The following is a 576,716-nucleotide window of genomic DNA, read 5'->3' on the forward strand; positions in this document are numbered from 1 at the left end:
TTCCCTGTACTCGCCTTTCCTCCACAGAGTCAGCAGTGCAAGGCAAATGAACAGGTTCTCCATTAAGGGCAGCTCAGTAACGCAGCGGTAGAGTTGCCACCTTACAGCAATTGCAGTATCGGAGATCCCTGGTTTGATCCCGACTATGGGTGCTGTCTGTACGGAGTTTGTACGTTCTCCACATTCACCTATGTAGGCCTTATCCGAGATCTTTGGTTTCCTCCCACGCTCCAAAGACGTACATGTTTGTTGGTCAATTGGCTTGGCATAAGTGTAAATTGTCTCCAGTGTGTGTAGGATAGTGTTAGTGTGCGGGGGGTCGCTGGTCAGTGCAGACTCGGTGGGCAGAAGGGCCTGTTTCCACGCTGTATTTCTAAACTAAACTAAACTAATGTGCCAGCCCTCCTTGCTATAACACTTGAGAGACTGCACCCAAATTTCTTCTCCAGCGCATGATGTGTTTAGCGACAGGTCAGATGGCAAAAGAATAGGAAGAATAGAATAGAAAGAAGATATTATTATTGAAGACGACCTATTCATTACGATGCAAATATATGGAAGAATTTAGAGCTCTATAGCATTTGCAGAAACATTCATAGTTGATACAATAAACCCTTGTTTTTACGGATCCATGTCTAATGGATTTTGGTTATGGTAGACGGACCTATCGAACTTCACCATCAAGATTCCAGCATGCAAATCAGCCCAGAGTAGGGGAATTAAAGACCAGAGGACAAAGGTGCATGGTGAAGGGGAAAAGATTTAATGGGAATCTGACGGGTAACTTTTTCACACAAAGAGTGGTGGGTTTATGGAACAAGCTGCCAGAGGAGGTAGTTGAGGCTGGGACTATCCCAATGTTTAAGAAACAGTTAGACAGGTACATGGATAGGACACATTTGGAGGGATATGGACCAAGCACAGGCAGGTGGGATTAGTGTAGCTGGGACATGTTGGCGGAGAAGGCAGGAGAATGGGTTGAGAGGGAAAGATAGATCAGCCATGATTGAATGGCGGAGTAGACTTGATGGGCCAATTGGCCTAATCCTGCACATAACACTTATGAACTCATGAACATTTAACACAAAATGCTGGAATAACTCAGCGGGTCAGGCAGCATCTCCTGAGAACATGGATAGGTGAAGGTTCAGGTCCCAAGCTAAAACCTCATCTATCTATGTCCTCCAGAGATGCTGCTTGACTTATTGAGTTTCTCCAGCACTTGGTGTCCTTCCCCTCTCATGGGATATGCACCGGATTCCTTGCAGGACTTAAAGAGTTGGGTGGGTTGTTTTCCCAGGCTTAGGTCCTTATCCAACTGATGCACCTCATATATCAATCAATCAATCAATCAATCAACCTTTATTGTCATCTTGCAAGCAACAGTTGTACAGTGCAAAATGAAAAGACGTTTCCCAGGGAATAGCGGAGCATCGCACATGAAATTTAAAACGTTTTACACATAATAACACTAAAAAAAAACAATCCAGTCCCTGATGGAACAGTATAAATAAATAGTTAAAAGCAGGTAAAACACAACGTTAAAATACAATAAACCAATCATAAAAATGTCTGGGGCAGCTGATTTGAGTGGCCAGTGCCAGTTATTAAAGTGTCCGTGCCAGCCGCAGAATCAAGTGACTGAGTACAGAGTGACTGTTTAGCAGCCTCACAGCCTGTGGTAGGAAGCTGTTTAGCAGTCTTGTAGTCCGGGCTTTGATGCTTCGATATCTCTTGCCTGATGGCAGGAGATCCAGGTGTATGTGGAGGGGGTGCAGTTTGTCCTTAGCAATTCTCTGAGCTTTTTTCAGACAGCGGCTCTGGAACAGTTCTTGTACCGAGGGTAGGGAGACGCCAATGATCCTCTCTGCTCCCCTCACTACCCTCTGCAGAGCCTTCCTGTCCGAGCAGTTGCAGGTGGAGTACCACGTATTTATGCAGTACGTGAGTACAGACTCCACCGTACCCCTGTAGAAAGTCCTGAGGCTGTTGTTGGGGAGTGAGGCCTGTTTTAGTTTCCTCAGATTGCATTCCACTTTTCTATAGATGTTCAGCATCTAATATGGTAACAGATAAAAAAATAAACCATTGGGTAAAGGTAAAAAATGTAGATGCTTGTCAATTAATAATTATTAGAATTGTAAAGTTAGATTCACTAAACATCCATAGAGCTTCCAAATGTTGCGCAAGTGAAATGATATTTGATAAATTAGTAAATTTGATAAATTTGTAGTAAATTAGTAGCCCTAGTATAAGTACTCTTCAAGTTATTAAGAGTTTCTTTAAACTCTATAAGCAATACCTTGGGGAAAATGATAGCTTAGTCATAGTCATACAAAGGTTCAAATGTTCAAAGATAAATATGCCAATTAAGGTACAGTGAAACTCAAATTACCATACAGCCATACTAAAAAAAAGCAACAAGACACACAAGTACATAAAAGTTAATATAAACATCCACCACAGCAGATTCCCCACATTCCTCACTGTAACGGAAGCCAATAAAGTCCAATCTTCTTCCTCCTTATTCTCACACGGTCGAGGCAGTCGAACCATCCGCAGTCAGGGTGATCGAAGCTCCCGCAGCCGGCGGTTGAAGCTCCCATGTCGGGGCTATCGAAGACTCTCGCGTCAGGCGGTCGAAGCTCCTGTGGCTTAGAGCTCCCGAAGTCGGCCTCTAACCAGGGGCCGCGGGCTCCACGATGTTAAAATCCGCAGGCTCCCGGGATTGGAGCTCCAGGTCGATTCTCGACAGGGATCGCGGGCTTCACGATGTTAATTCTGCAGGCTTCCGTGGTTGGAGTTCCTGAAGTCGGTCTCCAGCAGAGGCCGCCAGCTCCTCGATGTTAGGCTGCGGTGCGGACGGAGATACGACATGGAAAAAAATCCCATCTCCGTCAAGGTAAGAGATTTAAAAAAGTTTCCCTCAACCTCACCCCACCACATAAAACAAACTAAAGAACATTAAAACATACATTTAACACATACTAAAACAAAACAAAGAAGGAAGGGACAGACAGACTGTTGGCGAGGCAGCCATTGCTGGCGCCAGCACAGAGATACAGCGTGGAAACAGCCCTTCAGCCCACCTTGTCCTCACCAGCCAACATGTCCCAGCTACACTAGTCCCACCTGCCCACGTTTGGCCCATATCTCTCCAAACCTGTCCTATCCACGTATCTGTCTAGTTGGGACCAGTTGGGCTAGTGCCTGCCTCATTTACCTCCTCTGGCATCTCCTTCCATGCACCCACCACTCTTTGTGTGAAAAAAAAAATCCTCAGATTCCTATTAAATCTTTTCCCCTTCACCTTAAACCTATGCCCTCTTGTCCCCGATTCACCTACTCTGGACAAGAGACTCTACCCGATCTATTCCACTCATGGTTTTATATGCTTTTATAGTGTACTATTTACAGTTCAGAGTGTATTGAGATTTTTCTAATTACATGTTTATAAAACTGCACGACAAATTGTTCACTGGATGTCAGATCAAAGGTATCTACCAGCATTCAAGGCAGGATTTTCGCCTCTGGGGATGATTCCCAGGCATCATGGAAAATTGTTCACTTCTCGTCTCCTTTTAAGTCATTCACCGATGGTCAGATCATCGTCGTTGCTCTGGAAACGATCTGATACATTTCCCAATGTTGCAAGGGATGCATGTACAAGCAGAAGGCAATCTATCTGAGCGCTGGCAGAACATAAATGTGTCCCAGGCAAGGACATGATAAACATGAAGTGTTTAGGAGACGTAATTCTTTACTGCTCATTTTACTGTCTGCATCTGCATTCGTTTAGGCGTTTCTTCTAACACTTGCACGTCAGGTACCATAAACATGATTAAGAAGTGATGTGTATTTGAGAAGTATTAGGGTGGCACGGTGGCGCAGAGTGGTAGAGTTGCTGCCTTCTCGATCTCGACTACGGGTGCTGTCTGTGCGGAGTTTGTACGTTCTCCCCGTGACCGAATGGGCTTTCTCAGAGATCTTCGGTTTCTTCCCACACTCCAAAGAGTTGCATGTTTGTAGGTTAATTGGCATGATATAAATGAGAAATTGTCCCTAGTGTGTGTAGGATAGTGTTAATGACTGGGAATCGCTGGTCAGTGTGGACTCTTCACCCCTTCACCACGGACCCATGTCCTCTGGTCCTCAATTCCCCAACTCTGGGCAAGAGATTCCGTACATCTACCCGATCTATTCCTCTCATTGTCAATGGTAATTATTGTGCCACCGCATTTTGTTATCTGATGGTAAACAAAAAAGCTGGAGAAAGTCAGCAGGTGCAGCTGGAGCGACGGAAATAGGCAACGTTTCAGGCCGAAACCCTTCTTCAGATTGATGGGGGGCGGGGGGGAAGAAAGGAAAAAGGAGGAGGAGCCCGAAGGCTGGGGGATGGGAGGAGACAGCAGGAGGGCTGAGGAAGGGGGGGAGACAGCAAGGACTAACAAAATTGGGAGAATTCAATGTTCATGCCCCCAGGATGCAGACTCCCCAAGCGTTGATGTTCATTCCGACGTTAGTCACTGTCATCCAGGACTCCTGAGACCATTGAATGCAAGTGGGCATGTGGATGATTTCAAAAGAATCTGTAGCAAGTGGCAGAATGATTTCTAGACATGAAAACTATCGTATCACTTCTCGCCGATGTCCATTTCTCAGTTGTATTACCCGCTTGCCACCGCACGTATTTAATCAAGGAACGGGCAGTTTCCATCATTTCAGTCTCATTAAATGATCGAGGGTATTTGCCACAAAACTAATGGGCTTGTCGTCAAGCAGCAGATCAACGTTCAACTAATAAAAAAAAGGCTGTTTACGATGCGGCCCGAGCCACAATATTTATTTGCAAGGTGTCGGAAATGTAATTTAACCTTCTGCTTGGGGGGTGGAGTGGGAGAATCAATCTTCGCGACAAGCGCCGTTCACTCACGCTGACCCCTCGAAGGAAGATCAGCGCGGCCAGAATGAGCACAGCTATGCATGGGAGGACATCGTGCGGGGGAAGGAGGGGAACTTTTCGGTTTGGCTGCTCCCTGCACGGTATGAGGAGCTGCCTCCTTAAAATGATGAAGGGGGAGCTTGAGAGAAGTGCAAGCAACCAGCAGGCTATTGTTGGAGGTCCTAATGATGACGAATGGCTCGCACTGGTCGGTGAACCACCCCTTGTCGTTTTCACCGAGTATTTGAACACAGCAGCAGATTTGCTTGCAACTAAGCAAAAAAAAAAACAAATGAACCACAAAAATCATTGATGCTTCTATTTTTTGGGATGCTTCCAAGATCGGAATGGAAATAAAAAGATTTATGCTGAAGTAAGATATAAAAAGCCTATTCCATATTTTTTTTTTAAATCGCCTCTGAGTGCGTTTATGCTGCTCTCCTGCTAATTCTCCATCATTTTCACAGTGGAAAAGTTGAACTTCATCAAACAATCACGCCCCCAGCTGTTAACAGCGTTTAAAAATCTGGAACAGAGACGCAAGCGTTATCCTATAAGTGTCACAGCCACTGTGGCAAATCCACTGTTTACAGTAAAATGCAAGGAAAAATCACCGGGATTCTCCCCTTACGGTGACAGTTAGGGCAGCCACGGTGGCGCGGCGGTAGAGTTGCTGCCTTACAGCACTTGCAGCGCCAGAGACCCGAGATCGACCCTGACTACGGGTGCTGTCTGTGCGGAGTTTGTACGTTCTCCCCGTGACCGCGTGGGTTTTCTCCGAGATCTTCGGTTTCCTCCCACACCCCCAAAGACGTACAGGTTTGTAGGTTGATTGGCTTGGTATAAGTGTCAATTCCCCCTAGTGTGTGTGGGATAGTGTTAATAGAGTCATATATTAATACAGTGTGGAAACGCTGCCCACACCAGCCAACAATGTCTCAGCTACACTAGTCAAAATTGCCTGCGCTTGGCCCATAACCCTCCAGACCTATCCTGTCCATATACCTGTCCAATTGCTTCTTAAACGATGGGATAGTCCCAGCCTCAACTAACTACCTCCTCTGGAAGCTTGTTCCATACACCCACCACCCTCTGTGAAAAAGTTTCCCATCTTTTCCCCTTCACCTTGAACTTATGTCCTCTGGTCCTCAATTCCCCTACTCTGGGTAAAATACTCTGTGCAGCTACCCGCTCTATTCCTCTCATGATTTTGTGTAGCTCTAATGTGCGGGGATCGCTGGTCGGTGCATACTCGGTGGACCGTAGGGCCTGTTTCCGTGCTGTATCTCTAAACTAAACTAAAGTTGGTTGTTGATTTGCACTACAGCATTGTATTAGAAGGAGCCGCTGTTGACTTGCTATGAATTTGTATTGAGATTGATGCTAAATAAAGATGGCACATGGCAGTCCATAGACTTTCCTTTCTTTCACATCCCCCTCATTCCTATACACCACCTGGACTCACATACTTTCCTACCCCCCCCCCCCCCCACTTCCCATTGATCTACATTCCTCCTCTAGCTTCACAATTTCACAATTCGCAACTCTTCAATCCTTTTGTCTCACACCTTCTGTCTTTTCATCTTTGACTTTTGTCCAGCCATCCGCTAATCAAATAACCTTCCTCGCCTGTAGCAACCTGTCACCTGCCAGGCTTTGTCCTGCCCTTCCTCTCTTCCACCTTTCTTGCCCCTCCCTACAGTCAGTCTGAAGGCCCCAACCCGAAACGTCATTTTCCCCAGAGATGCTGCTTGGCCCCATTGAGTTACTCCAGCACTTTGTGTCTTTTTTTTAAAGCAGCACCTGCAGTTCATTTTCTCACATTGCAGGCCACCTCTTACATTTCTCCAATTCTGTTTTTGTAACGCCTTGGTATTTTGCAGTCTTCATTCTTTTGGAAATGTTATGGGTCATTTAAGCATAATTTATTAATAATTGTTTTTGTGCATTTGTCTGAGTATGGGCCTGTGATTTGCATTGTATCTGCGCAAATAACAATAAACCTGTTAAACACCAAGTTCCGGTGGGAGTCCATCTGTCATTTTGTTATTTTTTGTCCTGTTTTAATGTAGTTTTTATTTTTTTGATGGGGTATGTGTGTGTGTGTGTGTGTGTGTGGCGGGGGGTGGGGGGGTGGGGGGGGGGAAACTTTTAAAATCTTTCCCCTGCACAGAGAACCCGACCTTTCCCTGTCGGGTCTCCATTGTCGTTGGGGCTGCAACGTGGAGCCGCCTCCAGCAGTAACGTCCTGGGGCTCCAGTCACGGAGCTGCGGACCTACTCACCATCCTGGAGCTGGCCGAGTCCGGAGCGGGAGGAGCGGTGGTGGCGCGCTGCTGCGAGACCCGACCCGACCCTCGGAGATTCGGAGGCTCCAACCGCAGGTCTGGTGGACAGTGACACCGGGAGCCCGCGGGTCCCTGCTGGGTGACCACTTTTCGGGGCTTCCGCAACGGCGACTTCTCCCGCCCGAGTAGCGGGGTCGAGGATGACCTGGAGCGGGGCCTAACATCATCGCCCGGCGTGGCTTCAACGGCTGCGGGACTTTGCCAGCGCCCGCCCAGGGCTCCAACAACAAGACCCGGAGCACGGCCTTGCATCACCCGGCGCGGCGTTAATGGCCGCGGGACAATTGTTATCGCCTGCCGGGGGCTCTGACTTTGACTCTGACATCGGGGGGAGAGGGAAGTGCAGGGGAGAGATACATTTTTTTTCGCCTTCCAGCACAGTGAGGTGGAGATGCGCTGTGATGGATGTCTGTGTAAATTGTGTTGTGTCTTGGGTCTTTTTTTTCTTGTGTGTATGACTGCAGAAACAACATTTCACTTGAGCCTCTATGAGGTTCAAGTGACAAATAAATTGTATTGTATTGTATGGTATTGTTGGAGTAACTTAACGGGTCGGGCAGCATCTCTGGAGGAAAAGGATAGATGACGTTTGGGTTGGGAGTCTTCTTCAGCCTGAAGAAGGGTCCCAACATTTTTCTCCTGAAATGTTGTCTAACCCGCTGAGTTACTCCAGCACTTTGCATGTATCTTTGGTGTAAGCCAGCACCTGCATTTATTGGCTTCGAACTATAAACCTGCTACGACTTGGAATGTTTGGATTCAGTGCAATGAAACTACACAGAGGCACAGAATCTGTTGTTAAATAAGATAACTTGATTACGTTTCATGTGGCAACACGTCACCCATTTCTTCTCTCCAGAGATGCTGCCTGTCCCGCTGAGTTACTCCAGCATTTGTGTCTATCTTTGCGTCTGCTGCTCCTTTCTACATGTACCTTCTCCAGTCTCTCCTCGTAACTGAACTGCTGTGGATGCTGACAATTCCCAGCATACTGAGCGACCTCCCCCCATCAATCAATGAAATTAATGGAAAATAAAGTATGGATCTGCTGATGTAAATATTTATTTTCCCGAACCTGCCCAATGTCCACTAAAGGGGTAGCACAGGGTCATAAGGTCATAAGGTCATGTGATAGGAGCAGAATCAGGCCATTCGGCCCATCAAGTCTACTCCACCATTCAATCATGGCTGATCTATCTCTCCCTCCTAATCCCACTCCCCTGCCTTTTCCCCACAACCCCTGACACCCGTACCAATCAAGAATCTATCTATCTATGATTTTAAAATATCCATTGACTTGGCCTCCACAGCCTTCTGTGGCCACGAATCCCACAGATTCACCACCCGAATGCTCTCCTTCTGTGCTGCTCCTATGAGACCATGGTTTGCTCAACAATATTATCTAAGCTGTATAATAAGAGTGTAGAAGAGTATAATACACACCTCTGATCAGACGTGTGAAACCTACCATGAGAACAGTGAAGGTCTGGCCTGAGGGGGCTGTCTCTGACTTACAGGAGCAGTTTCAGCAGACAGACTGGAGTCTCTTTGCTACTCAGTCCACCTCCAATTCACAAGTGGACATCAACTCGTACACCTCAACAGTTCTGGACTATATAAAATTCTGTACCGATAATGTCACTACCCACAAGGAGATAAAGACCTTCCCTAACCAGAAGCCGTGGATGAGCAGGGAGGTCAGACTCCTACTGAAGGCTCGCGATGCTGCTTTCAGATCTGGCGACGCTGAGGGATACAGCTCATCCAGGGCCAATCTGAAAATGGGAATTAGGACTGCTAAACTCAATCACAAACGGCGGATTGAGGAGCATTTCCAAAACAACTCTGACCCCAGGCGCATGTGGCAAGGAATCAAATCCCTTGCCGATTATCAGAAAGTTAACACCCCTCCCCCAGACAACGCCACCCTGCCTGATGAGCTAAACCACTTCTATGCTCGCTTTGACCGGGACAACAAAACCCCAGCCATTAAAGTTGCTCCACCCCCGAATGAACAACCTCTCAGCCTCTCCACCTCTGCTGTACAAGATGCACTGAGCAAGGTGAATGACCGCAAAGCTGCCAGCCCCGATGGCATCCCTGGCCGGATGCTTAGGGCATGTGCTGGACAACTATCCCCAGTCCTCGCCGACATTTTCAATCTCTCACTGGCCCAGGGTGTTGTCCCCACTTGCCTCAAGACATCAACCATCGTTCCAGTGCCCAAACAGTCAGCTACAGGGAGTCTCAACGATTTCCGCCCAGTGGCACTCACCCCTGTCATTGCAAAGTGCTTTGAGCGGCTGATCTTGGCTCACCTCAAAGCCTGCCTCCCCCCCACACTGGACCCCCATCAGTTTGCCTACCGGACCAACAGGTCTACAGAGGACGCCATATCGGCGACCCTACACTCTGCCCTGACCCACCTGGACTACAACAACTCCTACATCAGGCTGCTGTTCATTGATTTCAGCTCTGCCTTCAACACCGTCATCCCCGCCAGCTTGATCACCAAACTCAGTGGACTTGGCATCTCCACCTCCCTCTGCAACTGGACACTGGACTTCCTCACTAACAGACCACAGTCTGTTAGGGTCAATAACCTCACCTCCTCCACTATAACACTGAACACCGGAGTGCCACAGGGCTGTGTGCTCAGCCCCCTCCTCTACTCCCTCTTCACCCACGACTGCATCCCAAAGTACGGATCCAACGCCATTATTTAGTTTGCTGACTATACCACGGTAGTAGGACTGATCAGCGACAACGATGAGTCAGCCTACAGGGATGAGATCCAGCACCTGACAGCCTGGTGTGCCAACAATAACCTCATCCTCAACTCCAAAAAGACGAAGGAGATTATTGTTGACTTCAGGCAGACCAGAGGAGGCAGTCATACCCCCATCCATATAAACGGGACTGAGGTGGAGCGCGTCTCCAGCTATAAATTCCTCGGAGTACATATCTCGGAGGACTTGTCCTGGTCCCTCAACACCTCCAAGCTGATCAAAAAGGCACAGCAGTGCCTTTACTTCCTTAGGAGGCTCAAGAAAGCCCACCTGTCCCCCCAGATCCTGACCAACTTTTACCGCTGTACCATAGAGAGTATCCTGACCACCTGCTTCACGGTATGGTACAGCAGCTGCACCGTAGCGGACAGGAAAGCACTACAACGGGTGGTGTAAACTGCGCAGCACATCATCGGTGCCCCGCTCCCTGCCATGGATGCCCTCCACCGCAAACGGTGTCTGAGACGGGCTGGGAAGATCATCAAAGACCCCTCACACCCCAACCATGGACTGTTTGCCCTCCTCCCATCAGGGAGGCGTTACAGGAGCCTCAGGTCACGTACCAGCAGGATGAGGAAAAGCTTCTATAACAACACAATCACACTGCTGAACTCGGAGTCCCGACGATAGATTTCTCTGGTCCCTCCGTCCCCATTGTTTAATTATTCTGTATTTCCTGATTATTCTGTATCTTCCCTCTTTCTATTTTTTTTTTAATGTTTTTTTTGTTTTTCTTTATGTACAACTACTACGGACTGATGCAAAACTGCATTTCGTTGTACTCATACTTGTATTTGTGCGATGACATTAAAGTTGAATTGAATTGAATTGAAAAGAGTGTAGAAATTCCAAGCGTCCTGCTGAAGTTAACTATTTCTCGGAGGTGATAAAATATTCCCAGCCAAGGCTAGGTTGTCTGAGCAAGGTCAGTGGGTCAGTCGAGGACAGTTTGTACAAGTGGGAGGCAGGGTTTAATTCAGTCTTAGTATCTTACCCGTGATCAGCACATCAATGGTGCAGAGGTTGCTGTTAACAACTCTTCCCTAATTTGACATGTGCCGTTTTAATCGGTCAGATCTGTGGCTTCCCTCCTTGGCAGCCATTTATTCCCTCGTCCTTTTACTTCCCGATGTTACGGAAGTCCAGAACAAGGGGGTCACAGTTTAAGGATAAGGGAAAAGAAAAACATTTTTCACACAGAGAGTGGTGAATCTGTGGAATTCTCTGCCACAGAAGGTAGTTGAGGCCAGTTCATTGGCTATATTTAAGAGGGAGTTAAATGTGGCCCTTACAGCCCAAGACCATTAACCACAGGGTGGTGCCCATAATGGCCGCCTCGCCAACAGTCCCTTCTATGTTTCAATGTTTCTTGGTTAGTTTATGTGAGGGGTTGGGTTTGGGGGGGGGGGAGGGCGAATAGGGAATTTCTCAGTCAATTACCTCAACAGAGATGCGATTTTCTCCGTTTCGCATCTCCACCCCTCCCCCCTTTGCGGCCTAACAACTTGGATTGGTGCGGCCTTTCCTGGAGACCGGCCTGGAGCTTCAAGCCACGGGCGCGGCGCAGACTTACCATTGCGGAGCCGGGAATCCTTTGCCGAGGATCGCCAGAAGAAGAGCTCCGACCACAGGGCCTGTGGACTTTAACACCTTGAAACCCGCGGTCTCCAGTAAGTGGTGGCCGACTCGGGAGCTCCATGCCGCAGAGTGTTCCAATACATCCCGAGTTTCGAGTATCCCGATGAGAGGGCCTGGACATCGGACCGTCGGCAATGGCAAGTGCGGAAGGTTCAAGGCCCCGACCACAGATGAACTAAGAGGAAGATGCCTGAACTTTATTGACTTCCATCACAGTGAGGAATGTTTGATTCCACTGTGGCGGATGTTTATGTTAAATTTAATTTTATGTGTGTATGGTGTTCTTTTCAATTAGTATGGCTGTTTGGTAACTCAAATATCACTGTACCCTAGTTGGTGCATGTGGCAATAAATGTGAACTTGAACTTGAACTTATCTTCCGACAGCAAGGTGCACAAGCTGTTAATTTTGGTTTAGTTTAGCTTATTATTGTCGTGTGTACCGAAGCTCACTGAAAAGGGTTTGTTTGCATAGTATCCAGTCGAAGAAACGACGGGTTCGATCCTGACCCCTGAGGTAAGGAGTTTCTACATTCTCCCACATTCCAAAGACGTCCAGGTTTGCAGGTTGATTAGCTTCGGTAGAAATTGTCCCTAGTGTGTAGGATGGTGCTCGTGTGTGAGGATTGCTGCTCCACGTGGACTCGGTGGGCCTGGTTACACACCCTATCACTGTAGTCCAAATCTGTAATATCTAACCTTAAAATGATATCATCCCGATAGCTCACCTGATTTCCTTCCTACCAGCTTGCTTGCTCATTTTTTGAAATATTACACAAGATTAGGGTGGCAAGGTGACGCAGCGGTAGATTTGCTGCCTTAAGGGCCTGTCCCACGAGCATGCGACTGCATGCAGCAAGCGTAACTGAACCGGAAGCAGAGGTCGTGCGGAGGTCGAGTGATCCCCGTACACGGCCGGTCTCACCAGCATGCGCCTGCATGCGGCGAGCGCGACCAAACCGGAAGCGGGGGGACGCGCGGAGGTCGAGTGAGTGACGTGAAGTTCGAGCGAAGTCCGCGGGAAGTTCGAGCGTGACGTGCGGCGTCAAGACGCTGCGCACGCCCGTCGAGGCAGTGCGTACGGCGTCGAGGCGGCTGCGGGCCGGCAGGCCGCGCGATGTCGGGACCAGCTCCACACATCTCCATACGGCTCCGGCGATCGAAGTGGGACCGGCCCCGGGAGGCCATACGGCTCAAGCGACCACGTTAGGCCGTGCTTGCCGCATGGAGTCGCATGCTCGTGGGACAGGCCCTTTACGGAGCTTGCAGCACCAGAGAAACGGGTTCGATCCTGACAGCGGATGCTGTCTGTACGGAGTTTGTACGTTCTCCCCGAAGGCGAGAGTCGTCTAGACTCTAGAATGTAGGAAAACGTGCTTACTGTTGTCCTGACAACAGTTTCATTGGTGATGGCCAGACCTGGTGACAGGGTTTAGATGGGTGGACTGCTTTATTTTCTTAACAGGATGCAACTTAAGCACGGACACCTATAATCAATCACACCCCACAGAACAAAGCACAGCATTTATCTGATTAATTCAAAGCTGTCTTTCCCTGAAGTCGTGATTAACTGATAAAAGCTGTAGAGATGCACTGTCTGCACAATTTACTGGCCTGTAACCGGTTCTATTTTTAAACCCACCAGTGGAAGATAATTACTGACTTGGGCTGAAGGTTAGGTTTTGATAAGAAGAGTTAATGAACTGTCGAACCCAATGAATGGGAACAATTTCCCTCCTGATTGTGCATGTGTTGTTGTGCTGTCGTGTTAACGGGGCTGCAGTAAGAACACCCTCATTAAGAGTCTGGTTTAGTTTAGTTTAGAGATACAGCACGGAAACAGATCCTTTGGCCCACCGAGCCCGCACCGACCAGCGATCCCCGCACATTAACACCATCCTACACACACTATGGACAATTTACATTTATACCAAGCCAATTGTGCCAGAGCTACTACACTCCAAGCTCTCCGAGTTGACTGTGACTGAACCCCTCTGTCAGTGGATCACCAACTTCCTGACAGACAAGAAGCAGCATGTGAGGCTGGGAAAGCACATCTCAAACCCGCAGCATAGGAGCACCGCAAGGCTGCATACTCTCCCCCCTCCTTTACTCTCTCTACGCCAACGACTGCACCTCCACAGACTCCTTTGTCAAGTTTCTCAAGTTTGCGGACGACACCCATTCCTTCTCACCAGAGATGCTGCCTGTCCCGCTGAGTTACTCCAGCATTTTGTCTCTCTTAGGCAAAGTTTCCATTCATTTTGAGAGGAACAGCATATAAAAGGAGGGATGTAATGCTTTATATGGCACTAGTCATACTGCATTTGGAATATTGTGAGCAGTTTTAGGCCCCATATCTGTAAGAATGCGCTGGCATTGGAAATGGACCAGACAATGTTTATGAGAATGATGCTGCTGCGATTGAGGCTTCTTCGACGTACTTCTCTAAAGAAAGCATGATCATTGTTTGTTTGAAACGTGGATGATCCCAGGAATTAGCCGGTTAATATATGATGAGGGTTTGACAGCACTGGGCCCATACTCGGTTGAGTTTAGAAGGATGAGACGGGACCTCATTGAGACTTACTGAATAGTGAAATGCCTCGATACAATGGATGCGGAGAGGATGTTTCCACTAGTGGGAGAGTCAAGGACCAGAGGTCATAGCCTCAGAATAAAAGGATGTACAGTAGACAAGAATGCTGGAGAAACTCAGCGGGTGCGGCAGCATCTATGGAGCGAAGGAAATAGGCAACGTTTCGGGCTGAAACCCTTCTTCAGACCTGAAACGTTGCCTATTTCCTTCGCTCCATAGATGCTGCCACACCCGCTGAGTTTCTCCTGCATTTTTGTCTACCTTCGATTTACCAGCATCTGCAGTTCCTTCTTGAACATAAAAGGATGTACCTTTAGAAAGAAGATGAGGAGGAATTTATTTAGTGAATCTGAGGAAGTAATTATCACAGACGGTTGTGTGCGCCGAGTTATTGGATATTTCTAAGGCGGAGATTGACAGATTCTTGATTAGTATGGGTGTCAGGGTTTATGGGGAGAAGGTAGGAGAATGGGGTTGAGAGTGAAAGGGAGATCAGCCATGATTGAATGGTGGAGTAGGATCAATGGGCCAAATGGCCTAATTCTGCTCCTACTGCGTATGAACTCATGAACCAGTCAAGACATGACTTGAAGGTACACAAGGTACTGAAGAAGGGTTTCGGCCCGAAACGTTGCCTATTTCCTTCGCTCCATAGATGCTGCTGCACCCGCTGAGTTTCTCCAGCATTTTTGTGTACCTTCGATTTTCCAGCATCTGCAGTTCCTTCTTAAAAGACGTGACTTGACTTTACTTTCAATCTCCAATCAAGCTATATGAACACATGACACACCTCATCTGGCAACTGGTTTGCGCCTAACATTTTAACCAGGGTTATATATTTTAGTTAGCATCGTTATATTAAATTTCCAGCAGGTTACTCAACTTTTTTTAAATTTTCAATAAGCCTGTAATTGTGTGATTCCCAATGGTCGACCTAATGTGCATTTAAGAGATCATTTAATTGACGAGTTAAAAATCAATCCAACGTCAAATAATTTATAGAACTTGCTTTAATATCTCATGGACAGGATCATTTATACTTCTACTGATGCCTTCTATTCATGTTCTAAATATAAACCGCTAAACTGGTGCTTTACAGAAAATCCAAGGTTATTTTCAATGAGAAATCCATCTTTTTCTTGCGTATGGCATGCACAGCCTAAAGTTGTAGGTCAACTTGTTCCATTTGATCGAATTGTACATGTCGGGTTGATTGCATTAGTCGAAACAGGGTAGACCACGCGAAGGTTGCAATTTCCCGCCCCATGAGAAATCTATAAAGAATGGAGAATGGACTCATATCTCCCAAAATCTTTATCTCAGCACTGTTTAATTTAGTTTAGTTTCGGGATACAACTTGGAGATAACTAATGTTGGGTCTGAAGAAGGGTCCCGACCTGAAACGTCACCTATTCCTTTTCTCAAGAGATGCTGCCTGACCTACTGAGTTACTCCAGTAGTTTATGTATATCTCTAATGTTGTCAAATGTTTATTCTGCATAAATATTAATCCAAATATTGTACGGCAAAAACAGACATTGTTGACTTTATTTTACTTTAGACTTTAGAGCGATACGGTATGGAAAAAGGCCGTGTGTGGAAACTACCCTGCACGCCAGGGACGGTTTGCAATTTACGGAACACCATTGGCCTACAAACCCGCACGTCTCTGGAGTGCGGGAGGAAACTGGAGCACCCAGAGAAAACCCACGTGGTCACAGTGAAAATGTACAAACTCTGTGCAGGCAGCACCCATAGTCAGGATCGAACCCGCGTGCCTGGCACTGTAAGGCAGCAACTCTAGTGCTGATGATGTTTTCCATGCAGTTCAATGGATCTGAGGGCATCCCATTCTGACCTCCCCTTACCGGGCTGATTCTGACCCCATACATCTGTGCATCATTGCTCTCTTTACTGCATCTCTCTCTTTACTGCACCTCAGCGTGTCCCATCTTTCACGACAATCAGCGAAAGTCAGAAAAGGCTGACGTGCCTGATTATAAAGGTCTGACAAAGCGTTTGGCGGTCCGAGAAACACATTGAGTTGGACTTTTCCCTGAAGCATCAGCTTCAATTACTTTGGCGATGTGTTTTGCTGCAATGGTACGTTAATAATGAGGTCAATAGGGCACCTGGGACCTAGATGATTGATGGAGCCAGCAAACTCCTTGACCGATGAGCTTTAGCGGATAGGTTGAAATAAAGTCAAATAGGTCAAAGATTGTGAAATAAAGTATTGGAATAAAAGGGAGAAATAAACAGTAAGGAAAACGCAAATCAAACTAAAATCACTCAATAATCATTTTATTATGCAGCGCGGAAACAGGCCCTTCGGCCCACCAAGTTCGTGCCGACCAGCAATCCCCTCACATTATCACTATCCTACGCATACTAAGGACAATTTACACATGCACCAAGCCAATTAACCTGCAAACCTGTACGTCTTTGGAGTGTGGGAGGAAACCGAAGATCTCGGAGAAACCAACGTGGTCACAGGGAGAACGTACAAACTCCGCACAGAGAGCACCCATAGTCAGGATCGAACCCAGGTCTCTGGCATTGCAAGCGCTGTAAGGCAGCAACTCTACCGCTGCGCCAACGCGCCACTGTGCCTGCCGAGTCTTAGCTCGCAGAACGAAACCCCATTTAGATCTATATGATGAACTTGAGTTTCAAACATTTCAGCATTAAAAAAATAATCCTCATACATCGTGAAATGCCACCCTGGCTCTCGGCTCTGGATTTCGTAGGGATTTGTGGCACAATCATTGCACTCTAACAAAGGTGTGTACGCTAAACAACATTATTTTGCCACTAGTTTAATTTAATTTAGTTTAGAGAAACAGGGTAGAAGCAGGCCCTTTGGCCCGCTTGTATACTAATACTATCCCACACATATTAAGGACAATTTACAACTTTACCAAGTCAATTAACGTACAAACTTATACGTCTTTGGAGTGTGGGAGGAATCGGGCGCTCCCGGAGAAAATCCACGCAGGTCATGGGGAGAACGTACAAACTCCATACAGACAGCACCTATAGTCAGGATCTAACTTGGATCTCTGGCGTTGTAAGCCAGCGACTCTACCGCTGCCCCACCATTGGTTCAGGCATATCTCAGGTTGGCTATGGTTTTCAAATAGAACATAGAGCATTGAATAACACAGCACAAGAACGGACTCTTTGGCCCACAATGTCTGTGCCAAACCTGATGCCATGACCAATTCTTATCTTCTGTGCCTGCACTTAATCGAATTCCCTCCATTCCCTGCATATCTATATGTCTATTCAAAAGTCTATTAAATGCCACTATCATATCTGCCTCATCCATCACCAAAGGCACTCACCACCCTCCGTATAAAATAAATTGCCTCACATATCTCCATTAAACTTTGCCCCCTTCACCTTAAAGCTTTGGCCTCTAGTATTTGATTTTTCCTTCAGGGGAAACATATTCCGACTGTCTATCTTACCTATGCCTTTCATAATTTTATATACTCCTATCAGGTTTCCCCTCAATCTTTGGCATTCCAGCGAAAACTAATCCCAGCCTGCTCAACGTTTCCTGTAGCTAATCCCCACTATTCCATGCATCATTCTGATGAATCTAATCTGCACCCTTTCTGAAACCTTTACATCACTTCTGTAATGGGGGGGTGACCAGAAATGCACACAATACTCAAAATGCAACCTAATCAAAGTCCTATGAAGCTGCATCACGATTTCCTGACTCTGATGTATTCAAGGAGGAGTTAGATATAGCTCTTAGGGCTAACGGAATCAACGGAGTATATAACGGAATCAAGGGATATGGGGAAAAAGCAGGAACGAGGTACTGATTTTGGATGATCAGCTGTGATCATATTGAATGGCAGTGCTGGCTTGAAGGGCTGAATGGCCTACTCTTGCACCTCTTGCACCTCTTTTCTATGTTTCTATGTTTCTTATACTCAATGCCCCAATTATACTGTATTATTCTTTATTACTCTATCTACTTGTGTTGCCACTTTCAGGAAGTTATGGACTTGGACCCCAAAATCCCTCTGTACATCAATACTGTTGAGGGTTATGTCATTAATTGTATGTTTTCCCCTTCCATTTGACCTCCAAAAGTCCAATAACTTCAAAAGCTCAGAATATGGGCGTCTGCCATTTTTTCACCCGTTTTCTGTAGCTGATCTATATCGCACTGCATTCTTTGGTAGCCTTCCTCCCTGCCCGCAACCTCAGTAATTTTGGTGTCATCTGCAAACCTACTAACCAACCCATCTACGTTTACTTCCAAGGTAGACAAAAATGCTGGAGGAACTCAGCGAGTGAGGCAGCATCTATGGAGAGAAGGAATAGGCGACGTTTCGGGTCTAGACCCTTCGAAGGGTCTCGACCCTAAACGTCGACCTACGATTTTTCCAGCATCTGCAGTTCTTTCCTAAACATTACATATACATCCAGTCATTTTTATATATCACAAAAAGCTGGGTTGCCAGCACAGATCCATCTGGAACCACAGATCTTTGTGGAATAATGAAATAAATATTTTATCAGATAACGGAGCGGTTTCCAGAAATGTTGCCTTGATTCTTTATGCATGCAATCGTGAAGCATCCTACCAACAACAAGCAAGCAGTCCTGACCTACTATCTACCTCATTGGAGACCCTCAGACTATCTATAATCTTTCTTTATTGGACTTTATCATTTACTAAATGTAATTCACGTTATTCCTTTTGTCCCGCATCTGTCTACTGTAGATGGGTCGATTGTAATCATGTATTGGCTTTCTGCGTTTTTTTTTACAAAATTCAATTTAATCAATTATTGCAAAAATAATATATACAATAAAAAATAATAGCGAACAAACCCGCCAGCATAATACAAAAATCACCCAGTTATCTAAACAAATATTCTTAAATGTCAAATACACTCTTAAACAACTCTGTCACTCGTCCTTATTTAGGATGTATTCCACACCGCGCAGTGCCCTGCAGTCCTGGAAAACTTGCAGGGTGCCCATGGACATCGCGTAGTCCCTCTCTAGTACCAACCGGGCGTGGACGTAAAGGGCCTGTCCCATGAGCATGCGACTGCATGCGGCAAGCGCGACCTAACGTGGTCGCTTGAGCCGTACGGCCTCGTGGGGCCGGTCCCACTTCGATCGCCGAAAAATTAACACTGTTCAAAAATTCAGTGCGGCAACAACCTGCGGGCCCGCAGCATTGAGGCCGTACGCACCGTCTCGACGCTGTACGCAGCGTCTTGATGGTGTACGCTTAGCGCAAACTTCCCGCGGACTTCGCTTGAACTTCACGTCAACTCGTACGGGATCACTCGACCGCCGCGCGGCCCCCGCTTCCGGTTTGGTCGCGCTCACTGCATGCAGTCGCATGCTGGTGGGACAGGCCCCTGTACAGGGATCACTCGACCTCCGTGCACCACCCGCTTCCGGTTTGGTCGCGCTTGCCGCATGCAGTCGCATGCTCGTGGGACAGGCCCTTAACCCTGGAAAAGGGGCAGGCAGCCGGCTCGGGCACGTCTTTCCGCTTACTGGTTAGTACGCAACAAAAGCTTTTCACTGTACCTTGGACTAAACTAAACTAAACTAAACAAACTAGTGGTTGCTCGTTACATTCTGCTTTCAAACCTTTCGTTCCATTAAAGTTCCTGAAATTGATGTGAGGGTGGGGAGGACAGTTACCAAACATAATTAATGCACAACACAGAGTGCAGGAAGAACTCAGTGGGTCAGGCAACATCTGTGCAGTGAATGAGCATGGCAACTTTAAGGGTCAAAACCCTTCCTCAACATCAGAAACATCAGCTGTCCATTCCATCCGCAGACGCTGCTGACTTTGGTGCCTTCCCACACAGTGGGGAACTTTGATTCTGCTGTGTGCGGATGTTTTATGTCAAACTCTATAGTGTGTTGTGTCCTGTTGATTTTTATTGTATGGCTGTATGGAAATTCATTTCACTGTGCCATCAGGCACACGTGACAATTAAATCTATCTTGAATCTTGAATCTTGCTTGGCCCATTGAGTCCCACCAGCACCGTGTGTCTGCTCAAGATTCCAGCATCTGCAGTCTGTAATATCTCCATCATTAAGGCACATTAGCAACAATATCCAAGAAGCATGTTTCTGAAAGGGAAGGAGGTCGCAACCTTTCAGCTGATTTGGCAGGACCTTAAGAAAGAAACAGTCGACTTTTATTGTGAATGACGTGAATTTTCTGAGACAAAAAATGCTTTGATTAAGTCAGCAGGTCTGGCAGCATCTCTGGAGAACATAGATAGGTGACGTTTCAGGTCGAGATTCTTCTTCAGGCTTGAAACGTCACCTTTCTATGTTCTCCAGGGATGCTGCCTGACCCGCTGAGTTACTCCAGCACTTTGTGTATTGACCAGCATCTGCAGTTCCTCGTTTCTACATGAATTTTCTGCTTGATCCATTTTTAAATTGGAGGAAAGAGAAACTGTCCTTATTTCCAAGAGTGGTTCTCCAGCCATGCTGATTTGGAATTTACTAATCTGGTGAAAGCCGTATGTTGATGGCTTCTCTGCAGAGAAGTGAAATCTGACAGTGAAGCACTGCAGGAGATTTACACGCACTTTTCTTGTTTAACTACTTATTAATATACAAATCCAATTAGATGTGCTTTACTGTTCTCTTTAAGAGCAAGCAACACTAATACCTCTTTTCATATTAATGTGACAAATGGGTCATTTCAATGGCTTTGATTCGTTTTTTTTGTAAGTACAACTCTTCAAACGGGGCTTTCAGCATTAACATTTGGCAACGTATAATTTGGCTAATCTGCTAAATGTTCGAAAAAATCTCCTCCATTTCCTCTCTTTTGAGACATGCGATGTCCTTGTTTAAAGCGTTCATGTTAGAGACGTCAGTGCAGCAAACATGGAGCACACAGAGCAAGGCGATCTCGACTGCCACAACACGGCCTTACAGCGCCAGGGACCCAGGTTCGATCCTGCCTCTGGGTGCTGTCTGTATGGAGTTTGCACGTTCTCCCCGTGACCTGAGTGGGTTTTCTCTGGGTGTTCTGGTTTCCTCCAACACTCCAAAGACAGGTGCAGGTTTGTAGGTCTATTTGCTTCCGTTAAAAAAAAAAGAATTGTTCCTAATATGTGTATAGGTAAATGCGAGGGGTGATCACTGATTGGCGTGGACTCGGTAGGCCGAATGGCCTCATTCCGCACTGTACCTCTAAACTAAACTAAACAGTTTTGTAGGAAGGGACAGCAGGTGCTGCTTTACACCGAAGTTAGATACAAAATGCTGGAATAACTCAGCGGGACAGGCAGCAACTCTGGAGAGAGACCCTTCTTCAGACTGAGAGTCAGGGGAGAGGTAGTCCAGAGATATGGGTAAGGTGTGAAAATGACATATCAAAACAGATGGTGATAAGGAAATGTAGAATGGTTCATTGTTAGCGGAGGGGAAGGTGACAAGGAGGAATACAGTCAGTAAAATTGGTCAGAAGGACAGTGAAACTAGTCGGTGAAGTAAGGTGGGGAAGGGACAGAGAAAGAGGGGGAACGCAAGGTTTGCTTGAAGTTAGAGAAATCAATATACATACTGATGGTTTGTAAGCTGCCCAAGCAAAAATATTTCTGTTAATCCTTTCAAAGGAGGAGTGAAGAACAGGGTGAATGTTTTTGATCAGGAAGATTCCATCTGATGCAAAGTTTGATGAAAGTTCATCAATTTGTAATCTTAACTCTGTTTCTCTCTCTGCAGATGCTGCCTAGCCTTCTGGGTGTCTTCAGTATTTCATGATTCATTGACATTATATCGATCTATCATTGGCAGCATTTTGTTTGTGGTCATTTCATGTCACCCCTTCAGTGACTGGACATGATCTTGCTTTGTGCATTGAATTTCTTCCATTTCACTCAAAGTTTCCTGGCGCGGTGACTGCATAAAGCACCCAGAAGACTGGGCAGCACGGTGGCACGGTAGTACAGTTGCTGCCTTGCAGCACCACGGATTCCGGTTCGATCCTCACCACGGGGGCTGTCAGGCTTGTGTAAACTGTCCCGAGTGTGTTGGATAGAACTAGTGTACAGGGATTGCTGGCCGGTGTGGACTCGCTGTATCTCTAAAGTAAATGTTTGAACTTGCGAAGGCCGATATATTAATACAGGTCTTTCTTGCGAATAGAACATGGAACATAGAATGTGGAACTGTACAGCACAGGAACATGCCCTTTGTTGCACAGTGCAGATAATAATAATAATAATAACTTTATTTATAAAGCGCTTTTAGACAACATCAGTTACCACAAAGTGCTGTACATGGGAAGTCAACAAAAAGTTATTACAAACTACTAAAACCATTAAGACGACAGGACTATAAAAACAGTAAAAATTAAAAGACATTAAAAGCACTAAAACAGGAACAATGTCTCAGCCAGTGTCGAAAGCCAGTGAATAAAAGTGACTTTATTCACAGATGGGCACAGGGACATGCAGAGAATAGAGGAATATGAATCATACACGGGCAGATTAAATTAGCTTAACTTGGCATCTAGTTGGGTACAAACATTGTGGGCCGAGCCAATTAACCTACAAACCTGTACACCTTTGGAGTGTGGGAGGAAACCAAAGATCTCGGAGAAAACCCACACAGGTCACGGGGAGGACGTACAAACTCCGTGCAGACAGCACCCATTGTTGGGATCGTACCCGTGTCTCCGGCACTAAGTACTGTAAGGCAGCAACTCTACCGCTGTGCCACCATGCCTGCCCATGGTTATCCCATGGAAAAGGAAAGACACAAAATGTGGAGTAACTCAACGGGTCAGTCAGCATCTCTGGTGAACTTAGATAGGGGGCATTTCAGGAACTCCCCCATCCGAAGCCCTCCTTTATCCCGCTGATGTACCTCACCTGAGCCTCCCTCCACCCCTCTGCCCCCCAAACCCCTACACCATTCGTGCTTTCACCAACTCTCTGAACTCCCTCTTTCCAATGCAGAACAATCAGAGGGCTTATCTCTGTACCCATACGACCATACCTCAACGAATGCCAGGCCCGCCACGATGTAGAGCTCTTCACCAGTCAGTGAGCCTGCCATGGAAAAGTGGCAGCATGGAAGGAAATAAACCTGTACTGTATAATCCTTAGGGAACAAGGCACAATCGCACTTACCTTGATTTAGTTCAAGTTCGGCTTGTACTCGCTAGAATTTAGACGATTGAGGGGGGAACTTACAAAATTCTTAAGGGGTTGGAAAGGCTAGATGCAGGGAGATTGTTCCCGATGTTGGGGAAGTCCAGAACAAGGGGTCGCAGTTTAAGGATAAGGGGGAAATCTTTAAGGACCAAGATGAGAAAAACATTTTTCACACAAAGAGTGGTGAATCTCTGGAATTCTCTGCCACAGAAGGTAGTTGAGGCCAGTTCATTGGCTATATTTAAGAGGGAGTTGAATGTGGCCCTTGTGGCTAAAGGTATCAGGGGGTATGGAGAGAAGGCAGGTACAGGATACTGAGTTGGATGATCAGCCATGATCATATTGAATGGCGGTGCAGTCTCGAAGGGCCGAATGGCCTACTCCTGCAGCTATATTCTATGTTTCTATGTTTCTATGTATAGTCATGCTAGGTGGGTAGCACCCCTGCTTACAATATAGAAAAAAGGCTTGGTAACTCCAGATCAAGTTCAAGTTCAAGTTCACACGTATTGTCACTTAGCCAATTAAGGTACAGTGAAATTTAAGTTTCCATACAGTCATACTAAGTGAAAAGAACATCTGGTGCATTCAGTAATAATGATCCCAGAATGTATAAAGGGATGTAGGACGTATACAGGGAATATAGAAGGAATTTTTCCCTTCCATCAGTCCAAATACCAACATGGTTCAAACATTTGTATTTATTTAAATCAACTCTAAATTTCCCCACGTATCCGCCTAATTTTGCTGTTTGCTTGTCAAATAGATTAAATTGCTTGTTGCTGCAAAAAATTTAAATGCAGTAGACTCCCCAGTCATTTGGTTCACAATTAAGTCATACTGATTTTTCCACCTGTCACTGAAAACTAACATGCAAGTTCAGCAAGAAATTGAGAAGGCAAATAGTATCGTTGCCTTTATTATGAGAGGATTTGGAAACAAATGTCACCATGCAATTATATAGGGTCTTGGTGAGACTGCACCAAGGGTATTGTGTATTGTTCCATCTCCTTATCAGAAAAAAAGATACACTTTCCACAGCCGGAATGCAACAATGATTAATTCGCTAGAATTTAGAAGATTGAGGGGGGATCTTATAGAAACTTACAAAATTCTTAAGGGGTTGGACAGGCTAGATGCAGGAAGATTGTTCCCGATGTTGGGGAAGTCCAGGACAATGGGTCACAGTTTAAGGATAAAGGGAAAATCCTTTAGGACCGAGATAAGAAAAACATTTTTCACACAGAGAGTGGTGAATCTCTGGAACTCTCTGCCACAGAAGGTAGTTGAGGCCAGTTCATTGGCTATATTTAAGAGGGAGTTAGACGTGGCCCTTGTGGCTAAAGGGATCAGGGGGTATGGAGAGAAGGCAGGTACGGGATACTGAGTTGGATGATCAGCCATGATCATATTGAATGGCGGTGCAGGCTCGAAGGGCCGAATGGCCTACTCCTGCACCTATTTTCTATGTTTCTAATCGACAGAAATGGTGTGTTTTTTGATAAAGGGATAGATTGGTTGTGGAACAGTGGGAGCCACTTGTGGAAGGTCCGAGGCGTGTCTTCCGCTGGTCCCCGAAGAGGGAGGGGGTCAGCAAAACTGGCAGATTTTGGTTAATGGACCCGGAAGCGAAACCGGGGTGGTCTAACTTTCCACAGCTGTAAGGTTAGCTGAGGGAGGTGCCTCCGAAGCACAAATTCTGAAGGCACAGAGAGGAGGGATAAACAGCTACCTGGTGACCCAAATGAGGTGTTGGCTGCAATGGACCTTTATGTTACTGCTTCAGCTTAGACTATGTAAAATGGTGACAAACTCTGGTGACTATTGCCCATGGTCTCAGTGGGCTGTTTCTATACATGGGGTACTTAATTGGGGATAGACACAAAATCTCTGGAGAGAAGGAAGCCTGGTGAAGGGTCTCGAGCTGAAACATCACCCCATTCCTTCGCTCCAGAGATGCTGCCTGTCCCGCTGAGTTGCTCCAACATTTTGTGTCTATCCAGGTTTGTAGGTCAATTGGCTTGGGTTTGTATACAACTTGTGGTATAAGTGTACATTGTCCCTAGTGTGTGTAGGCTTGTGTTAATGTGCGGGGATCGATGGTCGGTGCAGACTCGGTGGAATGAAGGGCCTATTTCCACGCTGTATCTCTAAAATAAATTAAGCTAAACTCCCAGTGGTTTTAAATGATGAGGAATCTTACCTTCTTCTTCCTCTTGTCCGGCCATCCTCTATAGCACGTCTTTCGGGTCGTTCAGTGACAGTTGACGGTCAGCGGTTGCAGAATTGGCTACTTCAGTCAGTCACTGTGGTACAGTTTCTGTCATCAGCATTGCCCGTGATGTGTCACGTGGAGACTTCTGCTTGCGTCCCGGAATCTTACCAATCAGCCGATGTATGTGCGCGGTGGGCCCTGGCTCCCGGAGGGGAGATGGAGGCGAGGGTGGTCAGAGAGTTGTAACAATGCCCAGCAAACTTATAATAACTGACTGTTTAGAGCAAATCTGAAAGGCCTTCGTCACGGAATATGCGACATGGCTTAGGATGAGTGATGGCCCAAGACCATATCCCTGGTGGACCCGTAGATCCCGAACAACACCTCTTGATTGAGTCATCTTCCAGAACTCTCCAATCTTGATAACTATTTACCAAGCCCTGAAGCAGGTTCAGAAGTAATGTCTTTCACAGTTGAACACCCACAGAAAATCAGCACCAAGACTCCCAGTTAAACAGTGGCCATCAGTGGGAGTTGTGTGCAGCTTTTTCTGCAATAAATCATACCTTTGGGGGGGAAAAGAGGGACCGATCACTTTTAAAAGACGGATCTATTCATCCCAACATGTTTTAACCTCAACCTGGATTTCTCTTGGAAGTAGTTTAGTTTAGAGATCTGAGATTGCAACGGACTGGAAGAAGTTTAGAGATACAGTGTGGAAACAGGCCCTTCGGCTCAACGGGTCAACGCCAACCAGCGATCACCTGTACACTAGTTCCATCCTATACACAAGGGACAGTTTTTTTTTTACTGAAGCCAATTAACCTACAAACCTGCAGGCCTTTGGAAGGAAACCGGAGCGCCCGGAGAAAACCCACACGGTCACAGGGAGAACGTGCAAACTCCGTACAGACAGCACCCGTAGTCAGGATCGAGCCCCAGTCTATGGCACTGTAAGGCAGCAACTCTACCGCTGCACCAGTGTGCCGCTCTTATTTTGAAAAGTATTTTAAAAGTAAAAGGAAGAATCAAAATTGAGCATAGCACCTATGTATAAGCACAAATTTAATAAATAGTGTGATTCATTACGTTCAAAATTTAAATGTGATATCAATATTGCCAAATCACTCTGAAGCTTTTGGAGTCAACAAATTTAGCGATTCCAACATTACAGAATAAATCCCTATGAATAATAAATGTTTGAAATCACTTTGTAGACATCTTTATTACAAATTCATTTAAAATTATCCAGAATGTGCAAAAATAAAAATTGAACGTGGCTTAATTTCATGTTAAAAAAACATGCAGTAGGTTTAAATTATTGGCCTTTTTATTTCCTTCACAGTGGTACCAATATTATTATTATTATTTTATTTTGAATTTAAATATTATCCTCTCAGCAATTCACTTGATGAACAGCTAGAATTCTGATGATATTGCCAAGGGGGACTTTGTCAGGAAGGCAGAACTACGAGCAAAGCCAGTGTATGTGGGGCTCTTGACATCAGCACATTAATGCACTTCATTGCATTCAACTCAAAGGTGCCCGGCTACATCTCTGACATTCCGACAGTAATCAGTGCTTACATTATTCCCACGGAGGATGGTGAACCCCTGGAATTCTCTGCCCCCAGGGAGGCTCGCTCGTTCAAAGTTTTTATAGTGGAGGTAGATACATTTTCGAAAGGTCATGTGGAATTGAGCGCTTTTCGAACTGACAGGGAAACAGAGTTGAGGCAGGAAGTTGGATCATTAAAGGGTGGCACAGCAGCGCAGTGCTAGAGCTGCTGCCTAATGCCCCTGTCCCACTTAGGAACTCTGAACGGAAAACTCTGGAGACTTTGTGCCCCACCTAAGGTTTCCGTGCGGTTCCCGGAGTTTTTTGTCAGTCTCCCTACCTGCTTCCACTACCTGCAACCTCCGGCAACCACCTGCAACCTCCGGGAACCGCACGGAAACCTTGGGTGGGGCGCAAAGTCTCCAGAGGTTTCCGTTCAAGTTTACTAAGTGGGACAGGGGCTTTACAGCGCCAGGGACCCAGGTTCGATCCTGACTGCGGGTGCTGTCTGCACGGAGTTTGCACATTCTCCCTATGACGGCGTAGATTTCCCCGGGTGCTCAGGTTTACCCCCGCATTCCAAAGATGTCCAGATTTGTAGGGCTAATTCTATAAATTGTCCCCAGTGTGTAGGATAGAACTGGTGTGAATGGGTGATCAAAGGTCGGCATGGAGTCGGTGGGCTGAAGGGCCTGTTTCCATGCTGCATCTCTAAGCTAAACTAAACTCAACTATCCACCATCATGTTCAATGGCAGGACAGGCTTGAGAGACCAGGGGCTTGCTCCTGATCCTATTTTCGCATGTTCTTGTATTGGAAAGGCAGGAATAGTTCACAAGGAACGCCTCCTTCATTGGTTTCACAGAAATACCTCATAGCACTATGTGTCATAGAGTCATAGTCATAGTCAATGTTAAACAGCGTGGAAACAGGCCCTTCACCCAACTTGCCCACACCTGCCAACATGTCCCATCTACACTAGCCCCACCTGCCCGTGTTTGGTCCATATCCCTCCAAACCTGTCAAATTCATGTCAGTCTAAAGAAGGGTTTCGGCCCGAAACGTCGCCTATTTCCTTCGCTCCATAGATGCTGCTGCACCCGCTGAGTTTCTCCAGCAATTTTGTGTAAATTCATGTACCTGTCAGTTTCTTAAATGTTGGGATATTTCCAGCCTCAACTACCTCCTCTGGCAACTAATTCCATTCACCCACCACCCTTTGTGTGGAAAAGTTACCCCTCTGATTCCTATTAAATCGTTTCCCCTTCACCTTAAGCCTTTGTCCTCTGGTCCTTGATTCACCGACTCTGGGCAAGAGGCTCTGTGTATGTACATGATCTTTTCCTCTCATGATTTTATACACCTCCATCAGATCATTCTCCTGTGCTCATTCTTTTTTAGCTCAGACCCTCTTACTTCACAACATCTTTCCAATAATTTGGTGCCCAAAACTGAACACAATACTCTAAGTGCAACCTCACCAACTAATGTGCTTCTGCTGGATGTGACACCATCCAGTCGGCCTCTGCCTTACATTCAGATTTCATGGACAGATATTTTTACTAGTTCTGTCGTTTTTTGTTGTTGTTTTTTTTTGGTTTTTTTAGTTTAATTTAGTTTAGTTTATTGTCATGTGTACCGAGGTATAATGAAAAGCTTTTGTTGCATGCTAACCAGTCAATGGAAAGACTATACATGATTACAATTGAGCCAACCACAGGTTACAGATACATGATACAAGGAAACATACATGATACATGATACAGATACAAGGGAATTTGCCAGCACTCCAATTCTCCAGAGATTACTCCAATACTCCAGTGAATACTTCAGCACTAAAGGGTTACTCCAGCACTTTGGGTCTTTTTGTTGTTACCCTGTTGTTGTTCTGTCGTTTTATTAACATGTATCGGAAGGAACTGCAGATGGTGGTTTAAACCAAAGATAGAAGCTAAATGCTGGAGTAACTCTACGGGACAGGCAGCATCTCTGGAGTGAAGGAATGGATGATGTTTTGGGTCGAGACCAGACTGATGTCAGGGGAGATGGAAATACATGGATAAGGAAGTGTAAGGTGTGAAACCAGGACAAAGAGGATGGAGGTCAGGAAAATGTAGAATAGATCATTGTTAGCTGGGAGAAGCAAGGTAAAAGGTAGTCGGAAACAGTAAGACTTGTCGGTGAACTGGGAAGGGGGAGGGATGGAGAGAGAGGGAAAACAAGGTTTACTTGAAGTTAGAGAAGTTAATGTTCAGGTGTAAGCTGCCCATGCAAAATATAAGACGCTGTTCCTCCAATTTGCGCTGCGCCTCACTCTGACAATAGAGGCGGCCCAGGCCAGAAAGGTCAGTGTGGGAATGGGAGGGGGAGTTAAAGTCATTAACACAGCTGGTTTCACTCACGGGCATGGATGACTCCAGCCACCTTCTTCACTGTGAACACCTTCGCCGGTGCTTGCATTGTCAGAGCCACGCAGCAAAGAAACTGCAGACCTTCAGTATGTACCCTCAGTCCTTTGTCCATGGAGGGCGAGTCCCTGGTACAATCCGGGTAAACTGGGCCTGCCTATGGGCCTACCCGCGGCATTCCAGGATACTGCCCAATTGTCTGCAATTTACCCCCCACTCTCTACTCTGTTGCACTGAATGGATTGTGTATGCTTCGTTTTGTTTTATAGTTTAATTTAGAGATAGAGTGCGGAAACAGGCCCTTCGGCCCACTGAGTCCGCGCCAACCAGCGATCCCCGCACACTAATACTATCCTACATTCAATAGGGACAATTTTCATTTATACCTAGCCAATTAACAAACAAATCTGTACGTCATTGGAGTATGGAGGTAAATATAAATAGAGAGGTAAAAAAAAGAGGTAAAACTCATCAATTCTTATGTGCTTTATTGATGCTTTCAAAGCCTTTGATTGTGTTAATGATAGAAAGTTGTTTATTAAATTGAGTCAAAGGTGCCTAAATTCATTGTGAGAATTCTGGCTTACTGGTATGCCCACCAGACTATGCAAGTTAAATGGAGCAATAGGGTCTCAGCCCAATTTGGGGTTAGCAATAGTGTTAGACAAGGGGGAATTTTGTCCCCTGTCCTTTTTATCTTTATATTGAGGATCTGTCCATGCAATTGAAAGCCTGTAATACTGGGTGCGTGATTGGTAATACTTTAGTGAACAATTTTATGTGTGCAGATGATCTTGTCCAAGACGCTGGTCTCCAGCAGCTCCTTACTATATGTTCTGTGTATGGTGTGGAACATGATATTAAATATAATGCTGGTAAGAGTGCTGTTATGATCTGTAGAACCAAAGAGGATGAATGCCTAAAATGTCCTGATTTTAAACTGTATGACAATAATCTTAGTGTCTGTAATAAGGTAAAATATCTTGGACATTTTATTACAGAACAAATGGCAGTCGATGAGGATATTTATAGGCAACGCCATATGCTGTATGTACAAGCAAATATTCTCTTACGCAAGTTTGGTGCATGTCTAGATGTAGTGAAGATGTCTCTGTTCAGAGCATATTGTACACCACTCTATACTGCACAGCTGTGGTCAAACTACAGAAAAACAAGTTGACAGAGACTTCAAGTAGCGTCTAATAATGCCATGAGAATGCTACTAAAGAAACCTAGATGGTGTAATGCAAGTGAAATGTTTGTGGCTGCAGGAGTCAGTACCTTACAAGCTATCCTAAGAAATTTTATGTAATTTGTAATTTGGATTACCTGAGAGAGGCAATAATAGATTTGAATTGAATAGAATGAGGCAGCATAGAAACAAGCCCTGTAGCCCACCGAATCCACGCTGGCCATGGATCACCCGTTCACGCTAGTTCTGTGTTATCCCATTTTCTTATCCACTCACCACACACCAGAGGTCATTTACAGAGACCACTAAATATACATAAAATCACCTACCTTTGGGAAGTGGGAGGAAACCGGAGCACCCGGAGTGAGAACGGTCCCAGGGAGAACGTGCGGACTGCGCTCAGACAGTACCTGAGGTCAGGATCGAACCCTGGTCTTTGGTGTTGGGAGACAGCAGCTGGTCCACTTGCTCCACTGTTCCGCCCTGTGAGATCTGCCACCCTCATCCATCGCTTCATCCATGTGAACCTCCACCTGAGTTTTTTTTCTCCTCCCCAAAGGCATGGATTACTGCCGACAAAAGTCCGAACTTTGGGGGGACAGTTCTTTGCTCAATTTGTCCTCTTTGTGATCATCCTACCCAGCTATTAAATATTGAGAAACTAGACATCCAAGGAAGCCACAGACCCCAAATCCTATGATTTCTTATCTGTAGACTTCTCCAGCAGGGGGCATTGGATGATAACCAGGTACAAAAACCATATATGGTAACACTTGCTTTCCTTCTTTCTCCGTCCTTCCTCGAGACCCGGGTTCGATCCTGACAACGGGTGCTGCCTGTACAGAGTTTGTATCTTCTCCCCATGACCTGCGTAGGTTTTATCCGAGATCTTTGTTTCCTCCCACAGTTCTCCGACTAGTTTCTCTGTCCAACTGATTAATATTACAGAATGTATGCCTCCTTGTCACCTTCCTCTCAGCTAACACATTGGTGATCATTTTCCAATGTTCTATAGATTCTGGATCAGATCCTGTGGATTACAGGGCAGCTAATGCTATCCCACTTTTCAAGAAAGGAGGGAGAGAGAAACCAGGGAATTATAGACTTTCTGCATTGTATCAGATTCAGATTCAGATTCAATTTTAATTGTCATTGTCAGTGTACAGTACAGAGACAACGAAATGCATTTGCCTAACAAAATGTATCTGCCTAAAAACAAAAAAAACAACCTGAGTTGTGGTTCATCTCCAGACGTTTGTGCTCCAAGCAGTTCTAGATTGTCTATGGTGTAGTCCTAGCAGAAGACAAAGACTCCTGTTCAGTTAAGAGGTGTGGGCTCGTCTTTGTGAAAAAAAACATCTAAAAAATCTCATAGTAACAAAATCTCTCCCCACTTTTTATTTATTTGTTTCACTTTTTTTTGCAGCGTAGAGCTTAATTCCCCTCAGCTTCCTGAGGCTTTTGGCGTCTCTCTGCCTCATATTGCACAACTGAGCCTTGCTGCTTTTTTAATCACTCCTGCCTGATCTCAAAATTTGGTGTCAATGTGCAGCAAAGGTCGGCAGAACCTTCAAAAGGCGCATCCTTCTCTTTTCCCTGACTATACAGTTTCAGGCCCTCATTACTTTTCGGTGTCACAAATTCATGGCAGCTTTTTTTTCCGATCACTGATTCTTCAAAGCACATATTTCTTTCTCTCTGACCCCGATGCATGACATGGTTTTTCAAAACTATTTGCTTCACCGGTTTTAGTTTCAGTATAATTTAGTTTAGTTTAGAGATGCAGCGCGGAAACAGGCCCTTCGGTCCACCGTGTCCGCGCCGACAAGTGATCCCCGCACACTAACGCTAAAACCAATTAACCTACAAACCTGCTTAAGAAGGAACTGCAGATGCTGGAAAATCGAAGGTACACAAACAAAAGCTGGAGAAACTCAACGGGTGCAGCAGCATCTATGGAGCGAAGGAAATAGGCAACGTTTCGGGCCGAAACCCTTCTTCAACCTACAAACCTGTACGTTTTTGGGAGGATTCCGGAGATTCCGGAGTAAATCCATGCAGAAAAAACTCCATCCAGACAAGCACCCATTTCAGGATCAAGCCACGGTCTCTGGTGCAATATATGGCAGCAACTCCACTGCTGAGCCATCTTGTCGCCCAGTTCTGAAATAGTGGGACAGAAACAGAAATTCCGGAAGAACTCAGCCAGTCAAGCAACATCCCTGGAAAGAGAAACTAGTTAACATTTCATGTCAAAACCCTTCATCAGAATGGGATAGTGAGATGCGGTCTGTCGATGCCACTATTGCAGTGCGAGAGACCATTTGGGTGGCACAGTGGAGCAGTGGTAGAGTTGCTACCTTACTGCACTGGAGACCCAGGTTCGATCCTGGCTTCAGAGCCCTATTTGTAGTTTGTATTACAATTTGGTTTGGGAACTGCGCTGCCCAGGACAAGAAGGCTCTGCAGAGAGTAGTGCGTTCGACCGAACACACTATGGGAACTTCACTCCCCCCCCCCCCTGCAGGAACTATACATCAGGATATGCAACTCCAGAGTCAATAAGATCATGAGAGACCCCTTCCACCCCTGCAACGGACTGTTCCAGCTGCTACGGTCAGGCAAACGCCTTCGTTGCCATGCTGTGAGAATGGAGAGGTTGAGAAGGAGTTTCTTCCCTGAGGCCATTAGGACTGTAAACTCCTATCTCACCAGGGACTAACTTTTACTGAACCACTCTACTGCTTTCTTGTTAATTGCTGTTTTTCTTCCCTTTTTCCTTCCGTCCACAATATTAAATATGTAAAAGAATATGTGATTCTGTTCCATTCTGTTTGTAGTTTGTTTGTTTGTTTGTTTGTTTGTCTTTTTGCACAAAGTCCGCGAGCATTGTTTTCATTTCACTGCACATCTCGCTATGTCATGGACAAAAACTTGCCTTCATTCTGCGACCATGCTCCGTGAAAGACCTGCAGGTTTGTAGAGGCTTCTGAAATTGAAGAGTTCCTAGTGCGTAGGATGGTGCTAGTGTACAGCAGTATCGCTGGTTGGTGTGGATTCAGTGGGCCGAAGGACCTGTTTACTTCCACGCTGTATATCTAAAGTCTAAAGTCTAACATAATTCATCGTGTGCACAAACCGCCGTGACCACAGAGTGACTCACCCCGGTGGATGGTGATACCAGGAGCGCGCGGGTCCCCAGAGGGAGACTGCTTTGCGGGGCACCGGCAACGGCGACTTTTCCCACCCGAATTGCGGGGTTGAAAGTGACCTGGAGCGGGGCCTCACATGTTGAACAGCCGTTTGCAAATTTGACTTTGACATATAAGAATGGTATTTGCCTTCCATCACATATAGAGTCTAGCTTGCATGTTGTACTTCACTGGGCCTCATGTGAGGTTCAAATGACAAATATATGGTATTGCATATAGAGTCTAGCTTGCATGTTGTACTTCACTGGGCCATTGAGGTTAATTCATTGCAGTGAGGACTTGGCTTTTCAACAACTGTTCCATTTCATCCAAATATTTTCCAAGTGACAGCTCAGCTTGACATACACGGGAGATTTTCAAAACCATTCAGATGCTGGAAGCACAAAATAAAAACTGGAAATGCTGGAACCATTCAACTTTCTGTGGAGAGAGGAGGACAGTCAACGCTTCAAGTTGAAGACCTTGCATTGGAACATAGATCGGGTGGAAATCAACCATCTTTTAAGTTGAAGGCAGAAGGAGTGATGAGAACATGCCTGAGATGGCATGGATAACATTTCCTGCTCTTATTTTACATAGAATTAAAAGACGTTATTTGAGGAGGAATTTCTTTAGTCAGTGGGTGGTGAATCTGTGGAATTCTTTGCCACAGAAGTCTGTAGAGGCCATCAATGAATATTTTTATGGCAGTGACCGATGGATTCTTGATTAGTACAGGTGTCAGAAGTTTCAGGGAGAAGGCAGGAGAATGAGGTTAGGATGGAGGGATAGATCAGCCATGATTAATGGCGGGGTAGACTTGATGGGCCAAATGGCCTAATTCTACTATCATTTATGACCTTAGAAACTTAAACATAGAAACATAGAGAATAGGTGCAGGAGGAGGCCATTCAGCCCTTCGAGCCAGCACCGCCATTCATTGTGATCATGGCTGATCGTCCCCAATCAATAACCTGTGCCTGCCTTCTCCCCATATCCCTTGATTCCACTAGCCCCTAGAGCTCTATCTAACTCTCTATTAAATCCATCCAGTGATTTGGCCTCCACTGCCCTCTGTGACCTTATGACCTAATATACTGCTATGCTCCATCTGAATATTCTGCATGCCTTCATCTCAATTTACAAGTATATTGTTTTTTTCAACTTGAACCTACAAGCAAAAATGAAAAATGTTCTGAACCAGATTTGCTCTGCTGTTTTTGTCCTGATACTTGTCAAGGAAAATGAAACATTTCCCTTTATCTACGTATTTTCTCATTATTTAGTATTTTGGAATCAATGAAGTAATTTGCACGAAAACTTATTCCCCTATCGTGTATCTGTACACTGCGAATGGCTCCATTGTAACCATGTATTGTCTTTCCACTGGTTGGTTAGCACGCAACAAAAGCTATTCACCGTACACATGACAATAAACTTAACTGCTGAAACTTTGTAGTGCTTTCTTATAAGTGACTTGTGTTCCAAGTGCTCGCGTAAAATGTCCTGCAACTGCATCGTTTTTGTCGTCTTACGGGATTCAATCGCCCAAGAATATCGTGGCCAAATAAAAATGTGGTGGAACTAGTTTCCCCAGTATTAAAGAAGTTCCTTCCTGTTTCACACCGCATAAAAGCTTTGTGCTTCTGAAATTGTTGTTCACTTCAGGCTGATTTTGCAACAGAACCTGCAGTTTCAATACAACCTGAGTGTGGGTTTCCATGGATCTAAAGGAAGCAAGAAAAGCACAGCCCAGGTGTTTCTAAAGGTGAATACCAAGTAGGACTACATTTTATATCGTTTTGTTAAAAACGGCACTGCAGATGCTGGAAAATCGAAGGTACACAAAAATGCTGGAGAAACTCAGCGGGTGCAGCAGCATCTATGGAGCGAAGGAGATAGGCAATGTTTCGGCCCGAAACGTTGCCTATCTCCTTCGCTCCATAGATGCTGCTGCACCTGCTGAGTTTCTCCAGCATTTTTGTGTACCTACATTTTATATCTATGCTTTACTGTGCTGCTTACGTCTAATGATTTTTTCCCCTCCTGTGCAAAAATCACGTGCATAAAGTTATACTTGGTGGCTAATTTCAGATGATTTGGGATATGTTGATGAGTGAAGGAGGTAGGAAACTTTAAACATAGACACAAAGTGCTTGAGTAACTCAGCGGGTCAGGCAGCATCACTGGAGAAAAGGAACAGGTGACATTTCGGGTGGAGACCCTTCTTCAGAATGAGAGAAATGGGAAAGGTTTGGAGGAATATGGTCCAAATGGTTGGTTTGGGCATGTTGGGCCGAGGACCTGTTTCCGTACTGTATGACTCCATGGTTCTGTAAACAATGAAATTCGTGACCTCACTAAAAATGATAGAGATAAGAGGAGTGTTTAAGAAGGAACTGCAGATGCTGGAAAATCGAAGGTAGACTAAAAATGCTGGAAAAACTCAGCAGGTGAGGCAGCATCTATGGAGCGAAGGAAATAGGCAATGTTTCGGGCCGAAGCCCTTCTTCAGATAAGATGAGCCTTTGTTACTGATACAGGTCCACCACTGATTTTCTGGCTAATCCTTTAAACTGAACAAAATTCTGAGAGCTCAATGATCAAATGAATGGCGGTGCTGGTTCGAAGGGTCAAATGGTCTCCTCCTGCACTTATTTTCTAAATTGTCTAAACACTCACAATTCATTTGCTTTGCATTAACAGTGAGTCCAATGCATGTTGCCTTGTACTAGTGAAGCTGTCTTGCCCTTGAGTTCAAAACCTGCAAGTTCTTCTTCTTCTTCTTTGGAGTTTTACGGCAGCCGGCATCCGCAATATTGCATTGCTGCCACCTTCTGGCTTCATTCCACAGTACTCATGTCTTTACATTAGATCCTTTTTTGAAGCCCAAAGGCCCTCAAGAAATCAAACAACAACTTTATTCCTTTTCCTTTCCCTCCACACTCTACAATGTTCTTCACTGATATTTCTGTCAATCCAATTTTCCTCATTTCAATGATCATCAGTCCTCTTTCTGTCTCATATCTCCTACATGCAACTAGGGCATGCTGAACTGTTTCTGGTTGATGGCATTCCTCACACAGCCCAGTAGGGTGTTTTCCCAATATTTTTAATGTGAGTGTGTCCTATCCTCAATCTTGTTAATACTACCTGTGCTCTCCTGTTCCCCACTCTTCTTGCTGTAATGCCCACTCTGTTTTGTAGCGAATAGAGGTGTCTCCCCTTTGTCTCCTGTTCCCAGTATTGTTGCCATTCCTGATTTATTTTCTTCCACACAATGTGTTTTCCTTCAGATTGGGATAGTTGTAAGTTTACCTCTATGTTTCTTTTTTTTACAGCCTCCTTTGCCAATTTATCCACCTTTGCATTCCCTAGAACACCAATGTGTGCTGGGACCCACAACAAAGTCACGTCACTGCCCCTCCTTGTCACCTGGCTTAATAGTAGCAGGATTTCATACACTAAGTCAGGCCACCTATGGGATGCACCAGACCCAATACTCTGGATTGCAGATAATGAGTCGCTACATATTAATACTTTACATGGTTGCATCTGTTCCATCCACCGAACTGCCATCAAAATAGCGTACAGTTCCACTGTATATACTGTCAAATAGTTATTTGTTCTCTTGTAAAGCTCAACATTCATCCCCTGGACTACCACAGCCGCCCCTGTTGTTTCAGCTAATGGATCCTTTGATCCATCTGTGAAAATTAAGAGGTGTTCCCTGTATCTATTATCTATATGGTTATGATATTCTGTCTTTAGGTCTGAATTTTTGTTCCTCCTGTTTGCCTCCCATATCTCCAGATCAACTTTTGGGATGTTCAGTAACCATATTGGCACAGATGGCCACAATACTGCAGGGCAGAACTCTTTGTCCTCTACTCCCATGTCGCTTGCCACGACTCCTCCAATCCAGCCGAAGCTTCCAGACTGAGCCACCCCTCTCTCCCAGCATTCCTGTACTACCTGTTTTGTTGGGTGGTTCTCTCCAAGACCCTTAATGCTTAGCCAGTCATTAGCCATTAGTTGTCTGCGGCGCAGTCTCAACGGCATCTCCCCAGTTTCCACCTGTAGTGCACATACAGGTGACGTCCGCACACCTCCCATACAGACTCTTAGAGCTTCCGCTTGGACTTTGTCCAACTCGGACAACACTGACTTAGATGCTGACCCATAAGCTATACTGCCATACTCTAGTCTGGATCTGACCAGTGATACATAAATACGTTTAAGAGATAATACATCTGCTCCCCACTCTAAACCTGCCAAGCATAACCTGCAAGTTCAGATCCTACCACAAGATTTAAGCATACAATGCAACCAACAAATTGCCAGCAGTCCATTCTTGATCCAAGCAGAATCCACCAATAACCTGCTCACTGATGCTCGGTTTGGATTGGATTTTAAATAGACAATTAAACAATTGGAGTGAGGAGTGGGTGATGGGGGGAACTTATTGAAACTTTCCGAAAAGTGAAAGGCCTGGATTGAGTGAATGTGGAGAGAAGTGTTTAAGAAGGAACTGCAGATGCTGGAAAATGGAAGGTACACAAAAATGCTGGAGAAACTCAGCGGGTGCAGCAGCATCTATGGGGTGAAGGAAATAGGCAACGTTTCGGGCCGAAACCTTTCTTCAGACTTGGAGAGGATGTGGGAGAGTCTAGGACCGCAGGCCATAGTCTCAGATTAAAAGGATGTACCTTTAGAAAGGAGATGATAAGGGATTTCTTCAGTCAAAGGCTGGTGAATCTGTGGAAATCATTGCCACGGATGGCTGTGGAGGCCAAGTCAGTGGATATTTTTAAGGCAGAGGTTGACAGATGTTTATTAGTATATGAATTTAATATCTACTACCTGGCACTTTATCATCTGAAAATTCTTGCCCAGCATCATATGTTGGCTGTTCCTTCATCTATTCTGTGATATACTTTCAAAAACGGCATGGATTTATGATAGCCCTTTCATTAAAATGCATGTAATAATTGTACTGTGTCATTACCATGTCCTACAAAACAGATTCAAGTACATCCCCTTTGACTGTGTCTCGGTTTTTAGACCTATTGCACTACTTTTTTGTAAGGACACTGGATTGCAGGAATAATCAGAAACCTGATTTTATAGTTCAGCGGTAGAGTTTCTTCCTAAGGGGCCCGTCCCACTTATGCGATGTTTTGGGCGACTACAGGCAACTGCCGCAAAATTTTCAACATGTTTTTTTTCCGGCAACAATGGCGACAATTTTTGCTGATGTAGGTTGTCATAGGTGCTGTTGTGGGTTGTCGCCAGGTGTCATAGGTGAATTCCACTCAAAACTAGTCCCTGGCCGTCATCTAAAGAGTCGCGTAAGTGGGACAGGCCCATTACAGTGCCGGAGACCCGGGTTCAATCCTGACTCTGGGTGCTGGCTATATGGAGTTTGTACGTTCTCCCCATGACTGCATGGATTTTCTCCGGGTGCTCTAGTTTCCTTCCACATTACAAAGTCTTACAGATTACTAGATGAATTGGCTTCTGTAAATTGTCCCTAGTGTGTGTAGGATAGAACTGGTGTACGGGTGATTGCTGGTCCACACAGACACGGTGGGCCGAAGGACCTGTTTCCGCATTGTATCTCTAATCTAAACTAAAAGTACCAGTTGTTATCAAGTCAAGTCAAGTCAAGTTTATTTGTCACATACACATACGAGATGTGCAGTGAAATGAAAGTGGCAATGCTCGCGGACTTTTGTGCAAAAGACAAACAACAAAACAACCAAACAAATTATAAACACAATCATAACACACATATTCTTTTACATAATAAATAATGGAAGGAAAAACGTTCAGTAGAGTTAGTCCCTGCTGAGATAGGCGTTTACAGTCCGAATTGCCTCTGGGAAGAAACTCCTTCTCAACCTCTCCGTTCTCACCGCATGGCAACGGAGGCGTTTGGTCAAGACCAAAGTCCACAGAATAAGCAGGGATAGAGTGTGTAGAAAGGAACTGCAGATGCTGGATTATACCGAAGATAGACCCAAAATGCTGGAGTAACTCAATGGATCAGGCAGTATCTCAGGAGAAAAGGAATAGGTGACTTTATGGGTCGAGACCCTTCTTCAGACTGAGAGTCAGGGGAAAGGTAGAGATAGAGAATTGATTAAGTAACATGAAGCATTTAGTTGTCTCTGTACTGTACACTGACAATGACAATTAAAATTGAATCTGAATCTGAATCTGAAGCAAAGAGTGGTGCTGAAGGTAGACACAAAATGCTAGAGTAACTCAGCGGGACAGGCAGCATCTCTGGAGAGAAGGAATGGGTGACGTTTCGGGTGGAGACCCTTCTTCAGACTGATGCAGAGTGGTGCTGAAGAATGATTTTGCAGATTGGAAGGAAATGCAGAATGGAATGCCTCAGCAGTTGGTTGAAGATTCACTGCTGCTCTTAATATATATTAATGATTTGGACTTGGCTGAAGAGAACGCAATTTCCAAATTCACCTTTGCCACAGAGCTTTAATGAACTGTGAGGAGGATGGCAATAGGTTTCAAAAAAGACATAGATGGGCTGGTGGGAGGGGCAGAGAGGTGTCAAATGACATTTAATGCCAAGAATTGCCAAGCATGGAATGAAAAAAGGCAATACGAACAAGGGAACACAATTCTAAAAGACTTTCAATGCCAGAGACACCTGGAATATATGTCTGCAGATTTTCATAAATGGCAGTGGCATTTGGGGAAGTGGTTAGAAATCATTTGGATTCTGAGCTTTGTAAATAGTAGTGCAGAGTGCAAAAGTAAAGGGACCATGATGAATCTTTAATATCTGATAGAGTCGTCGAGTAAACAGTATAGAAAGATGCTGTTAGGCCCACCCTCCTCCATGCCTGCCAAGATGGCCATCGTTGCTGGGCCCATTGGCACACATACGGATCTCTGCACCTTTGCTCAACTTTGCCAACTCTTGGAAAGAAATGATGATGGTCCATAGATTACTATTGGAAAATTGGTCATAAAAAAAGCTAACTGGGCAGTTTGCCAGTTACACCTTTGTCCAAGGTGTCAAGATGAAATGAAACATCTAGGGGTGCTGCATGATGGCTGCCTCTGCCCACAGTCTGTGTGTTTTTCTGTCTTTTGTTATTATTGGTTTATTTGGGGTATGTTTCGGAGGATTGTTTTCGGTATTTTGTGTGGGGGAGGGGGGTTGGGTAAGGGGAAAAACGTTTTTCAGTCATTTCCTGGCGAGGATGCGACTATTCTCTGAGTCGCGCCCTCGCCCCCCGAATCGTGGCCTACCAACTGGATTGGCGCGGCCTTTCCTGCTGGGGACTGGACCAGAACTTCAACAGCGGCGGCGCAGCGCTGGATACATCGCGGAGTGGGCGATGCCTCACCTGGGATCGCCGTTTGAAGCTCCGGAGTGTTGGGCCTACTGCTTCAACATCGCAAAGCTGTGGTTTGTAGAGCTCCCAGCGCAGGCGGCGCTGACAAACATCGCAGAGTCCTGGGACCCTTTGCCGAGAGCCGCCAGCGTTGAATCTCCACCCAGCTCGGCCTGTGGACTTCGGGAGCCGCGGACTCCGGTAGGAAGTGGCCGATTCGGAGGTCCAAGCCACTGAGGATGTTCTTCCGTTCCGACGTCGGAATTCCATTGCCACGGCGAGAAAGCCTGAACATCGGGCCGCCTGTAACGGCGACTGCCGGAGGCTCTGGAGGCCCTGATCATGGGTGAACATCGGGGAACATCAACGAGGAGGTTGACTGAACTTTGGTGCCTTCCCTCACAGAGGGAAACTTCAGTACCCCTGTGGGGATGTTTGTGTTATAGACTATCGTGTTCTGTGCTTTTATTTTGTTTTTATTCGTATGGGTGTATGGGGGAAAAGCATTTTGTTGTCTCAGTACTTGTACTATGGACAATGACAATAACGTTGAATCAAATCAAATCAATCAAGATCTTGTGGTGGTGGTGGTGGGGGGGGGTGGAGTCTCCATGAGCCAAAAGCCCAACTGTGCTAGCTTCAGACATACAGGACCCATACACCAATTCCATTTGACACACACTAGGGACAATTTACAGAGCTGAGTGAATACATGGTTAAGAAAGAACTGCAGATGTTGGTAAAATTGAAGGTAGACACAAAATGCTGGAGTAACTCAGCGGGTGAGGCAGCATCTGTGGAGAGAAGGAATTGGCGAAGTTTCGGGTCGAGACCCTTCTTCAATCTCGACCCTAAACGTCGCCAATTCCTTCTCTCCATAGATGCTGCCTCAATCGCCGAGTTACTCCAGCATTTTCTGTCAACCTGAGTGAGTACAATTGCTGAGTACTGAACGATCTTTTAACTATGCAATGAAAGAAAGATTTATCATGAATTTATACACTGTAAGTGGCTCGAATAACCATATAACCATATAACAATTACAGCACGGAAACAGGCCATCTCGGCCTTACAAGTCCATGCCGAACAAATTTTTTCCCCTTAGTCCCACCTGCCTGCACTCGTACCATAACCCTCCATTCCCTTCTCATCCATATGCCTATCCAATTTATTTTTAAATGATACCAATGAACCTGCCTCCACCACTTCCACTGGGAGCTCATTCCACACCGCCAACACTCTCTGCGTAAAGAAGTTCCCCCTCATATTACCCCTAAACTTCTGTCCCTTAATTCTGAAGTCATGTCCTCTTGTTTGAATCTTCCCTATTCTCAAAGGGAAAAGCTTGTCCACATCAACTCTGTCTATCCCTCTCATCATTTTAAAGACCTCTATCAGGTCCCCCCTTAACCTTCTGCGCTCTAAAGAATAAAGCCCTAACTTGTTCAACCTATCTCTGTAACTTAGTTGTTGAAACCCAGGCAACATTCTAGTAAATCTCCTCTGTACTCTCTCTATTTTGTTGACATCCTTCCTATAATTTGGCGACCAAAATTGTACACCATAGTCCAGATTTGGTCTCCCAATGCCTTGTACAATTTTAACATTACATCCCAGCTTCTATACTCAATGCTCTGATTTATAAAGGCTAGCATACCAAAAGCTTTCTTTACCACCCTATCTATATGAGATTCCACCTTCAAGGAACTATGCACGGTTATACCCAGATCCCTCTGTTCAACTGTATTCTTCAATTCCCTACCATTTACCATGTACGTCCTATTTTGATTTGTCATGCCAAGGTGTAGCACCTCATTTATCAGCATTAAACTCCATCTGCCATCTTTCAGCCCATTTTTCCAAATGGCCTAAATCACTCTGTAGACTTTGGAAATCCTCTTCATTATCCACAACACCCCCTATCTTGGATCATCTGCATACTTACTAATCCAATTTACCACACCTTCATCCAGATCATTGATGTACATGACAAACAACAAAGGACCCAACATCGATCCCTGAGCACGCACCTGCCTAACGGATAAACTGCCATCCAGGCCCTCTGGCTTCTCCCATTCAGCCACTGTTGAATCATCTTGCTATTCCTACATTTATACGGGTTGAACCTTCTTAACCAACCTTCCATGAGGAACCTTGTCAAAGGCCTTACTAAAGTCCATATAGACAACATCCACTGCTTTACCCTCGTCAATTTCCCTAGTAACCTCTTCAAAAAATTCGAAGATTAATCAAACATGACCTTCCAGGCACAAATCCATGTTGACTGTTCCTAATCAGACCCTGTTTATCTAGATGCTTATATATATTGTCTCTAAGTATCTTTTCCATTAATTTGCCCACCACTGAAGTCAAACTAACAGGTCTATAATTGCTAGGTTTACTCTTAGAACCCTTTTTAAACAATGGAACAACATGCGCAGTACGCCAATCGGGGACTATTCCCGTTTGCATTTGAAATATTTCTGTCATAGCCCCGGCTATTTCTACACTAACTTCCCTCAATGTCCTAGGGAATATCCTGTCAGGAAACTTATCCACTTTTATATTTTCAAAAGTGTCAGTACTTCTTTTACTTTGAACCTCATAGTACCATGCTACTCTACTAGTTTCCCTTACCTCACATAATTCAATATCCTTCTCCTTGGTGAATACCGAAGAAAAAAAATCAATATCTCCCCCATCTCTTTTGGCTCTGCAGATAGCTGTCCACTCTGTCTCTCCAATGGACCAATTTTATCCCTCCTTAACCTTTTGCTATTAATATAGCTGTAGAAACCCTTTGGATTGACTTTCAACTTACTTGCCAAAGTAACCTCATATCTTCTTTTAGCTTTTCTAATTTCTTTCTTAAGATTCTTTTTACATTCCTTATACTCCTCAAGCACCTCATTTACTTCATGCTGCCTATAATTATTGTAGATCTCCCTCTTTTTCCAAACAAGATGTCCAATTTCCCTTGAAAACCAGGGCTCTTTCCAATTTTTACTGTTTCCTTTCAACCGAACAGGAACATAAAGATTCTGTACTCTTAAAATTTCCCCTTTAAATGTCCTCCATTTCTCTTCTACATCTTTCCCATAAAACAAAATGTCCCAGTTCACTCCTTTTAAATCATCTCGCATCGCATCAAAGTTAGCCTTTCTCCAATCAAAAATCTCAACCCTAGGTCCAGTTCTGACCCTCTCCATAGTTATATTGAAACTAATGGTATTGTGATCACTGGACCCGAAGTGCTCCCCAACGCATACCTCCGCCACCTGTCCAGTCTCATTTCCTAACAGGAGGTCCAGCACTGCCCCTCCTCTAGTAGGTACCTCTATGTATTGCTGCAAAAAAACTATCCTGCACACATTTTACAAACTCCAACCCATCCAGCCCATTTACAGAATGTGTTTCCCCAGTCTATGTGTGGAAAGTTGAAATCTCCCACAATCACTACCTTGTGCTTACTACTAATCTCTGCTATCTCCTTACATATTTGCTCTTCCAGTTCTCGTTCCCCGTTTGGCGGTCTATAATACACCCCTATAAGTGTTGCTACACCTTTCCCACTTCTCAATTCCACCCAAATAGCCTCCCTAGATGAGCCCTCCAATCTATCCTGCCAAAGCACTGCTGTAATATCTTCCCTGACTAGCAATGCAACACCTCCACCTCTTGCCCCTCCAATTCTATCACACCTGAAGCAACAAAATCCTGGAATATTTAGTTTCCAATCACAGCCCTCCTGCAACCACGTTTCACTGATCGCCACAACATCATACTTCCAGGTGTCTATCCAGACTCTAAGCTCATCCACCTTTCTTACAATGCTCCTAGCATTAAAATATGCACATTTAAGAAAACCCCCGTCCCTTATTCTCTGTTTATTTCCTTTTGTAATCTTGTATTGACTTTCCGCTGACTGGTTGGTTTTTCACTGTACCTCGGTACAGGTGACAATAAACTAAACTGAACTGAAACTGTCTTTCACAGCCATCTCTGGAATGCCTCAAAGCAAAGCAGCCTTGCTGTGAAATGCAGGCCCTGTTATAGTACGGGAAATACAACAGCCAAGATAGACACAAATTGCTGGAGTAACTCAGCGGGTCAGGCAGCATCCCTGGTGAAAAGAAATAGGTGACATTTTTTCAGAGATGCTTCCTGACCCGCTGAGTTACTCCAGAATTTTGTGTCTATCTTTGGTGTAAACCATCATCTGCAGTTCCTTCCTATGCAAACAAAACAGTTTGTGCAGAACCAGCCCTCTCAAACAGTGAATGTATAGTCTATTGTATGAATACTAGTTGAGAGTTACATATTTGCTCAGTCACCTGTAACTCGCCTGATCTCTATCAAGACACCACAACTGGATTATTTTTCATGTAACTGGGAATAAACAACACTTCACCTTAAGAAAGACTCAAAAAGCTGGAGTGACTCAGCGGGTCAGGCAACATCTCTGGAGAAAAGGTGTTGTTAGGTGACGTTTTGGGTGGAGACCATTATTCAGACTGAGAGTCAGGGGAAAGGGAAACGCGAGATATAGATGGTGATATAGAGAGATATAGAACAAATGCATGAAAGGTATGCAAAAAAGGAACAATAATAAAGGGAACAGGCCATTTTTAGCTGAGTGCTAGGTGAAAACGAGCTGCAGATAATGAGACTCAGGTCTGAAGAAATGTCACCCATTCCTTCTCTCCAGATATGCTGCTTGTCCCGCTGAGGTATTCCAGCTTTTTGTGTCTATGAGGCTCAACAAGATGCCTTTGAAACTAGAAGAACCTGTTCGCGGAGAATTCTAACAATGCTGCAGCAGCACTGGCGGCTCGACCTAGATTTTTGTGTTAAAGTCCGGGATGGGAATTACTCAACATACTCAGTAAACATGCTCAGTACTAAACATAAAGAATGGGAATTGAACGCAAAACCTTCTCACCTCCTGAGCGGGAGTAGTATTCACTGAACCACAGCTGAAGTCTCTCTGAAGCCCAGGCCACCATTCACAAGCCACTCGTCAGGAGACTGATGGAATCACTCCCTGGAGAAGTGTGACTAATAGCCAGAGCCAGGATGTTTAGGCATTAAAAAATGTTGAAATGGGCAGGGAAAAAGGCAAAAAAAAAAAGACAAAAAAAAGGAAACACAAAACAGGCATTTATTCACAAAAAAGGCATAAAAAGGCATTTATTTCTACCACCAAAATATGGTTAAAAATAATTATATAAAGGGCTCGTCCCACTAATGCAACTTTTTCGGCAGCATCAGCACCTGAAATAGGTCGCTGCAGGTCGCCAAAAAGTTTCAACATGTTGAAAATCCAGTGTCGACCAGAACAAGGTACGACTCTTTGGGCGATTACTCACGACCGTACAGGCTTCATCCCGCGACATGTCGCCAGGATGTCGCCCGTATGGTCGTGAGTCGTCACCTCAGTCAACCAAAGAGTCGTAGCGTCTTTCTGGTCACCGCTGAATTTTCAACACGTTGAAAATTTTCGCTGACCTGCAACAACCTATGATGGGTGCCGGTAGTCGCCGAAAAAGTTGCGTAAGTGGGACAGGCCCTTAAAGGTATACTACATAAAATGACCAAAGTTGCCTGGTTGCACATAATTACTAGCATTTTTTTCCAAATTATCTGGTGGTAAATTATACCATCTGTCAGACAGAATATGTTTCACTTGTGAAAAACTTCTTTCTACCCCAGCTGAAGTCACTGGTGCATACCCGAAACAAGCTACAGACTCTATATTCATGTTGATATCTTGTACATTACAATTACCGTTGCGAACTTTGGCTTTGTTTTCTATTTCTTTAAGATCTTTGTTCGCTAAAATCACTCTCTCACATTTTCCTTAGATGTCTTAACCTACATCGCCATGAACTTTACGAATATCGTCAGTTACTTTGTTGAAAACCTGCAAGTTATTCATTAATGTTTCGCCACGTTTCTCAAGGGAAGTGATAGCTTGTGGGAAGTTTGCAAAATTGGAAGCAATAAACACAAGATCACGGTGGAGGGACTTGTTCTGCATGATCCTGATTGCAGCAGATTCTTCTTCTTCAAAACAGTTGCCGATTTACTTTTATTTTTTCAAAATTTACGGCATAATAGAGTACAGCAGAGAGCCATGTACCCCACCTAGTCAAAACGGGCTGAGGAGGTAGTGGAATCTCGGGTGCCATTTCCTTGAACAACTGCACACGTGAAGGTACTTTGAGGAAGATTTTCTTGACATTGCCTTTGCGATCGACATTTGGAAACAAGCTGCGTCTGTGCTTGGCAATTTCATGAAGTCCTTGAGCTAAGCATGCCAGATGCAACATTTTGGGAATAAAACTTTGTCACAAACAGAAGAACATTCTCGTGTTTTATACCTTCTGTTCAAAGTACAGCAAGTGAAGATGTAAACAACTGAGCAATAGTTGAGCTGTTTGACTTCTCCAATACTTCCGATGTCAACAAATACTCCTTTGATGATTGACCTGCCTCCAGTGTACAGATGACCACATTGGCAACATATCTCCCCACAGAATTGGTTGTCTTGCCTATTGGGATCCATATTTTGTTGCATGCAACTTCATCTCTAATTTTCTGCACAACAATGTTGAAGTTGCTGTCAACATAATTTTTCCATAATGACTCGCTTGGTATATGTTCCTCTGTGTATTTCTCTAAAAAACCTTGGAGAGATTTGTTTTCCAATTTGCACAGTGGAATTCCAGCATCAATGAATGCCTTCCACAAATCACTCAAACTCAGGTTTACAAATGGAGCCAGCAGTAAATGTAGTGAGGAGCCAAGCTTGGGTATTTTGCTTTGGTAGTCTGCCAAGTCAAACAAATCACTCTTTATTACGGTACCGGGAGCAGGGGAGATACAGTCAGTATGGTTACATACTGCTTATCGCTCTCAGACCCACTCGATTATGGAGGGGGTGAGGTGTATTTTTATGCATACAAAAACGAGAAATACTTAAGGGTGATGATGAGTTTGATTACATAAGCAAGCGGTCAAGAGTTAGACTAATCTCTTCACCGCTGCCTATCCTTAGCCCCACATCCCCCTCCCTTTTCATCTGTGCATTAATTGCCTCATATTGTGTTTTGAATTGAATTCTGTCTTTACTTTCTGTACTAGTCATGCCTCTACTATTTATTTCATTCCCCTTACATGTTTTTCCTCTACCTGCTAAATTTTTGTAAGGTGTCCTTGAGACTCTTGAAAGGCGCCCATAAATAAAATTTATATTATTATTATTATTATTAATCGTATCTCACAATAAACAATGCACAAATGGACATTAGGTCAGTTACTGGTTTAACCACAACTTTCCACAAACTCAGCACTGACAACCCCAATTTTTAGACATGTTGCACTAACGACCCGATTTCTAGACACGTTCACCTTCTGCACTTCCCCATTCTTCAGTTATTTCCCATATTAACGGTGTAACTATACAGATATTTCCTCCCATAGCCTAACGGTACCACTGAGTTGATCAGAATTTAGCAGTTTGCTTGCAGCAAGCATTATGAAGGAATCTAAGTAAGCTTTGCCAGACTCAACTAGTTCCTGAATTTTAATTGTATAATGTCTCTATGCTCAACTCATGATCTAGAGCATAGGTCAAGCAGTAATATTTCCATGTTAAGCCATGTCGAGCTTTTAATCAAGCCTATAGGTAAAGCATATTAAATGTATCCTTCACAGCCTCACCCGCTATTTCTCCAGCATTTTTAGTTTACCTTCGACTTTTCCAGCATCTGCAGTTCTTTCTTAAATAGATCTTGGAGAAGACTGAACCAGCGGTTTTGCCCCGGTGGTGGAAGTTTTCTTGTATACTATGTTAACACGTTAATAATAACATTAAATTTTAATGTGTTAACATAGAAAACGTCATTGTAATCACAGTACAACTAGAAAAAATAGCACGATCTTTTAGCAAAACGGCAAAAAAAAGGCTGATATAGGCACTCGATCATGAAAAAGGCTTTATCCTGGTGAAATCATCAAAAAAAGACATAAAAAGGCACATGGCATTTATGGCAAAATCCTGGCTCTACTAATCACACACTTGAACTCTGAATAACACGAATAGACGATATTTTGGGTCGGGATGAAACAACACCAATACTCAGAATTAGTTTGATGAAGAGTCTCAACCCGAAACATTGCCTAATTTTTTCCTCCAGAGATGCTGCCTGACCCCATTGAGTTACTCCAGCATTGTGTGTCTATCTTCAGTGTAAACCGGCATCTGTAGTTATTTCCTACACATGGAAATAAAATATTTGATTTTCATGCATCCAGGTTGCTGCTTTTTTTTCATGTGGCATAAATCCAAAGAAGCAATGGAAATTAGATCCACTGGATAAAAGAGGAATGCATGTATTTGCGAATGCATAGGTTCATAAGTGATAGGAGCAGAATTAGGCCATTCGGCCCATTAAGTCTACTGCGCTATTTATGGCTGATCTATCCATCCCTCCCAACTGCCTTCTCCCATATCCTCTAACAATGCATTAACAAGTAACAAAATTCTTCCTCGATATAAATGCTGTATGTTTTTCAGAGTTCTCTTTCTCTTCTTCTGTTTAATTTGCGGTCACATATATTTTTAATTTTAATCACATAGTTAAAGGTATAGACATCAAGCACTTGTCTATAAGTGTTCTGCAGTTCCGCATGTTGTATCTGGAATAATCACTCCTCCTGCCTGTCCTATATTCGAGATTGTAATGTTAAAATTGTACAAGGCATTGGTGAGACCAAATCTGGAGTATGGGGTACAATTTTGGTCGCCCAATTATAGGAAGGATGTCAACAAAATAGAGAGAGTACAGAGGAGATTTACTAGAATGTTTCCTGGGTTTCAACAACTAAGTTACAGAGATAGGTTGAATAAGTTAGGTCTTTATACTCTGGAGCGCCGAAGGTTAAGGGGGGACTTGATAGAGGTCTTTAAAATGATGAGAGGGATAGACAGAGTGGATGTGGACAAGCTTTTCCCTTTGAGAATAGGGAAGATTCAAACAAGAGGACATGACTTCAGAATTAAGGGACAGAAGTTTAGGGGTAATATGAGGGGGAACTTCTTTACTCAGAGAGTGGTAGTGGTGTGGAATGAGCTTCCAGTGGAAGTGGTGGAGGCAGGTTCGTTGGTATCATTTAAAAATAAATTGGATAGGTATATGGATGAGAAGGGAATGGAGGGTTATGGTCTGAGTGCAGGCAGGTGGGACTAAGGGAAAAAAAGTTGTGTCGGCACGGACTTGTAGGGCCGAGATGGCCTGTTTCCGTGCTGTAATTGTTATATGGTTGTTATATGGTTAACTATGGACAGCTGAGTCGCCAAAAAACACTACTCTCAGCAGTTTCGATTGTGGGTCCTTTACCTGACATGTTCCCCTTCCTAAACTGCTGTGTGTTCCCAAGACACTGTACAGTTTTTGTTTCATATTTCCATCATGCACTTTTTAGGAAGAAAATTATACCTCCTCTCTGGAATCACGCCAATGTCTCATTACAGATTGGCAAAAGTTGCCAGAGTAAGTTACGAGCGATCCAAATTATTTCAAGGGGTTAATTGTTTAGAAAGTCATGCTGCTGAAAAAAGTTGTTCGGCACGGACTTGTAGGGCCGATATGGCCTGTTTCCATGCTGTTATTGTTATATGGTTATATGGTTTATATGCTCCACCAATCATTTTAATCACTCCCAGTCAAATTGAATGGCAGACCAAACTGGAAGGGCTGAATGGTTTACTAATGTTCCTGCAATCCTGTTAATATAGATAAATGTGAGGTTATCCGCTTTGGTGGCAAAAACAAGCGGGCAGATTATTATCTCAATGGGGTTAGGTTCGATAAGGGGGAGGTACAGCGAGACCAGGGTGTCCTTGTACACCGGTCACTGAATGTTGGCGTGCAGGTACAGCAGGCAGTGAAGAAAGCTAATGGAATGTTGGCCTTCATCACAAGAGGATTTCAGTATATGAATAGAGAGGTTCTTCTGCAGTTGTATAGGGCTCTGGTAAGACCACATCTGGAGTATTGTGTACAGTTTTGGTCTCCTAATTTGAGGAAGGACATCCTTGTGATTGAGGGAGCCCAGCGTAGGTTCACCAGATTGATCCCTGGGATGGCGAGACTGTCATATGAGGAAAGATTGAAAAGACTAGGCTTGTATTCACTGGAGTTTAGAAAGATGAGGGGGATCTTATAGAAACATATACAATTATAAAAGGACTGGACAAGCTAGATGCAGGAAAAATGTTCCAAATGTTAGGCGAGTCCAGAACCAGGGACCACAGTCTTAGAATAAAGTGGAGGTCATTTAAGACTGAGGTGAGAAAACACTGTTTCACCCAGAGAGTTGTGTGAATTTGTGGAATTCCCTGCCACAGAGGGCAGTGGAGGACAAATCAATGGATGGATTTAAGAGAGAGTTAGATAGAGCTCTAGGGGCTAGTGGAGTCAAGGGATATGGGGAGAATGCAGGCACGGGTAATTGATTGGAGACGATCAGCCAATATCACAATGAATGGCGGTGCTGGCTTGAAGGGCCAAATGGCCTCCTCCTGCACCTATTTTATATGTTTCTATGCAATCGCTTCAGGTGTTTGCCCAACAGAGTTTAGTTTAGTTTAATGATACAGTGTGGAAACAGGCCCTTCAGCCCACCGAGTCCATGCTGACCATTGATCACGCACTTTCCCATCCTACACTCTAGGGGCGCTATATAGAAGCCAATTAACCTACAAACTTACATGTCTTTGGAACGCACGTAAGTTGCAGGAAAGGATAGCTCCACGGGAAGAAAGGAGAGCAATAGTTTAGTTTAGTTTATTATTGTCAGGTGTACCGATGTACAGTGAGAAGCTATTTTTGTCGCTTGCTATCCAGTCAGCAGAAGACTATACTTGATTACAGTCAAGCCATGAACAGTGTACAGATACAGGATGAAGGAAATTACATTTATTGTAAGATAAAGTCCAGTGGTGTCCAATTAAAGATAGTCTGAGTGTCCCCAATGAAGTACTGTAGATGGTAGGAAGGAACTGCAGATGCTGGTTTAAACCGAAGATAGACTCAAAATGCTGGAGTAACTCAGCGGGCCAGGTATCATCTCTGGAGAGAAGGAATGGGTGCAGTTTTGGGGCGAGACCCTTCATGGTAGGTCAGGACCGCTCCAGAGGACCATTGACAACGCCCAGAGGATTGTCGGTTGCCCTCTCCTTACCTTGGAGGACTTACACAGTTCCCGCTGCATCAAAAATTCCCAGAGTATTATAAAGGACATTTCCCACCCCGGACACTCCCTGTTTGAACTGTTGCCGTCTGGCAGACGGTACAGATCTACAAGGACAAGGACGAACAGACTTAAAAACAGTTTTTACCCCACTGCTATAAAAGCACTAAATGTAGCCGCCAAGGAACGCAGGGGCGAGACATACTAAGGGACTGTGGTACACTGTGAAACCGACAGAAGGATGGAGGGTTGGGTGTTTATGCGTGCTATTTTCACGATATTTATTTTAGTTGTTTATCTTTTAATATTTTATCTTGTATGTATCGTTAGCTTTTAGAAATGTTTGAATGGTGCACTGACTGGCTGACATTTTTAAATTTTGTTGTACATGGTTCATGTTACAATGACAAGAAACTATTCTATTCTAGTTGGTGATAAGATGGTTCAGTTGCCTGAGAGTAGCTGGCAGAAAACCGTCCTGTTTCCGTACTGTTTAAGCCTGAGGAATCTGGCTCCACTGGGGAATGTTCTGACTTTATCAGAAGGGCATCTTCTGCCGTTTGACCATTCTCGCTGACAGGAACATACCGGCCCTGGGACACGAATAAGACGATAGTATGATTGTAATTCGTGTAGATTCAGTAGAAAAATCCCGGTTGCGTTGTCAGGTTATGATCTGAGTTGGTAATTGCTTGCTTCACCATTTCCTCCTGCTAAATTGGGATAAAAATCACTCTGCTGAGTGCTAAAAGTTCCACGGTCGCTGTTTCGGCAAACCTGCAGAGTGAGGTAACCCAGACTTGTCAAAAGCAAGGAAATATTACAAGTGAGATCTATAATTAGGAAGAGTGGGACAAAATGTGAATGTTATTTCAGCCTGATGAGATGAAGATAAGTTGAAAGACACGTTAAAAATAGATTAACACACTTTTAAATCATATTAAGTATGCATATTTCAAATCTGTGGAAGGAGAAATGACAAGAAGTTCCTTTTTATAAATTTACTTTTGTGACCTTAGTACAACCCAAAATGTGTTAGCATTGAATGACTATTAATGTAAGAGAAGCAGCAGCCAATGTGTGCATTAAAGACCCCACAACTCTCAACTCTCAAGTAAATTAAATAATTGCAATAAATCCTTTTCTCCTCTAATCCAGTGTTCAATGACTTACATTGAGCCCCAGTCAACCACTCATAGTCATAAAGTGATACAGCGTGGAAACAGGCCCTTTCGGCCCAACATGTCCCAGCCACACTAGTTCCTACCTCCCTGTGTTTGGCCCTTATCCCTCCAAACCTGTCCTATCCATGTACTTTTAGAAACATAGAAACATAGAAATTAGGTGCAGGAGTAGGCCATTTGGCCCTTCGAGCCTGCACCGCCATTCAATATGATCATGGCTGATCATCCAACTCAGTATCCCGTACCTGCCTTCTCTCCATACCCTCCGATCCCCTTAGCCACAACGGCCACATCTAACTCCCTCTTAAATATAGCCAATGAACTGGCCTCGACTACCCTCTGTGGCAGAGAGTTCCAGAGATTCACCACTCTCTGTGTGAAAAAAGTTCTTCTCATCTCAGTTTTAAAGGATTTCCCCCTTATCTTTAAGCTGTGACCCCTTGTCCTGGACTTCCCCAACATCGGGAGCAATCTTCCTGCATCTAGCCTGTCCAACCCCTTAAGAATTTTGTACGTTTCTATAAGATCCCCTCTCAGTCTCCTAAATTCTAGAGAGTATAAACCAAGTCTATCCAGTCTTTCTTCATAAGACAGTCCTGACATCCAAGGAATCAGTCTGGTGAACCTTCTCTGCACTCCCTCTATGGCAAGAATGTCCTTCCTCAGATTTGGAGACCAAAACTGTACGCAATACTCCAGGTGTGGTCTCACCAAGACCCTGTACAACTGCAGTAGGACCTCCCTGCTCCTATACTCAAATCCTTTTGCTATGAAAGCTAACATACCATTCGCTTTCTTCACTGCCTGCTGCACCTGCATGCCTACTTTCAATGACTGGTGTACCATGACACCCAGGCCTCGCTGCATCTCCCCTTTTCCTAGTCGGCCACCATTTAGATAATAGTCTGCTTTCCTATTTTTCTAACCGTTTCTTAAATTTTGGGATAGTCCCAGCTTCAATTACCTCCTCTGGCAGCTCGTTCCATACACCCACCACCCTTTGTGTGAAAAAGGTACCCCTCAGATTCCGATTAAATCATTTCCCCTTCACCATAAACCTATGTCCTCTGGTCCTTGATTCACCTACTCAGGGCAAGAGACTGCTTCTACCCTATCAATTCTTCTCATAATTTTATACACTTCTATAAGATCACCCCTCATCCTCCTGTGCACCAGGGAATAGTCCCAGCCTGCTCAACCTCTCCCGATAGCTCAGACCCTCTAGTCCTGGCAACACCCTTGTAAATCTTCTCTGCTAGAGGCAGGAAACATGTTCCTGATGCTGGGGGAGTCCAGAACCAGGGGCCACAGTTTAAGAATAAGGGGCAAGCCATATTAGGGAATACTTTTTCTCACAGAGAGTTGTGGGTCTGTGGAATTCTCTGCCTCAGAGGGCAGTGGAGGCCGATTCCCTGGATACTTTCAAGAGAGAGCTGGATAGGGCTCTTAAAGATAGCGGAGTCAGGGGATATGGGGAGAAGGCAGGAATGGGGTACTGATTGGGGATGATCAGCCATGATCACATTGAATGGCAGTGCTGGCTCGAAGGGCCAAATGGCCTACTCCTGCACCTATTGTCTATTGTCTATGTCTCCCAAAAGAGCTGACATTTTGTGTAAGTGTTAGATCATCCATCTTTATGTGGCTCACTGTTGTCAACAATAAATTGCAATGCTTCAGGAAGACAGCAAGGGATAGGGGCAGGGAGAGTGTTATAATAATTCTGTGCTTTAAAGAAGGTTGAAACTGAGCTTGTGTAACCCGGCACTGCAGTCTACTTCAGCCGGATTCAGTTCTCTGTTGTCAAAGGGCAAATGACAGTCGTAAGGGTAACAGGACACTTGCTTACCTGTAGTGGGGTGGAATTGGGCTGTGTTTACTAATTTGTGTCTTTGGGAGGTGCATGATTTAGAATTCGTGTAAGAAGGAAAAATGCTTGTGCCTGCTACAATAAACATCAAGGGAAAATCCTGTTTATAAGGAGCAGATGAATCTCTGTGATTGTTCCTAGTAGTCACTGTTTTTGACGCTCTTAATAAAGTCTTGATTGCCTTGCCTGATCTTTGTGGTGTGTTTTAAAGTTGTCTTCTACAGTGCCAAATGTTGCTTGACAACATTCCTTGTTAAGAAGGTCGGCACAAAATGCTGGAGTAACTCAGCGGGACAGGCAGCATCTCGGGAGAGAAGGAACGGGTGACGTTTCGGGTCGACACCCCTTCCTTCAGACTCACCCGACACGTCAACCATTCCTTCTCTCCAGAGATGCTGCCTGTCCCGCTGAGTCACAAGATATATTGTGTGTCCCTTTGATTTAAACCAGCATCTGCAGTTCTTTAGTTCAAGTTCAAGTTCAAGTTAGTTTATTGTCATGTGTCCCTGATAGGACAATGAAATTCTTGCTTTGCTTCAGCACACAGAACATAGTAGGCAATGACTACAAAACAGATCAGTGTGTCCATATACCATTATATATACACACATGGATAAATAAACTGATAACTGATAAAAACAACAGATAATGGGCTATTAATGTTCAGAGTTTTGTCCGAGCCAAGTTTAATAGCCTGATGTCTGTGGGGAAGTAGCTATTCCTGAACCTGGACGGTGCAGTCTTCAGGCTCCTGTACCTTCTACCTGAAGTGGGGAGATGAGTGTGTGGCCAGGATGGTGTGGGTCCTTGATGATATTGCCAGCCTTTTCGAGGCAGCGACTGCGATAGGTCCCCTCGATGGGGATTAGTGTAGGATTAGTGTAGGAAGGGAGGTCAGAGCCGATGATGGACTGTGCAGTGTTTACTACTTTTTGTAGTCTCTGTAAAGGATCCCAAAGTCTTTTTACATGTTCTTCTTAAGTGATATTGGTTGAGAAACAACAGGGAGAGATATTTCCTGCCCTTTAAAGGAGCAACCAACAGACCTTTGAACACTGCACAAAACCAACCACAATCTTACCTTAGCAACTATGATCTACAGTGGACGTTGTTTTGGTTGCACTATGTACTTTGATTTTACACTGTTATGCTGACCTAGCATTAATGATTAACTTCTTATGTTAGTGACTATCATATATTTATTTGTGTACTATTGTGTCACTAAAGGGGCTATAAAGCTGCAGCAAGTAAACATTTAATTGTTCCATTGCAGATGCATGTGACGTTTAAACACTCGTGTCTCGAGACCACATAATATTTTATATTCAATTGACAGTGAGACATAGAAACATAGAAAATAGGTGCAGGAGTTGGCCATTCGGCCCTTCGAGCCTGCACCACCATTCAATATGATCATGGTTGATCATCCAACTCAGTATCCTGTACCTGCCTTCTCTCCATACCCCCTGATCCCTTTAGCCACAAGGGCCACATCTAACTCCCTCTTAAATATAGCCAATGAACTGGCCTCAACTACCCTCTGAGACAGAGAGTTCCAGAGATTCACCACTGAAAGGCCTGGATAGAGTGAACTAATAATGTAAGGCCTGATCAGGTGGATGTGGAGAGGATGTTTCCACTAGTGGGAGAGTCCAGGCCCAGAGGTCATAGCCTCAGAATAAAAGGAGATACCTTTGGAAAGGAGGTGAGTGGGAATTTCTTTAGTCAGAGGGTGGTGAATCTGTGGAATTCATCACCACAGACAGCTGTGAAAGCCACATCGACGTGGAGAAGGCAGATGAATGGGGTTGCGAGGGAAAGATAGATCGGCCATGATTGAATGTCGGAGTTGACTTGATGGGCCGAATGGCCCAATTCTGCTCTGAGAACTTGCGGACATGATCTTTTATCTGTAAAGTAACATCTCTGGCAGTGCATCGGTCCCTCCCTGCTCCACCAAAGTATCATAACATATATGGGACAGCTTGTTCTTTGCTGCATGAGGTTCTTACAGAATGCTGACGGACCTATCCTTCAACATTCCTTGCCTCAGGCAAATTCTCCGTTTGTTTGAAAATTATTGCCAAATAGTAGTTGAAAAGAACGTGAACTTGAATAGAATTGTAAATCAATATGATTTAAATTGCAAAAATGACAAGGTGCTATATATATATATATATATATATATATATATATATATATATATATATATATATAATAAAGAACTGGCAAAGACAATAAAGGAAAAGGTGCTTTTAATCATTTCTAACAAGGATTGATCTGACTCCACTTCCTGAACAGTGAAAGGATATTTAACGTTTCGGGTCGAGACCCTTCTTTAGACTCTGAATCTGAATCCGAAGAAGGGTCTCGACCTGAAACGTCACCCATTCCTTCTCTCCAGAGATGCTGCCTGTCCCGCTGAGTTACTCCAGCATTTTGTGTCTGCCTTCGATTTAAACCAGCACCTGCAGTTCTTTCCTACACAAAGGATATTTAACTGTACCTTTCAAATGAGTAACTTGATAAATCTTTTGGGGAGAGTATCAGGGTCTGGGAAAGAGTGCAGGGGTGGAACTAATCAGGCAGTTCTTTAAGATCCGATTTAGCCACATTGAAATGTCCATCCACCATCCTTACAAAAGTGGACAGAGCAGTTGCCTTCCCATCTGTATGAATTGCAGTTTAGTTTATAGTCACGTGTGCCGAGGTACAGCAAAAAGATTTTGTTGTGTGCTAACCGGCCAGCAGAAAGACAAGACTTGATTACCATCTATCCATTTACAGTGTGTGGATTTATGATACGGGAAAAAGCTTTAGTGCAAGGCAAAGCCAGCAAAGTCCGATCAAGGATAGTCCGAGGGTCATCAAGAGTCAAGTCAAACGTGTTTTATTGTGATATGTCCCGGATAGAACAATTACATTCTTACTTGCTACAGCACAATAAACATATTACACTGTAAATGTAAATGAGAGAAAAATGATAAGTTTCATGTGTGCATACATACACATACTCACAAATACACATATGGATAGATCATATATATATATATATATATATACATACACACACACGCGCACACATATGTAAAAATACAAACAATAATAGCGCAATAATAACAATGATTTTTCTTTGTGTTTTTTTTACTTGTATTTTAATGTTGCTTTTTTACCTGCACTTCTTTTAAACTATTCGCACTGTTTTTATCAGGAACTGGATTGTTTTTATTCATGCATGAAATGTTTACGTTTTTATGTGCGATGCTCCGGTATTCCCTGAGAAACGTCTTCTCATTTTGCATTGTACAATTGGTGCCTTGCATGATGACAATAAAAGGATGATAATGGATATGTCATTCAGAGCTTATTTGAGGTTGTAGTGTTTAATAGCCGAATGACTGTAGGGAAGAAGCTGTTCCTGAACCTGGATGTTATAGTTCTCAGGCTCCTGTACCTTCTTCCCAATGACAGGGGAAAAATGAGTATGTGGCCAGGGTGGTGTGGGTCTCTGATGATGCTGGCTGCCTTTTTGAGGCAGCGACTCATGTAAATCCCTTCGATGGTGGGTAGGTCAGAGCCGGTGATGGACCAGGCAGTGTTCACAATTATTTGCAGTCTCCCGTGCATTTAAGTTGCTGAACCGGGTTGTGATGCAACCAGTCAACATGCTCTCTGCTGCACAAAGAGGTAGACAGTAGGTCAACACTGCTCTCTGGTTGTGGCAGGGTGATTCAGTCATCCTGAATCTGATTTTACTACTGTAACTTTAGTTTCTCTTAGTAGTTGGTTTCCCCTTATCCCCGTTTGATTTGTGTGGTGGATCAAGTTATTTGCAGATCCCAACACAAACCAAGCCGTTGCATTGAACAAACTTTCTGGTTAGTTTTACCATCATGGATAATAATAGCATCGCTCCAACCTAATCGCCACCATAGTCAACACCCAGACATCCACCTATACATCGGTGGGCGGCGCGACTCTCGTCAGCAGCGGCCTCTGCAGTCCGTCTGTTTTTTTAATTATTTTCTGTTTCGTTTAAATGTAGTTTTTAATTATTTTGTTGTCGGGGTGTGTGTGTGGGGGGTGGGGGGGTGGAGGAAACTCTAAATTCTTTCCCCTGCACGGGAGACCCGACCTTTTCTTTGTCGGGTCTCCGTTGCCGTTGGGGCTGCTACGTGGAGCGGCCTCCAGCAGGAACGACCTGGGGCTCCAGTCGCGGAGCTGCGGACGACTCACCTTCACGGAGCTGGCCAAGTCCGGAGCGGGTGGAGCGCTGCTGTGACCCGACACCCGGAGATTTGGAAGCTCCTATCGCAGGTCTGTGGACAGAAATACCGGGAGCCCGCGGGTCTCTGGTTGGAGAACGCTTTTCGGGGCTTCCGCAACGGCGACTCCTCCCGCCAGAGTTGCGGGGTTGAAGGTTACCTGGAGCGGGGCCTTACATCCCTGCCCCGCGCGGCTTGGAATTGCCGCGGGACTTTGTGAGCGCCCGCCGGGGCTCCAACACCAAGACCCGGTGCTTGGCCTTGCATCACCCGGCGTGGCTTTAATGGCTGCGGGACATTTAACATCGCCCGCTGGGGGCTTTGACTCTGTCTTTGACTCTGACATGGGGGGGAGAGGGGAGTGCAGGGGAGAGATATGTTTTTTTTTGCCTTCCTTCACAGCGAGGAGAAGATGCGCTGTGAGGGATGTTTGTGTAAATTGTGTTGGGTCTTGGGTCTTTTTCGTTTTGTATGTATGACTGCAGAAACGACATTTCGTTTGGACCTCAACGGGATCCAAACGACAAATAAATTGTATTGTATTGTATTGTATTGTATTGTACATTCATTAGCTCAAACCTGACATTTTTAATGGTATCATGGTTCTTCCCAGTTGCATGGTAACAAGCTCTCCTTCAATGATAATGTTTCCTGAACACACTTCCACTCTGTGCCACACTCACCCTTTCACCCCTTAATCTGGTATATATGAGAGTGGGCCAAGCAAAGAGGCTTCATTATTTGAGGTGTGGTGAATCATTGTGGATATTCATCTGAGAAGATCTTGCCAATCAGTTTGAACAGCTCACCACGATCTAGAAAATAAAAAAAATAGGTGCAGGAGGAGGCCATTCGGCCCTTCGAGCCAGCACTGAACCCATTTCTACCAAACTCCAGAAGATGGACACAAAAAGCAGGAGTAACTCAGCGGGACAGGCAGCATTTCTAAATCAGGAATGGGTGACATTTCGGGTTATGAACCTTCTTCAGACCAACTCCACCTCTTTCTCATGTAAGAAAGAACTGCAGTTGCTGGTTTAAATTGAAGGTAGACACAAAATGCTGGAGTAACTCAGCGGGTCAGGCAGCATCTCTGGAGAGGAGGAATGGGTGATGTTTCGGGTCGAAACCCTTACTCCAGCATTTTGTGTCTTCTCTCTCTCTCTCTCTCTCCCCCCCCCTCCCTCTCCCCTCTCTCTCCCTCTCCCTCCCCCCCCCTCCCTCTCTCTCCCTCTCCCTCTCCCCCCCTCTCCCTCTCTCTCTCCCCCTCCCCCTCCCTCTCTCTCCCTCCTCTCTCTCTCCCCCTCTCTCTCACACTCTCTCTACCTCTATATCTCCCTCTCTCTCTCTCCCTCTCCCCCCCCCTCCCTCTCTCTCCCATCTCCCCCTCTGTCTCTCTACCCTTTCCCTCTATCTCTCTCTTTCTCTCCCCTCCCTCTACCCTCCCTTATCTCTCTCTATCCCCCCACCCTCGCTCCCCCCTCTCGCTCTATATATATAATGCATCTATATATATAATATGTGTGTAATTGCAGTATACACATATATATATATATTGCAAAGTGACTGCAATAAGAATTATGTGTGTGTGTGTGTGTGTGTGTGTGTGTGTGTGTGTGTGTGTGTGTGTTGTGTGTGTGTGTGTGTGTGTGTGTGTGTGTGTGTGTGTGTGTGTGTGTGTGTGTGTGTGTGTGTGTGTGTGTGTGTGTGTGTGTGTGTGTGTGTGTGTGTGTGTGTGTGTGTGTGTGTGTGTGTGTGTGTGTGTGTGTGTGTGTGTGTGTGTGTGTGTGTGTGTGTGTGTGATGTGTGTGCAAGTGAGCATTTTTCATTAATACTTTATGCCTTAGGCCTGGATTTCCCAGAATGTTATCGGGTCAAACGTTTTTTAATTGTGAGGACAGGCTACGTGTGTTTCTTCTAATACAGAAGATTAAGAGAAAATCTAATCCAATGCTTTAGATAATTAAAGGGCAGCTCAGTGGCACAGTGAGTGGAGCTGTGGCCCACGGCTCCAGCAGTCTAGGTTTAAATCTGACATTCATGGCAGTCCATGTAGAGTTTGCACGTTCCCTCTGGGACTGCTTGGGATTCTCCCGGAGGCTCCAGTTTCTCCCCATGTCCCAAAGATGTACGGGTTGGCAGATTAATTAACCATCATAAATTATGCCTGGAGTAGGGGAATAGTAGGATCTCGGATGGAAGGGGAGAGCACATGGGAGTGTGGGGAGAATATGTATCAGGGAAAATTGGTAGGGGATTTGAATTGGTCTGTGGAGATAGCATAGACTTGATGGGCCAAATAGTCTCCTTAGACCATGGAACTTAGAACAGTACAGCACAGGAACAGGCCCTTCAGCCCACATTGTCCATGCCTAACATGATGCCAAATTAAATTGATTTCCTCTGCCTGCTCATGACCCAAATCCTTCCTTTCCCTGCATATCCACGTGCCTATCCAAAAGCATCTTAAATGCCACTATCGTATCCTATGTCATATAAGAATGTGGAGTGTAGTAGTTGGAGCAAAGCCCTTTGCTCAAGTGAGTAACTAAAATATATGGAACAAAGATAAATGGAAACTCCTTCTGCAGTTCAAGAAGGAACTGCAGATGCTGGAAAATGGAAGATACACAAAAAAGCTGGAGAAACTCAGCGGGTGCAGCAGCATCTATGGAGCAAAGGAGATAGGCAACGTTTCGGGCCGAAACCCTTCTTCAGGCTGAAGACAGAGCAGTTGTAATCTGTTTGAATGGTGAATTGTCTGTTCCTGCCCTAATTGTTCATCAGTAAGACTGTCAGAACTGATTTTAAAAAAATCCAAATAACAAATTGTTTGAAAATGTTTTCCTAAGTGTTCGTGAGTTTTACATTTGTCAAGCCATATTAATGTCTGACAGACATAAACAATCAATATAAATGTTCAACTTTGGCAGCTGAGATGCTCCTTACCCGATCATTGGCAATACTGCAGGACAGGTTGCAACCACAGCAATAATTAGAATTAGATCAGCACCCAACAGCAACAGTATAGTGGCTATTAAATACTACTGGAGACAGTAGGGTCTGTTCATTTTACCACTTGGCCGTATTTGAGATAAACTGATATTTATTTAATCCTATATGATCAACAACAAGGTTATGACCCAAAATGTCGCCCAACCATGTCCTCCAGCGATGCTGCCTGATCCAATACAATACAATACAATACAGTTTTATTCGTCACATTGCACGTAGAGTGCAAGGGAAATGAATTTATCAGCAGCGGTACAATGATAAAGAACACACAAAAACACACGAAACATTTAACACAAACATCCACCACAGCATTCATCCCTGTCATGGAAGGCACAAAATCTGGCCAGTCCTCCTCCATTTGGCCAGTCCTCCTCCATTTGACCAGTCCTCCTCCATTTGGCCAGTCCTCCTCCATTTTCCCCCGTGGTCGGGACCTCAACCCTCCGCAGCCATCGCTGCGGGCATCCAGATGTGCAGACAAGGTAAAAGTCACGGTAAGCCCAGAGTCGGCTCTTCCCCACCGGAGACGGCGGCTTTAGGTTGGTGTAGGCCGCAGGCCGGCTGTCCACTGAGTTACTCCAGCATTTTGTGTCTTCTCTTTTGCATCTGCAGTTCCTCGTTTCTACCCACTATTACCTTTACAATGTTCAAGCTGCTGTGTACTTGAGACCTATTTATAGTTGAGGAGAAGTGGTAGTTTGGCAATCCTGCAAATTGTATTTTTGGACAAAGACGTGCAGGACTCTGGTCAAGGGATGGTGGAAGACATTGAGCGGAAACAGGCTAAATAGAGTGAGTTAAGAGAGGACCTTGCTACAGAGATGGAATAATGAGCATCCGATACAGGTCTGGCTGTAGATTTTGAGACATTATGAATAATAAGGACTTTGCCTCATATTGTGTGATTACTTTACCAGATACATTGAGATACATCAAGAGGTGTTGGTTTATTTTCACACACATTTACATCTTGTGACCTTTGTCTGGCAGACAGATTGGATTCTCCGTGACATTGATTTATTGCTGAGAAGAAGACACATTACATGACTCTCTTGCCCAAACAGGCCAACAACACAAACTGTTGTGTCGGAAGGAACTGCAGATGCTGGTTTACTCCGAAGATAGACACAAAAATTGGAGTAACTCAGCAGGTCAGACGAGCGTCTCTGGAGAAAAGGAATAGGTGACGGTTTGGGTCGAGACCCTTCTTCAGAGGAAAGCGTTGATTCTCAGTCTGAAGAAGGTTCTCAACCCTAAACATCATCTGTTCCTTTTCTCCAGGGATGCTGCCTGTCCTGCTGAGTTAAAGACTATATTAATCAGTAAAGAATTTCCACATTGATTTACCAAGTGTTTGAAATTTCTTCTCAGTTCATCGTGCTGTTGTCATCTTGATGTTTGAACAAATTAGTTGCCAAACTTAATTTAGTTTAGTTTAGAGATACAGCGTGGAAACAGGCCATTCGGCCCATCGTGTCTGTACCGACCAGCAATCGCCGCGCATTAAAGGGACTGACCCACAAATGCCCCTGTCCCACTTAGGAAACCTGAACAGAAACCTCTGGAGACTTTGTGTCCCACCCAAGGTTTCCGTGCGGTTCCCGGAGGTTGCAGGTGGTTGCCGGAGGTTGCAGGTAGTGGAAGCAGGTAGGGAGACTGACAAAACCTCCGGGAACCTCCGGGAACCGGACGGAAACCTTGGGTGGGGTGCAAAGTCTCCAGAGGTTTCCGTTCAGTTTTCCTAAGTGGACAGGGACATTAGGCTATTATTTAGGCGACTACAGATGACTAGGCTGTTGCCACATGGTCGCTGGGATGTCGCCTGTATGATTGTGAGTCGTCTCCTCAGTCGCCCAAAGAGTGGTAGCATCTTTCTGGTCACTGCTGGATTTTCAACATGCTGAAAAATTTTCGGAGACAGTTGGCGAGAGTGAATTTGACGCCAATGAGTTTTGCTTGAGTTCTACTGATGCAGGTGCTGTTGTAGTTGTCGCCGGGTTAAACTAGGTTGTTATCGAGTGATGTAGGTTGTTGCCAGTGCTGACTTTGTTTATTATTTGTTGTTAAAGTAATGATTCTATATCAAATTTTATGTCGAAGGGGGGTCCAGTCACCGGTTTTTCGGCAACCTGCTGCGACTATGACAGTCGCCGGCAGTAGCCTAAAAATAGCCTGAAGGGCCTGTCCCACTGACGTGACTTTTACAGGCGACTGCCGGCACCCGTCATAGCTCGCCAAAATTTTCAACATGGTGAAAATTCAGCGGCGACCAGAGAGATGCTGTAGATCGGGTCGCGTTTCTGGTCGAGCTCGTACATTGTTACAGCCGATGGCGGCACCTACCGACAAAATAGACAACATCTTCTGCCTGTGAAGGAGCCAATCCCTCCTCCTTATTATCCGGATCGTACAAGTTCATTTCAATCTGCATCTGGTGACCCCCAGCGCAACAATCCATGCCCGTGACAGTTCCTCTGCGTGTCCCATCTTCGCCTGTGCCACAGTCTCCTGCTTCGACCCCGGAGGCGTTGGTCCACTCCCCCACGCTGGTGAAATCACCAACTCTGTCGCCAGCGAAGAGGAATGGAGATGGCCTCTATCATACACATGGTCGTGTTAGCAGGCCGCTCGTGAAGTCTCCAGACTATGTTTGACTTTACATACGTTTGTCATCGGGTGTGATTTTTGCTCCGCTTAGTTATGGGTATACAGTGTTATTGATTCTTTAAGAGGGGGGATGTAGATTAGTGGCTCTTGTTATGAGTCATGCTTTTGTAGTTACACCCACTAGCTTATTAGCGTCTCGATTTACTGCACTCTTCAGTATGAAGTTAACTCTCAAGTAAGAGCTTGTAGTTATTTATTCTAAATAGACAGTGTATAACCTGCCAAGGTATGAGGTCTTTAATATTACAAGGACTCCAAACCAACAGACACGATGGCTCTTTGGGGACCTCTCAAGACCAGAGGAGCCCTCTCACAACCATACAGGCGACCCCTGGCGACATGTGGTGGGTGACCTCTCATGACCACAGCATACCTCTCACCATGGTTGTGTGAGGTCTCCAAAGAGTCATCGCGTCTTTCTGGTCGCCGCTGAATTTTCAACATGTTGAAAATTTCGGCAACCTATCACGGGTGCCGGCAGTCGCCTGTAAAGGTCGTGTAAGTGGGACAGGCCGTTAATGGGACAGGCCCTTTAGTGGGACAGGCCCTTAAAACTACCCTGCACACACAAGGGACAGTTTTGCATTTATACCAAGCCGATTAACATACAAACCTGTACACCTTTGGACTGCGGGAGCAACTGTAGATGCTGATTTAAACCGAAGATAGACACATAAAGCTGGAGTAACTCAACAGGTCGGGCTGCATCTCAGGAGAAAAGGAATAGGTGATGATTTGTGTCAAGACCCTTCTTCAGACTGAGAGTCAACCCTTTCCTCTGAAGGGTCTCGACCCAAACCGTCAGGGGGAAAAGGAAACAAGAGATATAGACGGTGATGTAGAGGATATACCTGTAGAACAAATGAATAAAGGATATGAAAAAAGTAATTATGATCAAGGAAAGGTGGAGCCCACAATGGTCCATTGTTAGCTGAGGGCTCGGTGATAACGAGATATACAGATAGTGAAACTCAACAGGACAACAGTGAAACTTAACAGGATGACAGTGAAATGAGTACGATAAATAGGGTGGGAGAGGGACGGAGAGGGGAGGACAGAATGGTCAGTATGGAAATGGGAGGGGGAGTTAAAGTAATCAAAATATGAGGTGTTGTTCCTCCAATTTGCATGTGACCTGACTGACAGTGGAGGAGGCCAGGACAGAAAGATAATGGATGCAGAGAAAACAGCATGCTGGTGCTTAAAGAGGTCATTTGACCTGATCCATAGTAGTAATAGACACAAAATGCGAGTAACTCAGCGGAACAGGCAGAATCTCTGGATAGAAGGAATGGGTGACGTTTCAGGTCGAGACAATAGACAATAGACAATAGACAATAGACAATAGATAATAGGTGCAGGAGTAGGCCATTTTCCTTTGAGCCATCATTGCCATTCAATGTGATCAATGGTTGATCATCCCCAATCAGTCCCCTCCCTGAATACCCCAGGAATGATAATCTCCAAACTCTTTTTTCAGGACTTAAGTCGAAGCTCTCTTGAAAGCATTATAGAACTGCCTGAGTTTCAATACTGATTTTTCAGAGAAATCCAAATTGCAACGAGTGTTGAAAAAGTGTTTCCTCATCAACGTTCTACACCTAGCTTAGAAACTTGGACCCTGTCACCATAATGAGCAATACGCATCTTTCTGCCTTTAGGTGTCCAAACCATCATTGCTTCAGTTTCAATTTTCACCCTCTCATCCTTTTAAACCCCAGCTTAAAGTAGCTGCTCCATTCTCTCAGCATATGACAGTCCCGCCATCCCGGGAATTAACCTTGTAGACCTTTCTTCAGACTGAGTCAGGGGAGAGGAAAACAAGAGATATTGAAGGATGAGGTGTGGAACTGAGAGATGTCAAGGAAAATGTAGAATAGATCATTGTTAGCTCGGGGAAGATTTTCATATGAGAGGAAGAGAACTGGCAGATGGTGGGATCCAGAGAGAATAGAAGCACAAACTTGAATAGCGAAGTCAATATCAGCAGGTTGATTGCAGCATCCCTGGAGAAAAGAGGTGCCGCGACGTTTCGGGTCAAGATTCTTCTTCAGGCAATTTGCCTACAAACCTGTACGTCTTTGGAATGTGGGAGCGAAACCGGAGCACCCAAGGAAAACCCATGCAGGTCACGGGGAGAATGTATAATCTCCGTACAGAGAGCGCCCGTAGCCAGGATCGAACCCGGATCTCTGGGGCTGTACAGGAATAGCGGTGAAATTGGACCAAGTGCAAAGATCTTCTGATAGGGAACTAAATATAATGGTTCTGACCTTTTGGATGCCCATCTTTTGGAACTTCTGGTATATTAAAACAGAGGATACAAAGTTTACTTTCCCAAGTACCACTTTCTTGATAATCATAGAAATTGATCCAATTGTTAATGTACTTCAAACCACCCCTATGAATACAATTATGGGAACTCCTGCTCCCTCTTCAAGCAGTACAGTAAGAAGAAACAGTCTGACCCGAAAGGTGAAAGGCTTGGATAGAGTGGATGTGGAGAGGAAATGTTTTCACTACGAGGTTGAAGAGTCTACGCATCAACGCTACACCTTCAGTGCTTAAAGGACGTCACTTGAGGAAGGAGATGAGATTCAGCATCTTCTGACAGGTACCTCCATCATTGCTTCAGTCAATTTTCATCCGAAGAAACCCCAGCTTAAGTATTTGGGGTTTACAGAGAGAAATGGTGGTGGGGGTGGGAGGTGAACTTGCAAAATGTGGTGGTTGAGAACATGCAGGAATTCAGAATGAAAGCCATGTCGTCCAGATACTCAAGTGAAGGAAGGAACTGCAGATGCTGGTTTCCACCGTGACAGAGACACAAAATACTGGATTAACTCAGCAAGGTCAGGCAAATAGTCTCTGGAGAAAAGGAATAGGCAATGTTTCAAAGGTCCCCGATTCTTCTTCAGGCCCCTTTGCCTACAAACCTGTCCGCTCTTTGGAATGTTCCCCCATGCGGGTCCCCTTTGTTCCTTACCCATGCAGGTCACGGGGAGAATATATAATCTCCGTACAGAGAGCGCCCGTAGTCAGGATCGAACCCGGATCTCTGGGGCTGTAAGGCAGCAACTCTACCGCTGTGCCTCCCATGTCTACCAATGGCGGAAAACCTTACGTGAAGTAAGAGGCCATTTAAACTCTTCATTCCAAGTTACTGGCGATCATCTTTCAAACTTATAAAAAGTACCAAGGGACACAAAGTACCCCATCCCTAACATACAACCTAACATAGAAACGGATCCAGTTGTGATGTAACTTCAAACCACCTCATCCATGCAATTAATGGGAACTCCTGCTCCCATCTCAAGCAGTACAGTCTGAAGAAACAGTCTGACCCGAAAGGTGAAAGGCTTGGATAGAGTGGATGTGGAGAGGATGTTTTCACTAGTGGGAGAGTCTACGACCAGAGGCCATAGCCTCAGATTTAAAGGACGTTCCTTGAGGAAGGAGATGAGCAGGAATTGAGCAGGAATTTCTTTAGTCAGAGGGTGATGAATCTGTGGAATTCATTGCCGCATAATGCTGTGGAGGTCAAGGCAGAAATAGATTTTGCCAATGTTTGCAATTTCAAGGGAGCATTTATTGGGAAAGGAATTAATTATAGGCGTGAGAGAAACATGTGTGGTATAATTTGAGACTTATTGAATTGAATACTTTATTGTCACATGTGACAAGACGCAGTGAGATTCTTCGCAAGGTATGCAAATAGTCGCTCATAAAGGGCACTTACAACGTTACAAAGTACCCCCGCGCCAGCTCCCCCTTTGTTCTCCCCCTGTCCATCTCCTCACAGCTGTTCCCCCATGCGGGGTCCTCCTTTGTTCCTTCCCCCGACAGCGGCGTCCTCACTCCCACGTGTTCCGTCCTCGTCCGGCGGTCGGTGCCCTCAACGACCACTCCACTATCGCCATGGGGTCCCCTCCAGACAACTCCATGGCCTCGACCCAGGCCGCAGCCGCAGACCCAGGGGCCATTGGCCTCGGGCCCCGTCAGCCCGCGAGGCTCCACCTCCAACCCACATGGCACAGATCCACTAGGGTCCGACCATAATTATACAAGCCCTTATGTGTCCACTCCTTATGTAGGGAATAATATCTCTGATCTTGAGGAAACCTAGCCTCTACATTGCCACCTGACCTTTTACCATGAAGCAACTGATGTTTAATTGCCATTATTATGTCATTTGTACAAATCTGAAGGTTGAGAATTCACTCTCATTTGGAAGACATCAATGGGAAAAGGTACATATAATAACAGATTAAATGACATGGATTGGAGCTGATGGGGTAACTCCCCTATCATTCAAGCAATTGAGATTTATTGTATGCATTTCTTTTAGTTTTTAGTTTTTGTTTTAGTGATACATTGTCGAAACAGGCCCTTCGGCCCACCGAGTTCGCACCGACCAGCGATCCCCACACACCAATGCTATCCGACACACACTAGGGACAATTTACAATTTTTCTAAACCCAATTAACCTGCAAACCCGCATCTTTGTGGTGTGAGTGGAATATGGAGCACCCGGTCAGGATCAAAGCCGGGTCTCTGGCGCTGTAAGGCAGCAACTCTACCACTGCGCCACCGTGCCGCCCTTTATGTGTAACTTTCTTCAACAAACAGCAATCTTCTGAAGTAATCATTCTGCTTTCACTGAGAGAAGTTGCTGTAGTTTCTGTTTCCTCTGTTCTTTGATCAGGCTATTTACTGAGTAAAAATTCTTAAGGGGATGCACAGGCAGCTCCTATGATTCACTTGGCCTGGTCCACCTCCACCTTATTGATGAATTGCTGTCAATAGACACACTGAAAATGTTTCTACTGTGCACTATTGCGTGGGGGCACGTCAGTTGTGGCCATCGTATTTTGCATGAGGCCAGTTTGTTTGGCTATTTTTTGAAAAGTATTTGTTATTGTGGATAAGGTACATAGGGTATTACATCATTACTGTCTACGGGATTTTGAAATTGATAATATTGTCATCATATTACATGGTCTCCAATACTTTTTGGGCCGAATTTTCCTTCATTTTTTAAAAACTATGTTTCTAAAGAGATAGTGGAAAGTAAAGGAAGCAAAGAATGGTCAAAGAAAAAAAAAACAAAAAAAAAAAAAACAAAAAAGGCAACAAAAAAAAAAAACCAAAAAAGCGGAAAAAGATAGTTAAAGAAGATGGAAAAATGTATTCAAATAAAAAGCAATCGTTCGAGTATCATTCTGCTTTTCAGAGTATAGCATTTCATCCAATCTTTAGCCCGAGTGCTAGTCAGGTTCCTGTGCTGAACTATTCTGACCCTTTAGGTAATCAATAAAAGGAGACCATGTTCCAACGAATAATTCCTGTTTGTCCAACAGGGAAAATCTGATTCTTTCCACGTTTAAGGTCTCCGTCATTTCTATAATCCACATTTTGATTGTGGGGGCCGTAGGGCCTTTCCAAAATTGCATGAGACACATTTTGTGATCATCGTTTGCACGAGTCATCAATTTGAGGCCCACTCTTCCCCGTGTTTTCCCAGCACGATACTGAGGGACAGAATTTATTCCCATTTGGAAAAGCATGGATTGATTTATCAGGGATGGAGAAACAAGGGACTGCGGATGCTGGAATCCTGCGCAAAACAAAGTGTTGGAAAAATCCTTCAGGCCAGGCAGCGACTGTGGAGAGAAAGGACAGGTGACATTTTGGGTCATATACCTTCTTCAGACTGATGGAATGGAGAGGAAAAGGCTGGGTAAAGAAAGGTGAGGGGGGTTAACGATGGGACAAGAATTGGCAATTGATAGGTGGATTCATGTGAAGAGGAGACACTAACAAGAGCTGTTGGTGAAGTGGAGACAACAGGGTGTAGATGTTGAATCTGATACTGAAATCCAGGTTAGTCGGGAAGTGGTGTTAGGTAAATTGAATGGATTAAAGGCCGATAAGTCCCCAGGGCCAGATAAGTTGCATCCCACAGTACTTAAGGAAGTAGCCGCAGAAATAGTGGATGCATTAGTGATAATTTTTCAAAACTCTTTAGATTCTGGAATAGTTCCTGAGGACTGGAGGGTAGCTAATGTAACCCCGCTTTTTAAAAAGGGAAGGAGAGAGAAAATGGGGAATTACAGACCAGTTAGTCTAACATCGGTATTGGGGAAACTGCTAGAGTCAGTTATTAAAGATGGGATAGCAGCACATTTGGAAAGTGGTGAATTCATTGGACAAAGTCAGCATGGATTTACGAAAGGTAAATCATGTCTGACGAATCTTATAGAATTTTTCGAGGATGTAACTAGTAGAGTGGATAAGGGAGTACCAGTGGATGTGGTGTATCTGGACTTTCAGAAGGCTTTCGACAAGGTCCCACATAAGAGATTAGTATACAAACTTAAAGCACACGGTATTGGGGGTTCAGTATTGATGTGGATAGAGAACTGACTGGCAGACAGGAAGCAAAGAGTAGGAGTAAACGGGTCCTTTTCAGAATGGCAGGCAGTGACTAGTGGGGTACCGCAAGGCTCAGTGCTGGGACCCCAGCTATTTACAATATATATTAATGATCTGGAAGAGGGAATTGAATGCAACGTCTCCAAGTTTGCGGATGACACTAAGCTGGGGGGCAGTGTTAGCTGTGAGGAGGATGCTATGAGGCTGCAAGGTGACTTGGATAGGTTGGGTGAGTGGGCAAATGCATGGCAGATGCAGTATAATGTGGATAAATGTGAGGTTATCCACTTTGGTGGCAAAAACAGGAAAGTAGACTAATATCTGAATGGTGGCCGATAGGAAAAGGGGAGATGCAACGAGACCTGGGTGTCATGGTACACCAGTCATTGAAAGTAGGAATGCAGGTGAAACAGGCAGTGAAGAAAGCAAATGGCATGTTAGCATTCATAGCAAAAGGATTTGGGTATAGGAGCAGGGAGGTTCAACTGCAGTTCTACAGGGTCTTGGTGAGACCACACCTGGAGTATTGCGTACAGTTTTGGTCGCCTAATCAGAGGAAAGACATTCTTGCCATAGAGGGAGTACAGAGAAGGTTCACCAAACTGATTCCTGGGACAGCAGGACTTTCATATGAAGAAAGACTGGATAGGCTCGGCTTGTACACGCTAGAATTTAGAAGATTGAGGGGGGATCTAATAGAAACTTACAAAATTCTTAAGGGGTTGGAAAGGCTAGATGCAGGAAGATTGTTCCCGATGTTGGGGAAGTCCAGGACAAGGGGGCACAGCTTAAGGATAGAGGGGAAATCCTTTAGGACCGAAATGAGAAAAAATATTTTTCACACAGAGAGTGGTGAATCTCTGGAACTCTCTGCCACAGGAGGTAGTTGAGGCCAGTTCATTGGCTATATTTAAGAGGGAGTTAGATGTGGCCCTTGTGGCTAAAGGGATCAGGGGGTATGGAGAGAAGGCAGGTACGGGATACTGAGTTGGATGATCAGCCATGATCATATTGAATGGCGGTGGAGGCTCGAAGGGCCGAATGGCCTACTCCTGCACCTATTTTCTATGTTTCTATGTTTCTATCCTTTAATTCTGAGGCTCTGGCCTCTGTTCCCAGACTCTCCCACGAGTGGAAACATCCTTTCCACAAGTTCTCGAACTGATTTGCAATCCACAATGGAGACCAGGAAAGAACTGGTATTTGATCTGTTTTCAAATTAAAGCATCTTTGAAGGTTAATTGGCTTGGCAAAATTGTAAATTGTCCCTAGTGTGTGTGGGATGACATTAGTGTGTATGCATCATTTGTCAGCCTGGACTCAGTGGGCCAAAGGGCCTGTTTCCTAGCTGTACATCCAAACTAAAACTAAACTCAACTAAACTAAACTAATCGGTTTACACAGAGTTTACAGCTGGCAATAGAACTCCAGCTCAGATGATCTTTACTGGTATTAGATTTCCCATGAAGTTCCTCCCATGCTAATTCATCCTACTCTCTCTCATCGTTCCTTGCGTCACTTCATTTTTAAGTAAAACACAAAAGGTTTGGAGGAATTCAGCGGGCCAGGCAGCATCAACTGAGGGAGTGGATAGGTCACTGTGGTGCAGCAGCAGAGTTGCTGCCTTGCAGCAAATCGCAGCGCCCGAGTCACGGGTTCGATCCCGACGTACGCTCTCCCCGTGATCTGCGTGGATTTTCTCCGAGATCTTCGGTTTCCTCCCACACTCCGAAGACGTACAGGTTTGTAAGTTAATTGGCTTGGTTGATTGGGTTGTAAAAATGTTAAAAACTGGCCAGTATGAAATTGTCCAGTGCTGAGTGATGCTCTAGCTCGAGCTTTTCAGCGTGCTACATCCACATCCAGAACCAGGTAATGTTTTGAACCGGGACCCTTTCACAGACTCATCTACACTTCTTGCTGCTTCAGTAAAGCAGCCAACATAATCAAAGACCTTTCCCACCCTGGTCATTCCTTCTTACTTTAAGCCAAGCCTAAATAGAACAGGAAGGAAAAGGGAGAAGCCCTTTGGCTCCCAACCACCACGCCGAACATGAAGCCAACTTTCTAGAGTAATATCCTCTGCCTGTACAAGATCCATATCTCCATATCCACATCCCCTGCACTGATCACAATACCACCAATATTTGATCATTCTTTGCTACAGACGGCTGGGGAGGCCGCCAATTATAATTTTTAAGGCAGAAATAGATAGATTCTTGATTGGTACAGATGTCAGGGGTTAAAGGGAGGTAGGGGAATGGGGTTAGGAGGTATAGGTCCGCCATGATTCAAGTTCAAGTTCAAGTGAGTTTATTGTCATGTGTCCCTGTATGGGACAATGAAATTCTTGCTTTGCTTCAGCACACAGAACATAGTAGGCATTTACTACAAAACAGATCAGTGTGTCCATATACCGTAATATAAATATATACACACATGAATAAATAAAATGATATAAGTGCAAATAACAGATAATTGGTTATTAATAATCAAAGTTTTGTCCGAGCCAGGTTTAATGGCCTGATGGCTGTGGGGAAGTGGCTATTCCTGAACCTGGTTGTTGTAGTCTTCAGGCTCCTGTACCTTCTACCTGAAGGTAGCAGGGAGATGAGTGTGTGGCCAGGATGGTGTGGGTCTTTGATGATACTGCCAGCCTTTTTGAGGCAGCGACTGCGATTGAATGGCGTTAATGGGCTGAATGGCCTAATTCTGCTCCTATCAGTTGTCAACTTTGGACCTATGAGTTTTTAGGCCCCTTTCTGAAATGTGGTTGTGCCATTGATCGTAAAGTTTATTTTGTTTAGAGATACAGTGTGGAAACAGGCCCTTGGGCCCACCCAGTCCAACGTGGATTCATTGATCACACATACGTTAGTTCTATGTCCTCCCACTGACACATCCTATACACCAGGGGCAATTTGCAGAAGCCTACCCACTCCACGCCTTTGGAACGTGGGAGGAAACCGGAGCAAGCCGGAGATTACACACGCAGTCACAGGGAGACAGTACAAACTTCACCCGGACAGCACCTATAGTCAGGAATGAGCCTGAGTCCCTGGCGCTGTGAGGCAGCAACTCTACTGCTGCACCATTGTGCTGCCCTCATAAATAGAGACCATGCTGTTATTGACAAGCCCATCCACGTTATGAAACATGCAAGGATCAGCAAACATTTAGATCTTTTTAATTATCATTGTGGGACATTCATCGTCCACATTGAATGCGAGGGCTGTCGGCTTTTGTCAGCTGATTGATCTTTGCACGTTCTCAAACAGCCCCGGTCACAACTGCTTGGTCTCGACTCCCCGACTGTAACGGGCAACTTGGCTTTGACGGAGTCGAGGCTGCAAACTCACGGGGCTAAAACTGAATTTATTAACAGTCATTAATATGCAAAGAATCTCATTAACTTTCCCCCGCGGCTCCATGCCAGATACATGGCTGGATATCAAAGTCTTGTCAGATCTCCCACACTCCACTGAACCCCTCTCGACCTTACTTGCAAATAATGACCCCCCCCCTCCCCCCTTCACCGAACTGCGCTACCTCTCTCAGCATTTATGTTTCAGCACTCGGAGGGCACTTCATTGGATTCTTGGCACGAGGTGAGTTTGGCTTTGCATCACTCAGCATGCCTGCTTTGAATTGATTTGCAAAATTGTGTCACACCGCACTAGAAGCATTGTACTCAGCACTAATAATAATCGCCAGCTGCTCCTATCAGCGAAACAGAATACATCGACCGCTCTGACTATTGCCTTCTTCTGTGGCTTCAGGTGCTTCCCTTCAAACAGATGTTGCCGTTGAACACTGCAGCCTGCAATCCACGCCAAAATTGCATTTTTGTAAATTAAATTGTTTCCCCCCAATGCTTCTCTTGCAGGGGAGAATACTAGGCGTTGACATGGTGGTGCAGCAGTAGAGTTGCTGCCTTACAGCCCCGGAGACCCGGGTTCGATCCTGACTGCGGGTGCTGCCTATATGGACTTTATATGGAGTTTATATGGAGTATAGACTCGGCTTGTACTCGCTAGAATTTAGGAGATTGAGGGGGGAATCTTATAGAAACTTACAAAATTCTTAAGGGGTTGGACAGGCTAGATGCAGGAAGATTGTTCCCGATGTTGAGGAAGTCTAGGACAAGGGGTCACAGCTTAAGGATAGAGGGGAAATCCTTTAGGACAGAGATGAGAAAAACGTTTTTCACACAGAGAGTGGTGAATCTGTGGAACTCTCTGCCACAGAAGGTAGTTGAGGCCAGTTCATTGGCTATATTTAAGAGGGAGTTAGATGTGGCCCTTGCAGCTAAAGGGATCAGGGGGTATGGAGAGAAGGCAGGTACGGGATACTGAGGTGGATGATCAGCCATGATCATAATGAATGGCGGTGCAGGCTCGAAGGGCCGAATGGCCTACTCCTGCACATATTTTCTATGTTTCTATGTTTCTACTGTCTCCCTTTGACCGCGTGGGTTTTGTCCTGGTGCTCTGGTTTCATTCCACACTCCAAAGACGTACTAGGCTAATTGGCTTTTTAAAATTGTAAATTGTCCCCCAGTGTGTGTAAGATACTGTTCGTGTGCGGACATTGCTGGTCGGCGCGGACTCGGTGGGCAACAGGGCCTGTTCCCGCACTATATCTCTAAATTAAATTACAAGGAAAGAGTGGGAGAGAAACACCGGTTGGGTTGTTCCATGAGGAGATGGGATGGATTAGAAACATAGAAATATAGAAACAGAAAATAGGTGCAGGAGTAGGCCATTTGGCCCTTCGAACCACCACCGCCATTCAAATATGATTATGTCTGATCATCCAAAATCAGTATCTCTTTCCTGCTTTTTCCCCACATCCTTTGATTCCTAAGAGCTAAATCTAAATCTCTATTGAAAACATCCAGTGAATTGGCCTCCACTGCCTTCTGTGGCAGAGAATTCCACAGACTCACAACTCTCTGGCTGATTTTTTTTTCCTCATCTCAGTCCTCATTCTTAAACTGTGACCCTTGGTTTGGGACTCTCCCAACATGGGGAACTTTTTGTCCTGCATCTAGCCTGTCCATATCTTAAGAATGTTATATGTTTCTATAAGGTCTCCTCTCATCCTTCTAGATTCCAGAGAATACAAGTCCAGTCGAACCATTCTTTCCTCATATGTCAGTCCCGGGAAGTAACTTGGTGAACCTACGTTGCACTCCCACAATAGCAAGAATGTTCTTCCTCAAATTAGGAGACCAAAAATGCACACAATACTCCAGGTGTGGTCCCACCAGGGCTCTGTACAACTGCAGTAGGACCACCTTGCTCCTAAACGCAAATCCACTCGCAATGAAGGCCAACATGCCATTAGCTTTCTTCACTGCCTGCTGTACCTGCATGCTTACTTTCAGAGACTGATGTACAAGCACACCCAGGTCTCGTTGAACCACACCTTTTCCTAATCTGACACCATTCAGATAATAATCTACCTTCCTGTTCTTGCCACCAAAGTGGATAACTTCACATTTATCCACATTATACTGCATTTGCCATGCATCCGCTGACTCACCCAACCTATTCAAGTCACCAGTGTTTAAGAAGGAACTGCAGATGCTGGAAAGTCGAAGGTAGACAAAAGTGTTGGAGAAACTCAGCGGGTGCGGCAGCATCTATGGAGCAAAGGAAATAGGCAACGATTCGGGCCAAAACCCTTCTTCAGAATGATTTAGGGGGGAGGGGGGGGGGGGAATAGGGAGAAGAAAGGAAAAAAAAAGATGAGGAGCCCGAGGGTTTAGTGAGAGCTACGAAGCAGAGGAGACAGCAAAGTCAACCGGAAATTCATGAATTCAATGTTTATGCCACTAGGGTGCAGACTGCCCAAGCGGAATATGAGGTGTTGCTCCTCCAATTTCCGGTGGTCCTCACTCTGGCCATGGAGAATGCCCAGGACCGAAAGGTCGGATTCGGAATGGGAGGGGGAGTTAAAGTGCTGAGCTACTACGAAGTCAGGTTGATTATTGCGGACTGAGCGGAGGTGTTCGGCGAAATGATCGGCAAGCCTGCGCTTGGTCTCACCGATGTAGATCAGCTGACATCTAGAGCGGCGGATGCAATAGATGAGGTTGGAGGAGATGCAGGTGAACCTCTGTCGCACTCTATTCAAGTCACCCTGCAGCCTCATAGCATCCTCCTCTCAGCTCATTCTCAGCTCAGCTTTGCGTCAGCCGCAAATTTGATGATGTTACATTTAAATCCCTCGTCTAAATCAATATATATTGTAAATAACTGGGGTCCCAGCACTGAGCCTTGCGGCTGCCCACTAGTCACTGCCTGCCATTCCGAAAAGGACCCAATAATTCCTACTCTCTGCTTCCTGTCTGCCAACCAGTTCTCTATCCATGTCAATACCCTACCTCCAATACCATGTGCTCTAATCTCTTGTGTGGGACCTTGTCAAAGGTTTTTTGAAAGCAGATACACCACATCCACTGACTCTCCCTTATCCATTCTACTTGGTACATCCTCAAAAAGTTCCAGATTAGTCAAGCACGATTTCTCCATCATAAATCCATGCTGACTTTGACCGATCCTGTCACTGCTTTCCAAATGTGCTGCTATTACATCTTTTATAATCAACTCATGCATCCTTCCCATTACCAATGTAAGGCTAACTGGTCTATAATTTCCCGTTTTCTCTCTCCCTCCTTTCTTAAAAAGTGGGGTTACAATGGCCACCCTCCAGTCCCCAGGAACTGATCCAGAGTCGAGAGAACATTGGAAAATGATCACCCACAATTAGACAGGTACATGGACAGGACAGGTTTGGAGGATATGGGCCAAACGCGGGCAGGTGGGACTAGTGTAGATGGGACATGTTGGGCGATGTGGGCAAGTTAGGCCGAAGGGCCTGTTTCCACACTGTATCACTCTATGACTCTATGACTGCTGGACGTCCATGTTCTTGTTTTGCGTGCATTCCTGCTAGACCTCATTACTGAAGGATTTATACACAGATGGTTAGAGGTTCAGCTGTTTGCAGGCAACCTGAATTTAATGCATATCATATCAATAAACATGTAAATTAGTTCTCATGACTGTACTAACATTGGGCTAAACCAAGCAACAGTGCTGATCCTCTGGGACCTCAGCGCCAGCATGAAACACAAGAACATCTCTCTCAACTTCCTCTAATTCTGTTTGATGCTGTTCATTAAAAACAGGAAATCACAGTATAATTGGAAATGTGGAGTTTGACAGCTGGAACAATGCTTCAAGCACGCAGCTCTTTCAATTGTCAGTCCTTACATAACTACTTTCTGCAACCGTAACCAATTTATGAATATTTCACAATGATTTCCCTCCTTAATCTAATCCACTTCATTTTGGAAAGCGTGCCTTTTAAGAGGGTAGCAAATCTATGGTTATGTAATTCAAGGGTTGATATAATCGGAGCGCCCTTCGGAGAGTTTCTATGAGAGTTTTTGCTCCAACACATGTACACATGGAGTACATACTGAGCGTTACTGTCAAGAGTATTGAGTAGGAAGAAAGGTCAGAACCGCGAAACCTCACACATTCCTTCTATCCAGAGATGAGGCCTGTCTCGTTGAGTTACTCCAACATTTTGTGTCTATCTATTGAGTATACCAGTTGGGAGGTCATGTTGCACTTATGTAAGATGTTGGTGAGGCCACATTTAGAGTATTGAGTTCAGTTCGGGGGACCATGCTGATGGTGTCAAGCCGGAAAGGGTACAGAAGATTTATGAGGCTGTTGCCAGGACTAGAGGGTGTGAGCTATAGGGAGAGGTTGAGTACGCTGGGACTCTATTCCTTGGAGCACAGGAGGATGCGGGGTGATCTTATAGTAGGGTATAAAATCCTGAAAGGAATATATCAGGTGGACACAGAGTCTCTTGCCTAGAATAGAGGAGTCGAGGACCATATGACATAGGTTTAAGTTGAGGGGAAAAAGATTTGACAGGAATCTGAATGGTAACTTTTTCACACAAGGAGTGGTGGGTGTATGGAATGACAGGTAGTTGAGGCATTTAAAAAAACAATTTGATAGGTACATGAATTGGACAGGTTTAGAGGGATATGGGTCAATATGGGCAGGTAGGTATAGCTGGGACATGTTGGTTAATGTTGGCAAGTTGGGCCAACGGGCCTGTTTCCACACTGTATGACTCTATAACTCTTTGACTGTGGAGTTCAGGGAATGGCATTAAATGGTTAATCTCCAAAAAACATTAACCCTTTTCCTGCTGGTCTTGATGGAGATGATCAAAGCTTGAAGAAGGGGCATTGGATTCAGATATCAACTTCCACAACCCCAGAAGATCCCAACATGGCATAATAATGCTTTATTTGTCACATGTGCAACAGCACAGTGAAATTGATTTTCCATATTTACACATGCAGGCTCCATTTCCAAGCTAACTAAATCCCTTCGAAAAGTAGACACAGTTAGAATTTGAAGTAGTGGCAGCTAATACAGAGACTGTAGTTATTATTGGAAAACAACAGGGTGGCACAGTTGTGCCGCAGTAGAGTTGCTGCCTTACAGCACCCAAGGACCCTGGATCGATCCTGACCACGGGTACTGTCCGTACGGAGTTTGCACGTTCTCCCCCGTTACCGCATGGGTTTCCTCCAGGGGTTCCGATTTCCTCCCACGTTCCAAAGGCGGGCGGGTTTGTAGGTCAATTAGGCTCAGGATAGAACTAGTGCATGGGTGACCATTGGTCAGCGTGGACTCAGTGGGGAAAACATCGGCCTGTATCTCGAAACCCCTTAAACTTTGAGAATTCCTTTATGTAAAACATGTCTATCCAGTCTTCTGCATACAGTCCTGACATCCCAAAATCATCTCTGTTACAATAATGTCCTTCCTCAGATTTGGAGACCAAAAACTGTACGCAATACTCCAGGTGTGGTCACCAAGACCCTGTTACCGCATGGGTTTCCTCCAGGGGTTCCGATTTCCTCCCACGTTCCTAAGGCGGGCGGGTTTGTAGGTCAATTAGGCTCAGGATAGAACTAGTGCATGGGTGACCATTGGTCAGCGTGGACTCAGTGGGTCAAAGGGCCTGTATCTCGAAAACTAAAACTTTGAGAATTCCTTTATGTAAACATGCATATTCTGCATACAGGAGACACAAAGTCATGTTACAAATTCATAGGACTTTGGTTAGACCGCATTTGGCGTATTGTGTGCATTCCTCGTTGCTCCAATGCACAAAGGTTGTGGAGGAGGAGGTTTATTTGGATGCTGCCTGGGTTCAAGAGCATTCACTACAAGGAGAGGTTGGACTAACTTGGATTACTGCAGCTTTGAAGGTTGAAGGGAGACCTACATAAAATGAGGAGAGGCATAGATAAGGTAGACAGTCAGACCCTTTTATCCAGAGTGGAAATGACAAAGCCTAGACTTTAAGATGAGAGTGGAAAAGTTTAAAGGAAATGGGCAGGATATTTTTTTTGTACACAGAGAATGGGTGGGCGGGCACCTGGAACGAGCTGTCAGGGTTGGTGTGAAGAAAGATATGATAGGGGCATTAAGGATACTTTTAGCGAGGCATATGGATGTGCTGGGAATAGAGGGATATGGATCACGTGTAGCCTGAGGATATGAGTTTAATGTGTAGGAAGGGGACTGCAAGTGCTGGCTTACACCGAAGATAGACACATAATCCTGGAGTAACTCAGTGGGACAGGCAGCATCTCTGGAGAGAAGGAATGGGCGATGTTTCGTATTCGAACCCTTCTGCAGACCCGAAACATTGCCCATCCCCCTTCGCCCGAGATGCTGCCTGTCCCGCTGAGTCAGTCCAGCATTTTGTGTCTATCTTCGGAGATTAGTTGAACTTGGCATGATGTGCGACGTGGACATTGTGGGCTGAAGGGCCATCCCCTGTATTGCTCTATGATCTATAAAGGCAAAAGGGTCAATCTAAGGAATGATCCCAGTCTGGTTAAAATTGACGTTAGTTTTCCAGCACTAAACTTGTTTGTCATCTGCGTTCTCTATTCATCCCCTGCACATTTGTTTCCATTGGCTTTGATGGAACTAAATGTTGGGAAGTGAGCCCAACCAGAGGCCAATATTCAATCACCTGTATAGTGCAAATAATCAATGTCACATTTCTGCCCCGCTGTGACCATTTATTTTACAACCCGACAGATGATACCACTATTCCCTTAAAGGTACTTCCACATTAGGATGCATTCCACAATGCTGAATAGCCTCAGAACATATAGAGACACACAAGAGATTGCAGATGCTGGGATCTCATGTCTGGCACCATTTTGTCTCCATTTCACCTCTATCCTTTGTTACTAACTCCATCCATCTGCCTTCATCCTTCTTCACCTGCATCCACACATCATTTGCCAGTTTTTGCCCCACCCCTCCCACTCTATCTTCTTTGTCCCCACTACCCCATCAGTCTGAAGAAAGTCCTGACCCGAAACATCGTTTGTCCGTTTCCCTCCACCAAACTCAAGTTCAAGTGAGTTTAGTTCAAGTGAGATTATTGTCATGTGTCCCTGATAGGACAATGAAATTCTTGCTTTGCTTCTGCACAACAGAACATAGTAGGCATTTGCTACAAAACAGATCAGCGTGTCCATATACTGTAATATAAATATATACACACATGAATAAATAAAATGATAAAGTGAAAATAACAGATATTTGATTATTAATAAGTTTTGTCCGAGCCAGGTTTAATAGTCTGATGGCTGTGGGGAAGTAGATATTCCTGAACCTGGTTGTTGCAGTCTTCAGGTTCCTGTACCTTCTACCTGAAAGTAGCAGGGAGATGAGTGTGTGGCCAGGATGGTGTGGGTCTTTGATGATACTGCCAGCCTTTTTGAGGCAGCGACTGCGATAAATCCCCTCGATGGGGATTAGTGTAGGATTAGTTTAACTCACTGAGTTCTCAGAACATTGTATTTTACACAGGATTACAGCATAGGAGTCTCTTGCAACTCCATCCCTGATAAATCCATGCTTTTCCAAATGAGAATAAATCCTTTCCCTAAGATTCTTCTCCAATAATTTCCCTAATGGTTTGTTTCTCACTGCAAGATATTGTACTTTAATTCACCATAGAGAGTCACAGTGCTGCACGAATATAGATGCTTTAGTTCACTAAGTCCACCTTGGTCATTAGGGCGGCACAATGGCATGCCGGTAGATTTGCTGCTTTACAGAGCTCACTCTGCCAGAGACTCGGGTTCGATCCTGACTCCGGGTGCCTGTCTCTATGGAGTTTGCACATTCTCCCCGTGACCGGCGTGGGTTTTCTCCAGGTGCTCCAGGTTTCCTCCCGCACTCCAAAGACGTACCGGTTTGCAGGCTAATTGGCTTGCTGAAACTGTAAATTGTACCTCGTGTGTGTAAGATAATGTTAGTGCATGAGGATCTCTAGTTAGCGCGGACTCGCTGGGCCAAAGGACTTGTTTCCGCGCTGTATCCCTAAATTAAACTAAACTAAACTAAACTAAACTAAACGTAGAGGGTCATGGAGCCATGTAGCAACAGATCCTTCACCCCACCGTGATCATCGAGACACCAGCTACATTAATCCTACACTAATCTCATTCTATTCTCTCCACATTCCTCTCCCCAGATGCCATCACTCGTCTAAACATGAAACGCAAGTTACAGTGGCAAAGTAACCAGGCAGCCTCCACATGTTTGAGATATTGGTGTGGCATTGAAACACCTGTTGTCACAGGGAGAAGTTCTTAAGTTCATAAGTGATAGGAGTAGAATTAGGCCATTCCGCCCATCAAGTCTACTCCGCCATTCAATCATGGCTGATCTATCTTTCCCACTTAACCCCATTCTCCTGCCTTCTCCCCATAACCCGTACTAATCAAGAATCTATCAATCTCCATTTAAAAAACATCCATTGAATTGGACTCCACTGCCATCTGTGGTAATGAATTCCCCAGATTCACCACTCTCTTTATCTCATTTCTAAAGTTAGATCTAAAGGTAGATTGTAAAGGTCCTTTAGAAATGCAGCCTCCCATTTCTGCCAACCAGACACCTGCCAATAGTTCTGATACAAATGACCGAGTTACTGGTGATTGGGATGTTGCCCAGTTCATACATGTTAGCTCAGACACTTTCCATTTGCTTCATGTGGAATCAGAGAATCCTTTAGGTCCAGCTGAGAAGAAGGACAATGGCATGGGTTAACGTTTCAACACAGCACTCCCTCAAGGCCATCTTAATTAGCATTTTAGATTATCAGCAGCAGAACTTGAGCCCAATTTTGACTCAGCATGTTCCCACTTCAACTAGTGCTATTTATATAATAGACAATAGATAATAGCAGGAGTAGGCCATTCGGCCCTTCGAGCCAGCACCGCCATTCAATGTGATCATGGCTGATCGTCCCCAATCAGTACCCCGTTCCTGCCTCTGCTATTTTTAAGAGCCCTATCTAGCTCTCTCTTGAAAGCATCCAGAGAACCTGCCTCCACTGCCCTCTGAGGCAGAGAATTAAAAAATATATATACTTTGCCATGGGGATCATACAGCATGGAAACAGGCCCTCCGGCCCGACTCGCCCATGCCGACCAAGGTGCCCCATCTACACTAGTCCCACCTGCCTGTGTTTGAGTCATATCCCTCTAAACCTTTTCTATCCATGTACCTTTCCAAATGTCCTTTAAATATTGTTCATAAGGTCATGTCATAACGAATAAGAATAGAATTAGGCCATTTGGCCCATCAATTCTACTCTGCCATGGCTGATCTATCTTTCCCTCTATTCTCCTGCCTTCTCCCCATAACCTCTGGCAGCCGTACTAATCAAGTACCTATCTATCTCTGCCTTAAAAAGGCCTCCACAGCCTTCTGTGTCAAAGAATTCCACACATTCACCACCTTCTGACAAAATAAATTTCTCCTCATCTCCTTCCTAAAAGAACGTCCTTTAATTCTACGGTTATGACCTCGACTCTCCCACAAGTGGAAACATCCTCTCCACATCCACTCTATCCAAGCCTTATACTATTCTTTATGTTTCAAAGAAGTCCCCCCTCATTCTTCTAAACTCCAGCGAGTACAGGCCCAGTGCCGACAAATGCTCATCAGAGGTTAACCTACTCATTCCTGGGATCATTCTTGTAAAACCTCCTCTGGACCCTCTCCAGAGCCAGCACACCCTTCCTCAGATTTGGTATACTACCCGCCTCAACGACCCACTCGTTTCATATACCCACCACCATTCTTCTCCAAGAACTTATGACCATGCATTCTCTTATTTTGGAACAGTAATTCATCCTCAAAACCAGATTCCACTGTAGCTCTCCATCAACTATCCATGTGCCTTTCCAAATGTCAAGAATACAGTTGAACAGAGGGATCTGGGTATAACCGTGCATAGTTCCTTGAAGGTGGAATCTCATATAGATAGGGTGGTAAAGAAAGCTTTTGGTATGCTAGCCTTTATAAATCAGAGCATTGAGTATAGAAGCTGGGATGTAATGTTAAAATTGTACAAGGCATTGGTGACACCAAATCTGGAGTATGGTGTACAATTTTGGTCGCCCAATTATAGGAAGGATGTCAACAAAATAGAGAGAGTACAGAGGAGATTTACTAGAATGTTGCCTGGGTTTCAACAACTAAGTTACAGAGAAAGGTTGAATAAGTTAGGTCTTTATTCTCTGGAGCGCAGAAGGTTAAGGGGGGACTTGATAGAGGTCTTTAAAATGATGAGAGGGATAGACAGAGTTGATGTGGACAAGCTTTTCCCTTTGAGAATAGGGAAGATTCAAACAAGAGGACATGACTTCAGAATTAAGGGACAGAAGTTTAGGGGTAATATGAGGGGGAACTTCTTTACTCAGAGAGTGGTAGCGGTGTGGAATGAGCTTCCAGTGGAAGTGGTGGAGGCAGGTTCGTTGGTATCATTTAAAAATAAATTGGATAGGCATATGGATGAGAAGGGAATGGAGGGTTATGGTATGAGTGCAGGCAGGTGGGGCTAAGGGAAAAAAAGTTGTGTCGGCACGGACTTGTAGGTCCGAGATGGCCTGTTTCCGTGCTGTAATTGTTATATGGTTGTTATATGGTTAACTATGGACAGCTGAGTCGCCAAAAAACACTACTCTCAGCAGTTTCGATTGTGGGTCTTTTACCTGACATGTTCCCCTTCCTAAACTGCTGTGTGTTCCCAAGATACTGTACAGTTTTTGTTTCATATGTCCATCATGCACTTTTTAGGAAGGAAATTATACTTCCTCCCTGGAACCACACCAATGTCTCATCACAGATTGGCAAAAGTTGCCAGAGTAAGTTACGAGCGATCCAAATTATTTCAAGGGGTTAATTGTTTAGAAAGTCATGCTGCTGAAATCTTCCAGATTAATTTAACAAGACTCAGGCAGCATGACAGTCCTGCCATGTAACTCATCACAGCCCCAAATTATTCATCATCATTGATTCCGATTCAGATTCAGATTCAGACTGAAGTTTTATTGTCATTGTGCAGTGTACAGTACAGAGTCAATGAAATGCAGTTAGCATCTCCCTAGAAGACCGATATAGAATATGAGCAATAAATAAATATATTTACGTGCATACAGTCATAGGTATTTTTCCCATTTAACCTTTGTAATTTTTATCATTAATTCCCGTTCCCACTCTTCTCTAAGTAGCGCAAGGTCTATATTATTTTTCCTGGTGGAAGCTTCAATATTCATTGCTTCTTCCAATAAGTCAGGAGTTACTTTTGTCCGGTCGAGTGGGTAGGGGAATGACTGGTTTCAATCACTGAGGTACAGCGCCCATTGAGTATCAATGAAACAGCTGCAGGGATGATATTTTAAATGCAAATTTTGTACCATATATAATTGGGTCTCTGTACTGTGTTATTCACTGACAAGAGGACAATTAAAATTGAATCCATGAATCTGAAGAAGCTGTTTACATGGACCTGACTGGTTTACGGCAACGGAGAGAGTCCTGTAGCGCCTCCCGGATGGTAGGAGGGGTAAACAGTCTGTGGTTTTTCCAAAATTTAATCTGTGGGTATGAGATTAGCAGTCCTTGACAAATGCTGAGCGCCCTTCGCAGGTATCACTTGCTTTGGACAGACTCAATGGAGGGGAGTGTTTCCTGTGTTAATGTCTTTTTGCCAGCATTCCAATAGGCTTTAAACAGTTTGGTTTCAGTTCAGTTTAGTTTATTATCACATGTACCGAGGTACTGAAAAGGGGTTCCCACCCTTCTATCCAGAGATGCTGCCTGTCCCGCTGAGTTACTCCAGCATTTTGTGTCTATCATAGATGTAAACCAGCACCTGCAGTTCCACCCTTCACAGTGAATAGCTTATTTTGCATGCAAGCCAGTCAGCGGAAAGACAATACATGATTTCAATCGAGTCAGTTTCTGCAGTGTATAGCTCTGTAGAGCCCGGATCTTCTAAATCATGATAAGGGAATAATTCTGTTAGTGGTGCTTAGTTTGTTTTCTTTAAAAGCATGGGAGTAAAATTAAATAAATAAGGGGCCGTTTCCTGAAATTTTTTATAAATTTTAGTTTTACCATTTTTCAGCGATTTTATTGTTTCAGCTTTGATTGTAATTTGAGCTCGGAAACCAGGACAGTTATCTTGTTTTTATTTTACGATGTATATAAGTTTTGGTAAAATTGGGCCCAGGTAATATTAGAGTTTCCATTTATTTTGCCCTTTCTTGTTTTTTCACCGAGCGATCCCACCAAACACTGTTTTGTAATTTGGAATAGTCTATACTCCCGATACGATTACACTAGGTTTATCTGTCAATTTACACTTACACCAACAGCCCACCTGCCTACAAAAAGAAGGCTGTACGTCTTTGGAGTGTGGAAACCGAAGATCTCGGAGAAAACCTGCGCCACCCTGCCGCCAAATTCCGACCAAAGATAGTCCGCGGGTCACCAGTGAGGTAGATAGTAGTTCAGGACTGCTCTCTAGTTGTGGTAGAATGATTTAGTTGCCTGATAACAGCCGGGAAGAAACTGTCCCTGAATATTTGTTGAGAAGAATTTGTAGACAAAAAACAAAACTCAGCCAACTGGCAGACAGGTACGTTGCATTTACTCCAAAAAATGGCATTTTTAAAGTGACAGAAGAAACTGCAGCAACTTTCTCAATTAAGCAGGATAATTGTGCCAGAAAATTGCAGCAAAAGAAGGAAGATTACTTGTAAATTACATGCTACATAGTCATAGAGTCATATAGCATGGTAACAGGCCTTTCAGCTCAACTTGCCCATTCCGACCATCTACACTAGTCCCACCTGCCTGCATTTAGTCTCATATTCCTCGAAACATTTCCTATCCATGTACCTGTCCAAATATCATAGTTATAGAGTGTGGAAACAGGCCCTTCAGCCCAAGTTGCCCACACCGGCCAACATGTCCCAGCTACACTAGTCCCCCACCTACCTGTGTTTGACCCATATCCCTCTAAACCTGTCCTATCCATGTACCTGTTTAATTGTTTCTTAAATGTTGCAATAGTCCCTGCCTCAACTACCTCCTGTGGCGGCTTGATCGATACATTCACCACGCTATGTATAAAAATTTACCTCTCAGATTCCAATTAAATCTTTTTCCCCTTCATATTAAACCTACCGTATGTCCTCTGGTCTCAATTCCCCTCCTCTGAGCAAGAGACTGTGTGTCTACCCAATCTATTCCTATCATGATTTAATACACTAATAATAATAATAATAATAATAATAATAATAATAATAATAATAATAACAACAACAGTAATAATAATAATAATAATAATAATAATAATAATAATAATAATAATAATAATAATAAATTAATAAATGTCTAAAATATTATTAGAGTACCTGCCTGAACTGGCTCCTCTGGAAGCTTGTTCCATATACCCACCCTCTGTGTGATCAACTTAATCTCAGTAACTTTCAGCAATCCACATACAAGGTTAGATTGATGTATTTAAGAAGGAACCGCAGATGCTGGAAAATCGAAGGTAGACAAAAATGCTGGAGAAACTCAGCGGGTGCAGCAGCATCTATGGAGCGAAGGAAATAGGCAACGTTTCGGGCCGAAACCCTTCTTCAGACTGATGGGGGTGGAGGGGGAGAAGAAAGAAAAGAGCTTTTTTTTCCCGAACCCCCCCGAAACGTTGCCTATTTCCTTCGCTCCATAGATGCTGCTGCAACCGCTGAGTTTCCCCAGCATTTTTGTGTAAGTTAGATTGATCAGAATCAGAATCAGAATGCTTTATTGTCATTGCATGTGTCACATACAACGAGATTACTGTGTCTCCCCATTTCAAAGAATTTCATAGAAACATAGAAATTAGGCGCAGGAGTAGGCCATTCGGCCCTTCGAGCCTGCACCGCCATTCAATATGATCATGGCTGATCATCCAACTCAGTATCCCGTACCTGCCTTCTCTCCATACCCTCTGATCCCCTTGGCCACAAGGGCCACATCCAACTCCCTCTTAAATATACCCAATGAATTGGCCTCAACTACCCTCTGTGGCAGAGAGTTCCAGAGATTCACCACTCTCTGTGTGAAAAAAGTTCTCCTCATCTCGGTTTTAAATGATTTCCCCCTTATCCTTAAGCTGTGACCCCTTGTCCTGGACTTCCCCAACATCGGGAACAATCTTCCTGCATCTAGCCTGTCCAACCCCTTAAGAATTTTGTAAGTTTCTATACATTCAAACATTCACATACTCATACTTTTTACACTCCCTCCCTCCCCAAACCTACCCCTTGAATTCACATTTACATAAATTAACACTCTCTCCCACCCCCCCTCCTTCCCCATAACCCGCTCCCGAGACAGAGATCAGTTCCAAGATTGCTGATGGGTAAAAGCTGTTCTTGAGTCTGGCAGTGCGTGACTTTAGCGACCTGTACCTTTTTCCTGAGGGCAGCAGTGTGAAAAGGTGGTGACAAGGATGTGTAATGTCTTTCACGATATTACAGGTCCTGCTGCAGCATCTGGAGTGGTAAATGTCCTCCAGAGGGGGCAGGGGGAGTCCAATGATACCCTGGGCAGTTTTTATCACCCTCTGGAGAGCTGCTCTGTCAGCTGCTGAACAGTTCCCAAACCAGGCAGTTATGCAGTAAGTCAGTATGCTTTCTACCGAACAGCGGTAGAAAGACTCCAGCAGTTTAGCAGACAGATGGGCCTTCCTCAGTGTTCTGAGGAAGTAAAGTCTCTGTTGCACCTTTTTTACAACTACAGCAGAGTTCACCGACCATTTAAGATCCTCACTGATGTTGATCCCCAGAAATTTAAAACTAGGCACCCTCTCCACCTCCTCGCCCCCTATCTCCAGTGGCCTGAGCTCCGCTCTATGTCGCCTGAAATCAGTGATGATCTCCTTTGTCTTTTTAGTGTTCAGAGAGAGATTGTTGTGAGCACACCACTCAGAAAGTCTGTGCACCTCCTCTCTATAGGCGACCTCGTTCCCATTTGAGATGAGCCCCACCACGGTTGTATCGTCCGCAAATTTTATGATCCTATTTGCGGGGTGATGGGGCAAGCAGTCATGTGTGTATAGGGCGTAGAGGAGCGGACTGAGCACACAGCCCTGCGGTGCTCCTGTGCTGAGGGTCAGGGATGTCGAGGTGTAGGGTCCAAGTCTCACCGTCTGTGGGCGTTCACTGAGAAAGTCCAATATCCACCGACACAGTTGACTGCTGAGGCCAAGGTCTAGCATTTTTGTGATCAGCTTGCTGGGTATGATTGTATTAAAAGCTGAGCTGTAATCAACAAAAAGCATCCTGACATATGACCCCTTCTCCTCTAGGTGTTGTAGTGCAGCATGGAGGACAGTGTTTATGGCATCCGCTGTAGATCTATTAGCCCTATATGCATACTGGTGTGGGTCGAGTGAGGGGGGGAGAGATAATTTATTTGATGTTGGATTTAATCAATTAGCCCTATTACATCTGAATCTTCTGTTGTTACTATCAACAGCCCTGCTTTAATGCACTATGCCAAATCTCACTGCACCTGTACCGTATGACATTTAAAGTTATTCACAGTTATTCAAAGCCAACACAGTGGTATAAATGTGCAGGATGGAACTGCAGATGCTGGTTTACCCCAAAGATAGACACAAAATAGTGGGGTAACTCAGCGGGACAGGCAGCATCCCTGGAGAGAAGGAATGGGTGATGTTTCGGGCCAAGACCCTTCTTCAGACTGAGAGTCCGAGGAAAGGGAAACGAGAGATATCGACAGCGATATAGAGAGATAGAGAACAAAGAATTGAAAGATATCAAAAAGTAATAATGATCAGGAAAATGGTCCATTGTTAGCTGTGAGCTAGGGGAAAATGAGTTACAGACTATGAAACTCACCAGGATAACTGTGAAACTAGTACAATGGCTAGGGTGGAAGAGGAAAGGAGAGAGATGGGTGAAAGGGTAACAAAGTTAGAGAAATCAATATTCATACCGCTGGGTAGTACGCTGTCTATATTATATACAGACAATAGGCAATAGACAATGGGTGCAGGAGCCGGCAGCACCTTCGAGCCAGCACCGCCATTCAATGTGATCATGGCTGATCTTCCCCAATCAGTACCCCGTTCCTGCCTTCTCCTCATATCCCCTGACTCCGCTATCTTTAAGAGCGCTATCTAGCTCTCTCTTGAAAGTATCCAAAGAACCGGCCTCCCCCGCCCTTTGAGACAGAAGATTCCACAGACTCACAACTCTCTGTGCAAAAAAAGTGTTTTCTCATCTTAAATAACAAGGTTAGGTGCTCATCTATGTTCTAAATGGCTTACCCCTTATTCTTAAACTGTGGCCCCTGGTTCTGGACTCACCCTACATCGGGAACATGTTTCATGCCTCTAGCCTGTCCAAACACTTAATAATCTTACATGTTTCAATAAGATATCCTCTCATCCTTCCAAATTCCAGAGTGTACAAGCCCAACCGCTCCATTCTCTCAGCATATGACAGTCCCGCCATCCTGGGAATAGACATATCTGGAGTGGTATTAATTCTTAATTGCAAAATCAGGTGTTATTGCAACTGCACCAAAACAGCATTCACATATGCATCGAGAAAAGATTTTTGAAACAAACTTTTATTTTTACAAAAAGTACCCATTCCAAATGATACATGGTAGTGCTGATTCATGCAAGAATGTTTGTGCAAGGCAATAAATAAATGTGATTACATTCATGATAAGAAAATTGATTCTGCACAAAACTATGGGTAGCCTTCACGTGGAGTGTTGTATTCAACCGATCACCACATTTTAGGAAGGATGCAAAGATTAAAGATTGCAGAGAGAATTTACGAGACTGACACAAAGCCGAATGAATTCAACTACAAGGTTAGATAACAAGGTTCGGTAGCGAAGAGATTTGACCGAGATGTAAAAGACCACACACAGGTAGACACAAAATGCTGGAGTAACTCAGCGGGTGAGGCAGCACCTCTGGAGAGAAGGAATGGGCGACGTTTCGGGTCGACACCCTTCTTCAGTCTGATGACCATGACTAAAAGACCACGACTGGTTTTGGAAGGGTAAATAGAGGCTCTGTAAAGACACGAACATATATTGGTTATAAAATGGCATAAACACAATCACACAGAATAGAATATAATACGTACATTGTCATTGCACAACACTGTGCGACAAAATTCCATTGCATCTCCTTCGTTTAAAAAGAACAAAACACAACAGCCATTGACTCGCATATACACAAAATCCACATAACATATACACATAATAAATAGGTATTAAAAATATGTTAAAAGAGTATTGAGCGTTATCTTGCACCCCAAATTATATTGTGCTTCCCCAGTGTTCTCTGTTAGAATTAAGTTATTTTATCGCATGTGGGTAGAAACTATTTTTTAGTCTACTGGTGCGAGCCTTCAGAGACCTGAATCGCCTCCCAGAGGGTAGCAGAGTGAAAAGGTGGTTGGCAGGGTGGGATGTGTCCTGCTTGATGTGTGTGGACCGGCGCAAGCATCGGGCCCTGTATATGTCATCCAGGGAGGGCAGTAGTTAACTAAAACAGAAAATGCAAGTCTGCAGCCAGTCAAGCAGCATCACTGGAAAGAGAAACTAATTCTGAGTCAGGCACTTTCCCTCAGTATAACTTAGTGGTTAAAATGACTCACCTAATCCAGAGATCAGAACTGATGGTCACGTGATGGATCACAGTGGCCGGCATGGTAGCTCAATGGTAGAGTTGCTACTTTATAGCGCCAGAGAGCCAAGTTCGACCCTGCCTACAGGTTCTGTCTGGACTTTCTCCCTATAACTGCATGTGTGTTCTCCGGGTGCTCTGGTTTCCTCCCACACTCCAATGACAGGCATTTGGAAAGTTGTAAAATTGTCCGTACTGTAAGTAGGTTAATGCACAGGGTGATCGCTGGTCGGCACGGACTCGGTGGGCCGAAGGGCCTGTTTCCGTGCTGCATCTCAAAAGACTAAAGTTCCTATTGCAGTTGTACAGGGCCCTGGTGAGACTGCACCTGGAGTATTGTGTGCAATTTTGGTCTCCTAATTTGAGGAAGGCCATTATTGCTATTGAGGTAGTGCAGCGTAGGTTCACCAGGTTAATTCCCAGGATGGCGGGACTGACGTATAATAATAATAATAATAATAATAATGTTTATTTATATAGCACTTTTCAACAAAATCAATTTGAACCAAAGTGCTTTACAGAGATTGATTAAACTAATTGAACAGATGAAATGTCAATAAATGAAAGAATAGGTCGACTGGGCTTGAATTCACTAGAATTTCAGATGAGAGGGAATCTTATAGAAACATATACCATTCTTAAAGGATTGGACAGGGTAGATGCAGGAAAAATGTTCCCGATGTTGGGGGAGTCCAGAACCAGGGTAACAGTTTATGAATAAGGGGTAGGCAATTTAGGACTGAGATGAGGAAAATCTTTTTCACCCAGATTGTGTATCGGTGGAATTCTCTGCCCCAGAGGCCAATTCACTGGATGTTTTCAAGAGAGACTTAGATTTAGCTCTTAGGGCTAAGGGAATCAAGGGATATGGGGAAAAAGCCAGAACGGGGTACTGATTTTAGATGATCAGCCATGATCATATTGAATGGCAGTGCTGGCTTGAATTGCCGAATGGCCTTCTCCTGCACCTATATCCTATGTTTCTATGTTTCTACTTTAAAGTATCTGGGAAACAGAATCATACCGCACAGGAGGTATTCAGACTATTACAACAATCCTGGCCAAAAATACTGCTACTCAGGCTAATCCCACTTCCCAGTTCATGATCTATCGGTCTGTAGACATTTAAATATACTTAGCTAAATTACCTTTGAAATCTGAAAACTAATGTCACTAAAGGAACTGCCAGATTGTTGCCAAATTCCAACGTCATTTCGGGAAGGAAGTATGTTGTCTTCACCTCCTGATTGCCACATAAGGCTGTGGAGGCCAAGGCAGTGTATTTTTAAGGCACAGATAGATTGATTCTTGATTAGTACAGGTGTCAGGGGTTATGAGGAAAAGGCAGGAGAATGGGATCAGGAGGGAGAGATAGATCAGCCATGATTGAATGGCGGAGTAAACTTGATGGGCTGAATGGCCTAATTCTGCTCCTATTCTTATGACCTTATGATTAATGCACGAAAGTTATGAGTTCACTTAAAAAGCAACTTGGTTCCACAATCAACATGGTGTGCCATATTAACGACGATATTTGTGCCTTTATTCACTGTCTTCTTCATTCAAACATATCATGATGTTATGATGAGCATAGAAGTTGGGAGGTCATGTTGCAGTTGTATAAGACGTTCGTGAGGCTGCATGAGTATCTTGTTTTGTTCTGGGCATCGTTTTATAGGAAAGATGTTGTCAAGCTTGAAAGGGTGTAGAGAAAATTTATGAGGATGTTGCCAGGACTAGAGGGTCTCAGCTATAAGGCGTAGGCTATAAGGAGGGTCTCTATTCCTTGGAGCGCAGGAGGATGAGGGGTGATCTTATAGAAGTGTATAAATCATAAGGGGAATAGATTTGGTAGATGCACAGAGTCTCAGTATTGGTGAATCAAGGACCAGAGGACATTGGTTTAAGGTGAAGGGGAAAAGTTGTAATGGAATGTGAACTTTTTCACACAAAAGTTGGTGGATGTATGGAACAAGCTGCCAAAGGAGGTTGTTGAGGCAGGGACTATCCCAACATTTAAGAAACAAGTAGACAGGTACATACACAGGACAGGTCTGGAGGGATATGTGCCAAACACGACCAGGTGGGACTAGAGTAACTGGGACATGTCGGCAAGTGTGGGCAAGTTGGGTGAAGGGCCTGTTTCCACACTGTATCACTCTACGCTCTATGACTATAGGTTTCAAGGGAGCAGTCAATTATGACAATACCATTTGGCATGTTACACCTAATATTAATACCCAATTTAAGGGCGGCACGGTGGCACAGCGATAGAGTTGCTGCCTTACAGCGTTTGCAGCGCCGGTGACCTGGGTTCGATCCCGACTACGGGTGCTGTATGTGCGCAGTTTGTACATTCTCACCGTGCTGCGTGAGTTTTCTCCGAGATCTTCGGAGTTTCCTCCTACACTCCAAAGACGTACACGTATGTAGGTAAATTGGCTTGATGTAAGTGTAAATCGTCCCTAGTGTGTGTAGAATAGTGTTAGTGTGCGGGGATCGCTGGTCGGTGCGGACTCTGTGGTATCTCTAAACTAAACTGAACTAAATTCAAATATGAAGTGACATTGTTTGATTTCAAATTAGCTTAATCAATCCCTCATCAAATGAACTATCTTGACCACAAGTCTGCAGAAGGGAACTTTAGACCATTCCTTCTATCCAGAGATGCTGCCTGTCCCGCTGAGTTACTTGTGTCTATCTTCAGTGTAAACTAGTATCTGCAGTTCCTTCCTGCACAAGTGTAAAGGAAAGCATGACTTCAAGCATTTCAGCCATGCAATAATTGTACGTAGGTGATTGAAATGCCTTCACTTCTCCTTCCAATAACCTCACATTTTCCCATCATACGATTACATTCCAGTGATTGTCAAGAAAAATAATCGGTGATTGGATTTGCTTCAGAAATTCTGAAGGAGTAGATCCACTCCATACCCTGAAGAATTTAAGCAATTATTGTTTGATGAAAAAAAATACAGAGTTAAAAACAAAGTGCCTTTTATACGGAGTGCGGGAATCAAGAACAAGAGGACATAGGTTTATGGTGAGAGGGGGAAGATTTATTAGGGACTTAGGAGCATTTGCTCCACACAGAGGCTGGTGGGTTAGTGGAATAAGCTGCCAGAGGAGGTAGCTGAGGCAGGTACTATAACAATATTTAAAATACATTTGGACAGGTACATGGATAGGATAGATTTAGATGGCCCAAAAGTGGGCAGGTGGGACAAGCGTAGATGGGGCACCTTGGTCGGCATGGGCAAGTTGGGCCGAAGGGCCTATTTCTGTGCTGTATGACTCTATGAATCATTAAAAAATGTACAACACAGAAGTTAGACATTCAGCCCATTATATCCATGTCAGCCAATATAAGTTCATGTTCGGCCCATCAAGTCTACTCCGCCATTCAATTATGGCTGATCTATCTCTCCCTCCTAACTCCATTCTCCTGCCTTCTCCCCATAACCCCTGTCGCCCGTACTAATCAAGAATCTATCTATGTGCCTTAAAAATATCCACTGGCTTGGCCTCCACAGCCATCTGTGGCGATGAATTCCACAGATTCACCGCCTTCGACTTCCCAGTTTGCTGTCCATTGCTCTGTAGGTCAAGGGGCATCAAGTGCACAGCCAATGTTTTTTAAAGACTGCTAAGGTTTCAACCTGCAACACCCTTCCATGCAGCGGCTCTTGGGCTTCCCTACCCTATGAACGGAGAAGCCTCTCTTCATTTCACCCGCACCACTGACCTTAAATTTATGGCCCTCGTTTACTGGCCTTACTTTTTTTTTTTTTTTTTTTTTTAATACATTTTTATTGGAGGCATCTGCATATCATAATCCAAACCAGTACAGACTTTGTTCAACAATTACATATTAAGTACCCAGGTTTCCAGGGACCTAGTTACCAAAGTAGCTGGGGTCCTCCTTTATCGGTTATCTATTAACATTGCCTCTAATTATTTATTTATATTTTATAGATAGAAAAAAAAGAAAGAAAGAAAGAAATTAGAAAAATAGGATAAACTTATCAATAATACAACTTTGGAGATAGGTCCGTAGGTCAGAGAACATAACTATTCATCTAGTCCTGGGTTCAGGCTTCAGTCCGGCCTCCGTGCCGGTCCAATCTACCCCTTCAAGTAATCTATAAATGGAGACCATATTCTAATTAATAATTCTGGTTTGTCATTTAAGACATATCTATTTTTTTCCAAATGGTCTCCAACATCTCCATAATCCACATACTGGCCTTACTTTTGACAGTATCTGATCTGTTATATCCTGATTGTAGAGATCCAAAAGCAGCAAGTTTAATGATCAGCTATCCTGCTTGCTGCCGTTATAAAGAAAAAACCCCAATTAAAACAATTTATACAATAGAGTAATTTTAAAGTGGATTGATTGACCAGTTACTGATCAATGAAAGAATTTAAAAGAATGCGAAGGATTTCCTAGAAACAGTCATTTGTATGCTGGCTCTCGTTCATTGTTCTCTTCCCAAAATAGCTTTTTTAAAACCAGACCTTGCTGAGCAGATATATAGCAAATTAGAGTTAGAGGTTTTATGACTATGTGACCACAGGATTAACATAAACATCCATCTAGTTCACTGATAGTGTTTGGACATGGGTGGCACAGTGGCTCAGCAGTAGAGTTACTGCCTTACAGCGCCAGAGACGCAGGTTTGATCGTGACCATGGGTGCTGTCTGTACGGAGTTTGTACGTTCTCCCCGTGACCTGCGTGGGTTTTCTCCGAGATCTTTGGTTTCCTCCCACACTCCAAAGACGTACCGGTTTGCAGGTGGATTGACTTGTTATAACAAAAATGCTTTAAAAAATATTATCCCTAATGTGTGTAGGTGAGCATGTGGGGATCGCTGGTCGGCACCGGCTCGGTGGGCTGAAGGGTCTGTTTCCGCGCTGCATCCCTAAACTAAACTAAACCTGGTATCTTTATCTTGCCTGTCCTATAAGTAACTTGTGGCTTATCACTGTGCTTGACTTTATACTGCAAACCCATTCATTAAATTCAAGGCATTCAAGGCAAAATTCCTCTAATAGACACAAAAAGCTGGTGTAACTCAGCAGGTCAGGCAGCATCTCTGGAGAAAAGGAACAGGTGACGTTTCAGGTCAAGACCCTTCCACATCCTCTCCCACTGCACCCTCTCAATGATTCCTCTAATGGGTTCTGGTCATGTATAAGCCAGACCATATAAAGATGGCAGATTTCAGCAACTAAAAGGCATTAGCTGCTCAAATGGAGGGTTATGATTCAAGGCTGAGGCATTTCAGCTACAAGGTTAGGCAAAGAAGCAAGAGAAGAGACTTGACCAAAGTGTACAGGACCATGACTGGTTTGAAACATTGAAACATAGAAACATAGAAAATAGGCGCAGGAGTAGACCATTCGGCCCTTTGTGCCAGCAACGCCATTCAATATGATCATGGCTGATCATCCAAAATCAGTACACCGTTCCTGCTTTCTCCCCATATCCCTTGATTCCATTGGTCCTAAGAGCCATATCTAATAGCCCTGTCCCACAGTACAAGTTAATTCCAAGAGCTCTCCCAATTTTGCCCTGATTTGAACTTGGAGATTTATGGTAATGGCCGCTTGTCGGTACTCGGGGCTCCCGTGGACATTTTTCAACGAGTCTTCCCGTGCTTACCTGCCATTAGCAAGTCTTTCCGAGTACCTGCCGTTAGCGTTACGAGCCGCTAAGAGACGTCCCCGAGCTCCGACGTACCCGCTACGTACATTCTCCGTGCTTACCACTAGTTTGATTTTTTTTAAACTCAGGAGAGCTCTTGGAATGAACTCGTACCGTGGGACAGGGCTTTTACTCTCTCTTGTGAATTGGCCTCCACTGCCTTCTGTGCAGAGTATTCCACAGATCCACAACTCTCTGGGTGAAAAAGTTTTTCCTCATCTCAGCCCTTATTCTTAAGCTGTGACGGGTAAACTGGGAAGGGTAAACAGACCTGGCCTACCACATAACAAGACTGTGATTCATCGTGAAGCCTAGAGATTACTTGTTAGTCTTGCTTGCAGTCCACTGACAAGAGGTCCAATTAAGATTAATGCTAGAAGCAAGACATTAAAAACTGCTGAGCTCTATATGTCTGCACCCTACCAATAATGGTCAAAACACAACTTCCACTGTTCACTATTTTATTGAAAGAACAACACAGTCATAGTCTCGGGATTAATTAAAAATCACAATACATATAATGATTATTGCACTTTAAACATAATTTATTGTGTCCTGAATAATCAAATTCTGATGTTACATAAATTATCATAAATTAGCATTTTCAGAATCAATTTATAAACATTACTATTTGTCCAACTGGAAAGGAGATCCTTAAGGGCTTTTGCCACCAGCATGCGACTGCATGCGGCGAGCGCGACCAAACCAGAAGCGGGGGCCGTGCGGAGGTCGAGTGATCCCGTACGTGTTGACGTGAAGTTCGAGCGAAGGCGTACGCCATCAAGACGCTGCGTACGGCGTCAAGACGCTGCGCACGCCCGTCGAGGCGAGTGCGTACGGCCTCAATGTGGCTGCGGGCCGGCAGGCCGTTGCTGCACGAAATTTTTGGACAGTGTCAGTTTTTCGGAACCCCGCGCGATGTCGGGACCAGCTCCGCACAACTCCATACGGCTCCGGCGATCAAAGTGGGACCGGCCCCGCGAGGCCGTACGGCTCAAGCGACACGTTAGGTCGCGCTCGCCGCATGCAGTCGCATGCTCGTGGGACCGGCCCTTTCCTCATAGTCTATATACAATCATAACATTGTATCCAGTAGAGATATAGAAACACAGAAACAACTTTGTAAGCTTCCCTTTATGGGGGACAATTTGCACATCTTAGGTATGCAAACAAAGAATTTCACTGCGACTTGTCGCAAGTGCCAATAAAGTATTCAATTCAATTCAATTGAATCAGACAGAGAACAGATTTGCCACCATTGACTCCATCTGCACTCTACCCTGGCCATTACATGTCCTCGCTCCCATCGGGCAGAAGGCACAGTAGCTTGATCATGCGCACCACCAGACTCTGGAACTCCTTCTTCCCCGCTGCTATTAATCTTTGGACGGGTGTCTCCTTTGGCGGCAGAGGCCGCTGGCACAGCGGTAGAGTTGCAGCCTTACAGCGCTTGCAGCGCCGGAGACCCAGGTTCGATCCCGACTGCGGGTGCTGTCTGTATGGAGTTTGTACGTTCTCCCCGTGACCTGCGTGGGTTTTCTCCAAGATCTTCGTTTTTTCTCCCCCACTCCAAAGATGTACAGGTTTGTAGGTAAATTGGTTTGGTATAAATGTAAATTGTTCCGACTGTGTGTAGGATAGTGTTAATGTACGCGAATCGCTGGTCGGCGTGGACCCGGTGGGCCGAAGGGCCTGTTTCCGCGCTGTGTATCTCTAAACTAAATTAAACTAAACTAAACTAGGGGACAGTCCGATTCACTTTTACCCCGTTGCAGACTGTATCTGGAACTGTTGCGTTTCTTCTTCTTTTCGTTTCCATCTTGTTACAAATGTTGGCCTCGCTGTCATCGTCAGTTCTGAAAAGGGCGCAAGCTTCCGGCGACAATCAGTGGAAGCCATCACTTGTCGCAATAGATGATAGTGGTAGCAGAATTAGCTCAGGATACTTATGCCCCTGTCCCACTTAGGAAACCCGAACGGAAACCTCTGGAGACTTTGCGCCCCACCCAAGCTTTCCGTGCGGTTCCCGGAGGTTTTTGCCAGTCTCCCTACCTGCTTCCACTACCTGCAACTCCGGCAACCACCTGCAACCTCCGGGAACCGCACGACTACCTTGGGCGGGGCGCAAAGTCTTCAGAGGTTTCCGTTCAGGTTTCCTAAGTGGGACAGGGGCATTACAGTTTCCAGCCCCACGATATGTACACTTCTGTTATAGGGCCGCTGTTGCACTAAAACGCTAAGAACTATGTTCTGCAATCTGTATCTTTGCCTGCACTCTACCCACTGTACGTGGGCTGGGCTTGATTGTATTTATGTGTAATATTATCTGGTTTGATTGGGTAGCTTGCAAAACATTCATTGTACCTCGGTACATGAGACAATAGTAAACCTCACACCTAAACCTGAACCTAACAAACGCTCTCCTTGTTTCTACTGATCAATTAGTGTCACATTACTGCCATGGCCATTTATATACAACAGGACTGTGTTTAGTAGCCACATTCTCTCTCATTATTATTTCTGCCTCCAAGTCTGTCACACCTCCCTACATTTGCATTAGGGTGACAAAATGCTGGAGTACCCCAGCAGGTCAGGCACTGTCTCTGGAGAATATGGATAGGTGACGTTTCAGGTCGAGACCCTTCTTCAGATTGAAGCATCACCTATCCATGTTCTCCAGAGATACTATCAGACCCGCTGAGTTACTCCAGGACGTTGTCTCCTTTTGTATAAACCAGCATCTGCAGTTCCCTGTTTTTAATTTGCTTCTGAGGGTATTGCTTTTGAAATAAGACTGTGGCTCCACTATATCTTTATTCTCTGCACCGATCTCATAGCCTACAAATTTGGAGTCAACAGATCAATCAAGTCTTTCTTCTAGGTCTCCATCTGTTTAATCTTCTTTGTATTGCCAAGCTTGCTAACTCAATTACAGAAACTAGGTCTGACCTGTTTAAGTGGACAGGGACATTTGTTCTGTCACAAACATGTTTTACCAGCTGTGTCAATGTCCCAAGTGTGATCATAAATAAACAGCGACAGGAACCAACTCACCTTCCCCAATGAGTGACTTGAGAGTCTGCGTGAAACTGGGGATGCAATGTGCAGGAAGGAACTGCAGATGCTAGTTTACTAGCCGAAGATACGCACGAAAAGCTGGAGTAACTCAGCGGGACAGTCAGCATCTCTGGATAGAATGGGTGAGGTTTCATGTTGAGACCCTTCTTCAGACTGAGAGTCAGGTGAGAGGGAGACAGAGAGATAAGGAAGTGTAAGGTTTGAAAACGAGACAACAAAGGGGATGAAATTCAAGGAAAGTGCAGAATAGATCATCACTAGCTAGGAGAAGGTGTCAACGAAGTATACAGAGATAAAATGTAATCAGGAGGACAACCAGTCTGGTCGGAGAACTAGGAAGGGGAAGGGGTGGAGAAAGAGGGGAAGCAAGGGTTACTTGAAGTTAGAAAAGTCAATATTCATACCGCTCGGGTGTAAGCTGCCCAAGCGAAATATGAGGTGCTCATATATGAGGTGAGTGACTCCAGCATTTTGTGTCTAACTTGGGATAGAATGTTCCCTTGGAAACAAATATTTATCCTTATTGAGTGTAACATATCTGGTTTGTCCACTCATCCATTTTCTTTACAATACAATACCATACAATAATACTTAATTAGCCAAGTATGTGGGGCGGAAGATTGCACCCTTAACGTGGTCCGCCCTGTTTCGACTAATGCACGTGCACAAATGGAAGATCAAATAGAACAAGTTGTCCAACAACTTTAGGCTGAGCACGCCACACGAAAGAAGAAGAGGCCAAGTATGTTTTGCAACGTAGGAATTGCATTGTTGAATTTCATTTTCCAAGCCAGTCATACAAATAAAAACAACGGAACACACAAAATATATTTTAACATAAACATCCACCGCAGTGACCCTCCACATTCCTCACTGTGATGGAAGGTGAAAAAAAAGTTCAATCTGTTGCCTTCTTTGTTCTCCCGTGGTTGTGGGGCCTCGAACCTTCCGTGACGGGACGAGGTTGACTCCCGTAGCCAGCGGTCGAGCCCTCCGCATCGGGGTGATCAGTTCCTGTATGGGGGAGGGGGGGGGAATTTCAGCTCCCCCACCGGCGATCGGACCCCGGGTCGAAGCTTCCCGACTCGGTCTTTGGAGCTTCCCGACTCGGTCTCTCCCGAGGCCTCGAGCCCTTGATGGGAAAATCCGCAGGCCGCAGTTGGAGCGATCCCAGGCAAGGGATCAACCCCGATGGTAAGTCCAAGCCCCGCGGTGGGGCTCAAAGTCAGTCCCGAGGAGTCCTACAGCTCCATGATGTTAGGCCACAGAGCGACCGGACATATACGTCCCGAAAACCAATTGCATCTCCGGCAGGGTAAGAGATTGAAAAAAAAAGTTACTCCCGACACCCCCCCTCCCCCTCCCCCTCCCCCGACATAAAACAAACCAGTGGACATTTACACAAACTTTTAAAACACACTAAAAGTAACAAACAAAAGACGAAAATACAGACAGACTGTTGGCGAGGCTGCCAATCTTACAGTGCTCCTGCTGGTTTGACCATCCTTTTATAAATTAGCCACCACCATCAAGAGTTCTCCCTGGTTAATAACACCTGTAAAATTTGGTCATTACCATTGTAACTCCAATACTATTTAAGCAGGGGTTGAGAGCATAAATCATTTAACAAGTAGCCTGTTTCTTCGTTTTCATCAGACTAGCTGAAGAAGGGTCTCGACCCTTGAGCATAGAAGCTGGGATGTAATGTTAAAATTGTACAAGGCATTGGTGAGACCAAATCTGGAGTATGGTGTACAATTTTGGTCGCCCAATTATAGGAAGGATGTCAACAAAATAGAGAGAGTACAGAGGAGATTTACTAGAATGTTGCCTGGGTTTCAACAACTAAGTTACAGAGATAGGTTGAATAAGTTAGGTCTTTATTCTCTGGAGCGCAGAAGGTTAAGGGGGGACCTGATAGAGGTCTTTAAAATGATGAGAGGGATAGACAAAGTTGATGTGGACAAGCTTTTCCCTTTGAGAATAGGGAAGATTCAAACAAGAGGACATGACTTCAGAATTAAGGGACAGAAGTTTAGGGGTAATATGAAGGGGAACTTCTTTACTCAGAGAGTGGTAGCTGTGTGGAATGAGCTCCCAGTGGACGTGGTGGAGGCAGGTTCATTGGTATCATTTAAAAATAAATTGGATAGGCATATGGATGAGAAGGGAATGGAGGGTTATGGTATGAGTGCAGGCAGGTGGGACTAAGGGGAAAAAAATTTGTTCGGCACGGACTTGTAGGGCCGAGATGGCCTGTTTCCGTGCTGTAATTGTTATATGGTTATATGGTTATATGGACCCGTAACATCACCCGTTTCCTCTCTCCAGAGGTGCTGCCTGTCCCGCCGAGTTACTCCATCATTTTGTGTCTATCTTCGGTGTGAACCAGCATCTGCGGTTCTGTCCTATACATTCTACCTAAAGATGATATTGTTGTGTCTGTGACAATATTCAAAATCCCTTTGCGGTTGTAATAGGAAAGCATTCTCACACAGGCAGGAGCGAGGCGGGAGATGATGTTGGGAAGCATGGTTTTAATTAGTACTAATTTAGCAACCTTGTGTTTTCTGTCAATCACACTGCAGAAGGTCAAGAGACTTTTGATAAAAATCCATAATTGACCATAGGCTCCAGAGCTGCTGAGTAGTTATTTGGCGCTATTGGATTCTACTTCCCCGGGCTACTGTAATGCATTCTGACCAGTTCGAGTTTCTCTTCACTGGACAAGGGCTGTCAGAGGAAAGTGGTAATGAGTGTGCCTTCACTTGAACAAACCTTCCTTCAAGTCGAGGATGTGATTTTTCTGCTTCCAAACCTATTATCACATGTGTCATGTCATATTTCCGATGGAGTGTTCAGTTGGGAGGAAGGATAGAGTTACTCCGACTGTCCACTCTGTGACAATTTGTGATGGGGCACAATTAGAGACCCGGTTCGAATGCATTAAATAAAACTCCAGACTGAGAGGGAGAGCACAATCCACCAGGATGGAACGAGTCGACAGCTCTGGAAGACATTTTGATTTTCATCAAAATCCTCTTGACTTGCTGTAACATGATTGACAGAAATCACAAGACTGTTAAATTCATAATGTAAAGTCTTGTGTCATGTCATCTTTTGCTGCTACTAGAAACATAGAAACATAAAAAATACATGCAGGAATAGGCCATTCGTCACTTCGAGCCAGCACTGCCTACCACTTATTCTTAAACTGAGACGCATGGTTCTGGACTCCCCCAACATCAGAAACATTTTTCCTGCATCTAGCCTGTCATAGAAACATAGAAACATAGAAAATAGGTGCAGGAGTAGGCCATTCGGCCCTTCGAGTCTGCACCGCCATTCAATATGATCATGGCTGATCATTCAAATCAATATCCCATACCTGCCTTCTCTCCATACCCCCTGATCCCTTTAGCCACAAGGGCCACATCTAACTCCCTCTTAAATCTAGCCAATGAACTGGCTTCAACTACCTTCTGTGGCAGAGAATTCCACAGATTCACCACTCTCTGTGTAAAAAATAATTTTCTCATCTTGTTCCTAAAAGACTTCCTTCTTATCCTTAAACTGTGTCCCCTTGTTCTGGACTTCCCCAACATCGGGAATAATCTTCCTGCATTTAGGCTGTCCAATCGCTTACGAATTTTATATGTTTCTATAAGATCACCTCTCATCCTTCTAAATTCCAGTGAATATAAGCCCAGCCGGTCCATTCTTTCATCACATGTTAGTCTCGCCATCCCGGAAATTAACTTGGTGAACCTACGCTACATTCCCTCAATAGCAAGAATGTCCGTCCTCAAATTAGGAGACCAGAACTGCGCACAATAATCCAAGCGTGGTCTCACCAGGGCCCTGTACAACTACAGTAGGACCTCCTTGCTCCTATACGCAAATCCTCTCATTATGAAGAGGATGTTTTGCACAACTGTAACCTGACCTCCAACTTCTATACTTCATTGCTAAAATGTATGCATCTCCGTGACTTATGGATTAGCTATGACGAGATAGATAGTGCTCTTGCTTTCAGGTAATGGAAGTAGTGCTCGGGAAATCTGAGGTTTGATGTTCCAATGAGATGGTGAGGGAATTCAGTCATTATGAATATATTTGTATTCATATTCATTTTCAAAATCTGGACCTCACTGTAGGACCAGTATATCATGTCCATGAGACTGTGATGGCGAGCTGCCTCCTTTAATCTTCTGGTGAAGGTACTCCCACTGTAGTAAGTCCCAGGATTTAGACCTGCAGACAAAAGGGAATTGGGAAAATATTTCCAAATCAGGAAGATGTGCAGCATAGAACCTGTAGCTGGTGATGTTCCTATGTGCCTCCCACCCTTGTTTTCCTTGGTGGCAGAAGTTGTGGGCTTGAGACGAGCTGAGTAAACGTTTAGTAGATGTTACAGACCACTGCTGATGGAGAAATACATGTTTAAGGTGGGGAATGGGGTGTTGATCAAGTGTTTTGCTTTGACTTGGTGCTGAACCTCTTGAAAATTGTTGGTTGTGCATTCATCCACTCAATGGAAGGGCGTCCCAATATGCTCCTGATTTGTGGCTCGATAAGGTTTAGCAGAGTTTGGTTTAGAGATACAACCTGGAAACACGGCCCTTTGGCCCAACGAGTCCGCGCCGACCAGTCGCCAAACGTGCACTAGTTCTGTCCGACACACTAGAGACAATTTACAGAAGCCAATTAACCTTCAAATACAAACCCGCGCGTCCTTGGCATGTGGGAGGAAACCGGAGCACCCGGAGAAAGCCCACGTGGTCACAGAGAGAACGTGCAAACTCCACACAGACAGCACCCGTAGTCAGGATCAAACAGGGGATCTCTGGCACGGGGAGGCGGCAACTCTACCGCTGTGCTTCTGTGCAGCACGGTGGGTGTGAGGTCCTGGCAAAAATCAAATTGCTCATATGTGACAGGTTTACTGATGAGCACCTGTGAGCACAGTCGATGATGGCTTCTATCAATTTGGTGGGTTAATTAAACCCCAGTGGAATTGTGCTGCTTTGAGTGAACAGGGCATACCTGGTCATCTTGCCACATTGTCAGTGCTGTAACTCTGCTAAAACAGATTGGCCAGAGGCATAGAATAAGAGCAGCTTGCTGCATACAAAATGGCTGCCACGCTCTCTATGTTGCCACGACTACACTTCAAGTCTTCTGTCAGCTGCCAAACTGCGGGAGGAGCTGAGGCAGTGACACGATAAGAAAGTTGTTACACAAACAGAAAATCTCAACATGTTATGCAGCACCTGTGGAAAGAGGGACAGTCAATGATTCAGGTCGGTGACACTTCGTCAGAGGTCAGTTTTCCAGTATCTGCAGCTTTCAGGAATTTTAGCTCCATTAGCAAAATTATTCTGTGTAGGACAAAACTGCAGATGCAGGTTCAAACTGAAGATAGACACAAAATGCTGGAGTAACTCAGCGGGTCAGGCAGCATCGCTGGAGAGAAGGAATGGGTGACGTTTCAGGCTGAGGCCCTTCTTCAGGCCCCTCGTGATCAAGAAATTGATACATGCGTGGTCATCAATGTTATGGATTTTCATGATGGAGTCCCTATCCTTGAACTTGTCCGACTCCCTATCCTCTGGCCATGCCCACCAGCCAGCCATTATCATCTGGTCCAAAGATCTCCAAAGTGGCTAAATAACTAAAGTGTCCCCTGCTCGATACTTGGGCTAACAGCTTCCTCATTTGGCCAATTCGTCCATAGCTCATTCAAAATAGAAACCAGTCCCATTGATTTAAATGTTCACATACTCCAGTGTCGTTACAGACATTAACCTGGTAGACATTCTAACCCATTCTTTGCTCTGGGCTCAAATGTAGAATGAGTACACTTTCCATTACAGATGATGAGGGACCACGTATTATTATCTTCCCAGTTTTTATTTCACCATTCCAGTTTTTTCCATTCTCTCCCACTATCATTCTTCAGTTTAGTTAGGAGATACATCGTGGAAACAGGCCCTTCGGCCCACCAAGTCCGCGTCAACCAGCGTTCACATGTACACGAGGGACAATTTACAGAACCCAATTAACCTACAAAACCGCACGTCTTTGGAAAGTGGGAGGTAACCGGAGTACCCGGAGAAAATCCACGAGGTCACGGGGAGAACGTACAAACTCCATACAGACAGCACCTGTAGTCAGTATCGAACCCTGGTCTCTGGCGCTGTAAGGCAGCAACTCTACCACTGTTTGACACGTAAAGATGGAGTAACTCAGCGGGACAGGCAGCATCTCTGGAGAGAAGATATGGGTGACGTTTCGGGTCGAGACACTTCTTCATACTCTACCGCTGTGTGCCCAATCTGTTTGTCTCTCTCTCCCCCTCCCCCTCCCTCTCTCTCACTCCCTCTCTCTATGTTTCTAACACACACACACACACACACACACACACACACACACACACACACACACACACACACACACAAACAAACACACAACACACACACACACACACACACACACACAAACTTACTCTGAAAGCGTTATATTCCCTCCACTGACTGTGTAGGTTAAACTAATTGTCTGGAGAGGTTGTTTATGGGGTGTTTGAATTTGCTCCAGATATGTGGCTGAGGGCAACCTAAAGAGGCGTTTGATAGATTAGGAGAGAAAATATTCTCACTGCAGGGAGTCCAGAACTCATGCACATCGAAGAGTCACTAATAAATACAGGAGGGAATTCTGAAGAATGACATCCAGAGAATAATGGTGAGAAAGTGGGACTTGCTGCCGCCGGGTAAAGCAGATGAGGTGCTTTTTTGTTTATTCTTTTACAAGTTTGGGCTATTTCTGGTAATTCTGGCATTGGTTGTCCTTTCTTAATTGCCCCAGAAGTGAAGAGGGCTATTAAGTGTCTGCTACATTACCTATGCGTTTGGAGTCATGTTTATGCCAGACAAGATAAGGATGGCAGATTTATGTCCCTGAAGAACAACAGTGAATTAGACGGGGTTTTTATACAGCAGACCAATAACTTCCCGGTTACTGTTTCTAGCTTTTGTGTTAAATTGTGTATGCATTTCAATGTAAACTCTCCTGGTTCAGTGGAAGGTTTCAGACCTGGTGTCCCTCGATCAATAGCCAGGAACTCAATGCACTATCCTAATAGAGTCCGAGTCACAAGCATGGAAACAGAATATGTGATTCTGTTCCATTCTGTTTGTAGTTTGTTTGGTTGTTTGTTTGTTTGTCTTTTTGCACAAAGTCCGCGAGCATTGCCACTTTTCATTTCACTGCACATCTCGTATGTGTATGTGACGAATAAACTTGACTTGACTTGACTTCAGCCCAACTTGGTCATTCTGACCAAGGTGCCTCATGTAAGCTAGTCCCATGTCCCTTTCAGCCTTTCAAATCCATATCGTAGTCTGAAGAAGGGTCTCGATCTGAAACGGCACCCATTCCTTCTCTCCTGAGATGCTGTCTGTCCCACTGCGTTACTCCAGCATTTTGTGTCTATCTTTGGTTTAAACCAGCATCTGCGGTTCCTTCCCACACATACTACCTGTATTCCAAATGTCTTTTAAATGTTGTTATTATAGCTGCTTGAAATACTTCTTCTGACAGCTTGTCCATACAACCCACCACCCTCTGCATGAAAAAATGCCCCTAAGACTCCTGTTTCCCCCTGATCTTAAAACCATGCCGTTTAGTTCTCGTTCCCTATTCTGTTAAAAAGACTATCCATTCTCCCTATCTAATGCCATCGTCATTATATACTCCTCAATCCAAACAGCTCTCAGCTTCCTGAGCTCCAGAGAATTAAGGTCCTAGCCTGCCCAACCTCACCTAGCACCTTAAATCCTGGGAACATCCTTGTGAATCTTCTTCTTCTGCGGTATGTCTTTTAGACCCGCTGCTCCGTTGAGGCGAGCCAGGCCAACGTGTCATCGTCCAGGTCAATCAGACCTCGTTCACCATTCGGTGGCCGGTGTTTAGGGCAACATGTGCTCCACTGTCTGTGTTGGGTCCCCACACTGTCCACGAGGCCCCACCTCTTCATCACTGCTCCATGGCGTCCGATGCCTCTCCTCAAGCGGTTGAGGGTTGTCCACTGTTTTCGGGGCAGGCCCTGGCCAGGGACGTCCATGGGGTCATTGATGTAATGGTGTAGCCTAGATGGTTCCGCTAACTTCCACTGGTCTCTCCACCCTTCTATGTGAATCTTCTATGTACCCTCTCCAACTTATTGGCATCTCTCCGTATGGCAGGGTGACCAAAACTGAACACAATATTCTAAACGCAGCACCACCAATGTGTTGTACAACTGTAGCATAATAAAATTACCATATCATATGATTGTTATAGATACATTGGTTAGTGATTAGTTATTGTCAAGTGTACTGATATACTATGAAAAACATTGTTTGTGTGCTATCCGGACAAATCATAACATGCATGAGTACATTATGGTACCAGAGAAAGAAAAATAAACCGAATGCAGGATATGGTGTTACAGCTGCAGAGAAAGTGCAGATTTAAAAAAGCGCAAGGCGGATTGGAAGATCAGGACTACATCCTTAGCATTCAAGAGGCATATTCACGAGTTTGGAAGCAGATATTTAAGGGACACCCAGGAGAAATGCTGAGGTGAAGTCAAGAGTGTTCGATTGTTGGACCAAAATGTGTGGGGAAGAACTGCAGATGCTGGTTTAAACCGAAGACAGACACAAAATGCCGGAATAACTCAGCGGGTCAGGGAGCGTCTCTGGAGAAAAGAAATAGGTGACATTTCGGTTCATGACACTTCTTCCATCTGAAATGTCTCAATCTGAAATGTCACCCATTCCTTCTCTCCAGAGATGCTGCCTGACCCGCTGCGTTACTCCAGCTTTCTGTGACTGTCTTCTAGTGTTTTGTTATCATGTGTCCCGAAACAGAACAATCAAATTCCTACTTGCAGCAGAGAGACAGGTACGAAAACATAGTACTCTGTAAAACCAATAATAAACAACAAAAAAGTTCAGTATACATATTGTCCTACGGGACTGTGGAGTGGCCGGCTGCGGACTTTTCATCGGGAGCCTGGGATCTCTTACCGAGATCGTCAGTTGTGGAGCTCCATCCAGCGCGGCCTTGTTGGCTTCGGAAGCCGCGGCCTCCAGTTCCAGGTTTCCCAAGCCGCTGAGAGGATTCTCCCGACGCCGGAGCACCATCACCCGGCGAGAACGGCCTGGAACATCAGGCCTCCGTAGAGGTGACTGCGGAGGCCTCAATAGGCCCGACTATGGGTGAACTGGGGATGGGACTGGACATTGTGCCTTCCCCCACAGTGGGAACCATTGTGGGGGGATGTTTTTATGTTTATTGTTACATCTCTTTAATGTTACGTCTAATCTTTATCTGTGTGCTGCATGGCAAGGCAAATTTCACTACACCATTTGGTGTACGTGACAATAAATGTCCTTTGTCCTTTGTCCTTTTATTATATTATGGTGTTGAATATAAAATAATATCATAGAACAATTGAGCCACATAATGTGAAATGGCTAAGCTCTGTGCCACTTCTTAGTAAAAACAGTGCAACACAGTGTAGTCTGAAGAAGGGTCTCGACCCAAAATGTCACCCATTCCTTCTTTCCAAATATGCTGCCTGACCCGCTGAGTTACTCCAGCAATTTGTGTCTATCTTCAGTGGATTTCTCTTCCACAGAAGGCAGTGGAGGCCAATTCACTGGATATTTTCAAGAGAGAGTTAGATTTAGCTCTTAGGGTTAACGGAATCATGGGATTTGGGGAAAAAGCCGGAACGGGGTACTGATTTTAGATGATCAACCATGACTGGTTCACCAGACTGATTCCTGGGATGTCAGGACTTTCATATGAAGAAAGACTGGATCGACTCGGCTTGTACTCGCTAGAGTTTAGAAGATTGAGGGGGGATCTTATAGAAACTTACAAAATTCTTAAGGGGTTGGACAGGCTAGATGCAGGAAGATTGTTCCCGATGTTGGGGAAGTCCAGAACAAGGGGTCACAGTTTAAGGATAAGGGGGAAATCTTTTAGGACTGAGATGAGGAAAACATTTTTCACACAGAGAGTGGTGAATCTCTCGAATTTTCTGCCACAGAAAGTAGTTGAGGCCAATTCATTGGCTATATTTAAGAGGGAGTTAGATGTGGCCCTTGTGGCTAAAGGGATCAGGGGGTATGGAGAGATGGCAGGTACAGGATACTGAGTTGGATGATGAGCCATGATCATATTGAATGGCAGTGCAGGCTCAAAGGGAAGAATGGAATACTCCTGCACCTATTTTCTATGTTTCTATGATCATATTGAATGGCGGTGCTGGCTCGAAGGGCCGAATGCATCTCGTTTCTACGTTTCTATCTTCTTCTTCTTGCGTGTGGTGTGCACAGGCTAAAGTTGTAAGTCAACTTGTTCTATTTGATCCATTTGTTTGTGCACGTCGGGTTGATTGCATTAGTCAAAACAGGGTGGACCAGGTGAAGGTTGTAATCACCCGCCCCTATGTTTCTATGTATAACCAGCATTTGTAGTTCCTTCCTGCACAGTGCAATATTTTGCTGCACTCTGCACTTGCTAACAAAGGCATTGCCAAAGTGCAGGCTTATTAATAAATCAACGGGGAGGGGCATGTGCTCTACCAGCCTGACTCCAGGGCGAATGCTGCCTTCGATATTATTAAGCTGGCAGACTTGTTACACCTTCCCACTTCCTTTCCAAGTAAAGTCAATGTTACATCAGCAGTAAATATCTCAGGGCCCTTGCACAAGGCCAGACTAGACCCGAGCGTTAGACTTGAGGTTGAGTGCAGTCGGGTTGTGAAGGAATTAAAGCAGGTCTGAACATAGCTTGCTAAGGTAAGGCAAAGGTTTAAGTATACGCTGCTATCGGTAAGATTTCCCATATCTAAAGTGGGTAAATATTAAACCATTGTTCTATGCGGTTGGAAGCCGGCTCACAGATTAACCCTAAAGGCTTTCACCCTACAAACAGCTAACAATGGCCTTTTACTTTATCATTGTTACCTTTTTGCATATCGTTCACTCATTGTGCTTTATCTCTCCAAATCACTGTCTGTATCTCTCGTTTCCCTTATCCCTAACTAATCTGAAGCAGGGTCTCGACCCGAAACGTCACCCATTCCTTCTCTCCAGAGATGCTGCCTGTCCCGCTTAGTTACTCCAGTTTTTTGTTTCTGTCTCAGATCAGTCTTCACCTCCGGCCACTGCATTGTTTTGAATAGTTTGTAGTTTCAATCTTATGCCTTTAGGCAAGCCAAAGCGATGTTACTTCCCCATCCAAAAAAAATATTCTACTTGCATATCAGGAACATTTGGCAGTGGTTTCCTCTTTATAAACTCATGTGAGTCAAACTAAATTAGGGAGGAACTAAGATTCAGGAGTGTAATACTGGGGGGGGGGGGGGGGGGGGGGGGGGGGGGGGGGGGGGGGGGGGGGGGGGGGGGGGGGGGGGGGGGGGGGGGGGGGCTTAGGGGGGGGAGGGGGGGGGGGGGGGGGGGGGGGGGGGGGAGGGGAGCAAAACAAACGGAGCTGATCTAAAACATGCAGGGAGAATTAGCACAGGATTATTGAGGTAGAAATGAAGGGAAAGCTTGCCAGCTCAGAGGAACAGGTTGGTGGGAGAGCACTTGTTGTCAAGCATGTGGTTCATAAAACATATAAAAGGTTCCACCCTGCCTAGCAACAGTTACAATAACATGGTATTGAAACTAGGGTTGAAACTATAACACACCAAAGTTCCTTATTCTGTGGGTTCACAAATTACAGTAACCTTTCTCTTTCCCCACATGTTAAGAGTTGTACCAACGGACTGATAACCTTCTCGATGGTCAACCTGCCGATGACCCATTGACACACAACAATTTTGACTGACCAGGGCACCCTTCTTGACTGCAGGACCTGCCTGGCCAAAAAGACTTACTCTTAAGGTAAAAGCATGCTTGCAATTATTATTATTATTATGAGGCGTGAATGATGAGGATGGGGACAGTAGTGGGAGAGTCTAGGACCAGAGGGCACGGCCTCAAAATAAAAGGATGTATGTACCTTTCGAATGGGGACGGGGAGGAATTTCCTTAGTCAGAGGGTGATGAATGTGTGAAATTTATTGCCACAGATGGCAGTGGAGGCCAAGTCATTGGGTATTTTTAAAATGGAAATTGATGGGTTCTTTATTAGTAATGATATCAAAGGTTACAATGAGAAGGCAGTTAATTGAGTTTGGTTTAGTTTAGTTTATTGTCACGTGCACCGAGACACAGTGAAAAGTTTTTTTTGTTTAGTTTAAAGATACAGAGCGGCCCCCGCTTCTGGTTTGGTCGCGCTTGCCGCATGCAGGCGCATGCTGGCGGGACAGGCCCTTTAGGTCGCGCTTGCCGCATGGAGTCACATGCTCGTGGGACAGGCCCTTAAAACTGCAGATAAACTGCATCTTTTATTAAAAAATACCCTGCATGTACCCCACCTACAAATTAAATAAACCGACTGTATATATATTCCAAAGATAGACACAAAATGCTGGAGTAACTCAGCGGGGAAAGGCAGCATCTCTGGACAAGAGGAATGGATGACGTTTCGGGTCGAGATCTTTCTTCACCTATATTTCACCTCCATAAATGCAGGAATAGGCTTTACTAGAATCAATTTGCTGCCTTTTGGTGAAATCTTTGGGGAAATATAATACTCCATCCATACCATCTAAGCCTTGGGTTTTTCTCTAAAACTTTTCGCATAATGTTTCTCTTTCAATTCATCATTGAAGTCTACATATTGAACCTTCAACTTGCTTTGAGAACTTTTAATACATTGCATACTTTTAATACATTGGTGGTTTACGAGCGAAAATCATTATCTTGTTACATTGTTTATGCTGTCCAATAGCGTAATTCACATGTTTCTTATAAAATCGTTTTTGACTGACCAAGTGGTTTTGCCAGGCGGTATTTCCTTTGCTCCATTGTTGCTGCCTCATCTGTTGAGTTTCTCCAGCATTTTTGTCTACCTTTGATTTTCCAGCATCTGCAGATCCTTTTTAAACGTGGTTTTGTCAGTATTTTTGATAGTTACAGGCAAGGGGTGGTGATTGAAAACTGAGGTGTGTAGTAACTGCTTTCTTTCCCCAAGGTAGATGAGACTAAAACTAAGATAAGATGGAATAATTTGAAAAGGACCCGAGGGACAACATTTTCACACAGAGGGTGTTGAGTGTGTGGAATGAGCCAACAGAAGAAGATGTGGGCCGAGTACATAGAAACATAGAAAATAGGTGCAGGAGTAGGCCATTCGGCCCTTCGAGCCTGCACCGCCATTCAATATGATCATGGCTGATCATCCAACTCAGTATCCTGTACCTGCCTTCTCTCCATACCCCCTGATCCCTTTAGCCATAAGGGCCACATCTAACTCCCTCTTAAATATAGCCAATGAACTGGCCTCGACTACCCTCTGCGGCAGAGAGTTCCAGAGATTCACCACTCTCTGTGTGAAAAAGGTTCTTCTCATCTCGGTCCTAAAAGATTTCCCCCTTATCCTTAAACTGTGACCACTTGTTCTGGACTTCCCCAACATCGGGAACAATCTTCCTGCATCTAGCCTGTCCAATCCCTTAAGAATTTTGTAAGTTTCTATAAGATCCCCCCTCAATCTTCTAAATTCTAGCGAGTACAAGCCGAGTCTATCCAGTCTTCATATGAAACATAGACATAGAAACATAGAAAATAGTTGCAGGAGTAGGCCATTCGGCCCTTCGAGCCTGCACCGCCATTCAATATGATCATAGTTGATCATCCAACTCAGTATCATGTACCTGCCTTCTCTCCATACCCCCTGATCCCTTTAGCCACAAGGGCCACATCTAACTCCCTCTTAAATATAGTCAATGAACTGGCGTCAACTACATTCTGCGGGAGAGAATTCCAGAGATTCACCACTCTCTGTGTGAAAAATGTTTTCCTCCTCTCGGTCCTAAAAGATTTCCCCCTTATCCTTAAACTGTGACCCCTTGTTCTGGAAGTCCTGACATCCCAGGAATCAGTCTGGTGAACCTTCTCTGTACTCCCTCTATGGCAAGAATGTCTTTCCTCAGATTAGGAGACCAAAACTGTACGCAATACTCCAGGTGTGGTCTCACCAAGACCCTGTACAACTGCAGTAGAACCTCCCTGCTCCTATAGTCAAATCCTTTTGCTATGAATGCTAACATACCATTTGCGTATAATTACAATGTTTAAAATATAGTTAGACAGGTACATGGATTGATAAAGTATAGAGGGATATGGGCTAAATGCCAATAACACGGGTACACATTTTACTCAGCATGGACATGATTTCTGTTTATTATTGTTTAGTTTAGTTTATAGATATAGTGTGGAAACAGGCCCTTCGACCCACCAGTGATCACCTGTTGAGTATAGGAGCAGAGAGGTCCTTCTGCAGTTGTACAGGGCCCTGGTGAGACCACACCTGGAGTATTGTGTGCAGTTTTGGTCTCCAAATTTGAGGAAGGACATTCTTGCTATTGAGGGAGCGCAGCGTAGGTTCACGAGGTTAATTCCCGGGATGGCGGGCCTGTCATATGTTGAAAGAATGGAGCAACTATGCTTGTATACACTGGAATTTAGGATGAGAGGATATCTTATTGAAACATATAGGATTAATATGTGATTGGACACGCTAGAGGCAGAAAACATGTTCCTGATGTTGAGGGAGTCCAGAACCAGGGACCACTGTTTAAGAATAAGGGGTAGGTCATTTAAAATGGAGATGAGGAACAAATTTTTCACCCAGAGAGTTGTGAATCTGTGGAATTCTCTGCCTCAGAAGGCAGTGGAGGCTGATTCTCTGGATGCTTTCAAGAGAGAGTTAGATAGAGCTCTTAAAGATAGCGAAGTTAAGGGATATGGAGAGAAGGCCGGAACGGGGTACTGATTGTGGATGGTCAGCCATGATCACAGTGAATGGTGATACTGGCTCAAAGGGTCGCATGGCCTACTCCTGCACCTGTTGTCTAATGTCGATCTTACACTCTAGGGGCAATTTACAGAATCCAATTAACCTACAAACCTGCACGTCTTTGGAATGTGGGAGGAAACTGGAGCATCCGGTGAAAATCCACTTGGTCATAGCGAGATCATACAAACTCTATACAGATTGTACCTGTAGTCAGGATGGAAGGCATGTCTCTGGTGTTGCCAGGCAGCAACTCTACCATAGCGCCACTGTGCCACATTGTGCTGTATAATTCTATGATTCTATGACAACGTTGCTCCTCACATTCAACTAACGTCCTGATGAAGTGGAGCTAATCTTCAGAACGATATGAAACTAACCTTCAGTGAGTCTACTTAAAAAGTGGTGGCAGTTCACTACTAGTGAGAACAAAGTATCAACAAAATTTGAAGGCTCCTGGATCTAACATCATGCAAAAAATGATTCAGATACAGCTCCCTTGTTCAGGTGCAAACTGTTCACTCATTACTGCTATAGAGAATACATTCCTCATGAATAGAATTTATTGTTTAATTTGCCTTTGAAATATCTGATTAGAGTAAAATATTTAGCACATCATACCTGTCCTTCTGTTCTATATATATGGCTCATCTGTGGCCACCTGTTCCACAAATATCCCAACACCGTGACATTTAAGTTGAAGGTGAGAGGAAAAGGATATTATAGGAGGTACACAAAATCGCTGGAGAAACTCAGCGGGTGCAGCAGCATCTATGGAGCGAAGGAAATAGGCGATGTTTCGGCCCGAAACGCTGCCTATTTCCTTCACTCCATAGATGCTGCTGCACCCGCTGAGTTTCTCCAGCGATTTTGTGTACTTTCGATCTTCCAGCATCTGCAGTTCCTTCTTGAACAAGATCTTATAGGAACCTGAGAGGCAATATTTTGCCCACAGAGGGTGGTGGGTATATGGAATGATCTGCCAGAATAGGTAGTTGAGGCCAGTACTATAACAACATTTAGTTTAGTTTAGAGATACAGAGCGGAAACTGGCCTGTCAGCCCACCAAGTCTACGCCGACCAGCAATCCCCGCATGCTAACACTATCCTACACACACTACGTGGCAAAGTTACAACATTTTGAGATTTTAAAAATCAAGTCTGCAATTTATCCCATCAGATAAAGCATAAAATGAAGTTTATTTTGACACCTAATTCACTTTCATATCTTCAGTATTAAAAAGGTTATGGCCATTTTCATACTCTGAAATTAGCATCTTGCTTTTCCATTGACTTAACACAAAAGCTGTGATCGAGGACAGTCAAAAGCCCATAACTTTCTTAAAAATTAAGAGAACTGAAAGACATTTTCAGTTATTATGGATTGAATCATTCTGAAACAAATATGAATCAATCTTACTTGGATGACCTGAAATTAAAGCATATAATTAGTTAGTTACCTAATTGTAGTTTATTACATAATTCAATTACTAGATCTAAACATCTGTCCATTTCTTAAGAAAAGATCAACATTTTTAAATAGCCTAAGTGTCCAAATAACATACACCCAAGAATTCACAATATAACATGATTTTTAAATCTTATTGTCATGGATTTATAGGCCAAATGGAAGGAATTTAGTGTTTAATACCTGCAAATGAATGGCCATTTAAATCATCTTGCGAGTGGGTTTTTCTGCAACGCGATCATTTGAAACGTTGCGGTTGCAGTGAATTTGAACCCCATGTCGGCAGGAAAAATACTGCCGGTTCGGATGGGCTCCAAGTCACCTTCTCGCAACTTAAAATTTTGATTAAAGGGATCTTAAGAAGCACTTTTTAATGTAAAAATAAACAGTCTACCTTGCCTTGTCCCCTACGTGAGATCCGTCCCGTTGTCGGCGTTCGCGGCTTTAGAAGATGATTTTTAATTTACTATAGCAATTAAATGATCCAACTTAGTTTAAAAATAACTGCAGAGAACAAATGTCGCAGCGATTTTTCGTCAGCAACTAAACAGGCTGAACAACATCGATTTCAACAGCCTGAAACGGTGTTTTAAACCCGCCCCCCTCTCAAAGGCACCAAAGTTGCGCACACGGGCAGTGACAGAACTGCAGCGCTGCTGAAGATAGGTTTTGCAACATTCCTACACTAGGGACAATTATACATTCATACCAAACCAATTAACCTACAAAAATGTACGTCTTTGGTGCGTGGGAGAAAACCGAAGATCTCGGAGAAAACCTACGCAGGTCACGGGGAGAACGTCTTTAAAAGATATTTGGACGGGAACACGGATGTGAAAGGTTTGGAGGGATGGGGACAAACGTGGGCAGATGGGATTAGATGGGGAATCATTGTCGTCATGGGCAAATTGGACGGAAGGGCCTAGGTCCATTGGATTGGACAGAAGGGCCTAGATTCGATAGCTCTGGCTCCATGACCTTTGGTTACCAAACGTTGATCAATCTCAGATTATATCTGCCTATTTATCTTCAGCATCAATTGTCATTTTCAATCAGATTCCCAAATGTTTATCATCCACTATGTATAGAAAATTCTTTAGAATGATCCCCTTGGTCTCATACACCTCAACCAATGGAGATACTTTCTCTCTAACTGTCCGTTAAATATCTTTCTAAAAAAATCACTCCCTTGCTCATTTAAACCATTCTAAATATCCCATCTGCTTTCAGCCTGAAATCAATTGCGTGTCTATTGTAGAAAGTAATGGTCAACTTTTACCCTTTTCTTGCAGTTAATTGGGTGGAATGTAGGCGCGGTGGCGCAGTGGTAGGTTTGCTGCTTCACAGCGCTAACAACGCCAGAGACCTGGGTTCGATCCCGACTACGGGCGCTGTCTATGTGGAATCTGTACTTTCTCCCCGTGACCTGCATGGGTTTTCTCCGAGTTCTGCGGTTTTCTCCCACACCCCCAAAGACGTGCGGGTTTGCAGGTGTAATTGACTTGGTACAAGTGTAAATTGTCACTCGTGCGTGTGGGATAGTATTAATGCGCGGAGTTCGCTGGTCGGTGCGGTCTCGGTGGGCCGAAGGGCCTGTTTCCCCGCTGTGTCTCTAAACTAAACTAAAAACTAAACATGTAAATCAAGCAAAATCTCTCTGTTATTGAATTGCTGCTCAGCTTCATTTGGGACAGCTTTCAGAGAGACTTCATGGACAGTGAAATATATAAAATACACGTTTTGATGTAGCTTCATCATCTTCATCACCAGACCTTTTGACATAGCGATAATGGGTTTATATAGTTTCCCTGCTGCCAAATCTTCCATCTAAAATGATCAAATGAAACCTGATTTTACAGGTCAGTAAGGACGTGCCAAACCACATTTAAGTGCCTCTGTGACCTGAATTGAAGTTTTTTTTTTAATGTGTGAATACCTGAACTTTCATCCAGAGACCTGCTACCTACCACAAATAATCTACTGATGTGCCTGTGAGACCAAATGCCAAAGCACGTTAAGTGTCGCTGTGACCCAAGTTAAAGGTTGGTTTATAATGTGGGAATGCCCGAACTCTCACCCACGGACCTTCCAACCACAGTTAATCTGCTGATGCTTGTGCTGAGACTGAATAAACTGGAATCATTATCTCCGCACGTAGACTTAGTGGAGCGACGGGTTCTGTGGTGGAATTGATCTTTACGTGCAACAATAGGAAATATGGTGAGGAAGGGTCCCGACCCAAAACATTGTCTACTCGTGTTCTCCAAAGATGCTGCCTGAGCCACTGAGTTACTCCAGCACTTTAGTTTAGTTTAGTTTAGTTTAGCGATACAGAGCGGAACCTGGTCTTTGGGCCAACGTGTCCACGCCGACCAGTGTTCCGCGCGCTATCCCACACTAGGAATCATTTTTACATTACAAATCAATTAACCTACAAAACCTGTACGTCTTTGATGTGTGGGAGGAACCAAAGTTCTCAGAGAAAATCCACTCTGGACAGACAGCACCCGCAGTCAGAAAGGTTATTTTAGAGTTAGACTAGACTTAGTGGGACCCGTTTGGTCCCAGCATCACACGGGAGGGCTGGTCCCCCAACGCAATATTCCACCTCTCCACCAATTCCAATGTTGGTGGCCAGTGGGGGGGGGCTTTCTGGAGCGCTAGTATGGGTGTTGTGGGCTGAAGGGACTGGTTTTCAGAGGGCTAGTATGGACATTGTGGGCCGAATAAATTATTGGGCTGGCAGCTCAGTCACTCAAGCCTGTTGTGCTGGCCGGTCACTCATTCACGGCTGGCGGGCTGGCAGTTGACTCACAGCTATTCCTTGAAATTCCATTTCAAGCAGGGTGCAAGGCCACCAAATTCTAGTGCAGTTTTTTTACCATTCAAGCAGGGTGCAAGGCCACCAAATTCAAGTGCAATTTCATACCATTTCAGGCAGGGTGCAAGGCCACCAAATTCAAATGCAGTTTCATACCATTTCAAGCAGGGTGCAAGGCCACTAAAGACAGCGAGTCGTGACCTCTCCCTCCTCCATCTTGCAGAGAAGAGCCACGCCCACACTTCTGGGTTTTATAGTCCCTCCCCCTTTCCCACCAGAAGGGGCGTGGCCTTCATGGCGTGATTGACAGGAGAGAGAATCTCAACATTTTTTAGACACTATTAACTCTTCTATTTTCCATCGATGGGAAAAATCCTCTTGTCCTGCGCAGCGGAGGGGGACCGAGTAAGATGGCCAAAAATCACAGCCATAAGTGGCAGCTTTTTTACTGAAATCAATATACAGAACAAAAGGAAGTGGTCAAGATCAGACTTTTAGTTATATAGATTTTGCTCTTAGGGCTAAAGGAATCAAGGGATATGGTGTAAAAGCAGGAACGGGGTACTGATTTTAGATGATCAGCCATGATCATATTGAATGTTGGTGCTGGCTCGAAGGGCCAAATGGCCTCCTCCTGCACCTATTTTTTTATGTTTCTATGTCTCGCAATTATTACTATGCTGCTAAAAATTCACTTCCATTTGATTAGGTCTTAATCTTTCATGTATCATTTTGTGGATAACTGCAGGTTTATGCTGTTCAATGTATTTCAATGCCAAGTTTCCAGCTGAGGATTTGTTTTGGTGAATCGAATGCCGTATCGAAGCTACTCCTGAATTTTTCCATTTAACTGAGCGTGCCAGGTCACCTGAAGTGGCGTCCGTTTCCTTTTCAGTAATAGTCTCGTCATTATTTCTACCCATCCGCAAAGTGCTTGTGATTAGACAGCCAAAACTGGATTTGAAAGCAGCACTAAACTCGTAATTAGCCACTTGAACACACGCCAGCTATCTTAAAAGTCTCAGTTGGCTTGCGAATAATGAAACTTTTTTTTTTGTAATAATTCCAGCGTTAGATGATGAGTCATGGGGCTACCAAGAGCTTAGGTCCCGATCAGGTTTGTAACCGAGTCAAATGCTTTTGTATTCATGTTATCTGGCCTCAGTAAATGAGTTGGTTAATCCGTCGAATACTTGCTGCCGAATGCTTTGCGTTCTGGTTGGTAAGCAACACTTCCCTGAGCCTTGCTGTTGATGCCAGCCAGTCAGTCGCATCCTTGGCAATCAGCTTGCTTAGTCCTCCTGAACACTGTATTTTTAATTTAGACTAATCTCAACTGTTGCCAATAAACAATTTCATATCTGCTGAAACCCCCACTTACCACCTCTTCTCCGAAACAAATAAACATAAAGGGGGAAGATGCATCTGAATGTTCATAGAAATATTTAGTTTGGTTTAGTTTAATTTAGAGATAAAGTGTGGAAACAGGCCCTTCGGCCCACTGAGTCCGCATTGGCCAATGATCCCCACACACAAATATTATCTGGCAACTGAATCATCCTACCACAACTAGAGAGAGGTGCTGAACTACTATCTACCTCTTTGGTGACCCTCAGACTATCCTTGATCAGACATTGCTGGCTTTACCTTACACTGAATGTTATTCCCTTATCACGTATCTATACGATACTAGACTAAGTGGGACCCGTTGGGTCCCAGCATCACACGGGAGGGCTGGTCCCCCAGCGCAATATTCCACATCTCCACCAATTCGAAAATGTTGGTGGCCAGTGGGGGTGGGGGGGTTTTCTGGAGCACTAGTATGGATGTTGTGGGCTGAAGGGACTGGTTTCCAGAGGGCTAGTATGGACATTGTGGGCCAAATGGATTATTGGGCTGTCGGCTCAATCACTCAAGCCTGTTGTGCTGGCAGCTCACTCACGGCTGGTGGGCTGGTAGTTGACTCACGGCAATTCCTTGAAATTCCATTTCATGCAGGGTGCAAGGCCACTAAAGACAGATTGTAGTGACCTCAATCTTGCAGAGACTGAGCCACGCCCACACTTCTTGGTTTTATAGTCCCTCCCCCCTCCCACCAGAAGGGGCATGACCTTCATGGCGTGATTGACAGGAGAGAGAATCTCAACATTTTTAAAACACTAATAATTCTTTTATTTTTCATCGATGGAATAAATCCTCGGCACCTGATGAGCGGAGGAGGACTCTGAGTAAGATGGCCAAAAATCACAGCCGTAAATGGTAGCATTTTTTCTAAAATCAATATAAAGCGCAAACAGGAAGTGGTCAAGATTAGATTTTTAATTATATAGAAGGCAACTTTAATTAGGCAAGGCAACTTTAATTAGGCAAGGCAACTTTAATTAGGCAAGGCAACTTTAATTAGGCATTAGCACAGCTTTAGTATTTCCAAACCAAAGGCAACACAGCTTTAGCATTTCCAAGCCAAAGGTACAGCTTTAGCATTTCCAAATCAAAGGCAACACAGCTTTAGCATTTCCAAACTATATTTTCAAAGCACATTAAGGGCACTGGCAGGTCAGTAAAACCACTCACAGTTTAGTAGGCATGTATTCAGTGTTATTCACAGCTCAGACTGAGGGACGTGACCCTCTCCCTCACCCATCTTGCAGCGACTGACTGAGGCAATCAACACTTCCGGGTTTTATAGTCCCTCCGGAGGGGCGTGGCCTTCAGGAGAGAGAATTTCAACATTTTTTAAACACAAATAACTTTTAGTTTTCATTGATGGGAAAAATCCTCTTGACCTGCGGGGGGGGGGGAACTGTGAGGAAGATGGCCAAAAATCACAGCCGTAAGTGGCAGCGCTTTTTCTAAATTCAACATACATAACAACTAGTAGGGATCAAGATCAGACTTTTAGTAATATCGATTTTGCTCTAACCATGTATTGTCTTTCTGCTGACTGCATAGCACCCAACAAATGCTTTACACTGTACCTTGGTACACGTGACCATATAACCATATAACCATATAACAATTACAGCACGGAAAACAGGCCATCTCGACCCTTCTAGTCCGTGCCGAACACATAATCTCCCCTAGTCCCATATACCTGCGCTCAGACCATAACCCTCCATTCCCTTCCCATCCATATAACTATCCAATTTATTTTTAAATGATAAAAAACGAACCTGCCTCCACCACCTTCACTGGAAGCTCATTCCACACAGCTACCACTCTCTGAGTAAAGAAGTTCCCCCTCATGTTACCCCTAAGCTTCAGTCCCTTAATTCTCATGTCATGTCCCCTTGTTTGAATATTCCCTACTCTCAGTGGGAAAAGCTTTTCTACTAACTAACTAATAAACGAGACTAACTACACTCAAGGGATAATTTACAATTTTACGAAGCCAAGTAACACGCAAGTCTATACAGTATGTCTTTGGAGTGTGTGAGAATTCTTGATTAGTACAGTCAAGTCAAGTTTATTCGTCACATACACATACGAGATGTGCAGTGAAATGAAAAGTGGCAATGCTCGCGGACTTTGTGCAAAAAGACAAACAAACAAACAACCAAACAAACTACAAACAGAATGGAACAGAATCACATATCCTTTTACATATTAAATATTGTGGGCGGAAGGAAAAAGGTTCAGTGGAGTTAGTCCTTGGTGAGATAGGAGTTTACACTCCGAATGGCCTCTGGGAAGAAACTCCTTCTCAACCTCTCCGTTCTCACAGCATGGCAACGGAAGCGTTTGCCTGACCATAGCAGCTGGAACAGTCCGTTGCAGGGGTGGAAGGGGTCTCCCATGATTTTAGTAGCTCTGGAGTTGCACCTCCTGATATATAGTTCCTGCAGGGGGGCGAGTGAAGTTCCCATAGTGCATTCGGCCGAACGCACTACTCTCTGCAGAGCCTTCTTGTCCTGGGCAGAGCAATTCCCAAACCAGATGGTAATATTTCCGGACAAGATGCTTTCCACAGCCGCTGAGTAGAAGCACTGGAGGATCCTCGGAGACACTCTGAATTTCCTCAATTGCCTGAGGTGGTAAAGGCGCTGCTTTGCCTTACTCACGAGTGCTGCGGCGTGTGATGCCCATGTCATATCCTCAGAGATGTGGACTCCCAGATATTTAAAACCGCTCTCCCTATCTACAGTATCCCCATTTATCCTCAAAGGTGTGTACGTCCTCGGATGATGTGCTCTCCTAAAGTCCACGATCAGCTCCTTAGTTTTTTTGATGTTCAAGAGGAGGCTGTTATCCTGGCACCAGAGTGCTAGACCAGCCACCTCTTCCCGGTAGGCCCTCTCATCATTGTCTGAGATCAGGCCCATCACCACAATGTCATCAGCAAACTTGATTATTGAGTTGGAGCTGAACCTAGCCACACAGTCATGTGTGTACAGGGAGTAAAATAGGGGGCTGAGGACGCAACCCTGGGGCGATCCTTTGCTCAGGGTGAGGGACTTCGATGTATTCCCTCCCATCTTGACTACCTGGGGCCTGGCGGTGAGAAAGTCCAGGGCCCAGGCACACAGTTGAGCCCTAATTCCAGTAACTTTTCGGCCAGTCTGGTGGGGACTATCGTGTTGAAGGCTGAACTGTAGTCTATGAACAGCATCCTCACGTAGCCCCCCTTCTGGCTGTCAAGATGAGAGAGAGCGGTGTGCAAAACCTGGGAGACCGCATCGTCCGTGGATCTGTTCGGACGGTAGCAAATTGTAACGGGTGTCTGAGGTTACGGGGAGAAGGCAGGAGAATGGGGTTAGGAGGGAGGGATAGATCAGCCATGATTGAATGGCGGAGTTGACTTGATGGGCCGAATGGCCTAATTCTGCTCCTATACTTATTGATCTTATGGAGTAACTCAGAGGGTCAGGCAGCACCTGCGAAGGGAGTGGGCCGACAACATTTTGTATCAGGACCCTTCTTTAGACGTACGTCCCTTGTGTTGGGTGTATGAGGTGCTTGGTGCTGTGAAGGCATCAGCTCTACCCGCTGCACCGCAGCGCCGCCCCTTCTGATCACGCTAAACTTCATGCAGATCTTCCCTCTCACTGAACTCATCTGCATGAGGTAATCAGTCGATTTTCTGTGTCGTTCCACTTCCCTTCCTAAAACATGGAAATTGCTGCCTCCTCAGCAGTTTGCGACATTTGTGGAAAGTGTTCGTTGTGAAATGAATGCCCTGTACATTTAATTACTGCTATTCAGCTGAGTTTAATAAATGTTGGGCAATTCAGAACAAATTGCTTGTTCTGAACAGCAGTACCTCTGCATATGCACAGCGTGAAATAATTGCTTCATCCCAGATACAGTGAGACAAACCGTTGTTAACAGAATACTTGAAATATATATGAAATATTAATTTGAACATTGTCATTTAAGCATGACTTCACCTTTACAGGGGGTTTTTATCACTCGTATTCAGGTTCTTTTTTGCAAATTAAACTTATTTCATAAAATATCAGGATGAAGTATCTTGCAGCGTTGTATATCCACATAGCTTCATTCATGCATGTCTGATTTTGAATACAGCTGGGTTCAAACTGCAGAGTGAGCAAGGAAGCTCTTTCTCTCCTCTGCTTCTGAATGTTATAGGTTCAAGTCTCACATTAGAAACGTCTGCAAAAGCCAAGGCTAATTCTCCAGGTTAGCACCGAGGGAGTGCAGCTCTGTCAGAGGTGCTTTAAGAGATTCATTAATGGCGGCTCAGTGGCGCAGGTGGAGTTGCTGCCTTGCAGCGCTTTCAGCGCCAGAGACACGGGTTAGATGCCGACCGCGTGTGTTGTCTGTACAGAGTTTGTACGTTCTCCCCGTGACCTACGTGGGTTTTCCCCAGAAGCCCCTGTTTCCTCCCACGCTCCAAAGATGTACAGGTTTGAAGGAAAATTACTTGGTATAAATGTAAATTGACCCTAGTGTGTGTAGGATAGTGTTAATGTGCAGGAATCACTGGTCAGTGTGGACTCGGTGGGCCAGAGGGCCTGTTTCCAAAGAAAAAAATTACAAAGTGCTTTTGCAAGATGCTATTCAAATCCAAGTCATTTATTTATATTGCCCAAGATTTATTGATGTATGATTTCACTTGGGTATTTGCTCTTTCTGCTTTATGGGGCATCCCGCCCAGTTGTTGCTAACGTTTATATATAAAAATGTTTTTAACTAAATCTATCTTATTAGGTGTTAGAAAACTTTCCATATCATAAAGGGTGACATGGTGGCACAACTGTAGAGTTGCTGCCTTACAGCGGCCAGAGGCCCGGGTTTGATCAAGTTCAAGTTCAAGTTTATTGTCATGTGTCCCTAATAGGACAATGAAATTCTTGCTTTGCTTCAGCACACAGAACATAATAGGCATTTACTACAAAACACATGAATAAATAAAACTGATAAAGTGCAAAATGACAGATAATGGGTTATTAATGTTCAGAGTTTTGTCCGAGCCAGGTTTAATAGCCTGATGGCTGTGGGGAAGTAGCTATTCCTGAACCTGGTTGTTGCAGTCTTCAGGCTCCTGTACCTTCTACCTGAAGGAAGCAGGGAGATGAGTGTGTGGCCAGGATGGTGTGGGTATTTGATGATACTGCCAGCCTTTTTGAGGCAGCGACTTTGATAAATCCCCTCGATGGAAGGAAGGTCAGAGCCGATGATGGACTGGGCAGGGTTTACTACTTTTGTAGTTTTTTCCTCTCCTGGGCACTCAAATTGCCGAACCAAGCCACGATGCAACCGGTCAGCATGCTCTCTACTGTGCACCTGTAGAAGTTAGAGAGAGTCCTCCTTGACAAACCGACTCTCCGTAATCTTCTCAGGAAGTAAAGGCGCTGATGTGCTTTCTTGATAATTGCATTAGTTTTCTCGGACCAGGAAAGATCTTCAGAGATGTGGACGCCCAGGAATTTGAAGCTCTTGACCCATTCAACCATTGACCCGTTGATATAAATGGGGCTGTGGGTCCCCCTCCTGCTCCTTCCAAAGTCCACAATCAGTTCCTTGGTTTTGCTGGTGTTGAGGGCCAGGTTATTGCGCTGGCACCATATGGACAGTTGCTCGATCTCTCTTCTGTACTCTGACTCATCCCCATCAGTGATACATCCCACAACAGTGGTGTCGTCAGCGAACTTGATGATGGTGTTCGCACTATGACCGGCTACGCAGTCATGGGTATAGAGGGAGTACAGCAGGGGGCTGAACACGCAGCCTTGAGGTGCTCCCGTGCTGATTGTTATCGAGTCTGACACATTTCTACCAATACGAACAGACTGTGGTCTGTGGATGAGGAAGTCGAGGATCCAATTGCAGAGGGATGCGCAGAGACCCAGTTCTGCGAGTTTGGTAACTAGCTTGGAGGGGATGATAGTATTAAATGCCGAGCTGTAATCGATGAATAACAGCCTGACATATGAGTTTTTGTTGTCCAAGTGGTCCAGAGTGGAGTGGAGAGCCAGCGAGATCGCATCCACCGTTGATCTGTTGTGGCGGTAAGCAAACTGCAGTGGGTCCAGGTTTTTGTCGAGGTAGGAGTTGATTTTCGCCATGACAATGACAATTAAATTGAATCTGAATCTGAATCTGAATCAACCTCTCAAAGCACTTCATCACCACAGGCGTTAGTGCCACACGTCGGTAGTCATTGAGGCACGTCACCTTACTCTTCTTGGGCACTGGAATAATTGATGCCCTTTTGAAGCAGGTGGGAACCTCAGACCTCAGTAGTGACAGGTTGAAAATGTCCGTAAAAACTCTAGCCAGTTGGTCCGCACAGGTTTTTAGAACACGACCGGGTATACCATCAGGTCCAGGTGCTTTTCAGGGGTTCACCCCTCTGAAGGATTTCCTGACGTCGGCCTCTGTGACTGAGACTGAGATACCATCACAGCGAATGGGGGCTCGGGAAGGCACATCAGTATTCTCCCTATCAAAGCGTGCGTAAAACGCATTGAGCTCGTCAGGGAGTGATGTTTCGCCGACATTCGAGCTGCCTCCTGGTTTCGCCTTGTAGGAGGTGATTGCATTCAGGCCCCGCCACAGCTGCCGAACATCTGTCTCATCCTCCAGCTTGGAGCAGAAGTCCCTTTTAACCTTTTTGATGGACTTACCAAGGTCGTATCTGGACTTCTTGTAGACCACTGTATCATCTGACATGAATGCCCGGTGTCTGGTCTTCAGAAGAGTGCGGATCTCAAAGTTCATCCAAGGTTTCTGATTGGGAAACACTCGGAAGGTTTTTGTAGGGATGCAGTCCTCCACACATTTCTTAATGAAGTCTGTAACGACTGTGGTGTATTCGTTCAAGCCTGTTGCCGAGTCCTTGAACATTTCCCAGTCTACAGACTCCAAACAGTCCTGGAGTTGTTCCTGGAGAATTAGCCTAGGCTTTTGCAGACGTTTATAATGTGAGACTTGAATCTATAACATTCAGAAGCAGAGGAGAGAAAGAGCTTCCATGCTCACTCTGCAGTTTGTACCCAGCTGTATTCAAAATCATACACGCATGAATGAAGCTTTGTGGATATACAACGCTGCAAAATACTTCAGATTGGTATCTCGGGATTAGAGATTACTATACAAACATAAAGCACATGGTATTGGGGATTCAGTATTGATGTGGATAGAGAACTGGCTGGCAGACAGGAAGCAAAAAGTGGGAGTAAACGGGTCCTTTTCAGAATGGCAGACAGTGACTAGTGGGGTACCGCAAGGCTCAGTGCTGGGACCCCAGCTATTTACAATATATATTAATGATCTGGATGAGGGAATTGAATACAACATATCCAAGTTTGCAGATGACACAAAGCTGGGGGGCAGTGTTAGCTGTGAGGAGGATGCTAGGAGGCTGCAAGGTGACTTGGATAGGTTGGGTGAGTGGGCAAATGCATGGCAGATGCAGTATAATGTGAATAAATGTGAGGTTATCCACTTTGGTGGCAAAAACAGAAAAGTAGACAATTATCTGAATGGTGGCCGATTAGGAAAAGGGGAGATGCAATGAGTGGGTGTCATGGTACACCAGTCATTGAAAGTAGGAATGCAGGTGCAGCAGGCAGTGAAGAAAGCAAATGGTATGTTAGCATTCATAGCAAAAGGATTTGAGTATAAGAGCAGGGAGGTTCTACTGCAGTTGTACAGGGTCTTGGTGAGACCACACCTGGAGTATTGCGTACAGTTTTGGTCTCCTAATCTGAGGAAAGACATTCTTGCCATAGAGGGAGTACAGAGAAGGTTAACCAGACTGATTCCTGGGATGGCATGACTTTCATATGAAGAAAGACTGGATAGACTCGGCTTGCACTCGCTAGAATTTAGAAGATTGAGGGGGCATCTTATAGAAACTTCTTAAGGGGTTAGACAGGCTAGATGCAGGAAGATTATTCCCGATGTTGGGGAAGTCCAGAACAAGGGGTCACAGTTTAAGGATAAGAGGGAAGTATTTTAGGACCGAGATGAGAAAATCATTTTTTACACAGAGAGTGGTGAATCTGTGGAATTCTCTGCCACAGAAGGTAGTTGAGGCCAGTTCATTGGCTATATTTAAGAGGGAGTTAGATGTGGCCCTTGTGGCTAAAGGGATCAGGGGGTATGGAGAGAAGACAGGGATGGGATACTGAGTTGGATGATCAGCCATGATCATATCGAATGGCGGTGCAGGCTCGAAGGGCCGAATGGCTTACTCCTGCACCTATTTTCTATGTTTCTATGTTTCATCCTGATATTTTATGAAATAAGTTTAATTTGCAAAAAAGAACCTGATCATGGTACATTCTCCCTGTGACAGCGTTGGATTTCTTCGAGTGCTCCGGTTTCCTCCCACACTTCAAAGACGTGCAGGTTTGTAGGTTAATTGGCTTCGGTAAAATTGTAAATTGTCCCTACCGTGTAGGATAGTGTTAATGTGTGGGAATCGCTGGTTGGCGCTGACTCAGTGGGCCAAAGGGCCTGTTTCCACGTAGTATCTTTAAACTAAACTCTAAGCAAAATAAAAAGATGATTTTCTATAATGTGAAATCCTATTTCTCATTGAATCCCATGTTGTAAATGCAAATGGGATGCATTCCAAGGAAATATTCTTCTCCCAACAGTAATTAAAGTATCATGGCTTCTGGTTCACAGTGGCGGGACACTTCAGATTGCCTTGTCAGTTTCCAAAGCAAATCCTTTAAATGGTCAGCAGTTGCATTTGGAGACACGGGGGATGGCAGATGCTGTAATCTGGAGCAAAAAAACAAACTGAAGGTTGGAATGTGTTAAGTAGAAGCAAATAAAGAGATGGGAAATGAATGGGAGATGAAGCCAGGAGGGGGGAGCATAGTGCAACCTCTTCTTTAGTTTAGTTGAGAGATACAGCGTGGAATCAGGCCCTTCGGCCCACCAAGTTTGTGCCAACCAGCGATCCCTGCTCATTAACACACCATCCTACACTAGGGACAATTTATACATGCATACATGTTAATTCTGGTCAAATTGGAGATGCCAGGACACTTAAATTGAGTAAATGCTTCTCTGCTTCGAGGCCATTTAAATGTGCCTTCTGCAGAAATGGGACAAGCTTGTCTACAGCCCAGATAAGAGTTGCAGGGATAGAATGGGACATCTGCAGATTCTAAACAATTAGGTGTAAGTTGCATGAAGGATTGGGTGAATGCAAACCAGACATACACATTGTAAATATTGTTGCAAAGCTTTACTTTGCTAGATGTTGATTGGGTGAAGTGTTGAGACTTGTCTGGGTTTCTTGAATATCTGGGTAAATGTTGTTACGTTTGCTTCCTTCCAGAAGCTCAGTTTGAATACAATGTATTGGTTACTGTATTATTGGGTTAGGGAAATGTCTATCATGTACTGTGTTAATTGATATCTGTTATTGGACTGTAAAGAGACCACCTCCATCTGGTTCGGCCCCTCAAGGTTCGGGGACCTATAAAAGGTAGCTCCCATGAGGTCCTGTGTCAATCTTCTGGAAGAACGCTTGGGACTTTGTGACCTTTTGGAGTGTCTCTGCTTGCACGAGGCGAGAAGGGCTTGCTCAAGCAGATACAAGGATCGAACTCACGGTGGCTAGGTATTAGTAGTGGGAAACTATTATTGTGTTTTTCCAAAATAAAGTTTTGATGCGCAAGTGTCTTATTGACACTCAGTATCTTATTGACGGAAACTAGACTGGGGAAGCTTAGAATGAGGTATTAACATACCAAGCCAGTTAATCTACAAACCTGAACATCTTTGGAGTGTAGGAGGTAAACTGAAGTTCTCGGAGAAAGCCCACGCAGGTCATGGGGAGAACGTACAAACTCCATACAGACAAGCACCCATCATAACCAGGATCGAACCAGGTTCTCTTGCACTGTAAACCAAAGATACTAGAGGAGCTCCTCTAGTATCTTTGCTGTAAACGCTGTAAGGCAGCAACTCTACCACTGCGTCACCGTGCCGCACTGTCTCCACTCATCACTCTCCAGCCTTCAGTTTGAGTGGAGACACATATTCTTTTCAATGGGTATGAAATATCAGTAAGATAGTTTAATGATATAAAATTCAAGAATAACAGCAGTTGCTCAGGTTTACAACTTACACTTAAACTTACTAGCTCTGTTTCAGACATTTTGAGCGTAAGTATTACGGAAAACACTCGAAAAAAATACTGCTCGACAACTAAACAAATGTACAGTGCTAAAAGAAGCCACATTATCTCCTCAAGAAATGCACGTTCAAGCATATACAATAGACTCCATTTATTGTGTAGGAAAGTACTGCAGATGCTGCTTTAAATCGAAGATAGACACAAAATGCTGAAGTAACTCAACGGGACAGGCAGGATCACTGGAGAGAAGGAATGGGTGACGTTTTCGGTCGAGACCCTCCTCCAGCCAACATTTATTGATTATTTCCTGTTCTCTGTTTGTTTAATTATTTATTTTATCCCCACATAAATTCCGTAAGTGCAAATTTTATTTTGTATCTCTGATTTTTTGAGTAGTGAATTCCATAGGGGCATATTTCCCGAATATGACGCAGGTCATTAATCCTAAATTTAAATAAAGATTTCCCCACCCACAGATTCTATCACTCGCTTACACACCACGGCAACTTACAGTAGCCAATTTCATTTGAACCACAGTCTGAGGGAGATCATGCAAACTCCCCACAGACAACAGTAGACGTCCTCTATATTGAACCCGTCAATGGAGCTGTGAGCAAGCAGTTCTACCAAATGAGAAACAAGGAACTGTAGATGCTGGTTTAAAACAAAAAAAAAGCACAATGTGCTGGAGTAACTCAGCCTGTCAGGCAGCATCTCTGGAGAACATGGATAGGTGGCGGAACCTTGGGTCGGGACCTTTTATTTAGTCTGAAGAAGGGTCCCAACCGAAAACGTCACCTATCGATATTCTGCAGAGATGCTGCCTGACCTGCTGAGTCACTCCAACACTGTTTAATTTTATCTCTACCAATTGGGCACCACAATGGCACAACAGTCGAGTTGTTGCCTTACAGCATCAGAGACACGGGTTCAATCCTGACTACGGGTGCTGGGGGTACGAATTTTTTACGTTCTCCCTGTGACCATGTAGGGTTTTCCCTGAGTGCTTTGGTTTCCTCCCACATTCCAAAGACGTGCAGGTTTGTAAGTGAAATGGTTTCAATAAATTGTCCCTAGTGCCTGTGATAGAATGTGGTCGTGGTCGGTGTGGACTCGATGGGCTGAATGGCCTGTTTCCACGCTGTATCTATAAATTAAACCGCACAGATTCCATTAAGGCCAAGTTGTCAACTCAAATAGTAAAAATGAAAATTACTTCACAGAGTCCTTTGTGTGGTTCCAGTAGAACAATTGACATTCTGTACACTGAGCTGTGTTCAGAGTTAATTGCATTAAAACAGTCTTCCTATTGACTGAGAGGTGAGCAATTGGAAGACAACACACCAAAGCCTCCGCATCCTAAGATGAGCCCGCCAACACCTCTACTTCCTTAGAAGGCTAAAAGCACTGTCCCACGGAACAAGTTCATTCCAAGAGCTATCCCGTGTTTAAAAAAAATCAAACGCGTGGTAAGCACGGAGAATGAACGTAGCGGGTACGTCGGAGCTCGGGGACGTCGCTTAGCGCAAACGGCAGCTACTTGGGAAGACTCGCTAACAGCAGGTAAGCACGGGAAGACTCGTGAAGATTTTTCAACATGATGAAAAATGTCCACGAGAGCCCCGAGTACCGACGAGCGGCCATTACCGTAAATCTCCGAGTTCGAATCAGGGCAAACTCTGGAGAACTCTTGGAATGAACTCGCACCGTGGGACAGGGCTTTAAGGAAGTTTGGCATGTCCTCAAAAAAAACTCACCAACTTCTACAGATGCGCCGTAGAAAGCATTTAAAGTACAAAGCTGGAACTGTGAGAGTCTTAATAATGCTGTTGCTCTAAATAACAGAAATGGTAAAAAACAAAACAAATACCCAGCGGGTGAGGCGGTTTTGGTGAAGAAAGAACATTTGAGAGTGTCATGGGTTGATAATCTTTTAAACATAATTGGTCAGCTATGATACAAACTGGAAAGGCTGGATATCTAATATTGTTGAATTCATTGTTGAACCCCAAGGGCTGTAACACGCCTAAACAGAAGATGAAGTCATATTTCTCAAGTTTATATTGGATTTTAAGCTTGAGAAATGGCATCTCATGTTCTGAATAAACACTTTTCTGGTAGACAATTTATATAGTTCAGTGTGAAATTTAGTTTGATAATATCTCTGCCAAGTGCCTTGGCATGTTTTGTTATATTAAAGGGAGTACGTAGATGCAAGCTATTGTTATTAAGATGCATGCAACTAACAACAATATTTACTATTAATATTATCAATCCGACTTTGCTGTAGCGCTCTGCTTGAAGTACTGATAGACAGAACATCATCTAGTGCAGTTAAATCTTTACAGACGAGGCTATTAAATGATCCTTTCAGCAAAAGATCTACTTGTGGACTGAATTGCAGTTAATGTTTAAAGAGCATGGTTGGTGGAAAATGCACTTAAAATCCATCTGCAGGAATTAATACAGCGCAGCTGACGAAAGAATCAGCCTACAATAATTAAGAAATAAATATCTAGGACAGGCATTACCAGCATATAATTTACCATTTCTTTAGTTGGTATATAAATAGCATCAACTAAATGATAAAGTCTATGTACGTTGAGAATCTGACTTTTATTGAGATTGCTACATTTTAGTGAGATTGCTACATCGCTAGTTGTCTGCCTACCCAAACCGATGTCCAATATCTTGGGATTAAATGTCAATTACAGCATGATACAAATTGACTAAAGGACCTGTCCCACTTACACAACTTAATTCAAAAACTCTGCCGAGTGTAAAGGACCTAAAAAAAAATCGAGATTGTGGTAATTTACGAACTCCTATGACCTTCCACGACTAAGTTCTCAAACTTCTACGAACTCCTACGAGTATCTCTACGAATTCCCACGACTATTTCGATGCCCTCCTTACGAGTAAAAAGTTGCAATTTCTTTCATCCCGGGCATTTCTTTACTCGAGGACATTTTTTAACGGGCTGGAAAATATGTGCCAACTTACCTGCTGCCCCGAGTTCCTACGGCTGTCATAACGAGCCGCTACGATATATCTACGGACTCCTACGACCTCCTACGGACTCGTTACGAACATTCTGCGAGTTTGAATCAAGGGGAAGACTTGGAAGAATTTGTGAATCACCTCGTGAAAGTGGGACAGGCCCTTTAGAGACTGAGAAGCAGAACTTAGTGGTGTGCATTGAATTGAAAGATACAACACAGTCCCAGACCCTTCGTCCCACCGTGTTCACCCCGACCATCGATTACCCATTTTCACTGCTTCCAAGTTATCCCACTTTCACATTCACTCCCTACACACAATTTACAGAGTCTGATAAACTTACAAACCCACATGCCTTTGGGATGTGAGAGGAAACCAGATCAGCCAGAGGAAACCTACGCAGTCACAGGAAGATCATGCAAACTCCGCACAGATAATACTGGAGGGCAGGATTGAACCGGCGTCTCTGGCGCTGTAGACAAAGCAGCTCTACCGGCTGAGCCACAGTACCGCCCCTTAATGATGTCCTGAGGTCATAAGCTCTTGTTTAAATTCCCCCTCTCTCTGTCGGTAAAGTGCATATACAGTTTCACCAGGAAAAAGGAGGAGGAGCCCGAAGGCTGGGGGATGGGAGGAGACAGCAGGAGGGCTGAGGAAGGGGAGGAGACAGCAAGGACTAACAAAATTGGGAGAATTCGATGTTCATGCCCCCAGGATGCAGACTCCCCAAGCGGAATATGAGGTGCTGTTCCTCCAATTTCCAGTGTTGCTCGCTCTGGCCATGGAGGGCAATGTAATTTTATTACATTGTTCGAGTACTATTACACTGTGAGGCGAAGCCGGAGCACTCAAAGGAAATATACGCATTCACAGTGAGAATGTGCAAACTCCACACAGACAGCACCTGAAGTCAGCATTGAACCGGTCTCGGGCGATGTGCTACCAGCTGCCACTGTGCTGCCCTTGTGTTTGGAGGACAGACACCCAATCAGTCACTATTTGTGATTAGTGCAGATTTAGTTTAGTTTAGACATACAGCGCAGAAACAGGCCTTCGGCCCACCGAGTCCACGCCGACCAGTGAACACTAATACTATCCTATAAACACGAGGGACAATTTACACTTATACCAAGCCAATTAACATACAAACCCCCACGTCTTTGGAGTGCTCAAGTTCAAGTTCAAGTTCAAGTTCAAGTGAGTTTATTGTCATGTGTCCCTGTATAGGACAATGAAATTCTTGCTTTGCTTCAGCACACAGAACATAGTAGGCATTTACTACAAAACAGATCAGTGTGTCCATATACCATAATATAAATATATACACACGTGGATAAATAAACTGATAAAGTGTAAATAACAGATAATGGGTTATTAATAACCAGAGTTTTGTCCAAGCCAGGTTTAATAGCTTGATGGCTGTGGGGAAGTAGCTATTCCTGAACCTGGTTGTTGCAATCTTCAGGCTCCTGTACCTTCTACCTGAAGGTAGCGGGGAGATGAGTGTGTGGCCAGGATGATGTGGGTCTTTGATGATACTGCCAGCCTTTTTGAGGCAGCGACTGCGATAAATCCCCTCGATGGAAGGAAGGTCAGAGCCGATGATGGACTGGACAGTGTTTACTACTTTTTGTAGTCTTTTCCTTTCCAGAGCGCTCAAATTGCCGAACCAAGCCACGATGCAACCGGTCAGCATGCTCTCTACTGTGCACCTGTAGTGTGGGAGGAAACAGAATATGTTGGAGAAAACACACGCGGTCTTGGGGAGAATGTACAAACTCCGTTCAGACAGCACCTGTAGTCAGGATCGAACCCGGGTCTCTGGCACTGCAAGGCAGCGACTCTACCGCTGCGCCACCATGCCGCCCTATATTGTCCACTATATTTATTTTTGATAGGTATCAATGTTCTGGACTAGGACACAAGTGGCAGAAGTTCAAACGTTGCCTGAAAAGTAACAAACAATGATGATGGTAGTGATATATACCTGAAGGCCAAAGACAAACTGGTGAATTGGACAGGCGAAAGGGAGATTATGATTAATGCAGATAGATAAGCAGAAAACTTATTTTGGAAAGGAGAATGAGGAAAGAGAGTGTAAAATCTTAAGTACAATTTTATAAATGATGCAATTGACAGACGTTGGGGAATAGCACAAACAACAAGATTTAAAAGATCCTTGGGATTTATAAATAGCCCAATAAAATAACGTAGTAAAGATATTATGTGAAGCATTCATTAACCACTGACCAGACTTCAGATGGAGAATTGTGTCTAGTATTTGGACCACACAATAAAGGAGGAAGGTATTGGGGAGATTTATTAAATTAAAGTAACAAAAATGAAAAGCTTCCTCTTGGACAGCTGTAGAGAGGAACATTTCGCCATCTTTAACAGTACCCACCATGCTGGCATTTGATGCCACTGTTGCATTATTGTTGGGTCATCCCAGATGGAGGTATCTTCTTACCTCCTTCTATATTGGTCTAGAGTATTCTAGTCGCAGTATGAAGTGCATTGGATGATGCATGTTTTTTTTTTACTTACCTTAAACTGTAGAAAGCCTAAATGCTATACTATCAGCAACACTGGTGTCAGTTAACATAAGAATGAATGATTGAATCATTTTATTGGCCAAGTATTCACATACAAGGAATTTGCCTTGGTGCTCCGACCGCAAGTGACAACGACATACAGTGACAGTTAGGAATGACTCATAAAACATTAAACATTAATAATAAAACATTATTGATTAAGCATGTGAATTAAGTAAAATACCAGAGTAAAAGGAGGCTACAGATTTTCGGTTATTGAGTAGAGCTACTACTCGTGGATAAAAACTGTTTTTATGTCTGGCTGTGGCAGCTTTGACAGTCCGGAGTCGCCCTCCAGAGGGCAGTGATACAAAGAGTTTGTGGCCAGGGTGAGAGGGGTCAGAGATGATCTTACCCACTCGCTTCCTAGCCCTTGCAGTGTACAGTTCATCAATGGAGGGAAGTTTGCAGCCAATAACCTTCTCAGCTGATCGGACGATTCGCTGCAGCCTCCGGATGTTGTGCTTGGTGGCTGAGCCAAACCAGACCATGATGGAGAAGGTGAGAACAGACTCTACGATGGCCGTATAGAATTGGATCATCCTTGCCTGTGGCAGATTGTGCTTCCTCAGCTGCCGCAGGAAGTACATCCTCTGTAGAGAGCATGCTGACCGGTTGCATTGTGGCTTGGTTCAACAACTTGAGTGCCCAGGAGCGTAAAAGACCACAACAAGTTGTAAACACCGCCCAGTCCATCATCGGCTCTGACCTCCCCACCATCGAGGGGATTTATCACAGTCGTTGCCTCAAAAAGGCTGCCAACATCATCAAAGACCCATACGATCCTGACCACACATTCATCTCCCCGCTGCCTTCAGGTAGAAGGTACAGGAGCCTGAAATCTGCAACATCCAGGTTCTGGAACAGCTACTTCCCCACAGCCATCAGGCTATTAAACTCAATTCAAACAAAACTCTGATCATTAAATAACACATTGCACTTTATTCAATTCAATTCAACTTTAATGTCATCGCACAAATACAAGTATGAGTACAACGGAATGCAGTTTTGCGTCAGTCCGTAGTAGTTGTGCATAAAGAAATAAAAAAAAGAGAGAAGATACAGAATAATCAAAAAATACAGAATAATTAAACAATGGAGACGGAGGGACCAGAGAAATCTATCGGCGGGTCTCCGAGTTCAGCAATGTGATTGTATTGTTGTAGAAGCTGTTCCTCATCCTATCTGTTCATTTATGTGTGTGTATATATATATATAAATTGGTATATGGTCACACTGATCTGTTCGGTTCTGTATTTATTTATGTCTACTATATTCTGTTGTGCTGGAAAAAAGGGATAATTTCATTGTCCTATCTGGGACACATGACAATAAACTGTCTTGAATCTTGAATCTCAGTTGTTCCTTTTTGACTGTGGAGTCGATGGTAGCCCCCCATTTAAGGTCCTTGGAGATGATGCTGCTGTGCTTTTATATTAAATACAAATCAATACAAGGGGCGGCACGGTGGCGCACCGGTAGAGTTGCTGCCTTACAGTGCTGACAGCGACAGAGGCTCATGTTCGATCCCGACTACAGGTGCTGTCTGTACAGGGTTTGTACATTCTCCCTGTGACCACATGGGTTTTCTCTTCTGTTCCCTCCCACACTGCAAAGACGTTCAGGTTTGTAGGTTAATTGGCTCGGTACAAATGTAAAAAATGTTCCTAGTGTGTGTAAGACACTGTGAATGTGCGAGGATCATTGGCCGGTGCAGACTCAGTGGGCTGAAGGGCCTGTTTCTGCGCTGTATCTGTAAACTAAACTGAACTAAACAAGTTGCCAAACGTGCAAACAATTCTCCCGTAATATTATCACGGGCCGCAGTTAATTAGGGGCATCCTTCAATATAAGATGGTTACACAAAAAAGCTGGAGAAACTCAGCGGGTGCAGCAGCATCTATGGAGCGAAGGAAATAGGCAACGTTTCGGGCCGAAACGTTGCCTATTTCCTTCGCTCCATAGATGCTGCTGCACCCGCTGAGTTTCTCCAGCTTTTTTGTGTAACCTTCGATTCTCCAGCATCTGCAGTTCCTTCTTAAACACTTCAATATAAGATGTCGTCCAGTACATCCTTCATTAGTTGTCATTTGCTTCAGTCTTCTGAACCCCCTTCAACAGTCTTCCTTCCATAATACCTGCTTCCGTGGAATGTAAAGCCTTCCTTAATGAGGAATAAAAGTAGGCCATTCAGCCCATTATGCCCGCTCTCCGTTCAATTACAGAATTTAGACAATAGACAATAGGTTCAGGAGTAGGCCACTCGGCCCCACGAGCAAGAATTATAGGACTTTGGTTTGGCCACACTGGGAGAATTGCATGCAGTTCGTGTCGCCCCATTACAGGAAGGATGTGGAGGCTTTCGAGTGGGTACAGAAGAGGTTTACCACAATGTTGCCAGGATTCATTGGCATTAGTTACAGAAAGGTCCGACCAGCTTGCATTATTTAGTGGAGAACACTGAGGGTTGATGGGAAACCTGAAACAAGTATTATACAATTATAGAAAATAGGTGCAGGAGGAGGCCATTCACAAAGTCACAACTCTCTGGGTGAAAACGTTTTTTTCTCATCTCAGTTTAAAATGGCCTCCCCTATTCTTAGACTGTGGCCCCTGGTTCTAGACTTCCCCAACATCGAGAACATTTTTCCTGCATCTCCTCTAATCAGACCATCAGGCCCTGGGGATTTATCAGCCTTCAGTCCCATCAGCCAACTCAATACTATATCTAGTCTAATTATAGGAGGTGTTGATAGGGTAGACAGTCAGAACCTTTATCCCAGGATTGAAATATTGAATATTTGAGGGCATAGATTCAAGGTGAGATGGGGCAATCTCAAGCAGATGTGCAGAGCAAGTTTTGTACACAGAGGGTGATGAATGCCTGGAACGCACAGCCATGTGTTGGTGCCGGAGTCAGATACGATAGTGGCATTTAAGAGATTTTTGGATAAGCATTAGGATTGGGAATGGAGGGATAAGGATCATGTGCAGACAGAGGAGAGTTGGTCATGGCATGTTGTTCTGCATGACATTGTGGGCCAAAGGGCCTGTTCCTGTGCTGTGCTGTATGTTCTATGAAGGATTGATCTTGTACCTTTCACCATTTCATGGAACTAACCCCATAATACCTTCATTCCACTAATTCCCAAAATCCCATTGTCTTGTAGCCAAGCCTGCTCAACCTCACAGGTAGTGAATTCCATGAATTCACACTATCCTCTCGGTGATGACTTGCTTTCTATTCTCTCCTGAATGGCAGAATTCTTATGTTGAGACTAACACCTTGCTCGAGATAGCCCAACAGAGGAAACATTAAGTCTCCATCTACCTCTCATTCCTCTCAACTCAAGGGTGTACAGGCATAGTCTACTTCATCAAGAGAGTCAAGGGTGTTTAATTTCTTGATGGACCTCAATGGAACAATAAAATCCTCATTGCCGCAACTTTACAGGCCCATCAATGCAATAACACACTAATAAGTATACAATAATCAATGATACAATACATTAATAATCAGTAATATTAATAACCGCACTGTGAATCACAGCATGGTGAATCTGTAGAATTATTTGCCGCAGAAGGCTGTGGAGGCCAAGTCGGTGGATATATTTAAGGCAGAGATAGATAGATTCTTGGTACACAAAAAAGCTGGAGAAACTCAGATGCTGCTGCACCCGCTGAGTTTCTCCAGCTTTTTTGTGTACCTTCAATTTTCCAGCATCTGCAGTTCCTTCTTAAATAGATAGATTCTTGATTTGTACGGGTCTCAGAGGTGATGGGGAGAAGGCAGGGGAATGTGGCTAGGAGGGAGAGATAGATCAGCCATGGTGCAATGGCGGAGTAGACTTGATGGGCCAAATGGCCCAATTCTACTCCTATCACTTGTGATAATCTTATGAACCAGACCATAATAGTGCAAAATTGAAGTCTGTAGTGCAGCGCAGATCTTCAGACATGTGCATGCACGCGATTTTGAAATTGTTAACTATCTCTACCGCCATCCATATGTGTGGGATATTTGCCCGTCAGATTTTTAAATATTTCTCCTTTCACTTGAAACCTACGTCCTCTAGTTTTAGACTCCTCTATCCTTGGAAAAAATAAAACTACAGCTATATACCTTCATAATTTTATAAACCTCAGTAAGGTCTCCTGAGCTTCAGTGACAAGATATCAAAGCCTATCTAATCTTTAGAAAAATATAGAACACAAATTGCTGGAGTAACTCAGTGGACCGGGCAACATCTCTGCAGAACATGGATACTGTAGGTAACGTTTTGGGTTGGGACTCTTCTTCAGACTGATGTACGGGGAGGGGGAAGAAAGTGGAAGTGACGAGGGGCAGGACAAAGCCTGGCAGGTAATATGTGAAATGTGTAGGAAGAAAACTGCACCAGGATGGAAAGGAAAGAGAAAACAGGGAACTACGAACCGGATTGCCATGAGTTGTAGGGAAACATGGGAACCAATTAGTAAGGAAATTGTAACAATATGCTTTAGTTTAGTTTAGTTTAGTTTAGAGATACAGCGCGGAAACAGGCCCTTCGGCCCACCGAGTCCGCGCCGACCAGCAATCCCCGCACATTAACGTTACCCTACACACACCAGGGACAATATACACATTCACCAAGCCAATTAACCTACATATCTGTACGTCTTTGAAGTGTGAGAGGAAACCGAAAATCTTGGAGAAAGCCCACACGGTCACGGGGAGAACGTATAAACCCCATGCCGACAGCACCCATAGTTGGGATTGAACCCGGGTCTCCAGCGCTGCAAGCGCTGTAAGGCAGCGACTCTACCGCTGTACCACCCTGGCCACCCACTTGGAAAATAATTTAAGAGGATTTGACAACAGTTATGTATCCATGCATCGTCAAAATGGAGATCATGTTTATTCAATCTGCCAGAGCTAATTGAGGTTATATCTATAGAATAGATAAAGTGAACTCATTTAATTAAATAACAATTTGCGAAAGGCATTAAGGAAAAATGTTGCCTCTGACATCTAGCAAGAATATTTAGTTTGGTTTAGTTAAATTTAGTTTAGTGATACAGTGCAGAAACTGGCCATCCAGCCCACCAAGTCCGCACCAACCAGCGATCCCTACACACTAAGGCCCCTGTCCCACTTAGGAAACCTGAACGGAAACCTCTGAAGACTTTGCACCCCACCCAAGGTTTCCGTGCGGTTCCCGGAGGTTTTTGTCAGTCTCCCTACCTGCTTCCACTACCTGCAACCTCCGGGAACCACCTACAACCTCCGGGAACCGCACGGAAACCTTGGGTGGGGCTCAAAGTCTCCAGAGGGCTCTGTTCAGGTTTCCTAAGTGGGACAGGGGCATAACACTATCCTACATACATTAGGCACAATTTTCATTGTCTCTGTACTGTACACTGCACAATGACAATAAAGTTTGAATCTGAGTTTTTTGAATCTGAATATATTTATACCAAGCTAATTAATCTACAAATCTGCGCGTCTTTGGAGCGTGGGAAGAAAACGAAGTTCTCGGAGAAAACCCACGCAAGTCACGGGGAGAACGTACAAACTCCGTACAGACGCCCACCCATGGTTAGGATCGAACATGGATCTCTGGTGCTCTACGGCAGTAGCTCTAGATGAGAAGGAATTTCTTTAGTCAGAGGGTGGTGAACCTGTGCAGTTATCCAGGATCATCAACTCCCCCCTCCCCTCAATCCATTCCATTTATCTCCAACATACCTCAAAACGGGCAAAAAATATCATTTCGGACCACTCCCATTCAGCAAATCACCTTTTTCAGTCTCTCCCTTCAGGGAGGCGCCTCAGGTCACTTGCTACTAAAACCACCCGCTTTAAAAACAGTTTCTTCCCCTCAGCAATAAGAACTCTCAATTCCGTCCAATAATCAGACAATAATATGACTTTTGATGTATACAGTGTCTTGTCTATGGTCTTTGTTTGTTCTTTTGCACTATGTATTGTTGGTGAGATTTGTGATTTGTGATGTGGTATTGATGCACTTTATTACGGTGATCTGTGTTATTAGTGGTATGTAACTAAAGCAGTGTACCATCATGTACCGAACCCAAATACCACCAACCCTGGTTGCGTGGCAAATAAAGATTCTATTCTATTCTATTCTATTCTATTCTATTCTATTCTATTCGCCACGAAGTCTATGGAGGCCAAGTAAATGGATATTATTAAGGCAGAGATGGATAGATTCTTGATTAGTACGGGTGTCGGGGGTTATGGGGAGAAGGCAGGAGCCATGATTGAATGGCGGAGTAGACCTAATGGGCTGAATGGCCTAATTCTGCCCCTATCACTTATGACCTTATCACACGCAACGCCACCATGCCACCCATATTGTTGACTAATTGTAGTCATCTCCATTGGCACATTGACTTTGATGCCTCCTCAATGTTTGCCCTGACTAGCCTTAATTATAAAATCATGGAACGCCCTGCGGGAATTGTTGAAATGTACCCTAGCTTGTTTGTCCTGATTGCCTCTACCGATGCTGCTTGATCTGACGAGTTTCTTCAGCAGCTTGTTCTTTGCTCCAGATTCCAGCATCTGCAGTCTCTTTTGTGTCTCCTCCGGCTTGTTTAGCATTTTATTTTCCTTGTCAGCTAATGACCAGAAACGAGTGCATTGCTGGTGGACATGTTATTAGTCGTTTGCGTAAGGCTTACAGTGTTCGAGAGATTAATCTGGTATTTGTGCTTCGAGTTAATTATTTTACTGCGAAATTGTAATTTTGGCTTTGAGTCACCTTTACATAAAAATTGCCCGAATAAGTTGACTGCCACTGGTTATTGAATTTACACTGCAGCATACTTGTTACTTTGCTCCAGATTCCAGCATCTGCTGAGTACTTTGTCTTGTAGAAATGTGTCTCCTCCGGCTTGTTTAGCATTTTATTTTCCTTGTCAGCTAATGACCAGAAACGAGTGCATTGCTGGTGGACATGTTATTAGTCGTTTGCGTAAGGCTTACAGTGTTCGAGAGATTAATCTGGTATTTGTGCTTCGAGTTAATTATTTTACTGTGAAATTGTAATTTTGGCTTTGAGTCACCTTTACATAAAAATTGCCCGAATAAGTTGACTGCCACTCTTGACCTGAAACGCCACCCATTCCTTTTCTCCACAGATGCTGCCTGCCCCATTGAGTTTACACTGCAGCATACTTGGAAATTACCAATTAACCTTCGTCTCACTGTGTATACTTAGGAAGCACATGACATGACACACTAAATACTCCAGCATCTATGAGGAAAAAACAACGTACTTTTCAGTCTACACATGTAGAAAGCAGGGGGACTGAGGAAGGGGAGGAGACAGCAGGACTAACAAATTGTTGTGTTCATTGACAAACAGAATATGAGGTGCTGTTCCTCCAATTTCCGGTATGTGGCCATGGAGGAGACCCAGGACAGAGAGGTCGGAGACGGATTTAAGCCACATATAAAGAGCATTGCAATACACATGTTTAATAATTGCTTGCAGAAACAGCAATATGAGCAAAATTGGCCATTAAAAAAATGAACTGGTGTCATCACAAAAGTTACCAGACTCACCAGTAATCTGAAGGCAGACTCATGCATGTGTAGAAATGACTCAGATATAGTTTAGTTTAGTTTAGAGAATCAGCGCAGAAACAGGCCCTGCGGCCCACCGAGTCCGCGCCGACCAGCGATCCCCGCACATTTACACAATCCTACACACACTAGGGACAATGTTTTACCACATACACCAAGCTACATTAGAACGAAAATTCCTAGATACAGTTTGACACCATGGAATACAACAGTTCATCAAAGCCACAATGAACAGCAACCAGTGACAACCAGATTGAGGAGTATCTTAGTTTAATTTTGCACATTAACCTACATACCTGTACACACCAGTCAATTTGGAGTTTTTTGCTTTTGACTCCAATCCACTATTGGAGGGAACCATCAAATCGAACAAATTTCACGGGTACAGCAGCATCTATGGCTCTGAAGAAGGGTTTCGGCCCGAAACATTCCTTCGCTCCATTAGAGTTTCTGGTCTCCATAAACCTTTATTCTTTGAATCTAGACATCTACAATCTGAAGAAGGGTCAGGATCGAACACGGGTCCCTGGCGCTGTAAGGCAGTAGCTCTACCACTGCACCACCGTGCTGCTCATTAAATAGAAATATTTCACAGCTGCATGCTGAAGATGGTATAGAGATAAGTTCTTTAACTGGAAATATATTAATACTTTCAACTGATGTTAAGTTGTTCAAATGACATAGACACCAATCTATATTAGCCTGGACACTCCATTATACTGTACATTGAAATCAGAACACCTTCAAATAAATATAATGGAAGAATCTCATGTTGATTGATGTAGGAAATTCTGAAAATTGAAAGAAGTTTTGTAATATATTTAAAGTAACCCAAGATCCTTCATACAGGGAAAACATGATTTCGGGTTGGGACCTTTCTACAAACTGAAAGTCGGGGAGATGGGGGGAGCAAGAGGATTATGAGATGGAGGCAAGAAAAGACCCAGACCAATGATGGCCGGCAACAGATGACCTCAGGCAGAGTTAATTGGCGTCAGTAAAAATTGTAAATTATCCCTAGTGTGTAGGATAGTGCTAGCGTACATGGTGCTCGCTGGTTGGAGCGGACTGGATGGGCTGAAGGGCCTGTATCGGCAGCTGTACCTCTGAAGTCTAAAGTCTATATTGAATCCCTAGGCAACCACTGAATTTCTGCCAGTGCTGCATGCATTCGCGTTTCTCAGCCAACAGTTCATTCATGACCAGTGTCGCAATGATTATCTAAAAAAATACCTGATTGCGGGAAGAATGAATGCATTACATAGTGGATTTAAGGCAAAGCTGTGCTTTATCCATAGATGTTGACCAGGAGTAAGTAACTTAAACAGAGTTATTAGTCAAGGAAGATTATTAATACTTGGCTCATAATATTGAAGACAGCAATTATTCTGGCAGAACATCCACAGTGGCGTCATTTTTAATCAGCATTGCAGTGTAAAGCTAAATTGGACATTTGAGGAATGTCTCAGGCCTGTTCCCTGGTGTAAGGGTTCTGACCTCACCACCATCGACGGGATTTAAAAGAGATAGACAAAACAAAATACTGGAATAACTCAGCAGGTCAGGCAACATCTCTGGTAAAAGAATAGGTGATGTTTTGGGTTGGAGCCTTGCTTCAGTCTGAAAGTAGAGGTGGGGGGGGGGGGGGGGGGGGGCTTGGGGGGGGCTGAGGGCTTGGGGGGGGGTGGGGAGGGGAGGGGGGGGGGGGAAATCAGGGGGGGATGACCTCAGGTAGGGGGAGAGGGTTGGGGAAATAAAATGTAGGTAAGGAGCAAAGGCCAGAAGAAATCAGGGCCGGCAACAGATGACCTCAGGTAGGGTGGAGCCCATAATGGCCCTGATTTGTTGCACCCCTCCCCTCACGTCTACTTTCCCTGAAGGAGGGTTCGGCCCAAAACGTCACCCTATTATTTCTCTCCAGAGATGCTGCCTGACCCGCTGAGTTGCTCCAGTATTTTGTTTCTATCTTCGGTGTAAACCAGCATCTATGATAATATCACAAAGCCCCCCCTGTGCATGTACTGTATACTGTATGTTGTCTGTGTTTCATGTTATGTTATGTTCTGCTTACTGTCTTCTTCTGTACCATAAACTGTATGTCTGCATAACTGGAATCAGCTTATTGTGTAAAATCCTGTACTGAACATGAATTCCACCAGCTTGACTGTGTGGTCATTAAATGAATCTTGAATCTTGAATCTTCAGTTCCTTTCTATGGATCCATCTGAGACACTGTCTCAAAAAGGCAGCCGGCATCAATCAAGGACATAGCAAAAGGATTTGAGTATAGGAGCAGGGAGGTTCTACTGCAGTTGTACAGGGTCTTGGTGAGACCACACCTGGAGTATTGCGTACAGTTTTGGTCTCCAAATCTGAGGAAGGACATTATTGCCATAGAGGGAGTGCAGAGAAGGTTCACCAGACTGATTCCTGGGATGTCAGGACTTTCATATGAAGAAAGACTGGATAGACTCGGCTTGTACTCGCTAGAATTTAGGAGATTGAGGGGAGGATCTTATAGAAACTTACAAAATTCTTAAGGGGTTGGACAGGCTAGATGCAGGAAAATTGTTCCCGATGTTGGGGAAGTCCAAGACAAGGGGTCACAGCTTAAGGATAAGGGGGAAATCCTTTAGGACCGAGATGAGAAAAACATTTTTCACACAGAGAGTGGTGAATCTCTGGAATTCTCTGCCACAGAAGGTAGTTGAGGCCAATTCATTGGCTATATTTAAGAGGGAGTTAGATGTGGCCATTGTGGATAAAGGGATCAGGGGGTATGGAGAGAAGGCAGGTACAGGATACTGAGTTGGATAATCAGCCATGATCATATTGAATGGTGGTGCAGGCTCAAAGGGCCGAATGGCCTACTCCTGCACCTATTTTCTATGTCTATGTTTCTATGACCCCCTCCACCCTGGCCATGCTCTTATTTCACTCCTTCCAACGGGACGAAATTGTACGAATCTGAATCCGTTCTTGATTAAAATGGGTATTACGGGGAGAAGGCAGGAAAATGGGATTAGGAGGCAGAGAACAGCCATGATTAAATGAATGAATGAATAAGTTTATCGGTCAAGTATGTTCACATACAAGGAATTTGTCTTGGTGCTCCGCTCGCAAGTAACAACACAACATACAGTGACTATTAAGAATGACATAAAATATTAAATATTAATAATAAAACATTATCGATTAAACATGTGAAATAAATAAAATACAGGGCAACAGGAGGCTACAGATTTTTAGTTATTGAGTCGAGCTACTACTCGTGGGAAAAAAAGCTGTTTTTATGTCTGGCTATGGCACCTTTGAATGGCGCAGTAGACTCAATGGGCCGAATGGCCTAATTCTCCTCTTATGAACTTGTGAAAACTGCTTGGACTTGGGCTAAGGGCTTGGGGTAAGGGCTTGGACACACTAGAGGCAGGAAACATGTTCCCGATGTTGGGGGAGTCCAGAACCAGGGTCCATAGTTTAAGAATAAGGAGTAAGCCACTTAGAACGGAGAAGAGGAAACATTTTTTCTCACAGAAAGTGGTGAGTCTGTAGAATTCTCTGCCTCAGAGGGCGGTGGAGGCCGGTTCACTGGATAGTTTCAAGAGAGAGCTCTTAAAGATAGCGGAGTCAGGGGATACGGGGAGAAGGCAGGATCAGCCATGATCACATTATGGCGGTGTTGGCTCGAAAACTCCTGCACCTATTGTCAGGAGATTTTACCTGCCTCTCCTTTTACTTCTGGCAATTTGATCCATGCACCCACCACCGTTGTGTGAAACATAGAAACATAGAAAAATAGGTGCAAGAGTAGGCCATTCAGCCCTTCGAGCCAGCACCACCATTCAATGTGATCAATGTGAGAAGGCAGGAATGGGGTACTGATTGGGGATGATCAGCCGTGATCACATTGAATGGCGGTGCTGGCTCGAAGTACCAAATGGCCTACTCCTGCACCTATTGCCTATTGTCTATTGTCTATTGCAGCAGCCAGGTTCAGGAACAGCTTCTTCCCAACAACCATCAGGCCATTGAACACGACAAACTCTGACTAAACTCCAAACTACCAACTGCCTTGGTTACACTGGGGACTTTATGCTTTGTTTTGTCATTTGCACTTTACTGTAATATTATTTATTGAACTTCTGTTTTTTCATGTTTATTTATTATATTATCCATTGAGAAGTGTGCTCACAAACCTGTCGTGCCACTGCTGCAAGTAAGAAATGATTTGTTCTGTTGCAGCACATATGACAATGAAACACTCTTGACTCTTAACATGAGTCAGACATAGTACCTGACAGTCTAGGCTGCACCTGTATATGCAGTCACCCTGGTAGATATCAGATCAGCCTTCCTGAACTTGCTGTCCTGAGAAATGCTTGACAGAGTGTCTGAAGGGTTGGCAGAGACAAAAAGAAGAGAACATTTTTTTTCTTCCTTTGCTCCATTGATGCTGCCTCACCCGCTGAATTTCTCCAGTATTTTTGTCTACCTTCGATTTTTCCATCATATGCAGTTCATTCCGCTCGTGACGAGAAATGGTGGCACGGATGTATGTGAGATAATCGGAAAGTCACTGGTCTGGAGTATTACTGTTTGACTCATCATTTATGGTGAGAAGGAATGGGTGATGTTTCGGGTCGAGACCCTTCTTCAGACTTGAACCTCATGGACTTGGTGGCCTGAAAGGTTTAGTTTTTTTATTTTTAGTTTAGAGATACAGCGTGGAAACGGGCCCTTCGGCCCACCGGGTCCGCGCCGACCAGCGCTCCCCGCGCATTAACTCTATCCTGCACCCACTAGGGCCAATTTTATTTTAACATTTTACCAAGCCAATTAATCTACAAACCTGTACGTCTTTGGAATGTGGGAGGAAACCGAAGATCTCGGAGAAAACTCACGCAGGTCACGGGGAAAACGTACAAACTCCGTACAGCAGCACCCGTAATCGGGATCGAACCTGGGTCTCCGGCGCTGCATTCGCTGTAAGGCAGCAACTCTACCGCTGGACCTCCGTGGCTGCCCTGGTCTGTACCTGTAATCTAATTCAATATAAACAGTGTGCTGAATGTAACACAAAACAGAGCCATTTGTACCATGGCTAACGTATGCAAATGTAATTGGCCTTTTTCACTTCCTTCCCTGTTTTGACAGTAAGTTTGTGTGGGAGAGAGAAGCATTTGTGTTATGCATTCTATCCCGCCTTGCAATATCTTCACTCTGATTTCAATCCCAGTTAAGGTAATAACTGTGATATGTTGCTTCAAACTTGCATTAAACTTAACTATATTATCTTAAGAATGCTTCTCTTTCTCATTAAACTTGCTTTGCTGAATTGTGCAGGCACATTTTTCAGTATCTTTCACCGGTAATTCCAATAATATCGGGTGAATACATCTTATATATTTAGATAAGGCAAAAGCAGATTTTTTGACATGATGGATAACTAATTATTCATATTTCTGAAATAATCCATGAAATGCAGGAGTTGGAAATGTTAAAAATAAGGTAAATCTATTTTGAGAAAAGCTCAGAACACGACTGAAATATCACCAAAAAATTTGACAGTCCTTACAGAATTGATGAATCCCAATTATTGCGTAGCTTTCCCAAAACACCTGGATTTGTGGATATTAATAGCTGGGTTGCCTTTCAGAGCTGTAGGAAGTTCAGTGAATTCAGTATATGTCTCGATGGAGTTCATTTGAGTGGTGTTTTGCAGTAGAATATTCAGGAAATGTGCTTAAGTAATTGTAGGAAAGAAATCATGGTCTGTTTTTATATCCCTCTCGAGTGTCTCCAGATGAGTCATCGGAGACGAAGAAACTGACCTCAAAGCACACGAGAGAGTAATATTGGGATCTTAACATTATACATTACAGCAGGACTCCAGTTTATTATCTGTGTTACAGAATTGGTTCAAGGTTGTTTGACAACATCATTTAGTTTAGTTTAGCTTACTTTATTATTGTTACATCTACCGAGCTATTTGTCGTAGGAAGGGAAATGCTGATGCCGGTTTAAACCGAAGATAGACAAAATGTTGGAGTAACTCAACGGGACAGGCGGCATCTCTTGATAGAAGGAATGGGTGACGTTTCGGGTCGGGACCCTTCTTCAGACTGAATCAGGGGAGAGGGAGGTACAGAGATAAGGAAATGTAAGGTGTGAAAATGAGACAAAGGGGATGAAGGTCTATAGGTCATTGTTAGCCAGGAGAGGGTAACGACAATGCAAACTGCAAAAAATGTAAACGAGGACAGTCAGACTAGTTGGAGAACTGTGTTGCGTGCTATCCAGTCAGCGAAAAGACTATACACAATTACAATCAAGCCGCCACAGTGTACAGATACAAGATAAAGGGTATAACATTTAGTGCAAGATAAAGTCTGATTTAAGATCGTTGAAAGGTCTACAATGTGCTAGATGGGAGGTCAGGACTGCTCTCTAGTTGGAGAGAGGATGGTTCAGTTGCCTGATAACAACTGGGAAGAAACTGTTCCTGAATCCGGAGGTGTGTTTTTGCAAATATCTCTACCACTTGGCTGAAGGGTGAAGAAAATGTCTGTTTATTTTGGAGTGAAACATATTGGCAACAATATTACAGGCAAACAGGGTGTATATTTTTTAAGTGAGAAAGATACAAGATTCAAGAGAGTTTATTGTCATGTGTCCCTGATAGGACAATGAAATTCTTGCTTTGCTTCAGAACAACAGAACATATTAGGCATTGACTACAGAACAGATCAGTGTGTCCATATACCATTGTATAAATATATACACACATGAATAAATAAACTGATAAAGTGCAAATAACAGATAATGGGTTATTAATGTTCAGAGTTTTGTCCGAGCCAAGATTAATAACCTGATGGCTGTGGGGAAGTAGCTATTCCTGAACCTGGTCATTGCAGTCTTCAGGCTCCTGTAATTTCTACCTGAAGGTAGCAGGGAGATGAGTGTGTGGCCAGGATGGTGTGGGTCATTGATGATGCTGCCAGCCTTTTTGAGGCAGCGACTGCGATAAATCTCCTCGATGATGATGGACTGGGCAGTGTTTACTACTTTTTGTAGTCTTTTCCTCTCCAGAGCGCTCAAGTTGCCGAACCAAGCCACGATGCAACCGGTCAGCATGCTCTCTACTGTGCACCTGTAGAAGTTAGAGAGAGTCCTCCTTGACAAACCAACTCCAATTACGATCTTCTCAGGAAGTAGAGGCGCTGATGTGCTTTCTTAATAATAGCTTCAGTGTTGTCGGACCAGGAAAGATGTTCAGAGATGTGCACACCCAGGAATTTGAAGCTCTTGACCCTTTCAACCATCGACCCGTTGATATAAACAGGACTGTGGGTCCCCATCCTACTCATTCCAAAGTCCACAATCAATTCCTTGTGTTTAAGAAGGAACTGCAGATGCTGGAGAATCGAAGGTTACACAAAAAAGCTGGAGAAACTCAGCGGGTGCAGCAGCATCTATGGAGCGAAGGAAATAGGCAACGTTTCGGGCCGAAACCCGAAACGTTGCCTATTTCCTTCGCTCCATAGATGCTGCTGTACCCGCTGAGTTTCTCCAGCTTTTTTGTGTAACCATCAATTCCTTGGTTTTGCTGGTGTTGAGAAATGTAATGTCCACAGTACTTTTCTTTATTTCATTCTTCAGAATGTGAAAATGACTGGCAAAGCCAGCAGGATCCCGATTTGTCCTTAGGCAAAATTAGGTGGTTCGGCAAAATTTATACCAGGCAGGTAAAGAAAGGTAGAATGTAGAAACAAGGAACTGCAGATGTTGGTTTTCACAAAAGGACACAAAGTGTTCGAGTAACTCAGCAGGTCAGGCAGCATCTTTGGAGAAAATGAATAGCTGACGCTTTGGGTCAAAACCCTTCTTCAGACTCTTCGATGAAGGAGTGATGATATATTTCTAAGTGTAGTTCACTTTAGAGATACAACATGGAAACAGGCCCTTCGGTCCATCGAATCCATGCCAGCTATTGGTCAACCATGCAGACTAGTTCTATGTTATCCCACTTTCTCATCCACTCCATACATTTTTAGCAGTAATTTTACAGAGGGCAATTAACCTACAAAACACATATGTCTTTGGGGTGTGGGTGAAAACCGGAACAACCAAAGGAAACCCATGTGGTCACAGGGAAAAGGTGCAAACTCCACAGAGTCAGCACCTGAGGTCAGGATTGAACACGGGTCCCTAGCTCTGTGAGGCAACAGCATTACAACGTGCACCACTTTCTTCACCTTAGAAGAGAAACAACATACAATATGCATTTCCCCTCAATGCCTATTATCCTTATTCCTATTAAACCTGTTACGGAGGTCACAGGTTTGGGAGATGCTATTAGAGTAGCTTAAGCAAGATATTGCTTAATTCCAGAACCAGGGGGCACTGTTTAAGAATAATGGGTAAGCCATTTAGAACATAGATGAGGAAACACTTTTTCACACAGAGAGTTGTGAGTCTGTGGAATTCTCTGTCTCAGAGGGCGGTGGAGGCCAGTTCTCTGGATACTTTCAAGAGAAAGATAGATAGGGCTCTTGAAAATAGCGGTGTCAGGGGAAATGGGGAGAATGCAGGAACGGCGTACTGACTGGGGATGATCAGCCATGATCACATTGAATGGCGGTGCTGGCTCGAAGGGCCGAATGGCCTATTCCTGTACCTATTGTCTATTGTCTATTATCAATGCATTTTTTCTCTGATTAAATGAAAAGTATTGAGGCAGGCACTATCACACATTTGGACATGTAAATGGGTAGGACTGGTTTAGATGGATATGGGCAAAAGCAGGTAGGTGGGACTAGTGTAGATGGGACTTGTTGGCTGACTAGGGCCAGTTGGGTCGAAGGGCCTGTTTTATCTTCTATAACTTTTTATCTTGCTGAAAGAATTTGCAGTAAGTCTGAGGACTGAGACAGGATTATGAATTCAGCAAAGGACCGAAACCTTGGTATGGAAGGGTGAAGACCAACTTAAGAATGATCTCATAAGTTCATCAGGTCATAAGGAATAGGAGTAGAGTTTGGCCATTCGGTCCATCAAGTCTACTCCACCATTCAATCATGGCTGATCTATCTCTCCTTCCTAACCCCATTCTCCTGTCTTGTCCCCATAATCTCTGACACCTGTACTAATCAAAAATCTAGCTATCTCTGCCTTAACAATATCCACTGACATGGCCTCAACAGCCTTCTCTGGCAAAGAATTCCACAGATTTGCCACCCTCTTCTCCTCATTTCCCCTCATCTCCTTTAAAAAAAATCCTTTTATTCTGAGGCTATGACCTCTAGTCCTAGACTCTCCCACGTGGAAACAAGTTCTCCTCTATCCAAGCCTTTCACTATTCTGTACGTTTCAATGAGGTACCCCCTCATTCCTCTAAACTCCAGCGAGTATATGCCCAGTACCGACAAACGCTCATCAGAGGTTAACCTAATAATTCCCGGGGTCATTCTTGTCAACCTCCTCTGGACCCTCTCCAGAGTGGGCACATCCTTCTTCACGTATGGTGCCCAAATTGCTTACAATCTAGTGGGAAACATAAGGGATAAATTGTTTTCTAGGCTGGTAAAGAAGAACAGGTTAGCTGAAGCTTTTGTAGATCCTTTACAGATTATGACAAGGGCCATTATATTAGAGATATATATATATGAAAATGGCAGTGAAATTAAACAAATGTAAATCCCCGGGACCTGATGATTTGAATGCTGGAGTTTTGGAGGAGATGTGTCGGAAGGCTGGTTTAAACCGAAGATAGACACAAAGTGCTGGAGTAACTCAGCGGGTCCAGCAGCATCTCTGGAGAGAAGGAACAGGTAATGTTTCGAGACAGTCTGAAGAAGGGTCTCGATCCGAAACGTCACCTGTTCCTTTTCTCCAGAGATGCTGTCTGACCCGTTGAGTTACTCCAGCTTTTTGTGTCTAGAGAGTTTTGGAGGAGTTCGCTACAAAATAGCGGATGCACTTTTTGTAATTCACTAAAAACGCTTCAGATTCTGGAACTGTTCTCAAAGGTTGGAAGATTAATATTTAATATTTTAGGTGTCACTCCTAACTGTCACTGTATGTCATGTTGTCACTTGCGGGCAGAGCACCAAGGCAAATTCCTTGTATGTGAATACTTGGCCAATAAACTTATTCATTCATTCAAGATAGAAAATGTGACCTTCCTATTATTTAAGAAAGGGAGGAGAGAGAAAACAGAATGCTATTTATTCCATTGAGTCTGACATAAGTGAATAGCAAATTGCTAGTATCTATTATTAAGGAGATTTAATAGGTACTTAGAAAATAATAATAGGACTAGGCCGAATTAATATGGATTATTGAGAGAGACATAATGGTTGAGAAATCTGCCAGGTTTTGAGGGTGTAATTAGTCAAATAAATAAAGGTGGTCGGTTGATGATTGGATTTTCAGAAGGCCTTTGATGAGGTGCCACACAAGAAGTAATTGAACAAAATTGGAGTGCTGGGAATTGCTCTGCCAAGGACAAGAAGGCTCTGCAGAGAGTAGTGCGTTCGGCCGAACGCACTATGGGAACTTCACTCACCCCCCTGTAGGAACTATACAACAGGAGGTGCAGCTCCAGAGCAAATAAAATCATGGGAGACCCCTTCCACCCCTGCAACGGACTGTTCCAGCTGCTACGGTCAGGCAAACGCCTCCGTTGCCATGCTGTGAGAACGGAGAGGTTGAGAAGGAGTTTCTTCCCAGAGGCAATTCGGACTGTAAACGCCTATCTCACCAGGGACTAACTCTACAGAACGTTTTTCCTTCCATTATTTATTATGTAAAAGAATATGTGTGTTATGATTGTGTTTATAGTTTGTTTGGTTGTTTTGTTGTTTGTCTTTTGCACAAAAGTCCGCGAGCATTGCCACTTTCATTTCACTGCACATCTCGTATGTGTATGTGACAAATAAACTTGACTGGACTTGACTTGACTTGACTATTATAGGTCATGCACTGATGTTGATTGAGAGACGATTAATGGAGAGGAAGCAGAAGATTGAAAAGAATAGTTTGGGAGGCAGGAGCAGTGATCAGTGTGTGGACCAGTGCGATTGAGTTGAAAGAGAGGATGAAGTGTAATGTATACAGGTTTGCAGATGACAATAAATGAGTAACAGTGTGGGCTGAGAGGAGGCTGTGCAGAAGCTTCAAAGGATTATCAGCAAGTCAAGTGAACAGGGAAATACATGCAGATGAAATATTCTGCGGAAAAACGTAGTCATCCACATCGGTACAAATCGACAGACAAGTGGATTTTTTCTTAATTGGACAAGATTGAAATACATTGATACATAGATAGATAGAAGATAGGTGCAGGAGTAGGCCATTCGGCCCTTCGAGCCCGCACCGCCATTCAATATGATCATGGCTGATCATCCAACTCAGTATCCTGTACCTGCCTTCTCTCCATACCATATAATATAACCATATAACTATTACAGCACGGAAACAGGCCATCTCGACCCTTCTAGTCCGTGCCGAACACATAATCTCCCCTAGTCCCATATACCAGCGCTCAGACCATAACCTTCCCGTCCATATAACTATCCAATTTATTTTTAAATGATAAAAAACTAACCTGCCTCCACCACCGAACCTACCCCCTGATCCCTTTAGCCACAAGGGCCACATCTAACTCCCTCGTAAATATAGCCAATGAACTGGCCTCAACTACCCTCTGTGGCAGAGAGTTCCAGAGATTCACCACTCTCTGTTTGAAAAATGTTTTTCTCATCTCGGTCTTAAAGGATTTCCCCCTTATCCTTAAGCTGTGACCCCTGATGTTGAGAGACCTGGGTGTTCTTTCAAACAAAAAACACGTAGTCATAGAGTCATACAGTGTGGAAACAGGCCCTTCGGCCCAACTCGCCCATACCGGCCAACAATGTCCCAGCTACACAAGTCCCACTTGCCTGCGCTTGGTCCATATCCCTCCAAACCTGTCTCTCCTGAAGCTCCTGTACATCTTTTCACTGTATCTCGTTACACACGATGATAATAATAAGCCAATATCAAATCTCATAAAGTTAACATACAGATATTCTGTTCCCTATCCGGAGTATATAGAAACGATTGTCGCAGTCTGACAATGCTTGCAAGAAGGGGCAATACTTCCAAGATGGCGCCCAACCCAGGCACCTATTTGCCTGCTAGCCACAGAAGCAGATCTACAAACTGATATTACAATTGCGCCACACTCTCAGTAGACAATAGACAATAGGTGCGGGAGTAGGCCATTCGGCCCTTCGAGCCAGCACCGACATTCAATGTGATCACGGCTGATCATCCCCAATCAGTACCCTGTTCCTGCCTTCTCCCCATATTCCCTGACTCTGCTATTTTTAAGAGCCCTATCTAGCTCTCTCTTGAAAGTATCCAGAGAAGCTGCCTCCACCACCCTCTGAGGCAGAGAATTCCACAGACTCACAACTCTCTGTGAAAAAGTGTTTCCTCATCTCCGTTCTAAATGGCTTACTCCTTATTCTTAAACTGTGGCCCTTGGTTCTGGACTTCCCCAACATCGGGAACATGTTTCCTGCCTCCAGCATGTCTAAACCCTTAATAATCTTATATATTTCAATAAGATTTCCTCTCATCCTTCTAAATTCCAGAGTATACAAGCCCAGCCACTCCATTATCTCAGCATATGACAGTCCCGCCATCCCGGGAATTAACCTTGTAAACCTATGCTGCACTCCCTCAATAGCAAGAACATCCTTCCTCAAATTAGGGGACCAAAACTGCACACAATACTCCAGGTTTGGTCTCACTAGGGCGCTGTACAACTGCAGAAGGGCCTCTTTGCTCCTATACTCAACTCCTTTTGTATGAAGGCCAACATGCCATTTGCTTTCTTCACTGCCTGCTGTACCTGCATGCTTATTTTCATTGACTGATGAACAAGAACCCCCAGATCCCATTGTACTTCCCCTTTTCCCAATTTCACACCATTTAGATAATAATCTGCCTTCCTATTTTTGTTACCAAAGTGGATAACCTCACATTTATCCACATTAAACTGCATCTACCCATGCATCTGCCCACTCACCCAACCTGTCCAAGTCACCCTGCATTCTCATTGCATCCTCCTCACAGTTCACACTGCCACCCAGCTTTGTGTCATCTGCAAATTTGCTAATGTTACTTTGAATCTCTTCATCTGAATCATTAATATACAATGTATATTGTAAATAGCTACAGTCCCTGCACCGAGCCTTGCGGTACCCCACTACTCACTGCCTGCAATTCTGAAAGGCACCCATTAATCCCTACTCTTTGTTCCCCTTTCTGCCAACCAATTTTCTATCCATGTCAGCACTCTACCCCCTATACCATGTGCCCCAATTTTGCCCACTAATCTCCTATGTGGGACCTTATCAAATGCTTGCTGAAAGTCCAAATACACTACATCCACTGGCTCTCCCCTGTCCATTTTCCTAGTTACATCCTCAAAAAATTCCAGAACATTAGTCAAGAATGATTTCTCCTTCGTAAATCCTTGCTGACTCGGACCGATACTGCTACTGCTATCCAAATGTGCCGCTATTTCATCTTTCAAGATTAACTCCAGCATCTTCCCCACCAGCGATGTCAGGCTAACTGGTCTATAATTCCGTTTTCTCTCTCCCGCCTTTCTTGAAAAGTGGGATAACATTAGCTACCGTCCAATCCACAGGAACTGATCCTGAATCTATAGAATATTGGAAAATGATCACCAATGCATCCACGATTTCTAGAACCACTTCCTTAAGTATCCTGGGATGCAGACCAACAGGCCCTGGGGATTTATCAGCCTTCAGTCCCATCAGTCTACCCTTACAACATTTCCTGCCTAATGTGGATTTCCTTCAGTTCCTCTGTCACCCCAAATCCTCCAGCCACTAGTACATCTGGAAGATTGTTTGTGTCCTCCTCAGTGAAGATGGATCCAAAGTACCTGTTTAACTCATCTGCCACTTCCTTGTTCCCCATAATAATAGAATAGAATAGAATGCTATTTATTGTCATTCAAACCTAGGTTTGAACGAAATATAATTTCTACAGTTTTTAACATTACAAAACAATCCAAGACCCACCCTTGACACAGTTTACATAAACATCCATCACAGTGAGTCTCCAACATCTCCTCACTGTGATGGAAGGCAAAGTCTTTATCTCTTCCCTTTGTTCCTTCTCCCGTGGTCCAGCAGTCCAACTGCAGTGTCGAGGCGAACTGGGGCTCCGATGTTAAAGCCCCCGGCGGGCGATGGTAAGTCCTGAGGCCATTTAAGCCACGCCGGGCGATGTTAGACCCCGGCTCCAAGTCCTTTAAACCCGCGGTTCCAGCGGGAGAAGTCGCTGTTGCGGAGCTCGGAAAAGTGGTCTCCCACCAGGGACTTGCGAGCTCCCGATGTTCCCATCCACCAGGTCTGCGGCCGGTGCCTCCGATCTCCAAAGTCGGGTCACAGCCGCACGCCACCACAGCTCTTCCAATTCACCTTTTTCACCTTTTTCAGGCTTTAAGGGTCTAACTTTAGTCTTAACTAATTTGTTCCTCATCACGTTCCTAAAGAAGCTTTTTCTATCCTCCTTTATATTTTTGGTTAGCTTACCTTCGTACCTCATCTTTTCACCCGTATTGCCTTTTTAGTTATCTTCTGCAGCAACTCTACCGCTGCACCACTGTGCCACCATAATAACAAGAGAGAATTTTACCTGAACTTTACCTGAAGCAGACCTATTGGTGATTTGTCTTTGCAAAGAAAGGATTTAAATAAGGTCGAAGGTACACAAAATTGCTGGAGAAACTCAGCGGGTGCAGCAGCATCTATGGAGCGAAGGAAATAGGCGACGTTTCGGGCCGAAACCCTTCTTCAGACTGATGGGGGGTGGGGGGGGGGGAGAAGGAAGGAAAAGGGGAGGAGGAGGAGCCCGAGGGCGGGCAGATAGGAGGGTGGGAGGAGACAGCTAGAGGGTTAAGGAAGGGGAGGAGACAGCAAGGACTAGCAAAATTGGGAGAATTCAATGTTAATGCCATCCGGACGCAAGGTCCCCAGGCGGAATACGAGGTGCTGTTCCTCCAATTTCCGCTGTTGCTCACTCTGGCAATGGAGGAGACGCAGGACAGAGAGGTCGGATTGGGAATGGGAGGGGGAGTTGAAGTGCTGAGCCACCGGGAGGTCAGGTTGGTTATTGCGGACTGAGCGGAGGGTCATAAGGTTCTAAGTGATAGTAGGATTTGGCTGATTGGCCCATCAAGTCTATTCTGTCATTAAATCATGGCTGATCTATCTCTCCCTCCTAACCCCATCTCCTGCCTTCTCCCCATAACCTCTGCATAGAGCTTGTGGTTTCCCTCTTGAGGATCATTTGCCCTGAAGCAGCTAATGCAGGGAAACACACATAGACTCTAGCTCAAAGGAACACCTCCAGCATGGATGTGGCCAGGAAGTTTCCACTAGAGGGAGAGTCTAAAAGTAGTGTTCATAGCCTCAGAATTAAAGGATATACTGGACTCGCTGGATGTCCCTATCCAGCTATCTAGCAAGTTAAACAATTAATCCAATAAAGACCCGTAGACATGAGATGTTGTTGATTCTTTACTGTTTTCAACTGTAAAACTGTAACATACAAGCAGAAAGAGAAACCGCATATTTAGTAACGTTATACACTTGGTATAGAAACATAAACTATGATGCCACCACTAAATACAATGCTGTTATGTAAGAAACCAGCCAGGGCACATGAAACATTCTTAACTGTTAATAATAGCAATGCTGCACAATAACGTATAAAGCTGCTGTTACACAAACATGATTACTCACAGACAATGCGTCTACTGAAAGCAGGTGCTGGTGGAAACTGGCAGAAAGCTACCTCTAGAATTACAGTCTGCACCATTGCCAGCGCTGTCCCTGAGCTGGGCTTATGGCTTATGACCACTTCCTATGCAACAGGAAAGGTAACCCAAGCTGTAGGAACTGAACATCCAGCAGGTGGCATTAATATCTGCAAACAGAAAGTGGTCCAGCACAAAGGACGTTCTTTTAGGAAGGAGATGAGGAGACATTTCTTTAGTGAGAGGGTGGTGAATCTGTGGAATTGTTTGCCACTGAAGGCTGTGGAGGCCAAGTCAGTGGATATTTTTCAGGCAGAAATAGATAGATTCTTGATTAGAGTCAATGGTTATGGGGAGAAGGCAGGAGAATGGGGTTAGCAGGGAGAGATAGTTTAGCCATGATTGAACGGCGGAGTAGACTTGATGGGCCGAATGGCCTAATTCGGCTCATATCACATGATCTTATGATCTTAAGATAAGAGGGCAGCTTGATTCACTGAAAGCAGTTCTGCCAAACTCACACGAAAGCTCCTCTCGATCACCACCATTGCCAGCCGCTAATCTCCCTCGAGAAAAGTATGAAATGATCTTCATCAGGTATGCAATGCTGCGCTTGGAGACCAAGAGATAACTGAGGTAATGAAACATTGGCACTGCCTCGGAAAACCCCAGTGAGTTTAAACAAGCACTTGTTTTATACGAAGAGCCTGGGAATTAAAATGTGCCTTTGAGTAAGTAAAACAATAAGCAATCTAATAGTACAGTTAAATTACTCCTAAATTATGATGTTAATTGAATGAAGTCAGGCAGTTGAATCATCCTACCACAACTAGAGAGCCATCCTGGTCTGCTGACTACCTCATTGGTGACCCTCGCCCTATCCTTGATCAGACCTTACAGGCTTTACCTTACACTAAACGTTATTCCCTTATTATGTATCTGTACATGGTGGATGGTTTAGTTTAGTTTAGTTGAGTTTAGAGATACAGTGCAAGAACAGCGTCGAGTCCGTGCCGACCAGCGATCCCCGTCCATTAACACTATGCTACACGATAGGGACAATTTACAATTTTACTGAAGCCAATTAACCTACAAACCTATAGGTCTTTGGGATGTGGGAGAAAACCGGAGCACCCGGAGCAATCACGTGGAGAATGTACAAACTCCGTACAGACCACACCCGTAGTCAGGATCGAACCTGGGTGTCTGGCGTTGTAAGGCAGCAACTCTACCGTTCAACCACCGCACAATGGCTTGTACTGTCTTTCCGCTGGCCGGTTAGCACGCAACAAAGGCCTCGGCACACATGACAATAAACTAAACTGAACTGAACTGAAGTAAAAAAAAAAAAAATAGGCATGGCAAGGTACCACAGATCTCTGAAGAGTACATTCTGTCCCAGGTGGATATTCTAGGACACTGCCTATACTCTGGACAACAAGCACGAGAAGTGTTGTCGACTGGTGGGGCTTAAGAGCTATGTTTTGGAGTTGCTGGAGTAGGCCATTTGGCCCTTTGAGCCAGCACCGCCATTCAATATGATCATGGCTGATCATCCAAAATCAGTGCCCCGTTTTCGCCATATCTCTTATTTCCGTTAGCCCTAAGAGCTAAATCTAACACTCTCTTGAAAGCATCCAGTGAATTGGCCTCCAATGCCTTCTGTGGCAGAGAATTCCACAGATTCACAACTCTCTGGGTGAAAACGTTTCTCGTCGTCTCAGTCCTAAATGACTCATCCCTTATTCTTAAACTGTGTCCCCTGGTTCTGGACTCCCCCAACATTCCCTCAATAGCAATACAAACGCTAACGTCACTACTGTTTAAGGTGAGACGGGCAAAGATAAAGGAAGATGGGCAGGGCAAATATTTGGACAGAAGATGTAGAATGCCTGAAATGCATGGAGAAAAGGAAAAGGTGCCGTTTCGGGTCAAGATCCTTCTTCAGACTGAGAGTCAGGGGAAAGGGAAACGATGAGGAGGAGAGAGGAGGAGAACTTCAAAGTAGTCAGACTTTGATGAGATTTCGTAGTTGAGCAGAAGAGATGTATAGGAATGAACTGTAGATGATGTTTTAAACCGATCTGACCCGTTAAGTTACTCCAGCTTTTTTGTGTCTATCTTTAGTGAAAATGAAAACATGTCCAAGGAATTTCTGCAGAACTCTTATCTGCATGCTATTAATCCATATGCCTGTTCAAAAGTCTTTTAAATGCCACCATTACACCAGTGGATGGCTTGGTGGTGCAGCAGTAGAGGTACTGCCATACAGCACCATAGTCCCGGGTTCAATCCTGATTGGCGTCAGCAAAGGCTGCCTCGCCAACAGTCTGTCTGTCCTTTCCTTCATTGTGTTTTAATTGTATGTGTTCAATGTATGTTTTTAGTGTTCCGTAGCTTGTTTTATGTGGGGGGTGCGATGGGGAGGGGAGGGGAGGATTGGGGGAAATGTTTTCTAATCTCTTATCTCGACGGAGATGCGATTTTTTTCCGTATTGTATCTCCGTCTGCACTGCGGCCTAACATCGAGGAGTTGGAGGCCTTTGCTGGAGACCGATTTTGAGAGCTCCATCGGGGGGAGCCTATGGGACTTTATGCGATCCCTTTGCCAGGAGTCGACCTCGGAGCTCCAGCCGTGGGTACTTGCGGGCTTTAACCGACTTTGGGAACTCCAAGCCGCAGGGGTTCTGATCCAAGTGCTCCAGGGGGCGGTCAAAACTTTCCCCGTGTGCTCCAGTTTCTTCCCTTACTCTAGAGACGTACAGGTTTGTAGGTTAATGGCTTCGATAAAGGCTAGAAATTGTCACTGGTGTGTGGGATAGTGCGGGGATCGCTGGGCGGCACAGACTCGGCGGGCCGAAGGGCCTGTTCCCAGGTTGTATCAATACACTAAACTAAAGCAAACTAAAAGTGAAGCCTTCAGATTCCCGGAGGACTTGGATCCCTTACAGTTCGGATGGATTGCACGTCAACAGAGTTAGACCAATATACTTGAAGGAAGGTGCACTTCTCCTGTTGGGTTGCTCTTTAAATAATTTGGCAGGAGATGTGGCACAGGCAGATATCATTAAAACAGGTTTAAGCAATGCAAAAAAAGATTGGGAGGGACAAATGTCACCAAAACAAGAAATGAAAAGTTTTTAGATAGTTTTTAGGAAGTTTTTTAGACACAGTGATGCAGCTATTAGAGCCGCTAGCTCAACGTACCAGAGAGCCAGGTTCAATCCAGTTCTTGTGTGCTCTCAGTGGAGAATTTTGTATGTTCCCCTCCCTGTAATTGGGTAGGTTTCCTCCATGTCCTCTGATGCCCTCTGCTGCAAAGACATGCAAGTTTGTAGGCAACTGTAAAATTGTCCCTAGTGTGTGAGTGAGTAAGGGAAGTTATAGGGAGAAGGGTCAGCAGTCAGAACAAAATCATAGGGCCCTAGGGATTGTTTCGGCACTGTAAGGGGAAATCAGGGGTACAATGTAAGATGCATGAAGAATTTAATTATCCTTCTGGTTCCTGCATGTGTCTTATGAACAGAGGAGGCCTAACATCACTGCCCCGCGCGGCTTGGAATGGCCGCGGGACTCTGCGAGCGCACGCCGGGGGCTTTAACACCAAGACCCGGTGTGCGATCTCGCACCACCCGGCGTGACTTTAATGTATCCAGCCATTGCCAGCGGGGGCTTTGACTTTGACTCTGACCGGGGGGGGGGGGGGGAGAGTGCAGTGGAGATATTTTTTTTGGCCTTTCACAGCTATGTGATGGATGTTTATGTTGTAAATTATGTTTGTGTCTGGGGTCTATTTGGAATGTATGGCTGCAGAAACGGCATTTTGTTTCCTCCAGCGTGACAGATATTGAGTATTGACTATTGTTAATTAGTTCAGTGGTATCCAGTTTAGTCCAATGTTGGAATATTCCCTTTGTGAATTTTGTGTTTGTGGACAGTGAACCACTTACTCAGGTGCAGATTTAGTTCAGTTTAGTTCAGTTTAGTTTAGTTTGTTTAGTTTAGTTTAGAGATACAGCGCGGAAATAGGCTCTTTGGCCCACTGAGTCCACACCGACCAGTGATCCCCGCACACTAACACTATCCTAAACACACTAGGGACAATTAACATTTATGCAATGATACGGTCCCGCACGGGAGACTGGTGACTAAAATTAGAACACATGGTATTGGGGGGGGTAGGGTGTTGACATGGATGGAAAATTGGTTAGCAGATGGGAAGCAAAGAGTAGGAGTGAACGGGTCCTTTTCAGAATGGCAGGCAGTGGCGAGTGGAGTGCCGCAAGGCTCGGTGTTGGGGCCGCAACTGTTTTCCATATATATTAATGATTTGGAAGAGGGAATTATAAGCAACACCAGCAGGTTTGCGGATCACACAAAGCTGGGTGGCAGTGTGAACTGTGAAGAGAATGTTTGGAGGTTGCAGGGTGACCTGGACAGGTTGAGTGAATGGGCAGATACGTGGCAGTTGCAGTATAATATAGATAAATGTATAGGTTATCCACTTTGGTGGCAAAAACACGTGGGCATATTATTATCTCAAAGGGGTTAGGTTAGGTAGGTAAGGGGGGAGGTACAGTGAGACCTGGGTGGCCTTGTACATGGGTCACTGAAAGTTGGCGTGCAGGTACAGCAGGCAATGAAGAAACTAACGGAATGTTGGCCTTCATAACAAGAGGATTTCAGTATAGGAGTAAAGAGGTTCTTCTGTATTTGTATAGGGCTCTGGGGAGACCACATCTGGAGTATTGTGTACAGTTTTGGTCTCCTAATTTGAGGAAGGACATCCTTGTGATTGAGGCAGTGCAGCGTAGGTTCACGAGATTGATCCCCGGGATGGCGGGACTGTCATATAAGGAAAGATTGAAAAGACTAGGCTTGTATTTACTGGAGTTTAGATGGATGAGGGGGATCTTGTAGAAACATATAAAATTATAAAAGGACTAGACTAGTTAGATGCAGGAAAAATGTTCCCGATGTTGGACGAGTCCAGAACCAGGGGCCACAGTCTTAGAATAAAGGGGAAGTCATTTAAGACTGAGGTGAGAAAAAACTTTTTCACCCAGAGTGTTGTGAATTTGTGGAATTCCCTGCCGCAGAGGGCAGTGGAGGCCAAATCACTGGATGGATTTAAGAGAGAATTAGATAGAGCTCTAGGGGGCTAGTGGAATCTAGGGATATGGGGACAAGGCAGGCACGGGTTATTGATTGGGGACGATCAGCCACAATCACAATGAATGGTGGTGCTGGCTCGAAGGGCCGAATAGCCTCCTCCTGCACCTATTTTCTATGTTTCTATACCAAGCCAATTAACCTACAAACCTGTCGGACTTTGGAGTGTGGGAGGAAATCGGAGCTCCTGGAGAAAACCCACGCAGGTCGCAGGGAAAATGTACAAACTCCGTACAGACAAAAAACCGCAGTCAGGATCGAACCTGTGTCCCTGGTGCTGTAAGGTAGCAACTCTACTGCTGCATCATCAAGCCGCCCCAGTACTAGATCTTTGGCTGCTTTATCTATACCTCATGGGAATATGGCTGAGCAGCCATAGAGTCTGGCACTGGGTCACTCCAGAGGTGTATACGATCATAAGAGGAATAGATCGAGTAGATGCACTGAGTCTCTTGCCCAGAGTAGGTGAATCGAGGACCAGATGACATAGGTTTAAGGTAAAGGGCAAAAAAAGGGAATCTGAGGGGTAACTTTTTCACACAAAGTGTGGTGGATGTATGGAACAAGCTGCCAGAGGAGGTAGTTGAGGTGTTTAGGAAACAGTTAGACAGGTACATGGATAGGACAGGTTTGGAGGGATATGGACCAAATGCGGGCAGGTGGGAATATTGTAGCTGGGACATGTTGGCCAGTGTTGGCAAGTTGCCACGCTGTATCACTCTCGACCTGAAACGTCACCAACTCCTTTTCTCCAGAGATGCTGTCTGGCCCACTGAGTTACTCCAGCATTTTGTGTCTATCGTCATTGTAAACTGGCATCTGCAGTTCCTTCCTATGCTCTGTTATGTAGCTCATGTTGTTCACTTACAATGGTAGACTGCGCAGTAGAAAGGCCTTTAAATAGACAACATCTGATGGTTTGGAGAACTCGCCATCAGTTTCTTGTCCAGAAAATACTCAATGGACTGCCGCATTCAGAAGGTTAATTTGGAGACCCATCGGTCACCCGTACACTAGTTCTATCTTATCCCACTTTCACACCCTGCACTCAATTAACCTACAAACCTGCACATCTTTGGGAGGGGGGAGCAGACTGAAAGGACGAGGGGGAAACCCACATGATCGCAAGGGAGAACGTGCAAACTCCACAAGGGCAACGCCTGTAGTCAGGATCGAACCCGGGTCTCTGGCGCTGTGAGGCAGCAACTCTACCGCTGCACCACCATGCCTTCGAGCCTGCACCGTCATTCAATATAATCAAGGCTGATCATCCAACTCAGTATCCTGTACCTGCCTTCTCTCCATACCCCCTGATCCCTTTAGCCACAAGGGCCACATCTAACTCCCTCTTAAATATAGCCAATGAACTGGCCTCAACTACCTTCTGTGGCAGAGAATTCCAGAGATTCACCACTCTCTGTGTGAAAAATGTTTTTCTCATCTCGGTCCTAAAAGATTCCCCCCTTATCCTTAAACTGTGACCCCTTGTTCTGGATGTTGCCTGTCCTGCATTTGTGAGTATGTGTATATATACACACACGGCACTTTTTTTAAATCTCGTTTATTACATTGTTTACAGTATACTATGTTTACATACTGTGTTGTGCTGCTGCAAGTAGGAATTTCATTGTTCTATCTGGGACATATGACAATAAAACACTCTTGACACTTGACTCGTGAAGTTCCCACAGGTACAGTGGCTTGCAAAAGTTTTCATACCCCTTGAACTTTTCCACGTTTTGTCACGTTACAACCACAAACGTAAATGTATTTTATTGGGATTTTATGTGATAGACCAACACAAAGTGGAAGAATTTCTAACGCCCGCATTAAAGGATACAGGGAGAAAAATGACCCATCTAATTATACCTGTAATCATCACAAGCTGGCATATTTCAAAACGACACCGTTTAATTTGACCCAAGGTAGTTTACACTCCTCGTTCTATTAGGCCCTGGGGAACGGATGCGCAATAACATAAATACATTTTAATACGGTTCTCCCTAGTCAATTTTGCATCCTGTGGTCTCGGACAGAACCCCCCTGGATATCATGGACTCATGGATGAATGCCTGCAGAAAAAAGGCGTGAGGAGGCACCAAATCAAAACACAGTTGAAATGAATTAACTTTAGTAAAGGATAGTTGCTAAAGGAAATGTGATCTGCTGGGGAAAGAGGAAAAAATGTAAAAGGGATTCTTACACCTCACTGATAAAGGCGTGAGTTGGCTACGTGAACAGAAGGTGAATTATGAAAGGCATGTAATCATCAGCAAGAAATGTCCCTGCAGTGAAGAGAGAAATGACCAGAGCAAAATTGGTACATAAACCAATTGGAAATAAAACATTTGTACAAATGGGCAGTTTGCAAACCAACAGAGGCTGTCTGGTTTCATTTGTTTAACAGATTGTTCTATGGATGTGGAGCTATTTTCAGAAGGTCGTTGAGGGGGGGGGGGGAACGCATTCAAAAAATCATCCAAAACCGTGTTGTCTTTGTCCTGACTCACACCAAGTGCCGTCTCCCCTGCATAGCCATGTTCACCGCCAATGCGCCAAGCAGACTAGCACCAGATCCCACCGCCACTCCATGCCTGTGCTCATTAGGATTCAGATTCAGATTCAGATTCAGATTCAATTTAATTGTCATTGTCAGTGTACAGTACAGAGGCAACGAAATGCATTCAATGGCGGGTACAACCGCAGCTGAATTTTACGATTCTCGCCTTTGATTTCTCATCCTTCTTTGGGCTTGTCCTTCCCTGTGTCTGATGCCCCCTCCCGCCCCCACCACCACATTCCCCCCTCTTGCCTACCTCCTCCCTCAGCCTCATACAATTCAGTACTGTTCCAATTTCACCAGACTGATTCCTGGGATGTCAGGACTTTCATATGAAGAAAGACTGGATAGCCACGGCTTGTACTCACTAGAATTTAGAAGATTGAGGGAGGATCTTATAGAAACTTACAAAATTCTTAGGGGGTTGGACAGGCTAGATGCAGGAAGATTGTTCCCGATGTTGGGGAAGTCCAGAACATGGGGTCACAGTTTAAGGATAAGGGGGAAGTCTTTTAGGACCGAGATGAGTAAAAAACAATTTTCACACAGAGAGTGTTGAATCTCTGGAATTCTCTGCCACAGAAGGTAGTTGAGGCCAGTTCCTTGGCTATATTTAAGAGGGAGTTAGATGTGGCCCTTGTGGCTAAGGGGATCAGGGGGTATGGAGAGAAGGCAGGTACAGGATACTGAGGTGGATGATCAGCCATGATCATATAGAATGACGGTGCAGGCTCGAAGGGCCGAATGGCCTACTCCTGCACCTATTGTCTATGTCTCTAGGTTTCTACGTCCCTGTACATCTCCAAATTTTGTTATACTCTGGAACTCTCACCCTAAACCATTTATTTTTTCCACCGCTCTCTTCCTTTAAGACTTTCCTCCAACCCTGCCTCTTTGAGCAAGCATTTGGTCATCTTCCCTAATAACCCACTTTACGACTCAGTGTTAAATAATGTACCTTTATTGCGCTTTGGGGAATTTGACTTTATTAAAGGCACGGCGCAAAAGTGGCTGGAACCATCAGAGGCAATTTACCAAACTAATTTGAGTTCATTCCCAATTGTCGGATGTGATACTATCAAGGATTGGGGTTGCAGGGATTAATAGTCAAGGGTCAAGGGTCAAGAGTTTTTCATTCTCATATGTCCCAGATCGAGCAATGAAATTCTTACTTGCAGCAGCATAACAGAATATGTAAACAAATGTATAAACAATAGAGAAGAAAAAAGTTCAGTGTGTATATATACACATACTCACAAATACACATATATATATAGATACAGTGTGTATATATACACACACACACACACTCATATGTACACACAAGAAACTAGGTGCTAGCATGGATAAAATGGGCCGAATGTCCTCTTCTCTGCCATTTCTATTCTATGATTCCATAGTTATGGGAGCAGGTCCAACTTGTGTCTGTTTAATTGCCTGGGAGGGCTTGTCTGCATGCCTGTCCAGTCCAGACAGAGTCTAATTTTGCTGGCCGCTTTCACAACCCATTCAAAGATAGTCTGATGTCAGATATCGGGGAAAGATAAACCAGTTATTTTTCTTGAAGGACGTGAATGAACTGGCTGGAATTCTACCATATTCCAACTGCTTCATGGGTGCTCTTACTGTGACAAACATTTTTGTGAATGAGATCAATAGACGATAGACAATAGACCATAGGTGCAGGAGTAGGCCATCCGGCTCTTCGAACTAGCACCGCCATTCACTGTGATCATGGCTGTTCATCCACAATCACTACCCCGTTCCTGCCTTCTCTCCATATCAAGTTCTGCCCTGGTGTGATTTGAATTAACATTTTTTTGGAATGCAAACCCATAACTTAAACACCGCACTGAGGGCGGCACAGTGGCGCAGTGGTAGCGTGGCTGCCTTATAGCGCCAGAGACACGGGTTTGATCCTGACTACTGGTGCTTGTCTGTTCCGGAGTTTGTATGTTCTCCCCGTGACCTGCGTGGGTTTCCTTTGGGAGCTCCAGTTTCCTACCACACACCAAAGACATCCTCCAAGTGTGTGCAGGAAAGTGTTAGTGCTCAAGGATTGGTGGTCGGCACGAACTCAGTGGGACAATAGGCCTGTTTCTGCGCTGTGTCTCTAAACTAAACTAAACTAAACTAACTAAACTAAATTACAGAATCTCTTAACCAAGTTAGACAACTAACACTGTATCACTTGAATAAGACTGGGTATAGCAATGCATTAATTGATGTCCTTTCCTGTGATATGGAAACAGCAACCTTTTTGGGACAATTGAGTAAAGAGTATCGGGAGACATGGTAGCGCAGCGTTAGAGTCGCTGCCTTCCAGCTCCAGAGACCTGGGTTCGATCCCGACTACGATCCCGCTGTCTGTACGGAGTTTGTACGTTCTCCCCGTGACTTGCATGGGTTTTCTCCGAGATCAAGTTCGTTCAAGTTCAAGTGAGTTTATTGTCATGTGTCCCTGATAGGACAATTAAATTCTTGCTTTGGTTCAGCACACAGAACATAGTAGGCATTTACTACAAAACAGATCAGTGTGTCCATATACTATAATATAAATATATACACACATGAATAAATAAAATGATAAAGTGCAAATAACAGATAATTGGTTATTAATAATCAGAGTTTTGTCCGAGCCAGGTTTAATAGCCTGATGGCTGTGGGGAAGTAGCTATTCCTGAACCTGGTTGTTGCAGTCTTCAGGCTCCTGTACCTTCTACCTGAAGGCAGCAGGGAGATGAGTGTGTGGCCAGGATGGTGTGGGTCTTTGATGATACCGTTTCCTCCCACATTCCAAAGATGTACAGGTTTGTCGTTAATTGGCTTGGTATAAGTGTAAATTATCCCTTGTGTGTATAATGTATGGGGATCGCTGGTCGGTGCGGGCTCGGTGGGCCGAAGAGACTGTTTCCGCACTGTCTCTAAAAAAACTGGATGAAATGGATGTGTTGAGAAGGCATGAGCAGTGGAAAAGTGCACCACCTGCTGGAAGAGAGAAAGAGTGGAATATTTTAAAGTATTTTTGCTGAAGGGCACATTTTTTTTTAATGTAATTTATTTCCAGGCAACTTTTTGCAGATTTGAACAATGTCCGCTGAAGTGAAATATTTGCCTTCATCTGTGAATCCTGCGAGGCTTCCTTTCATGACGGTAGCAAACAAATATTCTTCTCCAGGAGCTGTGACTGTTGCATTACCTTGAAATTCAGAATTATGCAGTAAAACAACGCAAAACCGGGAATATCCAATTATAGACAATAGACAATAGACAATAGGTGCAGGAGTAGGCCATTCGGCCCTTCGAACAATTGATGTGTTAACCAGTGAATATTATGTGTACAGTTTTGTGTACAGCGAAATTGTGTACAGTTTTGGTCTCCTAATTTGAGGAAGGACATCCTTGTGATTGAGGCAGTGCAGCATAGGTTCACGAGATTGATCCCCGGGATGGCGGGACTGCCATATGAGGAAAGATTGAAAAGACTAGGCTTGTATTCACTGGAGTTTAGAAGGATGAGGAGATATCTTATAGAAACATATAAAATTATAAAAGGACTGGACAAGCTAGATGCAGGAAAAATGTTCCTAATGCTGGGCGAGTCCAGAACCAGGGGCCACAGTCTAAGAATAAAGGGGAGGTCATTTAGGAATGAGGTGAGAAAAAACGTTTTCACCCAGAGAGTTGTGAATTTGTGGAATTCCCTGCCACAGAGGGCAGTGGAGGCCTAATCACTGGATGAATTTAAGAGAGAGTTAGATAGAGCTCTAGGGGCTAGTGGATTCAAGGGATATGGGGAGAAGGCAGGCACGGGTTATTGATGGGGGACGATCAGCCATGATCACAATGAATGGCGGTGCTGGCTCGAAGGGCCGAATGGCCTCCTTCTGCACTTATTTTCTATGTTTCTATGTTTCTACTAACCTTCACAAACACAGCTTGGCTGTAGGACTTGACTCGATGTTGGGCAACATAGCATGGAACTTGAATGCATTTCATTGTCTCTGTACTGTACACTGATAATGACAATTAAAATTGAATCTGAATCTGAATCTGAATCTGAATAAGGAATCAGAGTTTGAGGCCTTTGGTATCAGTTAGCGTCCAGTTGATGGAGAATCTAGGTTTAAAGAATTAAATAAAAGGTAAAGAGAGCCTCAATGTTATTAACTTTGGAGCTACTGGGTTGTTGTTAATGAGTGTCCTATATAACCTATATAATGTCCTTTAGGGATAGAAGGCTTTGGGCTCATGCAGGTAAACAGGATTAGTGTAGATGGGTAGAACATTTGGCATGGTCACAGTGGGATGAAGGACCTGCCTCTATGCTGTATAACTGTCTAATTTTTTTTTCTCGTTAAATCTATATGGAACTATACAGCTATTTATGTGGTTGACTTAACACATTTTTCACCCTGTGCCTTCTTAACACATACATTTCATCCAGTTTTTCAATTAGCTATAGACAATGTGTGTAGGAAACATGGAAACATAGCAAAATAGGTGCAGAAAAATAGGCCATTCGGTCCATTAAGTCAGCACCATCATCCAATATGATCATGGCTGATCATCTAAAGTCAGTACCCTGTTCCTGCTTTTTCCCCATATCCCTTGATTCCTTTAGCCCTCAGAGCTAAATCTAACTCTCTCTTGAAAACATCCAGTGAATTGGCCTCCACTGCCTTCTGTGGCAGAGAATTCCACAGATTCACAACTCTCTTGGTGAAGATGTTTTTCCTCATCTCGGTTATAAATAGCTTCCCCCTTATTCTTAATCGCTGATGCTGGTTTACACCAAAGATAGACACGAAATGCTGGAGTAACTCAGCAGGACATGCATCATCTCTGGAGAGAAGGAATCAGTCTGAAGAAGGCTCTCGACCCGAAACATCACCCATTCATTCTGGACTGCTGTAAGAAACTGCTCTTCATGGGTGACGTTTTGGGTCGAGACCCTTCTTCAGTCTAAAGAAGGGTCTCGACCCAAAACATCAACCATTCGTTCTCTCCAGAGATGCTGCATGTCCTGCTGAGTTGCTCCAGCATTTTGTGCCTATCTTAGCTACAGACAATAAATGCTGGGAATACCAGTAATATCCTTATTTCTATGAGTTAATAAATAAGGAATGAAAATGAATGAAACAGAAAATCTCCAATATTAGTCTGTTTCCATTGAAACAAATGATCCTTTTAAACGTATTTATTTTTAAGAGACTTCACCATTTCACCAAGTTCTCTGAATTGATGGAAATCTACAAGATTATATGGATCATGAATAGAGTGAATAGTAGGATATTTTTCTCACAGCAGAGGTATCTAACATGAGGGAAGAGATTTCAGTAAAGTGGTAGAAAGTTTAAAGGGGATCTGATGAGGACTTAGACAATAAATAGACAATAGGTGCAGGAGGAGGCCATTCGGCCCTTCGAGCCAGCACCACCATTCACTGTGATCATGGCTGATCAACCACAATCCTGTTCCTTTCTTCTCCCCATATCCCCTAACTCTGCTATCTTTAAGAGCTCTATCTAATGCTCTCCTCTTGAAAGCATCCAGAGAATTGGTCTCTACTGCCAATTCCACATATTCACAACCCTCTGTGTGAAAAAAATCTTTTCCTCATCTCCGTTCTAAATGGCTAACCCCTTATTCTTAAATTGTGTCCCCTGGTTCTGGACTCCCCCAGCACCGGGAACATGTTTCCTGCCTCTAGCGTGTCCAAACCCTTAATAATCTTACATGTTTCAATAAGAACCCTCTCATCCTTCTAAATTCCAGACTATACAAGCCCAGCCGTTCCATTCTATCAACATATGACAGTCCCGCCATCCCGGGAATTAACCTCATGAACCTACGCTGCACTCCCTCAATAGCATTGTTTTAATTCGGAGAATAGTTGGACCTTGGGAAGCCTAAATGGGTAGTAGAGGAAGGTAGTCTCACGGCATTTCAAGTTCAAGTCAAGTTCAAGTTCAAGTCAAGTTCAAGTTCAAGTGAGTTTATTGTCATGTGTCACTGTATAGGACAATGAAATTCTTGCTTTGCTTAAGCACACAGAACATAGCAGGCATTTACTACAAAATAGATCAGTGTGTCCATATACCATGATATAAATATATACACACATGAATAAATAGAATGATAAAGTGCAAATAACAGATAATTGGTTATTAATGTTCAGAGTTTTGTCCGAGCCATAGCCTGATGGCTGTGGGGAAGTAGCTATTCCTGAACCTGGTTGTTGCAGTCTTCAGGCTCCTGTACCTTCTACCTGAAGGTAGCAGGGAGATGAGTGTGTGGCCAGGATGGTGTGGGTCTTTGATGATACTGCCAGCCTTTTTGAGGCAGCGACTGTGATAAATCCTCTCGATGGAAGGAAGGTCAGAGCCGATGATGGACTAGGCAGTGTTTACTACTTTTTGTAGACTTTTCCTCTCCAGGGCACTCAAATTGCCGAACCAAGCCACGATGCAACCGGTCAGCATGCTCTCTACTGTGCACCTGTAGAAGTTAGAGAGAGTCTTCCTTGACAAACCGACTCTCCGTAATCTTCTCAGGAAGTAGAGGCGCTGATGAGCTTTCTTGATAATTGCGTTAGTGTTCCCGGACCAGGAAAGATCTTCAGAGATGTCACGCCCAGGAATTTGAAGCTCTTGACCCTTTCAACCATCGACCCATTGATATAAATGGGGCTGTGGGTCCCCCTCCTACTCCTTCCAAAGTCCACAATCAGTTCCTTGGTTTTGCTGGTGTTGAGGGCCAGGTTATTGCGCTGGCACCATATGGACAGTTGCTCGATCTCTCTTCTATACTCTGACTCATCCCCATCAGTGATACGTCCCACAACAGCGGTGTCGTCAGCGAACTTGATGATGGAGTTCACACTGTGACTGGCTACGCAGTCATGAGGATAGAGTGAGTGCAGCAGGGGGCTGAGCACGCAGCCTTGAGGTGCTCCCGTGCTGATTGTTATCGAGGCTGACACATTTCCACCAATACGAACAGACTGTGGTCTGTGAGTGAGGAAGTCGAGGATCCAATTGCAGAGTGATGCGCAGAGACCCAGTTCTGCGAGTTTGGTAACCAGCTTGGAGGGGATGATTGTGTTAAATGCCGAGCTGTAATCGATGAATAACAGCCTGACATATGAGTTTTTGTTGTCCAAGTGGTCCAGAGCGTAGTGGAGGGCCAGCGAGATCCCATCCACCGTTGATCTGTTGTGGCGGTAAGCAAACTGCAATGGGTCCAGGTTTTTGTCGAGCTAGGAGTTGATTTGCTCCATGATCAGCCTCTCGAAGCACTTCATCACCACCGGCGTTAGTGCCACTGGTCGATAGTCATTGAGGCATTTAAGAAGCATGTAAACAAAAATGTGAATCACCAATAGAAAGAGATAGGACTAAGCGTTGGTAAATGAGAAGGTGCATTTGATGCTCGGCATGGATACGGTGGGTCGAAAGGCCTATTTCTCCGCTGAATGTCTGCATTGAGTAGGTACATTACATTCAGCTGAGGCGCATGGTTTCATACACGCAACAGTGTTTCCTTCTAGCTTGGAGGGCAATGACGGTTCGCTGCAGTTCACATGCCTGTGTGCAGAGTTTGAGTATCATCACGTGTACCGAGGCACGGTGAAAAGCTTTTGTTGCGAGCTAACCAGTCAGGGGAAAGACAATACATGATTTACAATCGGGCCGTCCACAATGTACAGTAAAGAAACGTTGCTGTCGGCGTAGAGATTTAAAACAGTGGAGCGATTGTAATGCGTGATGGCGGATCCACTTCTGTGACCAGCACGCTAAGAATCGCCTGGGTTGGACTCCATCTTGGACCTTAATGTATCTAATGCAGTTATAAAATTCCTGTGGTTACAAATCAAATCATAGTGGATGCGGGAATTTGGGTGATTTAACACTTCTTCTTCTTGCTTATGGCGTGCACAGCCTAAAGTTGTCGGACAACTTGTTCTATTTGATCTCATTTGATTGTACACGTCGGGTTGATTGCATTAGTCGACACAGGGCGCGGTACCAGATCGGAAGGAGTGTTGTTATGTATAATGGAGAGCAGTTTCTTACCGCAGGCCAGAATACCCTGGCCTGCTGCATCACCAATTGCAAAAACCTTGCCTCGTACCTTCAGTGTATTATTTTTTTAAGAGGCCTGCAGCTAAATGTGTCAAAACCCACCCATGTTCTATCACTCAAAAAAAAAAATTTGGAGCTGATTTGTAAAAGGTTCAGGGTTTCGAGCTTTGAAAATCCCGACTGTCACGATGATGAGGACAATACTTGTGTGAGAGGAAAGTAAAAGAAGGGATTATCGGCATGCTCTGCTTTCATGAAGTATGGTCAAACATCAATTGACTTACTGACAACAACTTGCATTGGCTGCAAATTTAACGTGCTGCAAATGTCCCAAGGTGCTTGCATCTAAGATAGCGAAGGTCAAATTCCTGGAAACATTTACGAAAAGACAGCACATAATAATTGGCATGAGTGTGTGTGTGTGTGTGTGTGTGTGTGTGTGTGTGTGTGTGTGTGTGTGTGTGTGTGTGTGTGTGTGTGTGTGTGTGTGTGTGTGTGTGTGTGTGCGTGCGTGTGTGTGTGTGTGTGTGCGTGTGTGTGTGTGTGTGTGTGTGTGTGTGTGTGCAGAATGGCTAAGGTAACACGCGACCCTTCCATTTTTATCTTGAGAGAGGTTTGGGTTTTTTTTCATATTTGAAGCACGCTGCGATAAAGGCAGCTATTTTTAGACGAGAAAATTAAATGCCATCTTTATTATGCTGTCTTTTCTTCCCCTCTAGTGCTGCTTTTTCGGGCCACTGAGAGCCGATGATTATTGCTACATGAAACCGTCGCCATGGCAACCAGACATGAAAGACCCAGATGCTCCAGAATTTCTGCTGTGAGAAATCTCTATTACCGTGTCTGGAGAAACCCCTTCAGCATGCAAGGCTACACAAGGCTCGAGAACGAAACGCCTGAGCGCAGAATCGTGATGCCGAACTATGGTTCCATCAAGGGCGGCCATTTTCGATCTCAACGGCCTTATCCTGGGAACGAAATCCGTACCACGAAATACACACTACTGACCTTCATTCCACGGAACCTGTATGAGCAGTTTCACAGGTGTGTGTGTGTGTGTGTTTCTCTCACTCATGGGTCTCCGAATGATCTGGTCTCCCACGTTATATCATCTTTTATTGACCTACTTCTGTTGACTTGCCTCGAAGCACAGCACGTCAAGTGCAACTTAATTTAACATGGTTGTTGATAAACCGAGAATCCAGATTTTTACATTCAACCTACAAACCTGCACATCTTTGGAGCGTAGGGGGAAACCGGAGCACCCGGAGAAAACCCACGGGGTCACAGGGAGAACGTACAAACTCTACACAGACAGCGCCCCTGGTCAGGATTGAACTCGGGTCTCTAGCACTGTACGGCAGCAACTCTTGCGCTGGGCCACCGTGCCACCCGGAACGTCACCTATCCATTCCCTCCTCAGATGCTGCTTGATCCACTGAGTTCATCCATCATTTAGTGTTTTGCTCAAGATTCCAGCATTTGTGTCTCCACTTCTCATTTTTTTGTTCCATTTTAGTCACACACGCTGAATAAAATGTGCAAGCATCATATCTCAGCTTGCCAACATGACCATTCAGCCCACCAAGTCTGTGCTAGCTCACAGAACAATTCCATTCCTTCGCTAGTTTTGTTCAGTGACCCATTACCCACACATTCCCCTATTTCTTCCCCTCCATCCCCAGACTCTACCACTCCTGTACACATTATGGGCAATTTAGAATGGAAAAACTAACCATTGGTAGCAACCGATAATGTTTTGGGGATGTGGAATAGAAACATAGAAACATAGAAAATAGGTGCAGGAGTAGGCCATTTGACCCTTCGAGCCAGCACTGCCATTCAATATGATCATGGCTGATCATCCAAAATCAGTATCCTGCACCTGCCTTCTCCCCATATCCCTTGATTCCGTTAGGCCTAAGAGCCATATATCTAACTCTCTCTTGAAAACATCCAGTGAATTGGCCTCCACTGTCTTCTGTGGCAGAAAATTCCATCGATTCACAACTCTCTGGGTGAAAACGGTTTTCCTCATCCTGCCGAATCCCATGCGATCGCAGAGAGAAGGTGATGTCAGACAGTGTTAGCGGTCAGGAATGAGCTCAGGTCCCTGGCGTTGTGAGGTAGCATTTCTGCCAGCTGCACCACTCTTCTGCCCCAATCACATTGTTAGGCCCGAAATGCAAATTGGTTTAATCAGAGAATAACATTTCCAAAAGCTTGATGAAACCTTTCAGTGATACGACCACTTACGATGCTGTGAGATTTGTATCCAGACCGTTGGGAGACTGTCTGCATTGGCCGCAGCCAGCGGGGCAGCACGGTGACGCAGCGATAGAGTTGCTGCCTCATTGCACCAGAGACCCAGGTTCGATCCTGACTACAGGTGGTATCTTCTGTATGGAGTTTGTACGTTCTCCCCATGACCTGTGTAGGTTTTCACCGGGTGCTCCAGTTTCCTCCCACACTCCAAAGACGTACAGGTTGGTCGGCTAATTGCCCTGGTATCATTGTTAATTGTCCCTAGTGTATGTAGGGTAGTGTTAGTGTATAGGGATCGCTGGTCGGTGTGGATTTGGTAGGCAGAAGGGCCTGCTTCACGCGCGGTATCTCTAAACTAAACTAAACTAATCCCGCACTGATTGCCTGGTCTGCTAGTATTCTGGCTACTTGATGGCACATTAGCACTGCTGTGGATCAAAGGATCATGAAACATGATAGCATTACTTGAAAGATCGAGGCAGTGTCTGCCGTGTGCTTGGGAATACTGAGATGAATGCAAAGCTTGGACCACGTGAAGTCAGTTAAGATGAAAGGTGGTACATGAGAGAATTTGGCCTGCTGTATGAATAGGGAAAATTACATGAATTAGAACTTGCCTTTTATGTATCCAATTTGTCTCCAATTTCACCAGAGAGACCTGTCCCATGAACAGGCTAGGCAGATCCTATATTTCCTCACCCCTCTCCAAGATTAAACAACGTCACCCCCTCCAGTTTTTAGTCACTCACTCATGTTAATCCCTCCTATCCCATCTCACACATTTGATTGCTTCCAGCCCCTTAATGGGCAGTTCTTCTTCCTCTAATCCTTCCTCACTTCCTTAAGGGCCTGTCCCACTTGCATGCGATGGTATGCGTCTGGCGCGACCAAACTTGGTCGCTTGAGGCATACGGGCCGCGCGGGGCTGGTCCCACTTCAAAGTGCGGGGCTCCGAAAATCTCGCACTGTCCAAAACTTCGCTCGCACTTCATTTCACTCACTCGACCTCCGCGCGGCTCCTGCTTCTGGTTTGGTCGCGTTTGCCGCATGCAGGCGCATGCTGGTGGGACCGGCCCTTTAGATCGCGTTTGCTGCATGCAGGTCGCATGCTCGTGGGACAGGCCCTTCAGGCTCCCAGTCCAAGGTTATTGTCAGAATCCCTTCACTAGAAGGGCTGCAAAGATCTTCTCAAGGACAATTAACTATGGGCAATAAATGGTGGCCTTGTCAGTTTCCCCTTATACCACGGTGGTGCAGCGGTAGAGTTGCTGCGTTACAGCGCCAGGGACCCAGGTTCGATCCTAACTACGGGTGCTTGTCTGTTGGGAGTTTGTACGTTCCCCACGTGACCTGCGTGGGTTTCCTCCGAGATCCTCGGTTTCCTCCCACATCCTAAAGACGTACAGGTTTGTAAGTTAATTGGCTTGGTATAATTGTAAATTGTCCACTCGTGTGTGTAGGATAGTATAAGTGTGCGGGGCTCGCTGGACGGCACGGACTTGGCCGCTCCTGGTTCCGCACTGTATCTCTAAACTAACACTAAACTAAACTAAGCTAAATCTCAACAAATAATAGAAATATTAAAAATGTTTACGAAGGAACTGCTGATGCTGGAAAAATCAAAGGTAGATAAAAATGCAGGAGAAACTCAGCAGGTGAGGCAGCATCTCTGGAGAGAAGGAATGGGTGACGTTTCGGGGTCGAGACCCTTCTTCAGACTCTTCTACTATCTAAACTGATTGTGGCCCATTCTTTGGAAAGTGAACCAACATGTCACACACGTGACCAGTCGTGTTTGACCTCTTGCCCTGAACATTGTCAGCATAACATATAAATATTTCACTTGATAAACCAAAAAAAAATTACAAATGCAGTGCATAACATTATACCGATAATGCTTTCAGAATTAGAAGAGATATGTTCCGCAATTTTTCATCATTTTTGGTCACACACGTGACTAAGAATGGGCCTTAGACAAACTTATGCTAAGGTCAATAACTAACTCCATGTGGAATAATAAGCTACCTACATGTTAAAAAGCACATAGAAAGTGATCGTGTGGATGCCAGTATATTATTGGGGTTATCAAGTGGGTACTTCCCTTCACTGGTCTTTCAATGTTAGGCCCACAACACCTCAGGAAGTGGAGGCCATCGATCACGGGGCAATCAAAATCTGAGACGAGGAAGAGACTAAATCTAGACAAACTGATCAGAGAATTCTCAGAGGCTTCTAGAACCAGAGAAGATTGCAGAGGCTGGGAAAAGTAGGTTTGTGATGGGGGGTTATGGAAAGAACAAAGACAGTCTTAAAATTGAGCTATTTCCTAACCAGTAACCAGCAGTCAGCCACCATAATCAAAAGGGCTTCCGTTTCTCTGATGAAAGATTGTGGAAAGCTGTTTCTCTAGGAGCAACAAAGCCAATTGGATTCAACTTAAGAAGCTGCAGAGTTAGCCTGAATCCAAAAAGCCACTGCTAAGTGAATTTTCAATTGGTTTCACTGGAGTATTTTTTAACCCTTAATCCCTCTCAAACTTCAATGGAAAGTGACACAGAATGGAAAAGAAACCAGCTGAAATTGCCCCCAAAGAGTCTGTTGTGTACATATCAATTGATGACCAGACTGATCAAACATCTCGCTGATCGCTCTGCTAGAGACAGAGAATCCCCTGCAGTGAAACGAATGTTTGATGTACTATGAATCTCCTTTACGTCATTTTATAGCATACCGCACTGTAGGAATTCCAAGTACTTGCAGGTGATCTCAAAGCATACTTGATGTACATTTGGCTGGGCTGGTATTGATTTGTCTCTCTGTTAATCATCTCGTCCTATTTTCAATCCATCATTGGGAGAGATGGTTAACAGGGAACTAAAGCATTTATGCCTTTTTAATGTCAGACGAGTTCATCGCAACATCATTGACTTCCCGACAGAGTAGAGAAACGGAATTCATCGCACAAGTGGAAGAAGAGTATTTGGGGCTGCACGGTGGCGCAGCAGTAGAGTTGCTGCCTTAATAGCCCTGTCCCATGGTACGGGTTCATTCCAAGAGCTCTCCTGAGTTAAAAGAAAAATCAAACTCATGGTAATCGCGGAGAATGAACGTAGCGGGTATGTCGGAGCTCGGGGACGTCTCTTAGCGCTAACGGCAGGTACTCGGGAAGACTCGCTAATGGCAGGTAAGCACGGGAAGACTCGTGAAGATTTTTCAACATGTTGAAAAATGTCCAGGAGAGCCCCGAGTACCGACGAGTGGCCATTACCGTAAATCTCAGAGTTCAAATCAGGGCAAACTCGGGAGAACTCTTGGAATGAACTTGTACCGTGGGACAGGGGTTTTACAGCCCCAGAGAACCAGGGTTTGATCCTGACCAAGGGGGCTGTCTGTACAGAATTTGTACGTTCTCCGTGTGACCTGTGTGGGTTTTCCCCAGGTGCCTTGGTTTCCACCCACACTCCAAAGACGTGCACATTTGTAAATTAATTGGCTTCGGTAAAATTGTAAACTGTCCCTAGTGTACAGGAGAGTGCTAGTGTACGGGGTGATCGCTGGTCGGCACGGACTTGGTGGGCCGAAGGCCCTGCTTCTGTGCCATGTCTCTGAAAGTCTAAAAATTAAAGGAAAGGATATCAAAATGCGAGCTCATAAGATAATGCCCCAATCTGAACACTGCACCTTGAGAAAAGACAAGAAGCATAGAAACTTGGAAACATAGATTCAGATTCAGATTCAGATTCAACTTTAATTGTCATTGTCAGTGTACAGTACAGAGACAACGAAATGCATTTTGAAATGCATATGAAAATAGTTGCAGGAGTAGGCCATTCGGCCCTTGAAGCCAGCACTGCTGATTTCTTCCCATAGTCAAAAAGAAATGACAACAACAAGCGGGAACACCATCGGGTGAAATTCATCCTGTTAACAAACTAAAAATCTAATATGATAAAACATTCACATTGAACTTCACCTCCAGCACTTGGTTCCATTGTAGACACACAGATCAGACAGGGAATTGGCTGTAATACATAATCAGCCAAGAACACAACAAATGGCAGCATGAGATTGTGGGACTATGACATACTCCTGTATTTATTTCTTATACTCGTCTTATTGCAACACAGGTTCAACACATACAACAGAAGACACATTTCTATCCCCGTGAATCTTACAGCAGAGAAAGAGGCCATTCAGTCCCTCTTGTCCAGGTCAACTTAATCAAGGAGCTAATCCCAGTAGAGCCCCACTCCTGGTTAGAAACATAGAAACATAGAAAATAGGTGCAGGAGTAGGCCATTCGGCCCTTCGAGCCTGCACTGCCATTCAATATGATCAAGGCTGATCATCCAACTCAGTATCCTGTACCTGCCTTCTCTCCATACCCCCGATCCCTTTAGCCACAATGGCCACATCTAACTCCCTCTTAAATATAGCCAATGAACTGGCCTCATGTATTTGGTTGTACAGGTTTCATCTTGCACGGATTTGCTTCCACAACTCTGTCAGTCCATACAAGTCAGAAATTAACAACTTTCCGCAAAGAAAACAGCGTCGCATGTAGGAAGGAACTGCAGATGCTGGTTTATACCGAGGACAGACACAAAGTGCTGGAGTAATTCAGGCAACATCTCTGGAGAAAAAGGATGGGTGACATTTTGGGTCGGAACCCTTCTTCAGACTTCTGTAGTTTCCTCATCTCTTTGCTCGATGTCCCATCACCTGTATCTACTAGTCATCTGCCCTTCTGATAATAGTAGTGGAAGATGAGTATTTGGAGTTGGACATCAAAATGAGAGTTCAAAAGAAAATGTCCCAATCTGAAGTCTGGGCATTTGAGAGGACAGGTAACATTACCAATGTCTTACCATAGTCACAATGAGGCAACACTCTTCAAAAATGGCAACTCTCTAAACACCGTTAACTCCAAGGGGCATCTTGAACTCACATTAAAACTTTGTGCACAGTGAAAAGTTAATGCAAGTAAACCGGACTTTCTGTAGATAGACACAAAAAGCTGGAGTAACTCAGCGGGACAGGCAGCATCTCTGGAGGGAAAGGAATGGGTGACGTTTCAGGGTCGGGACCCTTTCTTCAGTCTGAAGAAGGGTCTCAACCTGAAACGTCACTCATTCCTTCTCTCCAGAGATGCTGCCTGTCCCGCTGAGTTACTCCAGCTTTTTGCGTCTACCTTCAGTTTAAACCAGCATCCGAGGTTCTTTCCTACAGACTTCCTGTAGGATTGAAATATTATACAACGACAGCAAAGGTGACCGGCTCTGTGTTCCTGCCGTTTTGCTTGTTACTGTATAACGTTGCCAAAAGTGTGATATGCTACACATTCTTACCACGATAAATAACGTTGCAGAATTGCCTTTAATCATTAGCCTAACAATGCAAGGTTATTCATTCTGACAGACGTTTCTTGTAAATCGCATTTAATGCAAATCCTCTTCCATTTGCTAACATTGGTAGACGGATTAAGTAGGAAAATCCTTCTTGTATATTCTTCCAATTATTATGGCCCATTATAATACCCCATTGTTGACAACCAAAGGGTGTTCAATTGGTGAAACTTCTTCCACGGCCACTAGAGGTCTCTAAATTCTTGTTCTAATAATCCCCAATAAGGCTCCAAGCCTTGTATCATCAGCAAGCTGCACGTATCTAATTTTATCAATTGTTCTAGCAGTGATACTTTTAAGGCTAATTGGGTGTCAATAAAAAATTTGAATGCTCTATCGTGTGATCAATGAACCAGGGGACGATCCATTTCACTTGTCGTTAACATTCAGTTAAATCTTTCGATGCTTGAAATTGTGTCGTGTGATCATAAACACTTAGGGCATTTGTCTGAAATCACTCCCTCCATTGCACGAGGCCCGTTAACTTGCCCAAAACCAATGAGCTAGGACTTTCACTGAAATACAGAAGAATTTCTGATTGCCAGTGAGCTTTCCATGATCTCTACCACCTTTGTGCTTTGTGTACAACCAGAAAAAATATATAGAAATAATATTGTCCAAAGAAGGACTCCGACCCGAAACATCACCTATTCCTTTTCTCTATCTTTGGTGTAAACCAGCATCTACAGTGGTATGGTCGCCTAATTATAGTGCCAGAGACCTGCGTTAGATCCTGACTACGGGGACTTGTCTGTATGGAGTTTGTATTGTGTAGGAAGGAACTGCAGATGCTGGTTTAAACTGAAGATAGACACAAAATGCTGGAGTAACTCAGCAGGACCGGCAGCATCTCTGGATGGAAGGAATTATGCAGAGATGCTGCCTGTCCCGCTGAGTTACTCCAGCACTTTGTGTCTATCTGGAGATGGTATTGTTTTTTTCATGCTTTCACACGCTCCAACTGCACTCTTGATGGCATGAGGTCATAAGGTCATAAGCTTATAGGGTCATAAGTGGTTGGAGTAGAATTAGGCCATCCAGCCAATCAAGTCTACTCCGCCATTCAATCATGGCTGATCTATCTCTCCCTCCTGACCCCATTCTCATGCCTTCTCCCCATAACCTCTGACACCTGCACTAGTCAAGTATCTATCTGCCTCGGCCTTAGAAATATCCTCTGACTTGGCCTCCACAGCCTTCTGTGGCAAAGAGTTCCACAGATTCACCACCCTCTGACTAAAGATATTTCGCCTCATCTCCTTCCTAAAAGAACGTCCTTTTATACTGAGCTATGACCAGTGGCGGACTGGCCAGGGTGTCAGCTTGCCCGATGGCAAGTGGGTCCCTGATGAAGTGGGCCCCCTTTGTCTCCTGGCAACCAATATTTTTAGACCCAGTCCGCCACTGGCTATGACCTCTAATCCTAGAATCTCCCACTAGTGGAAACATCCCCTCCACATCCACGCTATCCAAGCCTTTCACTATTCCTGGGATCATGCTTGTAAACCTCCTCTGGACCATCTCCTGAACAGGCACATCCTTCCTCAGATATGGTGCCCATAGGGGCATCATGGGGTCCAATGATGGAGAGTGAATTTTCTCAGTTCTCCAGTGGTTACACAGCAGAATTCGGATATTAAACCTGCACTAAGTTGACCTAGCATTGGATCAGCAACTCAATTCATTCAGTGGATAGGATCAAGAGGGTGGCACAGTGGTGCATATGTTGGCATTGCTGCACAGTGGCATAGTCTATAGAGCTGCTGCCTCACATCAGATGTGGCACAAGTAGATTTCATAGTTTTTTCTTTAGTTTAGTTTGGTTTAGAGTTACAGCGTTGGAACAGGCCCTTCAGCCCACCGAGTCCGTACTGACCAGTGGATCCCGCACTAGGGACTATTTAATATTTGCACCAAGCCAATTAACCTACAAACCTGGACGTCCTTGGAGTGTGAGAGGAAACTGAAGATCTCGGCGGTAACCCATTCAGGTCACGGGGAGAACGTACAAACTCCGTACAGGCAAGCACCCGTAGTCATGATCAAACCCTGGTCTGTGGCGCTGTAAGGCAGTAGCTCTCCCCCCGCACCACCTTTTTGCCCACCTATGCCACCGTGTCGCCCACATGTGATATTTATAAACCTAAACCTACCTACACCAAAATCATTCATTTCTTCCTTTATTCTTATGTTCACAGGTGTGCCAATATCTACTTCTTGTTTTTGGCTCTGCTGAATTGGATCCCCGTTGTGGAAGCCTTCAGGAAAGATATCACCATGATCCCATTGGTCTTAGTGCTGGGTTTGGTTGCAATCAAAGATGCCGTCGAGGACTTCCGAAGATATAGATTTGACCGAGTACACAACCATCTAGCAACAGAGGCATGGGACAGGTATTTAAGCATGATAATTGCAGACAGCTTGGGTGCATAATGCCCCCGTCCCACTTAGGAAACCTGAACTGAAACCTCTGGAGACTTTGCGCCCCACCCAAGGTTTCCGTGCGGTTAGAATACCCAGATGTTCGGCAACATGCACGAAAAACGCTTACCCCTTATTGCTGTGAATCTACATTCTCCTACCTAACCCAAATCAAGACGCCCTTATGCCCCTGACCCACTTAGGAAACCTGAAGGTTGCAGGTGGTTGCTGGAGGTTGCAGGTAGTGGAAGCAGGTAGGGAGACTGACAAAAACCTCCGGGAACCGCGCGGAAACCTTGGGTGGGGCGCAAAGTCTCCAGAGGTTTCCGTTCAGGTTTCCTAAGTGGGACAGGGGCATTACACTATTAAGGTACTAAGAAAATTTTCAGGAACGTATCCATAGTTGAGGAGCACATCTTCTCAGTGCCAATACTTTTCATCAGACGTTTGTATCTAATTACCTGCCAACATGAGTAGCCCATCCCATTGCAGTGAGCCCTTCAAAGGGGAAGGATGACAGAGTCTCCAAATTAGTTGGCTTCTGTACGATGAATTTCTGGAAATTTAATTCTCGCTTGAAGCCTCTTTTAAATTATCCTTTCTCTTCTGCAACTTCTTTCAGAGTTAGCTTCAGAAAATTAGCAGGGAAGAAAAATCCATTGATCTCACGCCTTTAAAGGACATTGTAAATTCCTTTTGAAGTTTCATTACTTTTGGCACATAGAGCATTTGGTAAATGACTGATAACATGTTTTAGTCCATGGTCTGGTGATGAGTTGTTATCACGCAACCGAGTCTTCCTATCTCACAACTGAAGATCAGTCCTAAATTGTTATCTACCTCATTGGTAACCCTCGGACTATTGGGATGTCAGGACTTTCATATGAAGAACGACTGGATAGACTCGGCTTGTACTCGCTCGAATTTAGAAGATTGAGGGGGGATCTTATAGAAACTTACTAAATTCTTAAGGGGTTGGACAGGCTAGATGCAGGAAGATTGTTCTGATGTTGGGGAAGTCCAGAACAAGGGGTCACAGTTTAAGGATAAGAGGGAAATCTTTTAGGACCGAGAGGAGAAAAAAAATTTTCACACAGAGAGTGGTGAATCTCTGGAATTTCCTGCCACAGAAGGTAGTTGAGGCCAGTTCATTGGCTATATTTAAGAGGGAGTTAGATGTGGCCCTTGTGGATAAAGGGATCAGGGGGTATGGAGAGAAGGCAGGTATGGGATACTGAGTTGGATGATCAGCCATGATCATATTGAATGGCGGTGCAGGCTCGAAGGGCCGAATGGCCTACTCCTGCACCTATTTTCTAGGTTTCTATGTTTCTATTCTTGTTCGGACTTTGCTAGCTTTACCTTGCACTAAACGCTATTCCCTTATCATGTATCTACACACTGTAAATGGCTCGATTGTAATCATGTATTGTCCTTTGCTGACTGGATAGCACGCAACAAAAGGTTTTCACTGTTTTCACTTGAAAACAAAAGGTTTTCACCTCGGTAAATGTAACAATAAAGTAAATTGAGCTGGACTGAACTGAAGTGGGACAGGGAGAGGCCAAGACATCTGGCGATCTCTCTTTGACAAATAGCACAATTTGTCATCATGCCACTTGGGCAGTAGAAGGGATTCATGAGGATCAAGCATTGTCAAGGATGTTCAGATTAATAATGAATCCGAATCTCCTTCCTATTTATGATGAAAGAATGGATCAACCAGGCTTATATTCACTGGAATTTAGAAGGATGAGAGGGTATCATAGAAACTTTTAATATTCTTAAGGGATTGTACAGGCTAGATGTAGGAAAAAAAATTCCCGATGTTGGGGGAGTCCAGAACCAGATGTCACAGTTTAAGAATAAGGGGTAGGCCATTTAGGACAGCGATGAGAACAAACTTTTTCAACCAGAGAATTGTGAATCTGTGGAATTCTCTGCCACAGAAGGCAGTGGAGGCCAATTCACTGGACGTTTTCAAAAGACAGAGTTAGATTTAGCTCTTAGGGTTAATGGAATTAAGGGATATGGGGAAAAAGCAGGAATGGGGTACTGATTTTAGATGATCAGCCATGATCATGTTGAATGGCGGTGCTGGCTCGAAGGGCCGAATGGTATAAAACTGCACCTATTTTCATGTTTCAGATCTATTTTTCTATGTTTCAAGTATCATATGCACCAGGATTGGAACAATAACATATTTTACTTCAGCGTTACAGGCATGTAACAATAAGGTATCAATTATACTCAGTTACCAGACCAAGTCGAATACATAGTGCAACATAAAAAAGTTCGTAGTAGTCCATTTCTGAGGTAGGTTTGTAGTTAGGGTTGTGTAATGTGGTTCAAAAGCCTAACGGTTGATAGGAAGAAGTTGTTCTTGAACCGGGAGGTCATGTTGTTAGGGTCTTGTACGTTCTTCCCAAGCTAGTAGCATGGTGAGCACATGGGTAAGGTGGTGTGTGTCTTTCATGATGTCAGCTGCTTTCTTGAGACAACTCATCAAATATACTACACCTCCCAAACTTCAGAGACTTAAATGCAAAATTACTAGGGTGATTCCCTGGTGCATCTTATTGTCAGAGGTGCTATCTTTCAGACAGGACCTTGTGAATCTGAGCCCCCTGTCATCTCCCCCTTGGTGAACCTTTGATTAGAATGGGTGTCAGGGGTGATGGGGAGAAGGCAGGAGAATGGGGTTCTTCTTCTTGCGTATGGCGTGCACAGCCTAAAGATGTAGGACAACTTGTTCTATTTGATCTTACTTGATTGTGCACGCCAGGTTGATTGCATTCGTCGAAACAGGGCGGACCACGTGAAGGTTGCAATCTCCCACCCCGAGAATGGGGTTAAGAGGGAAAGATAGATCAGCCATGATTGAATGGCAGAGTAGACTTGATGGGCTGAATGGCTTAATTCTGCTCCCATCACATGACTTTATGATCTTATACTGAGGGCTTATAAACGTAAGGGATCTCATTAGAACAGAAGAAACAACAGCAGGAGCAGGCATCATGGCCTCTCTGCCATTCATCAAGAGCATGGCTGATCAGATCTTGGCCTTAATCTGAATCATCCCGGGTGTCTTGACTAATATTTATCTTTTAATCAACTTACAGTATCTAAATTAGATTTTCCACCCATTTCAAAGAAGATCAGAGGAGTTAATCACGGTGACCTTGTCATATTTGCTTCTCAGTCGCAGTAACTAAAACATAAAGTGTTTAAGAAGGAACTGCAGATGCATTGGGCGATCGTTTCGCCGAACACCTCCGTTCGGTCCGCAATAACCAAGCTGACCTCCCGGTGGCTCAGCACTTCAACTCCCCCTCCCACTCCGTCTCCGACCTCTCTGTCCTGGGTCTCCTCCATGGCCAGAGCGAGCAGCACCATAAAATTGGAGGAACAGCACCTCATATTCCGCTTGGGGAGCCTGCATTCTGGAGACATGAACATCAAATTCTCCCAATTTTGTTAGTCCTTGTTATCTCCTCCCCTTCCTCAGTCCCCCTGCTGTCTCCTCCCACCCCCCAGCCTTCGGGCTCCTCCTCCTTTTTCCTTTCTTGTCCCAGCCCCCCCCCCCACCCCCGATCAGTCTGAAGAAGGGTTTCGGCCCAAAACGTTGCCTATTTCCTTCGCTCCATAGATGCTGCTGCATCCACTGAGTTTCTCCAGCTTTTTGTGTAACTAAAACATATAGTCTGGTTGTTATTCAAGGTAGTTTGTGGAAATTTGCCAGCCATTAACATAGAAACATAGAAACATAGAAAATAGGTGCAGTAGGCCATTTGGCTCTTTGAGCCTGCACCGCCATTCAATATGATCATGGCTGATCATCCAACTCAGTATCCTGTACCTGCCTTCTCTCCATACCCCCTGATCCCTTTAGCCACAAGGGCCACATCTAACTCCCTCTTAAATATAGCCAATGAACTGGCCTCAACTACCTTCTGTGGCAGAGAATTCCAGAGATTCACCACTCTCTGTGTGAAAAATGTTTTTCTCATCTCGGTCCTAAAAGATTTTCCTCTTATCCTTAAACTGTGACCCCTTGTTCTGGACTTCCCCAACATCGGGAACAATCTTCCTGCATCTAGCCTGTCCAACCCTTTCAGAACTTTGTAAGTTTCTATAAGATCCCCCCTCAATCTTCTAAATTCTAGCGGGTACAAGCCGAGTCTATCCAGTCTTTCTTCATATGAAAGTCCTGCCATCCCAGGAATCAGTCTGGTGAACCTTCTCTGTACTCCTTCTAAGGCAAAAATGTCTTTCCGCAGATTAGGAGACCAAACCTGTGCACAATACTCCAGGTTTGGTCTCACCAAGACCCTGTACAACTGCATTAGAACCTCCCTGCTCCTATACTCAAATCCTTTTGCTATGAATGCTAACACACCATTGGCTTTCTTCACTGCCTTGAGTGGTACCTTGGGTGGTCTGCCTTGGGTGGTACCACAACATCATAAGATCATAAGATTATGATCATAAGTGATAGGAGTAGAATTTGGCCATTCAGTCCATTCAAGTAGTGCAGTGTTAGAGTTGCTGCCTTACAGCGCCAGAGACCTGGTTCAGTCCTGACTGCCAGTGCTGTTTGTGTGGAGTTTGTATGTTCTCCCTGTGACCCTGTGAAGCAGAGGGTGATGCTGGAAGGTTGCTTCACGGACTAGGGGGCCTGTGACTAGTTCAGTGTTGGGCCCGTTACTGTTTGCCATCTACATCAATGATTTGGATGAGAACATACAGGGCCAGATTTGCACGTTTGCTGATGATACAAAAGCCAATGGTTTTGCAGGTTGTGAAAGATTGGCCAGGTGGTCGGAGGAATGGTTGATGGAATTTAATACAGAAAAGTGTGAGGAGTTGCATTTTTGGACGTCAAACATGGGCAGGACCTACACAGTAATTGGTAAGCCTCTGGGTAGTGTTGTAGAGCAGAGGGATCTAGGAGTACAGGTGCATATTTCCTTGAAGGTCAAGTTGCAGGTAGATAAGGTGGTCAAAAAGGCTTTTGGCATTTTGGCCATCATCAGTTAGAGTACTGAGTTTAGAAGTTGGGAGGTCATGTTGCAGTTGTATGAAATGTTGGTGAGACCACATTTAGAATATTGTGTTCAATTCTGGGCACAATGTTATAGGAAAATTATTTACAAGGATGTTGCCAACAGTTTTACAAGGATGTTGCCACTTTTTAAAAAGGGATGGAGAGAGAAAATGGGGAATTACAGACCAGTTGGTCTAACATCGGTAGTGGGGAAACTGCTAGAGTCAGTTATTAAAGATGGGATAGCAGCACATTTGGAAAGTGGTGAAATCATTGGGCAAAGTCAGCATGGATTTACGAAAGGTAAATCATGTCTGACGAATCTTATAGAATTTTTCGAGGATGTAACTAGTAGCTTGGATAGGGGAGAACCAGTGGATGTGGTGTATCTGAACTTCCAGAAGGCTTTCGACAAGGTCCCACATAAGAGATTAGTATACAAACTTAAAGCACATGGTATTGGGGGTTCAGTATTGATGTGGATAGAGAACTGGCTGGCAGACAGGAAGCAAAGAGTAGGAGTAAACGGGTCCTTTTCACAATGGCAGGCAGTGACTAGTGGGGTACCGCAAGGCTCAGTGCTGGGACCCCAGCTATTTACAATATATATTAATGATTTGTACGAGGGAATTGAATGCAACATCTCCAAGTTTGCGGATGACACAAAGCTGGGGGGCAGCGTTAGCTGTGAGGAGGATGCTAGGAGGCTGCAAGGTGACTTGGATAGGCTGGGTGAGTGGGCAAATGCATGGCAGATGCAGTATAATGTGGATAAATGTGAGGTTATCCACTTTGCTGGCAAAAACAGGAAAGTAGACTATTATCTGAATGGTGGCCGATTAGGAAAAGGGGAGATGCAATGAGACCTGGGTGTCATGGTACACCAGTCATTGAAAGTAGGCATGCAAGTGCAGCAGGCAGTGAAGAAAGGGAATGGTATGTTATCATTCATAGCAAAAGGATTTGAGTATAGGAGCAGGGAGGTTCTACTGCAGTTGTACAGGGTCTTGGTGAGACCACACCTGGAGTATTGCATACAGTTTTGGTCTCCTAATCTGAGAAAAGACATTCTTGCCATAGAGGGAGTACAGAGAAGGTTCACCAGACTGATTCCTGGGATGGCAGGACTTTCATATGAAGAAGGACTGGATGGACTCGGCTTGTACTCCTATTTAGAAGATTGAGGGGGATCTTATAGAAACGTACAAAATTCTAAAGGGGTTGGACAGGCTAGATGCAGGAAGATTGTTCTCGCGTTGCCCAGGCCTATCAGACCCTGTTGCAGTATCAACTCAAAGTTTTGAATGAATATTTTTACATTCATTTTTAGATATGGATGTCAATGACATTTATTAATGCATCTCCAATTAATCCTGAGTTTTTTTAACCCATATAACCATATAACCATATAACAATTACAGCACGGAAACAGGCCATCTCGGCCCTACAAGTCCATGCCGAACAAATTTTTTTTTTCCCCTTAGTCCCACCTGCCTGCACTCATACCATAACCCTCCTCATCCATATGCCTATCCAATTTATTTTTAAATGATACCAATGAACCTGCCTCCACCACTTCCACTGGGGAGCTCATTCCACACCGCCACCACTCTCTGCGTAAAGAAGTTCCCCCTCATATTACCCCTAAACTTCTGTCCCTTAATTCTGAAGTCATGTCCTCTTGTTTGAATCTTCCCTATTCTCAAAGGGAAAAGCTTGTCCACATCATCACGTCTATCCCTCTCATAATTTTAAAGACCTCTATCAGGTCCCCCCTTAACCTTCTGCGCTCCAGAGAATAAAGACCTAACTTATTCAACCTATCTCTGTAACTTAGTTGTTGAAACCCAGGCAACATTCTAGTAAATCTCCTCTGTACTCTCTCTATTTTGTTGAAATCCTTCCTATAATTGGGCGACCAAAATTGTACACCATACTCCAGATTTGGTCTCACCAATGTCTTGTACAATTTTAACATTACATCCCAGCTTCTATACTCAATGCTCTGATTTATAAAGGCTAGCATACCAAAAGCTTTCTTTACCACCCTATCTATATGGGATTCCACCTTCAAGGAACTATGCACGGTTATACCCAGATCCCTCTGTTCAACTGTATTCTTCAATTCCCTACTATTTACCATGTACGTCCTATTTTGATTTGTCCTGCCAAGGTGTAGCACCTCACATTTATCAGCATTAAACTCCATCTGCCATCTTTCAGCCCATTTTTCCAAATGGCCTAAATCCCCTTAGTGGCCTAAATGGCCTAAATTTTTGACGAAGATGTTGTCATATTCCTGTTGGGGATGAGGTTCCAGGATTTAGACCCATTGTCCAGGAATGAGTTACTTCATCATTTTGTCGCCTCTATTACTATCTATGTGGGGTTTGCATGTTTCTCCCTGTAACTGCCTGGGTTTCCTCTGGGTTCTCTGGTTTCCCCTCACATCCCACACATGGGCTGATTGGGAGGATTATTGACCATTGTAACTTGTGTGGGTGAGTGGTCGGTTCTGGTAGAGAAGAGGAATTGATATGAATGCTGGGAAAATAAAACCAATGGGAATAGTGTAGCATTGGTGTAAATTGTTGGTTGATGGTTGCCACGGACTTGGTGGGCCGAAGGGCCTTATTCCATTCTTTCTCTCTGACTGATGGTTTCAGTAGCGGAAAATATCTTTGGGTGCTGCTGTAATGATGAGCGTTTGACGGCACTGGGCCTGTACTCGCTAGTGTTTAGAATGATGAGGGGGTCCACATTGAATAGTGAAAGGCTTGGATAGAGTGGAAGTAGAGAGGATATTTCCACTAGTGGGAGAGTCTAGAACTGGAGGTCATTGTCTCAGAATTAAAGGACGTTCCTTTAGGAAGAAGATGAGGAGGAATTTATTTATTCTGGTAATCTGTGGAATTCTTAAATCTTCGACCGCCGGCCTGCGGCCTACACCAACTTTTGAAGCCGCGGGCTCCGGTGTGGAAGAGCCGATTCTGGACTTACCTGGACTTTTTTACCCTGTCTGCACATCTGGACGCCCGCAGCGGCAACTGCGGAGGGTGGTGGTCCCGACCTTGGGGGAAAATGGAGGAGGACTGGCCAAATTTTGTTCCTTCCACCACAGAGATGAATGCTGTGGAGGATGTTTGTGTTTAAATTTTTTGTGTTTTTGTGCGTTCTTTACCATTGTACCGCTGCTAGCGAATTCATTTCACTTGTACTTTGTGTGCAATGTGACAAATAAAACTGATCTATTGGTGGATTGATTGATTGAATTCTTTGCCACAGAAGGCTGTGGAGTCCAAGCCAATAGATAAATTCTTAATTTGTACGGGTGTCAGTGGTTAATGGGGAGAAGGCAGTAGAATGCAATTAGGAGGAAGAGATAGATCAGCCATGATTGAATGGTGGAGTAGATTTGATGGGCCGAATGGCCTAATTCTATTATCACTTGATCTTATGACCCTTATGAAGGACCTGCAATATATTTCTGCTTGGGAATGCTGTGGAATTAGGAGAGGAACATGTGGTGATCCCGAGCACCTGCTGCCCTTGTCCATGGGGATAGAAGTTGAACTTTTAGGCTTGAGTGTGCAGCTGTAGAGAATCTGTATGGAATATTTAAGGTAATATCTTTATTTAAAAAAAAATATTCAGTTCCAGGAAACTTTCACATATTTTACCTGCGATCTGCAAGATAGTGCATTTTCAGTGATTAAAAAAATTACTCAACTTTCAGTTTCTCAACATTCATATCTATCCCAGCATTTGTAGCAATTAGCAACCAGTTCTGCCTTTGCCTTTGCTATTTGACAGGCAAAATCTTCAACATTTTTCACAGTTTCTTTCATGCAACCATGAACACCATTTGCTTCTCATCCCAATTCTGCTTTTCCCGCCCATGGACCATAGGGGCCGGGGGGGGGGGGGGGGAGAGACATTGGGAGAGAGAGGAGAGAGGGGGAGGGAGAGAAGAGAGAGCCTTCCATGGGGAGAGGGGGGATTCACTGAGGGGGGGGTAGAGGAGAGGGAGTCTTGGTCGGGTTGTAGGAGGTAGAAAGGGTTTGGGGGGGGAGGTTCAAATGAGAATAGGGGGGAGGAGGAGGGGGGAGATAGGGGGGGGAGGGGGGAGAGAGGGGGGGGAGGGAGAATTTAGAGGGGGGGGGAGATAGAGGGGAGAGGGGGGGGGAGGGGGGGGGGGAGGGGGGAGATGGGGGGGGAAGGAGGGGGGGGGAGAGGGGGGGGGGGGGGGGAAGAGAGAGGGGGAGAGGGAGATTTGTGTGTGAGCGCTGAGTTTCGCGAAGGTTTTCGGGTGGGAGAGGGAGAGAGAGAGGCGGAGAGAGAGAGAGAGAGTGAAGAGAGAGGAAGAGAGTGAGAGAGTGAAGAGAGAGAGAGAGTGAGGGAGAGAGAGAGAGGGAGAGAGAGAGAGCAAAATACAATGACAGGTAGATGTAGAGACACACAGATCCCAACAGATCCCACAGCCAAACGGTTCTGTCACATGAAAGGTACAAAATGAATGCTAATGTAAATATTTACACTTTTGATATTTATTGCTTGCACTGAATTTTAAAGGCATGTTAGAAATATACCTTTCCCAGAAAGGGCATGGTGTATATTTCTTTGGTTAAAAATGAAAAATCCACGCCCTAAAATCCACACTGTTGGCAAAGTTCCACAGACATTTTATTTCTCTCCCTCACCTAGTGTGCCCTCTATTTACCAGTGTTCTTGCTGGGACTCTGTTCATTCACAGACTCTATAATTAAACAAGGGTACCAGGGATGTTGGTTCAGGCAATTGGTGCAGTTTCTCTGACCTTCAGCATTCCCCGCAATCCTCAAATCCAAGCTCATGCACCAATTGTTTTACCACAGAACCCCTTCCATGCCTCTGTCGTGTTTATATGTATATGTATGTTTGTATATGTATATGTGTACGTGGTCGTGTATGGATTATATATATGTATATAAATATACGCCCACACACACACATATGTGTGTGTAATAATAAATAAATATATACGCACTTATTTATATATTTTCGGAGCTCCCGCAATGGCAAATTCTCTCGCTCGAGTTGCGGGGTTGAAGGCAACCCGGAGCAGGGCCTTACGTCGCCTGGCGCGGCCTTAATGGCCGCGGGACTTGCCATCGCTCGCCGGGGGCTTTGACATTGGGAGAAGAATGGAGAGCAGGGGAGGGAGACAAGACTTTGCCTTCCATCACAGTGAGGAGGAGATTCACTGTCATGGATGTTTGTGTAAATTGTGTTAATTGTGGGAATTGGTTCTTTTCTTGTTGTATGAATGTAGAAACCAAATTTTGTTAGGACTTCATTTGAGGTTCAAATGACAATAAACGGGATTGTATTGTATCTACAGCTATATACCTGTGAACACAAGCGGGAACTCGAGCGGGAGAAGTTGCCTCTTTTCCTCTACCTGTAAAATTTTTGTAAGGTGTCCTGAGACTCTTGAAAGGCGCCCATAAATAAAATGTATTATTATTATTATTATTAACAGTATGTATACATGTGGATATACAGTATATAGATATATACTGTATATATGTGTGTGTGTGTACATATATATATATATATCAGTTGGCAAGTCTGAAGTGTGACAATTTAACGATATACACAAAATCAGAGGGCAACCAAGGGCAACATGGATTTCAAGTTTATCAAGAACCAAGTTCTCACATGACAGAGGATGTCTGCAGCTCCATGCCAATCGGAATATCCATCCCGTCGGTCACCCAAATGCTCATTCGACTGTTTCGACTGTTCACAAGTCAGCCATTCGTGAACTGGGGAGGACCCGTAAGCAGCTAACAATGGCCTGTTTCCTTTATCATCGTTACTTTTTGTGCATTATCTTTCATTAATTTGTTCTATAACACCGTCTATAACTCTCTTGTTACCTTTTCCCCTGACTCTCAGTCTAAAGAAGGGTCTCGACCCAAAACGTCACCTATTCCTTTTCTCCAGAGTTGCTGTCTGACCCGTTGAGTTACTCCAACTTTTTATGTCCATCCTGTAAGTAACCGTTGTTTCGATGGCAAATAAGTTATCTGATAACTGTACAGTCCTCCAGAGTGTGGTCCTGACCTCCCATGAGCCTTATGATAGACCTCTGAACCATCTTTGCACTAAATATTGTTGCCTTTTGCCTTTTTCTGTACGCTGTGGATGGCTTGATTGTATTTAAGTGTAGTCTTTTCTTTGACTGGATAGCACAGCAGCAAAAGCTTTTCACTGTACCTCGATATACACAACAATAATGAATGAAAGTAAATTAAACTAATCCCAGGTAATCCCATGGTAAATGGTAGGGAATTGAAGAATGTAGGTGAACAGAGGGATCTGGGAATAACTGTGCAAAGTTCCCTGAAAGTGGAATCTCATGTAGATAGGGTGGTAAAGAAAGCTTTTGGTATGCTGGCCTTTATAAATCAGAGCATTGAGTATAGAAGTTGGGATGTAATGTTAAAATTGTACAAGGCATTGGTGAGGCCAATTCTGGAGTATGGTGTACAATTTTGGTCGCCTAATTATAGGAAGGATGTCAACAAAATAGAGAGAGTACAGAGGAGATTTACTAGAATGTTGCCTGGGTTTCAGCAACTAAGTTACAGAGAAAGGTTGAACAAGTTAGGGCTTTATTCTTTGGAGCGCAGAAGGTTAAGGGGGACTTGATAGAGGTTTTTAAAAATGATGAGAGGGATAGACAGAGTTGACATGGAAAAGCTTTTCCCACTGAGAGTAGGGAAGATTCAAACTAGGGGACATGACTTGAGAATTAAGGGACTGAAGTTTAGGGGTAACATGAGAGGGGAACTTCTTTACTCAGAGAGTGGTAGCTGTGTGGAATGAGCTTCCAGTGAAGGTGGTGGAGGCAGGTTCGTTTTTATCATTTAAAAATAAATTGGATAGTTATATGGATGGGAAGGGAATGGAGGGTTATGGTCTGAACGCAGGTATATGGGACTAGGGGAGAATACGTGTTCGGCACGGACTAGAAGGGTCGAGATGGCCTGTTTCCGTGCTGTAATTGTTATATGGTTATATGGTTAAATAAAAATTGATTTTGTGATTCCAATGAATCACGCTTCCATTTGCAAATGAGATAAATAATTCATTACCATTTAGATAGCATTAGTTCATATGACCAGCTGATTCCATATGGGTTCCCTTGAATCGGCTTTAAGGGGGAGATGGCATTTTGTGCACCGACTTTAAGTAAAGGGCGAGAGAGTTTGGGGATTATCATGTGCTCCATGAATGCATGAAGCCATTATTTCTGGTGCTCATTATTAACGGAGCAATCTGCAGCAAGCAGTGTACCTCTTTCTGCTGATGCCGCTGTACATTCAATCTGCTTGACAGGACTAATTGCTTGAAAATAATAGCTGCCGTCTCCATGATGGCTCAGCAACTTCGCTGAGTGAGTCTCGCAAAAATAAAGTGGAAAATGTCATCTGCGGCCCCACAATGTGTGCGTTCCCTTAAATAGATTTGGTCAAGATAGATCTGTGGCTTGCCCCTTCTGATCTTATTCCCCAGTGGCTATCTTCACTCTATTCCCAATTGACACAGGAGTGGGCAGCTTCACATATGATGAGTGTTTGACAGCATGTACTTGCTGGAGTTTAGAAGAATGAGGGGGGTGGGGACCTCATTGAAACGTACAGAATAGTGAAAGGCTTGGATGGAGTGGATGAGGAGAGAGATTGTTTCTACCAGTGGGAGAGTCTAGGATGAGAGGTCATAGCCTTAAAATTAAAGGACGTTCTTTTAGGAAGGAGATGAGGAAAACCGTCTTTAGTCAGAGGGTGGTGAATCCGTGGAATTCTTTGCCACAGAAGGCTGTGGACGCAAAGTCAGTGTATATCTTTAAGGCAGAGATAGATAGATTGTTGATTAGTGCAGGTGTCATAGGTCATGGGAAGGCAGGAGAATGGGGTTAGGAGGGAGAGATAGATCAGCCATGATTGAATGGGGTAGACTTGATGGGCCGAATTTCTTAATTCTGCTCCTATCACTTATGATCTTATGACATCCTTCATTGACACACGTTTGCTATTCGCTGTCCTGCGTGGGTTTTCTCTGAGATCTTCGGTTTCCTCCCACACTCCAAAGACGTGCAGGTTTGTAGGTTAATTGGCTTGGTGTGAATGTAAACAGTCGCTAGTGCATGTAGGATTAGTGGGCGGGGATCTCCGGTATGCGCGGGCTCGGTAGGGCCGAACGGCCAGTTTCCGTGCCATTTCTCAAAACTAAACTAAACTAAGTGGGCACGAACGTGGGCCATTACCATTCTTCCAAAGCACTGCAGTGTGGTCAATGTTAGAGCTAATCGGCAACAGCTGGTGGGGCGTATGACTTTAATTTTCTTGGGGACTGGAATGATGGAGGTGTCCTTGAAGCAGACGGGGGCAGAAATTGTTGAAGTGAGATGCTGAGGATGCTGGCAGGTGATTGATGCAAGGTGTCAGGGACATCATCGAGGCTGTCTTTGTTCTGAGAGTTTTAAACCTCATCAACTAAGAGCTGCTCGCTTGATTGATACACCACCATTCAGCCCCAATCCACCATTAGGCCGCAGGAGATGCGGTATTTCTCCTTTCCAACATACACAGCAGTTACCTCCCCAACAGTCTCGACCCATGGGAAAGTCTACAAATTCCACATCGGGCTCTCGGGTCACTGTTGCAATGATCAAGAAAGCACATCAGTTTCTTTACTTTCTTATGCCCCTGTCCCACTTAGGAAACTTGAACGGAAACCTCTGGAGACTTTGCGCCCCACCCAAGGTTTCCGTGCGGTTCCCGGAGGTTTCTGTCAGTCTCCCTGCCTGCTTCCACTACCTGCAACCTCCAGCAACCACCTGCAACCGCATGGAACCGCATGGAAACCTTGGGTGGGGCGCAAAGTCTCCAGAGGTTTCCATTCAGGTTTCCTAAGTGGGACAGGGGCATTAGGCATCTTAGGAGATTCTGCATGTACACAAGGATCCTCTCTAGGACCCATTCCTTTTCTCCAGCGAATGCTGCCTGTTCCGCTGAGCTACTCCAGTGTTTTGCGTCTATCTTTGGTATAAATCAGCATCTGCAGTTCCTTCCTGCACATTTCGTCCTGCCTAACTGCACCAGATGCACTGCGGAAAGTATTCTGACAGGATGCATCTCAGCCTGATGTGTCAACTGCTCTACCCTTGACCACCTGAGCTTTCAGAGAGAGGTGAAAACCATCCAGTTTGTTATGGGCTCATCACTTTCTTCCATCCGTAGAACATAGAACAGTACAGCACAGGAATGCGCAATCTGGCCCATAATATTTGTGCCGAACATGATGTCCAGTTACATTGATCTCATCTGCCTGCACATGATCCATATCCCTGCACTGTTTATCTAAAAGCCTCTTAAACACCACTTTGGAATCTGCCTCCACCGCCACTCTTGGCAATGTGTTTCAGGCCACCACCCTCTGTGTAAAAAAACCTGCCCCGCACATCTCCATTAAACTTTCCCCATCTCACGTTATAGCTGTGCCCTCTAGTGTTGGACATTTCCACCCAGGAAAAAATGTTCCGAATGTCTAGCCTGCCGATCCTTCTCATAATTTTATATACTTCCATCAAGTGTGGTGTGTTAGAGGTATATGTGTGATGGTGTGGTGTGATTGCCCCGTGGTGTAACTGCGCCTAACGGCAGCGGCTCGACTACAGTCCGCCTGTCTTTTTTAAATTTTGTCTCGTTAAATATATGTCTTGACTCTAGTTTTTATAATTTTTCTTTAGCTGTGTATATAATAAATAATAATAATAAACTTTACTACGGACTCGAGGTCCAGACAAGGGGCAACGTTACATTAAAAAAATGCATTGCATATTAAATATCATAAAGTACATTTAAAATCTTAGTATATCACTTATAAAAGCATCAAAAATTATATATATTTTAAAACACAATACATAAGTTAAAAATCCAGATTAAAAGAATGATCAATGTCCTACAACGAGACAACGATACCAGTGTCTCCACAGCTGGGATTCGTAGCGTGTAGTGCTAACCCTTATGTTTGACAAGGCCACAATAATTACATTTTTAGAGTCATTTGTGGGGGGTGAGGGTGGGGAAAACCGTTAGTCTCTTCCCTGTACGGGGACCCTTTTTTTTCCCCTGTCGGTTCTCCGGTGTCGTTTAGGCCTAACATCATGAAGCCGGCGACGACCCCCAGCCCGCACCGGCCAGCGATCCCCGCACAATTAACACAACCCTACACACACTAGGGACAATTTACATTCATACCAAGCCAATTTTGGAGTGTGGGAGGAAACCAAAGTACAAACTACGTACAGACAGCATCCGTAGTCGGGATTGAACCGGGATCTCTTCTGCTGTAAGGCAGCAACTCTACCGCTGCGCCACTGTGCCATCCAAAGTCTTCTAGACTTAAGTATGGCCGCTTCCCCAAAGCTATCCAATTACTGAACCAATCAACATTTTCACACCCCCTTCCTGAAGATGCTGCCATATATCCTTACGCTTAACTTTACCTCATTCAGGTCTTCTGTTATTGTACTTTAATATTCTTTTGCACAGCTTGGATTTTGCATGACAATCTTGCACCATTCTGCTGCTTTGAACTCGTCATTTACAGTAATCGTTGCTGTATTTATCCAGCCAGCTAAAAATATGCCTTACATTCCTGACCTTTACCCTGGAGATGGTGGAAAGTTCATGGGAAGCTACGAGGTGAGTCATCCCTTTTGAACTCACTGACAGGATGTGAATAATGTTGGGAATATTGGTATTTCTCATCCATTGCGGCTGAGCTGAGGAGGCAGTTTTGCGCCACATTGTTGGGTCTAGTCATATTTTTTAAGGATGACTGATTTCCTTCCTTGAACGATATCAGTGAACCACATGGTGTTTTTCATAACTATCCAGTAATTTTACAGTTACCGTTTCCTTGACTAGCCTTTGAACTAGATTTATTTCATTCCATAAAATTTAAACTTGCAACTATCTTAGTGGGATTTGAACACACCTCTCAAGAAAAACCTCTGGGTTTATGTGGTTGATCCAATTAACTTTCTGGTCAACAGTGAATTCCCGCACCACCACTCATCCATTGCTCAAGTTAATTTGACATTTCTACTCATGCCTCTCTGGATGCTGGCCTCCTGCTAACACTTTCACTGACAGCCAGTCTTCTGCTTACTATTTTCCTTTACTTTATTGCTTCTCAAAATCTATTGGAATGCAATCATCCCCGGCAAGATTCAACGTTCCCGGCCTTTGTTGTGACTTCATCTAGGGTGGCACGTGGTTGTCGGAGGTTGCAGGTGGTTGCCAGAGGTTGCAGGTAGTGGAAGGTAAGACCTTCCACCACCTGCAACCTCCGGCAACCACCTTCAACTAGCATCGCAACCGGCTTCAACTAAAAAATTACCGATTTTTAAAACGGCAACCTATTTTTAGCCGCGGCCGGTTTTGAATTTTTTGAAATAATCGCCGGAACATAGAAGAAGCGGAAACCACTTTCGACCATTAGGGAGACTGACAAAAACCTCCGGGAACCGCACGGAAACCTTGGGTGGGGCGCAAATTCTCCAGAGGTTTCCGTTCAGGTTTCCTAAGTGGGACAGGGGCATTACAGCGCCAGAGACCTGGGTTCGATCCTGACTACGGGTGCTGTCTGTACGGAGTTTGTATGTTTCCCCTGTGACCTGCGTGGGTTTTCTCTGGGTGCTCCGGTTTCCCTCCCACTTTCCAAAGACCTGTCTGTTTGTAGGTTATTTGGCTTCAGTAAAAATTATAAATTGCCTGTGTGTGTGTGTGTGTGTGTGTGTGTGTGTGTGTGTGTGTGTGTGTGTGTGTGTGTGTGTGTGTGTGTGTGTGTGTGTGTGTGTGTGTGTGTGTGTGTGTGTGTGTGTGTGTGTGTGTGTGTGCGTGCGTGTGTGCGTGTGTGTGTGTGTGTGTGTGTGGTGTGTGTGTGTGTGTGTGTGTGTGTGTGTGTGTGTGTGTGTGTGTGTGTGTAGGATAGTGCTAGTGTACAGTGATCGCTGGTCGTCGCGGACTTAGTGGGCCGGCAGGGTTTACAGATTAATTGGTTTTGGTAAATTGTCCCTAGTGTGTAGGATAGAACCAATGTACGGGTGATGCCAGTCAGTGTGGACTTGGTGGGTCGAAGGACCTGTTTGCACATTATATCTCTAAACTAAACTAAACTATACAAAGTGATTCTGCAACAGCAGAAGGATCAGGAATCAAGGGATGGGGAGAGGGAGAGACTCAAATATTTTCTTGACAGGCCCAGTGTGGAACTGGATTCCGCTGCACCCATTGGACCCACTGGAACAAGAACTCACCCTTCTGGGCCTCTTCAATGAGTTTAGTTTAGTTTAGTTTGAGTTTAGTTTAGTTTAGTTTAGTTTAGTGTAGTTTAGTTTAGTTTAGCTTAAAGATGCAGGGTAGAAACAGGCCCTTCGGCCCACTGAGTCCACACCGACAAGCAATCCTCGTTCACGAACACTATCCGACGCAACAGGGATAATTCACAATCTTTACCAAAGCCAATTAACCGACAAAACTAGGTCTTTGGATTGCGGGAAGACAATGAAGCACTCAGGGAAAATCCACACGGTGAGAACGTAAAAATTCAATGCAGACAGCACCCGTAGTCGGGATCGAACCCGGGTCTCTGGTGTTGTAAGGCAGCAACTCTACCGCTCCACCTCTGTACCGCCTCTCCTGGATTTACATTAACTGTTGCCAGGCAGGGAAGCAATGGGATTAACTGTGAGTTTGAATAAGAATATAACTCACACCCTGATGGTTCAGCCAAATACGAGTTCCATGCGTGTTCCATGCTTTAAACATGACAATTTTGAAGGAACAGTGATACATCTCCAAGTCATGATTTTAGTTTTAGATTTAGATTCAACTTTATTGTCATTGCACAAATACGTACAGGCACAACGAAATGCAGTTTAGCATCTAATCAGAGTGCAAAGTAGTAAAATGCTGATTAAAACAATATATACAAATGAGGATATATTGATCTATGTACATAGGCAAATAAATATATACAGATAAAAGATTGACGTGCTATATTCTGGTGAATAGAACTTAACAGTAAATTGTATAAACTATAAATACTACTGATGAGAAGTGGGGGGGGGGCTAGCGCCGGGCCTGTGAGTTGTGTAGCTTGAGGGGAAACCTACTGGCAATAGTGTTTCCATGCAGACTGTGTTTCGTGGTGGTGGGGAACATGGGTTTTGGGGTGGAGGTGGTGTCAGGCCAACCTGGTGTGTGTGTGTGTGTGTGTGTGTGTGGTGTGTGTGCACGTGCGTGCGTGTTGTGCGTGCGTGCGTGTGCACGCAACCAGTGTGTGTGTGTGTGTATGTGTGTGGTGTGTGTGTGTGTGTGTGTTGTGTGTGTGTGTGTGTGTGTGTGCACTGTTGTGTGTGTGTGTGTGTGTGTGTGTGTCTGCCTGTGTGTGTGTGTGTGTGTGTGTGCGTGCGTGTGTGTGTGTGTGTGTGTGTGTGTGTGTGTGTGTGTGTGTGTGTGTGTGTGTGTGTGTGTGTGTGTGTGTGTGTGTGTGTGTGTGTGTGTGTGTGTGTGTGTGTGTGTGTGTGTGTGTGTGTGTGTGTGTGTGTGTGTGTGTGTGTGTGTGTGTGTGTGTGTGTGTGTGTGTGTGTGTGTGTGTGTGTGTGTGTGTGTGTGTGTGTGTGTGTGTGTGTGTGTGTGTGTGTGTGTGTGTGTGTGTGTGTGTGTGTGTGTGTGTGTGTGTGTGTGTGTGTGTGTGTGTGTGTGTGTGTGTGTGTGTGTGTGTGTGTGTGTGTGTGTGTGTGTGTGTGTGTGTGTGTGCGCATGTGTGTGTGTGTGTGTGATAGTGCTAATGTGCGGAGATCACTAGTCGGCGTGGACTCGGTGGGCCAAAGAGCCTGTTTTCACGCAGGTTTACAGAGTAATTGGTTTCCATCACACTCTGAGTGTATCTCTGTCCTCCTCCAATACCACAGTGTTTAAGTGGCCGGATCATTTGAGTTGGTGGTCAGGAGTGACCACATGATATTGCTGGTGAAGGGCCCAGTAATGGTCATTCTATTGAACATACGGGATAAATGATGAGCTTCTCCTTTGCTGGTGATGATCACTTTGCATAAACTGCTTGCTCCTTATCGTGTACCAGTTTGTTGGTCGGTGTGGGCAAGTTGGGCCGAAGGGCCTGTTTCCATGCCTCCATCACTCTATGACTGGAATCCAAATTTCCCCCCCAAAAAAAAAGAGCGTTAATGAAAGGAAAGGTGAAACAGAGCGAATTCATTCTGAAGTCAAGAGCAGGCAATTTTAGCTTAGTTTAGATCAGTTTATAGATTCCATGCAGAAGCAGGTTCTTCAGCCCACCGAGTCTGCACCGACCAGCGATCTCTGTATATTAACACTATCCTACGCCAGGGACAATCTTTACATATATACCAAGCCTGTACGTCTTTGGAGTGTGGGAGGAAACGGAAGTTCTCTGGAGAAAGCCCATTCGGTCACGGGAAGAAGGTACAAACAAGCACCTGTAGTCAGGATCAAACCCGGGTCCCTGGTGCTGTAAGCACTGTAAGCCAGCAACCCTACTGCTGTCCAACTGTGCCACCCCCAATTTTAATGCATAACATTAAGAATGGGTCTCGGAATGCAGCAAGAACAGCTGTTCAGGAATTGCAAGTATCTGAGGATCCATGTTCATGACAGTGTCGAAAAGCAAAGGATGGAATTTCCATTGAATCCATTGAAGTGATGCATCTCGGAAGGACAGGTGGCTGTGGAAGTGAGTTACCTGAACAAACACTGGGGAAACGGGAGCCACTGAATGGAGAGCATTAAACTAATTACTGGAGGAACTCAGTGAGTTGAGCTGTCGAGTTTCATCAGCAATTTGGGTTTTTTTTTGCTCCAGATCTCAACATCTGCCAACTCTGGTGCCGCTGAATGTAAACAAGGTTAAGGAGAGAAGAGGAGATATCTTCAGGGGTACGAGGGCAATCCTGGAGGAGGTGCGACAGTGAATTGACAAACAACATACAGCAAAACACAGAAGGCTGTGGAGTCAATGGATATTTTTAAGGCAGAGATGGATTCTTGATTAGTATCGGTGTCAGGGGTTATGGGGAGAAGGCAGAAGAATGGGGTTAAGAGGAAAAGATAGATCAGCCACAATTGAATAATGGTGGAGTAGAATTGATGGGCCAAATGGCCTAATTTTACTCCTATCACTTATGAACTTGCAAGGAATCTGAAATAAAAGTGGTGGAAAAACCCAACAGGTCAGACAGCACCTGTGACGAGACAAGTATAGTTAACTTTAAGGACAATGACTTGTCAACAATTTCAACAATTTTCTCTTTTGTTTCAGATTCCCAGCAGCAACATAATCTTGTTTTAGTTACAGGAGCTGCTTTCCCAACAGCAGTAGTTAGTGCAGTGTTGATTAACTCATTTTAAAAGTGCTTGAGTAAGTGAAGGACTCAGAATTTAATTGAAGGTTTTGTGTTTAAGTTTGTGCATTGAGGATTAATTTTCTTCACAACACTGCATTCTGTTGTGACAAGACTATGGAAATGACTTCTGTGGAATGATTTGGATTTGACTGTTACTTGCCAGACTGACAGAGGTCTGAGTTCAAGTGGGACTTTGTAAAAAGTTGGCGTTTTCAGCCAAGCAGGAACATTCTGTTCTGTGTTGCAGCCTAGGCTGGCATTGATCTTGCAGTTTGAGGCACCTTCTGACATAAAGGGAGGCTATTCAGATCTTAGCGTGTTTGCGATCTTACAAAATGGCACAGTCAAGGGGCAGCACATTGGCACAGCTGGTAGAGCTGCTACCTCATAGTGCCAGAGACCTGATCTCTGATCAATCCTGATCTCAGGTACTGACTGTGAGGAGTTTGCACGTTCTCCTTGTGACCTCACAGGTTTCCTCCCATGTCGGTTCTATTGCATCTATCGGGACTATCGCAATGTTTGAGAAAAACATAGAAACATAGAAATTAGGTGCAGGAGTAGGCCATTCGGCCCTTCGAGCCTGCACCACCATTCAATATGATCATGGCTGATCATCCAACTCAGTATCCCGTACCTGCCTTCTCTCCATACCCCCTAATCCCCTTAGCCACAAGGGCAACATCTAACTCCCTCTTAAATATAGCCAATGAACTGGCCTCAACTACCCTCTGTGGCAGAGAGTTCCAGAGATTCACCACTCTCTGTGTGAAAAGCAATCAGACAGGTACATGGATAGGACAGGTTTAGAGGGATCAGGACCAAATGCAGGCAAATGGGACCACTGTAGATGGGACATGTTGGGCAGTATGCGCAAGTTGGGCCAAAGGGCCTATTTCCACACTGTACGACTGTATGATATTACATAGAAACATAAAAACATAGAAAATAGGTGCAGGAGGAGGCCTTTAGGCCCTTCGAGCCAGCTCCGCCATTCATTGTGAACATGGCTGATCGTCCCCTATCAATAACCCGTGCCTGCCTTCTCCCCATATCCCTTGACTCCACTAGCCCCTAGAGCTCTATCTAACTCTCTCTTAAATCCATCCAGTGACTCGGCCTCCACTGCCCTCTGTGACAGGGAATTTGATAAATTCGCATCTCTCTGGATAAAAACGTTTTTTTCTCACCTCAGTCTTAAATGACCTCCCCTTTATTCTAAAACTGTGGCCCCTGGTTCTAGACTTGCCCGACAATGGGAACATTTTTCCTGCATCTAGTTTGTTCAGTCCTTTTATAATTTTATATGTTTCTATAAGATATCCCCTCATCCTTCTACACTCCAGTGAATACAAGCCTAGTCTTTTCAATCTTTCCACATACGACAGTCCTGCCATCCCAGGGATCAATCTCGTGAACCTACGCTGCACTGCCTCAATCACTAGGCTGTCCTTCCTCAAATTAGGAGACCAAAACTGTACACAATACTCTAGATGTGGTCTCACCAGAGCCCTATACAACTGCAGAAGAACCTCTTTACTCCTATACTGAAATCCTCTTGTTATGAAGACCAACATTCCATTAGCCTTTATAACATGAGGATTTCAGTATAGGAGTGAAGAGGTTCTTCTGCATATTTGGGCAGGTACATGGATAGGAGACTAAATATAATATAGTCTCTATGACTCTATCTCAAAGATGAGCAGAGTTGGAGGGTAATTGCCATGTACATTGCCCCTACTGTGTAGGGAATGAAGGTGAAACTGGAATAACATAGAACTACTGTGAACAGGCGATCGATGATTGGTATGGACTCTATGTGCTGGAGGGCTTGTTTCCATGCTGTATCTTTTAATCGATCATTGCAATCAACAGAGCACTTCCCAATGTACTTCCCATTACCCACCCTCTCTCAAAAGCCTCTCGCAATTTGCCAGATTCTCCTGCTATTCGTTTGCACCTGGGGAAGTGTTGAAAAGCCAATTAACCTAGCAGCCAGCGTCATAGATAGATATAGATATGCCATTTATTGTCACTATACATGTACAGTGAAATTGAAAGCTGCTCGTACTCAGTGCATACATATAATTTAGTACAAAAAACAAGAAACAGAAAAACAAAATACAGAAAAACAGAAGGGAGAAGGGGGGGGGGGGGGGGGGGGGGGGGGGTGCACAATTCTGCGGCGCTATATACATATATACAGATGGAAGTCCGGGTGTTGAGCTTATGAACTTGCAAGGAATCTGAAATAAAAGTGGTGGAAAGACTCAACAGCTCATCTTTTTAGATTTGAGCGCAAACACGAGCACCTGGGGAAAATACAAAACGAGAACATGCGAACTCCACACAGACATACAGTAAGGACGACGAATTGAACCCGGCCTCCACGCTGCCTCCACCTCTCAATCTGCCAGTGAGTTTCACCCCTACACTATCCTCAGGTTGAGAAGATCTTCAACTCTTCTCTAATCCAACTATCAAATTAAATCCATGATCCACTCAGTTATTGAATTTCTCTGGCCAAGTACATAGACCTTTTGTGTTCATCTTGTCCAGGCCCCCCAGAATTTATGCAGTTCAATTAACCCTCCACTCAGTCTCTCATGTGGCCAAACAAAAAAAACAGTTTAATTATTCCCTCCTCATAATTCTCCAGCTCTGGAGCATCCTCCTAAATCTCCTCAACACCTTTGAGTCTTACAGTGTCATACGGCAAAGAAACTAACTCTTCAGTGCACCAAGCCAGTCGTTAAGTAGCAATCCTGATCACCAGTGCTGCCTGTGTGGAGTTTGCATCCTTTCTATATTATTTTTTTAGATTATTTTTAGATTAGATTAGAGAGACAGCATGGAAACACTGAGTCCTCGCTGCCTAACAGTCACCCTTACATTAGTTCTATCCTACACACTAGGGTCAAGTTACAGAAGCTAATTAACCTACAAACCTGCACATCTTTCAAATGTGGGAGGAAACAAGAACACCCGGAAAAAAATGAGACCACACCTGGAGTATTGCGTACAGTTTTGGTCTCCTAATCAGAGGAAGGAGATTCTTGCCACAGAGGGAGTACAGAGAAGGTTCACCAGACTGATTCCTGGAATGTCAGGACTTTCATTTGAAGAAAGACTGGATAGACTCGGCTTGTACTCGCTAGAATTTAGAAGATTGAGGGGGAGTCTTATAGAAACTTACAAAATTCTTAAGGGGTTGGACAGGCTAGATGCAGGAAGATTGTTCCCGATGTTGGGGAAGTCCAGAACAACAGAACAAGGGATCACAGTTTAAGGATAAAGGGGAAGTCTTTAAGGACCGAGATGAGAAAAAAAGAATTTACACAGAGAGTGGTGAATCTCTGGAATTCTCTGCCACAGAATGTAGTTGAGGCCAGTTCATTGGCTATATTTAAGAGGGAGTTAGATGTGGAGTTAGAATTACAAAATTCTTAAGGGGTTGGACAGGCTAGATGCAGGAAGATTGTTCCCGATGTTAGGGAAGTCCAGGACAAGGGGTCACAGCTTAAGGATAAGGGGGAAATCCTTTAAAACCGAGATGAGAAGAACTTTTTTCACACAGAGAGTGGTGAATCTCTGGAACTCTCTGCCACAGAGGGTAGTTGAGGCCAGTTCATTGGCTATATTTAAGAGGGAGTTAGATGTGGCCCTTGCGGCTAAGGGAATCAGGGGGTATGGAGAGAAGGCAGGTACAGGATACTGAGTTGGATGATCAGCCATGATCATATTGAATGGCGGTGCAGGCTCGAACGGCCGAATGGCCTACTCCTGCACCTAATTTCTATGTTTCTATGTTTCTATGAGAAGAACTTTTTTCACACAGAGAGTGGTGAATCTCTGGAACTCTCTGCCACAGAGGGTAGTTGAGGCCAGTTCATTGGCTATATTTAAGAGGGAGTTAGATGTGGCCCTTGTGGCTAAGGGGATCAGGGGGTATGGAGAGAAGGCAGGTACGGGATACTGAGTTGGATGATCAGCCATGATCATATTGAATGGCGGTGCAGGCTCGAAGGGCCGAATGGCCTACCCCTGCACCTAATTTCTATGTTTCTATGTTTCTATGTGGCCCTTGTGGCTAAAGGGATCAGGGGGCATGGAGAGAAGGCAGGTACAGGATACTGAGTTGGATGATCAGCCATGATCATATTGAATGGCGGTGCAGGCACCTATTTTCTATGTTTCTATGTTTCTATAATCAGTCTGAAGATGTATCCTGTGCCGAAACATCACCAAGCCATGTCTGACCTGTTGAGTTACTCCAGCACTTTTGTCCTTTTCTCCAGATTCCAGCTTCAGCGGTTCCAATTTCTCAAGGGTTTTCTTTTGTGGTGATGACATTTGCGGACAGACAGCCTTGCTGGCTCTCTTCAGCAAACAAAGTTTGTGACGTCTTTTTGATATCTGACTCTCTTAGAATTCACACGATATGCAGCAATTTTAATTACATAGATGGATTTTAACAGCCTTGAGGAAATAAATCATGTAACAAATAACCATGGCAGTGTTTATGCATCATACAAGCTTCAATTATGTACTACTTGAGCAGTAAAAATAAGGACTGTTTTTCCAGACAAATAAAAGACAATAATTCCTTAAATTACACTAAAATTTGAATCACATTTTCACTACCATGACACCAGTGCATGCATTGCTTCCCCTGAAACTGTTGCCATGACTGTTATTTATCATTTAAAAACCATTCTCTAGATGGGAGCCATTCACTAATTATTTTTTTCAGGAATCACAACCACACTGGCTTGAGTACGATTGTATGGAATGATGCAATTTGCTCAGCGTAGCACAGGGGGATACACACTGAGCCTTCGCTGGCAGTGACCTCCAGTGCAGAATGTTGAGAAGTGGCTTTGTAAATACAGGAAATGGAAAATAAAACATTATAAAAAAATAATTAAATAAATAGTCCTCCCCTTTGTCTTTTGGCTACAAATGTAAGTATGCATTATCTTTTGTGGAAATAAAGAAAGTGAAGGGTGAAGGAAGTACGAGACCCTCTTAGTTTAGAGATTTGGCGTGGAAACATAGAAACATAGAAAATAGGTGCATAGAAAATTTGGCCCTTCGAGCCTGCACCGCCATTCAATATGATCATGGCTGATCATTCAACTCAGTATCCCATCCCTGCCTTCTCTACATACCCCCTGACCCCAAAAGCCACAAGGGCCACATCTAACTCCCTCTTAAATATAGCCAATGAACTGACCTCAACTGCCCTCTGTGGCAGAGAATTCCAGAGATTCACCACTCTCTGTGTGAAAAATGTTTTTCTCATCCCGGTCCTAAAATATTTCCCCCTTATCCTTAAACTGTGACCCCTTGTTCTGGACTTCCCCAACATCTGGAACAATCTTCCTGCATCTAGCCTGTCCAACCCCTTAAGAGATTTGTACGTTTCTATAAGAGCCCCCCTCAATCTTCTAAATTCTAGCGAGTACAAGCCGAGTCTATCCAGTCTTTCTTCAAATGAAAGTCCAGACATCCCAGGAAACAGGCCCTTCGGCCCACCTTGTCAGCACCAACCAGTGATCCCTGCACGCTAACGCTATCCTGGACACACTGGGGACAATTTACAATTTTACCGAGCCAATTAACCTACAAACCTGTATGTCTCTGGAGTGTGGGAGCAAATTGGAGATCTTGGGGAATACCCACGCAGGTCACGGGGAGAACGCACAAACTCCGTCCAGACAGCGCCTGTAGTCAGGATCGAACCCGGGTCTCTGGCGTGTGAGGCAGCACCTCTACCGCTGTGCCACCGTGCCACCCATCTTCTCCAGCAGTGTTCTCCAACTAGCTCAGCTCCACAATGTAGAACATAGAACACAGAACAGTACAGCACAAGAACAAGTAAGTGTTCGGCACGGACTAGAATGGCTGAGATGGCCTGTTTCTGTGCTGTAATTGTTATATGATTATAAGCCCTTCGGCCCTCAATATCTGGTCTGTCTTGTCATCACTTGTCAAGGCATCACTTATCACTTATCTATCTGCACATAGCCAATATCCCTCCATTCTCAGCATTATTCATCACAATCACAATCACAATAATACTTTATAAGCCGTTTTGTCGGATATTTTACAACATACGACGAATTTCATTTGCCAATTCATTCATACAAATAAAAAGCCACGGAACACACAACCTACATTTTGACATAAACATCCACCACAGTGACTCCTCCACATTCCTCACTGTGATGGAAGCCGAAAAAAAGTTCAAATCCCTTCCCTTCTTCGCTTTCTCGCAGTTGGGGGCCTCGAGCCCTCCGTCGACGGGACGATCTTGACTCCCGTAGCAGGGGCGTTCAGGCCCTCCGCATCGCGGCGACCAGCTCCTGCGTTGGGGGAATATCAGCTCCCCTGTGCCATCAATCGGACCCCGTGTCAGGGCTGGTCGAACCTCTGCATCATTGGAGCTTCCCGACTCGGTCTCTCCTGAGATTGCGAGCTCGTGATATGCCTAACCAAAAGTTTTTTAAATGCCACTAATGTACCTACACAACACACATATAGCCAAAAACGTATGGTGGTGAATTCATTGTCACAGAATGCTGTGGAGGCCAGGTCAATGGATATTTTTAAGACTGAGATTGACAGGTTCTTGATTAGTATGGGTGCCAGGGGTTATGAGGAGAATGGGGTTGAGAGGAAAAGATAGATCAGCCATGATTGAATGGCGGAGTAGACTTGACGGGTTGAATGGCTTAATTCAGTTCCTTTAACTTATGAACTTATGCTTGCCTCATCCCACATTTTCGCTCCTTGGCTGCTGGGTCAACATTTTTAATAACTTCCATATTTTTGACATATTCCAGGACAAGGGGTCACAGCTTAAGGATAAAGGGGAAATCCTTTAAAACCGAGATGAGAAGAACTTTTTCACGCAGAGAGTGGTGAATCTCTGGAACTCTCTGCCACAGAGGGTAGTTGAGGCCAGTTCATTGGCTATATTTAAGAGGGAGTTAGATGTGGCCCTTGTGGCTAAGGGGATCAGGGGGCATGGAGAGAAGGCAGGTACGGGATACTGAGTTGGATGATCAGCCATGACCATATTGAATGGCGGTGCAGGCGGCAGCTCGAAGGGCCGAATGGCCTACTCCTGCACCTAATTTCTATGTTTCTATGTTTCTATGTTTCTATTTGATTCTTCTGGCGATTTTCTTTACTGGTTTTTATTCAACTGTTCATCAGGCATGGCTCAGTTAGGTGTCATATACCTCAGGGTTCAGGCTCGAGTTCTTTTCTAGAGAAGGTAGTCACAAAATGCTGGGGTAGCTCAGCGGGACAAGTAGCATCTCTGGAGAGAAGGAATGGGTGACGTTTCAGGTCGAGACCCTTCTTCAGACCCGAAACGTCACCCATTCCTTCTCTCCAGAGATGCTACTTGTCCCGCTGAGTTACTCCAGCATTTTGTGTCCACCTTCAATTTAAACCAGCATCTGCAGTTCTTTCCTACCACACACTTCTTTTCGAGAGACTTGGGAGCAAGAAATTTAGGCTGAAGCTGTACGTTGTACTTTGGATATCTGTTCAATCAGTCTGCTCTTTCAAATGGATCATTAGAAAAAAAAATATAGTGTTATGTAGACTTAGAAACTGCAGATGCTGGAATCTTGAGCTAAACACACAGTGCTGGAGGAACTCAGCAGGTCAGACAGCATCCTTGGAGGGAACAGGGATTTGATGATTTGGGTCGGGCCCTTCTCCAGACTGGTCATATGATGTTATGTTGCAGCAGTGTAGTCGGTTCTGGCAATGTTTATTCTATAACTTAGGTATGGCACGGTGGGGCAGCAGTGGAGTTGCTACCTTACAGCGCCAGAGACCCGGGTTCGATCCTGACAGGTGCTATCTGTGCAGAGTTTGTACATTCTCCCTGTGACCTGCATGAATTATCCCTGAGATCCCATGAGTAGTTGCTCTACTCAACAGCCAAAAATATGTAGCCTCCCTTTGATCTGGTATTTTGTTGATTCACATGCTTGATCAATGGTGTTTTATCAATAATGTTTCATTATTATTACTGTTTAGTGTTTTCTGAGTCATCCGTAACTGTCACTGTATGTCATGTTGTTACTTGTGGGCGGAGCACCAAGGCAAATTCCTTGTATGTGAATAATTGGCCAATAAACTTACTTATTGGCCAAGGAAGAAGGGTTTCGGCCCGAAACGTTGCCTACTTCCTTCGCTCCATAGATGCTGCTGCACCCGCTGAGTTTCTCCAGCATTTTTGTGTACCTTCGATTTTCCAGCATCTGCAGTTCCTTCCTAAACAAACTTACTTACTTACTTACATTCCACATTTTGGTCTCCAAATCTGAGGAAGGACATTATTGCCATAGAGGGAGTGCAAAGTCGGTTCACCAGACTGATTCCTGGGATGTCAGGACTGTCTTATGAAGAATAGACTTGGTTCGACTTGGTTTATACTCTGTAAAATTTAGGAGATTGAGAGGGGCATCTTATAGAAAAAAATAATACAAAAATTCTTAAAAAATAAAATTGGTTGGACAGCACAAACACAAAAAGTCTAGATGGCAGGAGGACGGCACCATAGATCCGTGTTCCCGATAGTTTAGGGAAGTCCAGGAAGATTGTTCCATGTTAGGGGGACAAGGGGTCACAGCTTAAGGATAAGGGGGAAATCCTTTAAAGCCGAGATGAGAAGAACTTGTTTCACACAGAGAGTGGTGAATCTTTGGAACTCTCTGCCACAGAGGGTAGTTGAGGCCAGTTCATTGGCTATATTTAAGAGGGAGTTAGATGTGGCCCTTGTGGATAAGGGGATCAGGGGGTATGGAGAGAAGGCAGGTACGGGATACTGAGTTGGATGATCAGCCATGATCATATTGAATGGCGGTGCAGGCTCGAAGGGCCGAATGGCCTACTCCTGCACCTAATTTCTATGTTTCTATGTTTCTATACAGGTTTGTAGGTGAATTTAGTTTTTTTAGTTTTACATGTAAATTGTCTCTAGTGTGTGTAGGATAGTGTTAACGTGCAGGGATTGCTGGAGCGTGCAGACTCAGTGGGCTTGTTTCCACGCTGTATCTCTAAACTAAACTAACAACACTGAAGCTGATTATCTGGTCATTATTATGCTGCTGTTTGTGGAATCTTGCCATGCGCAAAATGGCTGCCACGTATCCTAAAATAGTAACTGATCTTCTAAAGGTAGGTTGTTAATTCATTGGAACGTGCTGTTGGATGTCCTTAGATTGTGAAGATTGTCGGTAATAACATTGGTAATAACCTACATTTAATGAACCTCAACGTGCAAATGGCAGCCCTGAGGTGCACAACTTTCACCTCAACGTCCGTTCTATTTATAAGTCATCGTTGGGTTCTGATTTGCATCATTCACGGATGTAAGAATGGGTAACATAAATGTGACAAATATAATTAAAACAAGGTGAGCTGTGTGACTATTGCATCCATAACACACCCATGCTCAAGCACAGACTTCAGACTTTAGAGATACAGTGCGGAAACAGGCCCTTCGGCCCACCGAGGCTGTGCCGACCAGCGATCATCCCATACATTAACACTATCCTACACACAAGGGACACATTACAATTTTACCAAAGCCAATTAACCTACAACCCTTTGTGTAGGTCTTTGGAGTGTGGGAGGAAACCAGTCGCAGGGAGAACATACAAACTCCACACCGACGGCATCTGTAGTCAGGATTGAACCCATGTGTCTGGCGCTGTAAGGAAGAAACGCTACACTGCGCCACTGTGCGGCCCGTAAACAGCTTTATATTTAATAATGTACAGTGGGATCCCCACATTCTTCACTTTCCCAGTTATTAATGTTCACAGGCTAACAAGCAACATTATTTTATTCTACAGCCACCTGCAAGGATCTGATCTGAGGCCGTTCTCTTCTCTCTGTAGGAGCCATTTATTCTCCATCTTTATACTTGGTGTGTAGCAGTGCATGGATAGGTGACGTGTCAGGTTGAGACCCATCTTGAAACTGATTGTAGTAGAAATGGAGAAAGCTGGGAAATAAGTTGGCCACAGTTAGGATGATAGTGGAGAGCTCTCTTGGTAGAGACACAGTGGCACAGTGGCACTCTCTAGGGTGGCAAATTGGTTGAGTTGCTGCCACACAGCATCAGAGACCCAGATTCGATCATGACTACAGGTGCTGTCTGGATGGAGTTTGCACGTTCTCCCTGTGACCACGTGGGTTTTCTCCAGGTACTCCAGTTCCCTCCCACATTCCAAAGACGTGCAGGTTTGTAGTTTCATTGGCTTCTGTAAATTGACAGCAGGTGAGGCAGCATCTCTGGAGAGAAGGAATGGGCGACGTTTCGGGTCGAGACGCTTCTTCAGACTGATAGAAACATAGAAACATAGAAAATAGGTGCAGGAGTAGGCCATTCGGCCCTTCGAGCCTGCACCGTCATTCACTATGATCATGGCTGATCATCCAACTCAGTATCCTGTACCTGCCTTTTCTCCATACCCCCTGATCCCTTTAGCCACAAGGGCCGCATCTAACTCCCTCTTAAATATAGCCAATGAACTGGCCTCAACTACCTTCTGTGGCAGAGAATTCCACAGATTCACCACTCTCTGTGTAAAAAATGATTTTCTCATCTCGATCCTAAAAGACTTCCCCCTTATCCTTAAACTGTGACCCCTTGTTCTGGACTTCCCCAACATCGGGAATAATCTTCCTGCATCTAGCCTGTCCAACCCCTTAAGAATTTTGTAAGTTTCTATAAGATCCCCCCTCAATCTTCGAAATTCTAGTGAGTACAAGCCGAGTCTATCCAGTCTTTCTTCATCCCAGGAAACAGTCTTGTGAACCTTCTCTGTACTCCCTCTATGGCAAGAATGTCTTTCCTCAGATTAGGAGACCAAAACTGTACGCAATACTCCAGTACATTCACTAAAGAACAAGGTGCAAAGATTTCTGTCTGAGAGGAATATGAGGGACTGCTCAGAATTCTGTTTCACCAAGATTAGCCCCTGACTCTTCGGACATGCCACTCGAGGCCAAAGGTTTTTCCATCCATTTATTGACTGGACGGTGGCATCGGGAATGGGAAGAGGCGTCACCATACACTCGACTTGGGAATCGGACTTGGCAGTCCTGTCCCATTCCAGCACCCCACACCTGGAACATCAGGCAGTTAAGTGACCGTTCTATGATAGTTTAGTTTAGTTTAGTTTAGTTTAGTTTAGTTTAGAGATACAGGAAAACAGGCCCTTCGGCCCACTGAGTCCACACTGACTAACAAAGACAATGAAAATTGACTTCTCTAATTTCAGATAGCCCTTGCTTTCTCTCTCCATCCCCTCCCCCTTCCCAGTTCTCCCACTAGTCTTACTCTCTCTGACTACATTCTATCTTTGTCCCACCCGCTCCCCTGACAATTAAATTGCAGAGAGTTGTAGACGCAGCCCAGACGATTACACAAATCAACCTCCTTTCCCTTGAATCCATTTACAAGGCCAGCAGCATAATCAAGGACAAGTCTCACCCTGGCCACTCCCTCTTCCCCCCTCTCCCATCGGGCAAAATGTATGGAAGTGTGAAAACGCACACCTTCAGATTCAGGGACAGTTTCTTCACAGCTGTTATCAGGCAACTGAACCAACCTCCCAACAACTAGAGAGTAGTCCATATAACCATATAACCATATAACAATTACAGCACGGAAACAGGCCATCTCGGCCCTACAAGTCCATGCCGAACAAATTTTTTTCCCCTTAGTCCCACCTGCCTGCACTCATACCATAACCCTCCATTCCCTTCTCATCCATATGCCTATCCAATTTATTTTTAAATGATACCAATGAACCTGCCTCCACCACTTCCACTGGGAGCTCATTCCACACCGCTACCACTCTCTGCGTAAAGAAGTTCCCCCTCATATTACCCCTAAACCTCTGTCCCTTAATTCTGAAGTCATGTCCTCTTGTTTGAATCTTCCCTATTCTCAAAGGGAAAAGCTTGTCCACATCAACTCTGTCTATCCCTCTCATCATTTTAAAGACCTCTAGCAGGTCCCCCCTTAACCTTCTGCGCTCCAGAGAATAAAGACCTAACTTATTCAACCTATCTCTGTAACTTAGTTTTTGAAACCCAGGCAACATTCTAGTAAATCTCCTCTGTACTCTCTCTATTTTGTTGACATCCTTCCTATAATTGGGCGACCAAAATTGTACACCATACTCCAGATTTGGTCTCACCATGCCTTGTACAATTTTAACATTACATCCCAGCTTCTATACTCAATGCTCTGATTTATAAAGGCTAGCATACCAAAAGCTTTCTTTACCACCCTATCTATATGAGATTCCACCTTCAAGGAACTATGCACGGTTATACCCAGATCCCTCTGTTCTTCAATTCCCTACCATTTACCATGTCCTGAGCTACTGTCTACCTCATTGGAGACCCTTGGACTATCTTTGTTCAGACGTCTCAACCCGAAACGTCACCTATTCCTTCGCTTCATAGATGCTGCCTCCCCCGCTGAGTTTCTCCAACATTTTGTCTACCTTCAATTTTTCTCGCATCTGCAGTTCTTTCGAAAGCAATTTGTCTTTCCACTGACTGGTTAGCACGGAATGAAAGCTTTTCACTATACCTCGCAATAAACCAATCTAAGCTAAATGTTCAACTGTGCATTGGAGTTAATATACCTTTCACACCTAACAGTGCTTTTACACTTATATACGCCACAAAATGCTGGCATTTTGGCACTCCAGCTGACCACTTTCAAAGAAAAGTTAGAACGGCTTAAATCAGCTGGAGTTTTAGAGTATCTGCAATGAAGGAGAAAGACCATGTGCCAGAGTAAGAAAATCTCTGAAGAACTGAATGTAGTCAGAAAACAAAACGGAAATTATTGATCTAAGATAGTTTATTGTCAAACGTGGTATGTGTGCCTTTACTTGTACCTTGCTGCCATGGCGACCCAAACACGGCTGCAAATGACAGGGAACCACCCGCTTTGTGGGTTTAAAAAAATATTAAATCCAATCTCTATTTATTTTGTTTGTGCACGTTAAAAGGGAGCACAGAAGTTTGCCTCCGTGCTGTTCAAGTTTAAAGGAGCAGATGTGATATTGAAGCAAAGAGGAAAGATTGGAGCGGCTTGGTTTGGAGAGAGAGGTGTTAGAGCGGCGCTGTAATTACAGGGTGTGTTGACAGCGTAGCGGTGTCGTTGCGGGAAGAACTTTCATCCTGTGGGTCTACCGCAGTTACAACCCCGACGGGAGGGTGGCCAAGACGGTGGGACGTGTTCTTCAAAACTTTTTTTAAAGACCGGAAACGTCGAGTTTATCGTCAGGAGCAACGCCTCCAAACTAGTAAAGTGGGGGGTTTTGTTGTTTTTTTGAGTAATGCTCAGCGTGGTGTGCGAATTTGCTGCTCTCACTCCACGCTTCAATCACACAATCCGAATGGAACGGCAGCAAGATGAAAGTTTCAGGGTGGCAGGGGAAAGAGGAACAACTACCAAGAAGTCCACAACAAGAAAATAATTGAATTTTAAAAGCAAAGGTTGAGAGAAGATGCACTTGATGCCCTTGGAGACGCGATGTGTTGGCTATCGTCTCGAACAGTGGCAGCAGCTTCACATAAACCTGGACACATGCACTATTGGTGATATTTCCAGTCCAGCTGATATGCTGTAACGTGGCAGAATGGGTGATATTCGCATTCGGATACCAGGCTGATAGATTGGATCTTGCATTTTTGGAAACAAGAGCCATTTCTGATATTGTTGACACGTTTTACAGCCAACAACATTTTTTTTGTGCAATTTGATGCTATTTTCACGCTTAAGGACATTTGAATGGTTGGCAGTAGTGAAGATTAATTGTTTGATCTTATTTCGGTGACTTTTTTTCCCCATGCGTCGCTGTCTGGGTGGAGTTTTTTTTCTTTTTGGCTAGTAATTTCAAGACCTGCAGTTGAAGTTGCATGAGTTTATTTGTGGTTCTGTTGGTGGTCAATGTGGAGGGAGGGTGGTGTGGCGGTGCGGTGCACGGCATGGCTCAAGGTAGTCGGTGGAGGGCGAGTTGCAAGCTGACTGGCAAGAGCAAGATGTCGAAGAGAGAGACCAGGAGCGTCCGCTCCAACCTGTTGCAAGACAAGCCGTCGCGGCCGCACGCCAGCAACCGGCTCAAGACCACCAAGTACTCGGTCATCTCATTCCTCCCCAAGAACCTCTTCGAGCAGTTCCACCGCTTCGCCAACGTCTATTTCGTCTTCATCGCCCTGCTGAACTTTGTGCCCGTCGTTGGAGCCTTCCAGCCCGAGTTAGCCCTGGCCCCCGTGGTCTTTATCCTTGCAGTGACCGCCTTCAAAGACCTTTGGGAGGACTACAGGAGGTACAGGTCCGACCAGGAGATCAACCACATGGACTGTCTCATCTACTGCAGGTAACTAACAGCCTCTCAGCATTTTTTTTTTCTTTAATCAAAAAATGTATTCAATTATTAAAAAATAATATTACACTACAATAAAACAAGCCAGAACCCACCACCATAAATACAATACAAACATATATCCATAATAAACTATTATACAATTATGATGCAATCCTTATTGAGGATACATTCAACACCCTGCGGAGCCCAGCGGTCCCGAAACTCCCTCAGGGTGCCCACAGACAGGGCGTATTCCCTTTCTAATCCCACCCGGGCACGGACGTAACCCCGGAAAAGGGGCAGGCAGCTGGCTCGGGTAGAGCCCTCCGCCGCCTGGCGCCGTGACTCGCGGATGGCCAGCTTGGCCAGGCCCAGGAGCAACCCAACCAGGACATCTTCAGCCCCACCCTCTCCCCTACGCACAGGGTGTCCAAAGATGAGGATGGTGGGTGAAAAATGCAGCCAGAAGGCAAGGAGCAGCCAACAGCCTCTCAGCATCAGGATGCTGGCGTCCAAATCAGCACTACAAAGTTAAGAGTACCGTCATTAATTAGAATTAATACTACTTTAGAAGTATCCCAAAGCATCATTGGTTTAGAATTGAATGCATTCCAGAATTACATCAACGTTAAAAATATTGATATTTTAAAAAAAAGTAATAATGGTGCATCTGCGTTAGAATACAGTTTCTCAAAAAATACTGTTGAGATTGATTTTACTGAAAAATAATATTGCTTTAAAAATACCTGAAAAATACAGACTTTGGAACAATGTATTTATTTTAGAATCACTTTCAAATGTCCTTAGTTGTAAAGCAAGTGTAAAAATAGAAAATCTGCATTTCTAAAACTATTACCCTGTATTCCTAACTGAATGTTACTTTGAAGTACCTTGCATTTCCAAAGCAGGTATGACCTGCATTGCCAAATGCATTTTATTTTGGAATGTTGCAAATTCCTAAATCAAGGGAATTTTGCAAAATAATATTGAGTTGACAGTACCGATATTCTGTAATTAAACTAATTTTGGAATAAAATACTCCAAAAGACTGCTTTAAAATTACACGTGTGTTATAAATTACACGCATTTTGAAAGAATCGATTTTCCAAATTAATACTACTTTAGAAAATCAGACTAATACAGAAAATCAGATGATCCATAATTAAACCTACCCCAGCAATTCAGATATCTGTAAATAGTACTGCTTTAAAGATGCATGTGCTTTAAAATGACACCTGCTTTAGGGAAACAGATAGTTCAAAATAGTACAAAGTTAGAATGCCATTCAAAATGACACGAGCTAAGAAATTCTCTTGTCCTGTTTTATATTAAAAAAAACATCTGTTCTAAAATAATACTATTTTAAACTTGCAAGTATTGTGCAATTAAACCGATCGTAGTAATATTGGTATTACAAAATGATGAAGATTGTGAATAGTATTTATTCATCGGTATTACTTTGGAACATTTCCTTTTCTGAAGTACGACTGAATTTGGAATGCAGCATTACTAAGGTATTCAGAACACCTGTGGCTCCAATATAATACCACTTGAGAATTACTGATATCCTAAAGCAACACTGCTTTAAAATTACAGGAATTCCAAGATTGTACCTGTGTTAAAAATGCAAGACTTCTGAAATAGCACTGTGTTAGATTTACAGAATTTCCAAAGTTTTTAAATTAGCAGCATTGCAAAGTTAAGGGCCTGTCCCACTTGGCTGTATTTCGCGCGCCATTTACGCGACCTGCTAGCGTGTGGGTAGCGTATGGGTAGTGCGTGGGTAGCATGTGGGTAGTGCGGTACGGGCACATGGAGTGGCGTGGAGGAGTGTGGACTTCGTCCTGCATAAAATCTTCGCTCGCCACCGGCCTGTAACGTAACTGACGGCCAAAGCGGGAGAGGCCCAAGACCCTGGCGTGACGCAACGTCTCACCTCCAACAGCAGCAGAAGCAGGCAAATGATTGTTGAACTCAGCCTGGGGCTCACGGCCATTGCAGATCCGGTTTCACCCCAAGATGATTGGAGTTAGACACAAAATGCTGGAGTAACTCAATAGGACCGGCAGCATCTCTGGAGAGAAGGAATGGGTGACGTTTCGGGTCAAGACCCTTCTTTCAGACTGATTCTTTCCAAGGCGACCTTTTTTTGCTCGCGGCCATTTTTCAACATGTTGAAAAACACGCCGCAACCTAGCTGAGGCCTCGAGTACACGGGGACTACTCTCGAGCATGAAGGAGAGATACAAAGACCTCCTAGGACTTTGTGTCGACCATGCTGCGAGTATGAGTCGAGGACAAACTCGCCAGAACTTGCGGATTAGGTCGCCCAAGTGGGACAGCCCCTTTAGGATGCCTCCAACCAGATACATTACTATAGTTAATTGATTTTCATTAATGCTTTCAAACTGAGTTCAAGTATTAGAAACAAGGAATTGCAAATGGACACAAAATACTGTAATAACAGTGGGTCAGGCAGCATCTCCAGAGAAAAAGAATAGGTAACGTTTCGGGCGGACTTGATACTTCACCTATTCCTTTTCTCCAGAGATACTGCCTGACCCACTGAGTTACTCCAGTGTTTTGTATCTATCTTCGGAACTAACCAGCATCGGCAGTTCCGTCCTACACAAAGAACTACAGATGCTCTTTATAACACAGAAGGATGCAATGTGCTGGAGTAGCTCAGCAGGTCAGGCAGCATCTCTGGAGAACATGGAGGGGTGACATTTCGGGGCGGGACCTTTCCTCAGACTGACCTGCTGAGTTACTCCAGCACTTTGTGTCCTTTTGAGTTCAAGCTCTGCATGTCACAGATGAATTTGCTACTAAACTATTTCAGTGCATTTACAATATTTTCTAATTGCCAGTGCTGGAGGGTAGAATTTGTCGTAGTGCTGTTTGAAATAACCGCTCATTAAATGCTGGAACTGAATTTGCAGTGCAGTTAAAAATCAGTCTGGGTATAAATGATACTTGATCCCATACTCCCCACTTTGTATCTCTGCGGTGAGAAAATTCTTATGTAGGAAGGAACTGCAGATGCTGGTTTATGCTGAAGATGGACACAAAGTGCTGGAGTAACTCAGCGGATCAGATTGCGTCTCTTTAGAAAAAGGATGGGTGACGTTTTGTGTCGGAACCCTTCTTTAGACAAAATTATATCCCCTTTAAGTTTGATCAGTCTGAAGAAGGGTTTCGGCCCGAAACGTTGCCTATTTCCTTTGCTCTATAGATGCTGCCGACCCGCTGAGTTTCACCAGCACTTTTGTCTACCTCCCCTTTAAGTTTGTTGTTCTACTTTTGTTCTATGTTTCTACTTTACAATGGATCTCTGTATACCTGAGTCATTCTTAACAGACTGATCTGTGTCAGTGTATATTAGACAGAGCCTTTTTGCAGTTTGCATCACTTGTTATCAACTTCTCCACTGCCAACAATTGACCATTGTGGGCTCCACATTTCCTTGATCACCATTGCGTGCATTGATTTCTCCTTTTGCATACCTTCCATTCCTTTGTTCTTTGTAGCTTCTCATATCTCTCGTTTCCCTCTTCCCTGACTCTCAGACTGAAGAAGGGTCTCGTCCCAAAACATTACTTATACCTTTTCTCCAGAGATGTTGCCTGACCTGCATGAGTTTCTCCAGGTTTTTGTGTCTATCTTCAGTGAAAACCAGCATCTGCAGTTCCTTCCTAGGCATCCTTGATACTTCCAGCTGTCCTGTTGCAGTTTAGAGTGAAGATGAACTGGATGGAATGAAGTGGTGATCAAATGATGGACTGGGCTTGTGTTCACCGCTCTCTGCACCACTCTCAGTCACGAGCAGAGCAGTTTGCCATCCCAGGCTGACTGTCAGAATACTTTAGCGCATCTGTAGAAATTTGAGACAATCCTTGTGAACATGCCAAATCTTCTCAGATGCTTAAGAAAACAAATACACGGATGTGCTTTCTTGATCAGTGCACCAGTGTTAAGAGACCAAGTCAGGTTGCTGGTGATATGGATGTCTAGGGCCTTGAATAAGGTCATAAGTTGCAGGAGCTCAATTAGGCTATTTGGCCCATCATGTCTACTCCACCATTCAATCATAGCTGATCTTTCTCTCCCTCCCAGCCCCATTCTCCTGCCTTCTTCCCAAAACATCTGACACCCGTAGTAATCAAAAATCCATCTCTCTCTGCCTTAAAAATATCCATTGACTTGGCCTCCACATGCTCCACTGATGAGGACAGGGTTGGATTCACCCCTTGACCTCCTTAGATCAACAACCAACTCTTTTGTCTAATTGACATTCAGGACTAGATTATTGTCCTGACACTATAACACTAGGTTCTCGACCTCTTATGTGCACTTTGTCTCATCGTTGTTGTGGATCCAGCTGATAACTATCAGCAAACTTAAAAATTGCGTTGGTCGTGGTTGTGATGTTACACAAAGCACTGACGTAAATTCAAGGATCGTCTTGTCCTCTGATGACTAGATAAAAATAAATTACAGATTTTATGTGGAGAGATAGCTAGATATATGTCTGTGTCATTTTTTTTCTCGATGCCAATTTTTCATAGCTTCAAGTGAAATAGCAAGGCAACAGGTCTTTCAACTCGCCTTTCGACAAAGAGTAGGGATTAACAGGTCCCTTTCAGAATGGCAGGCAGTGACTAGCGGGGTACCGCAAGGCTCAGTGCCGGGACCGCAGCTATTTACAATATAAATCAATGATTTGGATGAAGGGATTCAAAGTAACATTAGCAAATTTGCAGATGACACAAAGCTGAGTGGCAGTGTGAACTGTGAGGAGGATGCTATGAGAATGCAGGGTGACTTGGACAGGTTGGGGGAGTGGGCAGATGCATGGCAGACGAAGTTTAATGCGGATAAATGTGAGGTTATCCACTTTGGTAGCAAAAACAGGAAGGCAGATTACTATCTAAATGGCGTCAAGTTGGGAAAAATGGGGGAAGTACAATGGGATCTGGGGGTCCTTGTTCATCAGTCTTTGAAAGTAAGCATGCAGGTACAGCAGGCAGTGAAGAAAGCGAATGGAATGTTGGCCTTTATAACAAGAGGAATTGACTATAGGAGCAAAGAGGTCCTTCTGCAGTTGTACAGAGCCCTAGTGAGACCACACCTGGAGTATTGTGTGTAGTTTTGGTCCCCTAATTTGAGGAAGGACATTGCTAGGGAGTGCAGCGTAGGTTTACAATGTCAATTCCCGGGATGGCGGGACTGTCATATGCTGAGAGAATGGAGCAGCTGGGCTTGTACACTCTGGAGTAGAAGGATGAGAGGTAATCTCATTGAAACATATAAGATTGCTATGGGTTTTGACATGCTAGAGGCAGGAAACATGTTCTCGATGTTGGGGGAGTCCAGAACCAGGGGTCACAGTTTAAGAATAAGGAGTAAGCCATTTAGAACAGACGAGAAAACACTTTTTCTCACAGAGATTGTTGAGTCTGTGGAATTCTCTGCCTCAGAGGGTGGTGGAGGCCGGTTCTCTGGATGCTTTCAAGAGAGAGCTAGATAGGGCTCTTAAAAATAGCAGAGTCAGGGGATAGGGGGAGAATGCAGGAACGGGGTACTGATTGAGGATGATCAGCCATGATCACATTGAATGGCGGTGTTGGCTCGAAGGGCCGAATGGCCTACTCCTGCACCTATTGTCTATTGTCAAATTTTACCTGCCTCTCCTTTTACTTCTGGCAATTTGATCCATGCACCCACCACCGTTGTGTGAAACATAGAAACATAGAAAAATAGGTGCAGGAGTAGTAGGCCATTCAGCCCTTCGAGCCAGCACCACCATTCCACACTCCAAGGTCTAACAGTAGAGCAACTCCCCAGATCCTGCCATTCACTGTGTTTGTTTTTGCCTGCTTTAAGTTGGCAAAATGCTTCATTTCACACTTGTCAGCTATTCCCTTCTCCACTTTCCCTGAAGATCTAGATTCTGTGGTAACAATGGACAACCTTCTCCAACTTCCAAGAGAACGTCAAGTGTGGAGTCGTACAGCATGAAACGGACCCTTCGGCCCAACTCATCCATGCTGACCAAGAAGACCCAACTAAGCTGGTCCCAATTGGCCCATATCCCTCTAAACCTTTCCTGTCCAAGTGTATTTTAAATGCTGTCTTAGTCCCTTCCTCAACTACCTCCTCTGACAGCTCATTCCATATACTCACCACAATACAAAGCGAATGAGCAAAAAGGTTGCCCATTCGCTTTGTATTAAATCTTGCCCCTCTCACCATAAATATATGTCCTCTTGTTTTCGAATCCCTGACCCTGTGCTTAACACTAAAAGATTATGTAGCACCTTCGCGAATGGGACCAAACACAAATGGCTTCGGAAAACATTCCTGGTCACATTTATCGAATTCTGCTCAATCTAATCTGTTAGCACAAAGGCAGTTCCAGTTTAAAATCACCTGTTACATCCCTATTATTCCTGCACCCATCTACAATGTCTCTACATATTTACTCATCTAGTTACAACACACTATTGAGAGGTCTACAGTATTCAATTCAATTCAATTCAATTCAACTTTAATGTCATCGCACAAATACAAGTATCAGTACAACGAAATGCAGTTTTGCGTCAGTCCGTAGTAGTTGTACATAAAGAAAACAAAAAAAATAGAAAGAGGGAAGATACAGAATAATCAGGAAATACAGAATGATTAAACAATGGGGACGGAGGGACCGGAGAAATCTATCGGCGGGACTCCGAGTTCAGCAGTGTGATTGTGTTATTGTAGAAGCTGTTCCTCATCCTACTAGTACGTGACCTGAGGCTCCTGTACCGCCTCCCTGATGGGAGGAGGGCAAACAGTCCATGGTTGGGGTGTGAGGGGTCTTTGATGATCTTCCCAGCCCGTCTCAGACACCGTTTTCGGTGGAGGGCATCCATGGCAGGGAGCGGGGCACCGATGATGTGCTGCGCGGTTTTCACCACCCGTTGTAGTGCCTTCCTGTCCGCAGCAGTGCAGCTGCTGTACCATACCGTGAAGCAGGTGGTCAGGATACTCTCTATGGTACAGCGGTAAAAGTTGGTCAGGATCCGGGGGGACAGGTGGGCTTTCTTGAGCCTCCTCAGGAAGTAAAGGCGCTGCTGTGCCTTTTTGATCAGCTTGGAGGTGTTGAGGGACCAGGACAAATCCTCCGAGATATGTACTCCGAGGAATTTATAGCTGGAGATATAATCCCATCAAAGTGTTTACCCCTTTCTTATGGCTGAATTCCACCCATAGGGCCCAACTGGGACCCCCCCCCCCCCCTCCTCCAGGAATATCCTCTGTAAATAGTGCTGTCATGGTGTCCCCAATCAACATTGAAATTCCCCTTTCCCCTTAAACCTCACTTTAGACTTTCAACTTTAGGCACACAGCATGGAAATGGGCACTTGCGCCCACTAATTCTCACTAACATCAAAACAGCAGCACTCACCTGCTACAGCCCTGTTTCCACCCTCACCTAGCTCCTGTACTACTCCACTCACTGTCAAGGAACACGATGTCAGACGGGTGCTCCTGGCAGTGAACCCCAAGAAGGCTACCGGCCCAGATGGAGTCCCTGGTAAGGTGCTCAAAGCGTGCGCCCACCAGCTCACTGCCATCTTCACCAGAATTTTCAACCTCTCCCTGGCCCAGGCAGTTATTCCGTCCTGCCTAAAATCAGCCACAATCGTCCCTGTGCCGAAGAAGTCTCCCATCACCAGCCTTAATGACTACCGTCCTGTGGCCCTCACTCCGGTAATCACGAAGTGCTTCGAGAGGTTGGTCCTCCAGCACATCAAGGACTATCTACCACCAGACCTCGACCCCCACCAATTCGCCTATCGCCAAAACAGATCCACAGAAGACGCCATCACCGTAGCTCTCCATTCTGTGCTGAGCCATCTGGAGCAGGGGCAGAGCTACGTCCGGATGCTCTTTGTGGATTTTAGTTCAGCCTTTAATACAATCATTCCGGACATTCTCATTGGTAAACTGGTCACTCTCGGCCTCCCCACTGTCACATGTGCCTGGATAAAGGATTTCCTCACCAACCGGCCCCAGACTGTGAGACTCGGCCCCCACCTCTCCTCCACTCGCAGGTTGAGTACCGGTTCCCCACAGGGCTGTGTGCTAAGCCCCCTCTTATACTGTCTCTACACCTACGACTGTAGTCCGGCCCACAACAACAACCGCATCGTCAAATTTGCTGACGACACTACTGTGGTCGGACTTATTTCGAAGGGAGACGAGGCAGCCTACAGAGAGGAAGTCCTGAAGTTGACAACCTGGTGCTCAGAAAACAATCTGGCTCTGAACACCAGGAAAACAAAAGAGCTCATTGTCGACTTCAGGAGGCACAGCACCGACTTAGCCCCCCTACACATCAACGGCGAGTGTGTGGAGAGGGTCAACACCTTCCGGTTTCTCGGCGTCCATATCGCTGCTGACATCTCCTGGACGGACAACACGACAGCGGTCATCAAGAAGGCTCAGCAGCGGCTGCACTTCCTGAGGGTCCTCAGGAAGCACAACCTGGACTCTAACCTGCTGCTGACCTTCTACCGCTCGTCCATCGAGAGCCTGCTGACATACTGCATTACAGCATGGTATGGCAGCTGCACCATGGCAGACAGGGAGAGGCTTCAGAGGGTAACCAGGACAGCGCAGAGGATCATTGGCTGCCCTCTCCCCTCCCTGATGGACATCTACACCTCCCGCTGCCTTAGCAGGGCAAAGAAGATAATCCAAGACAGCTCCCATCCTGCGTTTGGACTGTTCGACCTGTTGCCCTCTGGAAGGCGCTATAGGTGCATCAAATCCAGGACAAACAGACTCAGGAATAGTTGCTTTCCAAGAATTATATCTACCATAAATTCAAATTCACACATGCACTGACTACACCGCCCAACACGGACTTCCATCTGTATATATGTATATATGTATGTAGCGCCGCAGAATTTGTGCACCTATTCCCCCCCCCCATCTCCCTTCTGTTTTTTGTTTTTTCTGTTTCTTGTTTTTTGTGCTAAATTGTATGTATGCACTGAGTACGAGCAGCTTTCAGTTTCACTGTACATGTATAGTGACAATAAATGGCATATCTATATCTAATTCCGTGCTGACCGACCAACACCCCTTGCACTATCCTACACACTAGGGACAATTTACAATCTTAACAAAGCCAATTAACCTACAAACTGGCAGGTCTTTGGAGTGTGGGTGGAAACTGGAGCAAACGGAGAAAACCCACGCGGTCACATGGAGAATGTGCAAACTCCGTAAAAAGCACCCGTAGTCAGGATCGAACCCGGGACCCTGGCGCTGTAGAGCAGCAACTCTACCGCCGAGCCACTGTAGCTACTGTTTATCACTCCGTAGTACAGACTCAGAGATAGTCTCATCCCTGTCAGATTTCCTTGGGAAAGAGGGACCTGAGGTCATAGTTGCTCTCTGGAAACACCGATGATTCCATTTGACTTTCGTCAAAAGTTTAATAAAACAAATTATTAAAAAGCACACACACAGGATAAGAAAAACGATGGATTTATAAGTTAACAGGGTGGATCTTCTGCTGGTTCTGGGTTGCTGATCATTTGTGTCCTACATGATGATACAATTACTAACAGTGTGGTCCAGGGCGTTGCCTTCCACTGGGAGTTCCTCCCACTGTTCATCCCACAGCTCATCAAAGAGGCTCGACTGACCCTCCCAGTGTTACTTGCCAACTGGACTGATGTAGTGGCTTAAACAGGCAGTGCGGTCCCTCCAGGGTCAAAAGCTGACAAAATTGTTGCAATAATTGTATGTCAAGCTTCCAGATATTCACCACTACTCAAGTGCACTTGACAAGAATATGACAATGCTATTGAAATTATTAGACAAGCTTTAAAACAAAAACATGTAATAAGGCAGCAAGGTGGCACAGTGGTGTGTATCTTAACGTTAATATTTTAGATATTCAGTGCGGATATAACAGGCCCTTCGGCCCACCGTGTCCGCCACGACCAGCGATCCCCACACATTAATACTACACGACATACGCGAGGGACAATCTATATTTATACCAAGCCAATTAACCTACAAACCTCTACGCCTTTGGAGCGTGTGAGCAAACCGAAGATCTTGGAGAAAACCCACGCAGGTCACGCAGAGGAAAACGTACAAACTCCGTACAGACAGCACCCGCAGTCAGGGTCGAACCTGGGTTGTTCAATTAGATAAACTGTAATGCAGAAACAAGGAACAGTAGATAGTTCATAAGTTCATAAATCATAAGAGCAGAATTAGGCCATTCAGCCCATTGAGCCAACTCCGCCATTCACTATATCAATTAAAACTTTTATGTTTTAACAATTATGGCTGACCTATCTTTTCCTCTCATTCACATTCTGCTGCCTTCTTTGATAATCTTTGACACCCTTACTCATCCAGATTCAGGGACAGTTTCATCCCAGCTGTTATCGGGAAACAGAATCATCCTACCACAACCAGAGAGCAATCCTGGACTAATGTCTACCTCATTGGTGACCATCGGACTATCTTTGATTGGACTTTACTGGCTTTATCTTGCACTAAATATCATTCCCTTATCATGTATCTGTGCACTGCGAATGGCATAATCATGTATTGTCTTTCTGCTGACTGGTTAGCACGCAACAAAAGCTTTTCACTGTACCTCAGTACACACGACAATAAACTAAACTAAACTCTGTCAATCTCCACTTTAAAAAATACCCAATGATTTGACCTCCACAGCTGTCTGTGACAATGAATTCCACAGATTCACCACACTCTGGCTAAAGACATTCTTTCTCATCTCCTTTCTGAAGGTACATGCTTTGGTTCTGAGGCTGTGCCCTCTCTCCCTAGAGTCTGGCCTAAACTTTAATATTGGGCCAGAAGAACTGTTGATTTCTCTGAATCATTCAATTCAAATTCATAATTTCTGTGGAGGAAAACCATAATTGTTATATGGTTATATGGTTGTTATATGGTATAAAACTGTTTAGATTGGTGAATGTTGGACCAGTCAGAATAGGTGGGCTGAAGGGTCTGTTTTTATGCTGTATTTCTCTATAAGTAAGACTGCTCCACTGCACGCTGCCTTTGAGCACATTGTACCTTTATGCAACTACACCTCTGAGGATTTTGCATTTTGTGTTCAGTTGGGCTGTAATATTTACTATGGATGGTTCAAAGGCTCATAAGTGATAAGAGCAGAATTAGGCCAGTCGGCCCATCAAGTCTACCCCGCCATTTAATCATGGCTGATCTATCTCTCCCTCCTAACCCCATTCTCATGCCTTCTCCCCATAACCTCTGCCACCTGCACTAGTCAAGTATCTATCTGCCTCGGCCTTAGAAATATCCTCTGACTTGGCCTCCACAGCCTTCTGTCTCCCTCCTAACCCCATTCTCCTGCTTCTCCCCATAACCTCGGATAGCGCCACATGTTAATGGAGGTGGTGCATGTATCCTTTCATTGTCTCGTCTTCCATTGAATCCAATGTAGATCGGCTGCCCACTGTCCAAATGTTGTTCAGATGTTGTTGTTGTGCCAGTCTCAACCACTTCCTCTAGTGGCTCATTCCATATACTTCCACTATGGAAGAAGTTGACCTTAGGATTCATATTAAATCTTTCCTCTCTCTCTTTAAACCTTTGCCTTCTAGTTCTTGATTCCTCAACACTAGGATATAGACTGTGTGCATATACCCGTTTTTAAGAAGGAACTGCAGATGCTGGAAAATCGAAGGTAGACAAAAGCGCTGGAGAAACTCAGCGGACGCAGCAGCATCTATGAAGCGAAGGAAATAGGCAACGATTCGGGCCGAAACCCTTCGTCAGTCTGATGGAGGGTGGGGGCGGTGAGAAGAAAGGAAAAAGGAAAAGGTGTAACCCGAGGGCTGAGGGAGAGCTAAGAAGGGAAAGAGAGAGCAAGAGCTACCGGAAATGGGAGAATTCAATGTTTATGCCGCTAGGGTGCAGACTGCCCAAGCGGAATATGAGGTGCTGCTCCTCCAATTTCCGGTGGTGCTCACTCTGGCCATGGAGGAGGCCCAGGACAGAGAGGTCGGATTTGGAATGGGAAGGGGAGTTAAGTGCTGAGCCACCGGGAGGTCAGGTTGGTTAATGCGGACCGAGCGGTGCGCGTATACCCTATCTCAGCCCTTCATGATTGTTTACACCTCTATAAAATCACCCCTCAATCTCCTACACTTTGTTTAGTTTGGTTTAGTTCAGAGATACAGCGCAGAAACAGGCCCTTCAGCCCACCGAGTCACCCCGCCCAACCAGCGATCTTCGCACATTAACACTATCCTACTCACACTAGGGACAATGTTATACATACACCAAGCCAATTAACCTACATATCTGTATGTCTTTGGCGTGTGGGAGGAAACCGAAGATCTCAGAGAAAACCCATGTGGTCAGAGGGAGAACATGCAAACTCCGTACGGGCAGCACCCGTAGTCGGGATCGAACCCGGGTCTCCGGCGCTGCAAGCGTTGAAAGGCAGCAACTCTAGCGCTGCTCCACCGTGCTGCAATAAGGCATAAGCTCGTGGCCTGCTCAACCTCTCCCGATAGCTCAGTCCCTCAAATCCTGGCAACATGTTCAAATGTTTCAAATTTTTTTATTTTTTGTAATGTGCATATGCTTTTGTTTAGTATTTTGACTTTAAATGTGCTTGAATTATGTTTATGTTTATGAAGCCAACGTCTCTGGAATGGAGATGTGAGGAACTGCAGTTGCTGGAATCTTGACCATCTGTGGAGGGAATTGAAAATAGTATGGATCAGTACAGTCCAGGAATGAGCCCTTCGGCCCACTTTGTTTGTGCCGAACATGATGCCAAGTTAAACTGATCTCAATCTGCTTGTACATGATCTATATTCCTTTATTCCCTGCACTCCTATGTGCCTATCCAAAAGCCTTTTAAACAGTACGATCGTATCTGCCTCCACCACCTCCTCTGGCAGTAAGTTCCAGGTCTCCATCACTGGGGGGGAATGTTGCCCCACGCATGCATTTACTTTAAACTTTGCCCCTCTCACCTGTCCCACTTAGGAAACCTGAATGGAAACCTCTGGAGACTTTGTGCCCCACCCAAGGTTTCCGTGCGGTTCCCGGAGGTTTTTGTCAGTCTCACTACCTGCTTCCACTACCTGCAACCTCCGGCAACCAGCTGTAACCTCCGGGAACCGCACAGAAACCTTGGGTGGGGCGCAAAGTCTCCAGAGGGCTCCGTTCAGGTTTCCTAAGTGGGACAGGGGTAAATTAAAGCTATACTGTCTAGTCTTTCATAGGTATCTCCACCCTGGTAATTATTCCAGCATGTGGCCTCTAATGGTTGGTGGAGTTCAGGGAGGTGATGGACTATACCAGGGGTGGGGAACCTCTTCATGTTGGAAGTCTGCATTAAGTTAGCTGTAATCTAATAAAGCCGCATGCAAGATACTTCAATTAGATATACTTCAAAATGGACATTATTTGGTAAAAATCTAACTACTATGTACTAACTACAAAAAAATGAAAACATGTTGTTAATTCTAAAATTAACAAACCTTTTAATGACTTTGTTGTGACTGCTTTTTGTGGGAAAGCATTTGAATATTTGGTTGCAACACGCAGTTTCAGCTGATCTTCTAGATGGGTATCCGTCATTTGTGATCTTAAGGGGGTCTTGATTTGGGTTAGGTAGGAGAATGTAGATTGGCAGCAACAAGTGGTTGAAAAGCAAGTAAGCATTTGTGCACGTTGCCGAAGACGTGGGAATTCTATTGCATTTTTCCATATTTCAATCGGATCTTTCTAAGCATCAAATAGGGACTTAAAAATGTCATCTTCTGAGATCTCAATCAAGTCCATCTGTAGTTCTTTAGGAGCCTTGGAGACTTCAACTAGGTGAGGTTGAAATGCTAATTTGAGTTTGATTATTTAGTTGAATCTTCTTTTACTCTTTGGTGTTTTAAATACGTTCATTTTAAGATTTAAAATAAAAATAATAAAAGACAAACAAAAACATATCAATAAAAATAAAAGGATTTGTTCTACAAAATTTAGATTCATTCAAAAGGCCGAATTTAATGGCCTAGAAGGCCGTATGTGGCCTTAAGGCTGCAGGTTCCTCACCCCTGGATTATACTGACAATCACAGCTAACCTGTCAGCACCTGAGGAACTTTGGCTAGCAGATTCCTGGTGGCGTTGGCTAGTAGAATCCTGGTGATCTTTCCAGTAGATGATGAGACCCAAGGTCATGCAGGAAATTAGACCATTTCCCAGTGGCTGTGGTCTCAGGGTAATGCAAGATTTTCCATAGTGTCATAGAGTCGTACAGCGTGGAAACAAGCCCTTCGGCCCAACTTTCCCACACCGACCAACATGTCCCATCCACACTACTCCCACCTGCCTGCATTTTGTTCCATATCCCTCCAAACCAGTCCCATCCACGTAACTGTCCAAATGCTAGTTAAACCTTGCAATGGTCCCTGCCTCAAGTACCTCCTCTGACAGCTCGTCCCACACACCCACCACCCTTTGTGTGAAAAAGTTACCCCTCGGGTTCCTATTAAACCGTTCCCCTCTTCACCTTAAATCTACGTCCTCTGGAGTCCAGTACTCGGCTCAATAGTAGTGGGGCTGCTGAGAGAAGAAAGAGGACCTGTCGTGGGGGGGGCACCATGAACAAAGAGGACCCAGCATGGGGGGGGTCACTTAGAACAAGGAGGATCCAGTGTGTGTGTGTGGGGGGGGGTCCACTTAGAACAAGGAGGATCCAGTGTGTGGGGGGGGGGGGGGGTCGCTTAGAACAAGGAGGATCCAGTGTGTGTGTGGGGGGGGGGGGGGGGGGGGTCCACTTAGAACAAGGAGGATCCAGTGTGTGTGTGGGGGGGTCGCTTAGAACAAGGAGGATCCAGTGTGTGTGTTGGGGGGTCCACTTAGAACAAGGAGGATCCAGTGTGTGGGGGGGGGGGGGGGGGGGGAACAAGGAGGATCCAGTGTGTGGGGGGGGGTCCACTTAGAACAAGGAGGATCCAGTGTGTGTGGTGTGTGTGGGGGGGGTCCACTTAGAACAAGGAGGATCCAGTGTGTGTGTGTGTGTGGGGGGGGGGGTCCACTTAGAACAAGGAGGATCCAGTGTGGGGGGGGGGGGGGGGGTCCACTTAGAACAAGGAGGATCCAGTGTGTGTGTGTGTGTGGGGGGGGGTCCACTTAGAACAAGGAGGATCCAGTGTGTGGGGGGGGGGGGGGGTCCACGTAGAACAAGGAGGATCCAGTGTGTGTGGGGGGGGGTCCCACTTAGAACAAGGAGGATCCAGTGTGTGGGGGGGGGGGGGGTCCACTTAGAACAAGGAGGATCCAGTGTGTGGGGGGGGGGTCCCACTTAGAACAAGGAGGATCCAGTGTGTGGGGGGGGGGGGGGTCCACTTAGAACAAGGAGGATCCAGTGTGGGGGGGGGGGGGGGGGTCCACTTAGAACAAGGAGGATCCAGTGTGTGGGGGGGGGGGGGGGGGGGGGGGGGGGGTCCACTTAGAACAAGGAGGATCCAGTGTGTGTGTGTGGGGGGGGTCACTTAGAACAAGGAGGATCCAGTGTGTGTGTGTGGGGGGGGTCACTTAGAACAAGGAGGATCCAGTGTGTGTGTGGGGGGGTCCACTTAGAACAAGGAGGATCCAGTGTGTGTGTGTGGGGGGGTCCACTTAGAACAATGAGGATCCAGTGTGTGTGTGGGGGGGGTCCACTTAGAACAAGGAGGATCCAGTGTGTGGGGGGGAGGGTCCACTTAGAACAAGGAGTGGGCACCATCCAGTGTGGGAGGGGGGGGGCACCATGAACAAAGTTGACCTGGGGGGGAGGGGGGGGAACTGAGAAAAAAGAGGACCTGGTGTGGGGTGGGGGGGGGGGGGGGGGGGGGGGGGGGGGGGGGGGGGGGGGGGGGGGGGGGGGGGCATGAACAGAGATGGACTGGGGAAGGTGGAGAAGGATGAGGGATTATATTGAATACTTTTGTAACCTATTTGGCGACATTTACATTGCTACTCTTGCATCCTTGTCCTGTACACAAATAAAGAATCGCTCTACACACATGACAATTGTGTCATAATGTCATGTCATAAGGAATCGTAGTAGAATTAGGCCATTCGGCCCATTAAGTCTACTCCGCCATTCAATCGTGGCTGATCTATCTCTCCCTCCTAACCCCATTCTCCTGCCTTCTCCCCATAGCCTCTGACACCTGTACTAATCAAGAATATATCTATCTCTGCCTTAAAATATCCACTGACTTGGGCTCTACAGCCTTCTGTGACAAAGAATTCCACAGATGCACAACCCTCTGACTGAAGAAATTTCCCTTCCTAAAAGAACGTCCTTTAATTCTGAGGTTATGACCTCTAGTCCTAGACTCTCCCACCAGTGGAAACATCCTCTCCACATCCACTCCATCCAAGACTTTCACTATTCTGTATGTTTCAATGACTCTCTGTTCCATCTGAATTTCTATTCCCGTGCATGCCGGCCACACTGTGAATGAAATAAAGAGACTAATCAGCAGCATAGTGGCACGTGTGTGACAGGGACTGCTCCAGGGTTCAGATTCTAATCTGCTTCTGCTTGGCAAGGACCATCCAATCATTTACATAGCTGTTCGACTCCGTTAACATGGTCGTTGAAGGGAGAGATGAGTTGGCGGGCTTGTTCCTGTGGTGGGCGACACTTTTGCTTTCAGTTCTTCCTTCTGCAGGTGACACACTTGCCCCAAAACCCACTCGTGTCTAAGTCACCATTAAACCCACAAATAAAACGATACCCATGCCCTGGCAAGGCTCCAAACTGCAACTGCCAGCTGACTTATTTCTGTTTTTGAAAGGAATTTTTCACACAGAGTGGTGAATCTCTGGAATTCTCTGCCACAGATGGTAGTTGAGGCCAGTTCATTGGTTATACTTAAGAGGGAGTTAGATGTGGCCCTTGTGGCTAAAGGGATCAGGGGGTATGGAGAGAAGGCAGGGTCAGGATACTGAGTTGGATGATCAGCCATGATCATATTGAATGGTGGTGTAGGCTCGAAGGGCCGAATGGCCTACTCCTGCACCTATTTTCCATTTCTCTATGTTTCTATGAATATTACAAAGTGTTTTTAAGCACCCTTTAAGGCAAATAAGAACACCTGCAGGTTTAGGGCAGCACAGTGGAAGAACTGCTGCCTCGCATCACCAGAGATTCAGGTTTGATCCTGACCATGTGTGCTGTCTGTGTGGAGTTTGCATGTTCTCTCTGTGACTGTGTCAGTTTCCTCTGGGTGCTCCGGTTTACCCACACATCACAAAGACCCGTTTCTCAGGTTAATGGGCCCCTGGCAAATTGCCCCTTAGTGTGTAAGGGGTGGATGAGAAAGTGGGATGAGGGGTGGGGGCGACTTCATTGGAACTTACAAAATAGTGAAATGCCTGGATAGAGTGAATGTGGGTCTTATAGAAACTTACAAAATTCTTAAGGGGTTGGACAGGCTAGATGCAGGAAGATTGTTCCCGATGTTGGGGAAGTTCAGAACAAGGGGTCACAGCTTAAGGATAAGGGGGAAATCTTTTAGGACCGAAATGAGAAAAACATTTTTCACACAGAGAGTGGTGAATCTGTGGAATTCTCTGCCACAGAAGGTAGTTGAGGCCAGTTCATTGGCTATATTTAAGAGGGAGTTAGATGTGGCCCTTGTGACTAAAGGGATCAGGGGGGATGGAGAGAAGGCAGGTACAGGATACCGAGTTGGATGATCAGCCATGATCACATTGAATGGCGGTGCAGGCTCGAAGGGCCGAATGACCTACTCCTGCACCTATTTTCTATGTTTCTATGGAGAAGATGTTTCCACTAGTGGGAGAGTCTAGGACAAGAGGGCATGGCCTCATAATAAAAGGACCTACCTTCTGAACGGAGATGAGGAGGTCCATTGTGAGAGAGTGGTGAATCTGTGGAATTTATTGCCACAGACAGCTTTGGAGACCTAGCCATTGGGTAGTTTTAAGGCAGACATTGACAGATTCTTGATTAGTAAAAGTGTCAGGGGTTATGAGTTCTTCTTCTTGCGAATGAAACATAAACCAAAGGAATAGTTAGATCTCAAGCCGTGTGTTGAGCAGCCGGGTTGTTGTCGCTGCGCCAATGTCTGCCAGGCCCTGAGCTCCATGGGGAGAAGGCAGGAGAATGTGGTTGAGAGGGAAAGATAGACGAGTCATAATTAAACGGCAGAGTAGACTTGATGGGCCAAATGGCCTAATGCCCCTGTCCCACTTAGGAAACCTGAACGGAAACCTCTGGAGACTTTGCGCCCCACCCAAGGTTTCCGTGCGGTTCCCGGAGGTTGCAGGTAGTGGAAGCAGGTAGGGAGACTGACAAAAACCTCCGGGAACCGCACGGAAACATTGGGTGGGGTGCAAAGTCTCCAGAGGTTTCCGTTCAGGTTTCCTAAGTGGGACAGGGGCATAATTCTTCTCCTGGAACTTATGAACTTGTGTAACTGTGTTGGCCTTGAATGCGTATGAAGGAACTGCAGTTGCTGGTTTAAACCAAAGATAGTCACAAAATCCTGGAGTAACTCAGCGGAACAGGCAGCATCTCTGGAGAGAAGGAATGGGTGGCGTATCGGATTGAGGCCCTTCTTCAGTCTGTGTCTATATTCGGCCTTGAGAGCATTCTGATTGAGCCCACACACCTATGTGGCATCGCAAATTTCAGAGTAATGACCCTCTGAGAGAACAAATCCAAATGGGCAATCCCTGATTTTAGAAACACAGCTCCAATTGTACATCTCGACATGTGGTGAAACACTCTGTCAGCGTCTCTTTCACAATGAAAAGTATGAAATAGCTTATGGCTTAAAAATAGGAAATTAAGTGACTGTTATCTTTGGTTTGGAGTCTTGAATGTATGCATTTCCCAGAAATGTGTGACTCATTATAGTATGAAAGTGGGCCAGTTTGCACTATGAAAGCAAGCAGACAACTGGTGTAGAGATGATTATATGAATCAAAATACTTAAATACAATTGAGATTTGTGCAGTGTAAAGATACAATGGGGAAAAATGCTCTTCAGCCCACCAAATCCACGCTAACCTGCGATCCCAGCTGGCAGTGAAGAAAGCGAATGGCATGTTGGCCTTTATAACAAGAGGAGTCGAGTATAGGAGCAAAGAGGTCCTTCTGTAGTTGTACAGGGCCCTAGTGAGACCACACCTGGAGTATTGTGTGCCGTTTTGGTCCCCTAATTTGAGTAAGGACATTCTTGCTATTGAGGGAGTGCAGCGTAGGTTTTCAAGGTTAATTCCCGGGATGGTGGGACTGTCATATGCTGAGAGAATGGAGCACCTGGGCTTGTACACTCTGGAGTTTAGAAGGATGAGAGGGTATCTCATTGAAACATATAAGATTATTAAGGGTTTGGACACGCTGGAGGCAGGAAACATGTTCCCGATGTTGGGGGAGTCCAGAACCAGGGGCCACAGTTTAAGAATAAGGGGTAAACCATTTAGAACGGAGACGAGGAAACACTTTTTCTCACAGAGAGCTGTGTGTCTGTGGAATTCTCTGCCTCAGATGGCGGTGGAGGCCGGTTCTCTGGATACTTTCAAGAGAGAGCTAGATAGGGCCCTTATAGATAGCGGAGTCAGGGGATATGGGGAGAAGGCAGGAACTGGTTGGGGATACCATGAGTCTATTATGAAACTATCAGTCGGAAGAAGGGTTTCGGCCCGAAACGTTGCCTATTTCCTTCGCTCCATAGATGCTGCTGCACCTGCTGAGTTTCTCCAGCTTTTTTGTGTACCTTCGATTCTCCAGCATCTGCAGTTCCTTCTTAAACAACTGGTTGGGGATGATCAGTGATGGTCACATTGAATGGCGGTGCTGACTCGAAGGGTCGAATGGCCTACTCCTACACCTATTGTCTATTGTCTATTGTTAATCCCAGCAGATTTACACTATCCCACACACAATAGGGCCAATTTACAATTATAACAAGCCTTTTAACCGACAAACTTGTACGTTTAGTTTAGAAATACAACACGGAAACAGGCCCTTCGGCCCACCACACCTAATGCATTCTAAGAGTATCATAGGGACAATTTGTGTCGGTAGGCGGCGCGACTCTGGTCAGCAGCAGCCTCTGCAGTCTGTCCGCGTTTTATTATTTTCTGTCTATGTTTTTATGTAGTTTTTGTTATTTTTTGTTGGGGTGTGTGTGTGGGGGGGGTGGGAAACTTTTTAAATCTCTCCCTGCACGGGAGACCCGACCTTTTCTCGTTGGGTTTCCGTTATCGTTGGGGCTGCAACGAGGAGCGGCCTCCAACAGGAAGAGACCGGGGACTCTGGTGCCAACGACTCACCGTCGCCGTCGCGGGGCTGGCCGAGTCCGGAGCGGGTGGAGCGGTGGAGGAGCGCTGCTGCTGCTGCGGCCGGACCGGAGAGTCAGAGGCTTCAACGGCAGGTCTGTGGACGGCGGCACCGGGAGCCCGCGGATCCCTGGAGGGAGACCGCTTTTCAGGGCTCTCGCAACGGCGACTTCCCCCGCCCGATTTGCGGGGTTGAAGAGCTCCTGGAGCGGGGCCTACATCACCGCCCCGCGCGGCTTGGAATGGCCGCGGGACTCTGCGAGCGCACGCCGGGGGCTCTAACACCAAGACCCGGTGTGCAACCTCGCACCACCCGTGCGTGGCTTTAATGGCCGCGGGACAAATCGCCATCGCCAGCCGGGGGCTTTGCCTTTGAGTCTGACATCGGGGGGGGGGGGGGGGAGGGTGCATAGGGGGGAAAAGTTTTTTTGGCCTTCCACCAAAGGGGGGTGATGGATGTTTATGTAAATTATGTTGTGTCTTGGGATATGTGTCTGTAATGTATGGCTGCAGAAACGGCATTTCGTTTGGACCTCAAGGGGTCCAAATGACAATTAAATGTATCTTGTATCTTGTATCTTGTATTTACATTTATACCAAGCCAATCACCATACAAACCTGTACATCTTTGGAGTGTGGGAGGAAACCAGAAATCTCGGAGAAAACCAACGCATGTCATGGGGAGAACATACAAACTCCGTACAGACAGCACCCATAGTCAGGATCGAACCCGGGTCTCTGGAGTTGTCGAGCAGCAATTCTACCTGCTGCGTCACCTGTGCCTCAAAATTCAGAATTTGTATTTCTTAAGAACAAAGTTCAACACCTTTTTGGGGGTAAAAGACGTGGCTTGCTGCTCAGAGACATAATACCATTTCAAATGCAATTTTGGGACCACTTTATTGGGAAGGTAGCATCAAATTAAGCCTCAGCATTGCACTTGAAAAATAAAGTCCAGATCGCCATGCACTGGTGATGACACAAAGGCTAATCATCAGTTTCAAACTTTAGGATAGAGGACACAGGGACAATTAAATTCAGTCAAGCCATTAGGGTGGTGGAGTTTCAAATGAGAGGATCGTTACAGATGAGGGGCATTTATGGTCATAAGTCAGAGGCCGTACAGCCCATCAAGTCTACGCCATTCAATCATGGCTGATCTATCTTCTCTTCTCAACCCCATTCTCCTGCCTTCTCCCGATAACCCCTGATGTCGCCACATGCTAATGGGGGTGATGCATGTATCCTTTCATCGCATCAAGCCTGGTCTTCCATTGAATCCAATGTAGATCTGCTGCCCATCGTCCAAATGTTGTTCAGATGTTGTTGTTGTTGTGCCAGTCTCAACCGCTACCTTTAGTGACTCGTTCCACATATCTCTCCCCTCGATATGGAAGAAGAATGGAGGTGCACAGAAAGGTTTTGCAGATGATATTGAATCCCTGGGATTCTCTACCGCAGAGCATTGTGGAGGCAAGATCATTCGAAACATTTAAGATGGAGGTAGATAACTTATTGAAAGAAGAGGGAATTGATGGTTGATGAAGACCTGGCACACAGGAGGTGTTGAGGCCAGCGTAGATAAGGCAGGGACATATGAGATGGTTGGGCGTGCTCACGGGGACCAGTCCCTTGATCTTGCCACTATCTTCTTGAGGGAGTGCATTCACTGTAACACTCTGCCTTTGAGAAGTTAAGCCCCTGTCCCACTTGCGTGTCCTTGGCACGCTAATTACGCGACCTCGTTGTCGTGTTGAGGGGCGACGGTCCCGCGAAGTTCGCGCGCGTCATCATGCGCCCGCACAGCCGTCCGGAGCGTGTGACGTCATTTGGACACAAAATGCAGGAGTAACTCAGCGGGGCCGGCAACATCTCTGGAGAGAAGCAATGGGTGATGTTTCGGGTCAAGACCCTTCTTCAGTCTGAAAGAAGGGTCTTGACCCGAAATGTCATCCATTCCTTCTCTCCATAGATGCTGCCGGTCCCGCTGAGTTACTCCTGCATTTTGTGTCTATCTCCAATTGTCTTGGCCCCGCTCTGGGAGTAGGAGTGGGGGCGGATCCGGATCACAACGGCCGTGAGCCCCAGGCCGAGTTTGACGATCGTTTACCTGTTTCTGCTGCTGTTGGAGGTGAGACGTTGCGTCACGCCAGGGTCTTAGGCCTGTCCCACTTTGGCCATCAGTTACGTGACAGGCCGATGGCGCGCGAAGATTTCGTGCAGGACAAAGTCTATCTGCTCCACGCCACTCCATGCGCCCGTCCCCGCGCTACCCACACGCTACCCATGCGCTTCCACACGTTAGCAGGACGCGTAAATGGCGCGCGAAAGACAGCCAAGTGGGACGGGCCCTTTACCCCTTTACGGAACTGCTGGAAGTGGCACTTCCTACTTTGTTTATCACGATACACTGTCCCTTGCAAGGTATTGGCTTAACCACCTGTTTTATCCAACCATGAAGCAGAAACGTTGTGCCCCTGTGTGGCAGCTCATTCTATTAAGCACACTCAAGGTTTGTCACAGCCCTGCTCTGTTTAATTAACTGAACGTAAGATTTCCTCATGCTGTGATAGGATTTGACTATGGTGGCGCGGCACCCGAGCTACATCCTCACAGAGCCAGATACCCAGCTTCGATCCTGACTACGGCTGCTGTCTGTGTGGGATTAGTACGTTCTCCCCATGACCTGCGTGGATTTTCTCCAGGTGCTCCGGTTTCCTCCTATCCCAAACACGTGCGGGTTTGTAGGTTCACCGGCCTCTGTAAAACGCCCTGAGTGCGTGGGATAGAACTAGTGTGTAGGTGATCACCGTGGGCCGAAATGCCGGTTTCCACGCTGTATCTTTCAACCAAAAATAATTAGACTAAATTAATTTATGTGTGTTTCTGCATTAGTGGCCTGGCATCATTGTGCTTCCAACCCCATTGAATGGAGCTAAGAAAAAGCGAGGAGTATTATCTTGAATATTCACGGGGAGGGGGGGACAACGAAGCTGTGTTTGTTGCAATTACTATGTCTAGGAAAAATGTTCCCGATGTTGGGGGAGTCCGGAACCAGAGGTCACCATTGAAGAATAAGGGGTAGACCATTTCGGACTGTAAGGAGGAACAACGTTTTCAACCAGTTGTGAATCTGTGGAATTTTCTGCCACAGAAGGCAGTGGAGCCTAATGCACTGGATATATTCAAGAGAGAGTTAGACATGGCTCTTAGAGCTAATGGAGTCAAGGGATATGGGGAGAAAGCAGGAACGGGGCACTGATTTTGGATGATCAGCCATGATCATATTGAATGGCGGTGCTGGCGTGAAGGGCTGAATGGTCTCCTCCTGCACCCATTTTCTATGCTATGATTTTCTGCTGGTTGATATATTTCAAGCTGTCGCCTACCAGAAGGCAAGTGTGAACAGCCAGATTGAAGAATAGTTAATGAGATGTTAAGGCACTGGAACAGGTGCACTAGATGCATAAAAGATACCATGAATGGGGGAAGGATTTCCATGCAGGGAACGGAGATTTCAAGCGTGGGTTGTTCTCCATAGAACAACAGAACTATGAGGAGGATAGACAAAATATGCTGGAGTAACTCAGCGCACGGGACAGGCAGCATCTCTGGAGAGAAGGAATGGGTGACATTTCGAGTCGAGACCCTTCTTGAGACTGGTTCGGGATAAAGGAAACAAGAGATATAGACAATGATGTGGAGAGATAAAGAACAATGAATGAAAGATATGCAAAAAAGTAACGATGATAAAGGAAACAAGCCATTGTTAGCTATTTGTAGGGTGAAAATGAGAAGCTGGTGCTAATTGGGTGGGGGAGGGATAGAGAGAGAGGGAATGCCGGGGCTACCTGAAGTGAGAGTAATCAACATTCGTACCACTGGGTTGTAAGATGCCCAAGCGAAATATGAGATGCTGTTCCTCCAGTTGACGTTTACCCTCACTCTGACAATGGACTGTTTAGGAATGGGAAGGAGAATTAAAGTGTCCAGCAACCGGGAGATCAGGTAGGTTCAGTTTTAAACCAGCATCAGTAGCTCATTCTTAAACATATTTTGTCTCTATCTTCAGCTGTAAACCAGCATCTGCAGTTCCTTCCTGCACAGAACTATGAGGAAATTTGTTAGAGCGCTCAGGGACAAGCTGTGTCCACTGCAAGGAGGGCTCTGCATTTTAAATAGTTGGCAAAAGCCCAAGGGAGAAAATGAAGAGAAGTGTCTCACTTTGTGGAGTTAGGATTGGAAACACACTACCTGTGAAACATATTTAATTAGATTGTATAGTAATTTTTTCAGACATATGAGGCCTAATTTGCAGGGTCACGTGCAACTCCTCCAACCTCATCTTCCATATCCATTGTTCAAGATGTGGACTCTTATACCTCGGCGAGACCAAACGTAGGCTGGGCGATCCTTTTGGTGAACGCCTTCGCTCAGTCCGCCTGGACCTACCTGATCTCCCGGTTGCTAAACACTGTAATTCCCCTTCCCATTCTCACACTGACCTTTCTGTCCTTCGCCTCTTCCATTGTCAGAGTGAGGCTAAACACAAATTGGAGGAACAGCATCTCATATTTCACTTGGGTAGCTTACGACCCATGGGTATGAATATTGATTTCTCGAACTTCAAGTAACCACTGCATTCCCTCTCTCTCTCCATTACTCCCCTACCCAAGTCTTTCATTCTCACCTGGTAACTGCTAACAATGACCCGTTTCCTTTATCATTGTTACTTTTTTACATTTGTTCTATATCTATCTACATCATCGTCTATATCTCTCGTTCCCCTCTCCCGTAACTTCCAGCCTAAAGAAGGGTGTCAACCCCAAACGTCAACCATTCCTTCTCTCCAGAGATGCTGCCTGTCCCGCTGAGTTATTACTAACTCAGGTTATTTGAAACAGGTTGGATCCTAAGGGGGAACGATAGGGAAGATGTGGACCAGTGGAAGCGTCTCAAACGCGAGGACTAGGTTCAAGATAGAGGCTCATAGAGGCTGAGGGGATAGATATGAAAAATTAGGTATAAATAAATTTCTTCTTGCAGAGGGTATTCACTGCTTCAGGGTTTTTAATTTTTGTCATTTAGTTTAGTAATACCCACCGAGTCCGCACCCGACCAGTGGTCCCTGCACATTAACGCAAGCCTAGGGACAATTTACACTTATACCAAGTATACAAATCCCAAGCCAATTAGCCTACAAACCTGTACGTCTTTGGAGTGTGGGAGGAAACAGGAGATCTCGGAGAAATCCCACGCAAGACACGGGGAGAACATACAAACTCCGTACAGTCGGCACCTGTAGTCGGGATCGAACCCGGGTCTCTGGCGCTGCAAGCACTATAAGGCAGCAACTCTACTGCTGCGCCACCGTGTGCTGCCTGCGGCTGTGGAGGCCAGTTCATTGGGAGTATTAAAATGGAGGTAGATCATTCTTTTGAACATTTGAGAGCTATGGGGATCTGGCACAGAGGAGGAGTTGAAGACTGGGGAGATTGTCCATCATCACTTATGATGAGTTATGCCTGAGCCTGTTTTCTTGAGTTCTGTAGGTAGGCAAGTGCTGCAGGAGCCCAAATAATAGATAATAAACGATAGACAATAGGTGCAGGAGAAGGCCATTCATTCGGCCCTTCGAGAAAGCACCGCCATTCAATGTGATCATGGCTGATATGATATGATTAGGGCACTGAAATGTAGGACTTGGAGGCCAGCTGGTTGACCCGAATTCGGCTTATTCATCCCATCGAGTCAACTCCGCCAATAAATCTTTATTTTTCCCTCTCAACCCCATTCTCCTTCATACTCCCCATAACCTATGACCCCTTTCTAATCCAGAACCTATTAGTCTCCAATGACTTGATCGCCACAGCTATCTGTGGCAATGAACTCCACAGATTCGCCATCCTCTAAATTCCTCCTCAACTCCATTACTCTAATACTCTAAGAGTAAATACTCTAATCTCCTAATACTCTAATTAATACTGATTAATACTCTAATCTCCATTCTGGTTGGCGGGCAGAATGAGGGATGTGGGCAGTGCAGCAGGATTTCAGAGACGCGATGAGACTCCCGAGTGGGAATGAAATCCCCAGAATCCCTACCTTTCCCTTTCCCGACAGTGGACCGCAGAGAAGAGTGGTTTCCAGCGTGAGATTTGGGCTTTACTTTAGAATTTCGAGATTCAGGGCGGAAACAGGCCCTTCAGCCCACTGAGTCCGCGCCAGCAATGATCACCCCGCACACTTGCACTATCCTACACAGTAGGGACAATTTACAATTTTACCGGATCCAATTGGCCTACAAACCTATGCGTCTTTGGAGTGCGAGAGCACCTGGAAAAACCCACGCAGTCACAGGGAGAAGGTACAAACTCCGTACAGACAGCACCCACAGCCAGGATCGAACGGAGTCTCTGCTGCTGTAGGCAGCAAGTCTAACGCTGTCCCACAGTGCCGCCCATATGGTACATTGATGGAACACATTGCCTCATTTCAATGGGTTTTCCCCTATGCTTACCCATCCCCACCCCATCCCGGGCTCCCTTCCTCCCTGGCATGCTGATTAAAAGCAGCCAATGTAAGTTAATGAGTAAGAATAAGCAGGACAAGTTGTTCTTTTCCCCCTCTCCATTGGCATCTGGCATTGGCAAAAGTGAGTCAGCGATGCCCCGCAGCAGAGACATCTTCGGTCTGGGCCTGATTCCACTTATTTCATGAGCATGATGGATTTTGCAATCCACGCTATGAGAGGCTGCAGTGTTTCTTACCCAAGCAGAGTCAGATTCCTGCCTCCCCTGCTTTCCCTGCTCACGGTTTACTATAAGGTTTTAATGAAGGGCAGTTCTTCCCGCTGCTAAGATTCTGTTTGCAGGATCGGAGCGAGCGAAAAGGCTGTGTTTATTTTTCTTTTCCCGTGTCTGGGATTGGGAAGCCAGCTGTTGGTTTATCTCACTCTTGGCATCTTGCCATTGCTGCAGGTTAGGTTTGCATTAGCAAGTTGCTTTTCAGTCTGTATGGCCTTGACTGGATGCGGGCGATAGCTCCAAACAGCACCTCTGTCTTCTCTTTGGTGGGGAGCAGTGATTTCCAAAGAAGGGTTCCGACCCGAAACGTCACCCATCCTTTTTCTGCACTGAGATACTCAAACACTTTGTGTCTATCTCTGGTATAAACCAGCATCTGCAGTTCCTTCCTACAGATTTCTAAATTGGTATTTGCTTCATTTGGTCACGTGTACCGAATACAGCGGAAAAAAAATGTTGTTTTTGCATGTTATTGAGGCAAATGATACCATATATGGAGACACAAGGAACTGCAGACGCCTGTTTACAATACACATACATTAGGTACTGCAAAAGAGAAAATTAAACAGAGTGCAGATTTATGTGTTCCCACTACAGATAACATGCGGATTTTTAAAAAAAGTGCAAGGGTCACAGCGAAGTAGGTTGGAAGATCGGGAATTCATCCATACTGTTTGAGAGGTCCAATCCAAAGACAGATAACAGTGGGGAAGATGTGTAGGACAAGAAGAAGGGTCTCGACCCGAAACGTCACCCATTCCTTCTCTCCAGAGATGCTGCCTGTGCCGCTGAGTTACTCCAGCATTTTGTGACTAATTATGCCCCTGCCCCACTTAGGAAACCTGAACGTAAACCTCTGGAGACTTTGCGCTCCACCCAAGGTTTCCATGCAGTTCCCGGAGGTTGCAGGTGGTTCCCGGAGGTGGCGGGTGGCCGGAGTTTGCGGAAGCAGGTAGGGAGACTGACAAAAAACCTCCGGGAACCGCACGGAAACCTTGGGTGGGGCGCAAAGTCTCCAGAGGTTTCCGTTCAGGCTTCCTAAGTGGGACTGGGGCATTACAGTGCCAGAGACCCGGGTTCGATCCTGACCACGAGTGCTTGTCTTGATGGAGTTTGTACGTTCTCCCCGTGACCTGCGTGGGTTTTTTTCCGGGTGCTCCGGTTTCCTCCCACATCCAAAGACGTACAGGGTTTGTAGGTTAGTTGGCTATGGTACAATTGTAAATTGTTCCTCATGTTGAGGATAGTGTTTGTGTGTTGGGATCACTGGTCAGCGAGGGCCTGTTTACTCACTGTATCTTTAAACTAAACTAAACTAATCCTAAAGTTCCTGATCATCTCCACTTCGACACCATTAATACATAAATAAATAAATCATCACAAAGCCTGCTGTAATGTGGACTACTTTGACAAATGCACCAGCCTGCTCTATGGGTGAATGGACTACACAGGGTGTTTCATTCGGAAGGTGGTTAGCATATTTACTTGCTGTTGCCTTGAACTTTGGTTATTCTTTAATCAACCTAAAGTATACAGTGAATTTTTGGAAGATTTTTGTAAATTGCTTGGAGAAAGACAAGGTCTGTATGTTTAAGTAGATGAAATTGCCTTCCTTATCCATTGCTAGTGGGGGAGTGGGGAGGGGGGGGATAAAAAGGTCTGGCATTTATATAGCACCATTCACATCCCTAAAGGGGCTTAATGTGTAGGAAGGAACTGTAAATGATATAACCATATAACCATATAACAATTACAGCACGGAAACAGGCCATCTCGACGCTTCTAGTCCGTGCCGAACACGTATTTTCCCCTAGTCCCATCTACCTGCACTCAGACCATAACCCTCCATTGCTTTCCCGTCCATATACCTATTCAATTTATATTTAAATGATAAAATCGAACCTGCCTCCACCACTTCCACTGGAAGCTCATTCCACACAGCCACCACTCTCTGAGTAAAGAAGTTCCCCCTCATGTTACCCCTAAACCTCTGTCCCTTAATTCTCAAGTCGTGTCCTCTTGTTTGAATCTTCCCTACTGATGGTTTCAACTGAAGATAGACACAAAAAGCTGGAGTAACAGCGAGTCAGACAGCATCTCAGGAGAAAAGGAATCAGTGACATTTTGGGTTGAGACCTTTTTCAGTCTGAATCAAGTCACCTATTCCTTTTCTCCAGAGATGCTGTCTGATCCGTTGAGTTACTGCAGCTTTTTGTGCTTACCTAAAGGGGATTAATATCCAGTGCAATGCCTATTGAAATTTAGCTTTTAGTTTTAAAGATACAGCGTGGAAACAAGTCCTTCAGCCCTCCGAGTTCACACCGACCAGCGATCCCCACACATTGACACTATCGTACACACATAGGGACACATTTACTTTTCTACCAAGCCAATCAACCTACAAATCTGTACATCTTTGGAATGTGGGAGGAAACCGAAAACCCACGCGGTCACGGGGAAACATAGAAATTAGGTGCAGGCGTAGGCCATTCGGCCCTTCGAGCCAGCACCGCCATTCAATATGATCATGGCTGATCATCCAAAATCAGTACCCCTTCCTGCTTTCTCCCCATATCCCTTGTTTCCATTAGCTCCAAGAGCTAAATCTAATGTGGCTGTCCCACTGTACGAGCTAATTCAAGAGTTCTCCCGGGTTTTCCCTGATTCGAACTCGGAGAACTACGGTAATGGCCGCTCGTAGGTCATCGGGGCTCTCGTGGACATTTTTCAACATGTTGAAAAATCTTCACGTGTCTTCCCGAGCTTACCGCGTTCCCAGAGCACCTGCCGTTACCGTTACGAGCCGCTAAGAGACGTCCCGAGCTCCGACGTACCCGCTACTTACATTCTACGTGCTTACCACGAGTTTGATTTTTTTTTTAACTCGGGAGAACTCTTGAATCCATTTCACACATGGATTTCACACAGAGAGTGGTGAATCTCCGGAATTCTCTGCCACAGAAGGTAGTTGAGGCCAGTTCATTGGCTATATTTAAGAGGGAGTTAGATGTGGCCCTTGTGGCTAAAGGTATCAGGGGGTACGGAGAGAAGGCAGGTACAGGATACTGTTGGATGATCAGCCATGATCATATTGAATGGCAGTGCAGGCTCGAAGGGCCAAATGGCCTATTCCTGCACCTATTTTCTATAATTCCATATTTCTATGAATTAGCTTGTACAGTGGGACAGCCCTATAACTCTCTTTTGAAAGTTGGGGAGAAAGTGAAAACTCCGTACAGACAGCACCTGTAGTCTTGATCGTATCAGGGTCTCTGGCACTGTAAGCGCTGTAAGGCAGCAACTCTACCGCTGCGCCACCACGCCAGTGAAATTGATTCACTGCTGTAATGTAGGAAGCTCAGCAGACTATTCATACCAAACAAACAGTAAAGTGAAAATGACTCAGACGAACTCTGTTGATTCTGGGATAAATATTGTGGGGGTCAACAGGAAAATTCCCCTGCACTCCTTCACATCGGTGCTTTTTTGTGTCTACATGTGAAAACAAAAAGGTTTGCCGTTTAAGCCGGAGTCACAAGGAACTGCAGATGCTGGAATCTTGAGCAAAGCACTAGGTGTTGAAGTATCTCAACGGGTCGGGCAGCATCTGTGGAGGGAATGGATAGGTGACGATTTGGTTCCTGAACGGTCTTCAGATCTATTGCAGTAGGGAGGAAAACGCTGGAAAAATGGCAGGGAGGGGCAGGACAAAGATAGGTGGATACAGGTGAGTGGGGTTTGATTGGCAGGTGGGTGTCGTATAAGTTCATAAGTTATAGGAGTAGAATTAGGCCATTCGGCCCCATCATGTCTATGACATTCAATCATGGCTGATCTACCTCCCCGCCTCAACCCCATTCTCTTGCCTTTTCCCGGTAAGTTCTGACGCCCCTACTAATCAACAATCTGCAGGTGACAATGCTAGAGATGAAGAGGAGGCAAAAGGGAGTTGGGAAAGAAGACAAGAGAAGTGAAATGTAAAGCCAGGGGGAGGGTGTAGATCTGCTCCACCTAATACTATCACACATTTGTTACACACCACTGGGATCTAGTATCCAGTCTGGGTTTTACCACGCAGTCACCATTTATTACTAACACTTCCAGACACTAGCGGTTAGTCGTGATGTAGTCACAGTGGTGTCAACATGCAGAGTAACTTTATTTAATGCTAATAAACTTGTTGGGTGGTTACTTGGAGTATTTGTTAATAGCTCTACAGAGGGTATGTAGGTGGAAGGGATCGGGGGAGGGTGTGGAAGAGGAGCAGGATAGTGGGGTAAATGGATGCGCTCTAGGATGGGACACGGGAACGAGGGAAGAGGTGAAAGGAAGGGGGGGGGGGGGGGTTCTTACTTAAAATTGGAGAACTCAATGTTTATTGGATTGGAAACTACCCAAGAACAACATGAGGTGCCATTCCCCCAATTTGCCTGTGACCTGTCTTAGGCAACAGAGGAAGCCCAGGACAGAAAGGGTGGTATGGGAATGGTAGTTACAATGGTTGCCAAGTGGAAGGTCCAGCAGGCCTTGGTGGAGCTGTTTGGTGGAACAGTCACGCAGTCTACGCATGTCGCCCAAGAGACTTTCCACAGCGTGGAAGAATTTTATCCTAGACATTTGTACTCGAGGCTCTGAAGTGGAACCCGATCCTTCTGACTAGACTGTTCTTCTTCTCCTTCTTCTCCTTGCGTATGGCGTGCACAGCCTAAAGTTGTAGGACAACTTATTCTATTTGATCTTATTTGATTGTGCATGCCGGGTTGATTGCATTCGTCGAAACAGGGAGGACAACGTGAAGGTTGCAATCTCCCACCCCACTGGACTGTTGACTTAAAAGGACTGAGTGGCGTTATCTTGACTCTTTAGACAGGCACAAATTGTTGGAGCAACTCAGCAGGTCAGGGAGCATCTCTGGAGAAAATGGATAGGTGACGTTCCGGGTCAGGACCCGTCTGAAGAAAAGTCACGACCTGAAGATTGAGGGGGGATCTTATAGAAACTTACAAAATTCTTAAGGGGTTGGACAGGTTAGATGCAGGAAGATGTTGGGGAAGTCCAGAACAAGGGGTCACAGTTTAAGGATAAGGGGGAAATCTTTTAGGACCGAGATGAGAAAAACATTTTTCACACAGAGAATGGTGAATCTCTGGAATTCTCTGCCATAGAAGGTAGTTGAGGCCAGTTCATTGGCTATATTTAAGAGGGAGTTAGATGTGGCCCTTGTGGCTAAAGGGATCAGGGGGTATGGAGAGAAGGCAGGTACAGGATACTGAGTTGGTTGATCTGCCATGATCATATTGAATGGCGGTGCAGACTCGAAGGGCGAATGCACCTACTCCTGCTCCTATTTTCTATGTTTCTATGAAACATCACCTAACCATTGTCTCCAGAGATGCTGCCTGACCGGATAAGTTACTGCTGCATTTCGTGTCTATCTTTGGTACAAACCAACATCTGCAATTCATTTTTATTACAACTAATCTGTTAAATTGTTTTTTGTATTTGATTGCCTGCAGCCTTTCTGAATTTCCAAAGTTATTTGTTCAGCCTCGATTGTATTTTTAAATTGATTTTCTGTTCATGGTGCAAGCTCTGGTGAAAGCTGGCCTTGAGCAAAGTTTATCTCTAGTCCCGCTGAACTCCTGTTGAGTTTCTTAAAAGGAAATACTTGTTGTGGAAACGTACCTTTGGCAAGAGAGGGTCACCGTCTGAGAGAGATTACTCCGGTACAAGCAGATTGTGATGTGTTGCTGTTTGCGTGCTCATTTTCAGGATATGGGTGCAGCTTGTTTGTTTGTTACCCACTCTTAGATGTCCGTGGGCAGATGATGGGGTGGTCTTCAAGGACTGGCACTGCGGGCACAGTGCCAGATGCCCGGGTTCGATCCTACACCACGGCTGCTGTCTGTACGGAGTTTGCACGTTCTCACTACAACTGCATGGACTTTCTCCGGGTGCTCCGGTTTCCTCCCACATTCCAAAGACGTACAAGTTTGTAGGATAATTAATTAGCTTTGGGAAGTTGTAAAATTGCCCCTGGTGTGTAGGATAGTGTTAGTGTACGAGGTGATCGCTGGTCGGGGCGGACTCAGTGGGCCGAATGGCCTGTTTACAAGCTGTATCTCTAATATCTGCTGGTCAAGGTGGTTGTCCCAAGTTTCACAGTGAGCTTGAAGGAATATTTGCCCAGACCAGACGGTTAATGAATTGCAGGAGTACATAAGGGGTAGAATTAGGCCATTCGGCCCATCAAGCCTACTCCGCCATTCAATTGTGGCTGATCTATCTCTCCCTCCTAATCCCATTCTCCTGCCTTCTCCCCATAACCTCTGACACCTGTACCAAAAATCTATCTTTCTGTGCCTTAAAATATATCCACTGACAGTCTCTGCAGCCTTCTGTGGCAAAGAATTCCACAGATGCATCACCTTCTGATGAAATAAATTCCTACTCATTTCCTTCCTAAAAGAACGCCCTTTAATTCTAAGGCTATGACCTCTAGTCCTAGACTCTCCCACTATTGGGAAACACCCTCTCCACATCCATTCTATCCAAGCCTTTCACTATTCTGTGTGTTTGAATGAGGTCTCCCCCCCTCATTCTTCTGAGTTCCAGCGAATGCCATCCAATGCTCATTATATGTTAACCTACTCATTCCTGGGATCATTCTTGTCAACCTCCTCTGGACCCTCTCCAGAGCCAGCACATCCTTCCTCAGATATGGTGCCCAAAATTGCTCACAATATTCCAAATCCGCCCTTAGCAGCGCCTCAGCATTGATTTTTCCCAAGAGTTGACAAGTTTCACGGGTACCTGCCGTTAGTGCCACGAGTCTCTAAGTTGCGTCCACGAGTTTCGACGTTACAGCTACGTTAATCATACACCTCTTGTGTCAACTCGCAACGTGAGACAGGGGTTTAACATCCCTGTTTTGTGTATAACCCCTCTTGAAATAAATGCTAGTGAACTTGGTAGTGATGAGGTTCCCATGCAGCTGCTGCCCTTGTTCTTCTGGGTGTTGGCGACCATTGGCGCAGTCATAAGTCCAGAAGCTCCAGGAGCCGGATTAAGCCATTCGGCCCATCAAGTCTCCTCCTGCCAGAGGAGCGTAGATGAGTGTAGAATATTTACCCAGCACCAGTACACTGTTGCTTGGCTGTGCATCACATGCATTAGTTGTCAATTTCCATATATCCATTGCCAGTTCTTGTAGATTGGAGGGTGGGAAATACAACAAATCTCTCCTTCTGCTCCCCGATTACAAATAGACAGGAATGGACCATGCATGGCCAAGGATCCGTATAGATCAAAGGGAAATTGTGTTTGGCAACCCTGCAAGGGTTTTCTTTTGAGGATATAACTGCTGAAATAGATAAGGGAGAACTCGTGGTTATGATTTATTTCGATTTGCAGTGGACCTTGAGTAAAGTCCCACAAGAGTGTTACGTGTAGAGTTAAGACGTGTAAAAGGACAACATATACGAGCATGATTGGAAAATTAGTTGGGAATTGGAGTAGGACCGATTGGGCTTTTTCATCAGAGTGACATACCATAACTTGTGGAGTATATATACAGTTATTTGATTGAGGAAAATAAACGCTTTATTTCTAAGTGTACTATGCTTATGTATTCTGGTGTGCTGCTGCAAGTAGGCATTTCATTGTTCGATCTGGAACATATGACACTAAAACACTCTTGACTGGAATCAAAATGTGTCAATGACTCAAATCTGGTGGGGTTAGACAATAGACAATAGGTGCAGCAGGAGTAGGCCATCGGCCTTTCGAGCCAGCACCGCCATTCAATGTGATCATGGCTGATCATCCCCAATCAGTCCCCCGTTCCTGCCTTCTCCCCATATCCCGTGACTTCACTATCTTTAAGAGCCCTATCTAATGCCCCGCTTAGGAAACCTGAACGGAAACCTCTGGAGACTTTGCGCCCCACCCAAGGTTTCTGTGCGGTTCCCGGAGGTTGCAAGTGGTTGCCGGAGGTTGCAGATAGTGGAAGCAGGTAGGGAGACTGACGAAAACCTCCGGGAACCGCACGGAAACCTTGGGTGGGGCGCAAAGTCTCCAGAGGTTTCCGTTCAGGTTTCCTAAGTGGGACAGGGGCATAACTCTCTCTTGAAAGCATTCCAGAGAATTGGCCTCCACCGTCTTCTGAGGCAGAGAATTCCACAGATTCACAACTCTCAGAGGGCAGTGGAGGCAGGTTCTCTTGATGCTTTCAAGAGAGAGCTGGATAGGGCTCTTAAAGATAGCGGAGTCAGGGGATATGGGGAAAAGGCAGGAATGGGGTACTGATTGGGGATGATCACATTGATCACATTGAATGAATAGAGAAATCAATATTCATACCACTGGGTTGTAGACTGCCCAAGCCAATATCCTTCTGTACATCAATGCTGTTAAAGGTTGTGTTATTAACTGCATTCTTTCCGCTTGCGATTGACCTCCCAAAGTGCAACACCTCGCACTTGCTCAGATTAAACTCCATGGTATATTTCTCTGCTGATATCTGTCGCTGATCTTTATCCCACTGTGTGCTTTGACACCCCTCCACGCTGTCTACAACTCCACCAATTTTGATGATCTCTGCAATTTTGATGATCTCTGCAAACATACTAATTTATGAATAGCAGATTTGTAGTTTATTTTCAATTCCCGAGACTGTCATTTAATTTGTTGGTGCTTTGAAAAAAAGTCCCTGATTGAAGTGAATTATTGCAGACTGGCCTTTAGTTTGGCTGGGCTGGATTGTTTATAAGGCCATAATTTGTATCTATTTTAAATAAAGCTGCCAACAGGCCATGATTCCAATAGTGTAATATGTTTCATGATCCATTTCATGTAAATTACAATGGTTGTGTATTAAGTTTTCTCATTGAGGGCAAAGTTTTGTACAACTTTGACAGATGCGCTGCCTCACAGCGCTAGAGACCCGGTTTCGATCATGACCGACCGCATCCATGTTTTGCTGTATATTCCATGATCTGCAGTTTCTTGTGTCTCTAAGTTCTCCAATCTTTTAAAAAACACTTGCTCTTTCTCAGGGGCGACACGTCGGGGTGGGAGATTGCAATCTTCCCTGTTTCGACAAATGCAATCAACCTGGTGTGCACAATCAAATAAGATCAAACAGAACAAGTTGTCCTAGAACTTTAGGCTGTGCACGCCATACGCAAGAAGAAGAATGGGCGACACGGTGGCGCAGCAGTAGAGTTCCTGCCTTACAGCGCCAGACAACCGTGTTCGATCCTGACTACTGGTGCTGTCGGTACAGACTTTCCACGTTCTCCCTGTAGGTTTCCTTCGGGTACTCCGGTTTCCTCCAAAGCCATCCCACTGTGTACTTTGTAAGTTGATTAGTTTCGGTAAAATTGGTTAAAAAAATGTAAACAGTCCCTGCTGTGTCGGATAGTGCTAATTTATTAGTGAGCGCTGGCCAACTTGGACTCGTCGGGCCAAAGGACCTGTTTCCGCGCTGTATCTCTAAAGTCTAAAGTCAATAATCTCCGAGGGTTATATTTAGAATGCTCCAAACATTTTTAAAGAATGGTGGAAACGGAATCTCAAAATATTTTTACAACAAAAGAGTCTAATGTTTTGGGGATATGTGGGAATTCCGAATCAAGGCTGCAGCCTCATTAGCCACGATCTTATTAAATGGTTGAATAGGCGATGGGCTGGCATGCAGGCATACAATTGTGGACGGCATCCATCCATGTCCTCCAGAGATGCTGCCTGACCCATTGAGCTACTCCAGCATTTTGTTTTTTATTTTTAATTCATGTGTATATTGTCTTGTCTCGTGGTCTGTGGGTGTAGCTGGCAAGGCCACCATGTAACACTCATCCGCTGATGATCCTTTAGTGGGTTGTGGTGAGCTTTTTGCTTTAGTTTAGAGATACAGCGCGGAAACAGGCCCTTCAGCCCACCGGGTCTGCACCGACCAGCGATCCCCGCATATTAACACTATCCTACACACACTAGGGACAATTTTTACATTTAGCAAGCCAATTAACCTACAAACATGTATGTCTTTGGAGTGTGGGAGGAAACCGAAGATCTTGGAGAAAACCCACGCAGGTCATGTGGAGAAGGTGCAAACTCCGTACAGACAGCACCCGTAGTTGGGATCGAACCAGGCAGCAACTCTACCACTGTGCCACCGTGACTGCCCTGCTGCCTTAAACCTCCAAAGACTGTTAGTGATTTATTTTTATCAAGTGGACTCGAGTCAAATGTGACTCTATCTGTCGAGCAGAGTGGCAGAGCATCTTATGTAGAATACCAAGGTAGGATGTAGACACAAAATGCAGGAGTAACTCAGCGGGACAGGCAGCATCTCTGGAGAGAAGGAATGGGCGACTTTTCGGGTCGAGACCCTTCTTCAGACTAATCAGGGGAAAGGGAATCGAGAGATATGCACAGTGATGTAGAGAAATATGGTACAAATGAATGAATGGTATGCAGAAAAAGTAACAATGATAAAGGGAACAGGCCATTGTTAGCTGTTTGCTAGATGAGAATGGGAACCTGGTGTGACTTGGGTGGGGAGGGAAGGAGAAAGATGGAGTACAGGGGTTACTTGAAATTAGAGAAATCAGTATTCATAATACTGGATTGTAAGCTGCACAAGCCAAGATCCTTCTGTACATCAATGCTGTTAAAGGTTGTGCCATTAACTGCATTCTTCCCTCTTGCGTTTGACCTCCCAAAGTGCAACATCTTGCGCTTGCTCAGATTTAAACTCCACCTGGCATTTCTCTGCTGATTTCTGTAGCTGATCTATATCCCACTGTGTGCTTTGACACCCGCCCACACTGTCTACAACTCCACCAATTTTAATGATCTCTGCAAGATAGGATGTTCTCCAGTCAGTGGTAAACCAAACCAAGGAGAAGTGAGTACACATTATCTTGAACTGATTAACTTGGGTATATGGAACAAATGATTTTTTTTAAACTTGAGGGGAATATTCTTCCCCTCAATCCTTTATTCTTTGGAGCGCAGAAGGTTAAGGGGGGACTTGATAGCGGTCTTTAAAATGATGAGAGGGATAAACAGAGTTGACGTGGATAAGCTTTTCCCACTGAGAGTAGGGAAGATTCAAACAAGGGGACATGATTTGAGAATTAAGGGACAAAGGTTTAGGGGCAACATGAGGGGGAACTTCTTTACTCAGAGAGTGGTAGCTGTGTGGAATGAGCTTCCAGTGGAGGTGGTGGAGGCAGGTTCGTTTTTATCATTTAAAAACAAATTGAATAGGTATATGGACGGGAAAGGAATGGGGGGTTATGGTCTGAGTGCAGGTAGATGGGACTAGGGGAGAATAATTGTTCGGCACGGACTAGAAGGGCCGAGATGGCCTGTTTCCATGCGGTAATTGTTATATGGTCATATGGGAATAAACTATTCAAAGTTGATAATTCAGTCTTTTATTATGTAATGTGTAGCAATAATCAATATTCAGCATTCAAAGTCTTCGTTCTTGTTACTTTTCTTCAGACCCGACCTGAAATGGTCGACTGAAAGGCCTGGATAGAGTGAATGCGTAGACAATGTTTCCACTTGTGGGAGAGTCTAGGACCAGAGGGCACAGCCTCAGAATACAAGGACGTACCTTTAGAAAGGAGATGAGGATGAATTTATTTAGTCAGAAGGTGGTGAATCTGTGGAATTCATTGCCACAGACAGCTGTGGAGGCCAAGTCAATGGATATTTTTAAGGCGGAGATTGACAGATTCTGGATTAGTACGGGGTGTCACGGGGAGAAGGCAGGAGGTGGAGTTGAGAGGGGAAGATAGAACAGCCATGATTGAATGGCGGAGTAGACTTGATGATCTGAATGGCCTCATTCTGCTCCTATCACTTACAGTGGCTTGCAAAAGTTTTCGTACCCCCTGAACTTTTCCACATTTTGTCACGTTACAACCACAAACGTAAATGTATTTTATTGGGATTTTATGTGATAGACCAACACAAAGTGGTGCATCATTGTGAAGTGGAAGGAAAATGATACATGGTTTTCACATATTTATACTGAGATTAGATTACACACAAGTGGACTCTATTTACTAATTAGGTGGCTTCTGAAGGCAATTGGTTGCACTGGATTTTATTTAGGGGTATCAGAGTAAAGGGGGCTGAATACTTTTGCACAGCACACTTTTCAGTTTTTTTATTTGTAAAAAAATTTGAAAACCACTTTTCCTTCCACTTCACAATTATGCACCACTTTGTGTTGGTCTATCACATAAAATCCCAATAAAATACATTAACGCTTGTGGTTGTAACGTGACAAAACGTGGAAAAGTTCAAGGGGTACGAATACTTTTGCAAGCCACTGTATGAACCTCTGAACATGTATTCAGTTAACTGACACTGAACTCGAGTGCTTATGAATTTCCCAGCGTGGGTTTCTTTCAGACTACAATTTATGAAATGATTCTCGTGTCAGAGACACTTCTGCAGTTTGGGATCCTGTGGCCACTTCTGCACGGAAAAACGTGGATGCATTTAAATGAGCCATTTGCTGCAGGCAGTAGTTCCGACAGGGCTTAGTTCACACGGGTATCACACATTGGTTATCTGCGCGTATTGGATGACAAACTGTTTTAGTGCATTCTTTACAGATCCCATGGAATGACTCCGATGGGCCTAACGGTCTAATTCTTTTCCTCTCACTTATGAACATGAACTTGTGAAAAGTAGCAAGAATGAGTGTGGTGCCAGTTGAATGAGAGTAAGCTGGTCTCTGTTTTGCACAAGGCGCACCTATATTTCCTGTTCCAAGCGGAAAGAGCGACAGGCTGGAAATCCCTTTTGGTATTACAGTGCAATACTGCACAATACATGAACTCCCACCTTGCCCAAAGCCCTGCTTTTTTTCCTGAGAGGAGAGGCGAGAAATTAGATTAACATCCCAACCAAACTAGTGGGGAAAATGTGGGAAATTACCCCCTCTGACTTAATTACCTCATGGAGTGAAATTGATGAATTCCCTTCCATGGGCTTTTTGCAGAGGCAATTGCCACCTTACTGTAATCCCTGCTAAAAGCACATCCCCGGATCGTACATCAATGGACTACACAGGGCTGAGGTCTGGTACAACAGCACAAGGGAGGATTCAGATATTTTTTATTTTTGCTTTCACACAGAGGGTTACTTGTAACGAACAGCACAAGGAACAGGGGTTTCTTTCCGAACCTTTGGCGGGAATGAAACGCAAACATGGTAGAGTGAAGTGACGAGCTCATGAGAAAACGCCAGCCAGTGAGAGAGGCTGTTCACATCCCTTGCCAAAGTACACAGGTTGGCAGGTGAGAGTGTAAGTTGGTTCTTTGTTAGAGACTGCAGACTGAGGCTGTGGATCGGGCCACATCTCAATGACTGGTTGCTTTCCAAAAATTAAAAGAAAGAGTGTTTTTAAGAAGAATTTTTGCTTGATGGAGCTTAAAGTTCAGAAATGAAAAATGGTTCTTAAATAAGTATCGCATTTTCCTGGAGAGCTTTGAGGTTATTTATCCAAGTAGCTTTTTTTGTGCTAAACTCGGTGGGAGGGGGAGGTTGGGGGGGGGGGCGGGGGGGGGGGGGGGGGGGGGGGGGGGGGGGGGGGGGGGGGGGGGGGGGGGGGGGGGGGGGGGGGGGGGGGGGCGGTTTTGGAGGGGGGTGGAAGGAGTAATAGGCCTTTCTCACGGGGCGACTTGACGCAAGATGTAGCCAGAGTGAAGTGGTCGTGGTCTATCACACGATATAACGGGGGTGTAGACAAAGAGTTCTCACGGTACTCGGCATTTCTGTTATTTGTGCGAGTGACTTGTCCGTCTCCCGAGCTTTCCCGTTAAATCTTGAATGAACATTGTGAACTGTCAAGTGTAATTAAATCATCACGTGGCACAAATGATGTCACTTTTTTTTTCACACACTATAAATATCCTCCCTTGGTTGAATTGGCTCATTTGGAGACATGCCTGTACTAATGCCGTGACTTTACTGCAGGAAGATGCCACATTACTTAGGAGAGAGAGGGGAGAGAGAGACAGAGAGAGAGGCACAGAGGCAGTGTGATGTACTTCGGGGTGACTGGTGGAAGAACGCACATGACCTTGGTCTATCTGTGTGTGGGAGCGAAGAGAGACTAAACAGAATACATCGGTCTTATTGTGTGTGGGGGGAGAAAGAGAGAGGTGGGGGAGGGGGAGAAAGAGAGAGGTGGGGGAGGGGGAGAAAGAGAGAAGTGGGGGAGGGGGAGAAAGAGAGAAGTGGGGGAGGGGGGAGAAAGAGAGAGGTGGGGGGGGGGAAAGAAAGAGAGGGGTGGGGGAGAGAGAGAAAATGAGGGAAGACGTATATACACACACAAAGCAGAGTTTTACTGTGTATGTGGGAGACACAGATGGGCTGAGCACAGTACCTCGGTCTTACTGTATGTGGGAGAGGGGGAGAAAGAGATGTACACTCACAAAGACAGAGTCTCTCAGCCTGTGTGAGAGGGAGGGAGGGAGAGAGAGAGAGAGAGGCACACAAAAGGTGGATGTGAAATCTCACCTGCCTGTTTCAGTGACAGACACCCGCCGCCAGTAAATGAAGACACCCCCATCTGTCTCCCCCTCCTCTCCCTCGACTCCCCCACCTTTCCCTCCCAACTCCAGTGCCGTCCCGACCCCCTGGGAAACTGAAGGGAGCAACAATTAACTGCTGCCTGCCCGCTGAGTTAAAGAGTTCCCACGGTAGTAAGACGATGTTAGTTGCGCCCAAGTTTAAATTTCCAACGTGTGTTTCAGAGTAAAGAGTCAGCGCAGAATCCTTGATAATCAAAAACTGTCTGAATCAACAAGTTAGACACAAAATGCTGGAGTAACTCAGCGGGCCAAGCAGCATCTCTGGAGAAAAGGAATAGGTGGCGATTCGAATCGGAACCCTTCTTCAGACATCCTAATCGGAATTGAGTCTGAAGATGTGTCTCGTCCCGAAACATCACCTATTTTTCTCCAGAGATGCTGCTTGACCCGCTGAGTAACTCCAGCTTTTTGTGTCTGTCTTCGTTTTAAACCAGCATGTGCAGTTCACTCCTTTACACGGGTCTCTGGCGAACATTGATTGGTAGCGTTCCGGACCCTGCTTCGGAAAGGCATCAATCGCTGGTCGGCGAGGACTCCGAGCTGTATCTCTCAAAGAAGTACATGTGAAAAATTTCTCACGGACCATAAAAATGCGGGACCTTTCAGTAAAGTCCCTTTTAAAGATTATAGTTATTTTCTTGAATCCCATTAACATAACTCATGAATAAGTTGATGTCCATATGCGGATGCAAATCTTTATTTTTTAAATTTAATCCCACAGAAGACAATTTTTACTCACCTTCTGTCCCCTCTGTCCAGCTTCCGGGTTCACCGTTCGCAGGAGTTCCCACGGTACACGCAAGAGTCAGTACGGATATCGCACTGGCCACTACGTGCATATAATGTTTCAATGTTCAACCACAAGTGTACAAGTCACTCTTGGAGAAATTCAAGCTTGTTTGAATTTTCTCCCGAGTCACCAAGTTACACGAGTACCTGCCGTTAGCGCCACGGTGGTCCACGAATGCCGTACGGTTATCGCAAGAGGTTCCCACGATGTTCAACTCTGGTTAACTCTTGCATCAAGTCGCCCCGTGAGAAAGGGGTTTAAGTCTTTGGAATATTGTGAAATGGCTACATGCTTAAAATAGATGGAACAGGGTGTGAATTTGCTTCAGGAATTTCTGGAGGTTCAGATTTACTTCGAAGTTCTCTTTCACTTCCGCCCTCTCCCCTGACTCAGTCTGATGAAGGGCCTCGACCCGAAGTTGACACTCGTTCCTTCTCTCCAGAGGTCCTGCCTGTCCCGCTGAGTTACTCCAGAGTTGTGTGTCTATCTTTGGTGTCAACCAGCATCTGCAGTTCCTTCCTCCACTAACCATGTTTCTCAGATTTGAATATGTGCACCATTTATTTCCTCCTAGAAATCACAATTGACCATATTAGGAAAGCATTGGAAGACGTGCTCTTGTGCATGTATTGTCATTCGGCAAGATCCCACAGTTATTGTGGTGGTGACCAGATGACCTGGTGACCTTGACTGAGGACTAAATATTAGCCAGGACGATCAGAATATGAGTTTTATTCAAATTCTGATATTTGTAATAATTTTTTCCATTCGATTTTCTATGACTGCTAAGGAAAGCAGTTTAATACCCCATTTGTATGATGACACCTCTGACCTTGTGGCACTTCCTCTGAATTAGACAAGAATAGATTTTCTCCTCAAATCTTTGAAGTATGGTCTTTCACTACAAGGATGTTACCAGGGCTTGAGGGTTTGAGCTACAGGCAGAGGTTGAGTAGACTGGGACTCTATTCCTTGGAACGCATGAGGATGAGGGGTGATCTTATCAAGGTGTATAAAATCATGAGAGGAATAGTCTCTTGCCCAGAGTAGGTGAATCGAGGACCAGAGGACATAGGTTTAAGGTGAAGAGGAAAAGATTTCATAGGAATCTGAGGGGTAACTTTTTCACACCAAGGGTGGTGGGTGTATGGGACAAGCTGCCAGAGGAGGTAGAAGAGGCTGGGACTATCCCAACAATTAAGAAACAGTTAGACAGGTACATGGATACGACAGGTTTTGAGGGATATGGACCAAGTGCGGGTAGGTGGGACTAGTGTAGCTGGGACATGTTGGCTGGTTTGGGCAAGTTGGGCTTGTTTTCACACTCTATGACTCTATCTAAAATGCTAACATTTATTTGCAAGTATTTTTTTCCATCATGCATGGGATGTGTATGTTCATATGATCAGTAGTTAATTCCCCATATGTTACTGTTCTTGGGAAAGTGAAGATGAGTGGCTTGATTAAATGTCTACTAACGTGTATACTAACAGCATCACAGCGTAGCACAAACCTCCCGCATTTTAATCTGGTGAAGGGGCAGTGTTACATTTTCGGATTCAGGTGTTGGGTGCCTGGGAGGGAACATGTGAGTAGTGGTAAGGTAGACAAAAATGCTGGAGAAACTCAGCGGGTGCAGCAGCATCTATGGAGCGAAGGAAATAGGTGAAGTTTCGGGCCGAAACCCTTCTTCAGACTGTCTCTCTCTCTCTCTCTCTCTCTCTCTCTCTGTCTCTCTCTCTCTGTCTCTCTCTCTCTCTTTGTCTCTCTCTCTCTCTCTCTCTCTCTGTCTCTCTCTCTCTCTCTCTCTCTCTCTCTCTCTCTCTCTCTCTCTCTCTCTCTCTCTCTCTCTCTCTCTCTCTCTCTCTCTCTCTCTGTCTCTCTCTCTGTCTGTCTCTCTCTCCCTGTCTCTCTCTCTCTCTCTGTCTCTCTCTGTGTGTCTCTCTCTCTCTGTCTCTCAATTCAATTTCAATTTTCAATTAAAAAACTTTATTGGCATGATAAAAAAACATTGTTATATTGCCAAAGTATAAAACATGACATACATATTTGAAATGCATGTATAAATACAAGTATACAGTGTATGGATAGGTATGTCCCTGTACATAAACTTGCAATAGGCCTATAGCCCTTTATTGATTGCTGCACGTTCTTGCAGCTGTAAGCAGTACAACACAATAGCAAGTTTAGCAATTCAATATTAATTTCTTAGTGTTAGTTAATGTCGATTAGTGTGTGCATATACATGTGCATGTTGGTCCTTCACCGTCTCTCAGGCTATGGCATGCTGTTACGTATTGTGCACCAAGATGTGCCGTATTTCCTTCGCCACGGATTATTCGTAGTTTTGATGTATCTCTCTTTCTATCTCTCCCCCCCTCTCTTTCTCCCTATCCGTCTCTCCCCCTCTTTTTCCCTATCCACTTCTCTGCCTGTCTCTCTCTCCCTGTCTGTCTCTCTCTTTCTCTCTGTCTTTCTCTCTCTCTCTTTCTGTCTCTCTGTCTCTCTGTCTGTCTCTCTCTCTCTGTCTTGCAGAGTTTATGTCCATTTAATGTATGTTGTTTTTGAGATTGAGTCGATGTGCCCACGATGCTGCTGCAAGCAGGATTTTCATTGTACCTAAACCTCAGTGTACTTGTGCATGTAATAATGAATTTGAGTTGACTTGACAGGGACTGTCCTGTGTTTTAAACGACAAAGTGTTGCTCTCCTTGGCCTTAATCAAACTCGGCTGGTCCCACTGTCCTGCACAGTGTGGATTCGCCGAACAAAGAGTAGCAGCACATTGGTAAAGCTGCTGCCTCGCATCACCAGTAGCCCAGGTCCAGTCCTCACCTCATGTACTCTCCAGTGTGGAGTTTGTACATCTCCCCACGACCATGTGGGTTAATGCATCGTCTGGTGCAGTACCTGCCCTAGGGGTGGCACGGTGGTGCAGCGGTAGAGTTGCTGCCTCAGTCACAGCGCCAGAGAACTCTTGAATTACCTTGTTCAGTGGGACAGGACCTTTAGATTTGGAATGAGACCTCTGATGGGGTAACAAATCTGTATGACCCCAAGGTTTAAAGACTGCTTTAGAGTGACACAGTGGTGCAGCTTGTAGAGTTGCTAACCTCACCGCATCAGTGAGCCAGGTTCGATTGTGATCTTGGGTGATGTCTTTGTGGAGTTTGCACCTTCCCCCTGTGGCCTAATGGCTTTCCCCCAGTTTCCTCCCCCATCTCAACGACTGCTTTGGGGCCACCTCCTGCACCCGCACACAACTGACTGACTTCATCCACTTCACCACCAACTTCCATCCGGCACTCCAATACACCTGGACCATTTCCGACACTTCCCTACCATTCCTTGACCTCACCATCTCCATCGCAGGGGACAGACTTCTGACCGACATACACTACAAACCAACTGACTCACATGGCTATCTGGACTACACGTCTTCCCACCCTGCCCCCTGTAAAGACTCCATCCCCTACTCCCAATTCCTCCGCCTACGCCGCATCTGTTCCCAGGATGAGACGTTCCACACCAGGGCATCGGAAATGTCCTCGTTCTTCAGGGAACGGGGATTCCCCTCCGCCACCATAGATGAGGCTCGCACCAGGGTCTCTTCCATACCCCGCAACACTGCTCTCTCTCCCCATCCCCGCACTCGCAACAAGGGCAGAGTCCCCCTAGTCCTCACCTTTCACCCCACCAGCCGTCACATACAACAAATAATCCTCCGTCATTTTCGCCACCTCCAACGTAACCCCACCACTCGCCACATCTTCCCATCTCCCCCCATGTCTGCCTTCCGCAAAGACCGCTCCCTCCGCAACTCCCTTGTGAATTCTTCCCTTCCCTCCCGTACCACCCCCTCCCCGGGCACTTTCCGTTGCAACCGCAAGAAATGCAACACCTGTCCCTTCACCTCCCCCCTCGACTCCATTCAAGGACCCAAGCAGTCGTTCCAGGTGCGGCAAAGGTTCACCTGTATCTCCTCCAACCTCATCTACTGCATCCGCTGCTCTAGATGTCAGCTGATTTACATCGGGGAGACCAAGCGGAGGTTGGGCGATCGTTTCGCCGAACACCTCCGCTCAGTCCGCAAGAACCTACCTGAACTCCCGGTGGCTCAGCACTTCAACTCCCCCTCCCATTCCCAATCCGACCTCTCTGTCCTGGGTCTCCTCCATTGCCAGAGTGGGCAACACCGGAAATTGGAGGAACAGCACCTCATATTCCGTCTGGGTTGCTTGCGTCCGGATGGCATGAACATTGAATTCTCCCAATTTTGCCAGCCCTTGCTGTCTCCTCCCCTTCCTTCACCCTCGAGCTGTCTCCTCCCATCCCCCCGCCCTCGGGCTCCTCCTCCTCCCCTTTTCCTTCCTTCTCCCCCCCCCACCCCCCATCAGTCTGAAGAAGGGTTTCGGCCCGAAACGTCGCCTATTTCCTTCACTCCATAGATGCTGCTGCACCCGCTGAGTTTCTCCAGCATTTTTGTGTACCTTCCTCCCACATCTCGATCGGCCGAAAGGCCTGTTTCCATGCTGTATCTTTAAACTAAACTGGATAGACTCGGCTTGTACACGCTAGAATTTAGAAGATTGAGGGGGGAATCTTATAGAAACATACAAAATTCTTAAGGGGTTGGACAGGCTAGATACAGGAAGATTGTTCCCGATGTTGGGGAAGTCCAAGACAAGGGGTCACAGTTTAAGGATAAAGGGGGAATCCTTTAGGACCGAGATGTGAAAAACATTTTTCACACAGAGAGTGGTGAATCTGTGGAACTCTCTGCCACAGAAGGTAGTTGAGGCCAGTTCATTGGCTATATTTAAGAGGGAGTTACATGTGGTCCTTGTGGCTAAAGGGATCAGGGGGTATGGAGAGAAGGCAGGTACAGGATACTGAGTTGGATGATCAGCCATGATCATGTTGAATGGCGGTGCAGGCTCGAAGGGCCGAATGGCCTACTCCTGCACCTATTTTCTATGTTTCTATGTAAACAAAACTAAACTAAATTAAACTTGATTCCAAATACAGTAAATTCCAGTAAGTTTGGGACTTTGGTACTAGACTGGCAGATTTCCCAGATTATTTTAATTAATTCCCCCAGCACTCTTTTAATTCATTATTTTTGAGATGTTACAGTACAGTGGTAAAATGCTGCAATAATCTGATGAACCAGATGCCAAACCAACAGGATTTCAAAGAAAACTGGATAGTCTTCCGAGAATGTGGAATAGATTTATTTGCCGCAGAGAAGGTTGTGTAAAGATCCAGTAGAGTTGTCCAAAGTTACGGAGGATTTTGTTCACAACTAATACTGTGCTGGCACGAGATCACAGGTTTAAGATAAGAAGGAAAAGAGCCAGATTACAGAGGAGGGCCAAGCACTGATCAGACACGGTGGTGTGAAAAAATAATGCATACTACAAGAGATAAGTGGAAGTTGTATCGTTGGTAATTTATCAAATAAAATAAAGAAATGCTCAACAGATTTGACGGCATTTGCACTGAGCAAAACAATACTTTCAAGCCAAGATGTTTCAAAAGGAAATTAGATGGGTACTGGAAGATGAGAAAAAAGACTGGACGTCTAATTGATACGGTCAAAGAGTACGATGGACCAAATTCCATCTTCTATGTCATGCAATTCAATATACAATAGGTGCAGGAGTAGGCCATTCGGCCCTTTGAGCCAGCACCGCCATTCACTGAGATAATGGCTGATCATCCACAATCAGTAAGTACCCCGTTCCTGCCTTCTCCCCATATACCTTGACTACGATATCTTTAAGATCTCACTCTTTCTTGAAAGCATCCAGAAAATCGGCTTCCATTGCCGTCTGAGGCAGCAAATTCCACAGATTCACAACTCTCTGGGTGAAAAAGATTTTCCTCGTCTCCGTTCTAAATGGCCTACTCCTTATTCTTAAACTGTGGCCTCCGGTTCTGGACTCCCCCAACATCAGGAACATTTCCTGCCTCTAGCGTGTCCAATCCCTTAATATACTTAAATGCTTCAATAAGATGCCCTCTCATCCTTCCAACTTCCAGTGTATACAAGCTCCATGCTTTCAACATATGACAGTCCCGCCATCCTGGGAATTAACCTCGTGAACCTACTGTGCACTCCCTCAATAACAAGAATGTCCTTCCTTAAATTTGGAGACCAAAACTGCACACAATACTCCAGGTGTGGTCTCACCAGGGCCCTGTACATCTGCAGAGGTTGCTCCTATACTCAACTCCTCTTGTTATGAAGGCCAACATGCCATCAGTTTTCTTCACTGCCTGCTGTACCTGCATGCTTACTTTCAGTGACTGACGTACAAGGACACCCAGATCTCGTTGTACCTCCCCTTTTCCTAACTTGACACCATTCAGTTAATAAAGTAAGCATGCAGGTACAGGAGGCATTGAAGAAAGCAAATTTGTACGTTCTCCCGTGACCTGCATGGGTTTTCTCCGAGATCTTCGGTTTTCTCCCACACTCCAAAGACGTGCAGGTTTGTAGGGTAATTGGCTTGTTAAATGTAAAAATTGTCCCTAGTGGGTGTAGGATGGTGTTGACATGCGGGGATCGCTGGTCAGCACGGACACTGCGGGCCAAAGGGCCTGTTCCCGTGCTCTATCACTAAACTAAACCCATGTTATAATGGAGAAGCTCTTTGCATGCCAGTTAAATGCTGGGAATTGAGAATTAATTGCTGCAATGCAGGCAGGCTGGGAGGGGCCCAAGGACGAGTTTCCTGCAGCAAATGCTGATTCATAGCAGGTGCTTGAACACATGGTGCTTGTAAAACCCCCTGCAAAGTTAATTTTACAACCAGTTCATGGGTACAAGAAAAATCCTTCGTGTGTCTGTATATATATATATACCATATAACAATTACATCATGGAAACAGGCCATCTCGGCCCTACAAGTCTGTGCCGAACACGTATTCTCCCCTAGTCCCATCTACCTGCACTCAGACCATAACCCTCCATTCCTTTCCCATCCATATACCTATCCAATTTATTTTTAAATGATAAAATCGAACCTGCCTCCACCACTTCCACTGGAAGCTCATTCCACACCGCTACCACTCTCTGAGTAAAGAAGTTCCCCCTCATTGTTACCCCTAAACTTCTGTCCCTTAATTCTGAAGTCATGTCCCCTTGTTTGAATCTTCCCTACTCTCAAAGGGAAAAGCTTATCCACATCAACTCTGTCTTCCCTCTCATCATTTTAAAGACCTCTATCAAGTCCCCCCTTAACCTTCTGCGCTCCAAAGAATAACGACCTAACTTGTTCAATCTTTCTCTGTAACTTAGTTGTTGAAACCCAGGCAACATTCTAGTAAATCTCCTCTGTACTCTCTCTATTTTGTTGACATCCTTCCTATAATTGGGCGACCAAAATTGTACACCATACTCCAGAATTGGTCTCACCAATGCCTTGTACAATTTTAACATTACATCCCAACTTCTATACTCAATGCTCTGATTTATAAAGGCTAGCATACTAAAAGCTTTCTTTACCACCCTATCTACATGAGATTCCACCTTCAGGGAACTATGCACAGTTATTCCTAGATCCCTCTGTTCAACTGCATTCCTCAATTCGCTACCATTTACCATGTAAGTCCTATTTTGATTTGTCCTGCCAAGATGTAGCACCTCACACTTATCAGCATTAAACTCCAACTATATATATATGTATGTATGTGTGTATGTGTGTATGTGGGTGTGTGTGTGTGTGTGTGTATATATATATATATATATATATATATACGCACACACACAGGATAAATTTAGAGATAGTTAGAGAGAGAGAGGGACATAGATAGATATGGAGGTAGTAGATATCTAGGTAGAGAGAGATGGAGATAGTGAGATATGGAGAATGATCGATCTGGAGATAGTTACAGCTAGATAGATATTAATATGTTTCGATAGCCGTTTTTCACTGTCTTGACTAAGCCAACAGATAACAATATGTGGTTGAAAGGTGGCTGGAGATCACATCACCAGTATACTTGCACTGTCCCACTGAACCTGCACAGCATTTTACACGTGGCACAACTTTTTACACATTGTCACATCGATTTGATATTCTCTTACTACAGAGCAGGATCTCAGATTCAGTCATATTCTATCTATTCCTGTAACCTATTCTCCAATTTCTTTCCCTATAGCCTTTAGTTTAGTTTAGTTTATTGTCACGTCTACCGAGAAAACAGTGAAAACCATTTGTTGCGTGCTAACCAGTCAGCAGAAAAATCAATATTATAATCAAAAATCAAATGACCCATACAATAGATAAATGATAAGGGAATAACGTTTAGTGCAAGGTAAAGCCAGCTATGTCCGACCAGGGATATTTCAAGGGACATCAAAGAGGTAGATAGTAGTTCAGCACTGCTCTCAGGTTGTGCTAGGATGATTCAGTTGCCTGATAACAGCTGGGAAGAAACTATGCCTGAATATGGTGGTGCGTGTTTTCACACTACTATACCTTTTGCCTGATGGGAGAGGGGAGAAGAGGGAGTGGCCAGGGTGCTTGATTATTCTTCTGGGCTTGCTGAGGTCGCGTGAGGTATAAATGGAGTCAATGGAAGGGAGATAGACACTAATAGCTGGAGTAACTCAGCGGGTCAGACAGCATCTTTGGAGATAAGGAATAGGTGACGTTTCGGGGTCGTGACCCATCTTCAGACTCGGGAGTCTGGGAACAGGGAGGTTGGTTTGTGTGATGGTCTGGGCTGCGTCCACAATTCGTTGCAATTTCTCGTGGTCTTGGATGGAGTTGCTCCCGAACCAAGCTGTGATGCATCCTGATAAAATGCTTTCTATGTTGCATCTGTAGAAGTTGGTGAGAGTTGTCGGATCCATGTTGAACTTCCTAAGCCTTCTAAGGAAGTAGAGGCATTGGTGTGCTTTCTTGGTCTTTGCTTCAGTATGTGTTCAGGAGATATTGTTGTTGATATTGACCTAGAAATTTGAAGCTTTTAACGATCTCTACATCGATGCCGTCAATGCAAACCGGGGTATCTGTACCACTTTGCCTCCAGAAGTCGATTACTATCTCCTTTGTCTTGCTGACGTTGAGAGAAAGGTTGTTGCCTCGACACCAGGACACGAGGTTCTCAACCTCCTTCCTGTATTCTGTCTCATCATTATTTGATAGCCGGCCCGCAATGGTGGTGTCGTCTGCGAATTAAAAAATTAAATTAGATTTGTACGGGGCTGCACAGACGTGGATGTACAAGGAGTGTGCTCCAGTTTCTTCTCACATTCCAAAGACGTACAGGTTTGTCGGTTAATTGGCTTGGTAAAATTGTGAATTGTACCAAGTGTGTGTCAGATGGTGTTAGTACACGGGGATCGCTGGTTGGGGCAGACTCAGTGGACCGAAGAGCCTGTTTCTGCGCTGTATCTCTGAACTAAACCAAAACTCCAGATTACTGGAGATGTGGGATATTAACACTAAAGGGCCTGTCCCACGAGCATGCAACTCCGTGCGGCAAGCGCGACCTAAAGGGCCGGTCCCACAAGCATGCGACTGCATGCGGCGAGCGCGACCAAACCAGGAGCGGGGGACGCGCGGAGGTCGAGTGAATGACATGAAGTGTGAGCGAAGTTCGCGGGAAGTTCGCGCGTGATGTACGGCGTCGCGGCGGCTGCGGGCCGGCAGGCCGTGGCCACGCAGAATTTTTGAACACGGTCAGTTTTTCGGAGCCCCACGCGATGTCAGGACCAACTCCGCATAACTCCATACGGCTCCGGCGATCAAAGTGGGACCGGTCCCGCGAGGCAGTACAGCTCAAGCGACCACGTTAGGTCGGGCTTGCCGCAGGCCCTTAACGGTCTATATTTATAATTGCATGAGGGTTCCCTGGATGCTCCTGTTTCTTCTCGCATTCATAAGACAATGAAGAGGTAACTTTCAGTAGTACATTATCATTGGTAGATTAAAAGGCCTGTCCCACTTTCATGACTTAATTCACGTCCTTTTTTACTCGTGGACATTTTTCATAATGCTAGAAAAAATGCCCCGACCTACTTGATGCCACGAGTACCTACGACTAGAATCACGGCCTGCTACGACCTACCTACAACCTCCTACGACCTCGTGACGACCATGCTGCGTGTATGACGTCGTGAATGAGGTTGTGAAAGTGGGACAGGCCCTTAAGCTACTAAAAATTCCCCTTTCAGAGTAGCTAGGGTACAGTCATGATTTTCCAACCATTGTGGACATTGGATTATTTCTCTGAACTATTACACCATAATACTGGGAAACTATACGCCGCAAAGTATTTTTCTCTTTGCTCTACCCGTTGCATGTGCGTGTGGCTTGATTGAATTCATGTATAGTATCATCTGATTTTTGATTGGCTAGAATACAAACAAATACTTGTTACTAGATTTCAGTACACTTCACATTAATAAACCTAACCCTAGGTTGGTTGGTGGTGGGCAAATGAAGGGGGAGCAGGAGTTTTGCGAGAAGTCCTGATGGAAGAATGAGAGGCATAGATGGAGTAGACAATCAGGACCTTTTTCCCAGGCTGGCAGAATCCAATACCACACGGCATAGCTTTAAGGTGAGAGGAGCAAAGTATAAAGCAGATGTGCAGAGCAAGTTTTCTTTACAAGGATGTCAGGAGTGTCTGGAACTCGTTGCCAGGGATTGGGGTTGAGGCAAATAAAATAGTAACACTGAAGAGACTTTTGGATAGACATGTTTATCTGCATGGATGGAGGGATGTTGATTATGTGCAGGCGATTATGAGATGGTCTTGTCATCATGTTCAGCACAGGCCTTGTGGGCTGAAGGGCCAGTCTGGAAACAGACCCTTCAGCCAACTGAGTCCATGCCAACCAGCAATCCTCATTCACAAGCACTATCCTACACACTAGGGACAATTTACAATTTTACCAAAGCCAATTGAATAAGTTAGGTCTTTATAAGGTTGAAGGTCTTTATAAAGTAGGTCTATAAGGTTGAATAAGTTAGGTCTTTATTCTCTGGAGCGCAGAAGGTTAAGGGGGGACTTGATAGAGGTCTTTAAAATGATGAGAGGGATAGACAGAGTTGATGTGGACAAGCTTTTCCCTTTGAGAATAGGGAAGATTCAAACAAGAGGACATGACTTCAGAATTAAGGGACAGAAGTTTAGGGGTAATATGAGGGGGAACTTCTTTACTCAGAGAGTGGTAGCTGTGTGGAATGAGCTCCCAGTGGAAGTGATGGAGGCAGGTTCATTGGTATCATTTAAAAATAAATTGGATAGGCATATGGATGAGAAGGGAATGGAGGGTTATGGTATGAGTGCAGGCAGGTGGGACTAAGGGAAAAAAAGTTGTTCGGCACGGACTTGTAGGGCTGAGATGGCCTGTTTCCGTGCTGTAATTGTTATATGGTTATATGGTTAATTACCCTACAAACCTGTACGTCTTTGGAGTGTGGGAGAAAACCAGAGATCCCGCCGAAAACCCACGCTGGTCGCGGAGAGAACATACAAACGTCATCCAGACAGCATCCGCAGTCAGGATCGAACCTGGGTCTATGGCGCTGTAAGGCAGCAACTCCACCGCTGTGCCACCGTGCCGCCCGTTCTTATGCATTACTGTTCCATGTCAACTCAGAGTTGCGTCAAGTGCGATTCAGAATTCCACAACCACTTACTGAGAATTGTTTCTCCACGCCAGTCTTTGCACCCCCAAGAGGTACCATATCACTGGTGCAGCAGCAAGGCCATGGCCCCGCAGGGCCGCATGCATACAGCATTTCCTTGCAGTCCATTTCCTTTCACACAAACAACACAAAGTAAATGGGAGCAAGTTGGTAGCTGAGGAAATATATTCGTGCAAGATGAAAGGTTCAATTTACAGTTACTCATTTAGTTTCCAATGTGTGTTTTTCCCCCCTAATTGTTGTTTATTAATTGCAAAATGGCTCTTCTATGAACTCAGTGCCTCTTGGAGCAGAGTGAAATTAAAACAGTGAGGGTTTAACATGGATCCAGTTGCCAGACTAACAGATACCGACTGCCCTACAAGACACAGACCACCCAGACATGGAAATGTCCTTGTGTGGGGAGGAACTGCAGATGCTGGTTTAAATCGAAGACAGACACAAAACGCTGGGGTAATTCAGTGGGACCGGCAGCATGTCTGGAGAGAAGGAATAGGTGACGTTTCGGGTTAGAGACACAGTGCGGAAACAGACCCTTCGGCCCATCGAGTCCACGCCGACCAGTGAACCCGCACATTAACACTACCCCACACACGTTTGGGACAATTTTACATTCATACATTTATACCCGGCCAGTTAAGCTACAAACATGTATGTCTTTGGTATGTGGGTGGAAGCTGAAGATCTCGGAGAAAACCCACGCAGTTACGGGGGAGAACGTCAAACTCCGTACAGACAGCATCCGTGGTCAGGATCGAACCCGGGTCTCTGGTGCTACAAGGCAGTACCTCTGCCCAGGTCCCATTAACTGCACTAGCCAAACCTGCACCCTCTAACATCAGTAAGGGGTAACGGTGGCAGGTGCAGGAGAATAAGTGCAAGTTCCTTCAAACTTGCACACGATGCTGGTTTGGAAATATATCTCTGTTAATAATTGTGGCGGTTTCCTCCCCCTCTGCAAAGACGTGAATGCCTGTAGGTTAATTGGCTTCGGAAAAGATTGTAAATTGTCCCTGGTGTGTAGTATAGTGCCAGTGTGCATGGGGATCAGTGGTCAGCCCGGCCTTGATGGGCCGAAGGGCCTGTTTCTGCACTGTGTCTCAAAACTCTACAACCAAACCCAGGTTGGGTGACTTCTTTGCAGAGTCCACAAGCATAACTGCACTTCCATTCCTCTGCCACTTTCATTCTTCATCCCATTTTTGTTCTGACCTTTATCTTCAACCTCTTGCATCGACACAACAATACTCAGTCGAAGTCAGTGAAAGGCATCTCATCTTCCATATCGCATGGTGAAAGGCCTGGATAGAGTGGATGTGGGGAGGATGTTTCCACAGTCTAGGACCAGAGGCCACAGCCTCGGACTAAAAGGGCGTACCTTTAGAAAGGAGATGAGGAGGAATTTCTTTAGCCAGCGGGTGAAGAATCTGTGGAATTCATTGCCACAGAAGGCTGTGGAGGCCAGGTCAATGGATAGTTTTAAGGCGTAGATTGACAGGTGCTAATCAATAATTTCTTGATTAATAATGGAGACGAGGAAACACTTTTTCTCACAGAGAGTGGTGAGCCTGTGGAATGCTCTGCCTCAGAGGGCGGTGGAGGCAGGTTCTCTGGATGCTTTCAAGAGAGAGCTAGATAGGGCTCTTAAAAATAGTGGAATCAGGGGATATGGGGAGAAGGCAGGAGAATGGGGTTAGGAGGGAGAGATAGACAATAGGTGCAGGAGCTGGCCATTCGGCCCTTTGAGCCATTCAATGTGATCATGGCTGATCATCCCCAATCAGTATCCCGTTCCTGCCTTCTGCAAGTAAAAACAAGCTCATTTTCTCGGACAAAGGATCCTGGAGTTGAGCCATCGACCCTCTTATCTCTCCGCATGGATGCTGCTTGACCTGTTGGGTGTTCCCGACATTTTCTGTTTTTGTTCCACAACATCATTGCTGGCTTGACTGTGCAAACCTGGCCCAGTTACATCTAAAGGTCATGGGTGGGGACCCACATCCAAGCCAAGCACTTCCTCAGAGCCCCACACTGCAGCGGTGCACAGCCCTGCCCTTTCCTGCGTGTCAGACCAGCTTTCATCTGAAGATAGGCACGAAAGGCTGGAGTAACTCAGCGGGCCAGACAGCATCTGAGGTCTTCCCAACCTCTTGTGGCAACCCATTCGTACAGAGAGAAACAGTGCGATCTGCTAGAGATAGATCATCAAAATAAATGAAATTGTATTTCATGGGAATAGAGTCTTCGTCTTGCGTATGTTGTGCACAGCCTAAAGTTGTAGGACAACTTGTTCCATTTGGTTATGCATACCAGGTTGATTGCATTCGTCAAAACAGGGCGGACCACGTGAAGGTTCCAATCTCCCATTCCATGGGATTACAGCAGTGGAAACAGGCTCGAAGGCCCAATTTACCAATACCAACCTACATGTCCCAACTACACTAGTCCCATTTACCCCTTTATCATTTAAATGGTGCCCTATCCATGTCTAAATGTTGTCCTAGTCGCTGCCTCACCACCTCCTCCGGCAGCTCATTCCATACACCCACCACCCTCTGTGTGAAAAAGTGGTTCCCATTAAATCTTTGCCCCCTCACCTTAAACCTTTGTCTTCTCTGCTTGGAAAATACGAGTCGGAACTCTTTTATTCCCAGGGTGGAAATGTCAAATACTAGACAGCATAGGTTTAAGATAAGAGGGGTAAAAATTAAAGGAGGGGTGCATGGATAGGTTTTTACACAGAGGGTGGAGAGTGCCAGGTGGAGAACGGACTGCCAAGCGGGGGATTTAAAGATTTAATCCTACTACAACTTTTCCACCTCACCTTAAACGTGTCCCCGATACACAATTTTTTTTGTTTAGTTTAGAGATACAGCGCGGAAACAGGCCCTTCAGTCTGCACTGATCAAAACTGCAGACAATACTCCAGGTGTGGTCTCACTAGGGCCCTCTACGACTGCAGAAGGACCTCTTTGCTCCTATACTCTTGTTATAAATTAGGGGACCTTTCACAACAGACCTACTTTCCCACTTTTGCATCCACTCTCTGTAAATTAGAGGCAATTTGCAGTGTCCAATTAACCTGCAAACCCGCACGTCTTTGGGATGAGGGAGGCGACCAAAATGCCCAGTGGAAACCCACCCAGTCACAGGGAGAATGTGCAAACTCCACATGGACAGCACCAGATCAATGTCCAGGTTAATCCTGGGTCTCCGCTGCTGTGAGGCAGCAGCTTTACCAGCTGCACCACATTGTCGGCCCTTGATGCAACCAAGGTTGCTTGGTTGAGTTTAGTTTAGAGAGACTGCGTAGAAACAGGCCCTCCGACCCACCAAGTCCTTGCCGACCATCACTCGCTCGCTCACAATAGCTCTTTATTATCCCACTTTCTCTTCCACTCGCCACACATTCGGAGCAATTGACCTACAAGCCCGCCCGTCTTTTGTGAAGTGGGAGAGAACTGGAGCACTCAGAGGAAACCCACGCGGCCATAGGGAGAACATGAAAACTCCAAACAGACACCACCAGAGGTCAGGATTGAATCCAGATCTCTGGCACGGTGAAGCTTAGATGAGGAAACATAGAAACATAGAAAATAGGTGCAGGAGTAGGCCATTCGGCCCTTCGAGCCTGCACCGCCATTCAATATGATCATGGCTGATCATCCAACTCAGTATCCTGTACCTGCCTTCTCTCCATACCCGCTGATCCCTTTAGCCACAAGGGCCACATGTAACTCCCTCTTAAATATAGCCAATGAACTGGCCTCAACTACCTTCTGTGGCAGAGTTTTCCAGAGATTCACCACTCTCTGTGTGAAAAACGTTTTCCTCATCTCGGTCCTAAAGGATTTCCCCTTTATCCTTAAACTGTGACCCCTTGTCCTGGACTTCCCCAACATCGGGAACAATCTTCCTGCATCTAGCCTGTCCAACCCCTTAAGAATTTTGTAAGTTTCTATAAGATCCCCCCTAAATCTTCTAAATTCTAGCGTGTACAAGCCGATTAAGATGGAAGATAGTTCCATATTCTAACCACCCTCTTTTCTTAACCTATTCCTTATGTAACTCTCTTAATGACCTTTCATTGTCTATGCGATGGTAATCAAACTGCTCTTTATTTTGCCCAATGCCTTTAAAGTAAGTCTTCCATCTATATAATGCAAAGCCTTGAGACATTCCAAAGCCAGCAATTCAATTTTAAAGTGTCAACCGAGAATATGTTCTTATCTCTAGGGAAGGTGCCAACCGATATGTCTCATTGTGAACATCTCTCTCTCGAGGAATCCCTTTCATCGTCCTGTTTCTGGGACAAAGGGAAAGAAAATCACTAACTTCAGTGCTTCAATTTTTCTCTCTAACTATAATTTCCTATCCCCTGTAACACTGAGTTTATTTATTCTTTCTTTTAGCTTTATATTCTAATAAAGTCACTTGTTCAGTGTGTGCACAATTGCTGAACCTTTCAATAACAGCTTGGGTGGCCACGTTTTCTAAAGGATTTATGCCATTGTCTCAGGCAGTTTGGCCCAACTGGCCCAAGTCAACCCAATCTGTCAGGGTAACTGCTCCGCACTATTTCTCTCATCTGTTTGGCTACCCCCACCCTCTTAAATCTAGCAGCCAGTTCCCATGGTAACAGGGTCCAGGCTTTGTGTAATACGTTACTCCTGAAAAAAGACAAAAAGTTCTGGAGTAACTCAGTGGGTCAGGAAACAACTCTGGGGTAAGTGGATAGGTGACGTTTCAGGTCAGATCCGAGAAGTGTCACGACCCAAGACGTCTCTTATCCATGTCCTCCATAGATGCTGCCTGAGCTGCTGAGTTACTCAGCACTTTGCTTTTATTTTGTAAACTAGCATCTGAAGTTCCTTGTATCTCTGTTTCTCCTGAATTCTCTTTCAGATTCCCGGGCGACTGTCCAACGTTGATGGTCTCTAGTTATGTTATTCTCCAACAAGTGGAAACATATTCTCTCCTTTAACTCCAACTTCAAAACCGTAATTGCTTTTGAAGATTTGGCAACTCAGTGGTGAAGCTACTGGAGGTGCTGCTTCACAGCTCCAGCAACCTGGGTTCCTGACTTCCAGTGCTGTTGCTGTAGAGTTTGCACGTTCTCCATGCGACCGTGGATTTTGTCCAATTTATCCCCACACTGTAAACACTTCACAATGCTTCTACTGAGCTCTAGACCATATGCATAACAATAAATAATCGGGTGGCACGGTGGTGCATAGGTAGAGTTGCTGCCTAAAGGGCCTGTCCCACGAGCATGCGACCTGCATGCGGCAAGCGCGACCTAAAGTGCCGGTCCCACCAGCATGCGCCTGCATGCGGCAAGCGCGACCTAACGTGGTCGCTTGAGCCGTACGGCCTCGCGGGGCCAGTCCCACTTCGATCGCCGGAGCCGTATGGAGTTGTGGGGAACTGGTCCAGACATTGCGCGGGGCTCTGAAAAACTGACCGTGTTTAAAAATTCCGCGCTGCAACGGCCTGCCGGCCCGCAGCCGCCTCGGCGCCGTGCCACTCACTCGACCTCCCCGCGGCTCCCGCTTCTGGTTTGGGCGCGCTTGCCGCATGCCGTACGGCTCAAGCGACCACGTTAGGTCGCGCTTGCCGCATGCAGGCGCATGCTGGTGGGACCGGCCCTTTAGGTCGCGCTTGCCGCATGCAGGTCGCATGCTCGTCGGACAGGCCCTTTAGGTCGCACTTGTCGCATGCTCGTGGGACAGGCCCTTTACAGCGCCAGTCCCAGGTTCGATCTTGACTATCGGTGCTGTCTCTAGGGAGTTTTTATGTTCTCCCCATGACCGTATGGGTTTCCTCCGGGTGCTCCAGTTTCCTCCCACACTCCAAAGACGTACAAGTTTGTCGGTTAATTGGCTTCAGTCAAATTGTAAATTGTCCCTAGTGTATAGAATAGCGTTAGTGTCCGGAGATCGCTGGTCGGCACGGACTCGGTGGGCCGAAGGGCCTGTTTCCGGGCTGTATCTCTAAACTATAAATTAAATACGGTACTTAATCATTGTCTATTGGAACACACAATTAAACATTTTTACATTTACTTGCACTAAGAAATAGACTGTATCTACACTTTTACAAACATCTCAATATCTGACTCTCCCTCTCTCCTATTTCTCTGCTCACTCCATTCAACCTTATTCATATTTTAGTCTTAAATGGAGCCATAGAAACATAGACAATAGGTGCAGGAGTAGGCCATTCGGCCCTTTAAGCTTGCACCGCCATTCAATATGATCATGGCTGATCATCCAACTCAGTATCCCGTACCTGCTTTCTCTCCATACCCCCTGATCCCTTTAGCCACAAGGGCCACATCTAACTCCCTCTTAAATATAGCCAATGAACTGGCCTCAACTACCTTCTGTAGCAGAGAATTCCAGAGATTCACCACTCTCGGTGTGAAAAATGTTTTTCTCATCTCGGTACTAAAAGATTTCCACCTTATCCTTAAACTGTGACCCCTTGTTCTGGACTTCCCCAACATCGGGAACAATCTTCCTGCATCTAGCCTGACCAACCCCGTAAGAATTTTGTAAGTTTCCATGAGATCCCGCCTCAATCTTCTAAATTCTAGCGAGTACAAGCCAAGTCTATCCAGTCTTTCTTCATATGAAAGTCCTGACATCCCAGGAATCAGTCTGGTGCACCTTCTCTGTACTCCCTCTATGGCAAGAATGTCTTTCCTCAGATTAGGAGACCAATGCTGTACGCAATACTCTCTGTGGCCACACAGCGCGGGGACTGAGCCGATGACCCTCCGCGTCAACGTTGACTGTAACGTCTCTCCTCCACTCCACTTCACACCTCCGTGTGCTTTCCTTCCACTTAGGGATTTCTCGGTCTAACATTATAATCACCTGGATATTTAATACTCGCCAAGTGAGGTGACCTCTTCAAGCTCAGTGGTGTTTCCACCTGTGGTCATGGTGATCTTTTTCTATTGCGGAATTGAACGGAAGCTTTGTCTGTGCATACCTTGCTAGCGTGTCTGGATTAACACAGCTTTCTGGACCTGCAGCCACCCCACATCTTGCACGTGAAAAAAACCTGTTTCAAACGGGACCGCCTCTCCCACTACTGTGCAGTGCGGGGCTTTGTGACGGGGAGGAAAAGTCAAATTGCAGTCGTTCTGTGGCTTAAAAAGTTCCATGTAATAACAACCTTTTAATAGTTTGAACTTCCAGTCGAATTATAGGTCATTTCTTGATGTAATTGTTTGAGTTATAAATGCCTTGAATGTGATAACCAGAGGATTTTGTTTTAAGAAGGAACTGCAGATGCTTGAAAATCGAAGGTACACAAAAATGCTGGAGAAACTCAGCGGGCGCAGCAGCATCGATGGAGCGAAGGAAATGGGCAACGTTTCGGGACGAAACGTTGCCCATTTCCTTCGCTCCATAGATGCTGCTGCACCCGCTGAGTTTCTCCAGCATTTTTGTGTAACTTTGACAACCAGAGGACATGGGTTTAAAGTGAGGGGGGAAAGATTTATTAGGAACCTGAGGGGTCACTTTTTTACACAAAGGGCAATGGGGATAGGGAACTGTTGGAACTATCCCAACGTTTGAGAAACATTTCGCCAGGAACATGGATAGGACAGGTTTAGAGAGAAATTGGCCAAACACAGGCAGATGGGACTAGTGTAGATGGGGCATGTTGGTTGGTTGGTGTGGGCAAGTTGGACCTGTTTCCATGCCGTATCACTCTACAATGCTATATTGTGCTTTTCACACCACATCGGATTATTAATTTATAATTATTTGGCTACTCACCAAAGCACGAAGATTGTCCAGAAATGTATCCCTTGTAAATAGAGCCACATGGTAGAGAGAGAGTGCTGTATTTTGTTTCAGAAATGGCCCCTGTTGTAGTAAGCTGATGGAAAATATGATTAGGATAGGTAGGCACTTGATAGATGGCACAGACGTGATGGGCCAAAGGGCCTGTTTCGGTGTCGTGTGTCTCAATCGCTTATTGACAGTCTTAAAATTTGGTGTCTGTGCTTGAAAAGTGCTCCATATGCAAGTACGGAAGCGTGCCCAGATCCACATTCAGGTTGGTTTGAAGATAGGCACAAAACGCTGGAGTAACTCAGCGTGTCATAGAAACATAGAAACATAGAAAATAGATGCAGGAGTAGGCCATTCGGCCCTTCGAGCCTGCACCGCCATACGATATGATCATGGCTGATCATCCAACTCAGTATCCCATCCCTGCCTTCTCTCCATACCCCCTGATCCCGTTAGCCACAAGGGCCACATCTAACTCCCTCTTAAATATAGCCAACAAACTGGCCTCAACTACCTTCTGTGGCAGAGAATTCCACAGATTCACCACTCTCTGTGTAAAAAATGATTTTCTCATCTCGGTCCTAAAATACTTCCCTCTTATCCTTAAACTGTGACACCTAGTTCTGGACTTCCCCAACATCGGGGATAATCTTCCTGCATCTAGCCTGTCCAACCCCTTAAGAATTTTGTAAGTTTCTATAAGATCCCCCCTCAATCTTCTAAATTCTAGCGAGTACAAGCCGAGTCTATCCAGTCTTTCTTCATATGAAAGTCCTGCTATCCCAGGAATCAGTCTGGTGAACCTTCTCTGTACTCCCTCTATGGCAAGAATGTCTTTCCTCAGATTAGGAGACCAAAACTGTACGCAATACTCCAGGTGTGGTCTCACCAAGACCCTGTACAACTGCAGTAGAACCTCCCTGCTCTTATACTCAAATCCTTTTACTATGACTGCTAACATACCATTTGCTTTCTTCACTGCCTGCTGCACCTGCATGCCTACCTTCAATGACTGGTGTACCATGATACCCAGGTCTCGTTGCATCTCCCCTTTTCTTAATCGGCCACCATTCAGATAATAGTCTACTTTCCTGTTTTTGCCACCAAAGTGGATAACCTCACATTTATGCACATTATACTGCAACTGCCATGCATTTGCCCACTCACCCAGCCTATCCAAGTCACCCTGCAGTCTTCTAGCATCCTCCTCACAGCTAACACTGCCCCCCAGCTTCGTGTCATCCGCAAACTTGGAGATGTTGCATTCAATTCCCTCATCATTAATATATATTGTAAATAGCTGGGGTCCCAGCACTGAGCCTTGCGGTACCCCACTAGTCACTGCCTGCCATTGTGAAAAGGACCCGTTTACTCCTGCTCTTTGTTTCCTGTCTGCCAGCCAGTTCTCTATCCACATCAATACTGGACCCCCAATACCGTGTGCTTTAAGTTTGTATCACTTAAGTCACTTGTGTCAGGCAGCATCACTGGAGAGAAGGAATGGGTGACTTTTCAGGTCGAGACCCTTCCTCAGACTGAGAGTCAGGGGAAAGGGCAACTAGAGATATGGAAGAGTACAAAGACCATGTAAGGTGTGAAAAGGACAGATCAAAGCAGATAATGCTCAAAGAAGTGTGGGACGGTTCGTTGTTGGCTAGGGAAAGATGACAACGAGGCTTACAAACAGTAAAATTAATCAGGAAGACAGTGAAACAAGTCGGGGAACTTGGATGGAGGAAGGACGAAGAGAGAAAGCAAGGGTTACTTGAAGTTAGAGAAGTCATTATTTATACTGCTGGGTTGTAAGCTGCCCAAGCGAAATATGAGGGGCTGTTCCTCCAAATTGACTGACAGTGGAGGAGGCCCAGGACAGAAAAGTCAGTGTGGAAATGGGATGGGGAGTTCAAGTGTTTAGCAACTGGGAGATCGCTGGTTAGTTCATTGTCTTGTACACCTGGGTGCAGATTACGTGTAGAGACAAGGAACTGCAGATGCCGGTTTACACAAAAGGACATAAAGTAACTCAGAGGGTCAGGCAGTATCTCTGGTGGACATGGATCTGTAACATTTTGGGTCGGGACCCTTCTTCAACATTAACTGTATTCCCCAGAGATGCTGCCTGACCTGTTGAGTCACTCCAGCAACTTGCGTCCTTTTTATGCAGATTACATGTGATGGCTTCCATCTGTTAATAGTCAATTTTATTCGTCACAAACACACGAAGGTGCAGTGAAATGAATTTGCCAGCAGCGGTACAATAAAAAAAGAACACAGAATACACAATAAGATTTAACACAAACATCCACCACAACATTCTTCACTGTGGCGGAGATGACATGGAAAACGTCGCCTCTTCGTCAAGGAGGTGACAGAAAACAGTCCCCCCCCTCCCCCCCCCTCACCACCTCCTTCACAAGACACACCGAGAGACACTAAAACAAGCATTTGGACGCTAAATAAAATTAAAAAATTGAAATAACAAACACGCTGCTGGCAGGGCAGCCATCTCGCAGCGCCCCCCACTGACCAACACTGAGCTTGCAGTCATTCTGCTGTAAACTTTACCACGGCCCTATTGAGTTTGGTTTTGTTTAGAGATGCAGCTCGGAAACAGGTCCTTCGACCCACCGAGTCCATGTCAACCAGCGATCCCAGTACTTACCACCACCCCACGCACTAGGGACAATTTACAATTTATTTTGAAGCCAATTAACCTACAAACCTGAGCAGGAAGCAACCGCAGATGTTGGTTTTCACCGAAGATAGATGGAGTAAACTCAGCGGGACAGGCAGCATCTCTGGAGAGAAGGAATGGGTGACTATAAACCTTGAAGTCTTGGGAATGTGGAGGAGACCAGAGATCCTGGAGCAAACACAGAAGGTAGTTGAGGCCAGTTCATTGGCTATATTTAAGAGGGAGTTAGATGTGGCCCTTGTGGCTAAAGGGATCAGGGGGTATGAGGAGAAGGCAGGTACAGGATACTGAGTTGGATGATCAGCCATGATTATATTGAATGGCTGTGCAGACTCGGGGCCGAATGGCCTACTCCTGCACCTATTTTCTATGTTTCTAAAACCCATGCGGACATGGGAAGAACGTACAAACTCCAGACAGACAGCACCCGTAGTCAGGATCAAACTCAGGTCTCTGGTGCTGTAAGGCAGCAGCTCTACCACTGCTCACCATGCTGCCCTAAGTTACCCTAAGTGTATCCTAGCCTCCAATTGTAATCCAGGAGGTGTATATGAAGTGGCAGCTATGGCATTGTACAAGATTGGATGACAGCATGTCATATTTGGAAAGGGGAATTGTTTCTTCTGATACATTTTCCCTTCCGCAAGTTTTGTGCCATTCTGATGTTACTCTGCTGAAGGAGTCTCTCTGCCTTGTGAAAGTAGTGGCATTCACTGGCTGAAACCAAACTGCCATCAACATCCATGATACAGAAGAAAGACACAAAATACTGGAATAACTCAGCAGAAAGGAAGCATCTCTGGATAGAAGGCATGGGTGACGTTTCAGGTCAAGACCCTTCTTCAGAGTGAGATTCAGGGGAGAGGGAAATGACAGAACGATGCCCACACGATGACTTAACTTACAAAACCTCACCGTGGCCATTAGTTTTGGTGAAAAAATACGTTATTGTTTGGAGAAACCAGCGAAGCAGTGATTCATGTTAAGGCATTATCACAAAGAAATCCAAGTACTTGGTTGAAAGCCCATAAATCTCTTGACGCGTGAATTATTAGTTGCGTTCTAAATTATGCCAATCTTTCTTATACTCCTAACATAGAGGATAGTTTGTGGTAGAATCATTTAGCACGGGGCTAACAAATGGAGTGGATATGTCTGCAATATTTAGTGGTGCTGTCCAGGCACCACAGTAGTGTGTCATCCATATACCCGATTTACTACTTTTCCGTCAATATGCACTATGCTGCGGCTTGGTGCCGAGCAGAAGGATGAGATGAATGTCTTAACCTGTGCTGTATTGATTCTTTCTGATCTAACAGCAGCCATAAGTTTAGTTTAGTTTATAGATACAGCGCGGAAACAGGACCTTCGGCCCACTGGCTCCGTGCTGACCAGCGATCCCCGTACACTAACACTATCCTACACACACTCGGGGCAATTTACATTTACACCAAGCCAATTCACCTACAAACCTGGACATGTTTGGAGTGTGGGAGGAAACCGAACATCGGAGAAAACCCATGCGGTCACTGGGAGAACGTACAAACTCCGTACAGACAGCACCCGTAGTCAGGACTGAACCGGGGTGTCTGACGCTGTAAGAGCTGTAAGGCAGCAACTCTACCGCTGCGCTACTGTGCCGCCCTGGTGAATTATTGGTGAATTAACCTTTGATCATCTCTGATCTCAAGATCATCTCTGACCCCTCTCACCCTGGCCACAAACTCTTTGAATCACTCCCCTCTGGAAGGCAACTCCGGACTGTCAAAGCTTCCACAGCCAGACTCAACAGCCAAATATCTGTAGCCTCCCTTTGATCTGGTATTTTGTTGGTTCACATTGCTTGATCAATGGTGTTTTATCATTAAGGTTTTACTATTATTAATGTTTAGTGTTTTCTGAGTCATTCGTAACTGTCACTGTTGTTACTTGTGGGCGGAGCACCAAGGCAAATTCCTTGTATGTGAATACTTGGCCAATAAACTTACTTACTCACTTACTTACTTATTATAGGTGGCCGTCAAAGATCAAATATTCCCTTATTTTCCTCTTGCCCATTGGTGTTGTTCCAGAACCGACACGTGCGAGCGTGAATCTGAATTATGGGCAGCTTGCCCACGTTCAGCTGTGTCCACATCAAAGTGAAATGCTGTCAGGAGAACTGGAAAGTTTCAGGTCTACGTGCCAAAGCCAGGGTGAAGGAAACTGGGGGGAATTGCACCACCTAAAGTTGGATCGGTGCGGAGATAGTGGGGGCCCCCGCCCTGTCCTCATCTTCCCCTGCAAATGGCATTTCAGGAGCTGTCTGTGCGGAATTTGTACGTTCTCCCCGTGACCGTGTGGGTTTTCCCCGGGTGCTCCGGTTTCCTCCCACACTCCAAAGGCGTACAGGTTTGTAGGTTAATTAGCAATGGTAAAATTGTAAATTGTCCCCAGTGTGTAGTATAGTGCTAATGTACGGGGATCGCTGGTCGGCACAGACTCGGTGGGCAGTAAGGCCTGATTCAGAGCTGTATCTATAAATTAAAAGAAACAATTGAACAGCTAACTCTTAGCACGTCGTCCATGACATGTGTGATGTATAAAAGCTCTTTGCTTCCTCTGGAACCACTGTTGCCCTGTAGCTCATGGCCATTGCTACCTATGGGATCTTCAGGAGACAAGTGTCAAGAGTGTTTTATTGTCATATGTTCCAGATAGAACAATGAAATCCCTACTTGCAGCAGCACAACAGAATATGTAAACATAGTACACTGTAAACAATGTAATAAACAAGATTTAAAAAAAGTGCCATGTGTGTAAATATACACATACTCACAAATGCAGGACAGGCAACATCCAGAACAAGGGGTCACAGTTTAAGGATAAGGGGGAAATCTTTTAGGACGGAGATGAGAAAAACATTTTTCACACAGAGAGTGGTGAATCTACCACAGAAGGTAGTTGAGGCCAGTTCATTGGATATATTTAAGAGGGAGTTAGATGTGGCCCTTGTGGCTAAAGGGATCAGGGGGTATGGAGAGAAGGCAGGTACAGGATACTGAGTTGGATGATCAGCCATGATCATATTGAATGGCGGTGCAGGCTCGAAGGGCCGAATGGCCTACTCCAGCACCTATTTTCTATGTTTCTATCTTTGGAGAGAAGGAATGGGTGACTGATTAAGACCCTTCTTCAGACTGAGAGTCGGGGGACAGGGAAACGAGAGATATAGATAGTAATATAGAGAGATAAAGAACAAATGAATAAAAGATATGCAAAAAGTAACAGGGACATGGGGAAGGTAGAGCCCACAATGGTCCATTGTTGGCAGTGGGCTGGGTAATAGCAAGTTATACAGATAGTGAAACTTAACAGGGCATCACTAAAACCAGTACAATGACTGTGGTAGGGAGTATATCACCGTCTATTTCTCTCGTATCCCTTTTTCCCTTGACTCAGTCTGAAGAACATACTCGACCTGAAACGCAATCTATTCCTTTCAACAAGTTGTATGTTGAATCTAATTCTTCAGATTTTTCCCCCTAATAGTCATGGAGGCTCTATTTTATAACTACGAGTCCTCTGTTGCCTGAGTAATGGTTCTTCAACTGTAATCTGAGACAGTTGTTGCTACTGTGTTTGTTCTGTAAACAGCAACACCATAGTGTGACATTCTTAGCGTGTATTCAAAAGCTTCCCATGTCTTTGACGGTACTCTTTCCTGTCTCCATCTCTGCGCTATTTTAATTTTTGTCTCTGGAGCCTACACGGTTTCCTCAACTCCGCCTTTGGCAGAGATGCGATTGGAAGATACCTGACTAAACCTTTCTGTTTGTGTAGGAAGGAACTGCAGATGCTGGTTTGCACTGAAGCTGGATGCAAAATGCTGGCGTAACTCAGCAGGTCGGGCAGCATCTCTGGATAGAAGGAATGGGTGACGTTTCTGGTCGAGACCCTTCTTCTGACTGGTTAGGGATAAGGGAAAAGTGAGATATACACGGTGATTTGGAGAAAAGTCTTGACCCGAAACGTCAACTAAGCATTTCTTCTTCTCCTTAAATCATTGCTCTTTGAAATATCCTGACCCAAAACGCCATCTGTCCGTTCCTCTCCACAGGTGTTGCCTGGCCTGCTGAGTTTTTCCACCACTTTGTGTTTTGCTCACGATTCAAGCAACTATATTTCCTTTTGTCTCCTTTTTATCATTCGTGGTTCACTGAAAAAAACAATGATTGTAGCACCATGTGACATCTGGGAAAAAAGTCATTTTGAAGTGTGATGGGATATTGGTTGAAATAACAACCGATAGAAAATCTGGTATCAATGAAGTCCATAACACACCGGATTTTACAATTAACCTGCACATCTTTGGAGTGTGGAGGAAACTGGAGCACCCGGATGAAACTCACGGGAAGAACGTACAAACTCCGTACAGATAGCACCCATAGTCAGAAACGAACCTGGGTCTCTGGCGCTGTAAGGCAGCAACTCTACCGCTGCGCCACTTTGCCACCCCTTCTTCAGAGTAGTAAATGCATGTTTTGGCAGTGTAGTTACTCTTGAAATAATGTTGAACTCTTGCAAGAATATGGTGGAGATTATCTTGAGACAGATGTTGCTTATATCATTATTCAACCCATTGGAAATGCATGGGTTGGGTGTTGAGAACCGTGCAGTCTGGTGAATGAAGCTGCATGCCTATATTTCTGTCGTGTGGTAAACCACTCGCTGGGTGTGATTACTGGATGGTTTATTTACAAATGCACAATTTATTTATTTACAAGTTAGTGGAGGCTTTGGACAGGGTGCACAAGGTGGTCTACCAGAATGCTGCCTGGATTAAAGGCTTTTAGCTCCAAGGAGAGGCTAGACAAACTCAGATTGTTTTCTCTGGAGCCGCGGAGGTGGAAAGGCAACCTGATATAAATATTATCACAATTATGAGAGGCTTGGAAAGACATTCAGTCAGAACCTATCTTCCCAGGTAGAAGTGTCAAAGACTGGAGGGCATAGCTTTAAGATGTCTTAATGCCCCAGTCCCACTTAGGAAACCTGAATGGAAACCTCGGGAAACTTTGCGCCCCACCCAAGGTTTTCCGTGCGGTTCCCGGAGCTTGCAGGTGGTTGCCGGAGGTTGCAGGTAGTGGAAGCAGGTAGGGAGACTGACAAAAACCTCCGGGAACCGCACGGAAACCTTGGGTGGGGCGCAAAGTCGCCAGAGGTTTCCGTTCAGGTTTCCTAAGTGGGACTGGGGCATTAGGCGGCATGGTGGCACAGTGATAGAGTTGCTGCCCTACAGCGCTTGCAGCGCCAGAGACTCGGGTTCGATGCCGACTGCGGGTGCTGTCTGTACGTTCTCCCCCTGACTGCGTGGGATTTCTCCGAGATCCTCGTTTTCCTCCCACACTCTAAAGGCGTACAGGTTTGTAGGTTAATTGGTTTGGGTTTGTGTACTTGGTATAAGTGTAAATTGTCCTTAGTGTGTGTAGGCTCGTGTTAAAGTGCAGGGATCGCTAGTCGGCGCGGACTCGGTGGGCCGAAGGGCCTGCTTCCACGCTGTATCTCTAAACTAAACTAAACTAAAAGCGATGGGTATAATTAAATGGAGATATACGTGTGGGACAAGACTTTTTACACAGAGGGTGGCGTATGCCTGGAATGCACTGGCAGGAGTGGTGTTTGAAGCAGAAATGATAATGGTTTTTAAGAGGCTTTTAGATATGCATTTGAATATGCGCGGAAGGAATGGTTCAACGGTTCTTTAATGTCACATGTACCAAAGTACAGTGACATTATTTTTTGGCATACAGTTCAGTACATGACAGGTCCACCACCAATTCTCCAGCACCCTTGGTCCCAGAGCCTTGCCGGATTATCCATTTTGCCGAGCCAACAGAGGTCACCAACACCCGCCCGCGTTTGGTCCTCATCCCTCCTAACCTGTCCTATCCGTGTACCCGTCTAACTGCTTCTTAAACATTGGGATGGTCCCTGCCTCCAACTACCTCCTCTGACAGCTTGTTCCATACACCCACCCACCACCCTTGGTGTGAACAAGTTACCCCTCAGATTCCTATTACATCTTTTCCTCTTCATCTTAAACCTATGTCCTCTGGTTCTCGAATCACATACTCAGGGCAAGAGACTTTGTGCCTCTAACCTATCTATTCATCTCATGATTTTATGCACCTCTATAAGATGACCCTCCTCATCCTCCTGCGCTCCAAGGAATAGAGTCCCAGCCTACACAACCTCGCCCTACAGCTCAGCCCACGTGATTTGCATTACATGTCATTTGAGAAGATTAATTGAATCATCTTTTTTTTAATTTTATTTTCATTTTTTTTATTTTATTTCGAACAGAATAAAATAATAAAAAGCAAGTGTGAAACAGCATACAAAAATATTTATAAAGTGTCATAAACAATAACTATGAAATTGTATGTGTCCGAAAAGGAGCAGAAACCAAAGCTTCTTAATTCCAACCCCTTATTCAACTGCTTATAATTATCATACAAATTTAGCAGCTATATGTACACCAGCAGTTATATGTACACCAAATTATTTACATTTATACACCAATCAAATATTTACAGCCATATAAAAAAAGAGAGAAAAAAGAAAAAAGAAAATAAAAAAACCCTCATATACTATACAGGATCTTAGTCATATGTACAATCCATCACCCTGTAATCACCCTTCCCAATACAATCAGTATAACAAATATCCCACCCACAATCACCTATCCTCATCCCAGTATCCTTTTAAAAAAAAGTGTTTTTGTACATCTTATTAAACTGAATTATGCTTGTGCTAAGTTTTATCTCCTGTTCCAGACCATTCCACAAATCCACCCCACAGATTGCTATGCACATACTTTTAAGAAGGGTTTTTAAGAAGTCTGAAGAAGGGTTTCGACCCGAAACCTTGCCTATTTCCATCACTCCATAGATGCTGTTGCACTCGCTGAGTTTCTCCAGCTTTTTTGTGTACATACTTTTAAGAGTTGTTCTGACATTGAGGTTTTAAAAATTATGTTCCCCTCTCAAATTATACCCAACCTGTCTTTCCATAAACAGTTTTTGTATATTTCTTGGAAGTAAATTATTTCTTGCTTTGTACGTGATTTGCGCAGTCTTAAATTTAACCAGATCGGTGAACTTCAGTGTATGTGACTTTAAGAATAATAAATTGGTATGTTCAAGATATCCAACGTTATTGATAATTCTTATTGCTCTTTTTTGTAATGTGCATAACAGCTGTAGGTTGGTTTTGTAGGTGTTACCCCATATCTCCACACAGTAACTCAGATATGGCAACATGAGTGTATTATACAGAGTATGTAATGATTTGTGGTCCAGAATGTGTCTTGATTTTCCCAATATTGCTATACGCTTAGCCAGTTTTGCTTTGACGTGGTTTATATGTGGTTTGTTTATATCTTTGGAATCTTGTTAGGCACAGTCTGTGCCGGCTCTCATTTAGTTCAGTTTAGTTTAGAGAGACAGTGCAGAAACAGGCCCTTCGGCCCACCGAGTCCGCGCTGACCACAGATCCCCCCCAAACTAACAATATCCTACATGCACTAGGAACAATTTACAATTTTACAACGCCGTTTAACCTATAAACTTGTACGTCTTTGGAGTGTGGGAGGAAACCGGAGCTCCCAGAGAAAACCTATGTAGGTCATGGGGAGAATGTACAAACTCTGTACAGACAGCACCCGTGGTCAGGATTGAACCCGGGTCTCTGGCGCTGTGAGGCAGCAACTCTACCGCTGCACCACCGTGTCTCCCGATTGTTCTGAACCTCTTCATACCTCTAATTTTGCTCCCCACTGATTCTCAGTCGGAAGAAGGGTCTCGGCCCGAAAAAACCTGTTCATTTTCTCCAGAAATGCAGCCTGACCTGCTGAGTTACTCCAGCTTTTTGTGTCTATCTTCATGGTAATGGGGCAGGTAAAATGTGCATTCACATTATCTTAGTTCAATTTAGTTTATTGTTCAATTTAATTGTCTGCCTTGATAATGCTGTCAACTTGAACTTCAATCAGTGTTTTCCTGGTCTCTCCACTGCCTTTCGATGTAAATCCATGTTGAAACCCCTGGTCTAAAAGTGGAGGATGTCTTATTAACAACCATTCAGGTTAAAAAACATCCTGATAAGTGCCGTGGTATTTAACGAGATCCAAAGTGCTGCTGAGGTGAAGTACTTGTGGACCTCGTGCGACCTCATGAACTCCACTGGGAGAGGAATTTATCTGTGACTGCCAGCACTAAAACTGTGTGTTCACAAGCGTGGGAACACAACCAGCCACTGATCTTACTGCGCTGGCCTGGTGCTAATGAGAAAAGATAACATTTCTCAGCCTGGCGCTCTCAGTTTGACACACAGATGCAAGATCCTTGTTTCGGTTGCCTGTGATCGATAAAATGTACCACGTCTTCCTAGTGCAGGGTGGGGGGGAGGGGGTTGTGGGGTTGTGGGGGTTGTGGGGGGGGAGGACAGCCGTGAAGAATGATGGAGAACCCAGCGTGGGCGGACTCTCGTGAATACGGTTGCCGACTTTCCCACTCCCAAATAAGGGACAAACGGTCGAATTCTCGAATGATGAGGCTGGGTGAATGATGAGTTGTGCCGGGTGCTGGACTGCACACAAAGCCCAGCCGGCGGGCCAGCTGAGGAGTTTTGGCCCGGACGCAACGTCGTGTGCAAAGTCCGGCACCCCATCCAACTCATGAACTGATGAACGGCCATGAGAAGGAGAGGTGGTGGTGGTGTCAGCGGTAAGCGAAGGTCCGAAGGTCGGACAGCTGGCCGGGCCGCTGACCGACGGGGCCACGGGCGAGGCTGCTGCTGCTGCTGCACTCCATGGGCTGCACTACGTTGGCACGGGTGAGGAGGGGCCGGACGCGGTGCTCCGACCCGACAGTCCCCTCGACCCGAGTAGTAGCGGTCAAATACGGGACAAGGGCGGTCCTGTACGGGATGGCCCGGCTAATACGGGACAGTTGACAACCCTAGCCATGAGGAACGGTGGGAGAACAAAGGGCGACCCAGTGTGGGGGGGGGGGGGGGGGGGGGGGGGGGGGAGGGGAACTCTAGTTTTAGAATCCTCTGCCCAGGTGATAAGGCTGGGTTCGTTTGTTTGTCCGTTCGTTTGTTCGTTGCGGTTAAGACACTGCACACATGGAAGGCAGCCCACAGTCGCTTGTCCATTTTGTGTTTTCGTGTAACTTGTCGTGTATTGTTACTGTTGGCAGACCGATTTCCCTCGGGGTAATGAATGAAGTTTTATCGTATCGTATCATATAACTGCAGACTTACGGCAGTTAACTTGCTGGACTGGGATCCAGAGACTGGGTGCCGCAGAACAGAGAGAATGAGTTCACATTGCATTGGGATACGGAGAAATGTAGACTCAGTTAATTTAAGAAGTCTGGAATAAAAAGCTGGCATCGAGAATAATGACCATAAAATTGCTGGATTGCTACTAAAAGCCTTGGCTCGCAAATGCCTTTCTGGGAAGTAAAGTTTTAATTTAGCGACACAGTTTAGTGGAAAGAGGCCCTTCGGCCCATCAAGTCCGCACCGACCAGCGATCCCCGAACATTAACACTATCCCACACACACACACTAGGGACAATTTACATTTATACCCAAGCCAATTAACCTACAAACCTGTACGTCTTTGGAGTGTGGGAGGAAACCGGAGATCTCGGAGAAAACCCACGCAGGTCACGGGGAGAACGTACAAACTCCGTGGTCAGGATCGAACCCGGATCTCTGGCACAGCAAGAGAGCAACTCTACCGCTGCGCCACCGTGACGCCAACCTGTGCCGCATCTGATCCTCGGATACATGGCCATGGCTTCTGGAAATGCACTCAGTCCGGGAACATTTGGCGAGCGAGGTTGAAAAGTGGTGCCACCCAAATCGTGTGAATGAATATATTTTAAAGGAATACATCTTCTTGCAGCCGTGCACCAGCTCTGTGTTGCAGGAGGATGCTGCAAACTGCGCGCTTCACCTTCAGACAGCTACATCTGGCAATGATTCACAAAAACATTTGGAATGAAATCCTCCGAAAGCAATCACTGCCTGGGTGGATGGAAAAACATTGAATCTCTATGCTCTGGCACGTCGTGAAATAAACAACTCTGACTAGTTTCATCCTGATCTCTGAACTGTTTCCCAGTAAACCTCTGCCTTTAAGTAAACCCTTTCTTTGTTAAGCCAAAACCTCAAGGCATTGCAGGTCAACAAAACAGGGCTGCAACAAACTGTGTTCAGCTAATTGTGTTCTTGACCCTCTGCCACGGATCCAATTGAATTTAAGTTTTAGTTTAGTTTAGCTTAGAGAGACAGCGCAGAAGCAGGCCCTTCGACCCACTGAGTCCGTGCCGCCCAGACAGCACCTGTAGTCAGGATCGAACCCGGATCCCTGGTGTTGTAAGCACTGTAAGGCAGCCACCTTGCCACCCAGTTCTAGAGTTAAGGGCCTGTCCCACGAGCATGCGACCTGCATGCGGCAAGCGCGGCCAAACCGGAAGCGGGGGCCACGCGGAGGTCGAGTGATCCCCGTACAGGGCTGGTCCCACCAGCATGCGACCTGCATGCGGCGAGCGCGACCAAACCAGAAGCTGGCTGGGGACGATGATTGGCTGGGAAATCCTTCTTTAGGGAAGTCCAGGACAAGGGTCCCAGCTAAGGATAAGGCGGAAATCCTTTAAAACCGCGATAGAGAAGAACTTTTTTCGAGGTCGAGTGAGTGACGTGAAGTTCGAGAAAAGTCCGTTGGAAGTTCGCGAGTGACGTACGGCGTCAAGACGCTGCGTAAGCCTGTCGAGGCGGTGCGTACGACCTCAATGCAGCTGCGGGCCAGCAGGCCATTGCCGCACAGAATTTTTGAACACGGTCAGTTTTTCGGAGCCCTGCGCGATGTCGGGACCAGCTCCGCACATCGCCATACGGCTCCGGCGATCAAAGTGGGACCGGCGACCACGTTAGGTCGCGCTTGCCGCCTGGAGTCGCATGCTGGTGGGACAGGCCCTTTACTGCATGGAAACAGGCCCTAAGGACCACTGGGCCCATGCCAGTCGTCGATTTTCCGCACACTAGTTCTATTGTTATCCTACTCCTTGCACATGAGAGGCAATGTTACAGAGTCCAAATAACCTACAGACCCACGCACCTATGGGATGTGGGAGCAAAGCGGAGCATCCGGGAAAAATCCCACGTGGTCGCAGGAAGAACATGCAAACTCCACAAAGGCAGGACCCAAGGTCAGAATTGAACCCTGGTCTTTGGAATGCCATTCGGCCCATTAAGTCTACTCTGCCATTCTATCATGGGTGATTTATATCTGCCTCCTAACCCCATTCTCCTGCCTTCACCCCATAACCCCTGGCACCCATACTAATCAAGAATCTATCTATCTCTGCCTTAAAAATATCTACTGACTTGGCCTCCACAGCCTTGTGTTGTAACGAATTCCACAGATTCACCACCTTCTGACTAAAGACATTCCTCCGCATCTCCTTCCTAAAGGAGTGTCCTTTAATTCTGACGCTATGATCTCCAGTCCTAGACTCTCCCACTAGTAGAAACATCCTTTCCACATCCACTCTATCTAGGCCTTTCGCTATTCTGTACATTTTAATGAGGTCTGAGTTGCAGCCTTTTGAAGAATTGCCAAAAATGTGTCTACTAGAGTTGATAAGATCCGTAAAACTGAATATGCAAACCACAGCTATTTTGGGCCCTTGTTTATCATTTATCAAACTATTTCTGTGAGGCCTCAAGTGAAAGGTGCGTGTAATCCCGTGCATAAATTAGTCATCTTTGATTGCTGTGTTTAGATTTATTTGTAATTTTGCTTTATGTTTAGCTGAAGGCACAAACTTGGAAAAATAGCCCCAATAAATCACTTGTGTTTTATATGCACATGTTGTGTATTCTGAAATCTCTCCAAGTAATAAAGTGGTTATTATTCCACACATCATTCTGAGGGTCACCAGAAACCATGATTGGAGGTTACAATTGACACCTGATAATCTCCAGGAGAGAACACAAAGTGCTGGAGTAACTCAGCGGGTCAAGCAGCAACAATTGGTGGACATGGACAGGTGATGTTTTCGGGGTCGAGACACTTCTTCAGACTGATTTGGGGGTGTGGGGGGGGGGGGGGGGGGGGGGGGGGGGGGGGGAGAAAGATGAGAAAGAGGAGAGGCAGGACAAAGACTGGGCAGGAGTACCTCGGGCGGGGGGTTTTTTTTTTTGATAGGCAGAAGGTTGGAACAAATGCCAGCGATTAGAGCAGAAGGTATGAGAGAGACAGCCTGAAGAGTTGCAGATTGTGAAGCTAGAGGGAGGAATATAGGCGGAGGGGGAGAGAATAAATAGTTGCACAGCTAGAAAGAGGCAACACAGAATAACATGGAACTAGGTGGGGTATAGGGAGAGGGTTTTTTTTTTTCGAAGTTACCTAACATTGGTGAATTCAATGTTCATTCTGCAGAGTAGTAAGCTGCACCTGAGCAATATGAGTTGCTGTTCCTGTAATCTTTTAGTTTCGTTTAGAGATACAGCACAGAAACAGACCCTTCGGAGCATCGAGTCCATGCCGACCAGCGATCCCCGCATGTTAACACTACCCGACACACAGTAGGGACAATTTTACACTTGCTATACCAAGCCAGTTAACCTATAAACCTGTACGTCTTTGGAGTGTGGGAGGAAACCAAAGATCTTGGAGAAAACCTACGCAGGTTACGGGGAGAACGTACAAACTCCGTACAGACAAGCACCTGTAGTCAGGATCGAACCCGGGTCACTGGTGCTGTAAGGCAGCAACTCTACCGCTGTGCTGCAGCACCGCGCTGATCACTAGAAAAGTATTTCTCCGTGGTTTACTTCCTTAATAACAATGATCTAGATGGATTGGCATTCAGTAGTGTTTGCTCCAATGACGTTTAATAAATGAAGAGGAGGATTGGGATCAGTTGTGATGCCATTGCAGGTGAATAGTTAATTAGCACACCTATCTCCTTCTTCTTGCTTATGGCGTGTGCAGCCTTAAGGGCCTGTCCCATGAGCATGCGACCTGCATGCGGCAAGCGCAACCAAACCGGAAGCGGGGGCCGCGCGGAGGTCGAGTGAGTGACGTGAAGTTCGAGAAAAGTCCGTGGGAAGTTCGCGAGTGACGTACGGCGTCAAGACGCTGCGTATGCCTGTCGAGGCGGTGCGTACGGCGTAGAGGCGGCTGCGGGCCGCAGGCCGTTGCGTGGAACTTTTGAACATGGTAAGTTTTTCGGAGCCCCGCGCGATGTCGGGACCTGCTCCGCACAACTCCATATGGCTCCGGCGATCGAAGTGGGACCGGCCCCGCGAGGCCGTACGGCTCAAGCGACCACGTTAGGTCGCGCTCGCCACATGGATTCGCATGCTCGTGGGACCGGCCCTTCAAGTTGTAGGTCACATGTTCTATTTGATCTTTTGTTTGTGTAGGTCGGGTTGATTGCATTAATCGAAACAGGTGGACCACGTGAAGGTTGCAATCTCCCACCCAGCACATCCATAGAAAGCATTTTATCGGGATGCATCACGGCATGGTTTGGGAACCGCTCCAGCCAAGAAGTAATTGCAGCTATTTGTGGAGGCAGCCCAGACCATCACATAAACCAACCTCCCTTCTATTGACTCAATGTATACCTTATTTATTTTCCTTTCCTGTTCTGTCTGGGTACAGTTGCTAGGTAGGGCTCTGAGGTCTCACTTGCACATACTGCATACTCCCTGTAGGTGGGAAGCTGATTTAACTAATCAGCCATAGAAAAATAGAGGAAGAAAAATAGGTGCAGGAGTAGGCCATTCGACCCTTTGAGCCAGCACCTCCATTCAATATGATCATCTAAATTCAATTCCCCGTTCCTGCTTTTTCCCCATATCCCTTGAGTCCTGTAGCCCTAAGAGCTAAATCTAACTCTCTCTTGAAAACATCCAGTGAATTGGCCTCCACTACCGCCTGTGGCAGAGAATACCACATATTCACAACTCTCTGGGTGAAAACGTTTTTCCTCATCTAAATGGCATACCACTTATTCTTAAACTGTGACCCCTGGTTCTGGACTCTCCCAACATGGGGAACATTTTTTCCTGCATCTAGCCTGTCCAATCCCTTAAGAATTTTATGTTTCTATAAGATACCCTCTCATCCTTCTGATGATGTAGCGGTAGAACTACTGCCTTACTGCGCCAGAGATCCCGGTTTGATCCTGACTATGGGTGCTGTCTGTATGGAGTTTGTATGTTGTCCCCCTGACCTGCGTGGGTTTGCTCCGAGATCTTCGGTTTCCTCCCACACTGCTAAGACGTATAGGTTTGTAGGTTAATTAGCTTGGAATAAATGTAAACATGCCCCTAGTCTAGGATGGTGTTGCTGTGGGAGAGGAAGGTGGGGTGGGGGGGGGGGGGGGGGAGGGGGGGGGGGGGGGGGAGGGGGGGGGGGAGAGGGGGGGGGGGGGGGAGGAATATAAGGGGGGGGGAGAACACAAAATTTAGTACCAAAAAAAAAAAAAAACTTTCTGCAAGCATTGCGAACCAAAAGATACACTTTTTGCAAACATTTTAGAACCAATAAACACTTTTGGCAAACATTTTAGAACCAATAGACACATTCTGCAAGCGTTTTAGAACCACTAAGAACACTTACATTTGAGTAGACATGTGTTCAGTGTTATTCACAGCTCAGAGAAACGTGACCCTCTGCCTTCCTCCAGCTTGCAGACACTGATTGAGCAGATCTATATCGGTGAGACCAAGCGGAGGTTGGGCGATCGTTTCGCCGAACACCTCCGCTCGGTCCGCAATAACCTAGCTGACCTCCCGGTGGCTCAGCACTTCAACTCCCCCTCCCACTCCGCCTCTGACCTCTCTGTCCTGGGTCTCCTCCATGGCCACAGGGAGCAGCACCGGAAATTGGAGGAACAGCACCTCATGTTCCGTTTGGAGAGTATGCACCCCGGGGGCATGAACATAGACTTCTCCCAATTCTGTTAGCATTGTGTCTCCTCCCCTTCCTCAGACACTTGTTCCTCCAACCCTTTAGCCTTCCAATACTCCTCCTTTGGCAAACTTGTCCCCACCCACCCCCACCCCTGATCAGTCTGAAGAAGGGTTTCGGCCCGAAACGTTGCCTTTTCCTTCGCTCCATAGTGTGCTGCAGCTGAGTTTCTCCAGCTTTTCTGTGTAACCTTCGACCTCCAGCATTGCAGTTCCCTCTTTAACACATTGATTGAGGCACACCACTTCCTGGTTTTATAGTCCCGCCCCCACTGCCGCCAGCAGGGGCTGCAGGGAGAATGGGGAATTTTGTAAAATCATTAATATCTCTGTCATTTTTCATCGACGGGAAAAATCCTCGGCACACATACGTCGGAGGGGGGCTCTGAGCAAGGTGGCCAAAAATGACGGCCATAAGTGGCGGTGTTCTCTCGGACATCGTAGCACAGATGGCCAAAACCGGTCAAGAACAAACTTTTAGTAATATAGATTAAAGGTTTGGACGCGAGAGGCAGGAAACATGTTCCCGATGTTGGGGGAGTCCAGAACCAGGTGCCACAGTTTAAGAATAAGGGGTAAGCCATTTAGAACGGAGACGAGGAAATACTTTTTCTCACAGAGAGTTGTGAGTCTGTGGAATTCTCTGCCTCAGAAGGTGGTGGAGACCAGTTCTCTGGACACTTTCAAGAGAGAGCTAGATAGGACTCTTAAAGATAGTGGAGTCAGGGGATATGGGGAGAAGGCAGGAACGGGGTACTGATTGTGGATGATCAACCATGATCACATTGAATGGCGGTGCTGGCTCGAAGGGCCAAAGGACCGAATGGCCTACTCCTGCACCTATTGTCTATTGTCTATTGACACCTGCATGAATAAAGAATCTGTCGATCTCCTCCTTAAAAATATCCTTTGACTCAGCCTCCACAGCCTTCAGTGGAAAATAATTCCACAGATTTGCCACACTTTGACCAAAGAAATTCCTCATCATCTCCTCTCTAAAGGTACGTCCTTTTATTCTGAGGCTATGGCCTCTGGTCTTAGAATCTTCCCACTAGTGGAAACATCCTCTCCGCGTCCACTCAATCCAGGCCTTTCAAAACTTTGAAAGTTTAAAAACTTAATGTTACCAACAGGTAATGACTGCTGTTCGTGAAGATGTTGCGATGCCGGGCTGTTGAGGGCACACGAAAGGCCAATTATATCCATACTGATCTCCAACATTATTTATTAAATCAAATGCCTTAATGCTTGCTTACACAACAGTACACATCAATGCAACTAACATTTTAATTGACACTTTTTGAGCCCCTTCAGACGCAGAGGCAATAAATGTTAGCAGCTTGAGTCCCATCATCAGCTTAGAACAGCATGTGCCAAAAGCACTGTCATTTCTTTAATAAACGTTAAGAGGTAATCCATTGGACTCTTGGGGGTATTTTTAATTTTCAAATCCAAAAGTTGCTTGAATGCATTATGTCACAGCCACTATGTAGCTGGCGCAAGACTATCTCCTCAAGGTGTCATGGTGCATTGCAAAAGTGTATTTGCCGAGTCAGAAGATTGAGTCAGGTGGTACCGCAGACCGCATTTGGAGAATTGTGAGCAAATTTGGGCCCCATATCTGAGGAAGGATGCGCTGGCACTGGAGAGGGTCCAGAGGAGGTTTAAGGGAATTATCCCAGGAATATGTGGGTGAGCGTTTGACGTTACTGGGTTTGTACTTGCTGGAGTTTAGAAGGCTGAGGGGGGACTTCATTGAAACTTGACCGAACAATGGATGTGGAGAGGATGTTTCCACTGGTGGGAGTGTCTAGGACTAGAGGTCATAGTCTCAGAATTAAAGGACATTCCTCTAGGAAGGAAATTAAATTTCTTTAGTCAGAGGGTGGTGAACCTGTGGAATTTATTGCCGCAGAAGGCTGTGGAGGCTAAGACAATGGATATTTTTAAGGCAGAGATAGATAGATTCGTGATTAGTTTGGATGTTAGGGATTATGGGAAAGTGCAGGAGAATGGGGTTAAGAGGGAGAGATAGATCAGCCATGATTGAATGGCAGAGTAGACTTGATGTGCCGAATGGCCTGATTCTGCTCCGATCGCTTTATGAAAAGAACCATACCACCTGAGATGTAGCATTCTGATTGTTGGAGTTGGTGTCAGTGCCTTGAAGCTGTTTTGGAGTCAGGAAGGCCACATTATGTGTTGGTAACCAGAATGGGACTGTAGTGAGGGATTCTGTGGCAATTTGGAAGAGTGGAGATGAATGGGGTGACCTTTGGGAAAGATGAATCAAGTATCCAAGTATTCATTGCAACTTCAAAACCATCTTTGCGCAAAAACCACCACGACATTTTATTGGTTTTATTTGATGGCTTTGGGGTGGATCTTGAAGAGAGAGGTTGAACAAGGAGAGGGGATTACAGTGCATTCACCCTGGAGAGTGAGAGTGCACACACTATTGGTTACGGGGAAGGTATTCGGAGTTGCACAAAAGGCTAGATACAGAGGGGTGTGGGATTTGGAGAATAGGGTGCATTTGTATGACTGGGGATAGGGAGAGAGAGAAAGTTGTGATGGGATTTAAGGCACAAGGTGGATATTAACTGTGAGAGATTTTGAGTCAGGTATGCAAGAGCAAAAATCAGCCATGATCTATTGAATGGCAGAGCAAGCTCAAGGGGCCAAATGGCTACAATGTAAAATTTACCCTGTGTCTTCTGAGCAAGTGAAGAAGGGAGAGAAGGACCGAGTGGGATACCATAATGGCCTCAAGATACTTGAGCTCGCAACATGCTTATGGACTATGGCTTTCCAGGGATAGACGCAGTCGCTGCCTCAAAAAGGCTGGCAGCTTCATCAAAGACCCACACCATCCTGGCCACACACTCATCTCCCCGCTACCTTCCGGTAGAAGGTACAGGAGCCTGAAGACTGCAACGTCCAGGTTCAGGAATAGCTACTTCCCCACAGCCTATTAAACTCAACTCAAACAAAACTCAAAACATTAAATAGACCATTATCTGTTTATTTGCACTTTATCTGTTTATTTATTCATGTGTGTATATATTTATATAATGGTATATGGACACACTGATCTGTTCTCTATTCATGCCTACTATATTCTGTTGTGCTGAAGCAAAGCAAGAATGTCATTGTCCTATCTGGGACACATGACAATAAACTCTCTTGAATCTTGAATCTCGAAAAGCTGGAGTAACTCAGCAGGTCAGGCAGCATCTCTGGAGAGAAGGAATAGGTGACGTTTCGGGTCGAGACCCTTCTTCAGACTCGCACCCAGAAGGCACTGGTCATTCCTGCACTGTGGCATCGGCCTATGTGATCACATCTGCAAATGGATTTGAACGTATGCCTGACTAGGGGATGAGAGTGTTAGCACAGAGCCACAGCCAAGATACACTCCTGCCCAATGTTGAACAGGAGAAAGCAGCAGTTTCTAAATAAACAACCCAGCAGGGCCTTGAAGGAAATAATCAATTGACTGTGAAGTGCTCGAGGCCATTGTAAGTTTATGAAATGCATGCAGACTTCTTGATGGGGTATGTATAAAGCAGTTGTTCTCGCTGCTTTGGAAAGCACACAGAAGGAACCTGTTCTCATTAGCCGATAGATCAAGAACTAGGGGACTCAGATTAAAAATTTTCGTCAGAAGTTTCAAGGAGGATTTTTTTCTTGCTCAGAGTGCAATCACGACCGATTCGAGCAGTGGAAACAGAGTCAATCAGTGCCTCCAAAGCACAACGAATAGATACTTGAAAGAGAACCATACGCAGGACCACAGGGAAGGAATGGGGAATAGGACTGGCAGAAGTATCCTTCTGTGAGCCGGTACACACATGATGGGCTGATTGAGAGAAGATGGACACACAAAGTTGGAGTAACTCTGCGGATCAGACTGCACCTCTGGAGAAAAGGAACAGGTGACGCTTCGAAACCCCATCCTCAGGCTGAGAGTCCGGGGAAAGGGAAACGCGAGATATAGACAGCGATGTAGAGAGATATGGAACAAATGAATGAAAGATGTGCAAAAAAGTTACGATGATAAAGGAAACACAACCATTGTTAGCTGGGGCCTTGGTGAGATTGAGTACAGACAATGAGGCTTGACAAGATGACTTTGAGCGGGAAGGAACTGCAGTTGCAGATACAAAAAGCTGGAGTAACTCAGCTGGACAGGCAGCATTTCTGGAGAGAAGGAATGGGTAACGTTTCGGGTCGAGAACCTGAAAGTCGCAGGAAAGGGAAACGAGAGGTATAGACAATGTTGTATAAGAAGGGTCTCGACCCGAAACCTCACCTATTCCTTCGCTCCATAGATGCTGCCTCATCCGCTGAGTTTCTCCAGCATTTTTGTCTGCCTTAGACAATGATGTAGACAGATATAGAACAACGAATGAAAGATATGCTAAAAAATGTAACTATGATAAAGGAAACAGGACATCGTTAGCTGTTTGTTGGGTGAAAACGAGAAGCTGGTGCGAATTAGGTAGGGGAAGGATGGTGAGAGATATGATGGGCGGGGGAGGGTTGGAAACTGAAATTAGATGGAATGGAGAGAGAAAGGGCTGAATGTCTGTGCTGTAACAATTTTACAATTATACTTCCTTACATCTTTCTCGTTCAGATGCAGCATTTTAGGGGGGGTGGTGGGGGGGGGGTTGTATTCGAAAATTATCCTGATTTAAGATGCCTGTCCCACTTGCCAATTTTTTCGGCGACTGTCAGCATCATTGACTAACGTACCAGGTCACCAAAAAAGTCGCGGCGTGATGACGTATTGACGCGAGGTGTTTCCTCAAGTGTCGCGGCATATTGTTAAAGTCGCCGCTGGATTTTTAAATGTTCAAAATCTTTCGGCGACCCTTATACGCCAGTCAATGATGCCGGCAGTCGCCGAGAAAATTGCCAAGTGGGACAGGCCCTTTATCAGGATGTCTTTCGCAGTGATAAAGGGGTCTAATTTTGTTTGCCTCAGTCCACAGTCACTCCGTTACATTTTCCCTGTGCAGTGCACATGCTGCTTGCCTTTGTGGGCCGTTGTTTTGTACTCGGCTGCTAAAGCTGCCTGCCTTTATTCGCATTAGACGTTTGGCTGCCAGCTGCAAGGGAGCTGGCTGTTCACAGGGACTGACGTGGCAGCATTTGCAATAGACTTTGAAGCAACTTGTAACTGATACAGCTGGACTGATTGGTGCAGTGGAATTAATCTACATAGGCATGCAATTTTCCTTTTTGATCTTCACAAGACAAGACAAACAAACAGAAGCAGAGAATATTCTTGCACTGCGTTCCAATCTCTTAATTAAAACCAGAGTGTAATTTAGCCACTTTCCCCGGTAAATAGTTTCATCTTGTCCCTAAAATTGGAGTTGGATATAGCTCTTAGGGCTAACGGAATCAAGGGATATGAGGAGAAAGCAGGAACGGGATACTGATTCTGGATGATCAGCCATGATCATATTGAATAGCGATGCTGGCTCGAAGGGCCAAATGGTCTACTCCTGCACCTATTTTATATGTTCCTATGTAATAAATTATTTCCTTTAATTGCCATCATTATTTAATATTTTGCTGTTTACTTAAAATAATTATGTTGTCTGCCCCATTAATTTGGGTTTTATTTTCGTAGAGGCTACAAAATAATTCCCATTTGCCGCGCACATTGATCTTTGAACATCTTTGAATCATCCTTTCATGCCAAAGGCTTCAACAAACTGATATTCCTATGTAATTAATATTGCAGATTATTTCAAGACAAATAAGGATATATAGATAGACACAAAATCCTGGAGTAACTCAACAGGTCAGGCAGCATCTCTGGAGAGAAGGAATAGGTGACGTTAGGGGTTGAGTCTGAAGAAGGGTCTCGACCCGAAACGTCACATATTACTTCTCTCCAGAGATGCTGCCTGTCTCGCTGAATTACTCCAGCATTTTGTTTCTATCTTCGATTTAAACCAACATCTGCAGTTCCTTCCCACATAAGGATAGATAGATGTTTCTCTTCATAAAATTCTTAAGGGGTTGGACAGGCTAGATGCAGGTAGATTGGTCCCGATGTTGGGGAAGTCCAGGACAAGGGGTCACAGCTTAAAGATAGAGGGGAAATCCTTTAAGACCGAGATGAGAAAAACATTTTTCACACAGAGAGTGGTGAATCTTTGCAACTCTCTGCCACAGAAGGTAGTTGAGGCCAGTTCATTGGCTATATTTAAGAAGGAGTTAGATGTGGCCCTTGTGGCTAAAGGGATCAAGGGGGTATGGAGAGAAGGCAGGTACGGGATACTGAGTTGGATGATCAGCCATGATCATATTGAATGGCGGTGCAGGCTCGAAGGGCCGAATGGCCTACTCCTGCACCTATTTTCTATGTATCTACGTATCTATAAGTAAATACAAAATTAGACGTCCATTTATGATTCGTGAATCTTTGGAATTCTGTACTCCAGAGGTCGGTGACGGTTGATCATTGCATATTTTCCGGGCTGAGACAGTCAGGATTTTTAATCAGAGAAGCCAATGGATTGTTGGAATAGGCCAGAAAATGGAGATGAGGTTAACATCAGATCAACTATGATCCTACTGAGTAGCTAAACACTCAAGGCAGATACTGCTCATTTTTCTAACATTTGTACATATTTTTTTGATGCATATTTTCATGACTTCCATCATTGCTCTATCAGGCACGTAGAGAGTCATAGAACCATATAGCACGGACACAGGTTATTTGGCCCAAATTGCCCATACAACCACATTTCCCCATCTATGCTAGTGCCACCTGCCCATGTTCGGCCCATATCCCTCTAAACTTTTATAATCCATGGTTATTTATTATCTATTATTGATTTCAGTTACCCTTTATGTTGATATTTACCCTTCCATGTTCACGACTAGTTCATGAGTTCTAGGAGCAGAATTAGGTTGGCCATTCACCCCTATCATTTCCTCTCAACCCCATTCTCCTGCCCTTCTTCCCATAACCCCTTGCCACCCGTGCTAATTCAAGCGTGTATCTTTTTCTATCCAGGAATGAGAAAAAGTACGTGGAAAAATATTGGAAAGAGGTTCAAGTCGGGGATTTTGTCCGCTTGCGGTGCAATGAAATCATTCCCGCCGACATCCTGCTGCTCTCCTCCAGCGATCCCGATGGTCTCTGCCACATTGAAACAGCCAACCTGGATGGAGAAACTAACCTCAAGCAGCGACAGGTTATTAAGGGCTTTACTGAGCTGGTAAGCAACTTTGACACCTTTTCCATTACTTTCCGTTCCGTTCACTGTGTTTGTGCAGGAGCATTGAAAGACCCATCCAATTAGTCCCACGCTCCTGCTCCTTTCCCAAAAGCACTGCAGTTCTTTTTTATTGCAAAGTACCTTATCATTTTATGTCGGAGGGAACAGCAGATGCTGGTTTAGACCAAAGATAGAGACATAAAAGCTGGAGTAACTCAGGGGACATGCAACATCGCTGGAGAGAAGGAATGGGTGACGTTTCGGGTTGAAACCCTTCTTCAGAGATTCAGACTTGACATTCTGATGTAAAAAGATTATTCACACAACAAATGGATTTTAGTATGGAAAGACATTGTGTCTTTTTTTGCATTTCCTAAACCTTATAATTAATGGCTTCTAATTTATTGTCACAAATGCAACTTGATTATTTCATTTTATTTCCAAATAAAGCTTTCAGACCTCTTTTTTTTTTACCAACACGGTTTCCAGCTGTAGCCCCATTCCTAAAGGATTTCAGAATCAGAATCACACTTTATTCGCAAGTATGTTTTGCAACATGCGATGAATTTCATTGGCCAGGTCAGTCATACAATTAAAAGCAACAGATCACTCAAGAACACATTTTAACATGAACATCCACCACAGTGACTCCTAAACGTTCCTCACTGTGATGGAAGGCGAAATAAAGTTCAAGTCCTTTCCCTTAGTTCTTCCTCGGTCGTGGGCCTCGAGCCTCCGTTGACGGGACGATCTTGACTCCCGTGGCGTTCGGGGCCTCCGCATCGAGGGGATGTCAGCACCTCCACGCTGGACAATCGAACCTCGCGTCGGAGTTGGTCGAACCTCCCGCGATGTTGGAGCTCCAGACTCAGCTTCTCCTGACTGCGAGCTCTTGATGGTAAAGTCCACGGTGGTCACGGTGGGAGCGATCCCAGGCAAGGGATCAGCTCCGATATTAAGTCCGCGCCTCGCAGTGGGGCTCACAACAGTCCAAGGAGACCTCCAGCTCCAGCGATGGTAGGCCACAGAGTCCGCCCGAGAATGTGATCCGAAAAATAATCACATCTCCGGCAAGGTAGAAACTTGAAAAAAGGTTTCCCCTGATCCCTTCCTTCCTCCCCCAGATAAAACAAACTGAAGAACATTCAAACAAACTTTTAACACACTAAAAAATAACAAAAAGAATGAAAAAACGAACAGACTGCCGGCAGAGCAGCCATCACATTGAAGCCCCTGTTTTAGCCCCATTCCTGAAGTTTGGATATCAGAAGTTGCAGATAGATTGTAACAATTCCCTATTTGTTCATCAGATTATTTTCACAAGGAAACACAATTTTAAGAGTTGGTCATGATTGGCAGACTATTCTGGAATAGTACATGATACGATTCCAGTATTTGTATTAAAAGTCAGCCTATTCAATTATTATTTTATATCATCATACAAACCTATTGATGGTGGCTATGGCTAATCCTTGGAGGTCGATTTCTAAATGTTCCTTTTCTTCAGACAACATGGCCTCTGCTCTCACTGATGATGTTTTTGGCCACGGCTAATAATTGGAAGCAAATGTTGGTGTTGGTGCACGCCTTTCTTCACCTTGTGTACTGACTCTTCTTCGAGCTTGTGATCTGTTTTTTCTTTCCTTTTGTGATTGCCAATAATTCATCAGTTGTTTAAGAGACATTCCACCATTCCACGCACACACACACGCACACGCTCACGCACACACACGCGCACACGCGCACACACACACACACACGCACGCACGCACACACACACACACACACACACGCTCACGCACGCGCACACACACACACACGCACACGCGCACACACACACACACACACACACACGCACGCACGCGCACACACGTGCACACACACACACACACGCACACAACGCACACAGTTTCTCCTGCATTCTTTCCCCACCCTTTCCCCTTGACATGTGTTTATTTGAACACTTTTTATAGGCACATTGAAAAGGGAGAGATTTTAAGAGGGATCTCGGGGGTAGATTTTCCACTCAGAGGGCAGATCATATCTGGAATGAGCTGCCAGAGGAAGCTATAGAAGCAGATATAATGACGCCTTTTAAAAGACATTTGGACAGATATACCGAGAGGAAGGATATAGGCGGCTATGGGCAAATGGGACTAAACTTGATCGGTAAGGGTAGATTCCGTTTCTTTATAGCTCCATGACTACAACTTGTGAGAAATCTTTTACACACAAAAGCCTCAAAACAAAGTGACTTCAACTTCATTCCCACACTGTCGCCAAGGTATTTCAGTTTGCAACTTAATACACAAAGCTTTATTTTTCAACTAAATGTAGATAAACTATTTGTTTTCCTTGTAGCAGAACAAGGGCAAGGTAACGTTTGATAATGGTATCCCGCCATTCTGTAGAGACAAAAGATACTGGAACCTGGTGTAACAAAGCAAGCTGCCAGAAGAGCTCAGCGGATCAGGCAGCATCTGTGATGGCAAAGGCATAAAACATTGATGGTTTATAACTAAATAAGTTATCGGTACAGAATCAGTCCATTCGGCCCATTGTGTCTGATCTATCTGTCCTGCTCAACTCCATTCTCCTGCCTTCTCCCCATAACCCCTGACACCATTATTAATTAAGAATCTGTCAATCTCCGCCTTTAAAATATCCACTGATATTTCATCCGCAGCCGTCTGTGTCGATGAATTCCACAGATTCACCACCCTCTGCCTAAAGAAATTCATCCTCATCTCCTTTGTAATGGTGGATCCTTTTATTCCGAGGCCTTGGTAGAATACCTCGGTACATGAGGCAATAAACTGAACAAACTCAATAAATTATCACAAGTTCACGTTCACTAGTTATAGGGGTAGAATTAGGCCATTTGGCCCTTTGCGTCTACTGCCCCATTCAATCATGGCTGATCTCTGCCTCCTGAACCAATTTTTCTCCCTTCTCCCCATAACCCTTGACACCCGTTCTAATCAAGAATTTGTCTAAAAATATCCACAGACTTGGCCTCCATAGCACTCTGTGACAATGTATTTCATAGATTAACTACTCTCTGACTAAAGAAGTTCAACTTCACCTGCTTTCTAAAAGAGCGCCCTTTAATTCTGAGGCTATGATCTCTGGTCCTAGACTCTTCCACCAGTGGGAACATCCTTTCCACATCCACTCTATCTAGGCCTTTCATTATTCTGTAAGTTTCAATGAGGTCAACCCGCAACCTTCTAAACTCCAGCGAGCAGAGGCTCAGTGCCATCAAACGCTCATGATATGCTAACCAACTCATCCCTAGAATCATTTGTGTAAACCTCCTCTGGATCCTCTGCAGAGCCAGCACATCCTTCCTCAAATATGGTGCCCAAATTTGCTCACAGTACTCCAAATGGGGCCTGACCAGCCTCAGATCAATTTCAGGTTTTCTTTTATCATAGCCAATACGATCTATCCTTTCTAGGGCTAAAATCACATTGATGCATTTTAGGTCCATGAATGTGTTCCCTATGTGGGTTTCTGACTGGTCAGGCCTTACCACATGCTGCTAACCATCATATGTTTGCCGATCACAGAATCACAATTCAGACTCTGTGCATTAACACATGGGCCGATTTATGCCTGTGATGAGTGTACAGGTGTAACTGAAGTTTCAAGTCATTATTGGTTCAATGGTTTCATGATTATCTCAATGTACATTTTCCCCTGAATAGCCGACTTTAAAAAAAAAAGTGTGTTTATTTTAGTTTATTTTAGAGGTACAGCGCGGGAACAGGCCCGTCGGACCGCCGAGTACCCGCCGAGATCGATCCCCGCGAACTAACACTGTCCTACACACACCAGGGGGCATTTTACAATGACACCAAACCAACTAACCTACAAACCTGTACGTCTTTGGAGTGTGGGTGGAAACTGGACATCCTGGAGGAAATCCAGTTCGCGGGGAGAACGTACAAACTCCTTGCAGAGTGAACCCATAGTCAGGATCGAACCCGGGTCTGTGGCTCTGTAGAGGTAGCAACTCTACCGCTGCCCCAAAGTTGCAAGTCCATCTTTTACACACCAAAGAGCACTCAGCTAGGTGCTCATAGGAATAGATTGTACCAAAAGATGCACACAATGTCTGAGTCAAACATTCTCGACTTATTTTGACAAACTTTTGATGGCCTCTGCTTAAAATCCTCACCAGGAATCCAAGCCTTTGGTAAATCAAGGAATGCCTGTATGCATTTCCATCTTCCCATACATTCTCCCAAATCATAACTGCAGTCCTTTTCATCAGCAGAAATAAAGAGACGCATGTCCCAAGCTGTAGTGAAAGCAGATTAATTCTGAAGAAATTGTGGTCTCAAGCATTCGGGAGATGCTGAGAACAAGTACTGTGGTCGTGGGGGTTGCACCAGGGAGAGGGAAAGTGATGAATGGGCGGAAAAGCTGTGTAAAAAGAAATGGAGAGAGATAATGAAAAGACAAAAAATTAAATGAATGGTGCACAGGAGAGAGGAAAATATTAGTTTAGTTTAGAGATACAGCACAGAAACGGGCCCTTCCACCCAACGATTCCTGTGAAGATTTTAGACGAGGAAAATGGACAAGGGAGAGCCAGTGGATGTTGTGTACCTGGACTTTCAGGAAGCATTTGATAAGGAGATGAATATCTCCTTTACAGTTAAGAAAGCGAATGGCATGTTGGCTTTCATAACAAGAGGAGTTGAGTACAGGAGCAAAGGGGTCCTTCAGCAGTTGTACAGGGCCCTGGAGACCACACATGGAGTATTGTGTGCAGTTTTGGTCTCCAAATTTGAGGAAGGACATTCTTGCTATTGAGGGAGTGCAGGGTAGGTTCACCAGGTTAATTCCCAGATGGTGGGACTGTCATATGCTGAGAGAATGTAGTGGCTGGGCTTGTATACTCTGGAATTTAGAAGGATGAGAGGTTATCTTATTGAAACATATAAGATTATTAAGGGTTTGAACATGGCAGAGGCAGGAACCATGTTCCCGATGTTGGGGGAGTCCAGAACCAGGGGCCACAGTTTAAGAATAAGGGGTAGGCCATTTAGAATTGTGAGTCTGTGGAATTCTCTGCCTCTGAGGGTGGTGGAGGCCAGTTCTCTGGATACTTTCAAGAGAGAGATAGATAGGGATCTTAAAGATTACAGTCAGAGGATATGGGGAGTAGGCAGGAATGGGGTACTGAGTGTGGATGATCAGCCATGATCACATTGAATGGCAGTGCTGGCTCGAAGGGCCGAATGGCCTACTCCTGCACCTATTATCTATTGTCTATTGTCTATTGACCAGCGATCCCCGCACACTTACGCTATCCTGCACACTCTAGAGACAATTTAAAATTACACCAAACCAATTAACCTTCAAACCTGTACGTCTTTGGAGTGTGGAAGGAAACCAGAGATCCTGGAGAAAGCCCACGCAGGTCACGGGGAGAACGTACAAACTCCGTACAGATAAGCACCCGTAGTCAGGATCGAACCCAGGTCTCTGGTGCTGTTATGCCCCTGTCCCACTTAGGAAACCTGAACGGAAACCTCTGGAGACTTTGCGCCCCACCCAAGGAGGTTTTTGTCAGTCTCCCTACCTGCTTCCACTACCTGCAACCACCTGCAACCTCCGGGAACCGCACGGAAACCTTGGGTGGGGCGCAAAGTCTCCAGAGGTTTCCGTTCAGGTTTCCTAAGTGGGACAGAGGCATAAGCAGTAACTCTACCGCTGCGCCATCGTGTTACCTGTTTTTACATTTTAAAAAAAGGCTGATGTGAGATCAATATTATTCTAGAGTCAGTAAGAGAGTGGGATGGAAGCCAAATCAATTAGTGTAAGCTTGAATAACAAAGAGATTGATATTAAGATAAACCCTGAATATACTGTGCATAGAAGACTGGAGTTGAACCAGGGAGGTTTATAATGGGAGTGTCAAAGATCTTTCATTCAGATTTCATGCCCAGAGTGAAATGTCACCCAGGACTTTAGTGACTTTTATCATGCATCATACATCTGTAATGGAGTGTGGAAATGCAAACTCTTGCATTTCTTAAAATGACTGATGACTTATTCCCCACAGAAATTAAATTTTCTATTTTTACTCCAAGAAAGGCTCGGTGCTGGGGACCGCAGCTATTTACAATATACATCAATGATTTAGATGAAGGGATTCAACGTAACATTAACAAATTTGCAGATGACACATAGCTGGGTGGCAGTGTGAACTGTGAGGAGAATGCTATGAGAATGCAGGCCCTAGTGAGACAACACCTGGAGTATTGAGTGCAGTTTTGGTCCTCTAATTTGAGGAAAGACATTCTTGCTATTGAGGGAGTGCAGTGTAGGTTCACCAGGTTAATTCCCGGGATGGCGAGACTGTCATATGCTCTTAAAGATAGTGGAGTCAGGGGATATGGGGAGAAGGTAGGAACAGGATTGAGGATGATCAGCCATGATCAAATTGAATGGCGGTGCTGGCTCGAAGGGTCGAATGGCCTACTCCTGCACCTATTGTCTAGTGGGAGAAATTAGGACTAGAGGTCATAGCCGCAAAATTAAAAGATGTTCTATTAGAAAGGAGATGAGGAGGAATTTCTTTAGTCGGAGGGTGGTGAATCCGTGAAATTCTTTGGAGGCCAAGTCAGTGGATATATTTAAGGCAGACACATATAGGTTCTTGATTAGTATGCGTGTCAGAGGTTAGAAACATTGAAACATAGAAGATAGGTGCAGGAGTAGGCCATTCGGCATTTTGAGCCAGCTCCGCTATTCAATATGATCATGGCTAATCATCCAAAATCAGTTCCCCATTCCTGCTTTCTCCCCATATCCCTTGACCCCATTATCCCTGTGCTAAATCTAACTCTCTCTTGGAAACTTCCAGTGAATTGACCTCCACTGCCTTCTGTGGCAGAGAATTCCACAGATTCACAACACAAAAAGTTTTTCCTCATTTCAGTCCTAAATGGCCTTCTTAAGCTGTGACCCCTGGTTCTGGACATTTTTCCTGCATCTAGCTTTCCAATCCCTTAGGAATTTTATAAGTTTCTATATGAACCTACGCCCTATTCCCTCAATAGCAATAATGTCCTTTCTCAAATTAGGATACCAAAACTGCACACAATACTCCCAATGTGGTCTCACCAGGGCCCTGTACAACTGCAGTCAGACCTTTTTGCTACTGAATTCAAATCATCTCGCAATGAAGGCCAACATGCTATTAGCTTTCTTCATTGCCTGCTGTACCTGCATGGTTACTTTCAGTGACTGATGTACAAGGACACCCAGGTCACATTGCACTTCCCCTTTTCATATTATGACCATTCAGCTAATAATCTGCCTACCTGGTCTTGCCACCAAAGTGGATAACCTCACATGTTATCCACATTATACTGCATCTGCCATGCATCTGCCCACTCATCCAACCTATCCAAGTCACCCTGCAGCCTTATAGCATCCTCCTCACAGCTCACAATGCCACCCAGCTATGTGTCATCGGAAAACTATGAGATGTTACATTTAATTCCCTTGTCTCAATCGTTAATATATGTTGTAAATAACTGGGGTCCCAGCACTGAGCCTTGCGGCACCATGCACCAGGCACCATTGCATCGTTATGGGGAGAAGGCAGGAGAATGGGGTTAGGAGGGAGAGATAGCTCAGCCATGATTGAATGGTGGAGTAGGCATGATGGGCCGAATGGCCTAATTCTATTCCTATCACGTATGATCCTACGGTAGACACCAAATGCTGGAGTAACTCAGCGGGTGAGGCAGCATCTCTGGAGAGAAGGAATGGCCCATACCTTCTCTCCAGAGATGCTGCCTCACCCGCTGAGTTCCTCCAGCATTGTAGAAACATAGAAACATAGAAATTAGGTGCAGGAGTAGGCCATTCGGCCCTTCGAGCCTGCACCGCCATTCAATATGATCATGGCTGATCATCCAACTCAGTATCCCGTACCTGCCTTCTCTCCATACCCCCTGATCCCCTTAGCCACAAGGGCCACATCTAACTCCCTCTTAAATATAGCCAATGAACTGGCCTCGACTACCCTCTGTGGCAGAGAGTTCCAGAGATTTACCACTCTCTGTGTGAAAAAAGTTCTTCTCATCTCGGTTTTAAAGGATTTCCCCCTTTTCCTTAAGCTGTGACCCCTTGTCCTGGACTTCCCCAACATCGGGAACAATCTTCCTGCATCTAGCCTGTCCAACCCCTTATTTTGTGTCCAACTTTTGATTTAAAACAGCGTCTGCAGTTCTTTCTAACACACTTATGATCCTTTGATCTTATGAGGATGGATCGGATCAGCAACTTAAAGCTTCCAATGTCTTTCGAGGAGTGAAGCAGTGCGTTACAGCCGAGGTTCTCCCGAGGGGACTGATACAGCTTTGCTCACATTTGGCAGCATCTCCTTTAATCAACCCACTTCATCCCCACTGGTACGCCAAGAATAGAAAGATGCAGTTCAGCCCTTTTTCTCTCATCCAGCGGGTCCTTAAATTGATTGAGGCTGTTCCGTGTTGTGATCTCTAAACTTTGACGCCTTCATTAAAAGTGGTGTTACTCGTCATCAACATGTTTTTTTTTTTGATATATATATAAATCAAGTTCTGACTTTTTTCTCGCGCATGGTGGAAGTCACCAGCGTAAATACCTCTGGTAGATACACGCAAAATACTGTAGATAACCATGTAATATAACCATATAACAATTACAGCACGGAAACAGGCCATCTCGACCCTTCTAGTCCATGCCGAACACGTATTCTCCCCTAGTCCCATATACCTGCGCTCAGACCATAACCCTCCATACCTTTCCCGTCCATATAACTATCCAATTATTTTTAAATGAAAAAACGAACCTGCACCTTCACTGGAAATGCCACACAGTTCTCTGATAAAGAAGTTCCCCCTCATGTCCCCTACTTAGGCGATTCTTTTGGTTTGAATCTTCCCTACTCTCAGTGGGGAAAAGCTTACCACGTCTCTGTCGCCCTCTCACATTTTAAAGACCTCTATCAAGTCCCCCCTTAACCTTCTGCGGTCCAAAGAATAAAGCCCTAACTTGTTCAACCTTTCTCTGTAACTTAGTCAAACCCAGGCAACATTCGTGTAAATCTCCTCTGTACGTTTTTCCTGGTTGTACGCCGCTGGCCTCACCAATGCCTTGTACAATTTTATAACATTACATCCCAGCTTCTATACAGTGGGTTTATGACGGCAACTGCAGCGTTCTCAAATTAAATGACATTCATGAAAAGGAGTGCAGAAACGTTATGCCCCTGTCCCACTTAGGCGAGTTTTTGGGCAACTACAGGCGACAGGGCTCGGTACTGGGGTTCGCCTGTATCGCCCCGAAGAGTGGCGTTTTTTGGTCGCCGCTGGATGCTTAAATGAAATCTTTCGGGCGAGAGGGGTTTGACGGCGAGCGTAGCTTGAATTGCCTTACTCTGTCGTAGGTTGTTGCCAGGGTTGGTTGTCGCCGGTGCTGAACCCGGCGAAAGATACCGGCGACTGAATTGACTTACCTTGTCGCGGGTGGGCGTAGGTTGTCGTAGGTGCGGTCGTGGGTGGACGTCCTAATTGGTCACGGGTTGTCGGTAGCTTGCCGTAGCGTGACGTCAACTAGGTGGTAAGTTGTTGTAGACATTGTCGTTGACATTGTCGTGGGGGGGTGTCCAATCTCCGGTTTTTCGGCGACCTTCTACGACTATGACAGTCACCGGCAGTCGCTTAAAAAATCGCCTAACTGGGACAGGCCCATTACTGTACTCTTAAGCAGCAGTGCTAACAATGTCTCAGAATGTCTAATCCTATGTTGAACAATGGGAATGATGGGCAATATCAAAATCAGTTTGTGGAAGGGTCGGGGATATCTGCTGAAGCTGAACGCACCTGGTTAAAACGGGAAGACTATACATAGATTAATGTCAAGAAGATCAACTTGATTCATTGATGCTCTCCATCGAGGTAGAGACTCATGCAAACACCCATTTTACTGCTTCACACCAAGGATAATGGCGCAGCGGTAGAGTTGCCACCTTACAGTGCCGGAGACCCGGGTTCGATTCGGACCATGGATGCTGTCTGTACGGAGTTTGTACCTTCTCCCTGTAACTTGCTTGAATATGGGGTGCTCCGGTTTCCTCCCGCACGCCAAAGGCGTGCAGGTTTATAGGTTAATTGGCTTCTGTAAATTGTAAAAATTGTCTCGAGCGTGTAGGATTGTGCTAGTGTAGGGAGTAATCGCTGGTCGGCACGGTGGGTCGAAGGACCTGTTTCCAAGCTGTATCTCTCAAATCTCAAGTCTAAACACATTTACATCAGGAACTAGATGGTAACCCCAGAATCTAGGATGTTCAAAGATCATTCTCCAGTTTGATGATGGCTGCTGAACACTGACTGACATCAGGAACATACTGTGCTGGAGAGAAGTGAGTAAGAGATGGCATTATAAGATCTCTTATTAATGAGGGAGATTACTCAGACAGTGTTCAGATTAGACAGATGAAAACACTCAGCTTTCCAAAACTGAAGACTGGAATGGGAGGCTTGAAAGATGGGTCGACAGGGCTTATATTCTCAGGAATTTAGGATGAGAGGGGATCTTATAGAAACATATAAAATCCTTAAGGGATTGGACAGGCTCATTGCAGGAAAAATGTTCCCCATGTTGGGGGAAGTCCAGAACCAGGGGCCACAGTTTAAGAATTAAAGGGTAGGCCATTTAACCATATAACCATATAACAATTACAGCACGGAAACAGGCCATCTCGGCCCTACAAGTCCGTGCTGAACACTTATTTTCCCTTAGTCCCATCTACCTGCACTCAGACCATAACCCTCCATTTCTTTCCCATCCATATACCTATCCAATTTATTTTTAAATGATAAAATCGAACCTGCCTTCACCACTTCCACTGGAAGCTCATTCCACACCGCTACCACTCTCTGAGTAAAGAAGTCCCCCCTCATGTTACCCCTAAACTTCTGTCCCTTAATTCTGATGTAATGTCCTCTTGTTTGAATCTTCCCTATTCTCAATGAGAAAAGCTTATCCACGTCAACTCTGTCTATCCCTCTCATCATTTTAAAGATCATTTAGGACTGAGATGAGGAAAGACCTTTTCACCCAGAGAGTTGCGAATCTGTGGAATTCTCTGCCGCCAAAGGCAGTGGGGGCCAATTCACTGGATGTTTTCAAGATGGAGTTAGATGTCGCTCTTGGTGCTAATGGAATCAAGGGATATGGGGTAAAGGCAGGAACTGGGTACTGATCGTGGGCCAAAGTGCCTGTTCTTGTGCTGTACTGTTCTATTGAGAAAGAGCTGGGGAGTAGAATGATTGCGTTTAGTTTAGAGATACAGTACGAAAACAGGCCTTACGGCGCATGGAGTCCGCACCGACCAACTGCACCTGAACTTTAACAATTTCCTTCATTAGGGACAATTTTTACTTATATACCAAGCCAATTAACCTACAAACCTGTACGTGTTTCGAGTGTGAGAGGAAACTGAGGTTCTCGGAGAAAACCCACACGGTCACGGGGAGGACATACAAACTCCGCACAGACAAACACCCGTAGCCAGGAACGAACCGGGTCTCTGGCGCTGTAAGCACTGTAAGGCAGCAACTCTAATGCTGCCCCTCAAAGGACACAGGCACAGATTCATTAGCCCAATTGGCCATCTGAAGTTTCGGCAATTTGTGCATTCATAGAGGATTCTTTTTGAGTACTCGTCAAAAGCGACTAGTGATTAAGACATAGAAACATAGAAAATAGGTGCAGGAGTAGGCCATTCTGCCCTTCGAGCCTGCACCGCCATTCAATATGATCATGGCTGATCATCCAACTCAGTATCCTGTACCTGCCTTCTCTCCATACCCCCTGATCCCTTTAGCCACAAGGGCCACATCTAACTCCCTCTTAAATATAGCTAATGAACTGGCCTCAACTACCCTCTGTGGCAGAGAATTCCACAGATTCACCACTCTCTGTGTGAAAAATGTTTTTCTCAAATCGGTCCTAAAATATTTCCCTCTTTTCCTTAAACTGTGACCCCTTGTCCTGGACTTCCCCAACATCGGGAACAATCTGGAGAAACTCAGCGGGTGCAGCAGCATCTATGGAGCGAAGGAAATAGGCAACGTTTCGGGCCGAAACCCTTCTTGAGACCCGGAACGTTGCCTATTTCCTTCGCTCCATAGATGCTGCTGCACCCGCTGAGTTTCTCCAGCTTTTTTGTGTAACCTTCGATTCTCCAGCATCTGCAGTTCCTTCTTAAACATCGGGAACAATCTTCCTGTATCTAGCCTGTCCAACCCCTTAAGAATTTTGTACGTTTCTCCCTGTAACTTGCTTTAATCCGGGGTGGTCCGGTTTCTTCGCGCACTATAAAGCCGAGCAGGTTTATAGGTTAATTGGCTTCTGTAAATTGTAAAAATTAACCTCGAGCGTGTGGGATAGTGCTAGTGTACGGAGTGATCGCTGGTCGGCACGGTGGGTTGAAGGACCTGTTTCCAAGCTGTACCTCTAAAGTCTCATGTCTAAACACATTTTAAACACATCTAAGCACATGCATCGTGAAGCCAGCTAACGAGATTTGTAGATACACGGTGTGGTTTCAGCCTTTGATCCTCCTTCACCCTGAACAGAAACTTGATGACGGCATGGAAATGAAAGCTGAATCTCATAGCGATGGCCAAACTCAGCACTGTTGTTCACAGGGATTGAAATCTGAAATGCTCCTCAGACAACCCGACAGCCCTACCGAGAAGAGGCAGAGTTTCCATTAGAAACCGACAGGAAACTGAAGCAAGCCCCCTAATGCCACAAGCAGAGAAAGATTGTGTAGGAAGGAACTGCAGATGCTGGTTTAAACCGAAAATAGACGGAAAAAGCTGGGGTAACTCAGCAGGACAGGCAGAGTAGGATTTTGGGTCGAGACCCTTCTTCAGGCTGATCTATTTTGGGTCTGTAGTAGGGTCTTGACCCGAAACGTCACCCATTCCTTCTCTCCAGATAAGCTGCCTGTCCCGCTAAGCAAAGAGAGATGAACAGGTTCTTGATTAGTAAGGGTGTCAAAGGTCACATGGAGAAGGCAAGAGAGTGGGGTTGAGAGGGAGAGATAGATCAGCCATGATAGGATGGCAGAGTAACCTCGATGGGCCGAATGGCCTAATTCTGATCCAGTGACATGAATTTATGAAAGACCAGTTTGCCCAGGGACCAATTTCAAACCCATTAAGACTTCAACATTGATTCATTCATTGTAGAAACATTGACAGTTTGATCGATTTGTGAACTGTTTGGGTGATAAAAGGTTCTCAGGAACGGAACTTTGCTGAATCCTGTGGAGGACCCAGTCAATGGACAACAGACTATCAGAGTTTTACTCTACATGAGCCGAAAGAGGATATTTGCAATTTTACCAAATGCACCAATTCGGGGAAATCTTAATGAAAATATTCATGATGTAAAACACAAAGTGCTGGAGTAACTTAGTGAGTTCAGGCAGTTACTGTGAACGGCATAGATATGCTCGTTTTAGTTTTAGTTTTAGAGTTACAGCACGGAAACAGGCCCTTCGGCCCACCGGGTCCGCGCCAACGAACAATCCCCGCATGTTAACACTATCCTACACACACTAGGGACAATTTTTACATTTACCAAGCCGATTAACCTACATACCTGGACGTCTTTGGAGTGTGGGAGGAAAACGAAGATTTCGGAGAAAACCCACGCAGGTCACGGGGAGAACGTACAAACTCCGTACATACAGGGGATGTTTTGGGAGAAACCTCTTCCTCAGACTCATAAGATCTGCAGATGCTGCCTGGCCTGCTGAGTTGCTCCAGAATGTTGTGTTTTATGCAAGATTCCATCATTCGTGATGTAACATTGAGTAGCCAGTATTATTTAATCCTTCTGTGTATTTCGTTTTTGTCATTTTTGAAATCAACGCGATTGACTGTTCTTCTTCTTTGCTTCCACTGTGTTTAGGAAACTGAATTTGACCCCATGAAGTTTAACAGTGTTATAGAATGTGAGAAGCCAAACAACGATCTGAACAGATTTCAAGGTTACATGTAAGTTGTGTCCAGTCTCATATACCTGGCATCCCTATCCTTTGCGTGGCACAGTGGCACAATGGTAGAGTTGCTGCCTTAGGCTGAGGTTTGATACTGCCTGCGGGTGCAGTCCGTACGGAGTTTGTGCATTCTCCCTGTGACCACGTGGGTTTTCTCCGGGTGCTCCGGTTTCCTCCCACACTGCAAAGACGTGCAGGTTTGTAGGTTAATTGGCATCGGTAAAATTGTAAATTGTCCCTAGTATGTAGGATAGTGTTAGTATACAGGGATTGCTGGTCATAGAGTGATATAGTGCAGAAACAGGCCCTTCGGCCCAACTTGCCCACACCTGCCAAAATGTCCTAGCTACACTCGTCCCACCTGCTTGTTTTTGGTCCATATCCCTTCCAAACCTGTCCTATCCATATCTATGGTCGGCATGGACTTGTTGAGCCAAAGGGCCTGTTTCCGCGCTGTATCTCTATAAAGTATCGCTAAATGTAAAACTCTCTCCTCCCACTGTCTGTGCATGTGGCAGAAATATTGCTCCCTGCTGATAAAGGACATCTCAACGCCTCTCCACCTCCCCCAGCAATACCTCCTGTGTATAAAGCTTAAATATCATGGTGCTGGCTATTCCTTGGATTTTGCTGAGTCCCAAATGATTAGAATCGCTCCCAGCATGAATTCCACAGTGCTGTTCACCCTTAAGACATGCAGGCTGAATTTAAGCTTGCGCTGCTTATATACTTTACTTTAGACTATAGAGATACAGCAAGGGAAAAGGCCATTCGGCCCACCGCATCCGTGCTGACCAACAATCATCCCACGCACGTATACTTTCCAACATACCAGGGACAATTTTACAACTTACTGAAGCAATTGACTTACAAACCATAAGATAGTCACAAAAAGCTGTGGTAACTCATCGGGTCAGGCAGCATAGAAACATAGAAAATAGGTGCAGGAGTAGGCCATTTGGCCCTTTGAGCCATCTCTCGAGAAAAGGAATAGGTGACATTTCAGGAGGAGACTCTTCTTCAGACCTTTCTGAAGAAGTGTCTCAACCTGAAATGTCACTCATTCCAGAGATGGTGCCTGACCAGCTGAGTTACGCCAGCTTTTTGTGTCTATCTTTGGTTTACACCAGCATCTGCAGTTCCTTCCTACACATTTAACCTAGAAACCTGTATGTCTTGAGACTGTGGGAGGAAACCGGAGGACCAAGAGAAAACCCACACGGTCACAGGGAGAAGGTACAAACTCTGTACCCACAACACCCATAGTCAGGATCGAACCTGGGTCGCTGGTGCTGTAATGCCCCTGTCCCACTTAGGAAACCCGAACGGAAACCTCTGGAGACTTTGCGCCCCACCCAAGGTTTCCGTGCGGTTCCTGGAGGTTGCAGCTGGTTGCCGGAGGTTGCAGGTAGTGGAAGCAGGTAGGAAGACTGACAAAAACCTCCGGGAACCGCACGCAGGAAACCTTGGGTGGGGCGCAAAGTCGCCAGAGGTTTCCGTTCAGGTTTCCTAAGTGGGACAGGGGCATAAGGCAGAAACTCCACCGCTGCACCACTGTGCAGCCCAATAATACTGTTAAAAGTGCGGTTGAAACAGGCTGGGTGCTGAAGTGGCAATTACATGGATTTTGTACGGCATGTGTCGCAAATTAACCAACCGCAGGCTAATCACATCTCATGATACTCATGTTTTTCTGTTGGTGTTATCCAGTTAAAACCCCACACACTTCAATCTCACTATGTTTTATTTTTGTGGTGCTACCATGCACTGCTCCAAGCTGGTGTGGTGAAAGGTTGGGGTATTACGAAGAGATTCAGAAAGAGCCCAAACGAAGAGCAAATGTTTCATTTCATTTACCATTTGGGAAACTACAATTCGCAATCCTGCATTAAAAAAATATATAGTTCTGAAAATGCTCAACAGGGCAGGCAATGTCTGTGGAAAGAGATACGGTGCCCAAGTCAAAACACCAAGTGATGGAAGAACTGAGCAGGTCAGGCGTCATCTATGGAGGGAATGGACAAATGACGTTTTGGGTTGGGACCCTGACGTTTCTAGTTGTCAGAATGATGGATCCTTCACTGATTCATTGACACTTCACATGTTCTTGATACAGTGAAAGTCTTTGTTTTTCATGCAATGCACAAGTGCGCAAAGAGTCGCCACGTACAGTATAGGTTTAGTTTAATTTAGAGATACAGCATGAAAACAGGCCCTTTGACCCACAGAGCCCGCTCTGACCAACGATCCCCGCACAATAACACAATCCTACACACACTGGGGACAATTTTTAAAATAGTTCCACCAAGCCAATTAACCTACAAACCTGTAAGTCCTTGGAGTGTTGGAGGAAACCAAAGATCTCAAAGAAAACCCACACAGGTCACAGAGGGAGAACGCAACAAACTTCGTCCAGATAAGCACCCGTAGTCGGGTTCGAACCCGGGTCTCTGGTGCAGCAAGCGCTATAAGTCAGCATGGATTTATGAAGGGGAAATCATGCTTCACTAATCGTCTGGAAATTTTTGAGGATGTAACAAGTAGAATGGATAAGGGCGAGCCAGTGGATGTGGTGTATCTGGACTTTCAAAAAGCCTTTGACAAGGTCCCACACAAGAGATTAGTGTGCATTATAGCACATGGCATTGCGGGTAAGGTATTGACATTGATGGAGAACTGGTTGGCAGACTGGAAGCAAAGAGTAGGAGTTAACGGGTCCTTTTCAGAATGGCAGGCAGTGACTAGTGGGGTGCCGCAAGGCTCGGTGCTGGGACCCCAGTTATTTACAATATTTTATATGAGGGAAGATTTAGATGCATATGACACAAAACTGGTTGGCAGTTGTGATGAGAATGCTATGAGGATGCAGGGTGACTTGGGATAGGTTTGGTGAGTGGGCAGATGCATGGCAGATGCAGTATAATGTGGATGAATGTGAGTTTATCCACTTTGGTGGCAAGAACAAGAAGGCAGATTATTATCTGAATGGTGTCAGATTAGGAAAACAGGAGACGAGATCTGGGTGTGCTTGTACATCAGTCACTGAAAGTAAGCATGCAGGTTCTGCAGGCAGTGAAGAAAGCTAATGGCATGTTGGCCTTCGTTGCGAGAGGATTTGAGTTTAGGAGCAAGGAGGTCCTACTGCAGTTGTACAGGGCCCTGGTGAGACCGCACCAGGAGTATTATGTGTAATATTGATCTCCTAATTTGAGGAAGGACATTATTGCTATTGAGGGAGTACAGCGTAGGTTCACCAGGTTAATTCCCGGGATGGTAGGACTGACATATGATGATAGAATGGGTGACTGTGCTTGTATTCACTGGAATTTAGAAGGATGAGAGGGCATCTTATAGAAACATAGAAAATTCTTAAAGGATTGGATAGGCTAGATGCAGGAAAAATGTTCCCGATGTTGGGGGAGTCCAGAACCAGGGGTCACAGTTTAAGAATAAGGGTCAGGCCATTTAGGACTGAGATGAGGAAAAACTTCTTCACCCAGAGAGTTGTGAATCTGTGGAATTCTCTGCCACAGAAGGCAGTGGAGGCCGATTCACTGGATGTTATCAAGAGAGAGAGAGATTTAGCTCTTAGGGCTAATGGAATCAAGGGATATGGGGAAAAATCAGGAACGGGGCACTGATTTTAGGTGATAAGCCATGATCATATTAAAAAGGGGTGGTGGCTTGAAAGGCCGAATGGCCTACTTCCGGAGGCTTTTGTCAGTCTCCCCACCTGCTTCCACTACCTGCAACCTCCGGCAACCACCTGCAACCTCCGGGAACCGCACGGAAACCTTGGGTGGGGCGCAAAGTCTCCAGAGGTTTCCGTTCAGGTTTCCTAAGTGGGACAGGGGCATAACTCTACCGCGGTGCCACCGTACTGCCCTTGTGCCCTAAGGCGCCGACACTTGATATGTTAAGACTTTTTCTCTAACCACAGATACTGCCTGACCTGCCGAGTATGTTCCATCATTTTCTCTTTTGTTTTAAGGACATCTGTAGCTTTATTAAAGGTTTTGTATCCTCATCCCTTATGCCCAGCTCCAGGACGGAAGACAAGAGTTGTGGCCGTGTGTCTATTATGCAAAGACACTTACTCAGACAGCAGCTTCATCAAGCCAGGCAACCTGGTGCTGTCAAAAGGGCAATGTCAGTACATTTAACTGAAATTAATCTGACATGTGTTTCATGTTTTCCTGAGAACAGATGCTGATTTTACACCATTAGTCTTCTGGAGCCAGGTTACTTCAGAGTGTAGACAGTGGGATGTGCAGAATGGTCGATCGTTGAGGTTCTAATGGGTTCTGCTTATCAACATTAAGGCTTTTATATTTATTTTTCATTTGCAATTGCGCTGTGCAATTTTCATAAGTGCACCAACATGTTTCTCTTGCCATTCCGTTCGTGACCCAGCTTATTTCAACAAAATAGAGAGAGTACAGAGGAGATTTACTAGAATGTTGCCTGGGTTTCAGCAACTAAGTTACAGAGAAAGGTTGAACAAGTTAGGGCTTTATTCTTTGGAGCGCAGAAGGTTAAGGGGGGACTTGATAGAGGTTTTTAAAATGATGAGAGGGATAGACAGAGTTGACGTGGAAAAGCTTTTCCCACTGAGAGTAGGGAAGATTCAAACAAGGGGACATGACATGAGAATTAAGGGACTGAAGTTTAGGGGTAACATGAGGGGGAACTTCTTTACTCAGAGAGTGGTAGCTGTGTGGAATGAGCTTCCAGTGAAGGTGGTGGAGGCAGGTTTCGTTTTTATCATTTAAAAATAAATTGGATAGTTATATGGATGTGAAGGGAATGGAGGGTTATGGTCTGAGCGCAGGTATATGGGACTAGGGGAGATTATGTGTTCGGCACGGACTAGAAGGGTCGAGATGGCCTGTTTCCGTGCTGTAATTGTTATATGGTTATATGGTTATTTAACGTGTTAATTAATAACGTCGCTCTCTGCGTTTCAGCGTCCATTGTGTTCAACCGCTAAATGTAGGTTGTAAATGTGTGCCAGGGAAAAGAGGGTAAACTCCGGGAAACCTGAAATTAAATAGTGAATGGCAGCCAGCCATTAAACGGGAAAAATTCTTCATCAGTGTGTTGTGAAAGTGATCTCTGCCTGTTGCCCTCTTCATTTGCAACTGCTAAGTGGGAAGAGTGTTTAATTCCAAATATTTGTAGCATGAAATACTAATTGCATTGGATGAAAAATATCAGTGATAATGATCTTTATGTTGAAGCAGCCTCCAGCACTTAAAGGGCGCTCATTGAGATGGTTGGCTCTGGTTTGACATTAAACCAAGTTCATTTACTCTATCATGTAGCCGTTAAATATCCTATTTCTAATGAGAGCAGCTTTGTTGTTCTTGGTATCCATGCCAACATTTATCTACTAATCAGTACTTTTGAAATGGATCATTATGTGGCTGTTTCTCCAGAACTTCTGGTGGGCAGAGAGTCATAAAGCATAGAAACACAGTCTCGCCATCCCGGGAATTAACCTGGTGAACCTACGCTGCACTCCCTCAAGAGCAATACGCCAGGTGTGGTCTCACCAGAGCTCTGTACAACTGCAGTAGGACCTCCTTACTCCTATACTCCTCTTGCTTTGAAGGCCAACATGCAGGGTTGCTTCTTTACTGCCTGCTGTACCTGCATGCTTACTTTCAGTGACTGATGTACAAGGACACCCATATCTCCTCGATGGTTCTTGATGACACTACCCTGAGTGAAAGACTGTGCATTCAACTTATCTATTCCCTTTACATCTCTACAAGATCACCCCTCAGCCTCTTGAGCGAATAATAAAGTCCTCACCAGCCCAACCTTTCCCTATATCTCAGGCCCTCATATCCTGGCAACATCCTCGTAAATCTGACCTGCACTCTTTCCAGCTTAATGACATCCTTCCTCATGCTGCCGTTTTCGAACATTTTACCAGTGGCAAGAAGTGCTTCATTTCCGTAAGATTCTTTGTAGGTGTAACAGTACTTGAGATGTCTTCAGATGCAACTCGTAGCAAATCTACTGTTTGTGTAAGAAGGAACTGCAGCTTCTGGTTTAAACCGAAGATAGACACAAAAAGCTGGAGTAACTCAGCAGGCCAGACAGCACCACTGGAGAGAAGAAATAGGTGACGTTTCGGGTCATAGAAACATAGAAACATAGAAAATAGGTGCAGGAGTAGGCCATTCGGCCCTTCGAGCCTGCACCGCCATTCAATATGATCATGGCTGATCATCCAACTCAGTATCCTGTACCTGCCTTCTCTCCATACCCCCTGAACCCTTTAGCCACAAGGGCCACATCTAACTTCCTCTTAAATATAGCCAATGAACTGGCCTCAACTACCTTCTGTGGCAGAGAATTCCACAGATTCACCACTCTCTGTGTAAAAAATGATTTTCTCATCTCGACTCTCTGTGTAAAAAAATGATTTTCTCATCTCGAGGCCCTTCTTCAGACTGGGTCTGGAGGAGGGAAACAAAAGATATAGATGGTGATTATAGAGAGATATAGTACAAACTAATGAAAGATATGCAAAAAAAGTAACGATGATCAAGGAAACAGGCTGCGGGGCTTGGTGAAAACGAGTTACAGACAATGAAACTACTGTTTGTATTGGAAATGCTGCTCGCAGTCAATATTTCTTGTGCATAAACGGTGAAACTGACCTGAAAGATGGAATGGCCTTCCTGCGCCTATAGTTATTATACAACAGAGCAACTTATGCCTTTGTATTTGGTCTTGTCTCGCTATTTGTTTACATTAGAATGGATGAATGAAAAAGCACAGGCAGAGTATTATTGGTACACTCTGAATGATGTTCTCAGAGAAGATAGCTTGGGGGTAAATGTACTGAATAATGTGGACAAGCTCCTTGTGGGATTGGCCGATGCTGACAAATCCAAGATTGAATCTACAAACCTGTAACCAATGTATTTTATTTTACACAACACTGAAAACCCTTGAGGAACATTGGGCGCCACAGTGGCACAGCGGTCGAGTTGCTGCCTCACAGCATTGTTATCCCGGGTATCCATGTCAACATTTAACTATTAATAAGTACTTTTGAAAAACGGATCGTTATATGGCTGTTTCTGCAGAAACTCTGGTAGGCAAAAACTGTAGCAATGAAAAGGCCATTCAGCCCATTTCATCCATGCCGTCAAAGATGCTCCATCTAAGCACGTCCCATTAAGCCGCATTTGGCCCAAATCCCTCTCATCCTTTCCTTGCACGTAACTGTCCAAGTGTCTTTTAAAAGGTGTTATAGTACTCCCTCCTGTGGTAACTCAATCCATTTGCCCTCACCCTCCGAGTGGAAAGGTTTTGGGAACAGATGGGGGAAAATGAGGGGGAGCCTCATTGAAACTTACCGCTAGTGAAAGCTCTGGATAGAGTGGATGTGGAGAGGATGCTACCTCTAGTGGGAGAGTCTGGGACCAGTGGTCATAACATGGCCCCTCCTTTCAACATCTCCACTGACCTCCTTACCCCTCCTCCACACTGCTTCCTCTCCCAGTTTGACCTGGTCACCCCTATTGAAATCTCCAAACTCATCAGCTCTTCCAAACCCACTACCTGCTCCCTCGACCCTGCTGAAGTCCTGCCTCCCCGTTCTCTGCCCCTACCTCACTAATCTCTTCAGCTCCTCATTGTCCCAAGGAATTGGCCCCTCTGCTTTCAAAACTGCTGCTGTCACACCAATCTTAAAGAAACCTAGTCTTGATCCCTCCTCTCTCATTAACTACCGCCCAATCTCAAACCTCCCCTTTCTTTCAAAAACCCTGGAGCGTATCGTTGCGTCGCAACTTCATTCCCACCTCCTTGCGTATAACCTACTTGAACCCCTCCAATCTGGCTTTCGCCCCCTCCATAGCACAGAAACTGCTCTCCTCAAAGTCCTCAGTGACCTCCTCACCTCTGCTGACACTGGTTCCCTCAACATCCTCACCCTCCTCGACCTGAGCGCAGCCTTCGATACAGTGAACCATAACATCCTGCTCACCAGACTCAAAGACCTCGGCATTGAAGGCTCTGCACTCAGCTGGCTCCGTTCCTACCTTTCCAACAGATCCCACTTCATCTCTCTCCACAACCACACCTCTGCTACAGCCACAGTCACTCAAGGCGTTCCCCAAGGCTCCGTACTCGGCCCCCTCCTCTTCATCATCTACATCCTCCCCCTTGGTCAGATACTCCGCGACTTCAACCTGGACTTCCACTGTTACGCCGATGACACCCAGATCTACCTCGGCACCAAATCCCCCCAAAACTCCCCCCCAACCCAACCCCCCCCCCCCCCCCCCCCACCCCTCCCCCCCCCCCCCCCCCCCCCCCCATATCAACTCCTGTTTGTCAGCTATACAAACCTGGATGCAACATAACTTCCTCAAACTCAACAGCGATAAGACAGAATTCCTCCTCATAGGCTCCAAAGCCACACTCAGCAAAATCAATAACCCCACTCTCACCATCGACGGCACCACTGTCTCCCCATCTCCCCAGGCCCGCAACCTTGGCGTGATCTTTGATTCCACCCTCTCCCTTGAGCCTCACATCCGCCATGTCATTAAAACCTCCTTCTTTCATCTCCGCAACATCGCCAAAATCAGACCCTCTCTCACACATCCCGCTGCTGAAAGACTCATCCATGCCTTCATCTCCTCCCGACTGGACTATTGCAACTCACTTCTCCTTGGCATCAGCTCCACTTACATCAACCGACTCCAACTGGTCCAGAACGCAGCCGCCCGACTCATCACCCACACCAAATCCTGGCATCACATCACTCCAGTCCTCAAACAACTTCACTGGCTTCCCATCTCCCACCGGATCACCTACAAAATCCTGGTCCTCACCTACAAAGCCCTCCACCATCTGCCCCCCCCCCCCCCCCCCCCCCCCCCCCCCCCCATCTCACTGACCTCCTCTCCCCCTACCAACCCTCACGGTCCCTCAGATCCACATCAGCCGGTCTCCTCTCCATCCACAAGTCCAACCTCCGCAGTTTTGGGGACAGAGCCTTCTCCAGGGCAGCTCCCAGGCTCTGGAACTCCCTCCCCCAACTGATCCGCAACTCCGTGTCCCTCACCATCTTCCAGTCCCGCCTCAAGACCCATCTCTTCACCTCTGCCTATCCTTAGCCCCATGTCCCCCTCCCTTTTCATCTGTGCATGAATTGCATCATATTGTGTTTTGAATTGAATTCTGTCTTTACTTTGTGTACTAGTCATGTCTCTACTATTTATTTCATTCCCCTTACATATTTTTCCTCTACCTGCTAAATATTTGTAAGGTGTCCTTGAGACTCTTGAAAGGCGCCCATAAATAAAATGTATCATTATTATTATTATTATTATTATAACTTCAGAATAAAAGGACGTTCCTTTAGGAAGTTGAAGTTGAATTGAATTGAATTGAATTGAATTGAATTGAATTGTAATTGAAGGAGATGAGGAGCAATTTCTTTAGTCAAAGGGTGGTGAATCTGTGGAATTGATTGCCACAGAAGGCTGTGGAGGCCAAGTCAATGGATATTTTTAAGGCAGAAATAGGCAGATGCTTGATTAGTATAGGTGTCAGGGATTATGAGGAGAAGGCAGGAGAATGGGGTTGAGAGGTGATGATAGATCAGCCATGATTGAATGGCAGAGTAGATTTGATTGGTTGAATAGCTTAATTCTGCTTCTATCACTTGTGAACTCATGAAAGTCTGTTTCCCAGACGTTTGCCCATATGGTGCTGCCTCGTTTAGGGGCATCACATCCCTCGCCTTGGAGCACTGCCTGCATAACTATTACAACTGAAGACCCAGGTTTTGTGCCAAACCCCAGCAAATCCCAGCTGGGCTCTGGCACCGGCATGCAGGGATGTTCCACGTCATTCATCGGTCCCGCTCGTTACGTTCCCTTATAACTGCACGCCATGACCCATCCATCAGCCACTCACTGAACGACGTCCTCCCCTACAACTGTCCCCCCCCCACTCCTCTCCATCAGTCTCCTCCTCACCACCATCTTGTACAATCATCTTCCACCCCCGGCTTCTCCATCAGTCTGTTACCACCATCGAATACAACCTCCCACCTACCCTCCTTCAGTCTTTTTTTTTTAGACAGGAAAGAACTGCAGATGCTAGTTTAAATCGAAAATAGACACAAAATGCTGGAGTAACTCAGCGGGACAGGCAGCATCTTTGGAGTGAAGGAATGGGTGACGTTTCGGGTCGAGACCCTTCAGAGTCTGAAGAAGCGTCGCCCATTCCTTCTCTTCAGCGATGCTGCCTGTCCCGCTGAGTTACTCCAGCATTTTGTGTCTATCTTCGATTTAAACCAGCGTCTGCAGTTCTTTCCCACACAAACTTTTTTTTAGTTTAGTTTAGAGATACAGGGCAGAAACAGGCCCTTCGGATCGCTGAGCTCGCACCGACCAGCAACCCCAGCACATTAACACTATCCTACACAAACTAGCGACAATTTACAATTATACCAAGCCGATTAACCAACAAACCTGTACATCTTTGGAGTGTGGGAGGAAACCGAAGATCTTGAGGTCACGAGGAGAACGTACAAACTCCGTACAGACAGCACCCGTAGTCGGGATCGAACCTAGGTCTCTTGCGCTGCATTCGCTGTAAGGCAGCAACTCTACCGTTGCGCCACCGTGCTGCCCTTACCACAATCTTGTACAGGCATCTCTCACCTCCTCCCCTCCATCAGTCTGTTACCACCATCTTGTACAATCATCTCCCACCTCCTCTCTATCAGTATCTCATGCCTGGCCCTCTAGTACAACCACATCAACGCTTCCCCAATGCTCCCGCACTCATTGCCTTCCCATACAAGCATCCCCCACCACCTTCTATCTGTCTCTCACACGCCGTCTCCCCTACAGCCATAGTCCACTGTATCCCCATCAGTCCCTTGTGTACAGTCACCTCCCACCACCTGTCGATCGGTCTCTCGCTCACCACCCTCCCAGACAATGGCCTTCACCCATCCCTCCATCGGTCTCTCTATGCACCACCCTCTCAGACAACGGCCCCCACCACCTCCCCATCAGTCTCCCTACGCACCACCTTCCCCCGCAATGACCAACGCCACCTCCCCTTTTGGCCTCTCTATGCACCACCCTCCCTTACAATGGCCCCCACCACCCAACCATTGTTCTCTCACTCACCCCCCCCCCCCCCCCCCCACCCCCCCCCACCCCCCCCCGCAATGGCCCACGCCACCTCTCCCTCGATTTCCAGCTCACCACCCTGCCCTACAACTGTACCCGGCCAAATCGCCATTGAGCTGGTTCACAACAACCCCCTACAATTCCACCCTGCCCGCTCTCCGTCAGGCTCAGTCACATTGCCTACCGCCAACAATTGCCTGCCCCATCTCACCTCACACCACACTTGGCATTCCCTATCCCCACCCTGGCTCTCTTTCACCACCTGTCCTGACCAGGTGAGCGCAGCTGCAAACAATTTTGACAATCGCCCCACCATCCGAAACAAAACCGCCCACAATTGTATTTCCTTTCATTCATGCATTACCAAGGGGTAATGGAACTCGGTGGCACAGCTAAAGACCCGTGTTTGATCCTGACTACGGGTGTTGTCTGTACGTAGTTTGTATGTTCTCCCCGTAACCTGCGTGGGTTTTCTCAGAGATCTTCGGTTTCCCCCCCCCACACTCCAAAGACGTACAGATTTGTAGGTTAATTTGGTTGGTGTAAATGTTAAATTTTCCTTTGTGTGTGTCGTGTAGTGTCAATGTGTGGGGATTGCTGGTCGGCACGGACTCGGTGGGCCGAAGGGCTTGTTTCTGCTCTTTATCTTGAAACTAAAAACTAATTGTTGCGGTGTTAATGGCCTGTCCCACGAGCATGCGCCTGCATGCGGCAAGCGGGACCAAACCGGAAGCGGGGGCCGCGCGGAGGTCGAGTGATCCCTGTACAGGGCCGGTCCCACCAGCATGCGCCTGCATGCGGCGAGCGCGACCAAACCGGAAGTGGAGGCCACGCGGAGGTCGAGAGAGTGACGTGAAGTTCGAGTGAAGTCCGTGGGAAGTTCGCGCGTGACGTACGGCGTCGAGGCGGCTGTGGGCCGGCAGGCCGTTGCCGCGCGGAATTTTTGAACACGGTCAGTTTTTCGGAGCCCCTCGCAATGTCAGGACCAGCTCCGCACAACTCCATACGGCTCCGGCGATCGAAGTGGGACCGGCCCCGCGAGGCCGTGCGGCTCAAGCGACCACGTTAGGTCGCGCTTGCTGCATGGAGTCGTATGCTGGTGGGACATGCCCTTTAGCTTGCAGGAACTCCCCACTTCCTACACTGCAGTAAGTCTCCTTACTGAACAACCTTAAAGAAAGCAGTGGCTCAAGATCCTCCCCACCACCTTCTGAAGGGCACTTTAGGCAGCCAGCCTTGCCAGTGACACCCACATACATTACACAAATTTAAAAATAGTACATTGCCTTAGGGAACTGCAGCTTAGTGCGTTTCATTATAAAACCAGTGATGCCAACAAAAATTACTTTGCCGCATTCAGCACACTGAATAACTTAGAAGTTTCCAATTAGTTTCACCAGCTTCACTGGCCCAGTGATTAATTGTTCAGTAACAGTTGTGGAATTTCACATGCAAATATCAAAAGAGAATGGGTTTGCGAAAGGGTTCAGCTCTCAGCGTTGTTCCTCAAAAAGTTCTCAGCCACACTTTTCTTTGATTCTTTTTGCAGGTTAAGACACATGTTGTATCCACGGTTATTCTCCTTTTGAATGTTTTCATAGAAACATAGGGAATAGGTGCAGGAGTAGGCCATTCGGCCCCATTGAGCCAGCACCTCCTTTCAATATGAACATGGCTGATCATCCAGAATCAGTACCCTGTTCCTACTTTCTCATCATATCCCTTTATTCCGTTAGCCCAAAGAGCAAAATCTAAATCTCTCTTGAATACATCCAGTGAATTGGCTTCCATTCCCTTCTGTGGCAGAGAATTCTACAGATTCACAACTCTCTGGCTGAAAAAGTATTTCGTCATCTCAGTCCTAAATGGCCTACCCCTTATTCTGAAACTGTGATCCCTGGTCCTGAACTCCTGGTCCTGAAGCATGGTAAATGTGGTAAATATCCCTCCTGTAGTAGCTGATCTTTAAGCATTCGATTCCCACGTTGCAGGGAAATTGGGACTGCACGTTGCAGTCTGTGGAATTCTCTGCCTCAGAGGGCGGTGGAAGCAGGTTCTCTGGATGATTTCAAGAGACAGCTAGATAGGGCTCTTAAAAATAGCGGAGTCAGGGGATATGGGGAGAAGGCAGGAACGGGGTACTGATTGGGGATGAGCAGCCATGATCACATTGAATGGCGGTGCTGGCTCGAAGGGTCAAATGGCCTACTCCTACTACTATTGTCTATTGTCTATTGAAATGCACAGAAACCATTTGGTCCTCGTAGTGCGAGTTCCCTGGTGTTTTCTATACTATTATACTATTCTATTCTATACTATACTATTTCTATACTATTCTATACTATACAAATATTCTATTTGCATTGCTCATCCTGACCCCTGTACAAATACGGTGGGTAAAGCTACTTGGACAACAACTACATTTTGAGTTTTAACAAACATAATTGGTGCAAACATTATTATACCTGGACGTATTTTTGCTTTCTGAAAGTGACATTTAGTTGTTGTAAGATGTGTGGCACAGCAGCAGTAGAGTTGCTGACTTACAGCGCCAGAGACCTGGGTTTAATCCTGACTGTGGTGTGGTCAGTACAGAGTTTGCATGTGACCATGTGGGTTTACTCCAGGCGCTCTGGTTTCCTCCCACACTACAAAGACATCCATGTTTGCAAGTTAATTGGCTTCAGTAAAATTGTATAATTGCCCCCCAGTGTGTAGGATGGTGTTAGTGTATGGGGGGGTCACTGGTCGGCGCTGACTCGATAGACCAAAGGGCCTGTTTCTGCACTGCTTCACTAAAGTCTAAAGTAAATGATGTGAAAATTGGGCTTAAGTAAATGTTCAGTTATCTCATTGAAAGATGGATTACGTTAGATTTTGCAATCAAATGTCAGAAACATAGACAAATAGATGCAGGAGTAGGCCATTCAGCCCTTCGAGCCAGCACCGACATTCAATATGGTCATGGCTGATCATCTAAAATCAGTACCCCATTCCTGCTTTTCCCCCATAACCCTTGATTCCTTTAGCCCCAAGAGCTAAATCTAACTCTCGCTTGAAAACATGTTACTCATTTCTTACTTAACTAGAGATGAATTTTCCTCATTGAAAGCTTTTCTTTCCCGATGAATTTGTTTCTCAAGTAAGAGAGCAACATCTCCTGCATTGAAGAAGGGTCTCGACCCGAGACGTCACCCATTCCTTCTCTTCAGAGAGGCTGTCTGTCCCGATGAGTTACTCTAGCATTTTGTGACCGGCCATGCTGTTATTTTTAAAACACCTCTTCTGGTGGCTGTTAACTACATCATTCCATTCCGGTATAATTTATTGGCCATTAGAGATCTCAGCCTGTGGCACAGAGAGAGGTTATGAAAGTGAACGTTAGGTGGCTTCAATTGTCTAGACTGAAATCAATCCCTTGTGTGATTGTTGGGAATGATTTTGTTTGCATTGCATATTTACATTGCCTTGCTTTCTTCAGACTGTGTATGGGCTCCATTCAGCATGTACGTTCCAGTGTCTGTTTTAGACTGTCCTTGGTGCCTTGACAGACTGTTCTTTAAAAAGTACATCGCTGCTCTACAGGGGACAATGATCAAACACAGGAGCTGAATCAAAGTTTTTTCTCTCATTCTATTTTGCGTCGGGGCTAATTTTAGAGATTAATTTATTTTATGTAGAATTTAGTTTAGCCTCTGTCAATCTCCCCTTTTCTATTCTTTTCTTCCTTATTTCTGTTTTATTATTAAATTAAAAAATAAGAAGTTGTATATGAAATGTAATATGTCAACAAGTATTAGGTACTGTGGTACCACATTATTGTACTTACTTCTAACCAAAATAAAAAAAATATTTTAAAAAAAAGGGTTTAGTTTAGTTTAGAGCAGTGGTTCCCCACAGGGGGGCAATTTCCACCTAATGTTTTTTTCTTTTTTTTTTACAATTTTTTAGTAATTTCTTGCTCAGAACTTTAACTGTCTTTTGTTTATTTCATTTTTCTTTTTCATGGATGCCACGTTCTTTTGAAGCTTGTTTAAACCAAGGTATTGGCGTTTTAAGCTTCTTCAGCTGAAACGGAGTTCACTTTTTAAATGATAAGAATTATATATCACCACATGGGGGAGGGGGGCATCAGGATTTTAGAGGTGATTAGGTGGGGCATGGCCAGAAAAAGGTTGGGAACCACTGGTTTAGAGATACAGCGCGGAAACAGGCACTTCGGCCCACGAAGTCCGCTCCGACCCGCGGTCACCTGTCCACTAACACTAGGGACATTTTACAATTTTACCAAGCCAATTAGCCCACAAACCTGTACATCTTTGAATGTGGGAGGAGACATAGAAAAACCCGTACAGACAGCACCCGTAGTCAGGATCGAACCAGGGTCTCTGGCACTGTGAGGCAGCAAAAAAGCGCAGATGGGAAAGGAAACAGGACATTGTTCGCTGGGGGCTAGGTAGGTGGGAATGAGTTACAGACAATGAATTACTAGTTTCAAAGTGGTCTTGTTGAGTCTCATTGTCTGTAACTAGTTCTCACATAACCCACAGCTAACAATGGCCTGTTTCCTTTATCATCATAACATTTTTGTATATATATTTCATTCATTTGTTCTATATCACCGTCGATATCTCTCGTTTCCCTTTCCCCTGACTCTCAGTCTGAAGAAGGGTCTCGACCCGAAACGTCACCTATCCCTGTTCTCCGGAGGTGCTGCCTGACCCGCTGAGTTCCTCCAGCTTTTTGTGTCTATCTTCGTACATTGAATACTTTGTACTTTGCACTTGTCTTTTATATGTATTTATGCTTCCCAGTGGCAATCTTTAAGTGAGATTCTATTAATCTATGATCACATTTCCCCAGTAATCCTTTACTGTGCGTTTTTTAATTAACCCTGCTGCGATATCCGTCATCAGATCTAAAACATTTCTTGGCTAGTCCTGCAAGGCATATTTAGGGTAGACAGTCAGAATTGTTTTCCCAGGATAGAAAGCCTGAGAGGGCATAACTTTAAAGTGAGGGGAAAAGTTGAAAGGAGAAATGCAGGGCAAGATTTTTGCCACTGCCAGAGATTGGCGGTGAAGGCTAATATAATGACATTTAAGAGTCTTTTGAACAGGCACATAGATATGCAGGGAATGGGTTGATATGGACGATGTGCAGGCAGATAAGAGGTGATCTTGGCATTATGTTCGGCACAGACATTGTGGGCTGAAGGGCCTGTTCCTGTGCTGTACTGTTCTACAATATATATGTATTGTTCTTAAAGCAAACTATCCCACGTAGACTCCTCGAGGCTTTTATTTGTGAACTTGAGTTCTCTAACATATGTAAGTGAAGATAGATACAAAAAGCTGGAGTTACTCTGAAGTCTGAAGAAGGGTCTCGACCCAAAACATCACCTATCCTTCTTCTCCAGAGATGCTGCCTGACACTGACTTACTCCAGCTTTTTTTTGTGTCTATAGCCATATAACCATATAACAATTACGGCACGGAAACAGGCCATCTCGGCCCTTCAAGTCCGTGCCGAACACTTATTTTCCCCTAGTCCCATCTACCTGCACTCAGACCATAACCCTCCATTCCTTTCCCGTCCATATACCTATCCAATTTAGAAACATAGAAACATAGAAATTAGGTGCAGGAGTAGGCCATTCGGCCCTTCGAGCCTGCACCGCCATTCAATATGATCATGGCTGATCATCCAACTCAGTATCCCGTACCTGCCTTCTCTCCATACCCCCTGTCCCCTTAGCCACAAGGGCCACATCTAACTCCCTCTTAAATATAGCCAATGAACTGGCCTCAACTACCCTCTGTGGCAGAGAATTCCAGAGATTCACCACTCTCTGTGTGAAAAAAGTTCTTCTCGTCTCGGTTTTAAAGGATTTCCCCCTTATCCTTAAGCTGTGACCCCTTGGCCTGGACTTCCCCAACATCGGGAACAATCTTCCTGCATCTAGCCTGTCCAACCCCTTAAGAATTTTGTAAGTTTCTATAAGATCCCCTCTCAATCTCCTAAATTCTAGAGAGTATAAACCAAGTCTATCCAGTCTTTCTTCATAAGACAGTCCTGACATCCCAGAAATCAGTCTGGTGAACCTTCTCTGCACTCCCTCTATGGCAATAAAAATAATTTATTTTTAAATGATAAAATCAAACCTTCCTCCACCACTTCCACTGGAAGCTCATTCCACACAGCTACCACTCTCTGAGTAAAGAGGTTCCCCCTCATGTTACCCCTAAACTTCTGTCCCTTAATTCTCAAGTCATGTCCTCTTGTTAGAATCTTCCCTATTCTCAATGGGAAAAGCTTATCCACGTCAACTCTGTCTATCCCTCTCATCATTTTAAAGACCTCTATCTTTGGTTTAAACCAGCATCAGCAGTTCCTTCCTAAGCATGGAAGTGAAAGTCGGCTGCGATTATTTTTCTGACTTCTTTCTACAATCCCCCATTATCTCTTGCCGTGTAATCTCTCCCACAGAGTAGCTATTGACTGTTCCCACGTGGCTTTATTTCCTTCATTGTTACCTGAACAAATTTGACCTTGTGATTTTCTATTTAAAGTTCATTTTTCACATCTCTATTCATTAAGCAGAGTTGCCTTACCTCCAAACTGCCACCATCATAACCACTTAGCTGTATTGGCTATCAGACATGCCAATTTATTGCAACTTGTGTCATCAATTCATCTATTGTGGTACCAATGCTACTTGCATCCAGATTTTTTAATTGTTATATTTTTTGTGATTTTCCCTTCACGTCTGTACATTCTGTCCCTTCTTATCACTCTTTGATCATTGTTATTCAAATGATGACACTTTTGCCTTATTCCTTCACTTTAATTTTAATACTAGCTGCACAACTGGTAGAGTTGCTGCCTCACAGCGCCAGAGACCCGGGCTCGATCCTGACTCCGGGTGCTGTCGGTGTGGAGTTTGCAAGTACTCACTTGTGGGTTTTGCCCTGGGTGCTCCGGTTTCCTCTCACAATGGGAGAGTCCAGAACCAAAAGGATTTACCTTTAAGGGGCTGTCCCACTTGGGCGACCTAATTGACGAGTTTAGAAGAGTTTGAAAAAATAACATGTTGAAGACCTCCTTCGACTATGTAGAAGATCTCCTTCGACCTCCTTCGACTATGTTGAAGACCAGCTTCGACTAGCTACGACTAGCTACAGTTAACTTCAGGGAAATTGGACACCGAATAGTGGAGAGTGAAGACGACCTCCTTCGATCTTCGACCTCCCTTCGACTATGTTGAAGACTATCTATGACTACCTTCGACTACCCTCGATTACCTACGACTAACATGCCCACCTACTACGACCTACTATGTCTAAACCTACGCGTAAAAAAAGTATCGATTTTTTTCCATGGCGACCTTTTTTTACTCGTGGGCATTTTTTAACATATTGAAAAAAAAAAGCCGCAACCTAGCTGAGGCCTCGAGTATGCGGAGACCACTCTCGAGCATGAAGGAGAGTTACAAAGACCTCCTATGACCTCGTGTCGACCATGCTGCAAGTATGAGTCGAGGGCAAACTCGGCAGAACTCGCGGATTAGGTCGCCCAAGTGGGACAGGCCCTTGAGAAAGGAGATGAGGAAGAATTTCTTGAGCCAACGGGTGGTGAATCTATGGACTTCATTGCCAGAGATGGCGGGGGGGGGGGGGGGGGGGGGGGGGGTGGGGGGGGGGGGGGGGGGGGGGGGGGCAAGCCTTTGGGTATTTTCAAAGGGGAGATTGACAGGATCTTGCTTAGTAAGGGTGTCAAAGGTTATGGGGAGAAGGCAGGGAAATGGGGTTGAGAGGGAAAGATAGATCAGCCATGATTGAATGGCAGAGTAGTCACAATGGCCTAATTCTGCCCCAATGACATAATCTTGTGAAGAGGCAAGGTTGAAGAAATGTGTCTAATTATCCGGAACTCTTTCATATTTGATATACAGGTACAAACTCCATTGTCACCGTATAGTGATTCACAAGTGATAAACTTGTCATGAGTGCTTTGGTCATTCAGGAAGTTATTCTCATGTACAAAAAGGACGATTTCTTTTCAGTTTGACTGGGTTCTCCACAGTGAAATAAAGACACGTTGTTCTGATGTTTAATTATAGAATTAATTCTGAATTGGCGGTCTATATAATGGCATCTTGTTGTGAAGATTAAATATAGAATTGGTGGTCTATCATGCAATTAAAACGTCAAAACGCAGTATTATCGCGGAGTGATTACCATCAGTAGTTCCAGAATTAGTTGACTCAATCTTTTCCTACTTTTGCAGGGCTGTATCTAAGAATATCCCAAAACATACAGGTTGATTGGCTTGGTAAATGTAAAAACTGTCCCTAGTGGGTTTAGGATAGTTTTAAGGGCCTGTCCCACTTACGTGTCCTTGGCAAGCAAATTACGCGACCTCGTGGTCGCGTTGAGCCGCGATGGTCCCGCGAAGGTCGGGCGCGATTACATGCGTACGCACAGCCGTCTGGAGCGCGTGACGTCGTTTGAAGATGGACACAAAGCTGGAGTAACTGAGCGAGACCGGCAGCATCTCTGGAGAGAAGCAATGGGTGATGTTTAGTGTCGAGACTCTTCTTCAGTCTGAAACTAAAGGTCTTGACCCGAAACGTCACCCATTGCTTCTCTCCAGAGATGCTGCCGGTCCCGCTAAGTTACTCCAGCATTTTGTGTCTATCTTCAATTTTCTTGGCCCCGCTCTGGGAGTAGAAGTGGGGGCGGATCCGGACAGCAACGGCCATGAGTCCCAGGCCGAGTTCGGCAATCGTTTGCCTGCTTCTGCTGCTGTCGAAGGTGAGACGTTACGTCGCACCAGGGTCTTGGGCCTGTCCCACTTTGGCCGTCAGTTCCGCGACTGGCCGTTGGCGCGCAAAGATTTTGTTCGCTTCAAAAATTCGGAGCCCCGCGCGATGTCGCGCACAAGTACATACCCCTCCGCGCTTCTAAGTGGGACCAGCCCCGCGTGGCCAAACGATGCCCGTGCGCCTCAACGCGACCACGAGTTTGCGTAGTTTGCGTGTCAAGGACACGTAAGTGGGACAGGCCCTTTAGTGTGCGGGGATCGCTGGTCGGCGCGGGCCCGGTGAGCTGAAGGCCTGTTTCTCTAAACTAAACTAAAAAATATATTTGCACACGGAAAACACAGAAACATAGAAATAGTAAATCATTTACATCAAACTAATTTGTAGCTCATCAATCACATTATAGCTTAATTCTATACCAAATGAGGCTTAGGAGACTTCCTTTGTAGTCGATGTGTAGCCAAATTATTAAACAGGTAAATGACTTCATTGCATACGCTGCCCTTTAAGAAGCTTGTCCAATTAAACTAATTGTGTTTTACGAGAAGATGGGGGAGGTAAAATTAGATCACATTTTTCATAGAACAAATGATCTTTGTCTGTTCAGTCTGGATTTCCCAGTAGCTCTATTCTAATTCTCACTACAGAGACGTTATTTGCAGGAAAACAATATTCAGGAAGGAACTGCAGCTGCTGGTTTAAACACAAAGATAGACACAAAAAGCTGGAGTAACTCAGCAGGTCCGAGAGCATCTCTGGAGAGAAGGAATGGGTGACGTACCGAGTCGCGTTTCAGGTCTGGAAAAGGGTCTCGACCCGAAATGTCACCCATTCCTTTTCTCCAGTGATCCTGTCCGACCTGCTGAGTTACTCCAGCTGTTTGTGTCTATCTTCAGGAAAAATATATATTTGGTTAAACTCTAATCCAGGCGCTAAAACACCAAGTTGCACTTAACTTGGTGTTTTACTTAACGCAGTAAAATATTTTATTGGCACATAAAACAATCACTATCAAATAATGTTTTTATTCCAGAATGGATGGGAAGAAAGATGACTAAAGGCTTAATCAAAGAGGACAGCTATAACAGACCATCCTATTGGAGCATGGGTTCAGTTCAGTTTCAGTTTCAGTTTAGTTTATGTCAAGTTCACCGAGGTACAGTGAAAAGCTTTTGTTGCTCACTATCCAGTCAGCGGAAAGGCAATACATGATTACAATCGAGCCATTCACAGTGTGCAGAAACGTGATAAGGGAAGAACATTTAGTGCAAGATAGACTCGGTTTGTACTCGCTTGAATTTAGAAGATTGAGGGGGGATCTTATAGAAACTTACAAAATTCTTAAGGGTTCAAGAAGGAACTGCAGATGCTGGAAAATCGAAGGTACACAAAAATGCTGGAGAAACTCAGCGGGTGCAGCAGCATCTATGGAGCGAAGGAGATAGGTAACGTTTCAGGCCAAAACCCTTCTTCAGACTTAAGGGGTTGGACAGGCTAGATGCAGGAAGATTGTTCCCGATGTTCGGGAAGTCCAGAACAAGGGGTCACAGTTTAAGGATAAGGGGGAAATCTTTTAGGACCGAGATGAGGAAAACATTTTTCACACAGAGAGTGGTGAATCTCTGGAATTCTCTGCCACAGAAGGTAGTTGAGGCCAGTTCATTGGCTATATTTAAGAGGGAGTTAGATGTGGCCCTTGTGGCTAATGGGATCAGGGGGTATGGAGAGAAGGCAGGTACGGGATACTGAGTTGGATAATCAGCCATGATCATATTGAATGGCGGTGCAGGCTCGAAGGGCCGAATGGCCTACTCCTGCATCTAATTTCTATGTTTCTATGTTTATATAAAGCCAGTAAAGCCCAAAGATCATAGTTAAAGTAAGAAATGTTGCTGTTGGAGTAGAGATTTAAAAGTGTGGAGCGATTGGAATATGTGATTGCAGATCCACTTCTATGACCAGTACACATCTTGGATCTGACAATTAATGGTGAGAGCTTCGCAGTTAGACTAGGTAAATGGAGGCATAGATGCCAACAGAGGAACCGTTAAAACCAGGGATATTCAAGAGGCCAGAAATGGAAGCATATTCGCATTTCAATGGATTACTAGAGGTGGAGAATTAGGGAGAGGTGAGAGCATGGAGTGTGCTTTGTGTTAAAGGTTGGTTGATGACTCTCCCTTGAGAAGACCTGCGGCATTTTGCTAATTGCAAGGTGCTCTGTAACTGCAAATTGGTGATGTTAGCCCATGCCGACCATTCCTTTGTCAGATATATGTTATCACTGAGCCTTAAAACCTTCATCAGGTTGTCGACTTAACGCTAACAAAGGAGGTGCCAACACTAAAGTAACCCAGGTGGGACTAGTGTAGCTGGGACACCTTGGACAGCTGGGGAAAGTTGGGCCAAAGGACCTGTTCCTGTGCTGCATGACTCTATCTAGCAACCTCTGATCGTCATTGAATTGATGACAAACCAGGTCCATAAGTAAGTCCATAAGTGATAGGAGCAGAATTAGGCCCATCAGCCCATCAATTCTACTCCGCCATTCAGTCATAGCTGACCTATCTCTCCTTCCTAACCTCGTTCTCCTGCCTTCTCCCCATAACACCCTGACACCCGTGCTAATCAATAAACTAAACAGGCTACATAGTAAACTAAGCATGTTACCAGTTGCTGTTCGAATGCAGTACAAATAAGTAAGTACAACAGGTTCAAAGGATCATCAACCAGACATAATTATAGGACAACCGAGCTTGTAAAGGGACTGCAAAGGCCTGTGTAAAAGCAAAGTTTTGATTAACCCAAATTTCCTCTTGTTACAGAATATACAAAAATGAGAAGAAAGCTGGACTTTCTAAAGACAATCTCTTACTTCGTGGATGCACCATTAGAAACACAGAAGAGGTTGTGGGCATTGCGATCTATGCAGGTACATGTATACACGTGTATGTCAGGAGCATTGTTTTGTGATGAGGCCACATCTATGCCTTTGATAGTATGTGTTAAACTAGCCATATAGTGGCGTGTAGCAAGGAACGACAGATGCTGGTTTAAACCAAAGATAGATACAAAATGCTGGAGTAGTCATAACAATCATCATCATCAGCGTAATCATACTTTATTAGCCAATTATATTTTGCAACACACGAGGAATTTGATATACAGTCAAATTCAATATGAGGAATTTGACCTACAGTCATATCAATAAAAAGCAACAAGACACAAAAAAAACATTTTAACATAAAAAATCCAGTGACTCCTCCACATTCCTCACTGTGATGGAAGGCGAAAAAATAGTTAAATCTCTTCCCTTCTTTGTTCGAGCCTTCCGTTGACGGGACGATCTTGGCCCCCGTAGTCGGGGAGATCAAGCTCTCGCATCGGGGGGATCTCAGCTCCCCGCGCCGGGCGATCGGACCCCTGGTTGAACCTCTTGCGACTTTGGAACTTCCCAACATCAGTAACTCAGCGGAACAGGCAGCATCCCTGGAGAGAAGGAATGGGTGACATTTCGGGTCGAGACCCTTCTTCAGACTGATCTGTTTCAGGTCAAGACCCTTATAACCATATAACAATTACAGCACGGAAACAGGCCATCTCGACCCTTCTAGTCCGTGCCGAACACATAATCTCCCCTAGTCCCATATACCTGCGCTCAGACCATAACCCTCCATTCCCTTCCCATCCATATAACTATCCAATTTATTTTTAAATGATAAAAAACGAACCTGCCTCCACCACCTTCACTGGAAGCTCATTCCACACAGCTACCACTCTCTGAGTAAAGAAGTTCCCCCTCATGTTACCCCTAAACTTCAGTCCCTTAATTCTCATGTCATGTCCCCTTGTTTGAATCTTCCCTACTCTCAGTGGGAAAAGCTTTTCCACGTCAACTCTGTCTATCCCTCTCATCATTTTAAAAACCTCTATCAAGTCCCCCCTTAACCTTCTGCACTCCAAAGAATAAAGCCCTAACTTGTTCAACCTTTCTCTGTAACTTAGTTGCTGAAACCCAGGCAACATTCTAGTAAATCTCCTCTGTACTCTCTCTATTTTGTTGACATCCTTCCTATAATTAGGCAACCAAAATTGTACACCATACTCCAGAATTGGCCTCACCAATGCCTTGTACAATTTTAACATTACATCCCAACTTCTATACTCAATGCTCTGATTTATAAAGGCCAGCACACCAAAAGCTTTCTTTACCACCCTATCTACATGAGATTCCACTTTCAGGGAACTGTGCACAGTTATTCCCAGATCCCTCTGTTCACCTATATTCTTCAATTCCCTACCATTTACCATGTACGTCCTATTTTGATTTGTCCTGCCAAGATGTAGCACCTCACACTTATCAGCATTAAACTCCATCTGCCATCTTTCAGCCCACTCTTCCAACTGGCATAAATCTCTCTGTAGACTTTGAATCTCTACTTCATTACCCGCAACCCCACCTATCTTAGTATCATCTGCATACTTACTAATCCAATTTACCCACACCATCATCCAGATCCTTCTTCGGGCTAAGCTGTTTCAGGTCAAGACCCTTCTTCGGGCTGATCTGTTTCGGGTCAAAACCCTTCTTCTGACTGCTATATAACAACTTACACTCACTGGTGCCCTCTTCTGGGATTTGGTTTCATTGTAATCAATAAACCTGGATTTCAGAAGCACAGTTCAATACGATCTGGAGGATAAAGTTAGATCTTGTGATATCTCTATTCTCACATTCCTCGTTCAAATACACCATTTCCTGCTGCTGCTCTTAAAACTACCAAAAGATTGTTAATACATTTCTTGAAAGTTTAGTTTAGTTTAGAGATACAGCACAGAAACAGGCCCTTCAACCTACCGAGTCCACGCCGACAGGCGATCCCCGCACACTAACGCTATCCTACACACACCAGGGACAAGTTAACATTTTACCAAGTCATTTTTCCTACAAACCTGTACGTCTTTGGAGTGTGGGGGGAAACAGGGGCACCCGGAGAAAACCCATGCAGGTCACGGCGAGAACATACAAACTCCATGCAGAGTCAGGATCGAACCTGGATCTCTGGCAGTTTGAGGCAGCAGTTCTACTGGCTGCATCACTGTGCCGGTTATATTGCAATTCGTCTTATCGAGTCCACATCACAAGATTAGAAATTGTTCAGCCAGAGCTGGACACACTTCTCGGCATCTGCATACAATGGAGTCTTGTGCTTCTTGTGCGTAGTGATGGAAATATTGGTGGAAACAGGGCCGCGACGGGAACGCTCTTTCCTTGACCCCATGTTGCAATTGAAAGCTTGACATTGGGAGGCTTTCCTTTTTTTTATTGTCACTCTTCTGGAATTGTGACTTCCCAATGGAGTTCCATGGATCTGGTGACTTCCCAATGACATAGAAACATAGAAAATAGATGTAGGAGTAGGCCATTCAGCCCTTCGAGCCTACACCACCATTCAATATGATCATGGCTGATCATCCAACTCAGTATCCCATCCCTGCCTTCTCTCCATACCCCCTGATCCCTTTAGCCACAAGGGGCACATCTAACTCCCTCTGAAATAGAGCCAATGAACTGGCCTCAACTACCTTCTGTGGCAGAGAATTCCAGATTTCCACCACTTTGTATGAAAAATGTTTTTCTCATCTCGGTCCTAAAAGATTTCCCCCTTATCCTTAAACTATGACCCCTTGTTCTGGACTTCCCCAACATCGGGAACAATCTTCCTGCATCTAGCCTGTCCAACCCCTTAAGAATGTTGTAAGTTTCTATAAGATCCTCCCTCAATCTTCTAAATGCTGGCGTGTACAAGCCGAGTTTATCCAGTCTTTCTTCATACGAAAGTCCTGACATCCTAGGAATCAGTCTGGTGAACCTTCTCTGTACTCCCTCTTACTGAGGAATGTTCTTGTTACATCTCACTGAAGAATGTTCTCTGGTGATCTGTCTTGTGGTTGGCAATGGTTGAGAGGGGAGTCTTTACTACTCCAGCTCATTGCACTTCTCTTTCCCACCACTGACCAAAAGGCAAAACTGTTTGGCAGTTGAGTTTAGTTTAGTTTAGAGATACAACGCAGAAACAGGCCCTTAGCCCACCGAGACCGCACCGACCAGCGATCCCCGTACACTAACACTATCCTACACACACTAGAGACAATTTACAACTGTACCAAGAAAATTTGCCAACAAACGTGTATATCTTTGGAGTGTGGGAGGAAACCAGAGCGCTCGGGGAAAAGCCAGGTGGTTACGTGGTGAATGTACAAACTCTGTACAGACAACTCGCGTAGTCAGGATGAAACCCAGGTCTCCGGTGCTGTAAAGCAACAACCCTACCGCTGTGCCACCGCGCCGCACCAACATCACCATCTTATTACAATTTAGTAATAAGACAAAAGTATGAAATTTGTCATTTGTGGCTGAAACACAACTGGTGAACGAGGTTTCAAAGCCACCTGGTCACACTGGATGCCAGTTGGCAGACTGCTTCCTTTATGCTCATGAGTTCTAGGAGCAGAATTAGACCATTCGGCCCATCAAGTCTACTCCGCCATTCAATCATGGCTGATCTATCCCTCCCTCCTAACCCCATTCTCCTGCCTTCTCCCCATAACACCACTAATTACGGTTATCTACTGTATCTCTGCCTTAAAAATATCTGAATTCAACAGATTCATTAACTTCTAAAATTCTGTTCTGTGCCCTTTGTAAATAGAGCCACAACCACCAAAACATGTAATCACGATGTACTGATAATCAGAAGCCATTCTCCAGCCAAGTCCCGGATTAAAATCAGGCTATCTTCAGAACTGGTTTAAAATGTGACTATTGTGCTGACTACTAATTGGCTTTCACTAAATTCAGATTGATTTGTTTATGTGAAAAGTCTTAATTTGATGTCAATACTCAAAGTGGATACGAATGGACCTGGAACCATGAGGAAATCTTTTCCTTTTACTTTGCGTGCCAGCATTGATTTGAGGAGGTTACACAAAAAAGCTGGAGAAACTCAGCGGGTGCAGCAGCATCTATGGAGCGAAGGAAATAGGCAACGTTTCGGGCCGAAACCCTTCTTCAGACTGATCGGGGGCGGGGGTGGGTGGGGACAAGAAAGGGAAAAGGAGGAGTAGCCAGAAGGCTGGGGGATGGGAGGAGACAGCAGGGGGGCTGAGGAAGGGGAGGAGACAGCAAGGACTAACAAAATTGGGAGAATTCGATGTTCATGCCCCCGGGGTGCAGACTCCCCAAACGGAATATGAGGTGCTGTTCCTCCAATTTCCGGTGCTGCTCGCTGTGGCCATGGAGGAGACCCAGGACAGAGAGGTCGGAGACGGAGTGGGAGGGGGAGTTGAAGTGCTGAGCCACCGGGAGGTCAGCTTGGTTATTGCGGACCGAGCGGAGGTGTTCGGCGAAACGATCGCCCAACCTCCGCTTGGTCTCACCGATATAGATCTGCTGACATCTAGAGCAGCGGACGCAATAGATGAGGTTGGAAGAGATGCAGGTAAACCTCTGTCGCACCTGGAACGATTGCTTGGGTCCTTGAACGGAGTCGAGGGGGGAGGTAAAGGGACAAGTGTTGCATCTCTTGCGGTTGCAAGGGAAAGTGCCCGGGGAGGGGGTGGACCGAGAGGGAAGGGAAGAATTGACAAGGGAGTTATGGAGGGAGCGGTCTTTGCGGAAGGCAGATATGGGGGGAGATGAGGAGTTGGCTTGTAATGCTGATACAATATGAATATGAAAATATAGTTCTTTATTATAACTAATCTTATGCCATACGTCATAGTTGATCTGGATCTCAGCAATGGGTTAGCAAAATACCATAAGTGATAGGAGTAGAATTAGGCCATTCAGCCCATCAAATCTACTCCACCATTCAATCATGGCTCTCCCTCCAAACACCATTATCCTGCCTTCTCCCCATAACATCTGTCACCCGTACTAATCAAGAATCTATTTATCTCTGCCTTAAGTATATCCACTAACTTTGCCTCCACAGCCTTCTGTGACAAATAATTCCACAGATTCACCACAATTGTCATGCTGACAATTTGTTTGTGACACATTGTCTGCTTTATGGCAGCTCAATAAAACGCTCTATAACACAAAACGCTGGAGTAATTCAGCGGGACAGGCAAAATCTCTGGAGAGAATAAATGGGTGACTTTTCGGGTCGAGACCATTCTTCATAATTAAAATCTCCGACTCGTGTTATATACATCTCTTTCAGTGATCAGCCATGATCATAGTGAATGGCGGTGCAGGCTCGAAGGGCCGAATGGCCTACTCCTGCATCTATTTTCTATGTTTTCTTTCTCCCTTCACTTTCTCTTTACTCTTTCCATTTCTTTGTTTTTCTCTCGCTGCCTTTTTAATTTATTCTCCATCATTTTATGAACTTCCTCATCCCTCCCCATATCATATTCTCACCGCCAGGCGATGTTTTGAAATAATTGCTGTAATGAGGTCATATTAAACAGCACCACGTCTCACACACGTATGATGGTGGTATGTGCATGTTCCACTTGCTATTTTAGTAATATGGGTAGCAGTGAATTTTGAACTTATTACTGCATGTCTCTCTACCTCTTGGTGATAAGTTTGCAGTTTCCACAAAACTTCTTGCTGCTCTGAAGCTTAGAATAACGTTTCTTTAAACTTGTATCGTTGGACATTTGGTTTTCCGACTTCAGAAGTCATGGTGACACACAAAAAAATACAGCTGCTCGAATCTAGAGCAAAACAATAAAATGCTGGAGGAACTCAGCAGGTCAAGAATCATCTGTGGATGGGATGGACAGACGATGTTTCGGATCGGGACCCTTCTTCAGACTGATGCTCTTCAGAAAGATCAGTCTGAGAAAGGGTCCCAATGTAACCCAATGTAACGTTGTCTGCCCATTCCCTCCATAGATGCTAGGTACACAAAAATGCCGGAGAAACTCAGCGGGTGTCTCCTCCCATCCCTCAGCCTTCGGGCTCCTCCTCCTCCTTTTTCCTTTGTTCAGTATCCTGTACCTGCCTTCTCTCCATACCATAGACACATAGAAACATAGAACATAGGTGCAGGAGTAGGCCATTCGGCCCTTCGAGCCTGCACCGCCATTCAATATGATCATGGCTGATCATCCAACTCAGTATCCAGTACCTGCCTTCTCTCCATACCCCCTGATCCCTTTAGCCACAAGGGCCACATCTAACTCCCTCTTAAATATAGCCCATGAACTGTGGCCTCAACTACCTTCTGTGGCAGAGAATTCCAGAGATTCATCACTCTCTGTGTGAAAAATGTTTTCCTCATCTCGGTCCTAAAAGATTTCCCCCTTATCCTTAAACTGTGTGCCCCTTGTTCTGGACTTCCCCAACATCAGGGAACAATCTTCCTGCATCTAGCCTGTCCAACCCCTTAAGAATTTTGTAAGTTTCTATAAGATCCCCCCTCAATCTTCTAAATTCTAGCGAGTACAAGCCGAGTCTATCCAATCTTTCTTCATATGAAAGTCCTGACATCTCAGGAATCAGTCTGGTGAACCTTCTCTGTACTCCCTCTATGGCAAGAATGTCTTTCCTCAGGTTAGGAGACCAAAACTGTACGCAATACTCCAGGTGTGGTCTCACCTAGACCCTGTAGAACTGCAGTAGAACCTCCCTGCTCCTATACTCAAATCCTTTTGCTATGAATGCTAACATTTATCAGATTTTAACTACATCAGGTTTTATCAGCCATTTTCGGCACATAACATTGTGAAAAACAATCCAGTAGATCAGATATTACTATACCTAGATACAATCAAGTCAAACTATGGTACGATAGATAGAGCAAATGGGAGGATCAGAGTGCATATCTATATTTCTCCAATTTTTTCCCTGCGCTCACACTGTGCTGCCGTATCTATTTACTGTGCGACGATCATAATCTTATGCAGAGATCCAGCCGTGGCCCGACTAGTGTTTTGCACATTTGGAGCATGACTTTTCATCCGCTTAATTCCAAGCTTTGCTCAAGTCTCTTGCCAGGCCAGTAACCTCCTTCCTCAACTATTTTCCTCCTCTCCCTCCTCCAGGCCATGAGACTAAAGCCATGCTAAACAACAATGGTCCACGTTACAAGCGCAGCAAGCTGGAGAGACAGATGAATGTAGATGTCTTCTGGTGTGTTATTATCCTTGTCGTGATGTGTCTTTTCTCAGCCATTGGTAAGTTGATTTAGAGTAATATACTCTGACCCTCAAGAGAATATAAGCAGGGAGTAACAGTCCCAGAGGCAAGGATGAGGTATTTCCTTTATTTCTTTAGTTTAGTTTAGAGATACAGTGCTGAAACCGGCCCTTCGGCCCACCGAGTCCTTGCCGGCCAGCAATCCCCGCACATTAACACCATCCTGCACACACTAGGGACAATTTGCACTTATACCAAGCCAATTAACCTACAAACCTACACATCTTTGGAGTGTAGGAGGAAACCAGAGCGCCTGGAGAAAACCCATGCAGGTCACATGGAGAATGTGCAAACTCCGTATGGACAGCATCTGTTGCCAGGATCAAACTTGGGTCTGCAAGGCAGCGACCCGACCAATTATGCAAACGTATTTTCATATTTTCATACGTCTTACCCGAGCAAGTACTTGCGCTGGAATCCTGACTGGAGAATGGAGCAGCTGGGCTCGTACACTCTGGAGTTTAGAAGGATGAGAGGGGATCTTATTGAAACATATGATTGTTAAGGGTTTGGACACGCTAGAGGCAGGAAACATGTTCCCGGTGTTGGGGGAGTCCAGAACCAGGGGCCACAGTTTAAGAATAAGGGGAAAGCCATTTAGAACGGAGACGAGGAAACACTTTTTCTCACAGAGAGTGGTGAGTCTGTGGAATTCTCTGCCTCAGAGGGCGGCGGATGCCGGTTCTCTGAATACTTTCAAGAGAGAGCTAGATAGGGCTCTTAAAGATAGCCGAGCCAGGGGATATGGGGAGAAGGCAGGAACGGGGTACTGATTGGGGATGATCAGCCGTGATCACATTGAATGGTGGTGTTGGCTCGAAGGGCCGAATGGCCTACTCCTGCACCTATTGTCTCTTGACTCAGAAGAAAGAGGGGATGGGTAGACCATATATCCTTTCCTAAAATATGATCACCACAAAGGCTGTTGTCTAACTGCACAGTGACCAATTATTACACCATCAATGATGTCATGTCATTTTATTCTCTGGAGCATATGAGACTGGGGGTGATCTAATGGAGGTGTATAAAATCATGAGTGGCATACATCTGGTGAATGCGGACACTCTCTCTCCCAAAGTTGGGGAATCAAGACTCAAGAGGGCACAAGTTTAAGGGTGAGATGGGAACAGTTTAATAGGAACCTGTGGGTTTTTTGTTTTACATAGAGGTGGTGGTGGTTTTATGAAACAATTTGCCAGAGGATGCAGTTGAGGGCGGTACAAAACAACATTTAGAGTCATTTAGAGACACAGCACAGAAACAGGCCCTTCAGCCCACATTGCCCATGCCAACCAAGATTGCATACTGGGTGAATCCCATTCCCTTATCTGGCCCCGTAGCCCACTAAACCTTTCTTATCCATATGTCCGTTCAAATGATAGACACAAAAAGCTGGAGTAACTCAGCGGGTTAGATAGCATCTCTGGAGATAAGGAATAGGTGATGTTTTGGGTCAAGGCCCCGTCCAAATGTCTTTTCAAGTTATAATTGTATCTGCATCTATAGCTTCCTTTGGCAGCTCATTCCAGATACGGACTATCCTGTGAGTGAACAAGGTACCTCTTAAACTTAAAAGACAGCCATGATTGCATTGATCAGCCATGATCTAAATGGTGGCCGATTGGGAAAGGGGGAATGGCCTAGCGAGACCTGGGTGTCATGGTACACCAGTCATTGAAGGTAGGCATGCAGGTGCAGCAGGCAGTAAAGAAAGCGAATGGTATGTTAGCTTTCATTGCAAAAGGATTTGAGTATATGGAGCAGGGAGGTTCTACTGCAGTTGTACAGGGCTTGGTGAGACCACACCTGAGTATTGCGTACAGTTTTGGTCTCCAAATCTGAGGTCAGGACATTATTGCCATAGAGGGAGTGCAGAGACGGTTCACCAGACTGATTCCTGGGATGTCAGGACTGTCTTATGAAAAAGAATCTGGATAGACTTGGTTAATACTCTCTAGAACTTAGGAGATTGAGAGGGGATCTTATAGAAACTTACAAAATTCTTAAGGGGTTGGACAGGCTAGATGCAGGAAGATTGTTCCCGATGTTGGGGAAGTCCAGGACAAGGGTTCACAGCTTAAGGATAAAGGGGAAATCCTTTAAAACCGAGATGAGAAGAACTTTTTTCATACAGAGAGTGCTGAATCTCTGGAACTCTCTGCCACAGAGGGTAGTTGAGGTCAGTTCATTGGCTATATTTAAGAGGGAGTTAGATGTGGCCCTTGTGGCTAAGGGGATCAGGGGGTATGGAGAGAAGGCAGGTACGGGATACTGAGTTGGATGATCAGCCATGATCATATTGAATGGCGGTGCAGGCTCGAAGGGTCGAATGGCCTACTCCTGCACCTAATTTCTATGTTTCTATGATCACATTGAATGGCAGTGCTAGCTCAAAGGGCCGAATGGCCTACTCCTGCACCTATTGTCTATTGACATCTGTACAGATACATGAATGGGAAAGATTTGGAGAAAATGGGACAAATATAGGAAACTGGCACTAGATTTGATGGGCATCTTGCTTGGCAGAGATGAGTTGAGATGCAGAGCATGTTTCTCGGCTGCATGACTCTATAATCCCACAGTGGGCATTGGACCAAAACTTGCGTCAATACATTGCTGCTGAGGTGGGCAATAGCTCATTCACACTGAGCACAATTTGTGATGGGGGGTGGTCAGACGAGAATCCAGACTCCGGTGGTTTCCCTTGGAAAATGATGTAACGTGGCATTGCTAAATAGCAATGCCTGTAATGTTGTAAACCCCTGTCAGGGTCCCGTGTAAACCCAGAATTGCAAACGGTCTCGTATAGTTTCACACTGCTGCCCTGAGAGGGCCCAAGCTCCTGCAACAGCAATTCTCAGATCTGTGATCTCCACCAGCCAGAATACTATGCCTGACAGGTTAAACTCAGTTTGGTTTTAGAGATACAGCACGGAAACAGGCCCTTCAGCCCACCGGGTCCATGCCGACCAGCGATCCCCGCACATTAACACTATCCTATACACACTAGAGCCAATCTTTACATTTACCAAGCCAATTAACCTACATACCTGTACGTCTTTGGAGTGTGGGAGGAAACCGAAGATCTCGGAGTAAACCCACGCAGGTCACGGTGGGAACGTACAAACTCCGTACAGACATCACCCGTAGTCGGGATCGAACTCGGGTCTGTGGCGCTGCATTCGCTATAAGGCAGCAACTCTACCGCTGCGCCACCATGACTGCCCTTGTTGGATGTGCTTCTTAACGTCATATTCTTCCTTACAATACACAGGTCATGGTCTGTGGGTGGCCGGATACGGAGATCAGCGGCCAGTATTTGATGTCCTCAGTGCAGATGGCACGTCCTTATCCCCTGCATTGTCTGGATTATATTTGTTCTTTACGATGATAATAGTACTTCAGGTAATTCAGATGAAATACGTTCATAAGTGATTAGGAGCAGAATTAGGCCATTCGGCCCATCAAGTCTACTACGCCGTTCAACCATGGCTGATCTATCCCTTCCTCCTAACTCCATTCTCCTGCCTTCTCCCCATAACACCACTAATTACAGTTATCTACTGTATCCCGTACTGTTCAAGAATATATCTATGCCTTAAAAATATCAATTGACAGCCTCCACAGCCTTCTGTGGCAATGAATTCCACAGATTCACCACCCTCTGACTAAAGAAATATCTCCCCATCTCCTTCCTAAAAGAACGTCCTTTAATTCTCATTCCATGACCTCTAGTCCTAGACACTCCCAGTGGTGGAAACACCCTCTCCACATCCACTCTATCCAAGCCTTTCACTATTCCGTATGTTTCAATGAGGTTCCCCCCCCCTCATTCTTCTAAACTCCAGCGAGTACAGGCCCAGTGCTGACAAACGCTCATCATAGGTTAACCTACTCATTCCTGGGATCATTCTTGTAAACCTGGGTAAGCTACGCCACGATTGCCGGCTTTGTTTCCGCTGTAAACTTGAGTGATCGTACAGTGCTGTGGCAATTTCTAACTGGTTGTACTGAGGACGAGAGTACAGGGAGTTATTGACCTAATTGCGAGCATACGCAAGTCGCCTGTTGCGTAAGTCGGGACGCGTCTGCACTTGGCAGGTGATATTTCAAGTACCGCCGCCTTTGTCATCTTTGTGACATCGTATTTTCTTCACGCACACAGGTGCTGATTCCAATTTCACTGTACGTTTCCATTGAGATTATCAAGATTTGCCAAGTATTTTTCATCCATCAAGACGTCGACCTGTACGACGAGGAAACGGACTCCCATCTGCAGTGCCGGGCGCTGAACATCACGGAGGATCTGGGGCAAATACAGTATATATTCTCTGACAAAACTGGAACACTGACGGAAAATAAGATGGTGTTCCGACGATGCACAGTGGCAGGAGTCGAGTACTCGCACGATGCCAATGGTAAGTCAGGCATCAACAGTAATCTGTCTGGGCAAGATGAAACGTAAAGGAATCAGTCCTTGTATAACAATATATATATATGGAAACATTGAAAACAGGTGCAGGAGTATGCCATTCGGCCCTTCGAACCTGCACCGCCATTCAATATGATCATGGCTGATCATCCAACTCAGTATCATGTATCTGCCTTCTCTCCCTTTAGCCACAAGAGCCACTTCCAACTCCCTCTTAAATATAGCCAATGAACTGGCCTCAACTACCTTCTGTGGCAGAGAATTCCAGAGATTCACCACTCTCTGTGTAAAAAATGATTTTCTCATCTCGGTCCTAAAAGACTTCCCTCTTATCCTTAAACTATGACCCCTTGTTCTGGACTTCCACAACATCGGGAATAATCTTCCTGCATCTAGCCTGTCCAACCCCTTAATAATTTTGTACGTTTCTATAAGATCCCCCCTCAATCTTCTAAATTCTAGTGAGTACAAGCCGAGTCTATCCAAGTCAAGTCAAGTCAAGTCAAGTTATTTGTCACATACACATACGAGATGTGCAGTGAAATGAAAGTGGCAATGCTCGCGGAACAACAAAACAACCAAACAAATTATAAACACAATCATAACACACATATTATTTTACATAATAAATAATAGAAGGAAAAAACGTTCTGTACAGTTAGTCCTTGGTGAGAAAGGCGTTTACAGTCCAAATTGCCTCTGGGAAGAAACTCCTTCTCAACCTCTCCGTTCTCACTGAATGGCAACGGAGGCGTTTGCCTGACCGTAGCGGCTGGAACAGTCCGTTGCAGGGGTGGAAGAGGTCTCTCATGATTTTGTTTGCTCTGGAGTTGCACCTCCTGTTGTATAGTTCCTGCAGGGGGGTGAGTGAAGTTCCCATAGTGCGTTCGGCCGAACGCACTACTCTCTGCAGAGCCTTCTTGTCCTTGGCAGAGCAATTCCCGTACCAGATGGTAATGTTCCCGGACAAGATGCTTTCCACCGCCGCTGCGTAGAAGCACTGGAGGATCCTCGGAGACACTCTGAATTTCCTCAATTGCCTGAGGTGGTAAAGGCGCTGCCTTGCCTTACTCACCAGTGCTGAGGCGTGTGATGACCATGTCATATCCTCAGAGATGTGGACTCCCAGATATTTAAAACAGTTCACCCTATCCACAGGATCCCCATTTATACTCAATGGAGTGTACGTCCTCGGATGATGTGCCCTCCTAAAGTCCATGATCAGCTCCAGTCTTTCTTCATATGAAAGTCCTGACATCCCAGGAATCAGTCTGGTGAACCTTCTCTGTACTCTCTCTATGGCAAGAATGTCTTTCCTCAGATTAGGGGCAAGAATGTCTTTACTCAGATATATATAAATGTATATATATATATATATATATATATATATATATATAATATATTGCAATGTATATATTGTATAAGTACAATCGGTAGTAAGGAAGGCAAATTCACTGCTAGCATTTATGTCAAGAGTCAAGTCAAGTCAAGCCAAGTTTATTTGTCACATACACATACGAGATGTGCAGTGAAATGAAAGTGGCAATGCTCGCGGACTTTTGTACAAAAAGACAAACAACCAAACAACCAAACAAACTATAAACACAATCATAACACTTGTATACAAAAAGGGATGTAATGATGAGACTCTATAAGGCATAGACTATATTCTAAAGGGGTGAGAATCCAGAAATTGGAGGTGCAAAGGCTGCATTTGGAGTACTGTGGGCAAATTTGGGCCCCTTATCTGAGGAAGGATGTGCTGGCTCTGGAGAGGGTCCAGAGATGGTTTACGAGAATGATTTGAGGAATGAGTGGGTTAGCATATGATGAGCTTTTGACAGCACTGGGCCTCTATTCGCTGGAGTTTAGAAGGTTGAAGGGGGGATCTCATTGAAACTTACAGAACAATGAAAGGCAAGGGGAGCGGATGTGGAAAGGATGTTTCCACTGGTGGGAGAGTCTGGGACCAGAGGTCATAGCCTCAGAATTATAAGGCGCTCTTTTAGAAAGGATGTGATTCAGAGGGTAGTTAATCTTAGTTCTTCTATGGAACTCATTGCCACAGAGTGCTGCGGAGGCCAAGGCAGAGTTAGTCAAATTCGTGATTAGAACAGATGTCAACGGTTATGGGGAGAAGGCAGGAAAATGGGATTAGGAGGTTGAGATCATGATTGAATGGCGGAGTAGACTCGATGGGCCAAATGGCCTAATTGTACTAGCTTGTGAACTTGTGAGCTTATAATACAATATATACGTACACTACAATGTACAATACAACATACAATACAATACATACAGTACAAGTACAATACAATATATACATACATACATAGTCACATACACACCCACAAACATATATATATATATATATTGTCTACATGCATATATTGTAACGTGGAGAATATCCTGTCCTTGTATTTTCCTCTACACACGGACTCTACAAACTGTGCAGAGTAATAGAAGGGTCTATATTCCTCCTCTCTATTACTTGGTCTGCACAGTGGCGTAGCAGTAGAGTTGCTGCTTTACAGCGCCAGAGACCCAGGTTCGATCTTGACGACGGGTGCTATCTGTGCGCAGTTTGTACATTCTCTTTGTGAGTGCGTGGGTTTGCCACAGGCGCTCCGGTTTCCTCCCACACTCCAAAGACGTACAGGTTTGTAGGTTGACAAAAATGCTGGAGAAACTCAGCGGGTGAGGCAGCAGATGGAGCGAAGGAAATAGGCAACGTTTCGGGCCGAAACCCTTCTTCAGACAGGTTTGTAGGTTTGTAGATTAATTGGCTTCGATAAAGATTGTAAATTGTCCCCCATGTGTAGGATAGTGCTAGCGTACGGAGATCGCTGGTCGGCGCGGACTAGGTGGGCGAGAGGGCCTGTTTCCGTGCTGTATGTCTGAACTACACTAAAGTCAACTAAGATCGAGGGTCCAGTCTTTGCTTCCTGCTCTGTTTGGCATTAGCTGTAAATAACAACAGTGTCACTAAGTGAGTAAGAGGGATCTATAATTAAAGCCACAGTTCCCACCTGCTTTCTGTTTGTGTGTCCTCTGAATGGCTATCCATTATAGACGGGATCACATTTGGCTGATGCCACTCACAGTTCAAACTGTTGCAAGAACGTTGAGACATCGTTGCACTTTCAAAACCAGACATCGGCCGTCTATTCTGACTCTCCTGTCATTCGGGAGTGGAAATAATTGCTAACGAACTACATAGGCAACTAATTAATCTTCGAGGTAGACATAAAGTGCTGGAGTAACTTAACGGATCAGGCAGCATCTCTGGAGAAAATGGATAGGTGACATTTCGGGTCGGGACCCTTCTTTAGACTGATTGAGGGGAGGGGAGGGGAGCGGGGGGGGGGGGGGGGGGGGGGGGGGGGGAAGCAAGAAAAAATCCAAGGAACCATATCCAGTCAAGAAAAATTCGACCCGAAACGTTGCATATTTCCTTCGTTGCATAGATGCTGCTGCACCCGCTGAGTTTCTCCAGCTTTTTTGTGTAACCTTCGATTCTCCAGCATCTGCAGTTCCCTCTTAAACAATCATATCCAGCAACAGATTACCTCAATGAAAGGGTTCTCTGATAGGTACCAAAGATAGACACAAGGTGCTGGAGCAACTCAGCGGGTCAGGTCAGGCAACAAATTAGTCGACTTGTATTTTTGTATTGTTGTATTTGTCAATTTGTCTTGATTTGGATCGATTACATTGAACTTCCCTTTTCCATAATTTATTGTATTCAGGTTACGGTTTCTTAGAGCAGCACACCAGCTAGTTCTAATTCCTCACAGCTGCTGAGTTAAGATGTTCATCCAGGTGAGTTAAGGGCCTGTTCCACTTTGGCGTCATTTACGCTCCACGCAGGTGGCACACGAAGATTTAGTGAATCCCAAAATCCTGGGGCGCAGCGCGCGGCCTACGTCTCACCACGCGCCATGTGCGCGTAGTGCCACCACGTCTCAGCACGGGCCATGTGCGCGTAATGCCACCACGTCTCACCACGCGCCATGTGCGTATAGTGCCACCACGTCTCACCACGCACCATGTGCGTGTAATGCCACCACGTCTCACCACGCACGTATAGTGCGACCACGTCTCACCACGCACCATGTGCGTGTAATGCCACCACGTCTCACCACGCACCATGTGCGTGTAATGCCACCACGTCTCACCACGCACCATGTGCGTGTAATGCCACCACGTCTCACCACGCACCATGTGCGTGTAATGCCACCACGTCTCACCACGCACCATGTGCGCATAGTACCACCACGTCTCACCACGCACCATGTGCGCGTAGTGCCACCACGTCTCACCACGCACCATGTGCGTGTAATGCCACCACGTCTCACTATGCACCATGTGCGTGTAATGCCACCACGTCTCACCACGCACCATGTGCGTGTAATGCCACCACGTCTCACCACGCACCATGTGCGCATAGTACCACCACGTCTCACCACGCACCATGTGCGCGTAGTACCACCACGTCTCACCACGGGCCATGTGCGCGTAGTGCCACCACGTGCACCTCACGACGCGCGCGTGACATGTAAATGATGTTGCGTCGTGTGTCGTGATGCGTAAATGATGCCGCGTAATTGACGCACAAATAACGTCCCAGTGGGACAGGCCCTTTACACTATAAAACTCATTGTTCAGCTTAGTTTAGTTTAGAGATGCAGCGCGGAAACAGGCCCTTCGGCCCACCGAGTCCACGCCGAACAGTGATCGCCGCACATTAACACTACCCTACACAAACTAGAGATGACTTTTACATTCATACCAAGCCAATTAACCTACAAACCTGCACATCTTTGGAGTGTGGGAGGAAACCGTTGTTCTCGGAGAAAACCCACACAGGTCACGGGGAGAACATACAAACTCTGTATTGACAAGCACCCGTAGCCAGGATCGAACCCGGGTCTCTGGCAATGTAAGGCAGCAACTCTACCACAACTCTAAATTGCCATCACCATTATTGATATCATGAATCGAGGGTTTTATTGAGTATTTCCCCCATCATCAGTGAAGGAAAGTGTGTACAGAATCCCGACACGACTAGGGCGGCAGTGTTGCATAGTGCTAGAGCCTTAAAGCTCCAGGGACCCGGGTTCAATCCTGACTACAGTTGCTGTCTGTACGGAGTCTGTACATTCTCCATGTGACCTGCATGGGTTTTCTCGGAGATCTTCGGTTTCCCCCCACACTCCAAAGACGTAAATGTTTGTAGATTAATTGGCGAGGTATAAATGTAAAATTGTCCCAGTGTGTGGAGCGTGGTGTTACTGTGCGGGAATCTCTGATCGGTGCGGACTCAGTGGGCCAAAGGGCCTATTTCCAATCGGTATGTCGAAAATAAACTAAAACTAGGATTACTTCCACCAGAAGATTACTTCCTGGTTGACCACTGGGTCATATTTTCAACGCTGAGTCCAAATGCTAAAATAAATCAACACAGCGATCAAAGCACAATCAAGCTTCAGTTTCAATGTAACCTGCTGAAAGAGCAGCTCGAAAATGTCATCGCATCTTAAAGGCCAGCAGGAAATTGAGAAATAGAAGCAGGAACAGACCGGATGAATCCTTGAATCTGTTCAGCCATTCAGTTTGGTCATAGCTAATAACAACACCCTATAGTGGTTTTCCTATCCAGTTATTGCATCTTTCAATTCCAGGCAAATTTAGTTTAGTTTAGAGATACCGTGTGGAAACAGGCCCTTCGGACCATCAAGTCAGTCCGTGCCGACCAGCGACCCCGCACACGAGCACTGCCCTACACACACTAGGGACAATTTACAATTATACCAAGCCAATTAACTCACAAACCTGTACGTCTTTGGAGTGTGGGAGGAAACCGGAGATCCTGGAGAAAACCCACGCAGGTCACGGGGAGAATGTACAAACTCCGGACAGACAGCACCCGTAGCCTGGATCAAACATAGAAACATAGAAATTAGGTGCAGGAGTAGGCCATTCGGCCCTTCGAGCCTGCACCGCCATTCAATATGATCATGGCTGATCATCCAACTCAGTATCCCGTACCTGCCTTCTCTCCATACCCCCTGATCCCCTTAGCCACAAGGGCCACATCTAACTCCCTCTTAAATATAGCCAATGAACTGGCCTCAACTACTCTCTGTAGCAGAGAGTTCCAGAGATTCACCACTCTCTGTGTGAAAAAAGTTCTTCTCATCTCGGTTTTTAAAGGATTTCCCCCTTATCCTTAAGCTGTGACCCCTTGTCCTGGACTTCCCTAACATCGGGAACAATCTTCCTGCATCTAGCCTGTCCAACCCCTTAAGAATTTTGTAAGTTTCTATAAGATCCCCCTCTCAATCTCCTAAATTCTAGAGAGTATAAACCAAGTCTATCCAGTCTTTCTTCATAAGACAGTCCTGTCAACCCAGGAATCAGTCTGGTGATCCGTCTCTGCACTCCCTCTATGGCAATAATGTCCTTCCTCAGATTTGGAGACCAAAACTGTACGCAATACTCCAGGTGTGGTCTCACCAAGACCCTGTACAACTGCAGTAGACCCGGGTCTCTGGCGCTGTAAGGAAGCAACTCTACCGCTGCACCACCGTGCCACCCCTATTATGCTATAAAATACTGTATCTTCAATTCCCATAGCCTTCTAAAATTCAACAGACTCATTCTTGAATATATTCTCAACAAGACCCCCATGGGGAAGAGAGCTTCAAGCATCCATAACCTCCTGAATGAAGACTTTTTCATCATCTTGATTCTAATTTGGTGTAATTTGTAAAGGATATTTTCACGTTAAATTATTAGACGTCTATGAAATTACTTGTCGAGTGGCAGGTGGTCCGTTTTCGGTACATTATCTGCAGGGAAAGATTTTCCTGAACGTGACAAGATTCAGAAATAGATGATCATGTTTGAAACTTGGATTCTTCAGCATTTCATAAATTTGATATACGTTCTCTTGTCCAGTACAAGCCAGAATGACTTACATTTCATCATTCCCATTGCTTTGACCTGTTCATTGTGACCTGGCGGAGCCAGATCGGGAAGAGAATAGCAGCAAGGTTGAAGTCTCCTGCGACAGAGATAAGCATGAAGAGAAATAATGTTGTCAACAAAAGCACCATAAATTCCCAAGACTTGCATCCGTGAGGATCTACAAGGATCTACGCGGAATGTAGTAGTGTGGGAAAGATATAGTGGAAGCTCGCTAAGTAATGGCGGGGCAGGTTATTAACACCTAATGTGTCCTGTGAGTGTTTTAGTAGCAGCCATGAGCAGGGGCGGAAAACCCGGGGGGGGCCAGAGGGGACACGTACCCCCCCATGTTTTGAGAGGTGGGGGACATCCCCCCCCAAGTCTTTGTGACCCCGATTTTAAAATCGCCGTTTTTAGCGCTGGATTGAGCCTCCAAAGCCTCACGCGTGTGTGTGAGCGTGCGCATGCACGCGTGGCCGCCAAAAAATTGGGTCCCCCCGTCCCCTCCATGTTTTGATAGTGAGTTCCGTTCTTGGCCATGAGTACAAAATCTAAGGTGCAGAAAGGAAGTGCAGATGCTGATTTATTCCGAGGATGCTGGAGTAACTCAGTGGGTCAGGCAGCACTGTTTAAGAAGGAACTGCAGATGCTGGAAAATCGAAGGTACACAAAAATGCTGGAGAAACTCAGCGGGTGCCGCAGCATCTACGGAGCGAAGGAAATAGGCAACGTTTCGGGCCGAAACCCTTCTGGAGAGAAGGAATAGGCGGTGACGGTTTGAGTCGGAACTCTTCTTCAGACAGAAAGATAGATGGGGTGGGGTTGGTGACTGGAGGCAAGAAAAGACCAGAACAAAACAAGGCTGGCAACAGATGACCTCAGGAAGGCTGGAGTCTCTAATGGCCCATTGTTGACTGGGGAAGATGTCCTAATGACAGGGACACAAGGTTGCAAACAGTGGAACTAGTAGGATGACTAGGGGGTTGGGAGGGGGGGGGGGGTTTGGGCGGGAAAGAGTGCAGGTTACTTGAAATTAGAGAAATCAACATTCATACCACTGGGTTGTAAGCTGACCAACAGAAATATGAGATGCTGTTCCTCCAATGTTAGTTTAAACCTTAATAAACCACAGGGTTGGCCTCAGCAGGAACATTTTGTCCAATTCTGGACGACATACTGTAAGATTCTTTGTCAAAACCTTGAAGAGGGTACACATGGCCGTTTAGAAGTGTTATTTTGGGACGGCAGACTTTAATTACGCAAAGAAACTCGTGAGACTAGGTTTGCTCTTAAGTATTCAACGTTGGAGGTGAGGCAGAGTCCAACAGATCAAAATAAGAATGCAAGCAGACACATCAGGACTGGGAACAGGAGAATCCTATTCGGATCTTCAAACGTTGCCCATCACTCATTTAAAAGGGAAGTGTTTTTATTTTCTTGGATCACTTGTAGAAACAGCTTGGCTGCTAAGCATGGCAGGTAATGGAGGATGGAACCAAAGGGATATTCATTTCAAGAGCGGAGGAATGGTAATCATTCTCTATCTTCATGTTGAGGATATTTTACCATGAAGTACTCTCGCTGAGACAAGATACTAAAGCTCCAGAATTGATCTGTAATGAAAGAAAAACATAAAGGAGCTGGAATTAATCAGTAGGTCAGGCAGCATTCTGAAATGGAGAAACAGGACCTGTATTTTGTATCAAAGGCCATTTGGCAGTTCTGGGGTTCTGAAGAAGATGCTTCAGTCTGAAACATTAGCTCTGTTTCTCTTTCTCCACAGATGCTGCCTGACCCGTTAAGTGTTTCCAGCGAAGATAGACACAAAATGCTGGAGTCACTCAGCGGGACAGGCAGCATCTCTGGAGAGAAGGAACGGGTGACGTTTCGGGTCGGAACCCTTCTTCTGACCGTTCTTATGGGGGGGAGTTTAGAGTAGGTAAGTAAGGGAAGTCGAAAAATTCAGATGGTTGTGTTCCATCTAGTTTCCAGTTAGAAAAGTAGGTCTCAAGTGGTCGTAAGGTCATATGTGATCGGTGCAGAATTAGGCCCTTCGGCCCATCAAGTCTACTCCGCCATTCAATCATGGCTCCCAAAAATGCTGGAGAAACTCAGCGGGTGCAGCAACATCTATGGAGCGAAGGAAATAGGCAACGTTTCGGGCCGAAACCCTTCTTCAGACCTTGTGTGTCAGATTTTTGTGTACCTTCGATTTTCCAGCATGTGCAGTTCCTTCTTAAACATTCAATCATGGCTGATCTATATCTCCCTCCGAACCCCATTCGCCTCCCTTCTCCCCATAACCCCTGACACCCGTACTAATCAAGAATCTATATATCTCTGCCTTAAAAATATCCATTGATGGCCTCCACAGCCTACTGAGTGGATAGAAGGCCTTCTTATTTTGGAATTCCAACATCTGAAATTTTTGTTGTAATTACATGGAATGATGAGGTAATTAGTTCCACTGGCAAGCTTGGTGGTGGCTCCACTTGGTTAGAGACAATTGGCAAAATATTGAAGTGGAAATCGAATGGAACGTTTTGAAGTCATTATGATCTGGAACGCTGCCTGGGAGGTTGGTGAAAGTTGACCGGCACCGAGGCACAGTCGCGCACCCAGTGGAAAGGGAATTGGATATACACTTGGCAAGGCCTTGTGGAAAAAGCATGGGGTTTGGCTTCTGACTGTAAATCTCTTTCCAAGAGCTGCCTCGGGCAATGGGGCTGAATGAAGCCTTGCGCCGCTGTACTTTTCCGTGGCTCTCTCCCATTTGCAGGATGACTGCTTTGCCAAACACGGACCATTTGGTGGTCATTAGCAATGCTCACTGTTCATCGAGCTGCAGGGTCAGGGTGCGCTCAAAGCCATCGGCACACTGGGTTGATATAGAGTGGGATATAGCTCTTACGGCTGACGGAATCAAAGGATATGGGGAGAAAGCAGCAACGGAGTACTGATTGTGGATGAGCAGCCGCGATGGTATTGAATGGCGGGTGCTGGCTTGAAGGGCTGAATGGCCTACTCCTGCACCTATTTTCTATGCTTCTATGAATCTGAGCTGACTGCCAAGTTCAACACTAATCCCATTTTATTTCTTCCCACATTCCCCGATGTGGATCAACATGTGGGGGTCTCCAAATGCCATTGTTTTTCATAAGTTATTAGAGCAGATATCAGGCCATTCAGCCCATCAAGCCCACTCCGCCATTCGATGATGGCTGATCTATCTTTCCGTCTCAACCCCATTCTCCTAGCTTCTCTCCACACCTCCTGACTAATCAAGAATCTGCCAATCACCGCCTTAAAAATATCCATTGACTAGGCCTCCACGGCCTTCCGTGACAAATAGCTCCACAGATTCACCACCCTCTGACTAAAGAGATTCCTCCGCATCTCCTTCCAAAATGTATTAACTAGAAACAGTGGCTATATTTAAGAGGGAGTTAGATGTGACCCTTGTGGCTAAAGGGATCAGGGGGTATGGAGAGAAGGCAGGTACAGGATACTGAGTTGGATGATCAGCCATGATCATATTGAATGGTAGTGCAGGCTCGAAGGGCCGAATGGCCTACTCCTGCACCTATTTTCCATGTTTCTATGTTTCTATAGCAAGAATGTCCTTCCTCAAATTAGGGGAGCAATACAGCATACAATACTCCAGGTGTGGTCTCACTAGGGCACTAAAATGCAGTTTTTTAAAATTAAATCCAGGAATATTTGCCCTTCCAGCTGTTTGATTTCAGTTTTATATGTAGCTAACGTAAGATTTTTTTCCCCCCCACAAATAGCAAAGAGGTTGGCAATGTACCAAGACCTTGACTCGGAGGATGAGGAATGTATGTCCAAATCGGAAACAATACCAAGATGCGACAGCACATCCAGCCACCAGAGTGCCAAGGTTGGCCACAGAACCCAAAGCACCAAGTCCCACCGTCGGACGGGCAGTAGAGCAGAGGCGAAGAGGGCCAGCATCCTGTCCAAGCACACTGCCTTCAGCAGCCCCATGGTCAGTAAACGCCGCAACCCGGCAGATGTTTTAGTTTTGTTTGTACAGTTTATTTTAGAGGGAAACAGACCCTTCGGCCCATCGAGTCTGCACCGGCCGGCGATCTCCGCACACTAACGCTATCCTACACACACACTAGGGACAATGTTTACATTTATGCCAAGCCAATTAACCCTACAAACCTGTACGTCTTTGGAGTGTGGGAGGAAACCGAAGATCCTGGAGAAAACCCACGCAGGTCAAGGGGAAACATAGAAACATAGAAACATAGAAATTAGGTGCAGGAGTAGGCCATTCGGCCCTTCGAGCCTGCACCGCCATTCAATATGATCATGGCTGATTATCTAACTCAGTATCGCGTACCTGCCTTCTCTCCATACCCTCTGATCCCCTTAGCCACAAGGGCCACATCTAACTCCCTCTTAAATATAGCCAATGAACTGGCCTCAACTACCCTCTGTGGCAGAGAGTTCCAGAGATTCACCACTCTCAGTGTGAAAAAAAGTTATTCTCATCTCGGTTTTAAAGGATTTCCCCCTTATCCTTAAGCTGTGACCCCTTGTCCTGGACTTCCCCAACATCGGGAACAATCTTCCTGCATCTAGCCTGCCCAACCCCTTAAGAATTTTGTAAGTTTCTATAAGATCCCCTCTCAATCTCCTAAATTCTAGAGAGTATAAACCAAGTCTATCCAGTCTTTCTTCATAAGACAGTCCTGACATCCCAGGAATCAGTCTGGTGAAAACTTCTCTGCACTCCCTCTATGGCAATAATGTCCTTCCTCAGATTTGGAGACCAAAACTGTACGCAATACTCCAGGTGTGGTCTCACCAAGACCCTGTACAACTGCAGTAGAACCTCCCTGTTCCTATACTCAAATCCATTTGCTATGAAAGCCTACATACCATTCGCTTTCTTTACTGCCTGCTGCACCTGCATGCCTACCTTCAATGACTGGTGTACCATGACACCCAGGTCTCGCTGCATCTCCCCCTTTCCCAATCGGCCACCGTATAGATAATAGTCTGCTTTCCCATTTTTGCCACCAAAATGGATAACCTCACATTTATCCACATTATACTGCATCTGCCAAACATTTGCCCACTCACCCAGCCTCAAGGGGTACCAAGGTGCGCCTTAAGAATAAGGGTAGGCCATTTAGGACTGAAATGGGGAAAAACTTTTTCCCCCAGGGAGTTGTGGATCTGTGGAATTCTGTACCACAGAAGGCATTGGAGGCCAATTCACTGGATGTTTTCAAGAGAGAGTTCAAAAGATTTAGCTCTTAGGGCTAAAGGAATCAAGGGATATGGGGAAAAAGCAAGAACGGGGTATTGATTTTGGATGATCAGCCATGATCATTTTGAATGGCAGTGCTGGCTCGAAGGGCCGAATGGCCTACTCCTGCACCTATTTCCTCTAGCATTTAGTTTCAACATTAAAACCTTCCTCGGATGATGGCAAATCCCATGACACAAGTCAATGGTAGAATACACTCCAGGAAAAGGAACCTATCCAGTATTTATCAAGAATCAGACAAATATGAATGAATTGGTCACTTAACCCTCCTTCACCCTCCATCTATATTCTAGAAACATAAAAACATAGAATCAGAACCCCGTTCCTGCTTTCTTCCCCATATCCCTTGATTCTGTTAGTCCTAAGAGCTATATCTAACTCTCTCTTGAATCCTGTACCTGTTGTCTATGTTTCTATGGCTCCCCCTATCCCTGCAACCAGTCTGATATAAGGTCCCGACCCGAAAAGTCACCTATCCATGTTCCCCAAGGATGCTGCCTGACCCGCTGAGTTACTCCAGTATTTGACATCTTTTCTTTGACAAGATGGGATGCAAACAAAAGCTTTTCACTGTACCTCGGTACACGTGACAATGAAGAACTAAACTCGCACTCTGCAACATTCTCTTCCATTCCTCTCCGTCCAATTTCCCATTCACGCTATTTCTTTGAGGGATGGACTTGCACGTTGCAAGCACTCTGTGGTAAAATAAATACTTGCACAAATTTTTTTAATGGTGATTGTACAAGTGTGCGTCCTAGTTTTGGAAGGTGTGGAAATATTTCCAGTATATCGTCTTCCCTTATGACACAGAAAGCACACCACCAGATTCAGGGAGAGTTTCTTCCCGGCTGTTATCAGGCAACTGAATCATCCTACCACAACCAGAGAGTGGTCTGGTGAAGTGGTGGAGGCAGGTTTGTTTTTATCATTTAAAAATAAATTGGATAGGTACATGGACGGGAAAAGAATGGAGGGTTATGGTCTGAGTGCAGGTAGATAGGAGTAAGTGTTCGGCACGGACTAGAAGGGCCGAGATGGCCTGTTTCCGTGCTGTAATTGTTATTTGGTGTTATGGATATATGGTCCTGGACTACTATCTACCTCGTTGGAGCTATCTTTGACCAGACTTTAGACAATAGACAACAGGTGCAGGAGTAGGCCATTCAGCCTTCGAGCCAGCACTGCCATTCAATGTGATCATGGCTGATCATCCCCAATCAATACCCCGTTCCTGCCTTCTCCCCATATCCCTTGACTCTGCTATTTTTAAGAGCCCTATCTAACTCTCTCTTAATAGCTTTATTGGCTTTATCTTGCATTAAACATTATTCAAGTATTCCCTTTATCATGTATCTGTACACTGTGGATGGCTCGATTGTAATCATGTATTTCCACTGAGTGCTCAGCACGCAACAAAAACTTTTCATTGTACCTCGGTACACATGGCATTAAGCTAAACTCAATTGGCCCATTGCAACTATGCCAGTTCTCAGAGCACATCCAATACCCCCATTTACCCACTTATTATCCAGTGGTCTAATCTCTCTTGCATCTGCATCAACTCCTCTTCACCCTCCGCCCAGATGTTCGTCCTTGTAGCCTTGCTGGCCTGACTCTTCCCATTCTCAATGTTCTTTATCTTCAGGAGAAAGACATCACACCAGACCCCCAGCTGTTGGAAAAGGTGAATGAATGTGCCAGCCGTCTGGAGGTGTTGAGGCAACGAGGACAGCCACTGAGCCACCTCACCCCTGAACTATCTGACACCATCGACTTTTTCATCGCACTGACGGTTTGTAACACTGTAATGGTTTCGTCACCGAACCAGCCGAGGCACAAGGTTCGAGTCCGCTTTGAGCTCAAGTCTCCAGTCAAGTCCTTGGAAGACTTCATCAAACGGTTTACCCCCAGTCGCCTGACCTCGGGCTCGAACAACAGCAGCTCCTCCAGCCTGTCCACAAGCAAGTCGCTGCACAGAATCTCCAGCAGCACCTTGGTCTCTCCTTCCTCGGACGTTGCCTCCACAAAGATGGGCGAAGATTCCGGCAGATCCCCGCAGAGGGAGAAGAATGAAAACGGCTTCCGGGCAGAGACCACGATAGCCGAGGGGAAGGACGCTGGAGGGGAGTTGCGTTACGAGGCCGAGAGCCCAGACGAGGCGGCCCTTGTTTATGCCGCCAAGGCCTACAACTGCGCCCTGGTTGGCAGACTGCCGGAGCTGGTGACCGTGGAGCTGCCCCATGTGGGCAAGTTGGCTTTTGAACTCTTGCACACGCTGGGCTTTGATTCCACTCGAAAGCGGATGTCAGTGGTGGTCAGGCACCCTCTGACCGATGAGATTGTTGTTTACACTAAAGGAGCTGACTCTGTCATCATGGATCTTCTCCAGCAACCTCCCCCAGGTAAGGACTTGCCGACTAGTCTTTGTCTGGATAGAATGGATGTGGAGAGGATGTCTCCACTAGTGGGAGAGTCCCGAGGTCATAGCCTCAGAATCGAAGGACGTTCCTTTCAGAAGGAGATGAGGAGGAATTTCTGTAATCAGAGGGTGGTGAATGTGTGGAATTCTTTGCCACAGAAGGCTGTGGAAGCCAAGACAATGGATATCTTTAAGGCAGAAAAAGATAGATTCTTCATTAGTACGGGTGTCAGGGGTTATGGAGAGAAGGCAGGAGAATGAGTTTTGGAGGAAGAGATAGATCAGCCATAGTGGAGTAGACTTGATGGGTCTAATTCTGTTCCTACAGTATCACTTATCAGCATGGAGGACCTGTTTGATGATGATACCTTCACACACAGGGGTGCAGTGAAATGTTTTGTTTTTGCATACAAAGTACACAAAAGAGTGGCCACAAAGGCGCCGACAATCTCACAAAAAGTACTCATCCCTCCTTGGTGCTTAACTTACGGGAAGCAAATTGGCACCATTCGTGAGTTCTCACCAAGGCAGGCATGGGGCAACAGCACACAACATGCCAGATGGAGACCCTCCTGTTTAAGAAGGCGACATGATGGCGCAGCGGTAGAGTTGCTGCCTCACAGCGCTTGCAGCGCTGGAGACCCGGGTTCGATCCCGACCACGTGTGCTGTCTGTACGGGGTTTGTACCTTCTCCCCGTGACTGCGTGGGTTTTCTGCAAGATCTTCAGGGGTATCAAGATCATCAAGATTAGGGGGAGATGCAGCGAGACCTGGGTGTCATGGTACACCAGTCATTGAAGGTAGGCATGCAGGTGCAGCAGGCAGTAAAGAAAGCAAATGGTATGTTAGCTTTCATTGCAAAAGGATTTGAGTATAGGAGCAGGGAGGTTCTACTGCAGTTGTACAGGGTCTTGGTGAGACCACACCTGGAGTATTGTGTACAGTTTTGGTCTCCTAATCTGAGGAAAAATATTCTTGCCATAGAGGGGGTGCAGAGACGGTTCACCAGACTGATTCATGGGATGTCAGGACTGTCTTATGAAGAAAGACTGGATAGACTTGGTTTATACTCTCTAGAATTTAGAAGATTGAGAGGGGATCTTATAGAAACTTACAAAATTCTTAAGGGGTTTGGACAGGCTAGATGCAGGAAGATTGTTCCCGATGTTGGGGAAGTCCAGGACAAGGGGTCACAGCTTAAGGATAAGGGGGAAATCCTTTAAAACCGAGATGATGAGAAGAACTTTTTTCACACAGAGAGTGGTGAATCTCTGGAACTCTCTGCCACAGAGGGTAGTTGAGGCCAGTTCATTGGCTATATTTAAGAGGGAGTTAGATGTGGCCCTTGTGGCTAAGGGGATCAGGGGGTATGGAGAGAAGGCAGGTACGGGATACTGAGTTGGATGATCAGCCATGATCATATTGAATGGCTCGAAGGGCCGAATGGCCTACTCCTGCACCTAATGTCTATGTTTCTATGTTCAGTTTTTCCTCCCAAACTCCAAAGACGTACAGGTTTGTAGGTTGATTGGCTTTATATGAATGAAAGGATTTTCCCTGGTGTGTGTAGGGTAATGTTAATATGCGGGGAACGCTGGCCAGTGTGGTCTCGGTGGGCCGTAGGGCAGTTTCCATGCTGTATCTCTAAACCAGGGGTGGGGAACCTGCGGCCCTCTAAGCCATTAAGTGCGGCCGTTTGAATGAATCCAAATTTTGTAGAACAAATCTTTTTATTATTATTAATATGTTTTTGTTCATCTTTCATTATTTTAATTTTAATCTTAAAATGAACATATTTAAAATACCAACGAGTAAAAGAAGATTCAACAAAATAATCCTCCCCACAATTAAAACATTAGTAAGTCACGAGGGCTATTTTAACAAAATAATGTACATTTTGAACTATATCTAATTGAAGTTTCTTGGATGCGGCCTTGTTAGATTACAGCTAACTTAATGCGGCCTTCCAGCATGAAAAGGTTCCCCACCCCTACTCTAAACTAACCTAAACTGAACTGCACCCCATATACTGTGTTTGACATTAGATTTGCTGCAATGTTTTGTCGAGTTTAAACTTTAGAGATACAGTGTAGACACAGGCCCTTTGGCCCACAGAGTCCGTGCCGACCAGCAATCACCCTGTGGACCAGCACTATCCTACACACTAGGGAGAATTTGCAATTTTACAGAAGTCAATTTACCAACAAACCTGTATGTCTTTGGAGAGTGGGGGGGAACCGGAGCACCCAGACAAAAACCCACACGGTCACAGAGTGAACGTACGTACGGACAGCACCCGCAGTCAGGCAACCCGGGTCTCCGGCTGCAAGGCAGCAACTCTACGCTGTGCCAGGGTGCCGCTGCAACACTGTGCCTCAATCGATTGAGACATGCATGACCTGAAGGGTGTCTGTTTCCCAGACAGTATAGTGATGCAATTATTACATTACAAGGGGGAGAAGTAGGATGTATAAAGGCACTGTCCAAGCAGTAATACCTTAATTCGCACTGGATACATTCCCTTTAAGATCTATTGAGAATTGAGAATTTAATTGAGAATTAACCATGGAGTTTGTGAATCTAGGACCTTTGATCTATTTTTGGTTGATAAGTAATTACCTGTAATTGGCCCTGTATACCTTATTGCACACACACGCACACACACACACACACACACACACACACACACACACACACACACACACACACACACACACACACACACACACACACACACACACACACACACACACACACACACACACACACAACAGGTTAGCGTTAGAGTGAAATACAGCAGGAAATGCCCAATCCAATCTACCAATTACTTGCACTTCAATAAGAAACAGATACAAGTGATTGAAAGACCTGCCAAACACTTTTTATTTGAATAAAGGGCCTGCCCGACTTGGCCGTCATTTATGCAATAGGCCAGTAGTGACTGATGGTCGCGCACGTCATCATGCGTCTGCACAGCCATCTGGAGCGCGTGACGTCATTTGAAGATAGACACACAATGCAGGAGTAACTCAGCGTGAACAGCAGTATCTCTGGAGAGAAGGAATGGATGATGTTTTGGGTCGAGTGGGCCCGTCCTGCGCTACCCACGCGCTACCCACACGCTAGCAGGTCGCGTAAATGGCGTGCAAATGACGGCTAAGTGAGACAGGCCCTTAAGTTACAGTAAAAATGGCGATAGTGGGTCTAATTTCTAAACATAAAAGTGCACAATGGCATTTCTTGTCTTTTGAAGGTTTTAGAACATGTCTTCATTGATAGAAAAGGTACCTTCTACAGCTAGCAATCGGGAAGCCCTTAGAGTGCATGAGACCCTAAGAAGGCAACAAGGATAGAAAAATATATTGGGATTGAATTGAAACCGAGTATAGTTGAATACGATATGATAGAACTTTATTTACCCTAGGAGGGAAGATTGGGGAGGGGAGTCAGTCACAGTCCGCCCCATGATAGAAGGGGGAGGAGTTGTACAGTTTGACAGCTGCCGGGAAGAAGGATCTCCTGTGGCGTTCCGTCCTGCATCTTGGTGGAACCAGTCTGTTGCTGAAGGTACTCCTCAAGTTGACCAGTGTGTCATGGAGGGGGTGAACTGTATTGTCCAAGATGCTCCGCAGTTTGAGGAGCATCCTCCTCTCCAAGCCGACCTCCCATGAATCGAACAAATAGTAATAGCTTAGGTATTGGAGGGTGCAACTGAAGGGCTGTTCCTTTTGTAACCATTCCTTGATGTTGATCATTATTTCTTTATATTTTAATTATTCTAAATATTGTGTTCAACTGGAACAGAATGCAAATGTTACAAGATGGACTAGAGTTTCTCCAAGAGTTTTGGCGTAGCAACACAGCAATGCATTCTTTATCATACTTTATTAACCAGATATGTTTTGCAACATACGAGGAATTTGATTTACCATACAGTCATACCAATATTCAATTCAATTCAATTCAATTCAATTCAACTTTAATGTCATCGCACAAATACAAGTATGAGTACAACGAAATGCAGTTTTGCGTCAGTCCGTAGTAGTTGTGCATTGTTGTAAAAAACAACAAAACATACAAAATACGTTTTAACATAAACATCCACCACAGTGACTCCTCCACATTCCTCACTGTGATGGAAGGCGTAAAAAAAGGGTCAATCTCTTCCCTTCTTTGTCCTCCCGCAGTCCGGGGCCTCTCGAGCCTTCCGTTGACGGGACGATCTTGGTTCCCATAGCCAGCGGTCTGGCCCTCCGCATCGGGACGATCAAGCTCCCGCATTAGTGGGATCTCAGCTCCCTGCACAGGGCGATCAGAACCCGGGTCGGGACTGGTCGAACCTCTTGCGACTTTGGAGCTTCCCGACATCAGCCTCTACCCGAGACTGCGAGCTCCTCGATGGTGAAATCCACAGGAGCACCGACCCCAGGCAAGGGATCGCAGGGTCTGATGGTAAGCCCACGGCTCCATGGTGTTAGGCCACAGAGCGACCGGTTATACGATCCGGAAAACATTCGCATCTCCGGCAAGGTAAGAGATTGAAAAACGTTTCCCCCGCACATAAAACAAACCAGAGAACATTAACACATACCTTTTAAAACACACTAAAAATAACAAAAAAGACGAAAAGACAGACAGACCGTTGGCGAGGCTGCCATTGCTGATGGTGAATTGCCCAGCCTTCAGTTACAGCTAATTTGTACCTGGGTTCAACAATTGTTCAATTATTCCAGCTAATTTGTATGGGTTGTTTTCCTGATTTCCCAATGGTAGCAAACTAGGACAATATTTTGAGATATAATTCTAATGCTCTATGTACTAACCATAGAACAGGGGGTTGCCATGTTGTAAACTAAAAAGTTTTGGGAATCGTTAATAGAGTGGATGTTGAGAGGATGTTTCCTCGGAATGGGGTGAAGCCAGGAGTCATAGGCTCACCCAAGCGTTTAGGGGAAATGTATAAACACAGAATGGGTGTAAGCAGGAAAGGCAAAACAATGTTATTGTTTATTGCAAAGGCATTTGATCACAAAAGCAGGGAGTAACAGAAAATAACAAAGAAAAGTTAAAGATTTTGGGAGTCTAAAATGAAGACAAAAAAACTCAAGGCAAGTCGAGTTTATTGACAGGTATAATGAAAAATTTACATGCAGCTACATGACAAGCACATACACAAAATATGCACAACATAAATCACGCACAAATTTTGCACAAGCACGCAAATTATGCACAACTTATGCACGTCACACGAAAATGACGCAAAAATGATGCACCAATTGCGCACTGATCACACACAAATTACATGCAAAATCACATGCAAATTACACACAAATTACACATAAATTGTACACCTTACACACGTTGTGCATGGAATTATGCATGAATCACATCAGAGTGAAAATTGACACTAGTACAAAACATAATTTGACAACAAATTGAATAAAATGCTGAAAAAAATCAGTTCATTCAGCATTTGTGGTGATAGAACCACAATCAACATTTTAGGACAAAGACCTTTGATCAGAACTGAGAAAGTTTGATGGTCTGGAGAATGGTCTCGACCCAAAATATATCCTATTCCTTTTCTCCAGAGTCTGACCCGCTGAGAGAAAGGAGAAAGACCATGCTTCAAGTATATGGAGCTATAGTGAAACCTCATAGGAAATATTACAGTGTTTGTCTCCTTATTTAAAGGTGGACATAAATATACTTTATTACAGAGCGGGGCAGAGTATTTATGTAAACCAAGAGTCGACAAGGTGATCTTTTAGACGTGTATCATGATCCTATAGAGGTGTAGAAAATCATAAGCGGAATAGATCGGGTAGATGCACAGTTTCAGGGCCAGAGTAGGTGAATCGAGGACATAGGTTTAATGTGAAGAGGAAAAGATTTAATAGGAATCTGAGGGGTAACTTTTTCACACAAAGGGTGGTGGGTGTATGGAACAAGCTGCTGGAGGAGGTAGTTGAGGCTGGGACTATCCCAACGTTTAAAAACAGTTAGACAGGTACATGGTTAGGACAGGTTTGGAGGGATATGGACCAAATCTCTGGAGGCCAGGAATGGGTGACACTTCGGGTCGAGGTTGTTAGGGAGTGGTCAGTACAGAGATAAAATGTAGTCAGAGACAGTATGACTGGTAGGAGAACTGGGAAACGGGAGGGGATTGAGAGAGAGGGAAACCATGGGCTACTTGAAGTTAGAGATGTCAATGTTCATACCACTGGGGTGTAAGGTGCCAAAGCGAAATAAAAGGTGCTGTTCCTCCAATTTGCGCTGGGCCTCACTCTGACAATGGAGGAGGCCCAGAACAGAAAGGATTCCTCCCGCACTCCAAAAGCGTACGGGTTCGTAGGTTAATTGGCTTGGCATAAATGTAAAATTGTCCCTAGCGTGTGTAGGATAGTGTTAGTGTGTGGGGATCGCTGGTCGGTGCGGACTCGGTGGGCCGAAGGGCCTGTTTCCACCTGTATCTCTAAACTAATGTAAACTAAATGAAAAAATGCCATACAGTACACCTCCCTCCCAATTCAAAGCATTATTGGCTCCACAACAGCAGTACTGCTTTACATCATTTAAGCACAGGGTGACAATTACATTGCATGGAGAAAGGATGTTCCATTTTGGAGACATGTGACCATAAAACACCCTTGACCCTTGACGGTTCTTTTTCACAGATAATAAATAGCTTCCTGTGTAAGCCATTGCCTGCCACCCCATGAGGATAATAAATAACATACATAATACTGATTCCTGACCTTCTATTCCTGGGTCTGGCCCTAGACTGAGTCAGCATAGTCCGCCAAGGTTTTTCTCTTCTCTCGATAATGCTTATACAGGGCAATGTCACCACAGATTTTTTTTTGTTGACAGCTATGCTGAACAATGCAAAGGCCGCCATCTGTCAAATGATCATGGTGGCTTCAAATCTTTTGAACTTAATTACTGCCTCGAAGCAAAGTTGTCACTCTGACATCACAGTCTATACTAGTCTGAAGATAGACGCAAAAAGCTGGAGTAACTCAGCAGGTCAGACAGAATCTCTGGAGAACAGGAATGGGTGACATTTTGAGTCGAGACCCTTCTTCAGATGGAGAGTCAGGGGAAAGGGAAACGAGAGACATATACGATGATGTGGAGAAATGTAGAACAAATGAATGAAAGATGTGCCAATAAGTAACAACAATAAAGGAAACGGGTCATTGGCAGCTGTGTGCTAGGTGAAAACGAGCTGCAGACAATGAGACTCAACAAGCCGACTTTGAACCTTGTACAATGACTTGGGTGGGGGAGGGACGGAGAGAGAGGGGATGCAGGGGTTACTTGAAGTTAAGGAAATTAATAATCATACCTGGTTGTAAGCTAGTTGTAAGGTTGTAAGTCTGATAGCTGAGACGTTCTGGCATAGAGGAGGATGTATAGGAACAGTCACTTTCGCATTTCCCAGGAAATTTGATTTATTGAATGTCCTAACAACACCCAACCTTTTGAGACTGCCTGAAATGTCCCTGTGTACAGTTGTCAGTAGCAACGATGATTAGAAGCAAGCCTGCATGTTTTCTCTGGCCATCATTAATCATTACTCCTTTCAGCAAAATGGGTCTACACATTTTTTTGTATCGCAGATCAGAGGTGGATTAAGGAATGGGATTGCAATGGTGTCTAGTCTTTGGATGCCTAGCCTATTGATGTTGTTGCAGGAATAGACATGCTTCCCGCCCAGCTGATGTACAAGGATTTTTCATTTTGACCCATAGACTTATTATTGTCACGTGTACTCATATACAGTGAAAAGCTTTGTTTTTCGTGCTATCCAATTGTAAATCCTGGCCAAAACCAAGCTAAAATAAAGTTAAGGATTTAAGCATCTGCAAGGCCTGTTATCCTTTTGCTGTAAGAAGCCACAAGCTGCGAGCTGGTGCCAGGAAGTCTAGGTCCCAGATCAATATATCAGATAAGGTGAGGTCCAGATGTCCTCTTCATTGTTAAAATGTATGAGAACTCTGCAAAGAAACTCCAAGGTGTTGTAGGTGTATTGTCTTGATTGGATAGCTGCAAAGGTATTGTAAATAATGTTAATATTGTTGCAGGACAGTTGTGTTTGATGATTGGTTGAAGTGTGAAGCCCTGGCTGAATTGTTTGTACTGCCAGGAGAAATGTTGCATTATTCAGTTAAATTCAAGTCAAGTCAAGTCAATTTTATATCTATAGCACATTTAAAAAACAACTCTCATTGACCAAAGTGCTTTACATTGGTGCAGGTACTAACGTGCTACAAACAGTGGTGCATAGATCAACAATATATACATAGATGCATACGTACAGAGGACCTCAAGAAAGGCTTGAGAGTAGAAATAAATTTTAAGTCTATACTTAAAGGAGTCGATGGAGTGGGCAGTTCTGATGGGAAGGGGGATGCTGTTCCATAGTCTAGGAGCTGCAGCCGCAAAAGCGCGGTCGCCCCTAAGCTTATGCCTAGACCGCCGGATGGTCAGTAACCCCAAGTCGGCCGATCTGAGGGACCGGGAGGTGGTGTGGTGGGTAAGCAGATTTTTGATGTAGGTGGGGGGGGCAAGGTGGAGTATTCTTTGAATACATAAAGAAGGAGCTTGAAATTGATTTGGCTGCGAGCTCCTCGATGGTGAAATCCACAGGAGCACCGACCCCAGGCAAGGGATCGCAGGGTCTGATGGTAAGCCCACGGCTCCATGGTGTTAGGCTACAGAGCGACCGGCTATACGATCCGGAAAACATTCGCATCTCCGGCAAGGTAAGAGATTGAAAATCGTTTCCCCCGCACATAAAACAAACCAGAGAACATTAACACATACCTTTTAAAACACACTAAAAATAACAAAAAAGACGAAAAGACAGACAGACCGTTGGCGAGGCTGCCATTGCTGATGGTGAATTGTCCAGCCTTCAATTACAGCTAATTTGTACCTGGGTTCAACAATTGTTCAATTATTCCAGCTAATTTGTATGGGCTGTTTTCCTGATTTCCCAATGGTAGCAAACTAGGACAATATTTGGAGATATAATTCTAATGCTCTATGTACTAACCAAAGAACAGGGGGTTGCCATGTTGCAAACTAAAAGGTTTTGGGAATCGTTAATAGAGTGGATGTTGAGAGGATGTTTCCTCGGAATGGGGTGAAGCCAGGAGTCATGGGCTCACCCAAGCGTTTAGGGGAAATGTATAAACACAGAATGGTTGTAAGCAGGAAAGGCAAAACAATGTTATTGTTTATTGCAAAGGCATTTGATCACAAAAGCAGGGAGTAACAGAAAATAACAAAGAAAAGTTAAAGATTTTGGGAGTCTAAAATGAAGACAAGAAAACTCAAGGCAAGTCGAGTTTATTGACAGGTATAATGAAAAATTTACATGCAGCTACATGACAAGCACATACACAAAATATGCACAACATAAATCACGCACAAATTTTGCACAAGCATGCAAATTATGCACAACTTATGCACGTCACACGAAAATGACGCAAAAATGATGCACCAATTGCGCACTGATCACACACAAATTACATGCAAAATCACATGCAAATTACACACAAATTACACATAAATTGTACACGTTACACACGTTGTGCATGGAATTATGCATGAATCACATCAGAGTGAAAATTGACACTAGTACAAAACATAATTTGACAACAAATTGAATAAAATGCTGAAAAAAATCAGTTCATTCAGCATTTGTGGTGATAGAACCACAATCAACATTTTAGGACAAAGACCTTTGATCAGAACTGAGAAAGTTTGATGGTCTGGAGAATGGTCTCGACCCAAAATATATCCTATTCCTTTTCTCCAGAGTCTGACCCGCTGAGAGAAAGGAGAAAGACCATGCTTCAAGTATATGGAGCTATAGTGAAACCTCATAGGAAATATTACAGTGTTTGTCTCCTTATTTAAAGGTGGACATAAATATACTTTATTACAGAGCGGGGCAGAGTATTTATGTAAACCAAGAGTCGACAAGGTGATCTTTTAGACGTGTATTATGATCCTATAGAGGTGTAGAAAATCATAAGCGGAATAGCTCGGGTAGATGCACAGTTTCAGGGCCAGAGTAGGTGAATCGAGGACATAGGTTTAATGTGAAGAGGGAAAGATTTAATAGGAATCTGAGGGGTAACTTTTTCACACAAAGGGTGGTGGGTGTATGGAACAAGCTGCTGGAGGAGGTAGTTGAGGCTGGGACTATCCCAACGTTTAAAAACAGTTAGACAGGTACATGGTTAGGACAGGTTTGGAGGGATATGGACCAAATCTCTGGAGGCCAGGAATGGGTGACACTTCGGGTCGAGGTTGTTAGGGGAGTGGTCAGTACAGAGATAAAATGTAGTCAGAGACAGTATGACTGGTAGGAGAACTGGGAAACGGGAGGGGATTGAGAGAGAGGGAAACCATGGGCTACTTGAAGTTAGAGATGTCAATGTTCATACCACTGGGGTGTAAGGTGCCAAAGCGAAATAAAAGGTGCTGTTCCTCCAATTTGCGCTGGGCCTCACTCTGACAATGGAGGAGGCCCAGAACAGAAAGGATTCCTCCCGCACTCCAAAAGCGTACGGGTTCGTAGGTTAATTGGCTTGGCATAAATGTAAAATTGTCCCTAGCGTGTGTAGGATAGTGTTAGTGTGTGGGGATCGCTGGTCGGTGCGGACTCGGTGGGCCGAAGGGCCTGTTTCCACCTGTATCTCTAAACTAATGTAAACTAAATGAAAAAATGCCATACAGTACACCTCCCTCCCAATTCAAAGCATTATTGGCTCCACAACAGCAGTACTGCTTTACATCATTTAAGCACAGGGTGACAATTACATTGCATGGAGAAAGGATGTTCCATTTTGGAGACATGTGACCATAAAACACCCTTGACCCTTGACGGTTCTTTTTCACAGATAATAAATAGCTTCCTGTGTAAGCCATTGCCTGCCACCCCATGAGGATAATAAATAACATACATAATACTGATTCCTGACCTTCTATTCCTGGGTCTGGCCCTAGACTGAGTCAGCATAGTCCGCCAAGGTTTTTCTCTTCTCTCGATAATGCTTATACAGGGCAATGTCACCACAGATTTTTTTTTGTTGACAGCTATGCTGAACAATGCAAAGGCCGCCATCTGTCAAATGATCATGGTGGCTTCAAATCTTTTGAACTTAATTACTGCCTCGAAGCAAAGTTGTCACTCTGACATCACAGTCTATACTAGTCTGAAGATAGACGCAAAAAGCTGGAGTAACTCAGCAGGTCAGACAGAATCTCTGGAGAACAGGAATGGGTGACATTTTGGGTCGAGACCCTTCTTCAGATGGAGAGTCAGGGGAAAGGGAAACGAGAGACATATACGATGATGTGGAGAGATGTAGAACAAATGAATGAAAGATGTGCCAATAAGTAACGACGATAAAGGAAACGGGTCATTGTCAGCTGTGTGCTAGGTGAAACGAGCTGCAGACAATGAGACTCAACAAGCCGACTTTGAACCTTGTACGACGACTTGGGTGGGGGAGGGACGGAGAGAGAGGGGATGCAGGGGTTACTTGAAGTTAAGGAAATTAATAATCATACCTGGTTGTAAGCTAGTTGTAAGGTTGTAAGTCTGATAGCTGAGACGTTCTGGCATAGAGGAGGATGTATAGGAACAGTCACTTTCGCATTTCCCAGGAAATTTGATTTATTGAATGTCCTAACAACACCCAACCTTTTGAGACTGCCTGAAATGTCCCTGTGTACAGTTGTCAGTAGCAACGATGATTAGAAGCAAGCCTGCATGTTTTCTCTGGCCATCATTAATCATTACTCCTTTCAGCAAAATGGGTCTACACATATTTTTTTGTATCGCAGATCAGAGGTGGATTAAGGAATGGGATTGCAATGGTGTCTAGTCTTTGGATGCCTAGCCTATTGATGTTGTTGCAGGAATAGACATGCTTCCCGCCCAGCTGATGTACAAGGATTTTTCATTTTGACCCATAGACTTATTATTGTCACGTGTACTCATATACAGTGAAAAGCTTTGTTTTTCGTGCTATCCAATTGTAAATCCTGGCCAAAACCAAGCTAAAATAAAGTTAAGGATTTAAGCATCTGCAAGGCCTGTTATCCTTTTGCTGTAAGAAGCCACAAGCTGCGAGCTGGTGCCAGGAAGTTGAGGTCCCAGATCGATATATCAGATAAGGTGAGGTCCAGATGTCCCCCCAATTGTTAAAATGTATGAGAACTCTGCAAAGAAACTCCAAGGTGTTGTAGGTGTATTGTCTTGATTGGATAGCTGCAAAGGTATTGTAAATAATGTTAATATTGTTGCAGGACAGTTGTGTTTGATGATTGGTTGAAGTGTGAAGCCCTGGCTGAATTGTTTGTACTGCCAGGAGAAATGTTGCATTATTCAGTTAAATTCAAGTCAAGTCAAGTCAATTTTATATCTATAGCACATTTAAAAAACAACTCTCATTGACCAAAGTGCTTTACATTGGTGCAGGTACTAACGTGCTACAAACAGTGGTGCATAGATCAACAATATATACATAGATGCATACGTACAGAGGACCTCAAGAAAGGCTTGAGAGTAGAAATAAATTTTAAGTCTATACTTAAAGGAGTCGATGGAGTGGGCAGTTCTGATGGGAAGGGGGATGCTGTTCCATAGTCTAGGAGCTGCAGCCGCAAAAGCGCGGTCGCCCCTAAGCTTATGCCTAGACCGCCGGATGGTCAGTAACCCCAAGTCGGCCGATCTGAGGGACCGGGAGGTGGTGTGGTGGGTAAGCAGATTTTTGATGTAGGTGGGGGGGGCAAGGTGGAGTATTCTTTGAATACATAAAGAAGGAGCTTGAAATTGATTTGGCACCGCACAGGGAGCCAGTGGAGAGAGGCCAGAATCGGGGTGATGTGGTCCATTTTTCGGGTGCCCGTCAGAAGGCTTGCTGTGGCGTTTTGGACCAATTGTAGGCGGGACAGGGATGATTGGCTGATGCCAGTGTAAAGGGAGTTGCAGTCATCAAGACGGGAGGAGATAAATGAGTGGATGATCTTTTCGAGGTCGTCAAATTGTAGGAATTATTTTATTTTAACAATCGTCCAAAGCTGGAAGAAGCTAGTTTTTACCACAGCATTGACTGGTTTGTCAAATTTCAACAGAGTTAAATATCATGCCAAGGTTTTTGTCGTGAGGTTTGAGTAGTGGGGTAAGGCTTCCAAGGCTGCATGCTATCGTTTTGGATGAGTTCGAGGGGCCGAGTTGGATGACCTCAGACTTACTAGTTGGAGGAAGTTCCGGGCCATCCAACACTTTATATCCTCGAGGCAGCGGATAAAGCTGAGATGATTAGATCGGTTGTTGGGTTTCAGGGGGAGATAGAGTTGTATATCGTCTGCATAACAGTGGAAGAAAATGCCGCGCCTTTGAACGACTTGGCCTAAGGGGAGCATATATACAGAGAGAAGAGAATGGGGCCTAGGATGGAGCCTTGTGGAACCCCGCAGCAAAGGCTAGCTGGGGAGGAGAAAGTGTTGTCTATGGTTGTAGAGAAACTCCTATCTTTGAGGTAGGAGACGAACCAGCTCAGGCCAGTGCCATCAATACCAACCCCGTACCGGAGACGGTCCAATTAGGATGGTGTGGTCGACAGTATCAAATGCTGCTCTGAGGTCGAGAAGGAGCAGGATTGCACAGTCGCCGGAGTCAATGGCGAGAAGCAGGTCATTATGTACCTTCAACAAGGCAGACTCTGTGCTGTGGTGGGCCCTGAAACCTGATTGGAAAGTTTCCAGGATGGCATTTTGATGAAGGTAAGGCATAAGTTGACTTAAAATTACCTTTTCAAGGACTTTTGAAAGGAAGGGCAGTTTGGAAATAGGTCTGTAGTTGCTAGGCAGGGTGGAGTCTAGGTTAGGTTTTTTCAGGAGGGGCTGGACCACAGCGTGCTTGAAGCGGGTTGGAACAGTGCCAGTGGCCAGAGAACTGTTGATGATAGCGAGGATGCTGGGATCGGCTATTGCAATGACATCCTTCAGAAGGGCAGTGGGGCCAACGTCGAGGGGGCAGGTAGCAGGTTTCATGGTGGTGACCAGTTTTGCAAGGGAGGGTAGAGTAACGGGTTGGAAACAGTTTAATTTTGAAGAACAGACCAATGAGACAGCTAGGTCACAGATGGCAGGGGAAATATTTGATCTGATGTTCTTAACTTTGCTGGTAAATGTAGCAAATTCTTCGCACTTAGCAGGGGAGCCAGTTAAGCTGGTACTGGGGGCAGGACATATGATAGAGGTAATAGTACAGGTGCACAACCTTTTATCCGAAAGCCTTGGGACCAGACACTTTTCGTAATTCAGAATTTTTCGGCTTTCGGAATGGAAGATTTTTAGCGTAGATTTTAACGGCTGGCGCAGTGGTAGAGTGCTCGGCTCATATCCGCAAGGTCGCGAGTTTGCGCCTCGATCCCGGCAGTTACTCGATCGCGAGTTTGAGTCTTCAATGTAGTTTTTTCTTGCAGAATAGGAGAGAATAGGGAGGGTTAGGCTGGGATCATTCTCTGCGAGATAATCTTAGTGCGGGAGACAAGTGTAGGAGAGGTGTACTGACTGTGTGGGCAGAACTTTGGAAGTGATTGCCCACCATTCTCAAAAGCCGCTGTGTCTCCCTGTCCCTCCAACTCCAGAGGAATCCGCTGCCCGATGGGCCGCTACGGCGACAAGTGGCAGTTCGCCCACAGCCCGAGCTGCGCCCCCTCATCCGCAACCCGGGTTCCTCTGGAGTTGGAGCGGGGCTGGGCTAGAGTTGTTGCTGGCTGTGAGTCTCTGGGATCTCCGTGCTTGCAGTGGGCCTGGGGGTCGGTGTCCCGATGAGGGGGCGCAGCTCGGGCTGTGGGCGAACTGCCACTTGTCGCTGTAGCGGCGCATCGGGGAGCGGCTTCTGGTGGTCCTGACGTCTCTCAGTTCCTGTCCAGGGGGGTGGCCGGAGACGTCAGGACCAACAGGAACCCGCTCCCCGATGCGTCGCTACAGCGACAAGTGGCAGTTCGCCCACAGCCCGAGCTGCGCCCCCTCATCCGCAACCCGGAGTTCCTTTGGAGTTGGAGCGGGGCTGGGCTAGAGTTGCTGCTGGCTGTGAGTCTCTGGGATCTCCGTACTTGCAGTCGGTGTCCCGTTGGTCCTGACGTCTCCGGTCACCCCTCTGGACTGGAGCTGAGACTGGGAACTTTACCGCCCTTGCCCCCTCCCTCTGCAACTGCAAACAACTCCACAGTTCCCAGTCTCAGCTCCTGTACAGGGGGGTGGCCGGAGACGTCACAGCCCGAGCTGCGCCCCCTCATCCGCAACCTCAAGACCAAGACGCACCTTGCACACCATCAGCTTCGGTCCCTACGGGGAGCGTGTTCCTCTGGAATTGGAACGGGGCTGGGCTGCTGCTGGCTGTGGGTCTCTGGGATCTCCGTGCTTGCAGTTGGGCCTGGGGGCCGGTGTCCCGTTGGTCCTGACGTCTCCGGTGACTGGCACTGGCTCCGACGTGAAGACAGTGCAAACCCCCTGCGCCGGTGCAATGGGCGGGGAGCTGGAGAGGGGAGGGAAGGGGTCACACACATGGCCGGGAAGCAGAGGGGTGTAGGTGGGGTGAAACTTAAGGGAGCGACAATTTGCTGCTGCCTGCCCGCTGAGTTAAAAAGTTCTCATGCAAGACTCACGATACACTGTGTATCGTGAGTCTACCGTGGGAACTTTTTAACTGAGCGGGCAGGTAGCAGCATATTGTCAATTATTAACCCTCCCGCGCAATATACCCTCACCTTCTCTTTTATGAATGGGGATTTAGTTCCCCTTTCTTCGAGGACCGACCGGAGGTTCCGCTGTCACCTCTGCGGGCCGCCCTCGGTGAACGTTTTCAAGGACCTTTCTTCAAGGACTGAAAAAATGTCGCTATTCGGAGGTTTTCGTTATTTGGAACTTCGGATAAAAGGTTGTGCACCTGTACTAAAAAAGACCTTGGAGTTATGGGCGTTTTTGGAAATAAGGTCGGAAAAGTATTGTGTTCTCGCAGGATTTACTGCTTCCTGGTATTCGAGAAGATTGTTTCTCAGAAGTTCAAAGGAAATTTGAAACTTATCACATTTGTACTTCCGTTCGGATTTTCTGCATTCTCTAGGGCTCTGGTGGTGTCATTGAGCCAGGGCCAGCATTTAGGCTTAGGCCTTTTCATTTTAAGAGGAGCAACAGAATCCAGGATGGTATGGAATAAAGAAATGAGGTTGTCAGTGCTGAGATGGAAGGGAGTCACCTCGATGCTGCAGATGTCAGGGGCGGCTATGAGAGCCTCAGTTGACTACTTTCCAGAAGCTTCTGTAGAAACATTGTATTGGGACTCTTTTTAATTGGGTTGGGGAACTGTCAATAAGACTGTAATGTAATCGATATGTGTGATTGGCTTGTAGGGGAGCCGCCCCTATGTAGTTCGGCCCCGCAGGTTTCGAAGACCTATAAAAGGTGGTCCCCACTAGGTCCGTTGTCGATCTTCTGGAAGGGCGCTTGGGACTGCGTGACCTTTTGGTAGTGTCTGCTTGCACGAGGCTGAAGGGCTTGGCCAGGCAGAGACAAGGATCGAACCTGCGGGGATTTAGGTATCGTACAGGGGATTCGTTGTTTGGTAAAAAAGAAAGCTTAGGTGTCCAGTGCTTGACTCAGTGTTTTACTGAACTAGACCAAGGTTTTGGAGCATATTTACACAATCAGCTCAAATATTACTATACATTCAAGTCAAACTCAAGTACAAATAATAGAACACAGGGGAAGATGCAGAGTGCAGAGTATTTTTCTCAGCTTTGTAGAGCATCAGTTCTACGGACAAAGTCCAATGTCCGCAATGGGGTAGAGGTGAATCAGGCCGCCCCATAGTCTATGGAATAGAAACATAGAAAATAGGTGCAGGAGTAGGCCACTCAGCCCTTCGAGCATGCACCGCCATTCAATATGATCATGGCTGATCATCCAACTCAGTATCCTGTACCTGCCTTCTCTCATACCCCTTGATCCCTTTTGCCACAAGGGCCACATCTAACTCCCTCTTAAATATAGCCAATGAACTGGCCTCAACTACCTTCTGTGGCAGGGAGTTCCAGAGATTCACCACTCTCTGTGTAAAAAATGTTTTTCTCATCTCAGTCCTAAAAGATTTCCCATTTATCCTTAAACTGTGACCCCTTGTTCTGGACTTCCCCAACATCGGGAACAATCTTCCTGCATCTAGCCTGTCCAACCCCTTAAGAATTTTGTAAGTTTCTGAATGAACATTCAGAAGATACATAGTTACAGAAACTGGCCCTTCAGCCCACTGAGTCTGTGCAGACCATTACACACCCATTTACACTAATCCATACCAATCCCATTAAAAAAAAATTTGTCCCCACTTTCTCATCAACCAAAACCCCCCCCACACTAATCTTCACGCTCGCGGCAATTCCTATTAGGTGATTAATCTACCAACACACACATCTTTGGGATGTGGGAGGAAACCTGAGCACCTGGAGGGATCGCACACAGACACAGAGAGAACATGCAAACTCCACGCAGACAGCATCTGAGGTCAGGATTAAACACAGAACATTGTGAAAAAGCATCTGTACCGTGCCACTGTGTTGCCCACTTTTTATTGACAATTGCCTTGTTCAAAGAGCCATCAACAGTGAAATCCGTCAAACATCTGATCGAAGATAAAAAGAGAAACCAGTTCGTATAAAGGCTCAGTGAACTGGACTTTGACTGTGCCCAAATTGTGTCACAATCTAGGAGTCCATTCAGCCCGAGGACCTTATTCTGGCTTGCAGAACAATCCCATCAGTCACACATATGTTATTCTCTCTCACATGCCCATTAACAGTCTCCCATCTTCACAAGGGGTAATTGACAGTGGTAAATTATCTTGCCAGCAAGTCTTATGGGATGTGGGTGGAAACCAATTCATCCATAGAAAATCCATTTTGTGACAGGACTAATGTTCAGACTCCACACAGACCAGCACCTGAAGTTAGTATTGAACCTAGATCACTGAAGCTGTGAGGCATTAAAACGTACTGTGTTTTCCCTCTCCATGGATACTGCCCAACCAGTTGTGTGTTTCTCCCATTGTAGTTTAGTTTAGTTTAGAGATACAGCAGGGAAACAGGCTTTTTGTCCCGACCAGCGATCCCCGCACACTAACACTATCCTACACACACTAGGGACAATTTCCAATCTTTACCAAAGCCAATTAACCTACAAACCTGTATGTCTTTGGAGTGTGGGAGGAAACTGGAGATCCCGGAGAAAACCTACGCAGGTCATGGGTAGAACGTACAGACAGCACCCATAGTCAGGATCGAACGTGGGTCTCTGGTGCTGTAAGGCAGCAACTCAACCACTACGCCACCGAGCCGCCCCATTTTCTGTTTTTGGTTCGGGTTTCTCTGATCTGTAGTTTTTGTTTTAATTAAACAGCGTTTGAGTCAACCCAGTCGACATCTCGGACAGTAATCACAATCATAACACAGAAACGCAATGAAATGGATTCAGCTCAGCAGCAGAACAGTCTGTGCTTGGCAACACCAATTGAGTTATTCTATCTGCTCATCGGGAGCAGGGGCAATGCTCTGCTTTCATTCATTTGAGGTTGTTAATGGGTCTTGATGGTTTGAGCTACATTAAGAGGCTGGAGAGACTGCATCTTTATTTTCTGTTGCACAGGAAGCTGAGGGACAACCTTATTAGTAGGCCCCCTTCAGTCATGACTGACCATGGGTGATGCATCCTAGTTTGCAGGTGTGTGATGTGTGGTCGGATGCAAGCCTGGGCGATGTCATATGGAGGACAGGCTGTTGCCCATGCAGCACGTCCCCCCTCTCCACGTCGCTGATCGATGCAAAGGAACAGCAGGGCCGTTACAGTTTGGCACCAGCGCCATCGCAGGAGCTGCCAGAGCGAGGTTGTAGACAACGACGAACTGCCTTAGGGGGCTCCGACTCCGGATTTTCTTGAGGTTTACTCCTGGAGCCTTTTCCATGACTGGATATGGCCACAAGGCAGTGGAGGTTTTAAATCAGAGTTTTCCCTCTCCTAGATGGACTGCCTTCCCAGGCTGACGAGCCCCATCTGCCCGAGACTCATGGGGGTGAGAGCGTCTGCCTTCCCTTGCAGGTCTATAATAATAATAATAATAATAATAATTTTATTTATAGAGCACTTTAAAAACAAACATAGCTGCAACAAAGTGCTGTACATCACTAATCATTGACAAAAAGGTTAATACACACCAAAAATAACAATCAAAAGAAATAGTAGGAAAAGACATGTAAAATAAAGAAACATCAAAAACACCACAAACAGAAGCAAAGCCTCAGGCATGGTCAAAAGCCAGTGAGTACAAATGTGTTTTAACACTGGATTTGAAGATGGACAGTGAGGGGGCCTGTCTGATGTGCAACGGCAGGGTGTTCCAGAGTGCCGGAGCAGCAACAGAGAAGGCTCTATCCCCTCTGAGCCTATAGCACCTGCCCACTCTCCACAACCTTATAGACGCATATAAAATCAGGAGGGGCATAGGTAAGATGAACAGAGCTATCTCCTGGAGTAGGGGAATCAAAAATTAGAGGGCACAGGTTTAATGCGAGAGGTGAAAAACTTTAAAAAGGGCCTGAGGTGCAACGTTTTCATACAGAGGGTGGGTGCGTACATGGAACAGAGGCTGTGGAGGCCAAGTGAATTAATATTTTTAAGGCAGAGATAAATAAATTCTTGATTAGTACAGGAGTCAGAGGTTACGGAAGAAGGCAGGAGAATGGGGTTAACCTACGCCCACAAGATACGACAAGTTAAGACAATCCAGTCGCTGGTACCAGTCGCCGGTTGACGTAGGTAGTTGCCAATGGAATTCATCAAAGTCAACACCGTCGACAACCTACATCACCCTGGCGACAACCTACGACAGCACCTATGTCAGGAGAAGTCAAGCTACGCCCACTGTCGCCGAAAGGTTTTAAGCATTTCAAAATCCAGCGGCGACCAGAAAAACGCCACGAGTCTTTGGACGACTGAGGAGACGACTCACGACCATACAGGCGACACCTCGGTGACCATGTGGCGACAGCTTAGTCGCCTAAAGAAATCGCCAAAGTGGGACAGGGGCATAACAGTGCGATCAGGCTAGGATTGACCACATCGAATCGAGAGCAACGCCCTTATTAAGCAGCGGTAGGAGAGCACCACCTCACAAAGCCACTTCACTTGCAGCTACTTCCTGACCCATGTCTGGAGGAGTCTGCGGTTCCCTCATTAATTTTCTGAGACTCATGGAATTGGTGTGAAAGCAAGTCACCCTCAAGCCCGAGGGACTGCCAGGAGAAAAGGGAAATAAAAAAGCATAGAACTCATAGCCTGAAAATACAAACTGAGGCAAGTTATTTATCCTATAACTCCAGGAGAGCCGAATGATTGCAAACTCTCTGCAATGATAAACATTCACTCTGTATCCATGAAATGCACCAGTTTTAAGTGAAGATATAAATTCACATTTCCTTCTGTCAGTGCCTGAATGTGGAAAATGGAATATGTAGAAAGGAACTGCAGATGCTGGTTTACACCGACAACCAGACACAAAATGCTGGAGTAACTCAGCGAGACAGTCAGCATCACCCATTCCTTCTCTCCAGAGATCGCGGTCAAGGTGGCGTAGTCAGGTTCGATCCCAACTACGGGTGCTGTCTGTACGGAGTTTGTACAGGGTCTTGGTGAGACCACACCTGGAGTATTATGTACAGTTTTGGTCTCCAAATCTGAGACCTGGGATGTCAGGACTTTCATATGAAGAAAGACTGGATAGGACTGGAAAGACTGATCCACGAATGATTTAACTGATCACACCAACACCGATGGTTAATGGTTAGAACAGTGAGAAAAGAAGCATCTTGAAATAGACAATAGGTGCAGGAGTAGGCCATTCGCCCTTTGAGCCAGTGCTGCCATTCAATGTGATCATGGCTGATCATCCCCAATAAGTACCCCGTTCTTGCCTTCTCCCCATATCCCCTGACTCCACTATCCTTAAGAGCCCTATCTAGCTCTCTCTTGAAAGCATCCAGAGAACCTGCCTCCACTGCCCTCTGAGGCAGAGAATTCCACAGACTCACCACTCTCTGTGAGATAAAGTCTTTCCTCGTCTCAGTTCCAAATGGCTTACTCCTTATTCTTAAACTGTGGCCCCTGGCTCTGGACTCCCCCAACATCGGGAACATGTTTCCTGCCTCTAGCATGTCAAAACCCTTAACAATCTTATATGTTTCAATGAGATCCACTCTCATCCTTCTAAACTCCAGAGTGTACAAACCCAGCTGCTCCATTCTCTCAGCATATGACAGTCCCGCCATCCCGAGAATTAACCTTGTAAACCTACGCTGCACTACCTCGATAGCAAGAATGTCCTTCCTCAAATTAGGGGACCAAAACTGCACACAATACTCCAGGTGTTGTCTCACTAGGGCTCTGTACAACTGCAGAAGGACCTCTTTGCTCCGATATTCGATTCCTCTTGTTATAAAGGCCAACATGCCATTCGCTTTCTTCACTGCCTGCTGTACCACCGTCACGACAACTTCACGACTGCAAGACCATCAGAAAGAAACAGAAGATTTGACATTGCCTAAACTTCAACTGAGGTCCAAACAAGGCAGAAAAGTAGCAGGGCATAATTGTTTGCAGTAGTGTGCAGTAAATGTCAGCAACGTTCTTTGTTCTTTGGGTCAGCCTAAACATAAATACTTTTTATACCATTTTCAAACATTTAAACCTTCCCATTAAATCATGCTCGTGGCATTATTTAATATTAACATTTTTTAATTTTGTTGTACATAGTTCATGTTACAATGACAATAAAGAAACTATTCTATTAGCACTCACCCTTTATTCTCAACACATAAAGCCATTAGGTATAGAGGTAGAATTAAGCCATTCAGCCCATCTAATTTGCTCCACCATTCAATCATGCAGTTGTACAGGGTCTTGGTGAGACCACACCTGGAGTATTGCGTACAGTTTTGGTCTCCTAATCTGAGGAAAGACATTCTTGCCATAGAGGGAATACAGAGAAGGTTCACCAGACTGGGCCTCATCAAGGGCGGGGACGAGTCGGGCTACAGGAGTCTGGTGAACGACATTCTTGCCTATGGTGAGGTGAACGACCTAAGCCTCAACACAGACAAGACAAGAGAAATAATAATGGACTTCAGGAAAAATCCACCCCCCCTGCAGCCCCTCATCATCAAGGGGACTGTGGTGGAGAGGGCTGACAGTTACAGATACCTGGGATTACAAGTAACATCAGATCTGAACTGGAATTTGAACACTGCTGCCACAGTGAAAAAAGCCCAGCAGAGACTGTACTTCATCAGGCTGCTCAGAAAAGCTGGTCTGCACTGTCGCCCTCTCACCCAGGTCTACAAAGGACTGATAGAGAGCATCCTCACCACAGGCATCACGGTGTGGTATGGAAACACCACACAGACAGAGAGGAAGGCTCTGCAAAGAGTCATAAAGACTGCAGAGAGGATTATCAGAACGGAACTCCCCTCCATGGACACAATCTATACACAGCGCTGTCAAAAAAGAGCAGAGAGAATCATCAGAGACACACTACATCCAGCTCACTCCCTGCTCAAACACAAAAACTGCACATACAACCTCAGGCACAGACGAGCGGACAGCATCGTCACAAACAGAACACGCTTTTTTAAGAGCTTCTTCCCTGCCACAGTGAGACTCTTGGCCAAAACAAAATGAACTGATGTCGTGACCTACCTCATAGCATATCATATTATATTATATTATATTGTCTCCTGGGCCTGTGCAATTTACAATGCAATCAACACTTTTTATATAGGGTTTGTGTAATTTACAATGCTCTCACTTTCCCCTTTATATAGGGTTTTAGGCATTTTCTTTCTTTTTTAGTTCTAGAGAAGTATATGTTTTTATAGATTATGTGTCTTCTGTGTGTCTTTTTAACTTGACTTGACTTGACTCTCTGAACAACCGCACAAGAGTTCCTATGTGTGTAAGCACAAATGGCAAATAAAGTTTTTGACCTTGACCTTGACTGATTCCTGGGATAGCAGGACTTTCATATGAAGAAAGACTGGATAGACTTGGCTTGTACACGCTGGAACTTAGAAGATCTTATAGAAACTTACAAAATTCTTAAGGGGTTGGACAGGCTAGATGCAGGAAGATTATTCCCGATGTTGGGGAAGTCCAGAACCAGGGGTCACAGTTTAATAGGCCATTCTCACGTTACGAGCTGACGCAAGAGGTAACCCGAGTGAAGGGGTCGTGGTTGAGCACGGTATAACAAGTGAAAGATCAAGAGGTTAACCGAGTTCCCACGGGAAGACGGCAGTTTGCCGTTTACTTCTCATTTCTGCGATGTTCCCAGTTCGTCTCCCGAGTTACTCTAGAGCCAATCCTGATTGAAGTTTTGTTTTAATAAGCAACAGTGTTATGTTTTAATAAGCAACAGTGTTAAAGAAGACCTCTCCATCCTGTGGCTTTGTTTTAAAGATATAATTCAGAGCGGCCGCATCTATTGATGTGACCTACAAAGGGAAAATGCGCACCATCCAGAGCCAGAGCAGTTATACTTATGATTTGTTTGAAACATATGTTTTAATTGAATTTACTGCCATGTCTACACACTGCGGGGAGACGGAAGATTAAATCTTTGAATGTGGACGGATGTGCACATCAGATTGTTGTGAGACAGAGCTCAAGGTTCGCCTCCTGAGTTGTTTTGATGCCCAGGCGTGAGTTGAGGTGGAGAGAGGTTGGGGGTGGCGTCATTAATCTGTCTGGGGTGACATGGCTCTTGGGTTAGGTTGGGATCATTCTCTGCGGGGTGATCTTAGTGCGGGAGACAAGTGTATGAGAGGTGTACTGACTGTGGGGGCAGAACTTTGGAAGTGATTGCCCACCAGTCTCAAAAGCCGCTGTCTCCCTGTCCCTGGGATAGCAGGGGGCGATCAAACAGCACAATCCGCTCCCTGATGGGCCGCTACGGGGACAAGTGGAAGTTCGCCCACAGCCCGAGCTGCGCCCCCTCATCTGCCACCCCAAGAACAAGACGTACCTTGCACACCATCAGTTTCTGCCCCTGCGTGTTCCTCTGGAGTTGGAGCGGGGCTGGGCGGGGCTACCCCTTTCCCATTTCTCAGTTCCACCCAAATAGCCTCCCTAGACGAGCCCTCTAATCTATCCTGCCAAAGCACTGCTGTAATATCTTCCCTGACAAGCAATGCAACACCTCCACCTCTTGCCCCTCCAATTCTATCACACCTGAAGCAACGAAATCCTGGAATATTTAGTTTCCAATCACAGCCCTCCTGCAACCATGTTTCACTGATCGCCACAACATCATACTTCCAGGTGTCAATCCAGGCTCTAAGTTCATCCACCTTTCTTACAATGCTCCTAGCATTAAAATATACACATTTAAGAAACCCACCCTCTCTTATTCTCTGTTTATTGTCTTTTTCTTCTCTCTCCCCTACATTTTGGGTCAGAGTGCTACCATTCTCTGCCTCCTGCCTCACACACTGACTGCTAGCTTTCCCAATTTGAGTCCCTCCCCCCAACCATACTAGTTTAAAGTCTCCCCAGTAGCCTTTGCAAATCTCCCCGCCAGGATATTGGTCCCCCTCGAGTTCAAGTGCAACCCGTCCTTTCTGTACAGGTCGCACCTTCCCCAAAAGAGGTCCCAATGATCCAGAAACTTGAATCCATACCCACTGCACCAGTCCCTCATCCACGCATTTATTCTCCACCTCGCTCCATTCCTACTCTCACTGTCGCGTGGCACAGGCAGTAATCCTGAGATTATTACCTTTCCAGTCCTTCTCCTTAACTCTCTACCTAACTCCCTAAATTCTTCTTTCAGGACCTCTTATCTTTTTTTACCTATGTCATTGGTACCTATATGCACCACAACCTCAGGCTCCTCTCCCTCCCATTTCAGGATTTCTTGGACTGGTTCAGACACATCCCTGACCCTGGCACCAGGGAGGCAAACTACCAACCGGGTCTCCTGTCTGGGTCCACAGAATCACCTATCCGACCCCGAGCATGATTAGTTTCGGGCAGGGATACTGCTTTAGAAAGCAAGAGTTGGCAGTGGGGTGGGATGGGCCGATGGCAAGGCTTGGAGATATCTGAGAGCAAGGCCACAGATGACCAGAGAATCCGGGATCAAGACCTGAGACCCTGGGAGCAACCAAAAGAGAAGCCATTGATCTGGAAGTGGCTTATGACAATAGCCAATAGGCCATCCGGCCTTTCGAGCCAGCACCACCATTCACTGTAATCATGGCTGATCATCCACAATCAGTACCCCATTCCTGCCTTCTCCCCATATCCCCTGACTCCGCTATCTTTAAGAGCTCTATCTAACGGGCCTGTCCCACTTAGGCAACTTTTTAGGTCGCCACATGTTTGCGGGTGGTTGCCAGGGACTCGCCTTTATGGTCGTGAGGAGTTCCCGCATTCTGGGAACTAGTCGCGGCCTCATTATGGTCACTGCAAATTTTTCAACATGTTGATAAATTAGCGATGACTAGAATGAAGCCGCCAAGGAGAGTCGCGAGAATTCTCGTGCCGTAGGTGGGTCGCCAGGAGGTCGAAGGTTCTCGGAGGTTCTCGTAGGTGGTAGCCGGTGTGGACCAGTGAATTTCATTGGCTCATTGAGTAAAAAAAAAGGTAAGTAGTAGTTTCCAGAACCAAAGATAACCGACCGGTAATGTTAATGTCTGCCGAGCTTCACAGCCGTGTATCTCTGGCTTCTTAAAAGTTGTCTCCACTCCTTCTCCCCCCTCTCCCCCCCCTCTTTTAAACGACTTACCGTACACTGTGCTTTAGCCGTCTTTTTACAGCACCAACCTTCCTGTTCATCGCGGTGTGTGACTATCACCTTGGCTTTGCATTGTCTGTGAATTTTTTAGACAATGCTCCCCCCGCTTGCCCTGTTCCCCGCCTGAATAACGGGCTGGTGAAGGAAGCGATGTGTGTGTGTTCCACTCTGATAGTTGCCGTTCCAGTTGCCAGTTTTTCAGGCGGCTGCCGGCAACTTGACAGTTGTCAGCAGTCCGCTGAAATATCGCTTGTAGGACTGGTCAAAAACTCTCTCTTGAAAGCATCCAGAGAATTGGCCTCCACTGGCTCCACAGAGATCAAGCACCCTGGTAACATGGGATCAAACCGAAAAGCAGCATGGAGACCCTGGATGGAGACCCAAGAGGTGTCACACAAAGGGTGGTAGGTGTATGGAACAAGCTGCCAGAGATGGTAGTTGATGCTGGGACTATCCCAACGTTTAAGAAACAGACAGATACATGGATCGGATACGTTTGGGGGCATATGGACCAAGCGCAGGCATGTGGGACTAATGCAGCTCGGACATGTTGGCCGGTGTGGGCAAGTTGGGCCGAAGGGCCTGTTCCCACACTGTATCACTCTATGACTCTAAGAGGGAACCCAGAAGCCAAGGAGTTGTTGACAGGGTCAGACAGCACCCTAAGAAGGAGAACAACACCCTTGGAATAGCCAAAAGGGGGGTAAGGGACCTCAGTATCAGCCTAGAAGTGGGGGCAGATTGGGTGAACCAGCTAATTATAACAACATTTAAAAGATAGACACAAAATGATGGAGTAACAGCGAGACAGGCAGTATCTCTGGAGAAGAAGGCTCTCGACCCGAAACGTCACCCATTCCTATCCAGAGATGCTGCCTGCCTCGCTGAGTTACTCCAGCATTTTATGTCTACCTATTGAGATTTTTAAAATTGTGCTACCATTATCAAATAGAGTGGCACAATGGTGCAGCGGTGGCATTGCTGCCTTACAGCGTCAGAGATCTGTGTTCGATTCACACTACAGGTACTGTCTGTATGGAGTTTTCATTTTCTCCCTGTGACCGTGTGGGCATTTTTCAGGATGCTCTCCGGTTTCCTCCCACATCCTAAAGACTTGCTGGTTTGTAGATTAATTGGCTTCCGTAAATTGGTCCCAGTGTGCAGGACAGTGCAAGTGAACAGGGTTGTTCGCTGGTCAGCATGGACCCGGTGGGCCGAAGGGCCTGTTTCCCCACTGTATCTCTAAATGTTAATATCAGTTTTCATTCATTTTGCATAAGGTAGGCATGACTTTCAAAACACTTATGTGGATGCTTCACCAATCCTACTTGTTTGGGATACATTGGTCAAGACCTCATCTCCATCATCTCCATCATCAAAGACCCTTACCACCCATCGCATGACATTTTCTCCATCCTGCCATCTGGGAAGAGGTACAGGAGCATTAGCTGCAAAACCAGCAGGATGCTCCTCAGCTTCTTCCCGCAGGCTATAAGACTGCTAAATGGACTTTGCCCCCTGCCAAGTATCGCGCACAAACCCCCAACCTGGACACACTGCAGCAGAGCCACTGTTGTGCCGCTGCCGGTCGAAACGCCTGTTGAATGTTTAGTAGAGTGTTAAATTTGATCATGATACATGTATTTTTTATTTCTATTTATTTTATATGGACACTGGTTGAGCAACGTTTTTTTGTTTCCTCTGGGTATGCGAATACTCAGGAAATGACAATAAAGATATACAATACAATATACAATACAAGACAAGAAAGTTAGAGGAAATGGAAATTAGTGGCGGGGGGCAGGGGGGGGGAATAGTAAAGGCATTGGAGTAAGAATGGGGTGTTCACAATGATATGGAAGAAAATAAAGATTTGTGTTAAGGTAGATATTCCATAATTATTATCACCCCTTTTGATTTGTTTGCACTTTATGGAGGCTAAAAGTTAATGCCGTGTTATTTTTCCTGACATTCCCTGTTTTTGCCAAATATTTTTTTAAAAGACTGCAGAGAACATTCATGAATTAAATATGCTATTGTGGCAAGACCTGAGAAATACTTGCAATGGGTTCATAAGTGATAGGAGCAGAATTAGGTCATTTGGGCCCATCATGTCTACTCCGCTATTCAATCATGCCTGATCTAACTTTCCCTCTCAGCCCCATTCTCCTGCCTCCTCCCCATAACCCATGACACCCGTACTAATCAAGAAGCTATCAATCTCCGCCTCTGTCTTAGAAATAACTATTGACTTGGCCTCCACGGCCATCTGTGGCAATGAATTCCACAGATTCACCACTCGTAAAGTGCTGGAGAAACTCAGCATCATCTGGCAAGGGAATGGACAGGTGATATTTTGGCGGGGTTTGTCTTCAGACTGACAGGAGTAGGAGGAGAAAGATGGAAAAGAGAGGTGGGAGTGGGACAAAGCCCGGCAAGTGACAGGTGGATACAGGTGAAGGGTTTTTTTTGCTCAAGATTCCAGCAACTGTAGTTTCTTGTGCATGTGAAAAACTCACCATCATTTGTTGTGATTCACTTGAGCCAATGCAACATAACATTTATCAGAATAGTCATGCATTAGAGATGTACAATCTGTAACATTGGATGTAAAAGCTGCATGAGCAGCACTAAAACCAAATTAAAAATTGCTGTATTGACAACACTTTAAACTGAGCATCAGCCAGCTAATTGGAAGCACTCCAAAAGACCACACTCAACTCCTTAATGCCTGATGATTTTTTTTGTGTGTGTTGGTGCTGACAGCTCTTTCAGCCACACTTAAAAAATGCATTTTCAATTTGAAAGATGTAAAGAGGTTTCAATTCTGCCTACCAATGCTTAATGTGGCGATTCTTCCGTCGAAATGATCCGGCTTGAAACACTTGTACAAGTAGGGTGGTATGGTGAAATATTTGTACACATGGCGACACGGTGGCACAGCGGTAGCGCTGTTGCCTTACAGCGCCAGAGTCGCGGTTTCAATCCTGACTCTGGGTGCCGTGTGTATGGAGTTTGTACGTCCTCCCTGTGACCGCGTGGGTTTAATCTGGATGCTCCAGTTTCCTCCCACATTCCAAAGACATACAGGTTTGTAGGTTAATTGGCTTTGATAAAGATTGTAATTTGTCCCCAGTGTATAGAATAGTGCTAGTGTATGGGGTGATCGCAGTTTGGTGCGTCCCTCAAAACTAAACTAAAAATAAGTGTATTAATTACGGTATTTTGATTGATCCAGTGTGGATCATACCTGTGTGTTATGGGTTGCAGATTTTTGTTGTCTGAAAACCCTTGAGTCTTTGAGAACTTGGCATCTCAGCCTAAGTGGAGCATTGTCTGCAGGTGAGAATGGATACAAACATACTCAAGATAAGCTAACTGCACCGGCAATGTTTTTCCCAAGGGACGCTCAAGAAAATGGCACTGTGGCGCCGCGGTAAAGTTGCTGCCTTACCGCGCTTACAGCACCAGAGACACAGGTTCGATCCCGACCATGAGTGCTATCTGTACGGAGTTTGTTCACTCCGTGACCGTGCGGGGTTTATCAGAGATCTTCGGTTTCCTCCCACAAAGACGTACGGGTTTGTAGGTTAATAAGTGTGATATAAATGTAAACATTATCCCTAGTGTATGTAGGAGAGTTATATGTGCGGGGATCGGTGGGCCGAAGGGCCTGTTTCCATGCTGTATCTCTAAACTAAACTAAACTGAACTGTCAGTGCTGCAAGGTCTATTCCTCAGGTTATAAAGGAATGCCTATGGCAACTGTATGACTAATTTAGATGGAGTGGGGAGACCATCTCCTCTTGACCAATTGAGTTTTCTCCGAAATTCTCCAGTTTCCTCCCACATTTCAAAGATGTGCGGTTTTAGGTTACTAGGCTTCTATAAATTGCCCCTGGTGTGTAGGATGTGAAATTGGAATATAACATATAACTAGGGTACTGGTGATCATTGGCCGGCATGGAGTCAGTGGGCCAAAGGGCTAGTTTTCTTGCTGCTTCATTAGTTTTTAGTTTAGTTTAGTTTAGAGATGTATCGCAGAAACATGGCCCTTTGGCCCACCGAATCTGCACCAACCAGCGATCCCTGCACACTAACACTATCCTACACACACTAGGGACAATTTATTTACATTTTTACCAAGCCAATTAACCTACAAACCTGTACATCTTTGGAGTGTGGGAGGAAACCGAAGGATCGCGGAGAAAACCCATGCAGTCACGGGAAGAACGTACAAACTCTGTACAGACAGCACCTATAGTCAGCATCAAACCTGGGTCTCTGATGCTGTGAGGCAGGAATTCTACCGCTGCGCCACCATGCCTCCTCGAAAACTTAAACTAAAAAAAAAAAAATTTAATGACCCTCATCCAAGAAGAACGTTGCCATTTGTTTGGTTGTATAGCACACTGTCATCTAGGATAATTTTGTTGAAAAGTTAGTTGTGGTGACCTGTCTAAGCATCTTTAATCATTTTTACAATGTCCTGAGAGTTTCTTGGCAATTGTGCAGCCCGATGTTATATCATCTTGCAAATTTCGACTGATCTTTCTCTTTTCAACTCAGAAGAGGACACTGCTGGCAAACGTACAAGGAAAATCCGGAGCAAGACCCAGAATTACCTGAACCAGTATGCTACTGATGGACTCCGAACACTATGCATCGCTAAGAGGGTGGGTATTCATCTACAAGGTTTAAGAATCCATTTCTCCTGTGACAGGTTTGTGTGATAATAAGATGGATGCACAGTGTGCTGTGGTATATAACCATATAACAATTACAGCACAGAAACAGGCCATCTCGGCCTTACAAGTCTGTGCCGAACACTTATGTTCCCCTAGTCCCATCTACCTGCACTCAGACCATAACCCTCCATTCCTTTCCCATCCATACACCTATCCAATTTATTTTTAAATGATAAAATTCAACCTGCCTCCACCACTTCCACTAGAAGCTCATTCCACACAGCTACCACTCTCTGAGTAAAGAGGTTCCCCCTCATGTTACCCCTAAACTTCTGTCCCTTAATTCTGAAGTCATGTCCTCTTGTTTGAATCTTTCCTACTCTCAATGGGAAAAGCTTATCCACGTCAACTCTGTCTATCCCTCTCATCATTTTAAAGACCTCTATCAAGTCCCCCCTTAACCTTCTGTGCTCCAAAGAATAAAGACCTAACTTGTTCAACCTTTCTCTGTAACTTAGTTGCTGAAACCCAGGCAACATTCTAGTAAATCTCCCCTGTACTCTCTCTATTTTGTTGACATCCTTCCTATAATTGGGCGACCAAAATTTGTACACCATACTCCAGATTTGGTGTGGTATGGTACAGACTTACAGTATGGATGCAGGTATCTGTGTCTATGTTGGCAATCAAGCATCCATCAATACCAAAGGTAGACATCAAATGCTGGAGCAACTCGGCGGGACAGGTAGCATCTCTGGATAGAGGGAATGGATCCCGACACAATCTATCAAAACCATTCCAGTACTTCTTGTATCCACTTCTGGTGTGCGTTAGGATTCCATAAACTCATGAGTTTAAAATTAATTGTTTTGTGAAATGAATTCCTCCCCACATTGTTTTAACTTAGTTTAGAGATAGAGCATGGAAACAGCAAGTCCACACCAACCAGCGATCCCTGCATATTAACACTATCCTACACACACTAGCCACAATTTATTTACCCACAGGCCAATTAACCCACGAATCTGTATGTCTTTGGAGGCGGGGGGGGAGGAATCCCGAAATCCTGGAGAAAACCCACTCAGGTCATGGAGAGAATGTACAAATTCCACACAGACAGCACCCGTGGTCAGGATCGAACCCGGGTCTCTGCCACTGTAAGGCAGCAACTCTACCACTGCGCCACCGTGCCACCCGAATTGCCACACTTAGTGTAGAATTTAATAGTAAGATTAAACGAGAACTTACCAGTTTGAAGTTTGATCTGTATTTTATGAGGAGTTACGATGAGGGTTTACGTGAAGAAGCCCGTCCCAGGACGCGTTGCGGCATACTTCAAAGCAGCGGTGTGGAATAGTTAGATTAAACGAGTACTTACCAGTATGAAGTTTGATCTGTATTTTATGAGGAGTTACGGTGAGGGATTAAGTGAAGAACCCAGCAGGTACTGCGCATGCGGCATACTTCGAAGCAGCGGTGTGGAATCACAGAATAGACACAATATTTGAAGTAAGATAGTAAAGATCACGAGACATCAGTTTATTAGTTTGATCTATATAATGAGGGTGGGAGCGGCGGGCACTTAATCCCTCACCGTAACTCCTCATAAAATACAGATCAAACTTCATACTGGTAAGTACTCGTTTAATCTAACTATTTTACTTCGGAGTCACGTGAGTGATTCCGTGAAGACTTCAAAGGTCTGTGATTTCAAACCGTGTAACAGTTTTTATTTCACTCACTGCCGAAGTTTATGAGGGAGGAAGTGTTATCGTAATCAACCAGTGGATCTGCTTTCAAAAGAAACAGAAAGGTATTTGTTAACAATAACAACATAAAAGAGCTCCTCTGAGCTTAAATTAATATTGCAGTTTGTAATATTCTCCTGCAATTAAATCAGGTTTATCAACGGTTTATAATAAAAACAAAATGTTCTGAACGCCGTTCCCTTGACCATTCTGCTGTATTGAAAATGTGGTCAACCGGGATGTCCATTCGTTCAGCCGCTGATACCAATGCTGCCCTAGTGGAATGGGATTAAATGTATTATTATCTATTCCGGCAGCTTTCGGTACCTGTTTGAGCCACCTTGGAGTGGTTTGGCTCGTACCCCGTCTTGGGTTACTGTGGTTGACCCATAGGCTTTCCTCTCCCACTAAGATTGTGGGTTGTGTCTATATATAGTAGTAGATGGGTCACCACACTCAACCTGGACTCTGGTGGGTAGGCCCGGAATCCCACCAGTGAATTGGGCGTTCCTGGTCCATATAGCCATATAACGACTACAGCACGGAAAACACAGGCGATCTCGACCCTACTAGTTCGTGCCGAACTCATAATCTCGCCTAGTCCCATATACCTGCGAGTTAGATTTTACCAGACCTAAATATGAACGTGATGCGTCTGGGGTAATCACCATGTTATCCAGTCTGGTTTATGGAGTGACCGGACTCTGTGAGCGTGTACGAGAGCCATAAGCATGAGCGTTTTTTAAAAACATAGATTAAGCAAGCTGAGGGATCTGGCTGGTGCCATCTCTGAGACATGTCAATGTCACACCAATATCCCATACATGGGTATATACCTGGGTGTTTGGGGCTTATATTATAGTTGCCCTTCATAAGTTTACCTTCAGTGGATGGGATCCCATGCTCTGCTGACATGCTGTTTTAGATAAGCAGATAAGGCGCTCCATGCTGTATTTACGGCACTGTAACTCACCTTTTAGTCATGGTGTAGATGTTCCAGGAACTCCAATACGTCAGTGGTTGAATAGTTCGTTGTCCCTGCGTCGTGGCAGTATTTTACCCATGTTAGCTTTTAGTGACTGTTCGCAGGGATGCCGACATGGTGGTAATGGTTCCTTTGGATAATCCCAGTCCCTGGTAAGGTCTATTCAAACCCTGCACCCAGGAGTTTGATGTTTCCCTGGCATGGGTGGCTTGTGCCTGATACTGGGTTGAGTCAGCAACCATGGTCCACTAGGGAAATCCATAGGTGACTCGCCCACCGTGTCGTGATGAACTGGGAACCATGGCTGTGTAGGCCGGTCGGGCACGTTCAATATCTCGGAGACAGATCCCTCTGTATTGCGAAGTGCCCGTCTGATGAGGCAGAAGGGAGGAAGGCAAAGCAGAAATTCCCCCTTCCAGCGTATAGGCATCTATCGCTGCTGCCTCTAATCTGGTTCCTAAGTCACATACATGGGTTACTGGTGATTCCGTCTTGTGCAACCAAATTGATATCTGGCTTTCAAACTGCTTAATAAATTTAGCAGATATTTTGGGTTTGACATCTATTCAATGTAATCATAGATTTTACCCCGTGACATGGTGTCTCCCACTGTGTTCTAGCTTCCTAGGACATAGGCAGCTGATAGTTAAAATGTCTTTTGACACACCATTGCCAGATTTGTTTGACCAATTTGTTGCACAATAATGATTATTATGCTCCCCATATGGTTGATATAAGCCACCACCATAGTATTATCAATCCGTAACCACATATGTACGTGCTGCATTTGAAATGCATATGCTTTTTAGCCCAATAGGCGATCACCAATCCCAAGTAGTTGATGCCCGGTATGTGTAGTAACGATGTTTGTGAATTGGTCCATCTGTTACCTGTGCTGGATATGGAGTTTAGTTGCTCCCCAGCCTAAAGTACTGGCATCGGTTTTTAATAACCAGGTTGGGATTGGTGATGATAATAGGGCTGAAAACTATGCCAAATATATGTCTGCCCACCACCTTAATTGTGATATAGCTTCAGTGGGTACATTCATGATTTGATTATAGTGACCCAAGTACCTTGGCAAAGTAACAGTCATATGGACGGAATTATTATTGAAGCCCAGATAATCCTTGGAAGTTAACGCTTCAATTCTGGTTTATCTGGGCGTGGGATAAACCTCAGCTTTAGGGAGCTGTTTCGTAGCTAGAACTGCTGCCACAGCTAATTCCTTTGTTTCCCCTAATATGAGGATATCATCCAATATATGCCATGATTATGCTTGTTTTCTTAATATTTTCATGGCCATTTATAATAGTTTAGGGCTGAGGTTAGACCATAGGGAATGCTATATGCTCCCATGGTTGCCCTAACCGGGATATCCATTATCCAGGTAAAATTTTTTAGGTATCTATAATGATCCTAGTGTATGGGTATAAGATAGTTAGCATCTTCCATATCAATGCTCCCCATAGGTATCCTAGGGAGATCAGATGTCTGGCAGTGACAAGAACCCATCTCCATCTTAAAGTGTATATACTCAACAGATTTATTTAGTGATATTAGATCAATGATGATGCTACATTCACCATCTTTTGTAGTTTTGGTGAATATATTCGATACAAATTCCAATGGCTCATGTTTACTCCCATGATCCGTTTAGTAATGAGCCTTTCTAGTTCAGCTTGACCTTCTCACTTCTCTTTTCTTAGAGGGAGAAAATGCCCTTTGGGCGCATTGCTGAACTGGCGGTAATATGCCCAATTTGAATTCGTTTTTATCCTCTAAGACTGTTGAGTATATTTTAGTTATTTGTGACAGCATCCCATGCTTTATCCACAAGTGTAAATGCCCCCCCACGCAGTTAGTAGAACACCCTTGTTTAGTGTAAACGGGAGGAACCAGACTACCTACCTACCTATGTTTGTTGTTTTTTCATGAAGGCGTAGTTTGCTGGTATGCTGGTGCTGTCGGTGGGGCGGCGCATCTTCCCACGGCTCCGCTCTGGGCCCCGTCTAAAAAGAACTTTGGGGGTAAAGTGAAGCGGTCGCCAGGCTTTCACCAGTCCTTGTTTGATTCACTGGTGGATGCCGAGGGGTGCTGCCAGCTGGGTGTTGGATGCGATGTCCTGCTCGTTCCATGGCCTGCCTTCATGAGGCGCACAGGTTTATCTGCCTCTCTTCCCGCAGCAGCGGTTTGCATAGCCCCATATATTTTGGGGTTGCGGGCAGGTCTATATGCACCATTGTTTCAGTCGTCGTATCCCAAATTTGGGAACATCTTAGGCGTCAGCACCCTGGTAGTGCAATGGGATAGTCTCATCCTGGGAGAGTATAATCCGTGGAAAAGGCGAGCAAAGGCGGTAACATCTTGACCCTTCTGTAGAATTCGCTGCTTGTCTGCGAGTCTGCTGACCCAGCTGCCTGCGGATTTGCCTCTGGAAAGGCCTGCTCCTGCAGGACTTTTGTTGGGAAGATGGTCGCATGGAGGAGCCATGTAGTGGCCCACGACACCCAGTAGCTCTTCCTGATCCTGCTCCCCTGGCATACTGCTGTTCTCGTCCGCCTGCCCAGCGTTTAAGCCAGCCCAGCCCTGGCCTCCTTAGCTAGCCTCAAAAGAGGGAGCAAAAGGGTGTGCTAAATTGGAGGAGGCATAGCTCAAACTCCGCTGTTGCATCAATCCCTTGACAAGGGAGATGGCTAGTGCAATAGCACTGGGGTAGGAGTCAGCTCCCTTGGCATTCAGCCAGTGCCCCTTTTCTCCTGGAGGTGAACTCCATGACCTCCTCTGGCTTGGGGAGACAGACATACTTATTTTTGCCTTCTCCAACCTGTTCCAGTTTTGGAGGAAGTTGGCTCCTGTAGAACCTGTAAATTGGTAAGATTTCCCCTTACCTGCATGTAGAGGCTGCCTGCCGTTTTCCAGGCGGCGTTGTGGCGGTTCCCGGGCGGTGATTCTCCTGGTCAGGAGTCTGCAGGGCTGCTGGTCGGGTTTTTTAAACTTCCCGCCGGTCCGCTGCTGTTACCAAACAGCTGTTCAGCGGACCGGTATAGCGCAGCTCCTTGCAGCGGTCCGCAGCGTTTGCGGTCCGGGTAGCGCTTTTTCCCCGTCCACTGTCGGCTCCACGCTGGAGTCGAAACGGGGGCCGCTCACCATGCCTCTCTACTTTGCTCCCCCTGGAGCAAAAACCACAAGGCCCGATTAAGGTAAGTACTTACCTCTCGTTCCTTGGATGCGGGAGCTAGCCCGACTCCCGCTGGCCGCGTTGCACAGCTGTGCGATAATGCCGCATGCGCAGTACCTGCTGGGTTCTTCACGGAATCACTCACGTGACTCCGAAGTAAAATCACAGATAGACACAAGTATTTGAAGTAACATAGTAAAGAACAAAGAGACATCAATTATCAGTTTGATCCATGTAATGAGGGTGGGAGCGGAGGGCACGTAAACCCTCATCGTAACTCCTCATAAAATACAGATCAAACTTCAAACTGGTAAGTTCTCGTTTAATCTTACTATTTTACTTCGGAGTCACGTGAGTGATTCCGTGAAGATTTCAAAGCTCTGTGATTGCAAACCGTGTAACAGTTATACTACACTCACTGCCGAAGTCTTTGAGGGAGGAAGTGTGTATCGTAACCAACCAATGATTCTGTTATAGAAAACCCAATGGTATTTTACAATAGACACTGAAGAAATTTAAATGCTCCCTTTGGCTAATTTGAATATTTGCAGATTGGAATCTTTCCTGCAAATGAAAAAACAGGTTTTGTCAACAGTTTATAATAAATTATTTCTCTGAACGTTTTACCCCCACTATTCTGCTGGAGCCAGGATGTGGTTTATAGGTACGTCCATTCTTTTGCCGTTGACGTGGAAGCTTCTCCTGTGGGATGACAACTTTGACATGTTAGTTTTATCCCAGGAGCTTTAACCTGCTTGAGCCATTTCAAAAAGGCTTGTTACCCGACCACAAGGTTTTTTGTGACCAACCCACAAGGCTTTTCATCTCCCTCGCATAATTAGGTTGTGTCTATGTAAGGTAAAAAAGGGTCTTGGTACATTACCGTGTTTTCTGGCGGGTAAGCCCGGATTTTATGACTGGATAAGGTATTCCTGGTCTGGTTTGACCATTCCCTGGACAAATGATAGAGATCTGGTCTGAAGCTGTGAGCATGGTGTCCAGTTGAAATAGGAGTAGTGACTGGACCCTCTGTGCTGCTCAGTGTGCCTTCAACATATGTTTTTAGTGCATAGAAGGTTCAGGTTTAGGGCTCTGGCTGGTGAGTATCCCCTGAAGTATGGTTAACCATTGTGACATCCCAACATATGGGTGTACTTGGTCTAGGGTTTTAGTGTTTAATACCCTTCAAATTTACCCCCAGCCAGTAACCCATACCTGTTGTCCTGTAGCTGTTTTGAAAAGAACAGTCAGGGCAATTCTAGCTGTGTTGATGGTACTGTAGCCGAATCCTTCATCGTGATGACGGTTCTCCAGGAATTCCAGTTTGTAGTACCTGTATCGGATGAGTAGGTTTTCCCTGTATCCTTGCAGCACTTCTGTTGATGCTGGACAAGTGTTGTAGTCCAGTGAATGTTCAAAAGGATGCTGACATGGTGTTGATTGTTCAGTATAACAATCCCAGTCCCAGAGGCTTGCGCAGAATCTGCAGCTCAGGAGCTTATTTTCTCATGGCACAGTTGATTTGTGCCCGGCTCCGATTGTTAATAATCCTGGGTACTGGAAAAACTCCATGCAAGTTCCAACAATCATGTCATAGCGTAAGTTCTGAAACAGAATCCTTTTGTACTGTGCGTTGTTCTCGATTGGTGAGGCAGAAGGGAAAAAAATACATAGAATTAATTTCACCAATGCAACATGAACGCATTTGTCTATCAATATTATAAATATATTGTTGAATGACAACATGACCTATAGGTCAGAAAAGTTAATATATATAGCTGACAAGCTTTCTGCTGGAACTATCTGTCCCAGAGAATTTTTTTTATATATATGAGGATTCCACTGCCCCAGGGTCTGGTTTCCCCCCGCGACATACATAGGACATCCCCGAACCCCTGGTGATATAGCATTGATGCAAATAATCGATATCAGATTCACATTCCATTTTAATTGTCATTGTCAGTGTGCAGTACAGAGACAATGAAATGCATCGTATAGCTTGATAGTTTTGTTAAACTTTATATGAAAACACCTACTTGATGTTGTCCTTAATTTTTTGTGACCTGGTGTCTGTCACTGTATTTTGCTTACCAGGCAGGTAAGTTGTTGATAGTCCAATACCTCTATGGATATACCATTGCCAAATTGTTTTGACCAACTTGTCATATGATACCGACTTTATGCTGCCATATGGTTAATATAGGCCACTTCCATAGTGTAGTCTATTTATACCCATACATGCAAGTGCTTAAACTCATGAATTTCACCCGAGCATTTTTAGATACTTAATGCCCAGTGTAAGTGGTAACCCCACCACTGTCTTTCTGATATTATTTCAGTCGGTAACTTCATGAGATGCTCAATGACAACCTATATGTTGTTCTTGATACTAACATCTGAATCATGTAGACAGAAAATGGTATCATTTTCCCCCAATTACTCTGTTATTTGTCGAGTAGTTGGTAGTTTGACCATTAATTTGTCCCTTGTTTGTGCCAATTCAACTATGTTGTCTCTTGGCAACATTATAGTTACGTGGACTGAATTAATATGAAAGCCAAGATAGTCCAAGAAAGCGCTCTATATGCTGGTAGGAACCAGACCCACCTACCTCCATGGTTATTGGCGGGGTTGTGATTTTTTCTTTTTGAGTGTTCTTCCCTGTCGACGTGCTGGCGATGTTGGGGGGAGGCGCATTTTCCAGGGGGTCCGCTGCAGGCCCTGACCTAAAAAAGGTCTCTGGGGATAGTGCGGCCCACAGCTTTGACCAGTCGGATGTTCGGGCCGCCGACTGGTAGATACAGTGGTGTGCTGCCGCCTGGGTGGAATGAAGAGCTTTGGTATGTTCACTGCCGGTGGTGCCCTCATGAGGCTAAAGGTCTTGGACGCCTCCTCCATCTCTTTGAGCTGTTTGTTCAAGTCCTTCCCAAATAAGAATGAGTCGGTCTCTACTGATGGAGTTTTGCATAAACCTGCAAATTTAGGATTGAGGGCCGGCTTGATGTTGTCTCTTCTTAGGTTATTCAACTCATATTGTGTCGTGCACATGAGTGCCAGGACATCCTGTTGGTGAGTGGTCATCTCTACGGTCTCGACTCCCCGCGCATAGGCTGTTATAGCCGCCGTGAGGAGGCGAAGTATGCGCTGTAGTTTGACCTCCTGTCTCCGAATCTGTCCCTGCAGAGGTTTGTTGGAGAGATGATTTATGCTGGCAGCCATCCTTGGCTCCAGCGGTGCTCCAACCCGTGGGGTAGCGACAAAGCGGCTTACAACCCCTAGCAGCTCTTTCTGCACACCCTGCTCTCTTTCGGCTCCTTCCGCCTGCCCCATACTCAGACCAGCCTGCCCCTGGTCACCAATGCTAACCTCCCATTCCTGGTCCGAGGTCGCAAAGGGAGGTGCCGGACTCAGCACCATGGAGGGGGCGCCTGTCCTGTCTGTCCGAGAGCGCTGCTGCTCTCGGTAGACCATCCCCTCCAATAGCTGCTGGATGCAGCTTAGGCGGCTGTCTCTCCCCCGCTTTGGGGTGGACATTTCCCCCCTCCGACGAGTCGGAGACGACCGGCCGTTTGGCTTCCTAGCCCCTTTCCCAGTCCGCCGTGTAGGCTCTGGCGAGACTGGCTTGGCTCGGTCTCAGGGATAGCGAAAACGCTCTGCGAGCGACGCTGCCGCCGGTTGCTGCCCCGCTGGTATAGTTGGAGCGGGGCAGTACCTCTTTGCGAGTTTTGCGTTGTGTTCCTGAACTATGTAATAAAAACACAACTGCAAACTTACCTTTGGAATGCCCAAGAGCTGCTCCTGTAGTTCAGGCGGCAGTCTCTCCTCCTCCTGGGTGGAGAGACGTCCCAGTCCGATGTTGGCTCCACCGCCGGGTTTTACACACATCCAGCCCGTTGCTCAGGCGCTAGCGGGCTGGCTAGGTCCCGTGTCGGGTTTGTGGACCGCCCCCTAAGCGGTCCTACCGCCTGTTGCTGCCCAAAGACGTCGTTTCGTCGGGCAGGTGCAGCATTTCCCTCCCAGCCCGCAGCTGATGCTGACGGGCTTGGTACAGAGTCGGGAGCGGGGCGCTGATTAGCGGTCCTCCCTCTCCCTCTCTCTCTCTCCTCGGGCTGCCCCACTCGGGCTGCAGCGCACTCCACGCCAGCACTGCTCCGTGGGTCCCCTTAACGGCTCCGCAAAAAGTCGGAAGCCTCCTCCCGCCCGCCTGCCTGCCTCACCTGGACAGTCCTTGAGGGCGAGGGAGGACTGAGGGGAACCCCAGCGCAGTGCTAGCCCCGCGCCGATGTCGACCCTGAGGACAGCTTACCAGCACCCGCACCATGGTCCGCCGGTGAGTCCTAGTTGCGTCTTCCTCCCCTCCCGACAACGGAAAAACTCCTCCCGGAGTCCAAGGGGCCGCTTGCATGCCCTGCAGGGAACAAGCAGACGCAAAGGCTGTAAAGTAAAGGTAAGTACTTACCTAAACTTTAGCTTTTCTCGTTTCTGCAGGAGCCCTGTCTCCCGCGCTGCCGCTTGGCCTGCTGAAACGTAATGCCGCAACGCGTCCTGGGACGGGCTTCTTCACGGAATCACTCACGTGACTCCGAAGTAAAATTGAACAATCTTGACTGGAGGAATGAAAATATAAAGGATAAAAATTAGGAGGAGACCAGCAGGGCCCCATCAGCATTGCAACCCATGTGGGATTTCCTCCCTTATTGGGGCAACTCACCTGTTTAATTGAGACACAAGAGATTGCTGATGCTGGAATCTGGAGTGTAACCTCCAGAAATCAGCAGATCAGGCAAGGGAATCAAGAGAGAATCAGGAATGTTTAAGTGTCATGTGTACCGAAAACAGAACCATGAAATTCTTACTTGCGGGCAGTATAACAGGCCTGTAAACACAGTACTCATAGATAATACAATGAAGAAAGAATGGATCGTAGTCAGGATCGAACCTGGGTCACTGACGCTGTAAGGCAGCAACTCTACTGTTGTGCCACCGTGCCGCACTTTACAATTTAGAGAAGAAATTGACGGAGATTGAAAATTGATGCTTTTGGCTAATTTTTTTTTTTTTTAAGTACCTTATTTATCTTGTATAATAACTAAAAGAACATTCCCAATCTGAACAAAACAATATAAAGACCAAAAATTAATCAGGATCTACATGTAATGCCCCCGTCCCACTTAGGAAACCTGAACGGAAACCTCTGGAGACTTTGCGCCCCACCCAAGGTTTCCGTGCGGTTCCTGGAGGTTTTTGTCAGCCTCCCTACCTGCTTCCACTACATGCAACCTCCGGCAACCACCTGCAAACTCCGGGAACCGCACGGAAACCTTGGGTGGGGCGCAAAGTCTCCAGAGGTTTCCGTTCAGGTTTCCTAGGTGGGACAGGGGCATAAGGGTAAGAATATGGGGCTGTGATGGATTTTTTTTTTCTAACTAAAATATTGCATGATTTAAATAACCCCAGACCTTTTCCAACTACTCTCTGGAGAATGTTTCTGGATTGCTTGTGACCTATGACTGGTGCTTCTCGGGGGCTATGTGTTATTTTTATACTATGGGCAGAGGCATCGAAAACATTCTTGTATTTTGGACTGTACTTAAAAAATAATCAATGTCCTCTCTAGTTCGGGGCAAGTGATGCTGAATTGGTATTTATTGTTTTTTCGCTCAGCGGGGAGATTTATTTCTGTGCTGTCATAATTAATGAAGAGCATGTAGCTGAAGGTAGGACTCAGTTTCTGCGAGGGTAAAAATAATCGGTATAGATGATATCTGGAATGAACCTCGATAGACGGTTTCTAGCCCCCAAGGGGAGAATGAACTGAGCAGCATCTTTGTGTACAATAACTTTAATACAGCTCAGGCATACATAATCAGGGAGCAACTTAACAGAGGAATAATGGAATTCTCCTTTGATCCTTGAGGGGATACAGTGTTAATTATCATTTTTCTCTATCTGTAGAATGAACAGGAGTACATAAAAACATAGAAACATAGGTACTCCTCATGAAACCTGTAAGTGTCCGTAGATAAGATGGTGCCTCTCGTGAGAGAATTTAGAATTGGGAATTGTTGCTTAAAAATACAAGGTTGCCATTTTTTTAGTTTAGGTTAGAGATACAGCGGGGAAACAGGCCATTCAGCCAGCCAACTCCGTGCCGACCAGCGATCCCCGCACACTTGCACTATCCTACACACACTAGGCACAATTTACAACTATACCGAGCAAATTAACCTGCAAACCCTTCCACGTCTTTGGATTGTGGGAGGAAACCGGAGCACCTGGAGAAAACCCACCCAGGTCACCTGGAGAGCGTGCAAACTCCATACAGACAGCATACAGGATCGAACCTGGGTCTCTGGCGATGGAAGGCAGCAACTCTACCGCTGCGCCACCGTGCCACCCAGATGTGGCAATGATTTTTCTCTGAGGATCATGTCTTTGGAAACTTCTTCCACAAAGAGCAGTGGAAGCAGAGTATTTGCATAGTTTTGATGGCAGAAGTAGATGAATACTTGACCAGCAAGGAGATAGGAGGTTCCCAGAGGTAAATGGGAATGTGGAATTGAGGTTACAGAGAGATCGGGCACGCTATTATTAAATGGTGAAGCTGGGTCGAGGAGCCAGGCTACCTATTCCTGCTCCTAACTTGTAAGTCTGTGTGCATGGAATATTTGGCATTGACAACAAATGAGACACAAAATGTTGGAGTAACTCAGCAGGTCAGGCTCTGGAGAAAAGGAATAGGTTAATTGATGCAGTGCACTCTGCAGATGGAAGATGCCACAGTCTGGAAACACCTATAGTGAAGGGAGTAAAGAGATGGCTAAAGTGATGATCAGATCATTTTAATGGCATAGTTGGACGACAAAATAGTAGCTTAATTCCATTGTTTTTTGTGATATATTAAATGAAGGATAAATGTTTGATCTCTCTCCCAGTCAAGATCTTCACCGTTCTTCATCGTAAATAGCTGCCCTGCTGGCAAAACCGATTTTATTTTCATTTGGAAACCTGGCTGGAGAATCAGGTTCCAGAGCACTTCTGTAATGGAAAATTCCTTTCTCCTATAGTCTTATACTGGTGCCCAAAGTTATTTGATCAGGGGTGGTTTACTTTGCTTCTCACTCGTGGAGAGAGAGACTTGCATTTCTCAAATGTGTGTTCACAGTTTTTTCAGAACATCCCAAAGGACTTCACAGCTAATTGCACTTTACAAGTGGATGTGGAGAGGATGTTTCCACTAGTGGGAGAGTCTAGGACCAGTGGCTATAGCCTCTGAATAAAAGGACGTACCTTTAGAATAGAAATGAGGTGGAATTTATTTAGTCAGAGGGTGGTGAATCTGAGTAATTCATTGCCACAAAAGGCTGTGGTGACTAAGTCAATGGATATATATATAGGTGGAGATTGATGAGTCGAAGGATGAGGGGGAATCTTATAGAAACATATAAAATTATAAAATAACTGGACAAGTTAGATGCAGGAAAAATGTTCCCAATGCTGGGAAAGTCCAGAACCAGGGGCCACAGTCTTAGAATAAAGGGGAGGTCATTTAAGACTGAGGTGAGAAAAAACTTTTTCACCCAGAGAGTTGTGAATTTATGGAATTCTCTGCCACAGAGGGCAGTGGAGGCCAAATCACTGGATGGATTTAAGTGAGAGTTAGATAGAGATCTCGGGGTTAGTGGAATCGAGGGATATTCCGGTGGGCGGCGCGACTCTGGTCAGCAGCGGCCTCTGCAGTCTGTCCGCGGTTTATTATTTTTTGTCTGTGTTTTAATGTAGTTTTGTTATTTTTTGTTGGGGTGTGTGTGTGTGGGGGGGGGGGGTGGGAGGGGGGGGGGTGAACTTTTTAAATCTCTCCCTGCACTGGAGACCCGACCTTTTTTCGTCGGGTTTTCCGTTGTCGTTGGGGCCGCAGAGGAGCGGCCTCCAAACAGGAAGAAGCACTCTGGTGCTACGAACTCACCGTCAATGCGGGGGCCGAGTCCGGAGCGGGTGGAGCGGTGGAGGAGCGCTGATGCTGCTGCTGCTGCTGCTACCGGAGAGTCGGAGGCTCCAACGGCAGGTCTGTGGACGGCGGCACCGGGAGCCCGCGGCTCCCTGGAGGGAGACCGCTTTTCAGGGCTCCTGCAACGGCGACTTCCCCCGCCCGAGTTGCGGGGGGTTGAAGAGCTCCTGGAGCGGGGCCTAACATCACTGCCCCGCGCGGCTTGGAATGGCCGCGGGACTCTGCGAGCGCACGCCGGGGGCTCTAACAGCAAGACCCGGTGTGCGACCTCGCATCACCCGGCGTGGCTTTAATGGCCGCGGGGCAATCGCCATCGCCAGCCGGGGGCTTTGACTTTGACTCTGACATCGGGGGGGGGGGAGAGTGCAGTGGAGAGATAAGTGTTTTTGGCCTTCCATCACAATGATGTGATGGATGTTTGTGTAAATTGTGTTGTGTTGTTGTGTCTTGGGTCTATTTGTTTGTAATGTATGGCTGCAGAAACGGCATTTCGTTTGGACCTCAAGGGGTCCAAATGACAATTAAATGTATCTTGTATATGGGGAGAAGGGAGGCACGGGTTATTGATAGGGGTTGATCAGCCATGATCACAACGAATGGCGGTGCTGGCTCGAAGGGCTGAATGGCCTCCTCCTGCACATATTTTCTATGTTTCTATGATAGATTCTTGCTTAGTATGGGTGTCAGCGGTTATGGGGAGAAGGCAGGAGAATGGGGTTGAAAGGGAAAGATAGATCAGCCACGATTGAATGGCGGGGTAGACTTGATGGGCCGAATGGCCTAATTCTGCTCCTACAATTTATGAATATAATTCAACACTCACCATTATAAAGAGCATTGCAACCAATTTGTAGATAGCAAGTTCCACCAGCACCTCATGTGGTAATGACCAGATAAGTCATGGCTTAGATATATTAATCAAGTGATACATAATGAGCGGATTGCCAGGGAGTATTGCCCTGCTGTTCTGCAAAATAGTCCCATAGATCTATTACATCCACCTAAGAGGCAGAAGAGCATGTAATCCAAACGGACTTCTAAAATCAAACAGCATTTCTCAATAACCTCGATGTTTCTGCCATAGCCTCCAGAGATCATAAGTCCTGGGAGCTGAATTAGGACATTCAGCCCATCTAGTTTCCTCCGCCATTCAATCATGACAGATCTATCTTTCCCTCTCAACCTCAATCTCCTGCGTTCTCCCCAAGCCTCCTGATACCCTTACTAATCAAAAATCTATCAATCTCTGCCTTAAAAATATCCATTGACCTGGCCTCCAAAGCCATCTGTGGCAATGAATCCCAGAGATTCACCGCCCTCTGACTGAAGAAATTCCTACTCATCTCCTTTTCGGTGGGCGGCGCGACTCACATCGCAGCGGCCTCTGCAGTCCGTCTGTCTTTTTGTTATTTTTTGTCCCGTTTGAATGAAGTTTTTATTTTTTTTTTGTGTATGTGTGTGTGTATGTGTGTGTATGTGTGTGTGTGGGGGGGGGGGAACTTTTTAAAATCTTTCCCCTGCACGGAGAACCCGACCTTTTCCTTGTCGGGTCTCCGTTGTCGTTGGGGCTGCAACGTGGAGCGGCCTCCAGCAGGAACGACCTGGGGATCCAGTCGCGGAGCTGCGGACTTACGTACCATCGTGGAGCTGGCCGAGTCCGGAGCGGGAGGAGCTGTGGTGGCGGCTGCTGCGACCCGACCCCGGAGACTCGAAGGCTTATCGCAGGTCTGGTAGACGGTAACACCGGGAGCCCGCGGGTCCCTGCTGGGAGACCGCTTTTCGGGGCTTCTGCAGGGCAACTTCATCCGTCCGAGTTGCGGGGTTGAAGATTACTTGGAGTGGGGCCTTACATCACCGCCCGGAGCGGCTTCAACGGCTGCGGGACTTTGCTAGCGCCCACCGGGGGCTCCAACACCAAGAGTCGGAGCGCGGCCTTGCATCACCCAGCGCGGCGTTAATGGCCACGGGACAATTACCATCCCCCGCCGGGGGCTTTGACTTTGACATCGGGGGGGGAATGGGGAGTGCAGGGGAGAGATAAGTCTTTTTGCCTTCCATCACAGCAAGGAGGAGATGCACTGTGATAGATGTCTGTGTAAATTGTGTTGTGTCTTGGGTCCTTTTTTCTTGTATGTATGACTGCAGAAACAACATTTCATTTGAGCCTCTATGAGGTTCAAGTGACAAATAAATTGTATTGTGTATTGTGTTGTAGTAGAGTTATACCGCTAATGTTTTAAAGTTGCAATAGTTTATCATTTGTGGAATACAAACACATTTATGTCTTTCTATCTACAAAATGCCAAAATGCTGGAACCCTACTGAACTATTCCGCAGATCAAAATAAAGGAGAGCTTTATCTGTAGGGATACAATAGCAACCCATTCCCCATAAGGGAAATATCTACAACCAGAGAGCATCTGTGTAAGGTAAAGAGTAGGAGGTTGAGTGGGGCTATTAAATGGCATTTTTTTCACAAGGGGATGGTTGTCATTTGGAATCCATTGCCAGAGAAGGTTGTGTAATCAAAAACTGTCACAACACTTATGAAATGTGGAGAGGGTGGTGAGCAAACTCCATTGAGGATCTGGAGTTACCTGGAGATAAGGCCATGTAAAGATGGCATGCAGAAGTCTATGGACTGTGCTGGTGAATGGGATTAATATACATTAGATGGCTATGGGGGCCAGCATAGATTGGGTGGGCCAAAGGGCCTGCTTCTATGCTGATTGACTCTGACTCTGTGACTCTGAAACCTTTCTTCCAATATAAGAAAGAAAATAATCAATTTTGGTGCCTTTAATATTCCAGCCAATTTAATGTATTTTCATATGAGGACATAGGTTTTAGGTGAGCAGGGAAAGATTTAATAGGAACCTGAGGTGAAACATTTTCACGCAAAGAGTGGTAGGTGTACGGAACGAGCTGCCGGAGGAGGTAGTTGAGGCAGGTACTATCGCAACGTTTAAACATAGAAAAATAGGTGCTGGAGTAGGCCATTCGTCCCTTCGAGCCTGCACTGCCATTCAATATGATCATGGCTGATCATCCAACTCCAATGTTTTAAGAAACATTTCGACAGGTATACATGGTTAGAACAGCTTTAGAGGGATAAGGCCCAAGCGCAGGCAGGTGGGACTGGTACACATGGCACACGTTGGCCAGTGTGGGCGTTGGGCCAAAGGGCATGTTTCCACTATAAGGCTCGATGACTCTATATGTGTATTAGTCCGTACCTGAGCAAATACACCTCACAAAAGGAAATGTGTTCAACAGGGTAGACAATCATTGTTGAACTGGAGTTTGCTCAGACGGTGCATTGAGATCTTTTCAGTGGTGCCTCAAGTCTGAACCAAAAAGCACTGGAAATTATACAACAATCAAATACAATGTTCAGCTGCTGTGCTGACTGGTCTGTTTTGTAATGTACCACAATTTAATATTGCTTGTCCATTATATATGATCCTGTCCAGTGTTTCAAGCTCCATTAATCCAATATTTCAGTTTTGTTGCACATTTAAAACAATTGCAATGGATTTAGACGATTAAAATATAAAACAAATGTACATTAATAAAGAAAGAAAATAAATTGACTGCGTAATGTAGAAATATAACTTGAAAACAGTACATGTATTTGTCGTTTTGAAAGAGTAAGATTAGTGCATTTTGGTCTTGTGATCTGTTTTCATTGTATAAAATCATGAGAAGAATAGGTCGGGTAGAGTCTCTTGCCCAGAGTGGGTGAATCGAGGACCAGAGAAAATAGGTTTAAGGTGAAGGCAAAATCATTTATTAGGCATCTGAGGGGTAACTTTTTCACATAAAGGGTGGTGGGTGAATGGAACAAGCTGCCAGTGGAGGTAGTTGAGGCTGGGACTATCCCAACGTTTAAGAAACAGTTAGACAGGTACATGGATTGAACAGGTTTGGAGGGATATGGACCAAACTGTGAGGAGGATGCTAGGAGACTGCAAGGTGACTTGGATAGGCTGGGTGAGTGGGCAAATGTTTGGCAGATGCAGTATAATGTGGATAAATGTGAGGTTATCCATTTAGCTATATTTAAGAGGGAGTTAGATGTGGCCCTTGTGGCTAAGGGGATCAGAGGGTATGGAGAGAAGGCAGGTACGGGATACTGAGTTGGATGATCAGCCATGATCATATTGAATGGCGGTGCAGGCTCGAACGGCCGAAGGGCCTACTCCTGCACCTAATTTCTATGTTTCTATGTTTCTAAATGCAGGCAGGCAGGACTAGTATAGCTGGGTCATGTTGGCTGGTGTGGGCAGGTTGGGCCGAAGGGCCTGTTTCCACATTGTATCACTCTATGTGTTCCATCCAATGAAAATTATAACTTTAGCTTTTTCTTTTAAACTTTGTTTTCAGTCTAAAGATGGGTTTGAAATTTTATTCCTAGTTTAAAAGCCGTTGGATGAAGAAAGAGTCTTTCCTCTATCAGTCAGGGAATTCCTTGCTTAAATTAATGAACTATATTCAGGGCTCTTCATGAGCTCCTAACACTGAACATTGCTGCCTCTACAGGGCAGACACAACCTTGCACTAAATGAAAGAATCTTCATTTTGACAGCATACTTCACAATCCCTGATGACCCAAAAATAGGTTGCAAGCTATTTTAAGTCAAATTAACTAACTTCATTTTTTTTTTTAAAGTTTCAGCACAATGTCGGAGCTTTGGCAGATTGCAAACAGCAAATTCTAACATGCAGCATTAATAACCTGGTAATCTATCGCTGATGTTGATTGAGAGATGTCCACAGTGGCACAACAGGGTGGCACGTTGCACCTACAGTTAGCACCAACTGAGGAGATATGGGTTCGATCCTGACCACTGGTGTTCCTGTGGCCACATGGGTTTCCTCCATCTGCCCTGGTCTTCTTCCAAATCCGGGTCGGTGGCATAGCGGTAGAGTTGCGGCCTTACAGCGCCAGAGTCCCAGGTTCGATTCTGACCACGGGTGCTGTCTGTACGGAGTCTGTACGTTCTCCTGTGACCTGCGTGGGTCTCCTCTCACACTCCAAAGCCGTACAGGTTTGTAGGTTAATTGGCTTGGATTACATATAAATTGTCCCTAGGACAGTAGGATAGGATAGTGTTAGTGTGTGGGGATCGCTGGTCAATGCGGACTCAGTGGGCCGAAGGGCGCTGTATCTCTAAACTAAACAAAACTATCCCAAATATGCACCAGCATGGCTGCTGTGAAATTACCCCGTAGACTTTTTTGCACAAAAGTCCGCGAGCATTGCCACTTTCATTTCACTGCACATCTCGTATGTGTATGTGACAAATAAACTTGACTTGACTTGACTTGTATAGGCAAAGGTTTTAAAGGGCATGTGAGAGAGAGCAAGCTGGAGTGTTCGCATTAAGGATAGCATTAAGGACAATTCCAAAAGATTTTATAAATACATAATGGGGAAAAGGGTAACTGGACAGAGAGTTGGGACCTCACAGGAATCAAAGTGGTCACCTCTGTGTGGAGCCACAGGAGATGGATAAGGTCCCCAATGAGTATTTCTCCTCTGTATTTACCGAGGAGAAAGACAGTAGGACGGAGGAACTTGGGGCAGTCAATGGAAGTGTCTTGAGAGCAGTCAGTGTTACTATCAAGGAAGTACTGAAGGTACTATCGTGCATGAAGGTAGACAAATCTCCAGGGCCTGATCAGATATATGCGAGGACATTGTGGGAAACTAGAGAGGAAATTGCGGGAGCCCTGGTTGAAATTTACGAGTCGTCCTTAAATGCAGAAGAAGTGCCGGAAGACTGGAGGGTGGCAAATGTTGTGCCTCTGTATTTAACAAGGGCTGCAGGGAAAATGCTGGGAACTATAGGCCGGTGAGCTTACCAGATGGAAAGTTACCGTACTATGGAACATTCTGAGGGATAGTTTATACAGGCATTTGGATGGGAAAGGGCTGATTAGGGATAGTCAGCATGGTTTTGTACGTGGGAGGTTGTGTCTCACAAATTTGATTCAAGGTGAAGAGGTAAAGATTTAACAGGAATCTGTGGGGTAACCGTTTCACATAAAAGGTGGTGGGTGTATGGAACAAGCTGCCAGAGGAGGTAGTTGAGGCAGGGACTATCCCAATGTGTAAGAAACAGTTAGACAGGTACATGGATAGGACGGGTTTGGAGGGATATGGACCAAGGGCAGGCAGGTGGGACTGGTGTAGCTGGGACATGTTGGCCAGTGTGGGCAAGTTGGGCCAAAGGGCCTGTTTCCACACTGTATCACTCTATGACTCAAGTTCTGCAGAGAACTAAAGAAAGTGGGATTGCCCATTGAATGAACTGTGAGCTCTTTCTCAATTAATGGACTTCCGATCATATGTTAATGCTAACAATCAGTCTAATCTCACCCTCACGGTTCATTGACTGGTGTTGTGCAGCACAGAAACAAGCCTTTCACCCACCGTGCTAACTACAGTATTTTGACCAACTACACCAAATCACATTGCACCCATACCCTTCTATGTCTTGCCTATTTATGTGCCTGTCAAAAAGTCTTCTAAATGTAATGATTGAATCTGATTTCACCACCTCTTCTGGCAGCGAGTTCCAGATATCAAACACTCTCTGCATGGAGTGTTTCTCCTTAAAACCTCTTTTTCTCACCGTAAAACGATGCCCTCTTTTTTTTTGACACGTCCACCATGGGGAAAACACTTCTGATTATCTACTCTATTCAAGCCGTCTATAATTAGATAGATATAGATATGCCATTTATTGTCACTATACATGTACAATGAGATTAAAAGCAGCTCGTACTCAGTGCATACATATAATTTAGTACAAAAAACAAGAAACAGAAAACAAAAACAAAAGGGAGTTGGGGGGGGGGATAGTTGCACAATTCTGCGGCGCTATATACATATCTATAAAGGCAAAATGGTGAAGGATGAATAGGTAGTATTCTTAGGCAGATGTTTAAAGATTATATTAAATATTAAAAATGGTTTTAAAAAATGTTAAAAATTACAGTTACAATACACATTACAGTTCCAAATTTCAGTACGTGGATAGAATAGATGGAAGTCCGGGTGTTGGGCTGTGAAGTCAGTGCATGTGTGAATTAAGAGTAGTTATGACTTTCGGAAAACAACTATTCCTGAGTCTATTTGTCCTGGATTTGAAGCACCTATAGCGCCTTCCAGAGGGCAGCAGGTCGAACAGTCCAAACGCAGGATGGGAGCTGTCCTTGATGGTATTCTTTGCCCTGCTAAGGCAGCGGGAGGTGTAAATATCCATCAGGGAGGGGAGAGGGCAACCAATGATCTGTCCTAGTTACCCTCTGAAGCCTCTCCCTGTCTGCCATGGTGCAGCTGCCGTACCATGCTGTAATGCAGTATGTCAGCAGGCTCTCGATGGACGAGCGGTAGAAGGTCAGCAGCAGGTTAGAGTCCAGGTTGTGTTTCCTGAGAACCCTCAGGAAGTGCAGCCGCTGCTGAGCCTTCTTGATGACCGCTGTCGTGTTGTCTGTCCAGGAGATATCAGCAGAGATAAGGACGCCGAGAAACCGGAAGGTGTTGACCCTCTCCACACACTCGCCGTTGATATGTAGGGGGACTATGTCGGTGCTGTGCCTCCTGAAGTCGACAATGAGCTCTTTTGTTTTCCTGGTGTTCAGAGCCAGATTGTTTTCTGAGCACCAGGTTGTCAACCTCAGGACTTCCTCTCTGTAGGCTGCCTCGTCTCCCCTTGAGATGAGTCCGACTACAGTAGTGTCGTCAGCAAATTTGACGATGCGGTTGTTGTTGTGGGCCGGACTACAGTCGTGGGTGTAGAGACAGTATAAGAGGGGGCTTAGCACACAGCCCTGTGGGGAACCGGTACTCAACCTGCGAGTGGAGGAGAGGTGGGGGCCGAGTCTCACAGTCTGGGGCCGGTTGGTGAGGAAATCCTTTATCCAGGCACATGTGAGAGTGGGGAGGCCGAGAGTGACCAATTTATCAATGAGAATGTCCAGAATGATTGTGTTGAAAGCTGAGCTAAAATTCACAAAGAGCATCCGGACGTAGCTCTGCCCCTGCTCCAGATGGCTCAGCACAGAGTGGAGAGCTACGGTAATGGCGTCTTCCGTGGATCTGTTTTGGCGATAAGCGAATTGGTGGGGGTCGAAGTCTGGTGGTAGATAGTCCTTGATGTGCTGGAGGACCAATCTCTCGAAGCACTTCGTGATTACCGGAGTGAGGGCCACAGGACGGTAGTCATTAAGGCTGGTGATGGGAGACTTCTTCGGCACAGGGACGATTGTGGCTGATTTTAGGCAGGACGGAATAACTGCCTGGTCCAGGGAGAGGTTGAAAATTCTGGTGAAGATGGCAGTGAGCTGGTGGGCGCACGCTTTGAGCACCTTACCAGGTACTCCATCTGGGCCGGTAGCCTTCTTGGGGTTCACTGCCAGGAGCACCCGTCTGACATCGTGCTCCCTGACAGTGAGTGGAGTAGTACAGGAGCCAGGTGAGGGTGGGAACAGGGCTGTAGCAGGTGAGTGCTGCTGTTGTGATGTTTCAAAGCGGGAGAAGAAGCAATTTAGCTTTTCTGCCAGCGGCACACTCAGGTCTTCTGACTTTGTGGCACAGCCTCTGTAGTTGGTAATGTCTTGTATGCCCCGCCATACCTCCCGTGTATTATTGCTGGACAAGTATGACTCTCTGCTCCTCTTATGGTCCGCCTTGGCTTTATCTATCTATACAAGGTCACCTCTCAGAATCTTCTCCTCCAGAGGTAAAAAGCCTGACCTATCCAGTCTTGCCCCGTAACTAAAGTTCTCCAATCACGACAACATGCTGAATAGTTCCCTCTGCACTCTCTCCAACACAGTCACATCCTTCCAATAGTGGGGTGACCGGAGTTGCATACAGTCCTCCAAGTGAGAGTCTGAAGAAGGGTCTCGACCCAAAACGTCACCCATTCCTTCTCTCCAGTGATGCTGCCTGTCCAGCTGAGTTACTCCACCATTTTGTGTCTATCTTCCATGTAAACCAGCATCTAGAGTGCCTTCATACACATGTAGAAACATAGAGACATAGAATTTAGGTGCAGGAGGAGGCCATTCGGCCCTTCGAGCCAGCACTGCCATTCATTGTGATCATGACTGATCATCCCCCATCAATAACCCGTGCCTGCCTTCTCCCCATATCCCTTGACTCCACTAGCCCCTTGAGCTCTATCTAACTCTCTCTTAAATCCATCCAGTGATTTGGCCTCCACTGCCCTCTGTGGCAGGGAATTCCATAAATTCACAACTGGGTGAAAAAAAATGTTCTCACCTCTGTGTTAAATGACCTCCCCTTTATTCTAAGACTGTGGCCCCTGGTTCTGGACTCGCCCAACATTGGGAACATCTCACCCAACATTGGGAACATGTGATCTAACCATGTGCAGGAAGGAACTGCAGATGCTAGTTTACACTAAATGTAGACACAAAATCCTGGAGTCACTGATTGGGGTCAGGTCTCAAAAACGAAAATGTCACCTATTCCTTTTCTCCACAGATGCTGCCTGACCCGCTGAGTTACTCCAGCATTTTGTGTCTTATCTTCGGTGATCTAACCAATGCTTTTTTTAAGTTGCAACATAATGCCCCAACTGTTATATTCCTAAGAAGGCAAGCATGCCATATGTACGGTTCACACCCTATCTACCCTTTTTTGTCACTTTCAGGGACTTGAAACCCAAGGTATCTCAGTTGAGAATCATTCTTTAGCCTAGTGCGACCTGACCCTCTTTGCTATCCACAACACCACCATCTTTTGTGTCATCTACAAGTTAACTACTTTTACCTCCTACAATCCTATCCATGTACCTGTCTAAATGTTTCTTAAATGCTGTAATAGTACCTGCCTCATCTACCTCCTCCGGCAGCTCGTTCCATTCACCTACCACCCTTTGCATGAAAAAACGGTCACTCGGGTTGCAATTAAATCTTTACTCCCGTCACCTTAAACCTATGAAAAGACATTAAATTGTATGAAATATTAAAGTCAAACAAAACGAGTCCCAGTAACAATCCCTGCCACACCCCGCCAATGCCTCTGGTTGAAAGTACATGTGCTCAGACTTCCTCTTTTCCCTGGTCAGGGAATGAACTGATGGCAGGAATACAACCAAAGTCCAAATAGTGCTATAATTGCAAATCACCTCCCTCCATTTTAACAGAGTCCTTAGTTTTATTGGAAGCACAAGAGACAACTGATGCTGGAACATGTAGTATAGGAAGGGCAGTGGCTGGAGGAACTCGGCAGCATCTGTGGAGGATTATAGTGGTTGCCACTTTGGGGTCAAAGTCCTTCTTCTAGACTGGAAGTTCTTGTTTTTTTTTTCTCCTTAGTTTGATGTTTTGTTTAGTTTAGTTTAGAGATACAGGGCAGAAGCAGGCCCTTGGGCCCACCGAGTCCGTGCCAACCAGCGATCCCCGCACATTAACACTACCCGACACACACTAGGGCCAATTGTACATTTACACCAAACTAATTAACCTACAAACCTTTAAAGTGTGGGAGGAAACCGAAAACCCACGCAGGTCACAGGGAGAACGTGTAAACACCGCACATTCAAGCACCCGTGGTCAGGGTCAAACCCGGGTCTCTGGCCCTGTAAGGCAGCAGCTCTAGCGCTGTGCACCGTGCCATCCTTATGGTTAAGCTGCCTATAGTTTGATCGGCCAGATGGTCAGTTATGCTGTTTTGTAGACCAAATTATACTCGAGCATTTGTGATTTTTACAACTGGTAATCCTTGTGGGGAAAAAAAGTCTTGAACGTTATTGGCCTGGGCCTAAACTTTATTGCTTGTCATCATTTCAGATCCTGCATAAGGAAGAGTATGCACACTGGCTGGAACACCGCTTGGAGGCAGAATCTGCTGTTGAAAATAGAGACGAGCTTCTGTACCAGTCAGCAGTATGTTTGGAGACTGACCTTCAGCTGCTAGGTATGAGATAACTCTCGGGGTGCTTCCATCAGCCTTAGATAAGCACATCTGTGCCGTGATGTATTGAGTCTTAAAATTAAGTAGTCGGCAAAAACGTTCATGTTTATCTTTGGAACTCTGCGCCTGCAGAGAGCCTGACAATGTTTGGAGTTTTTCCATCACACTGACTTTCATTATTAAGGTTTCAATAGAACGATAACACCTGGATAACAAACAACCTCAATTAAGTAAAAGCAGGTGTTTCCACGTCATGGAAGAAATACATGTCCTACTTTCATTAAAAAAGCACAAACAAAGTTAAATCACCTTTATTGTAAACTCAAATAAGTTTAAAGAAAAATGTAAACATGGAGAAACAAGGAACTGCAAATGTGTTTAAGAAGGAACTGCAGATGCTGGAAAATCGAAGGTAGACAAAAATGCTGGAGAAACTCAGCGGGTGCAGCGGCATCTATGGAGCGAAGGAAATAGGCAACGTTTCGGGCCGGGCCGGTCTGAAGAAGGGTTTCGGCCCGAAATGTTGCCTATTTCCTTCGCTCCATAGATGCTGCTGCACCCGCTGAGTTTCTCCAGCATTTTCGTGTACCAAGGAACTGCAGATGCCAGTTTACAAAAGTGCTGGCATAACTCAGGTGAGGCAGCATCTCTGGTGAACATAGGTGATGTTTCAGGTTGGGACCCTTCTTCAGACTGATTGTAGTGGGGGCAGGGTGGAGAAGCCGTGAAGAAAGGAGGGACAGAACCTGGATCTACCTATCACTCACTAGACGTTGTCCTGCCTCTCCCCTCCTCGAGCTTTGTTTTAATTTTCTGAATTGAAGGACGTTCTTTTAGGAAGGAGACGAGGAGAAGGTTATTTAGTCAGAGGGTGGTGAATCTGTGGAATCCTTTGCCACAGAAGGCTGTGGAGGCCAAGTCAGTGGATATTTTTAAGGCAGAAATAAATAGATAGTTAGTATGGGTGTCAGAGGTTATGAGGAGAAGGCAGGAGAATGGCGTTAGGAGGGAGAGATAGATCAGCCATGATTGAATGGCAGAGTAGACTTGATGAGCCGAATGGCCTAATTCTACTGTTATTCCTTATGACCTTTCATCCCCCACCACCCCTACCACTATCTGAAAAAGGGTCCCAACCCGAAACTTCAGCTATCCATGTTCTTCAGTGACTTGCTGAGTTACTCCAGCACTTTTTGTCCTTTTTTTAAACCTAATCCAGTCAATTCTTCTTCTCCTCTGTCATACGATACGATACAATAGAACTTTATTTGTCCCGGGAGGGAAATTGTTCATGTACCCTCCAATGAGATTAATGGGCTCAAGTATGTGAAGGATCCAAAAGGTCATCTCGTTCCTGGACCACCATTGTTCAGTGTTGCAAAATGGCAAGGGGAGTTTGCCCATCAAGACTTTGGGACATTGGCCTTCACAAAGGAGCGCTGAACTTGCCGGCACTTGAAAGGGATGAGGCCGGCAGTGTCATCTGGGAAAGTGGGAAAAGACCGCGAAAATCTGTTCCATCTATTAACTGAGCTATGATTCTTTGTAGGGAAATCTGCTCATTTTAATCAGAGTTCATGCCAAGTTAATCATGTCAAGCTGCCAACTAGGTGTGAAATGATGAGACTGGTTACAAAGCCAGGATGATATAGATAGGCTCATAACAGATCTCAAAGTGATTTCTGATTTGACATTATAGACACTCGCAGACAGGAAAATTGAGTAATTTGTCTGTTATTTTTGACTTGTTTAGTTTAGTCTAGAGATACAGTGCGGAAACAGGCCATTCGGCCCACCGAGTCCGCGCCGACCAGCGATTCCTGCACATTAACACTACCCTACACACTCTAGGGACAATTTTTACATTGTAAAGCAAACCAATTAACCTACAAACCTGTGCATCTTTGGAGTGTGGGAGCAAACCAAAGATCTCGGAAAAAACCCACACAAGTCACGGAGAGAATGTACAAACTCCATACAGACAAGCACCTATTAGTCATGATTGAACCCGGGTCTCTGGCACTGTAAGGCAATAGGCAATAGACAATAAATGCAGGATTAGGCCATTTGGCCCTTCAGCCATTCAATATAATCATTGCTGATCATCCCCAATGAGTACCCCGTTCCTGCCTTCTCCCCATATCCCCTGACTACGCTATCTTTAAGAGCCCTATCGAGCTCTCTCTTGAAAGTATCCAGAGAACCGGTCTCCACCACCCTCTGAGGCAGAGAATTCCACAGACTCACCACTCTCTGTGAGAAAAAGTGTTTCCTCATCTCCGTTCTAAATAGCTTAAACTTTTTTCCTCAAACTGTGGCCCCTGGTTCTGGACTCCCCCAACATCGGGAACATGTTTCCTGCCTCTAGCATGTCCAAACCTTTAGTAATCTTTTATATGTTTCAATAAGATATCCTCTCATCCTTCTAAATTCCAATGTATACAAGCCCAGCCGCTCCATTCTCTCAGCATATGACAGTTCCGCCATCCCGGGAATTATCCTTGTAAACCTACGCTGCACTCCCTCAAAAGCAGGAATGTTCTTCCTCAAATTAGCTCTACTGATCTACCGCTATACCACCATGCTGCCCTGTATTATGTATTATGAAGTAATGGACCTCTTTTATTTTTCAGTTTTACAAGCATGAATGCTTGGGCAACTAGTTTTCTTAATTCAGTGTATGTTAGTGTAAAATAAGAATACTTATATGGTGGTGAATCTGTGGAATTCATTGCCACAGAAGGCTGTGGAGGCCAAGTCAATGGATATTTTTAAGGCAGAGATGGGTGGATTCCTGATAAGCATGGGTTTCAGGGGTTATGGGGAGAAGGCAGGAGAATGGGGTTGAGAGGGAAAGAGATCAGCCAAGGCGGAGAAGACTTGATGGGCCGAATGGCCTAATTCTGCTCACGTCAGTCATACATTTATGAATATAAATACATCAACACTTAGACTGTACAGGCATATTTGTTCAGGAAGGAACTGGTTTAAACCGAAGATAGGCACAAAAAGCTGGAGTAACTCCGCAGGACATGCAGCATCTCTGGAGAGAAGGAGTGGGTGATGTTTCATGTCCAGAACCTTCTTCAGACTGAAAGTCATGGGACAGGGAAACGAGAGATCTGGAACAATGAATGAATGATATGCAAAAAAGTAACGATGATACAGGCCATTGTTAGCTGTTATATTGGGTGAGATAGAGAAGCTGGTGCAACTTGTGTGGGGGAGGGATGGAGAGAGAGGGAATGCACTGTTTATGAAATTAGAGAAATCTAATTCATACCACTGGGCTGTAAGCTGCCCAAGCGAAATATGAGATGCTGTTCCTTCCTTCAATTTGTGTTTAGCCTCACACTGACAATAGAGGAGGCCTTGGACAGAAAGGTCTGTGTGGGAATGGGAAGGAGAATAGTAAGATTAAACGAGAACTTACCAGTTTGAAGTTTGATCTGTATTTTATGAGGAGTTACGATGAGGGTTTACGTGAAGAAGCCCGTCCCAGGACGCGTTGCGGCATACTTCAAAGCAGCGGTGTGGAATCACAGATAGACACAAGTATTTGAAGTAACATAGTAAAGAATAAAGAGACATCAATTATCAGTTTGATCCATGTAATGAGGGTGGGAGCGGAGGGCACGTAAACCCTCATCGTAACTCCTCATAAAATACAGATCAAACTTCAAACTGGTAAGTTCTCATTTAATCTTACTATTTTACTTCGGAGTCACGTGAGTGATTCCGTGAAGATTTCAAAGCTCTGTGATTTCAAGCCGTGTAACAGTTACACTACACTCACTGCCGAAGTCTTTGAGGGAGGAAGTGTGTATCGTAACCAACCAATGATTCTGTTATAGAAACCCCAATGGTATTTTTACAATAGACACTGAAGAAATTTAAATGCTCCCTTTGGCTAATTTGAATATTTGCAGATTGGAATCTTCCCTGCAAATGAAAAAACAGGTTTTGTCAACAGTTTATAATAAATTATTTCTCTGAACGTTTTACCCCCACTATTCTGCTGGAGCCAGGATGTGGTTTATAGGTACGTCCATTCTTTTGCCGTTGACGTGGAAGCTTCTCCTGTGGGATGACAACTTTGACATGTTAGTTTTATCCCAGGAGCTTTAACCTGCTTGAGCCATTTCACAAAAAAGGCTTGTTACCCGACCACAAGGTTTTTTGTGACCAACCCACAAGGCTTTTCATCTCCCTCGCATAATTAGGTTGTGTCTATGTAAGGTAAAAAAGGGTCTTGGTACATTACCGTGTTTTCTGGCAGGTAAGCCCGGGTTTTATGACTGGATAAGGTATTCCTGGTCTGGTTTGACCATTCCCTGGACAAATGATAGATATCTGGTCTGAAGCTGTGAGCATGGTGTCCAGTTGAAATAGGAGTAGTGACTGGACCCTCTGTGCTGCTCAGTGTGCCTTCAACATATGTTTTTAGTGCATAGAATTACAGACCAGTTAGCCTAACATCGGTAGTGGGGAAACTGCTAGAGTCAGTTATTAAAGATGGGATAGCAGCACATTTAGAAAGTGGTGAAATCATTGGACAAAGTCAGCATGGATTTACGAAAGGTAAATCATGTCTGACGAATCTTATAGAATTTTTCGAGGATGTAACTAGTAGTGTGGATAGGGGAGAACCAGTGGATGTGGTGTATCTGGACTTCCAGAAGGCTTTCGACAAGGTCCCACATAAGAGATTAGTATACAAACTTAAAGCACATGGCATTGGGGTTCAGTATTGATGTGGATAGAGAACTGGCTGGCAAACAGGAAGCAAAGAGTAGGAGTAAACGGGTCCTTTTCACAATGGCAGGCAGTGACTAGTGGGGTACCGCAAGGCTCAGTACTGGGACCCCAGCTATTTACAATATATATTAATGATCTGGATGAGGGAATTGAAGGCAATATCTCCTAGTTTGCGGATGACACTAAGCTGGGGGGCAGTGTTAGGTGTGAGGAGGATGCTAGGAGACTGCAAGGTGACTTGGATAGGCTGGGTGAGTGGGCAAATGTTTGGCAGATGCAGTTTAATGTGGATAAATGTGAGGTTATCCATTTTGGTGGCAAAAACGGGAAAGCAGATTATTATCTAAACGGTGGCCGATTGGGAAAGGGGGAGATGCAGCGAGACCTGGGTGTCATGGTACACCAGTCATTGAAGGTAGGCATGCAGGTGCAGCAGGCAGTAAAGAAAGCGAATGGCATGTTGGCTTTCATAGCAAGAGGATTTGAGTATAGGAGCAGGGAGGTTCTACTGCAGTTGTATAGGGTCTTGGTGAGACCACACCTGGAGTATTGCGTGCAGTTTTTGTCTCCAAAATCTGAGGAAGGACATTATTGCCATAGAGGGAGTGCAGAGAAGGTTCACCAGACTGATTCCTGGGATGTCAGGACTGTCTTATGAAGAAAGACTGGATAGACTTGGTTTATACTCTCTAGAGTTTAGGAGATTGAGAGGGGATCTTATAGAAACTTACAAAATTCTTAAGGGGTTGGACAGGCTAGATGCAGGAAGATTGTTCCCGATGTTGGGGAAGTCCAGGACAAGGGGTCACAGCTTAAGGATAAGGGGGAAATCCTTTAAAACCGAGATGAGGAGAAACTTTTTTCACACAGAGAGTGGTGAATCTCTGGAACTCTCTGCCACAGAGGGTAGTTGAGGCCAGTTCATTGGCTATATTTAAGAGGGAGTTAGATGTGGCCCTTGTGGCCAAGGGGATCAGAGGGTATGGAGAAAAGGCACGTACGGGATACTGAGTTGGATGATCAGCCATGATCATATTAAATGGCGGTGCAGGCTCGAAGGGCCGAATGGCCTACTCCTGCACCTAATTTCTATGTTTCTATGTTTCTATAGAAGGTTCAGGTTTAGGGCTCTGGCTGGTGAGTATCCCCTGAAGTATGGTTAACCATTGTGACATCCCACATATGGGTGTACTTGGTCTAGGGTTTTAGAATTTTAATACCCTTCAAATTTACCACCAGCCAGTGACCCCATACCTGTTGTCCTGAAGCTGTTTTGAAAAAGAACAGTCAGGGCAATTCTAGCTGTGTTGATGGTACTGTAGCCGAATCCTTCATCGTGATGACGGTTTTCCAGGAATTCCAGTTTGTAGTACCTGTATCGGATGAGTAGGTTTTCCCTGTATCCTTGCAGCACTTCTCTTGATGCTGGACAAGTGTTGTAGTCCAGTGAATGTTCAAAAGGATGCTGACGTGGTGTTGATTGTTCAGAATAACAATCCCAGTCCCAGAGGCTTGCGCAGAATCTGCAGCTCAGGAGCTTATTTTCTCATGGCACAGTTGATTTGTGCCCGGCTCCGATTGTTAATAATCCTGGGTACTGGAAAAACACCATCCAAGTTCCAACAATCATGTCATAGCGTAAGTTCTGAAACAGAATCCTTTTGTACTGTGCGTTGTTCTCGATTTGTGAGGCAGAAGGGAAAAAATACATAGAATTAATTTCACCAATGCAACGTGAACGCATTTGTCTATCAATATTATAAATATATTGTTGAATGACAACATGACCTATAGGTCAGAAAAGTTAATATATATAGCTTACAAGCTTTCCGCTGGAACTATCTGTCCCAAAGAAAAACCATTTTTTATATATATGAGGATTCCACTGCCCCAGGGTCTGGTTTCCCCCGCGACATACATAGGACATCCCCGAACCCCTGGTGATATAGCATTGATGCAAATAATCGATATCAGATTTACATTCCATTTTAATTGTCATTGTCAGTGTGCAGTACAGAGACAATGAAATGCATTAATATCTGTTGCATCGTATAGCTTGATAGTTTTGTTAAACTTTATATGAAAACATCTAATTGATGTTGTCCTTAATTTTATGTGACCTGGTGTCTGTCACTGTATTTTGCTTACCAGGCAGGTAAGTTGTTGATAGTCCAATACCTCTATGGATATACCATTGCCAAATTGTTTTGACCAACTTGTCATATGATACCGACTTTATGCTGCCATATGGTTAATATAGGCCACCTCCATAGTGTAGTCTTATTTATACCCATACATGCAAGTGCTTAAACTCATAAATTTCACCCGAGCATTTTTTTTTTAGATACTTAATGCCCAGTATAAGTGGTAACCCCACCACTGTCTTTCTGATATTATTTCAGTGGGTAACTTCATGAGATGCTCAATGACAACCTATATGTTGTTTTTGATACTAACATCTGAATCATGTAGACAGAAAATGGTACCATTTTCCCCCAATTACTCTGTTATTTGTCGAGTAGTTGGTAGTTTGACCATTAATTTGTTCCTTGTTTGTGCCAATTCAACTATGTTGTCTCTTGGCAACATTAAAGTTACGTGTACTGAATTAATATGAAAGCCAAGATAGTCCAAGAAAGCGCTCTATTTGCTGGTAGGAACCAGACCCACCTACCTCCATGGTTATTGGCGGGGTTGTGGTTTTCCCTTTTTCAATGTTCTTCCCTGTCGACGTGCTGGCGATGTTGGGGGGAGGCGCATTTTCCAGGGGGTCCGCTGCGGGCCCTGACCTAAAAAAGGTCTCTGGGGATAGTGCGGCCCCAAGCTTTGACCAGTCGCATATTCGGGACGCCGACTGGTAGATACAGTGGTGTGCTGCCGCCTGGGTGGAATGAAAAGCTTTGGTATGTTCGTCGCCGGTACTGCCCTCATGAGGCTAAAGGTCTTGGACGCCTCATCCATCTCTTTTAGCTGTTTATTCAGGTCCTTCCCAAATAAGAAAGAGTCGGTCTCGACTGTTGGAACTTTGCATAACCCTGCAAACTTTGGATTGAGGGCCGGCCTGATGTTCTCTCTTCGTAGATTATTTAGCTCGTATTGGGTTGTGCACATTAGTGCAAGGACATCTTGTTGGTGAGTGGTCATCTCTTCTGTCTCGACACCCCGCGCATAGGCTGTTATTGCCGCCGTGAGGAGGCGAAGTATGCGCTGAAGCTTGACTTCCTGTGCCCGAATTGGTCCCCCCACATTGCCCCAGATTTGAGGATTGAGGCTCTTTACTTTAAGAGCCTCAGAATTGTCCGGGGCTGTGTGCTCCTCAAGCACTTGGGCGAGCACCTTCTCCTGAAGTGGTTTGTTGGAGAGATGGTTAATGCTGGCAGCCATCCTTGGCTCCAGCGGCGCTCCAACCTTTGGGGTAGCGACAAATCGGCTTACGACCCCCAGCAGCTCTTCCTGCACACCCTGCTCTCTTTCGGCTCCTTCCGCCTGCCCCATGCTCAGACCAGCCCTGCCCTGGTCACCGATGCTAACCTCCCATTCCTGGTCCGAGGTCGCAAAGGGAGGTGCCGGACTCAGCACCATGGAGGGGGCGCCTGTCCTGTCTGTCCGAGAGCGCTGCTGCTCTCGGTAGACCATCCCCTCCAATAGCTGCTGGATGCAGCTTAGGCGGCTGTCTCTCCCCCGCTTTGGGGTGGACATTTCCCCCTCCGACGAGTCGGAGATGACCGGCCGTATGGCTTCCTAGCCCCTTTCCCAGTCCGCCGTGCAGGCTATGGCGAGACTGGCTTGGCTCGGTCTCAGGGATAGCGAAAACGCTCTGCGAGCGACGCTGCCGCCGGTTGCTGCCCCGCTGGTATAGTTGGAGCGGGGCAGTACCTCTTTGCAAGTTTTACGTTGTGTTCCTGAACTCTGTAATAAAACACAACTGCAAACTTACCTTTGGAATGCCCAAGAGCCGCTCCTGCAGTTCAGGCGGCAGTCTCTCCCCCTCCTGGGTGGAGAGACTTCCCAGTCCGATGTTGGCTGTCTCTCTCCTCCACCGCCGGGTTTTACACACATCCAGCCCGCTGCTCAGGCGCTAGCGGGCTGGCTCGGTCCCGTGTCGGGTTTGTGGACCGCCCGCTAAGCGGTCCCACCCCCTGTTGCTGCCCAAAAAACGTCCTCTCGTCGGGCAGGTGCAGCATTTCCCTCCCAGCCCGCAGCTGATGCTGACGGGCTTGGTACAGAGTCGGGAGCGGCCCGCTGATTAGCGGTCCTCGCTCTCTCCGTTCTCGGGCTGCTGCACTCGGGCTGCAGCGCACTCACGGCAGCACTGCACAGTGGGTCCCCTTAACGGCTCCGCAAAAGTCGGAAGCCTCCTCCCGCCCGCCTGCCTGCCTCACCTGGACAGTCCTTGAGGGCGAGCGAGGACTGAGGGGAACCCCAGCGCAGTGCTAGCCCCGCGCCGATGTTGCCCCTGTGGACAGCTTACCGGCACCCGCACCATGGTCCGCCGGCGAGTCCTTGTTGCGTCTTCCTCCCCTCCCGACAACGGAAAAACTCCTCCCGGAGTCCAAGGGGCAGCTTGCATGCCCTGCAGGGAACAAGCAGACGCAAAGGCTGTAAAGTAAAGGTAAGTACTTACCTAAACTTTAGTTTTTCTCGTTTCTGCGGGAGCCCTGTCTCCCGCGCTGCCGCTTGGCCTGCTGAAACGTAATGCCGCAACGCGTCCTGGGACGGGCTTCTTCACGGAATCACTCACGTGACTCCGAAGTAAAATTAAAGTTTTTAGCAACCGGGAGATCAGATAGGTCCAGGCGGGCGGAGTGAAGGTGCTCAGCGAAACGATCGCTCTGCGGAATATTTGTAAAGTTGTCAATCGATACTGTTTTAATTTTTATATTGAAAAAACAAAGCTGTTGAACGGGCCTTTCCTTATAACCCTAAACTGATGAATGCTGTAAACAATTCGGTTGTAACACCGGTTGCCGGACACTTTAAAGGACCTGTCCCAGGAGCATGCGACTGCATGCGGCGAGCGTGACCTAACATGGTCGCTTGAGCCATAGGGCCTCGCGGTGCCGGTCCCACTTCGATCGCCGGAGTTCTGCGGGGCTGGTCCCGACATCGCGCGGGGGTCCGAAAAACTGACACTGTCCAAAAATTCCGCGCGGCAACGGCCTGTCGGCCCGCAGCCGCATTGAGGCTGTATGCAGCGCCTCAACGGGCGTACGCAGCGTCTCGACGCTGTGCGCAGCGCCTTGACACCTAGCGTGTGGCATTGCGCGATGACATCACCGTGCCGTTGCGTGATGACGTAACCGTCCGAGGCCGTGCAATGTCCAAATTCAGTCAGCTCGCCTCCTGCCCAGCTGATTGGTGAGTATGATGTCGGGACCAGCCCCGCACAACTCCAGACGACTCCGCGGTTGGAAGTGGGATCGGCCCTGCAAGGCCCTACGCCTCAAGCCACCACGTTCCGTCGTGCTGGACGCATACAATCGCATGCTGGTGGGACAGGCCCTTAACTCTCCTTCCCATTCCTGCACAGACCTTTCTGTCCTCAGTCTCTTCCATTGTCAGAGTGAGGCTAAATGCAAATTGGAGGAACAGCATCTCATATTTCGATTGGGCAGCTTACAGCAAAGGTCTTGCTCTGCTGTAGGATCTTTGGCTTACAGCCCAGTGGTATGAATATTGATTTATCTCACTTCAGGTAGCCCCGGCATTCCCTCTTTCTCTATCCCTCCCCCACAAAAGTCACACTAGCTTCTTGTTTTCCCCTACAAACAGCTTACAATGGCCTGCTTCCTTTGTCATTGTTACTTTTTTGCATATCTTTTATTTGTCTCCACATCGCCGTCTATATCCCTTGATTCCCTTATCCCTAACCAGTCTGGAGAAGGGTCTCGTCCCGAAACATCACCCATTCCTTCTCTCCAGAGATGTTGCCTGTCCCGCTGAGTTACTTCAGCTTTTTGTGCCTATCTTCAGTTGTAATTTCATTGGAATTGATCATTGAGTATAGGTGCAGGGAGTTGTACTGCAGTTGTCCAGGGTCTTGGTGAGACCACACCTGGAGTATTGCGTACAGTTTTGGTCTCCTAATCTGAGGAAAGACATTCTTGCCGTAGAGGGAGTACAGAGAAGGTTCACCAGACTGATTCCTGGGATGTCAGGACTTTCATATGAAGAAAGACTGGAGAGACTCGACTTGTACTCGCTAGAATTTAGAAAATTGAGGGGGGATCTTACAGAAACTTACAAAATTCTTAAGGAGTTGGACAGGCTAGATGCCGGAAGATTGTTCCCGATGTTGGGGAAGTCCAGAACAAGGGGTCACAGTTTAAGGATAAAGGGGAAATATTTTAGGACTGAGATGAGGAAAACATTTTTCACACAGTGGTGAATCTCTGGAATTCTCTGCCATAGAAGGTAGTTGAGGCCAGTTCATTGGCTAGATTTAAGAGGGAGTTAGATGTGGCCCTTGTGGCTAAAGGTGTGGAGAGAAGGCAGGTACAGGATACCGAGTTGGATGATCAGCCATGATCATATTGAATGGCGGTGCAGGCTCGAAGGGCCGAATGGCCTACTCCTGCACCTATTTTCTATGTTTCTATGTTTCTATTGCAGCTGGATAGAGGAAATATGTTTAATGATAAATATTTAATACACGTGCGTGTGTGTAAAAAATATGTTCTTGATCTAGCACTATCTATGGAAGGGATTGCCAGCAGCATTCTCTGCAAAATATCCCTTTGCTTCACCAGAGGAAGGTGTCTTCCTTTGCAGTAATCCATTTTAAAAGTAGTGTCACTTCAAATGGCTGTGTGATAAATCACATCTGCTGTGATAGTGAAGGTATGAAAGTTTGCATCGGCAATGGGATTTATGAATTCAGATGGGAGAACTCGACATTTGCAAGGTCGTATATTATCTTAGAAAAGCAGCTGATTGCTGTGAATGTGACCAAGGTCGGGAGTAAATCCAGGCTTTGGGAAGGCAGCTGAACCTTTCTCCTTGTACTTTACAATGTCATCCGGCCGATATGCGTCAATGCCACAAGGCAGCTGATCTTCTGTGCCGTGGTATATGTGTCAGGTGCCTCGCTTTACTTTTAGCTACGATATTTTTGGGGGGGTTTTCTAACCCACCGTATGTGGTCAGTTTACCACAAGTCACCTCTCCCAGTGTTTTGCACAAGATATCGTCTGTGGTCCTCTTCGTCCTAGTACGCTTTGTGTAAGTTCATAAGTCATATGAGCAGAATTAGGCCATTCAGCCCATCAAGCCGACTCCACCATTCAAGCATGGCTGACCTACCTTTCCCCCTCAATCCCATTCTCCTGCCTTCCCATAACCCTTGCCACCCATACGAATCAAAAAACTGTCAATCCCTGCCTTAGAAATACCCAATGACATGGCCTCCACAGCCGTCTGTGGCAATGAATTCCACAGATTTACAACCCTCTGACTAAAGAAATTCCTCCTCATCTCATTCCTCCTCTAAACGTGTGTCCTTTTAGTCTGAGGCTGTGCCCTCTGGTCCTAGCCTTTCCCACTAGTGGAAACATCCTCTCCATATCCACTCCATCCAGGCCTTGCACTATTCAGCAAGTTTCAATGGGGTCGCCCCTCATCTTACCAAACTCCAGCGAGTACAGGCCCAGTGCCGTCAAATGCTCATCATATGTTAACTCAATCATATAACCATATAACCATATAACAATTACAGCACGGAAACAGGCCATTTCGGCCCTACAAGTCCGTGCCGAACAATTTTTTTTAATTTTATTTTATTTATTTATTTTTTCCCCTTAGTTCCACCTGCCTGCACTCATACCATAACCCTCCATTCCCTTCTCATCCATATGCCTATCCAATTTATTTTTAAATGATACCAATGAACCTGCCTCCACCACTTCCACTGGAAGCTCATTCCACACCGCTACCACTCTCTGAGTAAAGAAGTTCCCCCTCATGTTACCCCTAAACTTCTGTCCCTTAATTCTGAAGTCATGTCCTCTTGTTTGAATCTTCCCTATTCTCAAAGGGAAAAGCTTGTCCACATCAACTCTGTAACTCCACACCATCCCGGGACCATACTTGTAAACCTCCTCCGACTCTCCCCAAACTGCTCACAATGCTCCAAATGCGGTATGACTAGTGCCTTATAAAGTCTCAGCATTACATCCCTGTTTTTATATTCTAGTCCTCTCAAAACTAACACTAACATTGCATTTGCCTTCGTTATAACTGATTCAACTTGCAAATTAACCTGTTGGGAATCCTGCATGGGAATCTCCTTGCACCTCCAACACTCCCAAATCCTGTAGGTCTCTGTCGGGCCTATTTACATTAGGAGGGATTCAAAGCCATGTAGCAAGCTCCTACTAATTCAGACTACGCCTTTGCTCCTTCCAAACACCCTCTGAGTATTAATTAAGAGTCTGCTCTGTAGTTCTTCAAATTAAAGAATGCTTCCATTCGATTGAGTGATTGAAAGATACAGCATGGAAACGGGCCCTTCAGCCCACCGAGTCCACACTGACCACCAATAACCCATTCACACGACTTCTATATTATCCCACTTTCTCATCCACTCCCTGCGCACCTGGGGGCAATTTGACAGAGGTCAATTAACCTACAAACCCGCACATCTTTGGCACAATAGACAATAGGTGCAGGAGGAGGCCATTCGGCCCTTCGAGCCAGCACCGCCATTCAATGTGATCATGACTGATCATCCCAGCTCCTGCCTTCTCCCCATATCCCCTGACTCCGCTATCTTTAAGAGCCCAATCTAGCTCTCTCTTGAAAGTATCCAGAGAACTGGCCTCCACCGCCCTCTGAGGCAGAGAATTCCACAGACTCACAACTCTCTGCGTGAAAAAGTGTTTCCTCATCTCCAATCTAAATTGCCGTTGGAGGAGACATACCACCCAGAGGAAACCCATACGTCTCAGAGAGAACGTGTAAACTCCACGCAGCCAGCTCCCGAGGTCAGGGTCAAACCCGTGTCTCCGGCCCTCTGAGGCTGCGCCACTGTGCATAAATAGTGCAGAATAATGCACGCGGCTACTGAATAAGAACAGCCGTTTTCTGAGATGCTTCACCACATTGGACAGTCTTGGCGGGGTAGTTTTCTTGTCTCTTGTTACCTCGTTTATTGCTGTGCAATGAGACAAGAGTGTTTCATTGTCAAATGTCCCAAACAGAAGAAGGACATTCTTACTTGCAGCAGCACCACACAATATGTAAACATGGTAGATAGACACAAAATGCTGGAGTAACTCAGCGGGGCAGGCAGCATCTCTGGAGAAAAGGAATGGGCGACCTTTCTGCTCAAGACCCTTCATCAGACTGAGAGTGAAAGAGGGGGAAACTAGAGGTATGGGAAGGTACAAAATAAAGCCAATGTGCTTACTATGTAAGACAGTACTCTGTTAACATTATAATAAACAACATACAATTCCATAAAGGTCTCGACTGAAATATAATCTATTCCTTCTCTCCAGAGATGCTGTCTGACCTGCTGATATTCCAGCTTTTTGTGTCTATCTTTGGTTTAAACTAGCATCTGCAGTTCCTTCCTGGGTATATATGTCTACATACATATATGTGCATATGTTGACACAAAGATGCTGCAGTAACTCAGCTGGAGTAAGGCAGCATCTCTGGAGAGAAGGAATGGGTGACGTTTCAGGTCGATACCCTACTTCAGTGATATATGCATATGTATATGCGTGTGTGTGTACACACACACACACACACACACACACACACACACACACACACACACACACACACACACACACACACACACACACACACACACACACACACACACACACACACACACACACAATAATAGTGCAAATAAACCAAAACTAATGCCCCAGACTCTTTCATTCATTTGTTCTATATCTCAAGTCGTCAACTATCTCTCTACATCACCGTCTATATCCCTTATTTCCCTTTCCCCAGACTCTAGTCTGAAGAAGGGTCTCAACCCGAAACGTCCCCCATTCCTTCTCTCCAGAGATGCTGCCTGTCCCACTGAGTTACTCCAGCATTTTGTGTTCATCCCCCAAGTCTACGCACTTCAGAGCTTGTTCGGAGGATGGTGTGAGTTTTTTTTCACTTCTGTATCATCTCTCATCTGTTCAGGAGCCACAGGCATCGAAGACCGCTTACAGGACGGTGTTCCCGAAACGATAGCTAACCTACGGAAAGCGGGTTTGCAAATATGGGTCCTCACCGGAGACAAACAGGAAACGGCCATCAACATCGCCTACTCTTGCAAGCTCCTCGCTCAAGATGAAGAGCTCCTCACCCTCAACGCTGAATCCCAGGTGAGTGAGCAAGATTCGCGCTGTCGACCAGAAGTTATGTTGTCAAGCCGGAAAGGGTACAGTGATGTTGCTGGGACTAGAGGGTCTGAGCTATGGGGAGAGGTTGAGTAGGCTGGAACTCTATTCCATAGAGGGTCATATTCCTCAGAATATGTGATTCTGTTCCATTCTGTTTGTAGTTTGTTTGGTTGTTTGTTTGTTTGTCTTTATGCACAAAGTCCGCGAGCATTGCCACTTTTCATTTCACTGCACATCTCGTATGTGTATGTGACGAATAAACTAGACTTGACGAGCGCAGGAGGATGAGGGGTGATCTGAGAGTGGTGTATAACATCATGAGAGGAATAGATCGGGTAGATGCAGAGTCTCTTGCCCAGAGTAGGTGAATCGAGGACCAAAGGACATAGGTGAAGGGGAAAAGATTTGACGGGTAACTTTTTCTTTCAATTGAAAACCAGAACATGAAAACGTGACAATATTCCTAATGCAATTTTAAAGGAAACATTGCACAGAGTTTAATTTTCTAATGTGCACAATTTGGCACGTTATAGTTTCTTCTTAAAGTGTCTCTTTTAAAGCAATAGTAGCATTTTCATGACAAGTTGGAAAAAAAAATGACATTGAGTAAGTTGTGAAAGTTGAATTAAAAACAGAAAATTCTGGGAATACCAGAAAGGCAGATAAGTAAGTAAATAAGTATAAGTATGTAAAATTATGAGAGGGATAGGGAGCATAGACGCTGAGAATCTTTCTTGCAGGGTTGAAATATCAAATACCAGAGGGCACAGCTTTAAGGTGAGAGGGGAAAAGTTTAAAGGAGATGTGCGGGCAAGTTTATTACACAGAGGGTGGTGGGTGTCTAGAACACATTGCTAGGGGTGGTGGTGGAGGCAGTTACGATAGTGGCGTTTAAGAGACTTTTGGATGGGCACGTTGATATGCAGGGAATTCACCAGTTCATAAGTGATTGGAGCAGAATTAGGCCATGCAGCCCATCAAGTCTTACTCCGCCTTTCAATCCTGACTGAACTATCTTTCCCTCTTAACCCCATTCTCCTGCCTTCTCCCCATAACCCGTGGCACCCAGAATGGAGAGATATGGATCATGTGGGGGCAGATAAGAGATGGTTTTTGGCATCATGTTCGGCATGGACATAGTGGGCTCTAGGGCCTGTTCCAATGAGTCAAGAGAGAGTCAAGAGTCAAGAGTCAATTTAATTGTCATTTGGACCACTTGAGGTCCAAACGAAATGCCGTTTCTGCAGCCATACATTACAAACAAATAGACCCCAGGCACAACATAATTTACATTTTACATAAACATCCATCACATCGCTGTGATGGAAGGCCAAAAAAACTTATCTCTCCACTGCACTCTCCCCCCCCCCCGATGTCAGAGTCAAAGTCAAAGCCCCTGACTGGCGATGGCGATTGTCCCGCGGCTATTAAAGCCACGCCGGGTGGTGCGAGGTCGCACACCGGGTCTTGGTGTTAGAGCCCCCGGCGTGCGCTCGCAGAGTCCGCGGCAATGCAGCACTATTTTATGTTCTGTGCAGAGAGAAACAGGTTCAAAGTCAGAGCATTCTATTATTTTTATTGCAACATTTTTTCCAGCTTTTGTGAACATTGAATAGTTGTGATATGTTTAATTTAACTCTCAGTTTCGTTTCATTGATGAGCCAGCATTGCAAATGAAAAACTGAAGAGTTTCATTTCATCCAAAAGCGAACTTACATTTGAGGCAGTTTGCAAATGCAAACGAAGCGAGAATAATCAGGGAACATCTGTTAGTTTCAGCAGATGTCAGATCAGTGCACTGCTTGGCAGCTTTTCCAAAGCCTTGCCAAATTTAACAGTGTGTAAGTAATTCCTGTGAGTGTTTTTCCAAAGAACTGCCTCTGATCCATAAAGTAGCATATATACAGGGTACACCACAGAAGGCTTTGACCTGTTTTAATATTGTGCCTTGGCATGCACATCAAAACACTTAGCAACTAATCATAAGACATAAGAGGGAACGCAAAAGAAGGTGAGAGAGATTGCTGTTGGCCTCGAGACTGGAAGCCAAAAAGTTACGGTATGGAGAGACAGTAAAACAAGCTGCTCAGCGGGTCAGGCAGCATCCATGGAGGGAGACAAAAATGCTGGGGAAACTCAGCGGGCGAGGCAGCATCTATGGAGTGGAGGAAATAGGCAACGTTTCGGGTCGAAACCCTTCTTCAGACTGAAGTCTGACTCTGAAGAAGGGTTTCGACCCGAAACGTTGCCTATTTCAATAGACAATAGACAGTAGGTGCAGGAGTAGGCCATTCGGCCCTTCGAGCCAGCACCGCCATTCAATGTGATCATGGCTGATCATCACCAATCAGTACCCCGTTCCTGCCTTCTCTCCATATACCCTGACTTTGCTATTTTTAAGAACCCTATCTAGCTCTCTCTTGAAAGCATCCACCACCCTCTGAGGCAGAGAATTCCACAGACTCACCACTCTCTGTGAGAAAAAGTGTTTCCTCGTCTCCGTTCTAAATGGCTTACTCCTTATTCTTAAACTATGGCAATTGGTTCTGGACTCCCCCAACATCGGGAACATGTTTCCTGCCTCTAGCGTATTCAAATCCTTAACAATCTTATATGTTTCAATGCGATTCCTCTCATCCTTCTAAACTCCAAAGTGTACAAGCCCAGCTGCTCCATTCTCTCACCATATGACAGTCCCGCCATCCCAGGAATTAACCTTGTAAACCTACGTTGCACTCCCTCAATAGCAAAAATGTCCTTCCACAAATTAGGGGACCAAAACTGTACACAATACTCCAGGTCTCACCAGGGCTCTCTACAATGCAGAAGGACCTCTTTGCTCCTATATTCGATTCCTCTTGTTATAAAGGCCAACATGCCATTCGCTTTCTTCACTGCTGTACCTGCATGCTTACTTTCATAGACTGATGAACAAGGACCCCCAGATCTCGTTGTTCTTCCCCTTTTCCCAACTTGACGCCATTTAGATAGTAATCTGCCTTCCGATTTTTGCCACCAAAGTGGATAACCTCACATTTATCCGCATTAAACTACATCTGCCATGCATCTGCCCACTCCCCCAACCTGTCCAAGTCACCCTGCATTCTCATAACATCCTCATCACAGTTCACACTGCCACCCAGCTTTGTGTCATCTGCAAATTTGCTAATGTTACTTTGAATCCCTTCATCCAAATCATTGATGTATATTGTAAATAGCTGCAGTCTCAGCATCGAACCTTGCGGTACCCCACTAGTCACTGCCTGCCATTCTGAAAGGGACCAGTTAATCCCTACTCTTTGTTTCCTGTCTGCCAACTACTTCTCTATCCATGTCAGCACTCTACCCTTCTCCAGCATTTTTGTCTACCTTCGATTTTCCAGCATTTTCAGTTCCTTCTTAAACATCCATGGAGGGAAATGGACAGACGGTGTTTCAAAAAGGGGCTCTGTTTAGTTTGGTTTGGTATAGAGATACTGCACAGCGTGTAAACAGGCCTTTCGTCCCACCGAGACCATGCTGACCAGTGATGCCCTGCACACTACCACTATCCTACACGCACTTGGGACAATTTGCAATTTTTACCAAAGCCAATTAACCTACAAACCTGTACGGCTTTGGAGAGTGGGAGGAAACCGGAGCACCCGGAGAAAACCCATGCAGGTCACGGGGAGAACGTACAAACTCCGTACAGACAACAGTGAGCGGCCACTGGCGCTGTGAGGCAGCAACTCTACCGCTGCGCCACCGTGCCTTCCTCTGCCTCAGACTGATGGGGCAGAGGGCAGGTAGCTGGTTAAGGGTGGCGAGGAAAAGGGGTGGGACATGAGTTAGCAGGTGTTCAATAGATTCATCTGAGATGGGGCTGGTTGGTAGTTGGGTGGAGATAGTACTCAAAGCCAGTGGCGATCAGTGGGAAAGGCAAAGGGTGTAGATGGTGGAATTTGATAAGGAAATCAGGGGAGTGAAGTGCCAAACCAGAGGAGGGAGGGTTTAGAGAACCAATAATTTTCCTTCTACAGAGGGTAAAATAGGTCATCCTGAGTATGTAATTTTTTTTAATGGATTTTTGGTGCTGCAGGTTTTTTTTTTTTTTTTGCACATCCCTAACAACTCTTGACATGAATTGCGAGACCTTGGTCTCATCACTCATGCTCTGGAATTACACTTGATTCCAGAGCAGGTAGGAGTAGTAGGTTCCTGGGTGGTATTTCCGAGTTGAATATTACAACGGCCCGGTACAATCAGGCAGCACAGTGGCACCACAGTAGACTTACTACCTGACAGCACCAGAGACCAAACTTCAATCCCGACTACAGGCGCTGGCTGTGCGGAGTTTGTACATTCTCCTTGTGACCGGGTGGGTTTTTCTCCGGGTGCTCCGGTTTCCTCCCATATTCCAAAGACGTGCAGGTTTGCGGCTGAATTAGCCTCTGTAAATTGTCCCTGGTGTGTAGAATAGTACTAGCGTGCGGGGATCGCTGGTCGGCGTGGACTCTGTGCCGAAGGGTCTGTTTCCACGCTGTATCATTTCTGTATTTTTCACACACAGAGTGGTGAACCTGTGCAATTCTCTGCCACAGAAGGTAGTTGAGGCTGGTTCATTGGCTATATTTAAGAGGGAGTTAGATGTGGCCCTTGTGGCTAAAGGGATCAGGGGGTATGGAGAGAAGGCAGGTACAGGATACTGAGTTGGATGATCAGCCATGATCATATTGAATGGCGGTGCTGGATCGAAGGGCCGAATGGCCTACTCCTGCACCTATTTTCTATGTTTCTATGTTTCTATCTCTAAACTAAATGTTTTGCAACCAGTTTTCTAACCCAGATTTATCGTATTCATCGTGTCTAAATTATTTGGTTGATGTGGAAGTGGAACTCTTTGGCATCAGTGCAGGCCTCTGGGTTGCTCATCCAGTAATTGATTAGATGTTTGAGATAATCAGGAGTCAATGGGCCAGATCATGCCACGGGCTAGCAAGTGGCTGAGAAGACACCAACCATCTCGCTACAGCCTGCACATCAGCCTGCTCCAGCTTTAATTACAAAGACGCAGAAGGATGCCACTCAGCCCATCTGGTCCAGGCTATATTTCAGCAGACTAATCCCTTTGCTCGCATTTCACCCAGAGTTGTGAATCTGTGAAATTCTCTGCCGCAGAAGGCAGTGGAGGCCAATTCACTGGATGTTTTGAAGGGAGAGTTAGATTTAGCTCTTGGGGCTAAAGGAATCGAGGGATTTGGGGAGAAAGCAGGAACGGGGTACTGATTTTAGATGATCAGCCATGATCATATTGAATAGTGGTGCTGGATCAAAGGACCGATGGCCTACTCCTGAACCTATTTTTCTATGTTCTATGTTTCTATTTCGCACTCCTTATTATCTCTCTACCCTGCAACTTATTCTAACACAAAAGACCCGTTGATTACCTTTCGATCGTTTTTGCCCACAGTAAGGGCTAAGTTACAGTTTACTATCTACTTCTCTGCGAGATGTGAGGAAGCTGAAGCACCTGGCAGATACATGGGGTGGTCTACACAGGCAGCACCCGAGGTCAGGATCGAACCCAGGTCCCTGGAGCCATGAAGCAGCAGTACTAAGTGCTGTGCCACCATGTCTCTGACCTCGTGCTCTGTTTCAGTTTCAGTTTGGTCTGTTGTCATGTGTACCGAGGTACAGTGAAAAGCTTTTGTTGCGTGCCAACCAGTCAGCGGTAAGACAATGCATGATTACAATCGAGCCATGTACTGTGTCTTGGATAACCATTGATTCCAGGGGCATTCCTTCACTGATTGAGCCAAAGGAATGGTTATGCCGTGTATATTTGCCTATTCATTTCAATAGGTTTGCCAACTTTCATTAGAGTGGTACATGATATTTTTTTATGCATTATTGTTTTAATGCTTCAAGAGAATGTCGTAATTCTATTGAAGCATTGAATGTATTGTCTTTTAATTGTTTTTTCAACCATGTTGATAGATTCTTGATACATAAGGAAATGAAATAGAGGGGAGAGAGGATTGTGGAGATCAGGTTACAAGCAGGTCACCCAAGATTTTATCAAATGCCAGCGAAAGGATGGATAGAAACATAGAAACATAGAAAATAAGTGCAGGAGGAGGCCATTCGGCCCTTCGAGCCAGCACCGCCATTTATTGTAATCATGGCTGATCGTCCCCCATCAATAACCCGTGCCTGCCTTCTCCCCATATCCCTTGACTCCACTAGCCCCTAGAGCTCTATCTAACTCTCTCTTAAATCCATCCAGTGATTTGGCCTCCACTGCCCTCTGTGGCAGGGAATTCCATAAATTCACAACTCTCTGGGTGAAAAAGTTTTTTTTTACCTCAGTCTTAAATGCCCCCCCCCCCCGTTATTCTAAGACTGTGGCCCCCTGTTCTGGACTCGCCCAACATTTGGACATTTTTCCTGCATCCAGCTAGAAGTTGTCCAGTCCTGTTATAATTTTATGTTTCTACAAGATACCCCCTCATTCTTCTAAACTCCAGTGAATACAAGCCTAGTCTTTTCAATTTCTTGCTCATTTGACAGTCTCGCCATCCCTGGGATCAATCTTGTGAATCTACGCTGCACTGCCTCAATCACAAGGATGTCCTTTCTCAAACTAGGAGACCAGAACTGTACACAATACTCCAGATGTGGTCTTACCAGAGCCATATACAACTGCAGAAGAACCTGTTTACTCCTCTGCTGAAATCCTCTTGTTATGAAGGCCAACATTCCATTAGCTTTCTTCACTGCCTGCTGTACCTGCATGCCAACTTTCAGTGACCGGTGTACAAGGACACCCAGGTCTCGCTGTACCTCTCCCTTACCTAACCTAACCCCATTGAGATAATAATCTGCCCCCTTGTTTGTGCCGCCAAAGTGGATAACCTCGCATTTATCTATATTATACTGCATCTGCCACGCATCTGCCCACTCACTCAACCTGTCCAGGTCAACCAGCAACCTCCTAACATCCTCTTCACAGTTCACACTGCCACCCAGCTTTGTGTCATCTGCAAACTTGCTAGTGTTGCTCCTAATTCCTTCTTCCAAATCATTAATATATATGGTAAACAGTTGTGGCCCCAACACCGAGCCTTGTGACACTCCACTCGCCACTGCCTGACATTCTGAAAAAGGACCCGTTTATTCCTACTCTTTGCTTCCTGTCTGCCAACCACTTTTCTATCCATGTTAACACCCTACCCCCAATAATACCATGTGCTTTAATTTTAGTCACCAGTCTCCCGTGCGGGACCTTATCAAAGGCTTTCTGAAAGTCTAGATACACATCCACTGGCTCCTCTTCATCCATTTTACTTGTCACATCCTCAAAAAATTCCAGAAGATTAGTCAAGCATGATTTCTCTTTCATAAATCCATGCTGACTTAGACTAATCATTTTACTGCTATCCAAATGCCCCATTATTACCTCTTTAATAATTGACTCCAGCATCTTTTCCACCACCGGTCAGACTAACAGGTCTGTAATGCCCCGTTTTCTCTCTCACTCCTTGCTGTTCTCCTGCTCCTTTTGTAAGTTGCTCACATTTGTCCTAGGATAGTCCTTGAAGATCGAGCTGCTCCACAGACCCAGAGCGCGACACAAGATTGGTGGGGAGGGAAATCGATTAGATCCTGGTTTCACTTTGTATTCGGGGTCAAGTTATGAAGAACGATCGTATGGAACTCCACTGGCATAAACAATTAAAATAATCCTGAACTTATGGCTGAAACTAACAGGAGGTACAAAGCATGCAGGAAGGAACTGCAGATGCAGGTTTACACCGAAGATAGACACAAAATGTGGTGTAACTCAGCGGGTCAGGCAGCATCTCTGGAGAAAAGGAATGTGCTGTTTCGGGTCGAGACCCTTCTTTACTCAAATAGGTATCGACCCCGAAAAGTCACCTTTTCTCCAGAGATGCTGCCTGACCCGTTGAGTTACTCCAGAATTTTGTGTCTATGTACTATGTTTACATTACAATTAAAATGCAGACTACTTGTGCGAGAAACTTCAGGATAAGCATTCAACTAAGAAAACCAAGCCCAAAGCCAAAGTATTATCTAACTATCCAACTGATATTCCATCTTATGCTATGTAAGTACAATAAATAACTGCATGCAAAAAACAGCTAGTTACATGTTAACTAGCTCTTAAAAAAACTAATTGTGTAGATGCAAGTATATCATTGGGGTTATCATGTGGGAACCTCCCTTCACTGGTGTTTTGTTGATGTTTAGACAAGAGTCAAGTCATGAGCCCCTCGGGCTACATCAAAACGATAGCAGGCAGCCTAGGAAGCCTAACCTCCTTACGCAAACCGCACGTCAAAAAACTTGCCGTGATATTTGAAGTTTGACAAACAAGTCAATGCTGTGGTAAAAGCTAGCATCTTCCCGCATCGCACGATGGCTAAAATCAAACCATTCCTCCAATTCGACGACTTTGAAAAGATTGTCCACACATTCATCTCCTCCCGCCTTGATTACTTCAACTCCCTATACACTGGCATCAGCCGATCATCCCAGTCCTGCCTGCAATTGGTCCATAACGCCGCAGTGAGACTTCTGACGGGTACCCGTAAAAGGGACCACATCACCCCGATTCTGGCCTCTCACCACTGGCTCCCAGTGCGGTACGTAATCATTTTCAAGCTCCCCCTATATGTATACAAAGCCCCCACCTATATCAAAAATCTGCTAACCCATCATTCTACCTCCAGGTCCCTCAGGTCGGCCGACTTGGGGTTACTTACTATCCCGTGGTCCAGGTTTAAGCTCAGGGGCGACTGCGCTTTTGCGGTTGCAGCACCTAGACTGTGGAACAGCATCCCTCTCATCATCAGAACATACCCCCTCCATCCACTCCTTTAAGTCTAGACTTAAAACCTATTTCTTCTCACAAGCGTTTCTTGAGGTCCTCTGAGGGAGCGCTGTATGTATGTATCTATGTTTGTATTGTTGATCTATGTACCACTGTATGTAGCATGTTAGTACCTGGACTAATGTAAAGCACTTTGGTCAACGAGAGGTGTTTTTAAATGTGTTATAGAAATAAAATTGACTTGACTTGACTTGACTTGAAGAGTGTTTTATTGTCATGTGTCCCAGATAGAACAATGGAATTCTTACTTGCTGCAGCACAAAAGAATATATAATCGTAATAAATAATATAACAAAAACTCGGAAAAAAAAGAACAAACAATAACAGTGCAATAATAATAATAGTATATTGAAGTTCATAGCTTATGAAGTTGTAGTGTTCAATAGTTTCATGGCTGTAGGGAAGAAGCTGTTCCTGAACCTGGACGTTACAGTTTTCAGGCTCCTGTACCTTCTTCCCGGTGGCAGTGGTGAGATGAGTGTGTGGCCAGGATGGTGTGGGTCTTTGATGATGTTGGCTGCCTTTTTGAGGCAGCGACTACCATCCTCTATGTTTGCATGTGCTGTTGTGCTGCTGCAAGTAAGAATCTCCTTGTCCTGTTCGGGGACATATGACAATAAAACACTCTTGACTCTCTTGACTCATCTGAGGTACAAAGCAGCTGATATCATGGATGAGATTGGCCTGCTTCTAACACGTGATGAACTCCATTGTCAACAGGAGAACTGCGCGGCTCTGCTGGAGCAGTGCATAAGCCGGGTAGAATCAAAGAGTCCTCTGAACAAACGCTTGCATGCCGCTGCAAACGGCGCAGTCGACTTTGTCCCATCGAACGGGACCTCACCGAGCGCCGCCGCAATGCGACACAACTTCAGCTTGGTGGTCGATGGAAGGACGCTGACCTTTGCATTGGAGAAAACACTGGAGGACAAGTTCCTTGCACTAGCCCAAAGTTGCCGCACTGTGTTGTGCTGCCGTTCCACGCCATTGCAGAAAAGCATGGTGGTCAAACTGGTCCGGGACAGACTAAAAGTGATGACCTTAGCCATAGGTAAGCATGTTTAGTTACACTCGCAATGTTATTGAGATCACCGCACACGCGCCCTTTGCTTCTGGTTACATGTTGTCTCAAATTCCGATAGATCAAATGATAGATTTTTGGTTATTACTTGGCAGCTGGTTAGTAGGGTGGTACAGAGACACAGCTGGTAGAGCTTCTGTCTCACAGTGCCCGGGACCTGGGTTCGATCCTGGCCTCAGGTGCTGTCATTGCGGAGTTTGCACGTTTTCCCTGTGACCAGATAATATTACAGCATAGCCTATCAGATTAATCTGACTCATCGGTATCCTATCCTGCAATATCTTCATGCAACGTTAGAGTTGCAGCCTTACAGCGCCAGAGATCCAGGCTCGATCCTGACAACGGGTGCTGTCTGCATGGAGTTTGCATTTTCTCCCTGTGACCGCATGGGTTTTCTCCAGTTGCTCCAGTTTCCTCCCACATAGAAACATAGAAACATAGAAAATAGGTGGAGGAGTAGGCCATTCGACCCTTCGAGCCTGCACCGCCATTCAATTTAATCATGGCTGATCATCCAACTCAGTATCCCTTCCCTGCCTTCTCTCCATACCCCCTGATCCCTTTAGCCACAAGGGCCACATCTAACTCCCTCTTAAATATAGCCAATGAACTGCCCTCAACTACCTTCTGTGGCAGAGAATTCCACAGATTCACCACTCTCTGTATAAAAAAATGATTTTCTCATCTCGGTCCTAAAAGACTTCCCTCTTATCCTTAAACTGTGACCCCCTAGTTCTGGACTTCCCCAACATCGGGAATAATCTTCCTGCATCTAGCCTGTCCAACCCCTTAAGAATTTTGTAAGTTTCTATAAGATCCCCCCCTCAATCTTCTAAATTCTAGCGAGTACAAGCCGAGTCTATCCAGTCTTTCTTCATATGGAAGTCCTGCCATCCCAGGAATCAGCCTGGTGAACCTTCTCTGTACTCCCTTTATGGCAAGAATGTCTTTCCTCAGATTAGGAGACCAAAACTGTACATTCCAAAGAGGTGCAGGTTTGTAGGTTAATTGTCTTCAATAAATAGTCCCAAGCGTGTAGGATAGAACTAGCATACAGATGTTTGTTGGTCAACGTGAACTCTGTGGGCCGAAGGGCTTGTTTCCACGCTGTAACTAAAACTAAACAGAACTGTATGTGTAGGGAAGAACTGCAGATGCTGGTTTTTAATCGAAGGTAGACACAAAATGCTGGAGTAACTCAGCGGGGCAGGCAGCACCTCTGGAGAGAAGGAATGGGCGACATTTCTGGTTGAGACCCTTCTTCAAACTGATCAGTCTGTGGAAGGGTCTCAACCCGAAACGTCGCCCATTCCTTCTATCAATCTCAAGTTTGGTACTGCAGAAGAATTGAACTCCACTGTGTAAATTGGGTAGAGTAAATACATTAGGTGGTCCAACTCACTAAGACAGTTCCAAGCTGGACTTAGTTCATGACAGTTGGAGGGTATTGATGGGCAACATTTGATGATCCCAAAATCCCCACAACCTCTCATATGAAACAATATATTCTGAATGCCCTAACATCTTAATCTTAACATTTTGTTCCCCGCTGCACCAAAGAAATTGTTCCGATTTATTCTTTAATTTTCTAAAAGAACTTTCTTGTTATATCTCCCTTATTCTTTGCGCTCAAGGGAATATAAGCCTACACGAGATAGCCTAGCATTGAAATTAACGTTTTAGCCCCAGGTATTAATAAGGTGATGTAAATGGTAATAACCACCAGTCTATTGGGAGTAGAGTAACATTTCTGTTTATTATGCCTGCATTATTTCCAGCAGGACGTGTACTAGATCACGGACAATATCCAAACAAAGCCTGGCGCGTCCCCTTTCCCTGCTGCTGGCTGTAAATTATGGCCCAGACATAATAATCACAGGATTACGGAAGTTGGATGTGGGTTTTAAAAGCTTATGTTCTCCAGGTCCACATGGTGCTTCTTGACTCTGCAGTCTCAGTGGATGTGGAGAATCGGAATAGTTGAATTAACCCCAAGCACTCCACAAGCTGTTGCCAGATCTATAGAGCTTACCCAAGTAATCGGATGCTTAGTTATTTCTGTAGTGGAAGGCAGCGTTTAACGTTCTCTTCAATAAAAAGGACATTAAGTGCTGGAATAACTCAGAGGGTGGGGCAGCATTCCTGATACATTCTTTTGTTTCTGCATTTTCCGTTTAGTTTAGTTTAAAACTTGCCGTAGTACAGAGAAGGTTCACCAGACTGATTCCTGGGATGTCAGGACTTTCATATGAAGAAAGACTGGATAGACTCGGCTTGTACTGGTTAGAATTTAGAAAATTGAGGGGGGATCTTATAGAAACTTACAAAATTCTTAAGGGGTTGGACAGGCTAGCTGCAGGAAGATTGTTCCCGATGTTGGGGGAAGTCCAGAACAAGGGGTCACAGTTTAAGGATAAGGGGGAAATCTTTTAGGACCAAGATGAGAAAAACATTTTTCACACAGAGAGTGGTGAATCTCTGGAATTCTCTGCCACAGAAGGTAGTTGAGGCCAGTTCATTGGCTATATTTAAGAGGGAGCTAGATGTGGCCCCTGTGGCTAAAGGGATCAGGGGGTATGGAGAGAAGGCAGGTACGGGATACTGAGTTGGATGATCAGCCATGATCATATTGAATGGCAGTGCGGGCTCGAAGGGCTGAATGGCCTACTCCTGCACCTAATTTCTATGTTTCTAAAGAAAGAGCTAGGAAACCGGCCCTTTGGCCACCTGAGTCTGTGCTGACCAGCGATCCCAGTACACTAGCACTACCCCCACACACATTAGGGACAATGTACAATTTTACTGAAGCCGATTAACCTACAAACGTGGACGTCTTTGGAATGTGGGAGGTAACCAGAGCACCCGGAGAAAACCTACATGGTCACAGGGAGAACGTTCAAACTCCGCACAGACAGCACCTACAGTCAGGATCGAATCCGGGTCTCCGGCACAGTAATGGCCCTGTCCCACTTAGGAAACCTGAACGGAAACCTCTGGAGACTTTGCGCCCCACCCAAGGTTTCCGTGCGGTTCCCGGAGGTCTCTGTCAGTCTCCCTAATGGTCAATAGTGGTTTCCACTTCTTTGTTCCGGCGATTATTTCAAAAAATTCAAAACCGGCCACAACTAAAAATTGGTTGCCGTTTTAAAAATCGTTAATTTTTTAGTCGAAGCCGGTTGCGATGGTAGTTGAAGGTGGTTGCCGGAGGTTGTAGGTGGTTGTCGAAGGTTGCAGGTAGTGGAAGGTAAGACCTTCCACTACCTGCAACATAGAAGAAGTGGAAACCACTTTCGACCATTAGGGAGACTGACAAAAACCTCCTGGAACCTCCGGGAACCGCACGGAAACCTTGGGTGGGGCGCAAAGTTTCCAGAGGTTTCCGTTTAGGTTTCCTAAGTGGGACGGGGGCATAAGGCAGCAATTGTGCCGCCCAATTGTGGCTCAGTTTATGTGCTTCTGCTGCTCCGAGTTGCTTCTCTACTCAACCTGGACAATTTCCAATGGAAGAACATCAACCTTGAACACTAGCTCTGTTTTTCCCTTCACAGATGTTGCCCGACCTGTTGCGAGATTCCAGCATTTTTCTGCTGTTATTTCAGATAGCACGACTGGGGATGAAAGTGCAACATATATAACCATATAACCATATAACAATTACAGCACGGAAACAGGCCATCTCGGCCCTACAAGTCCATGCCGAACAAATTTTTTCCCCTTAGTCCCACCTGCCTGCATTCGTACCATAACCCTCCATTCCCTTCTCATCCATATGCCTATCCAATTTATTTTTAAATGATACTAATGAACCTGCCTCCACCACTTCCACTGGGAGCTCATTCCACACCGCCACCACTCTCTGCGTAAAGAAGTTTACGCAACAGATCAATACAATCCTGTAAAAGAAGCAAAGAAGCCCATTGTTTCTGTTCTTGGTTATCACTGTATTATTCATTAACTGTAGGAGACGGGGCCAATGACGTCAGCATGATCCAGGTTGCCGATGTTGGAGTGGGAATCTCTGGCCAGGAAGGAATGCAGGTAAGCAGTGCCCTCCACTTAATTTTGTCTTTAGTTTGGAATGGAATACTTTACTATCACATGTGACTAGGCACAGTGAAATTATTGACTTGCATAGCCAATGCACACAAAAAGCAGCCCTCTACGACACCGACAAAATCCCAAAGCCCGCCCTCTCTCAACCCCCCCCCCCCCAACAACGGTTCCCCCACACTTTGCCCCCATTGTCCTTTGTTCTGCCACCCTCCCCAATGATTCCTCCTCATGGCAGGCTGGGTCCTCCACTGTCCTTCCCCATTTAGAGATACAGCGTGGAAACAGGCCCTCCGACCCACCGAGTCCACGCCGACCTGCGATCCCCATACACTAGCACCATCCTACACACACTGAGGATGATTTACAATTCGCAGAAGCCAATTGAAACCTACAAGCCTGTGCGTCTTTGGGACGTGGGAGGAAACCTGAGCACCCGGAGGAAACTCATGCGGCCACAGGGAGAACGTGCAAACTCCGCACACGCAGCACCCGCAGCCAGGATCGTACCCCGCTCTCTGGCACTGCAACGCAGCAACTCTACCGCTGAGCCACTGTGTCATCTTTGCTGGGGTCTGCTCGGAAGATGCTGGGAGCATTCTATCCATTCATTTATAAGAGTGTACTATGAAAAGTTTGTAGGTTCTCAGAGCTGAACTAGGCCATTTTGGCCTGTCAAATCTACTCCACCATTCAATCATGGCTGATCTATCTTTCCTTGCATTTTCCTGCCTTCGCCCCATAAGCCATGACACCCTTAGAAATCAAGAATCTGTCGATCTCCCCCTTAAAAATATCTTTTGACTTGGCCTCCACAGCCGTCTGTGGCAATGAATTCCACAGATTCACCAAAAAAGATATTTAGGCTGGTGGCCATCCCTCAGCCCTCGGGCTCCTCCTCCTCCTTTTTCCTATTTTCTCCCCGCCCCCCCCCCCCCCCCCCCCCCCCCCCCCCCCCCCCATCAGTCTGGAGAAGGGTTTCGGCCCGAGATAGGGTTGAGGGGGAAGGGTAGGTCAGCCATGATTGAACGGTGGAGTTGACTTGATGGGCTGAGTGGCCTAATTCTGCTCATATGAACCTCTGATAATGTGGAGAGAGTTTTTAACAAATGTAGCTAATGTAGAATTAGTGGTATCATTATGGCTTGTTGATGGGTAGCACACTCGTTGGGCTGAAGGGCCTGGTTGTGTGCTATATGTCTCCGTGGCCTTCACACGTCAGACCAAATCATTGTATTATTTTTCTCTATCCCTGAATCCTTAAAATTATCCCTGTAGTTCAGATGCACTGGTAATCTGTGGAACTTTGTGACTCTATATGTTACAGTACAGTACAGTAAGGCAGTGGTAGAGTTTCTGCCTTACAGCGCCGGAGATCCGGGTTCGACCCCGACTACTGGTGCTGTCTGTACGGAATTTGCATGTTCTCCCCGTGACCACGTGGGTTTTCTCTGGGTCGGTGTGAACCCAGTGGGCCGAAGGGCCCGTTTCCACGCTGTGTCACTAAACTAAACTGAACGATGCCTTTCACTTCAATCATTGCTATTAAATAAAAATGCTTCTTTTACCATTTTGGATACAGTTTGACTGCGACTTTTTTTTACACACCCTGGCTGATGTTTATTAATCCATCCTTCAGGATTCCCACACACTTAAAAAAATTCTTGCCTGGCAAAAATAATTAAAGTATAATATGTACACCTCAGCAATCTCAATGCATCTACTCATTGACAGTTTAATTAACATGTCAGAACTTAAATATGATTTCATTCAGCAGAGTAAGTCAGGCGACCTGATATGATATTTCCATACTGGCAAACGACAGTGTTAGTGAAGCAGTCATTTTGTAATGAGCTGTTTTTCATCTGCCTGGGTTGCGTGATGTATTGTCGTGAGTGGGTTTATATTAATAAACCCTTTGAAAAGCCCTGCTTAATGTGATTTTTAAGCAGGCATTCAAGCATCATTAGTGTTTGTCGGGAATAGTGGTGTAATAGCTATTGCTCTGGAGCCATAACCAGAGACCTGAAGTAATGAACAGGACGTATGAGTTCAAATCCCACTTCAGCAGTCGGTGAGTTTTTAACGCCATCAGTCTGAAGAAGGGTCGCGACCCGAAACGTCACCCATTCCTTCTCTCCGGAGATGCTGCCAGTCCCGCTGAGTTACTCCAGCATTTTGTGTCTATCGTGAGTTTTTGAATTCATATCCATAACAACAAAGCTATTATTGGCGATTCCATAATTGTTGGAAAAAAATCTATCTCGCTCAGTAATGCGCAAAGTGGCTGCCTTTAGCCACTCTGTTACTCCAGATGCTATGTCCTCTGGTTGACCACTATCTGCTGCCCAAACCACTCCATCTTACCAGAAACATAGAAACACGGAGAAATACGTGCCGAAGTAGGCCATTCGGACCTTTGAGCCAGCACCGCCATTCAATATGATCATGACTGATCATCTAAAATCAGTTCCCCGTATCCCTTGTAAGACCATTCAGCTCCTCGAGCCATTCAATATAATCATGGCTGATCATCTAAAATCAGTACCCAGTTCCTGCTTTTTCCCACATATCCCTTAATTCCTTTAGCACTAAGAACTAAATCTAACTCTCTCTTGAAAACATCCAGTGAATTGGCCTCCACTGCCTTCTGTGGCAGAGAATTCCACAGATTCACAACTCTCTGGGTGTGCATGTTTTTCCTCATCTCAGTCCTAAACGGCCTACCCCTTATTCTGAAACCATGACCCCTGGTTCTGAACTCCCCCAACATCGGGAACATTTTTCCGAGCTGTGAGCTGTGAGCTGTGACAATAGTTTCAAGCCGGTGCTCCACACCATGATCAAGGGCATCTCCTATTGTTGAATCCACAAGCTCAATCTGCAAGAGCTTCACAAATACTGTGGCCATGCACGCAGGTCGGACGGACTCTGCATGCATCACAGCTTGGTTTGGGAACAGCTTCATCCAAGACCTCAAGAAATTGCCGAGAATTGTGGACGGCAGCCCAGACCATCACACAAACCAACCTCCCTTCCACTGACTCCATTTACACCTCACGCTGCCCCGACAAGGCCAGCAGCATAATCAAGGGCGAATAATCAATGGCATCCTGGCCATTCCCTCTTCTCCCTCTCCCATCGGGCAAAAGGTATAGAAGTGTGAAAACGCACACCTCCAGATTCAGGGACAGTTACTTCCCAGCTGTTATCAGGCAACTGAACCATCCTACCGGAACAAGAGAGCAGTGCTGAACTACTATCTACTTCATTGGTGACCCTCGGTCTATCTTTGTTTGGACTTTACTGGCTTTATCTTGCACTAGACGTTATTCCCTTATCATGTATCTGTACACTGTGAATAGCTCGATTGTAATAGTTTCTTGTCTTTCCGCTGACGGGTTAGAAACATAGAAACATAGAAATTAGGTGCAGGAGTAGGCCATTCGGCCCTTCGAGCCTGCACCACCATTCAATATGATCATGGCTGATCATCCAACTCAGTATCCCGTACCTGCCTTCTCTCCATACCCTCTGATCCCCTTAGCCTCAAGGGCCACATCTAACCCTCTTAAATATAGCCAATGAACTGGCCTCAACTACCCTCTGCGGCAGAGAGTTCCAGAGATTCACCACTCTCTGTGTGAAAAAAGTTCTTCTCATCTCGGTTTTAAAGGATTTCCCCCTTATCCTTAAGCTGTGACCCCTTGTCCTGGACTTCCCCAACATCGGGAGCAAACTTCCTGCATCTAACCTGTCCAACCCCTTAAGAATGTTGTAAGTTTCTATCAGATCCCCTCTCAATCTCCTAAATTCTAGAGAGTATAAACCAAGTCTATCCAGTCTTTCTTCATAAGACAGTCCTGACATCCCAGGAATCAGTCTGGTGAACCTTCTCTGCACTCCCTCTATGGCAATAATGTCCTTCCTCAGATTTGGAGACCAAAACTGTACGCAATACTCCAGGTTTGGTCTCACCAAGACCCTGTACAACAGCAGTAGAACCTCCCTGCTCCTATACTCAAATCCTTTTGCTATGAAAGCTAACATACCATTCGCTTTCTTCACTGCCTGCTGCACCTGCATGCCTACTTTCAATGTTTAAGAGGGAACTGCAGATGCTGGAGAATCGAAGGTTACACAAAAAAGCTGGAGAAACTCAGCGGGTGCAGCAGCATCTATGGAGCGAAGGAAATAGGCAACGTTTCGGGCCGAAACGTTGCCTATTTCCTTCGCTCCATAGATGCTGCTGCACCCGCTGAGTTTCTCCAGCTTTTTTGTGTGCCTACTTTCAATGACTGGTGTACCATGACACCCAGGTCTCGCTGCATCTCCCGAAAAGCAACAAAAGCTTTTCACTGTACCTCGGTACACATGACAATAAACTAGTCTGAATATTCTGCCATTGACTCCCCTCTTGACACCTCAAGGCGTTTCCCTGATCTGCAAAGCACAGTCATGGGCATACAACCCAGCACTATGAACGTTGATTTCTCTAATTTCAAGTAACCCCTACATTCCCTATCTTCCCCCCTCCTCCACCCTAGTCGGCCTCCTGGTTCCTCTGTTTGCACACCATTGTATCCCTTCGTTATCACCTCTTGTTTGCCTTGTTTGGTTAATGGCTCCATATAATCCATGTGTAAGAAGGAACTGTAGACAAAAAGTTTAAGAAGGAAATACAGATGATGTAAAATTCAAAAATAGACAAAAAATGCTGGAGATACTCAGAGGGTGAGGCGGCATCATTCTTTAAAAATGTGACGGCTGATGGGGTGGAAGGTGAGGACAAGGGGGACTCTGTCCTTGTAACGAATAGGGGGAGGGGGAGTAAGAATGGAGCCTATTCCTTTTCTCCAGAGATGCTGCCTGACCCACTGAAGATACTCCAACGCTTTGTGTCCATCTCCACATAATCCATGGTTTTACTGCCCTTTGTTCCTGGTTCCATGATGTTCATTTTACAACGGTTGAGTGTGTAACGATTGCAGGGAATCTTTGTGTAAATATTTTCTCGTGCTTCACCAGGCTGCAATGGCGAGTGACTTCGCGATCGCACGGTTTCGACATTTACAGAAGCTCTTGCTGGTCCACGGTCATTGGTGTTACTCCCGGCTGGCAAACATGGTGCTTTATTTCTTCTATAAAAATGCGGTGAGTTATTTTCTGTCGCCTGCCTTTCAGCGTAATATTCACCGTCGGTGTTATTAATAGATTTGTACATTGCCTTTGAACACTTCATCCCTCCCCAGATACACAGGTATCAGCAGTGTATACTGTTTAGAAGTAAGTAAGTAAAGTATCCTTTATTGTCATTACATAACAGTACATATTATGGTTAGCGAGCATGAGTATCAGCAGTGTATCCTATATAACCATATAACCATATAACAATTACAGCACGGAAACAGGCCATCTCGGCCCTACAAGTCCGTGCCGAACAACTTTTTTTCCCCTTAGTCCCACCTGCCTGCACTCATACCATAACCCTCCATTCCCTTCTCATCCATATGCCTATCCAATTTATTTTTAAATGATACCAATGTACCTGCCTCCACCACTTCTACTGGAAGCTCATTCCACACCGCTACCACTCTCTAAGTAAAGAAGTTCCCCCTCATATTACCCCTAAACTTCTGTCCCTTAATTCTGAAGTCATGTCCTCTTGTTTGAATCTTCCCTATTCTCAAAGGGAAAAGCTTGTCCACATCAACTCTGTCTATCCCTCTCATCATTTTAAAGACCTCTATCAAGTCCCCCCTTAACCTTCTGCGCTCCAGAGAATAAAGACCTAACTTGTTCAACCTTTCTCTGTAACTTAGTTGCTGAAATCCAGGCAACATTCCAGTAAATCTCCTCTGTACTCTCTCTATTTTGTTGACATCCTTCCTATAATTGGGCGACCAAAATTGTACACCATACTCCAGAATTGGTCTCACCAATGCCTTGTACAATTTTAACATTACATCCCAGCTTCTATATAGAGCAAGTCTGCCAAAGCCTGCAGGAACTCTTGGTTGCTAACTCCTCTTCCCATTCCTATACTGACCTTTCTGTCCTGGGCCTCCGAGCAAACGGAAGAAAGAGCACCTCCAAGGGTAGCCTCCAACCCAATGGTATAAACATTGAATTCTCCAATTTTAGGTCATCTCTACAAAACATCCCCACCCATCCCATCTCCCCCATAACCCCTTCCCACCGTCATTCCTCAACAACTTGCACATCAATATAGCCCCCCCCCCCCCCCCCCCCCCCCCCCATCTCCCTTCCCTGCTATCATCAGTGTATCTATATTACTAAAAGTCTGATCTTGACCGCTTTTGGCCCACTGTGCTGCGATTTCCGAGAGAACGCCGCCACCTACGGCCGTCATTTTTGGCCACCTCGCTCAGAGCCCCCCTCCGCCTTCCGGGACCAGAGTATTTTTCCCATCAATGAAAAATCAAAGAGATTAATGTTTTAAAAAAATTCCCCATTCCCTCTGCTGCCCCCGCAGGCGGCAGGGGGTAGAGGGAGGGACTATAAAACCCAGAAGTGTCGTGCCTCACTCAGTCTCTACCAGGCCCAGGAAGCGAGAGGGTCACGGCTCTCTGAGCTGTGAATAACACTGAACGCACGTCTACTCCACGGTGAGTCCCCTCGATGTGGCTGCTGCCAAATTGTTTGCCTTTATTTAAAGTTTGTGTTCACAAAATGAATTTTGGTTGTCAGTTGGCTGTTGCCCAATTGTTTGCCTCGCATTTTTAAAAAAGTTTGTGTTCACAAAATGAATTTTGGTTGTCGGGTGGCTGCAGCCAAATTGTTTCCCTTGGCTTGGCTTTCAAAATCGTTGCAACAGTTGGCTGCCAGCCCAAGAATCCATTCGGCCCACAATATCTATACTAGCCCTCTGGAAACCAGTACCTTCGGCTCGCAACACCTATATTAACGCAACAGAAAGCCCCCCCCCCCCCACCACTGGCGAGCAATATTGGAATTGGTGGAGAGGTGAAATATTGCGTTGGTGACCAGCCGTCCCGTGTGATGCTGGGACCCAACGGGTCCCACTTAGTCTAGTATAATACATAGTCAGCATGAATCTCAGCACTATATTTTGTATTTAACAATCAGAATCTGAATGTACACAAGGTAAAGTAGGGTGAGTTTCTGCAATGTAATCTCAATTCCAACTTTTATCAGCTTGTCAGTGACATTGTAAGGTGTTATAATAAGGATTTCATGCTGGCCAAGGAGGTATGAAAATAATGAAGTTTAATTTATCCACGCAAATGTAATAGATTATAAAAAAACGGATTGCCATCTCCCATTATCACCCAAAGCCTTTTGCAGACAAGAATTGCGGTTGACTAATCATTGCTGGAACCAAGCCAGTCATTTCACATGCAGATGGTCCAATAAATAACTGTAATAACAACCAGATCATCTGTTTAGTTCTTGCTTCAGTGAGAACTATTGGCAGGGAGGTAACTATTGACAGGAGGACCATTCCCTGCTTCCCCTTTAATGGGCACTGTTGATCATTTACATCCAACCTGAGAGTGCAGATGGGGCTTTGGTTAGTATTACACCCAAAGGATGGCACCTCCTACAGAGGCATAGCAGAATATCACCCAGGCGTTTTCAGTCTAGTTTAGTTTAGAGATACAGCGTGGAAACAGGCCCTTCGGCCCACCGAGTCTGCCACGACCAGCGATCCCCGCATATTAATACTAACCTGCACGCACTAGGGACAAGTTTACATTTCTACCAGGCCAATTAACATACAAACCCGTAGGTCTTTGGAGTGTGGAAGATCTCGGCGAAAACCTACACAGGTTCAGGGGAGAACGCACAAACGCCGTACAGATAACGCCTGTAGTCAGGATCGAACTCGGGTCTCTGGCGCTGTAAGGCAGCAGAGCTACCGCTGCACCTTCATGCCCTTCACTGAGTTCTGTGTTCAGGTCTCTGGAGTGGGATTTGGACCAGCATTTGTGACACAATAGGGAGACTGCCACCCACTGTATCGCCAGTGACATACTCAACAACTTCAGTGAATAGTAGGCACACATAACATTGAATTGTAACTGCACCAGCCGTATAATAGTCCCAGATACTCCTGGAGGGAGCAGCTCAACTGCGTGCATGATGTCTCCAAAAGTTCCAAGAGTGGATTAATAAGACTTTAAGTGAGGGAGAAAGATTTAAATGGAACCAGAGGGGTAACTTTTTTACTCAAAGTGAGGTGGGTGTACGGAACGAGCTGCCGGAGGAGGTAGTTGAGGCAGGTGCTATCGTAACATGTAAAAATCATTTGGACAGGTACATGGATTGGATTGGATAGGTTTAGAGGCATATGGGACAAATACAGACAGGTGGGACAAGTGTAGATGGGACACGTTGGTTAGCGTGGACTTGTTGTGCCAAAGGGCCTGTTTCCACACTGATTGAATCCATGACAGACACTATGAATAATTAAAATCCATCTCCTACAAGGATATACAAGAAATTAAATGAGAATACAGTGATAGTACACAGCGACACAAAATGCTGGAGTAACTGCAGTTAACTCTGCATGCTGGATGTTTATTACTTTGCACATTATTACTTTGCATATCTTTCATTCATTTGTTCTATATCTCTCTACATCCTCGTCTCTAAACTCTTGTTTTCTTTTCCCCCGACTCTCAGTCTGAAGTAGGGTTTCGACCCGAAACGTCACCCATTCCTTCTCTCCAGAGATGCTGCCTGTCCCGCTGAATTAATCCAGCATTTTGTGTCTATCTTCGGTTAAAAAAACCTCCAGCATTTCAAGTCAATAACCGTTCATCAATTCTGATGGAAGACGAGCATTAACTCTGTTTCCCAACATTCACATGTATTTTTTTCGCGATCCAAAAGGGCGGAACGATGGCGCAGCGGTAGAGTTCCTGCCTTACAGTGCTTGCAGCGCCGGAGACCCAAATTCGACCCCGACTACAGGTGCTGTCTGTACGGGGTCAAATTTGTGAATTCTCCCTGTGACCTGCATAGATTTTCTCCAAGATCTTCGGTTTTCTCCCATACTCCAAAGACGTACAGGTTTGTAGTTTAATTGGCTTGGTGTACGAGTAAATTGTCCCTTTATTGTGTGTGGGGTGACGTTAGTGTGCGGGGATCACTGGTCAGCGCGGACCCGGTGGGCCGAAGAGCCTGTTTCCGCACTGTACAGGTATCTCTAAACGAACCAAAAAGCCCTTTGACCTCACTAGCACAGTCCAAGTTGGTTAGCATTTGATGTGTTAAATAAACAACATTTCACAAATAGTTTCATCCCTTGGAGATGTCACTCTTTTGAATTTGCATTGGAACGGTGGCATCAGCAATGTTTTTTTCCACTGTTTCAGATTTCCACAGTTTCTGTCTCAGTTGAGATTTTTATTTTTAGTTTTCTAGCCATTAATGATAAATTCTAAAATACCACACTCATATGACTCTTTAAAAAAAAAACCTTCTCTCCTAACCTCTTCCAGTTTATTGTAATTTTCTGCGGGATGCCCATGGGCATGTCCCAGCTATTTTCCAGCTGTGTTGGTCCCAAGCCCATGTTCCTGACCTTACAGGTTAAATGTGGGAACTGTACGTTTCAATTTGCAACACTTCACCTAAGTTTTCTTTCCATATGCAACGTGGCAAAATCTTCGCTCGGTTAACAATCCCAAGTGTTAACCAATTGTTCCACAATACCTTCAGCGAATGTTTTCCTCAACGTGTGAGTCTGTCCCTCGGTCCCAGATAAATTCTGTGTACCTGCAAACCTTTTTCAAGAAGGTGAAATTGTGTATTACTTTTAATGGAGAATGGTGGATGCTGAACCTTTGTTGTGCTGGATTAACTCAGCAGGTCAGGCTGCATCTCTGGAGAACAGGGATAGGCAATGTTTTGGCTTGGGACGATTCTTCAGACTGATGGTAGTAGGGGGGGAGGGGGGAGAAAGCTGGAAAAAAGGTGAAGGCAGGACAACCTTGGCAAGTGATAGGTGGTTAAAGGAAAAGTTTTAGTTTAAACTTATTTCATAATGCAATCATAATGTGGAGAGGGTTAATGTGATGATCCAAACCAAACACAGGGAATGTTGGAGATACTCAGCAGGTCAAGTTGCAACTGACTGAGCAACAGTAGACATGCCAGGTCAAGAACCTTCTTCAACTCTGATGAAAGGCCATTGTTGACTCTGTTTCCCAAAATCCTCCCTCTATTTTTGCAATCCACAACACCCAGACCTCACGACCATAGAGTGCGTCTCAAATTCAGAGTAATGGAGTCAGGCAGCACAGAAATGGGCTCTGTGAATGGACAGAGTCTTTTACACAGGGTAAGGGAATCAAGAACCAGAGGAGGTTACATTGGTTTAAGGTGGAGAAACTCAGTGGGTGCATTTCATATGGACCGAAGGAAATAGGCAACGTTTCGGGCCGAAACCCTTCTTCAGACTGATCGGGGGCGGGGGTGGGTGGGGACAAGAAAGGGAAAAGGAGGAGTAGCCCGAAGGCTGGGGGATGGGAGGAGACAGCAGGGGGGCTGAGGAGGGATAGGAGACAGCAAGGACGGGCAAAATGGGAGAATTCGATGTTCAATACCCCGGGGTACAGACTCCCCAAACGGAATTTGAACCTGCTGTTCCTCCAAAATTCGGTTTCTGCAGTCATACGAACATGGAGGAGAAACAGGACAGAGAGGTCGGAGACGGATTTACAGGGGGAGTTGAAGTGCACAGCCACCGGGAGGTCACTTGGTTATTGCGGACCGAGCGGAGGTGTTCGGCGAAACGATCGCCCAACCTCCGCTTGGTCTCACCGATAAGAACCAGAGGACATTGGTTTAAAGTGAGAGGGGAATGATTTAATAGGAACCTAAATGGCAATATTTTCACTCAGGGGGTGGTGGATATAAGGAATGGGCTGCCAGAGGAGATAGTTGAGGCAGGTAAAATAGCAACATTTAAATTACACTTGAAAAGGTACATGGAAAGGAAAGGTTGAGAGGGATATGGAGCAAGCACGGGCAAATGGGACTTCCTTACAATACAATACAATACAATACCGTTTATTGTCATTTGAACCTAAGTTCAAACAAAATTTTGTTTCTGCAGTCATACGAACAAGGAAAAAAAACAAGACACACAATTAACACAAATTACACAAACATCCATCACAGTGAATTTCCAAACACCTCCTCACTGTGATGGAAGGCAAAGTCTTGTCTCTCCCCTGATCTGTATTCTTCTCCCGATGTTAAAGCCTTAGACGTGGCATGGACAAGTTGGGCCAACGGGCATATTTCCATGCTACACAACTCTATTAAGCCAACCTTTATGCTCATCTACACTAATCCCATTTGCCTGCATTTATGTTTCTATTCCTTGCTTGTTGATGTGATGCCTAAAAGCCTCTAAAACATAATAATATCTAATATCTCGAAGGGCCGAATGGCCTACTCCTGCACCTATTTTCTATGTTTCTGTGTTTCTATATGACTCTAATTAAGGTCATCCGATCCATGCAACATCCAAGTGAAACTCTCCAGTACAATCCCGTTGCTTCCTGCAGCACAGTGACCGATAGCATATAGACTTGTCCCACCCTCTCTCAGGTCATTTACCTTTCTTAAATTATTGAATTAACAAATGTTTCAAAATGTATGCTATTATTTATCCAGTGCAATAACTTGAACTTGTTGACATGGATGCTTAAATGTGAATCCCACCATGACTGCTGGGGAAACTAACATTGAAATAAATAAATCAGTGGTGATCATGAATCTAAGAGATTGTCATTAAAAACTAATTTGTGGATGTCCTTTGGTACGGATATCCGCTGCCCCTTGCCCAGTCTGGCTTGCAAGATACAAGATACAAGATACATTTAATTGTCATTGCGTGTGATGCTTCAATTCCTGCAAAATAACCTGGCCAGGCGACTAGGTTCAAAGGCAGGTGCGAGTCAGGATAAATGCTAGCCTTGTCACTGACGCACACTCGCATCACATGAATGAAAAACAGACACATTCATTAGCTGCATTACAGCTCTCCGTAATGACCCACTGATGTGCAGATACAGGAGTTGGCACAGTCCCTTTTGTGTCCTTTGATTCTCAAAACCACGATTCATCTTCATGCTCCTCTGACTGAGTGCGGCTGTCAGTCGCCTTGCCAGTCTGCTTCTCCTTGCAATCGTACAACCTGCTTTCATATAAACATCACACATCACAGAGGCAATATAACAAAATGCCCCAAATATAATTTTAGTTATCATCACTTGCACTTTGCTATTCCTATAAAACCTTATAATGTGTAATTGTTGCTATTTTAACATCTCCATTCTGCTTTCAAAAATAAATTATATTTTCTTCAGAAACTGTAACCGTGATTTAATTTCCCAAAGGTGAGACTTCTGCTGACTCAGTTACCTCGTGTCGGCAGTTTATTACTACACCCAACAAGCACAAATCACAAGATTGGCTTTGACACATTTTATTTTTTTTCAGATGTTTGTTGCCCTTCTTTTCTGGTATCAGTTCTTCTGTGGATTTTCGGGTTCGACAATGATCGACCAGTGGTACCTTATCTTCTTCAACCTTCTGTTTTCATCTGTGCCCCAACTCATCACTGGGATACTCGATAAAGATGTTTCAGCAGAAACCTTGGTGGCCTTACCGCACCTGTATAAAAGCGGGCAGCAATCTGAGGTAAGATAATGGCTTAGATAATACAAGAAGATAGGCACAAAATGCTGGAGTAACTTAGCGGGTCAAGCAGCATCTCTGGAGATGCTCCCCTTTCCTTTTCTCCAGAGATGCTGGCTGATCCGCTGAGTTACTCCAGCATTTTGTGCATATATTTTTCAGTCTAGTTTTGTTTATTGTCATGTGTACCAGTTGCCTGATATCAACTGGGAAGAAACTGTCCCTGAATCTGGAGATGTGCATTTTCACACTTCTATACCTTTTGCCCTTTGGGAGAGGGGAGAAAGGTAGTGGCCAGGGTGGGACTCATCCTTGATTATGCTGCTGGCCTTGCCAAGACAGCGAAAGGTATAAATGGAATAAATGGGAGGGAGGTTGGTTTGTGGGATGGTCTGGGCTGCGCCCACAATTCGCTGCAATTTCTCGCCATCCTGAATGGAGCAGTTCCCAAACCATATATAACCCAGTTGTTGGCTGATTAAAGGTCGGTTAATCTGATGAATGCTGGAATTTAAAAAACTATTGTTTTAATGTTAGGTAAAAGTCATTGCAAAAGGATGAGAACACTCAACTTTTAGGGCGAAAATTCCACCATCTTTACTGGTCTGGCCTACAATGGTGTAGTTAGTGGAGCTGCTGCCTCACTGCTCCATCAACCCAAGTTTGATCTCGACCTCCATTTCTGCCCGTGTGGAGTTTGCATGTTCTCCCTGTCACTGCATGAGATTGACGGATTCTTGATTAGTACGGAGATTATGTCAGAGGTTATGGGGAGAAGGGCTACGAAGAAGAGATAGATCAGCCATGATTGAATGGCGGAGTAGACTTGATGGGCCGAATGGCCTAATTCTGCTCCAAGCGCTTCTGCATGAAACCAACTTGTTCAATTGCCTTGAACAAAGAGCAGAGTGCTGGAGGAACCAGGTGGGTCTATGGGGCAAATGAACAGATTATGTTTTGGGTTGGGAAACATCTCCTGATGGCTTTCAATTGCCTTGTTCTTCCAGGAATACAAGCCATACATGTTCTGGATGAACATGGTTGATGCTCTCTACCAAAGCCTTGTCTGCTTCTTCTTTCCATATCTGGTATGGTCTTTTTTTTAATATATACCATCAAAGTAAACTGAAATACATTTGAGCAAGTGTGAAGCACAGCTATGAACCATTTTCTTGGTTTCACTCTTGTAGGCTTACCAGGATTCGGATGTTGATGTATTTACTTGGGGAACGCCTATAACTACGCTGGCCCTGTTCACGATCATAATGCACCTCTGCATTGAAACTAAAACATGGGTAAGGAGTTGTGATTTACCTGCACGATTCTTTTGCATTTGTCTAGCCTAGCTACCCATATGTATTGTTCGTAAATTGTGGTCAAACTTCCTTAATTTTAACCCTGAGCACCAAACTCAGTACAGGGTCTTGGTGAGACCACACCTGGAGTATTGCATACAGTTTTGGTCTCCAAATCTGAGGAAGGACATTATTGCCATAGAGGGAGTGCAGAGACGGTTCACCAGACTGATTCCTGGGATGTCAGGACTGTCTTATGAAGAAAGACTGGATAGACTTGGTTTATACTCTCTAGAGTTTAGGAGATTGAGGGGGGATCTTATAGAAACTTACAAAATTCTTAAGGGGTTGGACAGGCTAGATGCAGGAAGATTGTTCCCGATGTTAGGGAAGTCCAGGACAAGGGGTCACAGCTTAAGGATAAGGGGGAAATCCTTTAAAACCAAGATGAGAAGAACTTTTTTCACACAGAGAGTGGTGAATCTCTGGAACTCTCTGCCACAGAGGGTAGTTGAGGCCAGTTCATTGGCTATATTTAAGGGGGAGTTAGATGTGGCCCTTGTGGCTAAAGGGATCAGGGGGTATGGAGAGAAGGCAGGTACGGGATACTGAGTTGGATGATCAGCCATGATCATATCGAATGGCGGTGCAGGCTCGAAGGGCCGAATGGCCTACTCCTGCACCTAATTTCTATGTTTCTATGTTTCTAAACGCCTCACTATCCTAATCATTGCAAGTTCCATCCCATCGACAACTTGTTCCATGTCCGGTTGCTAAACACTTTAACTCCCCTTCCCATTCCCCACACTGACCTTTCTGTCCTGGACCTCCTCCAATCATTAGAGTGAGGCCCAGCGCAAATTGGAGGAACAGCTCCTCATATATTCAGCGGTGTGAATATTGACTTCGCTAACTTCAAATAACTCTTGCCTTCACTCCCTCCTATCCCTCCCACTTCCCAGTTCTCCGACGAGTCTGACTGTCCCGATTAAATGTTATCTCTGTTTGCTTTGTTGTTACCTTCTCCGAGCTAACAATGATCTATTCTACATTTTCCTTGATCTCCACCCCCTTTGATGTCCCATTCTCACACCTCACACTTCCCCATCTCTGTATCTCCCCTTCCCCTGACACTCAGTCTGACGAAGGGTCTCGACCCGAAACGTCACCCATTCCTTCCCTCCAGAGATGCTGCCTGTCCCGCTGAGTTACTCCACCATTTTATGTCTATCTTCGGTTTAAACCAGTATCTGCTGTTCCTTCCTACCCATGTCCTCTCACCTTGTTCCTCCTTCATGGTCACCCTGTTAGCACAATGTTAGCACGAATTAAAGTAGAAAGGAGACTTCTACAAAATGGAGCTCGCTCTTTAGATTTTTCGTTCAATGCTCCATTACACAGTTTTCACACCGAGAATGGTAAATCTCTGGAATTCTCTGCCACAGAAGGTAGTTGAGGCCAGTTCATTGGCTATATTTAAGAGGGAGTTAGATGTGGCCCTTGTGGCTAAGGGGATCACGGGGTATGGAGAGAAGGCAGGTACAGGATACTGAGTTGGATGATCAGCCATGATCATATTGAATGGCGGTGCAGGCTCGAAGGGCCGAATGGCCTACTCCTGCACCTATTGTCTATGTTTCTATTAATTGCCAATGTGTTTCCTTTCCATGAGTCTGCTAATGATCATTTATCTGTCAATTGTCTTTGGCTCTGGAGCGAGATAACTCAGTAATGCAAACGTCGCCCCCTGATGGTCAGTATTCCTTTATGTTTCCAGACTTGGATGCACGTCACCTCCATTGCCTTCAGCGTCGTTCTTTTCTTTACCGTCGCACTGAGCTACAATGCAGCTTGTCCTAAATGCTACCCTCCATCCAATCCCTACTGGACGATGCAGAGGTTGATGGTGGATCCAAAGTTCTATCTGATTTGTGTTCTTACTCCAATGACAGCCTTACTACCCAGGTAATTTAAATAAGCACTCGGAGTGGCACAGATTGGGTGCAGTCCTCATGGAATTGGGTCGTGCTGTTGACCATATGCATTGTAGACAAGCAATGTTACAAAATTTTGAGATTTAAAAAATTAATCCCATCAGATAAAGCATAACAATGTTTAATTTGACACCTAATTCACTTTCATATCTCAAGTAATAAAAAAGTTATGGCCATTTTCATACTCGGAAATTAGCATCTTGTTCCCTATTGATTTTCTATGGACATAACAAAAAAGCTGTGATCGTGGACAGTCAAAAGCCCATAACCTTCTTAAAAATTAAGAGAACTGAATGAAAATTTCAGTTATCATAGATTGAAGCATTCTGAAACAAATATAAAATAATCTTACCCCGTTGGATGACCTGAAATTAAAAACATATAATTAGTTAGTTTGCCCAATTGTAGCTTCCGTGCGGTTTCAAACTTCAATTTTTGAATCTAAACATCTATCCTGCATTTCTCTAATAAACCTTGGGTGGGGCGCAAAGTCTCCAGAGGTTTCCTAAGTGGGACAGGGGCATAACTCCCACACTTGGTGCCCTTTTGTGTAGTCACCTACAAGATTAGACCAATGAACTGTGGTACACCAAGGAATGGGAGCTGAGAAAAGAAGGTACATTTTTAAAGTGAAATAATTCACAGACATGATTTAACAGCGATATTTTAAGGTTGAATGTTTTAATCACAATTAATGTGATTTTTTTACTTCTGATGGAAGCAAATGTCAAGCTTATCCTGCAATTTATGTGAGGCTTTAAATTTAAAAAATAATTCGCATGATATGTCCAACTTATCAAGAGTGTAGTACGTTGGTGAGGCACAGTGGGGCAGCAGTGGATTTTCTGCCTTACAGCACCAGAGACCCAGATTCGATCCTGACTACGCGTACTTATTAGTGTACACGTATTAGTGTACAGGTATCGCTGGTTGGTGTGGACCCATTGAGCCGATGTGCCTGTATTCGTGCTGTATCTCTAAACTAGATTAAACTAAACACTGTATGACTCTGGGCAATACCAGATACATGCATGTTGCTAAAATATCATCCCTCGTCTCCGTACCATAGGAGCCAACCCAAATCATTCCTGTAGACCTTGCAGCAACCATTTGCACAGAAGCATTTATCATAGCTTTCAGCTGGACAAGCTGTCCAGCCCCAGTGCTGGAATGCTGCTCACTGGGGGACAAGATATGGCCAGATCACACAGAAGCACACCCTATAGCCCATCGTGTCTATGCCAGAACTATTTAGATGTCTCCCAATTCCCAGGTCCCATCTGCAAAACCTTCCAAGTAATTACTCATGTTCATGTTCATAATTGATGGGAGCAGAATTAGGCCATTCGGCCCATCAAGTCTACATCTGCTGGGTGTATGGAACAAGGTGCCAGAGGAGGCAGTTGAGGCTGGGACTATCCCAACGTCCAAGAAACAGTTAGACAGGTACAAGGATAGGGCAGGTTTGCAGGTGATATAGACCACACGCAGGCAGGTGAGACTAGCGTAGCTGGGACTTGTTGGCCGGTGTGGGTAAAGGACCTGTCCCACTTGGGCGACCTAACCCGTGAGTTAAGAAGAGTGTCTTCGACCTTCAAGCTCGAGGGCACTCGCTTGGAAAGTCTCGAGATGGATAGACCGACCGCGTTGAAACCGCGAGCTGGATCAACCGACCGCACACACACACACACACACACACACACACACACACACACACACACACACACACACACACACACACACACACACACACACACAAACACACACACACACAAACATTCACTCACACACACACACACATACATATATTTCTTTACTTTGCCTGCCTGCCTATTCATCCATTGCGCTCTCTCTCTCTCTCTCTTCTCTCTCTGCCTGCGCCCACACCTGCGGCCAGCTTCAGCATGTGGTGGGGGGGGGGGGGGGGGAGTGGGAAAGAAGGGGAGAGAATGGGGGGAGAAGGAGTGGAGACACTTTTAAGAAGTATAATAAAGTTTAGCGGGCATTTTACCTACCAGTAGGTTTTCCTTGGTCCTGAAAACTCCAATGAGCCAATCAAAATGCCCGGTTAGCGGAGGAGATTGCGTACAGCTGCCCTCGACTGCCTGTAACTAAATAGGCACCACACTCCACTGCACTATGAGTTCAAAAAGACCCATGCCGACCAAAATCTACTCACAGAAAAATTTTCAACATGCTGAAAAATTTTCCGCGACCTAGCTGAGGCCACGATTATCCGGGAACATCCCTTGAGCATGAAGGAGAGTTCCAGCGACCTCATAGGGCCTCCTAAGACCACGTGTCGACTGTGCTGTGAGTTTGAAGGTCAAAGACACTCTTCTAAACTCGAAGATTAGGTCGCCCAGGTGGGACAGCCCCTTAAGTTGGGCCAAACACCGTGACCAGTGTGGGTTTTCTTCGGGAGCTCCGGTTTCCTCCCACACTCTAAAGACGCACAGGTTTGTAGGCTAAGCTGCTTGGTAAAATCGTAAATTGTCCCTAGTGTGTGTAGGATAGTGTTAGTGTGCAGGGATCGCTGGTCGGCACAGTGGGTTGAAGGGGCTGTTTCCATGCTGTATATCGATACTAAAGTAAACTAAATATTCAGGAGCGTGTCCAACACACTGGTGCAATATTATATTGCACATCACGGAATATTTAATTCGCAAAACTTAGCTCATAGATTTATTTGTCTGATTTATCTATTGAATTGGCAATATCTTCCTGCAGTAAACAAGAAACTAGAGGCTAGAAACTCTCTGGCTCCAGCAGAGAAGGGGCCGGAGTTGGGGAGGTAATTACTGGTTTAGATTAATTTTGTTTAGTTCAGAGATACAGCGCGGAAACAGACCCTTCAGCCCACCGAGTCTGCACCAACCAGCGATCCCCGCACATTAACACCACACACACTAGGGACAATTCACAAATTTACCAAACCAATTAGCCTACAAACCTGTACATCTTTGGAAGTCCGGGTGGAAATTGGAGATCCCGAGGAAAACACAGGCCGGTCACGGGGAGACCATACAAACTCCGCACGGACAGCACCTGTAGTCAGGATCGAACCCAGGTCTCTGGCGTTGTGAGGCAGCAACTCTACCGCTGCGCCCCTTGTCTGCATCACGCTTGTGACCCTTTCGACATGCTGACTACATGGACATTCAGGATGCCGAGTGCTGCCAAGTTCTCCCAATGGGGGTGTCCCGGTGGCACAGCGGTAGAGTTGCTGCCTTACAGCGCCAGAGTCCCAGGTTCATTCATGACTACGAGTGCTGGTCTGTACGAAGTTTGTATGTTGACCCCGTGTCCTGTGTTGGTTTTAAAAAAAATGTACAGGTGCACAACCTTTTATCCGGAAGCCTTGGGACCAGACACTTGTCGGATTTCGGACATTTTCGGATTTCCGAATGGAAGATTTTTAGCGTAGATTAGGTAGGTAGCGCGGGCGGCTTGAAAAGTCTGGAGCGACTGCCTCCTCCCCGGAGACCGGGGAATCATTGTAAATCATTGCATAAATGTTAGTCAGTTAGTTTGGATGGATTTTATGTGGTGGTGGTGGGTGAAGGGGGAAACTTTAATTCTTAGTCCCCTACCTACCTGGTCGGCGACTCCCAACATCGCGGAGCTGGGGGCTCCGTCCGGCCGCGGGCGGCGCCGGTTGTAGCTCCGACCCCGGCAACTCGACCCCTGGCTGCGAGGCGCTCCAAATCCAGCGCCGCCCGCGGTCGGACGCCCGGAGCCCCCAGCTCCGCGAACGTTGGGAGAAGGCGGCCTCAGCGCCCTGGAGCTTACCGCACAGCGACCCGGTAAGGCATTGCCCGCTTCCCGCTGGTATCCCAGCGCTGCGACGCCGCCGACTCCCAACATTTGCGGAGCTGGGGCTGCGGGCGTCCGGTCGCGGGGCAGTGCTGGATTTGGAGCGCCTCGCAGCCAGGGGTAGAGTTGCCGGGGTCGGAGCTACAACCGGCGCCGCCCGCAGCCCCAGCTGGGAGTTGGCGGCCACAGCGCTGCGGAGCTTACTGCTCGGCGACCCGGTAAGGCATTAACCGCTCCCCGCCTCTCCGACCAGGTAGGGGACTAAGAATTAAAGTTTACCCCTTCAACCCCCCCTTCACATAAAAGCCCTCCAAACTAACTGACTAACATTTAAGCAATGATTTACAGATGTTTAAGTGTCTCCCCGGTCTCCGGGGAGGAGGCAGCCGCTACAGTAGTACAGACCTGGGTTGACCGTGGGTCGTTTCGGGTCAAGTTTGGCGCCAAACGCGAGCTTTGGTGTGCAGACGACATCCTGGAAAAAATGTCCGGTTTTCGGAGTTTTTCGGTTGCTGGAACACCGGATAAAAGGTTGTGCACCTGTATATGCAAATCCAATTTTTCAGAAAACACAAACATACATAAGGGTAATACGATCAAAACTGCCTTTGTGGCAGTTTACAAAACAACAGTCATTTAATTTAAAAATAACGTCATCCTCATCAGCTGTACACGACCTCCCGCAGCGAGCAACGTTCACAGAAGGCCTCTAGAGTCCCCCTGGACACCACAAATTCCCCCCCCCCCCCCCCCATCCGCATTTGTTTACCCTCTTTTATTTTTTCCATACAAAATGATTTTATTCAGAACAAACAAAAATACAAAGTAGTACCACGATCAAAGAATGCCTATATTGGCATTTTACAAAGAAAGTTATCACATTAAAATATGAACATTTTTATCGATAATACATTCGACCTCCTGCGGTGACCAGCGTTCACAGAAGGCCTCCCCAGTCCCCGTGGACACCGCGTGTTCTCTCTCTAGGGACACGCAGACACGGACGTAACCCCGGAAGCGTTGGTTTACCCCGGGAGCTCAGGTTTCCTCCCACACTCCAAAGACATACAGGTTTGTAGGATAATTGTCTTGGTAAAAAATTCTAAATTTTCCCTGCTGTGTGTTGGATATTGTTAGTGCGCGGGGATCACCGGTTGCCGAGGACGGTGGGCGCTGTATCTGCAAACTAAACTAAATTTGAGATGTTCCTCTTCTTTGCTCTACTTTCCATTTTGGCACCGTGCAGTTTGTTGTTTATCACTCTCTCTGAAAACATTTATCGCAGGTACCTGTACCGAGTCTTTCAAGGCACCATGTTCCCTACTCCGACCCAGCGTGGGCGGCAACTGGACAAGCTGCGCCCTGTGGTGTGGAGCCGTTTTGGCAAGTGGACCGCACCAGGGAATTCTTCAGTCGTGCCAAAGCCTGACGTGGTGACCGTTGTTTCCACACGCTCCGGAGTTGGAGTCGGTGATCCAACGCCCAGCGATAGCCAACGTATTCCAATGGATGATGCACGCCCAACGTCCAACGGACCCAGACATAAGCAGGCGGCGTCAGAGTTATGGGAAACCAGTCTATCTGGTCAGGAGTTTGAAGGAAATGTCAAACTCACCATTCCAAATGGCAACTCGGCATCAACCCAAAACAGACTGTCACATGTACACAATGTTCAGCGCATTGAGCTAGTGACAGAACTGCCCCTTATAGAAGATGGCATACCATTGAGCCCTTACAGCGGGATAGACCGGTCAAGTGTACCTTTACCAAACTGGAAGACATTGACAACATCGATCGATGATACAACACATTCTTTACATTCCTTGTCACAGACACAAACATTGGAAAGTGAGATATTTGGTTACATGGAGCTTGAGAGTGGAAAACTCTCTGAAGAATGGCTTCAGAACACTTCCATCATCTCACCCCGAATGGTTCAGCCAAAGACATCGGATGATAGTCATCTGGAAGAGGTTCCATTGTGACTAAAACCCGGCTGCTTAAAGTGCCTTTGTTTTACATTTTGCACAGTATCGGATTATAGTCTTAAAAAAAAATTGTATTTAATATTAGATTGTCTTCTCATGAATCTTTATCAAGAGTAAAACGTATTTTATAATTTGCACATATAGAAAGATATAAGGAATAATTGTGCAAGATTTAATATATAGTTTTCTGAAATAGTGCTGTTTTCAAAATGGAGTTTGTATCACTGAGTTTCTGTTTGTAACAAAGAGTCACGAACAAGGGGTTGTAACTACAACACAAAGGGATGATCATTTAAAACTGAAAAACTTAGAAATGTTTTCTTTCAGATGGTAGTGAATCTCTTTAATTTTCTGCCCTCCAAAGGTGATGGCAGCCTGATCTTTTGATATATTTATGCAGATCCATTAATATTAGTAAGATTCAGCGATTGAGGCTTAAAGGGAACTTGCACAGATGAAGATTTGAGGTCAGTATGGATCAGCCATGTTCATATGGAATAGTGGGCAGGTTTGAAGGACCTGGTAGCGTAGTCCTGATCTTAATTTCTTGTGCTCATGTACTCGAGATGTGTCTCATCGTCGTAGAGTCATACCGCATGGAAACGGGCCCTTTGGCCCAACTTGCCCATACTGGCCAACATGTCCCAGCTACACTGGTCCCACCTGCCTGCGTTTTGCTCCATATCCCTCCAAACCTGTCCCATCCATGTAAATTTGTCTCCAAACAAATGTTTTCCTTGTCATAATTTCTCCAAACTCCAGGAGAGAAACCACCTGGAACTGAAAGGACCAAAGGGACGATGGTCAGAATGTCGGTGAAAGCAGAAGACAAGTAGGGGATATCCATGGATCACTACTTTAAGGGACATTACTCTGTTCTCAATAAGCAACACTCTACATCTTCTGTGCACATATTTGTATATGGATATCCTGCCAGATTGTCCATCCATGTTGGGAAATCAAAACTAACTCTTTTTAAAGGGGTTAACTAAGAGTTTATGGGGAGAAGGCAGGAAAATGGGGTTGAGATGGAAAGATAGGTCAGCCATGATTGAATGGTGGAATAGACTTGATGGGTCAAATCACCCCATTTTGCTCTTAGAAGTTATGAACTAATTAGTGTATCTGCTTCATACTCTAATCACAGGTTACATGTATGTGGTGTATGTGAGCTTTAGTGTGTCCACATTTAGAATGGAAACTGCCAAAGTAAATATTATGTTGTCTTTGACACTCTTCTCTCCCTCTCAAGGAGATGCTGCAGTGTCAGTTCCTGCAGCAGGGTGTAATCTAAGCAAGATAAAGATTATATTGAAATAGGAGTAATGGCGATTTTCTAGGCAACTGCTGGCGACTGTCATAGTCACCGAAAAACCAGCGACAACCTATGTCACCCTGGTGACAACATACGACAGCACCCACGTCAGGAGAAGTCAAACTATGCTCATTGGCGTCAAACACTGTCGGCAAAAATTTTGCAACATGTTGAAAATTTAGCGACGGCCAGAAGGACACTACGACTTTTTTGCGCGACTGAGGGGACTAATCCCGGCGACCATCGGCAAACATGTGGCGACAAACTAGTCGCCTGTGGTTGCCTAAAAAATCACCTAAGTGGGACAGGCCCATTCAGTCCCTCAGTCCTGTTACATCCATATCCATCTCAAGTCAAGTCAAGTTTATTTGTCACATACACATACGAGATGTGCAGTGAAATGAAAGTGGCAATGCTCGCTTTCTGTACAACTAGGCTGACAAATATCTTTCAGTTTCATAGGTAGAACTATATGGAAGAGAATTCCACAATTGTAACCGGAGATGTGTTTCCAACAAGGATGTGGGTCTGATTTTAAGATTGGTACTTAGTTCTTTATTCCCTCACTATTATATACTGTTACTATGTAAGCATTTCCATCGCAAAGGTAGATGTGGGATTTTATGATGGTAGAAATGTGGCAAAACGTTGCTGTTAAATGTGATGGCTGCATTAAGTAAGAACAGTCCTTTTTATGACTCGCTTGCTGCCGAATGCTGCCCTTGATATGAAAGGAAGGTCAACTATATTGGAACCCAAAACGTCATAGAAACATAGAACATAGGTGCAGGAGGAGGACTTTCGGCCCTGCGAGCCAGCACCGCCATTCATTGTGATCATGGCTGATCATCCACAATCAATAACCCGTGCCTGCCTTCTCCCCGTATCCCTTGATTCCGCTAGCCTCTAGAGCTCTATCTAACTCTCTCTTAAATTCATCCAGTGATTTGGCCTCCACTGCCCTCTGTGGCAGAGAATTCCACAAATTCACAACTCTCTGGGTGAAAAAGTTTTTTTTTCTCATCTCAGTTTTAAATGGCCTCCCCTTTATTCTTAAACTGTGGCCCCTGGTTCTGGACTCCTCCAACATTGGGAACATTTTTCCTGCATCTAGCTTTTCCAGTTCTTTTATAAGTTTCTATGAGATTCCCTCTCATCCTTCTAAATTCCAGTGAATAAATCCCAATCATCCCCCTATTCCCTCCACAGATGCTGCCTAACCCACTGCGCTACTCCAGCGCTTTGTGTTTTTACTCAGCCAGGCTGGTTGGCCCTTTGAGGTTGTGCGGGGTCTCTATAAAAGAGGTGCAATAACTCCCAATACCAACTTCAGCCCACCTGACGGAGGCGGCACTGTGGTGCAGTGGTGTAGTTGCTGCCTTGCACCACCAGCGACCCTTGTTCGATCCTGATACGGGTGCTATCTGTACGGAGTTTTACGTTCTCCCCATGACTGCGTGGGTTTACTCCTGGTGCTCTGGTCTCCTCCCACACTCCAAAGATATACAGTTTTGTAGGTTATTTGGCTTTGGTAAAATTGTAAATTGTACCAACTCTGCAGGATAGAGCTAGTGTGCGGGGATCGCTGGTCGGTGCGGACTCAGTGGGCCGAAGGTCCTGTTTCCGCGCTGTATCTCTAAACTAAACTAAACCTTAAGCCTTGCAATTTCCTTCTGTGAATGGAACTTGCAAAACAACCTCAATGGTACAAAAACATATAGTTTTGTAAGAGGTGAAGAATTTAGTTTAGTGTATTGTTATGTGTGCCGAGGTACTGCGAAAAGCTTTTGTGTTGTGTTGCTCGCCACATTATTGCAAATTATTTATAAGTGCCAAAATCTCCTACTATAAGTAAACATAAGTCCATTTTTAAATCATGCATGCAATGGTTTCTATTAAACAGCATTAAACAACCTGGTCTATTTTCATCCTAGAAAAGATATTTTCTTCACCTCATGTTTACAATTTTTTTTTTACGAAACAAATCTTATTTATTTGAATTTATTTGCAAAAATAATTTTGATCATTGAGCTATACAAACACTATTCGGTCAGAAATTAGATAGATTGTTAATGATCGGATTTGGATGTGCTGATTACCGTTTGCTCTTAAAACATGTATAATGACTATAATAACACAGCAGTTTGGAAGCGCTGAGGAGGAACTAAGGGACTGGCATTTTTTTTAAAGTGGCCTTTCAAACTTTGGCACTGAGCTGCCTACAAAATACCGTCGAGAGATAGTCATTGTTGGAATGCCTGTAAATGAAGCAGACCTGCGCATGTAAAAGGAAACAAAATGCTGGAGTAAGTGCTGGGTCAGGCAGCATCTCTGGAGAACATGGATAGGTGACGCTTCTGCAGACTGAAGAAGAGTCCCGGCCCCGAAATGTCACCTATTCATGTTCTCCAGAGATTTGTGGCCTTTTGTGTAAACCAGCATCTGCAGTTCCTTGTTTCTGCTGACCTGAGCATGCTTCTGATAAACAAACTTCGGGAAAGCCGTGTTTTGCATTATAATTTCAACAGCTCAGAAAATACCAACACTGAACTTTTGGAACAAAGGCTGGACAGGTGTTTAAAGGGTTAAGACTGCTTACGACTGTTAGACCATAAGGTGTCACCAGCTTTTTCTCGAAAATGGGTGCACATCTGTGAGTGACCAATGGCACCTTATATATGACATTCTTTCATATTGTTTCTTTGAATGATCAGGAAAAAAAGTCTCTTTGTTTTGAATATAAAACATATGAAGAAAATTGTAAGCAATGTGTTCATTATTGTAACTCGAGAATTATAATTATTAAAAAAATAGAAGTTATCAAAATCATGTGGATTTCTGCAGTTAACTTGAGACGCACGGATCATTCTGGCTGCCAATTCCCAAGTTAATTTGGTGTTTTTATATCTCGTGTTCTCTGGTCTTCCGAGAAGTATTCTTGTCTGAAGTATATCACATGTCTATATCATTTTACGGGTAGTAAACTCATTTCTGCTCTGTGCCAATAAACTCGAGTCCTTTCACAAGTCTCAGAATTTGCCCAAATGATCATTCTAAGTACATGAAGGAACAGCAGCTGTCGTGTTAAAATGACTGTGTAAGTCACTGAGGCCAAGTACACTTCTTCCCACCCTGCCTCCTGTAAGGGCCATCCCTCACTCCCAATTCCTCCGCCTACGCCGCATCCGCACCCAGGATGAGGCGTTCCACACCAGGGCATCTGAAATGTCCTAATTCTTCAGGGAACGGGGATTCCCCTCCTCCACCATGGATGAGGCTCGCACCAGGGTCTCTTCCATACCCGGCAACACTCTCTCCCCATCCCCGCACTCGCAACAAGGGCAGAGTCCCCCTAGTCCTCACATTTCACCCCACCAGCCGTCACATACAACAAATAATCCTCCGTCATTTCCGCCACCTCCAACGTGACCCCACCACTCGCCACATCTTCCCATCTCCCCCCATGTCTGCCTTCCGCAAAGACCGCTCCCTCCGCAACTCCCTTGTCAATTCTTCCCTTCCCTCCCGTACCACCCTCTCCCAGGGCACTTTCCGTTGCAACCGCAAGAGATGCAGCACTTGTCCCTTTACCTCCCCCCCTCGACTCCATTCAAGGACCCAAGCAGTCGTTCCAGGTGCGACAGAGGTTCACCTGTATCTCCTCCAACCTCATCTACTGCATCCGCTGCTCTAGATGTCAGCTGATCTACATCGGTGAGACTAAGCGGAGGTTGGGCGATCGTTTCGCCGAACACCTCCGCTCAGTCCGCAAGAACCTACCTGACCTCCCGGTGGCTCAGCACTTCAACTCTCCCCTCCCATTCCCAATCCGACCTCTCTGTCCTGGGTCTCCTCCATTGCCAGAGTGAGCAACACTGGAAATTGGAGGAACAGCACCTCATATTCCGCTTGGGGAGCCTGCATCCGGTGGGCATGAACATTGAATTCTCCCAATTTTGTTAGCCCTTGCTGTCTCCTCCCCTTCCTTAGCCCTCGAGCTGTCTCCTACCATCCCCCAACCCTCGGGCTCCTCCTCCTCCTTTGCTTCCTTCCTTCTCCCTGCCACCCCTTATCAGTCTGAAGAAGGGTTTTGGCCCGAAACGTTACCTATTTCCTTCGCTCCATAGATGCTGCTGCACCCGCTGAGTTTCTCCAGCATTTTTGTGTACCTTTAAGTCACTGAGGCCGTCTGATTATGCTCGCATCTGAAGACTGATAGCCTCCACAGGAAACCATCCAACATGGGCAGCACGGTGGCGCAGCGGTAGAGTTGCTGCCTTACAACGCCGGAGACCTGAATTCGATCCTGACTACAGGTGCTCTCTGGAGAGAGTTTGTACATTCTCCCGGGGTGCTGTGGTTTCCTCCCACACTCCCAAGGAAACAAGCAGGTTTGTAGGTTAATTGGCTTTGGTAAAGATTGTAAATAGTCCATAGTGTGTAGAATAGTGCTAATGTATGGGGATTGGTGGTCGGTGCGGACTTGGTGGGCCAAAGGGCCTGTTTCCGCACTGTGGCTCTAAACTAAGAGCCTTGAGGCACATAGCTGATCCCTGGCTAGAGGCAGAAAAGCCATTTGTAAATCCCCAATTTTACCCTCCCCAAGATGTATTAAATGCAAGACAGGCTTAGAACCAGGAATGTGTAAGAAGGAACTGCAGATGCTGGTCAAAATCGAAGGTAGACACAAAATGCTGGAGTAACTGCGGGTGAGGCAGCATCTCAGGAGAGAAGGAATGTGCGATGTATCGGGTCAAGACCCTTCAAGAGTGACTCCAGCATTTTGTGTCTACCCTGGCTTAGAACCAGGTTGAGTGACCTCCAGCAACACAAAAGGGATCCATTTGGTCTATCAGGTCAATGTCTCATTCACTTTCTTGTTTCCCTGTAGCCTTGCAACCTAATCTCCTCTCACATTCTCATCAACTGCACATTGACTTTTCCTTTGCTATTAACCTACACCAAGTGTTAATTTAGACCAGCGCAAGAGGATGAGGGGTCAAGAGTGTTTTATTGTCCTATGTCCCAGACAGAATAACAAAATTCCTACTTGCAGCAGCACAACAGAATATAATATATTATACAATATAATAAATTGAAAAAAAAGTCCAGTCATGTATATTTTATTTCAGACTCAAGGTCCAGATAAGGGACAACATTACATAAAAATACATTGCATATAAAAACAGGGCCTGTTAATAATGTAACATACATATACAATCTTAGTACAGGTATATCACTTATAAAAGCATCATAAATTATATATTTTTAAAAAAAACGCAATACATGATTTAAAATCCAGAATAAAAAGAAAAATCAGTATATTCAGTGTATTAGGAAAATATTCAGACCCTTCACTTTTTCCACATTTTGTTACGTTACAGCCTTATTTTAAAAATGGATTCAATTCTTTTTATTATCATCAATCTACACACAATACCCCAGAGTGAAGAAGAGAAAACAGGTGTTTAGAAATTTTTGCAAAGTAATTAAAAATAAATAATTGAAATATCACATTGACATAAGTATTCAGACCCTTTGCTAGGGCACTCAAAATTGAGCTTAGGTTCACCCTGTTTCCATTGATTATCCTTGAGATGTTCACAACCTGATTGGAGTCCACCAGTGGTAAATTAAATTGATTGGACATGATTTGGAAAGGCACACACCTGTCTATATAAGGTCCCACAGTTGACAGTACATGTCAGAGCAAAAACCAAGCCATGAAGATGAAGGAATTGTCGGTAGACCTCCGAGACAGGATTGTGTCGAGACACAGATCTGGGGAAGGGTCTAAAACAATTTCTGCAGCATTGCAGGTCCCGAAGAGCACAGTGACCTCCGTCATTCTTAAATGAAAGAACTTTGGAACCACCAGGACTTTTCATAGAGTTAGCCGCCCGGCCAAACTGAGCAATCGGGGGAGAAGGGCCTTGGTCAGGGATGTGACCAAGATCCAGATGGTCACTGACAAGATCCATAGTTCCTCTGTGGAGATGGGAGAACCTTCCTGAAGGACAACTATATCTGCGGCACTCAACCAATCAGGCCTTTATGATAGAGTGGCCAAACCGAAGTCACTCCTCTAATAGGCACATGACAGCCCGCTTGGAGTTTCCCAAAAAGGTTGTTTCTCTGGTGCTCTGGTCTGATGAAACTAAAATTGAACTCTTTAGCCTGAATGCCAAGCGTCACGGTCTGGAGGAATCCAGGCACCCCTCATCACCTGGCCAATACCATACCTACGGTGAAACATAGTGGCAGCATCATGCTGTGGGGATGTTTTTCAGCGGCAGGTACTGGGAGACTAGTCAGGATTGAGGGAAAGATGAACGGAGCAAAGTTCAGAGAGATCCTTGATGAAAACCTGCTCCACAGCGTTCTGGACCTCAGACTGGGGCGGAGGTTCACCTCCCAACAGGACAACGACCTTAAGCACACAGCCAAGACAAGCCCAGAGGAGGTAGTTGAGGCAGATACTATCACACGTTTAGGTACATGGATAGGGTAGGCAAGCACTACCCTATCCATGTGGGACTAGTGTAGATGAGGCACATTGATGAGCATGGGCAAGCTGAGCCGCTGTGCTGTATGATCTATGCTGTATGACTCTATGACCAGCCGTGGCTGGAGCGTAGAGATAGCAGCACCAACTGCTGCACCACCATGATGCACTCTTTCCCTTTGATGCAGAGGGGCAAGCAGTTTTGAAGGTATCTTGGTTTCCTGTTCTTCCAAAATATTTCAAATGGAATTCAAACTGGAGGTGGTGGAGAGAGGGCTTAAGCCAGAAAGGGTTATTGGGAAGAAAGAGCAACTTTAAATTTAGTTGCATCTGGTTGGGTAACTATAGTTGGGTGGAGGTTATTCCATGCTTTAATTGTGCGGGGGAAGAACGAATTGCTGTACACATCTGTCTTTGTAGCTGGGACCACAAATTGGATCGAATGCCCTTGTCTGCTCCTAATTGGTTTGGGTTTGGTGTAGGTCTTGTAATCTATGTCGAGCTGACCATTTAACATTTTGTAAAAACAGGTCAAATGGTGAGCTTCACGTGTGTCTGTCTTGGAGAGGGTTCCACCCCAGAGAATTCAGAAGTTTGGTGACACTCGCTTCTCTCTCATAGGTGTTAGTAACAAATCGAGCTGCCTGTCTTTGGACACGTTCGATGGAAGAATTTTTTTTATTTGTGTATGGGTCCCATGCTGCAACTGCATATCACCAAACCACACACCTCAATGGCATAATTACTGCCTGGCAAATGTTTTTTTTCAGGATGGAGAGTATCTGAAATGGTCAAGTGAGTTCTTTTCATTATCCAAATTATTATTTTGGAGCCAATTCCTGCTAACAGCAAAGAAACAACTTTCTTATGGAATTGCATGGTGGACTTGTGTCTTTTTCTAGGTTTTACGGGATGGCACAGTGGTGCAGCGATAGAGTTGCTGCCTATCGAGACCCAGGTTCGATCCTGACTACGGGTGCGGTCTGTAAGCAGTTTGTACCTTCTCCCTACGACCACGTGTGACTCTCTGCGTTCCCTCCCACATTCCAAAGATGTACAGGCTTGTAGATTAATTCGCTTTGGTAAAATTATAAAGATAGTGCAAGTGTACGGAGTGATTGCTGGTCGATGAGAATTTGGTGGGCTGAAGGGCCTGCTTCCACGCTATATCTCTAAAGTCTAAAGTTATTCATACTTGCTGCAAGTTTCTGGATTAGTTAAACAAATGCCTCCATAGAAAAGGAGTGTTGTTCATTCTCAGATCAGTTTACATTTTCTGGGAACTTTCCACATTTAATTGGATTTGTACCATAATCAAATTAATGTTTGTTTGGAAGGGAAAAACATTCTTTGGAGAGAAGAAAGGAGCACTTTGTTCAATATAATATCTTGCAGCATCTCTGGCGACGGTAACATTCAAATCACACCAATTACACGGTTTATTTCACGTGCCAAGTGAGGGGGGGGGTCAGTGCAAAGCAGTTCTTTTTCACAGGATGCCCCACATTCAGGACAAGGGCCGTGCAGTGGTGCAGCAGGTAGTGCTGCTACTTCACAGTGCCAGAAGACCTGGGTTGGATCCTGACATCCAGCGCCATCCGTGTGGGAGTTTGCACGTGCTCCCGGGGACCGTTTTCGACTTCCTCTGGGTGCTTCCGTTTCTCCCCCACATCCCAAAGACATGCAAGTTTGCAGGTTAATTTGCCTTAGTGAAATTGTCCCCTGTGTTTAGGAAGTGGATGCAAAACATGGAACCAGAGTGAACGGATGATCGATGGTTGGCATGGTCTCACTGGGCTGAAGAGCCTGTTTCCATGCCGCATTCGTCAAACGGTCAAATGACAGTGGATAGTGTTTGGATGCCTCTTGCAGTAAAAATATTTTATTTATTAGAAGTGATGTACATTACAGCGATATAAGCCAAAAATAACATAATACATTTCCTGTGCCACTTCTTATTTTATACCATCTAAAGAAGGAAAATAGAGAAAGTTAGATAGGACAGTAAGTGCGTGAGAAAGTGAGCGAGAGATCCGTAGAAACGTAAATCCTGAAGAAGAGATAACAGGAAAATCAAAGAGGAAATGAAGAAAAATAGAGAACAAAAGATATAAGTAAAATAAGATAAAAGGGGTATACCTACGTATCTTTATACACCTTTTTCTTCCTGCTGATTGAGTTGGAAGGTCTTTCATAGTTTTCGCCTGAAGTATGGATACTGATTCAGTGTCGATCAGTTGCTGGGAATCCCATCAGAACTTCATAGAACATAGAACAGCACAGATGGACACCAACTGCTGGAGTATCTCAGCGGGACAGGCAGCATCTCTGTAGAGAAGGAATGGTGACCCTAAACTAGTTACTCCAGCATTTTGTGACTATCTTTGGTTTAAACCAGCATCTGCAGTTCCTTCATACATAGAACAGTGTAGCACAGGAACAGGTCCTTTGATGCAAATTGTCTGTGCCAATACCAAGTTAAACTAATCCTAATTTGCCTGCACATGATCTGAATCCCTTCATTCCTTGCATATACATATAAGGTCTTAAACATCACTACTGCCTCAACCCCCACCCTAGCGTATAGCCTACAGCAGCATCACCCACCCCCACCCTAGCTTTTCGGAAACTAGCCTACAGGGGGTCAGCAACCTTCGATTCTCCAGGCATGGAAGGATGCGCACCCGTTTCTCCAGAGTACTGCAGTTAAACTCAGCATTGGATGAGTTGGACTGAAGGGCCCGTTTCTGTGCTGTATAACTCCATGACTATATAACCACATTCCAGGTACCCACCACTCCCTGTGTAAAAGAAAACTTGCTGCCACATCTTCTTTAAACCTTTCCCTTGCATTTTAAAGCTATTCCCTCTAATAATTGGTATTTCCACCCTGGGAAAAAAGGTTCTGACTGTCTGGCCTATTTATGCCTCTCATAATAGCATATACTTTTGTCTTGTCTACCCACAACATCCATCCAAGTTTGTTCAACCTCTCCTTATAACCATATAACATATAACCATATAACAATTACAGCACGGAAACAGGCCATCTCAACCCTTCTAGTCCGTGCCGAACACATATTCTCCCCTAGTCCCATATACCTGCGCTCAGACCATAACCCTCCATTCCTTTCCCGTCCATATAACTATCCAATTTATTTTTAAATGATAAAAACGAACCTGCCTCCACCACCTTCACTGGAAGCTCATTCCACACAGCCACCACTCTCTGAGTAAAGAAGTTCCCCCTCATGTTACTCCTAAACTTCTGTCCCTTAATTCTCAAGTCATGTCCTCTTGTTTGAATCTTCCCTGCTCTCAATGGGAAAAGCATATCCACGTCAACTCTGTCTATCCCTCTCATCATTTTAAAGACCTCTATCAAGTCCCCCCTTAACCTTCTGCGCTCCAAAGAATAAAGCCCCAACTTGTTCAACCTTTCTCTGTAACTTAGTTGCTGAAACCCAGGCAACATGCTAGTAAATCTCCTCTGTACGCTCTCTATTTTGTTGACATTCTTCCTATAATTAAGCTAAGAAGTTCAGGTCATCGGAGCAGAATAAGGACATTCAGCCCATCAAGTCGACTCCGCCATTTAATCATGGCTGATCTGTCAAAGCAAAGCCACTGTTCAGTCTGAATGTCTGTTTTTATTTCAAACGGTGCAGAATGCAGTGTTACAGCTACAAAGAAAGTGCTAAAAGTGCAAGGGCCACAAAGGGGTAGATCGGAAGATCAGGAAATTAATCTCTAGCATGGGAGAGTGCCGTTCAAGTGTCTGATAACAGTGGGGAAGAAGCTGTTCTTGAAGCTCGTGGTATATACTTACAAGTTTTTGTATCTGCTGCCCGATACAAGGGGAGAAGAAAGAATGACTATTGTGTGTGATCCTTGATTATGTTGGCTGCTTTCCTGAGGAGGCTTGAAGCACAAACGCAATGCCCTGAATGATGAAAGCCTTTTATTTTTGCCAAAATCCTTTTTATTTTTCAAATTGAAATGCAGCAAACACAAATTGGATTAGTTCATGTGTGTCTAGAATGACTAATACTTGTCTGTGCACAATGAAAATTCAAATAATTATGATTTGAATTCAAATATTTATAATACATGTAACAGTTTGTACAAACATGTATTACAATATGCTAAAGATTATGACATAAACATTTTTGTGTGAATGTTTGGAGAATAACCACTAGAATTTAATGAAGGGATTCTGTATTATTTTCAAACCCCAGTAACATAATCACATCCCTTTTTGATGTGAGTGTGAATTATATTACCAGCCTGATGTGATTGGCAACAGTCAAAACTCAAAAGATGTAATTTACTTAAATGGATTAGCTGTGACAAATTAATATGTTATAGTTTTAAAAAATGCATCACAAATGTGTTTCACACGATCCCATGCACTGTGATTCATTTCCCCATCATTTGAGATAAAATTTGGAGCAACACTGTAAATGAATTGATTGTAATCATGTATTGTCTTTCTGCTGGCTGGTTACCACGCAAAAACAACCTTTCGCTGTACCTCAGTACACGTGACAATAAACAAAACTGACTGTTGAAAATAGTTTGCACATCGATCCCTCCTGTCTTCCCTCTAAGCAACTTTGTGAAATAAGAGTTTGTTTTTATTTCCTTCCTCACTAAAGTTTAGCAGTCCTGGACTAGTATCTACCTCATTGGAGACCCTCGGACTATCTTTGATCAGACTTTACTGGCCTTATCTAGCTCTAAACGATATTTACGTTATTCCCTTTATCGTGTATCTGTACACTGTGGATGGCTCGATTGTAATCATGTATTGTCATCTTCCCGCTGACTGGTTAGCACGCAATGAAAGCTTCCTGCTGCACCTCGGGACATATGACAATAAACTAAACTAAACACGTAAATTCTGAGAAAATGTTCCTGACCGGATGATGTCTGAAAAAATAAAAAGGAAATTATCAACGCTTGGATTTTATTATAGGCCCCCAGATAATCAATGGGAATTACTGGAACAAATATGCCAGGAAAAATGAAGACAGCTGAAGGTTTTCATGGTAGGGGATTTTAACCTTCCCAATATAGACTGGGACTGCCATCGTGCCAAGGGCTTAGATGGGTTGGAATTTGTCAAGTGTGTTCAAGAATGTTTCCTCAGGTAATATCCAGAGGATGGTACAAAGGGAAGGGAAAAGCTTAACCTACTCTTCGAGAATCGAGGAGGTCAATTGATTGAAGTGTCAGAGGACGAGACTTTTGGGACCAATTCTTTTAGCTTTAAAATAGTTTTGGATGAGAACGGTGCAGTGGTAAAGTTGCCAGAGACACAGGTTCGATCCTGACTATGGATGCTGTCTATACGGTGGCCAATGTAACTCCACTTGTTAAGGGTAGACAATGTAACTCCACTTATTAAGAAGGGAGAGAGAGAAAACGGGGAATTATAGACCAGTTATCCTTACATCGGCAATGGGGAAGATGCTGGAGTCGATTGTTAAATATGTTATAGTAGCGCATTTGAAAAGCAGTGACACGATCGGTCGAAGTCAGCATGGATTTATGAAGGGGAAATCATGTTTGACTAATCTTTAGGTATTTTTGGTGGATGTAAGAAGTAAAATGGATAAGGGAGAGCCAGTGGATGTGGTGTGTCTGGACTTTCAAAAAGCCTTTGAAAAGGTTAGTGTTCAAAATTAGAGCACATGGTATTGGGGGTAGGATATTGACATGGATAGAGAACTGGTTCGTAGACAGGAAGCAAAGAGTAAGAATTAACGGGTCCTTTTCAGAATGGCAGGCAGTGACAAGTGGGGTGCCGCAAGGCTCTGTGCTGGGAACCCAGTTGTTTGCAATATATATATTAACGATTTAGACGAGGGGATAATTAAATGTAACATCTCTAAATTTACGGATGATACAAAGCTGGGTGGCTGTGTGAGCTGTGACGAGAATGCAGGGTGACTTGGATAGTTTGAGCAAGTGGGCAGAAGCATGGCAGATGCAGTATAATGTGGATAAATGGGAGGTTATCCACTTTGGTGGCAAGAACAGGAAGGCAGACTATTATCTGAATGGTGTCAGATTAGGAGAAGGGGAGGTGCAACGAGACCTGGGTGTGCTTGTACAGCAGGCAGTGAAGAAAGCCAATGGCATGTTGGCCTTCATTGTAAGAGGATTTGAGTTTAGGTCCTACTACAGTTGTACAGGGCCCCGGTGAGACCACACCTGAAGTATAGTGTGCAATTTTGGTCCCCTAATTGAGGAAGGACATTATTGCTATTGAGGGAGTGCAGCGTAGGTTCACCAGATTAATTTCCGGGATGGTGGGACTGACATATGATGAAAGAATGGGACGACTGGGCTTGTATTCGCTGGAATTTAGAAGCATGAGAGGGGATCTTATAGAAACATATAAAATTCTTGGAGGATTGGACAGGGTGGAGGCAGAAAAAATGTTCCCGATGTTGGGGGAGTCCAGAACCAGGGGTCACACTTTAAGAATAAGGGGTAGGCTATTTAGGACTGGGATTGATAATTGCTCGTATCTAAGCTTCCCCCCAGTCTAGTTTCAGTAAAAACAGTGAATAAAATTTTATTTTACCAGAAGCGCGTCACAGTTCAACTGTATCTATCACACCATGGGTTCGATCCTTGTATCTGCCTGTTCAAGCCCTCTAAGTCTCGCTCAGACAGACACTCCAGAAGTTCCCGCAGTCCGGAGCTCTCTCCGGTGGGCGGCGCGGCTCTGGCCAGCAGCGGCCTCTGCAGTCTGTCCGCGTTTTATTTTTTTCTGTCTGTGTTTTAATGTAGTTTTTGTTATTTTTTGTTGGGGTGTGTGTGTGTGGGGGGTGGGGGGTGGTGGGTGGGACGGGGGGGGAAACTTTTTAATGTCCCCTGCACTGGAGACCCGACCTCCGTTGTCGTTGGGGCCGCAACGAGGAGCCGAACCCAACAGGGGGGGGACTCTGGTGCTACAACAATTACCGAGTCCGGAGCGGGTGGAGCGGTGGAGAGCGCTCGATGCTAACCGGCCCGATACATAAGTCGGAGACTCCAACGACAGGTAAATGGACGGCGGGCACCGGGAGCCCGCGGCTCCCTGGAGGGAGACCACTTTTCAGGGCTCTCGCAACGGCGACTTCCCCCGCCTGAGTTGCGGGGTTGAAGAGCTCCTGGAGCGGGGCCTACATCACCGCCCCGCGCGGCTTGGAATGGCCGCGGGACTCTGCGAGCGCACGCCGGGGGCTCTAACACCAAGACCCGGTGTGCGACCTCGCACCACCCGGCGTGGCTTTAATGGCCGCGGGACAATTGCCATCGCCAGCCGGGGGCTTTGACTTTGACTCTGACATCGGGGGGGGGAGAGTGCAGTGGAGAAATAAGTTTATTTGGCCTTCCATCACAGCAATGTGATGGATGTTTATGTAAATTATGTTGTGTCTTGGGTCTATGTGTTTGTACGTATGGCTGCAGAAACGGCATTTCGTTTGGACCTCAAGGGGTCCAAATGACAATAAATGTATCTTATCTTATCTTATCTCCCAGAAGATCGACGCTGAGCCTCATGATCGCGGACTTTTATGTCCCGGGACCTCGAGGGGCCGAACCACATGGGGGTGGTCTCTTAATAACCCAATTACAGATATCGATTAACCCCATACATAACAGACATATGATAAATATCCCTCCCTTCAAGATGTGCAGACCCTATTTCATTCTTTCCGAATTTACCCATTTTAATTTTCGTCAGCCCCTTCCCTTTAATTCATCTCAGAGTGTGTTCAAGAAGAGAGTCTAGATTTCCTGCTCCTGCTATGGTTGATCCCGATAAGGGAATCAAGGGAAACTTTCAAAATGCAAATTTCCCTGATAATCCTCTCTGTGACTGTGGACACTCAGCCACAAAGGCAATGGAGGCCAATTCACTGGATGTGAATCAAGAAAAGTTTAGATTTAGCTCCTATGGCTAAGGGAATCAAGGGATAAGGGGAAAATGCCGGAACGGAGCACTGAATTTGGATGATCAGCCATGATCATATTGAATGGCGGTGCTGGCTCGAAGGGCCGAATGGTCTACCCCTGCACCTATTTTCTATGTTTCTATGTTCAAAATTTGTACGGTCTACCTGTGACCATGTGGGTTTTCTCCGAGTGCTCTGGTTTCCTCCCACACTCCAAAAACGTGCAGGTTGGTTTTGGTAAAATTGTAAATTGTCCCTCGCGTGTAAGATGGTGTATGGGGTGACCACTGGTCGGCGCAGGCACGGTGAGCCGCAGGGCCTGTTTGCGAGCTGTATCTCTAGAGTCTAAAGGCTGGGCTAGTCCACAGGTTAAAATTCTAAACTGGGTCAAGGCCAATTTTTATCATATTAGACCGGTACTTATAAAAGCTGATTGGAGTAGGTTGTTTGTAGGCAAAGGGACGTTTGCAAAGCTGGATGATTTAAAAAAAAATGTAATAATAATAATAATAATCGTATTTATATAGCACATTTTTAGTCAACTTGCATTGACCCCAAAGTGCTTCACATAATTACATTACATTTACACACAGGCAAAGGTGGGTGAAGTTTCTTGCCCCAAGGACACAACGACAGTATGCACTCCAAGCGGGACACAACGACAGTATGCACTCCAAGCGGGATTCGAACCGGCTACCTTCCGGTCGCCAGCCGAACACTTAGCCCATTGTGCCATCTGTCGTAATCATGAGAGTCCAAGGTATATATGTTCCAGTTAGAGTGAAGGGCAATGCAGGTAGGAGTAAGGAAGTCTGGATGATGAGAGAAATTGAGACCCTGGTTGGGATAAAGTAGAAGGGGTAGAAAGGTGGTTTCATGGAAGAAAAAATGGTGATGGTGGAAGGTCGTCACTCGGTGGCATCTGTGGCAGTGGGGTCAGGGGTTATTCACTGACAATAGTGTCAGGCAGTGGCGGACTGGCCAGGGTGTCAGCTTGCCCGATGGCAAGTGGGCCCCTGATGAAATGGTCTCCCAATATCAAGTGGGCCCCTGATGAAATGGGCCCCCTTTGTCTCCTGGCAACCAATATTTTTAGACCCAGTCCGCCACTGGTGTCAGGGACCATGTAAGCTAAGAGCCACCATCAGTAAATGACACGTGAAGATCACACTGCTACAATTGTGCCCGAATTGCTCGTTGCAAACTGGGAAAATCTCCAGAACTTGAGACTTGAGATTGCCAAGAATAACTCGCCATCAATTAGATGTTGTTATTGAAATAGACAGTCAGAAGATCATCTCATCTCTTGCAATGAATTCCGAGGTGAATGAAGAGATTAATTTTATCTCGGAATGTGTTCCCGCAGATAGAACAGCGAGCTCACAGCATGGGGAATCCAGATTTTTCATGCAAAAATTAATTACCTTGCATTTACTGCATTTTTTTAGAATTTGAAGTATCACCCACATCATCTTTACTCAACCAATAACTGTAAAGATGCAATTATCATCACTATCTTGTTTAGTATCAGTAATCACATTAAAGTAATTGATTATATAGACTGCAGCCTTTCAATACTGACATAACACATTAGCTGGGTTTAAGCAGTGGTAATTTTCAAGGACGCAGCAGAGGTCAAAATAGCATCAGATCTTACTATTAAATCTACCTCAATCATTTATACTGTTACTATAATTAAAAAATTTTTTTGCTCGAGATTGTTTTTTAGAGATACTGCGTGGAAACAGGTTCATTGACCCATCGGGTCTGTGCCGACCAGCATTCACCCATTGACTAGTTCTATCCAACACACTAGGGACAATTTAAAAAAAGCCAATTAACCTGCCAACCTGGATAGACACAAAATGCTGGAGTAATTTAGCAGCTGAGGGAGCATCTCCACCCGACCCACTGAGTTACTGCAGCATTTTATGTCTGCAGTTCCTTCCGACACAACCTACACGCCTGCACGTCTTTGGAATGTTGGAGGAAACCGGGGCACCCGGAGAAAACCCTCATTGTCACGGGGAGAACGTGCAAACTCCGTATGGACAGCACCCGTAGCCAGGATCAAACCCGGGTCTATGGCACTGCAAGGCAGCAACACTACCACTGCGCCACCGTGCTGCTTTTAAATGTTGCACCAGTCTGCTATTTTGTGTTTGTTGTTGCATCAATTGTTATCATTAATATATGTACATTGTTTATTCTGCGACCTTCAGGTGAACAAGGAATTTCATTGCATCCTGGTGTATATATTAATAAACTGACCTGGAATCTGAAATCTGATATTTCTCTTTCTTTTGATCATAAAAGGATACAAAAAAATTCATAAAACAATAATTTCCCTGGTGTATTGAACACCTCAGTTGATTTGATAATTAATTGATTTGGCATTTCCTGAATTCTTCTCAGCTATGTGGCAATATAATTTGCCTGTTCCTTTAGGCTTATCCTTGTAAAATTGTTCCAAAGGGATTCATCTATCAATTCCTCTAAGCTCTTTGAGTTTGATGTTAAGACTGCATTGTGGGACACCCACATGCTGTTTACAGAAGTCACATAAAGAACTTTGTTTTTAGTTTAATTTAGAGATACAGCTCGGAAACAGACCCTTTGGCCTACCGAGTCTACGCCAACCAGTGATCCATGAACACTAACACTATTCTACACACACCAGGGACAATTTACAATTTTACCAAGCCTATGAACCTACAAATCTGTACGACTTTGGAGTGTGGGAGGAAACCGGAGCTCTCGGAATAACCCCACGCCGGTTACGGGGAGAACATACAAACTCTGCACAGACAGCACCCGTAGTCAGGATCGAACCCAGGTCTCCGTTGTTGTAAGCAACTCCACCGCTGAGCCACCGTGCCTATGAATCATATTCGGATTGTTTGGTTTTCCCGAGCAATGCTTCACCTGTGGCGCCACCTGGTGGTCAGGCCACTTACTGGTCGAACCCTCGTCATCAGAACGGGGACTGTCATGTGACAGTCAAGTCAAGTCAAGTTTATTTGCCACATACACATACGAGATGTGCAGTGAAATGAAAGTGGCAATGCTCGCGGACTTTTGTGCAAAAGACAAACAACAAAACAACCAAACAAATTATAAACACAATCATAACACAACATATTCTTTTACATAATAAATAATAGAAGGAAAAACGTTCTGTAGAGTTAGTCCCTGGTGAGAAAGGAAGCAATATTTTCAGTCCGACCTAAGGGTTTAAAGACTAAAGAAGCTTCTCAACCTCTTAAGTTCTCACGTGCAAACGGCAACGGAGGAGTTTGACTGACCGTGTGTGGCTGGAACAGTCATTGAAGGTGAGGGTGGATTTGAACAGGAAAATGATTTTGTTTTCATGAGGCTCTGGACAGTCTGCCCCTCAAGTTGCACGATTTTTGTGCAGGGGGGTCGTGGGGATATTTGGACTTAGAAGCGTTCGGCCGAACGCACTACTCTTTTCACTACAAACGTGAGTCTGGTCTCTGAGTGCCTCTTCTTCCTCGAGACCGGCCATCTTCTATATCACGTCTTTCGGGTCGGTCAGTGACGGTTGACGGTCGGTGGTTGCAGAATTGGCTACTTCAGTCAGTCACTGTGGTACAGTTTCTGTCGTCAGCATTGCCTGGGATGCGCCACGTGGAGACTTCTGCTTGCATCCCTCTGAGTGCCTGCATAGAGTCATAGAGTCATATAGCAAGGAAACAGACCCTTCGCCAAAAATTCTACCGATGGGTAGAACCGTGGCAAAGTCAGTGGAGATACGTTGGCACTGCCTTACAGTGCCAGAGACCTGGCTTTGATCCTGGCTACGGGTGCCGTCTGTACGGAGTTTGTACGTTCTCTCCGGGACCTGATCCGGTTTTCTCCGAGATCTTCGGTTTCCTCCCACACTCCAAAGACGTACAGATTTGTAGGTTAATTGGCTTGGTGCAAATGTAAAATTGTCCCTAGTGTGCGTAGGATAGTGTTAATGTGCGGGATCACTGGTCAGTGCAGATTCTGTGGGCCTGTTTCAGTGCTGTATCTCAAAACCACCTCACAATTCCAGGTACCCACACTCAATCCTGATCTCTAGCTGTAAGGAATTTGTACATTCTTCCCATAACCTTGTGGAGTTTCCTCTGGGTTCTCTGGTTTCCTTCCACATCGCAAAGAGATTAAAGTATCAAAGGTATTTTATTAGTCACATTCACATACACCTAGGTGTAGTGAAGTGAAATGCTTTTTGCCATTTTGCAGCACACAAAAAAATAATACAGACATAACACCAATGAGAGTCTTAAAGTCAAGTCAAGTCAAGTCAAGTCAAGTCAAGTTTATTTGTCACATACACATACGAGATGTGCAGTGAAATGAAAGTGGCAATGCTCGCGGACTTTTGTGCAAAAGGCAAACAGCCAAACAACCAAACAAACTATAAATACAATCATAACACACATATTTTTTTACATAATAAATAATGGAAGGAAAAACGTTCAGTAGATTTAGTCCCTGGTGAGATAGGCGTTTACAGTCCGAATGGCCTCTGGGAAGAAACTCCATCTCAATCTTTCCGTTCTCACCGCATGGCAATGGAGGTGTTTGCCTGACCGTAGCAGCTGGTACAGTCCGGTGCAGGGGTGGAAGAGGTCTCCCATGATATTGTTGGCTCTGGAGTTGCACCTCCTGTTGTATAGTTCCTGCAGGGGGGTGAGTGAAGTTCCCATAGTGCGTTCGGCCGAACGCACTTCTCTCTGCAGAGCCTTCTTTTCCTTGGCAGAGCAATTCCCAAACCAGATCGTAATGTTCCCGGAAAAGATGCTTTCCACCGCCGCTGCGTAGAAGCACTGGAGGATCCTCGGAGACACTCTGAATTTCGGAGACACTCTGAATTTCCTCAATTGCCTGAGGTGGTAAAGGCGCTGCTTTGCCTTACTCACGAGTGCTGAGGCGTGTGATGCCCATGTCATATCCTCGGAGATGTGGACTCCCAGATATGTAAAACAGTTCACCCTATCCACAGGATCCCCATTTATCCTCAATGGAGTGTACGTCCTCGGATGATGTGCCCTCCTAAAGTCCATGGTCAGCTCCTTCGTTTTTTTGATGTTCAAGAGGAGGCTGTTATCCTGGCACCAGAGTGCTAGACCAGCCACCTCCTCCCGGTAGGCCTTCTCATCGTTGTCTGAGATCAGGCCCACCACCACAGTGTCATCAGCAAACTTAATTACTGAGTTGGAGCTGAACCTAGCCACACAGTCATGTGTGTACAGGGAGTACAATAGGGGGCTGAGGATGCAACCCTGGGGCGATCCTGTGCTCAGGGTGAGGGACTTCGATGTATTCCCTCCCATCTTGACTACCTGGGGCCTGGCGGTGAGAAAGCCCAGGACCCAGGCACACAGGGAGGTGTTGAGCCCCAATTCCATTAGCTTCCCGGCCAGTCTGGTGGGGACTATCGTGTTGAAGGCTGAACTGTAGTCTATGAACAGCATCCTCACGTAGCCCCCCTTCTGGCTGTCCAGATGGGAGAGAGCGGTGTGCAAGACCTGGGAGACCGCATCGTCCGTGGATCTGTTCGGACGGTACGCGAACTGCAACGGGTCCATGTTCCGAGGGAGGAAGGCGCAGATGTGGTTCTTCACCAGCCTCTCAAAGCATTTCATGACTGCCGAGGTAAGGGCCACCGGACGGTATTCATTCAGGCAGGCTGGGGAGGCATTTTTTGGTACCGGTACAATGATGGAATTTTTTGAAGCAGGCAGGGACCACGGACTTGTCCAGGGAGAGGTTGAATAATGTAGTGAGCACTGGAGCTAGCTGCGTAGCACAGGACTTGAGTACTCGCCCCGAGATGCCATCGGGGCCTGCAGCTTTTCTCGTGTTCACCCGTGTCAGAGCCCTCCTCACGTCATGCTCGGACAGCGAGAATGTGTGCACATTCCTCCCTTCAGCTTCAACACATAGAACATCCCCCCACAATGGCTCCCACCATGAGGGAAGGCACAAAGTCCAGTCCCCAACCCCAGTTCACCCATAGTCGGGCCTATGGAGGCCTCCACAGTTGCCTCTACGGAGGCCCGATGTTCCTGGCCGTTCTCGCCGGGTGATGTTGCTCTGGCGTCGGGAGAGTCCTGATGTGATATATCTCCCCTATTGTGTAGCGGTAAAAGCTGGGTGAAGTTGTGGGGAATGTGGACAATTAACGTCTCATTAGTGTAAATGGGAAATTGAAGATTGGCAAAGACTCGGTGAGCTGAAAGGCCGTTCTCTCTACTGTAAGTCTCTATGAATCTATGATACAAAATTAGGAGATAAATTCACGTTTGAAGACTGAATCAACATGAAAACTGCTGAAAATTGCTGAATGTAGCCATATTTCAACTGCACACCAGGGACTGTTTTGGAGTTGCAGAAACAAATTTCTAACTTGTTGGGTTTTTTAAAATCTCATTTGTGAACAAGTTTTGATCTTCAATATCTTAAGCTCATGTAAAGAAACGTTACTTCCGGCATTAGAATAATTGCAGCAAATTAATCCATTAATGTTAATGATCGGAACAATTTTGTGTTCATTCATTTTTCACGTAACTGTAATTAGTTAATGCAGGGATACAATGCATTGGTACAAATGACATGAAATACCTTTCCTCTCACTGCTGTTTATCTCACATTAATATTTAAAGATTTTGAATTTATATAGCAACCTTAAATACCTCAGGATGTCCCACAGCACTTAAAGGCTGATGAAGTGTAATCGCTCTAGCGTTTCAGGAACACAATTTGCTTAGAGCAATATGGATAATAGAACTGAACGTCTTCACTGACAGGGTGGTGCAGCTGGTGGAGCTGCTGTCCCACAGCGCCAGAGACCCACATTCGATTCTGACCTCGGGTGCTGTCTGTGAGGAGGTTGCATGCTCTCCTTGTGACCACATGGGTTTACTCCAGGTGATCCGATCTCCTCGATCGTCCCAAAGACGTGCAGCTTTCTACGTTAATTGGCCTCTGTAAATTGGCCCTTGTGTGCAGGGTGTTGATGAGAAAGTGGGTTGACTTACAACCGGTGTGAACGGGCGATCATTAGTCGGTGGTGGGCCGAAGGGCCTGTTTCCTTCAATCACTAAAATGACTTTAGTTTAGTTTAGTTTAGTTAAGAGATACAGCGTGGAAACAGGCCTTTTGGCCCAGCAAGTCCGCATCGACCAACGGTAACCCTGTGTACTAGATTTATCCTACATACTAGGGACACTTTACATAAGCCACTTAATCAACAAACATGTGATGGCACAGTATACCTCACTCTAACCTTCTTCTGACTTTGACTGTGGAATTTATTGCCACAGTTGGCCATGGAGGCCATGTCACTGGGTATTTTTAGGGCAGAGATTGACAGATACTTGGTTGGGACGGGTGTCAGGGGTTATGGGGAGAAGGCAGGAGAATGGAGTTGAGAGGGAAAGTTAGATCGACCATGATTGAATGGTGGAGTAGTTTCAATGGGTTGAACGACCTACTTATGCTCTTATAACAGCTTAAGGATAAGGGGGAAATCCTTTAGAACCGAGATGAGGAGAACTTTTTTCACACAGAGAGTGGCGAATCTACTCTCTGCCACTAGTTGAGGCCAGTTCATTGGCTAAAGCCTCAGGGGAGAAAGGGTATTAGAGAAGGCAGCGGGATACTTTGTATTGATCAAGTTAAATGGCGGTGTCTCGAAGGGCTTCCATCTCCTAATTTCTAGATATGTTTCTATGGGGCTCAGAGAAAAAATAACCTTGTATTCCTTGCTTCCATTTTATTCATAAAAAATAACTCCCATTCTAGAAGGTGGCCGATTAGAAAAAGGGGAGATGCAACGAGACCTGGGTGTCATGGTACACCAGTCATTGAAAGTAGGCATGCAGGTGCAGCAGGCAGTGAAGAAAGTGAATGGTATGTTAGCATTCATAGCAAAAGGGTTTGAGTATAGGAGCAGGGAGGATCTACTGCAGTTGTACAGGGTCTTGGTGAGACCACACCTGGAGTATTGCATACAGTTTTGGTCTCCTAATCTGAGGAAAGATATTCTTGCCATAGAGGGAGTACAGAGAAGGTTCACCAGACTGATTCCTGGGCTGACAGGACTTTCATATGAAGAAAGACTGGATAGACTGGGCTAGAATTTAGAAGATTGAGGGGGGATCTTATAGAAACTTACAAAATTCTTAATGGGTTGGACAGGCTAGATGCAGGAAGATTATTCCCGATGTTGGGGAAGTCCAGAACAAGGGGTCACAGTTTAAGGACAAGGGGGAAGTCTTTTAGGACCGAGATGAGAAAAACATTTTTCACACAGAGAGTGGTGAATCTCTGGAATTCTCTGCCACAGAAGGTAGTTGAGGCCAGTTCATTGGATATATTTAAGAGGGAGTTAGATGGGCCCTTGTGGCTAAAGGGATCAGGGGGTATGGAGAGAAGGCAGGTACGGGATAGTGAGTTGGATGATCAGCCATGATCATATTGAATGCACCATGATCATATTGAGCACCCAGGCTTGAAGGACCGAATGGCCTACTCCTACTCCTGCACCTATTTTGTATATTTCTATGTTTCTAGAATCACATCAAACCTGATTGAATTAACAGGATATTTATAAGGTGTTAATTAGTTAACTGGTTTCATATTTTCTTATCACCATAAAGGACAGACAAAAGAGAAACTATTGCTATCTGAATAATTAGCCGATAGCATGGTTCAATTTTAGCATTTTAGAGGAATCTAATTGAAACCAGCAGACACGTTTTTGGTGCTTTGCTTGCTAGTCTGCTGCTTGTGTGTATATTAGGTAAGGTGGCAAAGATAGATGAGCTCGCTCCCAGAAATCCCTCTGGTGGGTCCTCGTGGAACCACTTGTGATCTTAAATCCATATCTTCTTTGAAATGTTATAATTAATGAATTGTCACCCAGGTGTTGCTGATGCATGCACACACACACACACAGGCAATTAACATTGTAAGATGTCGATAATAATCAACTGGGTTCCACTGATGTAGTTGTCCCTTTAGAATTGCTCGTTGCTCCTCACTGACAATATTCTGTCCTCCCGTCCCACAATTTACCTCCGAATGGCTGAAGTCAGTTCTTAATGACTCTAGTATCTCCCAATGGATTTATTGATCAATGTTTAAAACAAAAGGACTCAAAATGCTCGAGTCAAGAGTGTTTTGTTGTCATATGGTGCAGCAGGCAGTAAAGAAAGCGAATGGTATGTTAGCTTTCATTGCAAAAGGATTTGAGTATAGGAGTAGGGAAGTTCTACTGCAGTTGTACAGGGTCTTGGTGAGACCACACCTGGAGTATTGCGTACAGTTTTGGTCTCCAAATCTGAGGAAGGACATTATTGCCATAGAGGGAGTGCAGAGACGGTTCACCCGACTGATTCCTGGGATGTCAGGACTGTCTTATGAAGAAAGACTGGATAGACTTGGTTTATACTCTCTAGAATTTAGGAGATTGAGAGGGGATCTTATAGAAACTTACAAAATTTTTAAGGGGTTGGACAGGCTAGATGCAGGAAGATTGTTCCCGATGTTGGGGAAGTCCAGGACAAGGGGTCACAGCTTAAGGATAAGGGGGAAATCCTTTAAAACCGAGATGAGAATAACTTTTTTCACACAGAGAGTGGTGAATCTCTGGAACTCTCTGCCACAGAGGGTAGTTGAGGCCAGTTCATTGGCTATATTTAAGAGGGAGTTAGATGTGGCCCTTGTGGCCAAGGGGATCAGGGGGTATGGAGAGAAGGCAGGTACGGGATACTGAGTTGGATGATCAGCCATGATCATATTGAATGGCGGTGCTGGCTCGAAGGGCCGAATGGCCTACTCCTGCACCTAATTTCTATGTTTCCATGTTTCTATATGTCCCAGATAAAACAATGAAATTCTTACTTGTAGCGGGGTAACAATGGGATATGTAAACATAGTACTCTGTAAACAATAAAATAAATGAGAGAAAAAAGGTCAGTATCTTACAGTTACAGTTTAGTTTATTATCATGTGTATCGAGGTACAGTGAAAGGCTTTTGTTGCATGCTATCCAGTCAGCAGAAAGACAATACATGATTACAATCGAGCCATTTACAGTGTACAGATACACGATAAGGGAATAACATCTAGTGCAAGGTAAAGCCAGCAAAGTCCGATTCAGACTGCTATATCTTCTTCCTGATGGCCATCCTGAATGTCCCCTTTCCATCCATGTTCCCCAGAGATGCTGCATGACCCGCTGAGTTCCTCCAGCACTTTGTGCCCTTTTGTATAAACCAGATTCTGCAGTTCTTTGTTTCTACAATGTTTTTACCAATCGCTGTGTCCACTTAGATCCAGGCTAAATCTGTTAGCCGTTGGTCACTGAATCTGTGGCGCAAGTTTCTAATTTTTCTATCACGTAGTGGAGGAAATTTCCCCTCACCCATGTGCACTAAACATTCAGAACAACATGCAGTGCAACAAAGCATGTGTATTGTAGTCTGCTTCCAAAACCCCACTAAAGTCAACGCAACTGAATTTTGGATTCAAGAAGCACATCCAGCTGCTCCTATATCATGTATTTAGAGTCATATACTCATATAGTGTGACAACAGGCCCTTTGCCCACAAAGCCCAACATGTCCTACTTACCTACATTTGTCCCCTCTAAACCTGTACTATACATGTACCATCCATGTACCGATCTAATTGCTTCCTAATTGTTTCAATAGTCTCTGCCTCAATTAACCCGCAGCTTGTTCCATACACCCACCACCCTTTGAGAGACAAAGTTACCTATCAGATTCCTATTAGGTCGTTCCCCCTTCATCTTAAACCTGTGTCCTCTGGTTCTTGATTCCCCTATTTTGGGCAAGAGACACTCTGTGCATCTCCCCGATCTAGTCCACGATTTAATACACCTCTATAAGATCACCCCTCATCCTCCTGTGCTCCAGGGAGTAGAGTCCCAGCCTGCTCAACCTCAACCTATTTGTAACGTGAATATGGAGAGGTTTCTGCCTGCAGTTGAAGGCATTTTGGATAGTTTTAACCTCTGTTACTTCTGCACAATTGTTTTTGCATGCAACCACATTTCACGACATTTAGCAAACCATATACAGCCATGCTAAGCCTAGTCTCAAGAAACGGTGCTCTACATTAGTATAATAGGCATCATATACTCTGCTTCAGTCTGCTGAGCTACAGCGTGATAAAATTGGCTGCACTTCACGAGTCCTTCAGCATTTCGAAAGTGCTTCAATGTCCTCAGGTTGTGAAAAGAATCGTATAATTGCAGCTTTTTCTTTTATTCCACAGATAAGAGCATATAAGAAGGGTTCGGGTGTTTCTCATTTTATTGATAAAATGGAACGCCCCCGAAGATCTCTTCATTGTCAGTGAAACATTGTGTTGGTTAAAAATGACAACAGTGGGAGCATCCATTTTGTTTTCAGAGACTTTCAAAATACTGGCATATGCGGCTGACAAATCAATTTTCCTGTTGATGGTGCTGAATATTTGGTGAGGGCCAATGGTGGAAAGAAAAATGACAGGTAAAATTGTGGGTGGAAAGAGGTTGATTAAAAGATAAGGCTTGAATTATTATGTGAAGATTTTGCCAGAGTTGTACAGGAAGTTGTAGGGTGGCACAGCAGTAGAGTTGCTGCCTTAAAGCCCTTGCAGCACCGGAGACCCGGGTTTGATCCCGACTACGGGTGCTGTCTGTACGGAGTTTGTACATTCATACGTTCTCCCTGTTACCACGTGGGTTTTTTCCGAGATCTTCAGTTTCCTCCCACACTCTAAAGATGTACACATATGTAAGAAAATTGGCTTGGTATAAATGTAAATTGTCCCTAGTGTGTGTTAATATGTGGAGATCGCTGGTCGGTGCAGAGTCAGTGGGTCGAAGGACCTGTTTCCGCGCTGTATCTCTAAACTAAACTAAAAGATCTCTCACCACACGCTATGCTATGAATAGCCTCCATTATTCAACCAAGCAGCTAACAGCCTCAGTAAAGAAATCCACCAAGATATTGCAAATGACAGGATCAATTCCAGAGCTAAATGTACTGTATTTCCTGGCACATTGCAAAGAAGTCTCACTTCAATTCCTGTGCACATTTGGGTAAAATTTCAAGTATGACTTGGACAGGTCCATGAATGGGAAGGTACACAACAATGCTGGAGAAACTCAGCGGATGCAGCAGCATCTATGGTGCTGCACCCCCTGAGTTTCTCCAGCATTTTTGTGTACCTTCGATATTCCAGCATCTGCAGTTCCTTCTTAAACTCATGAATGGGAAGGGTTTGGAGGAATATGTACCAAATGTGGGCAAATGGGACCAGCTTAGTCTGGGCATGTTGGGCCGAAGGACCTGTTTCCGTACTGTATGACTCCATGACTCTATGAACAATGAAATTCGTGACCTCACTAAAAATGATAAAGATAAGATGAGCCTTTGTTACTGATACGGGTCCACCACTGATATTCCGGCAACTGGTGGTCCGTTTAATCCTTTAATCCGAACAAAATTCTGCGAGCACAATTGAAACCCCCTCGGACGTCCCTCCGTAAATGTGGCACCCAGGCCGGGTTCGACGGCCGATATCGACCTCATCGGGACTCACGGAATCGGTGAGTCGAATTTGCCCCCAGCGGCCAGGGACTAGAGAATTTCAAACTCGCCCACAGGATTTTGAAAATAAAAGTAGTTTTAATCGTTTTAAGTTTATTTTTGCAAACTAAAAATACTAAAGACTGTAAGATACACTGTTTAACAGTGATTGAGTGATTGCTGGTCAATTTCAATGACTACCTGTGGTGAAACTGACAGATTATTCTGAAGAGACAATGGTGTCTGTTTTCTGCGGGGAGGTTACATGGTAACCAGGACTGTTTTATTTGAGAGACAGCTTTTTTCTGCTTGTTAATTTTCAAAATAACCTTTAAGTGGTTCTCCAGTTACCAATTGAAATTCGTTATAACCAAGTATCAGGAATAGTATTCCTTACTTCATTAATTGCATTTTTAAAAAATGTGGTATGGAAGCATACGTTATAAAAATATATGTTAATATATATAAAATATATGTTATATAAAAATTATAAAAATATTACCTGAAGTAAATCTGGAATAGAGGTTACAGGTGATACCATGAAGCACCTGGATTGTTGTAATAACCTATCGAGATCAACATTCTTCAGGGAAGCGAAGATGCCAGGCTGTGAATCCAGACCTTTAGTTTAGTTTAGTTTAGCTTGGTGTAGTTTAGTTTAGTTGTTCGGTTCAGAGATACAGTGCAGAAACAAGCCCTTCGGCTTCACCCACCAGCGATCCCCGCACATTAACACTATCCTACACACACTGGGGACAATTTACATTTCTACCAAGCCAATTAACCTACAAACCTGTGGGCGTTTGGAGTGTGGGAGGAAACCGAAGATCTCGGAGAAAACCCACAGAGGTCATGGAGAGAACGTACAAACTCCGTACAGACAGCACCCGTGGTCGTGATCGAAACCGGGTCTCTGGCGCTATAAGGCAGCAACCCTACCTCTGACCCACCGTGCCCCCCTGCTGGATTCATAAATAAAACACCAAACAGCAGGTCAGGGAGAATGTCTGGAAGATATGGATAGGCAATGTTTCAACAATCCACTCTTAACTGCCTGACTTGCTGAGTTACTCCAGCACTTGGTGAAACTCAGCCATACACAAGATTGTAGTATTTGCAGTTCCTTGTATCTTCATCTGCTGGATTACAAACTGACTCCTCTGCTAGGGAAGCTCCCATCCTGTGATCACGTACATTTAAGTAAAAGTTTTTGAGTTTGAGTTTAGTTTATTGTCAAGTGTACTGAGATACAGTGAAAAACTTTTGTTGTGTGCTATCCAGTCACTGGTAAAACATGCTTACAATCGAGTCACACACCGAGTACAAATACATGATAAAGGGAATGGCATGATTAGAAACATAGAAACATAGAAATTAGGTGCAGGAGTAGGCCATTCGGCCCTTCGAGCCTGCACCGCCATTCAATATGATCATGGCTGATCATGCAACTCAGTATCCCGTACCTGCCTTCTCTCCATACACCCGATCCCTTTAGCCACAAGGGCCACATCTAACTCCCTCTTAAATATAGTCAATCAACTGGCCTCAACTACGTTCTGTGGCAGAGAGTTCCAGAGATTCACCACTCTCTGTGTGAAAAATGTTTTTCTCATCTCGGTCCTAAAGGATTTCCCCTCTATCCTTAAGCTGTGACCCCTTGTCCCGGACTTCCCCAACATCGGGAACAATCTTCCTGCATCTAGCCTGTCCAACCCCTTAAGAATTTTGTATTTTATAAGAACCCCCCTCAATCTCCTAAATTCTAGCGAGAACAAGCCAAGTCTATCCAGTCTTTCTTCATATGAAAGTCCTGACATCTCAGGAATTAGTCTGGTGAACCTTCTCGGCACTCCCTCTATGGCAATAATATCCTTCCTCAGATTTGGAGACCAAAACTGTACGCAATACTCCAGGTGTGGTCTCACCAAGACCTTGTACAACTGCAGTAGAACCTCCCTGCTCCTGTACTCAAATCCTTTTGCTATGAATGCTAACATACCATTCGCTTTCTGCACTGCCTGCTGCACCTGCATGCCTACTTTCAATGACTGGTGTACCATGACACCCAGGTCTCGTTGCATCTCCCCTTTTCCTAATTGGCCACCATTTAGATAATAGTCTGCTTTCCTGTTTTTGCCACCAAAGTGGATAACCTCACATGTATCCACATTATACTGCATCTGGCATGCATTTGCCCACTCACCCAGCCTATCCAAGTCACCTTGCAGCCTTGCAGATTAATGTATCATGCAAGATAAAACCAGTAAAGGCCAATCAAAGATAGTCCGAGGGTCTCCAATGAGGTAGATAGTAGCTCAGGATTGTTATCTAGTTGTTGGTAGGATGGTTCAGTGGCCTGATAATAGCTGGGAAGAAACTGTACCTGAATCTGGAGGTGTGCGTTTTCACACTTTGATACCTTTTGCCTGATGGGAGAGGAGAGAAGAAGGAGTGGCCAGGGTGCAGAATTCCAGCAGAACTCTCTGAGAGTTCTTCTAATCTTGGCTGATCATGGATATCTTCAGGGTGCTATTCCCTATATGGAGGACGCCTGTGTGTGACTTTGGTTAACGTGGGGAGACTGGTGCACAGACAGCCACCTCATGGTCCTTGACAGATCTGGGTCAGGATCCAGTGCCATGGAGTCCTGGACGACCTGAGATCCTTTTCTGCTGCAGCCTTCATCCACCTTCCCAGCCGTTGTGACGCTCCACTAAAGTCAGCCATCGTCCTCCGCCTGTTCCACCGTTGAGGTCTTGGTTGGATTGCTCTTTGTCAGGGACCTCCCCCTCGACCTTACCACCATGGGTGGCCCTACCAGGAGCATAGCTCCAGACGGCATCGCTCTCAGAATCTCAGGACCACACACGCTTCTCCACCACGCCAAGGTGACAATCCACGGGGAAGTAGTATGACAAGATAGCAGAGTATTCACTCATCCATCAGCTGAGAGACTGGAGCATCAATCCTTCACCTTCATGTCCTGTTCTGTTAGATGAGATTGGAAATTCGCAGCTGCATTTCCTATAGTCAAAATAGATTACAATTTTGTCATATTTTCATCTTTCAAATTGATGAATGGGAAATTGTGGGGCCATAAGTATTATTAAATTATTTTCCTCGCAGTGAAGGTCTGTGTAGGGAGAGTGGTTGATTAAACGCAACCCCCCTCACCCTTCCTTCCTCCTGTGCAACTCTTTATCCCCTGCGACTCTCTGATTTCGTTGTCTAAATGCATTTCGTTGTCTCTCTACTGTACACTGACAATGACAATTAAAATTGAATCTGAATCTGACTCTGAATCTGAATCTGATTGTTATTCGGGGCCAAGATGTTCACATTTTGTTTTACCCAGAGCTATCAAACCGCATAGAAACATAGAAAACAGGTGCAGGAGTAGGCCATTCGGCCCCTCGAGCCAACACCGCCATTCAATATGATCATGGCTAATCATCCAAAATCAGTACCCCGTTCCTGCTTTCTCCCCATATCCCTTGATTATGTTAGCCCTAAGAGCTAAATCCAATAATAATAATAATAATATATTTTATTTGCGGGCGCCTTTCAAAAGTCTCAAGGACACCTTACAGAATTTAACAAGAGTAAAAAACATATAGTCGGAGTAAAATAAATAATAAGGACATCACCAATACACAAATTAAAGACAGAATTCGATCCAAAGACAAAAAAAATCAAAAACACAATGTGAAGAGAGAGCAGCAGCAGCTAAACCGCGCCAGCGTCCACTCTCTCTTCTGACAGCCATCTTGGACGCAAACTAACATATTCACTTACACACAAAAAATCATCCCCCCACAATGGTTACCACTGTGGGGGAAGGCACAATGTCCAGTCCCCATCCCCAGTTCTCCCAAAAGTCAGGCCTATTGAGGCCTCCGCTATTGCCTCTACGGAGGCCCGATGTTCCTGGCCGTTCTCACCAGGTGCTGTTGCCCCGGCATCGGGAGAGTCCTCTCAGCGGCTGGGCCACCTGGGATGGCCGCTTCCTAACTGGAGACCGCAGCTTCCGAAGCCGACAAGGCCGCGCCGGTTTTGAGCTCCCAGGCTGCTGATGTTAAAGTCGGCGCCGCCCGCTCCGCTCCGCAGACCCGCAGCCCGGAGGTGTTGATCTCGGCGGTCACAGCTCACCGGAGCTCCAGCGCGTCGATCCAGCGCGGCGACCCAGGCAAGGCATCGCCCGCTCCGCTCCGCGATAGCGCTCCAGCGCTGTGCCGCCACCGAAGCCGAGGTGCTGGGCGGTCCCCGCCAGGAAACGGCGCTCCACGCCCGCTGGTAGGCCACGAGGATGGGTCGACGGGGCAGCCCGGAGGAAAAGCTGCCTCACCGACCAGGTAGGGACCTAGAAATATAGTCACACCCCCTTCCCCCCACATTAATAAGTCTATTTCTCCCACAAACAAAACACAGGACTCACTAGAACTACAAAAAAAAGTGAATTAAACGGACGGCTGCTGGTTAGCAGCCGTTCCCCAAGATGGCTCCAAAAATCTCTCTTGAATATATCCGGTGAATTGGCCTCCACTGCCTTCTGTGGCAGAGAATTCCACAGATTCACAACTCTCCTGGTGAACAAGTTTTTCCCTATCTCAGGCCTAAATGTACTTATTTTACAATGCAGACCACGTTATATTTTCTTCTTATTTTCTCGTTGGACAGCCAGCGTTTTTCTGCTGGAAATTCAAAAACATTACAAGGATTTAATATAGTGGTTATACTTGTTTTCTCTGCTTTCTGTTGCTTAATGCAATCGCACCTACAAATCAGTGGAAATTACTTTCACAATGCCTTGACAAAACTGTCTTTAATTGCTCTTGAAAACTGTTTAATATTTATAGTAGTGCACCAGAGATAATTTTTTCCTCCCATGCAGGATAGTTTCTTGAACTTATTGCAATAGTCTGTCTCGTCCCACTAATCACTGCCATTAATTCTCCATCAGAATTAGACCATTTGGTTTCCAGAAAGGTGGCACGGTGGCATAGCGGTAGGGCTACTTACTTCCTTATGCCCCTGTCCCACTTAGGAAACCTGAACGGAAACCTCTGGAGACTTTGCGCCCCACCCAACGTTTCCGTGCGGTTTCCAGAGGTTCTCGGAGGTTTTTGTCAGTCTCCCTACCTGCTTCCACTAACTGCAACCTCCGGCAACCACCTGCAACCTCCAGGAACCGCACGGAAACCTTAGGCGGGGCGCAAAGTCTTCTGAGGTTTCCGTTCAGGTTTCCTAAGTGGGACAGGGGCATTACAATGCCAGAGACCTGGGTTCGATCCTGAATATGGGTGCTGTCTCTACGGAGATTGTACGTTTTGCCCATGGCCTGCGTGGGTTTTCGCCGAGATTTTCATTTTCCTCGCACACTCCAAAGACATACAGGTTTGTAGGTTAATTGGCTTGGTATGAATGTAAATTGTCCCCAGTGTGTGTGCGGGGATCGCTGGTCGTTGCGCACTCCGGGAGCCGAAGGGCCTGTTTCCGCGCTGGATCTCTAAACTCTGTTCCATTCTGTTTGTAGTTTGTTTGGTTGTTTGTTTGTTTGTCTTTTTGCACAAAGTCCGCGAGCATTGCCACTTTTCATTTCACTGCACATCTCGTATGTGTATGTGACGAATAAACTTACCTTGAACTAAAATAAACTAAACTAAATTACATGGAGACATCTGAAAGGAATAAAACACAACCGACACAATAGTAATAGTAATAGAAAACGCTGGAAATACTCAGCAAGTCAGGCAGCATCTGTGGTAGGAAAATGAAAGTTATTCGCTCAGGTACAACAGGGAAATGTTGGCACTCACCCACACAGCACTGAGCAACTTTAGGTTTTCCACTCAAACATGAAGGTCCCAAAGTGCATGATTTCATCAATGATAGGAGCAGAATTAGACCATACAGCCCATTGAGTTTACTCCACCATTCATTCAGTTAGATGGAGCATAGCGTTACTTCTCCGTGGATTGTCACCTTGTCGTGGTGGAGAAGCTTGTGTGGTCCTGAGATCCTGAGAGCGATGCCGTCTGGAGCTATGCTCACGGTAGGGCCACCCATGGCGGTAAGGTCGAGGTGAGGGACTCTGACAAAGGGCAAACCAACCAAGACCCCAACGGTGGAACAGGCGGACCTTAGTGGAGCGTCACAACGGCTGGGAAGGCGGATGAAGGCTGCAGCAGAAAAGGGTCTCTGGTCGTCTTGGACTCCATGCCACTGGATCCTGACCCAGATCTGTCAAGGACCGTGGGGTGGCTGTCTGTGCACCAGTCTCCCCACGTTAAACAAAGTGAAGCACAGGCATCCTCCAACCCTGGAGACACCCATGGTCAGCCATGACCGAGGGGGGCATAAGGAGAAGAAAAAGCGTGGCAAAGTGTGGAGTCATGCATTGTGGTAGTAGGGAAAAAAAGCGTGGACGATTTAAGCAGTCTTGGTAGACTTGCACATAAACCTGTGCATGGGGGAGATGAAGGTGGGGAGGCTGTTGCACACGAGCAACTCCACCCTCTAAGGCACAGGAGCTGGACTCCAGCGGCACGATCAGGCGCCACAGCTGGCAACTCCCTTGGCTGCAGTGTACGGCCATGTTTTCTTCCGTGCTCTCAAATGGCCCTTTGCACTCCACAGTGCGCTGCTGAGCCGCCTTCCAGGCCGTTGATACCTCCAGTGGATATCGGCAGAACACACTCCACGTGCTGGGCTGAGCAAGCCCCTCAACTCACCGAGGGTTCGAGACCCATCACTACCATCGCCTGGTTCAGCCGGCCAGTCGAAGCGGTTTTCCAAGGTGTGACTGCCGCTCGTGCTAACAGCTGCTTGGAGCCACAGGTGAGAGCGGGGTGCAAAGGTGGGGATCAAAGGTGGACCAACTACCCTCAATGGAGCACGACATGTCCCCCAACCAGAGGAGCTACCCAACCCTGAGCACTCCCTCACACCCTATATATATATATGTGTATATGTGAGTATGTATGTGTATATACAAGCTCTGCAGAGGTTCCAGAGGAGTTTACAAGAATGATCCCAGGAATGAGTAGGTTAACCTCTGATGAGCGTTTGTCGGCGCTGGGCCTGTACTCGCTGGAGTTTAGAAGAACCTCATTGAAACATACAGAATAGTGAAAGGCTTGGATAGAGTGGACGTGGAGAGGATGTTTCCACCAGTGGGAGAGTCTAGGACTAGAGTTGGGTGGGCGGCCTGACCGACGTTGCAGTGGCCTCTGCAGTCCGTCTGTCTTTTTTTTTGTCCGTTGAATGTATAGTTTGTTGTGGATTTAATACTGTTTTTAGCTGTGTATGTGTGGGAGGCGGGGGGTGGGGGAAACTTTTAATCTCTTCCCTCTATGGGTGACCCAACCTTTTCCCTGTCGGGTCTCCGTTGTCGTTGGGGCCTAGCACCGTGGAGCGGCCTCCAACCGGAACGATCTGGGGGCTCCAGTCGCGGAGCCTGCGGACTCACCATCGTGGAGCTGGCTGGCTTCGGAGCGTGGAGAGCGGTGGTGGCTCGCTGCTGTGACCCGACTCCGGAACTCGGAGGCTCCAGCCGCAGGCCGGTGGACGGTGACATCGGGAGCTCGCGGGTCCCTGTTGGGAGACCGCTTTAAGGAGCTCCCGCAACAGCAACTTCTCCCGTTCAAGTTGCGGGGTTGAAAATGACCCGGAGCGGGGCCTTACATCGCCCCGCGCGGCTTTAACAGCCGCGGGACTTGCCAGCACCCGCTGGGAGCTTCAACATCAAGACCCAGAGCTTCAACATCAAGATTTGCCATCGCCCGCCAGGGGCTTTAACATCGGGAGAAGAATGGAACACAGGGAAGAGACAAGACTTTGCCTTCCATCACAGTGAGGAGGAGATTCATTGTGATGGATGCTTGTGTAAATGTTGGTTGTGTGTCTAGGTTCTTGTCTTGTTGTATGACTGCAGAAACCAAATTTCGTTTGAACTTCATTTGAGGTTCAAATGGCAATAAATAATTGTATGGGATTATGTTGTATTGTAGCCTCAGAATTAAAGGATGTTCTTTTAGGAAGGAAGGATAAATTAATTTTGTCAGAGGGTGGTGATTTTGTGGAATTCTTTGCCACAGAAGGCTGTGGAGGCCAAGTCAGTGAATATTTTTAAGGCAGAGATAGATAGATTCTTGATTTGTACAGGTGTTAGAGGTTATGGGGAGAAGGCAGGAGAATGGGGGAGGGAGAGATAGATCAGCCATGATTGAATGGCGGAGTAGACTTGATGGGCCGAATGGCCTAATTCTACTCCTATCCCATATGACTTTATGAACTTATATGTCACTACGTGTTGATATACATACACTGAGCGTTTTTTTCTCGATTATTATATTGTTTACAGTGTACTATGTTTCCATATTCTGTTGTGCTTGCAAGTAAATATGTGTTGTTCTATCAGGGACACATGACAATAAAACACTCTTGACTCTCTTGACTCTTGACTTGACCATCTATAGGGTGTCGACCTGAAACATCATGCATTCCTTCTCTCCAGAGATGCCGCCTGTCCCGTTAAGTCACTTCAGCTTTTTGTGTCTATCAACCAGCATCTGCAGTTCCTGCAGGTAGGAAAGAACTGCAGATGCTGGTTTAAATCAATATTTATAGTGTTTTATGGAGAAGCTGAAATTTACTGAGATGAATTATTTTTCTCGGTTCACTGCATTCTTTGGATACATTTTGGCAATGTTGCAATGGTTTCTGTCCTAATTTTCCATTCCTTCAATCTACAAACCTATTCGGTGTTCTGATAAATCTTTTATTTCTCTCACAGATTACTAAAATAAATTAAATGTCGTACTTGAATAAACGTCCCAGTTGTACTTGGAGATCTATGGGTCTATGGGATCCAGGGTGAGAAGCCCCACTCATGTGTGTTTACAACCTTGGTTTGTTATCTAAAATAAATGTATCTGTATTTTCTTGTAGAGTCATAGAGTGATACAGCGTGGAAACATGTCCTTTGGTCCAACTTGCTCACACCGGCCAACATGTCCCAGCTACACAAGTCACACCTGCCCGTGTTTGGTCCATATCATTCCAAACTTGTCCTATCAATCACCAGACTGATTCCTGGGATGTCAGGACTGTCTTATGAAGAAAGACTGGATAGACTTGGTTTATACTCTCTAGAGTTTAGGAGATTGAGAGGGGATCTTATAGAAACTTACAAAATTCTTAAGGGGTTGGACAGGCTAGATGCAGGAAGATTGTTCCCGATGTTGGGGAAGTCCAGGACAAGGGGTCACAGCTTAAGGATAAGGGGGAAATCCTTTAAAACTGAGATGAGGAGAACTTTTTTCACACAGAGAGTGGTGAATCTCTGGAACTCTCTGCCACAGAGGGTAGTTGAGGCCAGTTCATTGGCTATATTTAAGAGGGAGTTAGATGTGGCCCTTGTGGCCAAGGGGATCAGAGGGTATGGAGAGAAGGCAGGTACGGGATACTGAGTTGGATGATCAGCCATGATCATATTAAATTCGAAGGGCCGAATGGCCTACTCCTGCACCTAATTTCTATGTTTCTATGTTTCTATACCTGTTTAACTGTTTCTTAAATGTTGGGATAGACCCAGCCTCAACTACCTCCTCTGGCAGCTTGTTCCATACATCCACCACCATTTGTGTGAAAAAGTTGCCCCTCAGATTCCTATTCAATCTTTTCCCCTTCACCTTAAACCTATGTCCTCTGGTTTTCGATTCACCCTCTCTAGCAAAGAGGCTCTGTGCATCTTTTGAAATTAAGTCGGTTTTCACGAACTGCAAACAATCTCAGACTAAGTTTCGTAATGATATATTTTGCTTGCATTCCCAAAGAAACTTGTATGAGGTGCACAGGAATGGACTAAGGCATCTTAATCACTCTACTTTTAGTTTAATTTTAGTTTAGAGATATAGCGCGGAAACAGACACTTCGGCCCACCGAGTAGGCGCCGACCAGCGATCCCCGCACACTCACACTATCCTTCACACATTAGAGACAATTTACAATTTTACCAAAGCACAATTAAGGTACAAACTTGCACGTCTTTGGAGTGTGGGAGGAAACTGGTGCACCTGGAGAAAACCCACTCAGGCCACGGGGAAAATGTACAAACTCCTTACAGACAGCACCCGCGGTCAGGATCGCACCCAGGTCTCTGGTGCTGTAATGCAGCAACTCTAACATTTCACCATCATGCCACTTTGTTATTCTTTTGGATATTCATCCTTTACTGGCACCTTTAGCAAACTTTACCCTTTTACGGGTAAGCAAGGAGGTTCTGCAAGTTGATCCTGTTCAGTCTGTGTTATAAAGGTGTATTAGATGTCTACAAGATCCAAGATCCAATGCTGCCAATTCATTGGGTCTGAATAGACTCAGATGGGGTTATTGTTGTATTGTATTGTATTGTATTCAATTTATTGTCATTGTCTCAATTTGAGACAACGAAATGAATTTTCCTTACAGGCAGTATCATTAAAAAAAATCACAAAGAAATTATAAAAATAAATAAATAAATAATAAGACATTAAAAATAAAATTGAAATCGAATTAAAATTTAAAAAAAGCACAAATACAGAAGTCCACGACACAACATAACATAAATGGCACCCAGGTGAGGATGGCACCATAGTCCAGCCAGCCTCCCCTCCGTGTTCATCCGTGGACGGGGCCTTCCAAGCACCCGCAGTCGCCGCCCCGGGTGGCCCGATGTTCAGGCCCTCACGCCGTGCTGGTGGAACGCCGACGCCGAACCCCGACGGTGAGCAGCCTCCTCCTCAGCGGCCCGGACCTCCTGATCAGCCGCCTCCCACTCCCGGAGTCTGCAGCCCCCGAGTCCACAGGTCGAGCCGGGCAGAGTCACAGGACCCCGCGTTGATTAGTCAGCGCCGCCCGCGTTGGGAGCTCTGCAAACCGCAGCTCCATGATGTTGGTGCAGCAGGTCCAGCACTCCGGGCTCCAAACAGCGACCCCCGGTAAGGCATCACCAGCCCCGCGATGTTCCAGCGCTGTCCCGCCGCTGCTGGAGCTCCGGTCGATCCCGGCAGGAAAGGCCGCGCCAGTCCAGGTAGGTAGGCCGCTGTGGGGGGGGGGGGGGGGGGGGACGCGACTCGAATAATAGTCGCGTCCTCACCAGGAAGCGGCTGAAGTACGGTATCCCCCGCACCGTGCCCTCTTCCCCCACATAAAGACACCAAAAAATTAAAAAAAAACACACTTTAACATAACTAAATAAACAAAAAAACAAAAAGATACCGGGCTGTAGGTGGAGGCTGCTGGCACCAGCGCCACCGGAAGTACAATACGTGTTCCTTCCGCCGGCAGTTAATCCTGTCCCCCACGCTACAAGAAGGCTCATCAGCGTCTCTTCTTCCTGAGGAGACTGAAGAAGGTCCATCTGTCTCCTCAGATCCTGGTGAACTTCTACCGCTGCACCATCGAGAGCATCCTTACCAACTGCATCACAGTATGGTATGGCAACTGCTCTGTCTCCGACCGGAAGGCATTGCAGAGGGTGGTGAAAATTGCCCAACGCATCACCGGTTCCTCGCTCCCCTCCATTGAGTCTGTCCAAAGCAAGCGCTGTCTGCGGAGGGCGCTCAGCATCGCCAAGGACTGCTCTCACCCCAACCATGGACTGTTTACCCTCCTACCATCCGGGAGGCGCTACAGGTCTCTCCGTTGCCGAACCAGCAGGTCGAGGAACAGCTTCTTTCCGGCGGCTGTCACTCTACTCAACAACGTACCTCGGTGACTGCCAATCACCACCCCCCCCCCCCTGAACACTTATTATTATTTATTCAAATCGTTTGCTATGTCGCTCTTCCAGGGAGATGCTAAATGCATTTCGTTGTCTCTGTACTGTACACTGACAATGACAATTAAAATTGAATCTGAATCTGAATCTGAACCTGAATCTTGCCACACAGTAGTTAATCAACGGGCAGCTCCACTGCACATAGCTCTCACGGGGAAGGCAGAATGGCAGGACTGCCAGCCCATTTTAAAACAGAGAAAAACGAGAGACAAATTTGGTTTATTTTAATCCCAAATTCTCCTTTAAACCACCGTGAAGCATTTTTGTAATAAACAAAACAAGTCTCAATACCATGGAAATAACAAAGGCAATAATGTAGACTGCAAACCCGAGTGTAGAATTACCACCCCAATTGTACCAAGACACAAGAGAAAAGACCAAGAAGGTATTTTACTCTTGCAATACATATTCGGGTTACAGATTCCTTTCCTGCCTCAAATTGGCCTGCCGGGTTAATTGATTGATTGATTGATACTTTATTGTCACATGTACTTGGTTACAGTGAAATTCTTTGCTTTGCATACAGTACACAAGTATGCAAAGAGTCGCCACTAAAGGATGCTGATAAAGTGACAAAAAGTATTCAATATACTTCTGATGGTCACTCTATCTTCTCTTGAATGAATGAATTAGAAGAATTACCTTTATTGTCATTCAGACCTTGCGGTCTGAACGAAATTTTGTGCCTGCAGTCATACATACAATAATACAATAATAAACAACAATAAACACAAATTAACATCCACCACAGTGAGTCCTCCAAGCACCTCCTCACTGTGGTGGAGGCAAAAATCTTAGGGCTGCAGTCTCTTCCCTCCTCGTCTCCCTCTGCGCTGAGGCGATTCCCCACCGGGCGATGGCACAAACAGTCCCGCGGCTCACCGAACCCCGCAAACGGGCCGGCTCAAACACCGCGGCCCGGGGTGGTCGAAGCTGCCGCCCTCCAGTCCAGCGGACGCAGCCGTTGGCCCGCGGCTGAACCCCGGACTCAGGTCACCGCCGCCAGAACGCCATCCCAGCCACCGGAGCACCGTTCCAGCCCCGAGCCGGATCGCCCTCACGTGAGTGCCGTTCCTCCCTCGAGCTGGGCCGCTCCGACGGGAGCGCCGTACCTCCCTCGAGCTGGGCCGCCCCGACGGGAGCGCCATAGCCCCTCACGGGAGAGTCTCAGCCCCGCGCCAGGCCGCCCTCACGGGAGCGTCACAGCCCCTCACGGGAGCGCCGTTCCAGCCCCGAGCCGGACCGCCCTCACGGGAGCGAGCCCAGGGCAAGTCCTGACTGGATCTGCCTCCGGAGTGTCGAGGTCGCCAGCTCCGCCATTAGGCCTCAGCGCAGACGAAGGCAGAGAAGGGGGATACGACAAAAAAGTTGCATTCCCCACCGAAGGAAGAGACAGCAAGCACTGTTTCAACCCCCCACCCCCCCCCACATAAACACAACCTAAACACCAAAAACTTAACTAGACAAAACAAAAAAAACTGAAAAAAACCAACACAAAAAAATAAAAACAAATGGACTGCAGGCGAGCCGCTGCTGCCAGGGCAGCGCCACCACTTCCGGATGAATGAATGAATGAATGAATGAATGATATCTTTATTTCGAACAATTAAAAAAAAAGAAGAAAAGAAAAGATGAAAATGAATAAATAAAAGGAAAATTATATATATACATACATATATACATAAATACATACACACATACATACATACATACATATGCATGTACATATATACATACATACATATACACATATACACACATACACATATACATAACATATATGTACATACATAAATTAAAAAATCAAAAGCCAATTTCAACATAATACACATTAGACTCGTTGGAAAAGGGATAGGCGGAAGCCTATGCTTGTCAAGTTCTACCCCCATTCTTCACCATTAACAATTGCAAAATTCAATAAAATAAACTAAACAGACAATTCAAATAAAACTGCTCCAATCAAGCTATTAAGAAAAAAAGAACAAAAAAAGAAAAGAACAAAAAGAACAAGCACCATTAACATCTGTGAGATTTACATTCTCCTGCCTCATTACTGTATTTTTCAAAGATATATCTTTTGTATATTTTTTTAAATTGCATTATATTCATACTTTGTTTAATCGTTTCGTCAAGACCATTTCCACAAAACCACCCCACAAATGGAAATACACATACTTTTTAAATTGGTCCGAGCATAATGCTGTTTCAAGTTTAGTTTCCCTCTAAAGTTATAACCCCCCTCTCTTCCCCCGACTAGTCCATCTTTGACCTTTCGGTGCCCCCCCATTGTCGGACCCCTCTTTGTTCTCGCCCCCCCCATGCCGACAGAGTGGGGGTGAGTAGGATGGAGGTATTACGGGGACAGATGTTCTGAACTATTGAGTAACTTTCTAGCTCAATTCAGTGGCAAGTTAAGAACTGAAAGACAGAAGTTCCTCCTCAGTATCTATTGGTAAATGCACAATGTAACAGTGGCTACATGTTTTACCTCTGCTTCCAAATTTTGCTCCTACATTGGAGTTAATGGACCCAAATTTCAATAACATATCAATAACATCCAATTGGCAAGAGCAACTGGGAGCGATTTCTGCCATGTTTCATGAATCAAAAGCTTCAGGTTCCTGGGAGTCAACATCTCCGATGACCTTTCTTGGACCCACAATACCTCAACTCTGATCAAGAAGGCTCACCAGCGTCTCTTCTTCCTGAGGAGACTGAAGAAGGTCCATCTGTCTCCTCAGATCCTGGTGAACTTGGCTACCGCTGCACCATCGAGAGCATCCTTACCAACTGCATCACAGTATGGTATGGCAACTGCTCTGTCTCCAACCGGAAGGCATTGCAGAGGGTGGTGAAAATTGCCCAACGCATCACCAGTTCCTCGCTCCCCTCCATTGAGTCTGTCCAAAGCAAGCGTTGTCTGCGGAGGGCGCTCAGCATCGCCAAGGACTGCTCTCACCCCAACCATGGACTGTTTACCCTCCTACCATCCGGGAGGTGCTACAGGTCTCTCCGTTGCCGAACCAGCAGGTCGAGGAACAGCTTCTTCCCGGCGGCTGTCACTCTACTCAACAACGTACCTCGGTGACTGCCAATCACCACCCTCCCCAGACACTGTTTATTATTTATTCAAATCGTTTGCTATGTCACTCTTCCAGGGAGATGCTAAATGCATTTTGTTGTCTCTGTACTATACACTGACAATGACAATTAAAATTGAATCTGAATCTGAAAATATAGACTTTAGTGACAGTCCCTTCGGCCCACCGAGTCCGCTCCGACCAGCGATCACCACATACACTAGTACTATCCTACACGCTAGGGACGATTTACAATCTTACCAAAGCCAATGAACCTACAAACCTGTCCATCTGTGGAGTGTGGGAGAAAACCGGAGCACCCGGTGAAAACCCACGCGGTCACAGGGAGAATGTTCAAACTCTGTACAGACAGCACGTATAGTCAGGATCGAACCCGGGTCTGTGGTGCTGTAAGGCAGCAAGTGTACCGCTGAGCCACCGCTGAGCCACCCTAATGGGCTGATTTGCATCCCTGTAGGATGGGCTGCGACCCATTTGGACAATTTGACAGCTTTATGGTGACAGCCAATGTTTGTATTATCTCCCTATGTTATCAAGGTGCGTTCAGATTTATAAGCAGCCATGGTGGTACCTGAACTCATTGTCCATCTGGGCTCCAGGTTATTGATCTATTATCACAAGCTCTATATCACTGAGATAAGCATCGACCGCTGCTGGAAGATTATCAACTCATCCAGTGGAAGCAGATGTCAGCAGGTGAATGCTGCCGAGCGCGCTTTCCAATATACAGGAGAACATGCTGACGCTCCCAAACTTTGTGCAGCCATGGTAAAACCTCTCCACAGTAAATACAATCCTGCTGCCATTGGATATTGAGGAGCTGGACCCTGGGCAACAACCTCTCAAACACCTTAATGCTTAAGGAAGGAACTATTAGCGGTGTTCAAATATTGTATGAAAATGCATTTAAATGTTTGGGACAATGATAATAGATAATGGCATGTCCGAAACTGGTGAGTCTGTACAGGGGTGTACAAAATCATGAGGGGAATCAATAAGGTAAATAAGGGCAACACAATGGCGCAGCGGTAAAGCGGTAAAGCGGCTGCCTCAAGCGCCAGAGACACAGGTTCGATCCTGACTATGGGTGCTATCTGTGCAGAGTTCGTATGTTCTCCCTGTGACCCCGTGGGTTTTCTCCGGGTGCTCCGGTTTCCTCCCACACTCCAAAGACGTGCAGGGTTGTCGGTTAATTGACTTCTGTAAAATTATAAATAGTTCCTAGTGTGTAGCATGGTCCCAGTGTATGGAGTGATCACTGGACTTGGTGGGCCGAAGGGCCTGTTTCTCAGCTGTTTCTCTGAAGTCTACAGTCTAAATGCACAGAATAGGGGAACCAAGAACTCGAGGTGGTGAGGTGCGATGGGGAAGATTTAATAGGAACCCCAGCGGCAAATTTCTCCCATAGAGGGTTGTAGTTATATGGAACGAGCTGCCAGAGAAAGAAGTTGATGCAAATACAATAACAACATTTAAAAGACATTTGGATGGTTACTTGGCTAGTAAAGATTTCGAGGAAAATGGGCCAAACACAGCAAGCAAAAGGGACTTGCGTAGATAGGGCATCTTGGTTGACATGGATAAGTTGGGCTGAAAGTCCTGTTTTATGACTCTGGGACTCCTCATAAGAGACAAGTTTTGCTTTAGCAAGTGAGTTTACTTTAAGTGGTTTATACACATTGTGAGCTGTAATGATGTGATATGCCATTTATTGTCACTATACATGTACAGTGAAACTGAAAGCTGCTCGTACTCAGTGCATACATACAATTTAGCACAAAAAACAAGAAACAGAAAAAACAAAAAACAGAAGGGAGATGGGGGGGGGGGTGGGGGGAATAGGTGCACAAATTCTGCGGCGCTACATACATATATACATATATACAGATGGAAGTCCGTGTTGGGCGGTGTAGTCAGTGCATGTGTGGATTTGAATTTATGGTAGTTATAATTCTCGGAAAGCAACTATTCCTGAGTCTGTTTGTCCTGGATTTGATGCACCTATAGCGCCTTCCAGAGGGCAGCAGGTCGAACAGTCCAAACGCAGGATGGGAGCTGTCTCTGATGATCTTCTTTGCCCTGCTAAGGCAGCGGGAGGTGTAGATGTCCATCAGGGAGGGGAGAGGGCAGCCAATGATCCTCTGCGCTGTCCTGGTTACCCTCTGAAGCCTCTCCCTGTCTGCCATGGTGCAGCTGCCATACCATGCTGTAATGCAGTATGTCAGCAGGCTCTCGATGGACGAGCGGTAGAAGGTCAGCAGCAGGTTAGAGTCCAGGTTGTGTTTCCTGAGGAACCTCAGGAAGTGCAGCCGCTGCTGAACCTTCTTGATGACCGCTGTCGTGTTGTCCGTCCAGGAGATGTCAGCAGCGATATGGACGCCGAGAAACCGGAAGGTGTTGACCCTCTCCACACACTCGCCGTTGATGTGTAGGGGGGCTAAGTCGGTGCTGTGCCTCCTGAAGTCAACAATGAGCTCTTTTGTTTTCCTGGTGTTCAGAGCCAGATTGTTTTCTGAGCACCAGGTTGTCAACTTCAGGACTTCCTCTCTGTGGGCTGCCTCGTCTCCCTTTGAAATAAGTCCGACCACAGTAGTGTCGTCAGCAAATAGCCTGTTTAAAGGGCCTGTCCCACGAGCATCCGATTCCATGCAGCAAGCGCGACCTAACGTGGTCGCTTGAGCCGTACAGCCTCGCGGGGCCGGTCCCACTTCGATCGCCGGAGCCGTATGGAGTTGTGCGGAGCTGGTCCCGACATCGCACGGGGCACCAAAAAACTGACCGTGTTCAAAAATTCCGCGCGGCAACGGCCTGCCGGCCCGCAGCCGCCTCGACGCCGTACGCACCGCCTCGATGGGCGTGCACAGCGTCTCAACGCCGTACGCAGCGTCTTGACGCCGTACGTCACGCACGAACTTCCCGCGGACTTCGCTCGAACTTCACGTCACTCACTCGACCTCTGCGCGGCCCGCGCTTCTGGTTTGGTCGTGCTTGCCGCATGCAGGTCGCATGCTCATGGGACAGGCCCTTTAGTTAAAGCGAGATATAACATGGAAACAGGCTCTTTGGACCAATGACCCATCAAGCACACATTTACACTAATACTACATGTTGTGAGATAAATGAAACTTTCACTACTTGTAATTAACTTAACTTTATTTAAGCTTTAAGCAACTTATTTCTGCAATACACAAACTCAGAAACGTCTGGCAAACATGGCTGATTCTGCAGGCTTTTCCCGCCCGAAATACTTTGCACATGCGCACACTCCCGAAATGTCCTGCGCATGCGCACTCCGGAAATGTCCCGCGCATGCGCACACTCTAGAAATGTCCTGCGCATGTGCACACACTAGAAGAGCTCCGCACATGCGCACATGCGCCCACTTCATTCTCCCCTCCTATTTATAAGTTGAGACGGTCAGGAGGTTTAATACGTCTTGATGACCATCGCAGCACTGGAGCCTCAGGAGATACAGGTGTTTCAATAGCCGAGGGTAGATATATTGCTTGGTCATCAACTTCACTCATATTGTTATTTAGATTTTCAATTTTAGAATTTCTTGTAGAAGTTTCTATAGAGGATGCTGGAAGTGTTGGAGGAAATTCCCGATTAGTGTTATCAAGAAGTGACGGAGCTGATGGAGAAGATGGACATGGTGCAAGGTCACGAAGTGAGACAGTTGACTGACGTCCATCCCGATACTTGATAGTTGCATAAGAAGGGTTGACATCAGTCAGTTCAACTTCATCAACAAAAGGTTCATTCTTATTTAATCGGACATTCCGACGAAGCAACACAGGCCCAGGGCTCGTCAACCATGATGGCAGAGAAGTACCACTAGAAGAACGCCGTTTGAAGTTAAAGAACCGTTCGTGTGGAGTAGTATTGGTAGCAGTTGACAGTAGAGATCTGATGGAGTGTAATGCATCTGGTAGAACACATTCCCACTGCTGATCTGGTATATCATTCGACTTTAAAGCCAGTTTCACTGCTTTCCAAATGATTCCATTATACCTCTCAACCTGACCATTTCCAATAGGATGATATGGTGTTGTTTTACTTGTTGCAATTCCTCTCTTAGAAAGGTAGTCCTTTAAATCTTTTGACATGAATGAGGTGCCCCTATCAGAATGTATGTAACTTGGAAATCCACAGAATGAAAACAGTTGATATAAACATTTGATAACCATAGCAGCTGAAATATTTGGACAAGGAAAGGCAAATGGAAACCTCGAATATTCGTCAACTAAGGTAAGTATATAAACATTTTGAGAGGAGGATGGTAAAGGCCCTTTGAAGTCAATACTCAAACGTTCCATAGGTTGAGTAGCTTTGATCAATCTTCCTTCTTCAGGACGGAAGAACCGTGGTTTTAATTCAGCACAGATTCTACATGAAGCACACGTCATCTTCACATCTTCTGTAGAGAAAGGTAAATTTTTGGAACGAACATAGTGTAACAAACGAGTGACTCCAGGATGACACAGCCCATTGTGAAGATCAGTGAGTGCAGAAGAATGAACAGAGGCACAAAATGCTCGAGTTAATGTGTCCGGAGCAACATTATCCTTACCAGGGCGGTACTCAATTGAATAACTATATGCAGATAATTCAATCCTCCATTCATGAATTTTACTATTTTTAATCTTCGTTCGTTTCCGATTATCCAGCATAAAAGCCACTGAACGCTGATCTGTTATCAAAGTGAAGTGCTGGCGAGCAAGGAAATGACTCAATTTCCTCACTGCTTCAATAATTGCTGTAGCTTCCTTTTCGACGGATGGGTAGTGCAATTCACTACCTTGGAGAGTACGAGACATGAAAGCCACTGGTCGTCCTCCTTGATTTAATGTAGGTGATACTGCTAAATCAGAGGCATCACATTCAACAACAAAGGGGAGATCCTCATCGATGGCGTGCAATGTCGCAGATTCCAATTGTTTCTTTAAAGAAGTAAAGGCACCAATTTCTGTAGAGTCAAGGGGGAAAGATTTCGCTCTAATCAAAGGGTGAATTTTGTCAGAAAAATTTGGTATCCATTTAGCATAATATGCAAACATCCCAAGAACCCTTCGTAGATAGTTTAATGTTGCTGGAACAGGTATCTCTTGGAGTGGGCGGAGTCTTTCTGGATCAGGCTTGATTATATCATTTCCAACCCAATAACCAAGAATATTAATTGATGACACTGATGTTATTGACAGCCTCATTTAATGTTAGATTTTTAGAATGTACAACATCTAAAAACCGTTGTACATTTTCATTATGTTCAGTTTGGTCTTTTCCTGGAATAGTTATATTATCAAGATAAGGGAAAGTATCTTTAAGGTTTTCCTGTTCAACAAGTTTGTCCATCTCTCTCTGAAAAACAGCCACGCCATTAGTTACCAAGAGAGTCAAGTGATATCATTTCCCATTTGCTTCAATTGTCATTTGGACCCCTGGAGGTCCAAAAGAAAATGCCGTTTCTTAGCAGCCATACATCTTCTATTCACAATGGAATGCATAGACCCCGTGAACTGACACAACATAATTACACGATTTTGCCCTCCACATAAACATCCATCACATAGCTGTGATGGAAGGCCAAAAAAAACTTATCTCTCCACTGCACTCTCCCCCCCCCCGATGTCAGGGTCAAAGTCAAAGCCCCCGGCTGGCGATGGCGATTGTCCCGCGGCCATTGAAGCCACCAAGCCGGGATGGTGCGAGGTCGCACACAAGATCTTATAATTTGAGTCGTGTTGTTGGAGCCCCGAGATTTCTCTATTTGAAGGAATGTTAGCGGGACGCAAGTTCACCCGCGCCAGATTCCAGCCGCGCGGGGCAGTGGTGCTAAGCCCCGCTCCAGGAGCTCTTCGACCCCGCAACACGGGCGGGAGAATTCTCCGTTGCAGGAGCCCCGAAAAGCGGTCTCCCTCCAGGGAGCCGTGGGCTCCCGGCGCCGCCGTCCGCAGACCCGCAGCAGCAGCCCCCAACTCAGCAGCGGCATCGGCAGCAGCAGCAGCAGCAGCAGCAGCGTTCCTCCACCGCTCCGGTCTCGGCCAGCTCCGCGATGGCAACGGTGAGTCGGCACCTGTCGATATTGATCAGCCGTAACTGCTTTGAAGGCACAGTCTTTACTAAGTCTTTGAAGTTCTTGTAAAAATTCATCAAGTGACTCACCAGGTTTTTGTTTCCGAGTAGCAAGGAGGTGTCGAGAGAATATCACGTTGGGTGTCTTAACGAAGAGTTTGCTTAGTACATCAATAGCAGAATCATAAGTTGTACATTCCTCTATGTAATCATATACATCAGAAGAGACAAAGCTTATTAATGTTTTGAGTTTGTCTGGTGCATCATTGCTGCACTCATCAAAGAAGTTATTTAGTATGCGAAGCCAGTGCTTCCAATTCTTTGCAGCAGCAGGTGAGTTGGGATCCAGATCCAAGCGTTGTGGTTTCAGTAGCTTCTCCATCCCAAGTCGGACTGTTTGACTTCTGAAGATAAGTTGCTTAAATTGTTGTGAGATAAATGAAACTTTCACTACTTGTAATTAACTTAACTTTATTTAAGCTTTAAGCAACTTATTTCTGCAATACACAAACTCAGAAACGTCTGGCAAACATGGCTGATTCTGCAGGCTTTTCCCGCCCGAAATACTTTGCACATGCGCACACTCCCGAAATGTCCCGCGCATGCGCACTCCGGAAATGTCCCGCGCATGCGCACACTCTAGAAATGTCCTGCGCATGCGCACACACTAGAAGAGCTCCGCACATGCGCACATGCGCCCACTTCACTACATGAATCCATTTTCCTTTAGTTTCCCCACATTCCCATCGACTCTCCCGTATATTCTACCCCTTACCTAGATTCTAGCAGCAATTTATAGCAGCTAATTAAGCTACCAACTCATATTCCTGGATGTGGGAGGAAACCAGAGGAAACCCGCGCAGTCATAGGGGAAACTTGCACTCCACACAGACAGTACCCAAGGTCAGGATTGAACCCAGGTCTCTGGCACTGTGAGGCAGTGGCTCTACTAGCTGCACCACAATATCATGCCTCCTCGTACCAATGTCTTCTGCATGTTGATACGATCATATGATATGATAATGGTACGATACTATAGAACTTTATTTACCCCAGGGGGAAATTGATCTGCCAACAGTCATAACACACAAGATAGTATAGTATAGTATAGTATAGTATAGTATAGTATAGTATAGTATAGTATAGTATAGTATAGTATAGTATAGTATAGTATATCTTTATTGTCATTTCCTGAGTACTCACATACCCAGAGGAAACAAAAAAACGTTGCTCAACCAGTGTCCATTCAGTGTGCAGTAAAAAATAAATAGAAATAAAAATACATATATCATGAACAAATTAAACACTCTACTCTCTACTAAACATCAACAGGCGTTCCGATCGGCAGCGGCACGACAGTGGCTCTGCTGCAGTGTGTCCAGGTTGGTGGTTGGTGCGCGATACTTTGGCAGGGGGCAAAGTCCATTTATCAGTCTTATAGCCTGCGGGAAGAAGCTGAGGAGCATCCTGCTGGTTTTGCAGCTAATGCTCCTGTACCTCTTCCCAGATGGCAGGATGGAGAATATGTGATGCGATGGGTGGTAGGGGTCTTTGATGATGGAGATGACTGCTGATACATCTCTTCCTGTATATGTCCAGCAGGAATGGGAGTGGAGCACCAATAATCCTGTTGGCGGTCTTCACAATCCTGTCTAGTTGGTGCCGTTCGTATGCCTTGCAGCTCCCGAACCAGGAAGTGATGCCTTAGGTTAATGTGCTCTCGATTGTCCGCCTATAAAAAGATGCATGAGAAATGAAATTAAAGTGACGAGCAGAAAGGTGGAGAGTCGGCCTTCCCCACGACAGAAGGGGGAGGAGTTGTACAGTTTGATAGCCACAGGGGAAAAGGATCTCCTGTGGTGTTCTGTACTGCAGCTTGGTGGAACCAGTCTGTTGCTGAAGGTGCTCCTCAAATTGACCAGTGTATCATGGAGGGGGTGAGCCGTATTGTACAAGATGCTCCGCAGTTTGAGGAGCATCCTCCCCTCCAAGACAACCTCCCATGAATCCAACTACGCCCCCAGGATGAGGCAGTCTTCCCCTAGGATGAGCTTGTTAATCATGTTGCAATCCCAGCTTTCGCCCTGCTGATGATGATCTTAGCTGTATCCTTCTCATCCTAGCCTGTGCTAACAATCGCCAGGAGAGGGGAATCAGTTCTTCAAACTGATTGTCTGGAAGGTATCGAAGGTTACGGGGAGAAGGCAGGAGAATGGGGTTAGGAGGGAGAGGTGGATCATCCATGATTGAATGGCAGAATAGATGGGCCAATGGGCCTAATTCTGCTCCTATTGCTTCTGAACTTGTGATGTGAACAATCGTTCACCCAACCAGGTCTTCAGATGGATTCACATTACACGGTGCAAATCCCAGAAACAGATTTCTTGCTCCGAATTAGTTTTGTAAATACTGTAGATTTCATGAGCAGGACAGAGAAAAGTAGGCGACAGTGTGGGTGTTCAGAGAGAGGCTGCAAAGCAGTTACAATGAATCGCAACCTTGTATTAAAAGTGAACCAGAAAAGAAAAAAATCTGACATCATTGAATCATTATTTTCTAATCTGTGGAAGTTGTCCTGCATGTTGATAGAGAATTGATGGCAGTGATTAGTGGGACGACACAGGCTATTGCAATAAGTTCAAGAAACTATCCTGCATGGGAGGAAAAATTAACTCTGGTGCACTACTATAAATATTAAGCAGTTTTCAAGAGCAATTAAAGACAGTTTTGTCAAGGCATTGTGAAAGTAATTCCCACTGATTTGTAGGCACGATTGCATTAAGCAACAGAAAGCAAAGAAAAAAAATGTATAACCACTATATTAAATCCCTGTAATGTTTTTGAATTTCCAGCAGAAAAATGCTGGCGGTCTAATGAGAAAATGAGAAGCAAAAATAATGTGGCCTGCATTGTAAAATAAGTACATTTAAGACTGAGACAGGGAAAAACGTGTTCACCCAGAGAATTGTAAATCTGTGGAATTATCTGCCATAAAAGGCAATGGAGGCCAATTTACTTTATGTATGCAAGAGAGAGTTAGATTTAATTCTTAGGGCTAACAGGGCCGAAGGGCCTGTTTCCACGCTGTATCTCTAGTCTAGTATCAAGAACTTGTATCCTGCACAAGGCATTATAGGGTTTTGGAAAATATCAAGGATACCAGGACTCAAAGCTATCAAGAAACGGGAATAGTCCCCGAGGATTGGCGTACTGCACATGTTGTTCCATTGTTTAAAAAGGGTTCTAAGAGTAAACCTAGCAATTATAGGCCTGTTAGTTTGACTTCAGTGGTGGGCAAATTAATGGAAAAGATACTCAGAGATAATATATATAAGCATCTGGATAAACAGGGTCTGATTAGGAACAGTCAACATGGATTTGTGCCTGGAAGGTCATGTTTGACTAATCTTCTTGAATTTTTTGAAGAGGTTACTAGGGAAATTGACGAGGGTAAAGCAGTGGATGTTGTCTATATGGACTTTAGTAAGGCCTTTGACAAGGTTCCTCATGGAAGGTTGGTTAAGAAGGTTCAACTGTTGGGTATAAATGCAGGAGTAGCAAGATGGATTCAACAGTGGCTGAATGGGAGACGCCAGAGGGTAATGGTGGATGGCTGTTTGTCGGGTTGGAGGCAGGTGACTAGTGGGGTGCCTCAGGGATCTGTGTTGGGTCCTTTGTTGTTTGTCATGTACATCAATGATCTGGATGAAGGTGTGGTAAATTGAATTAGTAAGTATGCAGATGATACCAAGATAGGGGGTGTCATGGATAATGAAGAGGATTTCCAAAGTCTACAGAGTGATTTAGGCCATTTGGAAGAATGGGCTGAAAGATGGCAGATGGAGTTTAATGCTGATAAATGTGAGGTGCTACACCTTGGCAGGACAAATCAAAATAGGACGTACATGGTAAATGGTAGAGAATTGAAGAATGCAGTTGAACAGAGGGGTCTGGGAATAATCGTGCATAGTTCCTTGAAGGTGGAATCTCAAATAGATAGGGTGGTAAAGAAAGCTTTTGGTATGCTAGCCTTTATAAATCAGAGCATTGAGTATAGAAGCTGGGATGTAATGTTAAAATTGTACAAGGCATTGGTGAGACCAAATCTGGAGTATGGTGTACAATTTTGGTCGCCCAATTATAGGAAGGATGTCAACAAAATAGAGAGAGTATAGAGGAGATTTACTAGAATGTTGCCTGGGTTTCAACAATTAAGTTACAGAGAAAGGTTGAATAAGTTAGGTCTTTATTCTCTGGAGCACAGAAGGTTAAGGGGGGACTTGATAGAGGTCTTTAAAATGATGAGAGGGATAGACAGAGTTGATGTGGATCAGCTGTTCCCTTTGAGAATAGGGAAGATTCAAACACGAGGACATGACTTCAGAATTAAGGGACAGAAGTTTAGGGGTAACATGAGGGGGAACTTCTTTACTCAGAGAGTGATAGCGGTGTGGAATGAGCTTCCAGTGGAAGTGGTGGAGGCAGGTTCGTTGGTATCATTTAAAAATAAATTGGGTAGGCATATGGATGAGAAGGGAATGGAGGGTTATGGTATGAGTGCAGGCAGGTGGAACTAAGGGAAAATAATTGTTCGGCACGGACTTGTAGGGCCGAGATGGCCTGTTTCCGTGCTGTTTTGAAGAAATTGTTATATGGTTATATGGTGATGGTTATATGGTTAAATTTATATTGGCTAATCAAGGGATGTGGGGGGGTTTTCTCCAGGTGCTCCGGTTTCCTTCCACACTCCAAGGACATACAGGATAGTATGTTTCGGTAACCAGAAAAATTGTAAATTTTCCATAATGTATAGGATAGTGCTAGTGTATAGGTGATTGCTGGTTGGTTTGTAGGTTAATTGGCTTTGGTAAATGTCCCTAGTGTGTTGGATAGTGTTAATGTGCGGTGATCGCCGGTCGGTGGACTGAAGGGCATGTTTCCACGCAGTATCTCTAAAGTCTAAAGTCAGTATTAAGAACTTGTATCCTGTGCAAGGCATTAAAGGTTTTGGAAAATATCAAGGATACCAGGACTCAAAGCTATTACTAAATTTATTGTGGCTAATCATATTTTTCCATAATTAGCATTGTGTTCCCATGAATTACCTGCCGATGTTCCCGATCACTTTTTCCCTTGGCCCTTTGTAGAAGTCACAAACTAACTGTGTAAAACCAGTACCAAGAGGTACGGCTAATTCAGCATAATATATTGTTTCAGGAAGAGCAAAGGAGCCCTCTGCTGTCTAAATATCAGAGCAGTTTTATGTTATGTTAATAATAAGTGCAGAAACAAATAGAACAATGTAAATCAGATCATATGCAAAGAAGGATAAGTTCTGCTCAAAGCAAAATATATATATATTTTTTTAATGTATACTACCTCCTACATGAATTAATATGAACAGGATACTGTCATAGAGTGATACGGTGTTTAAACAGGCCCTTCAGCCCAACTCGTCCACATCGGCCAATAATGTCCCAGCTACACTAGTTCCACTTGCCTGAGCTTTGTTCATATCCCTCCAAACCTGTCCTATCCATGCACCTGTCTAACTGTTTCTTAAACGATGGGATAGCCCCAGCCTCTGGCAGCTTGTTCCATAAACCCACCATCCTTCATGTGAAAAAAATTACCCCTCGGATTCCTATTAAATCTTTTCCCCTTCACCTTGAACCTACGTCCTCTGGTCCTCGATTCCCCTACTCTGGTAAAAAAAAAAGACTCTGTGCATCAACCCGATCTATTCCTCTCATGGTTTTGTATAACTCTATAAGATCTCCCCTCATCCTCCTGCGCTCCATGGAATAGAGACCCAGCCTGCTCAACCTCTCCCTTTTGCTCACACCCTCGAGTCCTGGCAACATTCTTGTATATCTTTTCTGAACCCTTTCAAGCTTGACAATATCTTTCCTATAACACGGGGCCCAGAACTGAACACAGTATTCTAAATGCGGTCTCACCAACGTCTTATACATCTGCAACAGGACCTACCAACCGATACTCAATACTCTGACTGATGAAGGCCAAAGTGCCAAAAGCCGTTTTGACCACCTTATCTACCTGCAACTCAACCTTCAAGGAACCATGTACTTGTACTCCTAGATCCCTCTGGTCTACAACACTACTGTTGGCGTTGGGTTGGAGTAAAAGTTGATGATTCAGTTTCCTCGCATTGTATTGAGATTTCTCAACATCTCCAAACTGGAGAAGAACCAAAACCATCTAAAGCCTGGCAGCTTGTTGGTTTTCAAATAATGAAAGGCCTAGATAGAGTGGATGTGGAAAGGATGTTTCCAGTAATGGGAGAGTCTAGGACCAAAAGGCACAGCCTCAGAATAAAAGGACATACCTTTAGAATTTAGTTGTTTAGTTTTAGAGATATAGCACGGAAATAGGTCCTTCGGCCCACCGAGTCCTCACCGACCAGCGATCCCCACACATTAACACTATCCTACCCATACTGGGGATAATTTAATGTATACCAAGCCAATTAACCTACTAAACTGTAAGAAAAAAACTTCATACAGACAGCACCCGTAGTCGGGATCGAACCTGGGTCTCTGGAGCTATAAGCGCTGTAAGGCAGCAACTCTACCACTGCACCACCATGCAATGAGGAGGGTGGTGAATCCATGGAATTCATTGCCACAGATGGCTGTGGAGGCCAAGTCATTCAGTATTTTGAAAGCGGAGAGTGTAAGGGTATCAAAGGTTACGGGAACGCAGGCAAGAAAATAGAGTTGAGAAGGAAAAATAGATCAGACATGGCTGAATGGCAGAACAGACTCGATGGGCTGAATTGCCTAATTCCACCCCTATGCCTATGTCTAATGGTCTTGGGAGTAGAGAAGGGGTTGTGGAAGCAGTGCAGAAGGGGTTTACTAGAGGCAGGAAAAAGGTGACCCATATGCATCAGGTTCACAGAGTTGTGTACGACAGAAGCAGACTCTTTGGCCCACCGTGTCCATGTAACCATCAAGTACCTATCGACACTAATCCGCTTTACCAGCATTTGCTCCATGGTCTTCTCTTCCTTGGCAATTCAAGTGCTCATCTAGGCTCGTACTCAATGATGTGAGAGTGCCTGCCTCCACTATTAAACTCAAGCAAATTGGTTCAGATTCCATCCACACGCTGAATGAAGGAAATTCCTCGGCTGTCCGCTAAACCTACCTCACCCCACACCTACGTTATCTATTTTTGGAAACTTTTGCTATGGGAAGCAAGTCCTACTATCCACCCTAACAGTACCCGATAGCACGACTGCACAGCGGTAGAGTTGCTTGCCTTACAGCGCCAGAGCCACGGGTTTGATCCTGACTACGGTTGCTGTATGTATGGAGTTTGTACGTTCTCCCCGTGATGGGTTTTCTCCAGGAAGCTCCGGATTCCTCCCACGTTCCAAAGACATACAGGTCTGTAGGCTAATTGGCTTGGTAAATTTGTAAATTATCCCTAGTGTGTAGGATAGAGTTAGTGTGCGGGGATCACTGGTCAGAGCGGACTCAATGGGCCAAAGGGCCTGTTTCTGCACTGTATCTCTAAACTAAACTAAACTAAATACCCCTCATAATACTGCATATATCCATGAGGTTTCCCCCCTCCCCATCCCCTCAGCCCCCTCCACTTCAAGTTAAACAAGCCCAGCCTCTCTGGTCTTTACTGAAATGATCCATCGCAGGCAATATCCTCATGAATGGCATCTGCACCCCTCTACGATGCAGTCACGTCTTTCCTGTTAAGTTGCAACGAGAACTGTATACAGTAATCCAGCAGTAACCACTGCTCCATAAAGTCATTCCATTACCTCCCTACCATTCCATTCCAGAGCCTGGTTAACGAAGGGAAGTATCCCGCATGCTTTCGTCATCATCTTAGCTACCTTTAGGAATCCTTAGACGTAACCATATAACCATATAACCATATAACAATTACAGCACGGAAACAGGCCGACCCTTCTAGTCCGTGCCGAACACGTATTCTCCCCTAGTCCCATACACCTGCGTTCAGACCATAACCCTCCATTCCTTTCCCGTCCATATAACTATCCAATTTATTTTTAAATGATAAAAACGAACCTGCCTCCACCACCTTCACTGGAAGCTCATTCCACACAGCCACCACTCTCTGAGTAAAGAAGTTCCCCCTCATGTTACCCCTAAACTTCTGTCCCTTAATCTCAAGTCATGTCCCCTTGTTTGAATCTTCCCTACTCTCATTGGGAAAAGCTTATCCACGTCAACTCTGTCTATCCCTCTCATCATTTTAAAGACCTCTATCAAGTCCCCCCTTAACCTTCTGCGCTCCAAAGAATAAAGACCTAACTTGTTCAACCTTTCTCTGTAACTTAGTTGCTGAAACCCAGGCAACATTCTAGTAAATCTCCTCTGTACTCTTTCTATTTTGTTGACATCCTTCCTATAATTAGGCGACCAAAATTGTACACCATACTCCAACATTGGCCTCACCAATGCCTTGTACAATTTTAACATTACATCCCAACTTCTATACTCAATGCTCTGATTTATAAAGGCCAGCACACCAAAAGCTTTCTTTACCACCCTATCTACATGAGATTCCACCTTTAGGGAACTGTGCACAGTTATTCCCAGATCCCTCTGTTCACCTGCATTCTTCAATTCCCTACCATTTACCATGTACGTACACTAAAGTCCCTCTGTTTCTCGACATTCCCTAGAGCCCTAGGCAGGTATCTACCCTGTCCTTATTAGTCCTCCCAAAGTGCACAATTTTCAGGATTAAATTGCCCATTTGATCAATGTCAATGTCGAGACTATCTCCTTCACAATCAGCAATCCCATCAATTTTCTGAGATGCAAGGAACTGCAGATGCTGGAACCTTGCGTAGAACACAACATGCTGGAGTAACCCAATGGATCCGGCAACATCACTGGAGGAGATGGATGGGTGACGTTTCTGGCCGAAACATCGCCTGTCCATGTCCTCCAGAGATGCTGCCTGACCCGTTGAGTTACTCCAACATTTTGCATTCCACTAATTTTCATGTTGTGTGTGAATTTACTAATTATACTCCCATTAGGTTAACAGATTAAAGATGTCTGTCTTACACATGGAAAGCAAGTTCAAAGGCTATCTCACTTTGTCAATCTGACAAAAGTCACCGTATCCAAATGCTCCCCATTTGAGTTTGAGTTTGTTTATTGTCACATGTACCGAGGTACAGTGCAAAGCTTTTGTTGCGTTTCAGCTAACCATTCAGCGGAAAAGCAATACATGACATAGAAACATAGAAACATAGAAAATAGGTGCAGGAGTAGGCCATTCGGCCCTTCGAGCCTGCACCGCCATTCAATATGATCATGGCTGATCATCCAACTCAGTATCCTGTACCTACCTCCTCTCCATACCACCTGATCCCTTTAGCCGCAAGCAAAGATCTTATAGCTATAAGATCTTTGGCCGCAAGGACCACATCTAACTCCCTCTTAAATATAGCCAATGAACTGGCCTCAATACTTTCTGTGGCAGAGAATTCCACAGATTCATCACTCTGTGTAAAAAATGATTTTCTCATCTCGGTCCTAAAAGACTTATCCTTAAACTGTGACCCCTTGTTCTGGACTTCCCCAACATCGGGAATAATCTTCCTGCATCTAGCCTGCCAAACCCCTTAAGAATTTTGTACATTTCTATAAGATCCCCCCTCAATCTTCTAAATTCTAAGATGACAATCGAGCCATCCACAGTGTGCGGATGCATGGTAAAGGGAATAATATGAATAGCTTTAGTACAAGATTAACTCCAGTAAAATCTGATCACAGATAATTTGAGGGTCTCCAATGAGGTAGATAATAGCTCAGGACTGCTCTCTAGTTGTTGGTAGGATGGTTCAGTTGTGTAATATTTCTCTGTTACATCGCAGCATAAGAAACTGCAGTGCAGTCTGCTAATGGAAGAATTATGGCAAGTATCATCTGATGAAACATGGTTGAAATTAAACATGTACTGCACTGCTGCAGTACTGTTCTGGGTATACATTATAATTTATAAAGCATGTTAATATCCTGATGTCACAAAATGTTATTTAATTGCATACTGAAACAAGGATCCATAGAACATAGAACAGTACAGCCACAAAGATTGGGCCCAGTATAATGCCAAGATATCATCTGCCTGCACATGATTCATATCCCTCCATTATCTGCCTATCTAAAAGCTTCTTAAACGCCACTATCATATCTGCTTCCACCACCACCCCTGGCAGTACATTCCAGGCACCCATCGCCTACTGAGCAAAAAACATCTCCATTAAACTTTGCTTCTCTCACCTTGGAGTCTCCAGAACTGCATGCAAGGCTCCAACTGCGACCCCTAATCATAGTCGATAGATCTGCATCATGACGTCCTGACTCTCATACTCAATAAGCCTTCTTTAGCACTCTATCTACTTGTGTTACCACTTTCAGAGAGCTGTGTACTTGGACCCCAAGGTTCCTTTTTACATCAATGCTGCTAAGAGTCTTGCCATTACCTGTATTCTTATCCCTTACATTTGACCTCCCAAAGTACGACACTTCACGCTTGCTCATATGCAGTTCTGATGGTACAGTTTTTTTTTTCTGCAATTTCTATCGAAATAATTTTTAACAAATATGACAATCTAGATTCAAATGTGCATACTATTGTTAGTTTGACAGGGATAGTTTCTAACTTGGGAAAACCCACACAGGTCACAGGGAGAACATACAAATTCCGTACGGACAAGCACCCATAGTCAAGATGGAACCCGGGTCTCTGGCGCTGTAAGGCAGCAACTCTACCGCTGCTCCACGAGCTTTTTATTTTGGGGTTCCCGCTGCGTGGAGTTAGTTGTTTTTCTTGCTAACAATGCAATAGGGATGAGGATGAGCTTCAAAACCATTCAGCTGATTGTAAAGTAATTTGAGATATCCTGTGAATGAAATGGTGCTATATATATGCAAATTATTTCTTCCATGGATATGTATAACGGAAGAAGATGCATGGTGACTCTCTTTGTTCTACCTTCAGAGATGTCACTGGATATCACATTCCACCTCAGTTCAAATACTTTGCACGATGCCAAAGCAAATTGTGTGCTTTAGTTCAACGCAGTATGATTTGAGCCTGCACGATTTATTCTTTTTATGACACAGTATCGACTTTTAATTTTCAAATGGTAGCTGCTCGCAATAAATTGAATTGCTTGTGACTGTAATAGAATGATGTCTGGTGGAGTAAAATTGCTACACGAATGAAACGAATGTTTAATAAGCTGAGTGATAAAGCAATCACAGCTCACATTTATCCAGTCCCTTCAACGAAATAACACAGGAAAAATGTTCCCGATATATAACATATAACATATAACATATATAACAATTACAGCACGGAAACAAGCCATCTCGGCCCTACAAGTCCGTGCCGAACAAATTTTTTTTCCCCTGACCTGATGCACTCATAAAACCTTCCATTCCCTTTTCCACCCCAATTGATTTTTAATTACCAACGAACCTGTCCACCATTCCACTGGGAGCTCATGCCACACCGCTATCACTCTCTGAGTAAAGAAGTTCCCCCTCATATTAGCCCTAAACTTCTGTCCCTTAATTCTGAATTAAGTCATGTTCTTGCTTGAATCTTCCCTATTCTCAAAGGGAAAAGCTTGTCCACATCAACTCTGTCTATCCCTCTCATCATTTTAAAGACCTCTATCAGGTCCCCCCTTAACCTTCTGCGCTCCAGAGAATAAAGACCTAACTTATTCAACCTATCTCTGTAACTTAGTTGTTGAAACCCAGGCAACATTTTAGTAAATCTCCTCTGTACTCTCTCTATTTTGTTGACATCCTTCCTATAATTGGGCGACCAAAATTGTACACCATACTCCAGATTTGTTCTCACCAATGCCTTGTACAATTTTAACATTACATCCCAGCTTCTATACTCAATGCTCTGATGTATAAAGGCTAGCATACCAAAAGCTTTCTTTACCACCCTATCTGGATGTTGGGGGAGTCCAGAACTGGGAGTCACAGTTTAAGAATAAGGGGTAGGCCATTTAAGACTGAGATGAGAAAAAACATTTTCACCCAGGGAGTTACGAACCTGTGGAATTCTCTGCCACAGAAGGCAGTGGAGGCCAATTCACTGGATGTTTTCAAGAGAGAGTTAGATTTAGTTCTTAGGGCTAACAGAATCAAGGGATATGGAAAAGCAGGAAAGGGGTACTGAGTTTGGATGATCAGCCATGATCATATTGAATGGCGGTGCAGGCTCAAAGGGCCAAATGGCCTACTCCTGCACCTATTTTCTATGTTTCTATGTTTCTATGTTTCTACTGTACATCATACATGAGCATTACGAGATAAATTAAACTGAGCAACATAGAGATATATCAGTGCAAATGAGTAATAGACTGATCAAATGGATTTTTGTTTAAGCAATAGCTGAACACAAGAGAGTTCAGATTCAGATTCAGATTCAGATTCAATTTTAATTGTCATTGTCAGTGTACAGTACAGAGACAACGAAATGCATTCGAGAAGCAAAGAAGAAATTTCAAAGGTGAGGATTATTTAGTTGCCATTGGTGAAACCATTCATTTGTGGGATGTGCAAGAGGTCAGAATTGGAGAAGTCTTCTTCTTGCGTAGGGCGTGCACAGCCTAAAGTTGTAGGACAATTTGTTCTATTTGATCTTATTTGATTGTGCACACCAGGTTGATTGCATTTGTCGAAACAGGGCGGACCACGTGAAGGTTGCAATCTCCCACCCCAATTGGAGAAGTGAGGATAATGCAAAGGGCTGAAAGAGTTTACAGCGGTAGGGACGTCAAGTTAATGACAATAAGGCAGAGAAATTTAAAATGAAAAAAAGGCACAACATTTTGGGGTAACTCAAAAGATCAGGCAGTACCTCTGGAGGCCATGGATAGCTGTGATTTTGGGACTGGACCCTTCTTCAGACTTGAGGTTTTCGGTTGGGGCCCTTCTATAGACTGACATGGATTGGTGACATTTCAGGTCGAGGACTATCTACACAATGGATAGATGAGGTTTTTGGAATAGAACCGATCTTCAGACTCATAGACAGGTGACCCTTCTATTTTGGGTTGGGACCCTTCTTCAGAAATTCTGCCTAACTTGCTAAGTTCCTCCAGCATGTTTTTTTTTTGTAAACCAGCATCTGCATTTCCATGTATTTAAATTTATAATCAAGCCTCTCCCAGTCGGGATTCAACGTTTGAACGAACATTGAGTCAGCATGCAGACATCAGAATTGTACATCTGTGTTTAAAGGAATAGAGGGTATGGGTTCAGACCAGTGTGTGTTGATGTCTAAAGTTAGGAAACATGTGGTTGATAGTTTCAACAGTAAAAGCAGCTGTGGGAATTGGGGGAGATCTTAGAGGAGGCAATGAGTAGGTTGAATGATGAATGTGAGGGGGTTAGATCATTTGGAAATCGAATAGGCTGGTGAAATTATTCTGGCTATTCAAACTGTATCCAAGCAGTACCTCAACAAAGTCAGATCCTGCTTGAAATGTTTTATCAGCTCTCTTCTTCTTGCGTATGGCGTGCACAGCCTAAAGTTGTAGGACAACTTGTCCTATTAGATCTTGTGCACACCGGGTTGATTGCATTCGTCGAAACAGGGTGGACCACGTGAAGGTTGCAATCTCCCACCCCCATCAGCTCCCTTGTGTTCAGGCTCTTCCACACTTAGATGCACTTGGCATATTTTAGTAATGAATTTAATGTGCCTGCCATGCTGGGTAAAGTGGCTGTGACGGTTTATCTGGGTCAGGTTCAGATTGACTGAGTTTGGAGTCAGGTCAGCTCATACCTGAGCACATCACAAACCATCAGGTCCAGATGCTGGCACCAGGGTGATGCATGGAGGACTAGACTTGTAGTGGGTACTCATGGCACCTTCTTCAGCCTACCCCATAAACTAAATGACGGTAACGATCTTCAGAATTGGGGCGGCACAGTGGCATAACGGTAGAGTTGCTATCTTACAGCACAGAGGCCTGGGTTCGATCCTGACCACGGGTGCCGTCCGGGTGGATTGTACGCTCTCCCCATGACCTGCGTGGGTTTTCTCCGGGATCGATGGTTTCCTCCCACACTCCAAAGACTTACAGGTTTGTGGGTTAATTGGAATGGCAAAATTGTAAAATTATCCCTAGCGTGTGTAGGATAGTGTTAGTGTGCGGGGATCACTGGTCAGCACGGAATCGGTGGGCCGAAGGGCCTGTTTCCATGCGGTATCTCTAAACTTAGCTAAAGTAAACTAAATTTCAAAAGCTATGGTGGACCTTTCAACATTCCATTTACATCACGGCTACTTATAATAAAAAAAAACATTGAATTAATGAACAATAAAAACAATCTCTAAACTAAACTAAATTAAAAGTTTGGAACAGGCACAGCCATACAGGTATTGCAATGATGCTAATAGAATGGGAGGCAGTTGTGTACTTTCACTTCACTTTGAGATAAAACTTCAATTTGCATCAACTAAGAAATGTTCAGGTACTATGAACAAGAAGTACCAGAAAGAAAATCTGAATTATGAATAAGCAGACAAATGCTTTTCTCACCGGCTTGTAAAAGCCGATATATTCGATGTACTCAGCATGAAACCTGCATCAAAGGTCTGCAGTTTGTGGATCATTTCATCTCAGATCCTGAGACTCCATTAAAGGTGATAAACTATATTAGTTTAGATTAGTTTAGAGGTACACTCCATTGAGGATAAATGGGGATCCTGTGGATAGGGTGAACTGTGTTAAATATTTGGGAGTCCACATCTCCGAGGATATGACATGGGCATCACACGCCTCAGCACTCGTGAGTAAGGCAAGGCAGCGCCTTTACCACCTCAGGCAATTGAGGAAATTCAGAGTGTCTCCGAGGATCCTCCAGTGCTTCTATGCAGCGGCAGTGGAAAGCATCTTGTCCGGGAACATTACCATCTGGTTTGGGAATTGCTCTGCCAAGGACAAGAAGGCTCTGCAGAGAATAGTGCGTATTCGGCCGAACGCACTATGGGAACTTCACTCGCCCCCCTGCAGGAACTATACAACAGGAGGTGCAACTCCAGAGCAAATAAAATCATGGGAGACCCCTTCCACCCCTGCAACGGGACTATTCCAGCTGCTACGGTCAGGCAAACGCCTCCGTTGCCATGCGGTGAGAACGGAGAGGTGAGAAGGAGTTTTTCCCAGAGGCCATTCGGACTGTAAATGCCTATCTCACCAGGGACTAACTCTACTGAACGTTTTTCCTTCCATTATTTATTATGTAAAAGAATATGTGTGTTATGATTGTGTTTATAATTTGTTTGGTTGTTTTGTTGTTTGTCGTTTGCACAAAAGTCCGCGAGCATTGCCACTTTCATTTCACTGCACATCTCGTATGTGTATGTGACAAATAAACTTGACTTGACTTGACTTGACTTGACAGCGTGGAAACAGGCCCTTCGGTCCACCGAGTCTACATCAACCAGCGATCCCCGCACATTAACACTACCCTAGTCACACCAGGGACAATTGTACACACACATCAAGCCAATTAACCTACAAACCTGTACGTCTTTGGAGTGTGGGAGGAAATCGAAGATCTCGGAGTTTGCGCTAAGTACGCGGTAAGTACGCGCTAAGTTTGCGGTAAGTTCCCGTGTGATGTAATTTACGTCATAGTCACCAATCAGCTGGGCAGGAGGCGGGCTGACTGTATTTGGACATCGCACGGAGTCGGGTGGTGACATCATCGTGAAATGCCACACGTTAGGCGTACGCAGTCAAGACGCTGCGTACGCAGTCAAGACGTTGCGTATGCCCTCAATGCGGCTGCGTGACAGTTGGCGCGCGAAATTTTCGGACAGTGCAGGATTTTCAGAGCCCCTCGCGATGTCGGGACCAGCCCCGCACAACTCCATACACCTCCGCGCTTGGAAGTGTGACCGGCCCCGTACGGCCCGTATGCCTCAAGCGACCACGTTTGGTCGCTCCAGACGCATGCAATCACATGCAAGTGGGACAGGCCCTTTAGTTTGCTCCCGTAAATTGTCCCTCGTATGTGTAGATGAGTGGTAGCTTCTGGGAGAAGTTTAGTTTAGTTCAGAAATACAGAGTGGAAACAAGCCCTTCGGCCCACCGTGTCCGCGCCAATCTGAGATTCCCGGCACACTAACACTATCCTACACGCGCTAGGGACAAGTTACAATTTTTACCGAAGCCAATTAACCTACAAACCTGTACTTCTTCAGAGTGTGGGAGGAAACCAGGGCACCCAGAGAAAACCCACATCACCCTGCAAGTTATGGGGAGAAAGTACAAACTCCGTTCAGACAGCACCCGTGGTCAGGATTGAACCCGGGTCTCAGGCGCTGTAAGGCAGCAACATAGCGCTGCGCCACCATGCCGCCATGGGGCGATTGAGGGAACAAAATTATGGGGGTACTTGGTGATTTGGCAAGGTAAGGTCGGTTTCCATGCTACACGGCTTCATGGCTTGATAAGAAAGGGAAGGCAGGATGGGGGAAGGCAGGAAAGGTGGAGACAAGTAGAGGGAAGGACATGGATTGTAAACCCTGGGAGAGACCTTCATGAAGTGTGAATTTCTAAAGGGAGATCTTCTCATTGACTTCTTCACTTCCCCTAACCCAAACCGGCAAATGCTGGTTCAATCGTAACTAATTTTTCTTGGAGTTGTGACTGCCTTCCTTTGTTAACTTCCTGCTCTCTGACTCCTTCAAAATATCTCCATGGACGGCTGTGTTTTCATCACAAACAGAGACAAAAAGTTGGAGTAACTCAGCGGGTCAGACAGCATCTCTGGAGAAAAGGAATAGGTGACGTTTCAGGTCGGGACCCTTCTTCAGACCAATAGGTGATGCTTTGGATCGAGACCCTTCTTCAGTATTTTCATCACACTCTCCTCTGCCTGTAATGGATGTGCATATGGAGCTGCACTGTACAGTATGTTCAATACCATGGCTGTCTTTGGAGTCAACACTGGAGCTTCCACAAGCCTTGAGTCCATAGAGTTCTGAACTTGGGTGCAGAAGTAGTTGAGAGATACATGGATTGTGCTACCGAACAACTTGTAGAGTTCACAGCAGCATCAGTCCTGCGTGCTATCTGACGCAGGGAATGAGTAATTGAAATTACATGTAAATATTACATGTGTTTCATTCGTGTAACAATTTAATAGGCACTTTGGAGACATGAAAGATAATGCAATGTTCATTACATCAGTATAAATATATAATGCACACTTTAAATATTTTATCACTCCTAACTCACCTTTAACTCAGCGAAACTGTGGCATCCAGAGGTTGTAGCAGACTAAAGACAGTTGGATCCAAGTTGGATGCCCCTTTAAAACAGCTTATGGATTGTAATGCATGATTAACTGGCAACTGAATCTTCTGATGCACGCTCAGGGTACTGCATGCAGCCAACACCACCATTGACTTTCAAGAGTCAAGAGCCAAGAATTATTTGTGTAGGGAGGAACCGCAGATGCTGGTTTACACCGAAGATACACACAAAATGCTAGAGTAACTCGGCGGGGCAGGCAGCATCTCTGGATAGAAGGAATGGGTGACGTTTCAGGTCGAGACCCATCTTCAGACTGAGCGTTCTTAATTGTGAGAGTTTAGGCAGTGAGTTTGGACACTGACTCTACAGCCCACCATGTCCATGCCAATCATCGATCACCCATCCGCAAATGTTATGTCCATCCCACTTTCGCATCCTATACACTTGGGCAATCTACAAAAGCCAATCAACCTACAAACCAGCACGTCTGTAGAATTTGGGAGGAAACCGGAGCACCCAGAGGAAACTGGATTTTCCTGTTCCATAATAGTTCGAACCTCAGGTGGGGTATGCAGTGTGGTTCAAGAGCCGGATGTTTAATGGGAATGAGCTGTTCTTGAACCTGGAGGTAATAGTTCATGGGCTCCAGTACATAAAGTGCAAGTGAAATGAATTTGCCAGCAGCGGTACAATGAAAAAGAACACACAAAAACACAATTAAAATATTTAACACAAACATCTACCACAGCATTCATTTGGCCAGTCCTCCTCCATTTTTGGCCAGTCATCCTCCATTCCATCAGCAGATACAGCTGAAAGCCCAACATTCATTAAACGTTATTCCTTATCATGTATCTGTACACTGTAGATGGCTCAATAGTAATCATGTACAGTCTTTCCACTGACTGGTTGGCACACACCGAAACCATTTCACTTTGTACAAATGACAATGAACTCAACATAAAAGATCCTAATGTTGACAGGAAATGTTGTAAACACTCAACCAGGACCAAGAATAGTAAAAGTCTTAGATAGAGTGGATGTGGAGAAGATGTTTCCACTAGTGGGAGAGTCTAGGACCAGAGGTCATAGCCTCAGACTTAAAGGACGTTCTTTTAGAAAGGAGATGAGGAGAAATTTCTTTAGTCAGAGAGTGGCGAATCAGTGGAATTCATTGCCACAGAAGGCTGTGGAGGCCAAGTCTGTGCATATTTTTAAGGCAGAGATAGATAGATTTTTGATTAGTACAGGTGTCAGGGACTATGGGGAGAAGGCAGGAGAATGGGATTAGGAGGGAGAGATAGACCAGCCATGATTGAATGGCAGAGTGGACTTGATGGGCCAAATGGCCTGATTCTACTCCCATTCCTTGTGACCTTATGACCCAGAATGTTAACGATTTCCCTTTCCATTGGCTTGCTGACCTGCCCAGTGTTTCCAGCATTTTCTGTTTTTCAAATTTCAGATTTCCAGCATCTGCTTTTTCTTTCATCCTTAGTGTTCGCATGATACCATCCACGCTGCAGGCAACAATCCATTCGTCAAATGACTGTGAGCTAAACATCCGAAACAGGGGCCAGCAGTCATCATTGGCCACCGAGAGTCAGTCTCAGTCTACCTGATGACAGAAGGAGGACATTATTGCCATAGAGGGAGTGCAGAGACGGTTCACCAGACTGATTCCTGGGATGTCAGGACTGTCTTATGAAGAAAGACTGGATAGACTTGGTTTATACTCTCTAGAATTTAGGAGATTGAGAGGGGATCTTATAGAAACTTACAAAATTCTTAAGGGGTTGGACAGGCTAGATGCAGGAAGATTGCTCCCGATGTTAGGGAAGTCCAGGACAAGGGGTCACAGCTTAAGGATAAGGGGGAAATCCTTTAAAACTGAGATGAGAAGAACTTTTTTCACACAGAGAGTGGTGAATCTCTGGAACTCTCTGCCACAGAGGGTAGTTGAGGCCAGTTCATTGGCTATATTTAAGAGGGAGTTAGATGTGGCCCTTGTGGCTAAGGGGATCAGGGGGTATGGAGAGAAGGCAGGTATGGGATACTGAGTTGGATGATCAGCCATGATCATATTGAATGGCGGTGCAGGCTCGAAGGGCCGAATGGCCTACTCCTGCACCTAATTTCTATGTTTCTATGTTCTATGTTTCTATGAGGAGGAGTTGTACGGCCTACTGGCCACACGGAAGAAGGGTGTCCTGTGGAATTCTGTCCTGCATCTTGGTGGGACCAGTCTGTTGCTGAAGGTGCTCCTCAGGTTGACCAGTGTGTCACGGAGGAGGGTGAGCTGTATTGTCCTGGATGCTCCACAGTTTGAGGAGCATCCTCCCCTCCAAGACCACCATCCCATGAATCCAACTACACCCCGAGGACGGAGCCAGCATTCCTGATGTGTTAGTTGCTTGGGTGAGGTCTGCTGTATGATTAGTTTAGTGTATTGACACTTGTACCGAGCTTCCTGTAAAAACTTTTGCTGCTGCGCTGACCAGTCAACGCAATGCATGATTGCAAAACAAAGGATTTCACTGTGCCCAGTTTCATGTGACAATAACGCTTCATTGAATCATTGGTCCTAGAGTTGAGGTCCCTGGTTTCAATCTCCCCTGAGGATTGCAGAGAGCTGTGACGTCCACACAGGTCATCGATGTGGGCTACACATTGTATTGTATTGTATTGTATAGTATATCTTTATTGTCATTTCCTGAGTACTCACATAACGTAAAAGTAAAGTCTAATGCCCCTGCCCCACTTAGGAAACCTGAACGGAAACCTCTGGAGACTTTGCGGCCCACCCAAGGTTTCCGTGCGGTTCCCGGAGGTTCCCGGAGGTTTTTGTCAGTCTCCCTACCTGCTTCCACTGCCTACAACCTCCGGCAACCACCTGCAACTTCCGGGAACCGCACGTAAACCTTGGGTGGGGCACAAAGTCTCCAGGGGTTTCTGTTCAGGTTTCCTAAGTGGGACAGGGGCATAAGTTTACAGTGACAGGGCTACACAAGTTATGAAGTGCGTGGAGGAGGCTTCAGGTAATGCTGAGTATTGTATTGTATTGTATTGTATATCTTTATTGTCATTTCCTGAGTACTCACATACCCAGAGGAAACAAAAAAACGTTGCTCAACCAGTGTCCATTCAGTGTGCATTAAAAATAAATAGAAATAAAAATACATATATCATGAACAAATTTAACACTCTACTAAACATTCAACAGGCGTTCCGATCGGCAGCGGCACAACAGTGGCTCTGCTGCAGTGTGTCCAGGTTGGTGGTTGGTGCGCGATACGTTGGCAGGGGGCAAAGTCCGTTTATCAGTCTTATAGCCTGCGGGAAGAAGCTGAGGAGCATCCTGCTGGTTTTGCAGCTAATGCTCCTGTACCTCTTTTCATTTCGTTTGGACCTCAAGGGGTCCAAATGACAATAAATGTATCTTATCTTATCTTATCTTATCTTATCCCTTCCCAGATGGCAGGATGGAGAATATGTGATGCGATGGGTGGTAGGGGTCTTTGATGATGGAGATGGCTCTGCTGATACATCTCTTCCTGTATATGTCCAGCAGGAAAGGGTGGGAGCACCAATAATCCTGCTGGCGGTCTTCACAATCCTGTCTAGTTGGTGCCGTTCGTACGCCTTGCAGCTCCCGAACCAGGAAGTGATGCCGTAGGTCAATGTGCTCTCGATTGTCCCCCTATAAAAAGTCCGTAGGTGTGTAGTGGGGAGACCTGCTTTACGTAGTCTTCGGAGAGGGTGTAGTCGCTGCTTCCCACATGGAAGATGATTACTGACCCCGAGTACAGTTGTACATGGGTCCAGAACCGTGGAAGTCGTCAAGGAAAAACAAAACTTAGAAACATAGAAACATAGAAACATAGAACTTGTTGTCTTTCCTTGGTAAACCAGCATTTGCGGTTCCTTGTTTCTACATGGACATCAACCCCACCGTTAAGCTCTGTTTCAGGAGGGCACTTCTTTTCTTCACTTTGCACCCCGGGAGGACTGACAGACTGGATGAGTTTGTGACCTCTCATCTCAAGAGAGAGATGTCACCATCTACCAACTACCAACGTGACTATGGGCAGTCACGGTGGCGCAGCGGTAGTGTTGCTGCCTTACAGTGAATGCAGCGCCGGAGACTACGGGTGCTGTCTGTACGGAGTTTGTACGGAGTTTGTACGGAGTTTGTACGTTCTCCCCGTGACCTGCGTGGGTTTTCTCCGAGATCTTCAGTTTCCTCCCACACTCCAAAGTCATACAGGTTTGTAGGTTAATTGGCTTGGTAAATGTAAAAATTGTCGCTAGTGGGTGTAGGATAGTGTTATGTGTGGGGCTCGCTGGTCGGGTCGGACTCGGTGGGCCGAAGGGCCTGTTTCCCCACTGTCTCTCTAAACTAAACTGAACTAAATCAGAGCCAGCACAGACTGTGCCAAACAAGATGCCAAAGATGATTTAAGGATAAGAGGGAAGTCTTCTAGGACCGAGATGAGAAAATCATTTTTTACACAGTTGTTGTTACCTTCTCCAAGCTAACAATGATCTATTCTACATTTTCCTTGATCTCCACCCCCTTTGATGTCCCATTCTCACACCTCACACTTCCCCATCTCTGTATCTCCCCTTCCCCTGACACTCAGTCTGACGAAGCGTCTCGACCCGAAACGTCACCCATTTCTTCCCTCTAGAGATGCTGCCTGTCCCTCTGAGTTACTCCACCATTTTATGTCTGTCTTCGGTTTAAACCAGTATCTGCTGTTCCTTCCTACCCATGTCCTCTCACCTTGTTCCTCCTTCATGGTCACCCTGTTAGCACAATGTTAGCACGAATTAAAGTAGAAAGGAGACTTCTACAAAATGGAGCTCGCTCTTTAGATTTTTCGTTCAATGCTCCATACACAGTTTTCACACAGAGAGTGGTGAATCTCTGGAATTCTCTGCCACAGAAGGTAGTTGAGGCCAGTTCATTGGCTGGATTTAAGAGGGAGTTAGATGTGGCCCTTGTGGCTAAAGGGATCAGGGGGTATGGAGAGAAGGCAGGTACAGGATACTGAGTTGGATGATCAGCCATGATCATATTGAATGGCGGTGCAGGCTCGAAAGGCCGAATGGCCTACTCCTGCACCTATTTTCTATGTTTCTATGTTTCTATGATTAAATTAATCTTCTCAAACGACACGTAATGCAATTCACATTGTAGGGAGAGGTCAATTCCCACATCCACGTGAACATTGTTAGAAACTTACAAACATAGAGAATCATAATCATGATCATAATCATACTTTATTAGCCAAGTATGTTTTGCAACATACGAGGAATTTGATTTAGGAATAGGTGCAGGAGTAGGCCATACGGCTCTTCGAGGCTGATCACCCATGGCTGATCACCCAAAATTAGTATCACATTCCTGCGTTAAATTATTTGCCGTTGGGGATTATTAGGGGTTATAAAATTATGTGGATTCTCTCACACCCAAATGCACTCAGCATTACCCGAAGCCTCCTCCATGCACTTCATAACTTGTGTAGCCCTGTCACTGTAAACATATGCCCCTGTCCCACTTAGGAAACCTGAACGGAAACCCCTGGAGACTTTGTGCCCCACCCAAGGTTTACGTGCGGTTCCCGGAAGTTGCAGGTGGTTGCCGGAGGTTGTAGGCAGTGGAAGCAGGTAGGGAGACTGACAAAAACCTCCGGGAACCTCCGGGAACCGCACGGAAACCTTGGGTGGGGCGCAAAGTCTCCAGAGGTTTCCGTTCAGGTTTCCTAAGTGGGGCAGGGGCATTAGACTTTACTTTACTTTAGAGATACAGGGTGAAAACAGGCCCTTTGGCCGACTGTGTCCGTGCCAACACCGATCAAGGTCAAAGGTGCAGCGAGATCTGCACACGATTAATTGCATGGCATGAGAGAGTTGAAGGGGTGGTTTGGATGGGGAGCACGAGATCTCGTGTGGGTTCAGTTGCAGAGGACGTGGATGTTGAGTCTGGTGGAACCTGCCACAGAAGCCGGCTGGTGGGTGCAAACATTGGCACACTGGCAGGACTCTACCAAGGCAGCAGATCCGCATTGACTGAACACCTTCACTCAGTCCGCCCAGGCCTAGGCTATCTCCCGGTTGCTAAACACTTTAACTCCCCTTCCCATTCCCACACTGACCTTTCTGTCCTGGGCCTCCTCCACTGTCAGAGTGAGGCCCAAATGCAGATTGGAGGAACAGCAGGGCAGCTTACAACCCAGCGGTATGAATCTTGATTTCTCTAACTCAAAGTAACCCTTGCTTTCCCTCTCTCTCCATCCCTCCCTCACCCTAATTCCCCGACTAGTTTAACTGTCCCCCTGACTGATTTGTGTGGCAAGGAACTGCAGGTGCTGGTTTAAACCGAAGATAGACACAAAGTGTTGGAGTAACTCAGCGGGACAGGCAACATCTCTGGAGGGAAGGAATGGGTGACGTTTCAGGTCATCTGAAGAAGGGTCTCGGCCTGAAACCTCACCCATTCCTTCTCACCAGAGATGTTGCCTGTCCTGCTGAGTTACTCCAGCATTTTATATATAAATATATAAATAAAGTGGATAGGCATATGGATGAGAAGGGAATGGAGGGTTATGGTATGAGTGCAGGCAGGTGGGACTAAGGGGAAAAAAAATTTGTTCGGCACGGACTTGTAGGGCCGAGATGGCCTGTTTCCGTGCTGTAATTGTTATATGGTTATATGGTTATTTTGTGTTTAACTCCTGATTCATTTTACTGCATGTATGACTTATTGTCACCTTCCCCTCAGCCAAACAATGAGCCATTTTATATTTCATTGTACGTCATCTGCTTTGATCTGTCATTTTCACACCTCACCCTTCCTCATTTCTCTTGTCTCCCTCTCCTCTGACTTTCAGTCTGAAGATGGGTCTCGACCCGAAACGTCACCCGTTCCTACTCTCTGCAGGTGTTGCCTGCACCCGCTGAGTTTCCCCAGCTATTTTATGTCTATCCGTGCCTCTGGCTTGGCAGCTTCCTCCAAAATTAGTGGAGGGATGCAAGGTTGGGAGCCAATTGCCAAGTTGTTGGAAAAGATTCAGGAAACGCTCTGTGATGATGAAGCACTTCAGCAAGATCAAAATGCAACTGGAACCCAAAGCGCAAAGCTCCTGACTTGAAAACGTGGAAGTGCAGAAACAGCTAAGAATCAGCATGAGGATTTGCACGGCTATACTGCCCATCCGCTCATTAACGACCACAGATTACGGTTCTTATGACAGATTTGACCATAAATTATGATTATTTGATCAATTATTTACCCTCGCTTTTCATCGGGGGAATCCAAATAACTGTTCCTTTTTTTCCCCCCCATCCAGCAACGACGTTGCAGTGTTGCCTCCCAACTGTGCACGGGCCTGTGTGCCTTCGGGGGCTTTGGAGCATTAATTAAAACAAACAGCAGATGTTACCTCTCTTTTGAACTTCATTTCGAAAGCCTCAGGCAAGCGCGTAACATCCCTTCAAGTTTGACGCTCCATTGCAAGGCAAGACTGCTTGCGTTGTTATAGCGCCTGTTGTGTCCCTCAGGAAGCCCCTGAGGTACATAGTGCTTTACTATTAAAGGGCGGTGGCTGGTGTAAGCGCGGCAGCCAATATTTACATGGCAAGATCCCACGGCGGTGATTTCGTGATGATCAGGTAGCATTTCATGACAGACACAAAACGCTGGAGTAACTCAGCGGGTCAGGCAGCATCTCTGGAGAAAAGGAATAGGTGACATCACGGTTCGGAACCCTTCTTCAGATTGTTCCGACCCAAAACGTCACCTACTCCTTTTTGTTTCCTTTTTTAGTCTTAGAGATGCAGCACAGAAAACAGGTCACTAAACACGGCCCACCGAGTCCGCGCCGACTTCAGCAGGTCCCCGTACACTAGCCCCATCCTCCTACACACTAGTGTGGACAGTGTCCCAGCAAGTTTTCACTTTTCAGAGGACCTCACATGGTCCACCAACACCGCTGCGCTGGGGAAGGCACAGCAATGACTGTTCCCTGAGAACATTCAATCCCGGGGGAAACGACTGGTCTGCCCCAACAGCAGTTCTGTACAACCTTCACCGCAGCACCACAGAGAGCATATTAACAGGCATCTCTGACCCACTGATTCAGCCAGCATTTTGTGCGGAGAGGATAGCTCTTCAGCAGCATCTGCCACAGTTCCTTCCTCCAGAGGATTATTGCCACAGCCTTACCAGTATTGAAGACATAGAGACTATTGCACACCCATGGAGTCTATGCAAGCTCATAGAACACTACTCCACTAAAGACTTCCTGCAACCCTTGTAACGGACTGTTCGACATAGGTTTAAGGTGAAGCAGAAGATTTAATAGGAATTCTGAGGGGGTAACCTCCAGATCAAACAGCTTCATTCCCAGTGGGTGTATGCGAACAAGCTGCCACTGCTGGTAGTTGAGGCCCCCCTGGAGACTCTCCCTCGTTTGGTCAACAGTCACACAGACACATCTGCACTTTAGACAGTTTTAGAGACTGTTTTACTGTTTTAATGTTAGAAACATAGAAATTATGTGCAGGAGTAGGCCATTCGGCCCTTCGAGCCTGCACCGCCATTCAATATGATCATGGCTGATCATCCAACTCAGTATCCCGTACCTGCCTTCTCTCCATACCCTCTGATCCCGTTAGCCACAAGGGCCACATCTAACTCCCTCTTAAATATAGCCAATGAACTGGCCTCGACTACCCTCTGCGGCAGAGAGTTCCAGAGATTCACCACTCTGCGTGAAATGTTCTTTTTACAATCCTTGTTCTCAAGGTATCTAAACCTAAATTTTATTAATTATTTAAGTTATGACATCGGATGGAAGCTGCATACACAAATCTCGTTGCACTTATGTGCAATGACAAGGAAATATATTATTATTATTATTATTATTATTATTATTATTATTATTATTAGTATTATTATTAACCAACCAGCCTGCATATCGCTGGGCTGTGGGAGGCCAATTTTCTGGGTGGTTTCAAGAGAGAGTTAGATAAAGCTCCTAAAGATAGCGGAGTCAGGGGATATGGGGAGAAGGCAGGAACAGGTTACTGATTGTGGGATGATCAGCCATGATCACAGTGAATGGCGGTGTTGGCTCGAAGGGCCGAATGGCCTACTCCTGCACCTATTGTCTATTGTCTATTGAAGCTGGAGCACCCAGAGGAAACCACACGAGCACAAGGGGACAATGCTAACCCCGTACAGAGCAACCGAAGTCTGAATTGAACCAGGTCGCTGGCTGGAGCTGTAAGGAAGACGCCCTGCTAGCTACATCACCACAGCCAAACCCGATAGCATCTGTTCCTCTTCAATGTGCTCCAGGTGATATTTTATCCATGCCTGAAAGAACTAGTCAGGCTACATTTTAACACTTTGCTTGAAATCTCTAAGATATGGGTGGCCGTGTGAACTGAGTGGCATTGTGAACTGTGAGGAGGATGTTATGAGAATGCAGGGTGACTTGAACAGGTTGGGTGAGTGGGCAGATGCATGGCAGATGCAGTTTAATGTGGATAAAAGGGAGGTTATCCACTTTGGTAGCAAAAACAGGAAAGCAAATTATTATCTAAATGGTGTCAAGTTGGGAAAAGGGGAAGTACAATGGGATTTGGGGGTCCTTGTACATCAATCAATGAAAGTAAGCATGCAGGTACAGCAGGCAGTGAAGAAAGCGATTGGTATGTTAGCCTTCATAAGAAGAGTAGTTGAGTATAGGAGCAAAGAGGTCCTTCTGCAGTTGTACAGGGCCCTAGTAAGACCACACCTGGAGTATTGTGTGCAGTTTTGCCCCTTCATTTGAGGAAGGACATTCTTGCTATTGAGGGAGTGCAGCGTAGGTTTACAAGGTTAATTCCCAGGATGGCGGGACTGTCATAAGCTGAGAGAATTGAGCGGCTGGGCTTGTATACTCTGTTATTTAGAAGGATGAGAGGATATCTTGAAACATATAAGATTATTAAAGGTTTGGACACGCTAGAGGCAGGAAACATGTTCCCGATGGTGGGGGAGTCCAGTACCAGGGGCCACAGTTTAAGAATAAGGGGTAAGCCATTTAGAACGGAGACAAGGAAACATGGTTTCTCACAGAGAGTGGTGAGTCTGTGGAATTCTCTGTCTCAGAGTGTGGTGGAGGCCGGTTCTCTGGAAACTTACAAGAGAGAGCTGGATGGGGCTCTCAAAGATAGCAGAGTCAGGGGAGATGGGGAGAAGGCAGGAACAGGGTGCTGATTGGGGATGATCAGCCATTATCATATTGAATGGTGGTGCTGGCTTGAAGGGCCGAATGGTCCTGCACCTATTGTCTATTGTCTATTAAAAAGCATTCCTGCGTAGGTCTGTGTTCTGCTGCGGGTGTCAACTAGTGTGAACTGTGTGGGAAGGAACTGCAGATGCTGGTTTAAACCGAAGATGGTCACAAAATGTTGGAGTAACTCAATGGGACAGGCAGCATCTCTGGAGCGAAGGAATGGGTGACGTTTCGGGTCGAGACCCTTTTGAACGGATGGGAATAGAATTATTCGCATCTTTGCCTCATGGCTTTAAGTTGGCAACTAATTTTTCCCTAAAAAACATAGTGGATATACAGAGATAGCAGCCCAAATGTCACAGTGGCGCAGAGGTAGATGTGCTGCCTTACAGTGCCAGAGACCCAGACTCGATCCTGACTACTGAGCGACAGATAGCACAATGGGCTAAGAGTTCGGCTGGCGACCGGAAGGTAGCCGGTTCAAATCCCGCTTGGAGTGCATACTGTCGTTGTGTCCTTGGGCAAGACACTTCACCCACCTTTGCCTGTAATGGAATGTAATTACGGCGGCAGGCGCGGGCACACCGCGACGCCCTGTGTCTCCCTTTCAAGGGAGATGCTAAAAATGCATTTCGTTGTCGCTGTACTGTACACTGACAATGACAATAAATTGAATCATTTCATTTTAATGCATTTCGTTGTCTCTGTACTGTACACTGACAATGACAATAAATTGACTCATTTCATTTCATTTCGGGTGCAATCTGTACATTCTCTCTGTGACCGCATGAGTCTTCTCTGGATGCTCCGGTTTCCTCCCACATTCCAAAGACATGTAGGTTTGTCGGTTAATAGGTTAATTGGCTTCTTTAAATTGTCCCGAGTGTGCAGGATAGGAATAGTGTGCGGCTGATGTTGGTCGGCGCAGACTCATGTGCCAAAATGCCTTTTCCCCAGCTGTATCTCTAAACTAAACTAAACTAAAGCAGGCACTAAAATGCCACTTAACATTCATTATTTTGCGTAAGTTGGATGAATATCTGAATAAAGAATGCAAAGGACAAAACATTATCGAGAACTAGTGGCACGGAGGTGGCACAATAGAGTATCGGTAGAGTTGCTGCCAGGGACCCAGGTTCAATCCTGACTGCGGGTGCTTGTCTGTACAGAGTTTGTATGTTCCCCCCGTGACCTGCCTGGGTTTTCTCCAGGTTCTCTGGTTTTCTCCCATGCTCCAAAGACCGTGCAGGTTTGTAGGATAATTGGCTTGGCATAATTGTAAATTGTTCCTAGTGTGTGTAGGTTAATGTTAGTGTGCGGGGATCACTGGTCAGCACAGTCTTGGTGGCCAAAGGGCCTGTTTCAATGCTGTATCTCTAAACTAAACTACACAAGATGGATCCCAATCAGGCCAGTGGGTTACCAGCCTAGTGTGGATACATTGGAATGTGTTTAATTTAACCTTTTTCAAAGAACACAATAATTTAACCATTGGACAGACCATTCAGATTTACAAGTCTGTACTTGTCAGCCATCAGTCCCAATTGCCCCACACTGTACCCATGGCCCTATACAATAGTCTTTCTTAAGTACCTTTACGATTGAAAGCAGTGATTGATTCTGTTTCCACCATCCTTAGAGGCAGTGAGTACTGGATCATGATTACATTCTGAGTATTTCCTCATGTCAAGAGTCAAGAGCTTTTAATTGTCATATGCACCTAGACCAGAAAAAACTAAAAATATTTTACTTGCTGCAGCTTCAAAGACACACTAAATGTACACACAATAAATGAATATACAATAAATTATCAGTTAAACAAGGTTTCATGTGTCTTGTGGGTAGACACAACATGCTGGAGAAACTCAGCGGGTGAGGCAGCATCTATGGAGGTAGATAAAAATGCTGGAGAAACTCAGTGGGTGAGGCAGCATCTATGGAGCGAAGGAATAGGTGACAACCTGAAATGTCTCCTATTCCTTCGTTCCATAGATGCTGCCTCACCCACTGAGTTTCTTCAGCATTTTTGTATACCTTCGATTTTTCCAGCATCTGCAGTTCTTTCGTAAACAGCACCTATGGAGAGAAGGAATTGGTGACGTTTTGGGTCAAGACCTTTCTTCAGACTGATGTCAGGTGTGGGGGTGGGACAATGCTCGCCTTCATGTATCTTGCGTTTAATGACTGTTGGCAGACCAATTTCCCTCCTGGGGTAAATAAAGTTATATCGTATGATATCGTAAAATGGACCATATTAGTGCAAGCTACAGTATATTGTGCAACCTTAGTACAGGTCCATCACTGATTTTTTGGGCATCCTTTGTTCCAGAGCCATTCTGGATTATCCGTTTTGCCGGACTAATAGAGGAGTCCAATGGTGCCGGAAAGGGCCAGTGAGGAGCCGAGATGCTGCATCTGCCGGCACGGGCCGGGCCCAAGTTCAGGAACCCCGGCTGCAAGGGGACAAATTTGACCCGCCGGTCGGTAGCAGGTCGGCCTTAGGAACGGATCCCCGGCTCTGATCGGGCCGGAGTTCCAGAGCCCTGACCGCAGGGGAAATGTCGACTTGCCGATCAGTGCGGAAGTCCCAATGAGGTCGGGATCGGCCACCTCACCCAGACTAGGCACCACCTTTTCTGGGGGACTTCCGAGGGGGCATTTCAAGTGCGCTCTCGTAATTTTGTCCGGATTTGAGGAGGTGCCGGACAACCAGTTGCTGGAAAATCGGGCCCATAGTACGTTGCCGATGTAAATCAGTTCTGAGGTAGGGCTGTGATTAGGATTGTGCAAGGTTGTTCAAGAAACTGATAGGTGATGACATTAAGCTGTTCTTGAACCAGGAGGTTATGTTTCTCACTCCTGCATCTTTTCCCCCAACGTCCTTGTAGCTTCTGGCCAAAACATTAAAGCTGTTTCTCCTGGTCATTGAATCACCTGGGACATCACCCTCCAAACCAAAGATGAGGTTGTATACCTCAAACAAATTTCCTCTCAACCTACTTTGGAGAACTGCTCTGCTTTTCCAAACTAACATCTCTCATCCATGGAAATGGTCCAATTTTCTTCAGCACTTTTATCAGCAACTTCACATTCTTCCCAAGCTTACTACAGTTTTTGGAAGAACTTTGGCACAAACCATTAAATGGGATGGGCAAATATCAGGAAAATTAGATGGATTACATGTGATGAGTCTGAAGAAGGGTCTCCACCCGAAAAGTCACCCATTCCTTCTCTCCAGAAATTGCCTGTCCCACTGAGTTACTCCAGCATTTCAAGTTCAAGTGAGTTTATTGTCATGTGTCCCTGTATAGGACAATGAAATTCTTCTTGCTTTGCTTCAGCACACAGAACATAGTAGGCATTTACTACAAAACAGATAAGTGTGTCCATATACCATGATATAAATATATACACACATGAATAAATAAACTGATAAAGTGCAAATAACAGAAAATGGTTATTAATAATCAGAGTTTTGGCCGAGCCAGGTTTAATAGCCTGATGGCTGTGGGGAAGTAGCTATTCCTGAACCTGGTTGTTGCAGTCTTCAGGGTCCTGTACCTTCTACCTGAAGGTAGCAGGGAGATGAGTGTGTGGCCAGGATGGTGTGGGTCTTTGATGATACTGCCAGCCTTTTCGAGGCAGCGACTGCGATAAATCCCTTCGATGGAAGGAAGGTCAGAGCCGATGATGGACTGGGCTGTGTTTACTACTTTTTGTGTCTATTTACATGTGATATTGATGGTTTTGCCCCAAGCAGCTATTTTTTTAAATGGAATTAACAATGGTTGATGTCAGAAACTCAGGAAAGGAGATTTTATTTCCAGCAACGTAAATAAGCAATACAATTCCACAAACCCTTTCTGGCACCCTTTAAATTCGGGCAAGTGCTTTATTTATCTGAGACTCCTACTCAACCTTTGGTTTAATCTTGAAGAATAGCAAGATTTAGGTTTAGGATGAGGGTAAGCAGGGACGGCACGGTGGCACAGCGGTAGAGTTGCTGCCTTACAGCGCCAGAGACCCGGACTTGATCCTGACCACAAGGGAGTGGCTGTACGGAGTTTGTGCGTTCTCCCCGTGACCTGCGTGGGTTTTTTTCCGGGATCTCCGGTTTCCTCCCACGCTCCGAAGACGTACAGGTCAATTGGCTTGGTATAATTGTAAATTGACCCTATTGTACAGGATAGTGTTAGTGTGCAGGGAACGTTGGTCGACGCGGACCCAGTGAATCCAAGGGCCTGTTTCCACGCTGTATCACCAAACTAAACTGAACCAAACTAGAGCCAACTGTTGAAGGGCTAAGGCCAGTACAGTTCTTCCTGGCAGTACTCTTATTTATGAATGTAATTGGAAGCCAAGTTGATCCTTCATGAAATGGATCTGTTATTGAATGCGTTAAGCAAATGAGACATGTTAATTTTGCTGCATGAAATGCAGGGCTGCAGCTTTTCAACATTACTTGCTAACAATATGCAGCAAAGCCTCATTTCATCGACCCGTTCAGATCACTCGTCAGATTTAAATGCCAGCAAATGTGCCAATGAGGCCAAGTCATTGGGTATTTTTAAGGTGAAGATTGACTGATTCTTGATTAGTAAGGGTGTCAAGCATTATGGGGAGAAGGCAGGAGAATGGGGTTGAAAGGACAAGCCATGATTGAATGGTTCGTAGTAGATTGATGGGCCAAATGGCCTAATTCTGCTCATATGACTTATAAACTTACAATAATATTGGGACAATTGATTATCCAAGTCCATTATGTTGCCGATGAATTTTCCTGCACTTTGATCGGAAAGTGTCAATTTGATCTTGAAAGAGTGAGAATCTGGGGTGTATTTATTGAACTAAAAAGGAACTGCAGATGCATTGGAAAGAACTGCAGATGCAGGTCTAAATCGAAGGTAGACACAAAATGCTGAAGTACCTCAGCAGGTTGGGCAGCGTCTCCAGAAAAACTGAATAGGCGACATTTCGGGTCGGGATCTTTATTCAGACTGATTGTAGTGGGAAATTGGAGGATGGGGGGGGGGGGGGGGGGGGGGGGGGGAAAAATCAGGACAACTTGGGAAAGGCAACAGATTTCCTATTGAACTTTGTGGAGTGAAAGGAGTGCAGTTTGGAACTAAGAAGATTCAACTTTCTTTTAGTATTGTTTTCCTGGAACTTTTGTGACCTGGGATGCAGGCACTTTTAAAACAGTTCTTAACTATTAATTTTATAGCAAAGTCATATTATGAGTAGAAGGCTGTTCAGCTCCTCAAACCTATTCTGCCCTTCAATTAGAGTTTGGTTTATCACTACTTTAACGTGGTTTACCTAATTTGCCTCCATAATCTCCATTGATCTGCCTGATCAGTTTTTTTTTCCACTGTGCTTGTTAACATGGAGGTAACTGATTATTGCATGTGGAGTTAGATAGAACTTTTGCTTTGGGCTTGGTTTTCTTGGTTGAGCGCTTATCCTGGTGTTATATCACAAGTACTTTGTGTTTTCATTGTAATTTGAAACTTGACTAGAAGGCATAGCTGTAATGTGAGAGGGGAAAAGTTTAAAGATGTACAGGGCAGGTTTTTAAACAAAGTGATGGATGCCTGGAATCTGTTGCCAAAAGTGGTAACAGAAGCAGATATGATAATGGCATTTAAGAGCCTTTTAGATAGGCACACGGATAGGCAGGGAATTCAAGGATATGGCTAACAGGCAGGTAGAGGAGATTAGTTGAACTTGGCCTTATGTTCGGTTATGGATGTTATCAATGTTACCATATAACCATATAACCATATGGTGGGCTGAAGGGCCTGTTCTCCTGCTCTGTGGCCTATGTTTGAATAATAATTCCGTAAAAGAGTCATTGATCTCATACACACGGCAATCAAGAAAAGTCTCAAGCCACAATATTGTTTGATGCACGAAAACAGTGTGCCGTGTGATAATACTTTTGGGCCAAGCACAGAGTTTCCAAGGGAGCATTATCCAGAACTGACTCGGGCGACCACGGTTGAGCAGCATTAGGGTTGCCGCCTTAGAGCGCTTGCGGTGCTAGGAGACCCGGGTTCCATGCTGGCTACAGGTGCTGTCTGTAGCTCTGCTAGGCGGATTAGAGTGTTAGTAGATTGGATGGTTCTGCGGTCGAGGAAGAAACAGTTTTAAGACCATCCTGGTGCGGGACGGAAATCTAGAGTGACTGAACGTCCAAAGTAAAGATGAGGGAGTGGGGGCTCGGAAAGCAGACGTCATTAAAGAGACGACGGCCATGTGAGGTCGTGGACGTAGGTCACGAGAGATTGGACCAGGGGGGATAGGATGGAGTTCATTTCCATGGGGCAAGAGCAGGCAGAAACAATGGGTCTGCCAGGGCAGTTGTGTTTGTGGATTTTGGGGAGAAGGTAAAAACGGGCTGTGCGGGGCTGGGAAACAATAAGGTTGGAGACTGTTGAAGGCAGACAGCCAGAAGTGATGAAATCAGTGATGGTGTTTGAGATTAAGGCCTGGTGCTCATCTGTGGGATCATGGTCCAAGGATAAGTAGGAGGACGTGTCTGAGAGTTGTCGCCTGGCCTCAGCCTGGTAGAGGTCAGCGTGCCACACTACCACGGCACCTCCTTTGTTGGCAGGTTAGATTATGATGTCAGGGTTGCTGCAGAGTGAGCGGAGGGCTGTACGCTCAGAGGGGGTGAGGTTGGAATAGGTGAGGGGAGTGTAAAAGTTGAGACGATTGATGTCACACCAGCAGTTAGAAATAAAGAGGTCTAGAGAGGGTAGAAGGCTGTTCTGGGGAGTCCAAGAAAAGGGTGACCGGTGGGGATGGGAGAAGGGTCATCACTGGGTGGTGAGGACTCCATCCCATAGAAAAAGGCGCGGAGGCGGGAGGCGACGGAAGAAAAGTTCTACGTCGTGGCGGATCCGGAACTCATCGAGGTGGAGGGTGGAGGAGAACAAAGGTGAGGTCTCTGTTGAGGACAAACCGTTCCCTATCAGAAAAGGAGAGGTCAGAGGGGATGGGAAGACACAACAAGGGTGAAGGTTGGGCTCAGACGAGCATTGGGGAGTGGACAAAGGCCAAATCTGGTGGGGGGGCGATGGTGGGTGTTCAGAGAGGAGGAATTTATATATTCTGTTGGGCTCCTGCAAGTAGGAATTTAATTGTTCTGTCTGGGACGCATGACAATAAAAAACACTAAGTTCATAACTGATAGGACCAAAAATAATTTCATAAGTGATAGGAGCAGAATTAGGCCATTTGGCCCATCGAATCTACTCCGCTTTTGCATACCTTTTGTTTTACTGAATCAGTAACATGTAGACTGGGCTAGACAAAGCTAGATTTTTTGTTAACATCAACTAGAGAAGCAGAGTATCCCATTTGCCTGACTCAGTCTGGGTCACACAAGTTCACAAGTTATAGGAGTAGAATTAGGCCATTCGGCCCATCGAGCCCATACTTCGCCATTCAATCATGGCTGATCTATCTCTCCCTTGTAACCCCATTCTCCTGCCTTCTCCCCATAACCCCTGACACCCGTAATAATCAGCCCGTACCCCTCTTGACACTCTCTGACTGAATGTTGGTGAACATCGTCAAAGCCAGGACCCTGCCATATGAAATAAAAGCAGAGCTACTAATTATAGACGATTTTTGTGCTGAGCACTCATTGTCAGTGGGACGTAGACTAAAGCTATTCAAAGTGGTTTCCTTGCCTTCTGTACGGGATGGGTTTCAACCCAGGCGCCATGTGTGCTGACTGTGTTCGCTCCAGAGAGGTGAAGACCATATGTCGATCTCAGCACAGCAGCAGATGGGGAACATCAAGACAGGGAGTGTTGCCAGGATGATTTAATAAACAACTTGATGAATGATATCAATAACAACACAAACAAATTGCTGCATAAGATTGTTCCATCATGTTGGCATAACAGAGATAACTACTTGGGGTAATAAATTGGAAGCCCCTCAAGACTCACCGCTCAACACTGTGAAGCTGACTACATTTGATAATAGTTTTCATTTTCAATTTTTTAAATTTATAAATTATAATAATTTAAAACGTTTTAATTTTACTCAAAAATATTTGAGATCTAATTTTTAGTTTAGTTTAGTTTAGAGATACAGAGCGGAAACAGGCCCTTCGGCCCACCGTGTCTGCACTGACCAGCGATTCCCACACATGGAATGGAATGCAATGGAATGCTATTTATTGTCATTTAATGTTAATAATATTTATTGTCATTTAAATCTAGGTTTGAATGAAATTACATTTACTACAGTTTTTCACAATACAAAAAAACCCAAGACCAACACGTAACACAAGTTTACATAAACATCCATCACAGTGAGTCTCCAACATCTTCTCACTGTGGTGGAAGGCAAAGTCGTGTCTCTTCCCTTTATTCTTCAGTTACAGCGTCGAGGCGAACTGGGGCTCCGATGTTAGAGCCCCCGGTGACAATGGTAAGTCCCCGTGGCCACTAACCCGCAGGTGGCGATGTTAGGCCTCGCTCCGTGTCCTTTCAACCCCGCGAATTCCAACGGGAGAAGCTGCCGTTGCGGGAGCTCCGAAAGGCGGTCTCTCACCAGGGACCTGGAGCTCCCGATGTTACTGTCCACCGGACTTGCGGCCGGAACATTGACACTATCCTACACACTCTAGGGCAACAATTTACACTTATACCAAGCCAATTTATATCCTACACACTCTAGGGCAACAATTTACACTTATACCAATACCAACCTGTAAGTCTTTGGCGTGTGGGAGCAAACCAGAGATCTCATAGACAACCCACTAGGTCACGGAGAGAAACATACAAACTCCGTACAGACAGCACCCGTAGTCGGGATTGAAACCGGATCTCTTCTGCAGCATTTCAGCGGAAGTTAAAATACAAATGAGAATGATATTATCTGTTTGTGTCAATTGGGTAGTAGGTTTTATCCACTCATATTTTTTTGCACACATGAGCTCGTTTTTTTCCTGATTATTTTATATTGAGGGTGATTAAAACTCCAGTCTTATACCCCAAAAAATAGGAGAAAAAAGAATGCTCATTTTAGGTTCCTGATGTGTTAGAGTCAGACACAGACTCCCTTGTCCTTCTGTCTCATCCCTGAACTCCACCCAGTGACCATGGCAGACAGTCCTTTCAGGTGAGGCAGAGGTTTACTTACACCTCCTCCAACCTCATCTACTGTATCTGATTTTCCTGGTGTGGGCTATATATAACGGCGAGACCAAGCGTAGACTTGCTGATCATTTTGCTGTTCTGTAGTCATGCCTACTATGTTCTGTTGTGCTGAAGCAAAGCAAGAATTTCATTGTGCTATCAGGGACACATGACAATAAACTCGCTTGAATCTTGAATCTAAGCAATTACGCTCAGTCCGCCTTGGCCTATGTGTTATCCCGGTTGCCAAATATTTTCAACTCCCCTTCTCATTCTCATATTAACCTGTCCTGGGCCACCTGCATTGTCAGATTGAGGCCACACCCAATTTGGAGGAATAGCACCCCATATTTCACTTGGGCACCTTACAACCCAGTGGTATGAACGTTGATTTCTCTAATATCAAGTAACTCATCCATTCCTTCTCCCTCCTTCCCCACCCTAGTCACCCTACTATTCCACAGTCCGCACAGGTGCAGCGAGACCTGGGTGTCCTTGTACACCAGTCACTGAAAGTTGGTGTGCAGGTACAGCAGGCAGTGAAGAAAGCTAATGGAATGTTGGCCTTCATAACAAGAGGATTTCAGTATAGGCGTAAAGAGGTTCTTCTGCAGTTGTATAAGACTCTGGTAAGACCACATCTGGAGTATTGTGTACAGTTTTGGTCCCTTAATTTGAGGAAGGACATCCTTGTGATTGAGGCAGTGCAGCGTAAGTTCACAAGATTGATCCCTGGAATGGCGGTACTGTCATATGAGGGAAGATTGAACAGACTAGGCTTGTATTCTCTGGTGTTTGGAAGGATGAGGGGGAATCTTATAGAAACATCAAATTATAAAAAAGGACTGGACAAGCAAGATGCAGGAAAAATGTTCCCAATGTTGGGTGAACCAGGAGCCACAGTCTAAGAATAAAGGGGAGGCCATTTAAGACTGAGGTGAGAAAAAACGTTTTCACCCAGAGAGTTGTGAATTTATGGAATTCCCTGCCACAGAGGGCAGTGGAGGCCAAGTCACTGGATGGATTTAAGAGAGAGTTAGATAGAGCTCTAGGGGCTAGTGGAGTCAAGGGATATGGGGAGAAGGCAGGCACGGATTATTGATTGGGGATGATTTGCCATGATCACAATGAATGGTGGTGCTGGCTTGAAGGGCCGAATGGCCTCCTCCTGCACCTATTTTCTATGTTTCTATACTTCTATCCCGGTCGTTAGTACATCTTCCCCCGCCAGCAATGTGCCATTGTGGGCTCCACCCTTCCTGAGGTCACCTGATGCCGGCTCTGTTTTATTCTGGACCTCTCTATCTTTCAGTCTGAAGATGGGTTCCGACCCGAAACAACACTTATTCCTTTTCTCCAGAGATGCTGCCTGACCAGTTGAGTTATGCCATCATTTTGTATCTATCTTTGGTGTAAACCAACATTTGCAATTCCTTCCTACACAGACTCTCTTTTCTTGTTGCAGCCCAGGACCTAAATGGCAATAAGATTTCCAACAATAAGAATTCTACCTCGAGTTTAACATACTTTTTCCAATGCAAACAGTTGAGAAATTAATCTAAATTAACAAAACCCATAGGCTGAAATTGAATGAGTGAATGAATAAGTTTATTGACCAAGTGTGTTCACATACAAGGAATTTGCCTTGGTGCTCCGCTCGCAAGTAACAACACGACATACAGTATACAATTAAGAATAAAACATAAAACATTAAAACATTAAAAATAACACATTATAGTTTAAACAAGTGTATGAAATTTAAAAAAAAAAAACAGAGCAAAAGGGGGCTACAGACTTTTGGTTATTGAGTAGAGCTACTGTACTGCTCATGGAAAAAAAAAAGTTTTTATGTCTAGCTGTGGCAGTTTTGTCGGTCTGGAGTAGCCTTCCAGAGGGAAGTGATTCAAAGAGTTTGTGGCCAGTGTGAGAGGGGTCAGAGATGATCTTGCCCGCTTGCTTCCTGGCCCTTGCAGTGTACAGTTCATCAATGGAGGGAAGGTTGCAGCCAACAACCTTCTCAGCTGATCAGACGATTCGCTGCAGCCTCCGGATGTCGTGCTTGGTGGCCGAGCCAAACCAGACCATGATGGAGAAGGTGAGGACAGACTCTACGATGGCCGTGTAGAATTGGACCATCCTTGCCTGTGGCAGATTGTGTTTCCTCAGCTGCCGCAGGAAGTACATCCTCTGTTGGCCCTGTGGAGTCGATGGTGATTCCCCCATTTAAGGTCCTTGGAAATGATGGTTCCAAGGAACTTAAAGGACTCCACAGATGTGACTGTGGTGTTGTTGATGGTGAGTGGGGTGAGGGGAGGGGGAGCTCTCCTAAAGTACTAAACCACAATCTACCAAAGTGTGCAGCTGAGAATCAACAAAAGGGAATACATTTGAATTATTTTTTCAACAGCATTCTCACTGTTGTGGAACGTTGAAAGGTATAGTTACAGCTCTAGTTCTCCCCTCAAATTTAGCGTTCATAATTCAGTAACAGTATGGGTACTTGTGATATTCCACATGCATGCAGGCTGTTCAAAACAGTGTAATATTGCAAAGCTGTGGTTTTAAAACAAATGGCAAATGTAGGGAACACACATCAGGTCAGGCAGTGGTTTCTATAGTTTAGTTTAGTTTAGAGATACAGCGCAGAAACAGGCCCTTTGGCCCTCCGAGTGGTCACGGGAGTGATTGGCAGACAGGCGTGCTGTAGAGTCGAGCGACCCATTGTCACTTTCAGCTGTGCTTGTTTGGTGGACATTTGTTTTCCAGCTGTGTTGCAGCTTAGCTGTTTAAAGGATCTTTCCACTAGTGGAAGAGTCTAGGACCAGATGGCACAGCCTCAGAATAAAAGGACGTAGCATTAGAACGATTTTAGTTTAGTTTAGTTTCATTCTGTTTAGTTTTGCTTAGAGATACAGCACGAAAACAGGCCCTTCGGCCCACCGAGTTCTCATCGACGAGCGACACCCGCACACTAATGCCCCTGTCCCACTTAGGAAACCTGCACGGAAATCTCTGGAGACTTTGCGCCCCACCTAAGGTTTCCGTGCGGTTCCCGGAGGTTGCAGGTGGTTCCCGGAGGTTGTAGGTAGTGGGAGCAGGTAGGGAGACTGACAAAAACCTCCGGGAACAGCACGGAAACCTTGGGTGGGGCGCAAAGTCTCCAGAGGTTTCCGTTCAGGTTTCCTAAGTGGGACAGGGGCATTACTGTCTCCGATTACGTTCTATCTCTGTCCCTCCCATTCCCCTGACATCAGTCTGAAGAACGGTCTCGACCCAAAACATCACCCATTCCTTTCCTCCAGAGATGCTGCCTGTCCCGCTGTGTTACTCCAGCATTTTGTGTCTAACACTACCCTACACACTGGGGACAATTTAAATGTTTTTTTTTTTAAACCAAAGCCAATTACTTATGGCACAGAAAGAGGCCATTTGGCCCACTGCCCAAATGTCAGCTCTTGGGAGAAATCCCATCCATGCCATTCCCACTTTCCTGAATTCCCTGAACCCATGCAATTTATTCCTTCTCACATTTTCCCATCAACATTTGATTATTTTTGCCATTAAACTGCACCATGGGGTAATTTGTGGCAATTAATTAAATCACCTGCACATTTTTAGAATGTGGGAATAAAACAAAGTTCTGAATGAAAACCCACGTTATCCATGGAGAGAATGTGCAAACTCCACACAGAGAGAGAGAGAGTACCAGAGGTCAGGATTGAACTTGTTTCCCTGGAATTGAAAGGCAGCAGCACTAACCACTGCAGCACCTCATCACCTCACGTCCTTCCACTTTTAAAACTTGCACAGTGTGATTTTATCCCAAGGATTTGGAAATCCATTAAAACAGCAAGGTTCATGCATAGCGTCATTATTAGATACGACAAGGAAGATAGCAATGGTAAGTTAAATTTCAGTTAATTTGAAGTTTAGGAACTTTTGAACTGTAAATTCGGCCATTTATTGAATTCTTCATTTTTCTAGGTGTTAAATATACAACATGCACCTCTTCCCAGAAATATGCTCAACAAAAATCTATCAGTCACAAAATTTATATAATCAACAGGTTCTGTATCAATTGCTATTTTTGGGTGAGAGTTGTAAATTTAAAAACACAGAATATAAGAGTAAAAATAGGCCATTTGGTCCTTCAAGCTTATTCTGCCAGTCAATATAATAGTGGCAGATTGTCCAAATTCATTCCCCTGGTCCTGCTTTCTTCCCATTCCTTGATCCCATTAGTACTATATTGGAGGAACAGCACCTCATATTCCGTTTGGGGAGTCTGCATCCTGGGGGCATGAACATCGAATTCTCCCAATTTTGTTAGTCCTTGCTGTCTCCTCCCCTTCCTCAGTCCCCCTGCTGTCTCCTCCCATCCCCCAGCCGTCGGGCTCCTCCTCCTTTTTCCTTTCTTGTCCCCGCCCACCCCCGCCCCCGATCAGTCTGAAGAAGGGTTTCGGCCCGAAACGTTGCCTATTTCCTTCGCTCCATAGATGCTGCTGCACCCGCTGAGTTTCTCCAGCTTTTTTGTGTACCTTCGATTCTCCAGCATCTGCAGTTCCTTCTTAAGTACTATACGTGGCCTCGGCTGCCTTTTGTGGTCAGGCATTCAGAACCACCGGGTGGCGCTGTAAGTGGTAGCCTCGCCAACAACCCGTCTTGTCACTTTCTTATTTTGTTGCTTTCATTATATGTTTTAGTGTATCTTTAGTTTTTGTATTATGTGGAGATTGGGTGGTTGAGGGAAACTTTTTTATCTCTACCCTCGACGGAGATGCGGCTTTATCTGTATCGTATCTCTGTCCGCACTGCGGCCTTAACATCGTGGAGCTGGCTCCAACCGCAGGAGATTCGACCTCCCCAATCATGGGAGCCTCGATTGCCGCTTTGGGGGGGGGGGGGGGGGGGGGGGGGTCGATCATCGACTGCGGGAGCTCCGACTACGGATGTTTCGATTGCCCCGACCACGGGAGAAAATGGAGGAAAGAAGGTATACGTTATTTGCCTTCCATCACAGTGGGGAATGTGAGGTTGCTGAAAAACAAGATGGACGTGCTGCCTGTGCTGGAGGAAGTGCCGTGAGTGCAGTGATCTCGGTATTTGCAGGGACATCGTGCCCTGAGGACATCCTGGACTGTTGTGCGAGTGTGGACGGCTATCTGGCATTCGGGCAAACAGGGTATGCAGAGAGAGTGACAGCGGTCAGTACAACTCTGTTCACATCACGGTGAAGGAGTGCGTGTGTGTGGCCCGGACATTGAACTAATGATGGCTGTGGGTCTCCACTTATGCTGTATGCTGCTGTGGTGGCTGTTAATGTTTGATCTTTATGTCGTTTTGTATCTTGTTGCTTTTTTGGTATGACTGTATGGTAAATCAAATTTCACCTACCTCGGTACACGTGACAATAAAGGACCTTTGAACCATTGAATTCCATGGGCTCATCAGTCTCTGGGTGATGAAATTCCCCTTAAATTATGAAGTGCTAAATTATTTATCATGTCTCCTTAAGTTATGAACACTGCTTGTGGTCTTCCTCGCCACTGGGAATATCCTTCTTGCAAATAGTCTGTCAAACCATCAAGGTTTTATAAATACCAACGTGGGCGCCCCCATTTGTCAAAACTATAGGGAATATAAATCCAATCATCCAAACCTCCCTTCAGGAATCAACCTGATAAAACTATAGGAAATGTAGTTCCTTTAGTTTAGTTTAGAGATACAGCATGGAAACAGGCCCATCGGCCCACCAATCATCGCCAACTAGCGATCCCCGCACACTAATACTATCCTACACACACTAGGTACAATTTACAATTTTACCAAAGCCATTTAACCTACAAACCTGTACGTCTTTGGATTGTGGGAGGAAACCGGAGCTCCTGGAGAAAACCCACACAGGTCATGGGCAGAACGTACAAACTCCATACAGACAGTGCCAATAGTCAGGATCGAACCTGGATCTTTGATGCTCTAAGGCAGCAACTCCACTGCTGGGCCGCTGTGCCACCGGTTCTTCAAATGCTCAATCTTTCTGTCATTTGCAATGAATTCACACAGCACTACGTCAAGTAGCGCTGGATCTATAGGCCTGTAATTTCCCAGTTTGTCCCCATAACCTGTTTCAATAATTGAAAGGTGGTCCATGAACTTCAGCTGAGAGAATGACTGTGCTGTATCTGTCTAACAAGATGCAAATTGCTGCTATTTTGGCCTAAGTGCAAACATTATAACATAGAAACATAAAAACATAGAAAATAGGTGCAGGAGTAGGCCATGCGGCCCTTCGAGCCTGCACCGCCATTCGATATGATCATGGCTGATCATCCAACTCAGTATCCCATCCCTGCCTTCTCTCCATACCCCCTGATCCCTTTAGCCACAAGGGCCACATCTAACTCCCTCTTAAATATAGCCAATGAACTGGCCTCAGTCACTGAAGTCAATGAAAAGTCACTGAAGGACACTGACATATTAATTAGACATACGGCAACCAATTGTGTACAGTTTTATTTCCCCTTCTCATTGCTACAGGGAATTAGACTGAGTTTCAGTTATTCTGTCTACGAAAGTTTTTAAACCAGGACCTAGATGTGTTGACTGTGTTATTCTCCATAGAGGTGAAGACTATATGTAGATCACAGCACAGTGGCAGATGGGGAACGCCAGAGATAAGTAGTGGGTGCCAAGGAAAGCTTAATAAGCAAGAAATCTTGATGAATGGTGTAAGTAGCACCAAGGACAAACAGTCCTGCTATGCTTACATGTGGTACAATCATTTAAAGGAGATAGCTACTAAAATTAGGGCAGTCACAAAATTTACAGCATATGTTAAGAGCTATAACGTTCATTGATGATCAGTAGTCGACCATTTGACAGCCCCTCTCAACCTTACAACTCATTCCAACTATTATATTACGAATGTCCCTCTTTGAAGAAAAGCTGCCATGATTTGATATGTTTTTTTTTTTTTTACCCAATCGGGATCAAACTCGCAAATGTGTAACTTAAGTATGCGCCACGAAACAATTTACGAGCTCCGTTTTGAGACTTTATTAGAATATTTAATATCGTGCTGCCTCTCAGTTAATGGAGTTTGGATGGAGAGTTCTCGTCCTTCCACTTCTCCTCATGTGTGAAGTACACCCATAGTTGCCATAGTAACGGGCCTACAACTGCAGATGCCGAGATCCAGCCTGAAGGTGCTTGGATATCATGCGAGTCATTTGTAAAGCGGGCATCCCTTTGCGCTATTAATGGCGCAGAAAACCCATCGTTCGGCATGAGTTGTTGCAGTTCCTGCTGTAAAAAAAGCAGGCGTTTGTTTTTTCTTAATAGGTGCCAGCACCTTGGAGCATAGTTGCTCGTCACTGTGTTGTCACACAAGTGTGTCCTCAAGGATGTAGAATCCACGGGCCAGCCTTATGATTCAGTTCATGCCGCCGCAATCAATTCGCTGAAATATTAATGACTTTTATTAACTTTTATGGCTGTTGCACCAGTTACGGTTCAGCACTGAAGCATTTAACACTCTGTCTGGCATTAATTTTTCAAGCATGGGTAGATAAGAGAGAGAGAGAGACATCCTTTCCCAGGAAACCATTCACAGCCTAATCGCAACTCTTGATCAGTACGGGTTTCAGGGATTATGGGGAGGAGGAGGGAGAATGGGGTTGAGAGGAAATGATAGGTCAGCTATGATTGAGTGGCGGAGTAGACGGTGGGCCCAATGGCCTAATTCTGCTCCTATATCTTATGAACTTACGAACAACTGATGATGAATACACTGAAGGGTGGCCTCCGCAATCTAGGAACATGGCTTCTGAGCTGTATACAGCAAGCTCCACAAACAGCAGGAGAATGAAGATAGGTAGATACCTTTTGTTTGAGTGAAGGTGAATGCACAAATTTACTTTGTAGACACACGTCCTTAACTTCATGGGGCGATTGGGCATGCAAATCCACAACCTCAAGTGTAAGCTAGGCGACCATGTCACCAAACGCTTGCACCTGGTTCAGTTCAGTTCTGTTTAGTTCATTATCATGTGTACAGAAATACAGTGAAAAGCTTTTGGTTGCGTGCTAACCAGACAGCAGAAAGACAAAAGATGATTACAACGAGCAGGGTATAGATACAGTGCACAGTGTTATAGATAAATGATAAGGGAATAATGTTTAGAGCAAGGTCAAGCCAGAAAAGTCCAGTCAAGGGTAGTCTGAGGGTCACCAATGAGATAGCATTGCTCTCTGGTTGAGGTAGGATGAGGCCAACTGGATCTCCTGGTTGCTAACTATTTTAACTCCCCTTCCCATTCCCATATTGACCTTTCTGTCCTGGTCCTCCTCCATTCGCATGTGAGGTCATATGCAAACTGGAGGATTAGCACATCATATGCCACTTGTGTAGTTTACAACCCATCGATATGAACATTGAATTGTCCCATTGAATTGTAACCTCTAACAACCTTTTCCCTCCATCCTCAACTTTCCCCCCTCACCCGGATCAGTCTGACGAAGGGTCCCGACCCAAAACATTACCCACCCATGTTTTCCAGAGATGCTGCCTGACCCAATAACACCACCACTTTTTGTCGTCATGGAAACCGCATCTGCAGTTCCTTGTTTCTTCATTTCCAATAAGGGCATCTTGCACATACCTTGCGTCGTAGTCATTTCTGAGTGGATTAGGTCATAACTGATGGGGCACATTTAGGTAATTCGGCCCATCAAGTCTACTCTGCCATTTAATTATGCCGGATCTATCTTTCCCTCCTAACCCCATTCTCCTGCCTTCTCCCCCTAACACCTGACACCAGCACTAATCAAGAATCTATCTATCTCTGCCTTAAAAAATATCCATTGACTTGGCCTCCACAGCTTTCTGTGGCACAGAATTCCACAGATTCGCCACCCTCTGACTAAAGAAATTCCTCCTCATCGCCTTCCGAAAGGGACGTCCTTTAATTCTGAGGCTATGACCTCTAGTCCCGGACTCTCCCACTTGTGGAAACATCTTCTCCACATCCACTCTATCCAAGCTTTTCACTATTTGGTACATTTCAATGAGCTCCCCCCTCATCCTTCTAAATTCCAGCAAGTGCAGGCCCAGTGCCGACAAAAGCTCATCAACCTGAAGTGTTTAGTAAGAATCTTCCCTTTGTTTTTCTGGCCTAGTCTCAGGGTTGGGATGTATCCTTAATGATACCATTGTTCTTGCGACAGCATCGGTAACCTTGCTAAAGTAGTTTGTCGGTCCTGTTCCAAATGGCACCATTTTAGGCCAGTTTGAAACAATGGGGACATGCCCATTGGGAACGTCTGCTATCTATAAGATTCCATGGAAGTTGATGCTTCGGAGATTTATCATTCGCTGGAAATAACTGCTCAGCGGTTTGCGGCAGCATTTTTTGTGGCACCGTTATTAAAAGGAAGAATTTAAGTTGGTAAACAGAAGTTTGAGAGCCCAGGTTCATTAAGATTGATGGCCAGTAGGTGTGGAATAATTGGTACGGTATGCTGAATGTTTGTGCCCGTGGTTTTATGCCGACTGAGCACCTCACCCTCTTTTGAAGTGCATCATAATGTCTTGACCACAAGGAAAGGAGGGTAAATCTGGAGGAGAATCACTGGATCAGTCACCGGAATCCGAATAGTGTCAGATGAACTTTCCTAACTGCCCCTAGATGTCATGTTGTCACTTGCGGACGGAGCACCAAGGCAAATTCCTTGTATGTGAATACTTGGCCAATAAACGTATTTATTCATTAATTCATGAACTTTAGCATCAGGTTACACTCTCGCCAACTGATCAGTCATAGAAAGGCACACAAAAACCCATCCTGGAGATAGCCTGAGCTAGGAGATGAGATGGCCCGATGTTTTCATTCAGTTGAGAGCCATAATCGAGGGGATTATAGGTGCAAAATAAGGGGGCGGTCATTAAAACTGAGCTGGATAAAAATGTCTTATAGAAACATAGAAATTAGGTGCAGGAGTAGGCCATTCGGCCCTTCGAGCCTGCACCGCCATTCAATATGATCATGGCTGATCATCCAACTCAGTATCCCGTACCTGCCTTCTCTCCACACACTCTGATCCCCTTTAGCCACAGGGGCCACATCTAACTCTCTCTTAAATATAGCCAATGAACTGGCCTCAACTACCCTCTTCTCTCAGATGGTAATGAATCTCTGGAACTCTCTGACCATCAATTGTCAGATCAGTTGATATGTTTAAGGCCGAGGGTAGCTAAGTATTTGGAAAAATTGGAGAGCTGAGGCTAATAGGGAACTGGCACAAAAGAGGAATTGAGGGAGTATAGGGAGAGTAGGGGAATCGAGGACCAGAGGACATAGTTTCATGGTGAAGGGGAAAAGATTTAACAGGAATCTGAGGAGTAACTTTTTCACACAAACGATGGTGGATGTATGGAACCAGAGGAGGTAGTTGAGGTTGGGACTATCCCAACATTTAAGAAACAGTTAGACAGGTACACGGATAGGACACGTTTGGAGAGATATGGACCAAGCGCAGGCAGGTGAGACTAGTGTAGCTGGGACATGTTGGCTGGTGTGGGCAAGTTGGGCTGAAGGGCCTGTTTCCACACCGTATCACTCTATGACCTACTCCTGCTCCTAATTCATAGGTCATATGGGCAGCAATAGGCCATTCGACCCTTCGAGTCTGC

At 45.3% G+C, this 576,716-nt stretch overlaps 1 protein-coding gene across 5 annotated transcripts; it reads left to right on the forward strand.

Annotated features, from left to right (window-relative positions):
• The first annotated feature begins 35,701 nt into the window (after positions 1 to 35,701).
• atp10a (ATPase phospholipid transporting 10A) lies at positions 35,702 to 484,334 on the forward strand. 5 transcript variants are annotated; one of them, XM_055636513.1, is made up of 23 exons: positions 35,702 to 35,836; positions 113,920 to 114,052; positions 178,503 to 178,827; positions 187,652 to 187,846; positions 309,752 to 309,956; positions 323,961 to 324,046; positions 346,884 to 346,990; positions 354,121 to 354,252; positions 357,549 to 357,679; positions 358,440 to 358,692; positions 369,470 to 369,687; positions 372,635 to 373,391; positions 403,915 to 404,021; positions 428,789 to 428,915; positions 443,820 to 444,004; positions 453,639 to 453,969; positions 457,961 to 458,037; positions 463,078 to 463,203; positions 470,554 to 470,754; positions 471,759 to 471,839; positions 471,942 to 472,046; positions 473,824 to 474,011; positions 479,142 to 484,281. In XM_055636513.1, the coding sequence occupies exons 3-23, from the start codon at positions 178,559 to 178,561 to the stop codon at positions 479,839 to 479,841; spliced, it is 4,581 nt and encodes a 1,526-aa protein (XP_055492488.1). In that variant the 5' UTR covers positions 35,702 to 35,836; positions 113,920 to 114,052; positions 178,503 to 178,558; the 3' UTR covers positions 479,842 to 484,281. The 5 variants fall into 5 exon arrangements, with proteins under 5 accessions (XP_055492488.1, XP_055492490.1, XP_055492492.1 ...); XM_055636514.1 differs by lacking the exon at positions 35,702 to 35,836 and adding an exon at positions 111,595 to 112,960; XM_055636515.1 differs by lacking the exon at positions 113,920 to 114,052 and having other exon boundaries at positions 479,142 to 484,282.
• The last annotated feature ends 92,382 nt before the right edge of the window (positions 484,335 to 576,716 follow it).

The sequence above is a fragment of the Leucoraja erinacea genome, chromosome 6 (genome assembly GCF_028641065.1).
Source record: "Leucoraja erinacea ecotype New England chromosome 6, Leri_hhj_1, whole genome shotgun sequence".
NCBI lineage: Eukaryota > Metazoa > Chordata > Chondrichthyes > Rajiformes > Rajidae > Leucoraja > Leucoraja erinaceus.

Excerpts from the sequence above, each read along its gene's own strand:
- atp10a (XM_055636515.1), top strand. The coding sequence starts at position 178,559 with ATGGCAACCAGACATGAAAGACCCAGATGCTCCAGAATTTCTGCTGTG. Across the intron at positions 324,047-346,883 it reads AACAGATTTCAAGGTTACAT|AATATACAAAAATGAGAAGA; the intron begins GTAAGTTGTGTC and ends CTCTTGTTACAG. Across the intron at positions 373,392-403,914 it reads TCTCCAGCAACCTCCCCCAG|AAGAGGACACTGCTGGCAAA; the intron begins GTAAGGACTTGC and ends TTTTCAACTCAG.